The following is a 576,716-nucleotide window of genomic DNA, read 5'->3' as shown; positions in this document are numbered from 1 at the left end:
CGTAACTCCTCCCTCCAACTCCACCCTCCAACTCCACCCTCCAACTCCACCCTCTAACTCCAACTTAACCCTCCAAGTCCACCCTCCAACTCCAAATCCCACCCTCCCAACTCCAAATCCACCCTCCAACTCCAAATCCACCCTCCAACTCCAAATCCACCCTCCAACTCCAAATCCACCCTCCAACTCCAAATCCACCCTCCAACTCCAAATCCACCCTCCAACTCCAACCTCCAACTCCAACCTTCAACTCCACCTCCACCCTCCAACTCCAAATCCACCCTCCAACTCCAAATCCACCCTCCAACTCCAAATCCACCCTCCAACTCCAAATCCACCCTCCAACTCCAAATCCACCCTCCAACTCCAAATCCACCCTCCAACTCCAAATCCACCCTCCAACTCCAACTCCAACCTCCAACTCCACCTCCACCCTCCAACTCCACCCTCCAACTCCACCCTCCAACTCCACCCTCCAACTCCACCCTCCAACTCCACCCTCCAACCCCACCCTCCAACTCCAACTCCACACTCCAACTCCAACTCCACCCTCCAACTCCAACTCCTCCCTCCAACTCCACCCTCCAACTCCACCCTCCAACTCCACCTTCCAACTCCACCCTCCAACTCCACCCTCCAACTCCACCCTCCAACTCTACCCTCCAACTCTACCCTCCAACTCCACCCTCCAACTCCACCCTCCAACTCCACCCTCCAACTCTACCCTCCAACTCCAACCTCCAACTCCATCCTCCAACTTTACCCTCCAACTCTAACTCCACCCTCCAACTCCACCTCCAACCTCCAACTCCACCCTCCAACTCCAACTCCTCCCTCCAACTCCTCCCTCCAACTCCACCCTCCAACTCCACCCTCCAACTCCACCCTCCAACTCCACCCTCCAACTCCAACTCGACCCTCCAACTCCACCCTCCAACTCCACCCTTCAAATCCAACTAAACCCTCCAGGTCCACCCTCCAACTCCAAATCCACCCTCCAACTCTACCCTCCAACTCTACCCTCCAACTCTACCCTCCAACTCCAACCCCACCCTCCAACTCCAACTCCACCCTCCAACTCCACCTCCACCCTCCAACTCCACCCTCCAACTCCAACTCCACCCTCCAACTCCTCCCTCCAACTCCACCCTCCAACTCCACCTCCACCCTCCAACTCCACCCTCCAACTCCAACTCCACCCTCCAACTCCACCCTCCAACTCCTCCCTCCAACTCCACCTCCACCCTCCAACTCCACCCTCCAACTCCAACTCCACCCTTCAACTCCACTCCACCCTTCAACTCCACCCTTCAACTCCACCCTCCAACTCCACCCTCCAGCTCCTCCCTCCAACTCCTCCCTCCAACTCCACCCTCCAACTCCACCCTCCAACTCCAACTCCACCCTCCAACTCCACCCTCCAACTCCACCCTCCAACTCCAACTCCACCCTCCAACTCCACCCTTCAAATCCAACTAAACCCTCCAAGTCCACCCTCCAACTCCAAATCCACCCTCCAACTCTACTTTCCAACTCTACCCTCCAACTCCAACCTCCAACTCCAACCCCACCCTCCAACTCCACCCTCCAACTCCACCCTCCAACTCCACCCTCCAACTCCAACTCCACCCTCCAACTCCACCCTCCAACTCCTCCCTCCAACTCCTCCCTCCAACTCCTCCCTCCAACTCCTCCCTCCAACTCCTCCCTCCAACTCCACCCTCCAACTCCACCCTCCAACTCCACCCTCCAACTCCACCCTCCAACTCCACCCTCCAACTCCACCCTCCAAATCCAACTCCACCCTCCAACTCGAACTCCACCCTCCAACTCCAACTCCAACTCCAACTCCAACTCCAACTCCACCCTCCAACTCCACCATTCAAATCCAACTCCACCCTCCAACTCCAACTCCACCCTCCAACTCCACCCTTCAAATCCAACTCCACCCTCCAACTCAAACTCCACCCTCCAACTCGAACTCCACCCTCCAACTCGAACTCCACCCTCCAACTCGAACTCCACCCTCCAACTCGAACTCCACCCTCCAACTCGAACTCCACCCTCCAACTCGAACTCCACCCTCCAACTCGAACTCCACCCTCCAAATCGAACTCCATCCTCCACCCTCCAACTCCACCCTCCAACTCCACCCTCCAACTCCACCCTCCAACTCCACCCTCCAACTCCAACTCCACCCTTCAAATCCAACTAAACCCTCCAGGTCCACCCTCCAACTCCAAATCCACCCTCCAACTCCAACTCCACCTCCACCCTCCAACTCCAACTCCACCCTCCAACTCCACCCTCCAACTCCACCCTCCAACTCCACCCTCCAACTCCACCCTCCAACTCCACCCTCCAACTCCAACTCTACCCTCCAACTCCAACCTCCAACTCCAACCCCACCCTCCAACTCCAACTCCACCTCCACCCTCCAACTCCACCCTCCAACTCCAACTCCAACTCCACCCTCCAACTCCAACTCCACCCTCCAACTCCACCCTCCAACTCCAACTCCACCCTCCAACTCCACCCTCCAACTCCACCCTCCAACTCCTCCCTCCAACTCCTCCCTCCAACTCCTCCCTCCAACTCCTCCCTCCAACTCCACCCTCCAACTCCTCCCTCCAACTCCACCCTCCAACTCCACCTCCACCCTCCAACTCTACCCTCCAACTCCACCCTTCAACTCAAACTCCACCCTCCAACTCGAACTCCACCCTCCAACTCAAACTCCACCCTCCAACTCGAACTCCACCCTCCAACTCGAACTCCACCCGCCAACTCGAACTCCACCCGCCAACTCGAACTTCACCCTCCAACTCGAACTCCACCCTCCAACTCGAACTCCACCTCCAACTCGAACTCCACCCTCCAACTCGAACTCCATCCTCCACCCTCCAACTCCACCCTCCAACTCCACCCTCCACCTCCACCCTCCAACTCCACCCTCCAACTCCAACTCCACCCTCCAACTCCACCCTCCAACTCCAACTCCACCCTCCAACTCCACCCTCCAACTCCACCCTCCAACTCCACCCTCCACCCTCCAACTCCAACTCTACCCTCCAACTCCAACCTCCAACTCCAACCCCACCCTCCAACTCCAACTCCACCTCCACCCTCCAACTCCACCCTCCAACTCCAACTCCACCCTCCAACTCCAACTCTACCCTCCAACTCCAACTCCACCCTCCAACTCCACCCTCCAACTCCACCTCCACCCTCCAACTCCACCCTCCAACTCCAACTCCACCCTCCAACTCCACCCTCCAACTCCACCCTCCAACTCCTCCCTCCAACTCCTCCCTCCAACTCCACCCTCCAACTCCACCTCCACCCTCCAACTCCACCCTCCAACTCCAACTCCACCCTTCAACTCCACCCTCCAACTCCACCCTCCAGCTCCTCCCTCCAACTCCTCCCTCCAACTCCAGCCTCCAACTCCAACCTCCAACTCCAGCCTCCAACTCCACCCTCCAACTCCACCCTCCAACTCCACCCTCCAACTCCAACTCCACCCTCCAACTCCACCCTTCAAATCCAACTAAACCCTCCAGGTCCACCCTCCAACTCCAAATCCACCCTCCAACTCTACCCTCCAACTCTACCCTCCAACTCTACCCTCCAACTCCAACCTCCAACTCCAACCCCACCCTCCAACTCCAACTCCACCCTCCAACTCCACCTCCACCCTCCAACTCCACCCTCCAACTCCAACTCCACCCTCCAACTCCTCCCTCCAACTCCACCCTCCAACTCCACCTCCACCCTCCAACTCCACCCTCCAACTCCAACTCCACCCTCCAACTCCACCCTCCAACTCCTCCCTCCAACTCCACCCTCCAACTCCACCTCCACCCTCAAACTCCACCCTCCAACCTCCAACTCCACCCTCCAACTCCAACTCCACCCTTCAACTCCAACTCCACCCTTCAACTCCACCCTTCAACTCCACCCTCCAACTCCACCCTCCAGCTCCTCCCTCCAACTCCACCCTCCAACTCCACCCTCCAACTCCACCCTCCAACTCCAACTCCACCCTCCAACTCCACCCTCAACTCCACCCTCCAACTCCACCCTCCAACTCCAACTCCACCCTCCAACTCCACCCTTCAAATCCAACTAAACCCTCCAAGTCCACCCTCCAACTCCAAATCCACCCTCCAACTCTACTTTCCAACTCTACCCTCCAACTCCAACCTCCAACTCCAACCCCACCCTCCAACTCCACCCTCCAACTCCACCCTCCAACTCCACCCTCCAACTCCAACTCCACCCTCCAACTCCACCCTCCAACTCCCCCTCCAACTCCTCCCTCCAACTCCTCCCTCCAACTCCTCCCTCCAACTCCACCCTCCAACTCCACCCTCCAACTCCACCCTCCAACTCCACCCTCCAACTCCACCCTCCAACTCCACCCTCCAACTCCACCCTCCAAATCCAACTCCACCCTCCAACTCGAACTCCACCCTCCAACTCCAACTCCAACTCCAACTCCAACTCCACCCTCCAACTCCACCCTTCAAATCCAACTCCACCCTCCAACTCCAACTCCACCCTCCAACTCCACCCTTCAAATCCAACTCCACCCTCCAACTCAAACTCCACCCTCCAACTCGAACTCCACCCTCCAACTCGAACTCCACCCTCCAACTCGAACTCCACCCTCCAACTCGAACTCCCACCCTCCAACTCGAACTCCACCCTCCAACTCGAACTCCACCCTCCAACTCGAACTCCACCCTCCAACTCGAACTCCATCCTCCAAATCGAACTCCATCCTCCACCCTCCAACTCCACCCTCCAACTCCACCCTCCAACTCCACCCTCCAACTCCAACTCCACCCTTCAAATCCAACTAAACCCTCCAGGTCCACCCTCCAACTCCAAATCCACCCTCCAACTCCAACTCCACCTCCACCCTCCAACTACACCCTCCAACTCCACCCTCCAACTCCACCCTCCAACTCCACCCTCCAACTCCACCCTCCAACTCCACCCTCCAACTCCAACTCTACCCTCCAACTCCAACCTCCAACTCCAACCCCACCCTCCAACTCCAACTCCACCTCCACCCTCCAACTCCACCCTCCAACTCCAACTCCAACTCCACCCTCCAACTCCAACTCCACCCTCCAACTCCACCCTCCAACTCCAACTCCACCCTCCAACTCCACCCTCCAACTCCAACTCCACCCTCCAACTCCACCCTCCAACTCCACCCTCCAACTCCACCCTCCAACTCCTCCCTCCAACTCCTCCCTCCAACTCCACCCTCCAACTCCACCTCCACCCATCCAACTCCACCCTCCAACTCCACCCTTCAACTCAAACTCCACCCTCCAACTCGAACTCCACCCTCCAACTCCAAATCCACCCTCCAACTCTACCCTCCAACTCTACCCTCCAACTCTACCCTCCAACTCCAACCCCACCCTCCAACTCCAACTCCACCCTCCAACTCCACCCTCCAACTCCACCCTCCAACCCAACTCCACCCTCCAACTCCTCCCTCCAACTCCACCCTCCAACTCCCACCTCCACCCTCCAACTCCACCCTCCAACTCCAACTCCACCCTCCAACTCCACCCTCCAACTCCTCCCTCCAACTCCACCTCCACCCTCCAACTCCACCCTCCAACTCCAACTCCACCCTTCAACTCCAACTCCACCCTTCAACTCCACCCTTCAACTCCACCCTCCAACTCCACCCTCCAGCTCCTCCCTCCAACTCCTCCCTCCAACTCCACCCTCCAACTCCACCCTCCAACTCCAACTCCACCCTCCAACTCCACCCTCCAACTCCACCCTCCAACTCCACCCTCCAACTCCAACTCCACCCTCCAACTCCACCCTTCAAATCCAACTAAACCCTCCAAGTCCACCCTCCAACTCCAAATCCACCCTCCAACTCTACTTTCCAACTCTACCCTCCAACTCCAACCTCCAACTCCAACCCCACCCTCCAACTCCACCCTCCAACTCCACCCTCCAACTCCACCCTCCAACTCCAACTCCACCCTCCAACTCCACCCTCCAACTCCTCCCTCCAACTCCTCCCTCCAACTCCCTCCCTCCAACTCCTCCCTCCAACTCCACCCTCCAACTCCACCCTCCAACTCCACCCTCCAACTCCACCCTCCAACTCCACCCTCCAACTCCACCCTCCAACTCCACCCTCCAACTCCACCCTCCAAATCCAACTCCACCCTCCAACTCGAACTCCACCCTCCAACTCCAACTCCAACTCCAACTCCAACTCCAACTCCACCCTCCAACTCCACCATTCAAATCCAACTCCACCCTCCAACTCCAACTCCACCCTCCAACTCCACCCTTCAAATCCAACTCCACCCTCCAACTCAAACTCCACCCTCCAACTCGAACTCCACCCTCCAACTCGAACTCCACCCTCCAACTCGAACTCCACCCTCCAACTCGAACTCCACCCTCCAACTCGAACTCCACCCTCCAACTCGAACTCCACCCTCCAACTCGAACTCCACCCTCCAACTCGAACTCCACCCTCCAAATCGAACTCCATCCTCCACCCTCCAACTCCACCCTCCAACTCCACCCTCCAACTCCCACCCTCCAACTCCACCCTCCAACTCCAACTCCACCCTTCAAATCCAACTAAACCCTCCAGGTCCACCCTCCAACTCCAAATCCACCCTCCAACTCCAACTCGACCTCCACCCTCCAACTCCAACTCCACCCTCCAACTCCACCCTCCAACTCCACCCTCCAACTCCACCCTCCAACTCCAACTCTACCCTCCAACTCCAACCTCCAACTCCAACCCCACCCTCCAACTCCAACTCCACCTCCACCCTCCAACTCCACCCTCCAACTCCAACTCCAACTCCACCCTCCAACTCCAACTCCACCCTCCAACTCCACCCTCCAACTCCAACTCCACCCTCCAACTCCACCCTCCAACTCCAACTCCACCCTCCAACTCCACCCTCCAACTCCACCCTCCAACTCCTCCCTCCAACTCCTCCCTCCAACTCCACCCTCCAACTCCTCCCTCCAACTCCACCCTCCAACTCCACCTCCACCCTCCAACTCCACCCTCCAACTCCACCCTTCAACTCAAACTCCACCCTCCAACTCGAACTCCACCCTCCAACTCGAACTCCACCCTCCAACTCGAACTCCACCCTCCAACTCGAACTCCACCCGCCAACTCGAACTCCACCCGCCAACTCGAACTTCACCCTCCAACTCGAACTCCACCCTCCAACTCGAACTCCACCCTCCAACTCGAACTCCACCCTCCAACTCGAACTCCACCCTCCAACTCGAACTCCATCCTCCACCCTCCAACTCCACCCTCCAACTCCACCCTCCACCTCCACCCTCCAACTCCACCCTCCAACTCCAACTCCACCCTCCAACTCCACCCTCCAACTCCACCTCCACCCTCCAACTCCACCTCCAACTCCACCCTCCACCTCCACCCTCCAACTCCACCCTCCAACTCCAACTCCACCCTCCAACTCCACCCTCCAACTCCACCTCCACCCTCCAACTCCACCCTCCAACTCCAACTCCACCCTCCAACTCCACCCTCCAACTCCACCCTCCAACTCCACCCTCCACCCTCCAACTCCAACTCTACCCTCCAACTCCAACCTCCAACTCCAACCCCACCCTCCAACTCCAACTCCACCTCCACCCTCCAACTCCACCCTCCAACTCCAACTCCACCCTCCAACTCCAACTCCACCCTCCAACTCCAACTCCACCCTCCAACTCCACCCTCCAACTCCACCTCCACCCTCCAACTCCACCCTCCAACTCCACCCGCCAACTCCACCCTCCAACTCCTCCCTCCAACTCCTCCCTCCAACTCCACCCTCCAACTCCACCTCCACCCTCCAACTCCACCCTCCAACTCCAACTCCACCCTTCAACTCCACCCTCCAACTCCACCCTCCAGCTCCTCCCCCAACTCCTCCCTCCAACTCCAGCCTCCAACTCCAACCTCCAACTCCAGCCTCCAACTCCACCCTCCAACTCCACCCTCCAACTCCACCCTCCAACTCCAACTCCACCCTCCAACTCCACCCTTCAAATCCAACTAAACCCTCCAGGTCCACCCTCCAACTCCAAATCCACCCTCCAACTCCTACCCTCCAACTCTACCCTCCAACTCTTCCCTCCAACTCCAACCTCCAACTCCAACCCCACCCTCCAACTCCAACTCCACCTCCTCCACCTCCACCTCCACCCTCCAACTCCACCCTCCAACTCCAACTCCACCCTCCAACTCCTCCCTCCAACTCCCACCCTCCAACTCCACCTCCACCCTCCAACTCCACCCTCCAACTCCAACTCCACCCTCCAACCCACCCTCCAACTCCTCCCTCCAACTCCACCCTCCAACTCCACCTCCACCCTCCAACTCCACCCTCCAACCTCCAACTCCACCCTCCAACTCCAACTCCACCCTTCATCTCCAACTCCACCCTTCAACTCCACCCTTCAACTCCACCCTCCAACTCCACCCTCCAGCTCCTCCCTCCAACTCCACCCTCCAACTCCACCCTCCAACTCCAACTCCACCCTCCAACTCCACCCTCCAACTCCACCCTCCAACTCCACCCTCCAACTCCAACTCCACCCTCCAACTCCACCCTTCAAATCCAACTAAACCCTCCAAGTCCACCCTCCAACTCCAAATCCACCCTCCAACTCTACTTTCCAACTCTACCCTCCAACTCCAACCTCCAACTCCAACCCCACCCTCCAACTCCACCCTCCAACTCCACCCTCCAACTCCACCCTCCAACTCCAACTCCACCCTCCAACTCCCACCCTCCAACTCCCCCCTCCAACTCCTCCCTCCAACTCCTCCCTCCAACTCCACCCTCCAACTCCACCCTCCAACTCCACCCTCCAACTCCACCCTCCAACTCCACCCTCCAACTCCACCCTCCAACTCCACCCTCCAAATCCAACTCCACCCTCCAACTCGAACTCCACCCTCCAACTCCAACTCCAACTCCAACTCCAACTCCACCCTCCAACTCCACCCTTCAAATCCAACTCCACCCTCCAACTCCAACTCCACCCTCCAACTCCACCCTTCAAATCCAACTCCACCCTCCAACTCAAACTCCACCCTCCAACTCGAACTCCACCCTCCCAACTCGAACTCCACCCTCCAACTCGAACTCCCACCCTCCAACTCGAACTCCACCCTCCAACTCCAAATCCACCCTCCAACTCTACTTTCCAACTCTACCCTCCAACTCCAACCTCCAACTCCAACCCCACCCTCCAACTCCACCCTCCAACTCCACCCTCCAACTCCACCCTCCAACTCCAACTCCACCCTCCAACTCCACCCTCCAACTCCCCCCTCCAACTCCTCCCTCCAACTCCTCCCTCCAACTCCACCCTCCAACTCCACCCTCCAACTCCACCCTCCAACTCCACCCTCCAACTCCACCCTCCAACTCCACCCTCCAACTCCACCCTCCAAATCCAACTCCACCCTCCAACTCGAACTCCACCCTCCAACTCCAACTCCAACTCCAACTCCAACTCCACCCTCCAACTCCACCCTTCAAATCCAACTCCACCCTCCAACTCCAACTCCACCCTCCAACTCCACCCTTCAAATCCAACTCCACCCTCCAACTCAAACTCCACCCTCCAACTCGAACTCCACCCTCCAACTCGAACTCCACCCTCCAACTCGAACTCCACCCTCCAACTCGAACTCCACCCTCCAACTCGAACTCCACCCTCCAACTCGAACTCCACCCTCCAACTCGAACTCCATCCTCCAAATCGAACTCCATCCTCCACCCTCCAACTCCACCCTCCAACTCCACCCTCCAACTCCACCCTCCAACTCCACCCTCCAACTCCAACTCCACCCTTCAAATCCAACTAAACCCTCCAGGTCCACCCTCCAACTCCAAATCCACCCTCCAACTCCAACTCCACCTCCACCCTCCAACTACACCCTCCAACTCCAACTCCACCCTCCAACTCCACCCTCCAACTCCACCCTCCAACTCCAACTCTACCCTCCAACTCCAACCTCCAACTCCAACCCCACCCTCCAACTCCAACTCCACCTCCACCCTCCAACTCCACCCTCCAACTCCAACTCCAACTCCAACTCCACCCTCCAACTCCACCCTCCAACTCCAACTCCACCCTCCAACTCCACCCTCCAACTCCAACTCCACCCTCCAACTCCACCCTCCAACTCCACCCTCCAACTCCACCCTCCAACTCCACCCTCCAACTCCTCCCTCCAACTCCTCCCTCCAACTCCACCCTCCAACTCCACCTCCACCCATCCAACTCCACCCTCCAACTCCACCCTTCAACTCAAACTCCACCCTCCAACTCGAACTCCACCCTCCAACTCGAACTCCACCCTCCAACTCGAACTCCACCCTCCAACTCGAACTCCACCCGCCAACTCGAACTCCACCCTCCAACTCGAACTCCACCCTCCAACTCGAACTCCACCCTCCAACTCGAACTCCACCCTCCAACTCGAACTCCACCCTCCAACTCGAACTCCACCCTCCAACTCGAACTCCATCCTCCAACTCGAACTCCATCCTCCACCCTCCAACTCCACCCTCCAACTCCACCCTCCAACTCCACCCTCCAACTCCACCCTCCAACTCCACTCTCCAACTCCAACTCCACCCTCCAACTCCACCCTTCAAATCCAACTAAACCCTCCAGGTCCACCCTCCAACTCCAAATCCACCCTCCAACTCCACCTCCACCCTCCAACTACACCCTCCAACTCCAACTCCACCCTCCAACTCCACCCTCCACCCTCCAACTCCAACTCTACCCTCCAACTCCAACCTCCAACTCCAACCCCACCCTCCAACTCCAACTCCACCTCCACCCTCCAACTCCACCCTCCAACTCCACCCTCCAACTCCAACTCCACCCTCCAACTCCACCCTCCAACTCCACCCTCCAACTCCACCCTCCAACTCCACCTCCACCCTCCAACTCCACCCTCCAACTCCAACTCCACCCTCCAACTCCACCCTCCAACTCCACCCTCCAACTCCTCCCTCCAACTCCTCCCTCCAACTCCACCCTCCAACTCCACCCTTCAACTCCACCCTCCAACTCCAACTCCACCCTTCAACTCCACCCTCCAGCTCCTCCCTCCAACTCCAGCCTCCAACTCCAACCTCCAACTCCAGCCTCCAACTCCAGCCTCCAACTCCACCCTCCAACTCCACCCTCCAACTCCACCCTCCAACTCCAACTCCACCCTCCAACTCCACCCTTCAAATCCAACTAAACCCTCCAAGTCCACCCTCCAACTCCAAATCCACCCTCCAACTCTACTTTCCAACTCTACCCTCCAACTCCAAACTCCAACCTCCAACTCCAACCCCACCCTCCAACTCCACCCTCCAACTCCACCCTCCAACTCCACCCTCCAACTCCACCCTCCAACTCCACCCTCCAACTCCACCCTCCAACTCCACCCTCCAACTCCACCCTCCAACTCCTCCCTCCAACTCCACCCTCCAACTCCAACTCCACCCTCCAACTTTACCCTTGAAATCCAACTCCACCCTCCAACTCGAACTCCACCCTCCAACTCGAACTCCACCCTCCAACTCGAACTCCACCCTCCAACTCGAACTCCACCCTCCAACTCGAACTCCACCCTCCAACTCGAACTCCACCCTCCAACTCGAACTCCACCCTCCAACTCAAACTCCACCCTCCAACTCGAACTCCACCCGCCAACTCGAACTCCACCCTCCAACTCGAACTCCACCCTCCAACTCGACTCCACCCTCCAACTCGAACTCCACCCTCCAACTCGAACTCCACCCTCCAACTCGAACTCCACCCTCCAACTCGAACTCCACCCTCCAACTCGAACTCCATCCTCCAACTCGAACTCCATCTTCCATTTCCACCTCCACCCTCCAACTCTATCCTCCAACTCCACCCTCCAGCTCCACCCTCCAGCTCCACCCTCCAACTCTACCCTCCAACTCCAAACTCCAACCTCCATGTCCAACCCCACCCTCCAACTCCAACTCCAACTCCACCCTCCAACTTCACCACCACCCTCCAATTCCACCCTCCAACTCCACCCTCCAACTCCACCCTCCAACTGCACCCTCCAACTTCAACTCCACCCTCCAACTCCACCCTCCAACTCCACCCTCCAACTCCACCCTCCAACTCCACCCTCCAACTCCACCCTCCAGCTCCACCCTCCAGCTCCACCCTCCAGCTCCACCCTCCAACTCCAACTCCACCCTCCAACTCCACCCTCCAACTCCACCCTCCATCACTCAGGAACACCACAACATCACTCGTGGACACCACCACATCACTCGGGGACACCACCACATCACTCGGGGACACCACCACATCACTCGGGGACACCACCACATCACTCGGGGATACAACAACAAAATGGTAACAGTTACACAGGAGCGCACAGCGTGTGTAAGTATGTACATATAAATGACAATATTCAGTTGGTGCTCTAAGTGGAGAAGAGTAGGTTACCACTACTCTAGGTATAAAGCCAATGACTTTAAGACAGGTCCAAGGTATCCACAAAGCACTCAAAATATCAAATGAAGTCCACAATATCAAAGTCAATATCTTCCAGAGTTTTCATTTCTTTACTTTAATCCATCATCCAACGTATTTTTCAGAACACAGCCAACACGTGTTTCGTCTTGTCAGTCTCAGACAAACAAACTTCTTCAGGGCTGTAAACAATACAGTAACCATTGTTCAAATCACAATTCTGTTCTAAACATTGTTAAAATAAGATCAAAGTTCACCGAGTATTGTGACCAAAAGGTAAACACAAGAAAAAACCTGTCACCAAGAAAAGAGGCCAGAATCACCTAACGTGTAATGAAATGAAGTCAAGTAGGTAGTACCAAAGTTTGAATACCATGAGTATACCAGAGTAAATTATAGCTGGAGTAACATACCATTCAAAATTGTTTTCAAATTATTCAATTCTTCTCTGTAACCTCAGTAGTCTATTCTTTATTTGTTGTTCTACAATTACAAAGAACCCGATCACAAACAATTCTACGAAATTAAAGGCTAGTAAATCAGAAGAGAGTAACGTAACTCACCAACACACTAAAGTGTGAGTCTTGTAGCACGGATATACAAATAGTTGTGTTTAATTCGACAAGTAACAAGCTGCAAGTAATTGCTCCACTCTGTGAATAAAATATATGTCATGTAAAGTCTGTGTATAATTTATACTTATACAAGCCGCAATTACCTACAGTAATTAATCGTAATCTTACCAAAAATTATGGATAGGTCTCTTTATCCACGGAATGAAGAACAATCCGTCATCATATCCAAATACTAAAAAAGAGAACATACACCGCTAAGTATACGGCCCTACAAATAATTTGTGCGTATAAGTGAAATACACTGCACTCTACGAAGAAACTCACCGCATATCAGCTAGGATTTCGTCAGGAAAGGTCCGCGTGCTACGCGGGCGCCATCTTTCAATGGCATTTTATAGTAAAATACAGAACGCGCCATCTTTGAATGGCTAAAGTGTAGCGTTCAAAACATACTAGTACCTCAATTGTAATAAAATAAAATGAGAGTAAGTAACAGTGAACTCTCAATTACACAAACCGAGTACGAGTTTGTAGTAATGCCAACATACACAAATAGTAGTTGTCAGTACCAGCGCGCTAAATAGTTTGATAATAGTAAGACTTATACGCGCCATCTTAGCGTGGCTAGTATATGAACATCACTCGCTATGCTAGTATTAATAATACCATATTTACAATTCAGAAATGTAATAATTAAATGTAAAAAGCTCTAAATCATAGTAAGTGAGTTGGTAAGTATATAACCATCAGACATTGTAGCGATAATAGTAATGTCATAATAGTATCAAGACAGTACTGAAACATTAAATTAGTGTATCTGCTGTTAATAAGTTGTGAGTACACCCACTTATAGCGCCGATACCGAAAAGGAAAGTAATTATGAACATAGCGTGCAGCAGTCTATAGAAAATAATACAAAATAGTGCGCGCCATATTAGAGTGGCAAGAGCTAATGTATACTCTGCAGTGGGTAATTATACCATTACAATATCTCAATCGCCTCTAATATTTCGAAGATAATTGTTGGCGTCGGGGTCGGGGTAGACTAAAAAGTAAGTACAACAGTACTGAGAAATCGAACCAGCATAGCCAAGAGAGGGGAGGATAGACAAAAGGACAAGGGAAAGGCATAGATGACAGTATAATTCAAAAGTCAATTCCAACCTTACAGTGAATAATTATTATGGACAATCAGTTTATAAAGTATTACATAAGAGCAAGTGCTTAAGAAATGTTACAATTTACAGTTTACAGTTTAATCATTCCCTAAGTAAAACTCTAGTTCGTGGTCAATGTTTAAGCCCAGTTCAACTGCTTTAAGTTTCATCAACCAAAACACCTCTCTGCGTCGTAGTTGTAGCTGTCTGTTCCCACCTCTGGGATTACGTTTAATGTGATCAATCCCATGATAACTGAACACATGTTTCTCTTTTTCATGATAGTTTCTAACAATGTGGGAAGCAATAGGATAACGGGTATCACCTGTCTTTAAAGCTCTAAAGTGCTCCATCATTCTCTCTTTTAGTTTCCTGATAGTGCTACCCACATAAATTTGTTTACAAGAACAAACTATAACATAAACCACAAAGGTGGTAACGCAGTTAATAAACATATTTATAGAATGTTCACCAGTATTGTTGTAATTAAAAGTCTTTTCTTTACTTTTAGCCCATCTGCAAGAACTGCATTTACCACATTTGTAGAAACCTATCGATCTTTCAGTGAGCCAATCAGGCTCTATTTTCTTTACCGGGTAACTAGGACTAATAAAGTTAGAAAGGGTACGTCCCTTTCTAAAAGTCAGTCCTGGTCTGTTTCCAATATGGGACACTAGGTCCTTATCCATACTCAAAAGATGCCAGTGTCTGTTAAGTATACTGTACAGTTTTGCACTATCAGTACTAAAGTTGGTAATCAAACGGATCCTCATATCCCTGTTCTCACAAAGTTTTTTGTCTAAGGTTTTAGACCTTTTGAGTTTCTTAGCTCTTACCACAGCCTTATCGACCACTTTGCTCTGATAACCACGTTTAAGAAATCTATGTGATAGATCTGTAAGGTTGTGTTCAAATTCATTTTCAGTTGAGCAATTACGTCTTGCCCTCACCATCTCGCCATAAGGGATCGCATTTATTTGACTCACTGGGTGACAACTTCGGGCATGTAGAACAGCATTACAGCTGGTCGGTTTGCGATACATTCGACTACAAATCTTGCCATCTTCAATGTACAATTCAATGTCCAAAAACGTGATGCTGTTTGTGTCATAGTGAGTAGTGAATTCAAGGTTCAGTCTATTGTCGTTCAAGTAATCAAAAAAGCCTTTAAGATCATCCACTGATCCAATCCAAATTAAAAGGCAATCGTCTATATATCGCCCCCAATAGTATATATATTGTATCCATTTTTTGCCTGATGGGCCCCAGATTTTCTCCGCCTCGAATCTGGGGCCCATCAGGCAAAAAATGGATACAATATATATACTATTGGGGGCGATATATAGACGATTGCCTTTTAATTTGGATTGGTTCAGTGGATGATCTTAAAGGCTTTTTTGATTACTTGAACGACAATAGACTGAACCTTGAATTCACTACTCACTATGACACAAACAGCATCACGTTTTTGGACATTGAATTGTACATTGAAGATGGCAAGATTTGTAGTCGAATGTATTGCAAACCGACCAGCTGTAATGCTGTTCTACATGCCCGAAGTTGTCACCCAGTGAGTCAAATAAATGCGATCCCTTATGGCGAGATGGTGAGGGCAAGACGTAATTGCTCAACTGATAATGAATTTGAACACAACCTTACAGATCTATCACATAGATTTCTTAAACGTGGTTATCAGAGCAAAGTGGTCGATAAGGCTGTGGTAAGAGCTAAGAAACTCAAGAGGTCTAAAACCTTAGACAAAAAACTTTGTGAGAACAGGGATATGAGGATCCGTTTGATTACCAACTTTAGTACTGATAGTGCAAAACTGTACAGTATACTTAACAGACACTGGCATCTTTTGAGTATGGATAAGGACCTAGTGTCCCATATTGGAAACAGACCAGGACTGACTTTTAGAAAGGGACGTACCCTTTCTAACTTTATTAGTAAAGAAAATAGAGCCTGGTTGGCTCACTGAAAGATCGATAGGTTTCTACAAATGTGGTAAATGCAGTTCTTGCAGATGGGCTAAAAGTAAAGTAAAGACTTTTAATTACAACAATACTGGTGAACATTCTATAAATATGTTTATTAACTGCGATACCACCTTTGTGGTTTATGTTATAGTTTGTTCTTGTAAACAAATTTATGTGGGTAGCACTATCAGGAAACTAAAAGAGAGAATGATGGAGCACTTTAGAGCTTTAAAGACAGGTGATACCCGTTATCCTATTGCTTCCCACATTGTTAGAAACTATCATGAAAAAGAGAAACATGTGTTCAGTTATCATGGGATTGATCACATTAAACGTAATCCCAGAGTTGGGAACAGACAGCTACAACTACGACGCAGAGAGGTGTTGTGGTTGATGAAACTTAAAGCAGTTGAACTGGGCTTAAACATTGACCACGAACTAGAGTTTTACTTAGGGAATGATTAAACTGTAAACTGTAAATTGTAACATTTCTTAAGCACTTGCTCTTATGTAATACTTTATAAACTGATTGTCCGTAATAATTATTCACTGTAAGGTTGGATTTGACTTTTGAATTATACTGTCATCTATGCCTTTCCCTTGTCCTTTTGTCTATCCTCCCCTCTCTTGGCTATGCTGGTTCGATTTCTCAGTACTGTTGTACTTACTTTTTAGTCTACCCCGACCCCGACGCCAACAATTATCTTCGAAATATTAGAGGCGATTGAGATATTGTAATGGTATAATTACCCACTGCAGAGTATACATTAGCTCTTGCCACTCTAATATGGCGCGCACTATTTTGTATTATTTTCTATAGACTGCTGCACGCTATGTTCATAATTACTTTCCTTTTCGGTATCGGCGCTATAAGTGGGTGTACTCACAACTTATTAACAGCAGATACACTAATTTAATGTTTCAGTACTGTCTTGATACTATTATGACATTACTATTGACGCTACAATGTCTGATGGTTATATACTTACCAACTCACTTACTATGATTTAGAGCTTTTTACATTTAAGTATTACATTTCTGAATTGTAAATATGGTATTATTAATACTAGCATAGCGAGTGATGTTCATATACTAGCCACGCTAAGATGGCGCGTATAAGTCTTACTATTATCAAACTATTTAGCGCGCTGGTACTGACAACTACTATTCGTGTATGTTGGCATTACTACAAACTCGTACTCGGTTTGTGTAATTGAGAGGTCACTGTTACTTACTCTCATTTTATTTTATTACAATTGAGGTACTAGTATGTTTTGAACGCTACACTTTAGCCATTCAAAGATGGCGCGTTCTGTATTTTACTATAAATTGCCATTGAAGGATGGCGCCCGCGTAGCACGCGTACCTTTCCTGACGAAATACTAGCTGATATGCGGTGAGTTTCTTCGTAGAGTGCAGTGTATTTCACTTATACGCACAAATTATTTGTAGGGCCGTATACTTAGCGGTGTATGTTCTCTTTTTTAGTATTTGGATATGATGACGGATTGTTCTTCATTCCGTGGATAAAGGGACCTATCTATCATTTTTGGTAAGATTACGATTAATTACTGTAGGTAGGCTTGTATAAATTATACACAGACTTTACATGACATATATTTTATTCACAGAGTGGAGCGATTACTTGCAGCTTGTTACTTGTCGAATTAAACACAACTATTTGTATATCCGTGCTACAAGACTCACGCTTTAGTGTGTTGGTGAGTTACGTTACTCTCTTCTGATTTACTAGCCTTTAATTTCGTAGAATTGTTTGTGATCGGGTTCTTTGTAATTGTAGAACAACAAATAAAGAATAGACTACTGAGGTTACAGAGAAGAATTGAATAATTTGAAAACAATTTTGAATGGTATGTTACTCCAGCTATAATTTACTCTGGTATACTCATGGTATTCAAACTTTGGTACTACCTACTTGACTTCATTTCATTACACGTTAGGTGATTCTGGCCTCTTTTCTTGGTGACAGGTTTTTTCTTGTGTTTACCTTTTGGTCACAATACTCGGTGAACTTTGATCTTATTTTAACAATGTTTAGAACAGAATTGTGATTTGAACAATGGTTACTGTATTGTTTACAGCCCTAAAGAAGTTTATTTGTCTGAGACTGACCAGACGAAACACGTGTTGGCTGTGTTCTGAAAAATACGTTGGATGATGGATTAAAGTAAAGAAATGAAAACTCTGGAAGATATTGACTTTGATATTGTGGACTTCATTTGATATTTTGAGTGCTTGGTGGACATCACTCTGGGACACCACCACATCACTCGGGGACACCACCACATCACTCGGGGACACCACCACATCACTCGGGGACACCACCACATCACTCGGGGACACCACCACATCACTCGGGGACACGACAACATCACTCGGGGACACGACAACATCACTCGGGGACACCACCACATCACTCGGGGACACCACCACATCACTCGGGGACACCACCACGTCACTCGGGGACACCACTCAGGGGCACCACCACATCACTCAGGGACACCACCACATCACTCAGGGACACCACCACATCACTCGGGGACACCACCACATCACTCGGGGACACCACCACATCCCTCGGGGACACCACCACATCCCTCGGGGACACCACCACATCCCTCGGGGACACCACCACATCACTCGGGGACACCACCACATCACTCAGTCCAACCACATCATCACTCAGCACCACAACAGCACTGTCCTTGCTTGCTACCAACAAGCATTGCCATGGACAATAGGACTCGCATTAGGAAAGTGTAAGCTTTTGTCTTTGTGAATAACAATGCTATTAATTTATATATTTTCAAAGCCAACACATATTAAAAAAAATGTGTCATTTACAATACCAATAGCTCACACTTTCCTAATGCGAGACCTATTGCGTTGCAAATGCTTGATTTGCATTTGTCACCCAGAGTGGGACGGGTATGCTCAGACGTGAGTCCCAAGCTCTCCACACCACTGGAGACAAGCAATCCTGGCTGATGACGGCTGATACCTAGAAACCGGTCCTAGGATGCTTGATTCTGGTCCAGGGAAGACTTTGCTTGGCATTTCAGGCTGGACTATTCCCATGAGGCACAGGGTCAAGGCTGATTTGCATATGGGCATGTCTGAACTGGGGTGGTCTGGAGTGCAAAACAACGATGGATTTATGCTCATATCTCTGTACTGGGGTGAATGTATGACATTGTTCTGCATTCTGTCCATAAACTGTTGTTTTTACATTTGTCACCCCGAGTGGGACGGGTATGCTCAGACGTGAGTCCCGTGCTCTCCACACCACTGAAGTCAAGCTATCCTGGCTGATGAGGGCTGATAGCCAGAAACCGGTCCTAGGATGCTTGATTCCAGTCCAGGGAAGACATGGCTTGGCAGTTCGGGCTGGACTGTTCCCATGAGGCACAGGGTCAAGGCTGATTTGCATATGGCCATGTCTGAACTGGGGTGGTGTGGAGTGCAAAAAAACGATGGATTTAGGCCCAGATCTCTGAGCTGGGGTGAATGTATGACATTGTTCTGCATTCTGTCCATCAACTGTTGTTTTTGCATTTGTCACCCCGAGTGGGACGGGTATGCTCAGACGTGAGTCCCAAGCTCTCCACACCACTGGAGACAAGCTATCCTGGCTGATGACGGCCGATAGCCAGAAACCGGTCCTAGGATGCTTGATCCCGGTCCAGGGAAGACATGGCTTGGCAGTTCGAGCTGGACTGTTCCCATGAGGCACAGTGTCAAGGCTGATTTGCATATGGCCATGTCTGAACTGGGGTGGTGTGGAGTGCAAAAAAACGATGGATTTAGGCCCAGATCTCTGTACTGGGGTGAATGTATGACATTGTTCTGCATTCTGTCCATCAACTGTTGTTGCTGCAGTATGCACTCTTTTTAATGCAAAATGTTCCCACTTTCCTCCTGCACTGTGGCACAAATGCAGCCTTTTGTGGACAGCTGTGACATGTTAAGCCTGCTCCAAACTGTTCTAGATCTCTTCATGAGTGAATTATGAAGAGCATCACACTCTGGTCGCGACTGTGCTCAGCAGTGCAGCAGTTGACCGCTGGCGGGAAGTGGTGCAGAGTAAATATTTTGACTTGTTCGATTACATGGGAAAAGAGCCAAAAGCTATTGACTCACAGCTTCATGCCGTCTTTTAAATATGTTGAAATGCTTTGCTGCTTTTGTTCTAAAACATGAGCACAGTTTGGATTTAAACTCATGACAGACATCTTCCTTAGAATACGTTATTAGCACCAAAGTTGCTAATTATAATTTAGGATTAATATGTGTTAACCAGAAATAGATTCCCAAGCGCAGAATCATAAACTGCTTAATGGGTGAGGAGAATTTGTTAATGACCAAGTGTGCACCGTAAGTACTACTTTTAGTTGCATTTTCCTTTGTGGTCCGATTTAATGTAACCAGGTACGTTTTTTAGTGTGAAAATATTTTTGCAACAAGATCTTTCAAACTGTTATAGTTTATAAGTCCCTTACTTTCTTTTCAGTGTTCTACTTTTGTTTTGGAAGAAGTTGAAACCTATGTATTTTGCAAGTTGTATTCAAACATACAACTGTTTTGGGCAGGTGTCTCTGTTTGATATGTTGGGTTTCGGCTGACACAATTCTGAGCTACACTTCTTGTGGTTTGTGACAGGTTTTGAAAACTGAGTAAAGTACGGTAGGTACAGGAGATTGAAAAACACTCTGAAGTCCCCGGACTGGCTTATGACTGATCTTACGTTCTTCGCAGAAACTTACAAAGCTAGGCCTTCTTCAGTAGATGGCTTTTCGGTATTAGAGTATCATGGTTTCATATGGTCAGGTGACCTCTGCTGTACGTAATCTTTTTACGGCATTAGCAAAAAAATTTTTTTTTGCAAAATCTTGTTTTTTCAATGAAATAACCACAGAAGGCCCGGATTTTATATTAAAAACATAGCTTTAGACTATACCATTTCCTGCTGAAAGGCAATACTTCTCTTTCCATGTGTTCCCATACCTGGCTTGTCACCCAATTTGGTGCTTACTTTTCCTCCATGTTAAAAAACAGTAAATGTTTCAGCCCCCAGGCTTATGCCCTGTAACTCCAGGCTGACAATGTGAGGCCGGACACAGAAGGGGCAGGGGCTGGGGACTTGGCACAGAAAGGATCCGTTGTTCCAGTAGCTGGAACCGGTCGGGCAGGGCTGCCCTTGTCACTGCGTGGAGGGCAGCTCAGAGGTGCCTGTAACTGCCCCGGGGCGACAGTGGAACCCGATCCCCGCCTTCGTGGAGCCTCACTGGCTCGGCAGAGCTGCTGCCTTCCAGGATATTGTAGACTTTCACACATTGGGCCTGATTCACAGAATGAACTTAAGACTCAATCCTAAACGTACTGCTATTTTGGTATTCATAGAATGCACTTACTACTTTTGGCATTCACAGAATGAACTTACTACTTTTGGTATTCACAGAAGTTAGGATTTTATCTTAAGTTTGTCTTAAGACAGACCTAAGACAAAATCCTAACTTAAGTCTGTCTTAAGTCTGTTTTAAGACAAACTTAAGACAAAATCCTAACTTCTGTGAATACCAAAAGTAGTAAATTCATTCTGTGAATGTCAAAAGTAGTAAGTGCATTCTGTGAATACCAAAATAGTAGTAAGTATAAGATTGAGTCTTAAGTTCATTCTGTGAATCGGGCCCAGAGTGTTTGTTTCTTATGTTCCAATCCAATGTTCGGATTTTAATTTTAGTTATTAAATGGCTTTGCACGGTCCGACCGAGTCCAGAAGCTAGTGTACCCCAAACCTGCAGTCACACTGTCTGGTTGCGGTGGGGCAGGTTTCTTTCAGTCTGCACACGTATCTATATTATTTATTCGATCTTCTCGCCTCTGCCCTCTTTCCTCGCCTTTTTTGATCTCCACTTTCGTTCTCTTGCTGTACTTCTTTCTATTGGCCAACTTACAACATTCTCTTGTCTATCTCTCACGAACTTTGTAGGTGCGTTTGACTTGCATGTACCTTTCAGTTCGTTATGATTCTTTATTTGTTTCCCAGCTCTTGGGTGCCTTTTTCCCTCTTTTTGTTTGGTGCTTGTCTATCTATGTTTAAGTCGGTGTGTTTATTTTGTTTCTTGCGTCGCTGTCTAATCATGTCTGTGTCACCTTTCACGGTGGTCCTGTGTGGCTCTCTCCTTTTGTTTCCTGTTGTTCTCCCTTTCCAGGGCATAGGCCCTGCACGTGCCAGGGCTGTTTATATGTTCTTCTAATGAGCCCTCCAGTATAAGTTTCCAAGCTGGTATCCATCTGCCTGTATTTTCTTTTCTTTGTTTGGGCAGGGCTTTCTGTTTTACTTATTTAAGCAACACGCCCTGTGATTTATAGATGAGAAATCTGTCACTTTAAGGTGAAAATGTGCGTTTGCGCGTTCTGTTTACACTTCCTCATTCACTTTTTCCCCAAGCCTAAGGGCCTCTGGGATCTCAGACTCAGAACATATATTTTTTCGTAAATAGAACTGACCACGATATGATATTTCAAACGTGCTCAGCGTGCTGTTTTCATGTTGTGAAAGAGGCTGTTAGTGTTTTATTTACAAAGGGGAGAGGATTGGTTGGAAGTAGTTTGGATGAGTCTGTTAAAGTGAGCAACAAAATCCGATGGCATCTTTTGTGTTTGTGTCCTATGTCACAATCTACTCGTTTTTCATTTTTAGGTCTGGCATCAGCTAAGGTGTTTTTGATTTCACTGGGGGGCTTTACTTACCTGTTTGCTGTTTGTCTTGGATCCCTGGCCCCTCGCTGAATCTGCAGCCTCGCTGTGTCTCCCTCCCGCCGCCGCAGCACGTCATCCCGCGGCCGCCGAGCGGAGGGAGACCACAAGTCCCAGGCTCCCCAGCGCCGGAAACAACTCTGCCTGCTTGGCGCCCGGAGGCGCTATTAAATCACTGCTGCCCCGGCGGAGCAGGTGGTGAGACTTTTTGGGGGCATTACTTACCTGTTTGCTGTTTGTCTTGGATCCCTGGCCCCTCGCTGAATCTGCAGCCTCGCTGTGTCTCCCTCCCGCCGCCGCAGCACGTCATCCCGCGGCCGCCGAGCGGAGGGAGACCACAAGTCCCAGGCTCCCCAGCGCCCCAGCACCGTAAACAACTCTACCTGCTTGGCGCCCGGAGGCGCTATAAAATCACTGCTGCCCCGGCGGAGCGGGTGGTGAGACTTTTGGGGGGCATTACTTACCTGTTTGCTGTTTGTCTTGGATCCCTGGCCCCTCGCTGAATCTGCAGCCTCGCTGTGTCTCCCTCCCTCCGCCGCAGCACGTCATCCCGCGGCCGCCGAGCGGAGGGAGACCACAAGTCCCAAGCTCCCCAGCGCCCCAGCACCGGAAACAACTCTGCCTGCTTGGCGCCCGGAGGCGCTATAAAATCACTGCTGCCCCCGCGTCCCGGGATCGCGCGCGGGTCTGCGCCGGGCTAAGCCCGGGCAAAGGGCGAGCCGTCTGTGGCCGTCAGGGGCTGCAGGAGGCTGGGCTGGGCCTGCCCTCTAACATCTCGTACTGGACCCTATCCTGTACTTAGACTTCGTGACAGTAAGCTGTTCCCTGCTTGACTCTATTTATCCTTCTGTCATTTGATTTTTACAGTTTTGGGACTCATTGCATATTGTTAAATTAATTGACCACTTTTGTTTAATTCACGAACTGATATTGATCTGAGGTTCAGGGATGTCTACATGTATACCGAATTCCTTACCCTCTACTGTAGGGGTTTCTATACTTGGACCTCTAGACAAGTATTTCGCCAGGGCTACTCGAGAAATAGATAGATATATTGCACTGGCTGAGAAACGTGCTGAGCGTCGTTTTTCTATCGAACTCCTCAAACACAAGCTCCCATCCCTGGCCCAGAAGGATGCAGCCACTCCACAACCAAATAACAACACGTTAGTAAATGCAGATGCAGAGCTATTTAGCACTGAAAGTATCCCTATAATTTTCCAAGATAGATCCCCACTATTATCTATCTTTGAGATAAATAATGATACCACTACCAATGAGCTACCTACCATATCGAACTCTTTAATAGACTTAAACTCCCCAATAGAGTATATAGCTTCTCAGTCTAATCTAAATGCCTCATCTCCTTTATCTAACTCACCAGTAGAGGCGGTAGTAGTCTCGGAAATACATTCGCCGTTAGCAGTTAGTGCACCAAAAGAAAAGACACAAACCAAGAGGCATCAGGGAGCTCAACGTTCCCCACCCAAAAAAAGAAGGACGAAGGGAGAAGACAGAAAAGGGGGTAAAATCCTTAAATATATCTTTACCACCTGTGGATTTAACGAAAAAGGTAGCTAAGGAATTAGTGAAGGACGCACCAACAGGGCTCACAGCAACAACAAGTTCGCTTCCAGAAGCCTTGTCTCTAAAAAGGATAATGGAGGCTATGGAACGCCTTCTAAAATCTTTTTTGTTGCCGCTTACAGAAAGAGTCAAAAGGCTGGGGGAAAAATGGATTGTATATTGGCAGCTTCCAATTTAAATGAAGCCCCAAAACAAACCAACCCTCAGGTAAACGGCCCAATAATTAAACATCCATTACAGAAAACAATTGGGCCGCAAGTGGACAACCCCATACCCAAACCAACAACACTTCACACTAATCCTCCTAGACCGGTGTCCCCACAAGATCTACATAAAGAGAAGGCTAAATTAGGTCCCCCAAAACTCCCTGCTACTAGAAATCTTCCTTTAACCAAGGCACCCAAAACGAATATAGTAAAATCAAATCGCAGAAATGACGTAGATTTACCTCCAGAAGCATCTAACTACGTCATTATTCTGACTGGAGTTCCGGTTGTGCCAGAAGGAATCACAGAATCCTATATTAGTCTTAAAAACAAAGTCATTTATTGGCTACGAAATAACAGACCTCTCCCACCACATTTAAATGGAGATATAATATCTATAAGACGGTGTAACTGGGTGGGTCTTCAACCTAAAAATATTGAGGGGGATGTGGTGATAGTTAACTTTAGGGATCACAGAGTTATAACGTACATCAGTGATTGGTTTCCAGGGAGAAGTGAGGGTAGTGTATCGTCTCGTAACCTGAGCTATTTTTATCCTGAAGCTCTGAGGACGCCTCTCAATTATCCACCATCACTGGGTCGTTATGATCCTCTGCAATTTCCCTATCGTAACTCTCACCCTACTGTCTTAAGAAAGCAAACAAACAGTTTTCCCCCTTTTTTCCCACCCCAATGCCCAAATAGGTTCTTATTTCCTTCTGGTAACAGTTATCATCCTATAAATCCAAATGAGTATTGGAACATCCCATTACACAATCTATTTGATCCTCTCTCTGGTTTAGATGAAAATGAATGACTCATTTCACCTGCTCTCCAAGTAGGAAGCACCCATGAGCACTCGAGCAATTGTAGAACATCAAATGAACTCTTTATTGTTACTCCTATTCTCACTAGTAGATCACCTGAGCCCCTACAAGTCATGACGGGGGATCACTGTCTTTCACAATTAGATCTGAATGTGAGCTTAGTGGTTGGCCCCGAGCTCTCGAATTCGACTAAAATGCGAAACACCATGTTAAATTCATCTCACTATGAAGAGAAAAATTATTGTTTTGCAGGGTGTAACCTTTCACATAATAGTCCTGCTAGCTCGATTACTTCTGGTGAGCTTATTCCTGGAAAATCTCCTACCCCGTCTGTTAACCAACTGGAAGTTAACTTGGGGGGGAATGCTGGGAATCATGATACTGTATTGTCTCCCAAATCATGTTCTACTATCTATGAGGGGAAAAAAGGGGTTGTGTCTATGTATCCCACATACCGGTTTCCTCCCCCAACTTGGTTCTTAATTGGAATGTGGCAGGCCTTGCAACTAAAATTGGTTCTCAATCATGGTTGGATTTAGTGAACAGTTATACCATCCTATGCTTCCAGGAAACATGGGCATTAAATCCTATCTACCTTCTTGGGTATCAGACCTTCCATTCACCAGCTCTAGTAAGCAACCAGGGAAGAAACAGGGGTGGTTTATGCATCTATCTTAGTATCTCTAGTGGACTTACTGTGTCGAAATACATTCCTATGGAATTTGACCAGGTTGTTGTGATTGGATGGGGTAGCTCACTTAATCTTATCCTAGTGAATTTCTATAACAATGTGGCCTTAGAAAATGTGAAACAAATTTTAAATGAATTAAGTCACACAATTGTTACATTAAAAGAATCTATAGGCAAGGAGTGTGTCCTCGCTTGGTTGGGCGATTTCAATTATAATATTTGTCAGTATGACACGAAGGGAATCTGTGGTTTTGGATCCCCCCTGGATGACACTCCGAACCATTTTACCCATTCCAAAACAGGGGATATCTTAAATAATTTTTTCTTTTATTTTAACTTGTCTTACATAAACGATTTATGCTCACCGCCCACACCTTTTCACCCAACTTTTCATGGGAGAGGTTCTAACACCGTGATAGATTTCACGCTTTTTTCTATAACACATGCTTATTTACTCTCATCATGGAAAACGTTGGATGACATTTATGGCGACCATTATGCAATAGCATTTAATATTAATAAGCCCTTACCTAAGCAGGCATTTAGGGAAAATTCTATCATCTATTAACAACCTATTTCCGTTGGGCGTACCAATGGTTACACCCTCAAATGGGATAAGGTTGATCCTGCGGTGCTCCTCGACAATTTATTTTCTGCAAGAAAGGTAGAGATTGACATTTGTCTATCTCCCTCAGAAGATCCTTTAAAATCTTGGCTTCTTTCTCAAAGATACAAGAGTCGTTAAAGCTCCTACTCTCCCGCCAGTTCAAATCAGGACCTAATAAACCCAAAGGGTGGTTTGATAAGAATTGTACATCTGCACTAAAATCCCTAAAAAAGGCCTTACATGCCACGCCTAGATCCCCAGGTGAGATCCGCCAGGCCAGACACCAGTATCGCGCTGCGATAAAGAGTAGGGAGAAAACCTTGAAACACGAGGCTTGGCAAGCTTTAATTTCTTCTTCCGAAAACAGAGATCCAACTGCCTTTTGGAAGGCCGTAAATGCCCCCTTTGTCCGGGGAAAAAAACCCGAGATGCTAGATATAGCAATAAAGGGGGATACCTGGGTGGCCCATTTTCAAAATCTGTATGGTAACACAGTCCCCTCACATCTATCTCCCCCGGGTCTTACTTTATCCTGTAATAACATTGGATCCTCTATGGGAAATCTCCCGTTGGATATTGTTTTCACTTGCGACGAGGTCACTCTGGCCATAAGAGAAAGTCCATCAGGCAAGGCACCGGGCCCGGACGCAATACCAATTGACGTTTTTAAAGCTGAAATCGATCTCTGGGCCCCTTTACTAACCATCGTGATGAATTGTGCTAATACCCATGGACTTATAGCAACGTGGTCAGAAGCGATAGTAGTCCCTATATTTAAAAAGGGGGACAGACATGATCCATCTTGCTATCGCCCAATTTCTCTCCTCGATGCCCTAATGAAGGTAGCTGGCCGTATCATCTTAAAGCGTGTGCAACAATGGATCGAGGATGCCAACATTCTATCGATCTTTCAGTATGGATTTCGCCCAGGCATGGGAACGGTTGAGCAGAGTTTAAATTTATATTTTTTAATTTCTAAATACACCGAAGCCAAGAAAGGGAACCATTTTATTACTTTTATTGACTTGAGTTCAGCTATTGATTGTGTTGATCACAATCAGTTATGGTCCACACTAGAGGACCTGGGCTTGGATCTCTCAATCCTTAATTTCATCAAGGAAATATACAGGGATGCAGGGGCAAGGGAGCGCTTTGGTCAACGTGGGGAGTGTTCGTCAAGATTTTCCATCATGAGGGCGGTGAGACAGGGGTGCATCTTAGCCCCCCTACTCTTCTCCCTCTACATAAATGCGATTGGCGACCACCTTAAGAGCTTCCAAAATGATTACCCCTTAGCCCAGGGCCACCCTGTCCCCATCCTTTTGTATGCGGACGACGCCGCTATTATGTCCCAAACCAGGCTGGGCCTACAAAGGGCTGTCTCAAAGTTTACACTTTTTATAAGGGAAAAGGGACTTAAGGTTAATATATCAAAAACCTTTTCCATGTCTTGTCTACAAGGAACAAAGAAAACACCTTGTCCCATTTTCATAGAGGGTAGAAAGATAGAGACCATAGATCAATTTCCCTATCTTGGGATCTCCTTTTACAGGAAGTGTTCCTGGCATACAGCAATTAAAGCCAGAAGGTTAGTGTTCTCTAGGGCGACTGGAGCCTTGCAGAACTTTGCGGCAAAAATTGGGGGTAGACCCGTTAAGGAGTTGATTGTAATATATAAGGCGAAATGTGTAGCTATGGCCACCTACGGTTCTGGTATCTGGGGGATTGATACCTCAATTTCAATCCAACAAACAGAAAATTGCTTTCTCAGATACCTCCTGGGGGTCCCCAAATCAACACCTAGTTATTTTGTACACATAGAACTGGGTCTCCCCTATATCTCCGATATAATAATGATTGAGCCCATCTTGTTATGGCATACGTTTTGGCTAACCCCAGAGACAGCCTTTAATCGTAATATAATATCTGATTGCCTACACCTTGATGGAGTAAAGCAAATTAAATGGCTGCCTTTTGTGGGAAATATGCTGACCGAGATTGGCCACCCTGAGTTTTTTAAGAATCCATCTAGTATGGAAATAATGCCAAGGAAAGTGTTACGTAAATTGGCTATGGACCACCTAGCGAATAAAAGATGGTCCACTGAAAAACTTAAAAAATCAGTGTTAGCCTACCAACAAATTACAACGGAACAGGGTCTGCAATTGTACCTTGCTAGTGACACTAATTGTTATACCAGAATGCTTCTTGCAAGGTTTAGATTGGGTTCTTTTTACCGTTTAATCACTTTCCCAGTCTGTAATGACTGGTCGAGAGAAATGCCGCCCGGCCCCTGTGATGATCTCGCCCCTCAATCTAATCTGCATTGCATTTTATTCTGTAAGTTTTATCAGGTTCCAAGAAAGATCCTACTTAAACCACTTCTCAAGGAGTGGGGCTTCCGGTCTTGTAGAAATGCTTTTCTTAGACTACAACGGCTGGAAACTATGGAAGTGGTCCACACTCTAGCCAAATTTGTGAAACTTTTGGTAAAGTTTAGGAACTCGATGTAATATATCAAATGTATATATGAATTTTAGAAATTTTTTAAATGTATAATATTTTAAAGATCATATTATTTTTAAATGTAATCTTGTTTTTATAAAAATGCACTAGTCACTTTCCGATAATACCCCTGTTTTTCCTAAAATGTTTGTTCCTACTAAAATGTAAATGTACCGGCACTTTGTGACTTATATTTGTTTTTAGTCATGTATGTTTTTTAACAAATGTATGCTTTTATGATACTACAGTGTATATCGAAATAAAGCTTTTTTTAATTGAAATTGAATTGATTTCACTAAAATTATTTAAATACTATACTTACTTATAGGGGCTTTGAGTCACCCAACTTAATCCGTAGGACTGTTACTGTATGAGTTATATTATTCTTCTGCCCACTACAGTATTGCATAGCTTCAGCTTCGTTAAAAATGCAATATGTCTCGCCTTTATTAAGTTAAAGCCATTTGCTTTGCTATATAATACCATTAGCAAAGCAAATGGCTTTAACTTAGTCAAAGGCGAGACCTATTCAGTGGCGGCTGGTGACATTTCAAAGTGGTATGTCAAGTAAACTTCCACTGAGAGTGCGTTCAGACCTATAAAACTGGCTACCCTATCTCTGCTGAGCGCTTTTTGAAAAACGCAAAGCACAGAAGCCAACATGCACCTGCTGTTTCATCACCAGTGAAACTACAAATGATTCTCTGAAACTCCATCTTAGAGTAATCTAAAACGAGACAACAAACCCATGCCACACATTCAAAGGAGCCTGAATTTCACACATTCACAGAAAGGGTCACAAATGTGATTACATGTAGCGTTTCTTTTGCTTTTAAATAAATACTCCTGAAAATGTGGGTGAAAACATCCAACTTTTGACATTTGGTTTTTCAAGCTGTACAAAAATCACCCAGGCTGGTGTTGAGGCAGGCTAAAGTAATGAAGATTATAAAACTCATTGTGAAATATTAATTGTCACGGAACCAGCATTTCATGATCATTCTCAGCACCATTGTTTGCCCCGTGGTGATTGGCACTTTTTTTTTTTAGTGGTGCCCTCCGTACCCCAGCTCCCCTTCCAGGCCTGCTGACAGGCATCTCCACACCTGCAACGGCGTCACCGTCTAATTAGGTGCTGCAGTGCAGGCGGCGAAATCCCGTCTCAAGCCAACGCGTGCTAAGGTCCGCATTCCCACTTTATTCACCTGTAATTGGCCAAAACGCTCACGTCTCCATGTCAAGCAAGCAGTTCCACTGCTGCCTGCTCATATTTGCAGTCCTGCATTCATAGTGGGGAAACCAAAGTACAGGTAGCAGGATGCAAAGTTAAAATCAGGACTCTTTGAGCTGTGCACACATGACCCTGGGGAGCCTGAGAGCTCCGTTCTGGATGCATCTGCCCACTCCAGGTGCGGCAATGTGTATGCTTCCGGGACACCTCTGTGCTGTACAGAATTCATGGTAAGGCGGATAGCAGATACTCGAGCCTCAGCCAAGCGTAAATACAGCCCTCATCTGGCTACCCCGTGGGTACTATTATTAAGACCAGGCAATGCACAGGTAAAAAAAATGAACTACATTCTGGAGCTCCCAGAACTCTCATGTTTCCCAGGTCCATTCCTGAGTAGCTTATCAGTCCGGGTTTTTTTTTTAATTTAGATTCCGGAATTTGTGGTCCTGTTTGTAGCGCATCTTGAGAGCTCTGAGCTCTTATGGCAACGAGTTTACTCATGCAATAACTCATTCACAAAACATTGACCATCCAATGCAAAGCTGTCAGAAATTACATCGGATTTCAAAGACGATTCATGAATCAAGGAGCCGCCGCTGCCGATATCTGTGAATAGTAGCTTTATATTAAGTTACTTTCCTATTAGATATTAACGTATGAAAAGGACAAGGACAATATTTGCCTCATGCACAGAAAGCAATAAACGTCAAAGCAAGTAGTGATTGTTAATTGCCATTTCATATTCTATTCAGTTCATGCCACTCTGGCCTTCATTAAGAGTGTCATAATATTCCTGATTCTCCCGAAAACTCTAGTTTCAGCTGAATCCGGATTAGAAGCGGTGCGGTATTAACTAGTTCGGAATTCTAGGATGCGGTCACTCGCGGCTCGGGGGGTGGGTGCCAGGGAATTAAACATAAAACAGAAAACTTACCTCACTGCCGGTCTGCGCCACCTCTGCTCCCTTGGCATCTTCACGAACGTAACCGGAGTGGACTGGCAACCCCTCTGCGCCAATCCTGGCGCTGCCAGCAGCGCTAGTATTGGCTTAGGGCACGGTTAATTTTCGCCTGCTGCCTGCCCATTAGGAGACCGAAGGGCTCCTAATGGGCATGCGCAAACAAGTGCAAACACAAGTGCGCGTGACTGGGCACGGGCGAAAAATTCACTCACCTTCCCCACTCATGCGCACTTATGCTGCTGCCTGTTGCCCCTGGTCTCACAATCATGTCAGTCAACATGACACCAGATCGCCCACCCCTTTCAGACTCTGAAGGGGTGGGCGGTCCGACGTCTTGCTGAATGACATGATTGTTAGTTCTCCCTCGGCGTCTTTGAACTTAAGTAAACTGATTCAGTTTACTTAAATTCAGAGACACCGAGGGAGCTGCGGGCGGGGGGGCTACGCCCCAACGCCCCAATGGAACCACAGTGCCTGGACCTATTGCATTTTCAATGCTTGTTTTAGAGGCGGACGACAAACTACGCTCTGCCAGCTGAGTTTAGCCAACTCCGCTGGGAGCGCAGAGTTCAGCAAACAAACTCCGATCCAGCCACATGGCGGAGTTTGCCCCTGCTGCCCACCTCTACTTTCTTTTTTTTTTTTCAGTTTAAGAAATTTTTATTGAATTTATTTTTAAAATAGTCACAGTACATACGTTATGAGTTCATAGAAATCAGATAAAATACTATGAGTATATAAGAAATACATAACATATGTATGAAAAACTAAACAGTATGATGAGGAAGGTAGAGAGGATAGAGAAAGAAAGAACATAGGTAAAGAAACAGACAAGAACCAGAAAGAGAGAGGAAAGAGAAGAAAAGAAAGAGAAAAAGAAACGGGGAAAAGAATGTGGGATTAAATCGAAGGCAGTCGAGAAGGAGCATTGGAGGAAAGATAAGATGTGAAAGGAAGCCATAAAAGATCAGATTTAATTTTTAGGGGAATAGAAGAAGAGGCAGCAATAGAGATCCTATGTTCATCGCATACAAAATTCCACCAAGTATGAACAGAAAGCTTAGAATTATCTTTCCAACACATTAAAATGACTTTGAATGCAATAGAGATCAACAGGTCTAACAATTTGACAGAAGAAGATGTAATATCAATATCATCAGATAAAGAACCCAGAAAAATGTTCAGTAAAGATAAAGGAGCGGAACATGAAAATATACGCATACATGTTTCCCCAAACTTCCTTCCAAAATGCAAGGACAAGGGGACATGCATATAATAAATGTATAAGTGTTCCAGTCTCTTTAGAACATGACCAACACATTGCAGAAGAAGTCTGGGAAAACTTATGAACTGTAACAGGTGTAATAACGACTCTATGATAAATAAAAAACAAAGATTGAGTAATTCGAGCAGCAACAGATGTTTTAAACAGTTTGGACCAAATACGATCCCACAACAAAACAGGGAATTCAGTTTCCAGGTCACATTCCCATGCAATCTCAACAGAAGATTTGGGACGAGTACCAACATTCGAAGACAAAATTGTATAAACATGAGCAGCCTTAGGTTGATGGCAGGAGAATAAAGGATATAAAGGGGAGACAGGGACAAAGGAAGGAAAAATATCAGGAGGAGAGTAGGAGGCTAAGTGGGACAAAATGACAGACGTAATAATGTTGTATTCATTCACAGAAGAAGAGGGTAAGTCAAATAAGGTTTGCAAATCAGGATAAGGAAGGAGAGAGCCATCAACAAAAAACTGATGAACGAATACAATATTCTTTTCCTTCCAATGTTTGAAGTAAAACGATTTACCTTTGTAACAAAGGAATTTGTTATACCACACAACAGAGGCTTGAAAACATTGCAATGGGGAAAGTTGAGAAAAAAACATATCGGATAACACAGTTTGAGAGTATTTTAAAATAGGGAATTTAGTCAAAAAAGAAGAATTAGACATAAAAACAGTATGCTGAAAAGAAAAATCCTTCAACAGAGAGCGTTCAAGGATAACCTAGGCAGGTATGGGTGTATTATTAAAAACATATGCCAAAGAAAAAGCTTGTAGAATCAAGAAGGCTAAATGGTATGTTTTAAAATTGGGAAAGCGAACGCCACCTTCTGATTTGGGGCGCATCAACTTATGCATGGCTATACGAGGATGTTTATTATTCCATAGGAATTTGGAGCAAATAGAGGTTAAACGGGAGAAATAGGAAAGGGGGATTTTAAAGGGGAGCATAGAGACAGTATATAAATCATGTGGAGAAATCATCATTTTAATTGTATCCAAACGCCCCCACCATGAGAGAAATAAAGGAGACCAAGTTTGAAGAAGGGATTGGAGTTTCAGTATGAGAGAATCAAAAGTGAGCTTAAGGGTTTCTTTCAGGGAAGGAGTAAACCAAATACCAAGATATTTAATTTTGGTTGGACACCATGCGAAATCAGTGTTACTAAACATGTATTGATAACATAGCGTGTTAAGTGGTAAGACTTCAGTCTTGGAGAGGTTCAGCTTATATCCCCATACAGAGGAATACAAACGGACCTCTTCCAGAAAGGGAGGAAGAGAGGATTCAGGGTTGGACATATATACCAGCACATCATCCGCATAAGCTGACAATTTAGTTTCGGTATTGGATAGTTTAAAACCAGAAATCTTGGGATTAGATCGAATTCTTTCTAAAAAAGGTTCAAGACACAGAATAAATAATAGGGGGGACACGGGGCATCCTTGTCTAGTACCTCTAGAAAGGGAAAAAAATGTTGAACATTTATTGTTAACAAAAATGCTAGCACGTGGAGAGGAATACAGGAGTTTGACCATCGATATAAAAGAAGAACCAAAGCCAAACCACTGTAAGGTATGGAACAAGAATTGCCAGTTGATGCGGTCAAACGCCTTTTCTGCGTCTAAGGAAAGAGCTGCCAGAGGGATTCGAAGTTTTTTACTGTGGGAAATGACATTGGAGAACATACGGGCATTATCAGAGGCAAGTCTACCTTTTACAAAACCTACCTGATCGGTTTTAATTAGACAGGGGATAAGGGAATCAAGACGTAAAGCCAAAATTTTTGCGAAAATTTTACAATCATAATTAATCAGAGATATAGGGCGATAATTTTTACATTGGGAATGATCCTTGTCAGGTTTGGGAATGATAATAATTAATGCCTCCAAAAAGGAACCAGACGCCTTTGCATCCGAAATAAATGAATTAAATAATTGTAAGAGTTTTGGAGCAAAAATGGCACGAAAAGTGGAATAAAATTCTACGGGAAGGCCATCTGGACCTGGTGCTTTAGATTTTTTAAGTGAATTAATGGCACGAGTTATCTCTTGGATAGTAATCTCTTTTTCCAATAGAGCGAACTCATCAGGCATGGATGGGGGAGAAGGAAGGCCAGCAAAAAAGGACGTTAAATTAATATTAGAGGGGTGCGTATCATCAGTGTATAAGGCCTTATAATAATTATGGAAAACATTAGCGATATCTTCATCCGATGAAACTAGTTTGTTTAGAGAATCATTAAAGATTGGACCTATATTTTTACGTTCTGATTTTACTTTCAAATAAGTTGCTAGCATTTTCCCCGCTTTATTTTGGCCACCGTGAAATTTTGACTTGATTTTGAGTATAGTGTTACAAGCTTCATTCGTGATAATCTTGTTCAAGTCCGTTTTGGCTGAAATTAAATCTTGAAGTGAAGAAGGGGATTTAGAGGAAAAATATAGGTGTTCCAGGGATTTGATTTTCTGGAGTTGCTCCTCATATTTTTTCCTATGGAGTTTATTTTTGTGTGCAACATATGAAATAATAAACGCCCTAAAAGCAGCTTTAAAGGTATCCCAGTTGTTGGGAATAGAGGTGTCAGAGGGGATATTAAAGGATAAAAATTCTTCGAAGAACTCCACACTTTTCTTCATAAAAACCGTGTCTGATAACAAAAAGAAGTTAAATTTCCAACGATTGAATTTGGATGAAATACGGGAGAGGTCAAGTGAGGTAAAAACAGGGGCGTGGTCAGAAATAAATATGGAACCGATCTCAGAATTTTGGAGGGAGGGTAGTAAAGATTTGCTAACCATAATATAGTCAATTCTAGATCGGGTGTGATGAACATTAGAAAAAAAGGTATATTCCAACACATCAGGATTACACAGTTTCCATGAATCAAATAAAGGACGTGAGGCAATGGCAGATTGAAAACTCTTATGGGATTTATAGGGTTGAAATTTGCTGGAAGAAAGTCTGTCTGAAAAAGGATCCAACCATTGATTAAAATCACCGGCAATAATAAAGACTGGGGAATCAATGGAGGAAATCAATGTTTTAATATCGGTCCAGAACTAAGGGTCAGGACGTACCGGACCATAAATATTGAGTAACACCAGTGTCTTATTATGGATAATCACCTTTGCCATTGCCCAACGTCCTTCATCATCAGTTTGAGTAGAGATTATCTGTACATTTAAAGCTTTATGAAATAGAATAGCGACCCCCCCTTTCTTATTAACAGCAGTAGAAAATACAACTTGGCCCACCCATTGTCTTTTCAACTTTAAAGATTCCACATCAGAACAATGCGTTTCTTGAAGGAAAACAACCTGCGAATTGAGTTTAGATAAATGAGACAATACCTTTTGACGCTTGACAGGATGACCAAGACCACGCACGTTCCATGAGACAAATTTACACACCATGGAGGGAGTAGGAGATGGGTGACACGTGAAGGAAACACATGGTAAGGGAGCAGCTACGGAATAGATAATAACAGATACAAAAAACGCATGAGACGTAAATTCCCAGAAAACTCTCTGTACAAAAACATAACAGACCATATTCCAAAACGATCGACATAAAAGAAAACAAATGAAGAAAAGATCGCATAGGAACAAAGATATATGGAACGAATAAGAAGAAGAAAGAGCCAACTAGAAAATAGGAAGAAGGGAAAGAAAGGGAAAAAAGGAAAAAAGTGGAAAGGAAAAAGTAGAGAGAATAAAAATGAAAGAAGAATAAACAGATCAAGGCACAGAAGCCTGAACTAAGAAAGATATGAGAACCAAAACGACTGAGGCATGGATGCACCAGACAGGGGACATGTCCCCACGAGCAACCACAAAAGGACACACAAAGAAAAAGATATCGGAATGTAAGAGCTAAACCTCAAGAACGAGAATAAAGATCATAAGAAAGAGCAAAAGAGGATAAGAAGCAGAAGAGAATAGCTGCAGTATGGAGAAAACAGCAACACAAGAGAAAGCCAGTAAGCGGAACATTAGATGGCACTGTCCATATTCGAAGGCGTGATACTCTGAAGATATTCATGGAGCTTCTGAGGATCATCATATGACGAGGTGCGGCCATTATGCGTGATCTTGCAAAAGCATGGATGTAGGATGCCATATTGAACGTTGAGCTGTCTCATGAGAGGAGGGAGGTTCAGAAATTCCTTGCGTCGGGCATTCATCGCTGATGAAAGATCTTGAGAGATGAAAATGTTATGGCCGGACCATTGGAGGTGTCTCTTGAGTCGAGCGGCTTTTAATACAGACATCAACTCCGTGAATTCTAGGAAAAGCATAATAATGCCACGAGGCTTATTAGAGTTCGAGTTAATTCGGCCCAGGCGATGAGCCCTCTGGATATTAAGAGGGTGTGACGCAGGTTGGAGGTTCAAAAGTTCTTGTAAAAATGTACGTATGAAAGCCACCATGTCAGGCCGTTCCAAATTTTCCAGAACACCATATACACGAAGGTTATTTCTAGGATTGCGATTTTCCAAATCCTCCGTGTGTAGCTTAAGTTTATGGATCTCCTGCTCTAATATTGGAATTTTGACTGAAGCATCCTGGATATCACTCACTCTCTGCTCTAAATTCAAGACCTTGCCCTCCATAAGCACCCAACGATCCTCAATTTGCTTAAGGCGATCATTTGTAGCAGACATAAATGGTTGGAGACCACGTACCTCCTCAAGGATAGAGTCTAACACCGGATTTGGTGAAGATTTTATGGGAGAAGGTGGGTCATTCATGAGTCTTTTAGGCTTGGTACCTGATTGAGACATTTTCGAGGTATGAGAGTCCGTTGCCATGTCTGCAACGCTAGAAGAAAGCAAAGAGAACCGTACCGGCTGCAGAAGCAAGGTAGACACAGCCCAGGTTAGACGTGGTATGACTAAGAGCAAAGGACCACCACCACTGGCACCTCAGTCAAGCCGCAAGAACCACAGAGTGAAGAGCATGAGAAGAGCGAGAAATCTCAAAGCACTGGCGCAGCAGAAACAGAATTAAGAGGAAGAGTCATAGTAAATGTTCATAAACAGGCAATAAAATATCGTGACCGCCAGTATAGAAGTTATCATCCATGCAAAGTCATTGAGTGACAGCACCTGGTTTAGGAAAGATACTGGTGAGAAAAGGAGTACTCATGAGGAAACTTCAAAAGCCGAATGTGAAGCATTCCTAAGATGGCGGTAAGCATTCCTGTGAGGTAGACTCCAAATATGAGGAAAAACGGCAAAAAAAGAAACATTCAGCGTGTATTAGTTAAGGAAATGTAACCAGGAGTCATTGCAGGACATCTCCGTGGAGTATTGACAAATTAGCATTCCCTCACAACAGCAGTAAAGTAGAAGCGGCGAAAAAGTCATGCGCGAGGCCGGCCTCTAAAATGGCGGCTGCTCGCGTTACAGGGTGAGAGAATTACCGTAGAGATGTAAACACATCACCGCTGCGTGTAAACGGTCGAAAAACAGCATCCACTTGGTCTAGGTGGGCTCCGCCGTAGTTGCAGCCGTCTCAAGCCGAAAAAGATGATGTATAACCGCTCTCACGGCATCTGCAGTGTAGGTCCGTAGCGGAGCTCACGGAGTAGACGTCCTCTCCCGTCGGCGCGCAAGCCACGCCCCCTACCCACCTCTACTTTCTAAATTCTGAACTTTGCAGCACCCTCTCCCCCCCTCCCCTTGACCGCGGCCCCGCAGGAATCTGGGAACCTGCCCCAGAATGTGCCTGGTGGTGGCCGTGGGGGTAGGCACTCATCCTGCTGCTGCCTCTGTTGTCCGACCGGCTAAAAAAACAAAACTTGGGCTACATGCTGCCCTCCAATCTCTTGTTAGGGATGGGCCAGTACAACTCGTCGTCATCATCTGACCATGCCTGGAGCCTGCAGATTGGCCAGGTCTACTCTAACCCTGCTGAGCAAAGATCAACTGTCGTGGCCGGTGTCAGTTGAAGCAAAATGGCCACGAATTCCGGAGCTGAGGTGGAGACGTCGTCTGAGCAGAAGGATGCAGGTGACGCCAAGCTGCTCAGTGCTAACGGTCCGGCGGCCTGAGGACGGTACGCAGCCCTCTCTGGAGCACTTGGTTCTGGCGTCGCCGTGTCACCTGAAGGGTCAGCAACGCTGAAGTCTGTAGATGGCTGCTCCCTCCTTGGCTGAACAACCGAGAGGAGGCAAGTCCCGCCAAGCCTGGCCCATGGACGCGCTGCTGCTGCCCCCAATCTGTGTGTCTGGCATTCAACTGTCCCAGATCCTTCAAAACTGCAAGGCAGGTGTACAAAGCGAGGAACAGTGCGCATGGAGAATTCATGCATGTTTGTGGGGTGTAGACCGGGCCAGACTTTCCCTTTGTGATGATGCGTCTACAGAGAAGCCAGGAATTAGTTTGAATGGGAGAACAGAGTATCCTGACTGAGGCCATACTTAATGTGTCACTTGTTTTTTCATTTCATGGTTATTTGTTTGTACAGGAACTATTTGAACGGCAGCGGAACTGAATGAAGCTTGCGAGCCATCACCTGTCAGCACTGTAGGGTGGGAGTGGGATTCTGTGGAATTTCACTGAGTTTTAATGCAACTCCATGGAATTCCGCGTAGTGCAACTCCACGAACTACGCCTACCCCTGTTTTTTTTCAAACAGGCGAGGTTTATACTCAAATGTAATTTTGGGACAGTTTGAGGGAATAGAGGTGCATAGAAAACTGAAATGCTGAGCCAGCTAGTACTAAATTACACCCTTCTGGAGGACATGCATATAATGCTGAAATGCTGAGCTAACCATCACCAACTAAAACATGCTTCGCTTTCCTGGAAGATGTAGATATAGTAATGGAATGCTCATCACACAATCCACAACTAAAAAAATGCCCGACATTCCTACAAGACAAGCATGAGAAGCTGTAATGCTGAGTCCATTTTCCCTATTTGAACACTTTGGGCCCGATTCACAGAACTAACTTAGGACAAAATCCTAAACTTACTACTTTTGGTATTCACAGAAGTTAGGATTTTGTCTTAAGTTTGTCTTAAGACAGACTTAAGACAGCCTTAAGACAAAATCCTAACTTAAGTCTGTCTTAAGTCTGTCTAAAGCCTGTCTTAAGACAAACTTAAGACAAAATCCTAACTTCTGTGAATACCAAAAGTAGTAAGTTTAGGATTTTGTCTTAAGTTAGTTCTGTGAATCTGGCCCCTATTACCTCCCAAAAGAAGTGTCCTGGCCACTGGTTCAAGGGCTTCCTTGTATGTAAATGATCTGTTTAACTGACTACCTCACTGTGCAGCTGCAACAGATCCCACATTTTTAACCAGCGCCCCAAGTAATCAACTGAACCGAAGCCCACTGGCTTCGGAAGGACCCTTTGCAAAAATAACGCCACCAGGAGTGATTCCAAATTAACAGCAATAATTTGAGAAATCTTTTCTTATGAAATGCTGTGCTACGAATTAATTAGATTGTAACATTAATAAATAAAAAGTTGTGTTGTACAAGACCCATTAGCGCTGAGGGTAGAGATTTCATTCAGAGTAGGTGGGGGAGTCAACCTGCGCAGCTGGCAGCACTGGCAAAAACGTCTTGGTAAAACAGCCTGGAAAGAAAAGAAGCCCAGGGTTGCACAGCATTGGGGGTTCCTGTTTTTTGATGGAGTTTATAAATATTTGGAAGGTGTGATTAGGTCCGAGAGCTGTTTTTCATTCATGTGAACAGGCCCGGCTCCAGGAATTTTTATTTGGGTGGGCCAAGAGTGCATTTGAGTGGGCCACTGCGGGCTCGATTTGTCGCATATATGTCTGGGCAGGCCTGCTTCAGGGCCCTCCTTTATCTCTTACAAGTCTTGCAAGGCCCAGTAAAACGCTCTCTTTTCAAAATTTCTTTCTAAGTATTATCACTCTCAAAAAGTGTTTTCCATACAATGTTCCTTTGATGGGAAGGGAAGGTTTCTGAGGTGGGAGTATTAGGCAAGTGACACTTCTCTGGCTCCCTCTGTGTGAGCCTTCAGGGAGAATCCCTCTTCGTTACTACCTCCACCTGACCCTGGACTCTGCAACGCTCTCCCTTACAGGCTTGATTATCCACTTTTCTACCACCCCTCTCCAGTGCACCTTATCTCAAAGTTGACCTAGGGCCCCACTGGGCTCCACTTTCATTTTTCCCAGTAAAAACATTAGTAAAATCACCTTTAAACCTAAAACATTGAATATAGCAGTAAATATAATTAGCACACATTTTAAAGTATGTTCCACAGTAGCCCTTATGACCCGATTGCTAATTAAATAAACAAAAACAGAAAGGCCATGACAAGGCCGGCTTCAGTTCTGATGCGAAAGTCTTTTTTGGCACCACACCAATAACCTCTTTCTTCGTAAATACCTTTACTACCACCTTCCAACAGTGCCCCTCATCCCTCCATAGCCCCTCCCTCTTATGACCTCCTCCTTTGATTCCCTTACTGCCACCCTCCACAAGTGCCCCTCATCTCCCCATAGCCCCTCCCTCTTATGACCTCCTCCTCGGATTCCCTTACTGCCACCCTCCACCAGTGCCCCTCATCTCTCTGTAGCCCCTACCCCTCATGACCTCCTCCTCAGACGCCCTCACAAGCACCCTCCACCAGTGCCCCTCATCTCTCCCTAGCTCCTCCCTCTATCCAATGACCTCTTCCTCGGATTCCCTCACTGCCACCCTCCACCAGTGCCCCTCATCTATCCCTAGCTCCCCCTCCACCCCATGACCTCTTCCTCGGATTCCCTCACTGCCACCCTCCAACAGTACCCCTCATCGTTACGTAGCCCATCTCTCATATGCATTTCCTTTGTTGTATAGCGCTACTCATATCATTTTAGTGTGTGTCAGTACTTTACACCATGCACACATTATACAGAGACAATCAATCATACAAGTATGTAAATCAGTCTACAGGGAATTTCACATAAGCCAATGAGCATTACAAGGTGTAGGAATCACCTGTCATTCATACTGGTGGGCAGTATATTTTAAGAGGATTTGGTCTAGGGAAACACAACATTAGTATTTAAAGAGTATTCCATGGGGGTCAGCTTTACTGATAAAAATGTATATCTGCCCAAACATACTCTTTTTAGCAACATTAGAATAATGAAAGACTGAGGAAGTTCTAACTAAATAACAAAACAAAAAAGTGAATTTCTAACTATACCATTCATGTTTGTATGCAGGTCTTTGATGACAGTTCATTTGTCACTGTCCTATGTTAGGATTGTAACTTCTGAACTGCAAGTAACACAAGGATCTCTGTGACAAAGGCAGTACCCACTGAGCTGCCACATAAAATACAGTTTATCTGCATTTAAAAACTACTAACAGACAAATGATTGCTCTCCAAAAGGATCATTAATCACCAGTGTTATCTGGGCATTTTGTATTGTCTTATTGTTGTCCTGCATCAGCCATGATAATGATAAAAACTGTTTAAATGAAGCGCACAAAGTATGTGTCCTGCTGGGCCTGTGCGGATTTTAAAAAAGAAAAACAAATAGTAACACATTCTCTTACCTACTACTCCCTTAGTCAAACTTTGTGTCACAGGCAGCCTGATGTGATAAGCAGCTGCAGGGGTCAGGAAAGGTGAATAGGAATAAACAAACTTATTTTCTTCTGTGCTGCATAGAAAAAGAAATTTCCACGCACAGAACAGTAGGCAAAGGTTACCGTTAACAAAGAAAGGATTTGCCACCTTTGCCATGTGGAGATGAAGGGGTGAAAAAATAAACAAAGCCTCGTTAACATGTTAATGGTCTTTTAAAGACCTGTGAAGTACTCGGGTGCGGCTGCGATAATATCTAAAACTGTTGTGCGCCGGGAAGCTCTCTCCCAGCCCGGGCGCACACACACACAGACAGCCCTTTGAATCCGATGCTGGTGCACGCCAGCCTTCAAGCCCTCACTGCGAGGGCCAAGGCTCCTGTTTTCCTGTTTGGGTGGGCCAGGCTCATGTTTGGGTGGGCCCTGGAAAGCATCTGCAGCATATTAGTCTTTTCTGCAATTAAAAGTCAGCGCAGCAAAAAAAAAGCGTTTAAAACATTTCTTTTTTAGGTCTTGGACCGTCGCACTGCATAGCAGTGGGCGGAGCCCGAGATTTAATGTTTCTTAGAGGGAGCTTGGAACCCGCCCCTCTTCTCCATTGGCTGGCCTAGTAAATGCTGGCCAGCCATTGGAGGAGAGGGGCGTCACTCGGTTCGAGCCCCGTCTTTTTCGGATTTGGGAGCGTTTTTTAAAGTTTCTTTTCTTTCTCTCCTCTTCCCATTGGCTAGAAATTTACCTTCCAGCCAATGGAAAGAGGAGAGAACGAAAACCACGCCCCCGAATCTGAAAAAGAAGATGCTTTCTCTGAGGCATTTCTTCCTCATCTCAGAGAAATATGGTCTTGTCATGGCGGAGCTCGCTTGTTAGCACAGATCCTGAAGAGGCTCCAAGAGCCTGGAGTCCTGGACATGGATGGAAGAGGGAGTGGGCGAAGTCAGAATATTTAAAATGCATTAAATAATTACACGGTCTCGGTGAGTGGTGCCCCCTCTCTGCAACACTTTCTCCTTTCCCTCCACGGGTGAAACAAAAGAGCCTGCTCTACTGAATGTCTGCTCACAGGCAGCATCCCCGCTTCAGGCACGTCGGATCCTCCAGCTGTTGGGACATTTCTGAATAAAAGGAGCAGGACACCCGGCTACGGCCACAGGGGCCCGCCCTGCTGCTTCCAGCCTCCGCCCTCGGTAATGTAATTATTGCCGTCAATAGAGCTCGGCCGAGGCCGTCATTAGAGGGTGGCAGTGATAAATGAGCTGCGCAGAGGGCCCCCGATGGAAATACGTTGTGGACCCGGCCCGGCAGCCCGTGTCTCATAATAGCGCTATATCCGGCGCTGAAGCGCTTTTCCAGCAGTCGTGAATTTCTGATAGCAGCTCTGTCGATGTCTGGGGCTCCGGGGCCGTTTGCTGTGTTTATTTTACCCCCCTGCCCTCTGCTCCTCCGGGCTCTACCTGTAAAGTCGGTCTGAGAGAGCAGAGGTGGGGGCGGAGAGAGGGCTGGGGGTGCAGGGCTGTGTCATCCATCATCCTCCTGTCAGAGGGAATCTGTCCCAAAGACAGGCTAAATGCAATCTCCCTCCAGAGCCTGCACCAAAGAAACCGACGAAAATGAAAACCTTCCTTCAAACGATTCACCCCCTCACCCCCCCTCGCTGGTTTTTTCTAGGGGGCAGAGGGGATTAACGCTTACTACTGTTCCATCCTTGTTTTATACAGCGCAGAGCACCAATTGTACTAGTATTTAGTACAATGCATTGCATTTCTTAGCTCATAAAATGGTAGCAAAAAAATTATTTACTAACTGAAGGGACTCTGGCCTACATACGTAATGAGAACATTTACTACTTTACATACCATTACTGTAAACCATTGGTTCGTTTAACAATTCCACGTGTGCAGGGAGTAATTTGTTAATGTTGTTTTCCTCACGAAAGCATTTGTTGTTCAGTGGATTTCTGTCAGTGCGCAGTAGTGTGAGAAGTTGGCCTGATGTATGATGTTCACTATTCTAGTGAGCACCTTGTATCAGTCCAAACAATCCCTTATGGTGGTGTTTGTAAAGTCAACCTTATAGACAAGCTATCCTAATGGTAGCATGGACTAAGCAGTCTCAGGCTTAACTCAAGAGGGCATGTGAAGCCAGCTGTTTTACCATATGCAGTCCTGTAATATCAAATGAAAGGACACCACACAATTATATATTATAAAAATATATGTATTTATTACTAGAATATTCCTCTGTACTCTTTATGAGTCCAGAAGCACAAGCGTTTAAACAAAAGCACAGTTAAACATACACAAGTTGCACAATTATGGATAGGGCCGGTGGCCACTCAAACCATATACTAAATAAGTGGTATAAGAACCACTTCTCGAACAATGGTACGGCCTAGGGCCTTGGGAATCGCTGGGACTACACTGGACTAACAGCAGTTAGGACGGGAGTAGCCCGCGGGATTCGGGTGCAGCTCTAAAAGCACACGCATGCACCAATGCAAAGTCAATGGTGCGTAAAAGTTACAAAGTTACTGTTTTGAAAGTCTTCCGACTGGAATAGAATTAAGCCACTTTAAACTAGGACACTAGAGGTGTAAACCACTACAGGAGCACCGGTGTTAGATCGTTACCTCACCCACAGGAAGCGGGTGCATAGGTGCCAAAGTGTGTCGGGTTTCGTCGTGGAGTACTATGGAGCCTGGAGATGAAGATGCTGCAGGCGGCCAGGAGAGAAGAGTCCGGTTGGATCCAAGGGTGGATCGAAGATGTAGAGTGCCTGAAAGCAGAGGGGACAGAGTCTGGGTCACTAGCCAGTGACCAGGATGGAACCAGGAAGGAACCAGGCGATGTCGGGCGCAATCAGGTGGTTGTTGAGAAGCTTGTCTCCGCTGCCACGTGGACTCTGGGGCATCAAGGATGACCAGGAGTGGATCACGAGCTGTCCCACAAAGGCTCTCGCTGTCGGCGGTGACGGCTTCCAGGTCAGAGTTAACAGGCCTTGGCAAATGCAACCAACACAGGAATGGAAAATCGCTTCTTACTCGGACCAGCAAGGTCAGAGAGGTTGCTCCTTTTCAGGGGAGCGAGGGCCAGTCTGGAGCTACCAGACCAGCAGAATAGTTTTGTAGTTTCGTCGTCGTAGAGGCCACTAGCCAACAGGCAAGTGACCAGACAGACACGTCGATCAGGAAAATGCAAAAGGGCCCCACGCAGCACTCGGTGAGTGTGAAGGGGTGATCTTCGATGCACGAGCTGCTCGGGGCTGAGGCTTCTCAAACCCCAATGCACAGCTTCGAGGATGCCTCAGGAGCTGCACGGTCAGCACTTTGCAGTCTTTTTAAGATGGCTGGCCCCACGCTTCACGTCGCCTCCACGGGTCTCAGATTCACTGGGACTGTGGATCGGGCTGTTGGAAGTCAGGAAAGCTGGTTCTTGTCAATCTCTGTTGCTCGAGCTCCGGCGGGAGCTGCAACAAAGCAAACTGTTGGGCACTGGATGGTGCCTGTTTGCACAGGGTGGTCACTCCTTGACCACAAGGGAGATTCTTCAGTCTTCCACGTCGAGTGGGATGTCGAAGGGTCCAGAGCTCTGTATCAAAGTTTCAGTCAGGATAATCTAATGCTCCTGGGCATAACTCCTACCTTTATTCCAAATAAAGGGGCTGGATTACCTGCTAGGTCCCTCCTATGGGTGGGACCCAGGAAGGGGGTGGTTACACCCCTTTCCCTTTGTCCAGTTTCGCGCCACAGCTGGGGCTGGAGTGCCCCAGGACCGGTTTGAACTGGGCTATGCATGGGACACCTTGTGTGCCCCAGGCAGTGTCTAGTTTCACTCACCCTACCTGCCCCAATCCACTATCTCCTGTCTGGGGTGGTGTAACACCTCCCTGTGACAGGAAACCCTTTGTCCAGGCCTCCCCTGCAAAGTTTCGGTCAGCAGCAGGAGGCCAGACTTGTGTCTGTGGCAGCAGCATCCATTTTGTGATGCTGAGGCTCTGGTTAGTTTTAACCGCATTTACTGTTACCCACATGTCTTAGCCCTCTAGAAGGGTGGAATGCTACCCCCGTCGCCAGAACTGGCGAGGGGGTAGTATTCCAAAGTGTATGACACCTTACACGACATGTTTTGATAATGCCAAACCAAAGTTAGCAAAAACCGTGAGGATTATAATGCACTTAAGAGTATATGGTATGGCAATATCCTGGAACAGCTATAAGGAAATGGTTCCGAAAGCTGCAGACAGGCTCAGCTAATACTAGAGCACCATCTCACATAAAACCAAGCACTCTGCCTACAGGATTGTTAAGGCCTGCCATAGGAGTGACTTATAGGTGCATATGTGTCCAGATATAGGTTTAGACATAGGTATAGTGGGCCCGATTCACAGAACTAATTTAAGACAAAATCCTACACCTACTACTTTTGGTATTCACAGAAGTTAGGATTTTGTCTTAAGTTTGTCTTAAGGCAGACTTAAGACAGACTTAAGTTAGGTTTTTGTCTTAAGTCTGTCTTAAGACAAACTTAAGACAAAATCCTAACTTCTGTAAATAGCAAAAGTAGTACGTTTGGGATTTTGTCTTAAGTTAGTTCTGTGAACCGGGCCCACTATATCTAAGCAAGGGGTGATTACACGACCTTGCCCCAGCTGAGTGATCAGCCAGTTATGTCTGTTTGGATAGCCAGCCAGGGGTGGCAAAAGATATGCTGCAGCCCCTGGTCGGCCTTGGATGCACCTATGCCCTGGGTACCTATAGTACACTGTACAGGGGCTGATAAGGGGACCCAATATCCAATTAGTTATGCACCTAGGGTACATGGAGTCCATTTTAAAGAGAGAGCAGATAGCCTGGGACCATGATTAGCAGGATCCCAGGCCAATTAAGTCGAAAACCAGCTAAACACAAGGCAAAAGAATCTGGGGTAACCATAGTCAGGTATCCACCCTCCTACATAACCCCCCCCCCCAACGAAAGGAGATGAGGCTATCCTTGACCAGGTAAGCCTATATTGCCTGAGTGGCCATATAAGGAGGAACCTGCACTGGCATGGTTACCCCCTATCTCATGGACCACTAAGCAATCCCTCACCCTAGGGGTATCAGAGGGTCTCCACCATAGGGAATCACTACCTGTGGTGTGTTTTGGCAAAGTAAAAGGCTGGTGTTGATATGGAGTACTGAAGTGAGGCTCCACTAATGTAGGGCTCCGCTTCCTCCAATCATCTTCCACCATGTGTGCCTTTCTTTCCTTGACTGAGTTGCACTGTGCTCCCAGGGTCAACCTCTGGCTGCCTACAGCTGGAGGCTGGGTTCCTTTTGTTGGCTTACTGGAGGGATAGGTCAGGTTTGGGGCCTTTGGGTCCCATGTTTGGCTGTGCCCAACAGTGTCCATCTGGGGGAGGTTCCTAACTAGGTGTAAGGGAGATCCCTCAGGAGTTTTTAAAGTTTTCACCTTCCTAGGGCTGCTAGCTTTGGTGCCCCTAATCTGCTGATGGGGGTGTTTTATTGGACTGGGGCCCTTTGGGGATCACTGACGTCCTTGACCTCTGTAGCCCTGGGCTGACTGAGGCAGGGTAGAGAGGGGCAGGTTGCCTGCTCCAGACTGGGTCCCACCTTGGAAGGGTCCACTGACATGAGGGGCTCTGCCAGGCTAGGCCTGACTACCTCTGGGGCAGTTTCTTCACAAGGGGTAAGGTGAGTTCCCTGAGGAGGCTGATCCTTTCCTAAAGTCTGGTGGGAGGGAGATTTCTCTTCCTCCTCAATGCTCTCTGTTTGTGTGGAGTGATCCATAGTTTCAGGCTTCACAACACATGAATCTGTTTGAGTTTGGGCTGTCGCCATCACAGCCCCACCAACCTTTTCAGGAAGGGACTCAGTCTGGGTATGGGCTGTTACCATCACAGCCCTGCTAACCTTTTCAGGGAAGGAATCTGTCTGAGATTGGGCTGAGACTGGCACAGCCCTCCTAACCTGTTCAGGAAGGACATCTTGGATTGGGGCTGTGGCCATCACAGCCCCACTAACCTTTCCATGGAGATTTACCATTTTAGAATGGGTTTCTTGTTCCACCTCAGCCCAGGCTGAGATTTCCAAATCATTCCCCAGTAGACAATCTACAGGCAAGTTTGTTGACGCTGCCACTCTCTTTGGGACAGTGACACCTCCCCAGCTGAGATTTACTACTGCCATGGGATAATTGGTTTGTACTCCATCAATATTGGTCACCTGGTATGTGGCACCAGGTAAAAGTTGCCTTGAGGGGACAAGATTCTCAGTCACCATAGTGATACTAGCCCCTGTGTCTCTATAGGCCTCAATTTTCTGACCATTGATGTGGGGCTCCTGTCTGTACTTGCTCAAAGTGTTTGGGCAAGCAGTGAAGTTGGCAAACCCCATGCCATTTTCACAGACAAGAGTAGCTGTAGTTGGGGACCTGGTTAGGCCAGAGTCCACCTGAGTTCCAAAAGTAAACCCAGCCAAATTCTTGGGGGTGCTCCCACCACCTGGGGGATTACTACTACAGGGGGTGTTGGAGCTTTACTTGGAGGAATATTTTCTTTATTGCTATTCTTTGGACAACAGCTATCTGTTTTCCAGTGGCCAGTCTGCTTACAGGCATTGGCAATAAGGTTTCTTTGGGTTAGAGGAAGTGTTTTGGGACCCACCCCCATCCGTGGAGTTTTGGGGCCCTGTGGGAGACTTGTCTTTTGATTTATCCCCACCTTTCTCTTGAGCCTTGGATTGATCCTTCTTTTGGTCATTACCCTGATTCTTAGGCCTAATCCTGGTTCTGGTGCAAAAGCTGTTTTTGACAATTACTAAGGATCTGCTCCCTCATAATCAAATTATACAATCCTGTATAGTCATGTACTTTGCTGCCAAGTAACCAACCTTCCAGAGCCTTAGTAGCACAATCGACAAAATCAGTCCAGTCCTGAGTCTGAGCTTTTTGGGTATCTCTGAACAACAACCTGTATTGCTCAGTGGTTAAGCCAAACCCATCAATAAGACCACTCTTTAGGACTGTGTAGTTTTTAGCATCCTCAGGTCTAACAGTGAGGAGCTTATCTCTCCCTTTCTCAGAAAAGGAGTACCATAAGATTGCTGCCCACTGATCTTGAGGAACCTGCTGTACCATGCAGGCTCTCTCCAGAGCAGTCATCCATTTGTGGATTTCATCCCCTTCCTTGTAGGGGGGCACAATCTTTGTCAGGTTTCTATTGTCATAGGACCTGTCTTTCTCTTTAGGAATAATGCTGCCACCAGTGGAGTTTTCTCCACTCAATTTCTGTTCCCTTGCTAAAGCAAGTTTAGCTTGGGCCAGGGCTATCTCTTCCCTCTCTATCTGGAGTTTGACAGCTCTCATCCTGGCCTTATGCTCTTTTCTCTGAGGGGAAGTCATTCCCCTTTGAGAACCCCTTGAGGCATTAGAAAGGTTAGATTCCCTGGAAAGGGATCTCTCTCTTCTATTGCCAGGGTATATTCTGCTATTGGGTCTGGGGAGGTGGTTCACCTCTCCATCCCCATGTAGGTTCAAGTTAGCTTGGCTAAGCCTCCTAACTTGGACCTGGATGTCCCCTTGATCATCTGAATCCTCATCCTCCCCTACCTCGTCATCTAGTATTATGGGGGTGATGGCATCATCATCATCTAGGGGTGTTATTCCATCTCCTGGAGTACCTGAGGAGCGTGCACTAGACTTCTCAAGATCATCTTTTTCTAAGATTTGTACCAGGATAGGAATGGTAGGGTTGTGACCCTTTTTCAGCGCCCTTGTAGTGCACAAGGCACTCAAGTCTCTGAAGCTGAGTTTTCCATAGCTGGAAGGTGCCTTGGGCAGGTCACCTGTCACAGGTACAGAACTGGTTTGTTCCCCTGTGTCAGACATGGCTAGTGAGGTGTAAGTGGTGCACTTACCTACACTATGTGTTTTCCTACTAGAACCTTGCTTTTTTTTTTTTATTAAGTTTTTTTGAGGCAGCAAACAGGTCAAGAACAAAGAAAACCAAAGACATATATAATATACAAGTTACATTACCAAAATCGTGCATTTTACGGCGTATCCCTTAACTATCCTATCCAATTTGTTATAGGGGACCATAAGTTACTTCCGAAAGTTTTTTTCCTTATACCCTTCAATTTATACAGAGCAATTTCTAAGTGAAACATATACAAAAGCTTTGTTTGCCACATTATGAAATTAGGAGGTTCCTCATCAAGCCAATGCGATGTAATACATGTACGAAATGCAGACATGCAAATAAAAATAAAGCATTCCTCTAAATCAGAAACTTGTTGAGTCGTGCTCTCTTCACAGCCAAAGATAACCAGTGGCGTTGTTATCTTAATCACAATGCCCAAATTACCGGAAATAAAACGCTCTATATCAGCTTTCAATTGGTCCAATTTTGGACATAAAACAAACATATGTGCAGCGTCCGCTGCATAAAGGTTACATCGATTGCACTTCGTCCCCCTCCCAGAGTTCCATTTGGCTAACTTGCCCGGTGTGTAGTATAGCCCGAAAATTGACATATAATGCTGGCTTATCAATGAACCATTAAGTAATACCTTGCCAGCAATCGCCAACCTTCTCTCTAAATTAACACACTCCACTCCCAGTTTAGTTTGCCACTTGACCGCTCTTAATTCTAAATCGTCCTCAACGTTCTCCATAAATAATTGGTATAAATATCCAATTTTCTGCCCTTCCTTGATTGCTTCGAACAGCATGATTTTTCCCAATACCAATGTGGACTTAGATATTTTCTGAGCACAAAAACTTCGTACCTGTAGGTATTTAAAAAAATCGGCTCTCGGTACCTGATATTCATTCCTTAAATGCTCAAAGGATACAAACTCACTTCCCTGAAACAGGTCCCCCAGTTTAATAATCCCCAAATTGTGCCACCTAGATATAACTCCATCATGAAAAATTTCAGGTAAAAAAGAACAATTCCTTATTGGAGTATATATATTCAAATTGGAGCCTAGCCGGTATCTTTTTTTAATTGCCCTCCATATGGTAAACGCTGTTTCAACAATTTTAAACTTTGTTTTTTTAAAGTAGCTGGGTTCGATAATTCGATTAAAACATTGTTTAGCCTCCGAACCCAGAAGCATCTCGTAGATGGATGGCATAATGTAATCCTCCATAGAATCTTCTGGTAAAATTAAGAAACCCATATGTTGCAATATCGCACACCAATAATAAATCTGGAAATTCGGTATGCCCCATCCCCCTTTTTCCCTTGGCAACACACATCTTTTAAATGCTCTCCGGGCCCGGTGATACCCCCAGAGAAATCTCGAACACATCCTATCAATGCGACCAATATAGCCAGAAAATATTAGTAGAGGTATTGAACGAAATATGTACAAAAACTTAGGGAAGATGAGCATTTTTATCACATTGCTGCGACCTAAAAGTGAGAGCTTCAAATTGTTTAATCTTTCCAGAGTTTTATTCGATGTACCAATGATAGGGTCTAAATTGATAGGAATAATTTTTTCAATGTTGGCAGTGATCTTTATGCCTAAATATGTGGCCTCCTCTTCAAATTTTAGATTTTCTGGACGACCGGCCACTGAGTGGATCAGCTGTGTCTTATCGATATTTAATTTATATCCAGAAAGCCGGCCGAATTCCTCCGCAGACTTCACTATATTAGGAAGGGCACTACTCATCTCTGATGTCGCTATAGCTATGTCGTCTGCATAAGCACAGACTTTAGAGTCAAAATTATTTGTCCGTGCTGGTTTAATAGCCGGGTTACTCTCCAAATGTCCAATAAACGGATCGATATATAGTGCGAACAGCAAGGGCGAGCAGGGGCAACCCTGCCTCGTCCCCCTTGCTATTCGCACCATCCCTGAGTTCCTTCCTAATATACGGATAGTGGCAGATGGTTGAATATATAGTGATTTTATTCCGTTGACAAATTCCTCTGGAAGACCCTTTTTTGCCAGCACAGACAGGTCCATATGACCCTGTCGAATGCTTTTTCCGCGTCCAACAGGGCCACACCTACAGGGGAGCCAGTCCCCTGTGACCAATCCAACAGAGATATTATTCGTCTTATGTGGTCTGTGGTGCCTCTTCCTTGTATAAACCCATGTTGTCTTATAGAGACGAGACCTGGCATCAGGTCATTTAACCTATTGGCGATCAATTTTGAGTAAATTTTACTGTCTGAATTTAACAGAGAAATAGGTCTATACGACCCCATTTCGTCTACCTTTTTGCCTTTCTTTTTAAATACCACAATGGTGGCTTCTGCCAATGACCGGGGAGCCTTTCCTAGAAATGCTTGCTGACATATGAACTCTAATTCGGATTTTAGCTCATTCCAAAATTTCCTGTAAAACTCCAAGGGGATATTATCTGGCCCCATGGCCTTACCCTGAGCCAAACCCAAAATTGCTAACTCTACTTCCCCCAATCTGGGGGTGCCGTCAGTACCACTCGTTGAGCTTCAGAAAGAATTACAGGGTTCGTGTCGCTTAAATATTCTCTAGCATCTGCCTGACCGATCTCATCACTATATAGCCGCTGGTAAAACTCTTGGAAAGCAGTTAACACCCCTTGCTTCGTCTCTTGGGTAACCCCCTGTAAGTCCTTAATTTTCGGTATATCGCCATATACAGCTTTCTCCCCTACCCTCTTCGCTAATATCCTACCTGTCTTTTCTCCATATTCATCTGCTGCTTCTTTGTGTTGTGTATAGTTGGCTGCTAATTGGTCTGTAATATTGGTATATACGTTAGCCCTTTTAATAGTAAGATCTTTTTGGGCGAGGCTACATTCTTCCTTGTCAAATCCTAACCTAATAACCTCTGCAAGTTTTTTCTCCACCTTCAAAACCTGCTTAAAGTATTGTTGTTGTTTAAGACACATCTGTTTGCGCCTAGATGCAGAAAAGCTTAGAGTCTCTCCCCGAACCATGGATTTAAATGTGTCCCAGACTACCTCCGGTGCTGCCGTGTCCCTATTGATGTCAAAAAATTCTTTAATTATTTGTTTCATAAATTTACAGTACTCCTCGTCTAAAAGTAGTTTCCGCTCAAAAGACCACTGAGGGGATTCTATTTTTCCTTCGATATCCAGTGCCAGATCTAATACGATCGGATTATGATCGGAAATCAGTTTAGGTTGAATTTGAATATTACTCTTAGCTAAAAAACAGAGGTGGTGAAAAAATAATCCAGTCTAACGAATTTAGTGTGAGGGGAGGAAAAGAATGTGAAGCCTGGGTCGTTGGGATATTTTGCGTGCCACACATCATAGAGACCATGGTCCAAGAATAGTCTCTGGATTGCCGCACTAGTTTCTTTCTGCCTGTGTACGCTTGAGTGGATCTAACATTCAGATCTGCACCAATGTTAATGTTAAAATCACCACACAACACTACAGGGGTAATCCATTGTGCTAGTTCTAAGTTAAGAAAATTAAACACCTCGGAATCGTCCAAGTTTGGCCCATACACATTACACAAAGTAAATCTATGATGTCCCACCTTAAGTTCAGCAATGACCCATCGACCCCAACTATCCGATAAGGTCTTGACGCACTCTCCCACTCCTCTTTTTTTGAGTATCGCCACCCCTCTTTTGACTCCCATTTGTTTGGAACAAACAACCAGCTCCATTCCCATATTCTTTAAGTAACCTCTATTTGCCCAACCACGTGGGTTTCCTGTAAACAAAGTATATAAATAGGTAATAACTGAATAATTTTAGCCAACATTTGTCTTTTCCTGAAATCATTTAAACCGCATATGTTTAGCGTACAAATCTTAATCTTCTATCCATTGGACTTATTAACAGTCAAACCCATAAAAAAACACCCGAATTTAACTCCAGAAAGCCTTTTCATCTCTCTTTGCATATTATTATAACATTTTCTTCGCTGTGTCCTTACTTTCTCCCTTTCAATGCCCCACAATATTTTCTTACTGCCTGCTGCTGCCATTTTCACCCACCACCACCAGAGTCCCCTTCCCCCCTCTTTTCCCCGCCTGCCACTCAACCCTCCCCACCCACCCCCACCCTGCCTTCCCTTCATATGAGGCCCAAGGACCATTAGTCCCTGTGTAATGGAGTGCCGTGTCTCCCCCCCTATCCCTTAAGACCTTAAATTAACCGAAACTAATCCAGACTGCCATTTCAGAAGAAAACACTAGTCAAAACACTAGATGGAACGCTAATAAAAAAACATAACGATCAATCAAGCCAAAAAATCATCACAAAATCGTCAAAATACCGTGTTATAAGCCTCCACTCTCTATATAGCTGCCAAGTACTCTTTGGCCTGAACCTCTGACCAGAAAAACTTAGTTTGACCCTTCATAATGACTTTTAGTTTTGCCGGGTTCTGTAAAAAAACAACCACCCCCTTCTTTTGAAAGTCCGGTATAAGTTGGTGGAGGTGCCAACGCTTGGAAACCGTAGCCTGGCAAAAGTCTGGTCTTACAAAAAAGTTGCAGTCCTTAGCGGTGGCCTTCCGGTCTGGTCTTGCCAGGGTGTAAATGTCTTCCCGAGCCCGAAAATTGTTGAAACAAACCAGTATCGCCCTTGGGAGGTTCTCTTCACCTTGACGAGGCTTTCTCACGGAAAACGGGAACGGTGTGCCCGTTGTATTTCCCGGGACCAGTCCCACATCGTGAGCTGGGGGAAGGCCTCTGTCAACAATTCTGCAACAAACTTGCGAACATCTGATCCCTCCCGTTTTTCTGGAACTCCCAAAAAGCGCAAATTATTCCTACGTGAATGATTTTCAAGTTCGGATACCTTGTGAATTAAATCATCCCGATGTGCCTTTATAAGATCTAGTTCTTCCCTCTGTACAGCTGCTTCGTCCTCTAGGGCTGATATTCGGGCTTCGGTCTCCATGACTCTATCGGCAGTTTCTGCCCCCAATTTTATTGCCCGCCGAACTGCATTTTTTACCTTGCTAAAGTTGGCTTGCAAACGTATATTTTCAGCTTTGCTTCCGGCCCTGTGGTTCATCATTGTCTCGTAAATTGTTACCAAGGTAATTTCCTGAGGTAGGGGTGTATCTAATGGGTTTTGCCCCTCTTGCTCCATCTCTTTCGAGGCTACCATAGCTGGTTGGGCTCCATTTAATTCAACACAGGGTGTTAAACCCCCTTCTGATATAGCTTGTTGAGAGCTCCTTTTCTTTGTTTTCTTTTTAACAGTGGTAACACTACAATTAGGGGAGGTCTTACTCCCCCCTCCTTCCTCATCCGGGCTGCTACCTCCACTGTAATCTGCCCAATCCTTGCTCACACTAGAGCCTTCTTCCGATGATGCCTCAGATAGCGAATAGAAGTTCTCGGCTAATTCTGGTATGCTTGAGCTCTCCTGTGCATTAGTGTCGGAAGCAAGTAGATTTGCCTCCCTTTCTAATGCCTTAGGAGAGATATTGTCATCTCCGTCCTTATCTCCCCTTACATACTCAATCAATCCATCCTGAGATTGTTCCGCACTCAATTCAACAATTCCCTCATACAGCACGCCAAGTTCAGCAGAGTCGATAGCTACCGTGGCTATGGTTGCCCCTACCATCTGATCATTTAGTACCTCGACTGCGTCTGCCGACAGTCCCAATATGAAATCACTATTGCGGACATTCTGTCGTTCAAACATAACTGGTAAAGTCAAATTCTGAGTGTTTGGCTTTGGGACACGCGGAGCCTTTCCGCCTCTCCCTTTTCCTTCTCCGTTTCCCTTACTTGTCATATGAACACTGAGGGGAGTGTTGGAGGGCTTAGAAGAGACAGTAGCCATTTCACACACCGTAGAATCCTCAATTCCTTTGGTTCCCGTTCTCTCCTCATTAATCTCCATACCTTGCTCTTTATTTCTCACACTCAGGGTCGTGACTTTGGCAACTTCATTCAATTTTGCACCCCCCTCCCCCTTTGCTGGCATCCTTTTATTAGACGTGGCACCTCCTCGACCACGTACTACCCCGCTTTGAAAGCCAAAAAATAGCCAAGCAGGTACACGGTGTAGAAAAAGGGTCAGGCAGATCAGGTCGATTACCCCTTTTCAAGGTTTGCCCGGCCTTAGCCGCTTCTCACCCAACTCACGGTTACCAAATAAAGAGGCAGGCGCTGGAGACTGGAAGGCAGGAAACAGGAGTTTATTTCCGACGGAGCAGAACACATCAGATCGGACAACGAGGTATCGTTTCGAGGTGCTCTAACCGCATCTCTGAGGCCTGGCCTCTTATACACAGTTTTATGGCTTTATTACATTTGTGACATCCGTGGTATTGCTTTGAAGTACGGAAAAGGCATCTTTGGAATCCCCGGTTCAGGCACGTTCCCACACATATCTACAGTAGGAGTCCCCACCCCAATCTAAGCATGATGGCTATCGCGCAGCTGGACATTCCGCTGGGAACAGAAATGCGGGCGATCGGTCGGATCTAGGGGTGTGAGGGCATTGATTAATCCCCGCTCCTTTGATGTGAGGCGAGGTCCTACTGTAGGGGCAATAAATTGCATCTGTTGGGCTAGGTGATGGCCTGGGATCAGGCCGGACAATCGGGCAAGGAGGAAGAGGTTATCAAAGGGCCTGTTTTATGAATGAGATGAAAGAGTGTGGGGTTTCAGCACGGGATGTGGCTCGGAGGCAGGGTCGCGCTGGAGGTGCGTTTAGGGCCCAAGCAGGAGAGACCGGGGGCTGTCAGGGCGCGGGGGGAATGCTTGCGAGGCCGGGGAGTGAGGGGGGAGAGACGCGCTGGCTATCGGCAGTGGGCAGAGAGGCCATGGCACCTAAAATGGCTGCCGTGCATATTTGTGCGTGAGTCTGAGGAAATGGACAAGATGGCGCAGATGATGTTCAGTTCACAAACTAGATTTCAACAACGGTAGTGAGGGGCTCTACGCCGTCTCGTCAACACGTATCCCAGCATCCAGGGTCATCGAGCTCTGGAGAAAAGCACCAAGAAAAGCCACAAGCTGCTGCAATGTCTGTCTTTCCTTTAGCCACAGTGAGCAAGGGGGCTGATGTATCGGTTGTTTTCCTTTTTTTTCCCCACTCTCAAATAGTCCCGAGAATCAAACAAAAGCAGAAAGAGAGAAAAAAAAAGAAAAAAAGAGAAAATAAGCCCTCAGAGAGTTCCGTTACCTCTAATTAGCATGCTGCTCATATCGTCCTTCGTTCCTGTGTCAATGAGTCTCCACAGCAATAAATCATTCTCGCAACACTCCTGAAACTGTTGCCAGCGCCGGAAAAAAAGACAGCAGCTCATTGAAGCACTTCCAGCGCGCTACCAAACAGTCCCAGGTGTCAAGCTGACACGTCGGAGAAACCCCCGTAGAGCGGAGCACCGCAGCTGCTGTCCATTCCACGTCGCTGCCGAGCAAAGAGCCCTCCGTGTTTGATTCAGCCCGCTGGCTGGAGACCGCCACCATCCACCCTCAAGCCTCGGTAAGTTTCACCGGGATAAATGTCAAAGCGCCACGGATCGACACCGCTCATAACTCGGTTTCTCGAAGCATTCACCGGCATTAAGCTTGTAGAGTCTCTGGGGTTCTATGCTGCCTTCCTCCGAAAAAAAAACTCAGAGGGAAAAGGAGAGAGAAGCTGAGCTGCCTACACAGCCCATGCCACGGCCGCCATCTTGCCTCCAAGGTTCCTTGCCTCCAAGGCTACTAGAACCTTGCAAGTGAGTTGTAGTCAGGGTGTGCTAAGCCCTTTGGTCTACAACTACTAAGTTCAGTAGAACTTAAGTATGTAAGCTTTGTTTATATGTACCTATGGTACTTAATGTGATCTTTTAAATGATATAAAGATTGCAATGGTAAAACAACAGCAAGCTCAAATCCCAACCGCTGCACACCAATGTGAGAAGTTTGCCTGATGTATGATGTTCACTATTCTAGTGAGCAACTTGTATCAGTCCAAACAATCCCTTATGGTGGTGGTTGTAAAGTCAACCTTATAGACAAGCTATCCTAATGGTAGCATGGACTAAGCAGTCTTAGGCTTAACTCAAGAGGGCATGTGAAGCCAGCTGTTTTACCATATGCAGTCCTGTAATATCAAATGAAAGGACACCACACAAGTTATATATTATAAAAATATATGTATTTATTACTAGAATATTCCTCTGTACTCTTTATGAGTCCAGAAGCACAAGCGTTTAAACAAAAGCACAGTTAAACATACACAAGTTGCACAATTATGGATAGGGCCGGTGGCCACTCAAACCATATACTAAATAAGTGGTATAAGAACCACTTTTCGAACAATGGTAAGGCCTAGGGCCTTGGGAATCGCTGGGACTACACTGGGCTAACAGCAGTTAGGACGGGAGTAGCCCGCGGGATTCGGGTGCAGCGCTAAAAGCACACGCATGCACCAATGCAAAGTCAATGGTGCGTAAAAGTTACAAAGTTACTGTTTTGGAAGTCTTCCGACTGGAATAGAATTAAGCCACTTTAAACTAGGACACTAGAGGTGTAAACCACTACAGGATACCTCACCCACAGGAAGCGGGTGCATAGGTGCCAAAGTGTGTCGGGTTTCGTCGTGGAGTTCTATGGAGCCTGGAGATGAAGATGCTGCATGCGACCAGGAGAGAAGAGTCCGGTTGGATCCAAGGGTGGATCGAAGCTATAGAGTGCCTGAAAGCAGAGGGAATAGAGTCTGGGTCACTAGCCAGTGACCAGGATGGAACCAGGAAGGAACCAGGCGATGTCGGGCGCAATCAGGTGGTTGTCGAGAAGCTTGTCTCCGCTGCCACGTAGACTCTGGGGCATCGAGGATGACCAGGAGTGGATCACGAGCTGTCCCACAAAGGCTCTCGCTGTCGGCGGTGTCGGCTTCCGGATCAGAGTTAACAGGCCTTGGCAAATGCAACCCACGCAGGAATGGAAAATCGCTTCCTACTCGGACCAGCAAGGTCAAAGAGGTTGCTCCTTTTCAGGGGCGTTTGAGGGCAAGTCTGGAGCAACCAGACCAGCAGAGTAGTTTTGTAGTTTCGTCGTCGTAGAGGCCACTAGCCAACAGGCGAGTGACCGGACAGATGCGTCGAGCAGGAAAATGCAAAAGGGCCCCACGCAGCACTCGGTGAGTGTGGAGGGGTGATCTTCAGTGCACGAGCTGCTCGGGGCTGGGGCTTCTCAAACCCCAATGCACAGCTTCGAGGATGCCTCAGGAGCTGCACGGTCAGCACTTCGCAGTCTTTTTAAGATGGCCGGCCCCATGCTTCACGTCGCCTCCACGGGTCTCAGATTCACTGGGACTGTGGATCGGGCTGTTGGGAGTCAGGGAAGCTGGTTCTTGTTGATCTCTGTTGCTCGAGCTCCGGCGGGAGCTGCAACAAAGCAAACTGTTGGGCGTTGGATGGTGCCTGTTTGCACAGGGTGGTCACTCCTTGACCACAAGGGAGATTCTTCAGTCTTCCACATCGAGTGGGATATCGAAGGGTCCAGAGTTCTGTATCAAAGTTTCAGTCAGGATAATCTAATGCTCCTGGGCATAACTCCTACCTTTATTCCAAATCAAGGGGCTGGATTACCTGCTAGGTCCCTCCTATGGGTGGGACCCAGGAAGGGGGTGGTTACATCCCTTTCCCTTTGTCCAGTTTCGCGCCAGAGCTGGGGCTGGAGTGCCCCAGGACCGGTTTGAACTGGGCTATGCATGGGACACCTTGTGTGCCCCAGGCAGTGTCTAGTTTCACTCGCCCTGCCTGCCCCAATCCACTATCTCCTGTCTGGGGTGGTGTAACACCTCCCTGTGACAGGAAACCCTTTGTCCAGGCCTCCCCTGCCAAGTTTCGGTCAGCAGCAGGAGGCCAGACTTGTGTCTGTGGCAGCAGCATCCATTTTGTGATGCTGAGGCTCTGGTTAGTTTTAACCGCATTTACTGTTACCCACATGTCTTTGCCCTCTAGAAGGGTGGAATGCTACCCCCGTCGCCAGAACTGGCGAGGGGGTAGTATTCCAAAGTGTATGACACCTTACACAACATGTTTTGATAAAGCCAAACCAAAGTTAGCAATAACCCCGAGGATTATAATGCACTTAAGAGTATATGGTATGGCAATATCCTGGAACAGCTATAAGGAAATGCTTCCGAAAGCTGCAGACAGGCTCAGCTCATGCTAGAGCACCATCTCACATAAAACCAAGCACTCTGCCTCCAGGATTGTTAAGGCCTGCCATAGGAGTGACTTATAGGTGCATATGTGTCCAGATATAGGTTTAGACATAGGTATACTATATCTAAGCAAGGGGTGATTACACGACCTTGCCCCAGCTGAGTGATCAGCCAGTTGTGTCTGTTTGGATAGCCAGCCAGGGGTGGCAAAAGATATGCTGCAGCCCTTGGTAGGCCTGGATGCACCTATGCCCTGGGTACCTATAGTACACTGTACAGGGGCTGATAAGGTGACCCAATATCCAATTAGTTATGCACCTAGGGTACATGGAGTCCATTTTAAAAAGAGAGAGCAGATAGCCTGGGGCCCTGATTAGCAGGATCCCAGGCCAACTAAGTCGAAAACCAGCTAAACACAAGGCAGAAAAATCTGGGGTAACCATAGTCAGGTATCCACCCTCCTACAAGTAGTAATTATCTGCTTTAAGCAGTTTACCGTGATTATGGGCTTTGTTTCAGGCGGATCCTCTGTTCAGACTCAGAGCCAGGTTGGAAGTGTGTCTTGAAGAGCTTCTTCGGCTAGATCCCTAGAGGTGGCGATCGACCAATCACCAGGGAGAACCGAGGCAGGAATCTTACCGGGCTCTGAGGAGCCGAGTCCTGGAAATGTTACTCGTGCAACAAACATCAGATACAAATATGTTAAAATAGCTTATTTTTTTAAAAGTGTATTTAACATGCGGAAGCGTTTGGCTATACTACAGATTAAAACACTGCGTTGAAAGCTGTGTGAGCTGTAAGAGCTTTGTGGACTGTGAGAGCTGTGTGGGCTGTGTGGGCTGTGAGAGCTGTGTGGGCTGTGAGAGCTGTGTGGGCTGTGCGAGCTGTGTGGGCTGTGCGAGCTGTGTGGGCTGTGCGAGCTGTGTGGGCTGTGCGAGCTGTGTGGGCTGTGCGAGCTGTGTGGGCTGTGAGAGCTGTGTGGGCTGTGAGAGCTGTGTGTGCTGTGAGAGCTGTGTGGACTGTGAGAGCTGTGTGAGCTGAGAGCTCTGTGGGCTGTTAGAGCTGTAAAAGCTGTGTGAGCTATGTGAGCTGTGTATGCTGTGAGAGTTGTGTGAGCTGTGTAAGAAATTTGAGCGGCGAGAGCTGTGTAAGCTGTGAGAGCCATGTGAGGAATGAGAACTGTGAGAGCTGTGTGGGCTGTGAGAGCTGTGTGGGCCGTGAAAGCTGTGTGGGCTGTGAAAGCTGTGTGGGCTGTGAAAACTGTGTGGGCTGTGAAAACTGTGAGGCTGTGAAAGCTGTGTGGGCTGTGAAAGCTGTGAGAGCTGTGAGAGCTGTGTGGGCTGTGAGGGCTGTGTGGGCTGTGAGAGCTGTGTGGGCTGTGTGGGCTATGAGAGCTGTGTGGGCTGTGAGAGCTGTGTGGGCTGTGAGAGCTGTGTGGGCTGTGAGCTGTGAGAGCTGTGTGGGCTATGAGAGCTGTGTGGGCTGTGAGAGCTGTGTGGGCTGTGTGGGCTGTGAGAGCTGTGTGGGCTGTGAGAGCTGTGTGGGCTGTGAGAGCTGTGTGGGCTGTGAGAGCTGTGTGGGCTGTGAGAGCTGTGTGGGCTGTGAAAGCTGTGTGAGCTGGGTAAGAAATTTGAGCTGCGAGAGCTGTTTGAGCTGTGAGAGCTGTGTGAGGAATGAGAACTGTGAGGGCTGTTGGAGCTGTGAGAACTGTGTGAGCTGTGTGGGCTGTGAGAGCTGTGATCCCGGAAGTCTAATGGAAGTGCACTTCAGTTTTCAAAAGGATTAATTTTGGATATTTGTATTTAGTCACCCCTCCTGTTCTATGCAAAGATTGGAATTGGTTCAAATCAAGCTCACTGCTCGTGGTATGTCGATGATAAAATCAAAGGGGCCCCTGTACAAACTGGGTATTTCCCCTGGGGAGACAGCACCCGTCTCTTAAGCACTCAAGAAAACGCGTAAAAAACACACATTTCACCACCACTGACCCTAACCCAGGACCAACCCACCGCGCACGGTGTATTCATCTATGTTTGATTTAATCCCATGTTAATGAGAGACAGTTGATAGTTAATCACCGCTGGACGTCACTACCCCTGATTTAAAGAAACAACATAAGACGCTGTCTAGCTGGAAAGACGGCTCAGCGTGTTGAACGCTGGCTGGCAACAAATGTTGCGATTAGGGGCCACTACTTTGATTTCTAGCAAGCCAGACTCAGCCTTTCATCATTCTGCGGTCGGTAACTAGAGTACTATAAATTGGTAAAAATTAACACCTGGTGTTTACCGTCATTAGAAGTATTGTCAAGTGGTATATAAAACATTATAATTGAAACATAGTCTAAAATGTTGTCTATGATCTTGCATTACATTCGCGACTGAGCTGAAAATGCAGCCCATTTACATCATGAGGCGATACCAAAGGGGATGATGGACGGAGCGTTTGAGCAAATCAAACACTCACTCCCAGTCAACTGATCTGGATTTAATCCATCATAATTCTTTAGCTCACTCCCAGGATGCTTGTTTCCAGTCCAGATAAGACATGGCTTGGCAGTTCAGGCTGGACTGTTCCCATGAGGCACAGGGTCAGACTGATTTGCATATGGCCAGGTCTGAACTAGGGTGGTGGAGTGAGCTAAAGAATTATGATGGATTAAACCCAGATCAGTTGGCTGGGGGTGAGTGTTTGATTTGCTCAAACGCTCCGTCCATCATCCCCTTTGGTATCTCTTTGTTCACCCTAAATTGGCAGGATATGCCCAGACATGGGTCCCTTGCTCACTTTGCCACTGGATTCAAGATAGCCTGGCTGATGAGGGTTATGAACCCGAAACCGGTCCCAGGATGCTTGTTTTCGGTCCAGGGAAGACATGGCTTGGCAGTTCAGGCTGGACTGTTCCCATGAGGCACAGGGTCAGACTGATTTGCATATGGCCATGTCTGAACTGGGGTGGTGGCGTGAGCTAAAGAATGATGATGGATTAAACCCAGATCAGTTGACTGGGGTGAGTGTTTGATTTGCTCAAACGCTCCGTCCATCATCCCCTTTGTTATCCATTTACATCATGAGGCATCTGGGGTAATGTGTCACGTTATTAAGCCATGCATCACCTTATACCTGCGTCAGGTATAATGTATGCAGAATGAATATATGACGTTACATCGCAGACTTCACACCGCGATACGTTCACAACGCAGGCATTACAACGAGGGCGCTGGACTTAGGAATAGTATGATTTACTATTCCAACGCCAGCCTACGTAACAGTAGGGAAGGTGTTGGAATAGTAAATCATACTATTCCTTAGTGTATAGCGCCATCCAGCGCAAGTCGTTATAACGACTTGCATTGTAATGCCTGCGTTGTAAACGTATTGCGGTGTGAAGACCGCAATGTAACAGATGTCTCCCATGAAGAATGGCCGTTCCCACGCAAAAAAGCCACATAGAAGTGACGCAGTGAAATCTACAAGATTTCACTGCGCCACTTCTAGGACGCCACTGCGTCAAAACCTTACGCCTGGAGCAGGCGTAAGGAGTGACGCAGAACAATGAGGACAGGCCTCCCCATACATTGCTGGAATTGCATTGTGCTTGCGACACGACTCCAGCAATGCATGACTTTTGCACCAACAGATGCATCTGAATTTCGGACGCATCTGTCAATCCTTGCGCCATGGTGCACCATATTGTAAATATGGCGCATCCATGGTGGCGCAAGGGTTTCTCAGGGTGGCGCAGGCAAAGTGACGCATATCTACAGATGCATCACTTTCTTGTAAATCTACACCAACATTTCTCAAAGAGACACGGCATGCGCTGTTTATGCGAGTCCTAAAAATTTTAAATCCCTTGTTAAGGTTCCAAGCTAGAATTATGAATAAGATGCAAAGACATAGCTTTACAAATCAAACAAATAAAGAAATCCAACCTTAACTCATTTGAAATAATGTGTATTGCTGTGTGACGGTGTTTTTATTAAGAGTGAGCTTATTTTGCATTTCTGTATTTATTGCGAATTGATACTTGTATAGCGCACTACTCACCCGCAAGGGTCTCAAGGCGCTTGTACGAATACCGCTGTGGAACCCATCCTGGCTTTCCCTGTGAGGTGTCCACTCCTGGGCACCCCCAAGGTGGAGGCCAGGCATCCTTAGCGTTGTGGGGCCATTGTGGAGATTAAGCAAGCTATTGCCCAGAGTTGCAGAGTGGGACTCCATGATTGGAATAGGCACCGAGGCGAGAATGATCATGTCCGTGGAATTTTTGAGCTCAAGACCCACCGAGGCAGGGAATTGAACCCTGGTCCCGGGCTAGACCTCTGCATCAGGGTCTGCCGCTCTAACCATTGAGCCACACTTCTCCACTTCATTTTGTTGTTTTGTAATTCTTTGTGATATTGGTGTGTGACCTCAGATTACTAGTTCGGAATAAAAAAAACATGTTCTGATGAATCTCTACATTTCTGTAAACAGTACAATAATTTTCACATTTGAAAAGTGATATAGCTAAAATGATTACTACTCAATAAACAGTGTGTATGGAGGGTAGGAGCTTCGCCTAACAAGATGAGTGTTCTGTGATCGAATGGTGTCGGAACCCTGTGTAAGTATTGTCTAGCAAGTATGGCCATTTTTCTCACTAATTGACTTTTATGACCAGTCCTAAGTGCCCTCTCTTGCTGTACCATAATTGTCATGAGACCGTCCCACTTCAGTGCAAATATATGCGGGAAAAGAGGGTGGTTGGAAAATCTAAGGTGCTCGGTGTCAGTATGAATGTTTTACTGCTGGGAAGAAGCCTCTGAACTCGGGTGAAACTTTGCCTAATATATTTGTTTTTTTATGTTTTATAAAGTTCTGCGAGTCACCTCATGGCTGAAATAGGTCGGGCTAAGCATGTGGCGAAGCAGGATCCCAGCATCTCTGGGTTTGGGCCCCGTCGGATTCACTCGCTGCCTCCAGCCCTTCGAAGAAGTAAAATGCTGCTCTGATTAATACTATTTATACGAGTTTCCTGAAATACAAGTTGGTGGATTGAATGGATTTTAATGGATTGGGATTTAAATGGACTGAGAAAACATGTTTTTTACTGTTACGTAAGGGCAGCCGCAGCACCGGCGTGCAGTGGACATATGCAGCAAGTTTGCCGGAGACATGGCAAATACAAGCCTGTCTCTGTCCCTGCCCTGCCTGCTGTAGGAGGCGGTTTCCGCACATACATGTAGCCGTGGGACAATAAGTGGTGTTTCAAGTAATTCTTTATTTGGAAGAGAGTGTGTCGGGGTCACTCCCGCACAGAAGCACTGGTGCGCAGAAGATGGGCGCCGCCGCCGCTCCCAGCATGCCTTGTCCGGTCACGTGGTCTAGCCACTAGAGCGCTACACCACATATCTCCCTCCTTTAATAACCTAATAACAGAACTGTAACAGTCAGGGGTGCCAGAGGTTTCCTTGACACAGTACTATAACAGGTTTACTGGAGTGCTGTAAGGGGAGAAGGGGGGGGGGAAAGGACACCAGGGAGAGGAGGCATGCACAACATAGCGAAAGCTTACATGTCGTACTCTCTGTCGGGCATATTAACAACGGCCATCAATAATTATCGCTGGCCGTGCTTAGCGATAATTTTGTTATCGCAGGCTATTGCTGGAATTTATCGCCCTGGTAGCACGTTATTAACAACGCGTTTCTCCAGGGCAATAAAAATTCCACAGATAGCGAGGTTATCGCCGTTTTGCAGGGAACATCGCTGGTTTTCCAGCGATGTTCCCTGCAAAACGGCGATAACCTTGCTGATACGATCCACAGGGTCTGATACGATCCACAGGGTCGTATCAGCATAATCCACCCCAAAGTTAGGGATAGGTAAGTCTGCATTTTAGCAGACGTTACTTTTTGGCGAAAACAGCTGTTTTCTCCAAAAACTAACATGTGCTAAAATGCTGGGGCAGCCTTTTAAATATTGCGATGTGAACAACAGCGATATTTGCAAGGTTGTCCATCCGGGGTACGCCCAGTGACGCCCACTTTGCATCTCATTAGAGATGCAAAGGGAGGCGTTGGGAAAAAGGGTGCTAACATGTGATTATGCATGTTCGTTCCATAATGCTTTGCAGGGCCTTTGGTTGGGATTGTTTTTTTGCCAATAACTGTGCTTGGGGTGGCCCTAAGAGAATGGGACCACCACCAAAGTTCAACAAGATGCGCTTTTTGTTTATGCTCTTTGTGTTCAAGGCATCTGCTTGGTCCTCCCCCTAGGTTAGGGGGGGACCCCAAAATCATCACCTCTCTCATTGCCTAATGTTTTCATTGAAAAAGTTCACTTGGGTGAATTGGGTATATGCTTTTTAGCATGCAAAATTGCTTTATCAAAGCATCTGAGGATGTTATTGATTTAGCTGCTAATCTTTGCGGAGTGCGAATTAGTACATACTACTACTAACGTATGCTCAGTTAGCGTAGCGTAGTGTAAAAACTAAGGTCAGGAGGCAATCGATATTTGTGCCCGGCGGTATCGTCTCTGTAACCCACGAATTATTAATCAATGAAGAGGCAGGCGCTGGAGACGGGAAGGCAGGAAACAAGGTTTATTTTCTCCGGAGGAGAACACTTCAGTTAGACAGCAGGTATCGTCATGAGGTGCTCTAACTACACTTCTGAGGCCTGGCCTCTTATACACTGGTTTATGGCTTTATTACAGATTACATATTCATGGCAATGCTTTGATGTACGGAAAGACATTCTCGGAATCTCCCCTTTGGGCCCGTTCCCACACACATTTACAGTAGCAGTCCCCCACCCCGGTCACAACAGGTGATGATTATCGCGCAGCTGGACATTCCGCTGATTCACGGAATGTGGGGGTTTGATCGGATCCCATAGGGCGGGGGCTTTGATCAATTCGGGGGTCCTTTGATGAGGGTAGCTTTCTACTGTACGGGGAGGGGCAATAAACAGTATCGGCAGAGCTAGGTGTCGGCCTGGGAACGAGGAAGACAAACGGGCACAGGAAAAGGGGTTTTGCATCAAAAGGGCCGGGGGGCTATGAAAAGAATGAAGGGAGGGGTCGCGCTGGGAACAGGATGGGGCTTTGAGGCAGAGCTGTGCTAGAGAGGGGTTTATGGCCCAAGGCATGCGAGAGTGGGGGGGGGGGTTGTTAGCGCGCGGGCTGTGCGAGGGCGATGGGCTATGCTGGGGGCCAGTGGCGTGCAGAGGGAGGTTCTGATCGAGGCACCTAAAATGGCGGGCGCGCACGACAAAAGTGTGGCATCCGGGGAAAAGGCAAGATGGCGCAGATAATGTTTACCAAAATCGAACTAATTTTCCACAGTCCTCCCTTTAACATATCCAAGACATCTTGTTGGTCTATTTCCTAACCATGTCTATTGTGGCAGTCATAAGTAGAAAGTAGGAACCCAGGTGAAGGAGCTATAAACAGTACATTTAAAATTTTTCATCTTGGTAGGCGGGCCTATTGAAAAACATGTTCGCAGGAAAGTCATAGCAATGTAATACAAAAACGATTCTGTAGCGAGAGCAGTGGGTACATTTCATAATATGAACAGATAGGTTATTACATGTATCAGATTTGGCTTGGAGCATAATCAATACAATGGTAGCTGGGAGAGAAATGAGGCGTAGCAGAAACGATGATTGAGGGTGTCAAATGTTCGAAGTTAATGAGTTCTCAGTATTCTTTGTCGTCTTTTGTTGGCGCTGTGGAGCGCCGGCGGTGGAGCTACGAGTCCAGCTCTATTCTAGGTCCCGCGTTGCAGGGCACGACCTTTCCCTCGCATTCCTGGTCGGAAAGGTCCTTTTCGCCCTGTGTCCTTTGAGGTGATTGTCAAAAAGTTCAGATGGAAGAAGGGTGCGTGTGAGCAGTCCTTTAGGGTAGGTCGGAAAAAAGGGGGATGGAGCAGGGCCAGATCGGGAACAGACTAGGGGGACATAAAATTTCAGATAGGCGGGCTCATGACCGAGTTCAGAGAGCGGGGACTTGTCGGCAAACACTGGACATCGAGCAGGGGCATCAGGTCAGCCCTTTCTTCTCATTTTGTCGAAAACAGTGCCTTGTCCTGCAGCTCCTTACTGTTGTGGTCTCGCCTTGGCCAATGTCTTAGGTGTTCCATAGTCTGTAGTCAGGCCATGTGCTCCCACATCCGGTCCTTCTTTCCTCCGACAGCCGTACCCTTAAATGAGTTTGAAAAGACAGTCTTTAGAGAATTGGCAGAGGAAGGTAATCACATAAGTCTATTTCTCTCCCAGCTCCAGGCAAAAAATGAAAATGTCCGTTATATTAGGGTTCACAACTAACAGATAAATGATTGATGATAGGCCTGCTGGATTTACTATGACTTTCCTTCACAACTATTTCTCTGGTGTTTGTTGGTCGTGGTGCGGGATTTGGCACCTCTTATTGTATTACAGTTACAACAGTTCTTCTGATGGAGACCCACCTTCGTGATACGAGCCTTATAAAGCTATATCGTTCTCTAGGGTTTCATATTTACAAAGGGTACTGTGAGCCATCAACTTGGTACTAAATAGGTATTTTGCTGAGGGACGAACATAGGCTAAACATTTCTTTTCTATCAATGCATCCTGCCTTTCAATTAAACATTTTTGCTTTCAACAGGGTTCATTGCAATGATTTCTTCACTTTGGTCTAGTCTTTAACCTTGTAAAACATCATTCTGGTTCCTACATAGCCTCTTACGGCCTGACCACTTAATTAGAAAAGACAGGGGTCTTATGAGAGACAGCTAGAGACATAGAAAACGGTGGTAAGGGCATAAATCGACCCATCTCTTACAACCGGGGGTGAGGGATAGGTTTACAACTCTCGTCTAGAGCAACTGATATGGGACAGGGGTGTTCCTGGAACATGAGGATGTTTCGATCACCTTTACTGTTTGGGTATTGCAACAATTCGGGACGGGGAAGGTCGCGTTTATCTGAGGCATCTTTTTATAACATAGGAGCCGCTGACATGTAGTTCCCTCATTTCGGGTCGGATTTAGGGAACCTCAGTCGTCTTACCTGTCCTTTCCCTTATGGCCAAATCTCGGTTTCATCAATTTTAGCAGAAAGGCGAGGTAGTGACACGGCGTCAGGGTGATTTTATTAAAGACAATTTTTGTGCAAATACCAGCGGTATTTGGAGCCAATTGGGTGGTACGCTAGGGGTGGCGGTTTGCCAATTTCGGTGCTAGTCCTTCGGGAGAGTGAGAGTGTGGAGGGGAGAGAGAGAGAGAGAGAGAGAGAGAGAGAGAGAGAGAGATGTGCAACAATAGGTTAGGTAGTACACGTGCAACATAGGGAGCGGCCGTGTATCAAGATAAGTTATTCAGCGCATTACTCGACACAAAAACATTGCGGGTCGGTGTTAGTATTTTGAATGCATGCGGTTCAGGACGGGTAAACATTAGGCAGGGTAGAGGGGTCATGCTTTGAGAAAAAGGAAAAAAGGGGGGGGCCACCACGGTGTCGCACTCCTTGCATCCTCGGTCCTTTGACCAGCTGAGTCAACGCTTCAGTCACACACACACATTCTCTCATAAGTTCAGACATACGTGACATGTGTTCATTCGCGCAGCATGGATCAAGGGTGACCATTTTCCACCGGATCGTACGATTTATTGGCTCGTTTGCTACATGAGTAGTTTGTGGGTGTGCTTAGGCGTCACCTTGCGGCGTTAGTTCGCTTCGCGTATCAGACGTGGCAGGGCTTCAGATCTTTGTCATACCTCGGTCGTGATCTTCCGATGTATCCTGTAGAGGGGGGGGCGGAAAGTGGGGAAGGGAGGGGGACAACATTCGCGCATATCAAATTACATGGATTCAAGAGTCCTTTACTTACCTCATACTCGTCTTTCCTCCTCGGGGTAGAATCCCTGGGGTATGGTTCCTGGAGTCGGGGGGGGGGGCAGTGTGCTCTTATAGGTCGGGTGTAGGAAAACGTTAAAAAGAAAACCAAAGGTGCCTAGTGCGAGGTATCTAGTTGGTGGGTGTATCTAGCTATCGGGGTCCTTATATCTCTTTCAACGCTGTGATGTTCTAAGGTTTATTAGTTCTTCGATCAACTCTGTTCCCTAGTACCTTTGAGCGATGTATTTTATAACATTTACATCGTTCCATTTTACCCATCTTTTACATTCCATTATTTATACCGTTTCGTTTTACCCATCCTCTGAAGTCGAGGTCTTCCTCCATGCGCGAGTTCATGAGTCAGTCGCGTGCCTGAAGGCAGAGTATCGTGTCTTAGATCCGATCCTTCATTCGGGCTGGGCAACCATCTTCTAATAACCTTAAAGAGAGAGCAAAGTAGGGTGCACAAAAAAACTCTCCCGCCGATCCCACATTTTAAGTAACGCATGCAATACCCGTTCACAGTTTCGAAAACCTTTATTTTTGCAAGATCATTTCAGTACGTCGTACAGTGGGAGTGTCGTTTTGCAGCAATAGAAACATTTAGAAAGGTTTATTCATTCATTCGTAGGTAACTAAAACGTCCATCAATTGGTTGGGGGGGGATCGGGGGCATTTATTTCATAATTTAGAAGCATAGTCAGACTAGCTGTAATCAGATTTCCTATATGCATACCGTGTGCGTGCGTCATAAGCGAAGTTATACATCAGCTATAAATAAAAATATAATACATCGTATATTTTGTAATCAACATTTTTAACGGGACCCTTTTACACGTGTTCGTCGAGTGAGCTCCCCTTCCTTCTTGTCAAGTGTACAAAAGGATTATATATATGTCTTGGAACATCAAGTTTGTATTAGTGCGAAGGAACACCACGAGGTGTTCGTAAGTTCCTATTGATACCAGCGCCATTTTGGGCGGGGCCGGTTCAGTCCGGAAGTAGCATCAGGGGGAAATGTTTCCTACCACTGGCAGTTGGACCAGAGTCCTTTTCGGCAGTTCAAGAATTCATGCTAACAGAAGGAGTGGCTATGCCATGCTTATTTCGTTTAGTGATCAAGGCGGTTGTCCTTTACCGGAAGCCTGCAGGGGCCATGGGCTTCTCCGGGGACTTTTGTAGAATTTTCGAGGCTGTGGAGATGCTGTCGGAGGTGGGGGCTCGTGCCCCGGCGGACAAGCGTCTGAGTTACATTGCTGTTCAAAGTCACTCTAGCGGCCTAGACCCGCTTTCCAGGGGCTCAGACGCCATTTTGAGGCCCTGCAGGGGCCGCCCTTCATCGAGCCTGCAAGAGTGGAAGAGACCCTTTGGAGTGAAAGGAAAAAGGAACTCTGTGTCGTAGGAGCAGGACATTCAGCTAGGGTGCGGCAGTGGCGCCCTCACCCGGAGGGCGAGGGAGACTCGTTCGCGCCATCTCCCACTCCCGGTGCATCCCACGCTGCTCTTTTTCATGGGCCTGCACGAAAGTCTCTCCACATCCTGTGCTCCACAAGTCCCATGCTCAGTGCTGTGGAAGCATGGCCACCTGCGGCGCACATTCGGTGCTGCACAAGTATCGGTGCAGCCATTGCATATTCGGTGCTGCGAAAATATGGGCACCGTTGCATGTTCGGTGCTGCGCAAGTATTGGCGTCGCCGCCTGGCTGGAGGAGTTCGGCGTTGGGCCGGGGCTGGGAAGCCTCCTACCTGTGGAGGTGGGAGGGGCTCGTCCGCGTCGCCTCTCCCTCCCAGCCCGACCAGGACTAATTTTCGTGGAGGTATGTACAGGACATCCCGCCGCCCAGAGTTGTCGCAGCCATTGTTCATGACAGAAGTGGCGCCTGGCGTGTTGCTGCGGCCATCACGGAAGGGAAAAGAAAGACGCGTCCCGTCCTTCTCTGGGCCGGGCCTCCTTAGGTTATCGGCTGCAGCCAGACTCAGTTGGCCCCGGTCCCTGGCCATTGGTGGCCGGACCGGGAGGACATGTGGCGGGACTGCCTGCAACTATCCAGGGCCGCTGCGGCCGGACTCCGCTGGCCCCTGCCTCTCCTCCGGCTCCCCCATATGTTAAGATTTCCTGACCGAGAGTTGGCAGCAGGGCCCGCCTTATATGGGTTGCCGCCGGTTGGGCGTAGCCGTAACCCTGCCCTACTTTGGAAGGTTCCAGAATGGGGGGGTGTTCTGCTGACTTTTATTTCCTACAGTTTACCGTTCTTGTATTGTTATTGTTTCTTGCTTGTTATGCTAAAATAAAAGTTTGTGTTCATCAGTGGCTTATTGATTTCGTTTCCCTATACCTTTCTTTTCAGGTTGTTTCCTGCTAAAATTTCTGTTGACAGAGTTTACGTAACACGGAAGCACATGTAGAGGGATGACGCAGATTCATACATTACGTACACACAAACTCAGACAGGGAGACAGTAAAAGTATGACACACAAGATCCACAGACAAATATAAAACAGTTATTGGCCATAATTATCTCTTTCTGTCTGTTAATTTAGAGCTAGACTGGGTTCCCGTCTTATCATTGTCCGATCTATGAAAACTCGAGCATGTCACTGAAATCAGTCTGGCGAAATCTATGCCATCGGGCGTAATCAAACGTGGTGGTTCTATCTGGCTTGTCCAAGTCAGTCCGATTCATCTTTGTCTCGCGCCTTTTCCCTTTCTGCCGGCCTGTCATTCCTGTCGGCCCTCTGCCCCTACTCACGCTCAGTAGAGTCGGGCATTGGGCTTTCCAGTGCCCGACGTATTTACAAAAAGCACATTGGTTTTGTCCTAAGTCTGGCCGTCCTGTGCGTAGTGTCGGGAGATAATTTTCGGGTCGTGGTGTCCAGAGGTTGTCCTGTTGACATATTCCTCTACCTGCTCTGTCCTCGTCTCTTTTCTTTCGTTGCATTGCTTCTTTGCGCCACATACCGAGACTGTCGAGCATAATAGGCGTTGTCTTATTATTACGAAGGGCTATTTCTAACGTTTCTATTTTATCCAGGTCGAAGGATCCTACCAGTGGCCACTGTTTGTCTTGACTTTCTTTGGTATACTTGTGCCACAATTTATTATAGGCTATGGTAACTAATCCATAGTTTATAAACATGTCTTTATTAGGGTTGCCTTCCAGAGGGGCTAGATGATCCACCTCTAATAAACGGTCCGGGCTGAACCAGCTATCAATCAGTGGGGAGAAGACAGATATGACGGCTCGCAACGAGGGACAAAAAGTCAGCACTGCCTATCTTATCACTGCGTGCAAAGACTAGACAGAATATTTCTATTCTACGTTGTTTGCACGCAGTAAATACCTCATGAACCAATAACAAAACAATGAATAAATAAATGGTCAGTGGGGAGAGTAAGTAGATCCGCAAAGGTCTGCGTCCTCTACCCTTTCACTATCTGCAAAGGGGAACCTGTTCTTTCCTGTTTGTAGACAGGGAATCTCCAGAAAACAATCTGCGAACGGTAGCTCGGGGTCAAAAAACCCAGTTAATCAGTGTGGGAGAGGGAATCTCCCGAAAACCGTTAATAAATAATTAATTCAGTGGGGGAGAAAAATAGGCACGACGGCTGCGTTACCTATCCTTCACTGTTTGCAGAAGGGAAAGAGCCTACTGTTTCTCCGTGTGCAGACAGTGAATCTCCAAATGGGTCAACAAAAGAGTAATACTAGTATTTTCTGAACAATCAAATAATCATTTTGCAGTTTGTCGTGTTTACACGACCTTACCCGGACCGTATGGACAGTTTCTTGTCTTCCGAATCCAGCGCCCGATCGTCCTCTTTTCCTCGTATTCCTCGCAGCACTCCTAATGGTTCCCAGTCAGGACCGTAGATCACTCGAGAGAGGTCTGTTCGGAACTAGTGAAGTTCGGATGATCGGCTGCCAGACGAGGGTCCATTGGGCAAGAGCTCTCCCGATCGTTGCAGTCGTTCACTCTGTCGTCAGGACCTCTCCCACTGGATCCACGAGTCGCTGATGGGCCCCACGCTTGGGACGCCAATTGTAAAAACTAAGGTCAGGAGGCAATCGATATTTGTGCCCGGCGGTATCGTCTCTGTAACCCACGAATTATTAATCAATGAAGAGGCAGGCGCTGGAGACGGGAAGGCAGGAAACAAGGTTTATTTTCTCCGGAGGAGAACACTTCAGTTAGACAGCAGGTATCGTCATGAGGTGCTCTAACTACATTTCTGAGGCCTGGCCTCTTATACACTGGTTTATGGCTTTATTACAGATTACATATTCATGGCAATGCTTTGATGTACGGAAAGACATTCTCGGAATCTCCCCTTTGGGCCCGTTCCCACACACATTTACAGTAGCAGTCCCCCACCCCGGTCACAACAGGTGATGATTATCGCGCAGCTGGACATTCCGCTGATTCACGGAATGTGGGGGTTTGATCGGATCCCATAGGGCGGGGGCTTTGATCAATTCGGGGGTCCTTTGATGAGGGTAGCTTTCTACTGTACGGGGAGGGGCAATAAACAGTATCGGCAGAGCTAGGTGTCGGCCTGGGAACGAGGAAGACAAACGGGCACAGGAAAAGGGGTTTTGCATCAAAAGGGCCGGGGGGCTATGAAAAGAATGAAGGGAGGGGTCGCGCTGGGAACAGGATGGGGCTTTGAGGCAGAGCTGTGCTAGAGAGGGGTTTATGGCCCAAGGCATGCGAGAGTGGGGGGGGGGTTGTTAGCGCGCGGGCTGTGCGAGGGCGATGGGCTATGCTGGGGGCCAGTGGCGTGCAGAGGGAGGTTCTGATCGAGGCACCTAAAATGGCGGGCGCGCACGACAAAAGTGTGGCATCCGGGGAAAAGGCAAGATGGCGCAGATAATGTTTACCAAAATCGAACTAATTTTCCACAGTAGTGCTATACCCAGGGTTAGTCTCAATGCTGTTCTTTTTCATGAACGCAGTGCATTTGTCGGAAGTGACCTGGGGGTCGTTGTCACGCGTGATGATTTTTGGAATTCCCTCTCTCAGAATGTGGTTGAGAGCAAGGCTAGGATTCTGTCTGTGTCCACTTTTTTGCACTGTTCTACTTCCGGCTACTTGGAGTACCGGTCCATTAACACTATGGCATACCTGGGAACTCCCCACTTGTCGAGAATGGGTCCTAGTATGTCGACCAACAATTCCTCCCATGGGTTAGTGGGAGTGGCGAACTTCCCCAGGGGTGATCGGAGCATGGTTTGTGTTTTGTCTGTATTGCTGCACTGTTCGCAGGCCCGTACAAACTTCTCCACGTGGCTGTCGACAGCAGGCCACCAATAAGACAGTTTGACTCAATTCCTTGTTATCACAATTCCTAAATGGCCTTCGTGCAAGATAGTTAGCAGGCGTTCTACTAGTTGTTGTGGTGGAATCACTTTGTCCCCTCGTAAGAGGAATATGGCATTCTCACTGATCGACAGCTCCTCCCGCACTTCCCGGAATTTTCGGAGGTTGGTGTCCAAGTGCTTCTTCTCTGGCCACCCCTGCGTGACGAACCTTTTTACACTCTTGAGGTGGAGGTCTTCCTCGTATGCAGTCTCCCATTCCTGCATGCTTATGACATCCTCCTGATCGCTGGTGAACGTGATCATGTATTCATCCCATTCAGTTGTTTCAGGTGCATCTTCCATCGCCACCGATCTGCTGAGATAGTCCGCCACCTTGTTCTTGGTGCCAGGGATGGATTCTATGTCATACATAAAGTCCAACAACCTGAGAGTAATTTTTGCTATCCGTGGAGTGGCACTGGTGTGTCTGCTGGATGTGAGCACCTTAACCAGCGGCTTGTGGTCTGTCCGTGGGAGGAACCTGGAGCCCCAGAGAAACAGTCAAAAATTTTCCTTCGCCCAGATGGCCGCCAGCATCTCCTTCTCAACCACGCTGAACTTCTCCTCGTTGGGGGCCAGGGAGCGAGACGCGAAGCTGATGGTGGTCACAGCGCCCTAATTGGACATTTGTGACAGGACTGCTCCCTGTCCTTTGTCGCTGGTGTCCGTGGTGAGGATGGAGGAGAGTGCAGATTGATCGAATCCATGTAGAGGGACGGCGTCGCAAATGTCATTCTTGATTAGTAGAGATTCAGCATGTGCGTCAGCGGACCAGTTGAATGTGTTCTTTTCTTTGAGGACATAGATGGTGTGTCTTGGTGGCGAAGTTTGTATGAATTTGCTATACAATTCAGCCAATCCGAGGAAGGAACGCACTTCTTCCTTGTTTTGCGGCGTCGGTGCTGCCTTGATTCCTTCTATGTTGGCACTCTTGGGAGAGATGCCTTTATCGCTAATTTCGTGCCCCAAATAAGTGACGACGTGGAGGCCAAATTTGCACTTGTCCCACTCTGCCGTGAGACCGTTTTGTGATAATATTCGCAATACCGTGGAGAGTTTTTCATCATGATCGTGCTTGGTCTTTCCCTGGAAGTATTGCACTCCACTGATGTCTGTAAACAGCTTGTGCATCAGCTTCCGGAACACTGCTGCAGCGGATGCCAGGCCAAAGGGCATCCGCCGGAACCTGTAGCATCCGAATGGTGTAATGAACGATGTCAGTTTCCTGCAGGAGGGGTGCAGCGAGATTTGATGGTATGCCACCATGAGGTCAATGGTCGAAAACCATTTAATTCCTTTGTTCTGGGCCAACATTTCGTTGATTTTGGGCAACAGGAATTTGTCCACTATGATGTTCTTGTTGAGTTCCCTAAGGTCAATGCAGAGGCGTACCATCACATTTCGCTTGCGTGCGACTACCAAAGGGGCCAACCATTCTGCTCTCTCGATCACCCCATTGTCCTCCAGGCACTGTAGTTCCATCTGCACCCCCTCCCTCCAATCGATGGATGTTCCATACTCTATTGCATACTGGTGTGGCTCCTTCTTAGAGGCAAATTTTGTGCATGAACTTGGTGAGTTTGCCTATTGTGCCTCGGAAGACAGCTGGGAAGTCGTCCTTCCAAGCTCCGCCTTCGCACGTCTGGGGGTTGTCTGTCATGAGAACTTGCATAGCACCACCTGGATTTAGTTGAATCCCTAATGCCCCTTGGTCTGCCCACTCCAATACTGAGGGACCTTTTTCAGCCACACAGTTTACCTTCTGAGATCCTGTCTTTGAACTCGAAGCGGAGTGGGCGGGAGCCTACCATAGGAGTTCTCTCTCCGGTGAATGTGACGGGGTGAACATCTGTGGGGTGTAGGTGAGTGCCTAAGGTGCATGTAAAGTCTCTCTCCCAGATGTTGCATTAAATGATAGTGTATGGTGACCCTGAGTCTGCCACCATGGAGACAGGTATACCTCCTATTGTTAATAAGCAAGCGGGTTTCTTGGTGCTAGTACAATCAATACCCAGAACTTAGTCATCGATGCAAAGAACACTGGCCTCCTCAACTTCTCCTTCCACCCCACCTGTGTCGGAATCCTGTAGGACACATTTAACGGAGGAGTTGCTGGGCTTGCATCTACACACATTCCCAAAATGACCCATCATCCCACAATAGGAGCATTTACCTCGAAAGGCTGGGCACCCTCTGTCATTGGCTGCATGCGTATGACTGCCATATCTGTAGCAGCCACTCTTGTGGTCACTGGGTGTCCAGTGGGTCCGGCCGCTTTGGATAGTGGCTTCCTGCTGTATTTAGCCCCCGCTGTGGTTGGGGTTTTGCTGTGCTGGGGTTTGGAGTCATTCTCTTTGCACACTGTAGTCGCACTGGCGCAGTCTTTCTTGGCAGCTACAGCGCACCGTTTAGAGAGCTCTGTCTTCTTGACCAGGGCTATGATCTCATTCAATCAATCAATCAATCAAGGCATTTGTATAGCGCGCTACTCACCCGGAGGGTCTCAAGGCGCTAGGGAGGGGGGGGTCCGCTACTGCTCGAACAGCCAGGTCTTGAGTTGCTTCCTGAAGGAGAGGTGGTCTTGGGTCAGGCGGAGGTGGATGGAGAGAGAGTTCCAAGTCTTGGCTGCCAGGTAGGAGAAGGATCTTCCTCCCTTGGTGGCTCTTCGAATGCGTGGAATGGCAGCGAGGGCATGGCTGGTCAATCGTAGTGTAGAAGGTCAGGCGGTTGTTGAGGTACCTGGGGCCCAGGTCATGGAGGGCCTTGTGTGCGTGGGTGAGGAGTCGGAACGTGATTCTCTTGCTGACGGGGAACCAGTGCAGGTCTCTCAGGTGTACGGAGATGTGGCTGTGTCGGGGGATGTCAAGGATGAGTCGTGCGGAGGCGTTTTGGATGCGTTGGAGTCTTTTCTGTAGTTTGGCTGTGGTTCCGGCGTAGAGGGTGTTTCCGTAGTCCAGTCGGCTGGTGACGAGAGCCTGGGTGACCGTCTTTCTGGTTTCGGTGGGGATCCATCGGAAGATCTTTCGGAGCATGCGTAGGATGTTGAAACATGATGATGAGACGGCGTTGACTTGTCTGGTCATCAAGAGCGAGGAGTCCAGGATGAAGCCCAGGTTGCGTGCGTGGTCCGTAGGTTTGGGTGCGCTGCCCAGGGCGGGGGGCCACCAGGAGTCGTCCCAGACAGAGGGTGATGATCCAAGGATGAGGACTTCCGTCTTGTCTGCGTTCAGTTTCAGTCGGCTGTTCATCATCCACTCGGCTACGTCTTTCATCCCTTCGTGTAGGTTGGTTCTGGCGGTGGCTGGGTCGTCGGTGAGGGAGAGGATCAGCTGGGTGTCGTCGGCGTAGGAGATGATGTTGAGGTTGTGTTGGCGTGCGATGGCTGCGAGGGGGCTCATGTAGACGTTGAAGAGGGTGGGGCTGAGTGATGATCCTTGTGGTACGCCGCAGATGACTTCGGTGGCCTCGGATCTGAACGGGGGGAGGCGGACTCTCTGGGTTCTTCCGGCGAGGAACGAGATGATCCAGTCTAGTGCCCTCTCTTGGATTCCGATGTTGCTGAGGCGCTGCACTAGGGTGCAGTGGCAGACAGTATCGAACGCTGCGGAGAGGTCTAGGAGGATGAGGGCCGCTGTTTCCCCGTTGTCGAGCAGGGCTCGGATGTCGTCAGTGGCTGCGATGAGGGCAGTCTCGGTGCTGTGGTTGGCTCGGAAGCCGGACTGCGAGTGGTCGAGGGATCCGTTTGTCTCGAGGAAGGCGGCCAGCTGTCTGTTGACGGTCTTCTCAATGACTTTGGCAGGAAAAGGGAGGAGCGAGATGGGGCGGTAGTTCTTGAGGTCGGAGGGGTCTGCTGATGGTTTCTTCAGGAGGGCGCTGAGTTCGGCATGCTTCCAGCTTTCCGGGAAGGTGGCGGTGCCGAAGGAGCAGTTGATGATGTCCCGGAGTTGGGGTGCGATGACGGAGTTGGCCTGGTTGAAGACGTGGTGAGGGCAGGGGTCGGTTGGTGATCCGGAGTAGATGGTGTTCATCGTGTGGATGGTGTCTTCGGTGCTGACCGGGGTCCAGGCGCGGAGGGTGGTGGGGGGGGCGTAGGTTCGGTGGTTGGTTGCGTGGTCTGTGCGCCGAAGCTGTTGTGTATCTCGGCAATCTTGCGGTGAAAGAATGAGGCGAGTGAGTCGCAGAGGTCTTGTGAGGGAGTGATGTCGTTGTTTCCGGCGCTGGGGTTGGAGAGCTCTTTGACGATGCTGAAGAGTTCCTTGCTGTTGTGTGCGTTGTTGTCTAGTCGTTCCTTGAATGCTGTCCTCTTGGTGGTGTGGATCAGCTGGTGGTGTTTGTGGGAGGCGTGCTTGAGGGCGGTCAAGTTGTCAGTGGTCGGGTTTTTTCGCCAGGCTTTCTCGAAGGTACGGCAGTTTTTCTTGGAGTTCTTGAGGTCGTCGTTGAACCAGGAGGCTTTCTTGCTGCCGGGCCTGCTGGGATGGTTTTTCAGAGGTGCGAGGTCGTCAGCGCAGTTAGTGATCCACTGTGTGAGGTTGTTGGCTGCTTGGTTGGGGTCCGTTGAGCTGGCGGTAGGGTTCTGGCTCAGTGATGTGGTGAGCTGGTCGGTGGTGATCTTGTTCCAGCTCCTGCGGGGAGCCTGTTGCGGGTGGTGGTGAGTCGTGGTTCTTCTGAAGCTGAAGTGGACGCAGCTGTGGTCTGTCCAGTGGAGTCCGGTGGTGTGGCTGAAGGAGATGTACTTGCTGGAGGAGAAGACTGGGTCCAGCGTGTGTCCGGCGTAGTGGGTGGGGGTGTTCATCAGTTGCTTGAGTCCGAGGTTGGCGAGGTTGTCCAGCAGGGTGGTGGTGTTGTTGTCGTTGTTGTTCTCCAGGTGGAAGTTGAGGTCCCCTAGGAGGATGTAGTCATCTCCGCTAACCCACAGTTTCTCCTGTATTTTCGTATTGACTGTGTGCATTATTATCTGGTCACATACTAGTCCATCGTGGACGTGTCCAAATTTGCAAGTGACCGCTAACCGTCTAAGCGCGGCCAAGTAATCTTCCACAGATTCCATTTCTGATTGTTTCTGCTAGAAGAAAGTATAGCGGTCTATGGCCGTGCAGACTACTGGTTGGTAATGGCTATCTAAATCTTCCAATGCATGTTGAAAGACATCATCATCATCAGGGACTCTAGTCTTTTTCACCATGTTCTCGTACACTTGAAGACCTTCCGGCCCCAGATTCTGCAAAAGCATTTTCTTCCTGCACTTGCTGGAAAATGCCTCTTTGCCCTCGTCCTCCAGAGCTGACAAATAATTCAAAAAATACCCCTTCCAGTCCTCCCACTTCATGGCTGGTTCTCCTGGTTTCGGCAGGAAGGGGACTGGATTTGTGAGGGAAAATGTCTGTGCACACATCCTGAAAAACTGAGCCCAAGGTATTGGGTTCGGAGACCTAGCTTGTGACAGGGCTACCGGCCAATGTAGTCAGACAAAGCCCAAAAGAAAGAAAAATGGTGTAGAATACTGTATGTCAGCCTATAATGGAGATGGAATCAGTGTTTTGGTCGGACCGGCGGGGAAGCAGAGTAGGTGTTCTGGCGCGGCGTCCCCCAGTCTGAAGAGTTTTTCGAAGGGAGACACCGCCCCCAACCCCCCACCCCCAGACCGTGAAATGCAATTAGGCACTTTCACAAATATACTGCGAAGAATAGAAATCGTATGTATTTTCACGCATGCTTTTATTAGTAGCAGCATCTATCTATCCTTTAATATTTGTTTTCCTATTTAGGATTAAAACAGGAGTGGCATACACAGGGCTGGTCCCTGTGTGGTCCTGAAGAAAAGCTAGGGGAAGCTTGAAACATGTCGATCAAAACACTGATTCCATCTCCATTATAGGCTGGCATACAGTGTTCTACTCCATTTTTAAACCATACCAACCTAGGAGCAAGAATAAAATTGTTAAGGCCGACTAGCACGGTATTGTTAAATCACCTACACCCACTCCATTACACTTTGCAACACACATAGTCCTTCACAATAAAAGTGCTCCTACGTAGTTTGCAAGTCGTAGCACGCCCCAGTTCGTAGAGAGCTGGGATGGCCCCAATGATGAAGCATGTCACCGTGGGGCAACCCTGGTGAGTGAGGGGACTCAAGAAAGAAATTTTTCTTTCTTTTGGGCTTTGTCTGACCACATTGGCCGGTAGCCCTGTCACAAGCTAGGTCTCAGACCCCAATACCTTGGGCTCAGTTTTTCATGATACGTTTTCGGAGGGCGATCTAGCTTTGTATACCTCCTTCTCCCCCATTTACATGTACTGTGCACACATCCTGACTGGGCGATGGGACTGTGATCAGCCAGACGGAGACTGGTGACAGCTGGACAGTGGTAGACTGGGAGGATTAGCAGCACATGGGTAGCATCCCTGTAGGAGGGCTCTTCTATATGCTGGGCCGTAGGCACACCAGGCACCCACTTGGAGACGCAACCGTCTGTAGCACACTGTGTCACTGCAGGGCTCCGGGCTGTCGTGCTCAGCCCCATGGCCTATGGCTGCGTCCTCGCGGTCTTGGCCTGCTGGGTGGTTCCTCCCGGTGCTGGTCAGCAGGCACTGTAGGCACTGACTTGGGATGTGCCCTCTGTCCTTGGCACGTGATGTGGCACTGCAGGGCTCCTGGGCGCTGTAATTAGCTCTGTAGCACGTTGTGTGGCACTGCAGGGCTTCTGGTTGCTCAGCTCAGCAGCTCGGTGTGAGGTGCTGTAGTGCTCCTGGTTGCTGTGCTGGGCTCTGTGGCATGTCGTATGGCCCTGCTGTACACCTGATTGCTGAGCTCAGCTCTGTGGCATATTGTGGGACACTGCAGGGCCCTTGTTGCTGTGCTGAGCTCTGTGGCACGTTGTGTGGTGCTGTAGGGCTCCTGGTTGCTGTGCCCAACTCTGCAGGTGCTGTCCCCACTGTTGTGGGCTACTGAAGGCTGTTCCCAAGCGGGGGGCAGGTCCTCACACCAGCGACCGCACTGGAGCCCGGGGGGGGGGGGGGGGGGGGAGGGGGCGCTGTACTCGCCCCTTCCAACCCGTCTGCCACGCTCTTCCTTCCGCCGAGGATTTCACTGCTCTGTGTGCGGCAGGCCGTCCTGGTGCTTGCGCGGGTATCACGCGGTCGTTGCACGTGGTGCGAGCCAGCCTCGTCGCCAATTGTAGGATGCGGTTTCCGCACATACATGAAGCCGTGGGACAATAAGTGGTGGTTCAAGTAATTTTTTATTTGGAAGAGAAAGCGCCGGGGTCACTCCCGCACAGAAGCACTGCTGCGCAGAAGATGGCCTCCGCCACTACCAGCATGCCTTGTCTGGTCACGTGATCGAGCCACTAGAGCTCTGCACCACACCTGCGCCCAGTGCAAGGACCCCTAGCCCTCCTCTCACCCACTGCACCCACATACACTACTCTGCCTGTACTCGGCCACACTACTCTGCCACAGTACTACAAGCCCTGAACCCCATGCTATCCTCCCAAAACTGCAGCCAGGCCTCCTCTGCCAACACTGAGGGTGCGATCTCCTGAGTTATCTGCCACTATGCCTGTGCGCCAACTTTCTGGCCTTACCTCCCAACGAACGTGACCACACAGACCGCATCACCTTCCCCCCGCACCACAGCTCTAAATCCACCCTGACCTGCTTCCTCCTCAACACTCGCTCATCAGACATGCCACAGAAGTCCAGAACCTCATGCATCTTTCTCAGTGCCACCCCAAAAAAAATGACACACGTGTCCTTAAGTACTGAATGACATTCCAGGCGTTAAAGGAATGCAAGTGGGAATGTTAGGTTTGACAGCACGTCAAAGAAATGATAAAGTCTACTTGGTCAGGTTATTCCAACATTTATTTTTTGATGATATATTGACACTGAAGCTTTCACCATCAACCTATGAGCCACTGGCTAGTACTGGGTTTTATTACTGTAATACGAGTTTAGGAGTACTTGACTTTCAGGGTGCACGCGGTGTAATTATCCTTGTGCAAGTGAACACAAAGGCCTTTTGTGAAACGTTTGACAACATCTGCATGCACAAATCATTCACTTTTTTCCGAGTTGTTAAATGAATCCACTGAGGTAAGACACATATATGCACATAGAACTCACTGGAGAGTAGCCTTGGCGTTGATGGCGTTTTTGTCTGGTTCAACGTCATCATATAGGGAGGTGACATCTTTGAGTGAAAGATGCTAAATAGATTCCTCGTGAGCTGCGCCCAGGCCGTGGGCAGGCATGCCAGTGCTTGAAGCGTTTCCACTGGCACCTGGTTGCCCTGCACGTGCTACAGAATGTCAGGATGAGAGTTTGGAAGAGGCGTACATTGCCACACAGGATCAAGACTCCAGTTGGATCTAGGACAGGATTTCAGGAATGCAATCTCTTCTTGCACCTGCCATACAAGGACCTCACCATTTTTCTGTGGGAGGGCGTGGTTAGGGTTACATTAATTCCTAACCAAGATGGTAATTTTCCCAGTTTGTGCTTCCAGAGCTTTCCTGTACAAGATAGCTTTCATCCATTTTCCAAGGATATAGGTAAGGACACATTTATAGGTAGAGGGGTTTCAGGATCAAGGGTACATTTTCCATGTATTTACATGTAAATGTACCTAAATAAACTTGCCTGCCATCTAATGTCTCCCGTTGTAATGACACCACCAATGTGGTGGCTTCAGATAGAGTTCCCTCGATGGATTGATTTAAAGTTGTTGCCATCAACGTAGGGGCATGCAAACATGGGGCATCCTTTCAGAAACAGAGCGCGGGAGATCCCCGTGCTCCTGTGGCGACTGGGTCATGGGAATTTAATGCCCCTTATCTCTTTGCTCGAAAGCCTTGCCCAATGCCAACATTTAAGCCAGGTATTCGAGAGTACATTGATGTCTCATTCCTGTCAACGCTTTTCCTGCAGCAAGTGCAGTGTCTTTAAGGACTTGTGACTATGCCTTTGGAAAAGGTAGGAACATTCCAAAAAGAAATACATAAAAGTAACTGTAGAGCAATGGTAAAATAAATACAAGTTCCATGCTAATGTGCAAGGGTTGCATACCTGCAATATCAATAAAGGACACATGGTGGCAGTAGAGTATTGTGAACATGTTTATGACCTCACCGAGCCCATCACTCTTGGCATAATGACACGTAATTGGCATGTATATTTTTGACTATTTTTACAGCGTTTTTTTTTTAGGACGAACGTGCTGGCATGATAGAAAGTGAGCAGCATGTATTTTTTTTTATTATTGCAGTTTTCTGCAGCATGAACGGGCGTCACAGCGCTTTACAAGGGAATGGACGTTCATAAGGAATGACGATCACACATTAGAAACAGCTAGCATATGATCAGTCAGTACAGCCAGGTCGGCACAATGGAGATTAGATAAAGTAGCTTGGAACCGTCATTAACCCAGTGCTTGAAATGGAAAAATAAAAGTGCAGGTACTCTGTGTAGCGTCGCGCTACTAAATCACACGGACACAGTGTATTAATTAAGGAGCTTTATTCTAAACCTCTTACTCCGACCCCGTCCCTACTCTAACCGCCCTTTCCTGTCCTGTCCCCTCCTCTTCCCCTCTGCCCACCTAACTCCGCCCACCCCAGCTACTGGACTGCTAACTTCGTTACATCTCCCCCTTTCTTAATAAAGCAACAAATGAAGAAAAATAGAGATTAGTCCATCTCTGCAATCAGTCTCTTGGGAGGCCGCACGTGACGGCGGGGTCTCGCTGGTGTGGACACGACAACTTCAGATGAGGATTCCTCTGCAGGTGAAGGTCCGGTGTCGGGTACGACAGTCTCAGGGCTGTCCCTGCTTTCAAGTGTGGGGACCACAGGTATACTTTCAGGGATTTCAGGAGAGCACTTCTTGAAATGAGAAGCGTTGCGGGTGACTCTTCGTGTCTCTTATTCTGCTGTCACCATGGTGCCCTTCTGTTGGGTAATTGTTAGTGGCTCATCTTTGAAACGACAATCAGTCTTTTGGCGTTGTTCCTGCTTGACAACAACTCTGTCACCTTCTTTCAGGGAGGGGGACCGGGCCCTTCGCTTGCGGTCCGCATACTCCTTCATCTTGTCCTTGCGGTGTCGATCCGTTATGGCCATGTCTCGGTGTTGTTGATCCGACAGGGGTTTTCTCAAGGCTCCGTCCCATGTGGGGATCCGATTTCTCATTGTCCTCCCAAGCATGAGAGTCGCAGGGCATTGGCCCGTTGTAGAGTGGGGGGTGGTCCGGTAGGCACTAAGGACCTCGTTCAATGCTGACTGAAGATCTTTCCTTTCAGCTGTGGCTTGTTGGAATGTTCTCTTGATGGTGGACATGAATCTTTCCACGGTGCCGTTGGCCTGAGGCCAGAGTGGCGTGACTTTGCGATGTTGAAAGTCCATGTGTTTCGCGAAGTCGCTGAACTCATGACCGTTGAATGGGGGCCCGTTGTCCGTCTTGATGACCCTGGGGACGCCCCAAGTCGCGAAGACTTCTTCAAGTACCTTGAGGGTGCAGGTGGCATTGGTTGATGATATGAACTGGGCCACTGGGAATCTGGAGTATTCATCCAGGATGACAACGACATACTTCCCGGATTGCAGGGGGCCATAAAAGTCCATGGCAACTTCTTGCCATACCCCATCAGGCAATGGGGTCATCTGTAGGGGTGCAGGTGGATTGCTGTGGCTGGTCAGTTGACACGGGTGACAGTCTTTCAAGGTGTCTTCGACCATCTGGTCGAGGGCTGGGAACCAGACACGTTCTCTCAGTGCTCTTTTGGTGGAGACGACCCCTCGATGGCCTTCGTGGGCCAAGTCGATTACTCCTTGTCTCAGTGTCGCTGGTATGACTAGTCTGTGATCTCTGAGGAGGAGGTCGTCACCAGTTACGGAGAGTTCGTCAGAGACATGCCGGAAGGCTTGGAGTTCTTTCTTGGCGGCAGGGCTTTCCTCTTCCTCCTGCGGGTGGTATCTCCATCTGTTCGTTCGAGTGCGCTTTATTACTGCTTGTAGGATGCTGTCTTGGTTGGTCGCTTCCCGAATGGCGTGCATGGGGATGGCTGGTGGACGAGCATGAGTAGTCACAAAGTGGATGTATTCCTCCGCAATGGAGGGCACAGTCTCTGATGAGTCTCGGGGGTGGCGAGACATATAGTCAGCAGGATTCTCATCCTTCCCCGGTTTGTGAATGATCGAGAACGTGTATTCTTGCAGCCGCAAGCCCCACCTCTCGATCCTGGGAGGCATCTTGCACTTGGGATTTCCATAGATCGTGACAAGTGCCTGATGGTCGGTTATGAGTGTGAAGTGTTTCCCGTAAATAAAGATGTGGAAGTGTTCGCACGCCCACACGACAGCCAGGCTCTCCTTCTCCGGTTGGGAATATCGTTTCTCAGGGTCCGTTAGGCTCCGACTGGCATAGGCGATGATCCTCCTCTGATCCGACTCATGGTCGTACTGTGCCAGGATGGCCCCTAAGCCCACGGGGCTTGCGTCCACGGTGATTTCCGTTTTCCTCTTGGGATTGAAATAGGAGAGGCACTTGGCTGATTCCACGGCGTGTTTGATGTCTTTGAAGGCACGCTCACATTCCGGGGTCCATACAAATTGCGCGCCAGCTTTCGTGAGGAGCCTCAGAGGGTGACTTACGGTGGCGTAGTCACGAATGTAGCGGGCGCAGTAGCTTGCCATCCCGAGAAAGGAACGCAAGTCGTTGACATCAGCCGGGCTCTTGGTGTTGTTGAGCGTGGCGATTTTGTCCGGGTCTGGTTTCATGCCACTCGCTGAGAAGATGTGTCCGAAAAATTTCAGGGTCGACTGATGAAATTCACATTTGTCCTTGTTGAGGGTCAACCCAGCTTCCATCAGAGCGAGGCAGACACGATCAAGGGCGGTGTCATGCTCTTGCGTGTCCGAACCGTAGACCAGGATATCATCGCTGTAATTAAGAGCGTTAGGTATGTGGTGGATGACAAGACGTATGGCCTCCTGGAAGATCTCGGCGGCTGATGAGACGCCAAAACTGAGACGTTTGTAGCGGAAAAGACCAAGATGGGTGGCAAACGTCGTGATGGGGCGAGAGCTGTCGTCAAGCTCGAGCTGATGGTAGCCCTTGTTCAGGTCCAGTTTAGAGAACACGGTTGCCCCGTTGAGGGCCGTGATCATGTCGCTCAGGAGAGGGCCTGGGTGTCTCTCCCTCTCAATAGCTGTGTTCGGCAGACGCATGTCCACACAGAGACGGACTTTGTTTTGGGATCCTTTCTTGGGGACGATAACCACCGGGGACACCCATGGAGTGGGGCCCGCAGTGCGCTCAATGATGTCGGCGTCCAGAAGTTCCTGCAGTTCACATTCAACCGCGGATTGCAGGTGAAATGGCACTCTTCGCTGGTGTTGAGCCACTGGTTTGATTTGCTCGTTGATATGCAGGTGAATTTGACGACCCTTCAGCTTCCCCAGACCTCGGAAGAGGGAAGGGAATTTTCCGGCGCAGTCCGAGATGTCATGGACGTTGAAGAGGATGTGCACCAACTGAAGACGTTCCGCCGTGGGGAGGCTCAGCAGACAGTCAGCCTCAGGACCTTTAATTACATGGATAACTGCCGGGATGGAGAGCTTGCCATGCGTGAGGGTGGTGTCAAACTTGCCCAAGCATTGGAGAGGTTTCTTCGCCATCCAGGTGTAGACACGGACAGGCGCGAAATGCAAACGTGGTTTGGGGTCCATACGGTCGTGCTCAGCAACAGATATGTAGTTGAGCGATGCTCCGCTGTCCATCATGAACTTGGCGGCATGGTTGCCCACTTTGATGTTGAGGCGTGGATAGCGTTTGAACTGATCATGGTCAGCGAAGTTGACATATTCGGTGGTGTAGGATGAATGCCTGGATGAGGACGATCTTGAGTCTCTTGAGGGGGAACGACGGTCCCATCGGGAGCGCCGAGAGTCGTGACTGGAGTGTGAAGACGTGGGAGATCTAGGAGGCACTTCTTGAACTGCTCTGATGTGATGACGCTTGGCCTCCGATCGAGAGGGCCGCTGCGACCCACCCTGTCTGTCACCATCGTTGCGTTTTTCTTTGTGGTAGTCTCCACACATGGCCTCAAAGTGGTTGGACCGACCACATTTTCTGCACCGTTGGCCCATGGCAGGGCAGGAGTCGATGTGGGGGTAGTCGTATCCGCACCTAAAACAACGCCTCGTGCGTTCAGGTCGGCGATCTCTTCTTCCAGATACTTTCCTTCTGTAGTCCGGGCGTCGCCTGGGCGAGTACTTGGAGCGCCGCGATCTGTCTCGCGGGTGACGTCTTCCACTGTCGCGCCGATCCTGTCGTCCCTGCCGTCTCTCAGTGATGCGGTTGGCGTGTTCACGGCTGGTACTGGGTCCTGTTTCAATTTCTGCCGCATTCTCTTCGGCTTGGTCGTACAGTCGGGAGTTTTCTTCGATCTCTGCTAGTTCCTGAGGTTTTCTCAGCAGTCGCCGTCTCAGTGACTCCGAGTGACACCCCGTGATTATTTGAGATTTGATGGCTGCATCCGGCGAGAAGTTGGTAAAGTCACAATGTTGGGATTGCCGCCGCAGCCGATGTATGAAAGAGCTCAGTGGTTCTTCCTTTCCCTGGCGCTGCTGGTGAAACTTGTGTCTCTCATAGTCGACGTTTCTCTTATGCAGAAAACGGTTATTTAGAACAGTTCTTACTTTATCATAGGTGTCACCATCTGTGGCTGGGATCTCTCGAACGATCTTGCTGATTTCGCGCCCCCCTAGGTTGCGAAGAGCTATGATCTTGTCTTTGTCTGGTTCAATTTTGGACCCTTCAATATAGTCCTCAAAGTCCTCTAGCCATTCTTGCCATTTTAGTCCCATGCTGCTTCCTGTTGTGACTGACAATGGCTCCGGGGCTCGCAGGTGGGTGCCTCCCTTGACGTCCTTCTGCGCGGGAGGGTTAGACATCTTGGCAATGGGTTTTGGCGTCCACGTCCGCTTCTTGCGTCAGCGGCTGGTGTGCGTTTCCAAGGTTTGCTCTCTTGTGGCTATCAATGCTTGTTTGTGTTCCAATGCTTGTTCCTTTGTCAGGGCTTGTTTTGTGTTCTATGGCCAATGCTTGTTTTCTATTGAATGCCTGACTTCAAGATGGCCGCCTGTATTCTGCGCAGGGAGGATGTCCTTGAGGGTGCCTGACTCAAAGATGGCCGCCTCCAGTCACCCACGAGGTCTGGGCTCCTCTGCACTCTCAGCCACACTCGGTCACTCTTGGCACTCACCGAGGGTTCTTCCTCCCAGCAGCCAGGCTTTGGCAGTTCCTCTTCACTTTCTGGCCACTTTCCACCGTGCAGGTAGGCCAATGTGAGTTCCCGCGTCTTGCTTGCCGCAGCGTGCTGTTCCTCACGCATCGGGGGTGAGACCCGGTGTCGGCGGCATCAGCGCTTTGTCCTGGCGCCTCCGCGAGTTCCCTCACCTCTCGCTGCACTCCTCGCTCGTGCAGGACGCTTCAGGAGGGCTGGGGTAGGCTCCCAGACCCTTCTTTCTTCGATCTTCGTTTCGGGGCACACTCCTCAGATTCTTGGCGCGAGCGAAGCGCCGGACATCAGAGGGGCAGCGTCTCGTCTCCCGCTGCTCTAACGCGGCCACACACGATCTCCTGGTCGTGAACAGGTTCTCTACCGCTGGCCTCGGGCTGGAGGCGGCGGCAATTACGGGGCACCGGCGCCGCAGGCAGCGGTCGCGTTCAGCCGGGGTTCTGGACAGGTCAGCTTCTTTTCTCGCTCCCCGATGTCGCTGGTGGGTCACCTGATCCCACCCTCGTCGCCAGCTGTAGCGTCGCGCTACTAAATCACACGGACACAGTGTATTAATTAAGGAGCTTTATTCTAAACCTCTTACTCCGACCCCGTCCCTACTCTAACCGCCCTTTCCTGTCCTGTCCCCTCCTCTTCCCCTCTGCCCACCTAACTCCGCCCACCCCAGCTACTGGACTGCTAACTTCGTTACACTCTGTAGCAGAATACCTGCTTGTTTCTGAGAAGTGCCGGTACTCTCCAATTAAAGGTATTACAAAATAAATAAAGTGCAGGTACTCCACACCGGACAGTACTGGCCCATTTAAAGCACTGCACTAACCAAAATGTCTTTGGAATGGGAGTTTGAGTTCCTTTTTTCAAGGCGTAGAGAAGGCGGGTGACACATGGGCAACGCAATCCTTAAATCAGGTTTTCCAAGCCACGCACTGCGTGCCCCTGCAATGCTAGGTAAATCTGGAGTAACACAATCTGGAGTAACAAGTCACTGCCTCGCCTTACTCGGTGCCAGGCAGGTGTTACATGGGTGAAGAGAGGTGTTCCCTCGCTTCCACCCATCTATTTTGGCGCATTCCCAGATTTGCCAAGACAGGTAAACCTGGGAATGCGTAAAAAGTGCTACGCCTTCCAGAGAGAGGCGTAACAAGGAGAAATATCTATTGTTTTTCCCCTTTCTAAGTGTGCTGCAATTGAAAAGAGGAAAACCCATCTAATGATTGTTTTTGTGCAGGAAAGCGTCTCTTCCTGCACAAATACATCCTTGCCTGCAATGCAGGTACCCTTGCACCATGACGCATGGGTGCCTGCGTTGGCGCCAGGCTGCACTGACTGCACCAGTGCAGAGAGAGGTCAGGAATGCACCATATGTTAGTATATATGAGGCAGTCCCGCTCTCTCCATGTGACACAGCTCAGGGAGTTGTCTTGCTGCCTCCTGGGTGTCCAATAATGATAAATCTGGGCCCCACTTTTCAATTTTTACTGAGTTGCTGCCAAGCAGAAAGATGTTGGGAAATCTTCCGGTTATCCGCATATTGGTGATAATATATACCAGAGATTTTTAAGGCTCTCTCCGCGAGGGGGCAGAGGAAGGGTATGAAGGGTAGAGGGCAGAACAGTGAACAGTAGAACTGCTTGTGGTAGGCTTAAATTTCTAGAAACTGAGCTTGAGAGTGGTTAGATCGATAACACAACATAACGTGTATTTGACAAGTGCACGTTCACCCAAGGTGATCTTGGTGCAGAATAACACGTTTATTGTTACCCAACTCAATGGTACTCATTTGTGCTGGGACACACTTGCTAGTGTAACCAAGCGCTTTACAAGATGTATAAATAATAATAATAATAATAATAATAATTTTATCAACCTTAGAAGAATGAAAGACTGAGTTGACCCAGCGGGATTTTGACCTGTGACCATGAGGTTGAAGACAGATTGAATGTGAACCAGAGATTTATGCTTGACTGTGTCAAATGCTGTCGAAAGGTCTAGAAGAACACGTAGGTGAGAGTTATCCAACTCGTAGAAGTGGAGTGCGTACTCAACAACTTGAAGAAGAACAGTCTCCGTGCTGCATTATTATATAAATGCTGACTGGACATCGTTGCGGAGGTTCTGAGCCGGTAAATAAAGAGAGAGCTGGGAGGATGTAAAGCTTTCAGTCACCTTACCTAGAAATGGGAGGGTGGAGACAGGCTGAAAATAAAGTAGGTTGCTAGTGTCAACTGGTTATGTTTCCAAGAGGGGGAACCTTTGCCAATATTCAGACTGTCGAGGAAGGAATCTTGCATACGTGATGAGGTCACCAAAGTGACCTAATGGGGTAGCAGATGTTTGGCAAGCTCATTGCTGAGGATTCTAGATACAGTGGTGTTGAAGTGGTTTAATGGTTTAACCAGGAATGTAGTTTTAAGGCATTCTGTTTCCAAAATTACTACAAAATAAGGCAGGTCTACTTTGCTTTGCAAATTATCCTGTGGTCATCAGGGTTGATAGACTTGGGGGTGGGGGGGGGGGAAATTCATTTAACTTTACTTTTTGGGCACATTCTGTGCACTTGTCTTCCATAGTATATAGTTTCTGATAGATACATCTGCCGTGTGGATTCCTCACCTTGTGAATATCCCCTTGGGTCAGCAACATTCGGAAATTCTTTTTGTAGCCTCGCGCCGACGTGGACTCGGACGTCATAGAGACACGACATCGCTCGCGACTCCGCTGACGTCACCGACGCCTACAATAGGCCCACGCCGGCGTGATGACATCAGTTCCCTTTTTTTCGCGTCGTCGACGCTAACGGTTTCGGGATACTCTGTAGCTTCTAGTAACTCTGTTACTGTATTTCTTCGATTCTCCGTTCTCTGACCTCTTTGCTCTTTTGTTATGTCGACAAAGAAAACGGGTTTTAAACCCTGTAGAGAATGTGGAAAGATGATGTCCGTTACGGACCCACACCAAGACTGTATTTGGTGTCTGAGCTCTGACCACGACGTGGATGGGTGTTCGTCGTGTCAAAAGATGAATCCGAAGGCCCTGCGAGAAAGGGAGTCTAAGCTTCTTGTGGCTAAGCTGAAGGCCGATAAGGTTAGAAGATCTTCAAAACACTCGAAGAGGTCGAAGTCGAGGTCCAGATCGAGGTCTCGAGAGGCGTCGGCTTCGAAGTCTTCGTCAGATCACGCTTCCAGCTCTCGTAAGAAACATAAGAAGAGGAGGCATGAATCCCAACGTCATTCGGGTGATAAATCTGACTCGAGGTCGAAATCTCCCAAGAGGTTGAAGTCGAAGGTAATTCATCCACAAGTATCAGATCAGGAAGGTGAGGCCTCGCCTTCGGAGTCGCTAGTTCATTCTCCGACTCCGGTTCCCGATCCGACTCCAGCTCCCGAGCCGACTCCAGCTCCGTCTCCGGCTCCATCTCCGACTCCAGAAGACGCCGGTGGAGTTCCTGTTTAGGAGGAGGCTTCGACTCCTGTTATTGAAACAGATTCGAATCTACCTCGAGGTCGACCTGAGCATCCACTTTTTCCAGCACCAGGTCAGGACCCTTCGGCGTTTCTCAACGCTATGTATGGTGTTTTCTCGAGGTCATGTACCCCTCTGGAGCGCCTTCGGGTCCCATTGGTGCAATGGCATTTAATTTGGGTGTACCTCACTCCTATGCTCCGGCACCTTTCATGCCGTATATGCCGGCCCCGACCCCGCTGTGGCAGTACCAGGCTCCACCGAGGTCGACGCCGATGTCGACGCAGGCTCGACCGAAGTCGACGACTCCAGCACCAGCGTCGCCCGCTCCAAGCAAGTCTATGGAACATCCTTCTAAGCCTTCGGATTCGATTCCGACGTCGGCTCCGGCGCCGTCGGAGTCGACAGTGGATCCGGCTGCACTCCGCATTAAGCAGAGGTCTAGGAGAGAGGCTCAACGTCTCCTGGAAGAACAGAGGTATTGTGAGTCTCATTCCGACTTGGAAGAAGGTGAGCTGGATGAGAATTATTTCGAGGACCTAGCAGAGGCGAGTGGTCTTGAATTTTCTCCAGAGTGGGTTTTACCATCAGGCCCTGATGCACCCTCTAAGGATGTTCAGCCATATGATGTGGTTATGAGAAAGGCAGCGGGACTTTTAGGTTTAACTTTGCCTACTGTCGAATTTAAATCAAATTTACTAACTGAGGTTCTTCATTCTCCGAGCTCTGCTGTGGAGCCTTTGCTCCCGTTTAATGATGCTTTGACTGAGCCCATTATGGAAGTGTGGAAGAAGCCTTTTTCTGCTCCTGCTGTTTCGAAAGGTGTGGCTAGGAGGTATAGAGTAGCTCGTGAAGATCCTGCCTTTTTGTCGTCTCACCCTTCTCCTGAGAGTTTGGTGATTCAAGCGGCATGTTCTAAGAAGTCGGTTGGTGCTTTTCCACAGGTGCCTGGCGACAAAGAAGCTAGAAAGCAGGATCAAGTGGCCAAAAAGACTTTTTCTTCTGCGAGTATGGCATTGAAATCAACAAATGCCACTTGCCTTATGGGAAGATATGTGCATGCACTTATGGACTCTGCGTTCATTGATCCCTAAGGTTCCAGAAGATTGCAGGAATGACTTTGAGGAAGTTTTATCTGACACTCAAGCGGCAGCTCGGCAGGTCATCCAAAGCGGCCTCGATACTGCAGATTCTGTGGCAAGGATCATGGGCACGGCGGTTGCCACAAGGCGTTCAGCTTGGTTAAAATCATCTGATTTTTCGGCTGATGTACAGTCTGCTTTGTTGGATCTGCCTTTTGATGGTGAAGGACTCTTTGGCAAAAAGGCAGACACGGCCTTGGAGAGGTTCAAGGATAGCAGGGCAACTGCTAGATCTCTTGGTCTTCAAGTCAGAGGTTCTACGACCAGGAAATTCAGAGGTTTTGGTCGCTCTTCCTTTCGTACATTTAGACAAGGTCAGCAGCAGCAACAACAGCAGCAGCAAAATACCTTGTATAGGTCGTACAGGGGAAAGCAAAGGGCGCGTCCTCGAGGGCGTCAAGCCTCTTCCTCCTCCACCTCCTCCAACCCCCTAGCCACAGAAAAGCAGCCCTAGATCCGCCATTCAGGATCATGTGGGTCCGGTGGGGGGCCGGCTTACCCACTTTCTCCGGGATTGGGAATCGGTTACATCAGATCTTTGGGCTCTCAATCTCGTAGAAAATGGGTATGCCCTTCCCTTTCGGGAGTTCCCTCCCAATTACCCTCCTTGCCAAGGATATTGCTCAGAGGAACATCTGTTGCTTCTTCAGGAGGAAGTTCTTACTCTATTGAAGAAGGGTGCGATAGAGGTGGTCCCAGAGCAGGAAAGGGGTCAGGGGTGCTACTCCCGGTATTTCCTGATACCCAAGAAGGATGGCAGACTTCGTCCAATCCTGGATCTCAGGATCTTGAATTTTTATCTGAAGCAGGAGAAATTCAAGATGCTCACCCTTGCTCAGGTTCTTCAAGCACTGCTGGAAGAAGACTGGATGGTGTCGCTCGACTTGCAGGATGCGTATTTCCACATCCCCATCCTGAAGTCGCACAGGAGGTATCTCCGTTTTACGGTGGGATCGCAGCACTATCAGTTTGCGGTCCTTCCGTTTGGTCTTACTACTGCGCCTCGAGTCTTCACCAAGGTGATGGCGGTGGTGGCTGCGCATCTCAGAAGGTCAGGGATTCCTGTACTCCCTTATTTGGACGACTGGCTGATCAAAGCAGAGTCGTCAGAGAAAGTGCTCCATCATCTGCGAGAGACAACCCAGTTGTTGTACAGGTTGGGTTTTTCGATAAATGTGCCCAAATCTCAGCTGGTGCCCTCCCAGCGCATCCTGTTCATAGGTGCTGTTCTGGACACAACTGTATGTCGTGCATTTCCTCCTCCCCAAAGGATTCGCGACATACAGGAAATGATTCCTTTGTTTTACAATGGAGCGGTTGTTCCAGTCCTGAAGGTCCTTCGCCTGCTCGTCTGATGGCTTCATGCATTCTGTTGGTCAACCATGCACGCTGGCACATGAGGGCGCTCCAGTGGTGCCTCCGCAGGCAGTGGTATCAGCACAACGGAGATCTCAGGGAGTCAGTGAGGATCTCCAGAGAAGCTGCGGCGGACCTATCTTGGTGGGGCGTGGAAGGCAACCTGTCTCAGGGGAAGCCTTTTCAGTTGCCTCCTCCAGTGGCCACAGTGATAACGGATGCATCCACTCTAGGGTGGGGTGCACATCTGGAGGATCTGGAGGTCAAGGGTCTTTGGTCTCCAGAGAAAAGGTTGCTTCACATCAACCTTCTAGAATTGCGGGCGAGACGTTTGGCGCTCAAGGCCTTCCTCCCTTCCCTTCGCGGTCAGTCGGTTCAAGTCCTGACGGACAACACGACCGCGATGTGGTACATCAACAAGCAGGAAGGAGTAAGGTCACAGTGTCTCTGCAGAGAGGCTCTGCGTTTCTGGTCCTGGGTTCAGGACCATCAGATTTGTCTGATGGCAAATCACCTGGCCGGAGTTCTGAACGTTCGTGCAGACAGTCTCAGTCGGCAGTTCTCTGCCGACCACGAGTGGAGGCTTCATCCCGAGGTGGTTCACGGCATCTTTCGGATGTGGGGGACTCCTCGGGTGGATCTATTCGCCACTCGCGAGAATGCTCACTGCCTGTCGTTCTGCAGTCTCCAGTGTCCGTTACAAGGAGCCTTGGGGGACGCGTTTCAGTTGGGTTGGGGAAACCAACTCCTTTACGCGTTTCCTCCCATACCTTTGATTCCTCGGGTTCTGAGGAAGATTCGCCAAGACCGGGCCCAAGTCATATTGGTCGCCCCGGACTGGCCAAGAAGGGTGTGGTATACAGATCTTCTCCACCTCTCCTCTCACCTGCCGCTCCGTCTCCCTCTCAGGGCAGACCTCCTCTCTCAGATGGAGGGGCAGGTTCTACACCCCCACCTCCAGACATTGCACCTTCATGCCTGGAGATTGAACGGGGCAACCTGAATTCCTTTTCCCTCCCGCCTGACGTTGTGGATGTCATCTTGTCAGCCAGGCGTGACTCCACTAAGTCCATTTATTCTTATAGATGGTCGAAATTTGTCACGTGGTGTGGGGAAAAGTCTATTGACCCTTTGAGAGCCCATTTGTCTCATGTTCTCCAGTTTGCCCTTTCTCTGGCGCAACAGGGACTTGCTGTTGCCACAGTGAAGGGCTATCTTTCAGCGCTGTCGGCATTTCTTTGTTGCCTCACCAGCCGTCTCTTTTTAAATCTCCTATTGTTTTAAGATTTTTGAAGGGCCTCACAAATAAGTTCCCTCCTACTCCTTTTATTGTGCCTCAGTGGGACTTGAATCTTGTATTGACCTTTTTGATGGGTGCTCCCTTTGAGCCTCTTCACAAATGTCCTTTGAGGCTTTTGACTCTCAAAACAGTCTTCCTCGTGGCTATAACCTCGGCAAGGAGGGTAAGTGAGCTTCAAGCTCTTAGTTCCAAGCCCCCATTCTTGACTATTCATGCTGATCGAATGGTTCTTAGGACCAGGGCTGCTTTTCTGCCTAAGGTGGTAACTCCCTTCCATCTAGGGCAGTCCATTACCCTTCCTACCTTCTATCCTCCCCCTCACCCTTCTAAGGAGGAAGAGAGACTGCACCGTCTGGACCCCAAGAGGGCGGTGTCTTTTTACTTGGACAGTTCTAAAGACTTTCGTTTGGATGACCAGCTCTTCATTGGGTTTGCTGGCTGCAAAAAAGGAAGAGCGGTCCATAAGAGGACTTTGTCGAGATGGATCGTCCTCTGCATTAAGATCTGCTACTCTTTGGCCGGTAAGGAACCACCAGAGGGTATGAGGGCTCATTCTGCAAGAGCTAAGTCTTCGACCTCTGCATTGGCTAGAGGTGTGCCTGTAGATGATATTTGTAGAGCGGCAACTTGGTCTTCCCTCCACACATTCGCGAAGCATTACTGCTTAGATTCCGAAGTGAGGAGGGACGGTCACTTTGCGCGCTCAGTCCTTCAGGATTTCCTGGTCTAGAAGGGTGTACAACCACCACCGGGAGTGGGGACTGCTGTGGGACTCTATTCACAAGGTGAGGAATCCACACGGCAGATGTATCTATCAGAAGAACAAGTTACTTACCTTCGGTAGCGCTTTTTCTGGTAGATACAATATCTGCCTGTGGATTCCTCACTGACCCACCCTCCTCCTCGTTGTCCACTCTTCTATGCCAGAGTTACTGTAATGTAATGTAATGTATATATATTTTGTTGTCAGGGAAATGTTTCATTTGCTTTCCTGCATTTGCTTTACACTGTGTGTGTACTATTGTGTACTGTGTATACTGTATACCTTTCTACTGTCATTGGTCCATCCGTGTGCCTCGATGGCACGAAAAAAAGGGCGGAACTGATGTCATCACGCCGGCGTGGGCCTATTGTAGGCGTCGGTGACGTCAGGGGAGTCGCGAGCGATGTCGTGTCTCTATGACGTCCGAGTCCACGTCGGCGCGAGGCTACAAAAAGAATTTCCGAATGTTGCTGACGCAAGGGGATATTCACAAGGTGAGGAATCCACAGGCAGATATTGTATCTACCAGAAAAAGCGCTACCGAAGGTAAGTAACTTGTTCATCAGGTTATCACACTGTTAAATCACTGGGAAAAGAGGTTTTAGGGGTTTCTTGGAGGGATTCGGAGTGATTTCATGTGTTTAGTTCTGAAGATATGAAGTTTACAGCTTCTTCTGATGGCCCTTAGATGAGTGAAGGTTAAACAGCAATTTTGACTGTCTCCAGGTCTTTTTAAGTTTTCTTTCATCAAAAGATCTTTCAAGAATCAGGGAAGTGAGAGTTTCGGTCTTTTCTTCATGATCTTCATCATGGCAAAATCCTAGATCTTCGTGCAACAGTGATATTCATTTGTCGTAGCATTAATGTCTGGCTGGGATCCATAGCAGTAGGTACACCAAGCTCCGACAGCGAAAGAGCTAATGTCTATGTTCTTGGTGTTGTGAAGCCGCAGGATCTCTGTTTTTTGCTTGGCCTGAGATTCTCTGGTGGAGTACGGCTATCCTTAAAGGAATCTGAAGATGATATGACTCCTCTATCGAAATGGGCTCGTCTGCAGTCCTTAGGGTATCCTTTGAGATAATCAGGTCAAGGGTGACTCCTTTGCAGCGACAGGGGGGGGGGGAAAGCCATTGTTTAGGAGATCATTGTTGATTAGGAAAAAAGTAGAACACATTGGTAGCTTTATCAGTGTGATGCCCTTGTGTAAACTGAAGTCACCAAGGAAGATGCAATTGGTGGGTATTGGCATTACCTCTGAGAGTAGATGTTGGACGATGCAGAGGGTGGGCGATGATATTACCTCTGAGAGTACATGTTCTGTGAGCAGATATTTCCAGAGAGAGGCAGTGGAAGAAGTATAATGAACAGTGGGAAGTTTTACGCGATATGGGACCCTGTACTGTGTGGAAAGTATTAGCCTCTGACAACAGTCAGTAATGGCTGTCTATAGCCAGATACTAAAAATAGAAAAGATTTTACTGTCACAGATGAAAATGTTTACAGAAGGGAGAGAGTACCCCACTAACACCAGGGAACAGGGTACAGTGACAATCAGTCAAGGGAATATCCCTGGGTATTTACTGACATAAGAGCTTGTTGTGTTTCCACACAAGTTCTATTCACTCACACACATCTACTGACATTAGAGCTTGTTGTGTTTCCACACAAGTTCTATTCACTCACACACATACTATAGTTCTAGAATTGGTGCAAGGGATCAATTTCCACACTAAAAGTGAACGTTCACAGTCTTATTTTATTCTTTTTCTTATAAAAACATGAGGAATACCCTCTCTCCAAAGAAAATTAAAATTTCAAAGAACAATCTTTGAACATATATAGTAAAATCAACAGTTAATTACAATTAATTACATGCATGAAAGTAAGTAACACCAAATACATTCATTTTATACAATAAGACATTTTTTCCAAATTAAAACAATAATTGCAGTTCTTTACAAAATAAAATTACATTTGGATCCTTACACACAAAAACCCCTAACACAATGTGGCCTTGATATTCTCTCACCACTCTAATTTTCTAAATCCAATGGCCTTTTTCTAGATAGGTGGTGTAGTATACAGTATCATCACTATATGAGTATCTGTTACTCCAACGACCCTACTTGGATTTTATGTAGTAACAAATGCGTCGACGCGTTTCGGTGTTCTATCTCTGGATATTTTAACACCTTCTTCAGGACTTGCCGTTTCTTTTGGGGTCACCGGCTTCGTAGACTATTGGTAACAATCTCCCTGGATTGTTTGCTCTGTGCACTCTGATACGAGGCTGTTGGGAAGGACACCTCCAGAAAATCACTGTAAATGTGGATGTCGAATCTTCCTCCTTCTATTAAAATTCCTGGTCGGTGAATGGATTTTTCTGTAGTGTATTGTTGAGTGAGGCGTAGTTAGCTCCTCTGATTTTTATGCGTAGTATCTTGTAAAGATTAAAATTCCTCCTGAACGGGCATATATTCGCCTGGATTAGCTGAAGAACTGGATATGTTCTGCGTTCTGATTATGTGACTCCGCGTCTGCCTCGTTCTTTCCTGACACATCCACATTTACAGTGATTTTCTGGAGGTGTCCTTCCCAACAGCCTCGTATCAGAGTGCACAGAGCAAACAATCCAGGGAGATTGTTACCAATAGTCTACGAAGCCGGTGACCCCAAAAGAAACGGCAAGTCCTGAAGAAGGTGTTAAAATATCCAGAGATAGAACACTGAAACGAGTCGACGCATTTGTTACTACATAAAATCCAAGTAGGGTCGTTGGAGTAACAGATACTCATATAGTGATGATACTGTATACTACACCGCCTATCTAGAAAAAGGCTATTGGATTTAGAAAATTAGAGTGGTGAGAGAATATCAAGGCCACATTGTGTTAGGGGTTTTTGTGTGTAAGGATCCAAATGTAATTTTATTTTGTAAAGAACTGCAATTATTGTTTTAATTTGGAAAAATGTCTTATTGTATAAATTGAATGTATTTGGTGTTACTTACTTTCATGCATGTAATTAATTGTAATTAACTGTTGATTTTACTATATATGTTCAAAGATTGTTCTTTGAAATTTTAATTTTCCTGACATCAGGAAAGAACGAGGCAGACGCGGAGGCACATAATCAGAACGCAGAACATATCCAGTTCTTCAGCTAATCCAGGCGAATATATGCCCGTTCAGGAGGAATTTTAATCTTTACAAGATACTACGCATAAAAATCAGAGGAGCTAACTACGCCTCACTCAACAATACACTACAGAAAAATCCATTCACCGACCAGGAATTTTAATAGAAGGAGGAAGATTCGACATCCACATTTACAGTGATTTTCTGGAGGTGTCCTTCCCAACAGCCTCGTATCAGAGTGCACAGAGCAAACAATCCAGGGAGATTGTTACCAATAGTCTACGAAGCCGGTGACCCCAAAAGAAACGGCAAGTCCTGAAGAAGGTGTTAAAATATCCAGAGATAGAACACCGAAACGAGTCGACGCATTTGTTACTACATAAAATCCAAGTAGGGTCGTTGGAGTAACAGATACTCATATAGTGATGATACTGTATACTACACCGCCTATCTAGAAAAAGGCTATTGGATTTAGAAAATTAGAGTGGTGAGAGAATATCAAGGCCACATTGTGTTAGGGGTTTTTGTGTGTAAGGATCCAAATGTAATTTTATTTTGTAAAGAACTGCAATTATTGTTTTAATTTGGAAAAAATGTCTTATTGTATAAATTGAATGTATTTGGTGTTACTTACTTTCATGCATGTAATTAATTGTAATTAACTGTTGATTTTACTATATATGTTCAAAGATTGTTCTTTGAAATTTTAATTTTCTTTGGAGAGAGGGTATTCCTCATGTTTTTATAAGAAAAAGAATAAAATAAGACTGTGAACGTTCACTTTTAGTGTGGAAATTGATCCCTTGCACCAATTCTAGAACTATAGTATGTGTGTGAGTGAATAGAACGTGTGTGGAAACACAACAAGCTCTAATGTCAGTAGATGTGTGTGAGTGAATAGAACTTGTGTGGAAACACAACAAGCTCTTATGTCAGTAAATACCCAGGGATATTCCCTTGACTGACAGATGAAAATGTGGCAGTATTTCAGCATCATGAAGGAATTGGCAAGGTGTGCAAAGATTTGTAAAGATTATTTTTTTATATGGAAGCAGCAGCATGTTACTTGATGAAAAAAAGGCAGGATCTAAGATGGTTCTTTGGAGGGGTGTAGGGGGGTCAGGAAGTGTGGCGTACATTTTGGAGTCCCTGTAATATCATACTGAGCAACTGGAATTTAACATCCTATTGACATTCATAGGCTAATAAAATATTCAACTACTAGCTACACATGTGAATGTATGCAACAATCAAAGCAAAAATACAGCGTAACCTTCTAAACTATTCGGAAGGTTAAATGTCCAGTCAAGAATTTAAATTATATAATTATTGTGTACAAATGACAAACTAATTATGAAAAGGCACTATGTAAGACCTCTTTCAGGTCTACCTGAGTAGCTTTAGCTAAAATTAAGCAGTTCGTTTTTAATCATCGATAATGTCCAGTACCCCATCAGATCCAGAGCATGTGGTGCAGCAATGGGTTTTACTCAAGGATAGATAGACAAAGCATCACAAAGAATGAAAACGGTTCCCTTTTGGAAAGCAGCCTAGTAATGCTCCCCTTATAAAAACATCTGAGTACTCCGAACAGGAAAGAAACAGCAGTGAGCTATAAAAAGCATTGGTGTGGTCCAGCTGGCAGAGTCCTGTGCTCCAGCTCCAAGCAGTTCCTGTGTTCACTTGTTGGTTGTTGTTGTTGCAGCTCTTAGTCTTTTCTGGCTGGTGACGCAAGTGCGTAGAAGACACTTACGTGCACTGTAAGCTCTTACCAGGATAGCTCACTTAGGTGCTGAGGCAATACTTTACTGAAGCAAACTCAGTTCACCTGCTTCCCGAATGAGGCAGTTCTTTGTTAGATGTGAAGGCAGTGGAAGGGATGTTCATAGGGACTGTCCTTAACCAAGAGACAACCGTCGCTAAATTAGCATTACAAATCCTGGAATCTTGGAGCGATGATACCATATGGCCACAGGCAACAGCCATGGTAGGATGCAGAAGTGTAGCCGGGTTCAATGAACTAAGCAGCAGATTTTACTTGTACCTGGTTAAAGAGAGATTCGTAGCAGCTTCAGAGCATGTGTGAGTTGTTTCTAGAGCCCATCCTGCAATGAAATGCTGCCAATGTACATCACAAAGGAAATCCACATCATGACTGGTTTTGGTAAGACATGCAAGCGTGGATGTCCAGTTCTACCGTGGTACTACTTTCAGGTGGATTCCATCCTTGGGGCCCACAATCGCTGAACTGTTCACCTGGAGAGGAATCTGGTTGGGGAGAAAAATACAATTATTGTGTGCAGAGTAAAGAAATGACCATTTGTGCGTGAAATATGCAACCAATAAATTAATTCAGGGTAACTGTGGAATAACATGTATTACTTTTGTTTATTAATAAAGCGTATTTTATTCCATTATTTAACTTTTCTTCTTATTCAGCACACAGTCTTCCTGCAATACGACCCCACAGTGGTCTCATCAGCTCATTGACCTTGGATCTGCTAGAGCATTATATGAATGCCCTCTCATGCCCTGTGTAGTACCTTGCACATGTGCTCATACCTCAGTCCCTCCTCATACAAACCTTCTGGAAAGTTACGAATGCTGGAGCATTAGAGGGAAAGATAGGGGGGTGGGGGTCAGAGCACAGAAGGTCAAAACATATCTGGCAAAGGATAAGAGACACTGGACATAGAAGTTTCCCAGATCCTGCTCGCCCCCACATGTGACATTAAAGAAAAATTCACTGTTTCTGAACAGAACCAAGCTAAAATTCAAGCTGCTTGTGATGGCTTGGAGGAGAGGCTGGCAGACATCACAGAAAGGCTACTTGTTATGGAAACCTCTCTGGGATCACTGCAGGAGGAAGTAAAAATAAACCAAAAGAAAATAATTGCATTGAGGGCAGGAGAAAGGGAGCAGAGAGACCAACTTGAAGTGTTGGAGAACAATTCCAGAAGGAATTATCTAAGGGTTCTAGGCATTCCGGAAGGCATGGAGGGAGGAAATGTAAAGAATTTTGTAGTAGAATTCTTCACGGAAACAGTAAAATTAGATCTACAGAATGACATTCAGAGGGTACATCGTGATCCTTTTAGAAAACCTCCAGAAAAGGGAAAGCCTAGATTCTGATCAATTTCCACACATACACTACCAAAGAGCTGATTCTCTCAGCGGCCCTCAGGAGCAAGCAGTTCCAAAAGAAGATTGGTCCTTTATGATTAGGTCAGACATCTCAAAGGCTACTCAAACTCGCCAATGGGAATTAGGAAAGTACATCGAAGACTTGAAGACTTTAGCGGCAACTCTTAGAGTTATGTGGAACAACACAATGTACAATATGAGAGAGGGGGCTTAGTTAGAGAGCTTGTTAAAATCAAGACTCAAAGATTCCTAAACTGCTTTACGTCATTGTATAAGGCAGAGGCACGGAGCTCAAACAGGGTATGTTGGAATACCCAGATAGGATACAGGGAGGGGGGCATGCAGACATTTTTGTGTTTTTTTGTTTATTTGAGCACAGGTTGGAGCGCAGATAGGGAAAAAAATAAAAAGATATGGGTCTCATTAGTGCAAAGGGATAGTATTTTAGGAGTGAGAGGAGGGTTTGAAGGTTGGCACTTTATAGGGAAGGGAAGGAATGACCAGAAAGAATGGCTAACAATTTAAGAATAATGTTGTGGAATGTGAATGGTTTAAGGGTGTCTTCCAGGCAAAAGAGGATTCTCAAATTTATTAAGCTTTCTGATACTAATATTATCCTATTGCAAAAGATACATCTACGCCGTGAAGAGTGGCTAGAAATCTTAAAGAGGAACAGATGGATTTTGCATCTGGTGTGTACAAACCAGACTTGTAATGTGAAGGGAGTAGCTTAACATGGAATGTGAAAGGCCTTAATTCCCCTAATAAAAGGAACCAGGTCTGGAAATCCTTACACGATCATCAGATTAAAATTGCGGCTCTGCAGGAGACATATCTCCCATGCAAGGAGGAACAGCGGTTGAAGCATAGGGCCTATCCGCAGATTTTTCGCTCCTCAGAACACACAAAGCACAATGGGGTGGCGCTCCTTTTTCATGACTCGTCCCATTTATTCACCATGACACTAAAAAGGACAAAGAGGGGAGGTTCCTGATGGTTAGGGGTGAGTTACGAGGTCGAACCTGCACCATAGCTACGATTTATGAACGTAACACAGGGAAACATGATTTTCTGATCTCTTTTCTTGCCGCGCTAGAGGGGTTTCCACGGGGTGACATCTTATTGGTTGGAGACTTCAACCTGATATGGGACTTCGCATTGGACACCTCACACTTCCAGAGGGCACCAGGGGGATATTCAGCAAAACACTTAAAGAAGCTCTTATGGGGTTGGGGTTAGTTTGGTGGAAAACCATTCAGCCGTTCGGGCTAAAAGTGAGTCCAACCGCCCTATGGAAATTAACATGGGGAAAACACGTTTTGGGACCCCCCTTTTATCTCGGCCCCCGCTTGACGAATCCCCCCCAAACTTTCAGGGAAGGAGCGGAGCGCCGCGAGGCAAAGTTAAGGAAAATTTCAGGAAGATTCCTCAACCGGCGCCAAAGTTATTCCTAATAGAATGTTGCGATTTCCCAAATGGAAAACAATCCTAACTATATATACCTACTGGCTATCGCCAGTAGGTAATATATATATATATATATATTTATATATATATATATATATATATATATATATATTCACTGAAAAAACCATAGGTTATACACCATATATAGTTAGGAATTAGCATTTACAAAACCTTGAAAATTCACTGCAAAAACCATAGGTTAGAGACCATATATAGTTAGCTGGACATTTTATTGACATAAAACCAATGAAATTCCATATATAGTTAGTTGCACTAACTATATATCGCGCACCCGCAATCCACTGCTGATGATGTCACATATTACATCATTCATGACATGGTCAGTGACATCACTGATGACATCACTGATGACATATCAAATGACATCACTGATGACATCACTGATAACAACATCCAGTGATTTTTTGTTTCTATAAAGTTTAAATATGTCTTACATATTGAAGAATGAGTGGATGTGTAAGTGTCTGGACGAAGGATTTACTAGGTGCATGACTGACTGTATGAGTGAGTGATTAAATGTGTCTCACTGAGTGCATGGGTTAGTGACTAAACTGTCTTAATTTGTGCATCATTATGTCTGTTGTTCTGTAAACTGCTGCATGTGTTGATCAGTAGCTATATGAGTAACTATATGGGTTATTGATTGATTGCCCAAGTATTTGTATGGGAGACTGAGTGTGTGTGTGGCTAGCTGGGAGGTGTGTGACTCTGTGCAGATCAATCTGTACTTGTATCAATGATTGTATAAGAAGGTAAGTATGTGTTAGTATATGTTTGAAAATGTAAGGTGCTCTATGTTTAACTGTATAGACAAGAAAATGGAAGTCTCATTGATTCTTTACAGGACTGACTAGGTGTGTGAGTAACTCCATGGATGAGTGGCAGACTGTGAGTGTCTGTATAGGTGTATGAGTGCATATGATAGTGTTGTAAAGATGAGTGATTGTATGTATGAATGATTGTATGGGTGAATGAGTGAAGGTGTGTGTAGACGTAGCAATCAGTGAGTGCGTATGTAGTAACTAGTATTGGTGTGTCAATGGTTTCAAAATTATACTCTTTTTAACACTGGGTGAAACAGAGGTTATATTAAAATGTGAGGAGATGCATTGTATTGTCACATGAATGATATCATCAGTGATGTGGTCATTGATGTCAAATGAGATGTCATCAGTGATGTCATCAGTGATGTCATTTGAGATGTCATCAGTGATGTCATCAGTGATGTCACTGACCATGTCATGAATGATGTAATATGTGACATCATCAGCAGTGGATTGCGGGTGCGCGATATATAGTTAGTGCAACTAACTATATATGGAATTTCATTGGTTTTATGTCAATAAAATGTCCAGCTAACTATATATGGTCTCTAACCTATGGTTTTTGCAGTGAATTTTCAAGGTTTTGTAAATGCTAATTCCTAACTATATATGGTGTATAACCTATGGTTTTTTCAGTGAATTTTCAAGGTTTTGTAAATGCTAATTCCTAACTATATATGGTCTATAACCTATGGTTTTTTCAGTGAATTTCAATGGTTTTTTAATAGCAAATATCATAAGCTGTCGAATGTCAAGTACGTGGTAAGTAAAAACATTTTCGTGTTTATGCACACTGATCTGCTTTGAATGCTGCCCCCCACCCCTCATTTCTATTAGGAGTACTCTCTCTTTGCAGATAGTGAAGGGTAGTTAACGCAGCCCTTTGCCCCCTTTGTAATCCGTCGTGCCTGCTTCTCTCTCCATTTGATTGATTGTTCTCTTTGGTTCATTCTCTATTTACAAACAAGCACAGAGTCGCAATACTCTGTTTAGTCTTTGCAGATAGCGAAAAATCGTGTAAAAAAACAAAAGGAATCGAACAAAATCAGTAGGCCACTAATGGGATCTCTTTTTGACCTCGCTAAAATAGAAATATTAGGAACAACCTGTTGAAAATAGCAATGCGTATGTAGATAAGCGGCGTTCATTTGTGTTCACAGTACCCCTTGTTGATTGTTTCAATCGAGCATTGAATTGTTCGAAGTTGGTTCTCTTAAGGATCTTCTCTGCCTGCAAACGAGGAAGAATAGGAATATTCTCTCTCCCTTTGCAGATAGTGAAGGGTAGGTAACGCAAGCCTTTAACACGTCGTACCTATTTCATTCCTCATTGATTGATTGATTGTCCGAACATTGACTGTTTGGGAATTAGTTCTTTTTGGAGGTATTCCCTGTTTGCAAATAAAAGTAGGAAAATCTTTGCAAGTAGTGAAAGGGTACGTAATGCGGACCTTTCTCCCCCGTTGTAATCTGTCATGCCTATCTACTCCCCACTGATTGATGCACCTGTTTCACCCGGACCATTTACTAGAGATACGTTATCTGACCCGACCAGAGAGCACCCCTAGTGAAAAGGACATATGCAATAATAACGAAGTGATCACTGTATCCTGTTAACAGAAACTTTAGCATGAAACAACCTGGAAAGAAAAGAATAGGAAAACGAAAATCAGTAGGCCACTGATGAACATGAACTTTTATTAAACAACGAACAAAGAAACGATAACATAACGTAATGATAAAACCTATTAATGTCCTAGAAACAAGAAAACGTTAAAATATGCCAGTAGTGAGAGACCAGAAAAACAGTAAGAGAAACCAAATCACCCCTCGCTGTCCCACCGCCTGCCACGCCAAAAAAATCGATAGACTAGGGAAAATGCAAGTCAGTAGAACATCCGCCCCCACTCTGGAAACTTCCAAGGTGGGGCAGGGTTGCGGCTACGCCCAGCCGGGAGCAGCCCATATAAGGCAGGTCCTGCTGCCACGCCTCGGCCAGGAGATCCTAACGTAGGGTGTAGCCGGAGGAGAGGCCGAGGCCAGCGGGACCCGGCCAGGGGATTGCCTTTACAACGCTGAACAGTTGCAGGGGGGGGGGAATGTCTCCTCGACCCTCCCGTCTCTCTCCCAGTCCGGCCGCGGTGGCCCTTGAGAGTTGCAGGTACTCCCGCCACATGCTCTTCCGGTCCGGCCACCAACGGTCGGGGGGCCGAGGACGACGGGATCCGGCTGCAGCCGATAAACCAAGAAACCCGTTCATGGGGCCAGAGCCAGGGGCGTCCGGCCGACATCTACCGGAAGCCCGGCCCGAAGACGGACGGGACACTTCTTCTTTCTTGAATAATGGCTGCGACAACACTGGGGGGGGGATTTCTTCCACATGCCTCCGACCCCCCCCCCCTCGTCCTCATCGCCTGGTCCGGCCATAACAAATCTCAAGCGAGACGCCGTGGGGTGCACTGGGAGGGAGAGACGGTGCGAACAGGCCTCTCCCGCCTCCCCAGGTGGAGGCTTCCCAGCTGCACCCTCAGCGCTCCAGGCGCCCGGAAAAGGGTTCTTCCACTGTGGCCATGCTGCAACGTCTCGCCCGGCAGGGTGGAGCCCGTCCGCTCATTTGACCCCGCGATCGCCAGTAGCTACCGAACTCTCAAAATGGCGGTCGACCTGGCAAGAGCGGGCCCAGCATAAAGAAATGGCCCGGTCACTGCTTGACTCCACCACCGTAGTCCTCCACGACCTTGAAGATTCTAGAGGAGCCGCGGTAGTCTCCGACCCCCGATGGGGAATGACTGCCATGATCGCCCGTGGAGTGAAGAAACTGTATCCGCGGGACGTCGGCGCTCCCATGCTGGCGCCAGCCTCACTTTGAATTACTAGAATCCTGCAGACCTCAGTTCCGGTGAAAGCACAGTGTGACCCGGTAGGAAAAATTGTTGCACCCCCTCCCCTTTTTCACTGATAGTTCAAACCACCGATCCTTTCCTTTGCCCTTTTAACGGAACTTTGGACTGCCTCCCCCTCTTTTACATTTTCTAGAGAAAACAAAACATTAACCACTACATTAGCATAGCAGTTGACACCAGAACTGTTTTCAAATTTAAAACCAACAACATCTTCAACAAAATCCTTTTTGTTTCTGCTGTGACCCTGCTACAGCACAGGCATTGTCCCCAGCAGTAATTCTGCGATGCCGGTAAGAATAGCTGTGGTGCCTACTGGACTCACTCACCCCCGCGGCGCCCCACGCCGTTATTTGCTGGGCGGCAACTTACTAGACATCACTTTCGTGCCATCTAGATTTCAGCGCGTTCTGCTGCCTTGTAACTATTCGCACAACAGACCGCTACTGACAAGAATATTTCATTATTGGTGCTGTCAATTTCAATAAATCTATTGGATAATTCAAAAGAAATTGCCACGGTCTCTTCGTTGTTTAAATGTTTTTACTGTTTTTGTTTTGTTGTATATATTTATATGTTATTAAAGTTTTATATTCCTACTACTTTGTTGGAGTGCTACATATTTTTAATGTGACACATAATTGTAAAAACTTTGATGTACCAAGAGTCATTCCTGGAATCTTCCGCTTCAGGCTCGGTCCCCTCCCCAATCACAATACAGGATGGTTTTCAGATAGTAGGAACGCGTGTGGTGTGACGGATCTCATCGGGTGTGGGCCTTGATCTACTATAACTCCTTTGAAGAGGGGTGATTCTTTACAGCTGGGGCCATAAACTACATCTGCAGGGCTAGCTGATAGCCTGGACAATCGGACACAGAGGAAGAGGAGTGTCAGAGGGTGCGGTAGTGAATAGGGCGAAAGGGAGGTGTCGGCCGGGCACAGAGTGTGATTTTCAGGGAAGAGCAGCGCAGATGGGGGGAGGTTTATTGCCCATGCATAAGACAGAGAGCGGGGGTGACCAGTGCCTGGGGAAGATGCTTGCGAGGGTGAGGAGCCATGCTACGAATCGACAGCGTGCAGAGAGTGGGTCTGGTCAAGACATCTAAAATGGCTGCCGTGCACCACAAAAGTGTGGCATTTCAAAAAAGGCAAGATGGCGCAAACAATGTTTTTCAACACTTCCTCATTTCCTTCGAATCGAACGTTAACAGACGTTGGGGCATATTACCAAAGTTAAGCGATATTTATCGCTAACGATGCTTACCAACGAATTTTTTACCGCTAAGCATCGTCAGAAATTATCGAAGATAAACCTTGCTATTATCAAGGTTTATCGCAAATGCGATAATAAACGGCCGCAATGCATCAATATCGCTAAAAACTCAGCGATATTCATGCATTACCGAGCTAATGCTCTTAGCCATGTTATCCACCTCCCATTGGATAACATGGCTAAGAACTGCTCAGGGCAGGTGTTACTTTTTGGAGATATTCGCGCTTAGCGCGAATATCTCCAAAAGGAGATAGATATCTTGCATGTTGTAATGCAAGTTATTGTGGTATATGGAACTCATACCATAATCTCTCAGGAAAGCAGAAACTGATCCTTTTGGGACCGCCTAAAAAGGCCTAGGGGGTGAGGAGTACTCTACTTTGCCCCCTTTTCACGTTCCGAACTATTTTATTTTACTCTCTTCTGTAATTACACAAAATAGCAGCGATAAGATGCATCGGAGACACAGTGAGAGAAAGGAGGCCGGAGATGAAGAAGAGATGTCAAATACACATTGGAGATAATATAGTGGCAGAAGGGAAGTAAATATGAGTAAACTTACCATGTAACATAAAAATGTTGCACTCTATACTATAAGTCTCATTTTATACTACAATCACTTCGCTACAACCTCATAAATTAAAAATAAAAATGAATAATGTCTCAAACAATTTTTGATTTCTAAATATAAATTTATTCTTCAGAATTTTCTAAATTTGAAAGAACTAGTAACATGTCCTCATCAGCAATGTCCTCATGAAAAGTCTGCAATGATGATTCTTGTAACTCTATGGTCTCCAAACATTCGATAAATTCGCCATCAAGAGATTGATCAAAAAAATCATTCAAGTCATCTCCTCCTTGTGACAATATTTCATTATTGGTGCTGTCAATTTCAATCAATGTAGTGGAATCATTCAAGTCATCTCCTCGTGACAATATTTCATTATTGGTGCTCTCAATTTCAATCAATGTAGTGGAATCATTCAAGTCATCTCCTCCTTGTGACAATATTTCATTATTGGTGCTGTCCATTTCAATCAATCTAATGGAATCATACAAGTCATCTCCTCCTTGTGACAATATTTCATTATTGGTGCTCTCAATTTCAATCAATGTAGTGGAATCATTCAAGTCATCTCCTTGTGCCAATATTTCATTATTGGTGCTGTCCATTTCAATCAATCTAATGGAATCATACAAGTCATCTCCTCCTTGTGACAATATTTCATTATTGTTGCTCTCAATTTCAATCAATGTAGTGGACAATTCAAAAGAAATTGCCACGGTCTCTTCATTGTGAGCCATTTTATTTTGAAATTGCTTGCTGTAAATTGCAGAAAAAAATAATCACTTTCATTTATCGTTTTTAGTAATACATAATATAAAACTAACTTTATCAAGTATTTAGTATAACAGAAGGACTGCAAATAAATAACAGAAAACATTTTTCAAATTATCTTCAAGTGTACAACATAGTTCCCCTTACAAATTAACAACTCACCTTTTTAAAAGTAGGAGAAGTGTTAGTACTGTGTAAATCAAACACCAGAAATTCACCACCAAAAATTCCTCACAAATGTACCTCAGACAGTAGTATCACAAAATGGCTGTGGTTTCCTCTCATTTGAAATATATACATAACCAATTAACTTTCATCACACACAAATACAAAACCAAACTAACATTTTAATTGGTTCTAAATTTCAACACTTTCAAATGTGTTTTCCCCATGCAATTTTCCATAGGACATTTACATACGTCTACAGCCTGAATGGCTGAACGGAATTACACCAAACTTGGCAAAATGGTACATCAAACCTAAGAGGTCAGGAAGGATCTACTATGCCCCCTTATGGTCATTTCCCCCTTCGCTTTGGCCTCCTCTTGTCTCTCAATCCTACCGAGAGACAAGATGGCGGCCGCTACGGACTGTTTGGAATGTTGACAGACGCCGGAGAACCAATCAGCTTCGCAAAGCTCCGTAACGCGAAAAGTACGCGAAGCGGAGCGCTGTTACAGATATATATCTTTTTTTGAACGTTAATTTCTCAAAATCCACTGGAGCACATATATTGAGACCTAGCAAAGGCACATCGGGCTACCAGTCCCTAATATTTTGCCAAGTTTCGTGCAAATCCATTCAGCCGTTCGATTATTATTATTTTTTTTTTTTTTGCCCCGCGGGGCCCTTTTAAAACCTCCACATCAAACGTAGGGGGTCAGCGAGGATCTACTATTCCCCCTTATGGTCATTTGCCCCTTCGCTTTGGCCTCCTCTTGTCTCTCGATCCTACCGAGAGACAAGATGGCGGCCGCTACGGACTGTTTGGAATGTTGACAGACGCCGGAGAACCAATCAGCTTCACTTCACAAAGCTCCGTTGCGCGAAAAGTACGCGTCCTGGAGCGCTGCCCGGTCTGCTGTTACAGATATATATCTTTTTTTAAACGTTAATTTCTCAAAATCCACTGTAGCACATATATTGAGACCTACAAAAGGCACATCGGGCTACCAGTCCCTACAATTTTGCCAAGTTTCGTGCAAATCCATTCAGCCGTTCGGGCTAAAAGTGAGGCCAACCGCCCTATGGAAAACTCAATGTTAAAAACACGTTTTGGGACCCCCCTTTTTTCTCAGCCCCCCCTTGACGAACCCCCCCCAAATTTTCAAGGGCTGCTCAGAAACAAAATGTGCCATTTTCCTGAAAATTTCAGCCAATTCCGTCCACAAACGCCAAAGTTATTGGACATAGAATTTTCAAAAAACCCATAGAGAAAAAATCCTAACTATATATACCTACTGGCGACCGCCAGTAGGTAATATATATACATATATATATATATATATATAGTTTCTCATGCCAAATAAACATGCTGAAAACTAAATTGCGCCACTGCTCTGGTTTTTCTTTCCCGGATCTGTAGAAGTGTGAACCAGGAGTGGTTTGTGTAAATATATATAAATATGTTCTTCGTCTTGGGTGGAGTGCATTGACATTTTTTCCCCCGCTGACATTTGGACCTGTACATATGGGGTTAAAGCGGTCTGGGGACCCGAGGAGGCACATTGTTTTTACCTTAAGCAGGGGATACAGAATTCATCTTGGGCTACTCCTGCCACCCGCCCGACCACTGGGTTGATATTCCACGCCAGCACCCACCTGGGATCTCGATGTTGCATCCTGGGAGTTGCAGTCAAGGACTACGCCAAGAACTGCAACAGGTGGGCTGATTACATTATGGGCGGAGCTTGGGTCACACGGCCATTATAGGCAGCAGGAACTTGGTAGCGCCTCGATGAAACACCTCCTGGATTCTTATGGCGCTGAGGAAGGCATTGTTATGCCGAAATGCATTCGCCGAATTTTGTGAAAATAAATGACCCCCTTGATGTCCCCTACTGAGGCTCCTGCGCTTTTCTCACGAAGGTGTTGTTTGGACATTTACTGCGTGTTGCCAGACACGCATTGGGAAGCCCCCGTTTTTCAAGTTGGCCTGGACCCTTCTGGCGCTGCTTCGGCGTTTTGTGTACTATGGACTGGTATGGTCTGGGCCCGCCTCGCTGTGCAGGAAAAGACAACGCGGTTGCGAAGACACTGTTCTTCGTCTTGGGTGGAGTGCATTGACATTTTTTCCCCCGCTGACATTTGGACCTGTACATATGGGGTTAAAGCGGTCTGGGGACCCGAGGAGGCACATTGTTTTTACCTTAAGCAGGGGATACAGAATTCATCTTGGGCTACTCCTGCCACCCGCCCGACCACTGGGTTGATATTCCACGCCAGCACCCACCTGGGATCTCGATGTTGCATCCTGGGAGTTGCAGTCAAGGACTACGCCAAGAACTGCAACAGGTGGGCTGATTACATTATGGGCGGAGCTTGGGTCACACGGCCATTATAGGCAGCAGGAACTTGGTAGCGCCTCGATGAAACACCTCCTGGATTCTTATGGCGCTGAGGAAGGCATTGTTATGCCGAAATGCATTCGCCGAATTTTGTGAAAATAAATGACCCCCTTGATGTCCCCTACTGAGGCTCCTGCGCTTTTCTCACGAAGGTGTTGTTTGGACATTTACTGCGTGTTGCCAGACACGCATTGGGAAGCCCCCGTTTTTCAAGTTGGCCTGGACCCTTCTGGCGCTGCTTCGGCGTTTTGTGTACTATGGACTGGTATGGTCTGGGCCCGCCTCGCTGTGCAGGAAAAGACAACGCGGTTGCGAAGACACTGTTCTTCGTCTTGGGTGGAGTGCATTGACATTTTTTCCCCCGCTGACATTTGGACCTGTACATATGGGGTTAAAGCGGTCTGGGGACCCGAGGAGGCACATTGTTTTTACCTTAAGCAGGGGATACAGAATTCATCTTGGGCTACTCCTGCCACCCGCCCGACCACTGGGTTGATATTCCACGCCAGCACCCACCTGGGATCTCGATGTTGCATCCTGGGAGTTGCAGTCAAGGACTACGCCAAGAACTGCAACAGGTGGGCTGATTACATTATGGGCGGAGCTTGGGTCACACGGCCATTATAGGCAGCAGGAACTTGGTAGCGCCTCGATGAAACACCTCCTGGATTCTTATGGCGCTGAGGAAGGCATTGTTATGCCGAAATGCATTCGCCGAATTTTGTGAAAATAAATGACCCCCTTGATGTCCCCTACTGAGGCTCCTGCGCTTTTCTCACGAAGGTGTTGTTTGGACATTTACTGCGTGTTGCCAGACACGCATTGGGAAGCCCCCGTTTTTCAAGTTGGCCTGGACCCTTCTGGCGCTGCTTCGGCGTTTTGTGTACTATGGACTGGTATGGTCTGGGCCCGCCTCGCTGTGCAGGAAAAGACAACGCGGTTGCGAAGACACTGTTCTTCGTCTTGGGTGGAGTGCATTGACATTTTTTCCCCCGCTGACATTTGGACCTGTACATATGGGGTTAAAGCGGTCTGGGGACCCGAGGAGGCACATTGTTTTTACCTTAAGCAGGGGATACAGAATTCATCTTGGGCTACTCCTGCCACCCGCCCGACCACTGGGTTGATATTCCACGCCAGCACCCACCTGGGATCTCGATGTTGCATCCTGGGAGTTGCAGTCAAGGACTACGCCAAGAACTGCAACAGGTGGGCTGATTACATTATGGGCGGAGCTTGGGTCACACGGCCATTATAGGCAGCAGGAACTTGGTAGCGCCTCGATGAAACACCTCCTGGATTCTTATGGCGCTGAGGAAGGCACTGTTATGCCGAAATGCATTCGCCGAATTTTGTGAAAATAAATGACCCCCTTGATGTCCCCTACTGAGGCTCCTGCGCTTTTCTCACGAAGGTGTTGTTTGGACATTTACTGCGTGTTGCCAGACACGCATTGGGAAGCCCCCGTTTTTCAAGTTGGCCTGGACCCTTCTGGCGCTGCTTCGGCATTTTGTGTACTATGGACTGGTATGGTCTGGGCCCGCCTCGCTGTGCAGGAAAAGACAACGCGGTTGCGAAGACACTGTTCTTCGTCTTGGGTGGAGTGCATTGACATTTTTTCCCCCGCTGACATTTGGACCTGTACATATGGGGTTAAAGCGGTCTGGGGACCCGAGGAGGCACATTGTTTTTACCTTAAGCAGGGGATACAGAATTCATCTTGGGCTACTCCTGCCACCCGCCCGACCACTGGGTTGATATTCCACGCCAGCACCCACCTGGGATCTCGATGTTGCATCCTGGGAGTTGCAGTCAAGGACTACGCCAAGAACTGCAACAGGTGGGCTGATTACATTATGGGCGGAGCTTGGGTCACACGGCCATTATAGGCAGCAGGAACTTGGTAGCGCCTCGATGAAACACCTCCTGGATTCTTATGGCGCTGAGGAAGGCATTGTTATGCCGAAATGCATTCGCCGAATTTTGTGAAAATAAATGACCCCCTTGATGTCCCCTACTGAGGCTCCTGCGCTTTTCTCACGAAGGTGTTGTTTGGACATTTACTGCGTGTTGCCAGACACGCATTGGGAAGCCCCCGTTTTTCAAGTTGGCCTGGACCCTTCTGGCGCTGCTTCGGCGTTTTGTGTACTATGGACTGGTATGGTCTGGGCCCGCCTCGCTGTGCAGGAAAAGACAACGCGGTTGCGAAGACACTGTTCTTCGTCTTGGGTGGAGTGCATTGACATTTTTTCCCCCGCTGACATTTGGACCTGTACATATGGGGTTAAAGCGGTCTGGGGACCCGAGGAGGCACATTGTTTTTACCTTAAGCAGGGGATACAGAATTCCTCTTGGGCTACTCCTGCCACCCGCCCGACCACTGGGTTGATATTCCACGCCAGCACCCACCTGGGATCTCGATGTTGCATCCTGGGAGTTGCAGTCAAGGACTACGCCAAGAACTGCAACAGGTGGGCTGATTACATTATGGGCGGAGCTTGGGTCACACGGCCATTATAGGCAGCAGGAACTTGGTAGCGCCTCGATGAAACACCTCCTGGATTCTTATGGCGCTGAGGAAGGCATTGTTATGCCGAAATGCATTCGCCGAATTTTGTGAAAATAAATGACCCCCTTGATGTCCCCTACTGAGGCTCCTGCGCTTTTCTCACGAAGGTGTTGTTTGGACATTTACTGCGTGTTGCCAGACACGCATTGGGAAGCCCCCGTTTTTCAAGTTGGCCTGGACCCTTCTGGCGCTGCTTCGGCGTTTTGTGTACTATGGACTGGTATGGTCTGGGCCCGCCTCGCTGTGCAGGAAAAGACAACGCGGTTGCGAAGACACTGTTCTTCGTCTTGGGTGGAGTGCATTGACATTTTTTCCCCCGCTGACATTTGGACCTGTACATATGGGGTTAAAGCGGTCTGGGGACCCGAGGAGGCACATTGTTTTTACCTTAAGCAGGAGATACAGAATTCATCTTGGGCTACTCCTGCCACCCGCCCGACCACTGGGTTGATATTCCACGCCAGCACCCACCTGGGATCTCGATGTTGCATCCTGGGAGTTGCAGTCAAGGACTACGCCAAGAACTGCAACAGGTGGGCTGATTACATTATGGGCGGAGCTTGGGTCACACGGCCATTATAGGCAGCAGGAACTTGGTAGCGCCTCGATGAAACACCTCCTGGATTCTTATGGCGCTGAGGAAGGCATTGTTATGCCGAAATGCATTCGCCGAATTTTGTGAAAATAAATGACCCCCTTGATGTCCCCTACTGAGGCTCCTGCGCTTTTCTCACGAAGGTGTTGTTTGGACATTTACTGCGTGTTGCCAGACACGCATTGGGAAGCCCCCGTTTTTCAAGTTGGCCTGGACCCTTCTGGCGCTGCTTCGGCGTTTTGTGTACTATGGACTGGTATGGTCTGGGCCCGCCTCGCTGTGCAGGAAAAGACAACGCGGTTGCGAAGACACTGTTCTTCGTCTTGGGTGGAGTGCATTGACATTTTTTCCCCCGCTGACATTTGGACCTGTACATATGGGGTTAAAGCGGTCTGGGGACCCGAGGAGGCACATTGTTTTTACCTTAAGCAGGGGATACAGAATTCATCTTGGGCTACTCCTGCCACCCGCCCGACCACTGGGTTGATATTCCACGCCAGCACCCACCTGGGATCTCGATGTTGCATCCTGGGAGTTGCAGTCAAGGACTACGCCAAGAACTGCAACAGGTGGGCTGATTACATTATGGGCGGAGCTTGGGTCACACGGCCATTATAGGCAGCAGGAACTTGGTAGCGCCTCGATGAAACACCTCCTGGATTCTTATGGCGCTGAGGAAGGCACTGTTATGCCGAAATGCATTCGCCGAATTTTGTGAAAATAAATGACCCCCTTGATGTCCCCTACTGAGGCTCCTGCGCTTTTCTCACGAAGGTGTTGTTTGGACATTTACTGCGTGTTGCCAGACACGCATTGGGAAGCCCCCGTTTTTCAAGTTGGCCTGGACCCTTCTGGCGCTGCTTCGGCGTTTTGTGTACTATGGACTGGTATGGTCTGGGCCCGCCTCGCTGTGCAGGAAAAGACAACGCGGTTGCGAAGACACTGTTCTTCGTCTTGGGTGGAGTGCATTGACATTTTTTCCCCCGCTGACATTTGGACCTGTACATATGGGGTTAAAGCGGTCTGGGGACCCGAGGAGGCACATTGTTTTTACCTTAAGCAGGGGATACAGAATTCATCTTGGGCTACTCCTGCCACCCGCCCGACCACTGGGTTGATATTCCACGCCAGCACCCACCTGGGATCTCGATGTTGCATCCTGGGAGTTGCAGTCAAGGACTACGCCAAGAACTGCAACAGGTGGGCTGATTACATTATGGGCGGAGCTTGGGTCACACGGCCATTATAGGCAGCAGGAACTTGGTAGCGCCTCGATGAAACACCTCCTGGATTCTTATGGCGCTGAGGAAGGCATTGTTATGCCGAAATGCATTCGCCGAATTTTGTGAAAATAAATGACCCCCTTGATGTCCCCTACTGAGGCTCCTGCGCTTTTCTCACGAAGGTGTTGTTTGGACATTTACTGCGTTTTGCCAGACACGCATTGGGAAGCCCCCGTTTTTCAAGTTGGCCTGGACCCTTCTGGCGCTGCTTCGGCGTTTTGTGTACTATGGACTGGTATGGTCTGGGCCCGCCTCGCTGTGCAGGAAAAGACAACGCGGTTGCGAAGACACTGTTCTTCGTCTTGGGTGGAGTGCATTGCCATTTTTTCCCCCGCTGACATTTGGACCTGTACATATGGGGTTAAAGCGGTCTGGGGACCCGAGGAGGCACATTGTTTTTACCTTAAGCAGGGGATACAGAATTCATCTTGGGCTACTCCTGCCACCCGCCCGACCACTGGGTTGATATTCCACGCCAGCACCCACCTGGGATCTCGATGTTGCATCCTGGGAGTTGCAGTCAAGGACTACGCCAAGAACTGCAACAGGTGGGCTGATTACATTATGGGCGGAGCTTGGGTCACACGGCCATTATAGGCAGCAGGAACTTGGTAGCGCCTCGATGAAACACCTCCTGGATTCTTATGGCGCTGAGGAAGGCATTGTTATGCCGAAATGCATTCGCCGAATTTTGTGAAAATAAATGACCCCCTTGATGTCCCCTACTGAGGCTCCTGCGCTTTTCTCACGAAGGTGTTGTTTGGATATATATATATATATATACATATATATTCCAAGGATAATCCGTCAAAGCGCAGATTTTCTCCAGGCTGCAAACACGGACGCGGATCAAAGATAAGTGCAAATAATTGTTTTATTAAGTTACGGTGCTCCCAGTCATCACATATATATATATATATATATATATATATATATATATATATATATGGAAGCTCCGTGGTCCTCCCCAGTCAAAAGGAAAACTCCAAGCACTCCGGGTACAGCAAACAAAGATTTTATTACGGCTTACAGCAGGCGAGAGATGACAGACGCGTTTCAAACACAAAGTCCTTCCTCAGTGTCAATGCAAAGCTGCGCGCGGCTTGTATTCATACACGCCCTCACAGAAAGTGAAGGCGGACTCATGGTATTGGTATAGGTGTTAATTCATTAACATTACAGGGATAACGTGGCGGCCATTGCACAGTCTATAAAACGTCATAATACCGTTTTCAAAAGAAAGATGTATGTATGTGCAACAAGGTTCATTACCCGCTTTTGCCTGAACAATTAAATGTACAAAAAATAAGGCATAAAAATAAACGCCTAATTATGCCGAGGATCGGCTTGTAACTGGCTTATCCCCCAATTTCATTGTAAACACCAACAAGTACCAAAAGATAGCAAAAAATTCACCGTAGATTTCGGACCAATCATGGCATGACTTGCACCAGGGATAAAAATTAAATCTCGCCGTGTATCGGCACTTCTCCGGTATTATAATACATATTAGATTACCGGAGACAATTCATAATATCAAGCTAATGCATGTCTTACCCTAAATTTAGAAAAGATGAGTGTATAAGAGAGAAATATATTTACATATGGAAACATAAATTGCAAAGATTGCATCAAAAGTTCAAAAATTCCTTCAGCTTTTGTGAAATATATACCACAGGGATTGTTTACAATAGACATATTTACAGGATGTTTGAACTTATACGAGAGACCCATCATGGATCGAAAATCAGAAAACCAGAATCAAAATCAGAAATCACATTATATGAACAGATCATTATCGATCATAAACTGAACCAGAATATAGAACCAAATAATAGTTTTCAGTATATAGTTCCGAGGTATAATACATACAATGTACAACATTGCTATCGTTTGGTCATAACTAGGTGGAAGGGGGCGATTGGAGAATTAACTCATGTAGTTTTTAATAACATGCGTAAGAATACTCATTTATCATTATTCTCCTTGTTTCTTTTGATTAGATGTTATTCTACCCTCTCTATATCCCACTTTTGCTAGCGACCTAGATGTACTGTAAATTCCTCCCCGATATTTAGCCCAAAGGGGCTCTTGGTCTGCAGATCTATAATAAATCTGGACTCTAATCTGCGGAGACTCAAGAGTCTATCTCCTCCTCGAGGATGCAAGGGTACATGGTCGATACCAAAATACCTTAGCAATTCTCTATCACTACCATGGACTTTCGCAAAGTGACGAGCAACAGGATAAGCTGCATCCTTGTTAGTTATTGCTCTCTGATGTTCAAGTATTCGGAGTTTGACGTTGTTTATTGTGCTGCCAATATATTGAAGTCCGCATGGGCAGACCAGACAATATACAACGTAAGGAGTTGTACAGGTAATGAATTTATTGATTGGCCTTGGTTGACTCAAACCAGGAACATTGTATTTCAATGTCCTTCTGCTATTTTCGCAGGCACGGCACTTTCCGCATGGATAGAAGCCCTTCATATCTCTCAGTTTCCCACTCGATTTTTGCTCAATCGGTTTAAGGTGGCTTTGTACCAGATTGTCCCTAAGGGATTTCGATTTCCTAAATGTGAGGAGAGGTTTGTCGGGGATATCGTTTCCTATCACGGGGTCTGTGCGTAATATGTGCCAACTTTTGGTGAGTATTTTCCTCAACTGATTGGCCTCAGCAGAATAGGTTGTGACCATTCGAAATTTACCTGTAATCTCTGAATCTTTCTTAGTCTCCATGGTTTGGACTAGAAGTTGTTTTCTGGGGATTCTCAGTACCTTATTATAGGTGTCATTCAGCAGTGTTTCATCATATCCTCTGTTCAGAAATCTAGCAATGCATCCCCTTGCTGCGATGACGAAATCTCTCTCTAGAGAGCAATTCCGTCGTAATCTTAACAGTTCGCCGTAGGGGATACTGCGAATAAGACTGGGAGGGTGACTACTGCCGGCATGTAAAATACTATTCCCGGCAGTGGGTTTTCTATATAGGGCTGTTTCTAACCTCCCTTGATTGACAAAAACCCTTAGGTCAAGGTAGTGTACCTCAGTCCTACTTATGTCAGAGGTAAACCTCAGATGTAACTGGTTCAAATTGATGTCCTCGATAAATTCCTCTGCCTGTGTGGAGGAGCCTCTCCGCACTAGGAAGAGGTCGTCGATGTATCGACGCCAGACCACAATATATTTGGCCCATTTTCGATTTTGCCCCGATAGGGCCACCTGCTCCTCCCACCAGCCAACGAAGAGATTTGCGTAGCTGGGGGCGAAGCAGGTTCCCATCGCGGTACCACTGGTTTGCCGGTATAGATCATCCTGAAAAAGAAAAATGTTATTTCTTAAACAGAAGTTCAGACATTCTAATAACATTTTGCCATGCTCCAGATATTTTGCTGGTCTTTTTTCAAGGAAATATCTAACAGCCTCCACCCCATGTTCGTGTTGTATACTGGTGTACAGGCTGGCAATATCCATGGTTATTAATAAGTACTCAGGGTCCCATGTGATCTGTTCGATCTGTCCGATAAAGTCTTTGGTATCCTTGACATATGATTTAAGATCAACTACGAAATCTGAAAGAAAAGAATCAATGTATATAGACAGATTCTCTGTAAGGCTTCCCTTGGAGGACACAATCGGACGTCCAGGTGGACACAATAGATCTTTGTGTACCTTGGGCAATTGGTAAAAAGTGGGCGTTGTTGGTTCCGGGTTTCTGAGAAATAGAAATTCATTCATGTCTATCATCTGTTTATTGCGCCATTTGGTCAGGAGATCATGATAGAGTTTGATACTAGTGATGTAGGTCTCTTTATCAATTGGCTCATAATTGAGTCGATCTTGTAACTGTCTTAAGGATTCCTGACAGTATTGATTGCGTGATAACAAGACGACATTGCCTCCCTTGTCGGAGGGCTTCACAATAATCTCTTTGTTGGTACTCAGATTCTCCAGAGCCGTATTTTGCCCTATCGTGAGGTTACTCCTATATTTCAATCTCTTGGAATTGGATAACCTATGTTGCATCAGATCTTTTGTCACTGCTTCTGTGAAGGTGTCTATGGCATCATATGCCATTTGAGGGTTAAACTGGGATGGTGCTTTGAACGCCGTGATGGGTGATTGTTGTTCAATGTAGTGTGCCCCTTGTGTTTCTGGGCTATCATTTGCATCATCAAACAGTTGCTCCTCCCTTAGATCCTCCAAGGTTCGTGCCGTGTGTAGGTCCCTTATGGACAGAACATCCGTTGCAGTGATTGTCGTTTTCTTTTTTGTTTTCTTTGTCTCTCCAAGTTGGGGTTTCATTTTGTGAAATTTGTGTAGTTTTAGCTTGCGGGTTAGTTTGAAAAGGTCAATTCGGGTTTGGGTATACTCTAGTCCTTTGTGAGGGCAAAAGCTGAGCCCCAATTGTAAGGTTTCCTCTTCTTCTTTTGTTAACACCTTGTCCGTTAGGTTGATAATGGTAGGGCTGATGTCTACCACCTCTTCCCCTTCTTTTTGCGGGCCACTTGGGATGGTTGGGATGTTGCTTTGCCCCTTCCTCGTCCTCTGCCAGCCGCCTCGTCTTGTTCTCCGTCGTTTTCTGGTGGCTTGAGTTTGCCCCCTCTCAGCCACGTGCGACGGATAAGGTCGAATTCCCGTTGAAAAGGGGTCTTGTCGCCTGCATTACTCGACCCTGGTCTCTCATCCTCGGTTTCCTCCTCGGTAGCTGATGATTCAGATGTTGGGGGCTGTTCAACCGGTCCAGTATTCTTCATTTTGTCAGCAGCCTTGCGTGGACCATCACATTTTTTGGAGAAGGTAAGGATTCTACCTTGAGCGTAATATATATGTATATATATATATACAAAAAACGGAGTGCCGCCGAGCACTAAGTTCGCATAAATAACACAGGGTACCAGGTTCGTTAAGCCAAAAGAGCGAGGTTTATTGCAGTCATAAACCTTGAGACGCGTTTCGCGCTCCACAGATATATCAAACTCCGATTCCTGTCACTTGGAGTGAAGCAGTGATCACCTTAATTCTCAAGCCAGATAAGGATTCAAAAAAATGTGAATCCTACAGACCTCTCTCACTCCTAAATGCAGATTATAAAATATACTCACAGGTTCTGACTAGACGACTAGATAAGATTTCAGGAGATATAATAGGTATAAAGCAAAAAGGTTTCAAGAAGGGAAGGCAGCTCTCAGACTTGACACAAGATCTAGTGTGTGCGATAGATGCAGCTTCGGTAATGGGGATTCCCTTAACGGTTATTATGGTCGATGCTGCTAAGGCATTTTACAGAGTGAGTTGGCCCTACTTATACGGGGTGCTAGAACAAAACGCTCTTGGAGGTAACTTCCTTCAGGCTATCCAAGGCATATATTCTTCCCCTACAGCAAAATTATTGATTAATGGTCATTTAACTCCTAACTTTCGGATAAACAAACCACTCTTGCTGTCACTATTTAATTTGTATTTTGAACCTTTGGCAAGGAAAATAAGAGCAGATCAAATAATCCTTTTCATTTCAATAAGGGGAGTAGTATATAAAAGAAGCTCTCTACGCGGATGAACTGGTAGTTTATACAGCTAACTTGGGAACAGCCTTGCCAGTAGTTATGGAGTTAGCGGGAGGCTTTGGGCGAATCTCGGGCTACCTAATCAATGAAGACAAGACCGAGACTATGTCATGGAACAATCCCATCCCCATGCACCTTAAACATCTAGATAAGACTGAGTTTAGATATTTAGGGGTAGGAGTAACAAAAAATCTGGAGCACATGGCATTGGTAAACTATACTTGACTTATGCAAGAAACCAGAAAGCTTTGCAAAGCTGGGATCTCCTTCCACTCTCTATTTTAGGAAGAGCTAATTTAGTAAAAATGACAATCTTCCCTAAATTTACATTTATATTTAACATTCTCCCTTTGCTCTTTAGGCCTGCCTGGTTTACAAATCTTCATGGGCAACTTAGCAGTTTTATATGGAAGAGCAAAAGTGTGAGAATTTCCCGGAAAAAACGTAGGAAGAAAAAACTGGAGGGAGGCATAGCACTTCCAGATTTCCAACTGTATTATTGGGCTTTCTTTTTAAAAAACACCAGGCGATTACTGATGACCCCCCAGGATATTCCAATGAGATATAGGGCTCTCATAAGCATCCTAGGAGAAAAAAGCAAAGAATTTCTGTTTAAATTTGCCCATGCAAAATTCTTTAAAAAAATTAAGACACTAATTGCAGCCTGTAAAATCTGGATCCAGGTCAAAAAGACTCTAGGGATTCCTTACTATAGCTCTATGGCTCCAATTTGGAAATCCCCAGGAACCCCACCATGTATGATGGATAGTCTAGCTTCGCCTTTGGTAAACACAGGTTTGTTAACATGGGGCCAACTTATGGAGGAAGGCACGATATTAACATGGACTGAACTAAGCCAGAGGACGGATTTAAAGTTATCCAGATTTAAGTATTACCAGTTGGTTAGTTGGTCCTGAACCCAGTCAAACCTTGGGGCAGACTTGGAGGCAGAGAAGGACTTATTTAAAACACAAAATTATAAGAAGGAGGTCTCCAAGTGGTATTGGGTATTAGTTCAAGGAGATGATGATGTGATCTTAGCTGAAGAAATCTGGAAGCTGGACATGCCGGACTGCGATATCCAAAATTTATGGCAAGTATCTGCTGCTTCATTATGGGCCGCATTAACTTCTGCTTCAGTTAGGAGGAATTACTTGTTCACCCTATACAGAGCCTACTGGTCTCCCAAGAAACTCACTAAGGTGGGAGGTACTAGAAGAAGCTGTTGTCCGAAATGCCAATTGGAAAATGCAGACGACATACACCTTTTTTGGCAGTGTCCAGCCATCCAGCTCTTCTGGCTAGAAGTGGGTAAAGCATTTTTAAAAATCCTGGATTGAAAATTTGAGGTAAGCCTTCCCTTGGTTATATTTGGAGTACATAAAAATAGCAGGAGGGAAAACATTAGGGGCCCGATGTAGGTAATCCCAGATTACCGATTCTTAAATACCGAATCATACCGATTCGGTATTTAAGAACTGGCAATCGGGATTTAGGTAATTTTACCGATTTCATTACAGAATCGGTAACATTCGGTAATTACCGAATCGGCATTTACCGATTCGGTAATTGCCATTCATTCCTATGGGCCTGTAGGCCCATAGGAATGAATATCAATTACCGAATCGGTAAATACCGATTCGGTAATTGGGGGAAACATTGAAGGGTGGCAGGGTGTCACTTTGACACCCTTTTGCACCCCTCAATTGTGCATGGGTGCACATGTTGCAGACATACATGCCCTTAGCTAGAAAATTAAGCAATCTAAGGGAGTGTAATCTGAACTTCTATGTACCTTTTGGAGGCTTTTTGCTTCCCACTAAAGAAACCCTGACGAGTAGTCTCATCTGCACTTGGATAATTGTGCAGCTAGGACCCTGCTGGTCAACTCCCCCTACCCTGTTTGGAGGCTGTGACTGAATTCTGTATCAAGTATACAGAGTTTGACATGTCGCCCTTTCAGATGGTCATGAGAACAAGAGTGGGGTCTTGAAATGTGGCATTCTTGAAGAAGGCAAATGATGCCAAAACGTGCGTTGAAGACATTGCATCTAAGCCACAACACTGTGTGAAAATATAGTTTTTGCCACCACACTTGAATTTATAGAGGAAGTAACAGATTAAGAAAAATTGCGAAATTTTTTAATATTGAATGAATTTATGAAAATGCTCAAGATCAATTTTGATATAGTTCTAAGACAATGTTTTAGTATGTGTATAGATGTATGAAAAGTGTTTTGGGTGTATGAAGGGATGTAGTATGAAGGTGTATTGAATTAGGAACTTTTTAATTGATTATGTACGTTTCTCATGTAGACCTGTATTGAGAATACTTAGGACAAATGCCTATGTTTATGAAACCTAGCGATAGACATTGAGAAATAATTGATCAAATGATAGAATTATTTATTGAAAATAAAAATGAAATGATAACTATATTAAAAAAAAGACCCCATTGGGTCATACATTTATGATGTGTGGATATGAGGCATATGAGTTTTTATGGAAAGATAAGGATTATGCTTCTAATGATAGCTTTGCCCTGCCCAAGGAACCTTACAGTGAAGCAGGTGGTCCTGTTCTTAATATAGATCTCTTATGTTATGCAGGATGGAAGCAAAATAGAGTGTAAAATTCAGATCGGTTGACAGAGGTATCAATCATGATCGAGAACTACATTAAGTTCTTATGGGTTAGTCCCATTATGCTATGCCTCTGTAACTCCAATTTGTATACGAGTCTCTCAATATTTTAGGACTAGTAGTTCACTCCCTATCACTTGATATTATTCAATCTTTCTTCAATCTTGTTGGACATTTCAACTGTTGTGTACTTATTGGTTTTCTACAATATACAGCAACAACTTATTCTTGTTATCATCAATCGACTGAATTATCATGCCACACCTTTTTAGCCTATACACGTGGAGTATTTCTGTGTTCACCCCCCACTTTTCCTTCCCAAAAACCAATAAGACTTGACCCTCTACTAGTTTCAAGGTCCTGTTTCCTGTATTTCACAATCATGTACATTTGCTCTACTCGCAAGTAAGGTTCTCATTACCAGAATCATGCTTCAATCATACTCCATGGAGTAACAATACAGTTTCTGTCAACATTCTTGGTCTTTATTGTCTCTTCTCCCAAGTTTTTTTTAACTGTCTTGATTCTATAGACGACCACCCTTATATTCTCTGAGCTTCTCTTTTTTGTAAATATTTTTTCACAGTCTGGTTCCTTTTATACTTTTGGTATCCCTTATCTCACAACATCAACAGGATTACACTTACTATTACCATAAAGCCAGCTAGTCTCACACACATATTGTTGCTGTTAACAGATATATCCTTATCTCTTCTTTACTCACTTTGTCTCATTCCCTTTTTACTGCCCTTCTACTTTAGTTTTTTCACTTTTTATTACAAAGATTCAAATCATATTAACCCCATTATGTAATTTAGCCATAAATTGATACAATACTTGTGGATTGTTTAACTTTGAATACAGCTTCAAGACTCTCCAAATTCTGTCACACTGAGGTCAGACCCTTCCAATATGGTGCCTGGCCAAGTCTACCCATAAAACTTCATTTACTCCTCCATCCTGCACTTCCTGTTCAGCACATTATATTGTTGTTTTCCCCACTGCTTCTGGAACCGACCCTCCCAATCGCAGCTGAAGAAGTCAGTACCTGTCTGTTTCTTTCTTTTCCTCTAACATGGTTGCTTCCTCCATCCAGTTATTTCTCAATTTCATGCCTGAAGTAGCTAATCACTCAATTCTTTAACCTTCTCACTTTCCTCTAGTTTACTCTGTTTTTACTAATTTCACAAACAGCATTTCCTACTTTTAGGGACTCTGGCTAAGCAACAACTTAGGATATCTGCTAAATATGATTAAGCTAGTTTTTTCAATGAACGAACTACGTTCTATGGACTATTACTAGCAGTGTATCATTTTTAACGCTATTTCCAAATTTCCCATGTTACTGTGCAACTAAAGTGATTATAATCCCCAGATAAATGTCCCTGTCATAGGCTTCTTTGTTTCTAACCCCTTCTCGCGTACCACTATTTCAGATGTACCCTTTAAAATTCTTTTATACCAGGCTTACCAGACCTGCTCCATTTTCGGCTTATAACAGACTGAATTGCTGAGAACTAACTTTCTACAGCACAACGCCTATGACAGCGCCAACTAAAATTAGTTAGTGTTTGCCTAACTACAATAAACGAAGGTGGTTTATCTTACCTTTTTCTGACTTTTCACTCCTACATGTCTACCTGTATAGACCCCTAACACATTCTATGGCTGGTACAGACATCCCTTCCACTCCTTTATCCCAGAGAAGTAAGCATTCTTTATCTAAAAGCATCATTTTTGCCTTATATCTTTTAGTTGAGGTTTCTAATCATCCACAACTTTTCAGGCTACTTCATAATTAAGTGATTAAATCCACACATAGACCATGATAGGAGAGGTACACATCGGATCCTTTCAAAATATATCCCACTTTCTTGGCACGTGACTGTCTCTACATCACAACTATTTGTCTACTGTATTATTTCCTTTGAGGTCTGGAATTTGCTTTCAGGCCCTTTCACTCTGAATTTATTTTTCACAACATCGTTTTTGATATGTCACTTTAGGGTAACACAATCTGATATCCGATACACTTTTACCATAGAATATGGTGTGTAGGACTCCAGCATCCCCTTGGCACATTGTACTGCTGTGAGGAGCATCACTCAACAGAAAGGGTGGAGAGTACAGAGAGCGAATATAAATTTCCTCTCTACATTGATTGTATAAAAGTGGAAGCTGCTGACCCATTTTTTGTTCCAGTTCCAAGTTCTCTTTGACAAAGGAAGGGAGTGCTCCTCAGAGTACAGTTAGCGGAAACAGCTGATCCTGGATCTGAGGGTCTGTCCACCAAGAGAAAGTGGAGTGAGAGTGATCTGTGTTACTCCTAGGACCGGAGTGAAGGCAGTGTTACCCAAGTAGCCTGTACCTTGACACTGCCCTAAGGTGTGCCCAAGCGCACAAGTTGCTGTAACGCTGTAGTTGTTCCTGAGCATGCTGCACTGAGTCACCACCCATAAGTGTAACCACAGTTACTGAACCACTGTATTTGTGAAGCAGACAGCACAGTGGCACTGCCATGAAGAGTACCCAAGTGGACTGTGCCACTGTGAACTTAAACAGTGTGCCAAGTGGCACAGGCCACGGCAAGTCTTGAAGTTGTGGTGGAAGAGGACTGCACCGCTATAATGACTTTCTGGACAATGCAGATTGAGCCACTGTCACATCACTATGAGCCAAAGAAGTGCCTGTTGCCTCAATTTGACCTTTGACCCAGCAACTCACCCTACATCTAGAAGCGGGCCTGGGACCAGGCAGAGAAAATCTACAATGCAGGGCCGGCCTGCCAAAACAGACTGTGGGTGGAGGCCTCCACCACTGCTTCGCATGACTGGAGCAGAGTACTGAAGCACTCTCAGCCAGCGCATCTCCTCCCAGCGGAGGGAGGGGGAAGCAGTCATGTGCTACGGGCCCCAGCTGTGACTGGACCTTCCGAAGAGCTTTCATTGGTGAGATATGAACATTGAAACTGAAATGGTTATCTGAGCGCACAAACTCTAAAAGAAGTGGGTAACACTGAACCTGGGCTTGCAATCCAGCATATTAGACCCAACCCTGAGTTTAGGAAAAAGAGGCAAGGAGGAAGGAGGGAACCCTGATCCCTTGGAAAGTGTCCCAGCACCAATCGGTTTTGTGGGTGTATATTTTAGTGTGTAGTATTTAATTTTTTGAGCCTACAAAAGGACTATCTTCCTATAAAAAGTAAGCACTGGTCTGGACAATAAACTACTGTATTGATGGCTTCTGGTTAAGTTCTGTGCTTGAAGCGCCCTAACAGTGTCTCCCTGAGAAGTCTATGACTGCTTACCATCGCTACCACTGAGAGTCAGGTGCTGCAGAGGTTGTACATAGCCCAGTTTGTAGAGTCATAGTAAAACTGACCCCGGTACAGCAGAAGCAAACAAACCCAGAACCCATTTCTGATGCTCAATAGCCCCTGCTTGCTTTGTAACCCCCTCAGAACGGTATCTAACAATGCACATTCTCCCAATGTTTGTAAGGCTACAGTTAAAATAGTAAATCTGACCCCCCTGCCCATTGTTTGCACTTTCCAAAATGTTTGTTAGATTGGCTTTTGACCAGCAAATCTGGCAGCCCCGTCCGCAACCCCCACCCAAATGTATTTTCTTTCCTCAAGGTTTGATATAGTAAATCTGACACTTTCAATCCCCTTCTCCCAAATTTATGGAGTTTCCTCAATGTTTGTTAGACTGGAGTTAGAATATTAAATGTGATCCCTCAATTGTATGCACTATCCCCACTGTATGTTGGACTTGAACTTGAACAGCATATGTGACCCGATAAATATATTCACTTTCCAGATGTTTGTTATTTTGTTATATTAGAGACAGAGTAGGAAATTAGATCCACTATCCCTATATGCACACTATCTTGTTACCTGGTTCTGTAAATGAAATTGGACTTGATCAGCCTGAACGAAGTATAAACTAGATGGCTGACACCGTCAGTCTCCGCCAGGAAGGCTGGATACAATCTTAGGGCCCGATTAGGATTGCGGTGAATCCGCATCCTCCGGGCCGGCGAAAGCCACTGCCGGCCCGGAGGATGCAGATTCACCGCTGCGTTGACAGAAAAGACCCCCCGCCAGATTAGGATGGCAGGGGGGTCATCTGCGGACGGTGAGACCGTCCGCCGCTTTTCCGCCGCAAGACCGCGGCGGAAAAGCTCTAATATGGTGGCGGTGTCTATCAGACACTGCCAGCCATATTAGGATTTGCATTGGGATATTCATACGGGATAAGGCATACGGTCTTTTCTTTGGTGGCCCGTTGCGGGCCCCCAGGGTGAAGGGGGATGTGGGGGTGCACATGGGGGGTACCTATGGTACCCCCCTGTATTTGCATGCACAAAGCAGCAGGCACAGCGCGGTGCCTGTCGATTTGTGCATGCAAATGCACTGCATGCAGTTTTAACATTGCGGCGGGCGCTGCTTCAAGCAGCACCCGCCGCAATGTTAAAAATACAGGATGTGACCGCCAGGGTGGGGATCACATCCTAATTCGCACGGAGGGACCCCCGCCTACCCTGCAGACGGTCCCTCCACCTCTGGGGTGGCAGACTGACGCAGGTCCGTCCGCCATCCTAATAGGGCCCCTAATCTGTGCTTCCATGGGTGAAAACAGTCCTAGGTTGCTTGTGGTCCAGTTCAGGGAGGACCTGACCTGGCAGTTTGGGCTGGACTGTTCCTATTTGAGCAGGGTCAAGACTGATTTGCATAATGGTTGCATCCAAACTGAGTTGGTATGGTGGGTAAAATACCAATGGACTGTGATGCATGCAGCCTGCCTAATTACCAGTGACTGAGATCAATTATCGCATTCCACCCATCACCTTTTCTGTATGCCCTAGCAAAATGGCATTATGGAGTGTCAGGCAACTGGTTTCCTGTTAGAAGGTTCAATCTAGCATTCACCTCCTGTCATCTTTGATGGTGGCTTAGTGCGTTTTTCATTACAGAATTGGATGTGTGTGAAGGGCCAAAAGTAATTGTGTATCTGGTATCGTCAATTTCCATTCAGTAGCAGAATACCCAGAATACCCTTCGTGATCCAATCTGGTGGACAACAGTGGTAAGTATTTTCGGCTATATAACTGGGGAGCTACATTAGAATGTCTTGCAAGAGCAAGATACTCCATTAATGTGAAACAATGTGATAGAAAGGGGCAGCAAACTCTGTGTCCAAGATATAAAAACACAGGTCTATCTGGTCTGATATACTGAAGAACAAAGAAGATGGAGCCTCTGATGTGAGAAAGGGAAGGGGATTAGTGGAAATAAATGTAAAAGAAACAAGGCAGCTGAACTAGAATGTCAGTGACAGTAGGGCTTTACATGGGTAGAGGAGGTATATATAGGATGCGTGCTACAAAACATAGTGGATAGAGGGGTTTGAATGTAGTAAGAAAGGAGATGCGTGACTGCTGAAGCAGGGTTTAGATATTGAATGCTTTGGGCTAGTAAGTATAGTGTGCCAAAAAGTAAACTGAAGATAGCTTGAGAAAGAGGGAGGCACGGAATACTAATATATTAAAAATGTTGAATGGATAGCAGATACAGGGTCCACTATGAAATGTATGTATGACTTCAAGTAGGTCTTTTATAAAACAAATTAATAGATGCATGATCTGAGAATCAGAAAGTATGGGGCACAGGGTCTGGAACATAGAAAGGTGTGAAATATCGAGCCTTTGGTGTAGAAATGTAGCTGTGCAAGGCTTGAAAACTGAAGGCCAAAGGACGTAATGTAAGACATAGAAACTGACCCTTATACACAATATCTTAAAAAGCTAGCGATAGGTGCTTGCCTAAAGGATTTGGGCCCAGATGTATAAAATTTTTATTTTGAGTGTCTATAATAGCGAATTTTACCGATTCGCTATTATAGACTCGCAAAATGCAATGAATGTGGGTTTCTGCAAATATTTTGCGATTCCTAGGCATTCCTTAATTGCAACTCGCAAATTGTGAGTTGCAAATAAGTTATGGCTTACCATTAATTTCTATGGGTCTAGAGGCCCATAGGAATGAAGTGCACTTGCATGCGCAATTTGCGAGTACCCAATAGGTACTTGCAAATTGCGCAAGGGTGCCAAAAGGACACCCTGTTGCACCCCTGAAATATGCATGTGTGCACATGTAGCGCACATAGCGCACATACATGCCCTTAGGGCCGGGTCAGGTGGCTCAGTGGACTAATGCGTCCACTGCAGGGGCCTGTGTTCAACCTCATGGTCACAGGTTCGAATCCCGGCGGGTCCACTCAGCCTTTCATCCATCTGAGGTCGATGAAATTAGTACCATTGACTTGGGTAACAACAAACATCTGTTATTCAGCGCCAAGATACCCATAGTGGTGAACGTGCGCTTTACAAATACACATGTTATGTTATGTTATGTAAGGGCATGTACGTACGCTACATGGCACTTAGAATAATGCTAAAAAGTGCATTTTTCTAGGAATTTGCAAATTACCTCCAACTAGATTTTGGTGGTAATTTGCGATTCATTAATGCTAAATCGCAATTTGCGATGTCCACAAGAATTGCGTTTAGGGAATCTCATATTGCGATTCCCTAACTGCATTCGCAATTTAGGTAATCGCAAATAATTGCGATTACCCATATTGCGATTTGAAAATGTTTCATACATTGCTAAACGTCTTTTTGCGATTGCAAATGGGCCAATTCTGCGAATCGCCCCGTTTGCGATCGCAAAAAAGCGTTGATACATCTGGCCTTGGTATCTCAGGAGACAGTAAGGCTTCCAGGATATACAAAGGCTATGTAAAAGGGGCCAAGGTTGTCCAAAGTTAGAATATACAGGTTATAACATTAAAAATGCAGGCAAGATTGGGCCTGGCGCACATAAATATGGGTGTTGTAAATAGGTACATTACTTGGTTAAAATAAATGTGTCAGGAGTGGTAATTAAAAAAGAAGGCCATTTAGGAATTTGTTATAGCTAGAAGCAATGTATGCATTCTGTTAGGAAGAAAGGTGGGTACACAGATTTGTAGTAATGCCAGACTTGTAATGTACAAACCAGAAATACAGGGCTTGTGATTTATTTAGGCTGAGAGGCTATGGTCTGGGGCGCAGAATGGTCAAATGTGGAGTATGACGTATTTAAATGCTTGCAGGGGCTGGGATGGGTAATAAGGTACTGTATACAAAACATGGATTATAGGAAAATGAGCGATGTGTTGTTGATGCTAAAGAAAAGGAAGAGTGGCCCTGCAGCATGGAATGTTAGGATACAGAAAGCTTGGAACCGGACAAGAAAGATACTGCATCTGATAAAACAGGGGGTAGTAGACTAGACACAATATGATGAGCTTCGGTAATAGGCAGCCAATGAATACAGAAAAGGGATTCATATATTCTCTTCATTGACAGGCCTGCATTTCTCCCTTTTCTGTATTCATTGGCTGCCTATTACCCAAGGATAAAACCCCACTGAAAGAGATATAGCCCTCACCAGTGTAAACATATAAACACTGAAAAAACACCTGCACAATCACAAACTAAATGGAATTTGAAAGAAAGGAAAAGGAGAGTGAAGGAGTCATTTTATTTCTGCCTGTAGGGACCAATACAATGTAACTTTGCTACGCAAGCTAGAAGCAAGAAATACTGGGCTAACATTATTCTGCTTAAGTTTTGTTGTTGATGGATGTTATTAAAATATCCTTTCTTCTTCCTTTTGCTTTTTTCAGTTTTGAGGTCTTTGGTCTAAAGATGTAGGGTTCAGAAGCATGTTTTAGGTCTTGTTTAATTATTTTATAAAAGGTAGAGAATCAGGAAATATCAAAATTGTATTTGATATTTTTGCTGCTTTTGATTCTTTCACTGATAGGTAAAATGGCTGGTTTCATAAGAATCTTCCCCAATGTGTGCCATCACGTTTACCCAGAATGAGTAAAATCCTTGATACATCAGCCCCCAGTTTCTAGTGAGTCAGTATTGATCATAGGTGAAGTGCCAACACCTCAGGCTTTACCTCTTCGCCGTGGCAGACATTCCGCCGCGGTGCTGAAAAAATGTACGCATGAGCGGTTTGGACGGCTGGGGCCCGTCCGACGCATCGAAGAGGTTAAACATTCAATGCAAGGTATAGTGACAAGAATATGTGAAAAGAGTGCTATCACAAAGCATCTGGGATATTGGTGAAAACATAACACCAGACTTTTGGAAAACATAGAACCCAGTGTCACTTGGAATGCTGCTGCAAAAATGTTCTTTCCAAGTTCAACAAAGATTGGAGTGATATTGTTTGTATTTGCAATGATTTAGCTATGTTTATAAAAAAGTTGTGTGATGGCCTGTCAAAATCGATAGCTGAGCTGAAGTGCTTCCCTTTAAGAAATCCTTGCTACTTGTTAGATGGTATGCTGAAAGCATCTTTACAGTCTTCAGTTAATGAAGAATGCTATTGACTTTTTAGTCCATTCTGGTGCACAGTTTTGTTATGAGCAGGAACTAAATAAAAATATTTCTCATTTTGTGATTTGTGTGGCATCAAAGAAAGAGTCATCCCAACTGTGTAACTTAGCTGATGGTTCTCAGTACAAGGGGCTGTGAATACTATATTATCCATGTGGCACCCATTTACAGAACTTTTGGTGAGTGATGATACTAAAGGCAAGAAATGTGAGGATCTTTGGTTTCATATTGATAGTGATGTGAAAAAATACACTCTACTGCATGCTTAGAATTTTACAAGAAAACAGAACTGCTGTACAGGTGATAATAAAAAAACTAGAGTCTGCCAACACCCTTGCCTGCCAATGTTCAGCATAATTGGTGTACATGTGAAACATCTCCTTGAGAATGGACCTCATATACACTGTACATACACGGTCTACATACCATGCACTTTCAGTGCAGAAAGCAAGCAATAATAAAAACAAAACGTTCCATAAACACTGTAAAACACTGTTTCTGTTGTTTTCAATGGTACGAACATGTGTAACCACTGATAACCACAGTTTTTAAAGGTATTATAATCACTTGAAAACACTGAAAAAAAACCACCAGAATTTACCAAAAATAGAAACTGAAATAGGAAAGCCTACATATATCCTAGTTGTAATAGGTTAAACTTATGTCATATCCCAAACCACAATATAGACAATCCCCTTACTGCATCTGCCAGCCATAACGGCCCTGGCAGACTACAAAACTCATCTGTATGCTGTAGCTTTTGGCAACAGAGAGTCTACAGATTAGCGGAAAAAAATCAGAATGGAGCCTTGCAGGGTGTCTTTCAATTAACAAAATCTCCTTCTAGTGACTCCCTTTTCCTGGATAAATGCTTATAGGAAATGGATCACAGCGGAGAAAATGTGATGAAAATCATGGTAGGAATATGATATTTTAAAATGTACTGTAGACTTGAACACTTTAGAGTTTCTTCGAATGTTTCTCTCTAATAAACATTGAAACAGTGTACATTCAGTGCCTTTGGAATGGAAAGGTAGCGAACATGCTTGGTAATATAGAATGACCAAATGTACTGTTAAAAAAAGTTGCAAATCTGAAGGAAAATGGCATAATTCAAATCCTTATATTAGCTTCTGCCAAGTGTCAGTTGTATTAAGGTAAGGCCTCCCCCCTCTGACCCGATCTCCTCAAGAGGGGTAAAAGAAATATGCATTCTATAAACAGATATTCCTCTAGGAACTCCACATAGAAGCATGGATAGCTGCCAGCATGGAACTAACCTGGGTCTGAGGGCAGCATTCAAACCTGTACTTCTGCAAGACCCGCACAAGGGTGATCTTTGCTTGCAAAAGTGCCAACCTGACACCGATGCAGCACCGGGGCCCGGCACCAAATGGAAGATACACAAATGGATGGCGCTTCTTCTTGGCATCTGCAGTAAAGCTGTGGATAGAGAAGATTGGATTATTCATCAGGAAGGCAAAGTGTGGCATCCACTCTTAAGAGATGCAGTGTTGTTCATGGTTAGGGGCCTGGGGTTTGCTAGGTGAGCACACTCTCTTGGTTAGCGAGTGGTGTCAGCATAATGGCGAGAATCCTTGGGGTGGACAAGGAAGCGTAAATGTCACTAGCACAGTGACGTTCATGTTAGAAGTGTAATAGTTGGCGAGGGGAGCAGACCCTTGGGCTTCACTATGTCATTTATAATTATGAACTTGTGAGGCCGCTACGGCAAAGACCCTTCATCAGTGCAGTACTGTCCAGTATTGTTAAGGATGAGAAACCACTTAGATGGCTCACAGAGTAGATCTTTGAGCTGTTCTGCATATGTCAAGATTAGAAGTTTCCTCTACCCAACAGATTTGTTGGGCAGTAACCTGGGGGCTGTCATTTTCATTTGTTTTATAGTTAGTAAAAAGTGTTTCTTTTACCTAATTAAACTATCTGTTTTCATCAATCACAGACTAAATTGTTGGGTGGAAAATTAGTCTTGTAGTACTAGAGTCTTTACTAAATAAAATATGATATACGATTCCTAATCCATCGAGCTAATACCAAGTGATTATTACAGTATGTACCTTAAATGCAATGGCTGGAGAATCCTTTAAGAATAACAGATTATGTTAAATACTAGATAAAGGATGGCAAATCCCACCATCTAGGATGATTGATATTGTGCACAATATGAGGCGTGTATGTCATCTGGAACAAATCTTTGTAGTTATTTATAGGCTAATCAATATGCGAAGAAAACTGGCTTTCTTGAAAACTCATATTTGCCACTCTCTAGAGAGCAAGTACAATTGGTTAGTTGTGAAAACGCATACGCAGTGGAAGATTTGGGATTTAGTGAGAATGACCAAATTAGAAATTGACCATGATTGTCTGACTTTATCCATAGATATTGTAAGATTGGGCCCACAAAATCTAACCAAATGAGCTCTGGCAAATTGTTGAACATAGTTCCTGATTAAGTGTCAAAATCTGCATTGCAAAGCTGGTTGCATCCGAAATCAGGGTATTGCTTGATCACTCACACATATATGTCTTTACTAATATGATAACAGAGCTCTGGTGATGGATTCTTATTCCTTTCTTTATCTTGGTCAGATCTTTATGAGAGTGTTTATGACCTCTGTCTTTTACAACTGTTTGCCAGTTACCTAAGAGGTTGAGGTGTGACTGGTATAGTGACTATAATAAACACTATGTTTCTCATATTGTGTTGTTGGCCTGCTCACTTGCATCAAGGAAGAGTGTTATTCAGAGTTGGTGATCCACACTTGCTTTAGTTTGAGGTTTTTTTCTTTCTTTAATACTGTGGTTATTGTTATTATGTAAGTGTCTGGGCTTTTCTCTTCTTCCGTGCATAATTTTTAAGAGCATACCCACTTAAAGCCTTAGCTTAGTACAGATTATTTTTACAGCATTTATTTATGGGGTTGAGCTCTGCTTTCTTCTGACCTTCTATTTTGTTTCAAAAGGGATTCCCAACTACGTATAGATCAAATCTGTTTATTGAACATTTTTAGGATCTTGTACAAAGCCACCACCTACGAGCTGAGGGCCGGCTGAAACAAGAAATCAAAGAAACGAAAGAGACAAGAAAAAAAAATAAAGGAAAAACAACTTCCCCATACCACCCTCTACCCACCCGCCCTTACTTATTAGCTTCTGGATACAGTACATGCCTCCACCAGTACTTCCTTGAGCCATGTCTGGTAATGTCCAGATTTCTACTCTAAGAATATCTTCTTAACCCTCCCGGCAGTTGATTTACTACTACTATGTCTTCTACACGGGATGGAAACTCCACACTGGTTCCACACAAGGGATCAGCATCATACTGCAATAAGTCATCCTCGAATAACGGGTAGACCGCCAGCCTCACTAGGAGGCACCACATTTTATCAAGGTCCTGAAGAAGTGCCGTCCGACGGTTGGGCCTGAATGGCACGAAACATGTCAACAATGCATTTATAACTCTATCCTGGTACCTAGGGACCACAAGATAGCACCACTATTTTTACCTAGTCCTGGCACCCAGATTTAATTAAATGAATTTCTTACAGTTTCCGGTGCCTATTTTAAGTCACTTTCTGTACACCACTATCCACTACTCATATTGCCCATTTGCACCCACCACATACGGCATCCTCAGATCTAAATAACTCCGCCACAGTAGCCACCAGGCCCATCAGACATTGCAGTGCTGGTCTGACATGGAGCGCCCTATGATGAAGCCTGACACCCTAACAGGTGTGTGAGGGCATCACGATCTGAAATTCAGATCTCCCAGCAATACATACTCTGGCCAGATAGCACCTACTAGTGCATCTGCCCGATAAGGGAACTACCTCCTTTCTGTGATATATCTGAAGTGGTAAGACAGTCACTCCTCTTACATTTCATTAGTTCTCCCACCTGCATTATGTCCTACTGTTAAATACAAGGTTAACGTTTTTTTGTTATTCTTCTGTAGAACATGATTTTTTATTTCTGGTATGGTGCCCTGTATGTTTAGAAGACTTGGTGAACTTGATTTACGTTTGAGTAAGTGGTGTCTATGGTCTGAGTCCTGGTGCTGTGATAACCCCAACCAGCTTGGTAAGAGTGTCAGGGGCTTCTTGAGCACTGGACATAGGTCTAATGTCTCAGTGTAATCGATAACACTGGAGGGTGTGGGTTGGACTGCCAAGATAGCCTAGAGGCTGACGTTTCCTAAGATTACAGCCTATCTTTGTCAGCCACAAAATATGAGAGTAGGGTAATGAGTTCTTAAAACTGCTACCTGCTTTGGCTGGTGGATACATCCGTATTTGTATTTGTTTGTTGTGTAACACAGCTTCCAGGGTAGGACTTAGAATGTTTTGTAGGATGGAATGAATACCACCTGTAAACTGACCAAATTGTGAAAAATGATGCCACACCCTTTTCCTACACTCTCTGCCTCTGAAATCTGGACTACAAATACTGTAGATACCAGTATCCTGCTGAATAAGCATGTTGATTCAGGCTTTTTAGGTGTGTCATTAAACCAGCAGGGTATGATGACAAGTATGTCAAGATTGGGATTTTCAATCAGGTTTGTAGGTCTCCTGTGTTTATAGCTAAGGATTGAATATTATGCATTGATATATTGTTTCATGGGCTGGGAGACCTAATCTTCTCTGACATTAGAGACAGCGTCCACTGAGTATTTGTTTTTTGTTTGCTCGAGAGATTTTTGTTTGCGCTTTGTTTTGACGTTTGCACTTTATATTTAGGAGTGTTTCGCTTTGAGGTTCGGTGCCTGTGGGTGCTGTTGGGTTATGTTTGTGTGTTGTTTTGACTGTTGTTTTTTAAACTGTACTGAACAGAACCATGTGCACACCATACAATAAGATTAATGTAGACTTTCTCATTGACTAGCATTTCTTCTTACTGCAGACTACTTGCTAGATCCCTAAAACTTTTCTGTTGACCTGAAAACATATTAATCCACTCTGAATCAGAAATTAAAATGTCACTTTCACTCCTAAGAAGCAACTGAAAGTAAAGATAGTCCTCATTACAAATGAAGAAATTCAGAAAGTCCTTTCCTACTTTAGCCTTGTTGCCTAGAAGCCACAGAGGAATCAGATGAACAAGTTTCTTAACAAAGCCATTGGTCAGAAGTTGTATCCATGCCATGGCAAATAAACACTTAAATATACAAAAGTACAGTGCAAGTTTCCTCTTGACTGGTTTCTAGATATTTCCCACGAAGTAGATCACTGGAGAAAATTTCAATGGTACATAAATAAAGTTAGCTATCATGCCTGCAACGTTTGACCAAAGCTGAGCTACTTGGTGGTTTCATTCGAAAGATAGGAAGGACTTGTCAGTGGGAAATCTCAGGCACCTGTCAAAGAAGCTGGTCTCAATGTTGTGCTGTTTAATTGGCGTCATTGGATCGGTTTATATGTTGCTCGTATAAAGACTTTCTTACCCCTTGCATAGCGATCATTCCATGTAGAACATGACAGCTCCAGGCCCAGATTCACCCGCCTTCATCTTTTGTGACAGTGTATGGTCTATTAAGGGCATTGCATTCACCATGCAGTCTAGATTCCTGTGTGTTTGACAACTCTATGCCACACGGCCCTGATCAATTTCTAGTAAACATGATCCTGTTAGCACGTTGTTGAGAATTGTATATAGTTTTAGGAAAATATTGTAAGCGACCTAAGTGTTGCTGCATCCTCATATACAGAGGATAATTAGGTCCTTGCCAGAGTGCTGCCAGTTAAATATGGACCATGTTACGCCACATACATTACGACGTATGAGACCAATACGCCTCCTTCTCTAATAGCAGCAGGAGTATATGGAATATGACATGCAGGCCAGGCCAAACAAACCAAGTTTTATGCTTTGCGAAGTGGTTACAAAACATCACGGTATACGAAATGGAATGTTCTGTACATAATAATACTAGTGCGATACATAAATAATAGAAGTATTTTCCCGCATACACCTAGCTTCTTTTTACCTTTGTTAAACACTGAAAGTTTGCAGTAAACCTCTAGTCATGCACCACTTACCTGGGAACTTAGATTTCAGAAATCAGTTGTGGACCAGATACATTAGCTACATCCTTGTGATTCATGGAGGTCAGGAGAAACAACAGCAACTTTAAATTATTAGAAGGAGGCCAGATACCATATAAAAATCCTAAAAAGATCAAGGAACAGACTGGGGTGTAGATCAATTGTTCTATTACCTAAAGGAAGATGTCTTCTGAGTGTAATGATGCCAAGCTCTTCCTCTTTACTATCTTAATTACCATACCTCCGAATTGTTGTTTGATCTTTCATAAGGTTTCTATAACTAAAGAGAAAAGTTAAAGGGAGATGGGCATCTCCTGTCTGCTACCTTAGTCACTACCAAGGCCTCAGATTTCTTCTTATATATACAGACCCAGCCTGAGAAATTACTATTGAGCATTCACACCCATCATCTGACCCATCAGCTTACCCTATTGTGACACTAAGTGGACTATGCAAATTCAGAATAGAGGAGCATCAAAAACAAATGCAAATAGGTTAGTACTCATCAACCGTGCGAGCACATCTAGCCAAAACATTTCCAAGTATTTTCATATCTCTGCCAGCGTGCAAGAGACGAGGCAGAGTTGATCTCCTTAAACAACTTCAGCACCCACAGATCCAGCTCCTTGGAAAATGTTGGGCACCTCACGATCCTAGTAATAATTTGTCTCTCAATCCGGGTGGTGTGTCGCACCATCAAAGGCAACTCTGCACCTACTCTTGAGCATCTCATCAACAGTCCCAAAAGCGGCGTATCCCCCTAAGTACACCGGAGTAGTCGCTTTTCACTGATGTCTGTATCAGCCACCCATTTTGCCACATATTGAATGTGTGATGCATAATAATACAGTTCCATATCTGGAAACCATAGCCCTCCCTTCGCTTAGTCTAATTTTAAGGTGTAATGTGCCACTCTGCTTCTCTTCTCTGCCCATACTAAAGAAACCAACAAGCTGTTTAGCTTCTTGAAGATGGCCATAAGCAGCAGGCACAAAGTCCTGTGTAAAGAAGCTTGACCCAAGCCGAAAATTTTAGACTGATACCCTTTCTGTTTGGGACTTCAACTAGCTACTGCCAGTCTAGCGTGTTAAAGGCTTTGGCTATATCTACAGATGCCAAAGTCAGCTCCATATCCCAACCCAGCACAGAATACATAGCAAAATAGCCTTCGTAGATTCATAGTCATACCTCAGCCAGGTACGTATCCACACGTGGACCAGGAGTTCCACCACCCAGTATCTTGCAAAATTGTCATCAGTTGACTTACTGCACTCAAATTTGAGGGTTTTCAGCCCAAAATAAAGAATGAGGTTAATTCTCTGGGTTTCTGCATTTACTCTAACCTCTCCATGAACTCTCATTTTGACCTCACCAACAAACCGACATAAGAAGCTTTTTTCTACCTAAAACACCTCAGACCTTCCCTCACTCAATCAGATTTCTGTTACGTGATCCAACAATTTGTTATCTCAAAAATTGACGACTGAAATGTTCTCCTCACTAGAGTTAAGAAAACCTCTCAAAGCCCTCCTTCATTCCGATGTGTGCCTAACCACAAACACCAGGACATTTTAACACATTTCCCCCATCTTGAGAGACCTTCCCTGACTCCCACCAGAGGCAAAGATTTAATTCAAACTCACCTTTCTGACCTTCAAAGCCTTGAAAGTAGTCTAGCTGACCTACCTTCACTCCCTGCTCCTGTTCTGTTTGTGAAAGAGAGCTGAGAAACAAAGTCTTTCCTCCATCTTGATTGCAAAACATAGTGGGCCCGATTCACAGAATGAACTTAAGACTCAATCCTAAACTTACTACTATTTTGGTATTCACAGAATGCACTTACTACTTTTGGCATTCACAGAATGAACTTACTACTTTTGGTATTCACAGAAGTTAGGATTTTGTCTTAAGTCTGTTTTAAGACAAACTTAAGACAAAATCCTAACTTCTGTGAATACCAAAAGTAGTAAGTTCGTCTGTGAATGCCAAAAGTAGTAAGTGCATTCTGTGAATACCAAAATAGTAGTAAGTTTAGGATTGAGTCTTAAGTTCATTCTGTGAATCGGGCCCGTAAATCCTAGCAAGCCTCAAACAAATCCTTCTCAGGAAATGCTACTCTGATCTCCTTAAACTGTACTATTTTTGTTGTCAGCGCTCTCGCTATTACTTTACGTATACCCCCTTCAATCTAGTTACATTGCTCAAATACCTGGTTGTAAGATGATCCATTATTGTTTCATAACTCTTATATGTGCACTAGGGAAATTTATGTGTAAAAGGCTCTAACCCCTTGAAAGTGGAGTTGTGCTACTTAAGAACCTTACATAAATAAATATCTGATACAATCACAGCCATATTTCAGAAAGGGAAGATTTGTACAGGCAGTTTTAGATACCTTGGCCATGTGGGGTTGAAGTGTTAGGTGGTTTTCTGATGCACACCTTGCAAATTTCACTTTTGAGGAGAAGGTTGGGGAGAGTTTTTCAAGCTAAGCGATTATGTCATTCAGGGCCTATGGTTTATTGAGTGCAGGTGTGGTGCAATAGCCGAGCAGCTTGCTTATTTTATCCTGCCTCAGAAGACTCAAGATGTAAGGATAGGGACATCAGGCCATGTGCAGTTCCCTTCCACCCTAGCCTGAGGCTAACCAACCTGGGCATACAAAAAAGACGGACAGTCATTCAAAGCAATGTAAAAGCCTTGAATTGAACTATCATTTTTCCAGAGGAGCTCAACAATTTGTTTAGGCCAGATCATGTCTGGTTTGTTCAGTGGTTATGGGTATCTGAGGGAAGATCTTTCCCGATTAAGAAGCATCTTAGTGCTAGACTCACACTTAGGACACAGTGGATTTCATGCACTATGTCGCACTATCGGGTATAGGTTACTTCCACCTCTGGACATGAACCACAATGTCATATATACTTGCACTCAGGTGGCATTGGTCATGAACATTGAGAAGTAGAGTGCAGCGTCTTCATTCTGTGGCAGCCTCCATAGTCCCATGTGAGCTTGCACACACCACTCCCTTCAGATCATTCTAAAAAAACTCTAGTTGAAAGTAGAGGCCAAGTTTGTGAATGAAAGATGGTTTTTATCCAAAGATAAGCAAGCTGGGGAAAAGAAAAAAAGAACTCCAATGGTTTTGGAGCTGATACCTTCAACACAAGGAAATAGCAAAAAAGCTAGGTCTTGCTACTACAGGTGGTGGATATTGGTGCTTTTCTAAAGGCGCTTAAGCACCGTGAACTCTGTGAGCATGCCTCGAACAGAACTGTACCTGAACCTGTAATGTCACCATAAGCCTATCTCCCTCGATAACCCGCAAATACAAAAGCTAAAATGTTAGATCCAGACAGACCAGTAGTTATGATGAGGTCAATGACATACGCAGATGAATTGCACCCAAATATTACATCTTTTTCCATCCTTTCCAAGTCTCTTTAGTATCCACTGGGACATTATTACTGAACCCTAATAACAAACAGATATTGTTTTTAGGGTAATTAAAGCGTCACCTCCATGTGGAGGTTGACATGATAAGGGAAGGTCAGTATATGTTGTAGCTGCAATGTTTCAGTGACTATTATGACAACTAGAATTAGGTTGACATAAGGCTGGCCATGGCAAGCTTATGATTCCACAGCAGACTATCATTTTTGAATAGCCAAGATTTTTTCCACCTGGACACTTCCATATTTCCACATTCAGAGAGTCTTCCACCCTCAAACATTCGTCCACTGGGAATTCATCAAGTATCTGGAAAGCCCTACTGACACAAATCCAATTGACCCTGTCAATCTCAATTTTTAAAAGGGGCTACAAAGAGCTCTTTCTAAAATTCCTTTCTTAAACCTGTACCTACCTATCATTTCCCATTGTTTCTTGTCCCTTGAGCCTGTACGACAAAGATACTACTATCTTTCTGAACATTTAGGTTTCTTGCTCATTAACTTAGTTCCTTGTTGAGAGTTTTGTGGACGGGATACTCTGTCAGAAACGAGGTGGTTGCCCCTTGCACAGTATTACAATTGCCAGAGTTTACAATGCACTTGTAATATGGGTCATGTGTCATGCTTCTGATGCAGTATACCATCTGCTGAACTGTAAATAAGGGCACTAATTCCAGTTTGTGGTCAGTGACTTGACATGTTAGTTCAAGAACCTACATAAATGAATTCCATTAGCTAACTACACCTCAGAGTGTTAAATGTCGTATGGCGCTAGAGCACAGTAATGGGGTACTGCCAAAGAAGCATCGTGGTCAGGGATAGGTCACTGGCAGAAAGTGTTCTGCGAACACTGCACAGCATGTTAAAATCATCAGAAAATTGTCTTGACAGTCAGATGCTCACCCATAGGATCTCCACACAGACCTAAAGGCTCTAATGTACCTTAAGTTCCAGTGGATGGACACACAGACAAAATGGCCAGCATATGACCCCCTAGAGGAACAAAAACTGATCAATTAATGGACAATCTACACAGGCAACCAGAGTCACATGATGGGTGCAGCAATTCTGAGATCTCTTACCACCATACTCCCACACCATGCACCCGACTAGCGTTAAAATGTCAACATCTGGATGTCTCCCCTGATGGAGGGACAATCTCACTGCAGCAGTGGAGTGGTAGTAGGGTGTCTGCGGTGCCCAGTCCCGCTTTTGGTAAGAGTAAACTTTCTAAATGAAGTAAACTGGTGTTCACTTCTGTCAGCAAGGCTCTCAGGGCCTAGATACCCTCGAAGGTGATTAGCCGCGCTCTATAAATCCTGACTGACTTACTGAGATGTGTGATTGAGTTAAATAATCAAACAGCAACTGGCTCTTTGCTGGGGCGCAGGGGGGAAGTCTCTGCAGCAATGACGGTAGTGGAAGGGAGTTTCCTGGTGCCTACAGCCCTCTGGCCAGAGTCTGAAATGAAATAAACTGGTGTTCACTTCCGGGACTCTTAATCGATTGAAATAGTCGATATAGCACCAGGCTCCTTGGTGGGAATCAGACACACAGGGCCCTATTTACAAGCCCCTATCGTCACCACAACGTCACTTTTAGTGACGTTGAGATGGCGATATGGGCTTCACCTTATTTACAAGGCAGCATTAAGCCACTTAGCGTGGCTTAACGCTGCCTTGTAAATGAGGCCCCCTTTCATGCTGTATTTAGTGTGAAAAAAGGGAGGGCAATGGGTGTTGCGGTGGGCGTAAATAGGAGGCAGCGCCAAACTTAAGACCAGGATAAACCTGTCTTAAACAGGCGAAATGAGGATAAATGCTTTATTTCTCTTCGTTTTTGCTGTTTCAATGAGAACTGCCATGTGCAGCACACATAGAAACAGCAAATTGGCTATGATTGTTTATGTGCAGGAAGGTGCCCCTTCCTGCACATAAACAATAATTTTTAAAAAAAATGCTGTTTCGCACCTTCTGAAAGCAGCACACTTAGAAGTTACAAAACGGCATTTAAAGATTGTTTATGTGCCAGAATGGGGACCTTCCTGCACATAAACAATCTTTTCCTCAACACAGGCACCCTTGCACTATGGTGCAAGGGTGCCTGCGGTGGCGCTAGGCATCAACAATTAGAGCCAGTGCAGGGGGAAACGCTGGCCGGCACCATATTCTAGTAAATATGGTGCAGTCCTGGGTTTTCTAAAGTGACAAAGCATGTCGTTAGCCTTCTTGTCTTAAAGACACGCTTTCCAACTTTATTGTAAATATACCCCACAGTTCCTTCCTCTCACATAAGAAACCTTGAATGCTCGAGCTAAAATCCCGATTCTGACGCAATCAGGAGTTTGCGCCTGGACTGGAATGTGCACTCCAGTGTTATGAGGGCTTTACTGATTTGTCTGAAACTTTCACCAAGCAGTGTGTGTCTCTCTGGCATTCTACCAACTCGTTGAGCCAGCTCTTTTGAGTCTGTTATTTGTAATTTGAGGTGGATACATATCTCTTTTAAACAAAATGGTCCTGAGAAAGGTCTCGTGTACTGCTGACATTGACGACTGAAACGTCAACTGTGTTTCCACTTCCTTTGTATAAATCTTTGGATCCTCGTCCTTGAATCATCTGACCTACAGATTGGATTTATTCCATAAACAAAGAGTGGCCTTAACATACATTGATTTATGATTTTAAACATCACTGCTAATCTACTTTGTATGCACATGATTAATGTATGAAGGTTATTTCTGTTGTGTACCCTATGCTTTTCGTGACTTGCATCATAAAATAATACTTTTCTTCATAAAATGTATATCGCGTACGGCTGCTTTCCTTTCGGTTGTCTCTTTTTGATAATTCACATTGTGTCTTATTGCTGGGTTGTGCTATATGCTTAACTCGGCTTGTCACCATTTTGGGACATGCAATTATGTTTAATTGGGTAGTAATAATTTCTGAAAATGAGTCCCTAGTTGGCCACTTACTTTTGCTCTAATTGCTACCCAAAGTCGCAAGGGGTTATCAGGTTGCCCTTTTAGTCTGTATACTTTATTCAATGGCATGCCACTGAAGAGTCAAGGCAGGCAGATTCCTGGCCAACCACCTAATCGATGCTGAATAAAGGTGAATAAAATGTTTGGTGTATTTAACATTAGCTAGGTATAGTATAAAAACCGCAATGTACCGCTCAGGGTTAAATCTCTCTGGTTCCGGCCAGTACTCTGGGTTGTTGTGGATATATCCTACAGGTATCTCTACTACTGCCCCAGCTGGGATATGCTGCCCCGCTATCGTGCAGTCTTTGGCCGCCTCCCGGGCAAACCTGAAAAAAAGAAGAATACACATTGGTCAATAGAAATAATTGGTCAACAAAGTTGAATTTGCCACTAAACAAAATAGCAGTTTGTACCTTATGGTAGTTTCACAAAAGGAACACAATGTAAAATCTACAGGAATTGGTGGAAATACACTTACGAACTCTAGAATGTAGTTAATCTGTTACTTCAAGAGACTTACATCATTCACAAATTTATTTTACGGCGGGTAAAGTTCTGGCATTTCAGTTGGAGTGGCCCCCAAAATAAAGTAACACTCACAAACCAAAGGTTGCAAAATTCATGATCATGTTGGCGTTCCCCCCTGGAAGTGGATGCACATATGTTTCTGTCAAATGTAGCAGTAGGTACTTAAATAAAGTGTTAAACGTAGAGAAAACATACTGGATGCAATGGGTGTGTAGAGGAGAGGGCTTACCACATGGAAAGGTAATTTCCCCGTGGAGGAACAAAATGTTACTTTTGGAATTCTTCATTGGAACTTCATGCAAACATACAGAATTGTCCAGCTGCTGGAAATTCTGCATGGATAAAATGTGAAATTTGAGTTCTCTTGAAATTTGTGATTGTTGCAGATTTCACAACGTAACCAACACTTCATGACATAATGCCTGTTAAATTCGTATTTTACTGCGGCACTGTACATCCAATTGTGCTTCATTATGACTTCACATTTAACTGTGTGATTACCATTGCAGCTCAAGAGAGACCTAGTCTAGCATATTCTTCCAGGCTGAAGAATCTAACAAGGAAAAACAGCTGCAGAAAAGGGGCAACATTTATATAAGGTAGGTGATGAACATGACAAAAAGAGGCATATAGAAAGTATGCAATGCCTCTTTTTCAGATTCAAGGAAAATGGTTTAACAATCTCTTAGACAGGGAAGCTCTGCAGCACAAACTAGAAGACAACAATCTTGGTTAGGAATGAATATAACCCTAAAAATAGACTTGATCACAGAATAATAGTGTTGTCCTTGTATGGTAGAAACAAAAAGGGAGATCCAATGCCCGATGTTTTGTCTCTAAAGGAACTGGCATCACCAACCCTCAGTACCACCATCCTTCCTACGAAATAATTCTGACATCAAGTACCATGCACAGAGCAGCCCTCCACCAGCTGAACCCTTTCGGGGCTTCTGTGGGGGCAAGCATGCCTACCCCGGCCCTTGTTCCTGAGTGAAGCAGTGAATCCTTCCTGCCTGTCAAATCTGCCGCCTCCCCTGTCTACCACACAACTGCCTCTATGGAATCAGATTCCACACTCCATTGAGTTCTGTCTGAGGATTTGGCAGTATCTCGTTTTAGGTGATACGCAAAGAGCTAGCTTGTCTCTGTTGTGTCACCTCAAACTAAAGCACTGTCCCAATTTGCAGATCAATAAATGGTATTGCTGTTCTTCAAAGTGCAAATATGGGGGTCCAACTATATTTGAAAACTGGATAATTCATTTCTAGGAATGCTGAAATAGACCCTGGTATCTGGTCAATGGACTAATCACGCTCTTATCTTTAGCAACCGCCTCGCAATATCAGAACGATGCAGCTCTACCAAAAGAACTTCAACTCCTATCCGAAGCCCAACTAGGCATCCCTGCTGTGTCAACCATGCCCTTGGGCCCTCATCATTTCATTTCCAGACTAATGGAGGTAGGACGGAGGACAGCTCATGGCCACGCGTTCACCTAGGGAGCTCTTTCTTAATCAGATTGGAAAAAAGGCCGTCCCTCACCTTCAACTGAACCTCATCCTTGTTCTCCAAGAAGGGCATGTATTCATGTTATTCTAGGTTTCAGGCAGCACTAACACTCACTTCCCAAACCTGGGTGGATGCCACTAGATGTATGCATATCCCACTGCTGTTTAATTGTGACTAACATTTCTGCTGCAGTTTTACATATTCTCCTGGAAATCTACTACTGGTTAACAGTTTAGTTCTTGGTAAAATGCAGAGGCCATATTTCAAAAGTGGACAAGCAGAGCCAATTGTTTCTACCTTTAAAACCAAACTGGTTTTGTAAATAATCTTTAGCCATGCTGCTCTGCAGCATGGCTAAATAAGAAAACAAAGGGTATGATGTGGCTGGCTGCCTTATTTTGGCGGGTCCCATGGGAAGGGCAAACAGAAAATCGACAATCTGGGACACAAATAAGAAGCAGACAAATGAGAGTGATAGGAAATCCAATCAATGGTAAGCAATGGGTGGGCTCCAAGCTCCTGTATGTTCTCGGTAAGCCTATAATATGTCTTGCAACAGACAATGTACGCACTGTCTAGTAGGTCTGAACTAAAAATGATATGGTGCTTGCTCTCTTCATTTTGTTGTCTGAATTTTAGTATAATTCAAAATGTTTTGGTAATAGCACAGTCTTGTAAACATTTTGTTGTTACTGAATTATTTAAAGGGCTAAAGAACTAATCCACCTTTTAGAATTCAGTGAATTCGAGTTTCGATCATATTAGTGCTTTTTCACGGCATGATAAAATATTCAAAAGCTTATGAAAACTGTTCTGCTGGATCTTTGCACACAAATAATGAGGTATCAGGTATACATTATGCGTTTCTTTCTTTCTTTTGGCACTCTCATTGTCTCTTTTCCTAGTTTGCGTTACGCACAATGGTGTATTATTGATTATAGCCTTCTATTGTATTGGTGTGTAGAGATTGCAGGAGATACCTGTGTTCACAGAATCAGCACTGTGGTGGTGGCAGGCTTAAGAAATGGGAGAGCAAATACAGAAACAGCAAAATGGGATCTTTTAGACACCAATCTGAAATCAGATGGTCACGCTCTGATAGTCGACCAATGCATAAAATAACCATTAAGTTTGTACTGTGTGGTTATTACATTAGGCGGCTTGGATTTTGAGCTCCCCTAAGAAACATGCACAGGTAACCTTTGAAAAAATGATGGAAGAAAATTGTTATTTGAAACTTTTGAACAAATCAGAATGCAGAATCTTGTGAATACACTTTTTAAGTACCAAAATAGTTTAGTTCAAGCAAAACAAATGTGGCCTGAATTTATTTATTAACTCTATACAAAGATTTTTAAAATACAGAATAAAAATATAACTCCTATAATAAAGTGTTAGTGACGAGAAAATTTAATTCCACGGTAGTACGACCAAAAGTATAGAAGATAAAGACCAGAGTGGGTTTAAATACACCCAAAAATCCAACCGCAAAAAAATACCAACAACTACAAATAGCGAGCATGAAATGAATAGTGTTCTTGGCCATTCCTAGTAGAGAAATGGCAGGCCTCTGCAGAGCTGGATTTTAGAGATGTTTCTCTTATTTGCCATCACTCAGGTATAGAACAGTGCTTGGCAGCAATGTTACTGGTGACAGTTCCTACAAAGGGTTGCCTTTTTTCCATTTTACTATACCAGTTGCCCACCGTCTTACACCCTACAAACTACTGAGAAACAGTGAATACCTGAATGCAGGTGGGTACATGCGCAGGGACTCTGAGAGCACCATGTCCAGGTAAGGCAGCCTTTGCACCGTTGTGTAGTCTGGTAGACTCTGTAATTGCAAAAGAGATATTTACCATTCAGCAATGAGCAACCTAAGGATAAAAAAAAAAACTGTTGCGGGCAGTCTACACCCGTTGATGCAACAAACCTTCCTGACAGCATAGGTGTTCTTTCGTGAATCGCAAACTGCAATGTGATGGCTTATTTCGTATGATTTGCAACAATTCTCATTTATGATGGAATCACAGACATAAAAATGTCTCTTGGTGCGACGGAAAACATGAACATTGCCGGGAAAAGCCCCCACTTTTAGCTTCAAACCCTCACTGATTCTGCAGATTCCTCTACGAAAGGCTTCACCCCAGGATTCTGGTTAAATTCTACTCAGGCAGCATTGGTTTTGATGCTGTCACTCTCGCTTGAGTACCTTGGATGGACGTGCTAACTCTATCCTGATTATGCATTAAGGAGCAATGTTTCTCAGCCTGTACCGCTAGAAATCCTTAACACCTTATCAAGGCTTGGCTCAGAGCCTGCCTCCAGTATCCCCAGAGCCCTTGGCTTACACAGGCTGTGCACAACGGTCCTCTACCTAGTTGTCTGTCTCCAGTATTCACTGAACTCAATGTTATCTTATCCAGTTCCTAATCTGCATCCAGTGTCTCCAAGGACAGCAAGTACTCAAGCTAGGCCATGCATAATGGTACAAGCATTATAGTTTGCATTTAATACCTTCACCTACCCAAAATACTCTATCCAGGCATTCTACAGCCTATTAGCATGCCCCCAACATCTATACTTGACTCTACTTATGCTATCCAACCTAGTTATCACTACCCCGATGCTGAGAACTTCCATCTAGTGCCTACAAAAAGCATGTATGCTCAGTCCCGGATGCACTATGGACCTACTTTTATTACCCCCAGTAACACATCCTATACTTCAGAGTCTTGTAGCCAGCTTTCAGTCTCCTCATTGCTTTTCAAACTGAGGGAATCTATGTCACTACCTCTACCTCTATTACTTCTATTACCTTATTTACCAGTCCGTTATAATTATTAACTTGCATATCATAACCTTAATATTATATGTTTAACATAAACATTATTTGTGTTTTTATGGATTTAGGTGTTTTAATCGAAATAATTGAATTCATGATTGATTAGAATGATGTTTGAAAACTCCTTCACCTAATCACATTGTTAACGTATTACTCCAGCACTTAACCAAATCGTTACAATTACTCTTTCCCTGACCTAAATCTATTCCTTATCCTGACCATTAACCTATACATTAACTCATCAGACGGATAGAGATAACACACTCTTTTTGCCATACATGATCTCCATACAAATTGGACATGTTCTTTGTCCCATACATTTGCACTGCCTCACACTGTATGTTGAACATTTAGCTAAGACAATTTTTGCCCTAAATTTACTATTACTATTTTTTCACTGGAGAAAACCATAAGCATGCATGCCCAATTGGTGGTTACAACCTGAATTTTGTACAAATGCGGCAATTGAGGGCACACAAAAAAAATCCCATACATCATTATATTCAGGCTAACAAAGGCTCTGTTGGGGACACACTGACTAAGTAGGAGGCCTTCGAGGTCTACATAAGAGGGTTCTGTATTAGAAAGACATTTGGGGTTTGCAATGTGCTTCAGGGAGTAAGGAAAAACCTAAGAGAGAGAGTTGATATTAAAAGGTTGGTGGGTAATTGTGATACTGTTACTGATATGATGAAAATTGTAACATTACTAGATAGACTGCACTCACTTAATTCCAGCACTATTGCAGTTGTTATTATAGGGGGATATTACAGCGAGAAGGCGATAGAGCAGGCCAACTGCAGGCGAGACTTGACCACTCTGGCACACCCCGTGCCATAATAATGGTGTTAGAGAGAGCTGACGATCTGCCCAAATAAACATTCATAAATGAATAGGGTCCCTGCCAAATATTAGTCTTGGTTACACTCTGTTCCCATATGGACAAAAAATTGGCATCACTTAGCAGTTATGTGGGTAGAGCTCAATTGGCAAGTCTTATCCATGACCAGGAAGAAACTCTGAATTCCTACCTCACAACAGATGAAATAAGAAATGCAGGGAAAGGTTGGCTTACAGGTGAAAATACTACATTCTACGATCTGCTGATACACCGTTTTCATGATATGTATGAGATAGTCAGGGGAAATGGTATTTTAAGGCCAGCTACACATAGGGCCTTTATTGTTTTGCCCAAACCCAGTTGTGAGCCATTCATCAGTTCATCCCATCACCTTTTGTTACTGCTGAATTAGAATTTAAGATGTTTAGGAAGGTTTTGGCACTGATGCTGTTGCGAGTCCTACCTGAGATGGTCCGCCAGCACAAGTAGGATCGTTCTGGGTTGGAGCATGTCTACGCATGTGAAAACTGTTTTCCCTTCACAAGAGGGATATCAGAAACTGATCAGAAATCGGTGGTGTTGTCACTTTATATGGAGAAGGCGTTTGATATGCTTACTTTTGAGGAGTTCTTATTATGGGTCAAGCTATTGTGTTCAGAACCCACAGCTTGTGTTAGGGCATGTGGGGTTGTATCTGGTTTGCATGGCTGAGATTAGCGCGCAGGGCGTGATCCATACTATTTCTCTATATGAGGATAATTTCTGCTTTAGATCCATGATATTGAGAAAGGCCTAAGGCTAATTATTTAAACTCTGTACTTTTGTAGATCTGGTCTCTTGGTAAATATGAGTAAGTCCTGCATATTCTGACTCCTAAGGTTGGTACATTTTAAAATGAATTTTACCAGTAGGCCATCTGCAACTGGTAACATGTGTCGTACATCTGGCCCTAAAGGTTTTAAGGAGCTCAAGGTTCAAGATCCTACAGTGTACCTTATTTGACGTCACACGTACATAAAAGTTACTCAGGGGTTACTCAGACCTGCCCTTGGTGCACAGCTATTACAGATTAGTTTTCCCTACAGCTTTGGCTTGCTCTAGACTGCACACATTTGGACAGATGATCTAATTAATAAGCTGTCAATTAGAAGGAATTCATGCTCTACTGAGATATACCTCTCAGGAGTATTGGGTGCTTATCGCTGTGACATGGTGTGCACTACGCCTCCTCAGGTGGCAGTCGGAGAGTGGAGTTAACTAAATGGGTAATATCGGAGAATGATTCACATTAGTCATTGCTAAAGAGGCCTGAATGGAGCTATTTGTAAAAAAGTGGAATACACTGAACTAGGACTAAAGTCTGATGACAGACTTATGTGAGTGAACTATTATGCTTGATAATTACCAATTCAATGTACATTTATCCCTGTAAGTGTATTTTTTACTCAGTTATAGTAGATCGTGATTGGTGAAAGACACAAGTATTTATCATTCTACCATCTTTTTTTTTAATTAACTTTATTTTTCAAATTTTACTTAAATGCAAAGGTTACATATATGCATATCTGTTCATTTTTGTATTATCATTCTGCCATCTTTCATGACACTACACTTATTAAGAAATTGTGTTAGTCCAACTATCCATGTGAATACCACAGTGGACGTAATGTTCCCTGCAAGGTATACAGTATTGACACCTGCCGTTCGCGCCCAGTTACATATCCTTGATTTTAAATTGTTGGCCCCGCCTCATACTAGTGTGTGTGTGAAGACCTACCCTTTACTTATGACTAGTCATCAACCTAGAGGAATGCACCAAGCAGGCTATCCGCAAGGACAAGAGGACACTGGCCCGGTCATTGGTTCATGCATGTAGTGCGGTGGTGGCAGCAGTTTTGTAGGGATTATAGTATGACAAGGCCTTTTTACCTTTGTCATGAGAACGTGAGCCTGCTGGGCATTCACCGAAAGCTCCACTGCTGGCTCTAAACCTGGGATCCTAGTGCCGAGATCTTGTGTGCCTGGATGTGTGCATGTATACCAGTGGCTTTTGGTTTGCATTGCTTGAGTGCCTTAGTGTGTCATGGGCCCGTGAGATCCATTTTGACAGCCCTTGGCATTTGCATCTGTATGAGATGGAGGTCAGGTATATCGCAGGCATTCCTTGTCTGATTGGTGGAAGGGAACCCAAACAATAAGGTGGGGAAAAGGAGATGCACTTCCCCTTAGAAATTCAATTAGGTCCTCTCTGATATGCAGGTTTGCTGAGTAGTCTTCCTGAGACTGCCTTTTGGTGAATGGCAGAGGTAAGTGGTGAGACTGTAGTTCCTGTTGTCAGGGTGTGACTGATTCTTTAGAAGAACAGACCTTTGTTTCTCTTCCTGATCACTAGCAAATGTGGCTGCTGATTCTCAGGTGCCTCTGTGTGGATGTTCCCACCTCGAGATGGCCAAGCTGTGAAAGGCATCACTCGAGACAAAGGCAGAGACTGGAGTACAGCCTGTGAAAGACCACGAAAAGGTAACTTAAGACATTGCAGTATTATTATTTGGGGTAGGTGACTACTCACCTTAAGGAATAATCACAACCCTGGTGAACCCTCATTGTCAGAAAATTAACCTGAGACAAAAGCCCTGGTAGCTGTGGCACCGAGCAGCCAGGCTTAACTTCGGGCAAAACGAATTAGAATAACAGAGTAAAAATTAATAAACATAGAGTAAAAATAGTGTAAAACTGAATCAACAAAATGACACCAAAATGCAATAATCCAATAAAGTGACCCAGCCAAGCCTATCTGTGAACCTGGGAGCTGCTTACACAAGGGTTGGTCAAGTTATCTCTGACCAAGGAAGAGGGGCTCCATAAAGTACCCACAGGACTACTGCACAACTAAGACTGGTGTCTGTCTGACCGCCAGGTAATGGGACATCACATGGAGTCCCATCTGAAGGAAGAACTGCCTGATTTCTCCTGGGAACCCAAGGAGTCCTAACTGAGGAAGAGGGAAGAAGCAAGTTAACCGTGCAGGAGATGACAAGGTCAGAAGCAGATGACTTTGGTTCAGGGTTCAGTCCACCAGAATCTCAAACTTTGTAAGTGGCAGGAATGAAGATACTGACCAGTGATCTTCCGAGGAACCACAGCACTTCCAAAGCGTTCCTGAGCACCTCCTGTTTCATCCCCATTGTGCCTGCCATGGAACGTGTGGAAGTGTGCCCGACTGAAGCCGGGACCAACAATTGCTATACGGCACCTGCTGCATGCCTGCAACCCCAAACAAAGTGAAAACAGCTCTGCCCAATCTATGTTGTGTGTTCCTGGCTGACCCAAAACTATTGAAGATTGTGAACCTATAGTGCCCAACTGAGGGTGCCCCCAGTGAGTGGCTAGCCCAGTACTCACCCCCAAGGATGGCATGTAGACTATGCTGCTCTGAAGCTCGAGCCAGTTGCCTTCAGGCGCTAAGTGCCAAATAAGTGTCTGGCATTCGAGGTACTTAAGACCCCAGTGTCTGGTAGGTCTGCTCCCATTGTGCATTGAACAGTGTCTAGAAGTACCCCGTCATTGACAGAGGCTGCGTTTAGAGAGAGAACTGCTACTTTGCCAACTATGTAAAGCGCTCTGATACCTTTGGGTCGAGTTTGCGCTATATAAAACTGGTTCAAATAAATGAAATAAACCACCTTCTAGCAGGAGGCCACAGCACCACTGACGTGTACTCTAGAGGATTCATGCCCACCGAGCATGCGGGATAGCCTGCACTGCACTAAGAGCTTGGAAAAAGGCCCCTGCCTGAAGCTTCCACAGCCATCTAAAGACTCACTGTGTGACCTGCAGTCATGCCATGTGAGCAGAACTTTGTGCTTGGTCCTGCGTGCCACCAGTGAACCTCTACGGCCCCATGAGAGGAATGGATGAGGGACTACACTGGCTATCTAGCTCCAAAGGGACTGAGAGCGGAGGGTGCGCTGAACCTGATCTAGAAACTGAGCCACCAGAATCCAAAACCCGTAGGGAGGAGGAAGTATGGTGGTGTGGGGGCTAGAGCATCTAGCAGGGTCCCACCTTGAATAAAATGGGACGCAGCCGAGCATTGGGTATATAACGCATTGTTGTAGTGTGTAGGGTTGTGCCCTTGTGAAAAATTAAGTACTTGCGAGTCTTTATCAAAAGAGAAACTCTGGGCTGGACAATAATATTATTGAGCTGCTAGGTGTGGTGTTGACAGCCAAGTCTATGTACCTCAACGCTACCCTCCATGAGAAGCCTGTCACTGCTCACCATTGCTATCACTTAGAGTCAAGCGCTGAAAGGGTCGTACTTAACCCAGTTCAGAGCCATATTCAACTTAATCCCGAAGCAGTAGAGGCAAACAACCCCAGCCACCATGGCTGTGGCACAGTAGCCCGTGCCTACCCAATGGTTTCCTAATAGCATCCAACACTCTAAATGCAAATATTGTATGTCAAATATGCTATAGAACATCTCTTGAATGACTCACCAGTTTAATTTGTTTCTAGTGGATTTTGTTCCTTAATTTAGTCTTTCTTATTTGGTTCTTTCTCAGTTTGACTCCAACTCTGATTTACACAGGATTATGTATGTACCTAAACTTTGACTCTTGTATTGTGGCATATGCAACAAACAAAGAAGAATTATATAAGAAAACACGCATTGGAAAAGCCAACAGGTCTTGTCTATAGACTGGGGCAATGTGGAAATATGTTGGGTTGGGGTGGCGGGGGGTAAGGAACAAGAAGCATTCAGGGCCTGGGGGAAATGAACACGAGGGAAGAAGCACATGGGTGGAAGCAACATAGAGCGTGGGGGGTGTAAGGAAAGCTACCGGGAAAGAAAGAGTAACATGGAGTGTGAGAGAGAGAAGCACAATAAGGAGATAGCTGGAAAACATATACACTTACATGGAGTGCTTAGGCAAAATGAAAAAAGTAACTCCATAAAAGTGAGCAAGGAAACGAGAAAAGTAAAGAGGTAATGATCCAGGAGAGGAAAAAATACAAGATGGACAAGGCAAGCTATTGAATAAGAAGCAAGCAAATGAGAGTGGCAATAAAACCAACCAATGGTAGGCAAGTGTGGCCTCTATGCCCACTATAGGTTCTTGGAAAGGTAATATTAGGTCCTTTTCAATTACATTACGAATATCCTTAACCTTCGTACTATCCTTAACCAATTTATCTTAATTGAATTCAAAGAAAGAAGTTAGGTCCAGTCAAATCTTTAGTACAGAAGCAGGAGATTCAGGTCCTGCTGATTCACAGCACAAAGAGCACTAAGCCCTAGAAGGTTCACTAGGCCTTTCCTGGGACCAACCTCTACTAAAGCCTGTGGGTCCGATTCACAAAAGTAATCTGAGACAAAATTCTAACTTTACAACTTTCGGTATTCACAAACGGCATTTAGGAGTAGTAAAGTTAAGATTTTGTCTTATGTTTGTCTTAAGTTTTGGTCTTAAAGCATTTTTGATGTTGGTGGGGATGCTGTTTTACAATATGTGTGTAGAAGGAGAAAGACTGTTTTCTAGTTTTTTTCTGTTTGCATCTCTTTGGCTCCAGTTTTGCAATAGCCTTGCTCTTGAATTGTCCAACTTGGGTGTTAAGGTTTTTTAGGTTCTTGGCAAAGTATACTGGGTGTTTCTGAGGGCCTTGTTGACCCTCTTACATGAGCAGCTGGTCTTGAAAAACACCTGGGACTGGAAGTAAAGCCTGTGTAGTTCCTTGAGTGTAGGAATTATGTGGTTGAACAACCTTGTGCTGTAGTGTGGTTCTAAGCCTGATTGTAGTCCGGTACAAGGTGTTCCTGCTGATTTAGTCCTGTAGCTGGGTCAAGACAGACTTTCCTATTATTAGGTGGGGATAGATCAAAAGTTGATGAGGTCAACGGTGTGCAGGCTTGGCTTCTTCAGTAGTGGAAGGCTCAGGCTAGTCTTGAAGGTGCCTGGAAAGGGTCCTTTGGTAAGGGAGATATTGATGATTTCGAGAAGGGTTGGAAAACATTTAAATATGCAAGAAGGTGGAAAGTTCTCTTCAGAGGAGATGGTCTTGAGTGAGATAGAATGTTGACAAGTTCCCAATAGAGCAGTGGGACATGGGAGATGAAGCTGATGTCTGGTTCATGTAGAAATGATGGCATCTGATTCAAAAACAATGTCTGAGCTAGCTAAGTGTCCACACACTTAGCTAGCAGAGACATTATGTGTTAAAAATAAAATCTGGGAAGCCTAATGTCTAACTAGCATTTAATGTAAAATAGCAGTTGGCAAAGCAAAAGATCAAAATACAATTTTTATTTCAACTAACCAGGGCTCTCGTTAGGAAACGGTCAGTTGGCGCTAAGAGGGAAAAAAACATGTTAAATCGACCTAGTATATACTCAGTTTTTCTCCATACAAGTCAATGTAATATGACCATGTGACAGAAACTTGTTATTCTCAGCAATAAGGCAACTAATGTACAAAGGTCAGGATCTCATCCTCCAGGAAGTGTAAGATTTAGAAAGACAATTATTCTCATAAAATCCCCTTTCTCCTGCCAGATTTGAAAACGAGAGTACGCTACTGGGAAATGTACAGTGTGGAACACAGGGCATTATGGCTTCTCGACTGCTCAGTCCATTAAATGTTTGTGATTAATAAAGTGTTTTGGGAAACTTCTAGCACATAGAAGACAACATTCATACTGATTAATACTAACTAGATTTGTGATTACATGTATGATTGTTAACATTTCTCTTCCTAGGTATATATGAACATGATACAAACAGATTTAAAGTATTTTTTCACAGGATATTTAACAGTTAAACACAAAAGATTCCTTAGATACATTTGAAACAGCAGAACAGGTCTTCTAAATACTGAAGAAAAAAAGTAACCAAATTTCATGTAGCAATTTGTCCTCTGACAGCTGTGACTGTAATTTGAGTGGTAAAGAGAGTCTAAGGGAGGATATCCGGTGCACATGGGCCAGAAATGAAGGATAACTACTCAATATATGATCAACTCTTGATTCAGACCAGTTAGGAGCCCATTACATGAGGGTCGGTAAATGTCCTGGTATCCCCCTTCCTACAAAAGTGTAAGTTACCAGAAAAGTAAGTTTGTGAATACCGAAAACTAGTAAACCTACTCAAACATGTAAGTTACCTTTGTGAATCAGGCCCGCAGTGTTGCTAAGGATCTGCTCTACAGCATGTGCCCATGTCTCTAGAGACACTTCCCAAGAGACATGCTTCAATAGATGAAAGCTAATTTCTAAAGCCATGATTTGTAATTGCCCATTATAATATTAACACTTATAATTCAGGAGGATATCTGGATTCTCAGCAGGCAGGCACTCAAGCGCTGAAAAGTGTTCTTGTTTAGTTAGGTGGATCCAACAAGTTGCTAGGAGCTATGGGAGCACTGGCAGGGTTTGCTTTTATTCTGTTCCACTGTTGACCGCCTGCTGCACCATATTGATGGGTCAATTAGTCTCAGTTAAGTGGACTCTGAATGAAACTTAATTTGGAAGTGATTTCTAGGACAACTGTTGTTGTCAAAGGGGTCCTGCAGATGACATCATAGTCCTGAAGCAACATGCATAGTGATATGAGCTTCTCTCCTAGCACTCAGAAGCCAACCGATGTTGCATGGTCATCAGCAATTCAGCCGTCAAGACCTCAAGGTAATGTAAGCTCCAAATTCTCTGCTTGGCACCTCCACCTGTAGTGAAAATGATAGTCAGTCTGTGAGACCCTAGAACTCAAGATGGCTGAAAGTCCCCTGCCTCCAAGTTAATTCAACAGGGCTTCGAAAAAATGTTGTGTCAAGAGATGAGGATCCACAAGGCAGGTGAATCACAACTGGAGCCGGTCTGACCGCTGAGGAACATAAGCATTCACAACCAGGTGCCTCCAGGACTTCATTAGGGGTCAACACGTCTATAACATCCTAGCCACTCCAACTCTCGGCTAAGGATGGCACTTTCCACAATTGGCAGTGACACTTTCCTAGATCACAAGCTGGATTTTATCTGCCCTGTACTGCCACCGCGTACTCGCGCATTAGAAAACTATTCTCTCTTTGCATCCCTTCACAACTGTGCAGGCATTAATACATCTCTTAGTAAACAAGCCAAACATATGTCTACAGCTGTGCAGAATTTTGTTTAGTGCATATTCTGTGATGTGCATTTATAGATGCTCGCATACATACTTCTTTATCATGGAAGTTATCAGTAATCAGTTACACTTGAGCTAATCTCGGGCACAGTGGTCTAGGAACTGTATGAGGCATAGCATGCAATGGTTTCAGACATTCGGGCCTGCTGTCACCCTTATCCTTCTTTACCCTTGGCCACCATAAGATATAAAAACATCCCTTCTCTATAAAAAAAAAAAAGTAGTAATATCTGGTTTATGTTGTTTCAGCTGTCACATGTCATAGGCTCGTTAGCAACTGAGGCTCTGACAGATGTGCGAAGGCAAGTGGAACAATGTAATTAACAAACAGAAACACACGTGCCAGAAAACGGGCACCTTGAAGAAACAAATCCTTATTTTATTAGTCCTCTGAATGAATCTGACATATGAGCAACAGCCAGACTCACAGAGATGTCCAACTCTCCCGTGTGATTCCACAATGTTGACTTTCTCCATATTGACATTCAACAATATCGACTGCACAATATAGCGAAGGTAAGTAGTTGTGGTGTTAGAACAGTAAATCCATTCTCCCCGGTGTATCATTATCTTGACAATAATGTGCAGGTTGCTATCTTGCAGTCAGTATTGTTGCATTTCAATATTTATCGTGTTGACATACAAACAACCATCCTAACGGTGATGTTATTCGTTGGCTCTTCCTTGCCGTGCCAGATCAATGGCTAAAAGCCAACAATGCACCGGCTTTAGATCTGCACCGGTCCTGACGGCTTACAGCCTGTGCCCAAAGGGAAAGGATTTACAGAAAGTCTGCACGTTGGTGAAGTCCAGTTGTATCTGCTGTTCCCCGTACAGCGAAACTGATCTTCTAGTTCGGGGTGGTATCTCCCAGAGAGATCTATACTTCACTGCTCCTGGTAGCCTCAGGCCACAGTAACCCAGGAGAGATTTACCCTGGACAGGAGTGAAACCTCCCAGGTGACCTCACATCATATGTGTGTTTGTGTGGACTGGGTTATCCACTAATGACTGGTCCTAATCTGGGGGTCCAAGAAGATTGGGTCAATTTGAGAAGAATCCCTAGTCTCCTAGAGTAGAGTTCTCTGCATCTGCCTGCTTTGTAATAAACCATTCTTGTGCTCTGAACTCCAAAAGCATTCAGTTGGTTATGTGTTTGTGCATAAATCTTTTTATACTCATCAAAGACTAGTTGAGACACTGACTTCATAAACAGAGGGAATTGAAGGACAGTAGATAGATCTCAATAGCTGTCAAGTAAGCAAGTACACGCGTTCACACTATGAGGTCCAAATATTTCTATTAACGAAGACTTACTCATACCGGTGAGCGTTCCTATGTTCTCACCTAGAGGGGAGGGAGCAGCACCCTCCTTAAAGTTAGCATTGACACCTAGAGGAGAGTGGCATGGCATGGGATACAGATAGCTTCTTCGGATGCAGACCCTCTTCTAATAGAGGTTTGCTGGTGATTAATAGTACAATAAGGATGTACAGGTAATTGGATAGGGGAAGACTTTATTGGCACGTCTCCCCTTGAGTCAGAAACTCATCAGAACCACCTTCCTTCCTGTGCCCCTTACTATTTCCCTTAATCTCCCCTTTTTAAACGGCGCAGGATTGGTGCTGCAGCAATGCATCAGGGACACTTTCGTTGAGGCTGAGAGGTGAGGAGAGCGCCTTATTTTAAAAACACAAAACTCAAAAGGTAGAGAAAGTTAGATGACCCATTGTATTAATTGAGACCTTATTATTGAGTCACACTTCCCCAGAAATGAAGCCAATGACAAGAGGAAGGATAGCTGACTAGAACAGTATATGGAGACAGTAGAGGAGAACAACTCATCGTGAGAAGATTATTAGTCCTCCTTGTGTGTTTTTTTACTACTTTCCTGTGGTGAGTTGTCTTAGAGTCATGTAATTGTGGTGAGGGAGTTTTCTATGATCACACCAATGCGGAGTACTGCGTAATATACTAATAAATATTTGTCATGTTTAGCCATACGTTGAAGCGTTTAACTTTGTACTGCACGCGCTTTCTCTTGCCATCAACCTTGGTATTCAGTTAAGTTTCTTGCGTTTATGCATCACCTGGCATTCGACTGCATCGCACTTGCTCACATAACCAATTGATTATGGTAGAAGGGGCAGAGGTTCTCTACAGAGAAAGAGCACAGCAGAACCTAAGCCTAAGTGTATTGGTCGATGAATGGCAGAGGGCACAACAGTCCCATCAGTGTTCTCTTGCCTTAAGAGATCCTGCTCGGTGTGGTAACTCTCTGCACAGTGTGATGCCCCGCCCAGTGGGACGCGACCACATGTCTAGCATCCCTCTTGCTGGTAGTCCTTAAAGTTAAAGTAGGGACTGAATAGTCTAATTTGGAATATCCCCTTCAATAGCACCGTTGAAGTTCCTTATGCGGGGAACGTAAGGAAGCTGGGGCTTTCTCAACCCACAGACTACTTATTCTTTGAAAATAACATTTTCTAATGCTCGCATGAACATTAAATGTGCAAAAGTGCCTGAAAGTGGTAGCATCAGCAGGGCATGCCAATGCAGTTACCGGTCTTACTTGAGGTGTTGTTCAATGAAGCATCTTTATGACAACTGTATACACTTAGCCATTCCCAATTGTTTAGGACATGTGAGAAAATACTTTTTCAACAGCAGAAATAGATGTATAACAATAAAGGCCCATAGTCAGAACTCTGCTCAGCCAAACATTGTACAGACTAAAAGGATTCCTCACCTGTCTGTCCGTGAGGGCATCCACTTCCTCGATAAGTTTCTCCTGACATTTTGGATTCGTTGCCAACAAGTAGGTTGTAAAGGAAAGCAAACTCCGCGTAGTCTCATATCCTGCAACTATGAAGACCATAGCTTGGGACAAGATTTCCTTGTCGCTCATGGACTTTTGGGATTTGTCTGGTGCAGCCACTGCCAGGGGTGCAGAAAATTCGGGTTTGTTAACAATATCGAAATTCTCCACTTGGATATTACTAGAAACTCTGCGCGTGTTGATCACCAACTGCAGAAAATCATGACGCCTCTGAAAAATAATCAAATGATTACAATTCATTTAAAATAATGAAAGCTAATAAACTTCATCTTTAACAAGAGGAAACCCTGTGTCAAGATAACAGAAAAACAATCAAGACCATGAAGGTGCCCAATGGCAAGATATACAAGACCACGAATCGGTGAGTTGCTGGATCAACGTCTACATTCACACTAGCTTGAATCATTTAAGGATGGTAGATTCAGAGGGCCAGATTTATCATACTTTCACACAGTGCAACACCACAAGCCACCTTGCTGCGCTGCGTGGAAGGGAAATGGCAGGAATGCACTGTATTTACCATTATACTGTGCATACAGGTCCTTTCCTCCTGCTGGTGCACTTCTGGCTGCCTTGCGCCAATGCAGGCACTCTTGAGTCATGTTGCAAGGGTGCCTACGTTGAAGGCAGGATTGTTTTTGAGCAGGAAGTGGCATCTTCCTGTACCAAAACAATCCAGAGAGGCATTTTCGTCTTGCTGTGTGTGATGCAGAATGCACCACACTTAGAAATAGGTAACAACGAAGAGAAATAAATATATTTCCCCTCATTGCGCCTCTGGTGGGGAGGCGTGCAATTCTAACGCATCTCCAGGTCTATCAATGTTGGTAAATCTGGGAATGCGTACGAATTCATGGGTGGATGCGCGGGAACACCCATCCTCTGCCCATGGTACGTTTCCCTGTTGAAGAGTAACACAGGCAGTGATTTGCGCTGTCTTGCGTTACTCTAAATTTATCAAGCCACTCAGGGCAAGGTGGCCTTGCGTATCTTGATAAATCTCATTTAGGTTTTGCGTTGCCTTTGCTTCCCCTTGTGTTTAGACAGAAGCAGAGACCAGAGGTTACAACTACAGCCTGATGCTCCCCATTGTAACCCCTCTGGCCCTCTTGTAAGTGGAACCCCGTGGTAACCCTTTCCCTTTCCCTTTCCCTCCCTCGGGCCTAGCAGAACCACCTCCTTTTTTCAACTTCCCTATCTCCCAACCCCCCTCACTCCGCCAGATGCCCGTTCCCTCATAGCCACCTCACCTAGCTTACAGGACCTCTCCGCCCCTCCCCCCGCTTCCTCCCAAACCTCCTTCATTCCTGTGTCTCCACACATTCCTACCCTCTCCCTCCACCCCACCTCCTCACTCCTCACCTACCTCCCCCTAATTATATCCTTAATTCCCTTCTTTCTTGCAACGCCAACAAAGACAACTCTCCTTTCACCTCTGATGCACCAACCACCACCTTACCCCGCCTCTGAACCCTACTCCCCAACTCCCCTCCCATCCCCCAACTTCCCCCTGCCTTCCACCACCAATTGCACCCCCTCCTGTTTCCATCGAGCCACCCAACATGCTGTGCTCTGCCCTACTCTCGCTGGAAAATAAGCTAGGCTCTCTCATCTCCTCCATCTCCCAACTTGAAGCTACCATTTCACTTCTATGCTCCAAGATGTCCACTTTTCCATACACCTTAACTCCTTTGGAAAACACTCGCCTTCCCACGAGATGCACCTCGCCCCCACACCCCATAATAGCAAAGCATAACCTGTAGTCTGCAAACATCACAAACTCACACAAGCCCTCGGACGCCACCCTTCTTCCACTTTCATCTCCAAGTAGCCCTACTATCTACACTATTCCAACCATCTCCTCTGTGAGAACCTCTTATCCACCTAAACCCTCCCGAGCACCCTCGTATAGGCACAACATCCCTATCACCCCTTATAGCCCAAGTGCCCCGTCACCAAAACAGTCTCGACAGAGCTGCGCTGTCTGCTCCACAACTGCAGATCTGCAATAAAACACAGACTTGAAATCTCCGACACCATCATACTTCACAATATTGACATGCTCTTCCTCACAGAGACCTGGTTCAACGCTACCTCTCGCTCTATGTTTGATCTCCTAGTACCCACAGGCTATTCTATATTTAGAAATTACAGAATCGACAAAGTTGGGGGAGGTGTTGCAGTCATCTGAAGAAACTCCCTTCAACTCAAGGCTTTTCCTAACAGCTCCTTCTGCACTTTTGAATGCCTATCCCTTGAACTTCGATTGCACCACCGCTCACCCCTCAGATTCCATGCCATTTACCGCCCGCCTTGTAGCCGCCCCTCGTTTATGGAGGAACTCACTGACTTAATTAGCGACCAATACTCGCAGAGTGACAATCAGATCTTCGTGGGTGACTTCGATCTCCACTGGGGCTCGTCTCAAGGCTCTTCTGTGAATTTGCTGGCTACCTTCCTCTCAGCAAACGATCTTATCCAACACTGCACAGAAACAACACACTCTAAGGGCTCAATCCTGGACCTTGTTATTTCATAAACAGGCATGCTTACTATCGCTACCCCTATTCATTTTAACTGGTCTGGCCACTTCCTCATCCCATTCTCTCTTCACCTATCACACTCTATAACTCTCGGCCAACCTAAGAGGGCTACCTCCTGGTTCCGTGACACTAAAATTATTGACCTCGGTACTTTCTATTAATCAGCTTTGCTATCACTTCCAAGGCTAGACCCGGACCTAGATGTTAACAAACTCACCCCCCAATGCCTCACAGTCCTTGCAGTCCAAATCAATAACGTCGCTCTTCTCCAAAGCAAAAAGAAAAGGCCCACTCCTCGGCACCTTGGTTCAACAAATCCCTCTAGGAAGAAAGGAAGTACCTAAGATGCCTGGAGAAACAATGGAGACAAGCGCCCTCCACCGATAATTTGGCCACACTTCGTTCAGCAAGATCCGAGTACCACAAGCACATCTTCCTTGGAAAAGCGACGCACTTCAGAACCCTCCACGACTCAGCCAAAAATAGACCCAAAAACTATTCGATCTCATCTAGAATCCAAACTGTTCTCCCCCAACCTCCAAGTTGGAGGATTCCCCAAAGAAAGCAGCGGAATTCGCTATATTCCTTGATGAAAAAGTGAAACCACTTGTGGATCAGGTCAGTCAGCCTACCCCTCCAGAGGACCGCAAACCCTTAGCCATTTGGCAGAACTTTGACCCCATCTCCGAAGATGCCCTCCTCAAATGCATCCTCGAAACAAAGCCCTCCAACCATTCTCTTGACCCCATCCCTAGTGCCATTGCCACTGACTTCTATACCAATTCTCTGTCCTATTGGACCACTTTGGTTAACCCATCCATCTGTCAAGGCTCCCTTCCTGTTTCCTTCAAAACTGGGCAGGTCACCCCTCTGCTTAAAAAACCCACTGCTGATGCAAACGACCGAATAGTCTTTCATCACCTTTAGCGGTAGGTCAAGGTGTTCCTCAAGGCTCTATACTTGCACCAACATTGTTCAATCTCTATTTAGAACCATTGGGAAATCTCCTAAGTAAATCCGGGATCCACTATCATCTCTATGCAGACGACACTCAAATCTACCTCAAAGTTGCCTCCACTCACGATCTCTCCATCCTAAGCTCTACTCTCGACCCCATTCAAAACTGGATGTTAACTCATCAACTGATTTTGAATCCCTCTAAAACTGAATTCCTCCTCCTCTCCTCCTCACTTTCTCCTCCCCGGTTCAATCATGGATGGATCAGATGAATCTACTTAACAATAAACCCATCATTGTCGACAGTGCAAAATCCCTTGGTGTCATACTCAACACAAAACTCAATCTACTCTCCCACATTAATTCCATTGCAAAATCTGCTCGATACCAACTGCGCCTTCTTTGGGAGATTTGTCGCTTCTTCCCGGAGCATGACCTTAAAACCCTGGTCCAATCGCTGGTTCTCTCCAGACTGGACTACTGCAACTCTCTTCTTACTGGCCTTCCCAAATCCCACCTGTCCCCCCCTTAAATCGGTTCTCCATTCAGCAGCTCGTTTCATATATGGGGCCAAAAGAAGCGACCACATCACACGCACTTTATCCACCCTCCGTTGGCTTTCCATCGAGGCGAGATCTATCTACAAGACTGCCTGTATCACCCACAAAGCCTTGCACTCCTCCTCTCCTCGCTATCTGGCGAATAAACTGAAACTCTGTGGAGGCTCTAGACCATCACGTAATGCAGAAAATCTATTGCTTGAACCTCCCACTTTCAAGAAGGAAAGGTCAATGGCCCAATCCTTTTCAGGCAACGTGATGAGAATCTGGAACTCACTTCCGCCTCAGCTCCGGACCACCACCTCTTCCCAAGCCTTCAAAACTGACCTCAAAACTCTCCTCCTTCAAAGACACTTCCAAATTTAATTTACGCCCTCTCCATTATCTGAAGGAAGTCCTACCTTTATAGGAAATTCTGTTCTAAATGACTATAGAAGTGCCTTCCCAAGTGTTCTTGTCATTTGAGAGTCTGCCAGTTATTGCAGTACTATATTTCTACTTGTATTGTGTACTCTTTTGTAACATGCACTCGTCACTTTCCCTCTGGAAATGTATCGTTTGCTACCTCTTGTATTTTGTTTGCTCTTGATACATGCACAATTGCCACCATTGCCTTATGTAACGTAACGTTTGCTCTTGTAACATGCACAATTGCCACCATTGTCTCATGTAACGTAACGTTTGCTCTTGTAACATGCTGACTTGTAATTTTTCCCCATGTTTCACTACTGTTCCTATTGTGAAGCGCCCTGACACCTTAGGGTAAAGTCCGCGCTATATAAAAACGCATTAAATAAACTAAAATAAATAAAATAAAAACTCATGCCCAGTCTTTTAAGAGCCGAAAGAGAAGAAAAATAGGCAGATCATAGTTGTTTTAAGTTGAAACAGCTATGATTAAAAAATAATGTTTTCAACTCAAGATGAACGTGTGCTGATAAGCTGTTCATTAAACGTAACTGGACAGGAGAGCGCAGAATGGAGGATTGTTTAGAATCTGCAATACATCGATGATTGTCGGTCGGTTTGCAGGCTGTGAGCCAGGCCTGTATTTGAGCATATTATTATTTTGAAAATGTCACTCATCAAGCGTTTCCATTGAGACTGGAAGGGTTCGGGGGTCGAGTTTGTAGCAGTGCGTTTTAATAGCACGGCAGGGTTCCTTGTATCCAACAGTTTTCAGCCTACGTAAAAGCGTGTTAACATGAAACAATAAAAGACAAAACAAGGGACGGCAGGACTGCCGCGGACCCTCTGGGTGGCCGTACTTTCTACAGGCAGTAAGAGAATCACATGTTTTCCAATGTTTCTGGGAGAAGTTCTTCCGACATCAGCAGGAGAGATCTGCATTCCTCAAGGCACTCAGACACCGCAGATAAATAGTTTCTAGATGCCATGCGATGTCCAGAGATAGCGCCTCTCCAGGTATCAGATGGGGACGCGGTTCAGTAAAACACTTCCAAACGTGTCTTTTAGATGCACGTTTGTAACATTGCTTTCCATAATTCGTCATTATTGTTATTCTTGAAAGATAATATTTTGAACCTCTCGCATGTCTTCTCGGCTTCCTTGAACACTTAGCTTCCAGTTTAACATCACGTTGTCACCAAAAAGAACTAATGCTCTCTACCACATTAAAAAATAATAACTTACGCTATATGGGAGAAAACCCAGAAGAAAATGTAGTAAAATAAAAAGAAACCACCCCGAGGCAACAAAAAAAATGCAAAGATAAGGTATTGTCGCGTGGCAGTTTTGCCTCATCTAAGGAGACGCAGAGGGTTAATATGCCTGCTGCAAAGAACGTATACTGTGCAGATCTCAGAACAGTATTTTATTTGCAATGGTCAGTGGGATACTGCTTTTGTCACAGATCCTTTTCTTACTGTGCAGTTCATAAGTTACAATCACAATCAAACACCTTGAGCTATGAAGTGCCATCAAAGAGCTGCATGCAAACTGGACAAATAAATAAACCAGACACGAACTCACTGACCAATTATTATTATTATTATTATTATTATTATTATTATTATTATTATTATTATTATTATTATTATTAAAACCATTTATTAAGCGCCTGGTTACCCAAAAACAGTGTGTCCCCGCGCTGAATACTGCACAAAAAAGCTAAGAGGACGAGACAGAGGTAGAACATTTGGGGAGCGGAAGTGGCACATGGGTTAAGCCTGAGGAAAAAAAAAAGTTTTAAGTTTTCTTCGGAACATACTCTCGGAGGGCTCCATCCGGAGGCCGAGCGGGAGATCGTTGCAACATTTGGCCGCTAAAAATCTCAACGAACGTCCGCCCATCCTGGCTCTGGTAATTTTCGGAAGTTTAAAGATCATCCTGCCGGCTGATCTCAGGTCTCTAGTGGGGCGGTGTATCATCAGTAGATTTTGAAGATAGGCCGGGCCTTTGCGCTGAGCTATACGATGAGCGAAACAAAGGGACTTAAATTTAATACGCTCTCTTATGGGTAGCCAATGGAGTTTGGATAGAGCAGATTTACCTGATGCTTTGCGAGGAAGTTTAAGTACTAGGCGAGCTGCGGCATTCTGCGCACATTGAAGTTGATGTAATCCTTTTTGGCTCAACCCTAGAAGCAAAGCATTTCCGAAGTCAAAGTGGGGGGTTACCAGGGCGTGAACAATAGTGTTTCTCGAGTTGATTGGTAAGAGGTCCAAAATCTTACGGAGAACCTTCAGTATACTGAAGCACCTGGCAGTAACTTTATTCACATGGGTTTTGTAGGAAAGATCAGAGTCTAATGTGATGCCCAAATTGCGCACCGATTCCACCGGACGAGGGGGACTGCCCAGTTCCTTAGGCCACCACATATGCGACCATACTGAAGCTGATTTCCCTACTACCAGCAACTCGGTTTTATCGCCATTAAGGCGAAGACAGTTGTGGTTCATCCAAGCTGCTACCGATGTAAGGCAGCTCGAGAAGTTGATGGCATCTTCTCTACACTCAGGTGTGAGCTTAAGCAGCAGTTGAGTGTCGTCGGCGTAGCTGACAATGCCCACCCCAAAACTCTCAACTATGCAGGCCAGGGGTGCCATGTAAATGTTAAACAAGGTAGGGCTCAAACTCGAGCCCTGTGGAACCCCATGGCCTACATTTCTGCGAGAGGATTTAAAGGGGGGGCAATGCATTTGGAAGCTTCTGTTAGTCAAGAAAGACTCTACCCAAGCCAGGGCCCGTCCCTTCACTCCGATGTCCGCCAACCGAGACAGCAGCGTTGAGTGCAGCACGGTGTCAAAAGCTGCACTTAGATCTAATAAAACCAACGCTGCTGTCTCTCCATCATCCACTATACTCCTCAAACCTTCGGTGGAGAAAAGTAGGGCTGATTCAGTGGAGTGTCCCGCTCTAAAGCCCGATTGAGTGGGGTGTAGGAGAGAATGTTCCTCCAGGTAGCTCATGAGCTGCTTATTCACCACCTACTCCACGATTTTAGCGCAGAAAGGGAGGAGGGAGATGGGGCGGAGGTTCTGAAACTGGGTGATATGAATGTTGGTTTTTTTTTTAAGAGGGATTACCTGAGCAGTCTTCCACGCGTCTAGTACCTGACATTCTTTGAAGGAGAGCGACACAATAAGACTGATCTGATCTATTATTGTGGTCTCCAAAACTCCTTTAAAGCGAGCAGGGGGACAGACATTGCTGGGTGAGCCAGATTGAATGCTGTTGGCAATGCTTACTAGATCTTGTTTCTCAGGTGTTACAAAACAAGAGAGACAGGAGGTCTCCGTGTGGGTGTTTATGACTTCTGTGTGTTTAAACGGCTGGATCTCATCCTTCGAAAAGGTAGCGTGTATTTTATCAATCTTACCTATAAAAAAGTCTGCAAAAGAATTGCACAGCTCTTCTGAATAGGTATCTTGAGCGTCCAGCCTGGTAGGGACCGTAAGCTCTCTGTAGATGGTAAATAGTTCTCTAGTTTGGTTCTTAGCTGAATCGATTCTGTTTTTGAGATAACAGCTTTTTTCTGTTCTTAACAGTTTCTTATAAGTATTAAGTTCTCTTTTGTAGTGCAGTTTGTCTTCAGGGTTATACTGTAATCTCCACCTTCGTTCTAGGTTTTTACATCTGGACCTGGCCAGTTTGAGTGTTTCCGAAAACCAGGGGGCGGTTTTCGAATGCCTAGCTGGGGGCTTGGTTGTCCATGGAGCTATCTCGTCAAGTGCGTTGATCACCCATGTTTCGTATTTATTCCAGGCCTCCTCCAAGGAATTACTTTGGGAAGGGGGATTTTTTTGGAGCGTGCATCTAAAAACTTCTTGATTAAAATTATTCCATTTTCTTCGTTTCAGGGGGGGGGTGGTTTGAAGAAGTGTTGTCTAAAAGGGTTTTATCTACTGTAAACGGGATGATAAAATGATCTGACCAGATTATTCTCACCGGAGTAGAGACATAAATGCCCTCCCAATTCGTGAAAATGGGGTCCAGGAGACAACCATGTTGATGGGAAGGGGCAGTAGATTTAAGGTTAAGGCCTAAAGATTTTAAAACAGCAGCCACATCCTGTGCTTCCCTGCACACCATGTCATTGAAATGGAGATTGAGATCGCCTAGAATAATACATTTTTTATAGCGAAGAGCCGCTTGGGTAACGCACTCTAGAAGCTGGTTGCCAAACTGTCCCGCCGCCCCCGGCGGTCTGTACACCAACAGCCCATGAATGACATTTCTCGGCCCAATTTTAATAGTGAATAAGCCACTTTCGCTATTAGGTAAGGTGACCTTTACTAGGGTGCATTCTAGCTCAGATTTGTACATAAGGGCTACCCCCCTCCCTCTTTGTTTGTGTCAGTCTAGACGAAGTAGACAGTACCCGGGAGGAGTTGCCTCAAGTGCCTCGGGAGACGAGTCCTCGTCCATCCATGTCTCAGTGAGAAAAAGAGCATCCAGGTTCTCCGTAACTAATAGATCGTGTATTTCGAGCCTATGTTTTTTCAACGACCTACAGTTTAATAATATCATTTTGGCTTTAGGAGCATCATATGTGATCATCCTAGGGGATGGGAGAGCCTGTTTACATGTTCCGCATACCAGCGGCAGTATGTCAGCTTGAAATAAATGGGCACATCTGGTTGTCACATTTGGGCGCAGTAGCAGTAGCAGTAGCTCCTGTTGGGTATAAGGTAGAGAAAGCCTAGGTGGTACCAACCTATCAGATGGACCCGCCCCATGCCCCGGTCTGTCGCGGACGGGCGCTGACGGGCTGGACTCTGGCTTGACTCCGGCGCGCATCCGGCGCGTCCGCTGCGCGGAGCCATAGCCGTTTGTTTTTATACTGGCGGCTCAGTCCACCAAGGGAGGGAAGCCCTACCCAAGATGGCCGCCGCCGTCACTCCGCCCGAGACCCAGGTAAACCAGCCCTAATGTCGGCCAGACACTCTGGGGGGAGGCAGCGCTGGATTAAGTAAGTGCCAAAAAGTAATTGTATTAAAATCACAATTAAAACAATGCCTTCACCCTCAAATCGGTGAGGCGCCAAGCGTCGCGCAAATCGGCGCGCTGGTGCAGGGGGGGAAAGGACACACAGGGCAAGTCACACAAATATTAAAATGCCGGTAGCAGAGCAAATGAAAGACCGCCCGGCTCAAGCCTCAGGCGTTTACTGCAATGTTCAAGCGATTCGGACGTTTTCCTTGTTTTTATACTGGTGCCTAGTCCACCAAGGGAGGGAAGCCCTACCCAAGATGGCCGCCGCCGTCACTCCGCCTGAGACCCAGGTAGACCAGCCCTAATGTCGGCCAGACACTCTGGGGGGAGGCAGCGCTGGATTAAGTAAGTGCCAAAAAGTAATTGTATTAAAATCACAATTAAAACAATGCCTTCACCCTCAAATCGGTGAGGCGCCAAGCGTCGCGCAAATCGGCGCGCTGGTGCAGGGGGGGAAAGGACACACAGGGCAAGTCACACAAATATTAAAATGCCGGTAGCAGAGCAAATGAAAGACCGCCCGGCTCAAGCCTCAGGCGTTTAGTGCAATGTTCAAGCGATTCGGACGTTTTCCTTGTTTTTATACTGGTGGCTCAGTCCACCAAGGGAGGGAAGTCCTACCCAAGATGGCCGCCGCCGTCACTCCGCCCGAGACCCAGGTAGACCAGCCCTAATGTCGGCCAGACACTCTGGGGGGAGGCAGCGCTGGATTAAGTAAGTGGCAAAAAGTAATTGTATTAAAATCACAATTAAAACAATGCCTTCACCCTCAAATCGGTGAGGCGCCAAGCGTCGCGCAAATCGGCGCGCTGGTGCAGGGGGGGAAAGGACACACAGGGCAAGTCACACAAATATTAAAATGCCGGTAGCAGAGCAAATGAAAGACCGCCCGGCTCAAGCCTCAGGCGTTTAGTGCAATGTTCAATTCCTCCACATGTTAATCTTAGAGGATCTCCCACTGATGTATTCTCAGCTTGTATGTCCTGTATCTGCAGTATGTAATGTCGAAGTCAGCTTTCTCTGACCCAAGAACTACCCGCTATCTTTCTAGCCAAGGTACTGGAAATAAGTGGCTTTTTCTGGAGGAAATTCAGTGGCATGGTGGACTAAATTCTGTGGCATGAAAAAAGGCTCATTATGCACAATATTTTGTGAATAAAGGCAGTTTATGTGGCATGTTTTAAGTAATTTTTACATGTTTGGGTGTTGATGTAAACCAGATGTAAACCAGATCCCAAAGCAGTTCTTGGTAGCTTTGGCTGCACACTGCACTCCAAAGATAATGTAACTAAAGCTACCTGCGTTATTATCATATGGAATCTTTTTACTGATGTCATAACTACACTTTCACAATTGCTTTACTGACCTTCTTGCTTTCTAAAATGTGCTTGAAAATGCACCATATGCCCACTTTTTTTATAAATTTGTCTCGGGGGGGTCGAGCTCGCTTGCTACGCTCGCTCCCCACTTAACACTTTAAACTTTTACGCCCCCCACTTTCAAATGTTACCTGCCACCACTGCTCTAATGTTGAGCAGCATTCTGACAGTTCATTATATAGCACAGGAATTTCGATGGGCTTTGACTGGTATTTAATCTATGAAGTGCCATTATATAGCATCTCTGGCGCAATATTTAAAACTAGCGTTATTTTTTATGACTCAAGTTGATGAGGGACATTTTTCCACTAGGGATTCGTCTCTTGTAGTCTTATTACTGTTTAAACAAACATGGTTTGCTTCTCTCAATCTATGTTTGTAACTGCTACAGCATTTTCTAGTGGACCAGAGAATGTCTTTTCTGCAGCTGAATAACGCAGCTGCACGCTATGGTACACCTTCAAGGGTTGTATTATTTCATTATCTCTCCTTCCAGTTTCTCTCTAGGGCCTATGCCATTTTCACTCATACGATTAAGCCTCCAATTTTCCATTTTTACTGGCTACTACACATGAAGAAAATAATTTGTTTACTGGTTTGCAAAACTAGTTCCAGGCCTTTCCTTTCGCCCCTTGTGGTGTTGTTGAAGCCTCAGAAGGCCTAGTGTGACAAAGGAGATTTTCTGCTGTAGTATACACAGAGCAATTCTGTGCTGCTGATGCACACACATTTAAACAAAAATAAGGGGATCTAATTAGGTAAGCAAGGACCTTGGGTATCAACTTTTATTAAGGACAGTGGTCCTTGTAAGTAGTAGATAGAACAGAAGAAATGAATATAGAACAGAATCAATTCTATATAGCTGCTATCCAGCAGGATAGTAGGATTTAATCAAACTTAATTTTTAGATATCAAAAAACACAGAACACTATACAGTGGAATACATTCCTGTATCCAAGGACATAAAAGTGAGTCAGTTTGTGAGAAAAAATAATAATAGTAACATAAAACCATAAGAAACATAAAAAACTAAACGAAACAGAGAATTGATTCTGTTCTATATTCATTTCTTCTGTTCTATCTACACCTGACAAGTACTACTGTCCTCGATAAAAGCAGACACACAAACAAAATGTCAGTACTCGAGATCATGTCATGAGTTTCCACCTAACTTGTTCTGCTGGTAAAAAGGGAAGTTGGCAGATAAATGGACGATTGTTAGGAGTGGTACACCGTTCTGTTCTACAAAATTTACACATGTAACTAAAAGAGAAAAGGCATCAAAATTACAGAGGCTGTCAATTTAGACCGTCAAAAGGGGATCTTACTTTTGTCTCCGCTTGTTGTTCTCGCAAGGAGATGAGGTCCTTTATGAGGTTGCTAAAGAACCTGTTGACTTGTTCCTGCTTCTTGCTGGGTAGAAGGTGCATAAGGAAGCTGATGACGTGTGGAAATGCCACTTTAAAGAGAAAAAGACCAGCAAGGTTAGCAATAGTTGATATCCAGGTGATTATCTTTTTGCCTTGAACATCATTCATTTTTGCAGTTAAAAATTCATACAGCTAATCGGACTTTCTTTCCAAAACTCTATCGACACTTTACAATTAGTAGAAGTGGCAGATATACTTGAATCAAAATCGTGGTCGACACGGAGAGGAAATCCACACAAACTCTTTGAGACCTTCCTTAGTATCTGCATACTGAAGATGATCCTTATTTGTGGTGGCAGGGAGTGCAAGACTCCTGTGCGTGTGCTATGGATGCCTCACACATCTAGCAATGAGCGATATACTCAACGTCTGGAGATAAAACAGCTGCTGTTCGCAACCAAAATAAGGTTGGTTGGAAGGGAACACATCTAAGTACCCTGCAGGGGCCAACGGGACATTGTGGGCAGTTGGAATGTATGTGGAAACCCTCTAGGACTGGTAGAGATTGTTAAGGGTTGAATATATATGTTTAAAGAAGGAGATTTAAAGACCTGCTGTTGAGATCGCAGCTGGCAGAGTAGTGATCTGGCCAAAGATGATACCTACCAGGGAGTGTCTAACCACCATACATTGGGTCCTACTCTACTTCTACCTTCCTGAGGATAGTTACTTTCCAGTGATCACATGCTCTGGTGAGGATTAGTATTTGACCCATTCTGTTGCAGCCACAAATGCTCCTCAGCCAGACATGCTGATTGGGCTGACGGCACTGCTTACAGCATGTCTGAAACTGGGATCTAAACCTGCAGGCCATCAATATTCTTGTTAGAAAAACAAAAGAGTGGTGGGTGGAATGCTTGATTTATTTTCACCCCTGCTATTACGCTAACAGGATTTCAGTCCTTTGGTTCTTACCACTATTTCCTTCTAGACAGAGATCAGCGATATGCAGATTAGGCTTGGTCCAGCCTCATTAGGGACAGTCCAGCCCTGACTCCTAGGCAATATCCTCTCTAGCCAGGAGCACAAGCAATGCCAGGCTAGCTATTGCCTATAATGGACCCATCAGGGAAGTGCAACTTGGTTCTAGAGGCACGGCGAGCATGGCACCCATGTCTCAGCCTACCTCTCATACTCATTCTGAGAAAAATAAACAAGTGATCGGTTGAATGCTTGAAATGATCTCATCTACTGGTAATTACTCAGACTCCTAACCAGTCCATCATTTGTACCCAACATTCAACAGGTATGAATGAATGAATGAAGTTTTGTATTGCGCAACTTTGCCCGAGGGCATCAAGGCGCATCAGATGGAACAGCTGAAAGCAGGGCATAGCACAAGGAGGAAACTAGAGGTATGCTTTGGTGAAGAGCCAGGTCTTTAAGGCTTTGCGGAATTGATCAGGAGGCGCAAGGCCCTTGAGATTGTCAGGGAGGAGATTCCAGAGCTCCAGAGGTATGCCCAGAAGCAAGTCCCATCCTCACTGTGTGATTGGCCTTGATGTTTGGGCTGGACCGTTCCTACTTGAGCATGTCCAAGTCTGATTTGCATATGGTAGGATTCTATCTGGGGTAGCACAGGGGGAACAATATGATTGGCTTGACTCCAGCAAAAGTAATTACTAATGGCTGAGATTAATTCAAAATTCCACGTATACATTTTTCTTTTTCTTACCAATTTCCTAGTGGCACTTCCGTTAATCTCTCCAGGCGATATTCCCCAGCAGCCTCAACGATAGGTAAAAAAGGAATTAACGTGGTCTCAAACTAGCGGTTTAAGTATATCAAATCCAGGATTTCCATGTTTTGGAATACAAAAGTGTGGGTTTTATCAGTTAATCTTGTCAACAAGCCTATTCCTTTGAAAGCCAAATGTGTATTATCACACCTAATTCCTTTCCTTGTTGGGGAGATTATGTCTTGGTGTTCATACAGTCTTATTAATTCATGACAAGTGCTATATTAAATGAAGCCTACAAGTGTAGGGAACCCCCTACGATTAGAGGGTGAAGATCCTTCCTTTCTCCATGAGAATTTATGCTGTAATATTGCCAAAGAAGGTGGGTCTAGCTTAACGAGTTTAGAGAGAAATTCTACCATTAGCCTCCGCAAAGTACTGCCAGGGGAATGCCCACCAAACTACCAATAGTTATCAAGGGAGTGTGACCCATGCAGCTTCACAACAACCTTCTTGATCATTGGTAGCAGATATCCTTCAGCGGGAGGGTGTACAATAAACTATGGATGGCAATTTGATGAGCTCTGCCTGTAGTAGCATTTCTAGTAAGCATTTCTGCCACATTTACAGGATGCCCAATCATGGGGACTGTGGCAGGGACATTGTTTCCGCCACTTATTTCCAAATCCTCAATCAGACAAAAAAAGACAACCAGAAAGATTTGTGAAGATTACTGTAAGCTGTGCAATATTACTATGAAACATCAAAGTAATTTCAACCACTGTCGCAATCCAAGAACCAGGAAAAATGTCTTGTAACTGAATTACTGCACGGTTTTACCGCTCGGCCCTGCATTTTCATGAGCCCATGAAAATGTAGATAATCATTTTTTGGGACATACATAATTCATTATTTGCTGAAATCCTACAGTAATCGATTTATTGCTCCAGTAGTTATTGGATTACACGGTTTAGTGCAGTGGAATCAAAGGATACACAATACTTACTGGCTAGGATCAGGAACAGCTTGACAGGAGTAAATAAGTCCAAGAACATTTTGATATGTTTGATGAGGGAGTGATCCGGGTTCTTTTCAGAGTCAACAACCGTACCAAACACCAAGCTAGCAACGATGTCCATGGTCAAACCACTATAGTACCTGGAATGACAAATATGTTTGCCTAAGTTTCTCCTTACCAAGTCCTGTGGGTCAACCTGTTACATAGATTATTTAAATTACATTTACTCATGCGCAGAAGAGAAAACAGGTGCAATCACAAAACGCAGCAACAGATTTGATATTGGTGATGCATATTATAAAACAGCTGGAACATGAATGATATCGAAGGCTTCCCTTAATTATTTGGCATTAGGTGCTATTTTAATGACCATTTACTGAGAATTTCTGAAAGCCAAGGCCAGCTGTATCACTTGTGACAATCAAACTTCTCAGAGCAGTAACTGCAGGATAGTGAAACCTACCCACTTCTGAACACGTTGAAAGAGCAGGCTGTGTTCCTGTGAAACCTTTATGTGATGAAAAGGCCAGTGAGGAGGTCAATCAGTTGAGCCATCACAAGGCAGTTGCCCTTGCTTCTTCATCATATGCTCCAGAATCACAGTCTAGCCCAGCATTGAGAGGAGACCCCCAAATACATGTATTACATTTTGTGTGAGATGGTTCTTGGACAACAAGACAAACCTCTACAGGCTCTCCTCTTCACCCAAGGCTTCTCAGCTTACTCTTCATGGCCCAAGACCATGAGTGGGATCCCTTTAATGTTAAAACTCTCAACACCATGGAATTCTAAGATTTCACCTGCACAACCACATGACTAGCGTTGAAGCAACAATTCTGCAAGTTTAGAACAAAAATAGTTCCTGTGACCTCAACGCCACTGTACACTTAAAGAATGCTCTGTGTTTTCTTCCATGCAATTTTACAACAACCCTTTCCACACTTTTCTCCAGAGAACTGTAATAACTAGAATATGTCAAACATGGTTCGATGAGTAAAAAGATAAGTGTAAAAATAATAAGAAGGAAATCGTTTTTGCAAAAATAAAATATGACTGCTTCATAGTATCAATATTTTACATTTTGCTGGATTTCTCTTTCTGCTGCCTTACTGTGAGTACATTTGTAATAGTAAATTGCCTTTTCAGGTTAGGAAATATGCACAAGAGGTATGTGACCACACCCACAATTCTTCATATTCCTGTGAAATCACCTATTTTTGCAGGTAAAGCAAACTCCAAAATGCCCATAGAACCTCCACTAACTCTAAATTTGCTCATATAAAATTTTTCAAATCCACAAGCCATTCCGCATAGGAAATTTCCATGACATGACGATTTGGCGCATCTTTGTTCAACTCACGAGTTAATAAATGCTCACTTTTGGCAATTAGTTTGGTCTCAAGTTAACAAAATCTTTAAAAAACAAACCTCATTTTCTCCTTGTAACGTCTTTTTAGGCTCTATCACCTTTTTGGCCCTTTTCACCGTCTGACTTCAAACTAGTCGATTTATTATTAGCAATAGCCCTTCACTTAATAACTTCCAATTGGAAGCAGGCCGACAAAGTCACTTTTAGAGCATGGTCGAATGCCGTTTGTTTTCACCACAGACTTGATACTAATTACGTTACTCCTGTATCTGTGTCCATTAAAAGAGATCTTTTATGGCTTCCTCTAACTACGTACTTAACCTGCATTGCCTTATCAAGTGCTATACCGGTTAACTCTTCTGATGAAGTTCGGAAACCTCCATGATTCACTTGTTGTCTCTTTATTCAATCACATATGTTTTCACGGTTGCTCCTTTCGTTGTATTTCTTATTACAGTTTATTGTCAAAGTCAAGTCAAATGATCTTTATTCGGATTATCAATACATCCATAAAAGTACATACAGGATAAAAATACATTAAAAACAATTTAAAAACATATATATAAATAGAAAACAGATTTATCAGGTTGGGTTTAAGTAGCATATGTCATAAAGTGCGAAATGCATGTAATGCAGTACAAAATGCATACTAAAGGGAGAAACAATGGTCTATTAACAAATTTAGACACAAAATTCAGATTATGTACTCCCGAAATAACATTTATATCATAGTAGATATACAACTAAATCAGTAGGCAATTTACAAAAATAATTAAGTGCAGAAAAGTGCAACAGATACCATAATACTGATATCAGTTATCCAAACTCCATGCATGCCCTCGATTTCACACATCTTTTTATAAAACAACTCACAATATATATAACTTCGTCGGTATGCAACACTTGTAGGAATTTTAATGCGAGTTTAAAATCTCTAAGATTATATTTACGAAGGATCGGCCTTAGGTATTTACAGGTATACAATTTGTAATAGCTACAAAAGAAGAAATAGTGCAATAAACTTTGTTTTCCGCCCTGAGAGCAGGGGCAATCCAATTCTTCTAGTTTTTTATTATAGCCAAGGGGGAAGCTAAGCAAATTAACTATGCTTCCATCTCGAAACCTGAACAAAAGGCTCCGATTCCACTTTCCTATAGGTATTGACAAATATCTGTAAAAATTATTCAAATTATCACAACTAGAGTCTATAATAAGCTGATATCTAATAACAGCAGATTTAATAGACTCTGATCTCAATCGATCCTCTTTATATAGGCCTAGTAAAGCCCGTTTAATGCTATTCTTATGAGCGGGTACAATAGAATTCGGGGAACTAAACAAAGAACCTTGACCCAGGCTCTGCAGGCTATTCTTGACTGCATTTAACCAAGGTATGTGATGGAAACTATCGCTTAACAGACAGTCAGATATTATACTGCGCGTTAAGGACGCTGCTGGATTTAACCATACCTTGATCCAAAAAAGAGCAGGCCTAGACCTAATAAAATCAGCGATATAAGACAATCTCAATTCGTTGTGACAAATAAATGTAGAGGCGCACAGGACTCCCCCCAGTACCCTCCTACAAAATCTATTTTCCTCCGACTGGAGACCCGTGCTTTTGCAGTAACCCCACACTTCTGCTCCATATGTCCCAGTAGGCCGACATTGAGTACGGTATATGTTAAGTAGGGGTGTAACAACATTGGCCAGTTTCGGTTTTCGGAGGGATAAGATTGAATTAATTGATTTGCCAATTTTATTTCTCGCATGTGCAGCATGAGGCTGCCATGAACCTGAGTTGGAGAATAACAACCCTAAATAGGGGAAAGTGCTAGTGCATTTTAAAATATTGTCTCCGGATTTAATTGATGTAATATTGTACTTTTTTGGTCCGCAGTTCATGATGAAGGATTTTTTAAAATTGGTATTTAAACCAAGATCGGACATAAACGCAACAAACCCAGAAATTAAGATGCGTAAAGCATTCGGGGCACGCCCCATTAGTACTGCGTCATCCGCATAAAGTAAAGTAGTAATGGGGGAACCATTTATAATTGGGACGTCCTTAGTAATCCTACTCAAAGTGCTACTCAACCCATTAATATATAAAATAAAAAGCAGGGGGGCGAGTACGCAGCCCTGTCTAACTCCTCTGCTAATAAAAACATCATTGGACAGATCGCCATCATTATTGATCCGTACTCTCGCTTTTAAGTCCCTATGTAACTCAGAAAGAAAATACACCAGTGAGTCATCCAAACCATATTCGAGCAAAAGTGACCACAACCTAGAACGATTAACAAAATCAAATGCAGAACTCAGATCCATGAAACCTAAATAAAGAGGGGATTTTTTAAAGATAATGTATTTAGCCATAATCAGATTTAAATTCAGACACTGTTCAACTGTGCCTACTTGGCTTCTAAATCCCAGTTGACTGCAATGAAGAACATTGTTTTCTTCAGCCCAATTCCTTATCCTTTTGAAGATTACCCTACCGAGGACCTTTAACGTGTTATCGATCAGTGAGATCGGACGGTAGCAGGCGGGGTCCGACCTGTCACCTTTTTTAAATATTGGTACGATTACACTATTCGACCAGGATTCAGGAATTGTGCTTTCACGCAGATTATTAAATAAGTTGCATAGAAGAGGGGCCCAAAAATTAATTTCTGATTTAATCTGGTCAATAGAAAGACCGTCGGGGCCAGGTGCTTTGTTACTTGCACTATCAATTATCGCGTCCTCAATCTCCATTAATGAAAAGGTCAGAGGTTCGGCGCTATTAAATAGGGGGGCAATTACTGGAGAGGTGGCTGATATTGCGTAAATTTGAGAAAAATGCTCAACCCACGCCTCACCAGTTATATTGCAGTTAATTGGGTTAATGCTAGAGCCAAAAGATCTTAATAACTTCACTTCTCTCCAAAAACCTGCTGTGTCCTTTAGCGTGGCAGTACGTGTAAGAGATTCCCAGTGGTTAATCACCAGAGCCTCAGATCTAGTGTATAGGGCAATTTTATATTTTGATCTTAGATCTCTCACCAATCTCGCATCCCTAGGGTTGGTTTTTAAAGCAGCCCTCAGGTCCCTATTGGCCTTGGAGCATGAAGAATCAAACCAACGGGGACCATGAACTATATTCTGCCTTGCCGGTTTAGAGGATTCTGTTTTAATGGCCCCACATAAGTTGCCAAAAGCTTCAGCCACGACACTACTGGGACTCGTGTGTGACAGACAAGTCTCTACCACCTCGGGATATTTTCTAATTACTCTAGCTAGAATATCTTTATTGTCTACCCCTTTCCACACTAGTCTTAATCTATCGGTAGAAAGTGCCAGATTTTTTGGCCCACACTCTAACTTTGCTGCGACCTTCATGGTCTGTGGATTATGTAAATGTATTCTAAGCGGATAGTGGTCACTATAGGCGGAACAGATGACCTCTGCTTTTAAAATTATGTCGCTTAATGATGGGCATATAAATATATAGTCTATCGTGGATGCACAACCATGACCCACAAAAGTAGGTGTAGTTATGTAATTTGCACTTGAACCCACAACTTCCATTACATTCAATAGGTCACGAGAGGCTAAATAATTTTTCAACTCTTCACCGTTTTTACATGGTGGGCTACTACGATATATATGGGCATTAAAATCTCCTCCGATGCAAATACCATCGAAGGGCCCATACTTATGCCCTTCAATAATGTCGTCAATGAAAGTAAACAAGGAAATATAATTATCGTTAGGATGAGTTACAAAATTATTATTATAAAAATTAATAATGCACAGTTTCAGTCTATTAAAATACTTAATGGCCATAAAACAGTTGCCTAAAGTAGGAATCAGTTAGGTTTGCACCCCTAATTTTATTTTGGACCAGATGGATAGGCCCCCACTAGGCCTACCCATATGAGAGGGGGAAGCTTTTGAATTATAACAGCAAAAACCCTCCATAGAAGGTGACGCGGTGCACCAAGTTTCTTGTAACATCAATATATCACAATTATTATCAACCCAATTTAGCCATTCTTTGATTTTCAATTTCGATTTTAGTCCCGCTATATTCCAGCTTACAAGAGATATTACGGAATCCAAGGTCATTTGTTTAGAGATCGAAATTTTTTGACTCATAACAGGTCGAGGTGAATGTTGAGAAACAACCTGAGATGCGGGAATTAGTGACAAAGATGGTACAACAGAATTGTTTATTTTACTTAAATGTCTTTTTATGCCTATAGAGATTAATTCTAGGTGTTCTTCCTATTTTTAATGTTATAATTCACTTCTTTTCCCATGTTTTTACTCCCTCTCTGAATCTCCCCCCATTTCTTTTTCACGTTTTATTAAATGTTATTCGATTATACTCTTGGGGCCAGATGTAGGTCGGTCGGTAACGGCCGAAAATCGGTATTTTCGGCCGTTACCGAGCGGTATTTAAGAATTGGTATGTAGGGGCATTATTTTACAGAATCTGTAAATTTACCGATTCGGTAAATTTACCGATTCTGTAAAATACCCAATCGGTATTTTTACCGATTCGGTAAATCCCAGATGTAGGTGGGACTCTTCTGAGTCCCAAAGGCCCTACAAATTCGGTATTTTACCACCCAATCCAATTGGGTGTTAAAATACCGAATTCAGGTGTGCATGCACATGTGTGCATGCACACCTAGCCATGTGACAGACAGACATGCCCTTAGGGCATGTCTGTGTGCCACATGGCGCACATGCCTATTTTTGGGGTGCCAGAGGGTGTCAAAGTGACACCCCCTGCACCTTTGCAAAATTCGGTATTTACCGATTCGGTAATTACCGAATCGGTATTTCCCATTGATTCCTATGGGCTTCATAGCCCATAGGAATCAATAGGGAATACCGATTCGGTATTTACCGAATCGGTAAATACCGAATTCTAAAGATTCGGTATTTCAACATCTGGAAATACCTACATCTCCCCCCTTCATATTTACCGACTCTTAAATACCGAATCGGTAAAATTCGGTATTTAAGAGTCGGTAAATATGAATTACCTACATCTGGCCCTTGATGTATTGTATATTTTTGTCTATGCTGTTTGACTCTGAGCCTTTGTTATTTCTTAATAAACTTAAACTTCCCCCCCAAAAATGCGTTGTATATCACACCTTTATGCTGAAGTTTGACCCCTCCAAGCAATTCTTATAAACAGCATGGCTCAGCAGTCCTCTTTGTACACCCTATTTTTTTCTAATCTTACCTGTGGATATCACATGTCTTCCCTGAGTCAGCATAGGTTTTGAGCTTGCTTTCCAAGACATCACAGGCTTGATTTATTAAAGGACACAGCTAAAAAAAAACAGAAAGTGAGCAGATAAGTTATTTTAACTCTAATGAAACATTTATCTAATTCATTTTGAGTGTTTTTTAATTGTTCATATGATATGGAACAAAGTGTCTCAAACATGCTGTACTCACTCCAAGTGCACATTCACTGTTTGATTACTTTTGTAGGGAGTTACTCAATTAAGTGGACATCCATTTCAGCTCTTTTGCCTCTTTTCAGAAGGATGGTCAATAGAGGAACCTTATAAAAGGTTTGGGGACTGAGTGCTAAAACTTTGTGTGCCCGATGCAACTCCTCCACTGGCCCAGCTGTGACTGGACCGCCATATTTTAAGTTTCCTGCTGGGTTGTGGGGATTTTTAGTAAGAAACATCCCAGATGCATGTGTTTTTTATATGGTGACATTAGTGCAGACAGCGCAGTGCGTGAGCAAAGCGAAAACAGCAGCTCATATTATGGAATCCCTGGTCATGAAGAGCAGTCAATTGAAGCCTGATCTTGTGCATAATGGTGTCAGCACAAGAGAGTCCCATAGGACCAGTATTTCAGTAGGATAAAGGCCCAGTCCTGTGGGGCATACTGGGTTGGTCTTTGCTATAAGTCATACGGCCATGCAAGGGTGTCATGGCGATTTCTTTAGATTGGTTTTCAAAGAGAAAGTGGGGGACTGTCTTTTGAGAATAGAAAAAGCACTGCCCCTGATGCACTGGAGGTTTTCTCCCAGCATGAGAGACATTTTTCATTTTATTCCTCTAAGACATGAAAATAAATAATGGACATGGCATCTGGAGGCCCGCTGCAAGTAGGCTACGCCATTTACACCAGCCTGGGGGGTAAAAGGGATGGTCCCAATGGACGAGCGAGAGCTAGCTGTGCCAAACGGTATCCCCAACCTCTAAATGAGCCGTGAGAGAAGTTGGCAGACAAGTCAGTCATCAATTTGTGGCAGCTATCGTACTATCGCCAGCCTCCTTGTCTTTCCAGTCTTTGACCTCTACAAGGATGGATAGTCCAGTAACCACTGGAGGTGACCTAATTTGTCATAGGTTGTGGCATTTTTGTAACCAATGATATTTAACCAATTATTGCTTGTAAATAAGCTTTGCCAAGCCCAACAATTCTTCTCTTCTGTTGGCTTATTTTCTTGCTTCCTCTTTGTTTACTAATTACCTCTTTGCCATAAGCAAATGGAAGAATAGAAAACTGGTTCAATCGCAACCCAACGTAGAGAGTGGTAATGGTGCCCACATGGGAATAAATCATGCAGACCAAACCAAACCACTGTGCCTTGTGAGTAGGGGGTCATTCACTTGTGAAAATAAGGATAGAGCAACATGGCTGGTACTTTATTGAAACAAAGGTGGCAAACCTGCTTATGAACTGGCTCCAGACTAGAGTCGTTGGCATTGGTTTGTGACTGAGATTCTGATAACTCCCTAAATCAACAGATCAATTTAGCAGTAAATATGTTCTTTTCCAAAATAAAGCTCCAGTACAGGACTTAACATTTTCTCAAACGCTAATTCTAGTCATTTCAGCCTGTAGCCCAAACATTTCATAAAAAATACTAATAAGCTAATAGTACTGAATGAGTCTGGCTGCTTTGGTGTTGTCAGGTTTCATTAAGCAGGTGCTTGTGTGAGGCATTTAGTTGACGCACATTGACTGCCAGGAGGTGTTGCCAGGTAACAGCTACCTGGACAGACCACTGGGAGAGCTGCAAGGCTTTTACAGTGAAACCAGTGTTTGGCAAGACCGAGGCATGTCCCATCTGAAGGGGAGGATTCATTGTCACGGCTGCGCGTAAGGGGCCAAGAGAAACCCACCACATACATATAAAGATGCGCACTAAGTTTGTAATGTTTTGCTCTAGTCTTTTTAGAATCTTCTCCATGTGTATATTCTATGTTCTATTTGGAATGCTGGTTTAAACTGATGTACTGGTTTTGCCTTGGCGTGATGAGCTGAGCTGCTGCGCAACACCTGTCTGTGATTAAAACTTATTCTATTCATCTTTACCGAGTACGACTGAATCACTACAGAAAAACGTTGCGACGAGGATGGGATACGAACCCACGCGTGCATAGCACAATGGATTAGCATGTTGCTTCAGTTGGTTTGGATGACATGTTTTCTATTAGTGAAGCTGAATGGAGAGAACATCTGTCTAAAGACGTTCTTCTTAATGAGGTTGTGAGATGTGTGAAAGAGGGGTGGCCTAGAGAGAAAAATGCACATGTCTCTTTACAAACCTTTGTGAAAGTCTCCAACGAACTCTCTATTGTGGGAGGGTTACTAATGCGTGGTGATAGGTTGATCCCTCCTTACGACCTCAGAAACAGAATTGTTAAAGGTGCGCATGAGGGTCATCTTGGGAAGACTTTAACTAAGAGGAGGGTCAGGGAACATTTCTGGTGGCCCCAAATGGATCGAGATATTGATACTGTTGTTGAAGAGTGTGTTGTTTGTTCAAGTGCTGAGAAGTGTTTGAAGGTACGTTCGCCTCCTTTACAACCTATTGTACTTCCTGACAGACCCTGGGAGAAAATAGGTATTGATTTGGTTGGCCCATTTTATTTGCTCCCTTCCTCTTCAAGGTTTGCCATTGTTGCCGTTGACTACTACTCTAAATGGCCGGAAGTTCGTTTTGTTGGTGAGCCCAATTCCAAAAATGTTATTGACTTTTTAAAAGATCTTTTTCTACGGGAGGGTTTTCCTTCCACAATTGTGAGTGATAACGGCGTTCAATTTATTAGCCAAGAGTTTAACTCTTTCTTGTGTCAGAGTGGGATCAATCATTTGAGGAGCTCCTTTTATCACCCTCAAACGAACGGTTTAGTGGAGCGCATGAATAGAGTCTTAAATAATTGTGTTCAATGGGCTATTGCTCAACGCTGCCATGTCCCTAATGCGGTCAGATCCATGTTGTGGTTCTATCGTACCACACCTCATACCTCAACCAAGGTGTCTCCTTTTGAATTGTTACGAGGGAGAAAACCTTGTTCTAAAGTTTGTCCTGGCTGGATGTCACGTTGGGTGAAGTTAAATTCCTTGAGCAATGTGGATGAGGTAGTTAGGGCTAATGTTACATGTGCCCAGCCCAAACAGAAACTTGATTTTGACTCCAGGAAAAAAGTTGTAATTCAACAATTTCTTGTTGGTGACAGGATACGTATTAAGCTGCCTGTGCACACCACCAAGGGTAGTGCCAAGTTCTCCAAACCTTTTGTTATCGATAAAGTTTGTGGTAATGCTGTGAGAGTGAATATGAAAAACTGGTGGAACATCGCCAGAGTTGTCAAGGCTGATGTTAGTGTCAGACCCTCTGATTCAATGTGCGCTGACGTTTTGTCTCCTTCTCGTTCTCCTCACCCTGAGCGCCCTGAGGGACCTCGTTCTCCTCACCCTGAGCGCCCTGAGGGACCTCGAAGGAGTGGTCGTCTTCGTTCTATTCCTGCTAGGTATCGTTAAGTTTACAAGTCATTTATCCTGCAATGTTTTCTTTACTTTCTTTTAATGTTTTTTCCTTTTCTTCTTTTTGCTGTTGAAGAAGAGAGGATAATGTAATGTTTTGCTCTAGTCTTTTTAGAATCTTCTCCATGTGTATATTCTATGTTCTATTTGGAATGCTGGTTTAAACTGATGTACTGGTTTTGCCTTGGCGTGATGAGCTGAGCTGCTGCGCAACACCTGTCTGTGATTAAAACTTATTCTATTCATCTTTACCGAGTACGACTGAATCACTACAAAGTTGTTTCTGAAGTTGTGTAGATTATGAGATTATAACAGTTTGAGCTACCTTACTGACTGAATATAAGCAGTTTATTTCATCCCAAGTCCTCTACTCCATCCTTAACGTAGTGCGGGCTGCTGGTTTGCCACTCTGGGTTTTGAGGAGCCGGATTGTCCCAACTCCGCTCACTGCTGAAGGTTCAAAGATTGCTTGTCCATGAGAGCCTTGGAGCTTCTAAGGACAGTCACGAAGCAGGGGTTGACCTGGGTCCGTGAATGATGTTCCAGTTAGGAATGCTCAAGAGGAAGGATCCTTTTCTTACCATATGTTTCAGCATGTTCAGTCCCCTAGAATGGTACCGGCCCTCATGTTCTAATGATGGCGAGAAGGAAGCCACAAAATAAAGCATTACTATATATTTTTTTTTAAAGTGTATATTTTGCAAGACTTTAGGCGATGGTCGCTACATGGAATTTCACAAGGATGTGTTTGGTCTTCTTATTGATGGTTGGTGATGCACTTTCGGGCAGGAGACCGGAGCCTTCCACTAATGAATATTTAAATATTCACCTAAAAAGAGATAAGCGTAATCTTAGTATCGCAATCTGTAGGCTTTCAGTCAGGGAGGTCTTCTTTTTCCTTGTAGTAGTCTCTGTTTGCGCAGTCAGTGTGCGCAGTCTGTTTTCACATGCGGCTTCTTACTGTTGGTTAATGAGGCTATCATGAACAGGATTGATATGGGCCCACTAGAAATGGCGAGCTGGAAGCTCTGGTGGACCAATCATATCTACCACAGTTGGAATTGAGCATGTGTACATGTGACCCCACATATATACAGACTATGATGATGCTTTTAGCAGACTGAAATATTTTATTATTTGTGGGATGAAGACCTTCGATATGTAAAATATTGACAAGTTCACTTAATTTTGAATAATTAAACAATCATTTCACAGAAAATCATTTAGTATACATGTATCAAAATTTTACAGCAATTCATTCCTTAATCACTATTCCATATCTCTAAATATTATAGGCATTTTTTAGATTTTCTTCTTGGTATGGTGTGATGTATGGAGCACCATTTTAACAAGAAGGATTATTAATATAGCTTCCATAGCAGATCAGGGTGAATTTGTTCTGTATTTAGAAGAGTATACATTGAATGGATATCTTGGACAAAGCTAGACCTGTCTTGAGCATCAGTGCCACCAATACGTCTGAGTAACTTCCAGCCGACGCAAACTATGTCTTACCTCGCTTAGCTTGACTGAGTTGAAGGCGGGAATGAGGGAGCTCCGTACTTGCTTCCACCGCTCATCTCGCAGGAAGAGGAGGCTGTCGCACATCAGCTTCGGGAGCAAACTGGATTGCTGGTGGAAAGATGAATGGGACAATCACTCTGGTCTATACCACAAGGTTTAGAAGCTGCAAATGAACTTAAGAGCAAGGGTGCTCAAAGTTATTGCATCAAGTGGATCCCAATTATTGGACGATCTGTAGATCACAGAGTTTTCCAGCTTCTTACGTTTAAGCCCTCATAGTGTTTCTCCGCAAACTGGCACTATTTCCTTACAAATGCTAGATGGCTCTGAAGACAGATGTTTGGTTTTCTCAGAAGACAACTTTAAAACCATTGTTCCTTGACCTTTTAAAATAGAAGGATGTTGATTATCTTTTTTTTGTTTCATCAACTTAAAAGGGGTGTGTAAGTTGTAATGTTCACATGATAATATGCATTAACGTTGTGACCTATGGGTAGTAATATTAGTATCTGTGTGAATCACAGCAAGCTTGCAAATGAAAAACTTCACACAGTCCCATAGCAATAGTCTATCAGCTGCATCTGAGGATTCTGCAAATCTATAATGCAAAGTTCCTTTGGCAGGACTAGGCGAGTAAATTAATGTATATTTGGAAACTGCACCTGAAATTTCATGCATCTGAACTGTGCATTAAGCGTGATAGAGTAATTATGCAGTGTATTATTTAATATCCAAGGAAGAAAATCTAGGACTGTAGACAAGCATCCCTGGAGCTATAGTGAAATTATTATCAGTATATATTCTGTTCTGTAATTTTGATATAGCGCATGGCTACCCAAAGGCCTCCCAGCGCTTCATGAGGTCATATGGGTGAAAGGTATATCTTAATTTTGATTACTTACGGTTGTTATCAATTATTTGTAAGGTAACTATTCATAGCTATCAATCCCCAGGTACCTGTACGTCAAACTTCACAATTCTTCTGCCCCACCTGCCCAAATAAAAAATGTACACAATATTTAGAGCGGAGGCATCATGTTTGGGGTAATATCGTTGTCACTTCTAGGGAAAGCAACTCTGCTCAAATTATCTCTTTGCCACACCTACTCTATGTAACACAAAATACCTCATTCTACTTGGCAGACGCATTCTTTAAGGAACTGGAGGGCGTACTGAGACGATTGCTATGGGATGAAGTAATCTGTGAATAACACTATCAACTGTTTACAGAGCAATTTATGTAGGAGAAATAGCATTTACCAATGTTCATGAGCACTGCCAACTGGACTGAGCCTCTCAGTTGGCATCAGCCAACAACTGTGCGTTTCAGGACTTGAAAGAATCATTGGTATGAATTAATGGATAGGAAAGGGAGGGGACCTACGCCCATTATCTGTACAATGGAAGAGACATTGAGAACATGCCATGCCCAACTGCAGCAATGCGAAAATTATAAGAAGTTATCACATAGGCGATAGGAGGGCATAAAATGAAATCATGCAGAACCCCACAATGGTGCGGTGAAGGGATGGGGATACACAGCCCATCTGAAGGGGTTCCAGCACTGGATGCTATAGGTAGTTTAGAACTGGGCAACATAATGGGTACTGAAGGGATAAAACGTTTTACACAGCTTCAGGAGGACTAGGAGCTCAGCCCCTCCCAACAATACAAATACCTGTAGCTGGCAGATGCCATCCAGACACTGGAGGAAGACTGGACAAATATTGCAGAAGAATCCCCTCCAGAAAAGACATCTGCTGGGCGAAGAATCCACTTAGTAAACAAGATCACTAATCTATAAAACAATTCTATACAGCATCCCTAACAACCTACTACACAAAAGGAAAAATGGCAGTGAGACTTAGGAGCGATAGATGACGATGGCTTGGGAGACGCGATTCAATGCCCACGAGAGAAGCTGCAATCAGGTCAAACTTTAGATTGATCGAACTAAAGATACTGCATAGGGCGTCCTACTACTGGAGTCGCCTTCACAAAATTGACCTGTCCCTTTGGTAGCAGAAGGTCTTCTCATGCAGTGGCTGTGGGAGTGCACCCCTATCAAGGAGTACCGGGGGATTGCAACAAAATGGAGACAACCGGAACTCCTGGAATGTACTCCAACTAGCACCTAAAACCGTAATAGTGTGACCTACTGTCAAGATACCATACCATTTACTATGGATTGGGTTCTATGGTAGCAAACAAGACTGGGAAGCGCAAACAACACCAACTGTGGAGCAATGGTCTGGAGGTATACACATATGCATGGAAGCAGAAAGATAATTTACAATGGGATGGGATGCCCATAGAAGTTCCAAAAAAACGATGGGTCTCCTGGAGAGCATGCCTACGACTACAGATTGAAGACTAAAGAATGGGAAAACACAATGAGCTGTTATTCTGCAAAAGGAGAAATAAGTTGGCACATACTGTGCACCAGACCTGTAGGAATGTCGGGGAATTACAATGGCGTATGTAGTGCTGATGATAGACGTACCTTGTTGTTAAGACAGACAATTACTCTGTTAAGTAAAGAAGAACATTAATAAAAAAAGTTATTAAAAATGGAATGTATGTCAATTCGGACAAGACATGTCACAGATTAAGTTATTTATCTTCAGACTTAATCCTCATACCACAAAGGTATACAACCATTATTGATCTGTCTTAGATGGCAAAGTAATCTATCAGTCTAATTAGATTTTCCTGTGAGATTGATCCACCTGCCTTGTTTAAATCCCCAAACGTATTCCTTCACTGTACCTCCTCTTTTGACCTCCACTGATAACTGAGGCCTGTATTTTTGGCTCAGCCTCCTTCTTTGTGGGGGTGCTCGTCTGTACATGGGGATACTGTATTTTTTAAATTAAATGTACACATTAGACTGTTACCCCAGTGCATGTGGAGAGCATCTTAGGGAGTGACACTTCAAAATAAATACAACCTTGGTTTGGTATTTGCATATGGGGGCCCTAGTGGGGTCTGTTATGCCTGTGTAGGTTTTTCTATCATTCTGCTTTCACTAAGAGGGTTAAACTTTTTCATATTTTGGATCAGTCACTTCAATGTATTTAAGCACAGGTGTACAAAGATTTTGAGTCACGGTTGATTCACTTTTTTGAGTCAGCTACAACGTGAAATACTTATTAGCCATTTACAAAGCCACGCAAATGTCGATTTGTGTCACTTTGCAAGAAAAAGTAACGCAAGGCAGCGAAGGTAGCTTTGTTCAACTGGGCAAATCCATCCCAGATATAGCCACCTTGAGATCATCAAACAATTGGAATACTGACAATACCCTATTTATCGGTATACAACCTTTACCACGCAACTTTTACAACGACCTACCTTTACCACGCAATTTTATCTGGTGAAATCTATCTTCGGCTCAACTCGAGGAGGACTCACATTAGGCTTCTGTGAGAAGGCCACAATACAATACATGGCTCAAAGTTAACCTGCCCACATCCTATCCAGTGAACATGGAATTCAGCAGTAGCACCAAAAAGCTGGTGGTCATGGCTTAACGCAACAGAAATGACTCACTTGGAAACTATGCCAAGTGCATTCCTCCGTCAGCTGAAAAATCGAAAACACATTTTGCCCACTCATCCCAAGGAAGATCAGGATCTAGTGGTAGCCACGTCACCTGATTCACAGATCTCAGTGGGTTTGAAACAGAGAGCCCATATGTCTATCATAAGCCAATCACTGCACAGGTTGTCCAGGCCATGGTTGCAAATGTTATGCACAAAGCTTTGTTAGACAATATCCCAAATATTAGGTTCACTAAGTCTACAGATCTGTTCCTCGAGAGGAAATCACATTGAGAGAGAAAGATTGAAATGTCTGTTGTTAAGAATGCAAATCATCCAAATATGGAAGCATCCCATTGTGGCATTCTATTTTCACTCATCCATTCATTCTTTCTTGCAGCACAGCACATTCTGAAGAGAAAGTGTTGAGACTGGTTCAGGCTACCAAAGGGTGTGGCAGGGACACATCAAGGCAATCACCTTCACTGCCTCAATTCAGGAAGGGCCTCAAGACATGGCTCTTTGACTGAAATGCAGCCCCCGCCCCCAGTGCCTTGAGACCCTAACAGGTGATTAGCCGTGCTCTATAAGACCCCTTATTGATTGATTGAAAGAGTTCATGAACCCACCAGACAGGCCATAGTGTTCCTTAAAGGGGAAAGTCTTGCCGCTTTCCACGTTCTCCTGGACGAAGAGGTCCTGAAGGGAATGCCCACTCTATGCTGCAGTTTCAGGGATTTCCAGAGGATAACATGGATCCACCACTTGGACTCTGGAGCAAACACAGTGCACATGCATGTCGAAAGACACACCCACAGCTTCCTCTTGATGGGGAGAGGGGGAGAGGCTAATAGTCATACGAAACAGAACAAAGTTCACTCAAGGACACCCTCTACCGGGGTATGGCTATAAAAGCCTGTATCCATGTACCACACGTCCGTGCACCACCAACCAGTCTGGGGGAGGATACCTTAACCAGCACAGCCCTGTGCTCTGTGGAGGAGAGAAGAACGAAAATGTGGGCTATTCTACGCATACTCTTAGGATGTCAAGTTCCCTAGGGAAAAGGCACAAGACAGAAAGTGTTTGGGAGTGCAGATTCCTTAGCATTGTGTAAGACATGTTGTTACAACGATATGCTAAACCACCTTTGAAAAAGATGAACAAGAATAATTCAGTAGGTCATTAGCCGCAATCAGTGATTTTTTTACTGTGCCTGAATGTTGCTCTTTCCACGAAGGCGAGTGGATTTTAGGTGTTTGGCTAGCACATGCGGAACCTAAATTAAAGTCGCCTTTCCAATATTACACTGCATTCTAGCATATCAGTGGGACTTCCAGTTCTTGTTGTCTTACCTTTACTCTAAAATATCTCTTACCATTGCCATGCAAGCCTCCATTCAGGCCCTTTAACCAGACAACACAGGTCCCTTTTGTAGCGGGGGCCTGGTTCGAATGGTGGCCTCAGCCCGTAGACACCCCTCCCCGCCTTCCTGCCACCTACATCCTGGGTCCAGTGATCCACCCCTGCAAACTCTGCTTCTTTGATCCTGGCAGGAAGACGCACCACAGTTACAATGACTGCTCATTGGCTGCATCATGTCTGGAGGAGGTGCCTCACAGCAAGGCCCCACCCTTACTTTTATAAAACATATTGTTTTTGCTTTCCAGAACCATACTCTCAACCCAGTGGACATCGGCACATAGTTTGCTTTTGTAAAAACAGTAATTTGCAAAATATTATGTCCACCTCCTTATTCCTACAAACTAAAGGAAGGCATTTACTTTTTCATTTAACTGGGCATGACCGAGCTCATATAGTGCTTATTGGCTTAAAAATCACAGTTGAATAACCTGCGAGGGGGGAGGAGGGGTGGATGGGAAAGAGGGTGGGAGAAGAGGGAAGGAGAGAGAGGCAGGCCAGACAAAGAAGCTACAGGTCTCACCCCTGCAAGGCAGACTCTTGGAGCTGAGAAACAGGATTTGCCACAATAGCCGATCTGAAGAGTCCTTTGCCTATCCACTTGTGTTCACCTTTCCACCAGTTCAGGTTCTCACCCTCACTTGACATCATGCACTGGTCTCACTCCGAAATGAGTCTCGTCTCCCAAATCAAATATCTACCAAACGTTATTGCACTGTGTAACCTGAATCATAATAAAGTAACTTATATTATAACGTTATGTTAGCACAGCACAGAAACACAGTGCAGCCAAGCTATGTTACACTACTTAGTGCATGAGGAAAGGCTACAGCAATTAATCTGGACTTTTCTGGTGGACTGGCCTGTACTCTGTAAGAAGCCTAAGACCACTGCCCTGCTCTAGGTTGCCCAAGGGAATTGTGCCAGGTTGCATACTGTGTTTCATGATTTGCATAAACCCATGAGAAGCATACAGAAGAGAATGTGGCTCTTCTACTGGTACCAAGAGGAGATATCACCATTCTACTGTGCGCATTACCCAGTAGATCTAACTACTTAAGCGAGATAACAAATAGAGCAGAGGGGCCCTGACAATAATGTTGTTTAATGAATCATGTATCCCAGGTGCACTCTCCTTTTAATCAGAGACACAAGGATCACTCAAACATTAACCACAATACTCTTCCCCCATTAACATATGCGTACCATTCTATTCTGGAAGTTGTGGAAATCATCGTGTAAGATCTGCTTGATGGCATCGGGTTCTGCAACGACGATCATCATTCGGCGGCCCATGTAGTATCTGTGGAAGACAGAGTGGATTTCAGCTCAGGCAAGTACCTTTCCAAGCTGGTGACCTACAGTGAAAACTGAGCTTCCAGCAAAAGAAAATCATGGTTGATGAACAAGCTCATTGTATCTTAAGGGACATTTTTTAATAATCTCCTGGTAACTTACTCCTGCTGACTCCTTTTTTATGTGAGGTAGACCATCAGCAATCTTACCTCTTTCTCTCGAGTATCCATATTCTCTACATCTCAAAATAGCTAAAACATGGGTCTTTTCCAAGTAACATAGATTAATCAGTTGACATGTGTTGCCCAGTCTGAGGTACTAGATTCCACGTTGGCTCTTAGAACTCCTCCTAGAGGACTACAGTTTCCTTACCCAGCACTTGAACCTCTTTGGAGGAGGTGGAGTCTCCATCATATCACTCACTAGCTGTTAGAGGAGTTAAGCTATACTTCGTGTGAATCTCTACTATAGGGAGGTGGCTTCAGCCCAACCTCCTCCTTCATCAGTGTCTGCTTAAACATCCTATCAGAAACACCCCTCTTCCTTCCGGTCTATGCTCACAGACTTTGCAGAACACATAGTGACCCTTTCGAACAAAGATCTCCCCAAAGGCAATTTGAAAAAAAATTAAATGTGCCTGCACAAGAAATAATGGACCTTCATCACACAATTAGTTGGGGAGCTCCCTTATAATGGAACCCACACTCTTGCCTGACTGTTCTTTCATATCTCCAGTCATAATCTATGATATCGATTTTCATGGTCCAGATATGTCCACATCGTGTTTTAACTGCAGAGAGAACAGGTTGAGAGGCCCAGAGTGACTACAGGGGTGCATTATTGTCATTTTACAAAACAGTCTCTCAAACCTTAAACTGTGTAAACGAACGGAAAAGTTTGGTAAGTTAGGGGATAAACAAATACACAAAACTGTTATAGAACACTCTAAGTGAAGTCATCCTCCGTTATCGGGGAATTGATTAGTTCCCTCTAACCTACCAACATTTCGGGGTAGTCCATTTTTTGGGGATTGTCTTTCTGCATTGACAAATATATTGATTTGGGAGTGTACAGTGTCCCCCAGAAGTCCTGGAAAACCATGAGTTTGTTTTGTGCTCTTCGTCCAGATCATCCCGAGCTGCTTAACATTTCTTAGAGCTACCCACACTCCTATTGTTGTCTAATATGCTTAGCTATATGGAGCCTGATTTATTATTATTATTTTTTTGCATATTATTTATAGCGCAAACTCGACACGAAGCCATTGGAGCGCTTTACATGAGCACCGTATTTACATTACACATTCAGGCACGGGGAGATTAAGTGATTTGCCAAGAATCACAGGATGTGGATGTGACCTCGAGGCTCGAACCCTGGTTCCCAGCACCATATGCCGACGGACCACTATGGAGTATAGGCATTCTTCCATCGGAGACGGGTCATCTCTGTTCTGTTTGCGTCATGAGCCCATAATTGTCATCTAAGGGCCATCACCATTCGTAATGGGGCTTTGCGGGGGGTGGCCGACCGGAGGGAGGCTCGCCCCCCCGGGGAGTTTGGGGCCCCGGGAGGAAGGGTGGGGGGAAGGATTAGGACGGACACAGGAAGGGACTTTGGGCTGGTTGGGCTAGCTAGTGGGTTTTGGGCTCCTTTTGGGCTTGGGGAGATAAAAGCGGCCATTTTGGGTCACTGTGCACCATTTCGTGGGACAGTGACCCAGCAGCCGGGAGGCATAATTCGAGCGTTGTCAGTAAGGGTAGTGGCGGCGTTTTGGTGGTAGCGGTTGTGTTGGGGGGCGTTAGCGCAGTGGTTCGTGCATTGGTCAGTGGTGTGCGCCAAGCGGGGGGGTAGATTGACGACTGCGAGGCGGCAGGCCGAAGGCGGAGAGTTACCTGTGGAACAATGTCGGCGGAGGCGATGGCGGACCCCCGGGTGCGTGAGGCGTTTCGCCTTCTGGGCGAGGCGGGCAGGACGGATCTCCTGCGCAGCGATGTCCGGGTAAGGCCACCGCGGCGCGCTGTAGACGGCGCCGCGGCGGCAGTGGCAGCTTGCGAGCCTCCGCGCTCGCGGGCGCGAAAGGGGGAGGGGGCAGGAGCTGTGGGAGGAGCGGCGTGAGTTGGCGGCCGGCGGGCGGCTGGGGCGCCGAAGAGGGGAGGGGGACCGGGTGCGAGGCGCGGCGGCCGGAAGAAGGCCCCGCTGGTATTTGTTGAGGGTGCGGGGGGCCTTGGGGGGGGGGGCGGGGGGAAGCGGGGGGGTGCCTGGGGAGGCGTCGGGAAGCGCAGTGGGGGGTAAGGGCCCTGACGGGGGAGAGGGGAGTGGTAAGGAAAAACCGAGTGGCGAGGAGGAGTACCAGGCTGGGGGGGAGGCAGGGGGGGCGGGGGGGGAGGGGGACAGGTACCAGGAGAAAGCAGAGGGGGGTGTCCGGGGGGGAGAGGATGCCGGGGGGGCGGAGAGAGGGCAGGAAGGGGAGGGGGGTGGGGTGCCTGGGAGGGTGGACAGAGGCGCGCTTGAGGAGGAGGGGACAAGGGGGCAGGGAGAGGCGGGGGGGAATCGCCGCTATTGATTAAGGGATCGGAGGAGGGGGAGGGGGCGGGTGAAGGGGGTGAGAGCGAGCTGGATTGGGGGTCTTCAGCAGATGAGGACATAGTTGCGCCCAGTAGGAGGGGATCGCCGCGGGGCGGGGGGAGTGGTGTGGGGCAGAGAGAGGGTGCGAGGGGTGGCAGTGGGGGGCAGAGCTGGGGTTTGGGGATGTCACGGGGGCCGGGGGCGGACGGAGGATGGGGGAGGGTGCGGGGGGGTTTCGGTGGGGGGGGCCACGGGGTAGGGGGGTAGCAGGGGGTAGCGGGGGGGACGCTGGGATGTGGGGAGTGTGGGGGTACAGGGGGGGCGTGTGGAACGGACAGGGTGAGGCGGGGAGCTGGGGGTGGGGGGAGGGCGGGTGGGGGGGGCGTCCAGCGCGGCGAGGAGGACATTCTGCGGCAGGGGGGAGAGGTGGGTCAGGTGGGTGGGGAGGCGACGGAGATGGGTTTGCCTCGGCATGCTGGACTTCCCCGTTTTTCTCTTGGCAGGAGCAGTTGGGCAGGGGCTCGGGTGAGCAGCATGCGGCTCCACCCCGCCGAGTGGATGGGCCGGCTCTGCCTAGTACGGGCGGTCGCGCTCCAACGAGGGACCATGTGCGTACTGCCGGCGGATGGATGGGTCCTAGGTCTCGTGAGAGTGAGCGTGGATTTAGGAACATTGATGACTGCGTGAATCGTTTTTGGCCACTATAGGTGTGGCAGGGTATACTCAGACATGAGTCCCTTTCTCACTGCTCCATCAGGATTCAAGCAAGCCGGGCCGAAGAGGCTGAAATGCCAGAAACCGGTCCCCGGTAGCTTGTCTCCTTTCTGGTGAAGAATTGGCTTGGTAGTTTGGTCTGCCCTGTTCCCATGATGCACTGGGCCAGGGACAGACTAATTTGCATATAGCCAGGTTCTGAGCTGGGATGGGGCAGTGAGATAAATAACGGTGATGGATCAAGCCCTGATCTTTGGACTGGGTAAGAGTGGTCTGCTTAATTCAGACACTCTGTTCATCACCACCCCCTTTTCTGAATCGTTTTTGGCCACTATAGGTGTGGCAGGGTATACTCAGACATGAGTCCCTTTCTCACTGCTCCATCAGGATTCAAGCAAGCCGGGCCGAAGAGGCTGAAATGCCAGAAACCGGTCCCCGGTAGCTTGTCTCCTTTCTGGTGAAGAATTGGCTTGGTAGTTTGGTCTGCCCTGTTCCCATGATGCACTGGGCCAGGGACAGACTAATTTGCATATAGCCAGGTTCTGAGCTGGGATGGGGCAGTGAGATAAATAACGGTGATGGATCAAGCCCTGATCTTTGGACTGGGTAAGAGTGGTCTGCTTAATTCAGACACTCTGTTCATCACCACCCCCTTTTCTGAATCGTTTTTGGCCACTATAGGTGTGGCTGGGTATACTCAGACATGAGTCCCTTTCTCACTGCTCCATCAGGATTCAAGCAAGCCGGGCCGAAGAGGCTGAAATGCCAGAAACCGGTCCCCGGTAGCTTGTCTCCTTTCTGGTGAAGAATTGGCTTGGTAGTTTGGTCTGCCCTGTTCCCATGATGCACTGGGCCAGGGACAGACTAATTTGCATATAGCCAGGTTCTGAGCTGGGATGGGGCAGTGAGATAAATAACGGTGATGGATCAAGCCCTGATCTTTGGACTGGGTAAGAGTGGTCTGCTTAATTCAGACACTCTGTTCATCACCACCCCCTTTTCTGAATCGTTTTTGGCCACTATAGGTGTGGCAGGGTATACTCAGACATGAGTCCCTTTCTCACTGCTCCATCAGGATTCAAGCAAGCCGGGCCGAAGAGGCTGAAATGCCAGAAACCGGTCCCCGGTAGCTTGTCTCCTTTCTGGTGAAGAATTGGCTTGGTAGTTTGGTCTGCCCTGTTCCCATGATGCACTGGGCCAGGGACAGACTAATTTGCATATAGCCAGGTTCTGAGCTGGGATGGGGCAGTGAGATAAATAACGGTGATGGATCAAGCCCTGATCTTTGGACTGGGTAAGAGTGGTCTGCTTAATTCAGACACTCTGTTCATCACCACCCCCTTTTCTGAATCGTTTTTGGCCACTATAGGTGTGGCAGGGTATACTCAGACATGAGTCCCTTTCTCACTGCTCCATCAGGATTCAAGCAAGCCGGGCCGAAGAGGCTGAAATGCCAGAAACCGGTCCCCGGTAGCTTGTCTCCTTTCTGGTGAAGAATTGGCTTGGTAGTTTGGTCTGCCCTGTTCCCATGATGCACTGGGCCAGGGACAGACTAATTTGCATATAGCCAGGTTCTGAGCTGGGATGGGGCAGTGAGATAAATAACGGTGATGGATCAAGCCCTGATCTTTGGACTGGGTAAGAGTGGTCTGCTTAATTCAGACACTCTGTTCATCACCACCCCCTTTTCTGAATCGTTTTTGGCCACTATAGGTGTGGCAGGGTATACTCAGACATGAGTCCCTTTCTCACTGCTCCATCAGGATTCAAGCAAGCCGGGCCGAAGAGGCTGAAATGCCAGAAACCGGTCCCCGGTAGCTTGTCTCCTTTCTGGTGAAGAATTGGCTTGGTAGTTTGGTCTGCCCTGTTCCCATGATGCACTGGGCCAGGGACAGACTAATTTGCATATAGCCAGGTTCTGAGCTGGGATGGGGCAGTGAGATAAATAACGGTGATGGATCAAGCCCTGATCTTTGGACTGGGTAAGAGTGGTCTGCTTAATTCAGACACTCTGTTCATCACCACCCCCTTTTCTGAATCGTTTTTGGCCACTATAGGTGTGGCAGGGTATACTCAGACATGAGTCCCTTTCTCACTGCTCCATCAGGATTCAAGCAAGCCGGGCCGAAGAGGCTGAAATGCCAGAAACCGGTCCCCGGTAGCTTGTCTCCTTTCTGGTGAAGAATTGGCTTGGTAGTTTGGTCTGCCCTGTTCCCATGATGCACTGGGCCAGGGACAGACTAATTTGCATATAGCCAGGTTCTGAGCTGGGATGGGGCAGTGAGATAAATAACGGTGATGGATCAAGCCCTGATCTTTGGACTGGGTAAGAGTGGTCTGCTTAATTCAGACACTCTGTTCATCACCACCCCCTTTTCTGAATCGTTTTTGGCCACTATAGGTGTGGCAGGGTATACTCAGACATGAGTCCCTTTCTCACTGCTCCATCAGGATTCAAGCAAGCCGGGCCGAAGAGGCTGAAATGCCAGAAACCGGTCCCCGGTAGCTTGTCTCCTTTCTGGTGAAGAATTGGCTTGGTAGTTTGGTCTGCCCTGTTCCCATGATGCACTGGGCCAGGGACAGACTAATTTGCATATAGCCAGGTTCTGAGCTGGGATGGGGCAGTGAGATAAATAACGGTGATGGATCAAGCCCTGATCTTTGGACTGGGTAAGAGTGGTCTGCTTAATTCAGACACTCTGTTCATCACCACCCCCTTTTCTGAATCGTTTTTGGCCACTATAGGTGTGGCAGGGTATACTCAGACATGAGTCCCTTTCTCACTGCTCCATCAGGATTCAAGCAAGCCGGGCCGAAGAGGCTGAAATGCCAGAAACCGGTCCCCGGTAGCTTGTCTCCTTTCTGGTGAAGAATTGGCTTGGTAGTTTGGTCTGCCCTGTTCCCATGATGCACTGGGCCAGGGACAGACTAATTTGCATATAGCCAGGTTCTGAGCTGGGATGGGGCAGTGAGATAAATAACGGTGATGGATCAAGCCCTGATCTTTGGACTGGGTAAGAGTGGTCTGCTTAATTCAGACACTCTGTTCATCACCACCCCCTTTTCTGAATGCGTGCAGGGATAAGGCAGGCCTGAGCAGGGTGTCCACAGGAGGGGTCTTGGCAGAAGGCGATGGAGGTGGAGAGATGGAGTCAGAAGAGGAGGGGGAACTGCGGGAGGATGGGGGGAGGCCAGTAATGTTGTTGGCAGTGTTTTACAGATATGCCCCCCGCAATCGGTGCCGCGAGTGACGGCCCCCCAAGCGGAACTGGTTAGGCGGCGGGATCCGGTGAGGACGCCTGCCTTGACGCCAGGTAAGACCAATGCGGGGTCGGGGAGTGGCTTGGGCGTGCCTCATGGAGGCAAGGCGGGTGGGGGTGTGGATGGCGGTTGCCAAGTGTCGGTGGGGACAGATGCTGGAGGAGGGGATGAGGTGAGACTGGTGAAGGGCAGGTATGTGATGGACGCCGGGGTGTGTACGGAAGCGGATGGCGCGGCGTCGGTGAGTACAGGGTCAGGCGAGGCGCGACGTCCGGCGGGTCGGCGGCGGCGGGCGCCGGGGCGAAGAAGAGCTGTGAGGTACCGGTCAAGAAGCTGCCGTATATGGGGGTAGCGAAGCCACTGGGGGCGCATTTGTCGCTGGCGACTAGGGAAAAGATCTGGAAGGGGGAGTATGTGGAGATTTTGAAATTGCTCCACAGGGAATTGATGGCCAAAGAAGGATCGAAGGAGGAAGAGCAAGAATTGGCTAGGCGTCCTAAGGTGCCGGTGACCATCGAAAATTGGGCGGCGGTTTTCCTGATATATGCAAGTGTGTACTGTGAGAAGTACCCCGACAGGGCGGTCGCGCTGTTCAAATACATGGACGTGGTGCGGCGGGCACAGGTGACCTACGGGGGTAATGCTTGGTCGCATTACGATGAGGAGTTCCGGGCGCGTATGGCGTCGGATCCGGAAGCTAAGTGGGGGGAGTTGGATGCGGACTTGTACCAACAGACGATGAGTGGGGCAAAATTTGGCCGCACTATCTACACGGCCAGTGGATTGCCACTGGCTCCGCCCCCCTTTTCGGCCCGCCCCACCCGTGGGGGGGTGAGGGCGGGGGGAGCCGGTAGCAGCAACAGCGTGGGGGCCTGCTGGGATTTCAACAGGGGTTCTTGTCTCCGGCAGGTGTGCCGTTTTCGGCACGAGTGCTCCGCATGCGGGAGACGCCACCCAGAGGCTCGCTGTTGGGGGCTTGGGGGTGGCCCTGCACAGGGTCAGTACCAGGCTCCCGTGCCCGGCAGGGGGAGGGGAGGAGGCAGGGGAAGGGCGAATACCCTGGGAAAAGGCTCATACACCGGTTAGGCTGGATCGACTGGATCCATTTTTGGAGGCGTATCCGCGGGCGGACGATGCGATGGTGCTGCGTCGGGGTTTCAGGGAGGGTTTTCGGTTGGGGTACGAGGGTCTGCGGATTGCTCGATGGGCAGAGAACCTGAAGTCCGTGAACGCACACAAGGGTATCGTCCGGGAGAAGCTCTTTAAAGAAGTGAAGGAGGGAAGGATGGTGGGACCTTTCGAGGAGGCGCCGTTGCCGGATTTGATCATTTCACCCATTGGAGTGGTCCCGAAGAAAGAGCAATGTCAATTCCGCTTGATCCAGCATCTCTCATGGCCGGAGGGCGCGTCGGTGAACGACTTTATCTCAGCAGAATTGGCGTCGGTGTCATACTCGTCCGTGGACGTCGCGAGGAAGTTGGTGACGACGGCAGGTCGGGGGGCGCTCATGGCAAAATGCGATGTAAAATCGGCGTTTCGGTTGCTGCCGGTTCACCCAGCAGATCATCAGTTGCTGGGGATCCAGCTTGACGGGCTCATTTTTGTAGATAGAGCGCTTCCTATGGGGTGCTCCGTGTCGTGTGCCTTGTTTGAGCGATTCAGCTCCTTCTTGCAGTGGGCTTTTTCCTGGCGCACAGGCTCTGAGGCGATAACGCATTACCTGGACGACTTCTTCCTGGTGGGTCGGCCCGGTTCGACGGACTGCCAGCAGCATTTGGACAGTTTTACGGACCTGATGGGTTACCTGGGGGTTCCTTTGGCGCCAGAGAAGACGCAAGGGCCCAGCACGGTGCTATCGTTCCTCAGGATAGAGCTCGACTCGGCGGCCATGGAAGCACGCCTACCAGAGGACAAGCGGGCGGTGATGGTGGACTTGGTAAAGGGCATGTTGGCCAGGCAAAAGGTGTTGGTGCGAGAGGTGCAGGTGTTGCTGGGGCATTTGAACTTCGCGTGCCCCGTGGTGCGAGCGGGGCGGACCTTTTTTCGGCGGTTGGGGTTGGCCTTGTCCGGTTTGTCGCTGCCCCATCATCATGTGCGGCTATCGGCGGGCGCGAGAGAAGATCTGAGCATGTGGTCGGCTTTTTTGGAGCGTTTCAACGGCATGCCCATGGCGCCCCCGGAAGACTGGGAGTGGGACGTGACGATGTCGTCGGACGCAGCGGGAGTCGGTGGTTTTGGACTCTACTGGGCGGGCAGGTGGTGCGCGGAGCAGTGGCCGGAGCGGTGGCAGGCAGGGGGTAGGAGCATTGCTTTCTTGGAACTGTTCCCGTTGGTGGTGGCTGTGACGGTGTGGGCGCGGGAGTTGGCGCACAGGCGTGTGTTGTTCAAGGTGGACAATATGTCGGTGGTGCAGGTGGTGAACCGGCAGTCTGCAATGGAGCCCCAAGTGCTGAAGCTGATGCGCGTTTTTGTTTTGAGGTGTTTGGAACACGACATCTTGTTCCGGGCTCAACATGTGCCGGGAGTGGACAATGACATTGCGGATGCTTTGTCTCGTTCACAGTGGCAGAGGTTCCATGGGCTAGCCACGGAGGCGGCGGCGGACAAGACGGAGGTGCCGGAGGAGATGTGGTTGGTGGGAGAGCGCGGGTCATTCAGTTGGTGAGGTCGTCCCTGGCAGCGTCCACGTGGAGGAGTTACGAGCAGGCCTGGCTGGAGTTTCTGCGTTTTGGAGCGGTAAGGCAGCGGGGTAAGTGGCGTCGGGAGGAGCAGGTGGTGCGATTCATGCTGGGGTTAATGGACAAAGGTCTGGCGAGAGTGACGATTGCGGGAAAACTGGCAGGTTTGGCTTTAATGGGCAAGCTCTGGTGGGGGTATGCCCCCTCGGCGGGAGAATTGGGGGGGCGTCTTCTGGAGGGTTGGGAGAGGGAGAGAGGGGCTTGGGTGCGGCAGAGACGAACGATTACGGAGGCAATGTTGGAAGGCCTGGTGGGTTGCTTACCGGTAGTGTGCAGGGATTGGGCGGAGACGGTGCGGTTTTCCACATTGATGTCGTGGATGTATTTTGGAGCCTTTCGGGTGTTGGAGTTGGTGGGTTTGAAGGGACGGCCGGGTCTGACGTGGGGGGAAGTGGAGTTCCGAGGCCGGGAGGTTGCGGTGCGGCTTCAACGGTCCAAGACTGATCAGCGAGGGAGGGGTACTTGGGTGTTGCTGGGTCCTGGGGGAACAGAGGCGGTGTGTCCGGTGGCATGGGGGAGACGGCTGGCTGAGGGAGGGGTGCAGGATGGTGCGGAGGTGTTCGGCAGGAGAGAGGCGGGACGTGTGACGGCTGCGCAGTTGCTGTGGGTCCTGCGGCACGCCCTGCGGTCTATGGGTGAGGATCCAAAGGAATTCGGAACGCATTCATTTCGCATCGGGGCGGCGACGGAGGCAGCGCGGAAAGGTTGGGGGAAGGAAGAGATAAAACAGTTGGGGCGCTGGAAATCAGACTGTTATAAGACGTATGTCAGGTTGCGAGGGGTAGTGGTGGAGTAGACTTGGAGTTTGGACTTGCTGCTTACATATGTCTCTTTGCAGGTGCGGTGGCGGGGCCTACGGCGGCAGCAGTGTCCATATACGTTGTGGGCCATTCTTTTGTAAGGAGAGCGGAAAGGTCCGAGTGGGAAAAATGCAGGAACCTTAATCTGGAATTGGATGAGCAGTTGTTTCGGTGTCATTGGAGGTGCAAAGGGGGCATGCGTTGTTGGCACAAGTTGGTGCCGGTTTTGAACAAAGTTGTGCAGGGGGGTGTGCCCGGATGTGGTGGTCATTCACCTGGGGGAAAATGATTTGGTGCAGTGTAAGGGACTGGCGCTGGTGAAACAAATGAGGAGGGATTTGCTGGAGATCAAGAGGCAGTGGGCGGGGTGTTACGTCATCTGGTCAGACTTCATACCCAGGAGATGTTGGAGGGGGGCGGAGAGACCAGGGGCTATTGACAGGACTAGGAGGAAGATTAACAGGGAGATGCGGGCCTTTTGTGAGAAGGAAGGAGTGGGTAGAATGGAGCACCCGGAACCGAAGTATGGGGCAGTCTATTTCTTCATGGAGGATGGGGTACATTTGTCGAGATATGGGATGGAGCTTTATATTGTACAGCTGAAGGAGGCGTTAGACCGGGCAATAGGGGTGCACAGGTATCCGAAGGTGCAGGGGTCCTAATGGGGGGGAGGGTCGAAAGCAGTATGGGGCTTTCGAGTGGCGCTTTCCCTAGTTAAATGGGGGGGGTAGGATAGGAGGAAGGAGTTTTACTGGATGAGGGGGAGGGAGTGTACATATGGCAGATGTTTAAACAGTTGAGGCAGGCGTTTGGGTAACTGATAATGATGTTTATGCTGTTGGCGGGGAACTGTTTAGGGGTGGGGGTGGGGGGTTTGGTCAGGTATATGTATAATTAGTTAGGCCTAGTTTTGTACGGCAAAGGCCAAGGTTGGGGTATGTTTTCAGGATGCACCTGTTTCCCAATAAAAGCGGCCTTTATCACACCTTACATCTGTCTCCGGTCAGTTCTTCCCCTCCCCGTCTCCCGATGGGCCCCAATGGGGCTTTGCGGGGGGTGGCCGACCGGAGGGAGGCTCGCCCCCCTGGGGAGTTTGGGGCCCCGGGATGAAGGGTGGTGGGAAGGATTAGGACGGACACAGGAAGGGACTTTGGGCTGGTTGGGCTAGCTAGTGGGTGTTGGGCTCCTTTTGGGCTTGGGGAGATAAAAGCGGCCATTTTGGGTCACTGTGCACCATTTCGTGGGACAGTGACCCAGCAGCCGGGGGGCATAATTCGAGCGTTGTCCCACCCGCCCTCCCTTAGGTCAGGTTTTTTGGGGGGAGGTAGTGGGGGTTCAGGTCAGGGGTTCATGGTTTTTCTGGGTTGAAAAGGGGGTTTTTGTTGGTCACAGGTGCTTTCTGTGTTAGGGTTGGGAAGTGTTGTCGCTGGGGGCAGGTGCTGGAAAGTTTATGTCGGATGGCGCTTTTCCCTAGTTAAACGGGGGGGTAGGATAGGAGGAAGGAGTTTTACTGGATGAGGGGGAGGGAGTGTACATATGGCAGATGTTTAAACAGTTGAGGCAGGCGTTTGGGTAACTGATAATGATGTTTATGCTGTTGGCGGGGAACTGTTTAGGGGTGGGGGTGGGGGGTTTGGTCAGGTATATGTATAATTAGTTAGGCCTAGTTTTGTACGGCAAAGGCCAAGGTTGGGGTATGTTTTCAGGATGCACCTGTTTCCCAATAAAAGCGGCCTTTATCACACCTTACATCTGTCTCCGGTCGGTTCTTCCCCTCCCCGTCTCCCGATGGGCCCCAATAGACATAGGGCAGGATCTGCTCTGTAGTTTGCCACGTCTTTCTTGACTTCTTGTTCTAGTTGGCTCCTACGAAGATGTTGTTCTCACCCGACTTTAGCCCTAATACTGCCTTGAAGGCTTCGCACAAGGTTGCACTTGTAACCTCTTCCCTGTCATTGCCTTGGAAATATGACTTTATGCGTTTCTGCAGGTCATCTTTTAGAACTGGGTCTCTCAGAAGCATGGGTTGCAGAATCCATCTCCCAGTACTCGTCGGCCTGCAGCGCCACTCAAGTGCATTACGACTGGGACTTGGTCAGACACTCCTATTTGACATATATCAGAGTTTACTATTATGGGCTCTAAGGCATTATTAGCTAAGAGATCATCAATTCTTGAGTAGGTTCTATAGACATGGGAAAATAACGTGCACTAAAGAACATTTATATGTTGTTCAAACCAAATGTTGTTTGGTTCACTGTGTTTTTTTTTAAAGCACCTGTGTGTGATATGGATGGTCCCATTCTATCTAAGGCTGGATCCCAGACATTGGTTCGGTCCCCCATTACCAGTAGGTCAACTTTGGCAAAGTTTGATATGGACTCTAAGGTGCTACAGAGGAAGGCTTCTTAGCCTGAGGTATGGGCGTACACGTGACCATAATCAACATTTTACCCTCAAGCGTCTCTTAATCATTAGGGATCTACCCTCTTTCCCGCTTGACCTCTTTTATATGTGAAGAAATTGAGTTGGTCCATTGTGCTTTGTCATGCCTGAGGAATTACAGGCATTGGTGCATCTTTTGTTATGAAACAATGTATTTTCCATTATTTTTAAATGGGGTTTCTATACTGCCAGTTTGTCTTTCTTCTACTACAGTATTCCACACCCTAGTTCTTTTGTTAGGAAGGATAAAGCTTTAATGTTTAACGTAAGTATTTTAACCATGGAAATGGTAGCTAGGATTTCTATGGAAGTTAGCTCTCCCATCGAGGTTTTCAGGTAGTGCCGAGCTATCAGGAGTATGGTTATAAAATTGCAGGGTGTGTGTAGCATATAACATGTTTAACGGGCAGAGTGAGAATCAACTTCACACTTCAACAAACCCCAAGAGGTGTAGAACATTACCAACATCAATAAAACTCTGTGACAGCCAAACAATATTAGATAAAATGGTGCATTCGTGGTTCTCCCCCAAAGGATACCCCGTGGCCTGGAAATGGCCTCCTGTCGCATCATTAGAGTGAGAAGATCCAGAAAATGGAACATCAACCTGGCCGATCCGTGGTTCCCACCCCTATCCACTATCATGAAATCGGTGCTGCGCTTCCTGTTCATGGATTGTTAGTGCATTGTGGTACATGCATGTACATAGCTGTGCCCCCAACGCCCATATAACTGAAATCTAGTGAAGGATCATTGGCTGCAATGCGCGGCAACCCTCCCTTCTCTCCCCTCCCCTCCTGAGCATAGCAGGTTTTAAAGTATCGGGTGGGAGGAGAGAGAGAAAATATGTGTAAAAGGTTATCATTAGTCTCTAATGAACCACCTAGGTCTTCTCGGGCATTAGGGACGAGGTGTCCTCCATTCATTCCCCTCTTACCTGTGGGATTCCTACTATCGCAAAGCTTGCCCCTTGGTCATCACAAGATTGATCCTCAAGTTGAAGATCCGAAATCTTTCCTGCTTTTGATACTTTCGACGTCTGATGGTGCTTATTCCGGAACTAAAAAGCGATCCTGAACGGGTGCTGCCACCTGTATCGTATATGATCTTGGCAGAGATTTCCATAATAGGTCAAAATTATAGCCAACATACCAGTGTTAGGGATTATGTCATAAAAAAGTGTGCATTCAAAATCATTATGTTTTATCACCTCTTGCTTTCGCGCTGCCATCAGAACTGTCTCTTTCCATTGAAAATCATGACATTTTACTAAAACATCCCTGGGCCCATGAGAATCCCAGGCGCACGTCGACCAACTCTGTGGGCCTGTCCAAGGGTATCTCCCTATGTTCACCTGGCACCGGAAAATCAGAGACGCTTCACAAAATCCCTAGTCTAGTATATCCCCTTGATAGAAGGGTTGGAAGGGAGAGAGACCCTTTTCTGGGGAAAGGTGTATTTCTTCTGGGAAAACCCTCCTTTATGTTGTTTTCCCCTTCTTCTTCTTGTAAGGGACCATCCTGGTTCCAGGAGGGACACCTAATCGCCAATACCAATTATTTATAGGGAGGATGTATCCCTTCCGAACCCCCACAGTGAGGACTTCTCTACCCTCTCGAGACCCCACCAGGTTCTCTAATTTTGTGAAACAGACCCTTCACAAAATGCCACAAGTCTGTGCCCTCTGTGCCTTCCCATAGACTTCAGATTCGAATATTTTCACGTTGCGAGCGTTTTTACAAATCTTCAATTTTGAGTGTTGCAGCATACGTGAGCATTTGAAGGCCATGGAGACAGCTAGTCATGATGTTGTTTGTGTCTTTCAGTCTGTGGTTTTTAGATTCTTACTCCAGGACCCTTGATCCAGTTGAGTCAACATCATTCCAAAAGAATTGCAATGTTATCAGTAAGGTCTGATCAGAGGATTTACAGCTCTCGACAAAGTCTAATTTTATCTACTCATTTATTTCAGTTTTAAACAATTGAAGGCTGTCGACGAGGTCCCTCAATAGGCTCTTCCTTGATTCAGTTTATTGTAGAAGGTGCTGTCCTTCATGTATAGGCTTTGAACAAGAATTTAACTGACTTTTTAATTTTTTTTAACGATTTTTATTTATTTCCATTCCAACAAAACAGGAAAACATTCTTGTACATAAAAAAGCAGTGTAGCACATCAGCACATCCCTCGCCACAGCCACATCTCTCCCCACCTGAAAGACCTACACTGGCTCCCCGTCAACAAGAGGATCACGTTCAGACTCCTCACCCACGCACACAAGGCTCTCCACGACATGGGCCCGAAGTACCTCAACAGCCGCCTCACATTCTACACACCCACCCGCCAGCTCCGATCCGCAAGCCTCGCCCTCGCCTCCGTCCCACGTTTTCGGAAATCCACCATCGGAGGAAGGTCCTTCTCCTACCTGGCAGCCAAGACATGGAACTCCCTCCCCACTCACCTACGGCTGACCCTGGACCATCTCTCCTTCAGGAAACAACTCAAGACCTGGCTGTTCGAGCAGTAGCGACCCTCCCCCCCCCACACAGCGCCTTGAGACCCTTACAGGTGAGTAGCGCGCTTTACAAATTCCGCTGATTGATTGATTGATTGACTTCATCACCATAATTACGGACTATTATTATAAAATCACAATTTTGCTTTTGCTCAGCATCTGAAACTGGGCCCTGTCCATCCACCCACAGGTCTTCATATCTCATCTGAGTCAGAGTCACCATCTTTAACTGACTTTTGGTGGGTTTTCTTTGTCGACATCCGGTGGGCTGGCTTGTGGAAACCTTAATAGCACAATATCACTATGCAAAATCAGCAGAGCATGGGGGAGCTAGAGGCTGATCCCTCTATCAGTTGAAACTTGGTTACATATGGGCCCCCAACCAGACATCAGGATGCTCCCAGCCCCTCAAGGTTCTCCACCAACTGCAGGCATCCTCCCATCCTTCAATGTGGTGATGCTTGAGGACATTCATTAATGTTTTTATGTCCATGAAGTGTCGAAAGGTCACTCCATCCCCTCCAGATGTTTCAGATGGTGATAATTAGGATCACCTCACCCCCATGTCCACTTTAATCCCAGCACTTAACACATGCCATCCGATGCAGAGCATGAGTGTCACCTTCTCAAGCACTCAGCATATGCGGCCTTCTGCGGAGATGAGCAGCCATAACACTCCGCTATGTAAGTGGTGCTGACCCCATCAGAGTACTAGGTCAATGTCAGTTGGTTGCTGGCATGTGCACAGAGTGCCAACAGGTGTATTGCCTCGGGTCAAGGGTATCCTTCTATGAGCGCTCAGGGTTTGTGTGTTCCTCCAATTTAGGCTGTGGGTGCAGCCATTATGATGCCCTTCAAACCCCTTCACTCGTCTTGGCATACATCAGAGGAATTGGGCAGCCATTTGTGAAGCCCCTGTACTCCTTATCTCTTCTTTGTTAGTGTCGGGGGTTCCCAGTGCTTGTAGGGTTCCTGACATTACTGCGTTTGCTGGAACAGGCTTCCCAGATTCCCAAACTTTGGGTGACATTTCCCCCTGTAACTGGTGATTGGAATTCAAGACCACGGAATCCACTTCGTGGACCCAAAAGGACACACCAGTGCCTCAAGTAGTGTACCTGGGCACCAGCAATTTCAGTGAACATTCTATTATGAAATTTTGCACACCATTTCCACCTGGTTTTGAATGAGGGGTAGGAACTCCATAATAGGTCCCCGCCCTGGCCACGCCCAAATCTAAAACTAAGCACCTTCCAGGAATTTCCCCTGTGCATCGACTAAATGCCAACATAGAACGCATTTCGGTTCTGGAGAATGCCACGCGTGCTTAATGCAGAGGTATCAAGAGAGCTCATCAGTTACACGGACTATATACAAGCTTACGCCGAGAAACAGGAAGTGAGAGGAAAGCATTGCCGCTTACGTGACTACTGAGGAGGAGGAACTTTTGCCATACTGTGTTCCGCAGTGAACCGCTGTGAGCCGCAGCCCGCCCGTCACGCCACCAAAAAACCCACTAGTCTACCTGGCAGGTCAACCCAATAACGTTGATCAGCTGGCCCTCTTAAAACTCCTGAAGATGGAATTCAGAAAGCACCCCTGGCCCTGACCGTCAATGGCTTCTACTGGATCAAACTGAGAAGGCTTGATTAAAAATACAGAAGACGAAACCCACTAACACAAATCTGAATGCTAGGTACACCGCACCTTAAGACAGCTGAAATGGGGGAGAAAGAAATCACAAAATGGATGGTTTAAAGGACAAATCCCTAAGGGCTGAACAGCATAGATAATAACCTACTGAGAATGCAAACAAGCCCCGCATTCCCTATTGACCACTACTGAGCACCAACAGCTGTGTTAATAAAATCCTCAAAGGAATTTTGCTGTGTCTACTGTGAATTGGTCACACCACACCAATGTATTCCTTCATGGATTCATTCTGGAAGCAATGCAATAACGTATTATCCTACATCACAAACACAATAGTCATCTTATAACCAAACATACTAAACGCAGAGTCTCATCAACTAACATCTTTACAAAAACCATACTCAGCCCTGAATCTCAGAGCCGAGCATGGAAGAAAGTATCACACAGTCAATGTTCACTGCAGGAGTTCAGCCCTGATTCAGATAGGAGGTGGAAAGCATCCTATGTGCCCTCACATTAATTTTACCTCCAACTAACATTTGCAAACCATGCAATCGAGAAATGTAGAAGCAGTGGGGAGGTAGGATATCACTATCAAACACCCACATAGATCAGTCACACAATAAGCACACATTACTAGCAATAGAGCAAGCAGCAGCAGTCATCCATCTTGGGAACAGGAGCTGTCATAATGTTGTGATGAAATGCTGGGGGGATGTACAAATACGCCTCTAGTGACAAGCACTTACAGCTGTTCTTGCTGTAGCTGTACAAGAAAGAATCCTTTATCCAGTGTGATGTGACACCTTTCGTTAGAGCAACAAAGAAAGTACGAAGATGGCACAAGCTTCTGGGAATATATGTATCTTCTTTGAATATTGCTAAATAGACTGTTACATCATTGTATAAGACAGTTTTTTGTATTTTTCAAAATGTAGCATTCATAGTTTTAGAAAGCGGCACTGGGAGACTCCCTCGCGAGGTGAGGGGATCACCGGATGAGGACTTTAAACTAATCTTGGAGGGAGATATGAGATAATCCGCAGTTACTCATGAGACTATTTGAGTGTACTAATTTCCCTAGCTAAGCTTTATGACTGTAATCATCAAGCCTCATGAGGCTGCTGCATTGCCTAAATCACAATATGATATTTGGATAAGGAAGAGAATGCAAGACTGGCTGAATCACTTATTTCCTTTCAACAATTCTAAATTAGGTTTAGGAAACCCTAGTTCTTCTTAGTTCCTTTTTGGCTCGGCATACATGCATCACTTGGAAGAGAGAGGAGATGAGTTTAGGACGAGGGCAGGCTGCACAGCATTTGTTTTATCGTTTTCCTTTTAGGAGCGAAGTTAATTTATTTATCTGGTCGGTTTTTAGTGTTCTTGGGTTTGGTCCGCCTATTTCCTTTCTTAAGATTTTGCATTAAGTTCTATTTTGTTTTCTGTGCATTTTCTACTTTTCTTTAAAATGGCGCAAGACAAGGGAGTATTGATCTCTCGCAACATCTAGTGTGATATGGTGCATGACACAGGACAAGGAGATGTTGTGAAGTGGGATTCATGCATATTTTTGGAAGCAGGAGACCTTGATTCAATGGTCAGCTTCTCCTCTTGATCAAATTGACAGAATCAGCTGATCCCTTAATCTCTCTGTGACTCGTGTTCATTTATCTACCAGAAATCAAGAGTAGCTCAAGGTGATTCAGACCCTAGTCTCTTTGAAACAAGAAGGTCCATTCATTCTCCGGATTGGATAATTAGAGGAGGAAAGATCCTGAACACTGTCCTAAAGCAGAGCTTAAGACTCTGCTTACTGCTTAGTATCAGTCGAACATGGGGGAGCGATACTCCACCAAATTACAAGCTAAATGACTTTCAGAGATGGGAAGGCAGGAAGTCATCATGGAGTGTCTCCATTGTCTCTATTGAAAATTAGCATGTGTGGGGAATGCACTACACAGCAGCATGCCACAAATAAACCACAGTTCCTAGCATGTCATAAACAGTTGCATATTCTGACCTATGACGTCTCTGCTAGGCAAATGTGATACAATATCAAAACTGTCAAAACTTGGCCAACTCTCTAAAAATACCATGGCTTCGTTTCGTGAAAGATAAATATTATGAAATCGGATTGTGGCGTTTCTATGATAGTCCTGAAAGCATCCCACTGAACGCCAAAGTCATTATCAAAGAGGCGTTACATTCAAGGGGAAACGTGCATTATCCTCACCAGGATGAGATCGGTCCCATGCACTTCTCCCCCTGCCCCATTGCAAAATTATTTAACATTCACCACTAATCTGCAGATTAGATTTTATTTAACTAGATTTCTAGGTACTTTGCATTTTTTGCTGGCGTTTCCACGCCAGAGTGGTTGGGTGAATGATCTCTCACCTTGTCCATGTGATAATCTTACAAGCCAAAGCACTCTGTACTTTATCTTATTCTGCGCTTTATATAAAACGGCAAGGAGTACATTTTTAATCCCACTGTTAAAGAAAATTCGCCCTTGTACATATGTTGATAGTTTTAAATGATTGCACTCACTGGCAGCCCCTGATATTTGTATTGCAGTAGACAATTATATAAAAGTATCTTTGGTCATTAGGAAATGTTATGAGTAAGAATTCCCTGGGTTTTCTCACCGTAACTACTGTATTCAAAGAGTCGCATGTCCCTGATAATTTATGAATTGTATTTAACATATTGTTCAGAACTGTTTATATGCCCTGAAAATGTTTTCTGTAAATCCTAATGGGGTTATGAGTTGATATGAGGTTGTTTTGAATGAATTTTATGTAATGTGCACTTTTAAAGGTTATGGATTTTAATCTATCTGGAAATTTTGGAGGACTATTCAGCTCCCATAAAGGCCACTAGAAAAGCACCTTAACTTAGAAATTGACATGGGTCATAGTTTCCCTTCGTGATGTTTTTAAGTGTCTGTTTAATTATTGTATGTTGGCATTTGAAGCCATCACGTTTGACCCAGTGAATGAATTTTAGTGAAGAATGTAACTTTATTGTATGATCATTTGTCCTACGCTGGAAATCGATGCTGCTGTTGTTGATGCACTGAATGCCCTTTTTTGTACTCTTTTATGGCTGGTTAAGCCGAATAAAGATTTATTGATGATGATGCAATATGGCTGAAGCCAGGACTTCGCTCCATGGTTCTCGGATTTCCTGGCCAAGAACTACTGCTTTCTATGGATTTGTGTTAATGAACATTGGGAACACAGAGAAGTATTTAGAAAGTGGTGCAATTGATGAAAACAAACTTTGAACTATTTCCTGAGCATTTATATAAACTCTTCTTAGACTGGAAATAGAACATGAAGGATACTTAGGCTGGACTATGTTAGGCATGCTTCATTTTTTGTGAACCCTTCTCATACAATAAATCCAAGATAGATTCCGGTCTCCATACAGTCAAGCATAGTCCACGTTCACTCTGTCGAGTGCGTAAAGATAATGTCCCACATGAATGGAGCAAATACATGGTTGAGAAAAACGTACAATCCTTTTACAGGCCCTCAGAGTACACACCGGATCTCATGTTTGCGTAGTTAAAAATCAAAAATACAGAGACTGGCTATTAGCAGCCTGGGGGTTAGTGGGGCATATTCTCCCGAACTAAACAGGGACATAACTGGCCCAAATCTTTCCTCACTTCATCTTCTCAACTTGTCTGATCCTCCCTTGCAATCATCACTGTATACCCATCTGATGGATACTGCGGACCAACTCATCATGTTATACAGTGAGACAGCGCTTCTGGAATCAACACAGCCAATGAGGATCTCACAGAAGGAAATGGGTGCAGTGCTGGAGTGAGCAGCCACCCACAGGGCCCCTTAAATCTTCACTGCAACTTAAATGGATCACTGGAAAGATCCAACCTAAGATGGAATCTGCCTGGTGACCCACAGGACTGATTGAGCCACCACAGGAGGGGGCATTCTTGTGCCTACTTCACCCCCACAGTCTAAGGTAAGAGCAAAGATTGTTTTGCCATTTCCTGCAATGCAATGTGTAAGACTACATGTCACAGAGTGCATGGGGAGTTCATGATTAAGTGAGTAGAGATTGTGAGAGTGGACCAGAGGCAGTGGAAATTCACATTCCACTGAGGGTTGACAACTGTTAGCGGCCACGCCCTGCACTGACCCTGAATCAAAGATTGAACACTAGTTGGACATTGGTTTACTAAATATTATTTAGGCATTGCTGGTGTAGGAAGGTGGCTACCTGACTATGGTTACCCCGAATTTTTTGCCTGTGTTTAGCTGGTTTTTTGACTTAGTTGACCTGGTTCCCTGCTAATCAGGGCCCCAGGCCATCTGCTCTCTCTGTAAAATGGATTCCATGTACCCTAGGTACATACCACAATTGGAAATGGACTCCTTGTCAGCCCCTGTATAATACACTATAGGTGCCCAGGGCATAGGGGCCACCAAGGCCTACCAGGGGCTGCAGCATATCTTTTGCCACCCCTGGCTGGTTCTTAAATTGACACAACTGGCTGATCACTCAGCTGGGGTAAGGTGGTGTAATCACCCCTTACTTAGATATAGTATACCTATATCTAACCCTATATCTGGACACATATAAACCTGTGAGCCACTCCTATGGAAGGCCTCATCAATCCTGGAGGCAGAGTGCGTGGTTTAATGTGAGATGGAGCTCTAGCATGAGCTGAGCCTGTCTGCAGCTGTCGGGAACAACTCCCTAAGCTGTTTCAGGATAACGCCATACCATATACTCTTAAGTGCCTTATAATCCTCGCGGTTATATAGCATCTTTGGTTTGGCTTTATCAAAACATGTCGTGTAAGGTGTCATACGATTTGGAATACTATCCCCTCGCCAGTTCTGGCGACGGGGATAGCATTCCACCTCTCTAGAGGGGTGAGACATGTTACTTTACTTAAATGCGGTTAATTTCTAAAAGGGCCTTAGATCCACAAAATGGATGCCTCTGCCACAGACACGGGTCTGGACCCCTGCAGCTGACCGAAACTCAGCCAAATGGGGCCTGGACAAAGGGTTTCCTGTCGCAGGGGGGTTTTACCACCCTCCAGACAGGAGATAGTGGATTGTAGCAGGGAGGTCTGAAAGAAACCAGACACTGCTTGGGGCGCACAAGGCTGCCCCTTGCATGATCCGGCCAAACCGGTTCTGGGGCACTCCAGCCCTCGTGCCAGGGCGGCCTGGATCAAAGGAAAGGGGTGTATCCACCCCCTTCCTGGGTCCCACCCATAGGAGGGGACCTAGCAGGTAATCACGCCCCCCAGATTCGAATAAGAGTGGGAGCAGTGCCAATGCACTTTAGATTTCCTGAACGAAACATAAGAAACGAAACTCTGGACCCTTGGACCTCCTACTCAACGTGGAAGCCCGAAGAATCTCCCTTGTGGTCAAGGAGTGACCACCCTGTGCAAACAGGCACCATCCAGCCCTCGACGTCTACTTTGTTGCAGTTCCCGCCGGAACTCGAGCGACAGAGATCGACGAGATCAAGCTTGCCTGCCTTCCAACAGCTCGATCCACAGTCCCTGCAGAGCTGAGACCCGTGGAGGCGACCGGAAGCGTGGGGCACGCCATCTTGAATTGACCACGAGACGCTGACCGTGCAGCCCACGAGTGACCCTCGAAGCTGTACACCGGGGTTTGAGAAGCCCCCACCCTGAGCCACTCTTGCAACGAAGTTCAGCCCTCCACACTCGACGAGTGCTGCGTGGGGCCCTTCTGCTCCATTTGGCTCAACGCGTTGGCCTGGTCACTTGCCAGCTGGCTAGTGGTCCCTGTGCCAATGAAACTACAAAACCGACTTGTGAATCTGGTTGCTCCAGATCTACACCAGCTCCCCTGAAAAGGAGCCCCCACTCTGACCTTCCTGGTTTGAGTAGGAAGCAATCTCCCGGTTCCGCGTGGATTGCTTTTGCCAAGTGTTGTTTGCTCCAATCCTGAAGCCGACAGCGCCGACGGCGAGAGCCTGCGTGGGACAGATCGTGACCTGCTCCTGGACGTCGCAGATGCCCCAGAGCCCACGTGACAGCGGAGAGAAGCGCCTCGACGACCACCTGATTGCGCCCGACATTGCCTGGTTCCGTCCTGGTTCCACCCTGGTCACTGCTGAGTGACCCAGACTCTGTCCCCTCTGCTTTCAGGTACTTTTCGACTTGAGTCCACCCATGGACTCCACCGGACACTTCTCTTTCACCCCGCCTTCAGCCCTTTCAGCTTCAAGCACCAAGAGCCTGCGTGATGAAACCCGACTCAACTTCGACCCTATGCACCCGCTTCCTGTGGGTGAGGTAACTTTGCTCCGCCGGTGTTCCCACACTGGTACACATCTCTATGGTCTGTGTCTTAAGTTTTGTTCCTCTAGGTTCAGCGGAAGTGTCCTTAAACTTTAACTTTACAACTTTTACGCACCATTGGTTAACATTGGTGCATGCGTGCGCTTTCCGCACTGCACCCGAATCCCGTGGGCCATTCCCGACTTGAGCATTGCTTGTCCTGACTGCTCCCAGCGATTCCCTAGGCCCTAGGCCTAACCACTGCTCGATTGGTATCTCTTATACCACTTGTTTAGTATATGGTTTGAGTGGCCCCCGCCCTCATCCATAATCGTGCAACTTTGTATGTTTAAACAGTGCTTTTGATTTAACGCTTGTGCCCCTTTATTCATAAAGAATACTGGGGATTGTTTTTAGTAATAAACACATATATTTTTATAATATATACTTGTGTGGTGTCCTTTCATTTGATATTACAGGATTGTATGTGGTAAAACAGCTCGCTTAACACAACCTCTTAAGTTAAGCCTTTAGGCTGCTTAGTCCATGCTACCCCTAGGATAGCTTGTCTAATAAGGTTGACTTACAACCAGACACCATAAGGGATTGCTTGGTCTGATAATCGGTGGTTCCAGAATTGGAAACATCACCTATCAGGCCAACTTCTCACATTGGTGAGCAGCGGTGCGGATTTGAGCTTGCTGTTGTTTTACCATTGCAATCTTTTTATCAAATTGAAAGATCACATCAAGTACCTCTAGGTACATATAAATCAAAAGCTTAGCATATTAAGTTCTACTGAACTTAGTAGTTGTAGATTAAAGGGATTAGCACACCCTGACTACAACTCACTAGCAAGGTACAGTAGGAAAACACTTAGTGTAGGTAAGTGCACCACTTACACCTCACTAGAGTCATGTCTGACACAGGAGTGGCCTCAGGGTCTACCCCTGTGACAGTTGACCTTACCCAGGCAACTTCCAGCTATGACAAGTTAACCCGAAAGGACTTGATTGCCTTGTGCATATCAAGAGGGTTAAAAAGGGGCAGAAGTCCCACCTGTCCTATCCTGATAGCCATTCTAGAGCAGGATGACGTAGAGAGGGCGAATGAAGTCCCCTCCAAGTTAGGAGATGGAGAGAAACCCCCTGTAACTGATCCCCCTCAGGAGGAAGAAGGAGAAGAGGAGGAGGAAGAGGACTCAGATGTAGAGGACCCAGAAGATCAGGATCAGAGGGGTAGCCAGGTCCTAGTTGCCAGGCTTAACCAGGCCAACTTAGACCTACTGGGAAATGGAGAGGGCCAGCACCTCCCCAGATTCCCACAGTATCATTCTCCCAGGCAACAGAAGAGTGAGATCTCCCTCAGGGGACTCTCATATTTCTAGTGCCTCAAGAGAATCTGAGAGAGGTATGACTGCCTCTCAGAAGACTGAGCATAGGGCCAGAATGAGGGCTGTCAGACTCCAAATAGAGAGGGAGGAGGTAGCCCTGGCTCAAGCTAAACTTACCTTGGCTCAAGCTAGACTTACCTTGGCAAGAGAGCAGAAATTGAGTGGCTTAGATGCCACTGGTGGCAGCAATATTCCTAAAGAGAAACCCAGGTCCTATGATAGTAGAAACCTGACAAAGATTGTGCCCCCCTACAAGGAAGGGGATGACATCCACAAGTGGATAACTGCTCTTGAGAGAGCCTGCATGGTACAGCAGGTTCCTGAGGAACAGTGGGCAGCAATCTTATGGTACTCCTTTTCAGAGAAAGGGAGAGATAAGCTCCTCACTGTTAGACATGAGGATGCAAACAATTACAAAGTCCTGAAGAGTGTCCTAATAGATGGGTTTGGCTTAACCACTGAACAGTACAGGTTGAAGTTCAGAGACACCCAGAAGACACAGACTCAGGACTGGACTGATTTTGTTGATTGTGCAACTAAGGCTCTGGAGGGTTGGCTACATGGCAGCAAAGTACATGACTTTACAGGATTGTATAATTTGATTATGAGGGAGCAGATCCTAAGTAATTGTCAGAACCAGCTCTTACACCAGCACCTGGTGGACTCTGATCTGACCTCTCCCCAAGAATTGGGAAAGAAGGCAGACAAGTGGGTCAGAACCAGGATTAGGCCTAAGAATCAGGACAGTAACCAGAAGAAGGAGTCTACCAAGCCTCAAGATAAGGGTGGGGATAAAAATAAAGAAAAGACTTCCCCAGGGCCCCAAAACTCCAAGGATGGGGGTGGGTCCCAAGACACTTCTTCAACTGAGAAAAAGCCTTATTGTTATGCCTGTAAACAGGTTGGGCATTACAAAACAGACAACTGTTGTCCCAAGAATAACAATAAAGAAAATATACCTCCAAAGCCAGCTCCAACACCTCCTGTTACTGTCAGCAGTAATCCCCCAGGAAGTGGGAGCACACCCAGGAATCTGTGTGGGTTTACTTTTGGAGCCCAGGAGGACCCTGGCCTATCCAGGTCCCCCTCCCCAAATGATCTTGTTTATGAGACTGGCAGGGGGTTTGCCAACTTCTCTGATTGCCCAAATACTTTGAGCAAGTATAGACAAGAACCCATCATCAATGGTTTGAAAGTTGAAGCTTTTAGAGACACTGGGGCTAGCATCACCATGGTGGCTGACTGTATAGTCCCCTCTAAGCAACTTTTACCTGGTGCCACATACCAGGTGACAAACATTGATGAGATCAAAACAAATCATCCCATGGCAGTAGTAAGTCTCAGCTGGGGAGGTGTCATTGGCCCAAAGAGAGTGGCAGTGTCATCAAACTTGCCTGTGGACTGTTTACTTGGAAATGATTTGGAAATCTCAGCCTGGGCTGAGGTTGAACAGGAAACCCATTCTAGAATGGTAAATTCCAATGGAAAGGTTAGTGGGGCTGTAATGGCTACAGCCCCAATCCAAGATGTCCTTCCTGAAAAGGTTGGTAGGGCTGAGAAACTCTCTGCCCCATCTTTAGCAAAAGCTCTTCCTGAACAGAATAGCAAAGCTGTTATGATAACAGCAGAAACCCAAACTGAGTCTCCTCCTGAAAAGGTTGGTGGGGCTGTGATGGCCACAGCCCAAACTCAAACTGATATGTGTGTTGTGAAGCCTGAAATGATGGATAACTCCACACAAACTGAGAGCATGGAGGAGGAAGAGAAATCTCCCCCTCACCAGACTTTAGGACAGGATCAGCCTCCTCAGGGAACTGATCTTACCCCTGATGAAGGAACTGCCCCAGAGGTGGTTGGGCCTAGCCTGACAGAACCTCTGATGTCAGTGGACCCTTCTCAGGTGGGACCCAGTCTGGAGCAGGTAACCTGCCCCTCTCTACCTTGCCTTAGCCAGCCCAGGGCTGCAGAGGACAAGAAGGACAGTGAGACCCAGAGGGCCCCCTGTCAAATAAAGCACCCCCATCAACAGATTAGGGGCACCAAAACTAGTAGCCCTAGTGAGGTGAAAACTTTAAAAACTCCTGAGGGAGCCCCCTTAAAAACAGTTAGGGACCTCCCACAGATGGATTCTGTTGGGCACAGCCAAACCTGGGACCCAAAGGGCCCAAACCTGAACTGTCCCTCCAGCAAGCGAAACAGAGGGACCCAGCCTCCAGCTTTAGGTAGCCAGAGGTTGACCCTGAGAGCACAGTGCAACTCAGTTAAAGAAAGAAAGGCACACATGGTGGAAGATAATTGGAGGAAGCTAAGGCCTAAATTAGTAGAGCCTCACTTCAATACTCCATATCCAAACCAGCCTTTAACTTTGCATAAACACACCCAAGGTAGTGATTCCCTATGGTGGAGACCCTCTAATACCCCAAGGGTGAGGGACTGCTTAGTGGACCATGAGACAGGGGGTACCCATGCTAGTGCAGGTACTTCCTTATATGGCCACTCAGGCAATATAGGCTTACCTGGCCAAGGATAGCCTTATCTCCTTTCGTTTGGGGGGGGGGTTATGTAGGAAGGTGGCTACCTGACTATGGTTACCCCGAATTTTTTGCCTGTGTTTAGCTGGTTTTTTGACTTAGTTGACCTGGTTCCCTGCTAATCAGGGCCCCAGGCCATCTGCTCTCTCTGTAAAATGGATTCCATGTACCCTAGGTACATACCACAATTGGAAATGGACTCCTTGTCAGCCCCTGTATAATGCACTATAGGTGCCCAGGGCATAGGGGCCACCAAGGCCTACCAGGGGCTGCAGCATATCTTTTGCCACCCCTGGCTGGTTCTTAAATTGACACAACTGGCTGATCACTCAGCTGGGGTAAGGTGGTGTAATCACCCCTTACTTATATATAGTATACCTATATCTAAACCTATATCTGGACACATATAAACCTGTGAGCCACTCCTATGGAAGGCCTCATCAATCCTGGAGGCAGAGTGCGTGGTTTAATGTGAGATGGAGCTCTAGCATGAGCTGAGCCTGTCTGCAGCTGTCGGGAACAACTCCCTAAGCTGTTTCAGGATAACGCCATACCATATACTCTTAAGTGCCTTATAATCCTCGCGGTTATATAGCATCTTTGGTTTGGCTTTATCAAAACATGTCGTGTAAGGTGTCATACGATTTGGAATACTATCCCCTCACCAGTTCTGGCGACGGGGATAGCATTCCACCCCTCTAGAGGGGTGAGACATGTTACTTTACTTAAATGCGGTTAATTTCTAAAAGGGCCTTAGATCCACAAAATGGATGCCTCTGCCACAGACACGGGTCTGGACCCCTGCAGCTGACCGAAACTCAGCCAAATGGGGCCTGGACAAAGGGTTTCCTGTCGCAGGGGGGTTTTACCACCCTCCAGACAGGAGATAGTGGATTGTAGCAGGGAGGTCTGAAAGAAACCAGACACTGCTTGGGGCGCACAAGGCTGCCCCTTGCATGATCCGGCCAAACCGGTTCTGGGGCACTCCAGCCCTCGTGCCAGGGCGGCCTGGATCAAAGGAAAGGGGTGTATCCACCCCCTTCCTGGGTCCCACCCATAGGAGGGGACCTAGCAGGTAATCACGCCCCCCAGATTCGAATAAGAGTGGGAGCAGTGCCAATGCACTTTAGATTTCCTGAACGAAACATAAGAAACGAAACTCTGGACCCTTGGACCTCCTACTCAACGTGGAAGCCCGAAGAATCTCCCTTGTGGTCAAGGAGTGACCACCCTGTGCAAACAGGCACCATCCAGCCCTCGACGTCTACTTTGTTGCAGTTCCCGCCGGAACTCGAGCAACAGAGATCGACGAGATCAAGCTTGCCTGCCTTCCAACAGCCCGATCCACAGTCCCTGCAGAGCTGAGACCCGTGGAGGCGACCGGAAGCGTGGGGCACGCCATCTTGAATTGACCACGAGACGCTGACCGTGCAGCCCACGAGTGACCCTCGAAGCTGTACACCGGGGTTTGAGAAGCCCCCACCCTGAGCCACTCTTGCAACGAAGTTCAGCCCTCCACACTCGACGAGTGCTGCGTGGGGCTCTTCTGCTCCATTTGGCTCAACGCGTTGGCCCGGTCACTTGCCAGCTGGCTAGTGGTCCCTGTGCCGACGAAACTACAAAACCGACTTGTGAATCTGGTTGCTCCAGATCTACACCAGCTCCCCTGAAAAGGAGCCCCCACTCTGACCTTCCTGGTTTGAGTGAGAAGCAATTTCCCGGTTCCGCATGGATTGCTTTTGCCAAGTGTTGTTTGCTCCAATCCTGAAGCCGACAGCGCCGACGGCGAGAGCCTGCGTGGGACAGATCGTGACCTGCTCCTGGACGTCGCAGATGCCCCAGAGCCCACGTGACAGCGGAGAGAAGCGCCTCAACGACCACCTGATTGCGCCCAACATTGCCTGGTTCCGTCCTGGTTCCACCCTGGTCACTGCTGAGTGACCCAGACTCTGTCCCCTCTGCTTTCAGGTACTTTTCGACTTGAGTCCACCCTTGGACTCCACCGGACACTTCTCTTTCACCCCGCCTTCAGCCCTTTCAGCTTCAAGCACCAAGAGCCTGCGTGACGAAACCCGACTCAACTTCGACCCTATGCACCCGCTTCCTGTGGGTGAGGTAACTTTGCTCCGCCGGTGTTCCCACACTGGTACACATCTCTAGGGTCTGTGTCTTAAGTTTTGTTCCTCTAGGTTCAGCGGAAGTGTCCTTAAACTTTAACTTTACAACTTTTACGCACCATTGGTTAACATTGGTGCATGCGTGCGCTTTCCGCACTGCACCCGAATCCCGTGGGCCATTCCCGACTTGAGCATTGCTTGTCCTGACTGCTCCCAGCGATTCCCTAGGCCCTAGGCCTAACCACTGCTCGATTGGTATCTCTTATACCACTTGTTTAGTATATGGTTTGAGTGGCCCCCGCCCTCATCCATAATCGTGCAACTTTGTATGTTTAAACAGTGCTTTTGATTTAACGCTTGTGCCCCTTTATTCATAAAGAATACTGGGGATTGTTTTTAGTAATAAACACATATATTTTTATAATATATACTTGTGTGGTGTCCTTTCATTTGATATTACAGGATTGTATGTGGTAAAACAGCTCGCTTAACACGACCTCTTAAGTTAAGCTTTTAGGCTGCTTAGTCCATGCTACCCCTAGGATAGCTTGTCTAATAAGGTTGACTTACAACCAGACACCATAAGGGATTGCTTGGTCTGATAATCGGTGGTTCCAGAATTGGAAACATCACCTATCAGGCCAACTTCTCACAGCTGGGTTCTGAGTTTCTAACCCTAGGCCACCGCCACCATCAAAGCAAATATGGGGCTGCTTTGCATCCCAACCCTAAGGGTCAGGGGTGCCACCTGGTGATCAGTTGTTGCTCCACTGACAGGTCAGGCCCCAGAGGCAAATAACTCCAGTTGACACAACTCTAGTCTGTCCTTTGGTATCCAAAAGAGTGGATGTTAGGTAATATTTAGGGCCGCCATGCTACCACCCTACTCCTGGACTGCCAAACTCAAATCTCGCCCACCCACCAGATTACGAGTATTTTCGTTGTCTGGTGGCAGGCAGCTTGGCTGTCCTGCGGCATTGCAGATTAAAGTCTCATAGAAAGCGGTAAAGAGCACCACCGAGGGACCGCCAGTGCAAGAAGGAATGCACCATGCCATGCATTCCATTGGAGGAACTGGGGGTGCAAAAATACAGGGGGTCACAACATGTGCCCCCCTGCATGCACCCCATACACATTTCTTTCTTCATCGCCAGATGTTGCATGGAGGAGGAACCTCCTTGAGACCACTGGTAGTAAGGAAAGTTGTAATATGCTTGGTGGTGCCAAATGGCACCACCAAGCATATTGTGGCCCTCAGACTGCCGCTCCACCTCCAGGGATCGCTGATCCCTGCCTTTCTTCTGTAGGATCCGACCGCCGTAGTTGTAATACATCGGTTGGATCCCTGGTGTGGCAGTCACCAACCGCCACTGCACCTCCACCTCCTATGGACCGCCAAACTTGTAATTAGACAATAAAATATCCTTAATATAAATTGCAAACATAAAATCCCATATTGCAAAAATAAAATCCCAACACCAAAAAAATACAAATGATGCAAAAATATTTACAATTTCTGGCAGGCATAAGGAAAGGGGTTCAAATGTTAATGGGTGGAACAGGAGGTATATTTGTTTTTAGTTGGTATTTTGGGGCGCTCTCTCAAGGGAAGTGCCGACAATCACAGCGCGCTGATACCATATTATCCTGCAGGCACCATCTGAAGACATGAGACCTGAAGTGACACAGCTGCCCCATTGAGGTCGCCGGAGCATGAGGGGTGGTGCTTCTTACCCGCAGATCGGTCCGTAGGCCTTCATCAACGCGCGGTCGCCCTCCCAAAAGCCCTAAAGGTAAGAAAAGGAACATATTTTCAGGCTTTTTGAGCTTTAATGTCTTCTTTTCATTAACAGAGGTGGAAGAACCCAACCAAACCACAGAAAACGAACCAAAAGCATACACTGAAAAACTCAGTACTCGCAGCCTGTGGTATCTTTAAATAGGCGCGCAGTGCCATTAAGTTAAGCAGACGACCCACAACCACCCGCGACAGGCACGCGACAGTCCTCAGAGTAAGAATGAGACCCGCGTCTCTGCTGCTCCTCAGCACAGCTGCGGAGGAAGCTAACAAGAAGGGCAGCAGCTTGAGAAAGGCCAACAAAAGCGCCTCTGATGGTCTTCCCAGTTATACGGGAAGCCACGAGATGCTCAGAAACGAATCCTCGTTTACAAGGGGTAATCAGGCATTAGGCTCACTAATGCGCATATGATCATGGGTACAAAGGATGCACATTTGATACCTAGAAGAGGAGGGGCAGACTTGACTCAAACATCTACATTCTGAGGATGGTAGACAGCTTCTCACAATACGGTGGGGTACAATAAATAAACAAGCACTGGCAGTAGGTTTTACTTTTGTGTAATGCCTGCACACAGGGACAGACAACATACAGATAGAGCACCTCAGTAATCCAAGCACACAGAGCTGTATACTATGCACACTGACCCACAGAAATATGTAGGCAATCAGGAACTCATGCACACAAAGGCAACACACTAGAAGCATCCATGAACACACAAGAGAGTTGTGTGAGAACAGGAGAATACATTGATGGATGGAACGAATGGGTGTAGATGGATGAATGGTTGGGTCGGAGAAGATGATTTAATGCATGGGTTTGGGTGGTGGATGGATGGGAATACGTAAATGTATTGAGGTGGCTGGATGATTGGAGGGGGTTACATGTTTGGTTCTTGAAGAACAATACCCCGCCCTGGGTCCTCCAATGAGATGTCTACAACATTTTTATTCGCTCGAGTCCTTTGCCGACTTCCTTTTCTAATGAAGTTTGTCTCATGGCTACTTACACCCCAGAGAGTTGCGTCATTAGAACTTTGTCTTTGTGTTTCTCATTCCCTATTGTTTCGGTGTAGGTTATTTTTATCTTACTTTCTCCCAGTGTGTTTTGGCATGCAGAGTTGGACCAGTTAACTGAGGGGCGTGGCACTTTAAGATTTGATATCGAAATTGTACACAGTTCAGTTCAGTATTAATAATACAAGCATTATCTTAAGATAACAAGATCATTCCACCTGGTGAAATCACGTGAGCAGCCAGGCCTCTTTCCTTGTTTGCTTCTACCGTGGGAGAGCAAACACTACTCCCCACTGCCAGGACTCAGCTTCCGCTTCCTCTGCTACTCCCTCCTCCCACCCCACATATGTTTACCACTTCCGGGGAGCAGGTGGTAACTGTATGTGTTACATTTCTTGGAATTGGGACTACTGTGTGGTTTTACGGACATTAAATCTGATCCCACATGCGTATTCCCCTTTATATGGGGTTCAACTCATAACGTCGCTCTACTGACTTGGTGTTACTGCGCGGTGAGGTTAGTTTGGCAGGCGGAGTTTGCACCCCACCAGTACCGTACAGCTTGTAATCAGGACAACAGTGCAGTCTGGCACTGCAACAACCCGTCAGTGCAGTGCCAGACCCACAAGCAGATGTCCTTTTCTTTTTTTTTACACATACAATTGCTAGCCAATGCACCCACTTCTCATTTCTGTCAACTTTTTGCAATTTTCGCCCTATTCAGCGATCATGGTTTTCCATTCAAATACCATTTAAAACTACGTCCTGGTCTCTCTGTAGTCATTTTACAATACTTCTGACCCTTTTTATAGAGCACCTAACAAACTAGAACGCCGGATAGCACTACAAGCAAGCATTAATGATGTCCTAATAGAGAGGATCAGGATACGCATCTGAGCGACCACAGAAGGATGAGACTGTGATCTCAGAGTCACATACACATCCTTGCGGTAGGTGCATTCACCCAGTGAGTGCTGAGCTTCCTTTGTTTAAAGTCTGAGTTTATTTAGAACATGTAACAGCAGTGGAGTAATAATGCGAGAAATAATGACAAAATAGAACATCAATTGAAAAATATGAAAAGATGAATATACAAGAAATAATACGGAAGAAAACTAGAACTTGAAGATATCAAATAATACATACTTTATCTGCTGTGGAACAATAAAACGAAAAATAACAAGGAGTAATGTTACAAGGGAGGGAAGTGTGGGGGAGAAAGGAAAATAGATGGAAATATGTTATTAGCTTATTTGTACAAAAGATAATAAATTGTACCATATTGTACAAAAAATGAGCAAACATTATATAGATACAATAGTAAATCTACGGATAAAGACAGAGGCATCACACATACTAATGTAAGGTGGTTACCGTACTTCAGCAGGAAGTGAGATGTTCTTATATGCAAGTAAATTAGATTTAGATAAAAAATTGTAATTGTTAGCCATAACAAGCCTCTTTTTATAGCTAAGGAAACGGGAGAGACATAATTAGTATCTAGTCTGTGGTTGACACATACAGCATGCCCCTGCTGAGCTTTCCAGGTCTCTCTCTAGCTAGAGAAGGCCTCTGCATGATCTAGAATTACCTTTATGACTAGTTTATGACTGCAAAACTGGTGATGCTCGGATCTGACCCAGGACTGATGGAGGCGTCAGTAACCCTGTCAGATGCCAGGCAGCAGTGTGGTCCTTATTTAATTTCGATATGTGTTTTATAGAAGGCTGCTCCACTCTGAAGGATTTCAGAGGGGTTTATATATAAAGTGCAGAGAAATGGAACCTTATCATTTGTGTAGCTGGGAAGAAATCATGGTAATGTTAGCAATGCGAGATGGTGGACCAAAGGAGAAAGGTGTTGGGGTGGGGCTGCCAGCTCAACCAGAAGAGCAACACATATTCCTACTACTATATTTGGAGGGCTGGAAATGTCCCTGATTGGAGATTAAAAGGAGCTAAAGAAGGAAAGGCTTTTAAGTTTCTGCAGAATGGCCTCAGAGGAGGATTCATTCACAGCTCAGAAGGGGCCTGCCTCCCTGGAAGTTTGCTTCCGTGTGTGCTTGGTTCCAAGGTTCAGTGTTTTGAGCAGCAGGAACTTGTACTTCTGTTTGTCTTCGAAGATGGGTCGAAGGATGGAGACAAAGGCCAATTTGTACTGATGAAGAAGTGAAGCAGGTGACTGAATATAAACCGAGGGTGAGAGAGCAGCCATTACAGTCTCGCCAGGCTTGCCTCTTAACTGCTGCCGTCACTCAAAGTCATCTCAAAGTCAATTTAACTTCCAGGTCATGAGCATCCAGCTATGGAATTGTAGTGTATGGTGTAGGTAAAACAGATTTCACAGCCTCTCTGATTGGGACATCCTTCCCCCAGAAACTTAGCCAGGAACCTAAGTATAGTGCTAGATAATAAGTTATCAATCAAAGGCCGGGTTACGTCCACCTGTGGACCGTGTTTCGGTACAATGCGCCTTCTCTGGAGGATTTTTCAGGGGCCTCCACTGAGCTCTCGAAAACCCCTATCCAAGCATTGACACTCAGCCACCCTGATCATGGAAGTGCTCTTGTTGTAGCTTCCAACAAGTCCCTTCTATCCAAAATGCAGGTGGTCCAAAACACTGCCGCCGGCCTGGTTAATGAACGGCCGCCAGGCACACCTACAGTCCTGCTGCTCAGAGCCCTCCACTGGCGCCCTATAAGGAAAAGAGCACTGTTCAAACTACTCTGACTCATAAAGCCTGGGCAGGCAACAGACCCAAATATGTACAGGAAAAACTCATCCTCTATCTCCCCAGAAGAAATCTTAGATCAAGAAATCAATTTTTTCTATGCCACCAGCATATTCGAATGTCCAGGGACGGTGGCCAAGAATGGTCCTATCTCACTCCCTACCATTGGAACAGACTTTCCTTTTTCATCCGGGCATGAAAGGACTTCCTGGTTTTAAAAACAATTTCTCAACACCTGGCTGTTCTAATGGTTGCTTCTCCATCTGTCTGTCGCCACACCACCGAGCTGCCCCTCCAGGGGCGAGTCGTTGCACTATATAAGAGCCCATTAGCATAACATAATATAACATGAGTTATTTTAATGCACGAGTCCCAAGGGTACTCCAGCCATCAATATCATCACTTTATGCCCTTGACAGGAACTAAAACACATACCTGTCAACCAGGTGGCTTTCGAGTGAAGGCGAGGCCAGGGCAGGTGTTTAACAGGGTGCCACCATGAAGGTGAGTGGAGGAAAATGTTTTGGAGGGTGATGCAGGTTTGAAAGGAGGTCGCCATAATGGATGTGGATAGAGGCCCTAGCAACCTCCTCAGAGGTCCAAGCGGTGTGGGTGGTGGTGGCACTAGGACATTTTCATCACAGAACCCCTTCATCTCACCACCCTCAGGCCCGCATGGAACCCCAGCCTTATTTATTCATTGGCCGTTTTAGATCCCGCAAACTGGACATATCAAGGTGACTGAGCGCTTTACAAGGGTAGCAATTGGTTGAGCAGTGTTCCAACATAATATTATGCAACTGAACAAAATCCAAAACAGGCAAGATTCTCCTTTGTTGTCATTTGGTGTCTTTTCTTGGTGTCATTTAGAGAGACATATAATCATGGCTACTGGAATTATGTTATTTTGTGGATGTAGAGTTTCCCGCATAATTATGGGTTTGCTGCATTTGCCACATAATCATCACCTGCTGCATAATCTGCAGATGTTAATAAAAACAATTGTTACTGGCTCAAACTGAACAGTAGCTGCTAAAAAAAAGTGGCTTTAGTGTTGCCACAAAGTGGAAGACCCTTCACACAGGTTGACTGGTCACCTTCCTGTTGCTTATTGCTGTATTCCGGAATTAAAGTGGTACTAATGAGGTGAAACCTTTGCTCAGACAGTGTATGAAAATGAAAAACAGATAAAGTAATACTATCACTAAATGTGTTGTATTACGCAGTATATTTTGCCTTTTCATGCTGCATAATTTGTCAATCCACTATTCCGCAGAATTTGGGCTGCCCGTGCAGCATAATTCCAGGGGGTCAGTGTAGGAGTGCCAGAATAATCATCCAATGTATTCATTCACACTTGACTCAGCGAGCCTCGTGAGTCTCCTCTGCAATGGCTTTGGCTTGTGTGGTGACAAGTCATTCAGTTCGAACATTATTATCCCTAGTTTACACTTGAAGAATGTGTAGGTGGTGAGTGTTCTGCAATCCTAGGTGCGTTTTCTGACTAAGAAATATTATTTTAAAGTGTTTTCTTTCTTGGAGGCCGGGATTTCAGGCAAGAGCCACCCAGGGAGCGTTTGTTGTCAGGTGTGCTCAATTTGCAGGCCCGGTAGTGATGATTGCTGCGTGGACAGCTAATATGTGATGTAGGCTAGCGTGAAGTGGCTGCTTGCCTCAACTGGTGTCTAATTAAGTAGAATCAACGGAGAGGATATGTGATCACACAGTCTTGCACCTGTAACGAGCGACGCCACTGCATGCATGTGGTGTTGGATGTGTGAACCCATTGTCCCGTCTCTGACCACTTCATGCATGCGATGTTGGATGTGTGATCCTATTGTCTCGTCTAGGAGCTGCATGGATGTGGTGTTGGATGTGTGATCCCGTTGTCTCGTCTAGGAGCTGCATGCATGCAGTGTTGGATGTGTGATCCTGTTGTCTCGCCTAGGAGCTGCATGCATGCGGTGTTGAATGTGTGAACCCATTGTCCCGTCTCTGACCACTTCATGCATGCGGTGTTGGATGTGTGATCCCATTGTCTCATCTAGGAGCTGCATGCATGCGGTGTTGGATGTGTGATCCCGTTGTCTCGTCTCTAGGAGTTGTATGCATGCGGTGTTGGATGCGTGATCACATCGTCTCGTTCCGTGATGAGCCTGGCCACGGATTGCATGCAGTGTTGGATGTGTGATCACTTTGTCACTTCTCTGGACGTTGAATGCATGCAGTTTTGGATGTGATCCCACTGTCTCGTCTCAGGCCGCTGCATGCATGCGTTGTTGGATTTGTGATCCTATTGTCTCGCCTCTGCATGCATGCAGTGTTGGATGTGTAATCACATCTCCTCATCCCTGTTATGAGCCTGTCGACTGCATGCATACAGTGCTGGATATGTGATCACATCTTCTCTGAGAGCATTTGCTGCCAGATGTTCTCTGCGTGGACAGCTTTGTATGTGATGTAGGCTAGCGGGAGGTGGCTTGGCTGCTTGCCTCAACTGATGACTAATTGAATAGAATCCACAGAGGAGATTTGTGATCACATTGACTTGCCCGTTATGAGCCTGGCCACTGCATGCATGCGGTGTTGGATGTGTGATCCCATTGTCTCATCTAGGAGCTGCATGCATGCGGTGTTGGATGTGTGATCCCGTTGTCTCGTCTCTAGGAGTTGTATGCATGCGGTGTTGGATGCGTGATAACATCGTCTCGTTCCGTGATGAGCCTGGCCACGGATTGCATGCAGTGTTGGATGTGTGATCACTTTGTCACTTCTCTGGACGTTGAATGCATGCAGTTTTGAATGTGATCCCACTGTCTCGTCTCAGGCCGCTGCATGCATGCGTTGTTGGATTTGTGATCCTATTGTCTCGCCTCTGCATGCATGCAGTGTTGGATGTGTAATCACATCTCCTCATCCCTGTTATGAGCCTGTCGACTGCATGCATACAGTGCTGGATATGTGATCACATCTTCTCTGAGAGCATTTGCTGCCAGATGTTCTCTGCGTGGACAGCTTTGTATGTGATGTAGGCTAGCGGGAGGTGGCTTGGCTGCTTGCCTCAACTGATGACTAATTGAATAGAATCCACAGAGGAGATTTGTGATCACATTGACTTGCCCGTTATGAGCCTGGCCACTGCATGCATGCGGTGTTGGATGTGTGATCCCGTTGTCTCGTCTCTAGGAGTTACATGCATGCGGTGTTGGATGTGTGATCACATCGTCTCGTTCCGTGATGAGCCTGGCCACGGATTGCATGCAGTGTTGGATGTGTGATCACTTTGTCCCATCTCTGGACGCTGAATGCATGCAGTTTTGGATGTGATACCAGTGTCTCGTCTCTGGCCGCTGCATGCATGCGGTGTTGGATGTGTGATCCCATTGACTCATGTCTGGCCGCTGCATGCATGCGTTGTTGGATTTGTGATCCCATTGTCTCGCCTCTGCATGCATGCAGTGTTGGGTGTGTAATCACATCTTCTCATCCCTGTTATGAGCCGGTCGACTGCATGCATACAGTGTTGGAATTATGATCACATCTTCTCTGGGAGCATTTGCTGCCAGATGTGCTCTGCGTGGACAGCATTGTATGTGATGTAGGCTAGCGGGAAGTGGCTGCTTGCCTAAACTGATGACTAATTGAATAGAATCCACAGAGGAGATTTGTGATCACATTGACTTGCCCATTATGAGCCTGGCCACTGCATGCATGCGGTGTTGGATGGGTGATCCCATTGACTTGTGTCTGGACGCTGCATGCATGCAGTGTTGAATGTGTGAGCACATTCTTCTCGTCCCTGTTATGAGCCTGGCCACAGCATGCATGCAGTGTTGAATGCGGATCACATTGTCTCATCTCTGTAATGCGAATGGCTACGGCATGCATGCAGTGTTGGATATGTGATCACTTTGTTGTGTCCCTGTTACGAGCCTGGCTGCTTCATGCATGCAGGTTTGGATATGTGATCACATTGTCACATCTCTGTAATGAGACTGGCCATGGCATGCATGCAGGGTTGGATATGTGATCATATTGTCTCGTCCCTGTTGTGAGCCTGGCTGCTGCATGCATGCAGTGTTGGATATGTGATCACATTGTCTCGTCTCTGGCGACGGCATGCATGCAGGGTTGGATATGTGATCACATCGTCTCATCCCTGTTATGAGCCTGGCCGCCACATGCATGCAAGTTTGGATATGTGATCACTTTGTTGTGTCCCTGTTATGATCCTGGCCTTGCCGGGTTGGATATGTGATCACATTATCTTGTCTCTGGCTGCTGCATGCATGCAGAGTTGGATATGTGATCACATCGTCACATCCCTGTTATGAGCCTGACTGCTGATTGCATGGAGTGTTGGATATGTGATCACATGGTCTCGTCCAGGTTATCAACCTGGACCCCGCATGCATGCAGTGTTGGATATGTGATCACATTGTCTCACCTCTGGCCACTGCATGCATGCAGAGTTGTATATGTGATCACATTGTCTTGACTTTGTAATGAGCCTGGCCACCAGGGCCGGCTTTAGGCATGTGCAAGCTGTGCACCTGCACAGGGCCACCAAACCCCAGGGGCCACCACGCCAATATATATCCTTAATATATTAATCCTCTGAGGATGGATACATATTTGCGTGGTGGCCCCTGGCAGGGATTTGGTGGCCTCCGGCTCTGTTCCACTTCTAAACACCCTGACCCCCTCCCCTCTTTACTGGCCTGCGCGCTCCGCCCCGCCAGGACCCCCTCTTCCGGCCCCCCTACCTACGCTCCTTGCCCAGGGCCACCATGAGCCTAGAGCCGGCCCTGTGGCCACGACATACATGCAGGGTTGGATGTGTGATCACATTGTCTTGTCTCTTTGATGAGCCTGGCCACGGCATGATTGCAGGGTTGGATGTGTGATCACATTGTCTTGTCTCTGTAATGAGCCTGGTCACGGCATGCATGCAGTGTTGGATTTGTGATTACATTGTCTTTTCCATGTTATGAACCTGGCCAAGGCATGCATGCAGTGTTGATTTTTGATCACATTGTCTTGTCCGTGTTATGAACCTGGCCAAGGCATGCATGCAGTATTGGATTTTTGATCACATTGTCTTGTCCATGTTATGAACCTGGCCAAGGCATGCATGCAGGGTTGGATGTGTGATCACATTGTCTTGTCTCTTTGATGAGCCTGGCCACGGCATGATTGCAGGGTTGGATGTGTGATCACATTGTCTTGTCTCTGTAATGAGCCTGGTCACGGCATGCATGCAGTGTTGGATTTGTGATCACATTGTCATTTCCATGTTATGAACCTGGCCAAGGCATGCATGCAGTGTTGATTTTTGATCACATTGTCTTGTCCGTGTTATGAACCTGGCCAAGGCATGCATGCAGTATTGGATTTTTGATCACATTGTCTTGTCCATGTTATGAACCTGGCCAAGGCATGCATGCAGTGTTGGATTTGTGATCACATTGTCTTGTCCATGTTATGAACCTGGCCAAGGCATGCATGCAGTGTTGATTTGTGATCACATTGTCTTGTCCGTGTTATGAACCTGGCCAAGGCATGCATGCAGTGTTGATTTGTGATCACATTGTCTTGTCCGTGTTATGAACCTGGCCAAGGCATGCATGCAGTGTTGATTTTTATCACATTGTCTTGTCCGTGTTATGAACCTGGCCAAGGCATGCATGCAGTGTTGATTTGTGATCACATTGTCTTGTCCGTGTTATGAACCTGGCCAAGGCATGCATGCAGTGTTGATTTGTGATCACATTGTCTTGTCCGTGTTATGAACCTGGCCAAGGCATGCATGCAGTGTTGATTTGTGATCACATTGTCTTGTCCGTGTTATGAACCTGGCCAAGGCATGCATGCAGTGTTGGATTTGTGATCACATTGTCTTGTCCGTGTTATGAACCTGGCCAAGGCATGCATGCAGTGTTGGATTTGTGATCACATTGTCTTGTCCGTGTTATGAACCTGGCCAAGGCATGCATGCAGTGTTGATTTGTGATCACATTGTCTTGTCCATGTTATGAACCTGGCCAAGGCATGCATGCAGTGTTGGATTTGTGATCACATTGTCTTGTCCGTGTTATGAACCTGGCCAAGGCATGCATGCAGTGTTGATTTGTGATCACATTGTCTTGTCCGTGTTATGAACCTGGCCAAGGCATGCATGCAGTGTTGGATTTGTGATCACATTGTCTTGTCCGTGTTATGAACCTGGCCAAGGCATGCATGCAGTGTTGATTTGTGATCACATTGTCTTGTCCGTGTTATGAACCTGGCCAAGGCATGCATGCAGTGTTGATTTGTGATCACATTGTCTTGTCCGTGTTATGAACCTGGCCAAGGCATGCATGCAGTGTTGATTTGTGATCACATTGTCTTGTCCGTGTTATGAACCTGGCCAAGGTATGCATGCAGTGTTGATTTGTGATCACATTGTCTTGTCCGTGTTATGAACCTGGCCAAGGCATGCATGCAGTGTTGATTTGTGATCACATTGTCTTGTCCGTGTTATGAACCTGGCCAAGGCATGCATGCAGTGTTGATTTGTGATCACATTGTCTTGTCCGTGTTATGAACCTGGCCAAGGCATGCATGCAGTGTTGATTTGTGATCACATTGTCTTGTCCGTGTTATGAACCTGGCCAAGGCATGCATGCAGTGTTGATTTGTGATCACATTGTCTTGTCCGTGTTATGAACCTGGCCAAGGCATGCATGCAGTGTTGGATTTGTGATCACATTGTCTTGTCCGTGTTATGAACCTGGCCAAGGCATGCATGCAGTGTTGATTTGTGATCACATTGTCTTGTCCGTGTTATGAACCTGGCCAAGGCATGCATGCAGTGTTGGATTTGTGATCACATTGTCTTGTCCGTGTTATGAACCTGGCCAAGGCATGCATGCAGTGTTGATTTGTGATCACATTGTCTTGTCCATGTTATGAACCTGGCCAAGGCATGCATGCAGTGTTGATTTGTGATCACATTGTCTTGTCCATGTTATGAACCTGGCCAAGGCATGCATGCAGTGTTGATTTTTGATCACATTGTCTTGTCCATGTTATGAACCTGGCCAAGGCATGCATGCAGTGTTGATTTGTGATCACATTGTCTTGTCTGTGTTATGAACCTGGCCAAGGCATGCATGCAGTGTTGGATTTGTGATCACATTGTCTTGTCCGTGTTATGAACCTGGCCAAGGCATGCATGCAGTGTTGATTTGTGATCACATTGTCTTGTCCATGTTATGAACCTGGCCAAGGCATGCATGCAGTGTTGATTTTTGATCACATTGTCTTGTCCATGTTATGAACCTGGCCAAGGCATGCATGCAGTGTTGATTTGTGATCACATTGTCTTGTCCGTGTTATGAACCTGGCCAAGGCATGCATGCAGTGTTGATTTGTGATCACATTGTCTTGTCCATGTTATGAACCTGGCCAAGGCATGCATGCGGTGTTGAATTTGTGATCACATTGTCTTGTCCATGTTATGAACCCGGCCAAGGCATGCATGCGGTGTTGATTTGTGATCACATTGTCTTGTCCATGTTATGAACCTGGCCAAGGCATGCATGCAGTGTTGGAAGATATCTCGACGTCAGATCCCTAGCAAGCTGTCAAAACATCTCCAAGTCCTCCTCTGACAGAACTATGGATGCTCTGCTCTCCCTGTTGGTCTGGGTTCTGAGCCGAATAGCAATATGCCATCTACATATGGCGCAGATAGGACAGTGAATCAGTAAGTCTAACACTTTCCATCTGATCTGGGTGACAGTCACACAGTGTGTCCCCAAAATGGTCACTTGGGGTACGCACATTGAATTTAATTGGAAAAATGTTCAAACTTACGAGCGTAAGAAGTCTTCTTTCTTCCAGGCTATTTAACTTGTTAAATATGGTTGGGGCTTTCTGCTCTCCCCGACTATACCATGTGAGTCTGCTGGCGCAGCGGAATGCGGACTAATGCATCCAACCTAGGGATCTGTGTTTGAGCACCCAGACTCAAAGTGAGATCTGTACTAACACTAGGAGTGGAGGAGGAGCAATTTTCAGAATCAGTGTGAAAATGACTTGTGAGGGCTCCCTTCACTGCATAACAAGGGGTGCCAATTTCCTGACTAGTTTGTTGCCAGTGGTGCATTTTAAACACACTTGGTCACTGATATTGGTGCAAGTTCAACATCCTTTGACAGTGGCAAAGGTTCTCCTCAAGCAGTATCAAGAGAATTAATGGGAAATGTTCCATGGTAATACACATTGGGCCTTGACACCTCTTTGTATTTGACATTTTGGGTTCTAGTTTCAGTGATAATCAGTGAGAAAGGGTGCATCACACTGTGCATTGGGCTCATCCTAGTAAGACTGTGAGAAAAACCTTTACACGTTATCTGTGAATCCCCCTCTTAAATGAGGTTTAGGGAAATTAGTAGCAAATGGTACAGTATAACCACATTACTTTAGTTATTGCCCAGCTCATGCTGCATTCCCCAGCACATATTACCTATACCTTGAAGAAATGTTCTTCATATCTAGGCTCTAAAGCACACATTAAGCAGTACTATCTGCTAATTATTAGTTACAGCTCCCTTCGACTATTTGAATTTGATTCCCATATCCCAAAATGCACTCTACACTTTGTAAAGATGCTGGCACTAATAATGCATGAAACTACATTCTAACAAATTAATACAGATTCACTCTAATCAAACTACATTTCAACCAACAAAGTACATATGAACCAAACAATGTATAATGGTACCAAAAAACGTACATTTAGACCAGTGAATATACATTCACAGAAATAAAAGGGCCTTTATACAGTACCCACACAACATCACAGTTAAAGAAGACAACAACACTTTTATGAAGTTATAGACCATAAAAGAAGGCACATTCTGTCAGAAAACACAATATAAAAACACAGGATCCACTTTACTCGACAAAAATTAAAAGGATACAGACTCAGACTGCACTACATAACTCTACTTAGTCACTGACAAAGACATACACCAGTGTTTTCAACAAGTTAGAAGCACAATGAATGGATACTCAAACATCTAAAAATATATTGTACATTTGTTAAACTATGTCTGTTAAAGTGTTGTGAATTAAACTCCTACTACTACTACACAACACCATTAACAAATCCTGCCTGAGCACCAGACCAGTGAATATACATTCACAGAAATAAAAGGGCCTTTATACAGTAACCACACAACATCACAGTTAAAGAAGACAACAACACTTTTATGAAGGTATAGACCATAAAAGAAGGCACATTCTGTCAGGAAACACAATATAAAAACACAGGATTCACTTTACTCGACAAAAATTAAAAGGATACAGACTCAGACTGCACTACATAACTCTACTTAGTCACTGACAAAGGGATACAGACTCAGACTGCACTACATAACTCTACTTAGTCACTGACAAAGACATACACCAGTGTTTTCAACAAGTTAGAAGCACAATGAATGGATACTCAAACATCTAAAAATATATTGTACATTTGTTAAACTATGTCTGTTAAAGTGTTGTGAATTAAACTCCTACTACTACTACACAAAACCATTAACAAATCCTGACTGAGCACCAGTACTACAGTCATGATTGTGCATTATTTGGGAAATTAAGATATTTGAATAATGCTGTTTTTTTTTCTTTTTAAATAAAACACACTGCCTACTCTGTTTTAAATTTCTTGAGACTGTTTCTATGTGTTGTAGTCTATATCTGTTGAAACCTTTATCCTTTCATTTAACAACTATTGGACTAAGTGACGAACATTAAGTGTAAAATTAAGGCAAAGATTTACTCCTCCGCCTGAATGTTTTAATATGTTTATTTCCTACTCACCTTGTAATCAACAAGGGTTCCCTGTTAGAACAATTAACATTCAACCCCTAGGTCAGGGAATAAATCTGAGAAAAACAATACCTAGGCAGTATTTCGATACATCAGACGATATTATAAAGACCAACACCGGCTGCAGAACAGTTTCTAAGTGGTAACAATGTTTATTACAATCACATTAAAAAAATTATACATATATCTAGCATAAATTATTAAAACTATACCCTCCTTAGAAAGTATATATACATAAAAAATACGTGAACAAAATTAGATGAGTTGTGTGTCGACGCGTTTCGGCGACCAGCGCCTTTCTCAAGACAGTTTACAACTACCTGAAAATAAAAAACAGTAATCACTATAAAAATTATAGTCATACATTATAATTTTAACTACACAATACAAGCATATTAAAAAGACGTATATACATAATTCAATTTCTAACCTAGAAACAGTTGTTCCGCCAACCGGGTCCTACATTAATATAATGTGAACAGAATTGATAATATAACATAATTAGCATAACGAACATGCTCATGATATAACCTCTATTGTGGCTTTCTTGTACTAAGAACATTACTTAATTTCAAAATAACTTTCAGACATGGATCCTCTAGCTGATACAATATGTGGCTGTTCCCTACATCAATCTTCTGATGGCCGCTATTGACCAATGAATTCTTTGCATAACAATGCCAATGTATAGACTTAGCACTTATCGACCTAGGTCTCTAGATATCTAAACAGCGTAACTATTATGAATATTCCAAACGCTCATATTCTGATGCCAATAATTGAATATATCAGCCATAAAAGGTAGATAGTTGTTTCTAGTGCAGGAATTACTATATCAGTCGGTTGGTAGATTGTTGATATTCTGTCCGTTTATGATTCTCATATTAATCTAGGCCTATCATGTGTGGTAAATAAATAAATAATACCCTATTTTTGAATGCATAAATGAATAACAGATAGCTCAATAAATAAGAGTCAAGATTCGAGGTAGTAGGAGTTTTTGCAGGTTTAATACAGCAATACAGGATGGCAAGGCCCAGCAGCGCTGCCGGGGTCAGGATCGGGACAAGGGAAACAACTTTTTAATAACAGTGCATGAGCATATATACATAACGCAAACACATAGCATTACATTGCAATAGGCGTAGCAGTGGGTGGAGCAAAAGGCGTGACGCGTAGTAGTCGCGAAAGATAAGGGTGAAAAGAGGTGTAACAGGGCGTATACATAGACATGTGATGCAAACGTAACAGAATATGTCATGAATGGGGCGGAAACCATGGAGGGGGCTACCTGAGGAGCCGGGACCTCTAACCTGATGGTGCGCGCAAACTAGCAATGACGTATCACTAGGAGAAGCTGGGGGCTATGAACTCTGTGCTAGGAGCAGAGACTGAAGTCTGGAGAGTCAGGGCGACATGTACCTAAACAGTATCTAGTATCTGATGTTTAGAGAACATGTTGATATAAACTAGAAGTCAGGAGGGGAAAGGCTAACTTGATTCTAAGACTGGACCATGCATTATTCTACATGTAGTGCGTGATGAAGAATATTAAATGACCATTAAATGCAGTATTTCTCTAACGTGGAGACGTGAAGGCTAGACAATGACGGAAACTATCGATGCGATTCAGTAGCTTTAGGAATGCAGAGAAGGAGGACTGAACTGATAACTGGAATCATAACATATTCTTGGCAGACTCAGAGGCAGAGCCAGGGTGAGCCGGGCACTGCGAGGCAGGAAGTAAGTGAAGGGTCGAGGATACAGGTGGGGGCTGTATCGCTCCTCAGCGAGGTTTCAGGAGACAGGAGCTGAATCTGGTGTCCGGGCCCTTTTGAGGCCTAGAAACGGGGACTTTTCAATAGAATAACGTGCACACTGAGAAACGTGGCAACGTAGCTTTACATAGGCCTGATATTCGTAGTATTCACGAGAACTGGAAACTGGCATACTAGAGGTGGACACAACTGTAATTGCGTCATTAATCGAACATAGGGAATGCATATGCATATTTAATCATGCACACATAACATATGATGGATGACACGTAGGGACACAGAACATGGCAAAATTTACTTTTCCACATTCCCTCCTTGTCACTACGTTTCCATCAGGAAACATCAATATTCATGATACCATCTATCATTTCATACAGTATCATTTGCTCGTCTCGAATTATCCTGGAACGGGATTTAGAACGGGGCTTGGGACTAGGAATACAAGAGGTAGCACAAATGCCGCAAATCGCAGGGCCACATTGTATACAGAGGCAGCAGCTGAATATGATCGCTACTGCAATACCTAGAAAGGACAAGACTTTCCATCCCCAGGCGGAAATTATATTCCAGAACCAACCGGACCATGTCCAGGTGCCTGGATCTTGGTGTAACAGATGGGCAATCTTATGGAGTCTGGTTATAGCTGAATAAACAGACGGCGCGTTATTTGGAATGAAAATGCAGCAACTAGATCCGATGACTCTACAGGCCCCGCCCCTATCGGCCAGTATGACGTCAAGGACGAGACGATTCTGTAAAACGACAAATCTCATAGCAGATTGCTCTTCGGTTAAATTACCTAGAGCAGAGGCAGTCTCATTTACTACAGCTTCGAGGGTTCTGGTTAACCTACGGATTAGCTTACTATTCTGGATAGGTCATATAAAGAAAAAGAAACCTCTGTTGAAATCTGTATACTGTTCTAGAGCAGTTTCAGTATAATCGACAATTGGGGACTCCCTTCTATGTCTAATGTGTACTAGATGTGTGTTTCTATGATAATCAGGTGGGGCTAGGAAAACTGGTGGTAGTAGGAAGGCAATGTAACAGGTTCCCTCCCAATCGAGGGGCAGACGAACATATGCAGTTTGACCACAAATAAAATAAGAATGACGTGAAGCTTTGAAAATGGATTTCCCACTGTCACTATACTTGACAATAGTAGTACAATCACTATGTCCTACATGTACGGAACCATTATTTCGGACACATAATTCGCCTTTAACTGGTAGTACTGAAATAGCAGGTAAGTCTGGGGTAGTATCAGACTGAACATTCAGGACCATGAAATTCGAAGAATAGTTACCTAAATTATACACTTCATTTTCTAGATCTAACCCGGTTCTGTGGGGAAGACCTTGCTTGTCTGGAAAACATGTACTGTTAAGAAAAGACATATCTGTTGAGGATGACATTAACGTGGACCATGCTCCACACGAACCATTATGTGAAAATGGATAAGGAAAAAGTGGCAGAACTCCCTTCGGTATCTGGAAAGGGGGGAGTCGACCACACACCCAGCAATCAGTGGCATTGCTGGTCTGATGTGAGTAATGTAACATGCGGATGAAAGAATTATTTTTCATAGCGAGGCGGTAAGAGAGTTCATGAGGAGGCAGATCACTAAACGTGTGCTCTACTGTAGCATTAGCAGACTTATTTACATGAAGAACTGGGAAATACAAGAAAAATGCATAACTGGTGCAGGAAATCATAATGCTGAGAAACAATATGAAACATAGAAAAACGATACATCGAATTGAGTTTTGACTAACTCTCTCACTATGGGGGTCTATTTTATACATGTCAGAAACAGTTTAACCGTTTCACCTAGGGGAGGACTTAGACAATCAAACTGGCTGACTTATTTTACTAGACCGGAGTTTCAACTTATACTCCTGTTGCGGAGTTTTCTCTAACAGGGGAGGGTTTGTAGCAATGTCTTTTGCGGGACAGTCCTTGAGAACAATATTTTGGCAATCCTTCAAATCCTGGGAAATGTTCTTTGAGACGGGTTTCAGTCCATAAAACTTTTTTATATGTGAAAGGTGCACCCAGCCTTTGCGACCTTCCAACTTCACGGCTGTACGGGTGGCGAGGAGGACCTGTCGGGGCTCCTTCCAGCGTGGCTCCAGCGGACTTGAGCGGTCAAAATTGCGGACCAAGACCATGGATCCTGGAACGATTTCATGCGGTGCCACCTCGGTATTGTCTGGAAATGCGGCGGCAACCTGTGAACGACAAGAGTTGAGGGCAGACATCAAGGAAGCTAGGTAATCTGTCAGCATATTACTTGAAACATCGGTAATACTTCGGGGTCTAGGAGTACCCCACATGTTAGGGGGGCGGCCGAAAACGACCTCATACGGGGACAGACCTGATCTGGAATGTGCGACCATGCGCATATAAAATAAAGCGACTGGCAGAGCTACTAGCCAGTCCACACCTTTCTCTTTACACACTTTTGCAATACGGATTTTCAGAGTCTGGTTATGTCTCTCTACGAGACCGGCTGCTTCAGGATGGCGTACACAATGAAACTTCCACTGGTACCCTAACAAAAGGGAAACATGCTTCATCAACTCGGATGAGAATGGCTGGCCGTTGTCAGAATATACGACTCTAGGGAGTCCATAACGGGGGAAGAACTCACGAACCAACTGCTTGGCAGTGGTCGCGGCGGTGTAATCTGGGACTGGATATGCTTCTGTCCACCTGGACAAAGCGCATACAACTACAAGAACATACTTGAAACCTCGACATCGCTCCATCTGAATATAATCCATCTGGAGGACTTCAAAAGGGTGGTCAGGGGGCTGGAATCCACCTTGTTCCACCGGGACACTTTTACCTGGATTAAACTGACAACATATCATACAGGTACGGACTTTCTGCTTGGCTGCAGCTCGTAAATGCTTGTTGAACCAAATGTTCTGGATACTGTCTAACATAGCTTTTTCTCCTAAATGTGCTGGACTATGTGCGGTATTGATAATGACTTGAACCATAGAGTCGGGGAGAAACCATGTGGCTCTACCCTTCGTTAACCATCCTTGATCTGTCTGGACCCCTCCTTGTTCGGACCATTTCTTGATTTCTTCGGGAGTAGCATGTAACTGGATATCTATGACATCTTGTGTAGGGTCCTTAACTGTCATGCATGTAATCGGATCTGGAGTGTGTGTCATGTTAACTGGAATGTCTAGAGTCTGTGCTGTAAGCTTGGCTGTGCGATCTGCTAGATCGTTACCTTGAGAAATGGTGTCAGTAACTTTCGTATGTGCTTTGCACTTCATGATAGCAATAGATGTCGGTAAATGTATGGCATCTAACAGAGCTTGAATAAGGAGACCATGCTGAATCTTGGTTCCATGAGAAGTCATGAAACCTCTCTCTTGCCAGAGCACTCCGAAGTCGTGTACAACTCCAAATGCGTAGCGTGAATCTGTGTAAACATTAACTTTCAAGTTCTTGGTGTGTATGCAGGCTTGTGTCAGAGCAACTAGCTCTGCTGCTTGAGCGGACAGGGTGTCGATACGGTGTGTTTCAATAACTTCAGTGTCAGTAGTCACTGCATACGCGGCGACTAGTTCTCCTGTACTTGTTCTCATACATGAACCATCCACATAAAGTGTCAGGTCGGGGTCTGGTAACGGAATATCTGTCAGATCTTGTCTTGGCTTTGTCGTAATGTTAACTACTTCCACGCAGTCATGTGTGGCAGAATTCGGAGTAACTGATGGTAACAGTGTAGCAGGGTTCAGGATGTTGCAGCGTCTGATTTCTATGTGTGGCTGGAACAGTGTCAATTCATAACCTGTTAAACGTGCAATTGTCAAGTGCTGAGTCTGTGTTCGGTTTAAAAGAACTTCCACGGAATGTGGAACTTGTACTGTCAAGGTATGTCCTAAGACTATGGAATCACTTTGTCTGATAGCTAGGGCTGCGGCTGCAACTGACTTGAGGCACGCAGGCAGAGCCTGGGCTACAGGATCTAATGTGCTCGAAAAATAAGCACAAGGCTTGTATTGTCCTGCTTGATCTTGTGTGAGAACAGATAATGCTGTGCCTTCGCGTTCAGTGACGAAAAGTGTAAAAGGCTTACTGTAGTTCGGCGTTGCTAGAACTGGAGCTTGGCATAAAGCTTTCTTTAACTCATTGAAACTAAGTGTATGTTCAGATGTCCAAGGGAGGACAGTCGATACGGCTGCCTCCTGTGTCGTTAACTGTATCAGTGGCTTGGCTAGAAATGCATACTGAGGAATCCATTGTCTGCAGTAAGAAGTAAGGCCGATAAAAGCACGTACCTCCTTCTGGGTCTTGGGCTGAGGAAGACTCGCTATTAACTGGATACGGTCTGGTGTCAACTGCCTACCCCTCTTGGACAGTAAGTGTCCTAAGTAGACCACTTGCTGGACACAGAATTGAAGCTTCGAAGGGGACACCTTGTGCCCCATCTCGGCTAGGAAATACAAGACTGTAAGGGATGCTCGCTCGCAAGCACGTTCAGAACGGGCTGTGATCAGGAGATCATCGACATACTGGAGCAGGGCAGTGTCAGTTGGCATGTGAATGTTGTCTAGTTGTCTCTTAAGTGCTTGACTGTAAATGCTAGGGCTTTCTGTGAAACCTTGAGGAGCGCGTGTGAACATATAGCTCCTTCCATTTAAACAAAATCCGAAAAGGAACTGGCTGTCTGGATGAATAGGGACACTGAAAAACGCGTTCTTGAGGTCGATTACAGTAAAGAACGTGGCTTCGGAATCAATGGCTGTCAATAGGGAAGAGATATCTGGGACAACTGGGTACTGCGGAATAATACATTTATTAAGTTCTCGTAGGTCAATCACTAATCGATATACTGGGGGTGCATTTGGATCAGTACGTTTCATGACTGGAATGATCGGGGAATTGCATACATTGGAGTCAGTTTCTACAACCACTCCTTGAGCCATGAGCTCGTCAATAATTTTGGATAAGGCTGCTACAGCCTCAGGTGGCAATCTGTACTGTCTGATTCGTGGTAACACTACACCTGGCTTAAGAGTCACACGATGGGGTGTGATTTGCATATAACCAACATCAGTTGGACCTTGCGCCCATAGATGCTGCGGGACATTAGACAATCTGGGATCAAAATCTCGTAATACATAGTGACCCTTAAAGTCACGTAGGAACAATCGTATTCCCTCTGGGGAACAGCATATAACTGCACCTAACTCTTTCAGTGTTTTAATGCCTAATAGGTTTTCTGGACATGACTTAGTAAGTAACAGATCAGTAGTGCGGGACAATGGACCTACTTCTAGAGTAACTGGCTTTGATATTTCATTTACAATGGGTTTTCCTGAAAATCCAAGGGAAACATTTCTTGAGCCTGAGAGCGGAGCCCCTGGAACTTCGGCGTGACTAATTGTGGTCCTACTTGCCCCTGTATCAATCAAAAACTTTCTGTCTTTCCTTAATACTTGACTGTGAACATAGGGACCTTCTTGATCTACAGGTATCTCGATGAGAGGCAAGCCTACCTCCCTCTCTAGGCTGTTTCATGAATACTGCTGGTACTCTGGATACTCAGACTGTGCATACTGGTACATCTGCTGTGTAACATGCTGTGTTGCAGCAATGGGCTGCGGTGCGGTAACTGTCTGTGGTGCATTCTGTGGCTGAGGAATCTGTGAAACTTGTTCTTGTCTAGGCGGACGTGGTCTTTCTTTAGTTTTACCAGTAGCTATGTTGTGTTTCAGAACTGCACACTCGTTTATAAAATGACCTGGCTGTTTACAATAATTGCAGTTCCCTTTAACGGGAGCTGCAGGATGACTGGCTTGATTCGGACCCCTCTTCTGACTGTCTTGAGGAACAGATTGTGCAACTAGTACTTTCATTTTCGTGTCTTTCATACGTTTTCTCTCGTGTTCTTGTTCTTCCCTGATCCTATTCTGGTGGTATTGGAGCATCTGCAACATCTGGGACGGGGTATTAGCTTGCCAGGTACTTTCGACTTTCAAAACTCGATTTTTAATTTGTGGACTTGAATTCTCGACTAATTTAGTAACAAAAAGGTGAGGGTATGACTCACTACTTGTCTTGAGGCCACTGTTGATGCTAAAACATTTCTCAAATCTAGAATAAAAATCACTAATGTCTTCGTCTTGTTTCTGTTTACAGGCTGAGATTGCATCCCAGTCTTCTTTTCTAGTTGTCAATAATCTAGGTAAAACTTGTATTAATAATTCTGGTAATTCTTTACATTTCGCTCCAAGACCGGTACCTGGTACTCGTGCCTTGTCTTCAGCTTCTAGAACTGCCCAATCGATCTTTTTCTCTCCCACCTCCCATTCTTTTTCCTTGAGCTTTTCATACACCCCTGCGGGCAGCAGAACCTTTAACATTTTAATTATATCTGGATACGTGTATTCTCCCATACGGAGCATGTCTTTTAATTCTCTATGGAACCCTGCTGGATCTTTATCATGACAGGGAATTAATTTCTTCATCTCTAGGAGTTCCATCTTTGTAATCGGAGTGTAAACAAACACTTGTTCTAGTTCGCCACCCGTTCCTCTGACTGGGTGGACTTCTCGTAACGGATTCTGTCTCTCTATGTAAAATGGTTTACTTTCTGGGGGTGAGACATGAACAAAATGCGGATTCAAAAACGTTCTATATTTGTGACGCTGTTCTAGAATGACACTAATTAAGTCGGTACCTAAACCTTTCCATCTATACTGGAGTAACTCGTTCAGGATATCATGTAACGGGCCTGGATCAGAGTGCTGACCCTCATACAATGTAATGAGGTGCTGAATCATATACATACCCGCCAGTCGTTGCTCGGCTGGGGGCATTTTCAGAAACATTTGTGCCACTATTTCGTCTGGAAAAGTGGTAGAATCAGTAATCCATCGGACTGCTGATCGGGCTAGTTCTTGTTCATGCATGGTACTTAACTCACTGTAACCGATTCGTGATTTCAGAATGTGATCGGTAGCTTGAAACACTTGTTCTAGAGAACCTTGTTCTGGTGCTGGATGATGGAAAATAGACTTGTGTTCTAGGCGTAAATGGCGATCTGGAAATCTAGATTTTCCTACATACGCTATTCTGTCAGGATTCTCGTCGTCTAACTCTTCAGGATCAGAGTTACTTTCTTTCTCGCTTACTTGTGCTGCTTTACGCTGTTCGTGTAACTTTATTATTTCTTTACGGATTTTCTTGTACATACTCTCCATAGCACCGACGGTCTTGTGCTTACCCTCGGCTATATTATCACTCCACCTTGTCAGGGTTTTCATTTCAGCCGGATCTTTAGACGGGTAATCTTGTTCTCTTATTAGACAATTGATCAGAAACTTTAATATCATGAGCTGGGTCTCAGCTTTCCTTTGAGACATGGCCTCGCCAATGCTTTCTGGATCATCCCCTGTACGGATGAAACGATATATTCTGTCTAGATCTTCTTTCATATTCGGTAAGGTGACTAAATACTCGGCCACCTTTCTTACACGGAATGAATATAAAACCATATTATCCTCGCCTGGGACTGGATCATAGCCGCATTCAGCAAGGGATTTTCTTATTTCTGCTACAGACTGATGTCTTGGCGTACGCTGTGACGCTTGTATATGTAATTCGGCTGTCGTTAAACGCTTGTGTGGCGGCGGGGTTTGAGGAGTACCTCCCCCTGCGGCCCCTAAACTAGAGTCGTCGACTGATCCTCTTCGTACTAGTGTGGCAGGAAATTGAAATGCGGGCTGAACTGGTATGGCGGGCTGGACCGGGGGTACCGTAACAGGTACTCCGGTGTCTGGAGGAGCGGGAAGTGCCTGATTTACAGGGACTGGCGGAGCGCGAACAGGATTTGCATATTCTGGGACTGTGTCGTCCAAATAGGACGAAATAAAAATATCAGCTGCGGTCTGTTTGTGACGTAACTTGGTCGGAACTAATGGTGGCGGGAAATTACTAGATGCCTCTGGGGTCGCTTTTGGCAAGCCCTCGGCAAGAAGAGGATACATACCCTTAATGAGGGCATTCCTCTGTCTGTCTGATTGTTCAGTTCTAACTCGTTCACCTATCTCGATTAATTCTTTTTCTTGTGCTCGTTCCAAGGATTCTCTACTTAATTCTGACTTTCTGATTTCTTTTTCGTTTTTTTTATGAGCTTCTTTGCGCCATAACTCGATGGCATCTTTCTGTGACTGTCTGGCTTTCTTTTTCCATAATGCCTCTTCTACTCGCATGATGCACTCGGCATCCCATGTACCCGATACGGGCCATCTATACTTTTCTTCTAACTGTTTGGTATAATCTACCCATAAGTCTAGATACAATATGGCGCTTATGCCATGCTTCTGATACATAAAATGACCTGGACTGTCCCTAGGCGGGACAGGAACTGCTGCTTCCAGCAGACCCTTTCTAGTTTTTAACTGTCGTAACTTAGAAAACAAGGGCATGACTGGACTGTAATCTAGACACAATACAATACACAATGAACACGATACTTATTCCCCATTCATACCACGACATTAAAATACATGAAGAACATTTAAAAATAACAGTTCGAACAGAATACTACCTGGAATACGGAACACAGAATACATGAATTTTCTCGAGAACAGAACTGACTAGAACAGGAACTAGATGCACTGCTGAAACAGTACGAAACTTACCGGTCTCATACAGAGACACGTCAGGACCCGCATCCACCGAAGTGGACACTTCGTTTGTGGGTCTGTGTACCACCAACCCACGGACCAGAGTCAATTAAATTGACCCTGTCTAGATACTACCCCAGTAACGGTACTCACCGGGCAGCAAGAACGGAAGGCCTCAGACTGGACGGGACTGCCTCGACGTCGGACGGACGAACTTCGGACTTCTGTTACGGGTGGGCCTCCGGATACCTCGGACCTTGAACTCTCGGCTTGGGCTCTGGTCGGGACTCGCCGCGTTCCTCCACCGTCTCGTCTGGATGCTGGACCGCCTCCTCCGTCTCCTCCGTGGGCCTGAGGGATACTTGAAGCAGAAATATCTGCCGGTGCGCAGAAGAGTTCCGTCACGACTGCAGAGGGTCAGGGGGTCGGCGTGGCTTCACCGACGCGTGGGGAAAGGGCAAGTCCCTATTCGGGCGCCATTATGTGGTAAATAAATAAATAATACCCTATTTTTGAATGCATAAATGAATAACAGATAGCTCAATAAATAAGAGTCAAGATTCGAGGTAGTAGGAGTTTTTGCAGGTTTAATACAGCAATACAGGATGGCAAGGCCCAGCAGCGCTGCCGGGGTCAGGATCGGGACAAGGGAAACAACTTTTTAATAACAGTGCATGAGCATATATACATAACGCAAACACATAGCATTACATTGCAATAGGCGTAGCAGTGGGTGGAGCAAAAGGCGTGACGCGTAGTAGTCGCGAAAGATAAGGGTGAAAAGAGGTGTAACAGGGCGTATACATAGACATGTGATGCAAACGTAACAGAATATGTCATGAATGGGGCGGAAACCATGGAGGGGGCTACCTGAGGAGCCGGGACCTCTAACCTGATGGTGCGCGCAAACTAGCAATGACGTATCACTAGGAGAAGCTGGGGGCTATGAACTCTGTGCTAGGAGCAGAGACTGAAGTCTGGAGAGTCAGGGCGACATGTACCTAAACAGTATCTAGTATCTGATGTTTAGAGAACATGTTGATATAAACTAGAAGTCAGGAGGGGAAAGGCTAACTTGATTCTAAGACTGGACCATGCATTATTCTACATGTAGTGCGTGATGAAGAATATTAAATGACCATTAAATGCAGTATTTCTCTAACGTGGAGACGTGAAGGCTAGACAATGACGGAAACTATCGATGCGATTCAGTAGCTTTAGGAATGCAGAGAAGGAGGACTGAACTGATAACTGGAATCATAACATATTCTTGGCAGACTCAGAGGCAGAGCCAGGGTGAGCCGGGCACTGCGAGGCAGGAAGTAAGTGAAGGGTCGAGGATACAGGTGGGGGCTGTATCGCTCCTCAGCGAGGTTTCAGGAGACAGGAGCTGAATCTGGTGTCCGGGCCCTTTTGAGGCCTAGAAACGGGGACTTTTCAATAGAATAACGTGCACACTGAGAAACGTGGCAACGTAGCTTTACATAGGCCTGATATTCGTAGTATTCACGAGAACTGGAAACTGGCATACTAGAGGTGGACACAACTGTAATTGCGTCATTAATCGAACATAGGGAATGCATATGCATATTTAATCATGCACACATAACATATGATGGATGACACGTAGGGACACAGAACATGGCAAAATTTACTTTTCCACACATGAACAATGAATACAGTGATATCTCCCAGTTAAATACATCTATACCGTTTAGGTTCAAGGAGAGTAGACTGACAGAAAGGGAAATGAAGAATAAAATGAGATAGACAGCGGAGAATCTATTGCTTCCCTACTTCATGTGTGTACGCTTTACTATTGGCCATGCCCAGCTAATAGGGGTCTCTTATGTTAGTGCCACATGCACGGAGACTTATAGTGATAGCTCGAGTCTCATTTGTAGTTATTTTTTTAAATATGAAGGGTCGTTTTTATTTTGTAAGGATAGATATCTCAGGAAATGGTTCCACTTACCTAACTAAGTAAAATGAAACTACGGTTCACTTCACAGTGGTTAACACTTCACACTATGGGGATCCATATGGTGGTTTAAAATAGAATTGCTGCGTGGATTCGTGCACAATTCTATAATCAATCATAACAAAATAATTTTTGTTAGTCCCACATCTCATAGCTAACACTCGTTTTATCATATCAGCAATTATTTATGAAATTCACAGACAATATCACTGACCTAAACTGTTGAATTTGCAATTTGTGTGATAATAAACAAATATGCAAAGGCCTCTGCACTATGGCTCTTCGGCTTCTATTGCTCAGATACTTGAACTTCCTGTAAGTAAAAAGAAGCCTTATTATATCTGTACAGAGAAGGCTTATCGGACCTAAGTACTCCTATGTGAGCTCCTTACCTGTACACGGAGCTTGTAAATTGCAGCGCCTCCACGGACTGGTTCGAACTTTCAAATTACAATTAATCTGAAAATAGGATAAGTAAGATACAGATTTTAGAATATGGCTGAACGGAAGAGCAATAAATCAGCTTGTACTACCCTCTATGTTCTTACCCGATGGTTTTTAGAGTCTCAACTGATTATTGTTGTTGGGTCTGGTAATCTGGAATTTGCTGAATCGTGATGCTCAAGCCTAAATAAATCAGACATTTGCTTACTCGCGATTGAAAAAAGGAGTCCTAGCTAAGTTTCTACTATAACTAAAAATTAGCATACCTACTGAGTCGGCTCCTTGTGTTTTGATACGCTCGCACAATGGCGCTCCAAACACATGAAAACGCTGAATGCTTTTCAAGGGGTGCCTGTCAATGAATATTCATAATAGTTACGCTGTTTAGATATCTAGAGACCTAGGTCGATAAGTGCTAAGTCTATACATTGGCATTGTTATGCAAAGAATTCATTGGTCAATAGCGGCCATCAGAAGATTGATGTAGGGAACAGCCACATATTGTATCAGCTAGAGGATCCATGTCTGAAAGTTATTTTGAAATTAAGTAATGTTCTTAGTACAAGAAAGCCACAATAGAGGTTATATCATGAGCATGTTCGTTATGCTAATTATGTTATATTATCAATTCTGTTCACATTATATTAATGTAGGACCCGGTTGGCGGAACAACTGTTTCTAGGTTAGAAATTGAATTATGTATATACGTCTTTTTAATATGCTTGTATTGTGTAGTTAAAATTATAATGTATGACTATAATTTTTATAGTGATTACTGTTTTTATTTTCAGGTAGTTGTAAACTGTCTTGAGAAAGGCGCTGGTCGCCGAAACGCGTCGACACACAACTCATCTAATTTTGTTCACGTATTTTTTATGTATATATACTTTCTAAGGAGGGTATAGTTTTAATAATTTATGCTAGATATATGTATAAATTTTTTAATGTGATTGTAATAAACATTGTTACCACTTAGAAACTGTTCTGCAGCTGGTGTTGGTCTTTATAATATCGTCTGATGTATCGAAATACTGCCTAGGTATTGTTTTTCTCATATTTCCTACTCACCAACATTCCAGGCAGTATGCCTGGAAAGCTGTGCCAGTTGCAGGTTTCCAAGAATATTACTGGAAATGTCATGTGACATCCCTCAGAGTATTACTCCAGCAGTGTGGAGTTCTTCATAGCGGGCAGGTCTGCTCCGAGGGATTGGATCATCTTGTGCAAATGGAAACATTTATATTCCACAGGAAAAACATTTTCCCAATTTAGAAAGTCCTTCCCCTAGAACCCCAACTAATGTGGAAATGATCTGTCTCCTTTCCATCCTGGAAGAGAATTTACTTCTGCCCTTGCCTGGAGTCATTCTCCAACCGCCTCCAAAGTGGAAAGGGGTTAGAGATCACAGTTTGTGAACACCCTCAAGCATATACCTGTGGGCATACACAAACTTCAAGGCAAACCGTGCCTTGTAACTCCCATTTTTCATCCTAAACTGGATTTACTACAGCAGATTTTAGTGCTATCGTGACTGAGAAATTTGCAGTACTAAAACCATTTAGATACACCAGGATTCCCTTTTTGAATTACTGGTGTGAAAAGGGTAGGTTTGGCTGTAAATTTACATTTACAACCAAATTTACCTTTGTAAATTGTGCCACAGGTAGATTTGCAACCAAATTCATCTTTGTAAACAGGGCCATATTTGTTTTTGTGTTGTACATAGCTTTAGTCACACAGTTTTTCAGCACTATAAATTGCAAGTTTTCTGGCATCAACTCCTTGATATCTATTTTACCAATTTTAGAAGGATGAAAAGCTGAGATAACTCCCCTGAAATCCAAAAACGCTAGGTATATTAAATAATGCACCATCAAGAGGTAAATAAAAGTAAAATGTATTGAGAGAGAGGAGCGTACATCAACTGTTCCCAACCATCCGTTCACATCTTTATATAGCAGTGGCCTCACAAATGTTAACATTCGAATGCGAGAGGCACAACATTCCAAGATTCTAAGTTACATCATTACACTTCCCCTTATCTGTAAAATAAGAATAAAACAATGCAACTTAAACTTAGCTTTTACACAGGTAAATAAAATTTGTGTTAAAGGGTGCAAAAACTCAATATGACAATGAAAAAGAGACTATCATATTGCAAGGAGTGCTTGGATACAGAAAAACATAAACTAGGCAATCAGTACAAGACAAATTGAGAAGTCTTCCTGGTACTTCATCACTATCTTCTCCTTCCTACATGTTAAAACTTACATGTCTTCACTTGCTCTCTTCACTCATTCGCAACATCCATGAAATCATAACTCCCTGACATCAACATGGTTTTCACGTTACATGGAAACTTATGTAAAATCTTAGAAATCTTGTTAACATTCCATCGCTTTCCATCATCCAAGCATACAGAATTCCTCACAAAGTACCAACTTTGAAAGGCTTGGAAAACGTAGATGAACCTTTCACCTGGAACTTGGGTATTTTCATTCTGATTACATTGAATGTATTTATATCAGCTTTAACACTGTCTGTTTTCTTATTGTGATATTTATTTATGTTTTGTCCTGACTTAATTTGATTCTGTTTTGGAGATCTGTACCTATATGGCCACTATCCACATGAATCTTTAAAAGATTTTGCATCCAAGATTAACATAATGACGACTGGGAAAGCCTGATTCTCAGTAAAGAAAAGGTTTCTCATTGCTGACAGAATGAGGAGTGTTCCTGTAAGTTCAAGTTCTCTTACTGTGAGCTCAAGTCATGTATATGAACGCTTTATTATACACTTTTTAAAATTACAATTAACTCTTTCTGCCATGCCATTTGCCTAGGGATGGTATAAAGCAGTTTGTTTGTGCTGAATAACACAATCCATAAGAAGAGAATTCATGGTGGATGAAGTAAATGGAACACCATTAACCTGGATGATAATGGAAGGGCAACCTGTTCTGACAAAAGTGCCTTGCAAGAAATCAATGGCGTAAGACATATTAGCGTCTTCAACAAGCTTCCATTAAAAACATTGTGTGTACTAATCAGAGATTGAAATGAAGTATCTAATTACTGGCTTAACTTTGGTGAAAGGACCTAACAAAATCATGATTTCATAGGACACAGTAACTCATTTCCACAGAAAAGTCTCCCTGATTTTCCAGAGGGATTGCATAGACAAAAAGATAATGTTTTTCTTTGGGCCAAACTTGTTCAATCAAACATGAAACCTCTTTTATTTTCTGATCATTGTACACTTCCTTCTATGCATTCACCACTTCTGCAGTTGCAATTATATAATTTTTGAGAACATCTTCAATACACCCACCATAATCTTCTATCAGTAAATGAGATAAACAAGTGGCACACACACACTTTTTTATTGACTATGGTGTATATCAAATTGATATTGATCTATATATATGATAAACTTGTTAATTGTGCTGAACAGTCTTTTCACCTGATAAACCATGACCTAAAGGTTTGTGATTGGTTAAAATAATTAATCTGTTACCCAAAATAAACTGCTTAAACCTTTTTCACTGCCCACATACATGCTAAAGGTGCTTTTTCTACTATGGAATATTTACGTTTATTTAGCTTAAAGGCCCTTGATGAATAAATCATGGCATTATCTGTCCCTGGCACATGCTGACTGAGTCCTGCACCAATACCATAATTTCGTACACATAATCTCTGAATATAAGAGTTTTAAAGTTTTAGTGGAGCTAAAGCAGCTTTTAATTTCCTCCAATTGTTTTTTTGTTCAGTGCATTCATAAGATGATATTTTTAATAACTGTCTAAATCCCACTGTTTTGCCTGCACCGTTTTAAATACATTTTGCGCAATATTCACAAAGGCCCAGTTAGTGGGCAAAGGAGCTTTAACACTAGCATCAACAAGATTTTTCTTGGAAATGTTCCTTCACCAGATATTAAATGCTCTAAATATTCAGTTTCCATTTTTGAAATGCACATTTCTACCTTTGCAAAGTTATTATTCTTTCTTTAAGAAAGATAAAGCCTTTTCAGTTACATTGTGTTGAGTTTCATTGCCACCAAACACAAGAATGTCATCCTGGAAAGCAATCATGCCAAGGACATCATGAAACAGGTTATGCATCTACCTCTGAGAAAGGTGGGAGGCAGATGCCAGAGTAAATGGCATTCTTTTAAATCTGTAGGCCCATCAGGGATAACAAAGGTAAGAAGGCCACATGAACTTCTTTCTAACACAATTTGGAGGTATACACTTTTTAAATCTAAAGTACCACTTGGCACCATGTAGGGAGTAACAAGATCATTAATTTTAGATAATGGGTGACAATCTGCAATAATGTTATGATTTAGTAACCTAAAATCAACCTGATTTCACAGCTATTCTTTATTGCTACTACAACTGGGGAAAGCCATTTAGAGGATTCAATTGATTCTATTATGTCATTTTCACACATCTTGTTTAGCATATTAGATACCGCAAGTTGTACAGATAATGGCATATCACAAACTTTATTTTTTTCAGGAAGTCTAGTCTTTTTCAATTAAATGGCATGTTAAAATTCTTCCAATGTGCCTACTTTGTCATTGAAAACTTCTGTATATTTCCGCTCTGCACAATAGACTTTGTGGAATTCAATACTCCCACAGCGTATGCGTGTGGGTCAGTACACGGATCATATTTAATTTTTTGTTTTTCCAAATTATGCCTACCGATGATGTTCATACATAGTCCAAAAAAACAACAAACCTGAGGCTCAGTCTTAATATCAGATTCCCTCAACATGGTGCATGAGACATGGGTATTGCTAGCAATGATTTGACCTTATATGCTTAGTTCACATACAGTCCTGACCTTGAGAATTGTGCATTATAAAAAGTGTGCAGCTGGCTTGTCAAAATGGCTATAAAGTGTAGGGAAGAAATAAGGCCAGGCAAAGTGGTGAAGTGAGGAAATGATTCACGAGACAGAAAGAAGAGCAAGAGAGAGAAAAAGAGAGAGAATAGCTAGTGAAAGAAAAGACTAGACAGTTGGCACTGGAAATTATGGAAGCTGAAGTTAAATCTGCTGAATGTAGGGGAGCTCTGATCTAATAGATCAGCTTCTTTAGGTTGTGTGGTGGTCTAGGGATCCCCTTCCATAGATGAAAAAGCCAGAAACATCACCACTGCGAATTTTGGCAAAGAATAAGTGGTGGGGTCCAAAGTTGTGCTCAGAAGCACTTGGATGGTGCTATCAAAGGTCACAGTGTGTAGTCGTGATTTAATCTCTTGCCTCTTTAATCCACCACCAGACACTCCCTGGCTCATTAGCTCACTCTTTCAAGTTGCTTTTCACCCGTTTTCTCCCTTTGTCACACTTTTTCCATCTTTCCCTTTCTCCTTCTTTCCCCCTTTTGTGTTTTTGAGTCTCTTGAGCTCTATCAAAGTTTGCAGAGGAAAAATAAATGCTGGTCCCCAAAAATGAACGATGGTGGGCCCCAACTACAACCATCAGCTCCTCATGCACTGGACATCACACCTCTCATCCTCTGTGATCACCTTACCCCGCCTTCTCCTCTCAGGCAGACTGCGATACAAGAATCTCAGAAGTTAAGCAGGGAACGTTTGGGCCTGTTTAGTTCATAGGTGAGAAGGCAGCGGTAGGAACGTGAGTTGTTGAGAATTGTGGTGTTGTTTCCATGTTGAAGTTGAGAATTGAATTGCCTCTTTGCGTATATTGCTTGTGGTTTGAGTGTAAGAAATTAGATTCTTGGTTGAGGGGGGTGGAAGCCCCACTCAGGCAACAACCACAGTCCTTCTCAGGGGGGACCACATAAGTCACTAAATTAACCTGTGCGTAACTCTCTAGTAGCATGGCACATAAGCAGTCAGGCTTAACTTAGAGACAATGTTTAAAGTATTTATGCAGCACACAAACAGTAATACTATAACAACACAACACAGGAAAATCCCACACCAATTTAGAAGAGCAAAATACAATTTAATAAATAAAATGACACGAAAACAACAACATTCTAATTAAAGAAAAGTAGTGCCAAAAGGTGCAAAGTACCAGCTGAAGGTACCTGGTCGCACTGAACCAGGACAAAGTCACAAGTTCAGGCCGACCACGAAGAAGCACAGGCTGGGCACAGGACCAAGTTTGGGCCACTGAGAATTGTTCCTTATCTCCTTGGTACACTGCCAGTATTGTGATGCTTTGCATCACTTTGAGCTGGATTTGGTGGAATCTTCAGTTAGGTTGGTATAGCACCTTTAACCCTACTTCCAAGGGTCCAAGGCTGGGGGGGCACCACGTGTAGGGTAAGGAATTACTCACACTTGATCTAGGTACAGGGTCAAGATGGTTGGAAACTTTTCTGTCCATAAGGCTCTGATCAGGAGGCCAGCCCACTAGGCCCTTGGAGTCACTCTGATGGTCAGGGATGTAAGCAGAAAATCAGGTCTCAAGTGCAGGGCAGCCCTTTGAGGGCACACGGCAGGAAGGCTTCAGACAGCAGGATAGTCCTCTGAAGTACACAGAAGGTCACAGACAGCGTGGCAGTCATCTGAGAGTCATTCAGCTGGTCGAGAAGTAAACTGAAGAGTTGTTTTGAGGATCCTATTTTATACCTGTTGTCCCCTATGAAGTGGGAGAAGCTTCTGGAGGTTTCCCCCGACAGAAGCGTATGGAATTTCCTGCCTCCCTGCCCTGGTCCCAGGTTATCTGGGGGCACAATGAGTTAGTGTTAAACCCTTTGTGAGTGTGCTGAGACACCCCCTTGTGAGGTGCATGTGTGGTAGGTGACATCTCACCCTCATCCTGCCTAAATGGCCCATCCTGCCACCATTTGGTCTTTCTATTGCGTGGCTATCTGGGTGGAATGCACAAAGGCCTTCTGCCACTCACACCTAGTTTAGTGAACCAGGAGCAGGCTTCAGGCACCAAATGGTTGGGACAAGAAAAAGGCAACTTTCTGAAAGTTGCATTTTCAGAATTGTGACTTAGAATTCGACTGTGCAATTAAAGAAGGTTTTAAATTACAGTTCTTTAGAGACCAAATTCAACATTCCTACCTACTCCTAATGAGAGAGTCAGGCCTTGCAGTAGTGAAAAAGTAATGTAAGAGTTTCACACTACCAGGACATGTAAAACTTAAAAGTACATGTCCAACTTTTTAGATACTCTGCACTCTGCCCTAAGAGCTGTTTAGGGCTTACCCTAGGAGTGGGGGAGGAGGGGTTGCTTATATGTATTAAAAGGAAAGGTATAGGTGTGGCAAAAGGTTGATTTTGCCAGGTTGGAGAGGCAGTTTAAAACTGCCCACCGGGAGCAATGGCTGGTCAGAGACAAGGTTTATAAAGGCTGCTTAAATGGGTGGCACTGAAGGCCTACTTGTTGCATTTAATTTACAGCCCTGAGTACCTGTAGTATCAGTTTACTAGAGATATACAAGTGAATTAAATGTCCCAATTGTGATTAACCAATTTCAACAAGTTTAAAGGAGAGAGCAGAAGCACTTTAGCACTGGTTAGTGCAGAGTTCTACCAACAAAAACGGGTTCAGAAAACAGGCGGGTGAAGGCAAAACGTTTGGAGGAGACCCAGCAGAAAGGGCTAAATCCAACAATTATCTTTGTCGTAAATCAGAATTTTACTCTCACTGTGTTAACTTGTATGCTTGAACAACATCAAAATGGGAAGTAAAGATGGATTATACTCCGGCTGTATTCAAACACTGTGTTTTCTTCCTGAACCTTGTCCAACACAGTGGGAAGAGTGGATGGGGATTTTACATAATTATTTGGTTGCCCTTGATAGTTGTGGGGTAATTTCTTTACTGGTGGCCATTGTTCGGCCAATAGTAATGAGTGGTTAGCGCTCTAGCTCACATCAGATTCATCACTTGTTCCAGGCCGGTGTTATTAAATGCGGTTGTTGGGCGGTGACACTGACTCTCCTTACGATCATCAGGTCTCTAGAGCCTTATTTTTAAAAACCTTTGCATCACTTGTTTTTATTTTTGTACTCACAAGTGAATTGAATGTAACTGAATTTGAAGGTAATTGGAAAGTGAACTGTTACTGTGTTTACAGAGTTGGGGGGGGAAATTACTTTACCAGCGGGTACTGTTCCTCTGATAGTAGTGAGGGATTTGCGCTCTATCTCATAGCAGCCTCGTCAGCTGTTTCAGGCCGGTGTTATTAAATGCAGCCGTGGCACAGACGCATCTCGGCGTGCCTAAGGCAAACCCATCTATGCCCATCCATGCCCGAACAGGGCCAGGGGCAGGAATGCTGCCCCTGGGTCCTTGGGTAAGCTTATTTATCCTGCTTCCCAACTGTTCGCACTTTGCCTCATAGCTACAGGAGATTGACCCCTCTTCTTGATTTAGATTTAGCCGTAGCAGTCAGAAAGGGTCCACACTGTAACTTTCCAACCACTCCCAAGCACCCAAAGCTTGCGTCCTCTCCAGTTGGCTTACCTGTGCATTGTAAGTTTAACTCTGCCCAGGATTTTAGTGGTTTTAAGTTTAAATATCACTGGGCCATCCATGTTTAATCATCTTATGGATCATGACCCCGATGTGGTTTGTCTAACAGAAACCTAGCTCAAGGATGCTTCAGGGCCATAATTGCACCTTTCAGGTGCACTCACACCTCACCATTTAGCTTCCAGGGTGCTGCAGTGCTCCACCCTAAGCCCTCTTCTCTTCAATCTCTGTGTGAGACCTTTAGCTGAGAGTGTAGAATCTCATAAGCTTACATTGTTTTTGTACAAGGATGATACACAAATTGTGGCATTGCTATCATCTAAGGATAACCACAAGGTAGAATCCCTTAACACCTATGTTGCCCAAGTTTCAACATGGATGAAGATGAACTCACTAAAACTTAATGGGGAGAAGACGAGGTTCTGCTGGTGGGCAACCACCCCCACAGATGGGGTCCTCATCTATGGCCGTCAACTATGGGTATCACTCACTCTCCAGTTCATGTGGTAAAAAAATCTGGGGGTATGGCTCGATGACAAGTTCCCTATGAGCCACAAGATCAATAAAGTAGTTGTCACTTGTTTTGGCATCCTTAAGTGGTTATGGAAAATCTTGGTATGCCTCCAAGAGCTGTAGTCCAGGGCCTGGTCATTTTCAGACTGGACTACGGTAATATCTGGGCACTGCAAAATCTCTGCTTAAACGGCTCCAGGCCGTACAAAATGCAGCAGTATGTCTTCTCCTTCACCCACCCGGATTCACCTCATCAGCCAGTAGGTTACATACTCTTCACTGGCTCCCAACTGAACATATGGTTCAATTCAAAGTCTTATGCTATATGCATAAGTACCTTTCCAACACAGTGCCCATGCATCTGTTACCTTTGGTGTCTCGGTATACACCTAAATGCTCTCTCCATTCTAGCCACCAGGAGCTGGCAGTGGTTCCTAGAATCAAGAGAATCTGTCAAGGTAGTCGGGAATTTGCGTATCTGGAACCAAAGTAGTGGAACGCCTTGCCACAAACGCTGAGAGTTGGCAAATCGCTCACAGCTTTCTGCAAATTGCACAAAATATGCATGTTCCCACTTCTTCATTAACAGTTAACCTTTAGCTCTTGAAAATGCTGGTTGGCTGGTTTTAGTGAGGAGGCTAGGTCTGGGAAACCTTTTTTAGGTAGTCATGCGCTTTACAAATCATGTTAATAAATAAATAATAGCCTGATTTCCAATCCTGCAGGGAAAAAAGTCTTGCTGCTGAGTGCACTGTGCAAGGAGGGCTAGAATATCCACAAGTGTCTACAAACCGTACTACAACAGCAAAAGCCTCTGATTCCTGACATCACCAAAGAGGCAAAATCGAGGTTTGAAAATGTTTTTAAAGTCAGTAAACATAACCACTACAAGAATACACACCACAGAGAACACATGAATCAGTTTAGGAGTTCGTGGCACTGTTGAGAGAATTAGCTATAGAGAGTCAATTTGGAGATATAACAGATAAGCTCATCAAAGATCAACTCATAGTGCAATACTCAAACAAAAATGATGCAAGAGAAATTGTGAGTGGTGAGAAATCCTATACTGAAATAAGTAATGGGCATTGCCAAGATTGTGGAAGAGTTGAATTCCTGTGTGAGGGAAATTGAGAAATTGGACAATAGGAGTGCTGGAGAAGTTGATATTATGAGAGAAGCAATTGCAGATATCAATGCTATGTAGAAGAACACTAGTGTAGAGGCTAAAGGGTCGAGCGGTAGAAGTAAGAGTACCGGAGGAAAGGGAAACTAAGTGGTGCAGAAGGTGTGGGAGCACTTACTGTAAACTTACATTGTAATTATATAGTGTTTACTACCTTTTGAAAAGGCATTGAATCTCTTTGTGACGAGTAACATGCTTCTCCAGAACATAGGATCCGAGTTGAATAGTTTGTAGATTAGTAATATGTGTTTTTTCTTCTGGATGATTTGTGTTCCGTTTTTGCTCATGAGTTCTTGTGTGTTTAGTAATGTTTTCAGTAGGTTTAGAATGATGGAAATGGATTAGAAAAGGGGAAGTAGCAAGTTTTTATTGGAAGTAGTGGGCATATGCTCCTGTTAGTTAGGATAATTGCCTAAAAAGGAGGGGGACGTTAGAAAAGGATGGTCAGGAGTAGTGGACATGTGCACCTGTTAGTTGGGTTGATTAGGTAAAAATGAGGGGAAAGTTTGGCAAGGATGTTTGGGAGTTCATAGTAGTCAGAAAGGTTTGGGGTGAGTCAGAAAGAAGAAGGATGGGAAAAAGGCGGAAGGGAGTAGATTTTCTTAACAAAACTGAAATTAAATTACACATATATATGGACACATGAGGCTTAGTAAAGTTATATTGACTAGAGTAAACCCATATGTATATAGAAAGAGAAAGGGTCACATGGTCTGATATGCAAATTTCTTGTCATGAAGTAAGCAAAGATTTTTTTTATCAAATAACTGAAATCGACTTATACATACATATATACGCATGCCACCTAGTAAAGTTTTAGTAGCAGACATAAACCCTTTTATATATACCACAATATGTACATAGATACCGCAGTATTTATATGGTTTGCTAGACACGTGTATCCTGTTGTGTAAAATAGAGATTTTATCTCATTTAAATATATAACAGGGAGCATAGATCAATGTACAATGACACATGTATAAAAACAACCTCATCTCCATACTGTGAGAAGCATAGTTTGGCATGTCTGAGTATACATACACTGTCCATATATACATACATACAAATGTCACATTTTAAACTCTAAAAATCACAGAAATTCACCATTGCTTGTGCCCTCGCCATGCACAGTGAAGTCATCAATTATGTCATTTCAGATGTCATGAGTGATGTTATCAATGATGTCATAGAACATGTCATGAGTGATGTATTATGTGAGGTCATAAGTAGTGCATGGCACAGGGGAACTGGTCGCAGAATTCAGAGGAGAATCCTATTACAATATCCCAGTCTGCTGAATACTAAATTATTTAGTTTTGCTGTTTTGAGTACAATATATGGATGATTCTTATGCATAAATTCAGTAGTTGGAAACTTGCAATGAAGTTCTCAATAGTCGCCCATTGACTCACAAGGGTCCCCCCTTGTCTTGCCGAGTAGGGGGATTTCAAAAGTTCTGGGTGAAGCGGGTAGCATCAGTAAAAGAGGGGGCGATGTTGACGTGGGAAAGAATAGGACGGCCATTTTAGTTGAGTTCAGCATGACGAACTTAATAGTGCTGCCTAGTGTCTGATGGTAGTGTGGCAGTTTGACATGTGTGACAGGATATAAGGAGCAAAAGTGTGAAAAGAGACAAAAAGATTTGGGTGGTATCTGTGCAAGGGTGATAGAAGAATTCAGATGAGGACATCACTTCACAGACAGAAGAGTTGTAGAGTGAGAAAATGAGATGGTCTTGGACTAAGCCTTGAGGGATGCCCACTGACAGAGGGGTGGGGGTTGAAGATGGATGCGTGTGAGAGGACTGTTTCCATAGTGAAAGACATGACCAACTGCACAACATGTACCCTGAATAAGAGTGGAGTTGAGTCGCCATTAAAAAAAGGCAACCCCACAAATGTGCCTCTTTTGCAAGAAAGCTCACAAGGACAAGTGTATGCCTTTTGCTCTAATCCAAACTTGCACTGAGGAAAGATACATCCATCCACGCAGGTACATATGATTTGAAAATTGTGTGTAATCGTGTTACACTGTAGTATCTTATAAACAGCTTAGGGCATGAAGTGGCTTTTTGAGGAGCGGTTCCCTGTAAAAATGTTTTTATCCTATATGGCGTCTAGAAGGTACTGGCATTCATTTCACATCTGTACGGCTAAGACATGGAAGTGTTTACTAACACGGTGGTACTTGGGGGTGAGGCACTGGATGCTCTTGGAGACCACAGAGAAGCGCAATGAGCATTTCTCTGACAGCAGGAGGGGAGGGGGTCCATAAAAGGCCAGGTGGGTGAGAGAGCGCCATTTACAGTGAAATTTGTAGGGGTGCATCATATGTACAAGTAGTCAGCACCCGTATATATAAAGGACTTTAATCAAGTTGAAATGCAATGTGGGATGAAGAATCAGAGAAATTGGTATTAGAAATCTGAAAAGCCAAGGTTATGAATTACATCCACACTTGCTGTATAACCTAGAAATGTTTTTAAAATGAAATCTTTCACTAATGAGAAGTGCGTTTAAAAGAGTACTATTGTGCATTTAGATCTGCTTATTGAAATTAACTGTGCCTTTATATTTGACAAATAGCTTAAACTAGAAAATGCATTTGCTGTTAAGGTTGGAGGCCTAGAGAAACAAGAGAATGCTAATGTAAACTGTTGGGCCTTTAACTCAAGCTGAGGCCTAGTTCATAGAATTGATGCAGGCCGTTGAAAGTTTTGCTTAGCATTTAACTGTAGAAATGTTTGGTAAAAGAAGATGCTTTAAGAAAATATTGCAACATTGATAGAATGTGAGCCTGTTTGCGTATATTCTTTTGCAGGTGCATCACCAAGTAGATTATAGAGTAGAAGGGCCAGTTGTGTATGAGAGTTAGAAATGCTAGACTCAGACATGGAGGAGTAGACCAGGAATTTGAAGAAGCAACTATAAGCGATGAAGAGTCTGGGATCCAAGGACGTCTGCATGGACAAAGATGGACCAAAGCCATACTGGAAAATTTTGTAGTTAACACCTTCGAGAGGGGCGTATCTGAAGGTGTGTCATTCACATTGTGGGGTTTTGTATTAGGGACAGCACCCCGAGGGTGGAGACAGAGCAGATGGGCTGAGGAGCTAGAGAGAGCGGTTGGATGGTCAAGGAGCTTAGCTGTGAGGAAGGAGTCTCTAGTTAAGAGAGAATGTGGGCGAACTTCTTTGGGAAGTCACCACAGCTGACACCTTTTGGGTAGATCTGGCTATTGTTGAGTAGGGAAGTCACTTAGTATAGTGTAGGGACAGACTAATCTGAATTTATGTCTATTATTCCGATGAGTACCAGAACTCAGGTTATAGCCATTCTGTTCAGTCTGATGGTTCTGGAATTGATCCTCGTATTGTTCATCAGTCGACTGAGACTTTTCCGTAGGATTATGTTTGTATTAGTGCCTGTTTACCTTTTGAACCTCTTGCTGAGGTGTTTGTACCTGCAGTTATTTTTGGTTATGTAATAAATCTTCAAACTTAGTTTTTGGTCAGTGGTTCTTTGGGGAAGCTATTGGGATTTCTAAAATTCGATCATTTCCAATTGAAAAGATTGCCTAATTCACTCTATGACAGGTAAAAAGGTCTAGTCGACCTGTGACGGGATTCTGGAGAATGGTAAGCAGACTCTAGAGGCAAAATCCCGCCTTTCCAGTTGGTAGCAGAGTAGGATGGTTTATCTTCTGGAGTGAGGGTAATCTAGAAGCAGGTTGAGATTTCCCCGAGGCCCATAGAGAAACACTGAAGAGTGTCCAGAAAGCTGCGGACGGATGACGTTCCATGGAAACTGACGAACAGTGACAGTGCGGCAGAAAGCAGCAGGTCGGAGGAGAGTGAGTATGAAAAGGGTCATGCGTTGTTAGATTGCGGTTATGTTGTGTTGTATGTTGTATTGTCTAGCGGAGTTGAGTGCCTGTAGTGTGAAAGAGAACAGGTTGTGAGCGCGCGCAACCGGAGAAATCTTAAACTCGAGGGAGTTTAAGTGGTTCGGGTGTATCGAACACCCTAAGTGATTGTCGACCATTGTTAAGGGGGTCATGAGGTACCATTGATCGCCCGCAGGACCGAGATAGGGGGAACGGATGTGTGAGTGTGTGGGTAACGGACGCTGGTCGGAAGTTGCCGTGAGTTTGTAACCTATCAGTGAGGCGATTGTCCGGTCGTTCGCGGACAGACATTTGCCAGGTTGGTGACAATTACAGTTAGACTGTGGCCGTACAGTCAGGGAAGTGGTTGCTTGGTCGGAAGTAATCATTTTCAGTGTATGATTGGGACGCATGCGAGACCGCGAGAGGAACGGAGAGAGGAGGGGAACTGCTGCGAAACGGAGGCGAGTGACGTCAGAAAGAGCCGCGCTGGGATTGGTCGGCGAGCGCGGAGCCGCGCTGAGATAGGGCGGTTAGTGAGAAGCCGCGCTGAGATTGATGGATTGTCATCAGGAAGTAAACGAGTGCTGTAAACAAGGAAACGTTGTGGATTTTCATCATGAAATGTTTTAAAATATTGCGGAAATGTTTCAAGGGCGAAAATAGGAGAGAACCTCGGGGTGGGGAGGAGGCTCCACCCGAGGATACTCCAGCTTATTATATGGCAACGAATGTTGGGTTACACACCATATTGTGGCTTAGTACCTGGAGTAAGATGACAGACGGAAACGAAGAATTGACATTTCCTAAATATGGAACGTTTAGACTAGAGGTGCTGTATCAGTTGAAAGCGATTATGGCTGCGTTGCGACCTTTGCCCAGACCAACACAGTTTGAAGCACTAAATGCATGGATCAGGGCAGCCCATGAACGGAACAGAGATAGGAGACAAGAAAGAGTGAAACGATCAGTTAGGGCGGTCCAAGATGCGAGATGGGATGCCTTGGCCAAGAGATGGAGGGTACAGACCATAGAAGGGGATAGGTTGTACCCGTTGCTGGAAAAGACAGGGGATGCACAGAGAAAAAGTACGGAGGACGAGGACAGTGAGACCGACGACAGCCTGATAGAGATGCTGTTGTCAGAGAGACCACCTCCATACAATCCCGAGTTGGGGGGCACGCCAACATCAGCCGAGAACTGGGGAGTCTCTGAAGGGGATGGTGGGGCCCAAACGGTGAGTAGTTTGAGTATCTCAGGGGACAAGTTTTGTCCAGAAAAGGGAGAAAAGGCACCTCCACCATCTCCAGTGACGAGAGTAGTGGGAAGATTCACAGTACAAAAAGTTCGGGTAAAAGAGGGTGTCCACTCACAGAAATTGCCAGATGCTCTTACGGTACCTGTTACCATAGGTCCCATAGTGTCAGTGTACAACCTAGAACAGAAGCAAGACGAGAGTCCGCTGCAAATGGGGAGTGAGAGATGTGCCAGTGAAGACAGGAGTAATGGGACAGAAAGGTGGAGGCAGTTGCCAGAGCCTGTAGAAAGAAGCACTCCTTTGGTAGCATCGGCAGACTCCTCGGAAGAGCAGGGGGGTTGGAGGGGACCAATGGATCTGAGGGGACCAAGGCCGAAGTCGATGAGAGAATTAAGGCCAGACTTGAGGACTTGGGAAACCATTGTGGACACTCAGAGTGACAGATCAAAGAATGTCTTTGGGTCAGAAAATCAGGATAATAGAATGGTGTCTCACGGCGCACCTAGCGAAAGCCGGCAGGAATGGGAGTGTGAAGGGGTGGGGAATAGGGGGGCGTCCCACCACACCTCTAGCGACAGTAGACGGGAGTGGGTTCGAGAAGGCTGGGAGAACAGAAGGGTTCCCACTAACACACCTGAAGAAAACAGACGAGAGTGTCAGGACAGTGGTGGGAGGGACTCTAATGGAACTACTAGCCAAGGTACATTGAGGGCTGCAATTAAGGCAAGAAGGATAGATGTATTGAGATTAAAAACAGAAGTGGAGGAGATAGTGGAAGGTACATTGCCACTAGAAAGGATCGAAATCTACGAACCAGATGAGCTACTGTTTGTGGGAAAAGATGTTACACGGAGGGCTAGGACAGCTCATGAGAAACTCTCTGAACTAGCAAATAAGTATACGGTAGACTTGACGAAAACTAACGCATTGCAGAGTGGCCACCGGTTACAGTATTCAGACCAAGATCTAGAAGAAAAGAGGGTGATCGGATTGAAAACTCACATTAGGGAACTGATTGGGGGAATCCGAACGTGGACCCCGTTGGAGAAATGGGAGGAGAGGTGGTCAAAAAGAAAGAGCGTGAGACGGAGTGTTATTGAGACACCCCCGGGAGGAGGGTTGATGCATACAGAAGCGTACCCCTTGCGGGAGGTGGCTCATGGGGGGTATGTACATGTACCCTGGAGTAGGGGAGACCTGGCCGCCTTTACGAACACATTTCCCAAGTTGCGTGAGAGTCCAGTGGAATGGTACAAGCAGGTAGAGAGGTTCGTTAAAATCTCAAAGGTGCTGTGGATTGATTTGAACACGCTGTTTGATATTGTGGTTCCAGGTGATTTGTGGATAGCATGCAAGGTCAGTGTTGAATGGCCCACAGCGGAGCCAGAGCGAGATGCTGCCACAAATGGACCGTCACCCAGGGTGATGGCAAAGTATGAGCAAGCGATAACGTGGCTAAAGACCAAGGTACCTCCGCAGGACATTGATTGGGTAAAAATAGATCGGACTAGGCAGGAACCAAAGGAAACAGTGCATGAGTATTACGAGAGGCTATTGCAGATTTTTTAAGCAGTACATTGGGTTGGATGTGATGGACCCAAAGGACATGGGACAGTTCGTGTCCAAATTTGTTCTGGGATTGAGGCCTGATATTTGCCTTATGATACAGCAACATTTGATCTGTTGGCAAAACAAGCCTCTGGATGAGATCTTGAGATATGCGAGGTATTGCAGTGACGAGATAGACTCGAAGACAAGGAAGCTGAAAGACAAACTGATGTTAGTACAGATGCAAAAGATGACCAAGTGTCATCAATGTCATGAGGTCGGGCATTGGAGACGCGAGTGCCCCCATAACCAAGACAATCAGGTACAGGAGGAGGGGGAGGAGGAAGTACAAGCCCCTCCGGTACGGAAGGTGACAGTGACCAAGTTCCAGACGACGAAAGGGGGGACGTCAGCCCCTAGGGCTCCGGTTCCCCAGCCTCCGAAGATTTCAACAGGGAACAAGGTATACAAGCAGATGCCTTTCATAGTGGAAGGGGACGAGTGTTACCAATTTGACCCAGTGACCGGACGGTACGTGGATGAGGAGGAGGGCTGTACTCTTGGAGCAGTACTGGAGGTAGATCAGAGAGGACCGTTTGTAGAGGCAGATGTAGATGGTCATCCCACCACCTTTTTGGTTGACACTGGTGCCTCTCGCTCCACTCTGCGGTCTGCGGTAGTCCCTAACTTACCCCTTTCAGGACAGACCATACAAGTTGTAGGAGTAGCAAACAGAAGAATGACAAACCCCCTGACTGAGCCAGTCCCTGTGAAGATCGGAAGTTTCAGAGATAGACACCAGTTCGTAGTGTGTGATTCTAGTCCCGTGTGCCTGTTAGGAAGGGATCTTTTGTGTAAACTCAATTGCACCATCTATTGTACCCCCAAGGGAGTTGAGTTGCAGACAAACGATGACGATGCAGATTTTAAGGTTGCAAATACGCATGTGTGCATTGAATTGTACCCTGCGTTAACAGTGGAGGAACTCCCTTGGGACCTGAGAGATTCAGTCTCACCGCAGGTGTGGGACTTTACAGGGGAGGAAATCGGATTGATTAAAGGAGTAGAGCCAGTCAGAATTCAAGTGAGGCCGAATGCTGAATTCCCAAGAACACCCCAGTACAAATTGACCCCGGAAACGGTTGCAGGGATAAAACCTGTGATTGAGTCCATGATTAGGCAGGGAATCCTAAAGGAGGTTATGGGCAGTCCCTGTAACTCTCCGATAATGGGGCTGCAGAAACCAAGTGGGAAGTTCAGGATTGTGCAGGATTTACGAAAGGTTAACAACATAGTTGTTCCGTGCTGTCCAGTGGTACCGAATCCATCAGTGATATTGTTTCAGATACCGTTCCAAGCAGAATGGTTTTCCGTGATTGATTTGTGTCAGGCTTTCTTTTCCATCCCATTGCACGAGGAGAGCCAATTTCTTTTCGCGTTCAAAATAGAGAGTCGCGTTTTAACGTGGTGTCGAATCCCACAAGGGTATACAGAGAGCCCTCGATCTTTAATCAATTGCTGAAAAGGAATCTTGAGAGTCTGGTACTGCCGCAGAACTCTGTTCTTGTGCAGTACATAGACGACCTCCTTGTTGCGCCAGACACCGAAGATGCTTGCAGGATTGGCACCATTGCCTTGTTGAACCATTTGGGAGAGAACGGACACAAGGTGTCCCCCAGCAAATTACAGTACTGCCTGCAAGTAGTGCAGTATCTGGCTCACAGAATAGAGAAGGGAAAGAGAAAAGTGTCACCTGACAGGATTGAGACTATCATGAGAATGACTGTGCCCTCGACTCAAAGAGAGGTTAGGATGTTCTTAGGCATGGTTGGCTACTGCCGACAGTGGATTGCTAACTTTTCCCTGAAGGCGAAACCATTGCAGAAACTGACGCACAAGGACGTGAGTGATCCGGTACCATGGGACACAGATTGTATGATGGCCTTTCTCGAGCTGCGAGAGGACCTGTGTCGCGCTCCAGCTCTGGGAATGCCCAATTATACCAAATCATTTGCATTGTTCTGCTGCGTGAGAGAGGGGTGTGCATTGGCAGTCTTAGTGCAAGACCATGGAGGAGTCCGTAGACCAGTTGCATACTTCTCGGCTACCTTAGATCCAGTAGCCTCAGCATTGCCCGGATGTCTCAAATCCGTTGCTGCAACGGGTGTCAGCATTGAAAGATGTGAAAGTATTGTGATGGGATATCCACTGACAGTGCATGTACCTCATTCTGTGGAATTGTTGATGACCAGGACCAAGACGCAGCACTTGACCAACAACAGACTCACACGCTACGAGCAGGTTATACTTGCTGCGGAGAATGTGACTCTCAGGAGGTGCTCTGTTTTGAATCCTGCTACTTTGTTGCCATTACCAAATGATATAGAAGATGATTGGGAAGACCATGATTGTCTTGACGTGACTGAACTATGCACCAAACCTAGACCGGATATTGTTGATGAGCCATTGACAGACCCTGATGAAATTTACTTCGTGGATGGCTCATGTGTAAGAGACAATACTGGTCAGTTAAGAGCAGCGTTTGCTGTCTGTACTATTTCTGGAATTATTGAAGCAGCTTGCCTGGAAGGAGTACACTCCGCGCAGGTGGCTGAGATATTTGCGTTGACGCGTGCCTGTTTGGCAGCCAACGGGATTCGGATTACCATATTCACTGACAGCCAATAAGGGTTTGGGGTGGTTCATGACTTTGGTCAATTGTGGTCTCAGAGGGGCTACATGACGTCATCGGGCTCCCCAATCAGGAATGGCGAATTTATCAGGTTATTGCTGGAGGCCTTGCAAGGTCCTGCGGAGATAGCCGTGGTAAAATGTACAGCCCATACCAAAGGAACAGATTTTGTGACAATGGGAAATCGTTATGCTGATGAAGTTGCACGATATTGTGCGGAGCAGGGATACTCCTTTACTGAACAAACTATTGAGGGACCAAGGGAAAGAACCGAACTAAGCATGATGCTTGAGGTGGCAGACACATGGGAAGAATTGAGAGACATGCAGGGACAAGCGTCAGATTATGAAAGAAGGGTGTGGGAATCGGCTGGCTGTGTCAAGGGAGAGTTGGATATGTGGGTTTCGGCTGATGGACGAGCTGTGTTGCCGAATGTGCTGGTGAGTGCGATGGCACGACAGATACATGGTCCTGTGCATTTGGGAAGAGATGCGATGATGCGCGTGTTCAGGCAAACATGGTACAACCCGAAATTTAGACAGGCTGCGGAAACAGTATGTCAGAGATGTGTAACCTGTCAACAGCTGAATGTTGGAAAAAGAACACCTGTTACATTGAGTCACATTGGGAGGTCTGGCGGACCTTTCTATAGGATGCAGATAGATTTCATCGAGATGCCGAGGTGTAATAGCCTCAGGTATGTCTTGGTGATTGTGTGTGTGTTCTCTAGATGGGTTGAGGCATATCCCACTCGTAGGTGCGATACACTCACAGTAGCAAAACTATTGTTGAGGGAACTAGTGCCACGATTCGGGGTTCCGACCTCCTTGGAATCGGACAGAGGAAAGCACTTTATTAGCGAAGTCGTGAAGATGCTCTGCTCTGCCCTGAATATTGACCAGAGACTGCATTGTAGCTACCGTCCAGAGGCTTCTGGCATAGTGGAGCAGATCAATGGAACGATAAAAGCCCGAATGGCAAAAGTGTGCTCATCCATATCTCTGAAGTGGCCCGATGCACTGCCGTTGGTACTAATGAGTATGTGGAGTACCCCAGATAGGAGGACAGGGCTCTAACCTCATGAAGTGCTGATGGAGAGGGCTATGAGACTGCCATCCATCCCTACAACTGCTTTGCTGAATATTACAGATGATCTGATTCTTGATTACTGCAGGGGAGTTTCTGACATCATACGTTCTGTGTCCCTTCAGGTGCAGGCTGCTGAAGTCCCGGCTTCTAGCGACCTTTGTCACGACCTGTGCCCTGGTGACTGGGTCCTGGTGCGGAAGCACGTGCAGAAGAGCTGCCTGGATGTACGTTGGAGAGGACCTTTCCAAGTGATTCTAGTCACTACTACTGCTGTGAAGTGTGGTGGACTGCCAAATTGGATCCATGCTTCTCACACCCGACGAGTCCCAGCACCTGTGGAGAGAACAGCTCCTCTCGTAGATGAAAATAATAAGGAAGAAGAAGATTCATCAGAGGGGGCAAGTCAAGCTGTGGGGGTGCCTGTGGAAGTTGGGGACTCCCCTGATCAGGCAGGAAACGGCCAAGACGACAGCGACACTGAATCTGCCTCAGAAGGAGGAAGTGGCGGAGAAGGTGATCTGAGCGCAGAGGAGGTTGACAGCGGAGACGAACAGGGTGTGCAAACGAGAAACAGAAGGGCAAGAAGTGCAGAGGATCATTGGCCCGAGAGACGGAGGCGAATGAATGTGAGATTGGCTTCCGAAATAGATCTTGCCCCTGTGTCTGAAGAATCAGATCCGGAAGAGGGAGAACAAGGAGCTGAGCAAAGGGGTCCGAGAAGGTCAAGGAGGGTGAGAGTACCTTGCCGAAGATACGCCACTCCAGAGTGGACCTATCCTTTCACAAATGCCAGGAGTACTGAGGTCCGGGAGGGTGAGGTCAGTGGCAGTGATCAGTACGATCCCAAATGTTAAGCTGGAAGTGATACTGTTGGTACCTGGACTTGAAATTGAAGGCGTACTAACACTCACTATTCTTAATCACCCTCTCTTGAGCAAGATACGTGATTTACTCCTGGATAGACTGATTTTTCCTACATTTGGTCCGGATACACCATCTTATGACGCAGTTGTGCTCCGCATGGAACTTTTGGACTATGTGTTGCAAGCAATCGGAGCAAGCATAATCATAGATTATTAAGAACTTTGAAAAGACTTTGAAAAGACTTTGTAAATAGCTGTTGAACTTAACCTAGAGCCGAGTGGAAGAAGAACAAATTTAGGGACTTTCCACAGAGGATGGAGAAGGGTTAGGGCTGTCTATTGTTGAAGCAGAAAGAAGAACTGAAAACGGGGATTTCCGCTTCTCGAGGTGGTTCGAGAGACTCAAACAGCAAAGAAAGAGACTTTTGGGTACTTTCCGAAAAACGAACTACTTTGTATTGAGACCATGGCGCCTGGAAACCCGAATCGTAGAGCCAAGTGCATAGTAGGCACTCTTTTAGGAGGAGTGATACTCCTTATAGCGATAGTAGTTTTAGTATCCTATTTTGCACCACACGAACAGGTAGAGTAGGCTGGGGGGACACCGACACCTACCACCCCTAGTCAGAAAGAATACAGAGAGCGAAGAGAGAAAGCCTTGCTGGCTGCAGAAAGTCATAGGCTACATACAGACCTGTCAAAGGGAAATTTTGGGCAGAATGCATATGCAAAGTTGTTGTATGAATACATCGATGCGATGGATGCAAAGGACTGTTATGTGTGCATGCAATTGCCAGCTTCTGTAGATGAGGGTATTAGATACCATCACCTTCCCTTGACATATGGAATATCCTGTAGTTTGCTGATTAGTATACTTTATGGGCGAAATCATTTTGAATATTTCTTTTCGAATTATGATGCTGTGTTGCCAGAAGTCCCGAATTACAAGCATTTGAACAAATGGGACTATTATAAGTCAGAGGACAGACTTGGATATTTTTTCATTCCCACACAAGAGCTAGACACCCCGTATGCACACCGACACAACTTGACCTGCTCTTTATCTGAAACGGAGAAGAAGTTCATTGAGCAAGTGGAAGATAGCTACACGAAACAGAAACAGTTGCGAGACTCAGGGCAAGGCAAGGTAGATTGGACGGAGGAAGAGAAGCAGCATAAGTCAAGAGGGAGTTATGGTCCGATAGCTCTGGATGAAGTGCAGAAAGGGAAGTTGTGTCTTCACAGACCACAGACGTATTATGAAAATGTGTATGTGGGTCAGACTACGTGTGACCACACCTTCAGATTAGAATACTACACAAAGGACTTCTTGAAGAGCGTAGTGCAAGTGATTCCTACTGTATATTTTGTTTGCGGGAGGAATGCGTATGTGAGGTTGCCAGAGAAGTGGTATGGAACTTGCTACCTAGCAATCATCTTCCCCAAGATTTATCATACGGAAGATTTTGCGCTCCTAGAGGGAGGGTCTCAAAGGAGGGTAAAGCGAGGGGAAAGTGCTGGGGCAATTGTGGGAGATGTGTTTGGAGCAGCGATACCTATGTTGGGTGTCATTTTGAATGACGTGAAGATACGGCGGTTGGCGACTGTTGTGGATGAATTGTCGATGAATACAGCTAAGTCATTAGTGCTGGTTGAGGGTGAGATGTTGTCGATCAGGACAATGGTTTTACAGAACCGTCTTGCCCTAGACGTCATTCTAGCGAAAGAGGGCGGGTCTGTAAACGTTTGATGGTCCAAGAATGTTGCACTTATATACCAGACAACTCTAAGGATCTGGAGAAATATATAAGCAACATTACTGCAATCCATTATGAAATTGAGGACTTGACACAAGAGAATGCGTGGGAGACGGTTGGCAAAGGATTTGGGAAAGTTGGAAACTGGTTTGCCAACTTGGGAAAGAGTTTCCTTGGATTTGTACTGAAGCCCCTTATCATAGCAGTGGCATGTGTGATTGGATTATGGGGTTTGGTAAGATTGTACAAATGGTACAAGTCCAACAGATTGGCGAGATCAATGAGAGTGCAAGAGATGCGAATGGAGAGGCTGCAGGACAGTCAATACCGCAGCTTGAGAGCGTTGGAAATGCTCAAGCGAGGGAAAATGGCCACAAGCTCGGTTTAGTCGGTTCTTACCCTGAGGACGATGTGAGGGTGGTGATGACACGGGTCATCAAAGGGGGAGAGCGCCATTTACAGTGAAATTTGTAGGGGTGCATCATATGTACAAGTAGTCAGCACCCGTATATATAAAGGACTTTAATCAAGTTGAAATGCAATGTGGGATGAAGAATCAGAGAAATTGGTATTAGAAATCTGAAAAGCCAAGGTTATGAATTACATCCACACTTGCTGTATAACCTAGAAATGTCGTTAAAATGAAATCTTTCACTAATGAGAAGTGCGTTTAAAAGAGCACTATTGTGCATTTAGATCTGCTTATTGAAATTATCTGTGCCTTTATATTTGACAAATAGCTTAAACTAGAAAATGCATTTGCTGTTAAGGTTGGAGGCCTAGAGAAACAAGAGAATGCTAATGTAAACTGTTGGGCCTTTAACTCAAGCTGAGGCCTAGTTCATAGAATTGATGCAGGCCGTTGAAAGTTTTGCTCAGCATTTAACTGTAGAAATGTTTGGTAAAAGAAGATGCTTTAAGAAAATATTGCAACATTGATAGAATGTGAGCCTGTTTGCGTATATTCTTTTGCAGGTGCATCACCAAGTAGATTATAGAGTAGAAGGGCCCATTGTGTATGAGAGTTAGAAATGCTAGACTCAGACATGGAGGAGTAGACCAGGAATTTGAAGAAGCAACTAGAAGCGATGAAGAGTCTGGGATCCAAGGACGTCTGCATGGACAAAGATGGACCAAAGCCATACTGGAAAATTTTGTAGTTAACACCTTCGAGAGGGGCGTATCTGAAGGCGTGTCATTCACATTGTGGGGTTTTGTATTAGGGACAGCACCCCGAGGGTGGAGACAGAGCAGATGGGCTGAGGAGCTAGAGAGAGCGGTTGGATGGTCAAGGAGCTTAGCTGTGAGGAAGGAGTCTCTAGTTAAGAGAGAATGTGGGAGAACGTCTTTGGGAAGTCACCACAGCTGACACCTTTTGGGTAGATCTGGCTTTTGTTGAGTAGGGATGTCACTTAGTATAGTGTAGGGACAGACTAATCTGAATTTATGTCTATTATTCCGATGAGTACCAGAACTCAGGTTATAGCCATTCTGTTCAGTCTGATGGTTCTGGAATTGATCCTCGTATTGTTCATCAGTCGACTGAGACTTTTCCGTAGGATTATGTTTGTATTAGTGCCTGTTTACCTTTTGAACCTCTTGCTGAGGTGTTTGTACCTGCAGTTATTTTTGGTTATGTAATAAATCTTCAAACGTAGTTTTTGGTCAGTGGTTCTTTGGGGAAGCTATTGGGATTTCTAAAATTCGATCATGTCCAATTGAAAAGATTGCCTAATTCACTCTATGACAGGTAAAAAGGTCTAGTCGACCTGTGACGGGATTCTGGAGAATGGTAAGCAGACTCTAGAGGTAAAATCCCGCCTTTCCCTGGGTAAAGGGCAATAGCTTTAAATGTAATAGTTGCCTGTCAGAGGTGCTTGTGCAGACTATGCGAAGCTGGTGTCACGTGGCCGGGAAGCGGTAAAAGAGTGAGAGAAGGAAAGTGAGAGAGAGAGAGTGAGTGCTGTTGCTTAGCTATGCAGTGGAACCATGAGTCTGTCATTGTTCCATACATGTGCTCCAGACATGCTGATCTTAGAAGACTCTGAGTCAGCTGCTGATGATGTGATTGTCCTTTGGGTGTTACCCGGCTGCTGCTTAATAAAACTATGTCTTCAGTGCAGACGTCACCGCCTCTTCCATTCATTCACAACAGTGTGGCGCCGGTGGGGAAGCCGAGGGCGTGGCAGTTGTCTTGCAGCTCGTGATAGGTTAACTTATCAAAAAGTAAGTATTCTTCGTGTACTGTACCACAATGTATTACTGCTAACAGCTTCAGTTACTGGAGCACTAGAAGTGTTAAAGAAAATGCTCTTTTGCCGATTTCACTTATACATTCTCTGTGTCCTATTTACCCAGGCCACAGCCCTCGTTAAGGGATCCAGACCTGGCACCTCTTAGCCTTGCTGATATTGATTTGTGGACTCTAGTGTCCACCCCCCACCCCCAACCTTCATCCCACACCATGACAGGGTACAGTGACTATTACAAGTATTGTATTGTATTGTAATTGCATTTATATAGCGCTTACTACTCCGGGCCCTGACTAGTCATCGATGTGTGTGCTATGTAAAGGAAGCAACACTTTGGCCAGCTCCTACATATTTAACCAATGTGAAGGGAATATTTAGGGGAAATGCTCAGATAACCTTGCTGCTGTTGAATCTGCAATGGGGGTGCCCCGATTCGCTTTGCCATTATCCCTGCGGTGTCACAACATATCTATGCATTTTTATGGTTAGAATATTCTCCTTTGCTATTCCTCCTCAGAGCAGCAGGGGGCGCCGCAGTCTTCCAAACCACACCGTGCTGCAAAAAGCATGTCTTGTGAGTGTTACCCGTTCAAAGAATAGCAGGTTTCCCAGGAAAGGCGTGGGCTTGGGGTGGCGGATGCCAAGTCTCTCCAGCTGTGAGAAGGGCGCGATGGAGTACCTGAAAGGAGAAAAGGCGGAATGAAATCGATAGCAAGACACAAAATGTAGCTCAGAAGCAAGCAGAGATTTCAAAGTGCATTCTATAGCGCGGAGTGCACGGGGCTGTACGTCATGCGTGGCACATTCAGTCTGACGTGCAGCTTTCTTAAACACCACTGATTTGCACCGTGTCCCTTGAAGATGCGTGTCCTCCTATTGTAACTGCGCACTGCTTTCACAGCATCGACAAATCCACTGACTAATACATGTCAACGTGGCGAACACCACGGCTGCTCAGTCTTAGATTCACCTCAGGACCAGATTGTAATTTTATTTTGTTTTACCTCCTGAATTCCACTCAGTACATAAAAGCACAAGCTTTGTCGCACTACGGCTATTTTAGGGGAAGGGCCGTCGGCTTAAGGGCCTATTAACTGCATTATAGGCCCCCCGGACACAGCAGTGCACTGGGTCCTGCCTACTCAACCACTCTCAGGAATAAAAATGTTTAACTGAAAATTGGGTGAAATTCTGGTTTGCATAGGGCCCCTGTGCTCGTGGGCCACCCTGGCAACTGTCCAGCATGCCCATGCGTCAAGACAGCACTGATCTGCTGCACTTGCTCAGTTGATTGTTTGAGGCAGAAGGTGTACTTAGCATGACCCTTCTCCTGGAGGCCCGTAAATCGGCACCCTGGGCTGAGCAGAGGGACACATTTCTAAATCCTTTGAATTTAAATTAGGCCTTACATTTTGTTCTTGGCTTCCATAGTGAAAAGTGTTTGAAAAATAAACAATGCCATCTATAAAGATTGAAGAAATTTAATTCAATGAAGTTTTGAGTTGCCTTAGGATATGTTTGCTTTTCCTTCCGCATTTTGAAATGTTTGTTTCTTTTGTTTTTAACAATATCTTACAGACAACCATTGGCCAAGCCAACAGGTCAGCACTCACATTCTAAAAGTACGACCTATTGGCTTTGCCAATGCTTAGAACTTCATAGAGCACTTCTAGATGCGGTAGAGGATTGTTACACAAAGTAATTGTACTCAATTTACAGACCTCAGAAGGATGGAAAAGTGTCAGTTTTACTCGGGTTTAACTTTAACTTATGGGCTAGACCGAACAGGAAATGGAAAAGATGCACCCTGGAAACACCCAATCAGGGGCGGGGGTGGCCAGTGACATTAATAGTAGCACCTATGGTTAGCCAAGATATATAAACAATATATTTTATCTTTCAAACTCTGCCCCAACAGAAAATGAAAACAAGGAAAAAAGTTAAGAAAGCCTCTCTAGCTAGCTTAGCACTTTTTTTTTTTTTACAAACCCGTGAATTTTAGGATTGCCTAGAGTAGCGAGAACATCTTCTTGCATGACATTCAAAAACACATTCCTTACAAAAAAGATTCCTTACTCAAAACCTTTATTTACAAGGGCTCCTTGTTTGGAGGATCCAAATGTCCTGTTTAGGAATGTTTCAGGGAGTGCCCTTCCAAAAGACTCATCCAGCCCAATACAACTCATTGAGCATTTCTCGTTGTTTCAGCATTTAATTGTCAGAAAACTCCATCACAATTTTAATAGGTTAAGATCTGTGCTCATGTCGTGTGAGCCACAATCCTTGCAAGGCAGTCACAGTTTGGCTTTTCTCATTAATCTGATAAGGCGCAGTGAAATTGTTGTAAATCAAAAGTGTAAGGAGGAATTCTCGCTGCATGACTATTTTCTTATATTTTACTCGGCCTCATGTGGAACCTGCATGAACCAGCTATTCCCGCATACTACGGACGAGAATGCACTGCGCACCTCACTGCATGTGTTTTTTTTAAATTTTAACTCAATAATAACGTTATTAACAAGAACATTCCATCTTCAAGAACACCGGCCACAGAAAGAAAGTGGCCATCTTGGAGTGGGTTAACTTCCCACTTAATACAAAGTAGGGATTAACCAAACCAATACAAGAAAAGGAACTTTTCCCAAACAGCCATAAAGATTATATACTTTTTTTTTTTTTTTTTAAATAACAGATTTTATTAAGAACAAACTGCAGACACAATTACGACACCGAATGCAGGAAACTCCTGGAAGACTGCAGGAATTACGAGATCCTCCCTGATGACCCAACAGAAGAGTTCAGGGTGCGGATCATGGTGATGGTGGAGGAAGCTACAGCACACGACTGGGTGTCGAGGAAGGAGGCAGATTTCCTCATACAAAAATCCCCAAAGACACCCTAATTCTACACCATCCCAAAAATCCACAAGAACATGGAATACTCCCCCCCACCTCACACCGGCTGCCTAATTGTGTCCGGAATTGGTTCTATACTAGAACCCCTTTTCAAGTTTGCCGACGCATTCCTACGGCCTCTAGTTAAAAAAAAACCAGACACCTATCTCAAAGCTACCAAGGCCGTGCTACAACTTTTTGAGGACCTCCACTTTGACCCAGAACAACACCTCCTAATGGGTTTTGATGTCGAAAGCCAGTATACAGCTTACCCCATGATGAAACACTGGACATCATAGAGGAAGTACTATTCACCACAACACAGGACTACCATACACCTTGAAACGTGGTGATGGAATGCATTTCCCTGGCCCTGAAGAGCAACTTCTTTCTGTATGAGGGGGTATACTACCTACAAAAACATGGGACCAGCATGGTGAGCACTTTTGCTCCCAGCCTGGCTGGTCTCTATGTACATCATCTAGAAACAAACAAGATACTACACCACCACAACCCGTTCCTTTTCATTGTCTGGAAACAGTACATCGACGTTGTACTGGTGATATGGCGAGGTGACGCTGAATCCATTGGAGGTTTCATGGTATGGCTCAACCAACAAAACACATTTTGAAATTCACCAATACATTTTCCAACACAAATCTGGATTTCCTTGACCTGAACATCTATCCTGACTGTGGTAAGCTCAAAACTACCACACATTTAAAACTGACTGCAAAAAATTGCCTATTACTGTATAACAGTTTCCACCCAGGCATCTTTGGGACAACCTCCCAAACGGACAGTTCCTCCACCTCCAGAGGAACTGTTCCGAGCTCACGGATTTCAAGAAACAAGCCTTCTGACTTGGAAAGCAAGCTACTGAAGTATAACTCTCCAGAATGGATTGTAAAAAAAAGGTTTCAAACGGGCAAGAAACAACAACAGAGATGCCCTGTTAGAAAACCGCGTTCCCACAGAACAGGACACAAGACCTATATGCGTTACCACTGTGGAAAAGTAAATTTTGTCATGTTCTGTGTCCCTACGTGTCATCCATCATATGTTATATGTGCATGATTAAATATGCATATGTATTCCCTATGTTTGTTTATAGACGCAATTACAGTTGTGTCCACTTCTAGTATGCCAGTTTCCAGTTCTCGTGAATACTACGAATATCAGGCCTATGTAAAGTTACGTTGCCACGTTTCTCAGTGTGCACGTTATTTCATTGTAAAGTCCCCGTTTCTAGGCCTCAGAAGGGCCTGGACACCAGATTCAGCTCCTGTCTCCTGAAGCCTCGCTGAGGAGCGATACAGCCCCCACCTGTATCCTCGACCCTTCACTTACTTCCTGCCTCGCAGTGCCCGGCTCAGCCTGGCTCTGCCTCTGAGTCTGCCAAGAGTATGTTATGATTCCAGTTATCAGTTCAGTCCTCCTTCTCTGCATTCCTAAAGCTACTGAATCGCATCGATAGTTTCCGTCATTGTCTAGCCTTTACGTCTCCATGTAAGAGAAATACTACATTTAATGGTTATTTAATATTCTTCATCACACACTACATGTAGAATAATGCATGGTCCAGTCATAGTGTCTGTTAGCCTTTCCCCTCCTGACTTCTAGTTTATATCAACATGTTCTCTAAACATCAGATACTAGATACTGTTTAGGTACATGTCGCCCTGACTCTCCAGACTTCAGTCTCTGCTCCTAGCACAGAGTTCGAAGCCCCCAGCTTCTCCTAGTAACACGTCATTGCCAGTTTGCGCGCACCATCAGGTTAGAGGTCCCGGCTCCTCAGGTAGCCCCCTCCATGGTTTCCGCCCCATTCATGACATATTCTGTTACGTTTGCATCACATGTCTATGTATACGCCCTGTTACACCCATTTTCACCCTTATCTTTCGCGACTGCTACGCGTCACGCCTATTGCTCCACCCACTGCTACGCCTATTGCAATGTAATGCTATGTGTTTGCGTTATGTATGATCGTGCACTGTTATTAAAAAGTTATTCCTTCCTAGCCTTTTTGTCCAGATCCTGGCAGCGCTGCCAGGGCTTACCATTCTGTTCCCGTGCAGGTTGTCCTGTTCCTGTCCTTTATGCTGTAATAAACCTGCAAACTCCTACTACCTCGAATCTTGACTCTTATTTATTGAGCTATCTGTTATTCATTTATGCATTCAAAAATAGGGTATTATTTATTTATTTACCACATAATGGCGCCCGAATAGGGACTTGCCCTTTCCCCACGCGTCGGTGAAGCCACGCCGACCCCCTGACCCTCTGCAGTCGTGACGGAACTCTTCTGCGCACCGGCAGATATTTCTGCTTCAAGTATCCCTCAGGCCCACGGAGGAGACGGAGGAGGCGGTCCAGCATCCAGACGAGACGGTGGAGGAACGGGGCGAGTCCCGACCAGAGCCCAAGCCGAGAGTCCAAGGTCCGAGGTATCCGGAGGTCCACCCGTAACTGAAGTCCGAAGTTCGTCGTCCGTCGTCGTAGCAGTCCAGTCCGATCCGAGGCCTTCCGTTCTTGCTGCCCGGTGAGTACCGTCGCTGGGGTAGTATCTAGACAGGGTCAATCTAAATTGACTCTGGTCTGTGGGTTGGTGGTACACAGACCCACAAACGAAGTGTCCACTTCGGTGGATGCGGGTCCTGACGTGTCTCTTTATGAGACCAGTAAGTTTCGTACTGTTTCAGCAGTGCATCTAGTTTCTGTTCCAGTCAGTTCTGTTCTCGAGAAAATTCATGTATTCTGTGTTCCGTATTCCAGGTATATTCTTCATGTATTTTAATGTCGTGGTATGAATGGGGAATAAGTATCGTGTTCATTGTGTATTGTATTGTGTCTAGATTACAGTCCAGTCATGCCCTTGTTTTCTAAGTTACGTCAGTTAAAAACTAGAAAGGGTCTGCTGGAAGCAGCAGTTCCAGTTCCGCCTAGGGACAGTCCAGGTCATTTTATGTATCAGAAACATGGCATAAGTGCCATACTATATCTAGATTTATGGGTAGAGTATACCAAACAGTTAGAAGAAAAGTATAGATGGCCCGTATCGGGTACATGGGATGCCGAGTGCATCATGCGAGTAGAAGAGGCATTATGGAAAAAGAAAGCCAGACAGTCACAGAAAGATGCCATCGAGTTATGGCGCAAAGAATCTCATAAAAGAACCGAAAAAGAAATCAGAAAGTCAGAATTAAGTAGAGAATCCTTGGAACGAGCCCAAGAAAGGGAATTAATCGAGATTGGTGAACGAGTTAAAACTGAACAGTCAGACAGACAGAGGCATGCTCTTATTAAGGGTATGTATCCTCTTCTTGCCGAGGGCTTGCCAAAAGCGACCCCAGAGGCATCCAGTAATTTCCCGCCACCATTAGTTCCGACCAAGCTACGTCACAAACAGACCGCAGCTGATATTTTTATTTCGTCCTATTTGGACGACACAGTCCCAGAATATGCAAATCCTGTCCCCGCTCCACCAGTCCCTGTAAATCAGGCACTTCCCGTTCCTCCAGACACCGGGGTACCCCTTGCAGTACCTGCTACGGTCCCCCAGGTCCAGCCCGCCATACCAGTTCAGCCCGCATTTCAATTTCCTGCCACACTAGTACGAAGAGGATCAGTCGACGACTCTAGTTTAGGGGCCGCAGGGGGAGGTACTCCTCAAACCCCGCCGCCACACAAGCGTTTAACGACAGCCGAATTACATACGCAAGCGTCACAGCGTACGCCCAGACATCAGTCTGTAGCAGAAATAAGAAAAGCCCTTAATGAATGTGGCTATGATCCAGTCCCAGGAGAGGATAATATGGTTTTATATTCATTACGTGTAAGAAGGGTGGCCGAGTATCTAGTCACCCTACCGAATATGAAAGAAGATCTAGACAGAATATATCGTTTCATCCGTACAGGGGATGATCCAGAAAGCATTGGCGAAGTCATGTCTCAAAGAAAAGCTGAAGTCCAGCTCATGCTATTAAAGTTTCTGATTAATTGTCTAATACGAGAACAAGATTATCCGACCAAAGATCAAGCCGAAATGAGAACCCTGACAAAGTGGAGTGATAATATAGCCGAGGGTAAGCACAGAACCATCAGTGCTATGGAAAGTATGTACAAGAAAATCCGTAAAGAAATAATAAGAATACACGAACAACGTAAAGCAGCACAAGTAAGCGAGAAAGAAAGTAACTCTGATCCTGAAGAGTTAGACGACGAGAATCCCGACAGAATAGCGTATGTAGGAAAATCTAGATTTCCAGATCGCCATTTACGCCTAGAACACAAGTCTATTTTCCATCATCCAGGACCAGAACAAGGTTCTCTAGAACAAGTGTTTCAAGCTACCGATCACATTCTGAAATCACGAATCGGTTACAGTGAGTTAAGTACCATGCATGAACAAGAACTAGTCCGATCAGCAGTCCGATGGACTACTGATTCTACCACTTTTCCAGATGAAATAGTGGCACAAATGTTTCTAAAAATGCCCCCAGCCGAGCAACGACTGGCGGGTATGTATATGATCCAGCACCTCATTACATTGTATGAGGGTCAACACTCTGATCCAGGCCCGTTACACGACATCCTGAACGAGTTACTCCAGTATAGATGGAAAGGTTTAGGTACCGATTTAATTAGTGTCATTCTAGAACAGCGTCACAAATATAGAACGTTTCTGAACCCGCATTTTGTTCATGTCTCACCCCCAGAAAGTAAACCATTTTACATGGAGAGACAGAATCCGTTACGAGAAGTCCACCCAGTTAGAGGAACGGGTGGCGAACTAGAACGAGTGTTTGTTTACACTCCGATTACAAAGATGGAACTCCTAGAGATGAAGAAATGAATTCCCTGTCATGATAAAGATCCAGCAGGGTTCCATCGAGAATTAAAAGACATGCTCCGTATGGGAGAATACACATATCCAGATATAATTAAAATGTTAAAGGTTCTGTTGCCCGCAGGGGTGTATGAAAAGCTCAAGGAAAAAGAATGGGAGGTGGGAGAGAAAAAGATTGATTGGGCAGTTCTAGAAGCCGAAGACAAGGCACGAGTACCAGGTACCGGTCTTGGAGCGAAATGTAAAGAATTACCAGAATTATTAATACAAGTTTTACCTAGGTTATTGACAACTAGAAAAGAAGACTGGGATGCAATCTCAGCCTGTAAACAGAAACAAGACGAAGACATTAGTGATTTTTATTCTAGATTTGAGAAATGTTTTAGTATCAACAGTGGCCTCAAGACAAGTAGTGAGTCATACCCTCATCTTTTTGTTACTAAATTAGTCGAGAATTCAAGTCCACAAATTAAAAATCGAGTTTTGAAAGTCGAAAGTACCTGGCAAGCTAATACCCCGTCCCAGATGTTGCAGATGCTCCAATACCACCAGAATAGGATCAGGGAAGAACAAGAACACGAGAGAAAACGTATGAAAGACACGAAAATGAAAGTACTAGTTGCACAATCTGTTCCTCAAGACAGTCAGAAGAGGGGTCCGAATCAAGCCAGTCATCCTGCAGCTCCCGTTAAAGGGAACTGCAATTATTGTAAACAGCCAGGTCATTTTATAAACGAGTGTGCAGTTCTGAAACACAACATAGCCACTGGTAAGACTAAAGAAAGACCACGTCCGCCTAGACACGAACAAGTTTCACAGACTCCTCAGTCACAGAATGCACCACAGACAGTTACAGCACCGCAGCCCGTCGCTGCAACACAGCACGTTACACAGCAGATGTACCAGTATGCACAGTCTGAGTATCCAGAGTACCAGCCATATTCATGAAACAGCCTAGAGAGGGAGGTAGGCTTGCCTCTCATCGAGATACCTGTAGATCAAGAAGGTCCCTACGTTCACAGTCAAGTATTAGGGAAAGACAGAAAGTTTTTGATTGATACAGGGGCAAGTAGGACCACTATAAGTCACGCCGAAGTTCCAGGGGCTCCGCTCTCAGGCTCAAGAAATGTTTCCCTTGGATTTTCAGGAAAACCCATTGTAAATGAAATATCAAAGCCAGTTACTCTAGAAGTAGGTCCATTGTCCCGTACTACTGATTTGTTACTTACTAAGTCATGTCCAGAAAACCTATTAGGCATTAAAACACTGAAAGAGTTAGGTGCAGTTATATGCTGTTCCCCAGAGGGAATACGTCTGTTCCTACGTGACTTTAAGGGTCACTATGTATTACGAGATTTTGATCCCAGATTGTCCAATGTTCCGCAGCATTTATGGGCGCAAGGTCCAACTGATGTTGGTTATATGCAAATCACACCCCATCGTGTGACTCTCAAGCCAGGTGTGGTGTTACCACGAATCAGACAGTACAGATTGCCACCTGAGGCTGTAGCAGCCTTATCCAAAATTATTGACGAGCTCATGGCTCAAGGAGTGGTTGTAGAAACTGACTCCAATGTATGCAATTCTCCGATCATTCCAGTCATGAAACGTACTGATCCAAATGCACCCCCAGTATATCGGTTAGTGATTGACCTACGAGAACTTAATAAATGTATTATTCCTCAGGACCCAGTCGTTCCAGATATCTCTTCCCTATTGACAGCCATTGATTCCGAAGCTACGTTCTTTACTGTAATCGACCTCAAGAACGCGTTTTTCAGTGTCCCTATTCATCCAGACAGCCAGTTCCTTTTCGGATTCTGTTTAAATGGAAGGAGCTATATGTTCACACGAGCTCCTCAAGGTTTCACAGAAAGCCCTAGCATTTACAGTCAAGCACTTAAGAGACAACTAGACAACATTCACATGCCAACTGACACTGCCCTGCTCCAGTATGTCGATGATCTACTGGTCACAGCCCGTTCTGAATGTGCTTGCGAGCGAGCATCCCTTACAGTCTTGTATTTCCTAGCCGAGATGGGGCACAAGGTGTCCCCTTCTAAGCTTCAATTCTGTGTCCAGCAAGTGGTCTACTTAGGACACTTACTGTCCAAGAGGGGTAGGCAGTTGACACCTGACCGTATCCAGTTAATAGCGAGTCTTCCTCAGCCCAAGACCCAGAAGGAGGTACGTGCCTTTATCGGCCTCACTTCTTACTGCCGACAATGGATTCCTCAGTATGCATTTCTAGCCAAGCCACTGATACAGTTAACGACACAGGAGGCAGCCGTACCGACTGTCCTCCCTTGGACATCTGAACATACACTCAGTTTCAATGAGTTAAAGAAAGCCCTATGTCAAGCTCCAGTTCTAGCGACACCGAACTACAGTAAGCCTTTTACACTTTTCATCACAGAACGTGAAGGTACAGCATTATCTGTTCTCACACAAGATCAAGCAGGACAATACAAGCCATGTGCTTATTTTTCGAGCACATTAGATCCTGTAGCCCAGGCTCTGCCTGCGTGCCTCAAGTCAGTTGCAGCCACAGCACTAGCTATCAGACAAAGTGATTCCATAGTATTAGGACACTCCCTGACAGTACAAGTTCCACACTCCGTGGAAGTTCTTTTAAACCGAACACAGACTCAGCACTTGACAATTGCACGTTTTACCATCAGTTACTTCGAATTCTGCCACACATGACTGCGTGGAAGTAGTTAACATTACGACAAAGCCAAGACAAGATCTGACAGATATTCCGTTACCAGACCCCGACCTGACACTTTATGTGGATGGTTCATGTATGAGAACAAGTGCAGGAGAACTAGTCGCCGCATATGCAGTGACTACTGACACTGAAGTTATTGAAACACACCGTATCGACACCCTGTCCGCTCAAGCAGCAGAGCTAGTTGCTCTGACACAAGCCTGCATACACGCCAAGAACTTGAAAGTTAATGTTTACACAGATTCACGCTACGCATTTGGAGTTGTACACGACTTCGGAGTGCTCTGGCAAGAGAGAGGTTTCATGACTTCTCATGGAACCAAGATTCAGCATGGTCTCCTTATTCAAGCTCTGTTAGATGCAATACATTTACCGACATCCATTGCTATCATGAAATGCAAAGCACATACGAAAGTTATTGACATTATTTCTCAAGGTAACGATCTAGCAGATCGCACAGCCAAGCTTACAGTACAGACTCCAGACATTCCAGTTATTCCGACACAGACACACACTCCAGATCCGACTACATGCATGACAGTTAAGGACCCTACACAAGATGTCATAGATATCCAGTTACATGCTACTCCTGAAGAAATCAAGAAATGGTCCGAACAAGGAGGGGTCCAGACAGATCAAGGATGGTTAACGAAGGGTAGAGCCACATGGTTTCTCCCCGACTCTATGGTTCAAGTCATTATTAATACCGCACATAGTCCAGCACATTTAGGAGAAAAAGCTATGTTAGACAGTATCCAGAACATTTGGTTCAACAAGCATTTACGAGCTGCAGCCAAGCAGAAAGTCCGTACCTGTATGATATGTTGTCAGTTTAATCCAGGTAAAAGTGTCCCGGTGGAACAAGGTGGATTCCAACCTCCTGACCACCCTTTTGAAGTCCTCCAGATGGATTATATTCAGATGGAGCGATGTCGAGGTTTCAAGTATGTCCTTGTAGTCGTATGCGCTTTGTCCAGGTGGACAGAAGCATATCCAGTCCCAGATTACACAGCCGCGACCACTGCCAAGCAGTTGGTTCGTGAGTTCTTCCCCCGTTATGGACTCCCTAGGGTCGTATATTCTGATAACGGCCAGCCATTCTCCTCAGAGTTAATGAAGCATGTTTCCCTTTTGTTAGGGTACCAGTGGAAGTTCCATTGTGTACGCCATCCTGAAGCAGCAGGTCTCGTAGAGAGACATAACCAGAGCCTGAAAATTCGCATCGCCAAAGTATGTAAAGAGAAAGGTGTGGACTGGCTAGTAGCTCTGCCAGTCGCTTTGTTCTATATGCGCATGGTCGCACATTCCAGATCAGGTCTGTCCCCGTATGAGGTCGTATTCGGCCGCCCCCCTAACATGTGGGGTACTCCTAGACCCCGAAGTATTACCGATGTTTCAAGTAATATGCTGACAGATTACCTAGCTTCCTTGATGTCTGCCCTCAACTCTTGTCGTTCACAGGTTGCCGCCGCATTTCCAGACAATACCGAGGTGGCACCGCATGAAATCGTTCCAGGATCCATGGTCCTTGTCCGGAATTTTGACCGCTCAAGTCCGCTGGAGCCACGCTGGAAGGAGCCCCGACAGGTCCTCCTCGCCACCCGTACAGCCGTGAAGTTGGAGGGTCGCAAAGGCTGGGTGCACCTTTCGCACGTAAAAAAGTTTTATGGACTGAAACCCGTCTCAAAGAACATTTCCCAGGATTTGAAGGATTGCCAAAATATTGTTCTCAAGGACTGTCCCGCAAAAGACATTGCTACAAACCCTCCCCTGTTAGAGAAAACTCCGCAACAGGAGTATAAGTTGAAACTCCGGTCTAGTAAAATAAGTCAGCCAGTTTGATTGTCTAAGTCCTCCCCTAGGTGAAACGGTTAGACTGTTTCTGACATGTATAAAATAGACCCCCATAGTGAGAGAGTTAGTCAAAACTCAATTCGATGTATTGTTTTTCTATGTTTCATATTATTTCTCAGCATTATGATTTCCTGCACCAGTTACGCATTTTACCTGTATTTCCCAGTTCTTCATGTAAATAAGTCTGCTAATGCTACAGTAGAGCATACGTTTAGTGATCTACCTCCTCATGAGCTCTCTTACCGCCTCGCTATGCGAAATAATTCTTTCATCCGCATGTTACATTATTCACACCAGACCAGCAATGCCACTAATTGTTGGGTGTGTGGCCGACTCCCCCCTTTCCAGATACCGAAGGGAGTTCTGCCACTCTTTCCTTATCCATTTTCACATAATGGTTCGTGTGGAGCATGGTCCACGTTAATGTCATCCTCAACAGATAAGTCTTTTCTTAACAGTACATGTTTTCCAGACAAGCAAGGTCTTCCCCACAGAACAGGGTTAGATCTAGAAAATGAAGTGTATAATTTAGGTAACTATTCTTCGAATTTCATGGTCCTGAATGTTCAGTCTGATACTACTCCAGACTTACCTGCTATTTCAGTACTACCAGTTAAAGGCGAATTATGTGTCCGAAATAATGGTTCCGTACACGTAGGACATAGTGATTGTACTACTATTGTCAAGTATAGTGACAGTGGGAAATCTATTTTCAAAGCTTCACGTCATTCTTATTTTATTTGTGGTCAAACTGCATATGTTCGTCTGCCCCTCGATTGGGAGGGAACCTGTTACATTGCCTTCCTACTGCCACCAGTTTTCCTAGCCCCACCTGATTATCATAGAAACACACATCTAGTACACATTAGACATAGAAGGGAGTCCCCCATTGTCGATTATACTGAAACTGCCCTAGAACAGTATACAGATTTCAACAGAGGTTTCTTTTTCTTTATAGGACCTATCCAGAATAGTAAGCTAATCCGTAGGTTAACCAGAACCCTTGAAGCTGTAGTCAATGAGACTGCCTCTGCTCTAGGTAACTTAACCGAAGAGCAATCTGCTATGAGATTTGTCGTTTTACAGAATCGTCTCGTCCTTGACGTCATATTGGCCGATAGGGGCGGGGCCTGTAGAGTCATCGGATCTAGTTGCTGCATTTTCATTCCAAATAACGCGCCGTCTGTTTATTCAGCTATAACCAGACTCCATAAAATTGCCCATCTGTTACACCAAGATCCAGGCACCTGGACATGGTCCGGTTGGTTCTGGAATATAATTTCCGCTTGGGGATGGAAAGTCTTGTCCTTTCTAGGTATTGGAGTAGCGATCATATTCAGCTGCTGCCTCTGTATACAATGTGGCCCTGCGATTTGCGGCATTTGTGCTACATCATGTATTCCTAGTCCCAAGCCCCGTTCTAAATCCCGTTCCAGGATAATTTGAGACGAGCAAATGATACTGTATGAAATGATAGATGGTATCATGAATATTGATGTTTCCTGATGGAAACGTAGTGACAAGGAGGGAATGTGGAAAAGTAAATTTTGTCATGTTCTGTGTCCCTACGTGTCATCCATCATATGTTATATGTGCATGATTAAATATGCATATGTATTCCCTATGTTTGTTTATAGACGCAATTACAGTTGTGTCCACTTCTAGTATGCCAGTTTCCAGTTCTCGTGAATACTACGAATATCAGGCCTATGTAAAGTTACGTTGCCACGTTTCTCAGTGTGCACGTTATTTCATTGTAAAGTCCCCGTTTCTAGGCCTCAGAAGGGCCTGGACACCAGATTCAGCTCCTGTCTCCTGAAGCCTCGCTGAGGAGCGATACAGCCCCCACCTGTATCCTCGACCCTTCACTTACTTCCTGCCTCGCAGTGCCCGGCTCAGCCTGGCTCTGCCTCTGAGTCTGCCAAGAGTATGTTATGATTCCAGTTATCAGTTCAGTCCTCCTTCTCTGCATTCCTAAAGCTACTGAATCGCATCAATAGTTTCCGTCATTGTCTAGCCTTTACGTCTCCATGTAAGAGAAATACTACATTTAATGGTTATTTAATATTCTTCATCACACACTACATGTAGAATAATGCATGGTCCAGTCATAGTGTCTGTTAGCCTTTCCCCTCCTGACTTCTAGTTTATATCAACATGTTCTCTAAACATCAGATACTAGATACTGTTTAGGTACATGTCGCCCTGACTCTCCAGACTTCAGTCTCTGCTCCTAGCACAGAGTTCAAAGCCCCCAGCTTCTCCTAGTAACACGTCATTGCCAGTTTGCGCGCACCATCAGGTTAGAGGTCCCGGCTCCTCAGGTAGCCCCCTCCATGGTTTCCGCCCCATTCATGACATATTCTGTTACGTTTGCATCACATGTCTATGTATACGCCCTGTTACACCCATTTTCACCCTTATCTTTCGCGACTGCTACGCGTCACGCCTATTGCTCCACCCACTGCTACGCCTATTGCAATGTAATGCTATGTGTTTGCGTTATGTATATATGATCGTGCACTGTTATTAAAAAGTTATTCCTTCCTAGCCTTTTTGTCCAGATCCTGGCAGCGCTGCCAGGGCTTACCATTCTGTTCCCGTGCAGGTTGTCCTGTTCCTGTCCTTTATGCTGTAATAAACCTGCAAACTCCTACTACCTCGAATCTTGACTCTTATTTATTGAGCTATCTGTTATTCATTTATGCATTCAAAAATAGGGTATTATTTATTTATTTACCACACCACTTTCAAAAATCACTCAAATCAATTGTCAAAAATAGTGAATAAACACTTGAGAATTCTCAATTGTGGGAGTCTCAATTTTCTTAAACCCATGTTCTCCCACAAGAGAGGCAGGAACCTGAAGGACATCTTGGTCCATACCAAACCAAGGGTTACACTTGGGAGGAGTCTGGCCACTACTACACCCGCCCAACAATACAGGGTCATTACCCTTGTGGTAACTGTAGCACATGTAATCTGACGAAGAAAAGCAAAAACATCACTTTAACAAATGGCGCAGTCTGGGAACAAAGAGGCTTCACAAACTGCAACAGCAGAACCGTGATATATATGATCACCTGTCCGTGCAGACAAGAGTACATCAGCATGACATCAAGGCCAATAAGGATCCGAATTGGCGAGCACATGAGTAATGTTCGCTGCAAAAAAAGCACCACAAAGGTGGCAAGTCACTACCTAACTATGTCGCACAACGTGGATGACTTGAAATGGACTGTGATTGAGCAACTCCACAACAAGAATGGCCAGCTGGAAAAGGAACAACGTTGGGTGTTCCATCTGGGCACTCATCTAACTGGTCTAAACAAAGACATACTCTGGGCTCAACTGACCTAGACCGCGAAAGTCCCAAGACCTTCATAGGACACTGATACAGATTAGTAACCATATCATGTGGTCATTCCATTCCTGGCTTTAGGATATCACTGTCACAGTGAACCGCCATGGAGTTCACCCTACCTTCACTTCTGATACTTAGCATCTTTGTATATCTCCTTACGATAATCACCTCGTGGATCAACCACCATATCTCTCAGTGTACCACCAGACTGTGGGCATCACATCATGTGAACCCTTGATCACCTTGCGATCTGGTGTTAGACCAGGGTATTATTACCAATGAGAGTATAACTCCCCCGCGTGAGATGGTAGCAGGTCTCTTTACAAATACCCCCACACGGGACCTGCCATCCCCTTTTGATTGGTTGAGCATTTAGACTCACAACCTTTACTAGCTTCGGGCAACAAGAGACCGTGAAATATGTTTTGCTGTGTGCATACAAGACAATCGGCATTCTTTTAGAATGAGAACCACTTTCGGTTGCACATGAGTAGGAACGGTTTTGCGCTCGAGTGTTAGAGTCGCTTCCGTTTATAGAACGCATTGCACTTACCGCTCTAGTCTAACACCCTTTTGACTGAATGAGCCTTTAAACTCTTCGGTCATACGAGACTGTGAAGTACGTTTCACTGTGTGCCTACAAGACAAATAAGAACCACTTCCGGTTGCACAAGAGTAGGAACGGGATAGTGCTTTATCGTTAGAGCTGCTTCCGTTTATAGAACGCATTGCACACTACCGCTATAGTCAGGGCCGGTTCTAGGATCTGCGAGGCCCTGTGCTAAAAGGGAACCTGCGAGGCCCCCTCTAATTTAGATAAGTGGCCCCCTGCAAGGAGACCATTCACAGACACTGTGGGGGGCCCATTGTCCAGCATTTTGGCCCCCCCACACTTTTAACTTTTACTCCACAAGCATTTCTCACACCTTCAGTCCGATAGGTGTGAGAATTGATTGTGGTCTAAAAGTTAAAACTGTGGGGGCGCCAAAATGCTGGACAATGGGCCCCCCACAGTGTCTGTGAATGGTCTCCTTGCAATTGAGGGAGCGTCTCCATCTGCCTCCCCTATGTCTCCGGACACCATCCCTGAGAGGCCCAGGGAGGGGGCCCCCTCCAATGGACCTTAATTGCAGGCGACACCTTTCTTTGTAAAGGTTCGCCAGGGAAACAACAGAACACATCACTGGTGCGTGGCCCCATGCTGGTGGGCTGAGTGCGAGGCCCTGTGCAGCCGCCCACGCTGCCCATGCCTAGCGCCGGCCCTGGCTATAGTCTGTGAGACATCGCAGCCACCGGCAGTGATCGGGCATCGTTTTCCGGTTGCCTACAAACTTCGGCACGGGTGCACCCATTTGTGGACTAATTGCCTAATAACTGCCACATAAATAGAGCCTCCCCCGCGGTCTCACTCACAACATGGAGCCGCGGGATGGCGTTATCGGAAGCGAGGAGCTGTAGACTACGATGGGAGGATGGCATAGCCGTGTAGGGAACCAGTGACTTTTAGCCTTTCTAAAGATTCCATGGAAACGCCAGTCTTGTGTTCTCTCTACCAAACCCTTTTAAAAAAAAATACATTCTCCCGCGTTTTCTTTTTTAAACAAGGTACAGTGGCAACACCCTTCCCACCCGTTTAAAAGGCTCAGGGAGCGTTATCTCCTGCTTATTCTAGTATGTATTTACCATGGACCTTTGTTTCACGTACTTTCAACCTTTATTTACAGTGACTCTAAATCTCAAACATAGAGAGTGTGTTTTCTGTTTTCTGTTTGTGTGACTTGTTTTGTCCCTATTATCCTAACAGGTCACAGCACTTGGTTTAAATTTACAAACTAAAGCTAAGGACACCACAGTCACTTTGTAACACTTTATATACACAGGCTAAATGTGTTTGCGCATTGGGAGGTGCATCTGTAAAAACTAACTGTGCTCTCTCTTTTTCAGGCTTTCATTTCAGAAATACTGATTGGGCTTACATTTTAGCATTACTGATTGGGTACTGTATAGAGTGCATGAATTCTTGCATTTCTTTGTCACCTTTTTGTATATAGCACTTTATTCCAGTACTAATTGATAGCAACATAGTGAGTACTGAAGGGATCATTTCTAGTCCTGATGAAGAAGCCTTGATGTTTCGAAACATGTTGACTTGATCAGGAGTATCTGCACATTACTCGCAGGTCATCTCCGAACCACCATTTAAACAGCACCAGCCTCCTTGACCTATTTAAGTTTCTCAAGTCCATGAGGCCAGGGCCTTTTTAATTCACTTCCCGTATCCACCCCTGACCCTTCCTCTCACTACCTCTACACCACTCATAGTACTGCAATATCAGTGCTCCCGCGTAGTCGCTTGTCGAGGCACGCCCGAAGCGGGGTGGGAAGACCCCTACGATGAAGCATGACACCAAGGGCCCTTTTGGTGTGTGAGGGATATTTAAGCAAACACTGTGTGTGTCCTACCAAGATTTTAAACACATTCCTTTAAAACCTCTTCCGAGGTGGATCCTTTTGTTTTATCTTCCCCCTTTACTTCAGGAAATTTCAGATTTCTCTTTAGTATCAGGATACAAAATCAATTCAGATAAAACAGGAATCCTCCCCATAACCAAATTTTGTGTAAAACAATCCTTTGACGCCACAGGTTTTCTCTGAAACAGCTCTAGAATTAAATATGTAGGAATTTGCTTTACTAATTCTATTTCGGATACAATTACAATCAATATGAAGGAAGGATTTAATAGAGTTGAAAAACTTCTTTCTTCTTGGAATCCATTATTTCTCTCATGGTGGGGACGTCTTGACTATTAAAATGATGATTATTCCCATCTTTTTATATGCTCTGGCTATGATTCTGCTTCATATTTCAACTATTTACTTTAAAAACATAGATTCCCTATTTTCCAAATTTCTTTGGAATAATAAAAAGTCTAGACTCTCTCTACCGCGTCTTAGGAAGTCTAAATCCAATGGTGAGGTAAACTTTCCTGACTTTCCGCTTTACCATAAAGTTTTTTGTTTGCTGTAGGCTTCTAAATGGTTTATTTCCAATTCCTCCCCTTTTGTACCTTTATGGTGTAATTTGAACACTCCTTATTTAAACCATGTTCTGTAAAAGAAGTTTGTGCTTTTTCCTCAAATAATGCCAGTACCTCTCTCCCACTCTTTAAACATATCTGTTCTTTGCTGCAACCTCTTTCCCACCCAAAAGCTCTTTCGAGATGCTTTTCTCCATTCTCCCCTATGGTACAATCATCTGATTACTGTCAACAATAGAGCTCTTAATTGGAGGGCGGGGAGACTTAGGGGTATAAGTTGGGTACACGATTTGTTGGATGGTGTGACTCCTTGTTCGTTCCCTCAATTTCAGGCTACTTTTCGTTGCCCTCATTCCTTTTGGTATAAGTATTCAATTCTTATGGACACTGTTCTGGATGCTTTTTATTCACTTTCGACAGCTGATACTTCCCTCATGGATGACTCCCTCCTTAAATTACTTACTCTCTTCACAAAGGCTGCTTTGATTTATAAATATCTGTCAACACCGAACGTGTTAAAACTAAATTGGAACTCGCTTGAGAAGCTGATTTGAGATGTGTTTGGAGCACTGGTTTCTGGAAAAGGTTTGGTCTAGATCATTAAAGATCCCTAGGTCAACATCCCCTACTCAAACCCTGTTCTTTTTATATCAGAGGCTATACTACACACCGGTTTCTATAGCCGCATTTTCTCACACAAATAAACCATTGTGTTGGTCTTGTGGCCATCCTTTTGGAGATTTGTTACAACTTCTTTTTCTTCGCCCAACTATTGCCTCTTTGTGAAAAATGGTTTGGTCCCACATTTCGCCCATTTTTAATTTACAATGTTTCTTGTCTAATGTATTACTTTTTCTCTGTAGTTTATCAGATACATTAGGACTAACTTACTGCAAACATGTTTTTTTTTTACCTAATGTTAGCTTTAGCCTTTCAGCAAATTATATTAAATTGGAAGTGTGCCTCTAAAATTTTAATTAAAGCTTGGTGGAATAATGTTTGCCATTATCATAGATTAGATGTTGCATTTGCTTCTTCATGTCAACAGCATGTAAACAGAGATTTATTTTGGCTACTGTTAACCTCTTATTTGAATAAGGTTGCAAATCGAAAACTTTAAAACCCCATGAACTTGTATTCTCTGTTCTCTTTTTCATTAGGTCTGACCATTGTGTTTATCTTTAAGGTATTTCAACAATTTAACTTACTGTATAGTACAGTGTGTGGTTATTCGACCCTCAGTTCTATGATGTATAATTTATCTAATGTTCTCTTCCTCCCTTCCCTTCTCATAATTTCTGTTAAAAATTATGAACAGCTTTCTCCTCTACTGCGTTACTACTCTCATCAATTTGTATTTCATATGTAATGATTGTCTTTTACTTTCTTTTACTTTTTTTTACATTCTTTGCTACTAATTAAGCTTATTAAACAGAATAAACACTATAGTAACCAGGAGACAGAAAAAAAAGAATTTGTAGCAGTTTTCTTTATATACTGTCGACATTACAAGGTGTAATGACAAATTCAGGTTCATCATTTATACAGTGGTGTAATAAGGACACTTGCCATTTAGTCTTATAAACTAAGATTATTACGGGAGTGTAATTGTGAAACAGAGCAATTGTGGTTGAACAGGAAAAATGTGCGCATAGTAAGGACTGCTGCCAAAGTCAATGCTAAGTGCATATCACATCACTTCCGGCTCATTTACTCACTGTATCTGTTTTTTTGTATAGATTTTAATTGCATGTCATAATCTTCAACACAGATTTACAACATTTGAGTCACTCTGAAAGAAATAAAATCCTGCTCTCTGATTCTTATTACAGCCCCTAAAATAGAGGTGCAATTAAATGGAGATTGTGTTCAAATTTCAATGGCGTAGGCCAATCATTGATAAACAATGTAAAATCGATAAACAAAGCAAAACAGATGGTGAAAGTCTTCTACTTCCATGGAGTACCCTCTCAATGACTTTTACTTGGTGCTCTGAGTTTATTCCTTAATAGCAGGAAGACTTTCTCTGTACACATCTTTGATGTTGTTTGCCCTCATCCTTACCATCCCTAGAGAGACACCACACACTTTAAGTTGAACATGATTTCCATTTCATTGCTCTGCTCCTCAAACACCCCAAAGAGTCCTCTCTATGGTTCAAGAACAACCACTCACCATATTATTGGTGCCTTCAGCTCCTGCCAGCAGGTTCTCTTAGGCAAACAGAGTAACAACTTGAGTTAAGTGAGGGCTTTCTTAACCTGCTTGTAGCAAAGTGGAAGGACGCATCACACCTATGTCATGGCAAAGAGACGCCTTCCAGAAGCCCACCAGAGCACTGGTCACAGAGTTTCTGAAGGTCTTTGCTTCTCAAACTTTGATCTCAGTGTGATTTACCATTATTGTGACTCTCTCTAAGCCTCTAACATCATTGTACACTCAGTTGCTAAACTGAGCCCTCTCTGACTCTCTGGTATTGTGTATCTTACATATGTCACTTTGTCCCTTGTTTATTTTTAGTTGACTTGATGTAGAATTTACAATGCCCCCCCCTCCTCTCTCTCAAAAGTTGGGATAGCTAGTTGGACCAGAAAGCAGAATAGTGTAGACATATTTGATCCTCGTAGTAGTAATGTACATTGTGTATAAAGTAACTACATAACATTGGACTGGACTTAAACATTTCAGTCTATCTGCAGTCATCCTTTCAAGCGGACGACGTGGAAGGTAACACCAACTGTTAAATGTACAATCATTAAAAGAGGGAGGATACAAGGATACATTTGCAATCTTAACATATTTTTTTTAATCAAAACCACAATCAGTCTGTCTCTCTGCCAGTTTTTTTACCTCGAGTCAGTGCACAACAAAAGGGTCTCACTTAACCTAATAGCAGCTCTTTAGATATTGTCAGAAATGTTCGATGTTGGTTTCGTTAACATCCTGATTTTGTTCAGGCTCAAACACAACCATTAAAGGTAAATGTTGGCAGCTTCTTCTGCTGTGCCGTACTCCGAGCTAACATTTCTGCATCTTTTAAGCAATATTACATGTGTTTGATGCAGTATAACATGGCTGCATAAGGCAAAAGTGAAGTTATAGGGCGCAGGATCATGTTAAAGGTAAAACTACCCCATGCCCCCTTGGCCTCCAGTTGTGGCCTACTCTGAAATGAAAGGAACATAAACATACTTTCACACTACACTATTCAGAGTTTGCAGGGCTCTGCATAAAGAGCAAAGAGAAGTATATGAAGAGGCCTGATATAGCTGTTGACGAAACAAGCATTTGCAAAGGCAATACTTCTGGGATGTAGCATTACAGAGAAAAACATAGGAGGGAGTCAGTTGGAGTGTTCAGAAAGAAATGTAGGCTAGATATACAAACATTAGGAATAATGAGGTTGGTCGTATTTTGCGACCCATTAGGTGTTACCACCATCACAGGTATGATAACCTGCTATGTTCAGCAGATCACCATGTCTGTGATTGCAACCCGTTTTAATGACAGATAAACGGGATGTATTTAAAAAAAGAAAATTAAACTTTTAAGTTAAATTTTTTAAGAACAGGGAGTGGTCCCTCGGACCAATGACTGCTCTTAAAACTTTTTTTTTAACATTTGCAAAATGGAAGGGGTCCCAAAGGGACCCCTTCCCATTTGCGAATGGGTTACAACCGCAAACTAGTGGTAAAGTTTTACTGTTTTGTGACCGGGATTCGGCTGCAAAACAATAATACATACCATACTGATTCAGTATTTGGAAGAGACACCCTGGGCACGTCCCTTTCAAATACCGAATCGCAAATGCAAATTCAATTTGGTAATAATTTACCAAATCCCATTTTACCATTAGTACATTTGAAAATGCATTTTTGCAGTTGCAAACAGCTTAATTCAGGGAATCTGCCCATTTGCAACCGCAAAAATGCTTTGTACATCTGGCCTTATCATTGTAAAGTAGCCCTTCGATACAATAGCATTAGGTGAGAGATGATTACTGCACATGCTGAGCCAAGAAGTGATTGACAAAGTCTCAAACCAATGGCTGAAAGAAGATAGTCAATGAAAGCCAATGAATGGTTCATAGGGGTGAATATAAAGCCCACTCCCATTATGTTGTAATCAATATATCTGTTGGACAGTTACACCTAGACGTAGAGAAGAGTAGATATACCCTACTCAATTCCCATTTTCAAGCATAAATAAAGTGACTTGTGCTCTACGTTTGTACGACAGGAGAATACTCGCATAGAGTTCTTGCAACGTAAAGGCACACAGTGTGGAAAAACAGAGGAAATAAGCACACTGAATAGATTTGGTGTGTTAATGATTGCCAATTCCTTTTACAGTGCGCCAAACAGCCACCACATGCAGTCACTAATGGTCATGACCCACCAGAGCAAGTCACTCCCATATGACCAACAGTCAGGTCCTCTCCCATACCATGCCACACTTCCAGTCTCATTTCACATTAGCTTTCAATATTTCTTGCATGTGAGTAATGCTGCTGGTGACGTACAGAAATACGATTTAAGTCCCGCACCACAAAGAGCTCGCCCTACTATCTTACTGTCTAGGAACGCATCCAGTCCCAAAGCTCGCCTCCTCATGGCATGCTGATAATTGCAAATGTCACCTATCGAGTATTTTCACAAATCACATTGATTTGTTGTGATAGCATAGTGTTGTTGTGGACATTGATTTGGTCCTTAAATTAGCTCACTAATTAGTAAAGCAACAGATCTTTAATGTACTTTTTCACAGCCTTTCATTATTTAGGTTACATAAAGAATGCGGTAGCCTCATTTCTGTATGACTGCGCTACCGAGCAGTGAATGAATTGTATATCCATTGGTCTAAATTCAAGATTGTTGACTGCAACCCATTCTGAGGCACGCTTCCCACATTCGAGACAGATTCATGTAGTTGGGGAGAAGGTACGCAGAGATCTTTGTTAGGTCATGTAAAGAATGCGGAAGTCTTATTTCAGCATGACTGCGTTACTGAGCAGTGAATGCACGAATATGTGACGTTACAACGCATGCCAGTACATCGCCAACCTTTACCACGACTTTCTGTCGGGGCACTGCTGGAAGTAGGAACAGATTCATTTTCTATTCAAACTCCAGTGTGTGCAACAGTACGGAAGGTGTTGAAGTTAAATCCAACACCTTCTACCCACTGCTGCACAACTTTTTCATTGCAACGGCATGCGATGTAATGGCATGCACTGTAACGGTTGCGTAGTAAAGGCTGTTTCCCATGAATGCACTGTATCCCTTGGTCTAAATTCAAGATTGTTGACTGGAACCCATTCTGAGATGCGCATCCCACATTCGAGAAGGATCCATGAAGTTGGGGAGAAGGTACGCAGAGGTCTTTGTTCCTAAACCTCCTGCTAGAGAAGCCATTGCTGTGGCACTTACGAGCAAGAATCAGTAATCGACAAGTCTTTCACGTAGATCATAATTTCAGTTTTCCAATGCATTAGGGCCATAGATAGCCTGCAAACTTTGAAAGGTGACAGTAGAAGAACAACACAAAATGCTTTAGGAAAAGAGTTAGGAGACCACACGTTGACCCTTCGCAGCATCACTTCCAAAACACGCAAAACATATCTATAGCTCCCACAAGGATTGCTGCAAATAAAAGATTACTCACTGCAGTAATTCTGCACTCTGATTACATAGAATCCTTCCCAATAACCATGTCTCAGAATCAGCAAGTTGTGTAAAAGCATCTCTATATATAAATAGCGGAGACTACAGGGGAAGGTAAGTAACCTCATGACTAAGGTTTTGAATGTTAGCAGAGTTATTGGGTAAGGGATGACCTAGACACAATTAACGTCTTGGTCAGTGACTGATGTGGTCCTGATGAAGGAGCAAGGAGATGACGGATCAGGTGAAGCCTCCAGGTAAGCAGGTCAACGAGGTCTCTTTGAAACATGGCACGGTCAGAATGCTGATCTGACATTCATGAGCCTAGTAAGAAGTGAAGTGCCGAAGGAGTTATTTTCTTTTGGTTGAACAGGGGTTTGGTTTGTGTAGGAGAGGCGGTGGATTTTAGTTAGTGGGGACCGTGGAGATGTTCACATCGCCGGAGCCAAGGCAAGGTATTATGGGCGATGTTGAAAGATGAAGTAATACTGTAGGCACATAGTGTTGTAGCCAAGTTTAACAGAGTGTAGACCGTTTTGGGAGAGTGTGAGTCGGCAGTTCTAGAATTGTTGGTTCGGGTAGTTGTTTGTAGGGAACGCTTGTGCTTGGCAGTAGCCTAAATCAGTCTATGAATAATGCCATGTTATTACTTATGAGTAACGGAAAGGTGTTTGCATATGCTCTGTTCACATGCAGCTTTTTTTTTTTTTTTTAAACATGAGATGCTGGCCCTACACTAAATTTTTAAGCTCCTTTATTTGAGCAACAAATCAATATTATTTCAAGATTTGTTTGGTATCATTTATTTATACCCTTCTACTTTTTCATTTATTCAGTTTGAAATTCATATGAGTGAGAAAAACATCATAAACAGACATTACATACACTTATTCAAAAGACATTATACATAGTGAACAAAAAAAAATTATTAATTAATCAGAACACATCCTATATACATTGCACTATTATTATGCAGTAAAATATACAATCCTTCTTTCAGCGAGGGATAAAGTCACGTTCAAAAAGGAGAGAAAACAGATTTAATTAAAGCAAATGTATGGCTGGATAGGTTTAATCAATTTCCTAGTCAATCCGAGGAATAATTCACTCCTTGCTACTGTGGACTAGTTGTCTCCATTTTGCCGACGCGTTTCGAACTCGTTATCTTATTTTACGGGTTCTCATCAGGGCTTTATCACTTCTTATCTGCAAGTTATGTGCAAAGGAAAGAAGTCAGTGAGTGTTTTGTATTTTATAGCCATCCCACTATTATTGAGCTCTACTGCTTGATTACATCGAAAGTACCTTAAAGTAATTTCTCGCAGTTTTCTTGGGTTCACCTTTTTCTTTTTTGATCTTTGTTACAGTATCTAGAAGAATACCAATATTTTGGATTTAGTAATCGGCTCCAATACATTGCCTTCGGTCAGACACCATTAGCATTGCTGTGTCCTACCTTTTGAGTGCAGCTGCTACTATCTCGCGATCACTTCATTTTATGGTGGAAAACCGCCACTGTTGCGGTGATGTGCTTTAGTGTTCAGGGATGCCCGAAGGAGTCCTGTTCGTTTCCCCTCTGAAAAAGCGCTTTATGTAACTAAATGCATTCTCACGACCTAATCACGCATCCACACGGACACACAACGCTCTGAGCCTGTACCTTCAATTCTGTGCTCAGCGCGCTCGCTCCTGTTTGTTTTCGATGCGGCGTTTTACTTTCCCGTGTTCCCCGTGGTCTGGTTCATGTCCTGTCAAAGGAGTGAACATTTACTAAGATACTGATCGCTACTCGCCTATTATATTTTCAATCGGTATCGCACATGTGTCCACCTACCTACTTTTTTCTGCTCGGACCTGCTGTACTCAATCGGCGCGGCTCACTGTCAGGGCGCCATGTTGAACAGGGCGTGGTATTTATTCTTGTCACATGATTTGGGGATTCTGGGACATGTGGTCCATGGAGCATTACACATATTTTGGTGCGATATGAATTATAGCCTGGAAATTTCAGACATGGAATTTAAACCTGTCTGAATGCTATTAAATCGCAAAATCAGGTAAGCTTCCTTTCTCAGTAAGACATCATCAACATCTTTAGCGTATTTCGTATTGGTGATGGTATACAAAACTGTCCATTTGAAATCACTTTCAGTATGGCCCCTTTCTATGAAGTGTTGGACCATGGGAGCAGTCGCCACCTTGTTTTTAATTTGTGATCTGTGTTGTGTAATGCGAGTGTTGATCTGCTGGTTAGTTTTTCCGATGTATCATTTTTCGCAACTGCACGTGATTGCATACACGACATTCCTGGTTCTGCAGTTGGAGAATCCCTCATTTCTCCACCGTATGTTATTGTGGAGAAATTCACTTCCCTCAATCGTTGTATCACACGATACACAGTTACCACATCTATGGTGCCCCTTGATTTGTTTCAGACCCCATATGGAAAGCAGATCATGTTTTGGTTTTTCGATCAAGACATCGGCACGAACAATCTGTTGGCCGATGCTGCGATTTCACTTATAGGCAAAGATTGGTTTGGGAAACGGGCATTCAAGTTCTTCCAACAGATGCCAATTTCTTAATATTGTTTGTCGGACTTTATGGGTATGGGGACCAAATGTCGTAACACAGACCATTTTGTCCAGTTCTTGTTTTTCTTTCCGTTGGAGTAAGCACTCCCGAGGGGTATATCGTGCTCTTTTGTAGGCATGTTTAAGTAATTTTTTGGGGTAACCTCTGGTGGTCATTTCTTCACAAAACCTGTGTGCATGTAGATCATAATCCTCAACTTCTGAGCAGTTTCTACGAATTCGGAGCAGCTGATCATACGGTAGGTTAGTTTTTAAATTTCTCGGATGCGCACTCCGATGGTGAAGTATGGTATTTTTATCAGTCTTCTTTTTGAAGAGAGATGATTTCGAATGACCGTCAACACAACTGATCTCTACATCTAGGAAAGTCATCTTGGAGTTGCTTTGCTCCATGGAAAATTTAATATCCTGGTGCTTGTTGTTCAGCCAGTGGTGAAATTCTATCAATTCCGTCTATCAATTTCGTGCCGATGTCTTGATCGAAAAACCAAAACATGATCTGCTTTCCATATGGGGTCTGAAACAAATCAAGGGGCACCATAGATGTGGTAACTGTGTATCGTGTGATACAACGATTGAGGGAAGTGAATTTCTCCACAATAACATACGGTGGAGAAATGAGGGATTCTCCAACTGCAGAACCAGGAATGTCGTGTATGCAATCACGTGCAGTTGCGAAAAATTATACATCGGAAAAACTAACCAGCAGATCAACACTCGCATTACACAACACAGATCACGAATTAAAAACAAGGTGGCGACTGCTCCCATGGTCCAACACTTCATAGAAAGGGGCCATACTGAAAGTGATTTCAAATGGACAGTTTTGTATACCATCACCAATACGAAATACGCTAAAGATGTTGATGATGTCTTACTGAGAAAGGAAGCTTACCTGATTTTGCGATTTAATAGCATTCAGACAGGTTTAAATTCCATGTCTGAAATTTCCAGGCTATAATTCATATCGCACCAAAATATGTGTAATGCTCCATGGACCACATGTCCCAGAATCCCCAAATCATGTGACAAGAATAAATACCACGCCCTGTTCAACATGGCGCCCTGACAGTGAGCCGCGCCGATTGAGTACAGCAGGTCCGAGCAGAAAAAAGTAGGTAGGTGGACACATGTGTGATACCGATTGAAAATATAATAGGCGAGTAGCGATCAGTATCTTAGTAAATGTTCACTCCTTTGACAGGACATGAACCAGACCACTGGGAACACGGGAAAGTAAAACGCCGCATCGAAAACAAACAGGAGCGAGCGCGCTGAGCACAGAACTGAAGGTACGAGCTCAGAGCGTTGTGTGTCCGTGTGGATGCGTGATTAGGTCGTGAGAATGCATTTAGTTACATAAAACGCTTTTTCAGAGGGGAAACGAACAGGACTCCTTCGGGCATCCCTGAACACTAAAGCACATCACCGCAACAGTGGCGGTTTTCCACCATAAAATGAAGTGATCGCGAGATAGTAGCAGCTGCACTCAAAAGGTAGGACACAGCAATGCTAATGGTGTCTGACCGAAGGCAATGTATTGGAGCCGATTACTAAATCCAAAATATTGGTATTCTTCTAGATACTGTAACAAAGATCAAAAAAGAAAAAGGTGAACCCAAGAAAACTGCGAGAAATTACTTTAAGGTACTTTCGATGTAATCAAGCAGTAGAGCTCAATAATAGTGGGATGGCTATAAAATACAAAACACTCACTGACTTCTTTCCTTTGCACATAACTTGCAGATAAGAAGTGATAAAGCCCTGATGAGAACCCGTAAAATAAGATAACGATTTCGAAACGCGTCGGCAAAATGGAGACAACTAGTCCACAGTAGCAAGGAGTGAATTATTCCTCGGATTGACTAGGAAATTGATTAAACCTATCCAGTCATACATTTGCTTTAATTAAATCTGTTTTCTCTCCTTTTTGAACGTGACTTTATCCCTCGCTGAAATAAGGATTGTATATTTTACTGCATAATAATAGTGCAATGTATATAGGATGTGTTCTGATTAATTAATTTTTTTTTGTTCACTATGTATAATGTCTTTTGAATAAGTGTATGTAATGTCTGTTTATGATGTTTTTCTCACTCATATGAATTTCAAACTGAATAAATGAAAAAGTAGAAGGGTATAAATAAATGATACCAAACAAATCTTGAAATAATATTGATTTGTTGCTCAAATAAAGGAGCTTAAAAATTTAGTGTAGGGCCAGCATCTCATGTTTTAAAAATTAGTATAGGGTCCAGCTGCCCCTACGTCCCAGGACCTACCTCCTTGTTGTTACAAAACTGTTCACATGCAGCAGCATTGTGTTGAAGTACTGAGTATGGAGTTGGTTACGGATTAGTTTTACTTTCTAGTGAGCATCACTTTGGTAAGATTAAACGGTGTGCATTGTAATATGCTAAAATGCCGGAATTAATCTAGATAACATAAAGAGGCATGTTTGTGTTACCAGGGAAATAGCTTGTGACCTTAGCTCAACGTCCAAGTATTCTGGATCTGCACTGGTGCACTGCTGTTCTGTATTGTGGTGTTCGAGAGATGCGCTGGCAGATTGCTGCTCTGTATTGTGATATTCTAGATCCATGCTGGTCCACTGCTGCTCTATATTGTGGTGTTCTAGACCTGCGCTGGTGCGCTGCTGCTCTGTATTGTGGTGTTCTGGATCCGCGCTGGTGCATTGCCGCTCTGTATTGTGGTGTTCTGAATTGGCACTGGTGCACTGCTGCTCTGTATTGTGGTATTCTGGATCTGTGCTTGTGCACTGCTGCTCTGTATTGTGGTGTTCAAGAGATGCGCTGGTGCACTGATGCTCTGTATTGTGGTGTGTGAGAGATGCGCTGGCGCATTGCTGCTCTATATTGTGGTGGTCTGTATCTGTGCTGGTGCATTGCTGTTCTATATTGTGGTGTTCTAGATCGGTGCTGGTGCACTGCTGCTCTGTACTATTCGAGAGTTGTGCTGGTGCACTGCTGCTCTGTATTGTAGTGTTCTGGATCCGCGCTGGTGCACTGCCGCTCTCTATTGTGGTGTTCTGGATCTGCGCTGGTGCACTGCTGCTCTGTATTGTGGTGTTCGAGAGATGCACTGGTGCATTGCTGCTCAGTATTGTGATGTTCTGGATCTGCGTTGTTTCATTGCTGCTTTGTATTGTGGTGTTCTAGATCTGCGCGTGTTCGCTGCCGCTCTGTATTGTGGTGTTCTGGATCTGCACTGGTGCACTGCTGCTCTGTATTGTGGTGTTCTAGATCTGTGCTTGTGCATTGCTGCTCTATATTGTGGTGTTCTGGATCTGCGCTGGTGAACTGCTGCTGCTTTGTATTGTGGTATTCTAAATCTGCAATCGTGCGCTGCCGCTCTGTATTGTGGTGTTCTGGATCTGCGATAGTGCACTGCTGCTCTGTATTGTGGTGTTCTGGATCTGCGCTGGTGCACTGCTGCTCTATATTGTGGTGTTCTAGACCTGCGCTGGTGCGCTGCTGCTCTGTATTGGTGTGTTCGAGAGATGCGCTGGTGCACTGCCGCTCCTTATTGTGGTGTGTGAGAGATGCGCTGGTATGGATCCGCACTGGTGCACTGCTGCTCTGTATTGTGGTGTTCTGGATCTGCGCTGGTGCACTGCTGCTCTATATTGTGGTGTTCTAGACCTGCGCTGGTGCGCTGCTTCTCTGTATTGGTGTGTTCGAGAGATGCGCTGGTGCACTGCCGCTCCTTATTGTGGTGTGTGAGAGATGCGCTGGTATGGATCTGCACTGGTGCGCTGCTGCTCTATATTGTGGTGTTCTAGACCTGCGCTGGTGCGCTGCTGCTCTGTATTGTGGTGTTCGAGAGATGCGCTGGTGCACTGCCGCTCCTTATTGTGGTGTGTGAGAGATGCGCTGGTATGGATCCGCACTGGTGCACTGCTGCTGCTTTGTATTGTGGTATTCTAAATCTGCAATCGTGCGCTGCCGCTCTGTATTGTGGTGTTCTGAATCTGCGATGGTGCACTGCTGCTCTATATGGTGGTGTTCTGGATCTGCGCTGGTGAACTGCTGCTTTGTATTGTGGTATTCTAAATCTGCAATCGTGCGCTGCTGCTCTGTATTGTGGTGTTCTGGATCTGCGATGGTGCACTGCTGCTCTGTATTGTGGTGTTCTGGATCTGCGCTGGTGCACTGCTGCTCTATATTGTGGTGTTCTAGATCGGTGCTGGTCCACTGCTGCTCTGTATTGTGGTGTTCTAGATCTGTGCTTGTGCATTGCTGCTCTCTATTGTGGTGTTCTGGATCTGCGCTGGTGAACTGCTGCTGCTTTGTATTGTGGTATTCTAAATCTGCAATCGTGCGCTGCCGCTCTGTATTGTGGTGTTCTGGATCTGCGATGGTGCACTGCTGCTCTGTATTGTGGTGTTCTGGATATGCGCTGGTGCACTGCTGCTCTATATTGTGGTGTTCTGGATCTGCGATGGTGCACTGCTGCTCTGTATTGTGGTGTTCTGGATCTACGCTGGTGCACTGCTGCTCTGTATTGTGGTGTTCTAGATCTGTGCTTGTGCATTGGTGCTCTATATTGTGGCTTTCTGGGTCTGCGCTGGTGAACTGCTGCTGCTTTGTATTGTGGTATTCTAAATCTGCAATCGTGCACTGCTGCTCTATATTGTGGTGTTCTAGACCTGCGCTGGTGCGCTGCTGCTCTGTATTGTGGTGTTCTAGATCTGCGCTGGTGCACTGCTGCTGTATATTGTGGTGTTCTAGATCGGTGCTGGTGCACTGCTGCTCTGTATTGTGGTGTTCTAGATCTGTGTTTGTGCATTGCTGCTCTATATTGTGGTGTTCTGGATCTGCGCTGGTGAACTGCTGCTGCTTTGTATTGTGGTATTCTAAATCTGCAATCGTGCGCTGCCGCTCTGTATTGTGGTGTTCAGGATCTGCGATGGTGCACTGCTGCTCTGTATTGTGGTGTTCTGGATCTGCGCTAGTGCACTGCTGCTCTATATTGTGGTGTTCTAGACCTGCACTGGTGCGCTGCTGCTCTGTATTGTGGTGTTCGAGAGATGCGCTGGTGCACTGCCGCTCCATATTGTGGTGTGTGAGAGATGCGCTGGTATGGATTCCCACTGGTGCACTGCTGCTCTGTATTGTGGTGTTCTGGATCTGCGCTGGTGCGTTGCTGCTCTGTATTGTGGTGTTCGAGAGATGCGCTGGTGCACTGCCGCTCCTTATTGTGGTGTGTGAGAGATGCGCTGGTATGGATCTGCACTGGTGCACTGCTGCTCTATATTGTGGTGTTCTAGACCTGCGCTGGTACGCTGCTGCTCTGTATTGTGGTGTTCTAGATCTGCGCTGGTGCACTGCTGCTCTATATTGTGGTGTTCTAGATCAGTGCTGGTGCACTGCTGCTCTGTATTGTGGTGTTCTAGATCTGTTCTTGTGCATTGCTGCTCTCTATTGTGGTGTTCTGGATCTGCGCTAGTGAACTGCTGCTGCTTTGTATTGTGGTATTCTAAATCTGCAATCGTGCGCTGCCGCTCTGTATTGTGGTGTTCTGGATCTGCGATGGTGCACTGCTGCTCTGTATTGTGGTGTTCTGGATCTGCGCTGGTGCACTGCTGCTCTATATTGTGGTGTTCTAGATCTAGGAGAGGTGTGGCGCCGCGGCCAGGGCGACTGATACTGGAATCTGGGGATCAGGGATCGATCCCCGGGTCCGGCGGCAGGTTAGCCCAGCACCATGCGACTCTGGGCAATAGCTTGCTTAATCTTCCCGACGGCCCCCAGCGCCTAGAGACCCTAACGGGTGATTGTGCGCTATACAAATGTGGATTATTATTATTATTACCTGCGCTGGTGCGCTGCTGCTCTGTATTGTGGTGTTCGAGAGATGCGCTGGTGCACTGCCGCTCCTTATTGTGGTGTGTGAGAGATGCGCTGGTATGGATCTGCACTGGTGCACTGCTGGTCTATATTGTGGTGTTCTAGACCTGCGCTGGTGCGCTGCTGCTCTGTATTGTGGTGTTCGAGAGATGCACTGGTGCACTGCCGCTCCTTATTGTGGTGTGTGAGAGATGCGCTGGTATGGATCCGCACTGGTGCACTGCTGCTCTGTATTGTGGTGTTCTGGATCTGCGCTGGTGCACTGCTGCTCTATATTGTGGTGTTCTAGATCGGTGCTGGTGCACTGCTGCTCTGTATTGTGGTGTTCTAGATCTGTGCTTGTGCATTGTTGCTCTCTATTGTGGTGTTCTGGATCTGCGCTGGTGAACTGCTGCTGCTTTGTATTGTGGTATTCTAAATCTGCAATCGTGCGCTGCCGCTCTGTATTGTGGTGTTCTGAATCTGCGATGGTGCACTGCTGCTCCATATTGTGGTGTTCTGGATCTGCGCTGGTGAACTGCTGCTTTGTATTGTGGTATTCTAAATCTGCAATCGTGCGCTGCCGCTCTGTATTGTGGTGTTCTGGATCTGCGTTGGTGCACTGCTGCTCTGTATTGTGGTGTTCTGAATCTGCGCTGGTGAACTGCTGCTCTATATTGTGGTGTTCTAGATCGGTGCTGGTGCATTGCTGCTCTCTATTGTGGTGTTCTGGATCTGCGCTGGTGAACTGCTGCTGCTTTGTATTGTGGTATTCTAAATCTGCAATTGTGCGCTGCCGCTCTGTATTGTGGTGTTCTGGATCTGCGATGGTGCACTGCTGCTCTGTATTGTGGTGTTCTGGATATGCGCTGGTGCACTGCTGCTCTATATTGTGGTGTTCTGGATCTGCGATGGTGCACTGCTGCTCTGTATTGTGGTGTTCTGGATCTGCGCTGGTGCACTGCTGCTCTGTATTGTGGTGTTCTAGATCTGTGCTTGTGCATTGCTGCTCTATATTGTGGTGTTCTGGATCTGCGCTGGTGAACTGCTGCTGCTTTGTATTGTGGTATTCTAAATCTGCAATCGTGCGCTGCCGCTCTGTATTGTGGTGTTCTGGATCTGCGATGGTGCACTGCTGCTCTGTATTGTGGTGTTCTGGATCTGCGCTGGTGCGTTGCTGCTCTGTATTGTGGTGTTCGAGAGATGCGCTGGTGCACTGCCGCTCCTTATTGTGGTGTGTGAGAGATGCGCTGGTATGGATCTGCACTGGTGCACTGCTGCTCTATATTGTGGTGTTCTAGACCTGCGCTGGTACGCTGCTGCTCTGTATTGTGGTGTTCTAGATCTGCGCTGGTGCACTGCTTCTCTATATTGTGGTGTTCTAGATCAGTGCTGGTGCACTGCTGCTCTGTATTGTGGTGTTCTAGATCTGTGCTTGTGCATTGCTGCTCTCTATTGTGGTGTTCTGGATCTGCGCTAGTGAACTGCTGCTGCTTTGTATTGTGGTATTCTAAATCTGCAATCGTGCGCTGCCGCTCTGTATTGTGGTGTTCTGGATCTGCGATAGTGCACTGCTGCTCTGTATTGTGGTGTTCTGGATCTGCGCTGGTGCACTGCAGCTCTATATTGTGGTGTTCTAGACCTGCGCTGGTGCGCTGCTGCTCTGTATTGGTGTGTTCGAGAGATGCGCTGGTGCACTGCCGCTCCTTATTGTGGTGTGTGAGAGATGCGCTGGTATGGATCCGCACTGGTGCACTGCTGCTCTGTATTGTGGTGTTCTGGATCTGCGCTGGTGCACTGCTGCTCTATATTGTGGTGTTCTAGACCTGCGCTGGTGCGCTGCTTCTCTGTATTGGTGTGTTCGAGAGATGCGCTGGTGCACTGCCGCTCCTTATTGTGGTGTGTGAGAGATGCGCTGGTATGGATCTGCACTGGTGCGCTGCTGCTCTATATTGTGGTGTTCTAGACCTGCGCTGGTGCGCTGCTGCTCTGTATTGTGGTGTTCGAGAGATGCGCTGGTGCACTGCCGCTCCTTATTGTGGTGTGTGAGAGATGCGCTGGTATGGATCCGCACTGGTGCACTGCTGCTGCTTTGTATTGTGGTATTCTAAATCTGCAATCGTGCGCTGCCGCTCTGTATTGTGGTGTTCTGAATCTGCGATGGTGCACTGCTGCTCTATATGGTGGTGTTCTGGATCTGCGCTGGTGAACTGCTGCTTTGTATTGTGGTATTCTAAATCTGCAATCGTGCGCTGCTGCTCTGTATTGTGGTGTTCTGGATCTGCGATGGTGCACTGCTGCTCTGTATTGTGGTGTTCTGGATCTGCGCTGGTGCACTGCTGCTCTATATTGTGGTGTTTTAGATCGGTGCTGGTCCACTGCTGCTCTGTATTGTGGTGTTCTAGATCTGTGCTTGTGCATTGCTGCTCTCTATTGTGGTGTTCTGGATCTGCGCTGGTGAACTGCTGCTGCTTTGTATTGTGGTATTCTAAATCTGCAATCGTGCGCTGCCGCTCTGTATTGTGGTGTTCTGGATCTGCGATGGTGCACTGCTGCTCTGTATTGTGGTGTTCTGGATATGCGCTGGTGCACTGCTGCTCTATATTGTGGTGTTCTGGATCTGCGATGGTGCACTGCTGCTCTGTATTGTGGTGTTCTGGATCTACGCTGGTGCACTGCTGCTCTGTATTGTGGTGTTCTAGATCTGTGCTTGTGCATTGGTGCTCTATATTGTGGCTTTCTGGGTCTGCGCTGGTGAACTGCTGCTGCTTTGTATTGTGGTATTCTAAATCTGCAATCGTGCACTGCTGCTCTATATTGTGGTGTTCTAGACCTGCGCTGGTGCGCTGCTGCTCTGTATTGTGGTGTTCTAGATCTGCGCTGGTGCACTGCTGCTGTATATTGTGGTGTTCTAGATCGGTGCTGGTGCACTGCTGCTCTGTATTGTGGTGTTCTAGATCTGTGTTTTTGCATTGCTGCTCTATATTGTGGTGTTCTGGATCTGCGCTGGTGAACTGCTGCTGCTTTGTATTGTGGTATTCTAAATCTGCAATCGTGCGCTGCCGCTCTGTATTGTGGTGTTCAGGATCTGCGATGGTGCACTGCTGCTCTGTATTGTGGTGTTCTGGATCTGCGCTGGTGCACTGCTGCTCTATATTGTGGTGTTCTAGACCTGCACTGGTGCGCTGCTGCTCTGTATTGTGGTGTTCGAGAGATGCGCTGGTGCACTGCCGCTCCATATTGTGGTGTGTGAGAGATGCGCTGGTATGGATTCCCACTGGTGCACTGCTGCTCTGTATTGTGGTGTTCTGGATCTGCGCTGGTGCACTGCCGCTCCATATTGTGGTGTGTGAGAGATGCGCTGGTATGGATTCCCACTGGTGCACTGCTGCTCTGTATTGTGGTGTTCTGGATCTGCGCTGGTGCGTTGCTGCTCTGTATTGTGGTGTTCGAGAGATGCGCTGGTGCACTGCCGCTCCTTATTGTGGTGTGTGAGAGATGCGCTGGTATGGATCTGCACTGGTGCACTGCTGCTCTATATTGTGGTGTTCTAGACCTGCGCTGGTACGCTGCTGCTCTGTATTGTGGTGTTCTAGATCTGCGCTGGTGCACTGCTGCTCTATATTGTGGTGTTCTAGATCAGTGCTGGTGCACTGCTGCTCTGTATTGTGGTGTTCTAGATCTGTGCTTGTGCATTGCTGCTCTCTATTGTGGTGTTCTGGATCTGCGCTAGTGAACTGCTGCTGCTTTGTATTGTGGTATTCTAAATCTGCAATCGTGCGCTGCCGCTCTGTATTGTGGTGTTCTGGATCTGCGATGGTGCACTGCTGCTCTGTATTGTGGTGTTCTGGATCTGCGCTGGTGCACTGCTGCTCTATATTGTGGTGTTCTAGATCTAGGAGAGGTGTGGCGCCGCGGCCAGGGCGACTGATACTGGAATCTGGGGATCAGGGATCGATCCCCGGGTCCGGCGGCAGGTTAGCCCAGCACCATGCGACTCTGGGCAATAGCTTGCTTAATCTTCCCGACGGCCCCCAGCGCCTAGAGACCCTAACGGGTGATTGTGCGCTATACAAATGTGGATTATTATTATTATTACCTGCGCTGGTGCGCTGCTGCTCTGTATTGTGGTGTTCGAGAGATGCGCTGGTGCACTGCCGCTCCTTATTGTGGTGTGTGAGAGATGCGCTGGTATGGATCTGCACTGGTGCACTGCTGGTCTATATTGTGGTGTTCTAGACCTGCGCTGGTGCGCTGCTGCTCTGTATTGTGGTGTTCGAGAGATGCACTGGTGCACTGCCGCTCCTTATTGTGGTGTGTGAGAGATGCGCTGGTATGGATCCGCACTGGTGCACTGCTGCTCTGTATTGTGGTGTTCTGGATCTGCGCTGGTGCACTGCTGCTCTATATTGTGGTGTTCTAGATCGGTGCTGGTGCACTGCTGCTCTGTATTGTGGTGTTCTAGATCTGTGCTTGTGCATTGTTGCTCTCTATTGTGGTGTTCTGGATCTGCGCTGGTGAACTGCTGCTGCTTTGTATTGTGGTATTCTAAATCTGCAATCGTGCGCTGCCGCTCTGTATTGTGGTGTTCTGAATCTGCGATGGTGCACTGCTGCTCCATATTGTGGTGTTCTGGATCTGCGCTGGTGAACTGCTGCTTTGTATTGTGGTATTCTAAATCTGCAATCGTGCGCTGCCGCTCTGTATTGTGGTGTTCTGGATCTGCGTTGGTGCACTGCTGCTCTGTATTGTGGTGTTCAGAATCTGCGCTGGTGAACTGCTGCTCTATATTGTGGTGTTCTAGATCGGTGCTGGTGCATTGCTGCTCTCTATTGTGGTGTTCTGGATCTGCGCTGGTGAACTGCTGCTGCTTTGTATTGTGGTATTCTAAATCTGCAATTGTGCGCTGCCGCTCTGTATTGTGGTGTTCTGGATCTGCGATGGTGCACTGCTGCTCTGTATTGTGGTGTTCTGGATATGCGCTGGTGCACTGCTGCTCTATATTGTGGTGTTCTGGATCTGCGATGGTGCACTGCTGCTCTGTATTGTGGTGTTCTGGATCTGCGCTGGTGCACTGCTGCTCTGTATTGTGGTGTTCTAGATCTGTGCTTGTGCATTGCTGCTCTATATTGTGGTGTTCTGGATCTGCGCTGGTGAACTGCTGCTGCTTTGTATTGTGGTATTCTAAATCTGCAATCGTGCGCTGCCGCTCTGTATTGTGGTGTTCTGGATCTGCGATGGTGCACTGCTGCTCTGTATTGTGGTGTTCTGGATCTGCGCTGGTGCGTTGCTGCTCTGTATTGTGGTGTTCGAGAGATGCGCTGGTGCACTGCTGCTCCTTATTGTGGTGTGTGAGAGATGCGCTGGTATGGATCTGCACTGGTGCACTGCTGCTCTATATTGTGGTGTTCTAGACCTGCGCTGGTATGCTGCTGCTCTGTATTGTGGTGTTCTAGATCTGCGCTGGTGCACTGCTGCTCTATATTGTGGTGTTCTAGATCAGTGCTGGTGCACTGCTGCTCTGTATTGTGGTGTTCTAGATCTGTGCTTGTGCATTGCTGCTCTCTATTGTGGTGTTCTGGATCTGCGCTAGTGAACTGCTGCTGCTTTGTATTGTGGTATTCTAAATCTGCAATCGTGCGCTGCCGCTCTGTATTGTGGTGTTCTAGATCCGTGCAGGTGCACTGCCGCTCTGTATTGTGCTGTTCTAGAGCTGCGCTGGTGCACTGCCGCTGTGTAATGTGGTGTTCTAGATCTGCGCTGGTGCACTGCTGCTCTATATTGTGGTGTTCTAGATCAGTGCTGGTGCACTGCTGCTCTGTATTGTGGTGTTCTAGATCTGTGCTTGTGCATTGCTGCTCTCTATTGTGGTGTTCTGGATCTGCGCTAGTGAACTGCTGCTGCTTTGTATTGTGGTATTCTAAATCTGCAATCGTGCGCTGCCGCTCTGTATTGTGGTGTTCTGGATCTGCGATGGTGCACTGCTGCTCTGTATTGTGGTGTTCTGGATCTGCGCTGGTGCACTGCTGCTCTATATTGTGGTGTTCTAGATCTAGGAGAGGTGTGGCGCCGCGGCCAGGGCGACTGATACTGGAATCTGGGGATCAGGGATCGATCCCCGGGTCCGGCGGCAGGTTAGCCCAGCACCATGCGACTCTGGGCAATAGCTTGCTTAATCTTCCCGACGGCCCCCAGCGCCTAGAGACCCTAACGGGTGATTGTGCGCTATACAAATGTGGATTATTATTATTATTACCTGCGCTGGTGCGCTGCTGCTCTGTATTGTGGTGTTCGAGAGATGCGCTGGTGCACTGCCGCTCCTTATTGTGGTGTGTGAGAGATGCGCTGGTATGGATCCGCACTGGTGCACTGCTGCTCTGTATTGTGGTGTTCTGGATCTGCGCTGGTGCACTGCTGCTCTATATTGTGGTGTTCTGGATCTGCGCTGGTGCGCTGCTGCTCTGTATTGTGGTGTTCAAGAGATGCGCTGGTGCACTGCCGCTCCTTATTGTGGTGTGTGAGAGATGCGCTGGTATGGATCCGCACTGGTGCACTGCTGCTCTGTATTGTGGTGTTCTGGATCTGCGCTGGTGCACTGCTGCTCTATATTGTGGTGTTCTAGACCTGCGCTGGTGCGCTTCTGCTCTGTATTGTGGTGTTCGAGATATGTGCTGGTGCGCTGCTGCTCTGTATTGTGGTGTTCGAGAGATGCGCTGGTGCACTGCCGCTCCTTATTGTGGTGTGTGAGAGATGCGCTGTTATGGATCCGCACTGGTGCATTGCTGCTCTGTATTGTGGTGTTCGAGATATGTGCTGGTGCGCTCCTGCTCTGTATTGTGGTGTTCGAGAGATGCGCTGGTGCACTGCCGCTCCTTATTGTGGTGTGTGAGAGATGCGCTGGTATGGATCCGCACTGGTGCATTGCTGCTCTGTATTGTGGTGTTCGAGATATGTGCTTGTGCATTGCTGCTCTCTATTGTGGTGTTCTGGATCTGCGCTGGTGAACTGCTGCTGCTTTGTATTGTGGTATTCTAAATCTGCAATCGTGCGCTGCCGCTCTGTATTGTGGTGTTCTGGATCTGCGATGGTGCACTGCTGCTCTGTATTGTGGTGTTCTGGATCTGCGCTGGTGCACTGCTGCTCTGTATTGTGGTGTTCGAGAGATGCGCTGGTGCACTGCCGCTCCTTATTGTGGTGTATGAGAGATGCGCTGGTATGGATCTGCACTGGTGCACTGCTGGTCTATATTGTGGTGTTCTAGACCTGCGCTGGTGCGCTGCTGCTCTGTATTGTGGTGTTCGAGAGATGCGCTGGTGCACTGCCGCTCCTTATTGTGGTGTGTGAGAGATGCGCTGGTATGGATCCGCATTGGTGCACTGCTGCTCTGTATTGTGGTGTTCTGGATCTGCGCTGGTGCACTGCTGCTCTATATTGTGGTGTTCTAGATTGGTGCTGGTGCACTGCTGCTCTGTATTGTGGTGTTCTCGATCAGTGCTTGTGCATTGCTGCTCTCTATTGTGGTGTTCTGGATCTGCGCTGGTGAACTGCTGCTGCTTTGTATTGTGGTATTCTAAATCTGCAATCGTGCGCTGCCGCTCTGTATTGTGGTGTTCTGGATCTGCGATGGTGCACTGCTGCTCTGTATTGTGGTGTTCTGTATCTGCGCTGGTGCGCTGCTGCTCTGTATTGTGGTGTTCGAGAGATGTGCTGGTGCACTGCCGCTCCTTATTGTGGTGTGTGAGAGATGCGCTGCTATGGATCTGCACTGGTGCACTGCTGCTCTATATTGTGGTGTTCTAGACCTGCGCTGGTGCGCTGCTGCTCTGTATTGTGGTGTTCTAGATCTGCGCTGGTGCACTGCTGCTCTATATTGTGGTGTTCTAGATCGGTGCTGGTGCACTGCTGCTCTGTATTGTGGTGTTCTAGATCTGTGCTTGTGCATTGCTGCTCTCTATTGTGGTGTTCTGGATCTGCGCTGGAGAACTGCTGCTGCTTTGTATTGTGGTATTCTAAATCTGCAATCGTGCGCTGCCGCTCTGTATTGTGGTGTTCTGGATCTGCGATGGTGCACTGCTGCTCTGTATTGTGGTGTTCTGGATCTGCGCTGGTGCACTGCTGCTCTATATTGTGGTGTTCTAGACCTGCGCTGGTGCGCTGCTGCTCTGTATTGTGGTGTTCGAGAGATGCGCTGGTGCACTGCCGCTCCTTATTGTGGTGTGTGAGAGATGCGCTGGTATGGATCCGCACTGGTGCACTGCTGCTCTGTATTGTGGTGTTCTGGATCTGCGCTGGTGCACTGCTGCTCTATATTGTGGTGTTCTGGATCTGCGCTGGTGCGCTGCTGCTCTGTATTGTGGTATTCGAGAGATGCGCTGGTGCACTGCCGCTCCTTATTGTGGTGTGTGAGAGATGCGCTGGTATGGATCCGCACTGGTGCACTGCTGCTCTGTATTGTGGTGTTCTGGATCTGCGCTGGTGCACTGCTGCTCTATATTGTGGTGTTCTAGACCTGCGCTGGTGCGCTTCTGCTCTGTATTGTGGTGTTCGAGATATGTGCTGGTGCGCTGCTGCTCTGTATTGTGGTGTTCGAGAGATGCGCTGGTGCACTGCCGCTCCTTATTGTGGTGTGTGAGAGATGCGCTGGTATGGATCCGCACTGGTGCATTGCTGCTCTGTATTGTGGTGTTCGAGATATGTGCTGGTGCGCTGCTGCTCTGTATTGTGGTGTTCGAGAGATGCGCTGGTGCACTGCTGCTCCTTATTGTGGTGTGTGAGAGATGCGCTGGTATGGATCCGCACTGGTGCATTGCTGCTCTGTATTGTGGTGTTCGAGATATGTGCTTGTGCATTGCTGCTCTCTATTGTGGTGTTCTGGATCTGCGCTGGTGAACTGCTGCTGCTTTGTATTGTGGTATTCTAAATCTGCAATCGTGCGCTGCCGCTCTGTATTGTGGTGTTCTGGATCTGCGATGGTGCACTGCTGCTCTGTATTGTGGTGTTCTGGATCTGCGCGGGTGCGCTGCTGCTCTGTATTGTGGTGTTCGAGAGATGCGCTGGTGCACTGCCGCTCCTTATTGTGGTGTTCGAGAGATGCGCTGGTGCACTGCCGCTCCTTATTGTGGTGTGTGAGAGATGCGCTGGTATGGATCTGCGCTGGTGCACTGCTGGTCTATATTGTGGTGTTCTAGACCTGCGCTGGTGCGCTGCTGCTCTGTATTGTGGTGTTCGAGAGATGCGCTGGTGCACTGCCGCTCCTTATTGTGGTGTGTGAGAGATGCGCTGGTATGGATCTGCGCTGGTGCACTGCTGCTCTGTATTTTGGTGTTCGAGAGATGTGCTGGTGCATTGCTGTTCTATATTGTGGTGTTCTAGATCGGTGCTGACAGCGTACCACGATAACGTCAGACGCCAAGCGAACGGTGAACTGAGAAGAACCTAGCCCGTCCGAAGAGCGAGAAAGGAACAGCGAGTGCCATTAAGGGGCCGCGTCGTGTCGATACAGAAATATATATTCCAACATAAATCAGGAGCAAGAACGGCCCAACAAAGTGGCAAATAAGAAACTCCATTCACCAAAATCGAACAAGAGACATTACTTCACTTTAAGAAAATTTTGAACCTGTAATTCACCCCCTTCCGCACCCCAAACAACAAGTGATTGAAATTTGTCCTACACTATTTTGATCGTGCCCTGAGGAAGACCTTACACAAACTAAGAGGCCCACAAACATAGAGGTCGAAAAGCGTCAGCATCATTTATAGAGGATGTATAACACACTTAAAAGATAATGTTGAAATAAACGTGGAGCAAGATTTTCGGAGCCCACCTTGATTCTCTTTATAAATAGACTCTTAACTCTAACAGGACCAAAAACTAGAAATTGCCTAGCAATAAACAGTGCAACCCTGGCAACAAAGTAGGACGCTTATCAGAAGAATTGATATAGGGTCAATGTTTTGAATAACACGTTTTATTGTTTATGATTTGCTTATATGTATAATATTCGTATTCACAGGTTATTTGTAAATATTGTATGGTGTATATATACACTTGTGCAAAAATTAAGACATGAAATGAAAGTGAGCATTCTTTGGGTATAGACTGCAAGCATACCGAACAAAAAATTGCATATAAATAATGAAAAAGGAATAAGACTAATAGAGTCAATAAAAAGGACTTCTGCTTGCAAAATAAGAGTACTTGATTTATGGTGTCAGAGGTAAAACTTTTGATAAAACTAGATCGGTGCTGGTGCACTGCCGCTCTGTATTGTGGTGTTCTGGATCTGTGCTGGTGCACTGCTGCTCTAAATTGTGGTGTTCTAGATCTGCGCTGGTGCACTGCTGCTCTGTATTGTGGTGTTCTAGATTTGCGCTGTTGCACTGCTGCTTTGTATTGTGGGGTTCTAGATCCTCGCTGGTGCACTGCTTATCCGTTTTGTGTTCTAGATCCGGGCTGGTGCACTGCCGCTCCGTATTATGGTGTTCTAGATCTGGGCTGGTGCACTGCCGCTCCGTATTATGGTGTTCTAGATCTGGGCTGGTGCACTGCCGCTCTGTATTGGGGTGTTCTAGATCCACGCTGGTGCACTGCCGCTCTGTATTGTGGTGTTCTAGATCCGTGCAGGTGCACTGCCGCTCTGTATTGTGCTGTTCTAGAGCTGCGCTGGTGCACTGCCGCTGTGTAATGTGGTGTTCTAGATCTGCGCTGGTGCACTGCTGCTCTATATTGTGGTGTTCTAGATCGGTGCTGGTGCACTGCTGCTCTGTATTGTGGTGTTCTAGATCTGTGCTTGTGCATTGCTGCTCTCTATTGTGGTGTTCTGGATCTGCGCTGGAGAACTGCTGCTGCTTTGTATTGTGGTATTCTAAATCTGCAATCGTGCGCTGCCGCTCTGTATTGTGGTGTTCTGGATCTGCGATGGTGCACTGCTGCTCTGTATTGTGGTGTTCTGGATCTCCGCTGGTGCACTGCTGCTCTATATTGTGGTGTTCTAGACCTGCGCTGGTGCGCTGCTGCTCTGTATTGTGGTGTTCGAGAGATGCGCTGGTGCACTGCCGCTCCTTATTGTGGTGTGTGAGAGATGCGCTGGTATGGATCCGCACTGGTGCACTGCTGCTCTGTATTGTGGTGTTCTGGATCTGCGCTGGTGCACTGCTGCTCTATATTGTGGTGTTCTGGATCTGCGCTGGTGCGCTGCTGCTCTGTATTGTGGTGTTCGAGAGATGCGCTGGTGCACTGCCGCTCCTTATTGTGGTGTGTGAGAGATGCGCTGGTATGGATCCGCACTGGTGCACTGCTGCTCTGTATTGTGGTGTTCTGGATCTGCGCTGGTGCACTGCTGCTCTATATTGTGGTGTTCTAGACCTGCGCTGGTGCGCTTCTGCTCTGTATTGTGGTGTTCGAGATATGTGCTGGTGCGCTGCTGCTCTGTATTGTGGTGTTCGAGAGATGCGCTGGTGCACTGCCGCTCCTTATTGTGGTGTGTGAGAGATGCGCTGGTATGGATCCGCACTGGTGCATTGCTGCTCTGTATTGTGGTGTTCGAGATATGTGCTGGTGCGCTGCTGCTCTGTATTGTGGTGTTCGAGAGATGCGCTGGTGCACTGCTGCTCCTTATTGTGGTGTGTGAGAGATGCGCTGGTATGGATCCGCACTGGTGCATTGCTGCTCTGTATTGTGGTGTTCGAGATATGTGCTTGTGCATTGCTGCTCTCTATTGTGGTGTTCTGGATCTGCGCTGGTGAACTGCTGCTGCTTTGTATTGTGGTATTCTAAATCTGCAATCGTGCGCTGCCGCTCTGTATTGTGGTGTTCTGGATCTGCGATGGTGCACTGCTGCTCTGTATTGTGGTGTTCTGGATCTGCGCGGGTGCGCTGCTGCTCTGTATTGTGGTGTTCGAGAGATGCGCTGGTGCACTGCCGCTCCTTATTGTGGTGTTCGAGAGATGCGCTGGTGCACTGCCGCTCCTTATTGTGGTGTGTGAGAGATGCGCTGGTATGGATCTGCGCTGGTGCACTGCTGGTCTATATTGTGGTGTTCTAGACCTGCGCTGGTGCGCTGCTGCTCTGTATTGTGGTGTTCGAGAGATGCGCTGGTGCACTGCCGCTCCTTATTGTGGTGTGTGAGAGATGCGCTGGTATGGATCTGCGCTGGTGCACTGCTGCTCTGTATTTTGGTGTTCGAGAGATGTGCTGGTGCATTGCTGTTCTATATTGTGGTGTTCTAGATCGGTGCTGACAGCGTACCACGATAACGTCAGACGCCAAGCGAACGGTGAACTGAGAAGAACCTAGCCCGTCCGAAGAGCGAGAAAGGAACAGCGAGTGCCATTAAGGGGCCGCGTCGTGTCGATACAGAAATATATATTCCAACATAAATCAGGAGCAAGAACGGCCCAACAAAGTGGCAAATAAGAAACTCCATTCACCAAAATCGAACAAGAGACATTACTTCACTTTAAGAAAATTTTGAACCTGTAATTCACCCCCTTCCGCACCCCAAACAACAAGTGATTGAAATTTGTCCTACACTATTTTGATCGTGCCCTGAGGAAGACCTTACACAAACTAAGAGGCCCACAAACATAGAGGTCAAAAAGCGTCAGCATCATTTATAGAGGATGTATAACACACTTAAAAGATAATGTTGAAATAAACGTGGAGCAAGATTTTCGGAGCCCACCTTGATTCTCTTTATAAATAGACTCTTAACTCTAACAGGACCAAAAACTAGAAATTGCCTAGCAATAAACAGTGCAACCCTGGCAACAAAGTAGGACGCTTATCAGAAGAATTGATATAGGGTCAATGTTTTGAATAACACGTTTTATTGTTTATGATTTGCTTATATGTATAATATTCGTATTCACAGGTTATTTGTAAATATTGTATGGTGTATATATACACTTGTGCAAAAATTAAGACATGAAATGAAAGTGAGCATTCTTTGGGTATAGACTGCAAGCATACCGAACAAAAAATTGCATGTAAATAATGAAAAAGGAATAAGACTAATAGAGTCAATAAAAAGGACTTCTGCTTGCAAAATAAGAGTACTTGATTTATGGTGTCAGAGGTAAAACTTTTGATAAAACTAGATCGGTGCTGGTGCACTGCCGCTCTGTATTGTGGTGTTCTGGATCTGTGCTGGTGCACTGCTGCTCTAAATTGTGGTGTTCTAGATCTGCGCTGGTGCACTGCTGCTCTGTATTGTGGTGTTCTAGATTTGCGCTGTTGCACTGCTGCTTTGTATTGTGGGGTTCTAGATCCTCGCTGGTGCACTGCTTATCCGTTTTGTGTTCTAGATCCGGGCTGGTGCACTGCCGCTCCGTATTATGGTGTTCTAGATCTGGGCTGGTGCACTGCCGCTCCGTATTATGGTGTTCTAGATCTGGGCTGGTGCACTGCCGCTCTGTATTGGGGTGTTCTAGATCCACGCTGGTGCACTGCCGCTCTGTATTGTGGTGTTCTAGATCCGTGCAGGTGCACTGCCGCTCTGTATTGTGCTGTTCTAGAGCTGCGCTGGTGCACTGCCGCTGTGTAATGTGGTGTTCTAGATCTGCGCTGGTGCACTGCTGCTCTATATTGTGGTGTTCTAGATCGGTGCTGGTGCACTGCTGCTCTGTATTGTGGTGTTCTAGATCTGTGCTTGTGCATTGCTGCTCTCTATTGTGGTGTTCTGGATCTGCGCTGGAGAACTGCTGCTGCTTTGTATTGTGGTATTCTAAATCTGCAATCGTGCGCTGCCGCTCTGTATTGTGGTGTTCTGGATCTGCGATGGTGCACTGCTGCTCTGTATTGTGGTGTTCTGGATCTGCGCTGGTGCACTGCTGCTCTATATTGTGGTGTTCTAGACCTGCGCTGGTGCGCTGCTGCTCTGTATTGTGGTGTTCGAGAGATGCGCTGGTGCACTGCCGCTCCTTATTGTGGTGTGTGAGAGATGCGCTGGTATGGATCCGCACTGGTGCACTGCTGCTCTGTATTGTGGTGTTCTGGATCTGCGCTGGTGCACTGCTGCTCTATATTGTGGTGTTCTGGATCTGCGCTGGTGCGCTGCTGCTCTGTATTGTGGTGTTCGAGAGATGCGCTGGTGCACTGCCGCTCCTTATTGTGGTGTGTGAGAGATGCGCTGGTATGGATCCGCACTGGTGCACTGCTGCTCTGTATTGTGGTGTTCTGGATCTGCGCTGGTGCACTGCTGCTCTATATTGTGGTGTTCTAGACCTGCGCTGGTGCGCTTCTGCTCTGTATTGTGGTGTTCGAGATATGTGCTGGTGCGCTGCTGCTCTGTATTGTGGTGTTCGAGAGATGCGCTGGTGCACTGCCGCTCCTTATTGTGGTGTGTGAGAGATGCGCTGGTATGGATCCGCACTGGTGCATTGCTGCTCTGTATTGTGGTGTTCGAGATATGTGCTGGTGCGCTGCTGCTCTGTATTGTGGTGTTCGAGAGATGCGCTGGTGCACTGCTGCTCCTTATTGTGGTGTGTGAGAGATGCGCTGGTATGGATCCGCACTGGTGCATTGCTGCTCTGTATTGTGGTGTTCGAGATATGTGCTTGTGCATTGCTGCTCTCTATTGTGGTGTTCTGGATCTGCGCTGGTGAACTGCTGCTGCTTTGTATTGTGGTATTCTAAATCTGCAATCGTGCGCTGCCGCTCTGTATTGTGGTGTTCTGGATCTGCGATGGTGCACTGCTGCTCTGTATTGTGGTGTTCTGGATCTGCGCGGGTGCGCTGCTGCTCTGTATTGTGGTGTTCGAGAGATGCGCTGGTGCACTGCCGCTCCTTATTGTGGTGTTCGAGAGATGCGCTGGTGCACTGCCGCTCCTTATTGTGGTGTGTGAGAGATGCGCTGGTATGGATCTGCGCTGGTGCACTGCTGCTCTGTATTGTGGTGTTCGAGAGATGCGCTGGTGCACTGCCACTCCTTATTGTGGTGTGTGAGAGATGCGCTGGTATGGATCTGCGCTGGTGCACTGCTGCTCTGTATTTTGGTGTTCGAGAGATGTGCTGGTGCATTGCTGTTCTATATTGTGGTGTTCTAGATCGGTGCTGACAGCGTACCACGATAACGTCAGACGCCAAGCGAACGGTGAACTGAGAAGAACCTAGCCCGTCCGAAGAGCGAGAAAGGAACAGCGAGTGCCATTAAGGGGCCGCGTCGTGTCGATACAGAAATATATATTCCAACATAAATCAGGAGCAAGAACGGCCCAACAAAGTGGCAAATAAGAAACTCCATTCACCAAAATCGAACAAGAGACATTACTCTACTTTAAGAAAATTTTGAACCTGTAATTCACCCCCTTCCGCACCCCAAACAACAAGTGATTGAAATTTGTCCTACACTATTTTGATCGTGCCCTGAGGAAGACCTTACACAAACTAAGAGGCCCACAAACATAGAGGTCGAAAAGCGTCAGCATCATTTATAGAGGATGTATAACACACTTAAAAGATAATGTTGAAATAAACGTGGAGCAAGATTTTCGGAACCCACCTTGATTCTCTTTATAAATAGACTCTTAACTCTAACAGGACCAAAAACTAGAAATTGCCTAGCAATAAACAGTGCAACCCTGGCAACAAAGTAGGACGCTTATCAGAAGAATTGATATAGGGTCAATGTTTTGAATAACACGTTTTATTGTTTATGATTTGCTTATATGTATAATATTCGTATTCACAGGTTATTTGTAAATATTGTATGGTGTATATATACACTTGTGCAAAAATTAAGACATGAAATGAAAGTGAGCATTCTTTGGGTATAGACTGCAAGCATACCGAACAAAAAATTGCATATAAATAATGAAAAAGGAATAAGACTAATAGAGTCAATAAAAAGGACTTCTGCTTGCAAAATAAGAGTACTTGATTTATGGTGTCAGAGGTAAAACTTTTGATAAAACTAGATCGGTGCTGGTGCACTGCCGCTCTGTATTGTGGTGTTCTGGATCTGTGCTGGTGCACTGCTGCTCTAAATTGTGGTGTTCTAGATCTGCGCTGGTGCACTGCTGCTCTGTATTGTGGTGTTCTAGATTTGCGCTGTTGCACTGCTGCTTTGTATTGTGGGGTTCTAGATCCTCGCTGGTGCACTGCTTATCCGTTTTGTGTTCTAGATCCGGGCTGGTGCACTGCCGCTCCGTATTATGGTGTTCTAGATCTGGGCTGGTGCACTGCCGCTCCGTATTTTGGTGTTCTAGATCTGGGCTGGTGCACTGCCGCTCTGTATTGGGGTGTTCTAGATCCACGCTGGTGCACTGCCGCTCTGTATTGTGGTGTTCTAGATCCGTGCAGGTGCACTGCCGCTCTGTATTGTGCTGTTCTAGAGCTGCGCTGGTGCACTGCCGCTGTGTAATGTGGTGTTCTAGATCTGCGCTGGTGCACTGCTGCTCTACATTGTGGTGTTCTAGATCCGCGCTGGTGCACTGCCGCTCTGTATTGTGGCACTCTTGATCCGCACTGGTGCACTGCCGGTCTGTATTGTGGTGTTCTAGATCTGCGCTGGTGCGCTGCCGCTCTGTATTGTGGTGTTCTAGCCTGCCGCTCTGTATTGTGGTGTTCTAGCGGGTATCATGGAGCTGTGAGGAAAATAGATTTCTTCTAATCTAAAAATGAACTCATTTTCTCTGTGATGAAACAGCTGCACCGAGGCGCCTCTGACAGTCTCATGCAGCGCTCCGCGGCAGGGGTCCCCTCCTCGTGGTGGCTCCTGGGAGGAGAGCCGCAAGGTCAGTCACTCACAGCAGCGCTCTTTCCAAGAAACCACACTGCAGCAAAGCCTGACGGCTGAGGCCGCGGAAGGGAAGGCGCCGCTTTCTTGGAAGATGCGCGACTTGTCGGCAAACAGATGCAGACGGCGGTCAGGAGGCACCACAGAGACAGGCTACAGACAGCCGTATAAGAGAGTGGGGGGGGGGGGGGGGGGCGGCAGACAGACTCCGGAGACAGAGCGTTATAACAGAGTGACAGCAATGCGGGTCATAACAGAGGGAGCAGCAGTAGTGAGTGACATTGGAGGGCTCTTTATAACGGAAGCGCAGCAGCGCTGAGACACCAACGGGCGTCACTGTGGAGACTGCCAAGGGAGAAGGCCTCGTCGTGAAGGGAGGCTCCCGTTGTGAAACAACCGTGCCTCGACATGAATAGAATAAACAGTGCATAAGATAAACTGTGTCTTAATCGCTTTTCAGAGATCTGCTGTTTCCATGACAGTTCAAACATCAACAGGGAACGCATTGCCTTTTCATCTATCCTTCGGGTTTGCTTCTTTTGTCCTCGTGCTCATCACCAAAGCCCCCTCCCCAGGGCACACGTCCTATAAAAAGAAGTGGGGAGAATGACAATATGCAAATGAACTCATGACGTCACGTGCTGAACGTGTCCCGATGTCTGAAAATTAGACTGGGACACGTTTAGCATATTTCTGTGGGCCCAACTTCTTGGCAGGGGGACGGCGTCCACCCTGTGAAAAGAGTGGGGGGACGCCATGTACCTGCGTGCAGGGTTGGATTGGGATAAAAAATCGGGCCGGGCACGCTAAAAAAAAGTGGCCCACATTTGCATATTGCCTTTCTGCAAAACACTGTTTCTGCAAGAGTTTATTAAAAAAAAGTGGGGTGTGGGGGGTTAAAAAATGCCCGGATTAGTTCACACTGGTGAAACACACCTGAAAACATGTGAGCCCACTTTTGCTCAGGCCCCCGTGTCCCTGCTGAATATGCACACATTAATGCGCCTGCAAAGCCCGAGAAAGGGAGTGACACCTCTGCCCGTTGTTAAAAGGGCGGTAATGGACGCCCATCTGCCTCCAGAAAGGCCACTCAGGCACCCACTGGGAAGCTGGCTGCATCCGAACAAGGCAGAAATCGCCCAAATCGGCCCCCCAGGCTGCCCAGGAACCGGACACCGGCCCGTCGGGCATTGCCCAAGTGCCCACGTTACCAATCCGACGCTGCCTGTGTGTACCCCCGACTCGAGCCCTGCCCCTCCCAGCCCCTATCCAAGCACACTGGTGAAATCCCATTATATGCATGGAAGCAGTGTAAGTGAAATCAGATGGCCTAGGAACCTTGGTGACACTGAAGGATGTGACATCACTTGACCTTTGCCTCCAAAGGAACCGCCAGCCTGTGCCTGACATCACACCGCATCTGACCCTCAAGAAATTGTGGATAACAATGTATGTGCAAGAAGTGCTGTTACACCTTCTATTGACCTCTGTGTGCTAATGGCAAGTCACACTTACTTTACCGCCTTCTTGAGAGAGCGTTGATAAGGGCATCTCCCTCAGAAGTCTCACAACATTCCTCCAGACTCACTGAGAGGAAGGTGAAGAGATAACAAGCAAGGCAACACAGAGGTACGTAAGAGAGAAAGCAAACAAGTTGCAAAAAACTCTAAATACACTAGCAAATATGCAAAAACTTCTGAGTTCCTACCTAACAAGAACTTAGAAGAAAAGACTAGCAAAAATACTAACTCTACTAACCAGAATACAAATAGCAGAAACAAGTTAATGAGATACAATGGGCAAATAATGCAACAAAGACAGATCCTTGAACTCCGAGATGCGTGAAGGGACAGACTTTGAGCCCTAATACACCAAACCATTGCTAACACATGTTAAAATGACCCAGGAAACATAATACACCACCATCTTATATTTACAGGACACACAGAATAATAGTATACTTCCTGTTACTGAGAACTATGTTGTTTAGTCATCTGACTGCTAGATGTCCCAAACTTTAGAACTGGTAGGAACTGAAGCACAATAGGGTTCGTATGAGTTCTGTTTACATGTTATTGCTGGTTCAAATCTGGCAAGAACACAGTTAAAAACCTGCTTTTGTGATCGATAAATTCTTATGTGCTCTACTCTACTCAGTTTTGACACAGCTCTTATTTTAGTTATGTGGTTCTTATTAGGGGTGTTAATGTTAACACCAGGAAGTCATGTAAACATGTGCTCTACAAATATAAAATCACCCATAAATTAGGATTTTCAAAAATTATTTTTTTAGATGGACAGCAGTGTGCCGTATGTCAAAGCTGATCAGATTTTTCTTAGAACATGTAGAACATTAGGAGAGCCACAGTCATTTAAAGGAAAGCCAGAAATTGCCTTATAAATTATATATATATATATATATATATTCACTCCAAAAACCGGCATTTTCATTCAAGGTGACTTTTCATTTTCTTCAGCCAACGCGTTTCGAAGATACAGCCTCTTCTTCTTGGGCTGCTCTGTTTGATCACACAGGTGCTCAATTCCTTGCTTTAAGTACATACAGCAACCCCCAGTGGGTCATGTTCAGTGCCTGCTTGCATGCTGGGACATTGAGTCCAAGTTCCTAGTATGTACATGAATTTGGGTTTATTGCCCACATTATAACGAATAAAATTCAGAAATACTGGCATCTAATAGCTGGAGACCCAGACATTGGCCAACTACTTGGGTAACACCCAAATGTAACATACAAAAAGGCCAGCTTATTAAAAGACATATTAGTCCAGAGTCATTACCAAGAAAACCACCGACAAACTGGTTGGTAAATCAACAAAAAGGATTCACAAAATGCAACGCCTGTAAAGCGTGCAAAATTGGACGAAATATGAAAACCATAGAAGAACCAAATGGCAACATGATAACGATTGAGCAAAACATCTCCTGTACATCGCAATTTGTGGTATATGTCATCGAATGTAATTGCGGCATGAAATACATAGGAAGCACAACAAGCATGATTAAGAAACATGTGCTGGAACATATCCGTGCTGTAAAAAATGGAAATATGGCATATGCAATTGCAAAACATCTCGCACAGTGCCAAAAGGGGAACTGGAAAGCAATGTCATATTATGGAATACATATGATCCCTCCAGGAGAAAGAGGAGGTGATCGAACTAAGAAATTGAGTCAAATCGAATCCAAGTATATTGTGCGTCTCAGAACTAAGTTCCCCAGAGGAATCAACCTCGATGAGGAACTTTATGTACATCTTGGATGAATCATATGAACTGACAGCAACAAAAGAAATGACAGTCTCGAGAAACTGGAACATGTGGGCACTAAACCCAAATCCATGTACATACTAGGAACTGACATACTGGTATAACAAAATAAAAGCAGTGGGTACTGTACCCAACGACAAGACATTCACTTAAGACAATATGTCAGAACAAAAGCATGTTCACAAATAAGTAATATGAGTGATACAAATCGGGGCCACTAAAACTGATGTAATGTAGATTATCTACATCTGTGATACATGACGCTAATGTTTATCACCAAAGAATAACTCTTGCACACCAATGTCCTTTTGTAAATTTGTACAAAACTGTATTGTAAATTTCACACCACAAATCCCATAATGCAACATTGCAGCAGAGATGGGTATTTAAAGTGAAAGTGAAAAGGGACTCACTAACTGTGATTAAGGCCATCCAGGCTGAAACGCGTTGGTTGAGTGGAGCTGTGGATTCATAAAAACCACTAACTAACCTACTTTAGAGTGCTGCGCAATTTGTCTATGCTGGAATCAAGTTTGAGGGTCAGGATCCTACCTCAGCGATCAGCACCCGCTGTTAAGCGCTGAGAGACCTACCTGGATCACATTGTCGATAGATTATATATATATATAATGGGGAAGTGGGTCGGCGGTTGCGCACACCGCTTCCGTTAAAGCCCCTGAAGAGAAGCAAATGGAGCTTCGAAACGCGTCGGGCAGATCCCGTACGGAGCGGCGTCTACGAGTGGATCCCCGTCCTCACCTATACATAAACCAAGCTGCTGTTCGCGTGCTACTCAAAGGTGGACACCTTCGAGCATTGATATATATATATATATATATATATAAACACAATCTCAGAATCTCTCGCCAGGAGCCCATTCTCTGGATACCAACGGCGCAGAAGAAGAGAGGAAGACCCAGAGTGCAGGTGAGCAGTGGTTTTTATTCAATGGCGTGGAAGGCCCACCTCGGTAATATATATATATTACCTACTGGCAATAGCCAGTAGGTATATATAGTTAGGATTGTTTTCCATAGGGAAATCACAACATTCTATTGGGAATAACTTTGACGCCGGTTGAGGAATCTTCCTGAAATTTTCCTTAACTTCGCCTCGCGGCGCTCCGCTCCTTCCCTGAAAGTTTGGGGTGGATTCGTCAAGCGGGGGCCGAGATAAAAGGGGGTCCCAAAACATGTTTTCCCCATGTTAATTTCCATAGGGCGGTTGGACTCACTTTTAGCCCGAACGGCTGAATGGTTTTCCACCAAACTTGGCAAAGTTGTAGGGACTGGTAGCCCGATGTGCCTTTGCTATGTCTCAAGATATGTGCTCCAGTGGTTTTTACGAAAATTAACTTTGAAAAAATATATATTGGGCTACATTGGGCTAAATATATGTTAGAGCCCAAATGTAGCCCAATGTAGCCAATGTAGCCCAATGTAGCCCAAAGATGGCCACCAGAGAAAAAAAAACCCAAATGTAGCCCAAATTTCAGCCAGATGTAGCCCAACTATAGTCCAATGACAGAATGTCCCAGAGTGTTCTAAAGAACGACTAGAGCGCTAACAGTCTTACTTATGACAAAAGTATGGTACACCTGAAGTCATATTGATTGGAATAAAGTGTTAACACTTAAAACATTTAATTTGCAAAGGAACAAAATGAGGGGGTTCATTTTGCCATAGAAATTATGATTAGTGCTGAAGAAAGAAAAATTAGGGCACATTTTGAGTGACTTCTCAAATCCTCTTATATTTCATTAAAATAATTCTGATATGCAGTCTCCCAAGATGGCCACCAGAGACAAAAGAGCCCAAATGTAGCCCAAATATCAGCCAGATGTAGCCCAACTATAGCCCAATGACAGAATGTCCCAGAGTGTTCTAAAGAACAACTAGAACGCTAACAGTCTTACTTATGACAAAAGTATGGCAAACCTGAAGTCATCTTGATTGGAATAAAGTGGTAACACTTAATACATTTAATTTGAAAAGGAACAAAATGAGGGGTTTCATTTTGCCATAGAAATTTTATATATATATAAATTCACTGAAAAACCATAGGTTACACACCAGTTATAGTTAGGAATTAGCATTTAAAAAACCTTTGAAATTCACTGAAAAAACCATAGGTTTCACACCAGTTATAGTTAGCTGGAAATTTTACTCGCATAAAACCATTGAAATTCCCACGTTATAGTAAGTTAAACTCACTATAACTTGCACGTCTGCAATGCACTGCTGATGACGTCACATATTACATCACTCATGCATATATTTAAATATTTAAACATTACTCGCTAATATATGTATTCACTAAGATACACTTAATAAGCCAGTTAACCAATCAATTTTTTTTTAAAACACTGAAAAAACCATAGGTTTCAGGCCTTATATAGTTAGGAATCAGCATTTAAAAAACCTTTGAAATTCACTGAAAAAACCATAGGTTTCAGGCCTTATATAGTTAGGAATCAGCATTTAAAAAACCTTTGAAATTCACTGAAAAAACCATAGGTTTCAGGCCTTATATAGTTAGGAATTAGCATTTTAAAAAACCTTTGAAATTCACGGAAAAAACCATAGGTTTCAGGAGTTATATAGTTAGGAATTAGATGGTCAGTGACATCACTGATGACATCTCAAATGACATCACTGATGACATCACTGATGACATCATCCACGTGACAATCACATACACCTTTTCATACACTATTACAATTTTTCATCACGGTTTGTAAAATACAGAGTATCATATTTAAATCCATTGTCACAGCAATACAAGTATCTAAAAATCCACTCAGTGATTCATAGATGTATACACACATCTAATCACTTACCTATGGATTCACTCATACATGCTGTCAATGAACAATAGAACACTATCAAAAATACTTATACATCTATATTGACATTAAACAACAGCACGCATCCTATTCACATATGAAGTCATCCTACTCACTTATGCAAACAATGGATCATACTTACATATTTACTTAGCAAAACACTTATACAAACACCACTTCTTCTATTCATTTAGATAGTAAGTCATACTTAGTGAATTATAAAATCATTATTACAAGTATACAGTTATCCATACAGTCACTCACACAATCATTGTGTCTTATGTATACTTATTTATATACAACAACTGACACATACACTGCCTTTTATTTTTCTAGTTTGTTGGACCTGTACCTTTGAGAAATATATTTGCTCATTACCACACCCATAAAGAGATTCCCTCACCCAAACTGTTAGAACATGTAGTTTTAACTTCATATATCTACTGAATCAACTATTCACACATCTTTGGACAGTCACACACCCCCCCACTGAACCACACACACTTTCACACTCCCATACACTCAGTTAACTAATCAATAACTAATATAGACTTTCACATAGCTAGTAACCAACTGTAGAATCAGTTTACACAACAACTGACAAAGTGATACAGATAGTCACACAGTTTAGTCACTATCCACTATATTTAGTGAGACATTATAAATTGGTCAAGTAAACAGTCAATTACACTGCTACTAAATCCTCCATCCAAATATTTATTTATATATATCCACTCATTCTTCAATGTAAATTGCTATATATATAATGCATATTTAAATAACGAAGCAAACCACATTCACTGGATGATGTCAGCAGTGATGTCATTTGAGATGTCATCAGTGATGTCACTGACCATGTCATGAATGATCTAATATGTGACATCATCAGCAGTGGATTGCGGGTGCGCGAAATATAGTTAGTACAACTAACTATATAGGAGCAATTTCATTGGTTTTGTATGAGTAAAATGTCCAGCTAACTATAACACCACTAAAACTTATAGTTTTTTGAGTGAATTTCAAAGGTTTTTTAAAAACGAATTCCTAACTATATAACTCCTGAAACCTATGTTTTTTTCCGTGAATTTCAAAGGTTTTTTTAAATGCTAATTCCTAACTATATAATGCCTGAAACCTATGGTTTTTTCAGAGAATATATATATATGATTTTATCGCGCTGCCCACGGCGCGCACACAGGACCCTTTCAAATGTGAGGACAAAGAAAACATGGGAACTTTTATGTTGTAGCCGAGGTATCGGATATTTCCTTGATCCGCCACTGCAAAGTGGAAGAAAGTAAGGGCCATTTGAATTGCTGTGTGTTTCCCCACTGCACTACACCGAAGTATCAGCTTGCGGTATTATGGGACTGGTAGTTCCTTGTGATTGATGAAAGCAGTGATAACGAGGTGTAGGTGAGCCAACCACCACTGGGGAGGAGCCTGCTTTTAAGATCTCTAAGTGGGTGACACACGTTTGGGACTGCAGCATTTGATGAAGGTATTTCGCGAAACCGGTCATGCAAGCCGCCCATTAAAACACCTTATGAAGCCCTGCTGTGTTCTGTGCTTTCAAGTCCGTAAAGAAGGAGAAGTTGCTTTGATATATATATTATTTCCCAATACGTTTTCTCAACAGCTAGCCATCATCTCTACCAGTGATCATCTCTATAGGCTTTATACAACACCCCAACTCATGTTGTCTTTCCCTATTTTCTTTACAACATATGAGCAATATGTTTATTTTCTTTACAACATATGCTTTTGACAAAGGAGGGGTCCCCTGCAATACAGTAGTAGCTTGCCAAGAGCAGGGATAATACCAATAAGTTTCAAAGTAAATCTTGAGCAAGTGAGTATTCCAACTAGTTGTACCAAAACTAGAATAATATATTTAATCAAGAGGTAATGATATAGAATTATATGCAAGCTCGAAAAATAAGGAGGCTGCTCATCAGTAATACTCTCACTCATCCACTCCAACATACATTCCTCATCATACTCAATATCAATATGAAAATACAAAAAAAGTTTGAATCATTGATAATACAGAATTGAGCACAATATTCATATTTGTTGATAGTGCCAGTTAATGTAGATATATTAACTATAAGACATAGTTCTGAAGGGCTGTGATGTTCCTGTGCGCGTTTTGGCATAATGCATTCGTCAGTAAGCCATCAGGGTAATGTCTGTGTCTATCTGGAAAGATTCCATAGTTCAGACTCTTTGCTTTTAGAATATTTGGAAGAATAATTCTGTATAGGTCCAAAATGTGGAAGGGACCGTGAGGTATATTGGAGGTCACTGTCTTGTTTGTGTTATCCAATTATCAGAATCTCCAAAACAGATTTTTGGATCATGGAGTGTGTTTGTGCTATCCAATTATCAGAATCTCCAAATCAGATTTTTGGATCATGGAGTGTGTTTGTGCTATCCAATTATCAGAATCTCCAAATCAGATTTTTGGATCATGGAGTGTGGAGCATGCTTCGGCTTGTCTTAGGTTTAAAAGGCACATAGTCACTACAGGATATTGAAAGAAGCCTAAAGCGGCAACACTGGTAATTTGTTTGGATAGCGCTCAACATAATGGACTCGCTCACCAGATAGCCATCATCTCTACCAGGGATCAGCTTTATACAACACCCCAACTCATGTCGTCTTTCCCTATTTTCTTTACAACATATGAGCCATAGGTGTATTTTCTTTACAACATATGAGCCATTATCGTGTATGGGAGGGGCTCTCACTCAGTTTCCCAAGGATAGGCGGACCAGAATCCTTGTACATTCCTGCTGGAGAGATTCACATAATACCACACTGCAACCAGGCATATGGATTTATTTAGTTGGTTGTTTCCATCTCAGAAACACTGTAATCAGAGCATAAGTGCCTCCCTTCAGGCAGATAACTAGGTGATACACAGGTTACAATTGCAGGTGTCACTTGCAAACAGTAAAGTAGCACTATCATAGTTAACTAAAGAAAGACTGTTCACACCATTAACCTTGGGTGAAAAGCATTACATTAGTATGTCAACTGAACTATATACACATGCACTGTAGTTGTACAGAGACACATCTGAATAGTGTCATTAAAATCTATCAGAATTGATCACTTATCCATGCCACAATAAATGCACCTGTTTAGTCCTCTGTCAAAAATGAGTAGAGGTAAAAAAAAGTTGAGCTAACATGCATGACTATGGAAAATACAAAATACAGAGATAAAGAGCAGGATGCCAGAAAGCACTAACCTTGTACTCTGGATCCAGTAAATCGATTCACTCATCTGCCCTTTACCACATTCACCATTAAACGCTCACATAAGAATATGTTGCTTAATAATACAACCAGGAAAAAGAGAATTGAGCTGCGTGGACTAAGAGTAAGTATTTTTTGATCTTTCATGGGTTCTCGTGAGAAGTTTTTGAGTGGTTTGTGAGATAAATTCACCACCTTTAAAGAAGATTTTCACTCCAATTGAGTCAAACTGGAACGTATACAGTAGCCTTTTCTCTGCGAAGTCACCATTTGTAAACTTTTCTATGCTCAGTGGAGCATATACCTTTTCTCTTTGCATCCTCGTTTTTAATTATATTCTCCAATTTATCAAGTCTTTTAAAAATATTATTAAATTGTTTGATCATTTGACCTTCCAAATTTTTAAAAATTGTATCGACAATAGTCTCAATAAGGTTCCCCTCTGACTTGGAATAGTGACTGGATTTGTCAATTCCGTGGGGGGGCTCAGTCTGGGTGGAGATAGATATATAATTTGACCCCTCGTTATTTATAACGACCATATCACCCAGATGCGGTTGATCCTGTGTGGGTACTATATGCTGGACCAACTTTTGTCTCTTCCCCTTATTCCACATACTTTGTGGGGTTGGTTGGTTAACAGTCCTTAGTGGCTGCTTCCGTTTGTTGTAGGTTATTTTAGCAGGGCCCCTCTTTCTCTTGGCTGCAACTTTGTCGGATACCTTGTTAGCAGCCTCTGTAGATGTTATTACTGGGGCGTGGCCAGGAGTCACTTCTGGTGCTATATATGTGACAGTGTCATCATCGTCTAAGACAATTGGTACTTCAACAGCGGGATGTGAGGGTTTTACAACAATTATTTCAGGAGTTATATGGGTATTGCCATTACCATTAAGACTGCTGGTGGCATGTAGTTGGTTAATGCTCGTCGGACCCATTGAAAATCTCCTTTCAGTCTCAACAATCTCGTTGAATGCAGTGTCTATCAATGCCTCAAACGACGTTAGCAGTATTACAGGGGACTCTGCGTCCTGGATAAGGGTGTCAACATTATTACTTGTAGCGGTACAATCAGCCATTGTAGACAACCTATTGGGAGACTAACCTTAATGACAATGTTGGTGGGGTGGCCCGCCCGATCACTGGTGACCTCTGAGGGCCTCAGAGGGCCCGCCCTTTGCCCGGGCTTCGCCCCGGGCGTCCCGCTCGCGTCCCGCGATGCGGGGCTCTCCTTCCTTTGAAGGGCTCTGGCGCCCCCACGCAGCGCGACCCGCGTCACTGCAGACGCGCCGCCGCGAGGCCTGCCGGGATTTGTGGTCTCCCGGAGCGGCGGCGCAGAGTCCGGTGTTCTGGGACTCTTGGCGGTGGCTGGCTGCTGCTGCTGCAAGGTGCTGGCTGCCCTCTGACTCTCGTGGCGGTGGCGGCAAAATCCGGTGAGTTTTTGGTCCCCCCGCTCTGCCGAGGCTCTCCTTCCTTTGAAGGGCTCTGGCGCCCCCACGCAGCGCGACCCGCGTCACTGCAGACGCGCCGCCGCGAGGCCTGCCGGGATTTGTGGTCTCCCGGAGCGGCGGCGCGGAGTCCGGTGTTCTGGGACTCTTGGCGGTGGCTGGCTGCTGCTGCTGCAAGGTGCTGGCTGCCCTCTGACTCTCGTGGCGGTGGCGGCAAAATCCGGTGAGTTTTTGGTCCCCCCGCTCTGCCGAGGCTCTCCTTCCTTTGAAGGGCTCTGGCGCCCCCACGCAGCGCGACCCGCGTCACTGCAGACGCGCCGCCGCGAGGCCTGCCGGGATTTGTGGTCTCCCGGAGCGGCGGCGCGGAGTCCGGTGTTCTGGGACTCTTGGCGGTGGCTGGCTGCTGCTGCTGCAAGGTGCTGGCTGCCCTCTGACTCTCGTGGCGGTGGCGGCAAAATCCGGTGAGTTTTTGGTCCCCCCGCTCTGCCGAGGCTCTCCTTCCTTTGAAGGGCTCTGGCGCCCCCACGCAGCGCGACCCGCGTCACTGCAGACGCGCCGCCGCGAGGCCTGCCGGGATTTGTGGTCTCCCGGAGCGGCGGCGCGGAGTCCGGTGTTCTGGGACTCTTGGCGGTGGCTGGCTGCTGCTGCTGCAAGGTGCTGGCTGCCCTCTGACTCTCGTGGCGGTGGCGGCAAAATCCGGTGAGTTTTTGGAATAAGACTAATAGAGTCAATAAAAAGGACTTCTGCTTGCAAAATAAGAGTACTTGATTTATGGTGTCAGAGGTAAAACTTTTGATAAAACTAGATCGGTGCTGGTGCACTGCCGCTCTGTATTGTGGTGTTCTGGATCTGTGCTGGTGCACTGCTGCTCTAAATTGTGGTGTTCTAGATCTGCGCTGGTGCACTGCTGCTCTGTATTGTGGTGTTCTAGATTTGCGCTGTTGCACTGCTGCTTTGTATTGTGGGGTTCTAGATCCTCGCTGGTGCACTGCTTATCCGTTTTGTGTTCTAGATCCGGGCTGGTGCACTGCCGCTCCGTATTATGGTGTTCTAGATCTGGGCTGGTGCACTGCCGCTCCGTATTATGGTGTTCTAGATCTGGGCTGGTGCACTGCCGCTCTGTATTGGGGTGTTCTAGATCCACGCTGGTGCACTGCCGCTCTGTATTGTGGTGTTCTAGATCCGTGCAGGTGCACTGCCGCTCTGTATTGTGCTGTTCTAGAGCTGCGCTGGTGCACTGCCGCTGTGTAATGTGGTGTTCTAGATCTGCGCTGGTGCACTGCTGCTCTATATTGTGGTGTTCTAGATCGGTGCTGGTGCACTGCTGCTCTGTATTGTGGTGTTCTAGATCTGTGCTTGTGCATTGCTGCTCTCTATTGTGGTGTTCTGGATCTGCGCTGGAGAACTGCTGCTGCTTTGTATTGTGGTATTCTAAATCTGCAATCGTGCGCTGCCGCTCTGTATTGTGGTGTTCTGGATCTGCGATGGTGCACTGCTGCTCTGTATTGTGGTGTTCTGGATCTGCGCTGGTGCACTGCTGCTCTATATTGTGGTGTTCTAGACCTGCGCTGGTGCGCTGCTGCTCTGTATTCTGGTGTTCGAGAGATGCGCTGGTGCACTGCCGCTCCTTATTGTGGTGTGTGAGAGATGCGCTGGTATGGATCCGCACTGGTGCACTGCTGCTCTGTATTGTGGTGTTCTGGATCTGCGCTGGTGCACTGCTGCTCTATATTGTGGTGTTCTGGATCTGCGCTGGTGCGCTGCTGCTCTGTATTGTGGTGTTCGAGAGATGCGCTGGTGCACTGCCGCTCCTTATTGTGGTGTGTGAGAGATGCGCTGGTATGGATCCGCACTGGTGCACTGCTGCTCTGTATTGTGGTGTTCTGGATCTGCGCTGGTGCACTGCTGCTCTATATTGTGGTGTTCTAGACCTGCGCTGGTGCGCTTCTGCTCTGTATTGTGGTGTTCGAGATATGTGCTGGTGCGCTGCTGCTCTGTATTGTGGTGTTCGAGAGATGCGCTGGTGCACTGCCGCTCCTTATTGTGGTGTGTGAGAGATGCGCTGGTATGGATCCGCACTGGTGCATTGCTGCTCTGTATTGTGGTGTTCGAGATATGTGCTGGTGCGCTGCTGCTCTGTATTGTGGTGTTCGAGAGATGCGCTGGTGCACTGCTGCTCCTTATTGTGGTGTGTGAGAGATGCGCTGGTATGGATCCGCACTGGTGCATTGCTGCTCTGTATTGTGGTGTTCGAGATATGTGCTTGTGCATTGCTGCTCTCTATTGTGGTGTTCTGGATCTGCGCTGGTGAACTGCTGCTGCTTTGTATTGTGGTATTCTAAATCTGCAATCGTGCGCTGCCGCTCTGTATTGTGGTGTTCTGGATCTGCGATGGTGCACTGCTGCTCTGTATTGTGGTGTTCTGGATCTGCGCGGGTGCGCTGCTGCTCTGTATTGTGGTGTTCGAGAGATGCGCTGGTTCACTGCCGCTCCTTATTGTGGTGTTCGAGAGATGCGCTGGTGCACTGCCGCTCCTTATTGTGGTGTTCGAGAGATGCGCTGGTGCACTGACGCTCCTTATTGTGGTGTGTGAGAGATGCGCTGGTATGGATCTGCGCTGGTGCACTGCTGCTCTGTATTGTGGTGTTCGAGAGATGCGCTGGTGCATTGCTGTTCTATATTGTGGTGTTCTAGATCGGTGCTGACAGCGTACCACGATAACGTCAGACGCCAAGCGAACGGTGAACTGAGAAGAACCTAGCCCGTCCGAAGAGCGAGAAAGGAACAGCGAGTGCCATTAAGGGGCCGCGTCGTGTCGATACAGAAATATATATTCCAACATAAATCAGGAGCAAGAACGGCCCAACAAAGTGGCAAATAAGAAACTCCATTCACCAAAATCGAACAAGAGACATTACTTCACTTTAAGAAAATTTTGAACCTGTAATTCACCCCCTTCCGCACCCCAAACAACAAGTGATTGAAATTTGTCCTACACTATTTTGATCGTGCCCTGAGGAAGACCTTACACAAACTAAGAGGCCCACAAACATAGAGGTCGAAAAGCGTCAGCATCATTTATAGAGGATGTATAACACACTTAAAAGATAATGTTGAAATAAACGTGGAGCAAGATTTTCGGAGCCCACCTTGATTCTCTTTATAAATAGACTCTTAACTCTAACAGGACCAAAAACTAGAAATTGCCTAGCAATAAACAGTGCAACCCTGGCAACAAAGTAGGACGCTTATCAGAAGAATTGATATAGGGTCAATGTTTTGAATAACACGTTTTATTGTTTATGATTTGCTTATATGTATAATATTCGTATTCACAGGTTATTTGTAAATATTGTATGGTGTATATATACACTTGTGCAAAAATTAAGACATGAAATGAAAGTGAGCATTCTTTGGGTATAGACTGCAAGCATACCGAACAAAAAATTGCATATAAATAATGAAAAAGGAATAAGACTAATAGAGTCAATAAAAAGGACTTCTGCTTGCAAAATAAGAGTACTTGATTTATGGTGTCAGAGGTAAAACTTTTGATAAAACTAGATCGGTGCTGGTGCACTGCCGCTCTGTATTGTGGTGTTCTGGATCTGTGCTGGTGCACTGCTGCTCTAAATTGTGGTGTTCTAGATCTGCGCTGGTGCACTGCTGCTCTGTATTGTGGTGTTCTAGATTTGCGCTGTTGCACTGCTGCTTTGTATTGTGGGGTTCTAGATCCTCGCTGGTGCACTGCTTATCCGTTTTGTGTTCTAGATCCGGGCTGGTGCACTGCCGCTCCGTATTATGGTGTTCTAGATCTGGGCTGGTGCACTGCCGCTCCGTATTATGGTGTTCTAGATCTGGGCTGGTGCACTGCCGCTCTGTATTGGGGTGTTCTAGATCCACGCTGGTGCACTGCCGCTCTGTATTGTGGTGTTCTAGATCCGTGCAGGTGCACTGCCGCTCTGTATTGTGCTGTTCTAGAGCTGCGCTGGTGCACTGCCGCTGTGTAATGTGGTGTTCTAGATCTGCGCTGGTGCACTGCTGCTCTACATTGTGGTGTTCTAGATCCGCGCTGGTGCACTGCCGCTCTGTATTGTGGCACTCTTGATCCGCACTGGTGCACTGCCGGTCTGTATTGTGGTGTTCTAGATCTGCGCTGGTGCGCTGCCGCTCTGTATTGTGGTGTTCTAGCCTGCCGCTCTGTATTGTGGTGTTCTAGCGGGTATCATGGAGCTGTGAGGAAAATAGATTTCTTCTAATCTAAAAATGAACTCATTTTCTCTGTGATGAAACAGCTGCACCGAGGCGCCTCTGACAGTCTCATGCAGCGCTCCGCGGCAGGGGTCCCCTCCTCGTGGTGGCTCCTGGGAGGAGAGCCGCAAGGTCAGTCACTCACAGCAGCGCTCTTTCCAAGAAACCACACTGCAGCAAAGCCTGACGGCTGAGGCCGCGGAAGGGAAGGCGCCGCTTTCTTGGAAGATGCGCGACTTGTCGGCAAACAGATGCAGACGGCGGTCAGGAGGCACCACAGAGACAGGCTACAGACAGCCGTATAAGAGAGTGGGGGGGGGGGGGGGGGGCGGCAGACAGACTCCGGAGACAGAGCGTTATAACAGAGTGACAGCAATGCGGGTCATAACAGAGGGAGCAGCAGTAGTGAGTGACATTGGAGGGCTCTTTATAACGGAAGCGCAGCAGCGCTGAGACACCAACGGGCGTCACTGTGGAGACTGCCAAGGGAGAAGGCCTCGTCGTGAAGGGAGGCTCCCGTTGTGAAACAACCGTGCCTCGACATGAATAGAATAAACAGTGCATAAGATAAACTGTGTCTTAATCGCTTTTCAGAGATCTGCTGTTTCCATGACAGTTCAAACATCAACAGGGAACGCATTGCCTTTTCATCTATCCTTCGGGTTTGCTTCTTTTGTCCTCGTGCTCATCACCAAAGCCCCCTCCCCAGGGCACACGTCCTATAAAAAGAAGTGGGGAGAATGACAATATGCAAATGAACTCATGACGTCACGTGCTGAACGTGTCCCGATGTCTGAAAATTAGACTGGGACACGTTTAGCATATTTCTGTGGGCCCAACTTCTTGGCAGGGGGACGGCGTCCACCCTGTGAAAAGAGTGGGGGGACGCCATGTACCTGCGTGCAGGGTTGGATTGGGATAAAAAATCGGGCCGGGCACGCTAAAAAAAAGTGGCCCACATTTGCATATTGCCTTTCTGCAAAACACTGTTTCTGCAAGAGTTTATTAAAAAAAAGTGGGGTGTGGGGGGTTAAAAAATGCCCGGATTAGTTCACACTGGTGAAACACACCTGAAAACATGTGAGCCCACTTTTGCTCAGGCCCCCGTGTCCCTGCTGAATATGCACACATTAATGCGCCTGCAAAGCCCGAGAAAGGGAGTGACACCTCTGCCCGTTGTTAAAAGGGCGGTAATGGACGCCCATCTGCCTCCAGAAAGGCCACTCAGGCACCCACTGGGAAGCTGGCTGCATCCGAACAAGGCAGAAATCGCCCAAATCGGCCCCCCAGGCTGCCCAGGAACCGGACACCGGCCCGTCGGGCATTGCCCAAGTGCCCACGTTACCAATCCGACGCTGCCTGTGTGTACCCCCGACTCGAGCCCTGCCCCTCCCAGCCCCTATCCAAGCACACTGGTGAAATCCCATTATATGCATGGAAGCAGTGTAAGTGAAATCAGATGGCCTAGGAACCTTGGTGACACTGAAGGATGTGACATCACTTGACCTTTGCCTCCAAAGGAACCGCCAGCCTGTGCCTGACATCACCCCGCATCTGACCCTCAAGAAATTGTGGATAACAATGTATGTGCAAGAAGTGCTGTTACACCTTCTATTGACCTCTGTGTGCTAATGGCAAGTCACACTTACTTTACCGCCTTCTTGAGAGAGCGTTGATAAGGGCATCTCCCTCAGAAGTCTCACAACATTCCTCCAGACTCACTGAGAGGAAGGTGAAGAGATAACAAGCAAGGCAACACAGAGGTACGTAAGAGAGAAAGCAAACAAGTTGCAAAAAACTCTAAATACACTAGCAAATATGCAAAAACTTCTGAGTTCCTACCTAACAAGAACTTAGAAGAAAAGACTAGCAAAAATACTAACTCTACTAACCAGAATACAAATAGCAGAAACAAGTTAATGAGATACAATGGGCAAATAATGCAACAAAGACAGATCCTTGAACTCCGAGATGCGTGAAGGGACAGACTTTGAGCCCTAATACACCAAACCATTGCTAACACATGTTAAAATGACCCAGGAAACATAATACACCACCATCTTATATTTACAGGACACACAGAATAATAGTATACTTCCTGTTACTGAGAACTATGTTGTTTAGTCATCTGACTGCTAGATGTCCCAAACTTTAGAACTGGTAGGAACTGAAGCACAATAGGGTTCGTATGAGTTCTGTTTACATGTTATTGCTGGTTCAAATCTGGCAAGAACACAGTTAAAAACCTGCTTTTGTGATCGATAAATTCTTATGTGCTCTACTCTACTCAGTTTTGACACAGCTCTTATTTTAGTTATGTGGTTCTTATTAGGGGTGTTAATGTTAACACCAGGAAGTCATGTAAACATGTGCTCTACAAATATAAAATCACCCATAAATTAGGATTTTCAAAAATTATTTTTTTAGATGGACAGCAGTGTGCCGTATGTCAAAGCTGATCAGATTTTTCTTAGAACATGTAGAACATTAGGAGAGCCACAGTCATTTAAAGGAAAGCCAGAAATTGCCTTATAAATTATATATATATATATATATATATATTCACTCCAAAAACCGGCATTTTCATTCAAGGTGACTTTTCATTTTCTTCAGCCAACGCGTTTCGAAGATACAGCCTCTTCTTCTTGGGCTGCTCTGTTTGATCACACAGGTGCTCAATTCCTTGCTTTAAGTACATACAGCAACCCCCAGTGGGTCATGTTCAGTGCCTGCTTGCATGCTGGGACATTGAGTCCAAGTTCCTAGTATGTACATGAATTTGGGTTTATTGCCCACATTATAACGAATAAAATTCAGAAATACTGGCATCTAATAGCTGGAGACCCAGACATTGGCCAACTACTTGGGTCACACCCAAATGTAACATACAAAAAGGCCAGCTTATTAAAAGACATATTAGTCCAGAGTCATTACCAAGAAAACCACCGACAAACTGGTTGGTAAATCAACAAAAAGGATTCACAAAATGCAACGCCTGTAAAGCGTGCAAAATTGGACGAAATATGAAAACCATAGAAGAACCAAATGGCAACATGATAACGATTGAGCAAAACATCTCCTGTACATCGCAATTTGTGGTATATGTCATCGAATGTAATTGCGGCATGAAATACATAGGAAGCACAACAAGCATGATTAAGAAACATGTGCTGGAACATATCCGTGCTGTAAAAAATGGAAATATGGCATATGCAATTGCAAAACATCTCGCACAGTGCCAAAAGGGGAACTGGAAAGCAATGTCATATTATGGAATACATATGATCCCTCCAGGAGAAAGAGGAGGTGATCGAACTAAGAAATTGAGTCAAATCGAATCCAAGTATATTGTGCGTCTCAGAACTAAGTTCCCCAGAGGAATCAACCTCGATGAGGAACTTTATGTACATCTTGGATGAATCATATGAACTGACAGCAACAAAAGAAATGACAGTCTCGAGAAACTGGAACATGTGGGCACTAAACCCAAATCCATGTACATACTAGGAACTGACATACTGGTATAACAAAATAAAAGCAGTGGGTACTGTACCCAACGACAAGACATTCACTTAAGACAATATGTCAGAACAAAAGCATGTTCACAAATAAGTAATATGAGTGATACAAATCGGGGCCACTAAAACTGATGTAATGTAGATTATCTACATCTGTGATACATGACGCTAATGTTTATCACCAAAGAATAACTCTTGCACACCAATGTCCTTTTGTAAATTTGTACAAAACTGTATTGTAAATTTCACACCACAAATCCCATAATGCAACATTGCAGCAGAGATGGGTATTTAAAGTGAAAGTGAAAAGGGACTCACTAACTGTGATTAAGGCCATCCAGGCTGAAACGCGTTGGTTGAGTGGAGCTGTGGATTCATAAAAACCACTAACTAACCTACTTTAGAGTGCTGCGCAATTTGTCTATGCTGGAATCAAGTTTGAGGGTCAGGATCCTACCTCAGCGATCAGCACCCGCTGTTAAGCGCTGAGAGACCTACCTGGATCACATTGTCGATAGATTATATATATATATATATATATATATATATATATATATATATATATATATATATATATCAATGCTCGAAGGTGTCCACCTTTGAGTAGCACGCGAACAGCAGCTTGGTTTATGTATAGGTGAGGACGGGGATCCACTTGTAGACGCCGCTCCGTACGGGATCTGCCCGACGCGTTTCGAAGCTCCATATGCTTCTCTTCAGGGGCTTTAACGGAAGCGGTGTGCGCAACCACCGACCCACTTCCCCATTTTATATATAACACACCCACCGATGGGAGGCTCAAATGAGACTGTGCATTCTGGGAAGTGAGGTCAGGGAAGCACACAATCAAGTCCTGTATGGACTCCACAAGTGGGCCCGTCCTCAATTCCAAGTAAGACTGCTGCTTCACTTTAGTGACCCCCAGGGTACGGGGGTGGTGCATACTCCGCGGCTGGACGGCCGCGTATAAATCAATGCTCGAAGGTGTCCTCCTTTGAGGAGCACGCGAACAGCAGCTTGGTTTATGTATAGGTGAGGACGGGGATCCACTCGTAGACGCCGCTCCGTACGGGATCTGTTCGACGCGTCGTACTTGGAATCGAGGACGGGCCCACTTGTGGAGTCCATACAGGACTTGATTGTGTGCTTCCCGGACCACACTTCCCAGAATGCACAGTCTCATTTGAGCCTCCCATCGGTGGGTGTGTTATATATAAAATGGGGAAGTGGGTCGGCGATTGCGCACACCGCTTCCGTTAAAGCCCCTGAAGAGAAGCAAATGGAGCTTCGAAACGCGTCGGGCAGATCCCGTACGGAGCGGCGTCTACGAGTGGATCCCCGTTCTCACCTATACATAAACCAAGCTGCTGTTCGCGTGCTACTCAAAGGTGGACACCTTCGAGCATTGATTTATACGCGGCCGTCCAGCCGCGGAGTATGCACCACCCCGGCACCCTGGGGGTCACTAAAGTGAAGCAGCAGTCGTACTTGGAATCGAGGGCGGGCCCACTTGTGGAGTCCATACAGGACTTGATTGTGTGCTTCCCGGACCACACTTCCCAGAATGCACAGTCTCATTTGAGCCTCCCATCGGTGGGTGTGTTATATATAAAATGGGGAAGTGGGTCGGCGGTTGCGCACACCGCTTCCGTTAAAGCCCCTGAAGAGAAGCAAATGGAGCTTCGAAACGCGTCGGGCAGATCCCGTACGGAGCGGCGTCTACGAGTGGATCCCCGTCCTCACCTATACATAAACCAAGCTGCTGTTCGCGTGCTACTCAAAGGTGGACACCTTCGAGCATTGATATATATATATATATATATATATAAACACAATCTCAGAATCTCTCGCCAGGAGCCCATTCTCTGGATACCAACGGCGCAGAAGAAGAGAGGAAGACCCAGAGTGCAGGTGAGCAGTGGTTTTTATTCAATGGCGTGGAAGGCCCACCTCGGTAATATATATATATTACCTACTGGCAATAGCCAGTAGGTATATATAGTTAGGATTGTTTTCCATAGGGAAATCACAACATTCTATTGGGAATAACTTTGACGCCGGTTGAGGAATCTTCCTGAAATTTTCCTTAACTTCGCCTCGCGGCGCTCCGCTCCTTCCCTGAAAGTTTGGGGTGGATTCGTCAAGCGGGGGCCGAGATAAAAGGGGGTCCCAAAACATGTTTTCCCCATGTTAATTTCCATAGGGCGGTTGGACTCACTTTTAGCCCGAACGGCTGAATGGTTTTCCACCAAACTTGGCAAAGTTGTAGGGACTGGTAGCCCGATGTGCCTTTGCTATGTCTCAAGATATGTGCTCCAGTGGTTTTTACGAAAATTAACTTTGAAAAAATATATATTGGGCTACATTGGGCTAAATATATGTTAGAGCCCAAATGTAGCCCAATGTAGCCAATGTAGCCCAATGTAGCCCAAAGATGGCCACCAGAGAAAAAAAACAACAAATGTAGCCCAAATATCAGCCAGATGTAGCCCAACTATAGTCCAATGACAGAATGTCCCAGAGTGTTCTAAAGAACGACTAGAGCGCTAACAGTCTTACTTATGACAAAAGTATGGTACACCTGAAGTCATATTGATTGGAATAAAGTGTTAACACTTAAAACATTTAATTTGCAAAGGAACAAAATGCGGGGGTTCATTTTGCCATAGAAATTATGATTAGTGCTGAAGAAAGAAAAATTAGGGCACATTTTGAGTGACTTCTCAAATCCTCTTATATTTCATTAAAATAATTCTGATATGCAGTCTCCCAAGATGGCCACCAGAGACAAAAGAGCCCAAATGTAGCCCAAATATCAGCCAGATGTAGCCCAACTATAGCCCAATGACAGAATGTCCCAGAGTGTTCTAAAGAACAACTAGAACGCTAACAGTCTTACTTATGACAAAAGTATGGCAAACCTGAAGTCATCTTGATTGGAATAAAGTGGTAACACTTAATACATTTAATTTGAAAAGGAACAAAATGAGGGGTTTCATTTTGCCATAGAAATTTTATATATATATAAATTCACTGAAAAACCATAGGTTACACACCAGTTATAGTTAGGAATTAGCATTTAAAAAACCTTTGAAATTCACTGAAAAAACCATAGGTTTCACACCAGTTATAGTTAGCTGGAAATTTTACTCGCATAAAACCATTGAAATTCCCACGTTATAGTAAGTTAAACTCACTATAACTTGCACGTCTGCAATGCACTGCTGATGACGTCACATATTACATCACTCATGCATATATTTAAATATTTAAACATTACTCGCTAATATATGTATTCACTAAGATACACTTAATAAGCCAGTTAACCAATCAATTTTTTTTTAAAACACTGAAAAAACCATAGGTTTCAGGCCTTATATAGTTAGGAATCAGCATTTAAAAAACCTTTGAAATTCACTGAAAAAACCATAGGTTTCAGGCCTTATATAGTTAGGAATCAGCATTTAAAAAACCTTTGAAATTCACTGAAAAAACCATAGGTTTCAGGCCTTATATAGTTAGGAATTAGCATTTTAAAAAACCTTTGAAATTCACGGAAAAAACCATAGGTTTCAGGAGTTATATAGTTAGGAATTAGATGGTCAGTGACATCACTGATGACATCTCAAATGACATCACTGATGACATCACTGATGACATCATCCACGTGACAATCACATACACCTTTTCATACACTATTACAATTTTTCATCACTGTTTGTAAAATACAGAGTATCATATTTAAATCCATTGTCACAGCAATACAAGTATCTAAAAATCCACTCAGTGATTCATAGATGTATACACACATCTAATCACTTACCTATGGATTCACTCATACATGCTGTCAATGAACAATAGAACACTATCAAAAATACTTATACATCTATATTGACATTAAACAACAGCACGCATCCTATTCACATATGAAGTCATCCTACTCACTTATGCAAACAATGGATCATACTTACATATTTACTTAGCAAAACACTTATACAAACACCACTTCTTCTATTCATTTAGATAGTAAGTCATACTTAGTGAATTATAAAATCATTATTACAAGTATACAGTTATCCATACAGTCACTCACACAATCATTGTGTCTTATGTATACTTATTTATATACAACAACTGACACATACACTGCCTTTTATTTTTCTAGTTTGTTGGACCTGTACCTTTGAGAAATATATTTGCTCATTACCACACCCATAAAGAGATTCCCTCACCCAAACTGTTAGAACATGTAGTTTTAACTTCATATATCTACTGAATCAACTATTCACACATCTTTGGACAGTCACACACCCCCCCACTGAACCACACACACTTTCACACTCCCATACACTCAGTTAACTAATCAATAACTAATATAGACTTTCACATAGCTAGTAACCAACTGTAGAATCAGTTTACACAACAACTGACAAAGTGATACAGATAGTCACACAGTTTAGTCACTATCCACTATATTTAGTGAGACATTATAAATTGGTCAAGTAAACAGTCAATTACACTGCTACTAAATCCTCCATCCAAATATTTATTTATATATATCCACTCATTCTTCAATGTAAATTGCTATATATATAATGCATATTTAAATAACGAAGCAAACCACGTTCACTGGATGATGTCAGCAGTGATGTCATTTGAGATGTCATCAGTGATGTCACTGACCATGTCATGAATGATCTAATATGTGACATCATCAGCAGTGGATTGCGGGTGCGCGAAATATAGTTAGTACAACTAACTATATAGGAGCAATTTCATTGGTTTTGTATGAGTAAAATGTCCAGCTAACTATAACACCACTAAAACTTATAGTTTTTTGAGTGAATTTCAAAGGTTTTTTAAAAACGAATTCCTAACTATATAACTCCTGAAACCTATGTTTTTTTCCGTGAATTTCAAAGGTTTTTTTAAATGCTAATTCCTAACTATATAATGCCTGAAACCTATGGTTTTTTCAGTGAATATATATATATGATTTTATCGCGCTGCCCACGGCGCGCACACAGGACCCTTTCAAATGTGAGGACAAAGAAAACATGGGAACTTTTATGTTGTAGCCGAGGTATCGGATATTTCCTTGATCCGCCACTGCAAAGTGGAAGAAAGTAAGGGCCATTTGAATTGCTGTGTGTTTCCCCACTGCACTACACCGAAGTATCAGCTTGCGGTATTATGGGACTGGTAGTTCCTTGTGATTGATGAAAGCAGTGATAACGAGGTGTAGGTGAGCCAACCACCACTGGGGAGGAGCCTGCTTTTAAGATCTCTAAGTGGGTGACACACGTTTGGGACTGCAGCATTTGATGAAGGTATTTCGCGAAACCGGTCATGCAAGCCGCCCATTAAAACACCTTATGAAGCCCTGCTGTGTTCTGTGCTTTCAAGTCCGTAAAGAAGGAGAAGTTGCTTTGATATATATATTATTTCCCAATACGTTTTCTCAACAGCTAGCCATCATCTCTACCAGTGATCATCTCTATAGGCTTTATACAACACCCCAACTCATGTTGTCTTTCCCTATTTTCTTTACAACATATGAGCAATATGTTTATTTTCTTTACAACATATGCTTTTGACAAAGGAGGGGTCCCCTGCAATACAGTAGTAGCTTGCCAAGAGCAGGGATAATACCAATAAGTTTCAAAGTAAATCTTGAGCAAGTGAGTATTCCAACTAGTTGTACCAAAACTAGAATAATATATTTAATCAAGAGGTAATGATATAGAATTATATGCAAGCTCGAAAAATAAGGAGGCTGCTCATCAGTAATACTCTCACTCATCCACTCCAACATACATTCCTCATCATACTCAATATCAATATGAAAATACAAAAAAAGTTTGAATCATTGATAATACAGAATTAAGCACAATATTCATATTTGTTGATAGTGCCAGTTAATGTAGATATATTAACTATAAGACATAGTTCTGAAGGGCTGTGATGTTCCTGTGCGCGTTTTGGCATAATGCATTCGTCAGTAAGCCATCAGGGTAATGTCTGTGTCTATCTGGAAAGATTCCATAGTTCAGACTCTTTGCTTTTAGAATATTTGGAAGAATAATTCTGTATAGGTCCAAAATGTGGAAGGGACCGTGAGGTATATTGGAGGTCACTGTCTTGTTTGTGTTATCCAATTATCAGAATCTCCAAAACAGATTTTTGGATCATGGAGTGTGTTTGTGCTATCCAATTATCAGAATCTCCAAATCAGATTTTTGGATCATGGAGTGTGTTTGTGCTATCCAATTATCAGAATCTCCAAATCAGATTTTTGGATCATGGAGTGTGGAGCATGCTTCGGCTTGTCTTAGGTTTAAAAGGCACATAGTCACTACAGGATATTGAAAGAAGCCTAAAGCGGCAACACTGGTAATTTGTTTGGATAGCGCTCAACATAATGGACTCGCTCACCAGATAGCCATCATCTCTACCAGGGATCAGCTTTATACAACACCCCAACTCATGTCGTCTTTCCCTATTTTCTTTACAACATATGAGCCATAGGTGTATTTTCTTTACAACATATGAGCCATTATCGTGTATGGGAGGGGCTCTCACTCAGTTTCCCAAGGATAGGCGGACCAGAATCCTTGTACATTCCTGCTGGAGAGATTCACATAATACCACACTGCAACCAGGCATATGGATTTATTTAGTTGGTTGTTTCCATCTCAGAAACACTGTAATCAGAGCATAAGTGCCTCCCTTCAGGCAGATAACTAGGTGATACACAGGTTACAATTGCAGGTGTCACTTGCAAACAGTAAAGTAGCACTATCATAGTTAACTAAAGAAAGACTGTTCACACCATTAACCTTGGGTGAAAAGCATTACATTAGTATGTCAACTGAACTATATACACATGCACTGTAGTTGTACAGAGACACATCTGAATAGTGTCATTAAAATCTATCAGAATTGATCACTTATCCATGCCACAATAAATGCACCTGTTTAGTCCTCTGTCAAAAATGAGTAGAGGTAAAAAAAAGTTGAGCTAACATGCATGACTATGGAAAATACAAAATACAGAGATAAAGAGCAGGATGCCAGAAAGCACTAACCTTGTACTCTGGATCCAGTAAATCGATTCACTCATCTGCCCTTTACCACATTCACCATTAAACGCTCACATAAGAATATGTTGCTTAATAATACAACCAGGAAAAAGAGAATTGAGCTGCGTGGACTAGGAGTAAGTATTTTTTGATCTTTCATGGGTTCTCGTGAGAAGTTTTTGAGTGGTTTGTGAGATAAATTCACCACCTTTAAAGAAGATTTTCACTCCAATTGAGTCAAACTGGAACGTATACAGTAGCCTTTTCTCTGCGAAGTCACCATTTGTAAACTTTTCTATGCTCAGTGGAGCTGCACAAGAGAAAAACAGCAACGTAATTGTTGCAAAGTCACGATTTTTCACACAGATGTGGCAAGCGAAAAACTGTACCAAGCTTTGTCAAGTTACCAACTTTTCCTTATTTTTTATAAGCTTTTCAGAAATCGTTAGAATCAGTTTGTTTCTGGTTCGTTCAGTTTTAATTCCTGAAAATCTAAAACTGTTACATTTGGATTAGGCATTTAAATTCTGACTGAATAAGTACAATACCTTGGAATAGCACTTATTAATTTGAAATTAGAATACCTTGTTAGGGATTTTGAAATTCCCATACACAGGAATTGGATTTTACTTTGCATCAGCAGTTGTTAATTGCAAATGTTATTAATAAATCAATATTCCAAATCGGATAAAAAAAGGTACAGTTAGTTTTGAACCGATTATACCTCCTGACAAATGGGTCTCCTGACAACAAACGTGTTCATGTTTGCAAAGCTAAATTATGACAGATTGATAGATAGTTGAGAGGATTTGGGAATGCATTCTGCCCGTTGCTTACCATTGGCACCATTGGCTTTGTGGATTGGAACTCACATATGCTCGTTTTATATTTGCTGGCTTTATTTGTTTTAGGCTGTGCAGCATATCTTTGTCCCTCCCGTGAAGCATAGCCTGTTTACCACTTCTCTGTCTGGCTCCTTGCATTCTTCCATGTGGCTCACTTTCTGGGAACACTTTTTTTTTTTTGCGAGGCACTCCAAAAGAGTGGATGTGCTTTTAGTTATCCCTTTTATATGATAGTTCAGTAAGCAGTAAACATGCTGTATTTCTTTGGATATGTTTTCTGTCTCCTATCATGCTGCTTGACTTATTCTACTTATATTTGAAACTCCAGTTCATCACTCTTGCATGCCTGTGAGAAACGATGTTCTGTCTACCAGATTGTTTATTTTGGTACCTGCCCTTTACTACTAGCATAACTTAACACTCTTCCTTAATTTCATGCCCATGCCAGAGGCACTGGTAGGAGGGGGGTTGGGTATTGCTGAAACATCCCCAAAATAACCATGCTGGAGTTCAGAAGTGTAGCCAATCCACTCCACGCCACTATGCTCTAGGAAACTCTACTCCACTCCACTTCATACCACTGCACTCTACTCCACTCTATGCCCTTACACTCCAAGACACTCTACACCACTCTGCACCCCTTCACTCTACAACACTCCACTCTGCCACTGCACTTTACTATGTACTACTCAAATCTACGATGCTGCATTATATGCCGCTAAATTATATGTCACTGCACTTTGCGCCATTGCACTCTACAACACTCTATGCTAATTCACTCTACATCAGTCCACTTTACTCTATGCCACTCTACATCACTGCACTCTACTCTGCAACCCTCTACTTTATGCCACTGCACTCCACACCACTGCACTTTACTCAAGTTCAAGTTCATTAGTCTTTATTTCGAAATAAAATTCATAAAAGACAGCATACAATACATGAAATATTAAAATGCAGCATTCATCTCTGATTAAAAAGTTATTAAACATTTGAAAAAGACTTTGCAATATAAGAAATTGTTACATTATCATTTTAAAATTTATCAGGTATTCAATTTCCTAATACGAATCAACCAGGCCCCGCCTAAAAACTTGGCTACACCAACCACAACGAGCTCAGATCTAATAGTACGAAATTTCCACAGAGCTTCGGGGTGTCCCCTGCTATTCAATCCACTACATAGGGGTTGGAGCCATTTTGAGCGCAACACTTGATAGGCTGGGCAAGCGAAAAACAGATGGCCAGTGCTCTCTACATAATCCGGGCACCAGGGACATTTGTTATTTGCATTACCTGACCACTTAGTAGTAAATGCATTAATGGGGAGTGATCCAACACGGAATTGATGGTATAGTTTCCTATCCAGAGTTTTACAAATCACATCCCAATAAGGCTCAAGAAAGGGTGTCAGTTTATGAGTCAAAAAGTGCACTGTTAAGTTGGTGTCTAATGATTGGGTAACTGCAATTGAATTAACGGATTCCCAAAACAGGTCTTCAAAGTCTTGTTTAGATGGAAAAATAGAACTCCCCGGATCAGTCCACAGGTGATGTAAACCCATTTGAAACAAAATGTGTTTAACTTCCTTAAACCAGGGAATTCTAGAGGCACCCAACAATGCTTTTACCTCCGCCAATTCATTGGCGAAGAGGCTAAGCTCTGGGGTAACCCAGAGCCGACGCCATAATGCCACTAGGCGAAAACGGGCCAACTCATTTAAGGGTCTACAGTCTAGATCTAGCAGCAATGGTATAGTGGGTGTGGACTGTGGAAGCCCAACCAGATTTCGCAAAAACTTATTCTGGGCTATAACCAAAGTAGACAAATCCTTATAGCCCCAAATATCAGCACCATACAGGGTAGCTGCCTTTGATTTAGCTTCGTAAATTTTTAATGCTGGAGCAATACGTTTGGTCAATGATTTCTTCTGTTCCTTTAGTAAACAACCTCTGAGACGAAGGAATTTGAGATTTAATGCCTCAATCTGGGGTTTCCAACTAAGTTGGTAATCCAGGGTCACACCCAGATAGGTCATTACCTTCACCTGTTCAATCAACACGCCATTCAAACTAACAGAGCTTATGATCGGGTTTTTATTACTGAAGACCATGAATTTTGTTTTATCTACGTTGATCTGTAGATCATTAACCCTGCAAAACTCTGCAAACCTATTCAGGGCTGTCTGCAACCCACTACGGGTTTTAGAGAGAAGCAGGGTATCGTCAGCAAAAATTAACATCGGGTACTTAGACCCCCCCAAAGAAGGTGCATCTGTCTGAGTGTTGGAGAAGAATTTGACGACCTGGTAAATGAAGAGGAGAAACAGGGTGGGGGCCAGCACACATCCCTGGCGCACCCCACGGTTTACCGGGAATTTGTAAGTCACCTGACCCTGTTTGCCCCATCTCACTCGGGCGAAGTTGTCCTCATGAAGTCTCATGACTATATCCAGGAGTTCAACAGGTAAACCCATACGTCTCAGTGAATCCCAAAGTTTTGCTCTTTGCACCAAATCAAAAGCCGACTTAAGGTCAACAAATACAGCATAAATAACCCCTCCTCCCAAGAAAACTACCTTCCAATAAAGCATAGTAAGTCTAAACACCTGATCTATGGTACTGGTGCCTGATCTAAACCCTGCTTGCATGGGGGATAATATATTTTCCTGCTCTATCTATCCCTGTATTCTTACAAGGACCATCCTAGAGATTACTTTTTGAAGAGAGTCTATCAGGCTTATGGGGCGATAATTATTTGGTAACGTGCGATCACCTTTTTTAAATATTGGTAAGATCTCAGCCCCTTTTCATGATTCAGGGATCCTGGCCCCAGCTGCAATGGCATTGGCCAACATTGTTATATAGGGGACCCATACGTCGAGGTTCGATTTAAAAAGATCTGCAGGGATGGCATCCAATCCCGGTGCTTTCCCTGACTGGACAGTGCCCAAGGCACGTTCTGTGTCTAAAAGTGAAAAGGTGAGAGCTGCCCCAACACTAAGAGGTACCCCCGTTACGGGCTCGTTCTGTGCAGAGGGCCCTTCGCTAATGTCCTCAAATTGAGCAGAGTAAAAACCCACCCAATCTAATGCAGAGACATATTTAACAGGTATTTGGGAGTCCGGATCCCTACCCCATTTAATAGTCTCCCAAAACTTCATTTGATTTGACGAATTACACGCCGAAAGGAGTTCAGACCAAAAGTGGTCATCCCATTCCCTCTTGGCTGACCATAAAGCCTGTTTATAATTTAGCCTGGCATTCTTGATATCATTAGTGGCCCTAGATTTAACTGCAGCAATTAATTTACCATGTGCATCCCTACACTTCTTGTTATACCACCTTTTAGGAGTATTAACTTTCTTAAACCTTGATGGCTTGGTAAGCAAATTTTTTAATTCCATAAAGCACTGCTCGTGGAGTTCAATAAATGGGGAGTCAACCCCAGAGGTAGGTGGTAGGTCCAACATGTTACCCATTGTTCTCATTACCACCTCCTCAATTTCTTTGATAAGTAGAGGTTCTGCTATGACCCTAGGCCATTTTACCCGCTTTCTATCAGTACACAAGATGACCTCTGATGTCGGGCATGCTGTTACAGAGGGTCGCCCTCCCATGTCAGGTACCCTTAGGCTCAGTATCAGAGGATCATGGTCACTCTCTGGCCGTACCTCTACCACCATGTCTACCACGAGTGACCAAAAGTCAACTTTAAGCAGTATGTAGTCGATTCGGCTCATACTGGTCCCATTATTGAAAGTAGGTTGTCCGTGCTTGTCAGAGGTTGTGCGCCCATTAGCTGCCAGCAACCCACACTCCATACAAAATCCCAGCCAATGCAAGGCCGCCTCAGTTCCCCTGACACCCTTGCCTATAGTCAATGGCGGAATGTTCCAAGCAGTGTCCACATCGACTCCCACATCCTCATCTATACTAAGAATGGGTTCGAATGAGCAGTTCAAATCCCCTGCCACCACGATAAAATGATCATAGCCTAAGTTCCTCAAAAGCAGATCAAGGGTATTCAGAATCGGTTGCTTACGGCCAACTTGGCAGCCACGGGCATAGATATTAATTAAAACAATGCTCTCGTTGTTACCCTTGATTAGATTAATACATAGGAGGTCGGGGTTATCTACTAAAATTTCCGTAGATTGATACCCCAGAGAGTCTCTAATCCACACCACCAGTCCTCCAGAAGCTCTACCCTTTGGGCCCTGTATAGCAGGCTTATAGTGATTTAAATACCCCGCTCTAAATAAAGGGACTGTTGCCCAGGTCTCCTGGAATAGGACAATGTCATGGGTATCGATGAATTCTGCCCAGTCATCAATGTCCAAACGGTTCCTTAACCCAGCTATGTTCCAGGAGACCAGTTTAAGTGGCCCTGCTTGGCTACAAACAGAGTTGGCCTCTGGTAGACTTGCATCTTCCACCCTAATCTCATTAGGATTGATCACAAGACTTGGATCCATTTGAGATCCTTCTATGGGGGTAGAACTATCTAAACGTGATTCGGGTTGGGTGGGAATAGAAATCACAGAGATGGAAGTGTGTTCCGGATCATATATGGAATCATTTGCCTTCCGAAGTCAATCAATGTCTTCCAAACAACCAAACTGATTGGACGTTGGTGCCCCTTCCCACCTGCGATTATGGTCTGCCAACCATATCCTCTCCCGCCCCACCCGGTGTTTTGGACTAATGACCACTTCCCCTCTAAATTTAGGTTTTGCCGTGGGGGATAAAAGAAGGTAAGAGGCCTAACAACAATTGTTGCATTTTTGCCTTGTATATCCCATGAGCATAGATGTTGCGCTGTACATGGATCGGCAAAAGACACAACAATACAGTCCCCCGAGATGGACTTAGGTGTTGGGCCTACCCAAGGTACCCTACGTACCATTAGAATGTTACTTGTTAGATGATTTGGTAACTGTCTATTTGTGTTCAGCCAATGAATAACCTTATTTTTTAGTGACCAAAAGTTCTCCTGGGATTGTGGCTCCAAAGCGGGCACACCGGCTAACACTACAACATATGGCCTAGCGTCAGGGGGTAGATCTATGAAACCCCCGCGAAAGTTGTGTGTATTTCTGGGACCTTGAGGGTACGTCCTTTGGATCACAGTCCTAATAGGTTTGCGGACATCGACCCGAGTCCCAGATTTTGTGGAAGTTATGCCTTGTGCAGGACGGGGGGGGGGGGCATTAATTTGTGGGGTGATAACTGCAATAACTGCAGGGATACAATCCTTTGTACGGGGTTTTGGTATAGGTCTAGATATAGACAGGGGCTGAACGGGTGATGATACAGCTAGAGCCTGTGGTGTACTCTCAACTCCCAGTGTGTTTTTAATTTCCATTTGTTTAAGGCTAAGACTAGCTAGTGTAACAATTGTCTTATCCATCTCTAGCAAGTTATTTTCAATACGTGAGAGTCGGAGTTCAAGGGGTGCTAAGAGCTTTTTAAGTGTCTCCCATACAGTTTTAAGAAAATCTTCATTACCCTCCTGCGGATCACCTGGCGGACCCTCGTTAACACCCACAACAGAATGTGGACGGGTTACACCCGCAGATAAATCTAGTTCCACACTATCTATACTGACCCAGGTCTCCTTGGTCCTTAAACAACCATTTGATTGGGAAACATCATCACCCACCCCATTTAAAGCTGGGACTCTGCGATTATTAAAAAATTGGGCTCTGGCCGCTTTGGCCTTTTTCCGGGCATAAGCTGATCTTACTAGGCGTTTCCTTTTTTGGATTGTATCCCATTTATTAACACTTGTAATCGGCTTATTCGTCTCCGTTTTTTTTAGGAGGCCTAAATCCAAAGCAGGGTTATTTGGCGCCAAGATCTGTTTAGGTTTAACAGGCGGTGGTGATAAAATAGAGGATTGCTCAAGGAGTGGGGTTGGTGGGGAATGATGAATAACCGCCTCAGTTATTAACGGCCTGGGACCAGCCAGGCGCTCGGGGGTTTTAGCGGAGGCAATATTACCTAGGGATGATTTGTTTGACAGAGCTAAATCCTGGGATAGTCTTCGTGCAGCATCTAACTCTAAGGACACTCTATTCTGCATTTTGGTGATTTCAGTGTCAATAGCCATATTGGTCCTAGTGATGAAATCATCTAGGGTCCCATTAAGCATTTTCCCTCCCTTTGCAGTTTTACTGCGAGTACCCTGTGAGCACATGGTGAATCTATAAACAAACAATACTTAACAATTAGAAGGGGGACAAGGTTTAGACAAGAGGGGTGGCCCAGTCCAGTCCTTTCCGTCCTCGAACGGCCTCAAACGGCCCGCTCTTTGCCCGGTCTTCGCCCCGAGCTGCGTCCCGCGCTGCGGGAGACAAGATCTATTTTATGATGAGGTATACAGGCTGTGGGCGGAGCAACAGGGAGAGCGGACCGGAAGCTGGTAATCGGTCAAGCAGGGACTCCTGGGAAATGGAGTCCCTGCAATGCTCGCAGCCCCGTTTGCTACCGCAGCTCACCTCCAACAGTCCACAGTCCCCTCTCAGCAAAGCAAACAGCTCCTCTCGCGCCTCCAGGCGATGCGGCACCCGCGAAGCGGGTGCGGCGAGGTCCGTGGGTGTGATGAGCAGATTCTCCCCCTCGACGTAGCTCCTCTCAGGTAGAGTCTTTTAAAAGGGTCCCACAATGAAAATGGCACTGGGGGTTTAAGAAGCCACAGGTGGGCAGCAGGCGGAGCAACAGGGAGAGCGGACCGGAAACTGGTAATCGGTCAAGCAGGGACTCCTGGGAAATGGAGTCCCTGCAACGCTCGCAGCCCCGTTTGCTACCGCAGCTCACCTCCAACAGTCCACAGTCCCCTCTCAGCAAAGCAAACAGCTCCTCTCGCGCCTCCAGGCGATGCGGCACCCGCAAAGCGGGTGCGGCGAGGTCCGTGGGTGTGATGGGTGCCCGTGGGTGTGATGGGCAGATTCTCCCCCTCGACGTAGCTCCTCTCAGGTAGAGTCTTTTAAAAGGGTCCCCTTGCACTTTACTCAGCATCACTGTACTCAGTGCCACTGCACTATTCTCTGCACCACTGAACTTAATACAACTGCACTCTACTCAACACCACTCTGCACCACTGCATTCTCCATCACTCCACTCTACTCTGCAACACTGCACTCTATGCTACTGAACTCTACACCACTAGTCTCTGTACTACTGTCTTCTATGTCAGTGCACTCTATGCTACTGCACTCTACTCTGCATCACTCCATTCTAAGCCGCTGCACTCTGCGGCACTGTACTCCACACTACTCTACGCTACTGCAGTCTATGGCACTCTACTCTACACCACTGCACTCAACGCCACTGTATTCTATGCCTCTCCACCCTACACCAGTCCACTCTGCCCCACTGCACTCTACTATGCAACACTCTGATCTATGCCACTGCATTCTAAGACGTTTCATTGTATGCTGCTGAATTCCATGCCGCTGCACTCTACGCCATTGCACTCTATGTCACTATATTCCGCAACACTCTACACCAGTCGATTCTACCTTACTCCATTCCACTGTAAGCAACTCCATTCTATGCCACGCCACTCTTCGACACTCTACTCCACTCTTCGCCATTCCACTCTAAGCCATTTACCACCACTTTCATCTATGCTACTAACTTTTAGCCATTCTGAACAGCAGCCATGCTGGTGTACAACATGTGGAGAAGGATCTCAGCGCAGCACGGCTAAAACACATTGGCAAAGCCAACAGCTCTTGTGCGCTTGCTTTTTTGGTTTTTCTTTTACTAATTCAGGTCCTACAATCTCTTGCGCCTTCATAGCATGTGACTAGGGTCACTCTGTGCATGAGAAAGAATTGATAAAAGTTAAATTCAGGAAAGGCTGAGCGAAAGGCTGTTGCATCCCAGAAGAGGAGTGAAATAACTCAAGATACCCTTCCCTCGGCTGAATACAAAGTAGGGCTCTGTCACTGCTTGCAACAGAAGGATCACTTAATTACAGTCTAGGCATGCTGATGCATGCTGCAGCTTTAGTAACAGGTAGGTTCTATTACATTTGGATGCCCCAGGGGTTGCATTTACTTTTATATTCCCTGGGTTTGGAATCATTGCTCCACCACGCCTTTATCATAAACGTTATCCTTGATTGAGCATGACTGTGGAAACCATTCGTGCAGTAGATTCTGTAGCATGTCTCTGAAAGTCGAGCCGCGTAAGGCAGATCGTCTTTGGCCATCTGCAGGTGATGGTGTCTATTAAGAGTTGCCCAGTCTGGTATTTGTTGTACGGAGTGGTATCCTCGATAGATACAGCTCCAGTCACCCATGAGTGTCCCTGTGTTTCCAAGCCCTGTGTTGTCGAGTCAACAAACAGCCCTGAATATGTCGACTACAGACACATCAGCGGAGGTGAGGTGCCTATTGGCAGCTGCTGTGCCCGGCCTCCGCCCACATCCTTGAACATGGGGCGGGCGGGATGAGGGGAGGGGGGGGGGGGCAGAAGAGGTTCCCTCCAGCTGAAGGAAAAAGGAACCTGTCCTGCTACTGCCCAGCCCCCTTCTTCCCATTAGGACAAAAGAAATCCCCAACAATTTACCACCTGCTCCAAACAGGTGGTAAGTGGCTGTGGATTTTAGTGGTAGCTGGTGACTTTTCAAAGTGGTGAGGCAATTAAGTTGCAGGTGAGTTTAACCTAGCAAGCACGGCAAGACCAACTTTCCAGCAATACAAAGTCATTACAATGACAAGGTGAACACTTTTCAGATCAGGAGGATTTTATGAACATAACCAAAATACAGAAAACATATGCACAGAAGCCTCAGGTGGCACTGGCAGTAGGGTGAGGCAGAAGAGTGGCTGTGACTGGCACAGGGCTAAGGGGAGATTGTGGCCTGCACACACAAGTCCTGCCAGAAACTTGCTCTGGGATCAAAACTATAATCCTTATGTTGGTTTTAGCATTTAAATAGGGCTTACACTCCAGTGACTCATCAGCTGAGCACACCAACGATAGAAGACAATGCAGCCGGAGCACCTGCAGGCTTTACACACACACTAACTTAAGTACACTAGGATTGGCACTGGTCCAATCCCTCCCACTGGCAGACTCCCTCATACCTGTCTCTTCCATGCATCTGCTGTCTGAGGGAGTGCAGACCAGGGTCCACTATAAACTCACTAACAGAAACAGATTTCCATATTGATATGAACTTTTGATCCTGATAAGTTTTCTTGTAATTGCATGTCTGTCCTCTGCCTGCTCTCACATATAAATTACGTCTCCTTAAAACAGAATTAAAATCAACGATAGTGGATTATAGGCATATTTAGAGCGGAGCAGAGGCATACATCCCACAAACACTTGTGTAGCAGGCCTTATACACATTCGGACACGCGGTCCACCATGCTGGACTGTAGTAGTGTATGCCTCAATATGATGACTTCACAAATCTGCTTGTTCAGACTCACCCAAGAATCCTGCTTTTCTCACACTATGGACCGTTGTCCAACTTTTCTCCAATACAGATAAAAAACAAGCATTTGCAATGCAATAGGTCTCGCATTAGGAAAGTTTGAGCTATTGGTATTGTAAATGATAACATTTTTATTTATGTTTTGTTTTTGAAAATAGCGAAATTAATAGCTTTGTCATTTACAATGCCAATAGTTTTAACTTTCGCAAATGTGACACCTATAGCATTTGTAATGCAATATGTGTTGTATTTACGTGACTTACATGTATTGATATTACAAATAACAATGGCTTTTAATTTTTTTTCAATAATTAATACTTAAATAAAAGTTATTGTAATTTATAATGGCAATAACTTAAAGTTTTGTAAATAACTTTGTGAAGATTATGTTCAGTGTATTTTATTGTGACGAAGTGAAATATTAACATCTTTTTTTTACATTTGTAATAAAGCTTGAAACATTGAGAGAACATATTTGAACCAGGTGTTGAATGGTTGCACAAATTGATGCTGTGGTGGCGCTGAGTGATGTTGTGATGGCGAACGGGTGATGCTGTGGCGTTCAGTGATGCTGTGGTAGCACATAGTGATGTTGTGGTGCCCCTGAGTGATGCTGTGGTGGTGCGGAGTGATGCTGTATGCTATGCTATGTTTTGTTTTGCTATCCTATGTTTTGTTTTGTTATGCTATGCTATCTTTTGCTATCCTATGCTTTGATTTGTTATGTTATGCTATGCTGTGTTTTGTTATGCTATGCTATGTTTTGTTATGCTATGCTATGTTTTGTTATGCTATGTTTTGCTATGCTATGCTTTGTAATGCTATGCTATGCTATGTTTTGTTATGCTATGTTTTGTTATGTTTTATTATGTTATGCTTTGTTTTGCTATGCTATGTTTTGTTGTGTTTGGTATGCTATGTTTTGCTATGCTATTATATGTTTTGTTTTGCTATGCTATGTTTTGTTGTGTTTTGTTAAGCTATGTTATGTTTTGTTGCGTTTTGCTATGTTTTGTTATGCTATGTGTTGTTGTGTTTTGTTATGCTATGTTTTGTTAAGTTATGCTATGTTTTGTTATGCTATGCTATGCTTGTTTTGCTATCCTATGCTTTGTTTTGTTATGCTATGTTTAGTTTTGCTATCCTATGTTTTTTTTTGTTATGCTATGCTATGTTTTGTTGTGTTTTGCTATCCTATGCTTTGTTATGCTATGCTATGTTTTGTTATGCTATGCTGTTTTGTTGTGTTTTATGATGCTATGCTTTGTTTTGCTATGCTATGTTTTGTTGTGTTTTGCTATGCTTTGTTATGCTATGCTATGTTTTATTATGCCATGCTATGTTTTGTTGTGTTTTATTGTGCTATTCTTTGTTTTGCTATGCTATGTTTTGTTATGCTATGTTTTGTTATGCTATGCTTTGTTATGCTATGCTTTGTTATGCTATGTTTTGTTATGCTATGCCAAGCGTTGTTTTGTTATGCTATGCTATGTTGTGTTATGCTATGTTTTGTTGTGTTTTGTTATGCTATGCTATTATTTGTTGTGTTTTGTTATGCTATGCTATGTTTTGCTATGCTTTGCAATGCTATGTTTTGTTATGTATGCTACGTTTTGTTGTGTTTTGCTATGTTTTGTTATGCTATGCTTTGTTTTATGTTATGTTATGCTATGTTTTGTTTTGTTATGCTATGTTTTGTTATGCTATGTTTTGTTATGCTACACTATGTTTTGTTCTACTATGCTTTGTTTTGTTTTGCTATGCTTTGTTTTGTTATGCTATGTTTTATAATGCTATGCTATGTTTTGTTGTGTTTTGTTATGCTATGCTATACTTTGTTGTGTTTTGCTAGGCTATGTTTTGTTTTGATATGCTATGTTTTGTTTTGCTATCCTATGCTTTGTTTTGTTATGCTATGCTATGTTTTGTTATGCTATGTTTTGTTATGCTATGCTTTGTTATGCTATGCTTTGTTATGCTATGCTTTGTTATGCTATGCCAAGCTTTGTTTTGTTATGCTATATTATGTTGTGTTTTGTTATGCTATGTTTTGTGTTTTGTTATGCTATGCTATGTTTTGCTATGCTTTGCAATGCTATGTTTTGTTATGTATGCTATGTTTTGTTGTGTTTTGTTATGCTATGCTTTGTTGTGTTTTGCTATGTTTTGTTATGCTATGCTTTGTTTTATGTTATGTTATGCTATGATTTGTTATGTTATGCTATGTTTTGTTCTGCTATGTTTTGTTATGCTATGCTTTGCTATGCTGTTTTGCTATGCTTTGTTGTTATGCTATGCTTTGTTTTGTTATGCTATGTTTTATTATGCTATGCTATGTTTTGTTGTGTTTTGCTATGTTTTGTTTTGTTATGCTATGTTTCGTTTTGCTATCCTATGCTTTGTTTTGTGATGCTACGCTATGTTTTGTTATGCTATGCGGGTGAGGGTGTGTGAGTGAGGGTGAGGGGGGTGAGGGGGGGGTGTGGGTGACGGGGTGAGGGTGTGGGCGTTTGAGGGTGCGTGGGTGTGAGGGTGTGTGAGGGTGAGGGTGTGAGGGTGAGTGAGGGTGTGTGAGGGTGAGTGAGGGTGTGTGAGGGTGTGAGGGTGTGTGAGGGTGAGGGTGTGTGAGGGTGAGGGTGTGTGAGGGTGAGGTGGTGTGAGGGTGAGGGTGTGTGAGGGTGAGGTGGTGTGAGGGTGAGGGGGTGTGAGGGTATGAGGGTGAGTGAGGGGGTGTGAGGGTGAGGGGGTGTGAGGGGGTGTGAGGGTGAGGGGGTGTGAGGGTGTGTGAGGGTGAGGGGGTGTGAGGGGGTGTGAGGGAGTGTGAGGGGGTGTGAGGGGGTGTGAGGGGATGTGAGGGTGAGGGGGTGTGAGGGCGAGGGGTGCGAGGGTGTGTGTGAGGGTGAGGGGTGCGAGGGTGAGGTGGTGTGAGGGTGAGGGGGTGTGAGGGTATGAGGGTGAGTGAGGGGGTGTGAGGGTGAGGGGGTGTGAGGGGGTGTGAGGGTGAGGGGGTGTGAGGGTGTGTGAGGGTGAGGGGGTGTGAGGGGGTGTGAGGGAGTGTGAGGGGGTGTGAGGGGGTGTGAGGGGATGTGAGGGTGAGGGGGTGTGAGGGCGAGGGGTGCGAGGGTGTGTGTGAGGGTGAGGGGTGCGAGGGTGAGGGGGTGTGAGGGTGAGGGGGTGTGAGGGGGAGGGTGTGGGGTTGTGAAGGTGTGGGGCTGTGAGGGGGTGGGGTGGTGAGAGTTTGAGGGTGAGGGTGGGAGGGTGATGGAGGGTGAGGGTGATGGGGTGAGGGGGACGAGGTGAGGGAGGGTGAGGGTGTGTGAGGGTGAGGGTGTGTGAGGGTGAGGGTGTGTGAGGGTGAGGGGGTGTGAGGGTGAGGAGGTGTGAGGGTGAGGGGTTGTGAGGGTGAGGGGGTGTGAGGGTGAGGGGGCGTGAGGGTGAGGGGGCGTGAGGGTGAGGGGGTGTGAGGGTGAGGGTGAGGGGCGTGAGGGTGAGGGGGCATGAGGGTGAGGGGGTTTGAGGGTAAGGGTGTGTGAGGGTGAGGGTGTGTGAGGGTGAGAGGGGGTGTGAGGGGGTGTGTGAGGGTGTGAGGTGGTGTGAGGGTGAGGGGTGTAAGGGGGTTAAGGGGGGTGAGGGGGTGTGAGGGTGAGAGGGTGTGTGAGGGTGTGAGGGTGAAAGGGTGCGTGAGGTTGAGAGGGTGTGTGAGGGTGAGAGGGTGAGTGAGGGTGAGAGGGTGAGTGAGGGTGTGTGAGGGTGAGGGTGTGTGAGGGTGAGTGAGGGTGAGGGGGTGAGAAGGGGTGTGAGGGTGAGGGGGTGTGAGGGTGAGGGTGTGTGCGAGTGAGGGGGTGAGGGGATGTGGGGGTTTGAGGGTGTGTGGGGGTGTGAGGGGTGTGAGGGTGAGGGGGTGTGTGAGGGTGAGGGGGTGTGTGAGGGTGACGGGGTGTGTGAGGGTGTGAGAGTGTGTGAGGGTGGGTGAGGGGGTGTGAGGGTGGGTGAGAGGGTGTGTGAGGGGGTGTGTGAGGGTGAAAGGGTGGGTGAGGGTGAGAGGGTGGGTGAGGGTGAGAGGGTAGGTGCGTAAGGGTGAGGGGGTGTGAGGGTGAGGGTGTGTGAGGGTGAGGGGGTGTGAGGGAGGGTGAAGGGATGTGAGAATTAGGGGAGGTGAGGGGATGTGAGGGTGAGGGGGTGAGAGCGTGTGTGAGGGTAAGAGAGTGTGTGAGGGTGTGTGAGGGTGAGGAAGAGGGGGTGTGAGGGTGATGGGGTGTGAGAGTGAGGAGGTGTGTGAGTGAGAAGGTGTGCGAGGGTGAAGGGGGTGAGTGGGGGTGTGAGGGGTGAGGGTGAGAGGGTTGTGAGGGTGAGGGTGTGACGGTGAGTGAGGGTTTGTGAGGGTGGGTGAGGGTGTGAGGGGGTGTGAGGGTCCGAAGTAAATGGTGGCAGGGCAGACATCATATGACAGAGAGAAGAAACTGCGTGGTGACTGCGTTGGTCAGTTTCAGAATAAGGAGGGGCAGAGTCAGCACAATCTGCGAGGGATCAACGTGTCTAGAGGCAAAGCATAGCGGATGTAGCATTGCAGCTAGCAAGTTGAGTGTTTTCAAGATGAGTGTCCCTAGAGAGATGGCAACACAGCAACAGCATTTGAGGAGCAAGGCTACTGTAAACAAGCACGGTAGGTTTTCACTTTTGTCCAGAAAAAAAAACGAGAAAGGTGCAGAGAACGTCGAACAAAACACGGCTTCCCCGTGAAATGGATGGAAAAAAACCAAGCTCTCTGCATTGCTGTGGCGGGGGGGGGTGGAGCGGGAGCGCATTCCTTTGAAGTCTGATGCCAAGGCTCAGACAAATGGTCGTGTGCGATGTGCACATGGGGGGGGGAGCGGCAGCCTTTGAAGTCTGATGCCGAGGCACAGACAAATGGTGGTGTGTGACGTGGCTGGCTCTGTGCACGCGCATAGCTCACATGAACTGCACGCGATCTGCAGGCTAGGTAGACTTTTCTTTTCCCTTACTATAATCTCGCCTATTTATCTCTGCGGGATATAATAGGCGAGACCTAAAAAACACAATAGTGCGTTACAAAGAGATGAGGAAGTACAAAGAGATGAGGAAGAACAAAGAGGAGGAAGAACACGTGTTCTTCGTCCATGTTCCAGCGAAGAGCTAACACAAGAATGGAAGGGGAGCCTAGGGGAGCGAAGCAATAGAAAATCGTAAATGAGAGTGACAAAGAAACCAATTAATGGTGTGCAGTGGAGGGTTGCAAGCCACAGAACTTTAAACAGTACAGGGCAGGAGCTGTGTAGGGGAGACCCACACAGTTTCCATCCTCAAACCATAAGAAAAGTGCAGTCAACCACCAACTTGATCCTTTCTGTTCTTTGAATGGACAGAGCCACAAGACTGAAGCTATCACACAACTTGTACATCCACAGCCCCTGGGCAAAACGAACAATGAAACACAGTATTATAGTTACATTCCAAACAAGTGCACAGGATCAAATGTTAAGAAATTGAATTTTGCATGTACTCTGCCCTACATTACTAATATAACCAGGGAACACGCAGACTTACTACTCCTCCTCATTTCTGGTGCACAACATCCCATCTCGTTCCCAGTCACTTCTGCAAAGAATCACAGCTGAAGCAATCAATCAACGAGTTTCCATAGCATTTCAGCAGAAATAGCGCTCTGTTAGCCATACGGGAACTATTAGAATATCGCCCTCTCCCTGCCTCCAAAAACTGAATGAAAAAAAGAGGCTCAATGTCAAGAGTATGAAATGCTGAGGTTCTGTTCCTCTTTGGTGTGAGAAGACATGCATGTAATCGTTCATGGATTTGGGCAGAGACATTGTATTTGACCTTCACGGACTCCTTCTCTCCACAACATTCTGCAAATGTTTCTCTACTGAGCCATGATGGAGTAAAACATGAAAGCTGCAGCTGTTTTGGAAAGAACTTCTGCCAGACACTGTCTCTTGAGCCAGGAACCAATGCTCCTCGCAGCACGGAGCAGAGTGCCAGAAACAGCTGCACGCGACAACGGCCTGGAAAGACTTGGAACCCACGCATTGCAGAAGACACCAAAAATGGACTCCAGCCACCGGAAGCTGTTGTGCGCGAGGCTATGCGTGAGGTGACCTGTACCAAACGGGAATCCTCCCAGTCCCTGATCTCATAAATTATAGTGCTCTGTTTTTAATAGCGCCTCACCTCTGGGCGTTGGGCCTCGAGTTTGGAGTCAGGCCAGCTGCTGAGCTCTCTTTAACGACAGCAACCTCACCCTCATGATGTATGATGCATTTTATTTATTTACAGAATCTGTAACGTGTATCCTGCAGTGGCGCAAGTTGGCGAGAGAGAGCTTGAAGGGTGGAGTCATCGAGGAGATATCGCGACCCCAGACGACTGTGAGACAACAGACAGACAGCCATAGAAGATATGCAACACATGTTTTGGGGGACCAACAAAACAGTGCGACAGCCATTACTTGAACCAGCGCCACCTCTCCCCTCCCCTCCCACTGCCGGGAAAGTTCTGGCCACCTTAATTTCGCAACAAAAATAAAAAAAACGGAAGTCAGGCACTTTTGCCTGAGACGGGGGCGGGGCCTGAAATCCGGCAGGAAGTCCCGCCCGCCGCCACAGCCGCCGCCACCGAGGAAGAAGTGGAGCCGGCCGACTGATGGCCTCTCCGCATCCCGGGGCTCCCAGGTGCTGGAGGGAGCCCCGGAAGTGAAGTCCTGCCCCCTGGTACCAGTGCTGCCGTAGATGACACACTGAACACGCCGAAAGAGCCCGGTAAGTGGTGGGGTGGGGGTGGGGGTCGCGCGTGTGTTCGAATGTGTCTGTGCGTGTGTCTGTGTGTGTGCGTGTGTCTGTGTGTGTGCGCGTGGGCTTGCGTGTGTGTTTGCGTGTGTGTATGCAGTGTGTGTGTGCCTGTGTATGCCTGTGTATGTGCGCATGCGTGAGTGTACAGTGTTTGCGCAAGGGAATGTGGACAGGAGAGGGGCACGGCGCCGTGCGCGCTCACGAGGTGAAAACTGAGCTACTCTGCGCTCGTGCACCCTTTCCTGTCCACATTCCCAATAACGGATCACAATAGTTGTCGAAGCAGACTCTGCTATCAATGCTTACGCATTGAAGCAGAGGTCGTGCTTCGACCTAAAAAACCGAGAGAATCATTCTTGCTTTGCCAGAACTCAACCCTAAAGTCTTAAGATATTCCCTCTGCATGTGTTTCACTTTTAGAGCCCAGGTGGTGAGTCCTGTAGACTCCTCCCTTGATAGGCGACACCAGGAGGAACCGCCTGTTCTCCCCATGGTCCACTCGCCCCAGAGGTGACATTTACAAAACATTGCATCCCTCCACATACTGGGGCAGATCACCGATGGACTGTGATTTCACAACCCCCTGCAGAACCATTTAACAGGTGACTCAGCTAGGGAGATCAGCTTCATATTCTGGCATTTCAGGAACTCGAGCCCCTCGGTCCCGACCTGGAGCTGCAGCTGCCTGAAGTTGGGTCTCTGATTGTACTTGTAGTTCATATCAATTCCCACAGATTCACAATCCATGTCCAGGGATGCGTGCACACACACACATACATATCATACACAAATCACATGTGGACACACAAAAAATACACATAATCAATGGGCAGGCACAAATCGCATAATCTCGAAATCTCATACACAGCCCTGCCAAGTACCGCACATCAGGCGTTAGACTAACGCATTTCAATGTGGTGGTCCGCATCACCAGACTGACATGCAAAGTCACGCATCCTCAGCCGCCTCCTCAGCCGCGTCAAGCTGGAGCGCTGGCTACTAACGCTGTACCATATATGGACTCAAAGATGGGGTGGCAGCGCACAATGCCCGCTGCTCTCTGCAGGCTTCAGGGCTTGCTTGGCTACTCTGCTTAGTGCTACAATGTAACACAGATTGGAGTTGCCGCGCGGGATTACACTTGCCCAATGGCAACTACTGAGACAGTGAGGGTCAGGACAATGAATTTGTCAGACTCGATTTATTCGATATCGACTCCATTACATGCACTTAGGCATTACTCTGCAGATTCCATTCGGGGAAAAAATTATCACTTTTAGCCATTCAAGGACTAGCCAAACTAATTTCCTGAAAGACATACATATATATATATATATATATATATATGCTCAAATTCGTCTTCGCTTCTCCTGCTTCAAGAACAAGCGAGCGTGGACCCAAGTATCTTGTGCATATATTTATTCAGCCAAGTCCGCCATTATGCGTTTCGGGCGATCCCGCCCTTGATCACATGACCTATATGTATATATATATATATATCTCTGAAGAAAGCAGTCCCTGTTCCGTCAGTGGTCGGCGGAACACAACAGGTTTTTAGACCTCCAATGGCCCCACTAGGGAGCTTGTTCACATAGCGCGCTCAGAGCCATTTAGACATATATATAGTGAAAATAAAGGTGGGACAATGAAAAAGGTGTACACGCCCTCTCTGCATTACATGATAGACATAGTGACTAGACTAAATGAAATGCAAGTGCAGGTGCAAAATAAAATTGAAGAAAGACAGACTGGTATATACAAGATCAACATACAGTTCATATGTCGAGAGTGTAATCAAAAATTAGCAAACAATGGGATTGAAGCATTAGATGAATAATTCATTAATCAACAATGTAATCAGATGACAATTCAATCTTTCATTTGAGAAAAAAATAAATAAAAGTTTCATTTTCACAAAATAACGGCATAGTGCCCTAAATATAGAAAGAATCAAAAAGTATTCACCATAATTCATTGAAAACCATCATAGTGACATAAGCCAAATTAGAGCAATGATCACATTGTAATACTCAAACTAAGATCTCCTGTCTGTCTAATGAGAACAATCTAACACAGAGATGTGGTGACAAATAATGTGTAAAAAAAGCAAATAAACCGATTTTGTTTTAAAAGCCTTGACATAAAGAAATTCCAAGTCTAAAGAAAGCACACAGCGAAGAAATCATGAGTGAATGACAGTCTTGATATAAATTGATATGAACTAATGTAGTAATAGCACATTTAAACACTTCTATTCCCAAATAATGATTCATTATGATTCTATTTACAAAGTGTACAGGTAGGAAAGTCACCAGCCGGTGACTGAACCAAAATAGTCACACCCTAAAGGCCAAAAGTAATGAGTAAACAAGATGGTATCAGTAAAAAGAGACGTCCTAGGGATAGACATAGAATGTGAATAGGGCAGCACAAAAGCCAGATCATAGGAAGTTACTCAGGTCTTCCGTCAGATTAAGACCATTTGGGGCCTTAGTATCCAAGGACAGTATAAGGTGTGACTCTTTCTGCCTCAGTAGCTTCATCCAGTCACCTCCACGGCTAGGCTGAGGTACCGAGCATAAAACAGTATACTCAAAATCTTTGAGTTTTTTATCATGTACAGCACGGAAATGTCTGGCTACAGGATAATTACTGTCGCTATTGACAATTGCACGAATGTGCTGAAGAATACGTTGATGTACAGGGAGCTTAGTGCTTCCGATGTATTCAAGATTGCAAGTGCATCTTAATTTGTACACAACGAAATCAGACCTACATGTGAGGTATTCGCGAATGGGTACCGGTGTTGTACTGAAGGCTGTAACATAATGTTTACTGTTTTTGGCGAATGTGCAAGCGCGACAGGAGGAGCACTTAAATAAACCCGTTTTGTACACAAGGCTCTTTTTGAGTGGACCTTCTGGCATAGGCCTATCTAGTGCATCACGCATGGAGGGCGCCCTTCTAAATGTTATAGTTGGTGTTTTGGAAAGTAATGGTCCAAGAATGACATCAGTCAAGATTATGGGCCATTCTGTGCAGATGATACGTCTGATCTTACGTTCCTGTGAACTGAAATTAGTTATGAGTCTCACAGTACATTCAGAGGTAGGAATATTGGGGACCTTAGGTGCAAGGAGTGTTACGCATCCAATTGAACATGCTTTCAGAAGTGCTTGTTCTAAAAGTTGATTAGAGTAACCTCTATTGAGAAATCGTAGTTTGGACTCTTTAAGGCTCTCTTCAAGTGACTCTTTGTCACTGCAAATCCTGCAGATACGAATGAACTCCCCATAGGGGATGCTTCTGATAGTGTGAGCAGGATGGGCGCTCTGAGCATGCAAAATTGCATTACCTGCTGTGGATTTGCGGTGAAGACGGGTCTCAATTTTGTTATGTTTAATGTAGACTTGGACATCCAGGAATTCTGCTGCATCAGTTGTGACAGTAGATGTGAATTTAAGATTGAATTCATTTGTATTGATATCACTCACAAATGCATTAGCTTCCACCACTGTACCCCTCCAAATTATACAAACATCGTCAATAAAACGCCAGTAGTTGACAATATTGGGTAACCAACGTTGGTGCGCGGTCCTGAGCTCGTGTTCCTCCCACCAACCCACATGCAAGCATGAGTAGCTGGGGGAGAAACACGAGCCCATCGCCACACCACGCAACTGCTGGTATATCTGGCCCTGAAAACGGAAAAAGTTAGTGGTGAGACAGATTTTGATCATTTAGAGTATCATTCTGTTGTGCTCCCGAAAACAAATGTCTCTTCTGCTCAGATATTGTTGTTCACAGGCATTAATTCCTTGCTGATGGTGGATTGAGGTGTAGAGTGACTCAATGTCCATGACCAGGAACAGATAATCATCACACCATTCAACATTCATAATTTTATTTAAAAAATCCGTGGTGTCCTTAAGGTATGATGGGAGATTTGTCATGTGGGTTTGCAGAAAGTAATCCACGTACTTGGAAAGATTTTCATTCATGCTGCCAATTGCAGCAATGATAGGTCGTCCTGGAGTGGGTGTCAATTGTTTATGTACTTTCGGGAGAAAGTAAAGGACTGGCGTGACTGGATGTTCGTTGTTAAGAAAGTTACATTCATCTTTCGTTAATAGTCCTAGTCTTTTCCATGCATGAATTTTTTTGCGAGTGGCATGGCTCTGTGTCATGGCAAATTGGGTTGTCAAAAGGTAACAAGAAGTGAGTGTTATATATACATGCATACGTGCAAACTCTGATGAAGTATGTTATAGGATGAAACGCATATATATATATATTTATATATATATATATGTATGCACATGCAAACTCTGATGAAGTCTTTTATAGGACGAAATGCATTGGCTGGGCTGGCCAGAAGTGTAAAATGTTGATTGCAAATAAAAACGATCTCTTTTGATAATCACGTTATTGCTCCCTCCTCTCATATGGATCAGGAGAAGAGAATTGTGCTATGAACTTTTGAATTGCTCTGAATTGTTGGAACAAAATTGATACGAAATACATGAAGTGCTTCCTCTTGGGGGGCGTGGCTAGCAGCCGATGCAAGCGGACGCAGCCTAACGAGGCTCCCGTCCTTTGCCCCATTAATCCGTCCAAATATCCGTAATCCGGAGCGGAATCCCCGTGCAGTCGGGTTGATTCCGCCCTAATCATCGGCGCCTGCTCAGGGTTTGTGTCGGGCCTGTAGGCTGCCCGCGTTCGGCGCTGGGGTTCCTCCGGACCCGGGGACGGCCGAAAACAACATGGCGGAGTGAGGACGCGACAAGCCCTAACACTGAAGGCGAAGGGGTCTGGAGCTCGGCGATCGTCATCCGACTCCATCGGAAGGAGGGGGCTACCCTTGTGAGGCGACCTGGTGCCCGCGATCGGCGGAGAGGTGACGGAGGCGCTGTGGAGCGAGGTGAGGACCGGGGCCCGGGGGAGACCGGAAATTGAGGTCCCGGCTTCTGGGCCTGCTCCCCTCTGACGTCGGCGCGGGCTGCAGCGCGCACAAGAGACGTGCGGGCGGACCCCCGGGAGGATACCGGGTGAGTGGCCAAACCCAGGACACGGGCGGAGTACTACCGCAGACCGCCGGAGGTGCGGGGGATGTTCTAGCGGAGGACGGTAGGAGGCCATGTGAGAGGGAGCCCGGCGGCAGAGAGCTGGGCGCGAGTCCTGCTGAAAGACCCGCCCGCCTTTCCCCGTGAGCCCTGGGGGGGACCCGACTGCCACTCATAAGGCGCGACAGCACTGGGAGGTGCACCCCTGTCCCAGCTGCTCGGCCCGCCCGGACTGCCAGCTCCCCCATTATCCGACTCCTGGGGGCCTCTACGGAAGTGGTCAACGATCTACGGACACCGGGAGAGGCGTGGTGGTGCGTCATCAGAGTGGTGGGACAATAATTACGAGACTTGAAGCTGGGGACAACACAGGCCCAGACAGGGGGCTCAATAACCACCCGAGCGGATGGAGGTAATGGCGGGCTAGCGATCTCAAGCTGCACAGATGAGCGGCCCAGTTGGTGCATAGCGGCGGAGACTGGCTGACCCGCCAAGGAGTTGACATCCCAGCCCTCCGCTAGTGGAGCTGCATCGGCAGGAGTGCGGAAACGTGCGCACGGACGTCCAGCACACAGACTGCTCTATTGGCGACCCACGGGGTGAGGGGGAGCGCGGTGGATCGGCACCAGGGTGCGGAGCAGGAACCTCTCCGGACCGACAGAAGTGAGCGGATCGCTGCGGACCCGCACTGCAAAGGAGGCCGGTTTGGGGCAGCCACCCCACCACCGAGGTGGTGGACAGGGGGCACCCGGGTGAAGCGGCGAGACCCCTAGAACACAGCTACCACTGCCGACAGGCGGCTCCTGACCGCTCGGCCCGCGGACTACCCCCACCTTGCAAGTACCGGCTCGGCCTAGGAGCAGCGACCGGTCATCCTACTGAAGATCCTGTCGGTAACGCCCGACCCTGCTGGCCCATCGGTCGCCGGGTGGAGACATGGGGAAACCGAAAGGACCGAAAGGGGAGGCAGGAACGGCTACGGAGGCCCCGGACACCTTGCAACAACCCCAGTCGGACTTGCTGACGATGCAAGACAAAATCCTGGAAGCCATAGCGGCCACGAGGACCGCTCTGCAAGACGACATTGCTCAGGTATCGACGGGCCTAGGACTCTTGCGGGCAGATCATGGGAAGCTCGCCGACAGGGTCAAAGAAACGGAAGTAACTCTGAAAGAAGTTGTGCCGGGACAAAAATCTTTGGAAGGTAAACTGACGGACGCCCTGGAGCGCATACAGACATTGGAAAGGAGGGCGGAGGATGCGGAAAACCGAAGCCGGCGGAACAACGTACGTCTGGTGGGCCTTCCGGAGAAAAGTGAAGGGACGGACATACTGGGCTACGTGGACAATTGGCTGAGGACAGTTGTGGCACCGGAGGGCCTATCCCCGTTCTTCACGTTGGAGAGGGCGCATCGTGTGCCTGCTCGACCCCCGAAGCCGGGACTCCCCCCGCGACCGGTGGTGATTAAAGTACTCCACTACAGGGACAGGGACTGGCTCCTACAACGAGCGAGAGAAGCGGGACCCTTCCAGGTCGAAAATAGCAGAGTAACACTGTTCCCAGACTATACCTTCGAAACTCAAAAACAAAGGGCCTCTTTCCTTTCCATTAAAAAAGAACTACGAACTGAGGGCCTGCAGTACTCATTGTTGTTCCCAGCGAGGCTTTGAATCTCTTTGGATGGGAAAGCACTGTTCTTCACATCATCAGCGGATGCCTGGACTTGGTGGGACTCTTATAAGGCTGGATCAGATGGGGCACGTCTCAGAGCTGCGGAGGACTTCCAACAGAGATCAGTGCGACGGTCCAAACGGCTTCGGAAACGTGGCCAACACCAAAAGCGGCCGACGGACTCACAGACGGCAATGGAACGGAAGGCAGCATTGCAAGCGGTGCAAGAAGTCTCTGGTGTGGTGACACCACAGCGGCGGGAGGAATCGCCTTTGGAGGACAAACGAACAGGGTCGGAAACTGAATTGTCGGAGGTGGACAGCACGATGGGCCCGACTGTGACGCCACAAACGGCGGAAGAAGTATTTGGCAGTTGAGGCTCGTGCTTGGGGGGGGCTGGTGGTGGCAGCCTGGATCGACTGGCGAGCCCGAACGCTGGAGCAGGCAGAAGTGAGACTGGTTAATCGTGAGTTTGGATGACTATTGTGGGGTGGAAAGGGACAAGGGAGGCGTATTTTGCAGAAGTTACTAGTTAACGTACCCAGAGGCCCCTAAGGCCGCCACAGTACAGACTGTGGAGTAGACAGTTTTGAGAGCACTTTTGCTCTATTGTTTGGACGGGGGCGACTCTTTGTAGTTGGGTCCTGTTCTAGGGGGGGGGGATGTCTGGAGATGTTGGGGTAACTCAGGACAGGGTGGGGAGGGGGTGGAGAGGGGCGGGCGGAGTGGGGATGGGGAGCGAGGGGGAAGTGAGACAATGCAGTTGGGGATGGGGGACGGGGGGGGTGTTACTGGTGTCTGGCCATTAAGGGACAGAGTCCTTAGCAAACAGAATCGAGATGATGGATAGTGTGGGTTCATTAAAATGTGTGTCCTGGAACGTGCGGGGTCTGAACTCAATGACTAAAAGGCACAAAGTCCATTCTTACCTGGTCCGCAGGGGGGTCCACATTGCCTTTCTGCAGGAGACCCATCTGACCAAAAAGGAAGGGGCCGCTTTACAGAGGAGATGGAGGGGTCACTTGTTCTACACCACATATTCCGCATTTGCTAGGGGAGTGCTACTTTGGATTCGGGCGGGGATCCCACTCAAGGTTACTAGGCATACTGCGGATCCAGAGGGCCGATTTGTAGCGGTCGAGGGGTTACTGAGGGGTCGTCATATAGCGCTCTGCAGCGTCTACGCACCGAACACTGAGCAAGCGCCCTACTTCACTAAACTATCCAAGCACTTAGCGACCTACTTTGCGGGCCCGGTGTTACTGGGGGGGGGATTTCAACTCTATTGCGGACACCACCTTAGATAGGTCTCACCCACCGCTGCACGCATCCCCAGTGCACAGACTAGCGAAACATAGACTGCAATGGCAGGGGCAATGGGACCTCACAGATGTGTGGCGAGCACAACACCCTAATGACAGGGACTATTCCTTTTATTCCTGCATGCATGACCTACATGTTCGTATAGATACGTTCCTCTGCTCTCAACACGTGTTGCCCTTGGTTACCCGCACGGAGTACCTAACACGCACGATCTCAGACCACAATCCCCTGCTACTCACCCTGGCCTGGATGAACGGAAACACACCAATTCCAACGTGGCGGCTCAGGCCGGACACGCTGGATGACCCACCGTTCAGGGCGGACCTGGACCTTAGGATCACCCAATACTTTGTAGAAAACGAGGAGACCACCTCCTCCAGAGCCACCGAATGGGACGCATTCAAGGTGGTGGTAAGGGGTCACTGTATTGGGAAGTTTGCAGGCGCACGTCGAACGCTGGTGGAGGACCTGGATAAGGCGGAACGAACGCTGCGAGACGCAGAGAAATTGCGACCCGGCCACCCCGAATTGCAGGACAGGGTTAGTGCAGTGCGCGAGGCGGTTGCAGTCGAAATGGAAAACCTGCGCAGCTTTGATTATAAATCTTATTTAACTAGGACTCTCGCTGAGGGGGACAAAACGGGAACACTCCTGGCCTGGCTGGCCAACCCCCATAAAGGTTCTTCCCCGATACTGTCCCTAACAGGTATGAGCGGGGAAGTGCACAATACCCAACCAGGAATAGTGCAATGCTTCACAGACTACTACAGCACTTTATATAGGAGGGGAATGGAGGCCCAACCCGAAGCAACGGAAGCCCTATTAGCAGAGACCCATCTACCCCGTCTTGACCCGGAACTCGCTACGGCGATCGGAGGTCCGATCGACCTTGCAGAAATTAGAGGAGCCATTAAGAAAATGGCGCGAAACAAAACGCCGGGGATAGATGGACTACCAATTGAGTTCTATGCGAAGTATGTGGAGATACTAGCCCCAAAACTAAGGACGGTGTATAATGAAACCAAAGAGAAGGGAGAGTTGCCCCAATCGATGCGCGAAGCAATCATGATTCTGTTGCTAAAGCCGCGTAGGGATGGCACAGATCCAGCTTCATACCGCCCGTTGTCAATGCTGACGACGGATTACAAAATCTTGAGTACGATCCTGGCAGGGAGACTGATAGCACATATGAAGGGTTTAATCCACGAGGACCAATCGGGATTCATCCCCACCAGGAACACGTCCCACAATATTCGACGGCTGCTCAGACTACTGGCAGACCCGCCGCAAGCAGCCCGGTGGTGTTATCTGTCGACATTGAAAAAGCGTTCGATAGTCTGGAGTGGGACTATCTCTACGCGGTGATGCGGGGTTTTGGCCTGGGGTATGACTATATAAAATGGACCAAGGTGCTATATGCGCGGGCATGAGCAAGGGTGAGAGTGGGAGCATTAATATCAGATCGCTACGAGGTGAACAGGGGAACGAGACAGGGCTGTGCTCTGTCGCCTCTGCTGTTCGCTATGGCCATGGAACCGTTTGCAATTAAAGCTCGGAGAGGGGATGCATACTGTGGGCTTGAAGCTAGGGGGGTACACCATCATATATCATTATATGCGGACGATCTCTTGCTATTTTTAGATAACACCGAAGAGGCGGTTAGAGGCGCGGAGGGGCTACTACTGAGATTCGGGGCGCTGTCAGGCCTGAAGGTGAATTGGGCGAAGACTTGCCTTTTCCTGCTCCGAAAGGAGGAGAAACAACCGCCGACAACCGTTGGCATGCACTGGGAACCAGATTGCCTGCACTACCTTGGGGTTTACATCTATCACGATCCCACCAACTTGCTTGACGGGAACATTGGTCGCTGTATCCGATCGTTGAAGGGCAACATGGCCTTCTGGGCTACCCTCCCCCTGTCCATGACGGGACGGGTGTCCCTCCTCAAAATGATTGTACTTCCACGTTTGTTGTACCTTTTTAGGACCCTCCCGGTATGGATACCGGGAGAAGTGTTCCGGCGCTTAAAATCAAGCGTGGTGTCATTCCTATGGGGAGAAGGCAGGCGACGAATAGCATTGGCGACTCTCATGCGCCCCAAAGACCAGGGGGGGCTTGCAGTCCCAGACTTCGAGCTCTATTATCTGGCGGCACAACTTCAATTCTTCACGCAGGAGGTGGCAAGGGTATATCGGGGACCTGACCAGGAGAGAGACGCGGGCACCCCCGCCACGTGCTGGCGTACATAGCCCTGCAACAGAAATTGCTCTTGAGGGGGTTGACCCTGGAGGAAAGGACTCTACGTCTGTGCTGGAATCGCATGCAGCGGCGTGCGGGTCCAGGACATCCATACGCGCCCGAGATTCCATTAGGGATGATGACGGCGCTTCCGCACGGAGGGGACTGGTCGAACCTCCAACTATGGGAGGAAGCGGGCCTCCACGTGATAGGTGACTTATACACCGACGGGGTGTTGATGGACTTCCAGACTCTGCAGGAACAGTATGACCTCCCACATGGGGACTATTTATTACATGCGGCAGTGGTGGGGGCAATTCAGAAACACTGAGGGGAGGGACTGACTGAACCTAAATTGTCATTGGCGTGTCAATACACGATGATGACAGCAGGCACTTTCAAGGCGGTTACATGTCTCTACTCCCGCATGAGCACCGAAAACATTCTGCCGTTAACACGCCTCAAAACTCGCTGGGAGACTGACCTGCAGAAAGAGATCCCGGACGCGACGTGGTCCCATCTAATCCAACGGGCCAGGAAAAGCACCAGAAATGCCCGTTTCCAATTAATACATCTTTACATCCTGCATAGGGCCTACCTCACTCCAAGTAAAATAATACAATACTTTGGCGCGATAGATGCAGCATGCCCCAGATGCGCGCTAATAGGTGCCGACTTGCTACACATGCTCAGGGACTGTCCGCGATTGCAGGAGTATTGGAAGGGAGTAGGGGACACCCTAAATGAGGTCACGGAAAGGGCCCTGCATTACGATAGCACGGTCACCCTCCTACACTGGTTTCCACACACACGCAAAACGAAAATATCGAGCAAGTTTATAGACATGGGCCTACTGATTGCGAAGAGGGAACTCACTAGGGGTTGGAAATCCAAGACAGCACCAACGCGCCAAAAATGGCTGCATGAATTTCTGAAATGGGCAACGGCAGAGAGCACACTCAGGTACCAGCTAGCCCGGCGCACGGCAGATGAGAAAGCACAGGAAGCGGCACTAGCATGGGAGACCCTAGTCCAGGAGCTGAGGGACAGTGTAGAAACGAGGGACGATGAAGACGAAATACCACACGGGGAGGCCCCTGAAGAGACAGGGTAGGACACCGCACTAACACCGGACACACACACCTAAACATTGTTTCCAAGATCCTACTTACACCAACTCGCCTGAGTTTACGAACATGACACTTTGGTTCAGACACCGGGGACACGGGGAGGGGGGCGGGAGAACACAGTTAAACTGATCAATACTACGAAGGGAGCTCATACACCACCACGGAATGAGGGGAGGAAACGGGGGGCAGAACACCCAAAAGCGGAGGGGGTCGACTAACTGAGCCATCTGTGTCTGGAGATTGTACACCATGATATGTGATTATCTGCCACCCAGCCTCCGGGACGTGGGTTGTAAGGCTGTGTACGTAACGAAGGAAAGTACAGATGTGGATGCGACCCTGAGACCAAACTGGTGTATAAGTGATGTGACCCGCTTTACCTCTGCAATAAAAATTGTTTTACAAAAAAAAAATGAAGTGCTTCCTCTTTTCAGGTTTTTTGTTGTATGAAAGGTGGGTCCCGAGTAGAGGGACTGCAAGAGTTTGAGCACCAGCACTAGTGCGGTCGTTCTAGGACCAACACTGCTCTGTTTTATTGTTTCTAAATCACCTTTCAGTCAAGATGGCGGACTTACCAACTCCATCCATTGGTGGGTGCCCTCCCTGCACCTGCCCAGCAAGGGGTATTTTGCAAAATGTTGGGGCTGGGGGGACAGGCCTCGTCAAGTGTGACCTTGAGGATCTGAAACTCTGTGCTGCTGCTGGAGTTTGTAAAACCAGAGCCACAAAAAGTGTTTTGTCACAACCCAGCTTTCATTTACATTTTTCCAAAAAAGTTCATGTGGTGGAAGAAGTTCATTTGAATGTTCGTCTCTCTAATGTTCATACTAAGCCAAGAGTTCCACCTAATCATTGAAAAAAAATGGTATGGTGATGGTCGAGGTGTCTTTGTATTTTTGTAGGGGTAAAATGTGAGATGCTTGTCCAAGAAATAGTGCTGTCTTAACTTCAGGGGCAACAAAAATGTATGGGGTCACTGCTTGTAACAACCTTGGATTTTATTGCTTATTTTCTGCTCATTCAAGCCGCATGTTGACATACAAAATTGAATCATGTTTTAAAGGTTGAAAAAGATGAGTAGAAAAAAGTAAAATAGAGAAAAATGTCACTTTCCCAGGGGCACCTCGGAAGGTGTGGGCCCTGGGTAATTGCCCTCTTTGCCTTAAAACGTCTTTGCCGTGGAAGAGGAAACCACAGCAAAGGGCTGAGGAATGTCAAGTACCACTTTAAAAGGGCTTAACACAAGCGCTCTTTTCCCCACGCGGTTACACTCTGATTAACAGTATTCCTCTCTGACAAACTGTACATTTCCGGAAATCACAAATTGCCGACTCACCTCCTGCTGCCAAAAAGACCGCGCATAAACATGACTTTGGTGGCCAAGAAACCAATTGCCTGATTTCACACTTGATCAGACCACGCACACTTACACACAAAAGAGCAACTTGCACCACTAATGATGTGCAAGGTATCCTTGAGTAGTGAAGAAAACTGAGAACAAGCAAGAGAATTGCATTTAGGGCGAGGCACAAGGCAGAAGTAGCTCTGCGTGTGGGGAGAACCTCGCCCCTGGAGAGGTGCAAGCTGCATGGTGAGTCATTTGCGCTACAGAAAGGGAAGTTAAAGTTATGGCTGTTTCTTTCGACTTTTTCTGAGCACCAGATTTAACACAGAAAGCCGTCTGCTGTGACCATGGAGTGTAAGGATTTTTTGTTGTCGCAGAGAAAATGAAATGTTGCATGCCTTAGGAAGGGGTTACCTTACCAACCTGAGAACCCAATGCCCCTACAAGTTTGCAGCAGGTATCAATCAATCAATCAATTGGGGTTTTAAACGCGCTACTCATCCGTGATGGTCTCAAGGCATGGGTGGTGCAGCTCCGGTCAGTCAAAGAGACCGTCAGTCGAAGAGCGAGGTATTAAGGGTCTTCCTGAAGATGTGCAGGGTGGGGACGCCTCTGATGTCTATCGGGAGCTCGTTCCAGGTCTTGGCCGCGATGTAGGAGAAGGATCTTCCAGCTGTTCTTGCTCTGTGGATGCGCGGGGTTTTGGTGAGGGTGAGGTTGGTGGTTTGTAGGTTCCTCTTGGATACAGCTTCTGTTGTGGAGATATTGGGGTCCTGTATTGTGTAAGCATTTGTAGGCATGGGTGAGTATCTTGAAAGTTACTTTCTTTCCGAGGGGGAGCCATTGGAGGCTGCGCAGGTGTTGGGAGATGTGTTCGTGTCGAGGGATGCCGAGGACGAGTCGGGCTGCAGTGTTCTGTATGACCTGGAGTTTGTGGAGCAGAGACTTGTTGATCCCGGCGTAAAGGGTGTTGTCGTAGTCCAGTCTGCTGGTTATGAGTGCATGGGTGATGGTCTTTCTTAATTCCAAGGGGATCCATTTGAAGATCTTACGGAGCATGTGGAGGGTGTTGAAGCAGGTGGAGGTGATGGCGTTACCTGTCGGGTCATGGAGAAGGAGGAGTCGAGTACGATGCTGACGTTCCGGGCATGGTCTGTGGGGGTGGGGGGCTGCGGAAGGCCACCAGGTGTTGTCCCATGCAGAGGGGGAGAATCAAAGGACGAGGATCTCTGTCTACTCTGAGTTTAGCTTCAGGCAGCTGCTGCTCATCCAAGATGCTACGTCCTTCATTCCTTCCTGGAAGTTGAGTATGTTGGTGAGAGGGTCCTTGGTGAGGGAGAGGATGAGCTGGGTGTCGTCGGCATAGGATACTATGCTGAGTGCGTGCTGTCTGACAATGGCGGCAAGGTGGGCCATGTAGATGTTGAAGAGCGTAGGGCTGAGCGACGATCCTTGGGGTACAGTTGATCTCTGTGGGTTCGGAGAGGAAGGGTGAGAGTCTGATTCTTTGGGTTCTGCCAGTGTGGAAGGAGCTGAGCCAGTCGAGGGCAGTTCCCTTTATGCCTTCGTGGGTTCTAGCAGTAGGTGTGTGCTGCGAAGTGTCCTTGGTCAAGGAGGATGCGTATGTCATCTGTGGCTGAGAGTAGAGAGATCTCAGTGCTGTGGTTGCTGAGGAATCCGTATTGGGAGGGGTCGAGGATGGAATTATCTTCGATGAATTTCATTAGTTGGACATTGACGGTCTTCTCTGTGACTTTGGCCGCGAAGGGGAGGAGGGAGATGGGTCGGTAGTTCTTGAGGTCCGTGGAATCTGCTGAGGGCTTCTTGAGTAGGGGTCTGACTTCCGCGCGTTTCCAGTCGTCGGGAAAGATGCGGGTTTTGAAGGTGGCGTTGAGGGTGTGTCGTAGTTCCAGTGCGATGGTGGCGGTGGCTCTTTGGAAGATGTGCGGGGGCAAGGGTCCGTGGCTGCTCCTGAGTGGATGCTTTTCATTGGTCGATGTGGTATCTTCGGTGGTAACTGGGGTCCAGGAGGAGATGGTGGGCTGGCTGGCGTTGCTGGAGGTGGTAGTGGTGTCAGCGTCCGGTGTCTGGTCGATGAAGTTGTCATAGAGGTCCTTTGTCTTCAGATGGAAGGAAGACACAAGTTTATTGCAGAGGTCCTGGGAGGGGGTGATGTCTGTGTTTTCGCTGGAGGGTTTGATGAATTCCTGGATGACGCTGAAGAGTTCCTTAGAGTTGCTGTACTTGGCGAGGATCTTGTTCTGACGAATGTCCTTTTGGTGGATCTGCTACATTGGTGGTATTCTGTCATGGCGTTCTTGTAGGCGCTGCGGTCTTCCGGGGATTTGCTGTTTCTTCAGTTCTTCCTGAGACATCTGCAGGTGCGTCTGGATTCTTGGAGGTCGGCGGTGAACCATTGTCTATTCTGGGGCGCTGTCTGACGGTGTTATGCAGGGGTGGGAGATCATCTGCGCAGTTGGTGATCCATATGTGGAGTTCTTTGGCTTTGAGGTAGGCATCGGCCAAGGTGGTGGGGGCGGCGTGGTTGAGGGTGGAGATGAGCTGCTCCTCAGTGACCTTGCTCCAGTTCCTTTGTGGAGGGCGGGGTTCAGGTTTGGGTGCGGTGGGTTTTTCGACGTGAAAGTGTATGCAGTAGTGGTCCTTCCGGGGGGGGGGGTTGCGAGGTGTGGCTGAAATGGGTATTTTTGCCTCCTGCGACGATTGGGGTCAAGGTGTGTCCTGCCTTGTGGGTGGAGATGGTGACGAGTTGTTTCAGTCCTAGGTTGGCGAGGTTGTCCAGGAGGGTGGCGGAGTTGGGGTTGCTGAGGTTGTCGAGGTGGGAGTTGAGGTCTCCGATGAGCATGTGGTCAATGGAGGCGATGGCGTGGAGTGAGAAGAGGTCGGCGATGGTAGTGGTGAATGTGGTTCGAGGTCCGGGAGGTCTGTAGATGAGGGTGCCTCGTAGGGTCGTTTTGGGGATGTTCTGAATCTGGAAGTGGAGGTTTTCGGTGGCGGGCTGCCGATTGATCTGGAGGTCGTGAGTCGGAGGGAGCTCTTGTGTGCGATGGCGAGTCCTCTTCCTGGGCGGTTGAATTGATCCTTCCTCTGGATCTTGTATCCGTCGGGGATGACGGTGGCGATGTAGGGGGCGGAGGTGGAGTTGGTCCAAGTTTCTGTGAAAAAGGTGATGTCTGCTGCGAGGGTATTCAGAAGGTCCCAAATTTCTACAGCGTGCCTGTGCAGTGAGCACACGTTAAGGAGGATGCACCTCAGGACTTCGGTGGTGTTGGCGTCTGGTGTGGGTGCGGAGGGTGGTGAAGGTTTGACGGCAGTGGCAGCAGGAGAACTGGCCCTGGGTGGTGTTCAGCGTGGCAGCTGGCAGTTGTTGCTCCTTCCGGGGTTGAGTGCGAGGAGGGCAGCTGAGCCGTAGCGGTGGGTGGATGGAGATCCAGGGTTGCTGGCACTGATCGGGTCACGGACGGGCACAGACAGGCTTGCCTTTGATGCGCCTTTGGTGCGCCCGCTGCTCGCAGCGGCCATTAAACAGGGAAGGGCGGAGGGAAGCGCAGCTGGGAGTGGGAAGCAGCAGGGGGGAGGGGCCGCGGCGGCAGCAGCGCTGGAAAGGGAAAACGGACAGAAAGCAGGCAGAAAAAAGAGACACACAGGTCAACAAGCATTTACAATGCAATGGTTTCGCCTTTGGAAAAGTTAGAGCAGCGCAGCTATGCAGTTTAAATTCCCTTTATTGGTATGTCCGTGTGCTACATACAGCACCTGGTTACACTAGTGTGCTAGGTCCTTTAACGGTAAAATACACTCAATCTAATCACCCTACAAATGGGGTGCCAAATAGCACAGCTGAACGCCTTGCGCCAATATACTGTGTGATTCTTGACAAAAAAAATCACATAATCTCCCTGGGCCTAAAAAACATGCCTCCTCCCCTCTATTATATAATCCAAGGGCTCCAACTGCCGTGGCCAAGTTTGTGCTTCTTAAAACTGCACAAAAGTGCCTTTAGGGTTCAGAGAGGGGCAGTGCGCAGGGGCAGTGGGCAGATTGTAGGCCTCATGCGTGGGCAGTGTGCGGGGAGTGGGGAGTTTTAAGGGTCACTCATAGGAAGTGTTTAGGGGCAGTAAGGCGTTTTTAGGGTCGGCTCAGGGTGGCAGCTAGCTACAGTAAGGTGTTATTAGGGCCCAGGGATGGATAGGGTATGGCTTACCAATGTGTATTTTAGTGTAATTAAACCACAATCATTAAATAACATTTTATGAAGCAGCCGGGCTCGTAGTAGTAAACACCACATAGAATCACACCGTCCGTAGTGCAAACCTACAACGAAGCGCCAAGAGGCGCTGGGACACGCGCTGGGCGCAATGAGGACTCCTGGTCGCTGAATACCATTCCTAGATTAGCGTAATCTAGCGCCTAGACGCCCAATCCGTCTGGATTGTGTCATTGTAAGGATCTCATTACATAATCCAGAGCACCTCACCGAGTAACCACCTCGATGATATTCAATGTATCGACATTGGAAGGATGAACAGCTAAGCCACGGCTCGTCTGGGTGCTTTATCTGACATAACCTCAAGGCACTGGAATTATGCATCGGAGGGGGGCACATTATGCAGCAGGGTTGACTGAAATATGAGGCAAGAAAAGGCAAATGGTGCAGCGTCATGCAACGCATTTGCTGATAGCATGACATCATTTTGTCATTTTTACCCTCGTTAAAACTGTCTGGGAACAATAGTCTGCAGCTCGTCTTAACACACAAACACAGCAACAAGCCTCAGAAAGGAGAGAAGACAACCTTACGAGGGGCTTCCACTGCCCGCCATCAGTTGTCACTGCGACTTTAGTAACGTTTGAAGTGTGTGAAATAGAAACGGATTTGTTTTTTGTTCGAATCATGCCATGGTGGAGCAGAGGACGAATTATGCAGCAAATGCAGCGCTTCCATAATGTGCGGAAAACGTCGCAGCCGCACAATGGCACAGCTCCAGTGCGCTGCAGGACGTGTGTTTGTGTGACTGTTTGCCTATTGGTGCAGATGTGTAGGCATCCTGCAATCTTCGCCCGTGTGCACCTGTGTGGGGTGTCGGTGTGTCTGTGTGTTTCTGTCCTCTGTGACTCTGTGTGCACCTGTCTGTCTCTGAGTAGTCGGACGCGTCTGCCCCCCTGTGTCTGTCTGTCTGCGTGTGTGACTCTGTCGTTTGAGGAGTTGTGCATGGCTATCTGTTGTCTGTGTGCCTCTTTGTATGTTTGTGTTTGAGTGTGTCGTACTTCAGTAGTTGAACGTGGGTATTGTATGTGTGAGTTTGTGTGTGTGCCTATTTGTGCATTTATGTTTGTGTGTCTGTCTTTGTGCACAGTTGTGTGTCTCTTTGTGTGTCTGCCTTTGCATAGATGAATGTGTGTGCTCGTGTTTGTGTCTCCTTGCCGTCTGTGTGTGTGTACTCTGTGTCTATGTGTGTGCTTGTGTGTGACTGTTTGTCTGTCCGTCCGCGGCTCTCGCAGTGAAGTGTGGCAGGGTCGGGGCAGTGCCTACAGGGCAGAGTCCTGGTATCCCCCTCACCCGGGGTCTCCCGATCTAAATACTCTATCTGTACTACCTTGAGTGACCACCACACTTTTCTGAACCCGCTGCCCGTTTCACGGAGGCGGATGGCAACCGATTTCCTAATCCAGGCCCTCAGCTCCGTACTCTTACCCTTCCGGCCAACTTGGTGAAGCGTAGAAAGGGAGGAGGGAAGGAGCCCCGGCCACGAACAGAGCTATACAGCAAGCCGTAAAGCGAGAGGAAGTGCTGTAAGGCCGTGAAATACGCTTGACATAGAAATAAAACTACAATTTGGCGGCGGCTACTGGACAAAGACAAGCATTTACACACGGGCTCAGGGAGGGGGGACGGGCTCACGTGGGTGGTGAGATCTGCACGGTTCTAACGTCTTCCGCTGATCCTTACCTGATCGCTGCTGCCCTCCTCCTTGCTGCCGGTACGGATTTGCGGTGGGGGCGGGCACCACAATGTGCCCTGCGCCCCCTCCGCTCCACCCTCGTCAGGCTCCTCTCCGGTCTCCCTCCAGGCATGGGAGACCGGCAACACCGGCAAAGGCTTCCCCCAGGCAGGGGGAAGCGGCAAACAGCAAGGCTTCCCTTTCCCTCCCCCGGGCTGCGGGTGCGGGACTTCCGGCCGGCCGCGAAGGGATTGGCCGGCCGGCCAGGTACTTCCGGGTCGCCGCGGGCAGCGCGGCGGCCCTCGCTAGGCAGGCAGGCGGGCAGAAATCGCGAGGTGGGCACTCGCTGGGGGCGTGAGAGGACACGGACGGCGGGAGGGGGCAGGAGGGGGCGGGAGAGGACACGAACGGCGGGAGGGGGGCGGGAGAGGACACGGACGGCGGGAGGGGGCGGGAGAGGACACGGACGGCGGGAAACGTGCACAGGACAGCAAGGGGGGCGGAAAGGCACATGGAGGGGGTGGGAATGGACAGCGCATCTGAATTCACTTTCAGTGAAAGGGGAGGGAACGGGAAAAAACGTAACTCCGCCCTGGGAAAAAATCTCCGGAACGCCCCCGAATCTGGTCCAGCCTTGATGGACAGATCCGGCACTCAATGGCTAGCCTCCATTTATGGAGCTAACCAATGAGAGCCGGGGGACGTTCCAGGAGTCCTTATTGACGACATAGGATTTCACCTGCGCTGAAGAGCTGCGCAGAGCGCAGCCTTCGGCAGGCGAAACCCAAAAAGGACTAAAATGACAGGGAAAAACAGGCACAATAAAAAAGATAGAAAACAGAGCAAAAAGACAGAAAACAGAGCAAAAGATAGAAATATGACAGAAAAACGGGCACAATACAACACAGACAGAGGTGGAACCAGCAGAAGAGCATGGCTCTCCCACTGGGCCACCATGGATGAGGAGCAGGCAGGAGCCTGCGGGTGGAGGAGGGCCTTGAACACCTACATGACCAAGCAGTGCACAGTGCACATAGCAGCGGCACTTAACAGCAGGGCTGCGGGAGGAGAGAGGAATAAGGTGCTGGTGCATTGATTTTTTGTGTTTATTGATTTAGAGTGTGATTAACTTTAAATTCTTAACATTACATAGACTTGTGAGTATTTGCTCTGTTTAATGAAGCTTGTGCACGTGCTTTTCCTTTTGGGTTCCTCTATTGGCCTTTGCGTGCGTGTTTTTTTTTTAACAGAGCACGCAATAGGCCAAAGGCGGGCGCATTGCTACGCCCATGGCCTATTGGTGTCTGTTACGCGCACCAAAAGCGTGTTTTTTTTTTTTTTACAATAGCGATCGCGATCACTTTTAGTGCCGCTTGTTCCATTTTCAATTGGTCACTGCAATGTCTTGTCGAGAAAATGTAATTGTCCTAAACCTCACGCCCCCTCTGACACTACTCAGCACCCCGAGGAGCTCCGGTTGTTACCAGATTATGGCTCACAATGAATGACAATATCCTAAAGCAATGGACCCAACATGCTGCTCGTGACACCCAACATTGTTGCTTACCGGATGCACAGTCCTGTCGTGGACTGTTATGTCAGCACTGTTAATCACATACGTTCATCTTTTAAGGGAGTATGAGAAGTATTTTCTAAACTGTGGCCCCCAACCTGACACTTGCTGCATAAGGAAATAACCCGGAAAAACAGGCATGTAAGTATTTTCTGCGGTAAACTCTCCGCGTCTGGCACCATCTGCTGGTATTAGCCGTGTAAAATGCCCCACCGAGTGAAGGCTGAGCACCCCGGCAGCTTAGTCCTCTTCGTCCTCGCTGATGTCGTAGGCAGCCGCCCCTTTGGACCGGGGAAGGTTGATGGGTGTGGAGGATGGGGCCATATTGTTGGTAAATGGCCAGCGGAAGGTGGGCGAGCGCTCCCGCACAGGGCTGCTGCTTGGACTCTGTTTGGGGCTGATTTCTTGGAGCATACGGCCTTTTCCCTACTTAAGCATGTGTTTCAGGGCCCCTTCGGGTCCAAACATCTCCAGGAGGTTACCGATCAATTCCCGCGACTTCTCCTCCCAATTTTGAATGAGGTCGATGCTTTTCTCCTCCACCTTCTGGACGAAGTCCTTGGACTTCTCCTCCACGTCCTTCACCTTCTTCTTCACCTTATCCACCCTCTCTTGTCAGTTGCTGTCATCTCTTTAACATGAACTTGTGTCCCTAGAAAATAACCAGCTTTTGTTAAACCTTATTTAGCTGTGGATTATCTCGTTTCCTTCTTTTCATCCTACAAAACTGTGGTTTTAATTGAAACGTAGTTTTATAATTTGGGCACTCGAAACTTCAGGGTTTTTGGCCTCGCTTAGCCCTCAGGCATATATCCTGATTTTATGAGGTTTTTTTTCTTGCTTTCCTGGACACCACTACATTTATTGAATGGACACAAAGTTTAGTTGCTTGTAGGAATGGCCCCATTCTATTTCCTTTCCACTTTCGAGGTTTCAGGTTCTTGTGGAGCCAGGCAGCCCCATTTGTGGATGTTGCCATAAGGAGCAATCTGGGGATTGGATGAGGGTGATGCTCATAAAACCAAAAGAAAGTAGCAAATCCATACAAACGTGGCCATATGAAAGCATGGAGGAGAGGGGCCGTGGGTTCTATTATGTATAACTATTCTGTTGTGTGACTGTGTAATACTGGACCCCTCCTGAGGCGGAAGCCGGGAGGTAGTGTGCTGTGTTTTGTTTACTCTGCTGAATACTAGCGTGTGGTGAACATATTTTTAATTGCGGCGAATTTTAAAAACTTATTTTCATTTCCCTTAGCACTCACTATTATTTTGGCAGTTTCATTCCCTTTCCCCCGCACTTTGGACGGTCCCAGCCGATCTTAGGGCTGAGTACCGAGACCCGGGAGAAGATCTCCGACAGCGGACATCTTGGGTGGGAGCCGGCAGCAATTTCAGCGCTCTAGCCATTCCTATATAAAGAGCACACTTGAGACAGACGCGAGATTCTGTTGTGTGACTGTGTAATACTGGACCCCTCCTGAGGCGGAAGCCGGGAGGTAGTGTGCTGTGTTTTGTTTACTCTGCTGAATACTAGCGTGTGGTGAACATATTTTTAATTGCGGCAAATTTTAAAAAGCTTATTTTCATTTCCCTTAGCACTCACTATTATTTTGGCAGTTTCATTCCCTTTCCCCCGCACTTTGGACGGTCCCAGCCGATCTTAGGGCTGAGTACCGAGACCCGGGAGAAGATCTCCGACAGTGGACATCTTGGGTGGGAGGCGGCAGCAATTTCAGCGCTCTAGCCATTCCTATATAAAGAGCACACTTGAGACAGACGCGAGATTCTGTTGTGTGACTGTGTAATACTGGACCCCTCCTGAGGCGGAAGCCGGGAGGTAGTGTGCTGTGTTTTGTTTACTCTGCTGAATACTAGCGTGTGGTGAACATATTTTTAATTGCGGCGAATTCTAAAAGCTTATTTTCATTTCCCTTAGCACTCACTATTATTTTGGCAGTTTCATTCCCTTTCCCCCGCACTTTGGACGGTCCCAGCTGATCTTAGGGCTGAGTACCGAGACCCGGGAGAAGATCTCCAACAGCGGACATCTTGGGTGGGAGCCCGCAGCAATTTCAGCGCTCTAGCCATTCCTATATAAACAGCACACTTGAGACAGACGCGAGATTCTGTTGTGTGACTGTGTAATACTGGACCCCTCCTGAGGCGGAAGCCGGGAGGTAGTGTGCTGTGTTTTGTTTACTCTGCTGAATACTAGCGTGTGAACATATTTTTAATTGCGGCGAATTTTAAAAACTTATTTTCATTTCCCTTAGCACTCACTATTATTTTGGCAGTTTCATTCCCTTTCCCCTGCACTTTGGACGGTCCCAGCCGATCTTAGGGCTGAGTACCGAGACCCGGGTGAAGATCTCCGACAGCGGACATCTTGGGTGGGAGGCGGCAGCAATTTCACCGCTCTAGCCATTCCTATATAAAGAGACGGGCATGTCTCCGCACAGCGGACGCGATCAGTGGACGCGCCGCATCAGCGCCGGAGTCACGCCAGAGTCTAGCCCGTCTGCGCCCGTCCGCGCCGAGGCCGGGCCTAGGGCCATGGCCCAGCCACTATCTTCAGTTAATGATCAAGAGGAGGTAACGTCCTCTGCTGAACTAAGTCTAAATAAAAAATCGTACTTAACAATAAATTACAACTTTGAGCAGCTGTGGGTTTTAAGACCCTCTCTGATAACGAAATGCAGCCTGCTGCACTTAGGTGGAAATAAGGCAGTATGCCAAGAATGTAACTTTTCTGTAACCCCAGAAGGCATAAAGGCTATTGAAAGTAGAGATAGGACTAAGAAGTACTTCAATGAACCCAAAGTAAGAACATTTTCCTTTCTTAGCTTGAATTGCCGATCACTACCAAAACACAAAGCTGAGATTTTTAATCTATTGATTGATGAAGAACCTGATGCCTTGTTCCTAACGGAAACATGGCTCCAGGAAATCTCAGGGCCAGAAATTGCCGAAGCATTACCCCATCATTATGCAATAGTAAGATTGGATCGAGAAAAAAAAGTAGGGGGAGGGATTGCTATCCTATTTAAGAAGGAATTCAATTGCGAATTCACCAAACTACCTTGCCCTAATTGTGAGGCGGCTATATTTAAGCTCGCTCTTACCCCCAATTATACACTATCTGGAGCACTTATATATCGTCCTCCAGGGACGGCGACAAACTGGGTGACAGCCCTCCCTGAATTGATTGGCCCTCTAGTCATGAAGACGTCCAATTTCTCCCTTATTGGTGACATGAATTTACATTTGGAAAACTCTAACTGCGTAAAAGCCACAGAATTCATAGCCTTTTATTAGAAACTGGAAGAAATTAAATATGGACGCCCTGAATATTTTCTTAAACTCACATACGCCATGTTCGAAATCATCCGTTCATAATCTATCTGCAGCAGTTCAGAAATGGCTTATGACAGCCATAGATAACTGTTTACCAAAAACTAAATTAAAATGTAAAAATCATCGACCTCCTGCTCCGTGGTTTACGGAAACATTGAAGCAAGAAAAATCTAGGTGTAAAAACTCCGAACGCATGTGGAGAAAAACCTATTCACCAGAAGCTAAAAAAGAATACAAAAATAATTAAATATCACGCGCTCTGCAGTAAAGCAAGAGCTGAATTTGTGTGCTCTACTATTGCGGAGGCCCTTAATCGATCAAAAGCACTTTTCAAAATGGTGAAAGAACTAGCTGGCTCGAAAACATTACAAACTCCACCAGATCTAAATAAACAGCAATGTGATCTATTAGCCACGTTCTTTGTTAATAAAGTGGACAAAAATTATCAAGGGATAGAACAGGCCCAGAACAAAAGTTATCAGGTAGACACTGCTTCATATAATGCCTCAACTGAGATATCTACTAATAATACCGATCAGTTGCCCCCTCATGTCCCTAGTAGTCTATTAGAGAATTGGCCTATACTTAGCACTGACATCGTTATTGAGCTACTTAGTACCATCAAATCTGGCTCACCTAACGATCCATTACCATGCTCAGTGCTTAAAACACTTGACAAGAAGCTAATGGACACTATTACAGACCTCCTAAATTTGTCCCTTCAGGAGGAGACCGTACCAAAGGAATGGAAGCATGCCATGATCCACCCACTATTAAAGAAAGCTGGAGCCGACCCTAATTTGCCCTCAAATTTTAGACCAATTTCCCTACTACCCATATTTTCCAAGATCCTAGAAAAGCATGTACATCGTTCCTTAACTGAATTTATTATAGCCCAGGATCTGTTGCCCCCCCAGCAATCAGGTTTTTGATCAGGTTTCTCTACGGAGACTACACTGCTGGGAGTCACAGAGAATATTCGTGCTATGCTGGATGGAGGTGAAATGGTTGCACTAGTATTATTGGACCTTAGTGCCGCATTTGATACGGTATCACATACTGTATTAATGAGGACACTATATTTATTAGGTATTAGAGGCCCGGCGCTAAACTGGATTAAGTCACTGCTGGAGAAACGCATCTTTCAAGTTTTTTCTCGTTCGGCGTGTTCAGATACTCAGGTATTTAAACATGGAGTATCACAAGGCTCTATATTAAGTCCTTTATTATTTAATCTGTACATGAGCCCACTGGCAAAGGTAGTAGAAGAGACTGGCCTACAAATGTTTTCTTATGCTGACGATTCACAGCTGCTCTTCTCGCTTTCCTCTGAGAAAAATGAAAACCCTTCTACTTTAAACCGAGGACTTGTGGAAATCGCAAGATGGATGCAAGAAAACTTTCTTAAATTAAACGGTGAAAAAACCGAGGTAATGATCCTGGGTAGAGACAGAGAGCTATGGGGCCCTCAACACTGGCCACAGGAAATGGGCCTGCTTCCGGTTCCCGTACTGCAGGCTCGAAACTTAGGTATTATCATTGATGATTCCCTCAACATGCATCAACAAGCAGTGAAAACGTCCGCTACCTGTTTTGTAATCCTAAAATGGCTAAAGAAGATCTGCTGGATGTTGCCAGAATCAACCAAGAAAACTGTAATCAATGCATTAATTACATCTAGGCTTGATTATGGAAATGTATTGTATCTAGGGGCAAGGAAGGCAACGATTCGTAGGCTGCAGACAGTCCAAAATGCTGCAGCTAGACTGTTATGCAAAATTCCAAATATGACCTTCACCTCCAAGTATATTCGAGATCTCCACTGACTAAAAGTGGAGAACCGGATTAAATTTAAATCACTTTGCTTTATGCACAAAATTTCCACAAAAAGAGCCCCAAAATATCTTCAAAGTCTGGTGCGTCCATATTGTCCTTCCCGTGCACTTCGATCCGCCACAGCAAAGAACTTTGTAATTCCCAAAATCAAATTGTCACGCGTAGGTGGCAAATCCTTTTCTTTTTTGGGACCCACGCTGTGGAATTCTATGCCATTTACGGCACGAAACGAGACTAGCTATATGAGCTTCAGGAAAGCCCTAAAGACCTGGCTGTTTAACATCTAAAACATGTCTCTTTTGCAGCAGAACCACAGAATTAGTTCATGTATGCGCCGGGAAACCCTTTGTGGGTAGCTGTTGCGCGTTATAAATGCAATAATAATATTAATAATAATAATAATAATAATTAGTGGTGTCTCTTAGTCCTCCTGGGAACTAAAAACTGGTTGACACGTATGTGGGACCCTATGTGCCTCATAGCAGGCTGGGTCCGCACAACAGAACCACTGTGTCCCTCCAAAAGTGCAGGTGGGAGTTGTCACAGATGGATTCCACTCATGTCACAAAATGGACACTCTGGAGGGTGGGTCGCCGTATCGTCTACAGAATCCCACCAGCCACGAAGAGCCAGAGCACGTACTTTCCTTGCACTCAGATGGCGCCCACTGAACATTGCAAGCACATCGGTTTTGGGTGCAGTGTGTCGTCGCTTCTGTCTCCTGTGTCTCCTGTTGAGGACAGAAGGAAAAGCACCAGTTGCCGCTTGACAGTGCAGTGTAATATTTATCATTTTTCAATGTGTATATGTTAACCCAAGTAGGAAATAAAAATGTATTCTAAAAACAAAACAAAAAATAAACAAAAGAAATATTAAAATGCCCCACCAATAAAAAAAGCAAGAGCATGCGTGTTCAACATCTGTTACTGAATGTTGAAGCACAGGCAAAAAGCCTTGGGCCTGGGGAATAAGGACCGCTCTTGTACCCCCTCGCCTCCCCCTGATGGCCCTGCTATCTGAAGCACCTTAGTTCCAGGTTCTTGTCCCCAAGGACCCAGGACAAAGCCTCCCTAATGTAATCTGAAGGGAGGCCTTGAGGTTGACACTGCAGTCCTAGCCAATGTTAAGAGCAGGAGGCAGAAGGGGACAGTAAATAAGGTAAGTATCTGGATGAAAGAAGGAGCCCTCTAGCTCACAGCGTAGGGTCTGCAACCCCATTATTGCCTGCCAGTGTCGCCTACTTCTCCTTTAACCTGCCAGCACGTTTCTACACTTCACACAAACTGACCAGGGCAGTGCATAGCTCAACGGACACTCCATCAGGACCCAGACAGACTTACACTACTTCAGCCCCTTTTGTAGCTTGCCACCAAATCCTTAGAGACATTGGGCTTAGTGGTCCATTATGCAGGTTTGCATAGTGTGTTAAAGGAGCTTCATGATAAAACAACAAATATGCTATCCGGAAATCTATGGGCGATATATTACTAACTGGGGTATCACTAAAATATTCAAGTATGGTAATTATGATGTTTTATGTTCACCCGATGGGCACTGCGTAATCTTTAAAAATGGGCTTATACGTAAATATAGAAAATGTTGATGTGCTAGCTTCGGAATTGTGAAACTACCAAAAAGTGACTGGGAGGTATACCACCAAAGATCCTCATGAAGTTGTCATCTAGCTCTATCATTTTTTCACAATTGGTACATTAATTGACAAAAAGCTTCTTGGAAACAGTCTACAGCTACCAGTTATTTGGTATTTTAAACCCATCAGATTTGTATTTGTGTTCTTGGCCTGTATTGTGCAATTTGCTACGAAATTCCCTTAAAATGACTAAGTCACCCCAAATTTGAATTTATTATTTCAAATATTGGGATCATTAATTATAATTAATTAACCAGTCACTTTGCCTAGCTATGCATCATATATGTTTGTTGCGGTAGAGATACCATTCACCATTTGATTTGATGCACAAAGCTGCTCGTTTCCCACAATAGCTCGGGGGCCCCGTTTAAAAAGAGTAGCCCAGTAGTTTTCTGAGCATCATACATTGCCTCTGAAAAGATGACATATTTTGCCTCCTTAATGGCTAACCTCTATAGGCCTCTCAGCCCCTTAACATTTGTCCGATTTACTTCCCTTGGGTTTACCTGCCAGATCCCTTGGGTACCTCAAATATCACATTAATTAACTTTTTTTTATTCCTGTTGCCACGCCTCAGCTACTGCAGAACACTATTCTCAATGAAATTAATATGTTTTTAAATATGAGTGTATGTGGTATTTGTATAGTGCAAACCTAGAAAAAAAAGTCAGCAAATTAATATGTTTTTAAATATGTGGTATTTGTATAATTCAAATCTAGACAAAAGTCAGCAGGTTGCAGTAGTGGGTCAAAGAAACAATCAGTGATGGGAGGGCGGGGGCTGGATCTGAGAGTCGATGTTGACACCTGGTGCATGTGATGTAGTGTTCTTTAGATGTGTGTCTTCACTCTTTTATAAACTGGAACAGGACTGGAAAGATCCTGATATTGGGGTTTTGTTTCAGATCCAAGGTGCACCCTGTGGCCCGAGGGATTTATCGGGTCACGGGAAATGAGGGCCTAACAGCTAGATTCATCATTATCCCGTTTTGCGAGTCCTTAATAGCGATTCATAAGGAATCGCTATTAAGGACTTGCAAAACGGGATTCATGTACGAATTGCAAAAAATATTGCAATTCCTACATCTTCCTTATTTGCGATTAGCAAATTGCTAATCACAAATAAGGAATAACTCCCCATTCATTCCTATGGCCTAAAGGCCCATAGGAATGAATGGGGGGTTATTCCTTATTTGCGATTAGCAATTTGCTAATCGCAAATAAGGATGCGATTTCAAGGGTGCCAGGGGTGTCCAAAGCACACCCTGTAGCACCCCTGAAAAGCAAATGTAGCCAGATGTTGCGCACACACATGTCCAAAGGACATGTGTGTGTGTAACATACCACTCAGAAAAATGCACTAAAGTGCATTTTTTTGAGATTTCGCTATTTACCACGAAGTCTGACTTCGTGGTAAATAGCGGCCAGAAATAGCGAATTCGCAAATAGAAAAAGGTTGATGAATTGCTTTTAAGGAATCTCAAATAGAGATTCCTTAAATGCAATTCCTCGCAAATATGCGATTTCGCAATTAGCGATTTTTGCATTTGGGATGATGAATCCCAAATGCAAAAATTGCACTCGCAAAGGGCCAGATTCTCAGAATCTGGCCCTGTGCAAGCCGTTTTCGGCTTGATGAATCTAGCTGTTAGTCATTTATTAGAGGACTGGCTCTAGCTGACATAGCATCTTTTGGCCTCTAGGGGGAGACTCTTCAGACTTCTGTATTTCGTTCTCATATTAAGAGTCACCGCCCCGGTGGACGAATTAGCTACAGCCCCAAAAAATGCTGGCCTGTGATCTGACCAATCATTGTTCTTCCCTGTAACCCTATTGACCTTAGCTTGATGAGATAGCAGCCAATCCAAAGGACGGCCTTGATTCGGGACAGGGTCTTCATAACTTGATCAAACCCCACAGCCTCCAGCATCCACCATCACCCCCTGGCCTCTACCCTTTTACCTCCTCGTGTTCCTGCAGGTTTTTCCTATACATTATTGTTATCCTTGTTCGTGCAATATATTCCTATCTATTATAATCATCCTAAAATGGTTCCAAGTGTCATTAATATATCAACTCATTTGTTGGGGATATACGTTTCCACTTTGCCCCTGCTCCCACCCCCACACTTATTACTCATATACCTCTTCAGTACATTAGCAGGAACTGCAGGTGAGAAATGACCGAGAAATTACTCCCCCACACCGACGACACCGCCCCTTCCCCTCCTCTTATCTTCCCACCCGACCCCAGACCTCTTCCTGACCACACTGTAAAAGGGTTAGGCGTGCTTATTAAAACCATTTATTCTTCATCACTAGTGCTCGTGCGTACCTCGCAGCATGACTCAAGAGTTCGTCGCCATGGTAATACGAACACACTTGTAGTAAGGCATTCAAGGGCTGCTAGTTTCGCTTAGGTTTAATACTAACACTGTCGGTGCAGGGTTGTTCTTTTTTTGTTATAAAGCACATACATCTCAGTAGTTCTAACGCATTTCAAAATCAAATGTTTTACATCACAAGCACATGTTGTATACTGCAGTGATGCTCATCTTACTTGCTGGAAACTTTTACAAGTTAACATTGGCTACGAGATTATTTACTGATTTGTATACAAAACAGCATGCTAACCAGATATACCCTTTAACTCCTCTAGTTTAGCATAGCAGGACTGTTTTCATCCTGTATCAGCTCTATTTTTTTTTTACAAACAAAGCGTTTGAATGCTTGACAGTTGTGGATTTCAATTAAATGCGACTTCAGGTTTAAGTGTGATCGCAGTATTTGCTTTTAAAAGTGAAGAAATTGTGTTATTTAATAGAAACACTTACCTTAAGGATATTTAAAAAAAGAAGTTTACTGGACTGAATTGTGCCCATAAAAAAAGCAGCGTTTACGTGAAAACACCATTCCACTACACACCACACACATCTACTCCACTCTAAAACACATTAGTAAAAAACATTTACATTTACAACGCCAGTAGCTCGAACTCTTTTTTTAAATTTCTATAGCACAAACTAATTTGCAATGCAATTGGTCTCACATTTGTTAGAGTTAAAGCTATTGACATTGTAAATGACAATGCATTTTATTTATCTGTTTTAAAAACAACACATAAGTAAAAGGCATTGTCATTTACAATGCCAATAGCTCAAACTTTCGTAAATGCGAGACCTATTGCATTGCAAAGGCTTTTTTCTTTCGTGTTAAGCATTCCCTGACTGTGCATTTGTTTTCAAACTGCTGCCTTAGTGTACTTCCGTCCCCTGCACTACATGTTACTCAGTCGCCAAAGTGATCTTCCCGTTCCCTCTCACCCCTGCCAAGGGCAACGCATCAAGCGTCACTCATTTTGGTAATTTCACTGCATCAACGCAAGCACCCGAGATTGTCACATGATTAAGCTGAGCAGCGTCCACTCAAGATTGTCATGTGATTAAACTGAGCAGAGTGTTAGGTCTCAGTGTGCTCACATTGGTGGTGCCAACGTCTGCTCTGGCTGCTTTGTTTTAACTGCTGCTGATCGTGTCGATGACAGATGGATGCTGCTTCCTCGAGCATTGTGGAGGCAGAGTGTTAACCTCTTCGACGCTTATGACGAGGCACAGTGGAGCTGTGCTCGTGACGAGCTGAGCTTGTCATAACTGCCGCAGAACGCCCGCACGGGGCTAATTCCTCTCCCGTACGGGCGTTCTATGGGAGTGGGCAGAGTCGTGACAAGCTCAGCTCGTCTTGAGCACAGCTCCACTGTGCAGCATGACGAGCTGAGCTCGTCACGAGCACCGCGGCGCCGCGCGCGGCCCCTCTCCCCCCGCACCGCGGGGGAATTAGCCCCGCGTGGAAGGGGTTAAGGGAGTTCAGGCCAGGTGAGCATGTGCTCTAGGACTCTTCGTCTACATTTGCCCTCCATGGGGATAGGTGAGCATGTGCGCAGTGACGTAGCTAGGGGTGGCTAGTGGGGGGAGCGGTCTGCCCCGGGTGGCATGAGTTTTGGGGGAGGCAGCCTATCACCTGTCGTCTCGGGCGGCAACAACCCCCCTGCTCCTCAATTCATTTGCCGCAAGGGGGCAGCAAACGCACAAAATACTCACCAGCACCCCCACCCACGCTCTCCGCTGCAGCCAGCAAAAGCAGAGAACGCCATGGGCGCCCATGGGGCTAGTTACACCCCTGCGTGTGTGCTAGGCCTCATCGCCTGCAGTCTTTATGTGCCCTCCCAGGAGAACGGGCTGGGACAGACTCACATGCACAGCGCAGCCCGCCTGGGAACAGTGGCACAATGAAACTTGAGTGGGCTCCTGCAAAGTACATGGAGGTCGCCCCACGCTCCCACTCAGGACTTCTCAGGCCAGGGGCCTGCCTCCTGTGCACAGAGCAAGAGGGGACCCCCCCTGGAGTTCAGGTGCCCCACTGCCCTGCGGAGGTTAATGTTACGCCGCTGCTTGGGACTTCAGAGTGCATCTCGGGCAGTGCCTCTCAGCAGGACGCAGTGGGAGGGAGGTGAGCTCTTCTGATCCCTGCAGCCTAGCTGCTCAACAGTGACAGGTTATGATTGGACACCAACAACAGCTGCTCCAGGCACATTATACATGCAAACAAAAAGTTCTCAGGTGCCCCAGCCTGGTCTACAGCGCTGGAAAAGGTTGGATGGGGCAGGCTGCAGACAGTGGGTACCACTCGTGGACGTGTATCTCCTCCATCTGACTCCCTTTCATCTTAGTACTCTCCCTGTCACCTTTCCACAACTCTCTATTTCGTTCTCTCATTTTTGCCATCCCACTTCTGCCTTTTTGAGCCATCTCTCAGTGCTTAACTTGTAAAAGAATGAGTACCGGTGCCGAAGAAACATCGCGCTGCCATTACCACGCGTCTTTTACAACGTGGTAACGACTTGCGCTGGAGGGCTAAGTAGATTTACTATTCCAACACATTCCCTACTGTACGTAGGCTGGAGTTGGAATAGTAAATCTTACTATTCCTAAGTCCAGCACCCGACAGCGCAAGTCATGGTAACGACATGCGTTGTAAAAGATGCGTTGTGATGTACCGCGATCTAAAAGATCGCGTTGTAACATCATACAACCCCTCTGACTCCAGTGAACATGGTCATGCTGGCTGTTCGCACACAAATCTCTCCACGACCTGGGCCCCAAGTACCTCAACGACCGCCTGACCTTCTACACGCCCACCCGCCAGCTACGACACACTAGCCTTGCCCTCGCCGCCGTACCACGCATCCGAAGAGCCACCGCCGGAGGCAGATCCTTCTCCTACCTGGCGGCCAAGACATGGAACTCCCTGCCCATCCACCTTCGGCTGACCCAGGACCACCTCGCCTTCAGGAGACAACTCAAGACCTGGCTGTTCGAGCAGTAGCGGACCCCCTCCCCCAAGCGCCTTGAGACCCTTCCGGGTGAGTAGTGCGCTATACAAGTATCATGATTGATTGATTGATTGAATGGCTGGCATAATGACATTCTTGCGGAGTTTTAGAAACTGAAGGGAAATCCCAAGAGAAAATGTCTCTTTTTAAAGGATTTCCCGTCCCAGAACACCTTCATCTGGAGTGACATCCAGATGCGCACATCTTTTAAACACCAGTGCCCACTCAGCCACTACTCAACAACCGGGACATTTCTGTGCTCATCCCAGCCGCCATCTAAAAACCGGGACATTTATTCAGTTTGCAGGAAAGTGTCGGGACACTTCATGAAAAACCCGGACCGTCCGGGGAAAACCGGGACATCTGATCTCCCTATCCTATTGGCCAAACTTGTGTTTGGGCACAGGAATCAACTACGATTAAAAAAAATTGTCAAGTAAAAATACCAACTACCATGAATCAATAGCTACAAATTGCAAGGAAATATTCTCCCTAGAGGGCTAACAGACGTCTAAAACCACGTCAGTACTCAAATGAAATCTGAGAATACCATCTTTCACTGGTCAACTGGAATTACTCACAGTGCGAAGCCAAGTATATAAAAGCCTGGGGAGTGCATGTATTCATTTTAGATTCACGGCAGGCTATCACTTGTATAGATTTACCGATTTTCTTAATTTGCAATATCTCAAGAAGTATGCCTGGAAATGTTCATGTTTATAGATTTTAAAGTGTACATCATTGCTCTCAGTCAGGTTCCTATGGATGCCCGCAAATAACCAACCCACTGGTTTAGGGCTGTGGAAATGTACACCGTCCCCTTTTCAGCATCCAATGAAGACATTTTCCACATGAAAATAATTTTCCTACTTGCCCTTAAAATTTGGGTGTGCTTGGGAAATGACACACATATAAATGTACACTTATTTCATACTTATTGAGTAAATTCAAAAGGAGAGCATTATACGTGGATCCAAAAATGTCAATGAAAGTGTATGCATGTTACAGTTTTGAATACCCACCCTCCGTAGATGTGCGAGTTTACATTTGAAGAGCAAGAATAAAGTAGCTGTAAGTGTAAATCCCTGTTCTCCCTTAATGGTGACAGCCTAGATGTAAAGAAGCATTGATACTGGCAGCAGCAGTTGTCCAGAAGCGGTATAAGCATTTCACCCCTACTTAAACCCAAGCACAACTCTAAGTGCCTTCAAATTTTCAAAGCGAAAGCCCAGCTTAATGTCGTTTTCATATTCATGGTTTTGACTAACAAGATGGAGGTCTCTCCTAGATATTCAATAGTCACATTATTTCTTAAATCACTCAAGGATATTTATAAATTCTAACCTAGCCTGGGGGGTTGGGGGAATGAGAATGCTTTACAGACAAGGAAAACGTTCTGATTCATTACCTGCCAACTTACCATGAGCCACACATACACACATCACACACTCACGCAATGATGAATACCAAAACACACACAATACCACAACTACACACATCACATGGATAGATATTCCCTAACACAGCAGTCTTAACCTTTTGACTTCCGAGGACCCCAATGGATGATGACTACTGAACACCTGGGAACCCCAAATAAGCAATTGCTACGATTTGAACCTCAACATAATACACACAACTACAGAAATACATCTACATTAAACAAATACATGCATTGTTAAATATTTTGTTTAATATCCAGGCATAAGATAAATAAAATATTTAATTTTATTGAGAAGGTTGGAACATTTTCAGAACTTTAATTTATTTCCAAAAGCCAGAACGTACCAGCCGTTGACCCCCTGAGCGGGTGTCCCTGACCCCCAGCGGTCCACAGACCCCTGGCTAAGAACCCCTGCCATATCACAGACCACCACACACTTGAACCACTGTACACAAATACACACACACACACTGTGATAGATTCTTTCAGTCTAGAGCCTCCTGCACTTATTCTGTGGATATGGAGAATGTTTACAATGCTATTGATATACTGTGTGTGGGACTGTGATGATTGCTATTTTTTTTACTTGAATTGAACAGGGTAGGTGTGTGGTTTTGTGTATGGCGGAGGTGGCATGTTGCACTGTTACTGCTGCAACCTGTTGTTTGGTTAGGGAAACGTGTATTGCTGCTGGTCATGTTGTAACAGTGCTATGTTCAATAACTCATCAAACCGTCAGTTTGAAGGTCTCCAAAAAGTATTATTTCAGGTGGATTTCTAGTATTGCACTTTGCAGTACCAAAATATCCATACTGGAGTGGTCAGTACAGAGATAAATTCCATTGACAGATTGTTTTCATTGGGATTTTTTTTGTTAAGGTTACAAAGTAGTGTATTTAAAAAGGTGGTACATACAATCTTTAGCTAACATGTTTTCGTATCTAATTAATTTGACATTCAGCACAGAGTGAATCCGGGATTTGATGAAGCTGGAACTTCCAGTTTGGATATGATGCTCCATTAGGCAGATTGTTTTATATAAATATGCCCATAAATAAAACAACAAGGCAGCTGGATGCTTCCAACCTATCACTCAACAACATAAGGGCATTACAACAAAAAGCATGTACTCCTAAAATAAGGCCGATCTATACGCTTTGCCAGTGCTTTGTTTTTAATTTACTTCTGCAACATGGGTATCCACCATCTTTGAATGATAAATGTATAAAAAAAAGGCATCCACATCATGACGTATGACGTACATGCACGGATGCACACTTATGCGTGATACTACAGCAGTTCAGCGTAATTCCTACCATGCAGGCACACATATGCATCATGAAGCTGTCGTGCCATACCATCATGATGTAAAAGTGCACATGGATGCATGGATATTATTGTGTTGTTGTTTTTTTTGCCTATGCAGACCAGTATTTATTTTTTCTTTTTCTGAACAGCGTCGGTAAAAACACACACTCGCAAAGCTAATAGGTCTGAATTAGCAAAGCAAGATCTATTGACTTGGCAAATGCTTGTTTCGGTAATCCTTTACTCTACTAACAACTGTGGAAATTCCAAACCCCATGCAGATTTTCCATAGTTCTAAATGCAATGTGTGGAGTCGCCTCGGATCTCGATTCCGTGAATCAGGAACTCACTTTTTTGATACTTTAGTATGAAAAACATTCTAGGAAGCGGGCGCTAGCCTCTTACAAGACTCCAAGACAGTGTCCCAAGGAGTCACACCTGTAGCTGAGGAACCTTGGACACCGCGCCACATATTTCATAACGGAAGTTAAGATCCTTAAATACTCCTTACAGGTAGGTCTATCACTACAACTTCCCGATAGACAGGGTCCACCTTTCCTTCTTCACCTGCCGTCACAACACCCCATCTCTAGAGTCCTGAGTGTGTGTCCCTTGAACATGACCACGGACGCCATCTAGAGGCAGCAGATGGTACTTTGTTGACTGCCCTTCAGGCACTGCAGTGATACCCTGGTCTATAGAGTCATAAGGCCAGAAGAAGAACCGGAAGTGAAACCTAGTTCGCCCATCTCACTGAGGAGCAAGAACGTGGCTGCTGAGGGGCTAATGGTGCAAGCGTTCGATGCTGTGACGTCATCAGGGAGGGTTAAAAAGACAGGTGATCTCACTTCTATTACTCCAGAGAGCCGGAGCCCTGCAGCCCAAGGGGCCTACCATGAGGCGCCTTGAAACGCACCCTTTTCACAGCAGACTCACGAGGCTGAGTAATAACGTCTACAAGGCGCTATATAAACTGTCAGGAGGCAGCATTTAGTCCCGGGGGAGAGCGCTCTGATAAACAAAACACCTGTTATAATGGCCCCCGCTGCTGACAGCGACCCCCGGACGGCGGCAGTGCACATTCATTCATTCATTCATTTCTGGAGTGCGCGGCAGCACACTGACAGATATGAGCAATAAGCAATGCACGGTTTAGGCCGCGCCTGTCACCCGAGAAAAATGTTTATGAGCTCAGCGGCGCGGCGGAGGTTTGCTGTGCATGCTGAGGAGCCGCCATGGAAAGCGATGGGCATGGGCGTAGGAAGTGTGGGGGACGAGGGGGATATATCCCCCCCAGATTTTAAAGTGGGGGGGACACGGGGACAAATGAATTTCCCCTCTCAGAAGGCTGTTATTGACAGAACCATTAGCGCACGAAAGCGCTACCTAATGGCCCTGTACTTGACCTGCCCGGAGTCAAAGAGGACCCCTGCCCTCTGCCCTTTGTTATGCTGTAGGAGGCTTGGCTGGGAAGGGCAGAGAAGGAAGACAACTCTGTCTCTTTTCTTTCATGCCCAGAGAAGGCAAGCACAGTGTCAACTTCTCCTGAGTCCTGATCTGCCTGTGGCAGCGGCCCTCCTACCCCTCTCTCTTTCTTTTTCCTCTATCTCTTTCTGTCTCTGTCTTCCTCCTCGTTAAGTTCTGATTTCGAGACAGCTCTTACATTCTCTCTCTTGCCTCTCTTTGTCTTTATTTGTTTTCCTGTGAAATGGATCCAAAATAGGAAGAACACTTTGGCTGGAAATGTCCCCATTTGCTGATCGTTTTAGAATTCCAAAGAAAAACCTTAGGCCGGAGAGAAAAAATTATTAAATACGCAAATTAAAGCGATACAGAGTGGTCAGCAGACTGGCCAGATTGTTATGTACACCCACACACATTAGCACCACTTTACAGAGTTTGCCAGTGAAAGCGCTACTTTCTTTTTTTCTTCTTTCTTTGAAGAACATTGTTTTCCCAGGGTGGGGAAGTGCACCATCCCTATAGGGACTGCAATACCTGGTTGATGAGTGGAGTAAAAACGTTTAATATGATCGTTTTCAACTGTTTTAATTATTTTAGCTTATAAAATGTGTACTGCAGCTCTGTGTTCGGGGATGTGGTCTTTTTTTAAACCAAACTGTGTGGTAATATTATTCTTTTCTTTCTTGCCTTATCTGTGATGTCACTCTTAGAATTGCTATGTGTCATGAGAATGTTGCTCATGTAATGGAAATGTTGTTGTTACTTGTGTTCTAGATCAGAGAAGCGGTTGGAGCTGATCTGATCTAGACGCTTTTATTTATGCTCCAGTGGGTCCTTGGATTTAACTTAAATAAATCCATATTTAAAACATATATTGCTTCCTCCGCTCTTTACAATGGCGACGAGGTTTATTTAAAAAAAAAAAAAAAACATTTTGGACTTACTGTGAAGTTAAGCGTCTTTTAAATTGTCGGCGAAATTATTTAAAGGAAACGGACCTACGGTGTGATCCTGTTCTGGTGCAGTTCATGATTCTGTTGATTGTGATGCTTTCTTGAAACTTCCAAGGTACTGTCAATTTTAAATAATTTAAGGAATTCGAGTCGATTTTCTCTAAGCATCTCCGAGACAGTTGGTCTGCTCGCGCTCCTGTACTTTCCAGTTTGATGACGTCTGTGATTCACAACGGACTTCTGGAACGCGTTATTTTGTTGAAACACAGCGCATAGAGCACGCAACGTCACGGCCATTTTGAGTTTGAAACGCATCGCTGGAACGCAGCGCAGCACGCAACGTAGCGGCCATTTTGCAAGTTTTCGACTGTCAGCTGTTCTTTTATCGGCTTCATTCAAACAGTCTAACGGCACTGTTTCGCAACGAATTTCAAGCGGCAACCTGGGGGTACATTATGATGTCAGGCGGATTTCCTCCGCCAGGCTGGCGGTGGCTACCGCCAGCCTGGCGTAGGAAATCCGCCCGACATTATCAGCCCAATTCCCCCCCGCCAGATTTGGATGGCGGGAGGGACCGCGGCGGTGGGAAACACCGCCCGCCTGTTTTCCGCCCCGGTCGCCTAGCGGCCGGGGCGGAGAACCAGTAACATGGTGGCGGTGTCTTTTAGACACCGCCCGCCGTATTACTATGGGTTGTGCACAATGCATTTCCGTGGCGGCAATGCCGCCACGGAAAGGCATGCGGAGAGTCCCTGCGGGGGCCCCTTGCGGGCCCCCTGGGAGTCCGTGGCTTGGGGGGTGCACATGGGGGGTACCTATGGTACCCCCCCGCATTTCAAAGTGCAACATGGCAGGCACCGCGCGGTGCCTGTCATGTTGCACTTTGAAAAGCACAACGTGCACTTTTACCATTGCGGCGGGCGGAGATTCCTGCTCCGCCCGCCACAATGGTATACATACAGGATGCGCCCGCCTGTGTGGCGGGCGCATCCTAATGCCATTTTCGGTACCCCCGCACTGTTAGCGGGCGGTCCACTACTCCGTTAGGGTGGCGGGCGGATCCTAATGGACCCCCTGGTGTCTATTTCCTCTTTCAAGGAATTCTACCTGCGAATTCAGTGATTCGCTCACTTTTATTTCGAATTTGTAATTCATTAAGTATACTTATCGACGAGTGCAAGTGTAGTAAGCTGGAGTGTTCTATGTTTCTTTCCTTACTTCAGTGATGTAAACATGTGCTGGTTGCAGTTATTACTACTGTGATTTGCACACAATTTGAAAGCACTTCTTTTACTTCAGTGATGTGCACACTTTATTTATGTTGAGTAGTGCATATTACTGTTTTATTACTATTGTGATCTGCACACATAAAATATTCAGTTTTACTCATTTGTTTATAGCAGTTATATTACTACTGTGATTTGCACACAATTTGAAAGCAGTTCTTTTACTTCAGTGATGTGCACACTTTATTTATGTTGAGAAGTGCATATCACTATTTCATTACTACTGTGATCTGCACACATAAAATATTCAGTTTTTCTCATTTGTTTATATAAGTGATTGAAATGGCAGCGAGAAGTTGAAGAATTTTTCGTGGGGTAGGCCTTTCGTTTTGGTGACGGACCATAAGCCGTTGGTTTACATGATGGATGGTGTGAGGAGTGGTAGAGCATCTTCCAGGTTGGTTTGGTTGATAGCAAGACTGCAAGAGTTTAACTTTGAGATTCAACATATTCCAGGTGGAAAGAATTTTGCTGCAGACTGTTTATCCAGGTTGCCTCCTTTGAATGATTCTTGCGATGAGGTCACGGATCAACATGAGTGTATTGTGGCTGCTTTGGATGCTGTGGAATCTAGCAATTTTGGTATTGATGAAAATGAGTGGAACGATCATGTTAGTAGAGATAATTTGTTGACCAAAGTTAAGTCTTATGTTGTTAATGGATGGCCTTCTGTTAAAAGTATTGAATCTTCGCTAAGAAGCTTTGCTCAGGTGGCGAATGAGTTATCTATTGAAAATGGAATTTTATTAAGAAATGAGTTGTTTCTTCCACCAAGTAGTCTCAGGGAGAAGATTATCAGTTTAGCGCATTTTGGGCATCCTGGTGTTTCAGGTACAAAGAGATTGCTCAAGTGTCACTATTGGTGGCCTGGTTTAGATACTTCTGTTGAGAAATTTATTGATAACTGTGCGGTGTGTGTTACGTCTGACAAGCACTGGAAGGTTTCCACTGAACCTTTGTCTGTTTGTGAAGCTCCTGCGGGGCCTTGGGAAAGACTTTCCATTGACTTTTCTGGACCTTATGATTGTCTTGGCAGAGAAAGTAGATTTTTGATTGTTCTCATTGATGATTTTTCCAAGTGGTTACATTATTCTTTTGTAGAGCATCCTAGTACTGATGCGGTTATTAGTTTCCTGGACTTTGTTTTCAGGATTGAAGGGGCTCCCATTTCCATCAGGTCTGACAATTGTGTTCAGTTCATCTCTAACAAAATGGAAATGTTTCTCAAAAAGTTTGGTGTATCTGCTAAGAGGACGCCTCTTTATAGTCCACGTTCCAATGGTCAGGTTGAGAGGGCCAACAGATTTTTTAAAGAAGGGATCCAAGCTGCTTTGGAGAGTAATCTGGATGTTTTTGACTTTTTGAAAGACAAAATTTAGAGTTATCATTTGACTCCTAATTCTGGCACTGGGGTTTCTCCTTTTTGTCTTATGAGAGGCAGACAAGCGAAATCTTTAATTTTGCCTCAATTGAGAAACAAAAGCAATTTGACGGAGAGTTTTGAGTCTTCTGTCCCTAAAGCTAAAAGTAACATCACTTCTGCACGACTATCAGGTTAGTCTTATCATGATGATTTTCATCACTGCAAGGGCAAGATTGTAAATGTTGGTGATTGGGTTACAATTGTTAGTCCCTCTCACACACCCAAAGGTATGTCCAGGTTCAGTAAGCCCTTTATTGTGGAAAAATTTTCTGATTCTACTGTTTTTGTCAAGGGCAGAGGGTGGTGGAGTAAAAGTTCTGTTGTGGTTCTGAAACCTGGTCAAGAAGTTTTTTTTGATAAAAGGGAAGATGGGGATGTCTGGTTTGATGATTCCTGTCATAATCCTTTACCTGAGGAACAGTTTGTTTCTTCTGGTGATGTTATTCCAGGTTCAGAGCTTGATCCTGTTTTGGATACCTCTGCTTCTGACGTTGATGCTGGTACTTGCTCTTCTGTTCCTGGTTCACATGTTTCTCTTAAAAGATGTGTTAATTTGCCTAAAAGATTTGATGATTATGTTCTGGATTAGTTCTGTTTTGTTTATCTTTCTTTTGTTTTGTTTTCTTTTATTTTTGTTTTGTTTATTTGTGGAAAAGGTACATGTGGTAATATTATTCTTTTCTTTCTTGCCTTATCTGTGATGTCACTCTTAGAATTGCTATGTGTCATGAGAATGTTGCTCATGTAATGGGAATGTTGTTGTTACTTGTGTTCTAGATCAGAGAAGCGGTTGGAGCTGATCTGATCTAGACGCTTTTGTTTATGCTCCAGTGGGTCCTTGGATTTAACTTAAATAAATCCATATTTAAAACATATATTGCTTCCTCCGCTCTTTACAAACTGCTAACATTTTAAAAGCATATAAGCAATGGACATTGAAACGGGTCCCTTCCTGACTGGTCCTGTAGCCATGTCCTGAAATTTACAGGCAAAATCACTTACTGATTTCTGAATAATGAGTTTAAAACTGTTAAGGTAACCATGTTGTTCCTGATTACATTTCACATGCTTTGCTTATTCTTGCATTCCTTATGAGTGTTTGCTTTTGCCAGGGTGTTCTTTGTTTTTTTCAGGCAGCATTTTACTGTTGTCTAGTGCATAATTAAAATTTAGTTGCAGCACAATTGAGTTGTAGCTTAAGGCAGTGCAAGTTTCTCTCAGTGGGGCAGTATGGTGTTCAATGTGGGAGAGGATGTGGCACTCTGACCAGAGCTGCTGAATTTGGAACTTGAGCACCATTTTCAGCCTTCATGACCAGTCCACCAGACCACACTCCTGACAGAGCTCATTCCGATGCTACACCTTAGAAGGCCCGATAGACCTTAGAAGCCCTGGTGTCTTAGCACCCGTAGGTGGACCCTAATGGCGACAAGTGTCTTGAAGGCCTGTCCACCACAATCCACAATCCATACTGCAGTTCACCTCCAGTCTTGCGAGCAGGCATACAAAGAAGCACACCCTAGACACACCATCGACAGTGACTGTCACTGAGGTCACAAGATCCTTGAGGCCAGTCCACCGCACCCATTGGTACCTCCATTGGCCTTTTTTAGCAGTAGTGGTGCAACTCACCAGCGATCAGTAATGAAGGATTTACATGCACACCAAACTTATGGGGTGATTATAATGGAGGTGGGACTGCCCCGTCACCCCGTCAGTGGCGGTTACACCGCCATCGTTGACTGCATTACCGCCAGCAATATTACAATGGCGGGTGGTTTCATGGCGGTCGGAAAGACCACCGCCACACACCCAACTGGCGCCTTGAGCCGGCATTGCGGCGGAGGGGCTCGTGGTTCCTACAATGCTGGTGGTGCCTACCAGCCACCACAGTAGGGATTACGATACCCCTTACCCGCCAGCCTATCCATGGCCATTCACCCGCCATGGAAAAGTTGGTGGAAAGGGACATTGGGGGCCGTAGCAGGCCCCAGACATGGGACCCAGGGGATATCTAAGATGCCCCCCTACATATCACTGCACCATGTGGCAGGCACCTGATTGTGCCTGCCACGTAGTGCAGTGATATATGTAACATGTCCTTTTTCACATTGCTGCGAATGATGCAGCCAGCAGCACCTGCTGCACTGTAAAAGATAGGCACTGCGAATGCCATAGTGGCGGTCACATTGTAATGCCTATCGTGGGGCCGCCACCTTGAAGGCCAGTGGTCCCATTTCCCTGATTCGATGGCGGACGGACTGAAGTCCTCCTGCCATCGTAATCAGCTTCTAAGTTTGCCAACTTCATCGTCTCTGCTTCATGCACAAACACTTTTAACTTGTGCAGCCTGCTTTCAGGCCACTGGAGTTATGCAGCAATGGAGGCCAAAAAGATGTTGCAGTGTTGACTAAATTATGCAACAATAAAAAGGCTGCAGCGTAATGCAGTGCATTTTATGATACTTTATTATTTTGACATATTTATTCATACTAACAGCCTCTGCAAAGCTTTTGCCTCATTAGTATCTGTGTAACATACAAATGCAGCAGTGGGAAAGGTGACCAGTCAACCTTTGCAAAGGGCCCTACACTTCACAGCAACATGAGTCACATTTCTCTTAGTAATTTTTGATCCGTTTGAGCAACAAAATTGTTTTTGGTCAAATCGTTAGATTATGCAGCCGATGATGTATTATGTGGCAAATATGACACAGCCATAGTTAAGTAGAAAACATTTTTCCATGTAACTCATTTTTGCCCCAGCATTGTAGTTGATCAATTTGCAAGTTCCCCAAACCGAAAAGTCGAGTTTGGGCACAATTTTCATTTTAAAAGCAGTCCTACAACACAGGGCTACTTGTAAACTGACCCCAGGCTTCAGCAGTGCACACATGCAAATGCAGAAAGAGCTACTGGCCTCAAAACTGCCATGCCCTATTATATTCTAGGGACTTAAGGTAGTTCTAAACCCCCTGTCCTATTATGTACTACGGCCTTATAGGAGAGGCCATGCCAATCATAGGGGTACCCTAACCCATAGTGCACCCTAGTGTATGTAGGTGTATTCACAGTATCTTTAGGTGTCTCTTTCAGAATAACACCATTCAGGCAGAGGCCAGGGTCAGTCAGGTACCACCAGTACCAGTCAGCAAAATGTTGGAGAGGAGGGCAGAGGATGGCTTTGCAACACTAAAGAAACACAAACTCAGAATTTAAAACATAACACCATGGTTGTGGGATTCTCTTTAATAATCAGAATTGATTTCTATCCTAATGAACCCATTTTCTAACATTAGGATAAGGAAAGACTGGGGAAAAAATCATAACGTTCTAATCTATACCTTGAAGTTTTCGTGCAGTTCTTTGATGATGGTTAATAGCTCACTGTTCTATGTTAGGATTTTAACTTATAAACTGCAAATACCAAAAGAATCTCTCAGACAAAAGCAGCAACTCACTGACCTACTTACATGATATGCATTTTGTGATCTGCGTGGTACACGTTCTTTGCAGCAGGCATATTACACCACTGTGGCTACCTTACCAAGAGTCAAAACTTCCACTAGACAAACCTCCGATCTCTCTCAATAAAGGACATTAATCACCAAAGTTATCTTCACATTTTTATTGTTGCCTGAAAATTGTTGGAGACCAGGAATGCAGCAGCAGGTATTTTTCAAACCATAATGCACTTGCAAACACGACGCCCCACCCTAAGTCCATGACCTTTGTTTGCTTGGTGCATGAAGATGCAAGATTAATATACATGTTTTTTTAACATTTGGTCTGATTACTATATGAAATAACAAACAAGCATACATGCAAACTGTGACAACATGCCTGCTTTTCTCGATATTTCAATTCGAAAGTATGCAATTGTATTTGTTTAACGGGCGGTGATTTATATAGGGTTACTGGGAAGTCCACAAGGTTGTCCCTGTCCCCCCCCCAGAATTTTAGTGTCTCCTACGCCCCTGGCGATGGGGGCAGGGTGGCAAGAGAGGGGGGGGGTGCATGCGAGACAGAGGGAAGGATGTAAAAGAACAGGGAGAGAGGGGAGACAACAAAGGGAGAAGAAGGACTGACTAAACAAAAGGGGGGTTAGAAAGAGGAAAAATATATAAAAACAGACAAAACTGCGTACAGAACGGGAGAAAGAGAATTAAGGGGGCACCAGGAATAAAGGCAATCGGAAAAAGCGCAGAGGAACGCTCTGAGAGAAATATGGTGAAGACGGTAGTTAAGATTTTTTTGTTGTATATAACATGAGTAGAGCGCAAGTTGACCCACTTGGAGTCGTTTGGTGTTGTTGATGGACAATAGGTCGTTTATTGTTACCCAACTCAGTGCTTAATTTGTAAAAAAAAAAAAAAAGATAGAAGTGCTAGTGCCCGGAGGCCACTGCGGCTTGCGTCACCCGTTGCCCCTACCAACGTCACCAATTACAGTACCAACACCACTGCTAACCATCACACACCTACACGTGTGACAATTCAGATCATTCCAGACACCAAACGCTGTAAGAATATATTGGGAAATGGGTATTATTCATTAATATTGAATTAATAACAACTGTTGCCACCATGTGTCAGCCTGCAATAAGTATTAGTGTTGACAATGAAGTGCCGGCTCAACAGGCTCAAATCATGCACTGTCAATGGTACTCATTTTATCAACCTCAGAAGGATGAAAGTGGACATACTGGGAATTCGAACCTGTAACTACGAAGTTGAACACAAATTCCTAGTGTGGACGCCTCAAGCCTCTGAGCCACCAGACACAAGTGAATGACCCTAGAAACAGGATGGAAGAGAGCTTTTCTTGGAAAACGGCAATTTACATTATTAGCATAATTACACGATGGCAGGAACAGATGAGATAAATACTCTGATTGGCAGTGGCCTTCTCCATTGCTCGCATTCAGGCAATGGATGAAGATTATATATGGTCTCTAAGAAAGTGCTGTTTGAGGCATCCCTTGACGGTGGAGACTAATAAGGTCTGACTGATATGAATCGGTAGAGCATCAATATTTTAGGTACATTGGCTAGAGATGAAGGGAAAAGGAATTTGAAAGAAAAGGAAAGGGATTCCAATGCATGGTGGAAAGAGTATAAAAAAATAACTTTTGGGGCAAAGCAGAGGGGAATACAGAATGGCGTGGAAAGCAGAAAAAGAAGGTAAAATAAGGAATTGTGGAGAAATATACATGGATAGGAGTAACCAACAGTGGTGTTTAGGCCAAATCTGAGTCAATAGGCACTGATCAAATCTTTAAACGTTGGATAGTAGGAACTAAAGCAAAGGTAGAAATTCAGAAAAACGGGTGTAATAGAGATGCCTGAGGAGTTCAAAGGAAACGTGAGAGGCGGATGTTCAAAGAAGTGGGAAAGAAAGATGAGGAACACGTGATGAAAGTAATGGGAATGGAGAAAGAATGAAAAAGGAGGGACTTTACAAAGAAGCGTAAAAGGGATATTACAAATAAGACTGAGTGACAGGGCAGATAAGAGACTAGAAAATGGAGAGAGGAAATGAGAAACTATAGAGAGAGCGAAAGACAAAGCGTTAGATGCTCAGTAACATATATTTTCAGTTTATTCAGGACAAGCAAGAGGTTATCTGACATTCTACACTCCCATTAATTGTTATTGCCAGTTACTGCATTTTGAGAAGCACGTGGGATGTTCTCACCCGGATTCATTGCTAGTTTATATCTTGAATCGGGGACCTATCAGGTACCAGGGCCAGCACGGGTTCTTGAGATTACGAGGCACAGCCATGTAATCTATCACCCTAACTCCATATGGAAGAGGAAGTAAGGTGTGAGGCCAGGCTGGACAGACCTGTGGAAAGGGAGAAAAGGGCATCCCAGTTTAAAGTTTACAGATCCAGTGATCATTTTAGAGATCCAGTGGATCCCTCTCAGTTGAGATTCAGAAGTGGTCACAGTACCGAAACTGCCTTGATCATGGCAACAGAGGAGGTAAGGGCTGCTCTCGATCAGGGAGTAAGAGCAGCTCTTGTCTTATTCAATCTATCAGCAGCGTTCAATGTGGTCAATCATGAATGAATGATTGACAGTCTCCACAACATCAGGATCAGTGGGGCTGCATTGTACTTGTTGCCATAGTTTCTTTCCGGAAGAGAAAAATCTGTGGCATTAAAGGAGTTTGTTTCAGAACCCCTTTTATTGCATTGTGGGGTCCTTCAGGGGTCCTTAGTTGCCCAAAGTTGTTCAACTTTTATGTCTCCTCCCTGGCCACTCTGATTAGATCCTTTGGAATGTCATTACCATCTTATGCTGACGATACTGAAATCATCTCAGTGATTCACCAGATTTCATAATTGTATGCAGGCAGTTAGAGACTGGATGAACAATAACTGCATGAAATTAAACTCAGGGAAGACGGAGGTCATCCTTTTCGGTAATCACGTTTCCCTTTGGTCTCCATCTTGGTGGCTTCAGGAGTTAGGGACTCACCCTACTTGTTGGGAAGGCTAGAAATTTGAGAGTTTTAATGGATAACAAGCTCACCTGCGTTGATCAAGTCAATGCCATCATCTCATCCTCCTTCTATAGAAAGGATAGAAAAAAAAAATCCTGGCATTCATTCTGCCCGATTTATAAAAAACAGTAGTTGCATTCTTGGTGCTTTCTAAAACAGATTACTGTAATGGCCTTTACTTAAACATGCAGCAGCAACTTATGAACAAGCTTAAAACTTTCCAAAAAGCTGCTCCATGCCTCGTGTTAGGGATTCCCAAATTTCAATCCATCTCTCTAGATATCCAAAAACTAGACTGGCTTCTAATTAGGCAATGGATCAGGTTCGAGGCCTTGTGTATCGCCTATAGAGCACTGCATGTCTTACGATCAGAGTATCCGAGACACAGCTTCAGGTTGTATGAGCCTAGTAGGATGCTGCGGTCATCAGCAGCAACATATGGGACAATCCCCAGGTTCAAACGCTCCACGTGGGGCAGAAGAAGCTTTGTTGCTTGCACTGCTAAAGCATGAACTACCTTACCCCTTCACATTACATTCATGCCTACCTGTTATTTTTTAGGAGCGCATTCAAAACCTGTCTTTTCTGCAATTAATTAATTACTCTTCCATATTTTTGTGACAGTAGAGTGACCATATAAAGCCAGCGCCAAGACACCTCTGGGTATTAGTACGCTTTAGAAATAGCTTTACATGACAACATAAATTCTTAAAATACTGTAAAATATAGAATTATCCCACCACGATGATGGAATTACAGCATACCTATACCAGGGTATTCTGACACGATATTCCCTAAAGTCTTGGAAACGAATACGCCTGCACCATATCATGATTGGTGATCCAGTAGGGCTCTATGACGTGACAGAGACTAGCGACCAGATTCATCAATGTCCCGTTTTGCGAGTCCTTAATAGCGATTATTAAGGAATCGCTATTAAAGACTCGCAAAACGGGATTCATGTAGAAATCGGAAAAAAATTGCGATTCCTACAGCTTCCTTATTTGCGATTAGCAATTTGCTAATCGCAAATAAGGAATAACTCCCCATTCATTCCTATGGGCCTTTGCAAATAAGGAATAACTCCCCATTCATTCCTATGGGCTAGGCCCATAGGAATGAATGGGGAGTCATTCCTTATTTGCGATTAGCAATTTGCTAATCGCAAATAAGGATGCGATTTCAAGGGTGCCAGGGGTGTCCAAAGGACTCCCTGTAGCACCCCTGAAATGAAAATGTAGACTGATGTTGCGCACACACATGTCCAAAGGACATGTGTGTGTGTAACATACAACTTAGAAAAATGCACTAAATGCCAAAAATTGCGAATTCGCAATTCTGAAATGGTTTATGAATTGCATTTAAGGAATCTCAAATAGAGATTCCTTAAATGCAATTCCTCGCAATATAGCGATTTCGCATTTTGCGATTTTTGCATTTGGGATGATGAATCCCAAATGCAAAAATTGCGCTCGCAAAGGGCCAGATTCTCTGAATCTGGCCCTTTGAGAGCCGGATTTCCTTTCATGAATCTGGCTGTAGATCTCTTGAAGCCCGTCAAATGTTTTTTTTTAGTTTTATATAGCGGGAGCTCGGCCTGAAGGTATCAGGGCGCTTTACATGAGCACCAGTTGCGCCACAGATGGACACATTCATTTTGTTAGTCACAGGGAGATTAAGTGATGTTCCCAATATCGCAAGATGTTGAACGGCCTGCCGAGGCTCGGACCCGGTTCCTCAGCTTGGAGGTCGACCGTTCTAGCCGGATGGTACTCGTGTAAATTTAAGTATACGTCAGAGAAAATATAACGGTGGGCGAGATCTTGCCACTGATTGCGTGACCCGCAGGGGAGCATGGGCAAGCAGCGCTTTAGTGCCACTAGTCTGAGCACCCATGCCTACTCATCGAGGGTGGGCGGAGTAAAGAAGTTGGCTCCTGACCCTCCCCGCTGCCACCGGACATTAGCTGTAAGGGGGGCGGGGGGGCGGGCTCACCTGTGGAAGGGGCGTACTCGCCCCTATTTAACTACAGCGCGCCTTCGGCCGGGCCTCTTTGTCCTGCTCGCCCGCGCCCGAGCGCTGTTCCCTCCCTGTCCCTGACCCAGCTGCTCGTGCGGCGGGCAATGGATAGAATGTTGTAATTTTTTCTTTTGTGTTGCAGGCGGAGTTACAGGGCGATCTGGAGGCAGACGGGCACAGTAAGGGTACCTCTGCGGCAGAAGGGTACAGTAAGGGTACCTCTGCATGGCACAGTAAGGGTGTCAGAGCCAAGGACCAGAAGCCGAAGGAGGTTCCTGGAAGCCGCGTCGGCGCCCCGTTAGTCCTTCGGGCGGTCGGGGGGCCTGAACTGACCGGGGGTGCGCCACACCGCTCCGCCCTGACAGGGGGGGCGGGAGTATTACGAGGATGGCAATGTGCTGCACCGTTTGAGCATCAACTCACCGTGCAAGACGGCTCTTTAGGCATGCGGGACAGCGAGGGGCTGCCTGCTTTGGATCGCCCGTAAGATGACCCACTTAAATCGTCATACATATGTGTTGTATGAAATAAACCTGCAACAGTTCTTTCCCATAATCACGTGTCAAGAGTATCATTTGGGTGGGAACTGTGTGGTGTGGTTGTGTGGGTGCTAACAGGCGGGAGCGAATGACGGTGTGGGCACTATGAAGCTTGCCTTGAGCCAGATGCCTGGCTCTGGCTCAGCTGGAGGTCTCTTGTAACCTGGTATTTGTAAGGTAATCTGGTATTTGTAAGGTAATCTGGTATTTGTAAAGCGCAAACAAATCACCAATAAGGGTCTCAAGGCGCTGGGGGTCCGTCTTGGAGATCAAGTGAGCTATTGCCCAGAGTCACATGGTGCAGGGCTGAGCAGCAGCCAGCGCCGAGGATCGAACCGTGAGCCCCATGCTCCAGAGTCAGCCCCCCTGGCCACTGCGCCACACCTCTCCTTGGACCCTAGAGCCCTGAACAAGTCAAGCTTGGCCCCTCCCTGGTAGAGCCAATCCTGTCTGCAAGCAGGTGATACGGTCTCCGGCTCTGCCGTTGCGCCCATGTGCGCCTTCTAATGTTGATGGTGAATAATAATGAAAGCAGCATCCATGGACTGCAACACCCCTGAGGGGTGCATTCTGTGTGTTTAACCTACGCAGAGACACATGAACACCAAAAGGAAAACTATGAACAAGCTGGGTTTTACATTCTCAAAATCAGATTTGTAAGATTCTATTTAATCGGTAAAGCTTTGGGGGTTTGAAAGGCGTTCATTTGACAACTCAGTTAGTTTCGCATCTGCTGCATTAGCTGAAAGAGAGAGAATGCCTTTCATCTCTGAAATGGGTAAAAGGGAACTAAAACGTTACTACATGACGTTACACATGCACGTTTACTACCTTGTCTATGTGCTAGTGCTTTAAAGCTGTGTAAAAATCAAGAGAGGAAAGAAACTCACCCTCCTCATATACAGTGTCACAATCAAGAGAGAGGCAACATCGACTCATCCAGGGTGGGCCCACTGAATATAGGGGAAAGCCCTTTTAATTAGAGAAAAAAGGCTTTTCCCCTATATTCAGTGGGCCCACCCTGGATGACTCTATAACACAGGTGCTGCACGGATGGGTGTTTTGAGGGGAGAGCAGCGAGGGCCACTCTGTTAGGGAGCTGTCTCTCCATTTGCAAGCAATAAAGAACTATAGGAGAAAACCCGAAAACCCAGTTGAGACCTGGGTGGATTCAGTAACAAAAACAACAATGTATCAACAGGTATTGATTCTAGATAAATTGACAAACTATAAAATCAATTACAAAAGAACAGACACAGGGAGAAAGCTATGATTTTTTGAAAATGCGGTCTGTATTAGAATTTTTAAAAGAACAATTGTATTAGTTATAACAGCACTAATGCATAATTTACCAGTGTAATCCACAGATTAGTGCACACAAAGTGCTTGTGAAAGATGTGAACGCTGCAAGTGAGACACATGACAAGTGTAAAATAACATCATGAAAAGCGCAATGTTTTTTTTTTTTTTTAAATGGATACATAACATGGGCAGTGAAACCATAATTAATACAGACCATGTTAGGAACCAAAGAATGCCATGATGTATGCTGCGTAGTCGATGGTGTTTCGACCTATTCAAATTAAGGTCATCATCAGGACAGGATTAGACTTTAATCAGACGGTGCCGTGATTAAAGAAACAGTACTGCAGTTGTAAAGGAAACAATAAATGGCTTGTATCAATCAACTTGGAAGTACGTCCCAGGGTGCGTTAAGGAGTGCACCTTAGAGGTGAACTTGCCCAAAGCTTGCAAAACAGCTCTGGAAAGGCAATGTCGGCACTGGAGCTATTCAAATTGAAAAATGCTGTGTGGTGTGGCTCCCGTACCAAGGTGTGCAGGTTGTCACACAAGCTGCCCGCCTTGGTACGGGAGGCACACCACATCGCCTTTTCAGAGCTGTTATCAGTAGCCAACATTGACAGAGTGCGTTACCTCTCATTGATGGGCTGACTATAAGACCCCATTAAACACAGAATTTCAAAACAGTTGCACCTTTGTGCAAGTTGACCTCTAAGTTGCACTCCTTAATGCACCCTGGGACGTACTTCCAAGTTAATTGATACAAACAATGTATTGTTTCCTTCACGACTGCAGCAGTTTATTTAATCACAGCACCGTCAGATTAAAGTGTAACTTGTCCTGACGATGACCTTAATTGAATAGGTTGAAACGCCATTGACTACTCAGAACACATCATCGTGTCCTTTGATTCTTAACATGTTCTGTATTAATTACGGTTTCAGTGCCTATGTTATATATCCATTTTTTAAATAAAAAGTTTGCACTCTGCATGCTGATTTTTACACTTGTCAAGTGACTCACTTGCGCTGGTCACCTCTTTTACGAGCATTTTCTGTGCACTATTCTGTGGATCACACTGGTAAACTATGCATTAGAGCTGTTATACCTAATACAATTGTTCTTTTGAAAATTCTAATACAGACCGCATTTTCAAAAAATCATTGCTTTCTCCCCGTTTCTGTTCTTTTGTAATTGATTTTATAGTTTGTCCATTTGTCTAGAAACAATACCTGTTGAGACATTTTCTGTATTTGCCAATGCTTACACAGGAACCTGTTGGGAGGCAGACCCAGTATTAAGCGCTAAGTCAGGGTTAAATTGAACTGCCACACGTGTTTCTTCACATTCGTAAAAAAAATTTGCAATAAATAAGATGTTGTTAGCTGCGGCACAAGAAGTGACACTTAGAGCTTGATAATATTATATTCCACAGACACAGACTGTCAAATAAGCCATTTATTTGCTTTAAAGAAAAAAGGTTTTCCTGTTACCATAGCATCACATAGTGACTGACATGTTTTTTTTATCAGTAAAATATTTGGTGTTATTGTGAAACAATTGCAACCTGGGTATATTTAGTCTTCTGTGCTTCCTGTCAGCTTTAACGCACTGTCACAGTGAGTTATTTTTAGCACTGGCAGTCAATGCTAGTGATAACATTTCTAGGGCATAGGTACTCCCTTTGCACTCCTCAATTAACATCATTAAAAACATATTTTTGTATTGTTTAAAAACAACAAATTATACTATTTAAGTGTATAGAGGAACACACAGTTAACGTGACAATAACACACGTCTGGTTATTGCTCACCATTCCCATGGCTAAATGCTCAACTGCCAGAAATCTGCTGTCTGATATTTTGAGGTTGAGAAACTCATCCTACAAAATAAACTTTGCAGTTTTTTAGGTCTCGCCTGGTGAAAGCAGCGCATGCGCTACTCTCACCTTAGAGGACCTTTTGCAATCGATTCTCCCAAAGGCTTTCAGGCACGCGTCTGCATGGACAAAGATGGCTGCTCTCACCATTTTTCCACAGCAAACAGCATGCGCGTGTCCGTAGGGACTGTGGACAGTCCAACGCCATCTTTTTTCCATAGCAACGAAAATGCCTCTTCACGTGTGCTTTTAATAAGCGTGACTTTCGCGATCACTTTCGCTTTCACTGCTGCTTGTTTTTACAATTGCGATCGCTTTCACTTTCGTGATCCTTTTATCCTGTCATATATGTGAGGATGATAAGGATTGCTTTAACACAAACTCTTCATATGTTCTGGGGGTTATGCAGTGCACTACCCTGCAGATTCCTGTGCATTTACCGTGTTATTGCCATTTTGACCTGCCGAGGAACACTCACCTTCCTCATCATCATCATCCTCCAAGTCCTGTTCGAGTTTTACTGGTACCCTGGTTGCCATGTCCCAGTCGGTGGCTCTGTAGGTCCAGGTTACGAACACCGCACATCTGTGTTACAAGCCTCACTCGGTAGGCACACTGATTGCTTGAATCTGATTGGTGGATAGACTGTAATTGAATGCTTTGAAACTCCGCAAAAAGGCTCTGAGTTTTTTCGCTACAGCGAGGGAGTTTGCAAAAAACATGAGATTGAAAATTCTTTGTTGAATCATAACTTGTATCCGCTTTGATAGTTTTACCATTGTCCACAGTTAAATGTTATTATTAATTCTCTATTCTTGCTTGTCACTGAGACCCAGACAGCAAAGCTGAAATATCACAAAATGGTCGTCCGGAGCAGGGTACATACATGTCTTGTCTTATCTTTTTGTTAACCACAACGCTCTTCTTTATCTAGAAACGAGCGGTATAGTGTTTCAGGAAGCTGAGATTAAGGCTCGCTGACGGAGTTGTGGCCAGCGCCATCTGCTGATTGTTAGCGGTACAGTTTGTGCTGCCATTCAGCATGCAGACGTTCCGCCACCGCACAACCCTGCTTCTCCAGAGAAACTCCACGCAGGTTGGGGACAGTTGGTCTTCGCGTGAATTTAGGCCACGGTTGTTCGACAAGGGCGCTCATGGAAGAGGGGGAGGAGCGGGGCGGATTGGAAAAGACTGGCCCCGGGGGCAGGCTGGGCATGAGCCACGGATTTGTGAGGCACATCCGACGAAACCAGATAGCCAGGTGCGTTGCGAGACAGGGGTGATTGGTTGGATGTTAAACAAGCCCATTTGTGTGATGTCACAATGGACTGTACTCCTGGGGCACAAGGGGCGGGAAATAAATGATCAGTGACGGGGCTACCATTTGGGCATTTAGGAGAAATCAGTTTGATGTCACAATGGGAATTCATTGTTTAAGGCTTAAAAGCATGATAACAACAAGCATTGAAAATGCAATAGGTCTCGCCTTTGATTAAGTTAAAGCCATTTGCTTTCATATACAATACCAATAGCAAAGCAAATGTCTTTAACTTAATCAAAGTCAAGACCTATTCTATTTTCAATGCTTGTTTTACCTTCTTATCAAAGAGGCACCTCGGGGCCCAACCCCCCAGCTTTAAAAAGTTCAAATGTGAGCTTATAAAGCTCTTTTAGGTGACAGAGCTGGCATTGTAAAATTTTAGTTACACCAGGGGCGACTTTAGTGCCCCTACAGAATAAAGGGACTAGCTGGCACGCTGCAGGAGGGCTGCATTTAGCTTACATCTTGATTACCTGCTCAGTTGAGCTCCTGCCTCACACCCTGCTAGGACACAGATGTTGGCCAAGGTCAAGGGTGGAACTCTGAATTGTATTTACCCTCATAACCCCCATCCTGACAGGCCTGGCCACTGTGCACAGTATCAATAACGGGCCTCCACCAGCCAAACATAACAGGAACACACAGACATAAGAAATGCTGGCTTTTGCAGAGCATGTGCCAAAGTAGGAAACGTAAAGAGGATGTAGCATGTTGCCCTTCCTTTGGTCCCCCCACCATCCTCAGTGTACTCAAAGCTGCTAGATGTTTGCATTGTATTACCTTGCTGATGGCCCACTTGAAGTGGAATGAGGAGCTAGAAGGGCGGGGTGAAGAAGGAATCCGTTAAAGGTGCACTGAACTCTGTACCTCTGCCCATTCATGCTTATTATCCAGAGGGAGGGGAGTACTGCAGCAGACACATGCAAAGTGCTCCCTATCCTCCTCTACCTTCCTTCTAGGTGTTTCTGGCATCTTTGAGTGTGTTTCCCCTGTTTTTTTGCTTTCTGACCTCCTCGTTTTGGTGGTGTGCTGAACACAGTTTTTGCTGGTTTAGTATTTCTGCACACTTCAGTACTGCTGATAAGAACTAGAGTGCAAATCCTCCTGCTGTAAATTGTGTTTATGGATTGGTGTTTCCATAATTGGCTCATTTGAATTACTACTAAGTCCCTAGTACAGTGCACTGTGTGTGCTCAAGGCAAGTCAGTCAAATGTTGCTAGTGGGCCTGCAGCACTGATTGTGCCTCCCTCACAAGCAACCTTTTAAAGGGTTCTCAGACCTGCCACTATTGCAAGGCTATCTGTTGCTTTGTTACCTCTTTCTTACAAGCACAGCTTTCCATTGGGACCAGATAGAGAAATGGAGTTTAGGCTTCCTGAACTCAGAATGCCCCAAAACCGGCCCCAGGCTGCTCGTTTCCAGTCCAGGGAGGACCTCACGTGGCAGTTAAGGCTGTACTGTTCCCATGGGGAACAGGGTCAAGACTGCTTTGCAAATGGTTGGTTGTGAACTGGAATGGCATGGCATGGCATGGGGAGCAAAAAAACGATGGATCAAGGCCCAGATCTCTGTACTGTGGTGAATGTTTGACATTGTGCAGCATTCTGTCTATCAATTGTTATTTTTGCATAGATATCTGTAGAGCACACAACTCTCCAGGGAAGGTATACTGCCACTGAAAAGCAAGAGCAGTGTGGGCCAAGCCAGGGCCGAGACGAGGTGTAGTGCCATGTCTTTAGTTTATTGAGAAATTCAAGAACTGAGGAGGTGACTCTGATATGCAGGCATAGGTCATTCCTGGCTTTGGGGGAGAGGTAGGATAAGGGCCGGCTGCCTGATCTGGTGCTGTGTATGTGGAAAATGTGTGCAAGCAGGAATCCGGCTGAACAGAGGTGTCTGGTAGGTATGTGGAAGTTAATGCGATCTTGGATGTAGGTGGGGCTGATGTTGTGCAAGGCTTTGTAAGTGTGCATAAGTAGATTGAAGATTTCCTGTTTGTGGATGGGGAGCCAGTGAAGGTATTTGAGGTGCAGACTGGTGTGGGTGTGAGTCTGTCAGATGAACTCTGTATGGCCTGGAGCCTTCTGGTTGCCGTAGTCCAACTTGCTGGTGATGAGTACCTGGATGACGGTTCTGCAAGTGTTAAAGGGAAGCCACTTACAAATCTTATTGAGCATCTTGAGTGTCTGGAAACAAGAGGTTCACTGGACCTGTAATAATGAGATAATTGTAGACAATTGTTCTGGTGTTCTTTGCAGAGGTGGTTGAGTTAGGTGTAGGTCTGATATCAGCAGACCACCAGGTGGAGTCCCATAGGGATGTGTCTGTACCAGAAGATGAGTACTTGCCTGTGCTGAGCTTGAGGCAGTTGTTTTTCATCAATTTTCATGGATTTGGTGACTTCGGACATGCAGGTGGAGAAGTTAGTTCAGGTGTTCGATGTTTTGCTCAAATTACTTACCAGTTACTTCAAGTACATTTACAGTAAAATTAATTACATAGGGAGATCGCCACACCTCGCAGACACACCCAGATTTCAAACGTAGAAAAAGCCCCTGCCACATCCTAGTTCATTTGACTCAAGCCCCCAGATAATACAGTTGGCCTGGCCCCAACAGGGCAGAAGAGAGGGATTAATAAATTATGGTGAAAATGTATTTGGAGTAATGAAATTACCGATAAATAATTGAAGCATTACCTCCACAGAAAGTTTTCCCCATAATTAATTATATAGTGAGATATAGCAAGCAATGACATAGACCGGGAACACTGACTGTACATGCATCACTCAGTTTATTTTATTTTGGGCTCAAACCCTCCCCTATTGCTTCATAGAAGTCAACACTTTTGACCCCCAAATCTCCTACTGGTCAATTTACCGCACGACTCTGTAATGCCACACAAAAGTAGAGGACCTAGCCCAGGTGGCAGACCTACAAATTTCAATCACAGATGCTCCCTGTGCTTCAGTGAGGGAAGTAGACATGGCTCTGGTGGATTAACTTCCACCCCAGTAGGACACGGAGTTCCTGCCTCTCTATATGCCAATGCTATCAGGATGTGATCCATCTACTCAGAGTTTGATTGGAAGGTTTAGATCCTTTCCTAGCAGGCCCAAAATTAACAAACTATGAAGATGTAATCCTGAAATCAGAAACTCAATGCAAATAAATCAGAATAGCCTACTTAACACCAAAAGAATGTAACTTCACTCCTTCAGGGGACATTTGACTAGGATGAAACACCAGTAAAATAACATCCTGCTGCCTGTGAAACACTGAATTTACCTTGGCATGAAAGAAGTCCCAAGACGTAAAACAACCCTGTCCTTGAATACTCTAAAGAAGGGATGCCCTACTGATAAGGACCCCATTCCCTCGGTATCTTCCCAGATGAAATTGCTATCAGGAAGAAAGTCTTCAAGTTGAGTAATCTGAGTAATCTAAAATCCACCCTTTCAATAGTTTCAAAGGGAGAACACATTAAGGACCAAAGAAAGATCCCAAGATGAGTAAACCGGTTTAGACAGAGGCCTAAGATTAAGAAACTCTTGAAAAACCCTCTGACCGTGCCCATCTGCAAGCCCTAATGGTTCTCCACTGGATCTTGGGAATGGAGACCTTTAATCAAAGTGTAAGCCCATCCTGCAAGAACTCTAGCACCTTCACCAGCTCAACAGACTCCGGGGCAAAGTGTTTAGGTGCACACCATTTCTGAAAGGGGTCCAATGCCTGAAATAGGCTGAAAGAATGGAAGCTCTCCTAGACGCTTTAATGGAGGAAGCAACCTTCTCAGAGACCCCCTTTACCTTTATCCCTGCCCTTTCAACCTCCAGACTGTCAGCCTGAGGGCTCTCAATGACTTGACCTGTAGGCAAGGAAATACTAGGGCTGATGGAACTACTGGAAGAGGGAACCCCTCACTGATCCTCATGCCCATTATCAGATGGTACCAAGCAGAGTGGGGCCATGCTGAAGTCACCAGTATTATCGCAGATTTCTCCCTCCTTAACCTGATCACAAACTTCAAGGGAAAGACGGTAAGGCATAGAGCACCCCCTGAGGCCAAGGGCAAGAAAGGGCATCCACTGTCCAAGCCCTTTCCTCCTTCACCCTTGAGCAGAATAGAGGAAGAAGGGAATTTTGTGCTATTGCAAACAAATCTGCTACTGGAGTCTCCCACTCCTGACAAATCCTAAGAAATGCCTGCCTGATCAGACAAAAGTCCTGAGAGGAGGTAATTTCCCTGCTGAATTTGTCTGCTCCGACATTCAGCTTCCCCAAATGTAAATCGCTCTCAGCTCCAGTATGTTGTATTGGGCCCTCAGAAAGTTCTGATCAAAGATTCCTGACAATACTGAAGATCTTGTGCCCCCCCTGCTTGTTGAGGTAGGACTTGGCCGTGTTGTTGTCTGTCCGTACTAGAACACCCTTGCCCACCAATAGGCGAGCAAATGCAAGCAGAGCTGGATGAATTGTCTCTAGCTTCCTCCAGTTGGAGGGCCTCAACTGCTTCAACCTTGAAAAGGCCCTGCTCCTGCTGTGCCCAATCCAACCTCCCCATCCCACTGAGCTGCATCGGTTGTGAATATGATCAGCGTCTGTGATGTCAAGCTGATACCTTTCCTGATCTGTGAAGTCTTGATCCACCAATAAAGTTCCTCCCTCATGACAGTTGTCGTCGGATTACTTAAGGTAAAATCCTGAAATATTGGTGACCAATGAGCCAGTATGTGCTCCACCCCGTGTTCAGATGGAACTTTTTTTTAAACTAGATTTTATTGGGTTTTTAAATAATCATAGCAAAGAATAATTTTCATCAACGTTATGCATATACAATTAGGTATACACTCTCTGGCGTACTCTAACCTTAATACTAATAAACTCCCATCCACCCCCTCCCTCCTTTGAGTTGTATTCTGTTCCAAATAAATATCTTTTCAGGCATTGTTTGCGCTATGGTCCTTGCCTTGATTCTAGGTGTTAAAGTGCACATGTCGTTATGATGGGCTCATCTAATCAACCTGTCCCTGGTCTGCCAATTCACTCCCCCCCCATCTCTTCTCGGTCTGGGGCTAATGACTGCGGGGATTCCGCTCTGCTGGATCCATGTTCGTTAGCTGTTAATTCTACCACTAGGTGCTCCCATACTCTTGCTTGGTCTATGTTACCTATACCCCGCCTCGCTTCTCTAAGTAAGAGTCTCCCTTTTGCCCCACCCATTTTGCTAATACCTTTTTCCATGTACCCACCCTCGGTCCCCCTGGAGTTTTCCAGTTTCTAGCCAACTCCCATTCGGCCAGGACGTATGCAAGGCCATGGAATTTCCATATTTTTGGATGTGTTCGGGAACCACCCTAGCAGGTAATGGTCTGGAGTTTGCAGCAGCTCCATTTCTATGGCATCGCCTATTGTACGTCGTACCTCTTCCCAAAAGGTGTGCACAGGAGGACAGTCCCAAAACATGTTTAGAATATGGCTTCTCTCTCCCCCACCTAGGGCATAATGCCAATTCTACTCCAAAATACTGCCTTATTCAGAACGGGGTAAGATATGCTCTGTGGAGCACGTAGTTGTTTATTATTTTTAACCGCATCTTTCTGGACGCCTTCTGGGTTCCTTCCACTATCATCTCCGTCTTTCACCGAGACCTGTCTCCCCAGGTCTTCTCCCGTCGCACTTGCAGATGTTCTAACGGTCTTTGTATGTCCTGCTTGATCGCGTTGTAGAGGCAGGAAACAGTTTTGATCATTCCCACTAAGAGTGCGACGTATCAGCTGCCCGTGCCCCAGGGCTTCCTTATCTTCTGCGTGAGAGCTCTATGCTTTAGGAACTGGCCTCTGGGTAAGTCATATTCTGTTGGGAGCTCTTTGAAAGGGAGCAGTTCTGAGTCCGGATAAAGATCCCCCATCACTTTGAGACCTGCCTCTTCCCAATCCTCCAGCCCCGCCCAGTGCTCCCCCTGTGGGAGGCAGCGAAGCAGAGCTATGGGTAGGTCCAGAGAATAGGGTTTCTAGTACCCACTCGTCTCAAATACAGAGTCCAGCACTGTGTCACCACCCTCGTTTCTCCTGTGTCTCCCGACGAGTTCCTCTGTACCCTCAGTAGTATTTTTGCAAAACGTTGGAGCAGTCGGCACGAAAGGGCACCGCTTTCTATCCAGGTTCCTTCCGGCCCCCAGCCACTGGATCATCCAGTACATTTGAGCTGCAATGTAGTATCCTTCAAAGTCCAGAACTGCTAAACTTCCCTCAGTCAGGGGGCACTGCAATGTGGCCAGTGCTACCCTCCTGCATCCCATCCTCCAAAGGAAGGACACACTAGTAGAGTCAAGGTCCTTAAATGTCACTCGCGGTATCCACACTGGGAGGGTTCAGAAAAAGTACAGCATTCGTTGGAGTGCCACCATCTTCAGAACAGCTATTCATCTGGCTACCGAGAGCTGTAAGGTCCTCCAGAAATCTATAGAGGACCGGATCTAGCATATCGCTCTACCCACGTTGCCCTCTAAGAGCTCAGCGGGGCCATGGTATATTTTAACTCCCAAGTACAGCAGGCAGCTAGGATCCCAGTGTAGGTTCCTTAGGTCAGGCGGCAAGGGTCTATTGGGCATCAGGGGAACCGTTTTGATTTTCCCGGAAAGATTATCATGTGCAACATGATTTTCCATTTCCAAGCTTTATTTCGGTCATTATAGACCATAAAAGCAGAAAATAAAATACATACATTACTGGATTTGGGCAATAAAAACATCAGTAAACATTACAAAATATGACCAGAATGCAAATGAGTTAATCAAGTTTCATAAAAGTTAAAAAGAAGTTAAACATTTAAAAAGAGCTTAAAATAATGAATTTATGAATTGATAGTGTTAAAACAGTAGAAAATACAAAAAGGACATTTAACACATGGGGGGAACTAAAAAACGTACGGCGCCTATGCCACATAGAATTGAGGAAACAGGACACAGCAAAAGCAATTGGAGGATGGGTGTCAGTTTGCTAAACTCTAAAGGCCTCCAGACACTGCCTATACCCCAAATTCCTGCATAGTGGTAAGAGCCAATACCTCCTGACTGCACCATAGCCTGGACAAAAGAAGAAAACATGAATGGCTGACTCTTCTTGGCTGTTACAAGCAGGACATCCAATGGGGGAAGCTTTTGACCATTTGCTTGTAAATGCATGAACCGGCAGGGAACCCAATCTGAACTGTATATATAGTTTCCTTGCCATGGATGGATGAGCAACATCAACGAAAGACTCAAATAGATACTGGTCCTTAAAATTGAGGATGTCAGAAGTTAGGTGGCCTAGTTTTATGCTCCCCTGAATTCCAGCCAGTCTAAGCAGTCTGTAAGCTTTAACTAGTTCTAGGCGCGATGTTGCCGGGGACATTTCCTCAGGGTGGGTCCATAGGTTTGGTCAACCTAATCTGGAGCACAGGTCTTTTATGTGTACAAACCAGGATAGTTTCCCCACCCCTGGGAGTCCCAGAATCGTCTTGAGTTCAGACTGGTAAACTGTTAATTCGAGGGTCACCCATTGTCTATGCCAGAAAATCAAGGGTCGCAGTCCAATCTCCTCCTCTATGGGTCTAATTCCAAGATCCATACGTAGGGGGATGAGAGGGCTACTTAGTGGTAGACCCAATAACTGCCTCATAAACTTGTTCTCAGATTTAGCCAGTCCACCTGCAGGAAGATGACCCCAGAGTTCTGCCCCATTCATTATAGCACTCCTAATTTGGACTTTATAAATCTCGGCCATGGGGCCCGGCTGTCTATATGATGAGTTCCTGAATGATTTTACTATTCCACCAACCATCTGTGCAACATGTTTTTAAAAACATATGTATGATTTTATGGAATGATTACAAATTGATTGCACAAAATAAAATTAAGACATTTTTATATAAGATAGTGTTCAGTCTTTTAAATAATATTGTTATAGAGTTTCTTTAAAACATACATTTGTGGTTAGTGCATCTTTACAGTCTCTCAACTAGCAAAGTCATATATGAATCTGACAAATATTTTTGAGATTACTTTCCTGTTCGACTGGGGACTCTGTCCGACCAATAAGAAGCAGGGAAACGAGAAAGACAAGCACGCCAACCAATGGTAAGTAAGGGGCGGGTTCTTAGACCCTTTTCAACGTACTTTTTTTTTTTTTTTTTTTTACAAGAGGCTTCACAGGACAGAGCTTGCGCTGCATGCACTGTTCAGGCAAAACCTTAAAAAAGGAGTAGGCATCAGCACCAAAAAGTGAAGACTTGCAAAAAACAAAGAGAAGAACATAATTTGAAGGAAAGAATGTCCTTGGGGGGGGGGGGGAAGAAATGTGGCACTAGGATTAACAGCAGAATGGAGAGGGCCCTTATTAAGAAAAAAAAGAGCAAATGAAATTAAAGTTGCCTTTTTCCAAGTTTCTTTTTTACTTATTTATTGTTATCTGTAGCGTGAATGTAACTCATTTGGTTTCATAGCGCTGTACAAAGCAGTGTAATGACAGTAGTAGAGAAAGCTTAAAGCGATGCGATTTTCAAGTGAAGACAGAGGGTTTGCATTGCAATTATGAGTACAGAGAGCATCGAAGGACAATTTCAGAGCGCTGGAAAGGCGTTTCCAAAAACAGGTGTCCTAGGAAGCCTTGGGGACCCACTGCAGGGATGCTGCACAAGCGTTCTGAACAGGAGCAGACCCGCACTGAAGCTAAACACTTTTAGCTTGCAGTGAGTAATCACTGTTTGGGTGATGCACAGCGTGGATAGAGACGTACAAACAGTCCCGGGTACGTGTCTGATAGTTGCTAGTTATGTGGAGATCACTATTCAAGCATGTGATATGTACACGTGTAGGCGTTTTGGGAGTAGCTGCCGTTCTGAGAAAGAAATATCAATCCGGAAGGAGATCAGCAAGATATAATTCAGTACAAAAGATGGGTGAACGTGACAAGTATCTGATAGGAAGTGATGAGGCGAGGGGGTGTGGTGACGAGGCACAATTACGTCATGAAGCTATCCATCACCAATAAACATTAGGTGATAAGATCAGGTTCCTTTGGGGTCGAATTGAGTAAATCTAAAACAAGTCATCTCCTCTGCCACGTCATCGAGGATGACCGTGTTAACAAATGTCACGTATGAGCCCAGTGGCTATTGAAAGTGCAGACTCATGGGCAGAAAAAAACATCTCTGTTCTTATTTGACAACACAACAGCCCCAGCCCAACAACCTGCAGTGGAAGATTATGGGTTTTCGGCTAATGCAGCAAAGGCATCCATCACCCACACATTGCCAGCTATCACCAACCAGGGCAGCGCAGGGTTAGTGATGCAGGTGCAGTGGCACCAGGAAGGGGCTGTGTGGGCCCACTGCACCATAATTACAGTTGTGCTTTTAATGCCTAACTTGGAAGCAGGGGGCTTTCGATCCTAGCTGCAACACTACCAGGGAATTCTAGATGGTCCTGGCTATAGGAGTTGCAGAATATGTAAGAGCCAATGGCCTGCTGCATAATTGTTTTATTATTATTACAAGCATATACCACACAAAAAAGAAAAAAGAAGATACGCCACAACTGGAAGGAGGTAGCTAGCAATAACAAGATTACATTAAAAAATATTAACTGTCGCATAAAATTTTAATAGAACAGAAGGCCAAGATGGCCGCTGTTTAAAGCAACACTGACAGCCAAGTGATTAATCCGCCTGCATTCCATTGCTTTGGGCTTGTTACCTCCCAGTCCAGTGGCCGGCACACAGTGGAGAATGCCCCTACTCCATTATGCCCGAACACTTTCACGTGGAGCAGTGCTGGCAGAGAGAGGCCTCTTTGCGGCGCCGCAGCATTCAAAGACCTGGAGAAGATTCTGGGTGCCACGCTAGTCTGAGCTGGGCCAGAGAAGTGCTTCCTGGGAAGAGACCTGCGCAGACCCATCCTGATCTTGTAAGGGAGCTGTTGACCCGACTGGCATCTACCCAGTGAGTGAGGGGGCAGCCATCAACCCAAGCTGCGTTGGGAGAGAGCCACCCGGACAGAGAGAGCCTGTAGCCAGGCTGAGTGAGGGCCTTCACCACGACCCAGCCCGAAGACTGGCGTGTAGTTTCCGGTGCCTCTCTCGCATGGTGCGAGGAGAGGCCTAAGTGCCAGGAGGCCGGGGCTGGAGCAGATTGGGCCCTGTACTGCACAGGAGAATACTGTGCCTGACAGCCTGTGCCCAGAGATGGTTTGGAAAGTGACTGGAAGGACTTGTGGGGCCTCTGGTCTACTTGTGGTCCTCTAATGCTTGTTGGGGTGAGGTGGGACCCGGCTCACACAATAACAGATGGCTGGGCTGTACATGGTCACCTGCTTCACTCAAATAATGTGCGCCAGCCCCCTGACCAAGATGGGCAAGCATGACTCCAAACAGCCCAAGCTCTCTTTCTCCACCAAAAGATGCACTGGTGCTCCTGATGCGATTCCTGAGACCTCACAATGACATGACGCTGAGGCGGTCCCTTCCACCCCAAATAGGACATCAAGGGTATTTTCAGGGATCCTTCATAGCATTGGCACAAAAATTGACACCATTTCCATTAGGCAGGATCATATAAAGGAGCGACTGGACAAGCATGGTGGATGCCGGCATCAGTAAGAGACAAGAGTATTGGAAGCTGAGGATGCCTATCCAGCCACCAATGAACATCTGCTGATGAAGAAAGTCCTGGTGTTCATTCAAAAGAAAAATGAAGACTTAGAAACCAAATTCAGGAAGAATAATAATCACACACTAGGAATCTCTGATGCTACTGCTGTGGATAAAATAGACACATGTTGAAACCATGCTCCACTCCTTGTTCAGAGCAAATCTGTCCTCAAAGTTTGCGAATAAGTGGGCACATCGGTCGCTGGGCCCTTGTCCTCCTCCTGGAGCCTGGGCACGACTGATAGTGCATTGTTTACTTAACTATAAAGACAGAGGCACTAAAATGGACAGGGAGCATCAAGAAGTTTAGCATCAGGAGAACTTGGTCTCTGTATAACCCAATTTCACACTAACAGTGCAAGCCACTTGCTGAGAGTTCCTGCCGGCCCACCGACTCCTCCAGAAAGTGAAGGTTATGTACTCCTTAATTTACCCGGACCTAAATGCTAAAATCCATCTCTTTACTGACCCCAAAGAAGACTAAAAATTCTTTCTCAAGTTTGTGACCTCCAGGGGTACGCCTAGAGGTCGCCTGACTATGCCAGAGGCTGCACAGGATGGTAACCCATGATGCTGAATGTCTGCAGTTCCACCTTGTCTCATTGAAACCTTCTGCATGCTTGCTTTGCCTGTGCCTCCGTGCTTGCTTTGTGCTGGTGTGCAGATTTCCTGATGCCCCTATGGGGCCTCATGGGGACCCATATTATGTCAGACCTAGCCCTAGGCAGACAATATATATCTGCTGTGCCATAACTACTGCCGGTCCAGAACCCAAAATACAGGACAACCCCTGATCACATCACCCTGAGATGTTTCTTACTTCCTCTTTCTGCCACCCAGCCTGTCACGGCTGGGCTGTTCGCAAGGACTACTAACGCCACATGGGATGTATTCCTTTGTTTTTATGACTGTCTGCATGTTGGGAAGCAAGGGGGCGGTAGTGAATGGTTCAAACAGATGGGGGGTTGAAGTGAGTGGATGGAGGGAATACATTGTTGTTGTTTCTCTTTTTCTTATGGTATGACCAGGCATTTTCATATTCCATTATAAAGCATTTACGCAACTCCCCTATGTGCCCAAGGAGCCCCTGGCGAGCATCACTGGCAGTCATTACAACACCGTACATTGGGATGACAACCCTTTGAAGGCATACTTATGTCTGGTTAAGAACTAAATACTGGCTGGTCACAAAAGATGCAGTCACCTGAACCGTCACAACGAAGCTCTGATCCTCCTGCGGAATGATCTCCCTACTACATGAGATCAGACGCACACCTTGAGACACCCCACGAAAGCCATCCACGATACAGTATTCCGTGATGAACTCCGGTCTAATATCTGTGGCCTCGCCCACCACTATGTTGGAGGCACTCAAGGTGGTAACACAAAGTGCATGCATTGCTAAACAGGCTTGTGTGTTGCAGGTAACCCGTACTCAACATGACAGACTTGAAACAGACATCCATTCGCTTGACCTTCTGTGCCTCTGGAGACACTAGTACTCTTGCCTCAATTAGCCAAAACAATTAGCAATATTAAGAGAAGGCAGCACGTGAGACGCATTATCTTGGCAAAGAAAAGATGGCACGAGGCTATGGTGAGGGGGAAGGATCAGGTTAAAGGTTAGCTGAACTTGTCCCTAGACCCTGGGCTAGTGATCATATCATCGAATTAGTGGATGACCCTGAAATCCCAATGAATAACCCCATAGTCATCCAGCACACTATGACAACCTTCTAGGCAAAACTTTATAGTTAAACAGGAGCAGTTCTCCCCGAACAACTGGGCGACTTCCTCAATTCCATCCAACTCATTTGGTTCGAAAACTCCCATTGGCAGTACATTAACGTCCCCTTCTCAGTAGAGGACATTATACAGGCGATACAGAGTATCCCCAGGGACAAGGCTGCGGGGTTGGAAGCTCTGGCTAAATCATTCTATAAAGAATAAGCGTAGATCCTTGCCCCTCATTTAAGTGGCAGTTTATGAAGAGGCAATCCAGACGGGAAGCCTGCCACCTACATTGTACAATTTGTATGCGAAACAGTGGTTCTGCCACTCTTAAAAATCTAAATAACCTTTTTTGCAATTGTGTCTCTCCAAATGGATGAGAACAGTCAACAAATAAAGAAACAAAAAAGAAAACAAAATGTACCTTATGTCCAAACCCAAAAAGCGCAAAACACTTATCTTATGTCCCACTATATATTTTTATCAGTTTTTTGAAAAAATCAGTGTAATCTTATTGCAATACATATATTAACATACACACAGAACAGTTCTGCTGAACTAATATTTAAGACTTAAATGTGCACAAACATTTAAAATATTTACATGTCACAAAACATTCCACAAAATACATGGACATATACTACATGGAAAAATTATATTTAAAAACAGTGCAAAATTTTGAAAGAATAAAAAAAAAGAAATATCAGCCCAGTAAGAGATTAATTCAATTATTAGTTTAGGATTCTGGGTGATCATCAACACTTGATAATAAAGCGTTGATGTTTCGACCCCTCAAAAAAGCTTGAAACTTTAACCGTCTTGGTGGGGGTCTTCCTCGGGACTAACTGGAAGATCTGTGTGTAGCCTGTATGGGACTTCCACCCTGTCATCTATTTGTGGCACTGTAGTCCTAATCGCGTGTTGTGAGTGATCTGTTCACTTCAGATTATAAAATGGTGAGCCATTCCTCCGGCATCAGGCGCACGGGGCTCCATGTGGATTTCTTTGCAAGAATGGGAAGGTGATTCCAAGGGGCCTTCCGCCTCCTCAAACGGGCCTTCTTTGGACTTCAAAGGCTCATTATGCGCCTTTTGAAACTTGAAAAACAATGTTCTCTTTAGAATCAGAGCGACGTGCAGCCCTCGACCTCTGTGTCCCATTGGTAAAGACTGCTACATTTTACGAAGCAGTAATTGTGACCATTTTAAAGCCAGAGAATCTGCCTAATCAATGTGACTTATCCACTGTTGATGATAAACGTGGAAAATAAAATCCTTGCTAAATTGCTTGCGATTAGGCTGTTGCCACTGTTACCAGACATTGTCCACTCTGACCAGACAGTGATTATTCTGGGGTAGATTGAAGGTCTTAGTCACTTTTGGACGGTTCGTCTTTTATCTTTCTCTGAGTTATCTGCTTCCATATAGAGCAGCCGATAGTTTATATTGCATCTATGTCCCTAATTCCATCGGTTTGGATACTTTCCGATTTCTCGTCCCAGCACACTTGAACAATTCTCTGGCCCTCGGTCACCATAAAAGCGACCCAATCATAAGGTAATTATTCTATTCTGGAATAAATATATTTCCGTCCCTGCTCTAGACAATAGCAATATAATATTATGATGTATGTTTGTTACATTATAGATTGGCGGTCCGTATCTTATACCAACATCTTGGCCATCTTAAGGATCATTTATATATATCAAGCATCCCTCAACGCTATAGAAGGGATTCTTTACTTATCCTCGCCTACATTCGAAGGTACAGGAGAATCTTGTAATGCAGAGCATTAATATACCGGAGACATCTAGATGCCCTGTAATTACTGTATGATCGAAATATACATGGTTTTTATTGTTTCTTTTTCATTAGGACTTTCACCGCCTTTATAATTTATGTATCATGTTGTGATTATCATCTATTTCTGGTAAGTACACTTACGGCATAAAAATATTCACTCTTACTCTTTATAGTTTAAGAATTCATCCTGAAATGTACTGCGCCATTATCTCTTGTTTACATTTATCCATCAGTTTTCAGCCATGATCATTATCATCTTTTGCTTTATATGGCGATGTATCTACTTAATACCACATGGCCAAGTCTGTTCTTATCTAGTGGAGTTATTTTCTGATAATTCTACCCCCCTCTTATTAAATACAGGAATACAAGGCTCTGACGATCTACATGTTTTTAATTCAGCATTTCCTCACATCTTGAGCTATCCACTCATGTAAGTACCATAGGGTCCCCAAACTCTCATTGTCTCTTAAGATCTGATGCATTGAATGGGAAACTAGGCGGTGTCTATGTGCTCTCAACCACGCAGAACTGTTTTATTCAGGTTGCTGTAACTTACATGTATTGTTTATCTATATGTACTGTTCATTTAGTACTATCAAAATGATTATCTCGATAATACCTAAAGAGGTTCATTCTGGCTGTTGCGTATACCAAACGTAATAAATGCAACGTATTGTTGTCTAAAGATATATACATGAAAGCCTTTGCATTTCTCCATCTTCCTTCTTTCCCTCTCTGTAGATATTCTGCAGATAGGACATAGTAATACAAAGATGTTGTGATGAAGTCTAAAATCTATGAACTAATGTACATTTCATTCTTGAATTATGTTGCAACGAATATATAATGTACGTTTATCTGATGTGGCCTTAGGAATAGTATATTTTTGGACATGTATATGATATACCATTATGTTTTTATTTGTATATAAGTAAATAACAATTGTCAGAATCATGAAGAAATGGAATCAATAGAGATATATATATGGCAACTATAGTTATGTCCACTTGCTTGTCTGTTTGACTGTCACCATGTTTTTAAATTGTAGTGCCAAAGACGGGTCACCTGATGAAAGCTCCCAAGCCGAAACGTGCGTAGTGTGTCACCCACCGCTTTGCCTGTGTGTTACCTACCACGTTGCCTCCATCACTCTTTGTCGTATGCTTATCTATGTGTTTGTTATGCATTTTTAGATTTGTTTGTGAAAATCCATAGAAATATCAATTGATTATCAAATATATTGGAATGCATCCACGAAATGTATATTTCTTTTTTCAAAATAAGCTATAAAAACACAAAAAATATAATTATATGTGAATAATAAAACTGGAATAAAATATACTTATGTAGTTGGTGACAAGTCTGTCTGTAATGGGCACATGATATAGATGCACTTATCTAGTTAGGTTCAATCACTAGTTATAGACCTTTTCAAAACAGATTATTCTGGGGTGCAGCACATCTCATAACCTATGCATGATGAGTTGGTGACAAGTCTGTCTGTAGTGGGCACATGATATAGATGCACTTATCTAGTTAGGTTCAATCACTAGTTATAGACCTTTTCAAAACAGATTATTCTGGGGTGCAGCACATCTCATAACCTATGCATGATGATTACACTCATGTGCTGTAACAACCCCAGCTTAAGGCGACAGCAGTCCTCCTTGACGCCACTAAGACGTTTGATTCCTTGGAGTGGCACTATCTCTTCCAGTTGCTGCAGCGCTTTGGTCTTAGCCCCCGATTTGTCAGCTGCATTAAACTCCTGTATGCACTACTGAGCACCAGACTGCATATAACTGGCAAAATAACTGCTAACTTCCCCATTGCTAGCGGCAACAGAGAAGGGTATCCCCTATCACCTATCCTTTTCACAATCGCAACGGAACCATTGGCGGTCCAACTGTGGCAACATTGCTCACAGAGAGGACTTGCTTTTCATTCCAGAAGTATCCTATTCTCTAAGCCGATGATTTCATCTTGTATGTCTGTGACCACAGACTAGTATCTCCCCGAGATCTGCAAAGTTAAGAGTTTTGGTGGCCACTCTGGCATTCACATTAACTGATCTAAATCAGTGCTTTTCTCACTTACCTCTGTGACTGATCATTTTACGACTGAATACTCCCTGCAATGGGCTGAGGGGCCAGTTCGCTACTTGGAAACAATAAAACGTACCTCCTCGCCGCATCTTGTCTCTCCTCTGTCGCCTCTCCGCGTCATCCCTCCGCTTGGCCGGAACAGGAAGCAACCAGGCTCCCCTGACCAATCACAACACTGCAATGCGGAGTTGTGATTGGTCTGAGCGCCATGGTTCAGCACTCAGCCAGTGAATGGGAGCCTGGGCATGTTCTCCACTCAGGCTGTAATGCAGCCTTGGTGGAGAAATTGCAAAGTGCACATGACTGTTTGGCCGGCCCAAGAAGGGCGGCCAAACAGTCATAGCGCACTTACAAAATGCCCACCACTCCCCCCCCCCTGCTCTGAAAGAAGAGCAGCCTGCCCCACCACCGCAGCAGGAACAAATACAATGATAATAACTATTAGTTTTTATTTTATTTTTCCTTTATTTACACTGCTGAAAGCAGTGCGGGGTGATGCTCTTCTGCCTTAGCGGAGAAGCCGCCATTTTGGACGGGTGGGGCCAGTTTTACAGCGATGTGGCAAAATCGGCTTCACACTTGCACCCCGTCCATCCCTCAAGGGCTCGTCTGACAAAATTGCCAGGCATACTTGCACTCCCACAGCACACCCCACTTGATGTTTTAGAATATCACAGAATCTGAGCGTCCCTCAGACTCTACATGACGCTTTACCCGAAGCCACTCCCCCAACCCCCACTTTCCATGCACTTGTTATGCTGCTGACCAACCCATCTCCTCGTAAGCTGATGACGCGCCTTTAGATGACCATGCAGGATAAATCACCTATATGCACCCCAGGTCATATCTCAGTTGGGAAGGAGAGCTTGACCTGCCTCTCACCGCAGAGCAGTGTTGATACTGCTGCGTCCTGGCCCAGGCACTCTCCCCAAATTACAGACTGCGCTTATAGCAGCTGTGATTTCTCCACAAGACGTACCGCACCGCCATTCAGATGCACCGTATGGGCCTCTCTGTTGTGCATTTTATTTATTTAACATTTCCACCTGCTTATTCGATTCTCAGCGGGGACAGTCTAGGAATGGAATGAGGGGGAAAAGGGCGGCCTGTTCACAAATGTGTCATCAGCCCAAGTGTAGACTGAGTAAATGGGAATGATATACCTCTGACTCACTCATTGCCACTATCTCATGCAACATTTACCATCAAGGGCAGCGTTGTCTGAAAACCTTCAGGCCTTCGTGAGTCAGTCAGCCAACCAGCCTAAGTGTAGAGCCAGTGCAACTGCAAGGCAATTCTAGGGAGGCATATTGGCTCCAAAAATATTATAGTAGTTCAAGGCTACATATACCGACGTACATTCAGAGTCTCAGTGCCTGCGTCCTTAACATGACTACTCCAACTCCAAAGCAGAAATAGGCTACCTCCTCTGTCCCTCATTCCATGACATGTCCATTGGTCAACGGTCGTATGCTCCCAATCTATTAACTACGTATAAGCTAGATATTCTATTCAGCACCGAAGACTGGACTTCAGACATACCTGGATCTAACTTCTTTTTGTCTTGCCTTCACAACTATACTGTGTTTCATGTCTTTTTTCCTAAGGTCTCTAATACACTTAATATTTTTGGGATCCTCTGCTATAGACCTCCATCTTACTGCAGCAACTTTAACACTTTTTTTTTTTTTTTAAATCTTTTTATTAAAAGTTTTTGCTTTTAGGTACATGGCACGACATATTACTACAAACAAGAGAAATAACAGAGAGAGAAAAAAAACAACAAAAAACAACAACCCAATAAGAAAAGTAAATATAGCAGTCCAGGCTCTGAAAACGTAAATCTTGTCAAGGGATTAAAAAACAATCTTCATCATATATCGTTATCACAAAACACATTCCATAATATTACATAAATTCTCTTATGTACAATTAAACCATAATCAGTTGTCTAATTTTTATTTCTCTCCCAATATTTCAGAGGTAGCGTCTAGTACCTTATAGGTTATCATAAGTCACACGATTTTGCTCGTACCTAGTTTTCAATCTGTTCCACCCTCTTTCCTTCGCATAATGGGGTCCCATATTAGCTTACCCAGCTTCCTTCCCCTTTTCCCCTTCCTTGCGTAGATCTCTCTCTCCATATTATATATTGTTATTAATTTGGCCAACCAATGATGAAAGGTAGGAGGAGTAGGGTCAATCCATGCAGACGCTATACATAATCTCATAACTGATAATGCTACGAATAAAAATTCCCCCCCGCTTGGTGGTTGTTCATCCTCCACATTCACTCCTAATAATATTGTTGCGGGAGTTAACACTATTTCAGTTCCTAAAATATTATTTATAAAGCCTTCAATATCTTTTTTGAGTGAATATAGATGAGGACACGTTGCAAATACATGTATCAAATCAGCTTCCAAGCTTCCACACCTATAACAATTAATTCCCACAGTGCCTCCCCATTGAGCTATTTTTGCAGGGGTGTAATATAGATGGTACAACGTTTTATAATGTTGCGCCTGCAATGGTGCCGAGCATAACAGCGAATATCCCTTTTCTAAAGAAATACCAAAGCTTTCCCCGCTAATATTGAGATTGTTTTTCCATTTATCTGTCCATTTTTCAAGATCATCCTGTTTTGATTTAATCAATTCAGCATAAACCTCTTGATAGTACAATCTTCCCCTGATTGAATCACTTCCATAATCGGGTCATGTCTAAACCCCAATGGTCCTCCCTTTTTACTCAACAAAAAGCTCCTAATTTGCAAATATTTAAAAAAATGTCTGGTATCTAGCTTAAATCTTGCCTGTAGTTCTGAAAATTGACAAACCCCTTGTTCCCCCATTACATCCCCTATTCTTCTAATTCCCTTACTTTCCCATTCTATAAATGTGAGACCCGAAAAAATCTCTTGTGGAAGATTTGGATTATCTATAAATCTAGTGTATAAATTATATTTCCCCAAGCCCGCTGTTTTAATGAAGCTTTTCCAAATTGTACATGCTGCTATAAGCGTCTTAAACCTTGTCCTTTTATAGTAACTAGCCTCTGTATACTTCAAGAGCACATTCTCCACTTCTATTCCCAAGGTTAGGCCATAAATTGCCAGTGTTCCAAATTCGCTCCAGCCTTCTGACTCTGCCCCCCCCAGTAAACCTACCATATTTTGAAGAGCTGCCGCCCAATAATAAAGCTTTAATTCTGGTACTCCCCAACCTCCCCTCTCTCTTGGGAGTGTCATGAATCTGAGGGCCCTTCTAGTTTTCCCCTTTGCCCAAATGAATCTATTGATTATACACTCTAATTTTTTTAATAATTTGACATCAAATAACAAAGGTATTGCTCTAAATAGATATAAATTTTTGGGGAGAACCAGCATTTTTATTATGTTCGTCCGCCCCACAATTGACATGTGCAAGTTATCCCACCTATCCAGGTCTTTCTGTACTTTCTTGATTAAAGGAGAAATATTCTTCTCTACTAGGGAATCCAAATCTGTCGAGATAGTTACCCCTAAGTATATACCTGCCTGCGTCACTCGGTTATCTGTACAAATAGTATAAGAGTTTTTGATTATCTGCGTTTTGGATGTGTTTAATTTATAGCCCGATATCTTTCCAAATCTCATCGCCTCAATTTCTACGTACTCTATGGATTCAGTAGGGTTTGGAGTGATTACGGCAACATCGTCCGCATAGGCTAAGATTTTACAGTGCCCGATGAGTGTTATTAGAGGTGTAATCATCCCGGACGCCTCTATTCTGCGAATAAGTGGGTCCATGTATATAGCAAATAAAAGCGGTGAGCAGGGGCACCCCTGTCTTGTACCCCTTTTTATTCGAAATTGCCCCGTATTCCCAGCATTCACACGTAAAGTCGCTACCGGGTTTAAATATAGTGCCTGTATAGCTTTGAGGAATCCCTGTTTAACACCTGTTCTTTCTAATGCATACCAAAGATCGTCCCAGGAGACCCGATCAAATGCTTTTTCTGCATCAAGTAACATTACTGCCATCGGGTCTCCTGTGACTGTTGTAACATCAAATAGGGTTATTACTTTGCGTATGTGGTGGGTGGTCCCTCTTCTCGGTATAAATCCATGTTGGGCACTACTAACTATTTTATCAATTACTCTGGCAAGTCTTGATGCTAGTGCTTTGGGGAATACTTTAGCGTCTGAGTTCATTAAGGTGATGGGCCTATAAGATCCTTGTTCCTCCGGATTTTTCCCTTTTTTCAGTATTACTACCACCTCTGCACCCCCCCATGATTTGGGTGCAAGTTCACCCAACTGTGCCAGCTGCATTATCTTTATTATCTCCTCTTCCAGAATAACCCAAAACACCTTGTAGAACTCAATAGGTATTTGGTCAGGGCCCGCTGCTTTCCCTGAGGGAAGTTTCCATACTGCCTCCTTAATTTCTTCTGTCTGCAAGATCCCCTCTAGGCCCTCTGCGTCCTCCTCCTCCAATATATCTACCGGGATCTCCTGAAGGTACTCCTGCATGTCCTCTTTAACTCTCCGGGTGTCTCCCCCCGCTAGTTCGTCATCATATAACTTCTCATAAAAAGTCCTAAATACTTCCCTTATTTCATTCGAGTCTGTGTACCCCCTACCTGATGTATCCCTAATCTCTCTTACTGTTCCCGACGCTTCTTGCTGCCTTGTCCGGGTAGCCAAAGTTCTCCCTACTGACTCACTGAATTCATAACACTTCTCCCTTTTAGTAGTGTATATTTTAGCTGCCTTACTAGCTATATCACTCTCTGCTTCGCCTTTTGCTTTCAAAAGTTCTATCAAGGCATTATCCAATCAAGTCCCAATCAAAACGCATTTTTCTAGATCCTCCTCAGCCTTGAGCACCTTTTCCAATAACTCTAAATTCCTCAGCTGTTCCTGCTTCCGTTTATAAGAATTAAGATTCTTCGTTTCCCCCCGGACCCCAGCCTTAAAGGCATCCCAAACCACCCCTAATTCTGCGCTACCCCTATTAACGAAAAAAAAATCGCTAATCCATTTATTCATGTGTTCTATATATTTATCCTCTTTTAACAGCCCTCTTTCAAAGGTCCAGTTTGTGTATTGTCTAACATTTGTTTTTGTTGCTATTGTAAGCACTAAGGGATTATGATCGCTAAGAATCCGTGGCAGCCTGTCAATACTTGAATTTGATATGTTAGTACTTGAGACAAAAAAATAATCCAATCTTGCACAAGTTCGGTGTGGGGCTGAGTAATATGTAAAACCTTTGTTATCCAATCTCTTTTTCCCCCATACATCTGAAAGAGCATTATTTAAAACTAAGCTATGTAATGCCTGATTTACTCTCCTCTTCCGACCTTGGTATTTTCCAAAAGAGCCCAGTCCTAATCCATCTGCCCCATTTATATTAAGATCACCTGCCAAAATAATTTTCGGTGCCCAGGTAGCTAACTCCACATCTAAAAATTGAAAGATCTCCGGGTCATCCTCCGTTGAACCGTAAACAGTTACAAGCGTTGTCCATTCCCCATCTATCAAACATTCGATCATGGCCCATCTTCCCCATTTGTCCTGTGCTTTCTTCCTAGTCAAGGTATTTTTATTCCTAGCTAGAATAGCTACCCCTCTTTTTTTTACCCCTTGACTAGAATCTACTAATAGATGAAATCCTAGCTGACTAAGGAGATATGCTTGTGTTACCATAACATGTGTTTCTTGGATAAAGACAAAGTCCACATTCATTTGCTTTAAGGCTACTAATATTTTTAATCTCTTTTGAGCATCATTTAGCCCACATACATTCCATGTTACACACCTATTACCCATAACTAAACTTATAAAATAACCCCTCCACCACCTGATCTCATATACACCCTAGCCACTTTTGGCATCCGATATCTTATAGAGTCTCTTACATCAATATTTTTTATCTTTCTTCCTTCAGATTTTTGCCTCCCTACCCATTCTTCCTTTTCTCCTGCTGCTCCCTCTAAGATACATCTCCCTCTTACGTGTCGTGCCGTGTCCTGTGCCCCCCCTAGGTCCCCCCCACCCTCCCCTTCCCCCCCTCCCTTACTGGCAAATAGGTCAATCCTCACCTATATGTGACAGCCGAGCCCCCCCCAGGGGACTTTCCCTCAGCCACCCTCCCATAATCCATCTTCTTAAACCCTTAATTCAAGGTGTAGAGAATTCATCCTTTTTTATTTATTTCTTTGTCATGTGTACTGTTTGTCTTATGGCTACAATCCGATCGGATTGCATATTCCCTTCCCTTTGTGCTCTCTCTTCTCGAAGAAAGGTCAAGTATTCCTGCGCTACTATTTCAGAAAAAAATACTCTGAACTGACCATTACGTCCTACTTTAAGGCGAGAGGGAAACAACAAATACACTTCACACCCTACATTCTGAAATGGTATTATAAATTGCCTCATACGCCATCTTCTCTCCACTGTTGTGTGGCAAAAGTCTGGACGAGCGAAAAAAGTTATGTCCTTATAAGTTCGTTTCTTCATTGGTTTAGCCTTCATAATTACTTCCTCTCTTAATAAATAGTTTCCCACATATACAAGAATAGCTCTTGCTCTTGAGCCCACATTGCCCTTTTTCTGTATAAGGGGAAACCGATGCGCTCGCTGCACCTCCTTGTCCCAGTCCCAGTTATCCATCTCTGGAAAGGCACCTTTCAGCAGCTCCACCACAAAGGCTCTTACATCTCCTCCCTCTTTCCCTTCCTCCACTCCAAGCAATCTTATGTTGTTACGTCTCTGCCTGTTTTCGAAATCTTCAAGTTTCCAGAGTATATCAGACTCTGTTTTCTCCTGCCCCTGCCTAAATTCTTGCAACTTTACCACCTCATCTTCCATTTTGCCAGTCCTCTGTTCAACCTCCGTCAATCTGCCAGTAACTTCAGCATACATTTCATGGACTTTGTGGAGAGATCTCTGAATTTTCTTATTAGCGCGCTTGGCTCTTTGACTCTCCAATCGAGCTTCCCCTTGTATTTGCTTCAATGTAGAGAGTAGAAGATCGAATCTGTCTGTATGCGTATCTGAAAGACCTTGGTATTGGTCCTGAATCTGTTCCCGTTCCTGCACCCCCTGATGACCAGCACTAATATTTCCATCCTGTTGTACCTGCGAAGTAACTGTCTTATTTCAATCCAATCTTTTAGCTACCCCTCTTTGTAGCGTACTCCCTGCTCTACTGATTCTCATGCGAGGCCTCCCTCTGGGTTTATAATTTTTGATTTTCGGGTTTCTTTTTAAGGCAGTATTATGTTCCGTCTCTAATTCCGAGGAGTCAATATCTGATTCTTCAGAACCACTCGACAAGGGATGATCAGACTCTATACTGTGTTTCATGTCTTTTTGCCTAAGGTCTCTAATACACTTAATATTTTTGGGATCCTCTGCTATAGACCTCCATCTTACTGCAGCAACTTTACAAATGCAAATTTTCTAACCCCACTGAGGATCAGTACCTCACAGGAGCTCTCACTGCAAAACGTCAATCTGGTGGCCAAAACACCCAACAATAACATTTTCAGTAATTTTATTGCCACTCTTCAGGATACAAGAAACACAGTGGACGAACCTACTAATATAGACGACTCACTAATACTTTTTTGAGAGCCAGAAACCAATTAGGTTTTGTTAAAAGACCCCTCACCCACCAACCTAGTTGGTGGCATGCTTCATAATCGGGGTCCCAACTAAGCATGGGCGTAAAATCCGTTCTGCTCGCGGATTTTGCGGATTTTCGGTAAATTCGCAATCCGCGAACTCTCGCGAACTTGCCGAAAATTCGTAAAATCCGTGCGAAGCGGATTTTTTGCTTGGTCGCACTTGCCAACTAGAATACTATACAATTTCGCGGGAGTAAACACTTGCGAACACGTAGATGCGGCGGGCAGCGACAATCTCGCAATTGCGAGATTGCAAAATTTGCAATTTCGCACAAGAAATCCACCAGCAGGCAGCATAAACCTTGAAAATTATGATTTTTATCAGAATAACTCCTCAGGTTGACATTTGCCTGCACTTTTTCTTTGCAAGGAGTCCATTTTGGGGGGTGGGGGTGGGAGGAAGGAAGTGCCCCACAGTCTCCAACTTCCTGTTCCTGTCCACCAGGCTCCTCCCAGTACTTTCTTCATGTGCTGGTCACTTTGATTTGGATCTTGACCTGGAAGGATTACTTTTTGTGGATGCTGCTGGATATTTGGATTTTTGCAAAACTGAAAGCACTCAGCAGGTGCAAAAGTTTAATCTTATCATTAGTAACCATTCCCTGTAGTGCTTCCTGAGGGGCCCCTTCAGAGTTCATTTGTCTACTTGCAACTATTCTATGACCCTACTCTGACCCTCACAGCAGGCTCAGAGAATAGCTACAAGTATACAACAAAGGTCCTGTTAAAAAAATTACACTGCAACAGAAAGCAATTACAGACAAAACTGAAAGCACTCAGCAGGTGCAAAAGTTCAATCTTATCATTAGTAACCATTCCCTGTAGTGCTTCCTGAGGGGCTCCTTCAGAGTTCAGTTGCCTACTTGCAACTATAGGCCACAAAGGTCCTGTGAAAAAAAAATTGCACTGCAACAGAAAGCAAATGACTGATAAGGAAGCAGGTGCCAGCCAGACTGGAAGTTTAAATTCAGTGACACATTAATCAACCCCAAATTAATTCATGTCAGTTGAAGCAGGGCAGGTGTGCTTGCTTTTTTTCACCCCCATAATCTACAGTGATAAACCAACCAGAGGGTGGCAGTGATGTACCAGAGGTGGCATGGGTGTACCAGAGGGTGGCAGTGGTGAAACAGAGGGTGCTGTGAACCTGTGATGATGAACCAGATGTAGAAACAACATAGTCGCGGCCGTTGCGAGCCGACAAGTAAGTTCGCAATTGCGAACTGGCACAGAACCCTCGCGAACTGGCAGAAATCCTTGCGAACACAAAAAAAAAGAACATTCGCGAGAGTTCGCGGATTTTGCGGATTGCGAATCCGTAAATACGCAAGTTCGCGGATTGCCAATTCGCAAAATCCGCCCATGCTTAGTCCCAACTGGGTAGCAGAGTGCCACCCAGTTGTGCTACGACGCCTGACTACAGCGGAGCTGGATTATTGTGATAGTGTTCTGAAAAAGGGCTAGTGAAGTGGTGCAGATTTAAAATGGTCTCTGGGAATCCTTAGTGAATGATACTTTATTCCCAGCGGCCCAGGACAAAGTAAAATGGAAAGAAGGACAACTTTCAGATAAACTGGTCTTAGTTGTCACTGAGGTCTACATGTTTCAGCCTTGTTACAAGTTGTGGGGTTTTCTTCAGGACCATGTAAAAATAAGTGAGTGTGTGGCAAAAAATGCCACGTGTATATTTTATTCAACACATGCACTAAGGTGTGTTGTGCATGCAGTGGTGTCTGTGTACTGGATAAAAAACACTAGCTACATGTTTGTAGGGATAGGTGCTACTGACGGATGCTTCGTCTTGATGAATGTGTGACTAGAGACGGGTGCCCCTCCCGGGGGATCCTGAAGAAAGCCCCACAACTTGTAATGAGGCTGAAACATGTAGACCTCAGCTGTAGTCAGGCGTCGTAGCACAACTGGGTGGCACTCAGCTACCCAGTTGGGACCCTGATGATGAAGCATGCCACCAACTAGGTTGGTCGGTGAGGGGTCTTTTAACAAAACCTAACGAGTTTCTGGCTCTCAAAAAAGTATTAGTGAGTCGTCTATATTAGTGGGTTCATCCACTGTGTTTCTTGTACTTTATCCTGGGATAGGGATGTACCCTTCAGAATCCTCGCTCTCTCCATTGCTTAAACTCTTCAGGATATAAATCTTGAGCAATTAGTCTCCGGGCGCAACCATATAACAAGAGGCACTTTTTATCAAATCTTTTCCCTTGCTTCTTTAATTGGGTGTCATCCCCCCTCCATCCTCTTTTTGATTAATCACTGCCTTATTCCATTTTTCTCGTATTTCTCCGCCCTGGTTTCTACAAATGTAACATCTTTGCACCCCTCATCCCTGACCCCCTTCATCGTCCTTGGAGTCACCTTAACCTTCACAATTTTGAAAATAAACTTCTTCATCCCATGCCTGTGAGTCCTTCTTTGCCTTCATTGGATTCTATTGCCCGTCACTTTACAGACTTGGTCTCCTCAGCCATTGATGTAGTTCTTCCTACTAAAATCGCTCATCCTTATCATCCTTCTCCTTCAGCCTCTTGGTACACTACTACATTAAAAATGTTTAAATCCCACTGTAACAAAATTTGAACATCTCTGGAGATTTGACTGCACTGAACCGGCAAAACGAACTTTACACAAGGATGTTATTAGAAGCCAATGCTGCCTATCTCTTTGCCAGCGTTTTGAATGTTTGCAACCCGTCTAAAGAATTGTTTGAAGTGTTCCAGTCCATTCAGGCTCCTGGTTGTCTTCAGGCTATGTTAACTTCTTCCAAACGTTTGTGCAACAATCTATCTGAATATTTTTCTAACAAGATTGACAAAATCTGCCAATCTCTTTTGACAACCCCAAGCAATCCCAACCTTGCTCCATTATCCGCACCCACTCCTAAATTTACCTCTTTCCCTTCTATTCTTAGGGAAGACCTTCCCACTCTTTTGTCCTCATTTGAATCCAACTCACCTTCTGATCCATGTCCCCAGAATATTCCACAGCCCTCTAACTTTCGCTCTTCTTGATTTGTGTAATACATTTCCTAACTCAACCCATGTATCTCTTATTGGGAAAATCACATTGGTCATTCCTTTATTGAAGAAACCTAATGCTGACCCATCTTGTATGAAATCTTTGTGTCCTACTTCTCTCTTGCCATTGCCAGTTTTTTTGTTTATATTTCTATATTGGGAGTTTTACTTTTCATGGTACATAGTTACACATCATCATTAATACATGATGACAGGTGTATACAGGCAGTTGAATGGTATCATTGCATCATAGAACAACCATCCCATCGTATATTATACATCACGTATAGGAAACAGCTAAATGAAATGGAAATTACACATCAGGTGGACTATTACTGGCAAAGGTAGGTTGCCTGGTGCCTGCATATGTGGGTTTCCACAAGGCGTGGGTTGGTATTCAGTCCCCAGCTCTATCCCTGTAAACCTCCTTTTATATTGTCCATGATTGTGTTCCCAATACGGATAAGCCGACTACGTGGGTGTCGGGGGGGAAACATAGAACATAGAACAATTAACTGAGGGGGAAAGTGAGGGAGAAGGGGGGGTTGGGGAGCCTATGGATTGTCTCACACAAAAATAAGGGGGAGAGGGTATTCTACTCCACTACCCCAACTCTCCAATAATAACCTAAGAACACTAAGAGGGGTAGAGAGGAGCAAGGATCTAGATAAAGTATGCAGGGACACACAGAGTGTTTGTAAAAGTTGCCCTCACTCACACACAAAATTGTGTGTGACATGCTTCATCATCGGGTCTGCTTACAATACATCCTGGCATAGCCACACACAGGGTGGAGCATAGGGGTGGGGGTAACATAAAACAGTACAGACAGACAAAAACGTTCATTAACGGAAGGTGAGTACAAAGTGTTACCAACCCTGACTGGGAAAGCGTGATAAGAACAAGTGCAGTGGAAGTGCTGTTAAAACTGCATCATGGGTACTCTATACATTATAGAATTACCCTATGCCCACATTCGAGGGTCATGCCGGTCTTCTTCAGGACTCCTTATCCGGCCCAGTCCACCCTATTACCTTATTTAGGTTAGTATCCAGAGTGAATTAATGCAAAAGTCCTGCTTTGTGTATGTATTCCCCTTTTAAACACGGGACACATATACTGTAAAGATAAAGAACATACAACAGGAATTATTTCAGAGGTCCCTTTTTCTGAGACAATGAGTTCTCATTCCATTCACATAGGACATTCTCTTAAACTTTGTAATATATTCTCCCTATTATAGCCAAAATAGGCCATGTAGCAACACTGGATATTACTGAATTAGTCTATCCAGTGTCCAGGTATCTATCATTGCACCCCCCAGTGATTTCGGCAAACAACTTATCCACATAAATTAGCAACTTTTGAGGTAGCGTTATTGACCTCATAACACATAAGAATCAGCACCCAACCGCCACACTCACCAAGTCTATTGTAATCCCGGGCTTGCAATGGCAGCGGGCTGGGTGAATCTCCGAGGACACAACCTAGGAGGTCAAAGAAGAATGCAGAGAGGACAACATGATCCACCCGTAGTTACTATAGCCCAAATACCTCGGACCAAACCCCAAAGTCATTCCTCTGTCACCAGTTGCAGAGTCGCAAGAGATACGGTGCAGCAAAGTTAAGCACCTGCACCCGAGTTTAAAAAGTCCCGTGCTCCCACTTACTGTCCCTAGGAAGATTCAAGCCTTGTTGGCCAGCCGCGGTCCTGCCGTGAAGTTCAAAAGCGGCCGGCAAATGCTCTCATGAAATACTTTGCTTCCTGTTCTCCGGGCCAATCATCAGATAGCATGCTCCCCACGTGACCGCATATGACGCATGATGTCACCGGGAGGCACACCCCAGGATCGCGAGGGCAGAGAGACGCGGGAGTTGTCTAGACCGTCCCGGTCAATAAATCAAGGATATTTAAAATATTTTTTTCATGCAATCTCCGCCCATATTCAATGTTTGGCTGTACAACAATTTATACACATTGCGGAACGAAGGTAAACATAATGCGCCCAAAGGGACTGGAAGCTTTCCCCTCGTGACTAACCACGTCCTATGGTGTCACCCTAGCTCTGCCCTGATGGTCCCACGATGAAACACTGCATTCCTTTACCCAAGGGTACCAAACCACATAAGGTAAACAAATTAATGAAAAGATCTCCAAAAAGTCATTTTACCTTCATGCCCGGCCAGGTATAAAATTATGGACAGGGCAATCCACAGTCAAACTACATACGGGGACCGAAGGGGATGATCATTTGAAGGCTTTCATACCATGAGTCAAGGTCCAAACTCTAAATTTTTACCAATAAGGGGTACCCTAGGAAGGTTATCAAAAGAGCCAGGAAAAGGGCTACCAACACCAACCGGGAAGTACTATTGACCAAGACAACCAGACCTGAATCCAACAAACTGGTGTTTGTATCCAATGTTAATACAGCCTCCCAACAAATCAAACGGCTGATTCTAGAGAATTGGAGAATCCTAAATTCTAGTGTTTGAATGTGGAGAAACCCCTATTTTCATTCAGACAAAGTCAACATTTGAAGGACCGCCTGGTCCATACCAGACCCAGGACCACCAGAGGGGGAGGAGGTACAACATCTAGCATCCTACCTCCAGTGAGAGGCCACACGCAGTGTGGCACATGTAGTGTATGCCACCTCACTACTAACACGAAGTGTATCGACATCGGTCTTAACTTTCCCTGGGAACAGAGATCCCACACGAATTGCAACACTGAGGGGGTCATTTACTTGATCACGTGCCCCTGTAGGAAGCAATATGTGGGGATGACGAGTAGAAAAGTCAAAACCCGGATTATGGAGCACCGCAGTACTGTTAGATGTGGCAGGTCTAACATAAAATTGACTGCATAATTCCTTGAGATGGGACATACTACGGAGGATCTCAGATGGACCGTGATTGAGATACCACAGGTCATCCCTGCAAATGTTAATTCTGGTGGGGATAGAAATAGAGCCCTGTTTCTACGTGAGCAAAAATGGTTTGTATCGCCTAAAAAGTCACCTCCTGGGTCTCAATGATGAGATCCCATGGCACTCAATTAATAGATGAGGCTCCCAAGAGGGAATCTATGATGTATCGTTTCATTAAATATGTGGCCAGGTGGAGGTCTGCTGTATGAGGTGAAGATTCTGGGTGTACACCTCTGTGTGATTTAACTACCGTTGAGGGCTAAATCAATGTGGTCTGTGATCGCATCTCCACCTCCTGGAGTACTCTGTCTGTGGGTGTATGTGACATCAGGCCCTGGTATGGTCACATGTTCTATTTAAAATGAACTGATGTCGGTATTTAAAAAAAATACATTATTTAGAGTTTTGACCTTGACTCATGGTATAGAAGCCTTCAAATGATCATCTCCTTCGGTCCCCGTATGTAGTTTGACTGTGGTTTGCCCTGTACATAATTTTATACCTGGCCGGACATGAAGGTAGAATGACTTATTGGAGATCTTTTCATTCATTTGTTTACCTTACGTGGTTCTGTACCCTTGGGTAAAGGAATGCAGTGTTTCGTCGTGGAACCATCAGGGCAGAGCTTGGGTGACACCATGGGACGTGGTTTGTCACATGGGGAAAGCTTCCAGTCCCTTAAGGTAACAGGGTGGACTGGGCCGGATAAGGAGTCCTGAAGAAGACCAGCGTGACCCTCGAATGTGGGCACAGGGTAATTCGGTCGAAACATGTTAACTTTAGCAGTCCTGGGGGGGCTGATGTGAGTCCTTAATCCTCACAGATATACCCACCCTTTTCTATTTTTAATCCTGTCTGTGGGACTCTGGAATAAAATAATGTATAGAGTACCCATGAGGCAGTTTTAACATCACTTCCACTGCACTTGTCCTTATCACGCTTTCCCAGTCAGGGTTGGTAACACTTTGTACTCACCTTCTGTTTATGAAAGTTTTTGTCTGTCTGTACTGTTTTATGTTACCCCCACCCCTATGCTTCACCCTGTGCGTGGCTACGCCAGGGTGTATTGAAGCAGAGCCGATGATGAAGCATGTCACACACAATTTTGTTTGTGAGTGAGGGCAACTTTTACAAACACTGTGTGTGTCCCTGCATGCTTTATCTAGATCCTTGCTCCTCTCTACCCCTCTTAGTGTGTTTAGCCTATGAATTGTATCATGGTAGTTGCCTATGTTGTGGCTGATTCTGGTTTGCCCGTTAAGGAGCTGTGGTGTCAGTAGCGAGGGGGAGAGAGGAGCCCGTCGGGGTTGCGTCTCCCATCATGGACCGGAATGTTAGTCTGATGGGGCCCTAGTACACAATCGGCCCTTCACATCACATGGCTGTTACGTGTTAGTGTTTGCTTGCGCCATGGGTGACAGGGGTGGACTTTGGGATTGGGATTGTGTGGCCGGTGGTGAGTCCTCTAGTGTTGCCTCTTGAACAAATTGGAACAGGAGTTGTACCCATTCCATGGAGATGGGATGTTTACGTATCCCTTTTACCTCCTTGTCTCCCAGTGTTTCTTCCTCTGCTGCCCCCACTTTTTTATGGTGCCTATCCAGACTGCTTCAGGGGGTCCTGGCGGGGCCCTCCAATGCATGGCTATTCCACGTTTCGCTAAAAGCATAGCTAGGGATGCAACCCTGCATTGCACCTTTTCTGGCCTCCCACTGCGGAAGACAGCTAGGGCACGCCTCCCACGTAGAAATATTCATGAGGTTGACTGTCGCCCTTAGGGTCTGATGTACCCTATCCCTATACTGTTGGATTGTGGGACAGTCCCAGAACATGTGTTTAAAGTTCGCCTCGGGTGTTTGGCATCTGGGGCATGCGAAATGTGTATCGGGGTAAAACCGGTGGAGCCGGTGAGGTATTAAGTATGCACGATGTAAAATATTGAGTTGAATGTTTTTGAAGCGTGCGTTCCTAGAAAACTTTTTTGGGTACTCTAGTGCCTTTTATCACTCTTTGTCTTCTGTATTGCCATTGCCATTGCTAGTTAAGGTCTTAAAAAGGGAAATAAATTCCATATCTCTCAATTATTAGAGGCTAAAAGCCTTTTAATAATAATAATAATAATAATAAGCCATTTGTAAAGCGCCTGGCTACACAAAAGAACAGTGTGTCCCCGCGCTAACTGCTGCTAGATTTCAGTCAAGCTATCCAGGCTGATGAAGGCTGATAGCCAGAAACCGGTCCTTGGATGCTTGATTCCGGTCTGGGAAAGACATGGCTTGGTAGTTCGGACTGGACTGTTCCCATGAGGCACAGGGTCAGAGCTGATTTGCATATAGCCAGTGTCTAACCCAGGGTGGTGTGGAGTGCAAAAAAACGATGGATTTAGGCCCAGATCCTTGTACTGGGGTGAATGTATGACATTGTTCTACATTCTGTCCATCAACTGTGTTTTTTGCAATTTTCACCCCGAGTGGTCTGGGTATGCTCAGACGTGAGTCCCAGGCTCTCCACACCACTGGAGTCAAGCTATCCAGGCTGATGAAGGCTGATAGCCAGAAACCGGTCCTTGGATGCTTGATTCCGGTCTGGGAAAGACATGGCTTGGTAGTTCGGACTGGACTGTTCCCATGAGGCACAGGGTCAGAGCTGATTTGCATATAGCCAGTGTCTAACCCAGGGTGGTGTGGAGTGCAAAAAAACGATGGATTTAGGCCCAGATCCTTGTACTGGGGTGAATGTATGACATTGTTCTACATTCTGTCCATCAACTGTGTTTTTTGCAATTTTCACCCCGTGTGGTCTGGGTATGCTCAGACGTGAGTCCCAGGCTCTCCACACCACTGGAGTCAAGCTATCCAGGCTGATGAAGGCTGATAGCCAGAAACCGGTCCTTGGATGCTTGATTCCGGTCTAAGAAAGACATGGCTTGGTAGTTCGGACTGGACTGTTCCCATGAGGCACAGGGTCAGAGCTGATTTGCATATAGCCAGTGTCTAACCCAGGGTGGTGTGGAGTGCAAAAAAACGATGGATTTAGGCCCAGATCCTTGTACTGGGGTGAATGTATGATATTGTTCTACATTCTGTCCATCAACTGTGTTTTTTGCAATTTTCACCCCGAGTGGTCTGGGTATGCTCAGACGTGAGTCCCAGGCTCTCCACACCACTGGAGTCAAGCTATCCAGGCTGATGAAGGCTGATAGCCAGAAACCGGTCCTTGGATGCTTGATTCCGGTCTAAGAAAGACATGGCTTGGTAGTTCGGACTGGACTGTTCCCATGAGGCACAGGGTCAGAGCTGATTTGCATATAGCCAGTGTCTAACCCAGGGTGGTGTGGAGTGCAAAAAAACGATGGATTTAGGCCCAGATCCTTGTACTGGGGTGAATGTATGACATTGTTCTACATTCTGTCCATCAACTGTGTTTTTTGCAATTTTCACCCGAGTGGTCTGGGTATGCTCAGACGTGAGTCCCAGGCTCTCCACACCACTGGAGTCAAGCTATCCAGGCTGATGAAGGCTGATAGCCAGAAACCGGTCCTTGGATGCTTGATTCCGGTCTGGGAAAGACATGGCTTGGTAGTTCGGACTGGACTGTTCCCATGAGGCACAGGGTCAGAGCTGATTTGCATATAGCCAGTGTCTAACCCAGGGTGGTGTGGAGTGCAACAAAACGATGGATTTAGGCCCAGATCCTTGTACTGGGGTGAATGTATGACATTGTTCTACATTCTGTCCATCAACTGTGTTTTTTGCAATTTTCACCCCGAGTGGTCTGGGTATGCTCAGACGTGAGTCCCAGGCTCTCCACACCACTGGAGTCAAGCTATCCAGGCTGATGAAGGCTGATAGCCAGAAACCGGTCCTTGGATGCTTGATTCCGGTCTGGGAAAGACATGGCTTGGTAGTTCGGACTGGACTGTTCCCATGAGGCACAGGGTCAGAGCTGATTTGCATATAGCCAGTGTCTAACCCAGGGTGGTGTGGAGTGCAAAAAAACGATGGATTTAGGTCCAGATCCTTGTACTGGGGTGAATGTATGAAATTGTTCTACATTCTGTCCATCAACTGTGTTTTTTGCTAGATTTCAGGAGGCAGATGTTAAACAAGCCGAGGGGAAGGAAGGATTACGTGATAGGGAACAGAAGTGTTTTGAGTTTCTCCCGGAATCTAGATTCAGAAGGTTCCATTCGAAGATGGAGCGGGAGTTCCTTCCACTGTTTAGAGGCTAGGTACCTAAAAGAACGGCCACCCATTCAGGCCCTGGTGATACGGGGAAGTTTAAACAGCATCGCACCGGACGATCTTAAATTTCGAGTGGGGCGATGTACAATGAGGAGATTCTTTAGGTAATCTGGGCCCCTGCCCTGGGCGATGCGGTGCGCAAAACAAAGGGCTTTGAATTTGATCCGCTCCCTGACTGGGAGCCAGTGGAGCTTGGCCAGAGCGGTCTTCCCAGAAGCTCTGCGTGAAAGTCCGAGCACAAGGCACGCGGCGGCATTCTGAATACACTGAAGTTGATGGAGGCATTTCTTACTCAGCCCTATTAGCAGAGCGTTCCCATAATGAAGGTGCGGAGTCACTAGGGCATGAACGATAGTTTTTCTGGCTCCTATAGGGAGGAGATCTAGTACCTTCCGAAGAACCCTCAATATGCCGAAGCACCTGCCAGTCACCTTGCTGACATGGGCCTTGTAAGAGAGGTCTGAGTCCAGCACTACACCAAGGTTTCTTACAGAATCCACGGGAATGGGAGGACTGCCCAATTCAGTGGGCCACCACATGCGAGACCATGCTGATGCTGCTTTCCCAACCACCAGCAGTTCGGTTTTTTCGCCATTAAGGCGTAGGCAGTTGTTGTTCATCCAAGATGCCACTGATGATAAACAGTTGGAGAAGTTAGTGGCATCTTCTCTGTGGTCGGGCATAAGCTTAAACATCAGTTGGGTGTCGTCAGCATAGCTAACAATGCCCACCCCAAATGCCTCCACTACGTGAGCCAGGGGTTCCATATAGATATTGAACAAGGTAGGGCTCAGGTTTGAGCCCTGGGGAACCCCGTGGCTCACTTTCCGGAGGGAAGATTTGAAGGGTGGGCAGTGCATCTGAAAACTTCTGTTGGCCAAGAAGGATCGTAGCCATGCATGAGCTGATCCTACCACCCCCATCTCAGAGAGACGAGACAACAGCGTTGTGTGCAGCACAGTGCCAAAAGCTGCACTCAGATCTAATAAAACCAACGCTGCTGTCTCACCATCATCCACGATCTGTCTAAGGCACTCAGTGGAATAGAGAATGGCTGATTCGGTGGAGTAGCCAGTTCTAAATCCCGATTGTGAGGGATGGAGTGAAAGCCATTGTGGCTGCACCAAAACCACATTTATATCAGTACTATATATCCTCCGACTTTGTGGCACTGGCTGTTCAACAACCTTGGTAATGTTAGATCTTTCTGCAGCAAGTTGACACTGTGTACCACTACCTACTGTTGAGCAGTCTTCATGAAGTGGGTACACAATACCAGGCACGTGCTTGGATACAATCCTAACATGCCAATCACACTGAGGCAGTCAGTATCCTTCCATTTAAATCTACCTTCAAGTCAGTATTTCAGGGGGTCCCTCAAGAGTCTTTCTTCCCTGAGCCCCAAGCTCTTTAATATCTTTGTGCACCAATGGCTCATTTGATCTGATCCCTTGATTGCATCCCTCTTAGCTATGTAGATGATACCTAAATTCTCTTCTCACTAGACGATTCAAACTCTCCAGCTACACCCAAATTTAAAGATTGCATGACACGCATCACTGAATGTATGCTCGAAATTCCCTCAAAATCAACGAACACGAAACCGAGATCATGGTCATCCCACACAGAGATCCCCTGATCTTGTCTCTCTCAACCCTTGGTCACTGGGCCTTGGCCCCCGGCCATCCCAACTACAACAGTAACATAGGATGGGTCAGATTAACATAGGATTGTATTTGATCATGGATTTTCATTCTCTACGTAAGTAGGCAAGCTTACACACGTTTCAACATTTTAAGAATTCTAAGAATACATTTCCTGTACCACTCTAAAAATTCTGAAATGTTGACTATTCAAGATACCATATTCATTAGATTAGACTACTGTAATGCCCTTCTTTTTGATGTCCCTCAATACATCATCCAGCACCTCTAACAATTACAAAACGCAGCCAGAAATGCCTTGTCTCTACCTAAGTGATCTTCAGCCTCTTCGGCACTCAATGCCTTTCACTGGATTGCTTAAAAAAAGCATCATGTTTAAAGCACTCTATCTAGTTTTCAAAGCCACACACAATTCAGACCCTCTATATCTTGACAGGAAACTCAACTGGTACCGGCCATCTTGGGTCTTGAGTTCTGCATCAGCTTGTTGTTTCTCAACACCATCTTTCCAAATGGGGAGTCCACGCTTTTTCAATCTTTGTGGCTCACCTATGGAACTCTTCCTTTTCATCTTCGCTCACAAACACAGTTACTTCCTTTCTGCATATTGTTTAAAACCTTGCTATGGAGAAGCACAACTAGGTTGCTTCTCTGTGCCCCGCCTATGTCGATCATAGTGCCATGACACCAAGTGCCTTCCTCAAATGGATCTCTGTGCACTGTGTCCAGTCCCTTTCATCGTCGGTCTCGCAGACCAAAGTCTCAATTGCCTTTCTGCCCCTGTGTCTCTTAACACTATGTCCCCAGTGCCTTTCATCGCCCGTCTGTTAACACTATAACCCATGCCTTTCTTCCCATGTCTCACTCCACACTGTCCCCAGTGCTGTTTCACCAGTGGGTGTCCTGGCACTCGGACACCAGTGCGTTTGTTTCTCCGTGTCATTCGGCACTATGCCCCCTGTGCTTAGTGATAAATTGCTAATAGAGTGTGCTACAAACATATGTACTGATCCCCATACCTCTTCATACGACTCACAAACTAAATATATAAGAAAAACTAAACCCATCTGTACAAAGGGCCTATATGCCATTGTGCTACTCCAACCTTGGCTCGTAAGGGTGGCCACAAGGTAAAACAATTCAAATTCGAGTTTGGATTCTCAGGCTTCACACAACCTTTTCGATTTCACCATAAAACAGTGAAAAGATGGTATAAAAGCGATACTTTAGTTCAGAGACTTTACAGCCCATAGCACGTGCAGCATCGTGTTATTTCGCAAGAAACACTGGTATGTTTGGTTTCCTGTTCAAGGCAGAAATAATCTGTGGCAGTTGGAACATTTCCTTTTCCTTGGTTTCATTGCCTTAAATGTTTCTTATATCTATTTTCACCCAGGGCTGCTTGCATCTCTCCAGAGAGCTGGTTGTTCCAGGGGCTTGTACAATGGGTTGTCACCCAGTAGAGTCTGGTACTAAGCGATGTAACCCAACGGGTCTGTATGCAGCACCTTCATGTGACGTGGTATCCTTTCATGTGTCATGGGCCAAAACACGTGTACGGCTTGAATCAGCTCCTCCCACACTGCAGGCACGAGGTGGCCGTGGTCCGCTTGTAGTCAGTAAATTATGTGGTGTTCTTCCTCTGCTAAGGGCCTGCATGGTTCTCTCTCTCGGGTGCTTGGCTGTTCAAGTGAGGCACATCACTCCCTCGTAGCGATACTCTACACTCCTAGAGATGAGATTTGGAGACGGTGCCCAGGTGGTGAAGAATAGCTTCCCAGAATCTCGGGACTACATGGCCATCATGCTTGGAGACACAAAGGAGGGAAGGCACTAGACACATACTGTTGAGATACACGGGGGAGGGGGGAGAGGCACCGGGACCAATGTATAACTTGCTTCTAAACTGTGTCCTACATGGCTCAATATATATACCACACGTGTTTACGGGGAACGTTTTGTTCCCGATGTTTGGGTACCCTGTGTGATATGCAAATTGGTGAAGTTGTGTCACTGTGATTTTTGTAGTTATGGGATGAGGGTGTGCGAGACAAAAGGGAAGTCTAAACATGTGAAATTATCACTTTTTGAATATATCGACTTAGGGTATAGGCGCAGGATGTTTTTTGAATGTGGCTTGTTCAGTGCATGACAATGCAATGGAGACCGGAAACACTGGATGTGGTTTTGGGATCAATTCTGGATTTAGGTGTGTATTGATGGTGCATTTGATTATATGGCCCTATTGTAGTGGGGAGTTCATTTGAGGCATGCTACTAGCATTATCTGTTGTTCATTATATTGGATGACAACTATGGTGTCCATTACAGATGTGCATGGTATTTGCCATGTGCATTAAGTGATCAGCAAATTGTGACCCAGGTTTGCCCGGTCATTTTCTATAGTTGTGATAATAGGCCAGTTGTGTGTTGGCCTGTTCTGTGACATCGAAGAACAATAACAACAAACCTCCCCCTATCAATTAATTGTGTAGGTAATACATCCAAAAATAGGAGAAACATCATTGTCCCACAGACAAATTTCTTACCTTAATTTATTTGATCAAAAAGTAGTTTTTTTAAACAATTGTATATATACATTCAGTTATGACAAATCTCATCATTTCTATACATAAAATCACTAAAGCAGCCCCACCAAAACATTAAGCAAAAAATCATCACACATCAATGGCCATACCACAACTAACAGGCACACCAAACACACCAGACATGTCTAAATAAAGGAAAAAGAACTGTTTATCAAACAAATCATACATATAAGAAACACACAATAAATATTACAAAACATCAATATATGGTAACAAAACAAAGAAAGCATCCCCCTTTCACTGTAGCTTATTTAATATTGTGATATTTAAAGGCCCAAGTCGTGTTACTTATTTTTCAAATTACTTTACATGTTAAATGGGGAATATCATGTGGCGCCGCGGCTAGGGCGACTGACGCTGGAATCTGGGGATCAGGGTTCGATCCCCGGCTCCGGCGGCAGGTTAGCCCAGCACCATGTGACTCTGGGCAATAGCTCACTTAATCTTCCCGACGGCCCCCAGCGCCTAGAGACCCTTACGGGTGATTGTGCGCTTTACAAATGTGGATTATTATATGTAAATCATTTCATTAGAATCGTAGACATTTTACTGACATGATCTTATTTATAGTTTATTGCCAGTGATGAGATTTGAGACACCCATTTGAAATGGTATATTTGTTCTTACAGACTACAGAATAGACTCATTTTGATGCTTACAGAACATTGATACGTGATTTGGGGTATGTATTATCTAAAAGAACTATTGCTATAGGAATTTTATGAGGATTGACTTTTTGATGAAGCCAAAACTTAAGCAATTTGTCGGAGGACTGATGTCGTTTATAATGTTTTATATTTGCAGTAGAAGAATGTATATCACATGTACTGTATGAATCGAGTCCTCTGCCATGTTGCTTATAAAAGGAGGTTGTACTAAATATCATAATAGAATGTTTTTAATTAGAGGAATGACTACATTATAAAAATTGTTGTGTGGAAGTTTATGGTAGTCCATAATCAGTTACTAGATTGTATCTACGGTGTGATTTGCAATCGTTGTAATTTGGCTTTTAAAAGTGCATATATGATTTTCCAGTTTTGAGAAACTTCAGTATGAATGAGGCCCATTGTCTGAAGGCTGACTTTCAATGAAGAAAGTCTTTGGAACTTGTGGGGTGAATATTCTTTCCTGATCAATATAGATCACAATTGAAAGGAACAATTGATGTATTGAATTTGTATTGAGGGAAAAGGGATTTATTTAATCATATTTGAGTGCTATCCCATCTATACTACTTCAATCCTTCACCGTAACTTAGCGCCATATCATATGTGCTATAGCTCTGCATGCGTCTGTGGGCTACGCTGGAGCGAATATGTTGCTTAGGTCATGTTGTATCAGACTATGGTTCCTTGTAGTTTTTTTAATTTAAGAGAAGCAGTTTAACATTAATAACAGAGTATACATTTCTTATTTATTCACTGCCTAGTTAAACATTTAGTGGGGTTGTTTTCCAATAATTTAGCATCAATTATTTCAAATTATCCTTTCCGTGCACTTAGCCATACGCCAGTCACTCCCTCCATGCCTCATTTAGTCTGTGCTCCAAAATCTAGACATCTATGTCAAAGCCATGGTACTTCTATACTGCAAAAAGATAGAAGGGTTGGAAAAGGCACTATGTACCTGGGCTCCACACAATACACTTTCTACCACAACACCTCAAAAAGGATCAGCAACCTCAACCTTTTCAAGAAATCAACCATTAACATGAATAAATACAATCTGACAAGTTACTCCAAAATTCTACTGCTAGGTGACATTTAAAATAATATCTGAAATAATGTATTGCTCCTGCGGATTTCTAACACCTAAGTATAGGTTTGCAGTGGACTTTGTTGAACCGAACATAAATCACTCTTGCAGCTTTTCTTTATTATGCCTTGAATAGTCCCCTCCCTCTAAAATTTCAAATAATATGACAGATCCTTTTCTCATTTGCCACTATGTGGACCTTATCTTCCAGCAATGTCAACGATGGGTACTCAGAAGGGCCCTAGAGCGAGAACCAACTTGTGGACCACTACCCCCCAACCCACCCCTTGACACACATTTCTCATCTCCCTTTCCTCCGAATGTACTCCACTTACACAAAATCTTAGACGTCAATCACCTGATTAGTTCTTAATCAAATTAACCAATGCAGCTTTCAGGTAAAGTCTGTATGGATGAATGAATGCATGACTTACACAAGACAACAACATTCTGGTGGAAACGAGACGAGGGGAAAGCGGGGCAGCTCCATCTAGCAAACCCAGAAGGTTTACACTGTTTTGCTAAAGTTGTGATGTCCCTCAGTGTCAGAGTTTTTGAGGACTGAGAGTCAATGCCTGCCCAACCAGAAGTGTCTAAGCTGTGGTACTGGTTTGAGTAGTAGGCTTTAGAGGCAAAGTAAGGTGAATGGGAGGGATTAAGCATTCTGACACTTCCTTCAAGAACGAAGAGGCAGGAGTGTTGGACGCAGCAATATGTCTGGTAGCGAATTTCGAATTTGATGGTCTTGACTACTTGGAGTCATTGAAGGGATGTACAAGCCCTGGTTGATTCTTAAACAAACATGTTAAAGGCACAGACAAGTCACACAGCAAGGTTTTGCAGTCGCTGAAATGTGTCACTCAGAGTGGCAAATGAGAACCAGACAAATGACATCAAAATAGTTGAGTGTAGATGACGCAAAGGCTCTTACTATGGTTCGACTGTGGTTGAGGGAAATAAAAAGTAAGAAGGAAGATCTTGAGAGAGACCACCAAGTTGACGTGACTTGATAGAATAGATGTGTGAGGGGGTCCATTCTCCTCATCATCCCTCAAGAGCAGAATCTTGGCCTCATCTAAATTTGGATTTCAGAAAACTACTTAAGGAAATTTGTCTGCATCAGGAATTAATAGAAAATAAGACACTTGCCGAAGAGGACCAAAGTTAAACTTGGTACTGCAGTCCCGGCATACCAATTGTTTACAAATTGACTCTGTAAAGTGGTATGCAAAGCTTCAGTGAAGGCCAAATACATCACATGCACAGTCCATAGCTGTCAAGTTGTGCATGTCCACGTGTGACTAGTTAGTCCAGTCCCGTGTTGTGGGACTTAAAGTCCTGGGTTGTATATGGGGATTAAGACTACACTACCTAGAATTCTTAGGAAAAACAGGACTGGACTAGCTAGTCACACATGAACCTAGCAAACTTGGCAGCTATGACAGTCAGTTTGTCTAGTCCCCTAGTCAAAGGACACTGCTGGTTCAAACATGCACAAGGCAATATGGCTGCCAGTAGATAGACACCACTTATACCACACCTTACTCCTGGGAGAGGGGAAGGGTTGGGAGCAGGGGCTAAATCTCATGGTTTCTCTGCTGTAGGTGCCTAGGCGCCCTCTACCTTAAAGCGGGCCCTGCTGTAGAGATGCTAGTGCATGGCAAAATACAGTCGAGCAAACAGGTTGTGCACACAATACATTCCAGGGTTTGATAAAACTGCACTTGTGAACAATAAATGTTTGCCTGCTCCACTCACCAGTACAGGAGGACCAGGGCGATGGCCAGCAGGGTCACGGTGATGAGGGCTCCGCCCACTTCCAGAGGGGGGCTCCCGGGCTCCATGTTGCTGTGCTGGGTGGCAGGGTCCTTCCCTTGCCCGACCTCGGGCCCGCGTCCACTGACAGGAACCGAAACCTGCGAGGAAGGAGAGAGGAAGGCACGGCTGATTCCAGGCATTGCAAGCACGCTTATCTCACAGAGCGGTAACCACCGCAAGCCAGTCACGTCCCTTCCTGAAGGCAAGGGGGGGACATGAGGGGACCCGCGCTCTCGGTCCTCCACGTCTGAGGGATGAAACAGCAGAATTTGTGACCACCAGAGCTATAAATATTTACAGGAAAGCAAACGCATGAGGGCTCTGTCACGGAGAGGACCCCCCCTGATGGAATACACAAGTCAAGGCTGTAAATAAATTATGGTATTTATACAATAAAGTGCTCTTTACTCTACTAAATAGAAGAGCCCTTAGGCACGTTACAAGGACTTTCTAGACAAAACTCAAGAATTAGGCCGTAGCTATGAAGAACAAAATGACAGTATCATATTGGAAAAGCTGAGGCATCTTGACTATGAATGCGTTGAGGTAGAGGTCGCGCCCTTGAGGCTACACATGAGAGCACGTGCACATTCCACACCGGGGTCCTCCATTCCAAACTGCACTGCCGCCAGCACGCGACCTCCTGCGTCACCTCGAAGGCCTCGCAGCCGGCGCAGGCGCAGAGCTCACCTGGACCTGTCTACAGCAGGGAGCACTGTGGATAACTGGCCGGAAGTAGGCAGAACTGAGGCAAAGGCACGCAGGATTAGAGGGTGGGAATGCGGGTATTAATTCAACAATATGTCCCTTGGGAACGTTCTAGATTGCTCTGGCCTTTAATGGCGCACACAGAGCGAGGCATATGTGTTTAATGCAAGGAGGGTGACCAAATGGCATGGGTACAAATTCAGGACGGTCTGTGTGAAAATTCAGGACAAAGGGTCAACATTCGGGATAAATTTGGGACAAAACATACGTTTTACAGACATATCAGAGGAGGTCGTACAATTAGTATATAAATAAATTGACAACCAAAATAAGTCAAAAGAAGTTTTTATAAGGTTGAGACAATCGTGCACTTCACAGTTTTTCAGTATGCGCACAGCTTTGCAAAGGTACCTTTGCCTGAAGAGGCTCTTTCAGGCAAAATTGTTGCAGCGTATAGTTACGCTGATAGAGGGAAAACGCTCTGCAGGGTGAGCTGTAAATGGCATGGGTTTTTGCACAATGCTTTATAATGTTTGCATTTGAAGATATGCATTGGGTACAATTTTATTCATGACTGAGGATGTTTGGTGTATTCTTGCATGCTCAGAAAAAGGCCCAGACGGGCATATCAGTCGCATGAGAAACGTTGTTGAAAACATCAGCATCCTACATCTGATATAACAAGAGCAATAAACAGGTCAATGAAATACATTGGCGTAGTTGGAATAATTATTTTCTAAGTTGGAAAAACGGAAGATCTACTTGCATGAGAACTATGAAATACGCTGTGTGCCTGGTAAAGGAGTGCAACTTGGCTCCATTAACCCCATGCGTGCGCGTGACGACCGGGAGCCATCACGGTGGGCAGGTGCGGAGGACAGCCCCTGGCCGTTCGAACCATGCCCACTCATTATTTCCCCAGCACCGCAGAGGAGTTTGCGCCGCGGTCAAGGGGTTAATGATTGTATCTAATTAGGACTATATCAGGCCCCCAAAGCTATAAGAATAGCTTGGGCAGCAGGAATTAATTATTTTAATGTATATTGAATTAATAAACAGATGTTATTCTATTTGTCTCTAATTTACTTAAACAGCGCCACCATGTGGCAGACTGTTATAAGTGCCAGTGTTCACAATTAAGTGCCGGTGCTGAGCACCAAAAACCACCGGCTCAAATTAGGCACTGACTTCCAGCAAAGTCTATTAAAAGTGTGCAGGCGAGCACTGCTGTAGGGGTGTGACAGTACAGGTGATATCACTTATGCCTGTTCCCCATACATATAGAATAAGTCAGCAGCACAAGGCTCCCCATTCAGAATGATGAGAGCTCACTCAGGAAGCAACAGTGCATGTTTCACACACAGAGAACAGGTGCCATGGTGGCAAGCATTGTCACGCACTTCAAATGTGTAGCGCCTGGGACTCAATGAGTAAACAAAGAGAACAGCTACCACAAAGGCATCATAAGTGTATACCTCCTGCATACAAACAAAACATGTACCACATGGTATCAGTAGGGCACGCTTCATACAGAAATAAATACCACATGGCACCAGCAGTGCAAGCTTCAGCCTCACACAAACAACAGGTATAGTGCAGGTATCAGCAGTACAAGCTTCCCATAAAAAACGCAGAAAGCAAGTACCACGTGAGACGGAGAATGAACGCTTCCCTATCCATTTAGAACAAGCACAAAATGGGCTGTCAGTCTAATATGCCATTGCACACAAATGTATATACAGCCACACACACAGAACAAGTACAATATGGCCACCAGCAGGGCAAGTTTCACTTACACACAGAGAGGCTAGGTACACTACGAGCATCAGCAATTCGATCTTCCATCATGCTTATAGAAGTGGTTCTCGATATCAGCAACTGTGCATGCCCCCACACGCAGAACAAGTATCACACAGCAACCAGCTAAGATCGACACATGCCCAAAATATGTACCACAGGGCGTCAGAAGCAAAAGGTTGCATGGGACATGCAGACTAGTGGTTAACATGGCTTTGGAACCTCAAGGCTCCCTTGCCCATTCAGAACTGCTACCTATAGGAATCAGCATTGTAATCTTCCCCTACACACAATGAGTATAGCGTGTACAACAGCAATGCAACTGTACCCACCCACACACAACAAGCATTTGCTATGCAATAGGTCGCGCAGTGACATGAGTTTAAGCTATTGGCATTGTAAATAACAATGCCTTTTTATAATGTTTTTAAAACGAAAACAAAAATAAAAGGCATTGTTATTTCCAATGTCATTAGCTCAAACTCGGGTAAATGCGAGACCCATTGCATTGCAAATGCTTTTTATAATAAGCTACTTGAAAATGTATCTGGTTTTATATTTTTAAACTGTAAATTGACAAATGTTTTTTACCTTTTGTATACTTTGATAGTTTTGTACAAACAAACCGAATAAAGTTATTTTGATTGATGTTTTTAATTGTTGTTCTTATCTAGTCGCATTTTCTGTGCATTCAAAGACAGGGGTCAAATGTCAGGCTGTGTTGTCCGAAGGAGCACCGTCATTGCTTTTCCTTCTCTAATTTCAAAGTGAGCGGATATATACGGCAATCTAGCTGTGGAAGGATAGGCTATTTTCTAGCACACTACAAAATTTAAATGTCTATAAATTAACTGAGCAAATATTTCAGAACATATCAGATTTAGGAAAGCACAAATTAAGCACATTTTTGGGGAATTCTGAATTGTGGTGGAAACAAATGTTTTCATACGATCAAAACAAATCAATATACTAGGTGATGCCATTTCCATACATTATCGTTTGTGCATTGTATGTATTTTTCAGTAAAACTGTGTGTCCCTGCAAATGGAATTGTCATTTTCATTGAAAATGTGTGGTCTGTAATGACAGTTTGCTTCCACTCCATGCATACTCCACACTACGTTACTTCACTCTACACCACTCAACTCTCCAACACTACGCCACTCCACGACATGCCATTCAACTTCACTCTATGCTATTCCACTCTACGTCCCTTCACTCTCGTCACGACACTCCATGTTACGCCATGCCACTGTAGTCCACTCTATGGCACTCCACTTCACAAGCCTCCACTCTACGACACTCTGCTCTAGGTATCTCTATGGCACTGTACTCCACTCTACAACTTTCTAGAACACTCTACTACACTCTATTCTATGCTACTCCATTCTAAGCCCCTTCAGTCTATGCACTTCTACACTCCACTTTACACCACTCCACAACACTCTACTCTCTACGCCATTCCATGACACTCCACGACATTCTAAGCCACTCCACCACGCTCCACTCTACACAACACTCCATTACTCTTTATGCCACTCCACACTACTCTACTCCACTTTATGCCACTCAACTCAACTAAACTCCATTCCACTAACTTTTAGTCCAGGTGAACAGCAGCCACATTGGTGCACACCATGGATATAACACATTGGCAAAGCCAACAGCTCATGCGTAAGAAAGACCTATTGACTTTGCCAATGCTTGTTAGTAGTTTGTGGGCCATTTTTATGGCAAAGTGGACCTTTCTTTTTTTTAAATGTTTTATTGCGTTTCAGTAAGCATTGTATATCACATACTAGTCATGTATGACAATACAGTCTGGCTTGAGTGTATAAAACAGACGGTATTCATGCGTAATCGGTCTTTTGCATTGGGGAATATATTGGATATAGCTGAAGCAATACAGTTTACTCATGTAACTGGTCTGTAACAACAGACAACTGGAACATTAAACAAAGAGTACCTTTATAAACCTGGACCCTTGACCCAGAACCCCAAACTGTCATCTCTGTTCCAGGTCTCTACAAATTGTGTGATTAGTAAGTAGTGATGTCCCATGAATAGGATAGCCAAAAAGGCTAAAGCTACATTGTGTGATTATGGTCTTGGAGGATGTGGATTGATGGTTAATCACCGTTGTCATCTGGTCTGGGGGGGGGGGCATAGAGCCACAGGAGGGGATAGGAGTCATGTGGAGTATCTTTACAGCAATGGGTGGTACTCAGGGTCTTTTTGAGATTTAAAGGTTTCCAGTAAATCGTCCCAAATCATGAGAAAAGGTCACCTACGGAGACAACAGTATTCCTCTTTGTGTAGAGCACAACTCATAGCTGTGCTCCAGCGTATGACATCCTCTCTCCAGCTCAAGGCTAGTAGCATTCTTGGGGATTTCCAGCATCTGGTGATCTGCTGCTTTGCATGAAGAAGCTCCAAAACCACAAACTTAGCTGTGATTTTAAAACTTTTGGGTTTGGGTTAGAGGCTCAGTAGGCAGTGTTCAATATTATCCCAGTGGGCAGCACCTGTCAGGGCTGCACGTTTATCCACCCAATAAGAAGTCAATGCCGAGGAAGGCCATAGCATATGCAATAGGTCTGCGGTGTCTGTGTGACATCTAGGGCATGTAGGGGGTGGCTGCAGGTAAGATTGCATGACGTTTCAGAGGTGTTAGGCATGCTCTGTGTATAAGCAAGAATTGTATACATTTGAACTGCTAATTGTGAGAGATCTTGCGTGGGTATTCTAGGGCAAAGCGCCATTCCTAATCATGAAGGGCTCGGGCAAGATCCTCATCCCATTTGGTTTGTAGGGATTCCAGGCATGCATTTATAGGAGTATGCAGTCATCAGTAAAGCCATTTAACTAGATACCTACCACGTCCCATGCTATACACTGTTTGGACCAGTGTATGAGTAGCTGGCTAAGTTCCCAGCGGGGTCCAGTATGTGCAGAGGTACTGAATAATGGTGGTCTGTCAAGAAAAGGGAATATGGTAAACCATGGAGTTGTGTGAATTCTTGGTGTGATGCAAGTTTGCCTTCTGTGAACAGGCCTCCCACGGCCACTATTCCAGTGCCTTCCCAGGATGATAGTTAAGTCACCATGAGTGCGCACAGTGGTGTGGGTATATCTATTAGAGGTATATTAGGGGTATTAGGGGGTGATCTGATGCTCTGTGTCTGGGATATATCGGCTAGTTGCCTAGGGGGCAGCAGCTACATTGTGCTCGTTATGGAATTCCTCGGGGGTAACAGACACAGCCAGGCATCCGATGTTGATAAAGGCATCGCTAGAGAAGGGCGGAAGTGGCAGTAGGGCCTACCTGAAGTGCGAAATCACTCACTAGCACCTGTGGCCCTGGAGAAAGAGGAACCCTCCCCGATGATGGCCAGCGTGGCTCCAAGCTGTTGAACTACACCAGAGTGGAGATCTCAGCAACAATACTCAGCCAGCCCTGCGGTATCGATACCGTAGAACAGGTGGAGTAGGATAAGTGCAGCCATCCGAGAACAGTGGAGGAGGGTTCCAGGCCAAGCTTGAAGCTAAGGAGCGGGGTAATAGTGTGGCAAGTGGGACCTGTTAGTGAGCCCCCAGCCTTTGGGCTCAAGTAGGGTTGTAGTGGATGATGACCACTTGGGAGTCAGGGGTTCTAACAGAACGATCGTAACCGAACCTCTGACTGTTCCCCCCACCCCCGAGGAGTTGCATAACTGCTCCAACTACACCTCATTACCGCCTCCCTCTTCACCTCACCTCTCTGTTACGCTGCAGCGGCGGGTATCTGGGATTATCTGTTCCGGTAAAGTTGCCTAGGGTCTACCCGGATGTCCTCTCCGATTAGTCGCTCAGCCCAATTCACAATAAGAGCTTCCCCACCGTCTCACCGCCTCGACGCAGTCCCAAGCCTCTGCTGGTTCCTCGCTGTCACAGCCAACTCATATGGGGGCCTCTGACAGGAGCAGCGAAGCTGTACTCAGGGCTGTTAACTTCACCCGGCCGCTTGCTATTGAGACAGCACGTCTCCTCTCTGCGCTGTCCTTCTCCAGAGCAGCTCTCAGTTGGGTCACACGCCGTGAGCGTGCACATGGGCTGTCCATGCGCCCTCGCTCGCGAAAGTGAAAGCGTGTGGGAGCGCGAGAAGAGACACTGCTGCCGCCGTACACACTCACAGCTCATGTCTCCAAAAGCGTGCGTTCACAGCTCATGTCTCCAATGTCTTTACAAGCTCTTGCACCTTTCCTGTCCCACTTCGCTAAGCAAGTCGGCGACAATAGACCTCGCTTAGCGAACAGCTTTGCTGCATCGTTAGGCGAGACCTAAAAAGGTACAGAGCAGGGAGCAGTAGGTAAGCATCCCTATCAGACCTTGATCGACTTGCTAGAGGAGCAGACATAGGCCACTGGACACCAGCACTGTTGATAAGGGTATGTCCGACTACACAAACTGGGCCAAGTGCATACGTTTCATGCTTAACTCATGAGGCATATATGCGCCTGTCATTCCAGTTGGCTTTTCATTTTTTGGTAGTTACCGGTTAAAGGTCTTACTGTGTTTTGTACACCTCAGTCTGCTGCTCAGTCTCTCATTCTCACACACTTCGCACGCTCCATGGTACTGTGCGTTTTGGCGTTGCTGGCTCGGCAACTGCCGGATGAATGCGTACAGGGCTGCTGTGGCAGCTTCTGAGCTGTTGGGGCCATGGTGGCAGCCTCTTTTGGAACTTGATGGTTTTGAAGATTTCAGCATTGAGTCCCTTACAACAGCTTGTATTTTCTAGAGTTGAGTTGAGGAAAATCGAATTTTGCCTTGTCATGTGTCCCTACGTGTTCCCCATTGTATGTTATATGTGCATGATCGATATGCATATTTACCCCCTTGCCCGAATAAAGACGCAATTATAGTTGTGTCCAACGTTAGTATGCCAGTTATCCAGTCCCCCTGAAAGCAACAAGTATTAGGCCTATGTTGCCAACGTCTTTACATTGTGCACGTTAATTCATCGAGTTGTCCCCGTTTCTAGGCCTCACAGGGCCCGGACACCAGATTGAAGCTCAAGTCTCCTGAAACCACTCCGAGGAGCGATGCAGCCCCTCCCGCATCCCTGACCCTTCACTTACTTCCTGCCAAGCAGCGCGGTGCCCGGCCTGGCCTGCCTGCCTGTCTGCCAAGAATATGTTATGCTTCTAGTTATCAGTTCAGCTCCCCGGCTTCACATTCCTAAGCTAACGAACCGCATAAACATCTTCATCTATAGTCTAGTCTTCCTGTCTCCATGCAAGAGAATTACTGAATTAGTATCCATAGAAGATTCATAGCACACGCAATACATGTAGAATATATGCATGCACCAGCCTTAGTGACAAGTAGCCTTTGCCCTGATGACATTTAGATTCAAGCAACATGTACTCCAAACACAAGATACCAGATATGCTATGGGTCCATGTCGTCCTGACATCCCAGACTTTAGTCTCCTCTTCTAGTGCCAGAAGTCAGAGCCCCCAGCTCTCCCCAGTTACACGTCATGGCCCGTTTGCGCGCACCAGTAGGTTAAAGGTTCCAGCTGCCCAGGTAGCCCCCTCCATGTATCCACCCATTTATGACACTTCTGTGACGTTTACATCACATGTCTCCGTGCACGCCCTGTGCACGCCTTCTTTGTACGCCCATATGTTCTTATCTTCCGTTTGTCACTTGTTACGCCTACTGTATTCAATGCAATTGTACTGTTTTACTATATATACTGTATGATGTTAATATGACATTAGGCTTTTCCTTCCCCTTTGTGTCTGTCCCTTCCTGAACCTTTGCAGGTGATGGAACCCGATGGTCCATTGGCTCGAGCCATCTGATTAAAGCCTGTATGACTCAGATACCACGGATTCTGCCTCTTATTTATTGAGCTATCCTTTTCAGTTAATGCATAGAAAAATAGTACCGGTAATTAATTATTTATTTACCACATAAATGGCGCCCGAATAGGGACGAGCCCCTTCCCCACGCGCCGGCGATGTAACGCAGGCCCCCTGACCCTTCTACAGCCGTGACGGACCCCTACTGTGCATGTGCAGATATTTCTGCTTCAAGTCTCCCTCAGGCCCACGGAGGAGACGGAGACTGCGGTCCGGCATCCAGACGAGGCGGTGAGGAAGGCGGATTGTCCCGACCAGAGCCCAAGCCGAGAGAGCAAGGTCCGAGGTATCCGGAGGCCCACCTGTTTCCGAAGCCCGAAGCCCGAGGCGCATGCGTAGTGTGTAGCAGTAACCAGACGTCGTAGCAGTCCAGTCCAGTCCGATGCCTTCAGTTTTGCTTCCCGGTGAGTACCGTTGCTGGGGGTATCTAGACGGGTTCATTAATTTGTGCCCGGTCCGACGGGTTTGGGTACACAGATCCGGTCCGACGTGTTCACCTAGGTGAATACGGTATGACGTGTCTCTTTAGGAGACCGGTATGTTCTGTACTGTTTTAGCAGTGCATCCAGTAATTCTAGTAAGTCTGTTCTCGAGAAATTCAAGTATTATGTTTTCAATGTATCAGGTAGTATTCTGTTCGAACTTTTATTAATGTGTTCTTGATGTCGTGGTATGAATGATTGTTTTGCTATTCATTACTGTGTTCATTGTGTATTGTGTTCAAGTTCAAGTACGGTTCAAATATGCCTTTGTTTTCGAAGTTACGTCAGATAAAAACCAGAAAAGGGTTACTCGAAGAATCAGTTCCTGTCCCTCCTAGGGACAGTCCTGGACATTTCATGTATCATAAGCATGGCTTGGATGCCATACTGTATCTAGATTTATGGGTGGACTACACCAAACATCTCGAAGAGAAATATAGATGGCCTGTTTCAGGAACATGGGATGCCGAGTGCATCATGATGTGGTATATAAATAAATAATACCGGGACTATTTTTGAATTACATTAACAATAACAGATAGCTCAATAAATAAGAGGCAGGATCCGATGTGTCCGAGTCAGAAGGATTTATTCAGGCAAAAGGGAAGGGACTGGAACGGGACAGCCTGAAATAAAACAGGAAGGAAGGAAGGCAGCTGCACCATTTCATCGACAGTGCAGCATATATATAGTAAAACATTACATTACATTACATACAGTAGGCGTAACTTATGACAAACGTAAGATAAGAAGGCATGGGTGGAAAAAGAAGGCGTGTACAGGGCGTGCATTGAGACATGTGGTATGAACGTCACAGAAGTGTCATGAATGGGGCGGAAACATGGAGGGGGCTACCTGAGCAGCTGGGACCTTTAACCTAGTGGTGCGCGCAACACGGGCAATGACGTGTTACTAGGGAGAATTGGGGGCTATGACTTCTGCGCTAGAAGAGGAGACTAAAGTCTGCGGTGTCAGGACGACATGTACCTATAGCATATCTGGTATCTGGTGTTTGGAGTACATGTTGATAGAATCCAAAAGTTATCAGGGCAAAGGTTACTTGACACTAAGACTGGTGCATGCATTATTCTACATGTATTGCGTGTGCTAGGAATATTCTATGAATATTAATGCAGTATTCTCTTGCATGGACACAGAAAGGCTAGGCCATAGCTGAAACTGTTGATGTGGTTCAGTAGCTTAGGAATGCAGAGAAGGAGGGCTGGACTGATAACTAGAAGCATAACATACTCTTGGCAGACAGGCGGGCAGAGCCAGGCCGGGCACTGCGCGGCAGGAAGTAAGTGAAGGGTCAGGGATGCAGGTGGGGGCTGCATCGCTCCTCGGAGTGGATTCAGGAGACTGGAGCTTGAATCTGGTGTCCGGGCCCCTTTTGAGGCCTAGAAACGGGGACAATTCAATGAATTTAACGTGCACACTGTAAAACGTGGCAACATAGGCCTAATACTCGTTGCTTTCACGAGAACTGGAAACTGGCATACTAGAGTTGGACACAACTATAATTGCGTCTTTAATCGATCATAGGGGGATACATGCATATCGATCATGCACATATAACATAGGATGGGGAACACGTAGGCACATATAACATGGCAAAATTTACTTTTCCACATTCCCTCCTTGTGCCCTACGTTTCCATCAGGAAACATCAATATTCATGATACCATCTATCTGTTCATATAGCATCATTTGCTCGTCTCGAAATGTCTTGGAACGGGATTTAGGACTAGGAATACAAGAGGTAGCACACATGCCGCAAATCGCAGGGCCACATTGTAAACAGAGGCAGCAACTGAATATGATCATTACTGCTATACCTAGGAATGACAATACTTTCCATCCCCAGGCAGATATGATACTCCAGAGCCAACCGGACCATGTCCAGGTGCCTGGATTCTGGTGTAACTGATGGGCAATTTTATGAAGTCTGGTTATAGCTGAATAAACAGACGGCGCGTTATTAGGAATGAAAATGCAGCAACTAGATCCGATGACTCTACATGCTCCTCCTCTATCGGCCAGTATGACGTCAAGAACGAGACGATTTTGGAGCACGACAAAACGCATAGCAGATTGCTCTTCGGTTAAGTTACCTAGAGCGGAAGCAGTCTCATTCACTACTGCTTCAAGGGTTCTGGTTAACCTACGTATTAACTTACTATTCTGGACAGGACCTATAAAGAAAAAGAAACCTTTATTGAAGTCTTGATATTGTTCTAGAGCAGTTTCAGTTTGGTCGACAATTGGGGACTCAGTCTCCCTTCTATGTCTAACGTGTACTAGATGTGTGTTTCTGTGATAATCAGATGGGGCTAGAAAAACTGGTGGCAGTAGGAAGGCAATATAACATGTTCCATCCCAATCTAGGGGCAGACGAACATATGCGGTCTGACCACAAACAAAATAAGAATGACGTGAGGCTTTGAAAATAGATTTCCCACTGTCAATATACTCGACCACAGTAGTACAATCACTATGTCCTACATGTGCGGAACCATTCTTTCTGACACATAATTCGCCTTTGACTGGTAGTACTGAAATAGCAGGCAAATCTGGAGTAGTATCGGACTGAACATTCAAAACCATGAAATTCGAGGAATAATTACCTAAATCATATACTTCATTTTCTAGATCTAACCCTGTTCTATGGGAAAGACCTTGCTTGTCTGGGAAACATGTTCGATTCAGAAGGGACATATCAGTTGAGGATGACGTTAACGTGGACCATGCTCCACACGAACCATTATGTGAAAACGGATAAGGAAAAAGCGGCAGAACTCCCTTCGGTGTCTGGAAAGGGGGGAGTCGACCACACACCCAACAATTAGTGGCATTGCTGGTCTGGTGTGAATAGTGCAACATTCGGATAAAAGTATTATTACGCATAGCAAGACGATAGGATAACTCGTGAGGAGGCAGATCACTAAATGTGTGCTCTACTGTAACATTAGAAAACATATGTACATGTGAAATAGGAAAACATAAATGTAACACATAACTTATGCATGTAACCATAAGGCTCAGGAACAATAAAAAGAACAGAATGATGATACATCTCTTAGAGTTTTGACTAACTCTCTCACTGTGTGGGTCTATCTCATACATGTCAGGAACCTGTCTAACCGTTTCACCCGAGAGGGACTTAGACAATTAAACTGGCTGACTTACTAGACCGCAACTTGGATTTATACTCCTGCTGCGGAGTTTTTTCTAACAGGGGAATTTTAGATTCTTGGTCTGGGCAGTCCTTGAGAACGGGGCAGTCCTTGAGAAAAGTTTTAGGTTTAAGTCCATGGAATTTCTTGACGTGGCTCGCGTGTAGCCAGCCTTTTCGGTTTTCAATCATCACTGCTGTCCGGGTGGTGAGAAGAACTAGACGGGGTTCCTTCCAACGGGGCTCCAGCGAACTTGAACGATCAAAATTCCTTATAAGGACCATATCACCCGGAACGACTTCATGTGGTTTCACTTCGGTGTTGTCTGGAAATGCAGCGGCAACCTGTGAACGACAAGATTGTAGTGCAGACATCAAGGAGGCAAGGTAATCTGTCAGCATATTACTGTCAACATCAGTTATGGTACGGGGTCTAGGTGTACCCCACATGTTAGGGGGGCGACCAAACACTATCTCGTAGGGAGATAGACCTGAACGGGAATGAGCGACCATTCTCATATAAAAAAGGGCAACTGGCAATGCTACTATCCAATCTACACCTTTCTCTGCACACACTTTGGCAATGCAGATTTTCAGGGTCTGGTTATGTCTCTCTACGAGACCGGCTGCTTCAGGATGGCGTACACAATGGAACTTCCACTGGTACCCTAACAGAAGGGAAACTTGTTTCATGAGCTCGGATGAGAATGGCTGGCCATTATCTGAATACACGACCCTAGGTAATCCATAGCGGGGAAAATACTCACGAACCAACTGCCTGGCAGTGGTCGCAGCTGTGTAATCTGGAACTGGATATGCTTCTGTCCACCTGGACAAAGCGCATACAACTACGAGGACATACTTGAAACCTCGACATCGCTCCATCTGAATATAATCCATCTGGAGGACTTCAAAAGGGTGGCCAGGAGGATGGAATCCACCTTGTTCCACCGGGACACTTTTACCTGGATTGAACTGACAACATATCATACAGGTACGTACTTTCTGTTTGGCGGCTGCTCGTAAATGCTTGTTGAACCAAAGGTTCTGGATACTGTCTAACATGGCTTTTTCTCCTAAATGTGCTGGACTATGTGCGGTGTTAATAATGACTTGAACCATAGAGTCGGGGAGAAACCATGTGGCTTTTCCCTTCGTCAACCATCCTTGATCTGTCTGGACCCCTCCTTGTTCGGACCATTTCTTGATTTCATCGGGAGTAGCATGTAACTGTATATCTATGACATCTTGTGTAGGGTCCTTAACTGTCATACAAGTAGTCTGATCTGGAGTGAGTGTCAGTGTCGTGTTAACTGAAATGTCTGGAGTCTGAGCTGTGAGCTTGGCTGTTCGATCTGCTAGATCGTTACCTTGGGAAATGATATCAATGACTTTCGTATGTGCCTTGCACTTCATGATAGCGATAGCTGTCGGTAAATGTATTGCATCTAGCAGAGCTTGAATGAGGAGACCATGCTGAATCTTGGTTCCATGAGAAGTCATAAAACCTCGTTCCTGCCAGAGCACTCCAAAGTCGTGTACGACTCCGAATGCATAACGTGAATCTGTGTATATGTTTACTTTCAGGTTCTTGGCACGTATGCAGGCTTGGGTCAGAGCGACAAGCTCTGCTGCTTGAGCAGACAGGGTGTCAATACGATGTGTTTCTATAACTTCGGTTTCAGTAGTCACTGCATACGCGGCTACTAGTTCTCCTGCACTCGTTCTCATACATGAACCATCCACGTAAAGTGTCAGGTCGGGATCAGGTAATGCAATGTCTGTCAGATCTTGTCTTGGCTTTGTCATAGTGTTGACAACTTCCACACAGTCATGTGTGGCAGGATCTGAAGTAACTGACGGTAACAGTGTAGCTGGATTTAAAATGTTGCAGCGTCTGATTTCTATGTGTGGCTGAAATAGTGTCAGTTCATAACCTGTTAAACGTGCAATTGTCAAGTGCTGAGTCTGTGTTCGGTTTAAAAGAACTTCCACGGAGTGTGGAACTTGTACTGTCAGGGAGTGTCCTAACACTATGGAATCACTTTGTCTGATAGCTAGAGCTGTGGCTGCAACTGACTTGAGGCACGCAGGCAGAGCCTGGGCCACTGGATCTAATGTGCTAGAAAAATAAGCACAGGGCTTGTATTGTCCTGCTTGATCTTGTGTGAGAACAGATAATGCAGTACCATCACGTTCTGTAACAAAAAGTGTAAAAGGCTTACTGTAGTTCGGTGTTGCTAGAACAGGTGCATTACATAAAGCTTTCTTTAACTCATTAAAAACAAGTGTATGTTTCTGGGTCCAAGGGAGGACAGACGATACGGCTGCCTCCTGTGTCGTTAACTGTATCAATGGCTTGGCTAGATATGCATACTGAGGAATCCATTGTCTGCAGTAAGAAGTGAGGCCGATAAAAGCTCGTACCTCCTTCTGTGTCTTGGGCTGTGGAAGACGTGCTATTAACTGGATACGGTCAGGTGTCAACTGCCTACCCCTCTTGGACAGTAAGTGTCCCAAGTAGACCACTTGCTGGACACAGAATTGCAATTTGGAAGGGGACACCTTGTGCCCCATCTCGGCCAGAAAATACAGAACTGTAAGTGACGCACGCTCGCAGTCACGTTCAGAACGGGCTGTGATCAGTAGATCATCGACATACTGGAGCAGGGCAGTGTCAGCTGGCATGTGGATATTGTCTAGTTGTCTCTTAAGTGCTTGACTGTAAATGCTAGGACTTTCTGTGAAACCTTGAGGTGCTCGTGTGAATTTATAGCTTCTTCCATTTAAACAGAATCCGAAAAGGAACTGGCTGTCTGGATGGATGGGGACACTGAAAAATGCGTCCTTGAGATCGATAACTGTAAAGAACGTAGCTTCAGAATCAATGGCTGTCAATAGGGAAGAAATATCTGGGACCACTGGGTACTGTGGTATAATACATTTATTAAGTTCTCGAAGGTCGATCACTAATCGATAAACTGGAGGTGCATTTGGATCAGTACGTTTATAGGATGATAGGAGAATTACATACATTGGAGTCAGTTTCTACAACCACTCCTTGAACAATAAGTTCGTCAATAATTTTGGATAAGGCTGCTACAGCCTCAGGTGGCAATCTGTACTGTCTGATTCGTGGTAAAACAACACCTTGCTTCAGAGTCACACGATGGGGTGTGATATGCATACAACCTACATCAGTTGGACCTTGCGCCCATAAATGCTGTGGTACATTCAATAATCTTGGACCAAAATCACGTAATACATAATGACCTTTAAAATCACGCAAAAACAGACGGACCCCTTCTGGGGAGCAGCATATGACTGCTCCTAATTCTTTTAAAGTCTTAATGCCTAACAAATTTTCTGGGCAAGATTTCGTGAGTAACAGATCTGTAGTTCGGGACAATGGACCAACCTCTAGAGTAACTGGTTTCGATATTTCATTAACAATAGGCTTTCCTGAAAATCCAAGGGAAACATTTCTAGAGCCTGAGAGTGGAGCCCCTGGAACCTCGTCATGACTGATGGTAGTCCTACTTGCCCCTGTATCAATCAGAAACTTTCTGTCTTTCCCTAATACTTGACTATGTACATAGGGACCCTCTTGATCTACAGGTATCTCGATGAGAGGCAAGCCTACCTCCCTCTCTAGGCTGTTTCATGAATATGGCTGATAGTCTGGGTACTCTGACTGTGCATACTGGTACATCTGCTGTGTAACGTGCTGTGTGGCAGCTATAGGCTGCGGTGCTGTAACTGACTGTTGTGCATTCTGTGGTGGCTGGGAAGTCTGTGAAACTTGTTCTTGTCTAGGCGGACGTTGTCTTTCTTTAGTTTTACCAGTAGCTATGTTGTGTTTCAGAACTGCACATTCGTTTATAAAATGACCTGGCTGTTTACAGTAATTGCAGGTCCCTTTAATGGGAGCTGCAGGATGACTGGCTTGATTCGGACCCCTCTTCTGACTGTCTTGTGGAACAGACTGTGCAACTAATACTTTCATTTTCGTGTCTTTCATACGTCTCCTTTCGTGTTCCTGCTCTTCCCTGATTCTGTTCTGGTGGTATTGTAGCATCTGGAGCATCTGTGACGGAGTATTAGCTTGCCAGGTACTTTCGACTTTCAGTACTCGATTTTTAACTTGTGGACTTGAATTCTCGACTAGTTTGGTAACAAAAAGATGAGGGTACGACTCACTACTTGTTTTCAGACCACTATTAATAATGAAACATTTCTCAAATCTAGAATAAAAATCACTAGTATCTTCGTCTTGTTTCTGTTTACAGGCTGAGATGGCATCCCAATCTTCCTTTTTCGTGGCTAGTAATCTTGGCAAGACTTGTATTAATAACTCGGGCAATTCTTTAGCTTTATCCCCAAGACCGGTACCTGGTACTCGTATATTATCTTCAGTTTCTAGAGCTGTCCAATCTATCTTTTTCTCTCCCACCTCCCATTCTTTTTCTTTGAGTTTTTCATATATGCCCGCAGGCAACAGGACCTTTAACATTTTAATGATATCAGGATACGTGTATTCTCCCATACGGAGCATGTCTTTTAATTCACGGTGGAACCCTGCTGGATCTTTGTCGTGACAGGGAATTAACTTTTTCATCTCTAAGAGTTCCATTTTTGTAATAGGGGTGTAAACAAATACTCGTTCTAGACCACCCCCCTCTTTCTTGACTGGATGCACTTCTCGTAACGGATTCTGTCTGTCTATGTAGAATGATTTACTTTCTGGGGGTGAGACGTGAACAAAATGTGGATTCAGAAACGTTCGGTATTTGTGGCGCTGTTCTAATATGACACTAATTAAATCGGTACCTAGACCTTTCCATCTGTACTGGAGTAACTCGTTCAATATCTCATGTAAAGGACCTGGATCAGAATGTTGTTCCTCATACAGTGTAATGAGGTGTTGGATCATATACATACCCACCAGTCGATGTTCGGCTGGGGGCAATTTCAGAAATGTTTGTGCCACTATTTCGTCTGGAAACGTGGTAGAATCAGTAGTCCACCGGACCGCTGATCGGGCTAGTTCTTGTTCATGCATTGTACTGAGCTCACTATAACCTATTCGTAATTTCAGAATGTGATCGGTAGCTTGGAATACTTGCTCAAGAGAACACTGTTCTGGTGCTGGAGGAGGAAAAGCTTTCTTGTAATCTAGGCGGGAATGTCGGTCGGAAAGTCTAGTCCTACCTACATACGCTATTCTGCCGGGATTCTCGTTGTCTACCTCTTCTGTAGAAGAGTCATCTTCTTTCCCGGTTGCTTGTTTTGCTTCTCGTTTCTCGTGTATAGTTATGATTTCCCTACGGATTTTCTTGTACATACTCTCTATACAATTTTGTGTCTTGTGTTTTCCCTCGGCTATATTGTCACTCCACCTGGTCAGGACTTTCATTTCTTCTTGATCTTTTTCTGGATAATCTTGCTCTCTTATTAAACAGTTAATCAAAAACTTTAAAATCATGAGCTGAGTCTCGACTTTTCTTTGAACCATGGCTTCGTGAATACTTTCTGGATTCACTCCTGTACGGATAAAACGATATATTCTGTCTAGATGTTCTCCCATATCGGGCAGGGTTTCCAAAAAGCCGGCAACCCGTCTTAGACGTAATGAATATATGACCATATGGTCATCGCCTGGAACTGGATCATAACGACATTCAGTAAGTGCTCGCTTGATATCTACGTATGTAGTCACTTTTGGCGTACGCTGTAACGCTAGTTCATGTAGCGTCAGACGTCTTGGTTGAGGCGGGGTGCGAGGAGAACCTCCCCCCGCGGCTCCTAAACTAGAATCGTCGGTGTATACTGTACGTGCTGGTAAAGCGACTGGCAAAGCGGGTACATGTACTGTGGGCTGGGCCGGGGGTGCTGTAACAGGTGCTGTAACATTAACTGGACCCACGGGACCAACGGCTGGAGGAGCAGGAATTACATTATTAACGGGAACAGGCGGGATAGGATTTGCATATTCTGGGACTGTATCGTCCAAATAGGACGAGAGAAAAATATCAGCTGCAGTTGGTTTATGACGTAGCTTAGTCGGGATCAATGGCGGCGGGAAATTACAGGGTGCTTCCGGGGTTGCTTTTGGCAAGCCCTCGGCAAGAAGAGGATACATACCCTTAATAAGGGCATTTCTCTGTCTGTCTGACTGTTCTGCTCTAACTCGTTCACCTTCTTCGATTATTTCCCTTTCTTGGGCTCTTTCTGAGGATTCCCTACTTAATTCTGTTTTTCTGAATTTTTTTTCGGTTCTTTTATGAGATTCTTTGCGCCATAACTCGATGGCATCTTTCTGGGACTGTCTGGATTTCTTTTTCCATAATGCTTCTTCTACTCGCATGATGCACTCGGCATCCCATGTACCTGATACGGGCCATCTATATTTCTCTTCTAGTTCCTTAGTATAGTCCGCCCATAAGTCTAGATATATTATGGCATCTAAGCCATGCTTGTGATACATAAAATGTCCTGGACTGTCCCTAGGAGGGACAGGAACTGCTTCTTCGAGTAACCCTTTTCTGGTCTTTAACTGACGTAATTTCGAGAAAAGAGGCATTTCTGTTATATACTTGGAACACAATACACAATAATCACAGTAAAAAAACAGCGAACAAAGCACTCATACCACGACATAAAAATACATAAATAACAGTTCGAACAGAATACTACCTGATACACCGAAAACAGAACACATGAATTCCTCGAGAACAAAACTTACTAGAATTACTGGATGCACTGCTAAAACAGTACAGAACATACCGGTCCCATAAAGAGACACGTCAGGACCCGTATCCACCTAGGTGAATACTTCGGACTGGATCTGTGTACCCAAACCCATCGGACCAGGACCAACTAATGATCCTGTCTAGATACTTCCCCCGCGACGGTGCTCACCGGGAAGCAGAAACTGGAAGGCCTCGGACTGGACTGGACTGCTACGACGTCGGACTACAAACTTCGGAAATTTCGGTTACAGGTGGGCCTCCGGATACTTCGGACCTTGCTCTCTCGGCTTGGGCTCTGGTCGGGACGAACCGCATTCCACACCGCTTCGTCTGGATGTCGGACCGCAGTTTCCGTCTCCTCCGTGGGCCTGAGGGAGACTTGAAGCAGAAATATCTGCCGGTGCGCAGTAGAGTTCCGTCACGGCTGCAGAGGGTCAGGGGGCTTGCGTGGCATCGCCAGCGCGTGAGGAAGGGGCTCGTCCCTATTCGGGCGCCATTATGTGGTATATAAATAAATAATACCGGGACTATTTTTGAATTACATTAACAATAACAGATAGCTCAATAAATAAGAGGCAGGATCCGATGTGTCCGAGTCAGAAGGATGTATTCAGGCAAAAGGGAAGGGACTGGAACGGGACAGCCTGAAATAAAACAGGAAGGAAGGAAGGCAGCTGCACAATTTCATCGACAGTGCAGCATATATATAGTAAAACATTACATTACATTACATACAGTAGGCGTAACTTATGACAAACGTAAGATAAGAAGGCATGGGTGGAAAAAGAAGGCGTGTACAGGGCGTGCATTGAGACATGTGGTATGAACGTCACAGAAGTGTCATGAATGGGGCGGAAACATGGAGGGGGTTACCTGAGCAGCTGGGACCTTTAACCTAGTGGTGCGCGCAAAACGGGCAATGACGTGTTACTAGGGAGAATTGGGGGCTATGACTTCTGCGCTAGAAGAGGAGACTAAAGTCTGCGGTGTCAGGACGACATGTACCTATAGCATATCTGGTATCTGGTGTTTGGAGTACATGTTGATAGAATCCAAAAGTTATCAGGGCAAAGGTTACTTGACACTAAGACTGGTGCATGCATTAATCTACATGTATTGCGTGTGCTAGGAATATTCTATGAATATTAATGCAGTATTCTCTTGCATGGAGACAGAAAGGCTAGACCATAGCTGAAACTGTTGATGTGGTTTAGTAGCTTAGGAATGCAGAGAAGGAGGGCTGGACTGATAACTAGAAGCATAACATACTCTTGGCAGACAGGCAGGCAGTGCCAGGCCGGGCACTGCGCGGCAGGAAGTAAGTGAAGGGTCAGGGATGCAGGTGGGGGCTGCATCGCTCCTCGGAGTGGATTCAGGAGACTGGAGCTTGAATCTGGTGTCCGGGCCCCTTTTGAGGCCTAGAAACGGGGACAATTCAATGAATTTAACGTGCACACTGTAAAACGTGGCAACATAGGCCTAAAACTCGTTGCTTTCACGAGAACTGGAAACTGGCATACTAGAGTTGGACACAACTATAATTGCGTCTTTAATCGATCATAGGGGGATACATGCATATCGATCATGCACATATAACATAGGATGGGGAACACGTAGGCACATATAACATGGCAAAATTTACTTTTCCACAATGAGAGTAGAAGAAGCATTATGGAAAAAGAAAGCCAGACAGTCCCAGAAAGATGCCATAGAGTTATGGCGTAAAGAATCCCATAAAAGAACAGAGAAAGAATTCAGAAAAGCAGAATTAAGTAGAGAATCTTCAGAAAAAGCCCAAGAAAGGGAATTACTAGAAGAAGGTGAACGAGTTAGAGCAGAACAGTCAGACAGACAGAGAAATGCCCTTATTAAAGGTATGTATCCCCTTCTCGCCGAGGGTTTGCCTAAAGCGACCCCGGAAACACTCTGTAAGTTACCGCCACCATTGGTTCCGACTAAGCTACGTCATAAACCGACCGCAGCCGAAATTTTCCTTTCTTCCTATTTAGATGACACTGTCCCAGAATATGCTAATACGAATCCTACTCCGCCTGTTCAACTTCCACCTCCCGTTAATAATATAATTCCTGTGCCTCCAGTCGTTGGTCCTGTTCATTTGCCAGTACCCCAGGATCAACCCACATTACGTACTCCTACTTTGCCAGTCACATTACCAGCAGCCGCACATTCAGTATTGACTGACGATTCCAGTTCAGGAGGAGCAGGGGGAGGTACTCCCATCACCCCGCCTCAAACAAGGCGACGGACGCTGAGAGATGTAGCGTTACAGCGTACGCCAAAGCGGACTACATACGAAGCCCTCAGAAAGTATCTTAATGAGTGTGGATCTGATTGTAGATATGACCCAGTACCAGGCGAAGATAGCATGATAATATATTCCATACGTTTACGACGAGTTGCAAGCTTCTTGGTTACCATATCAAATATGGAACAACATCTAGACAGAATATATCACTTTATCCAAACAGGGGAGAAACCAGAAAGTATTCACGAAGCTATGGTACACAGAAAAGTCGAGATTCAAGGCATGATTTTGCAATTTTTAATAAATTGTTTAATAAGAGAACAGGATTACCCTGATAAAAACAAAGAAGATATGAAAGTCCTGACGAGATGGAGTGACAATATAGCAGAAGGAAAACACGGGACACAAAATTGTATAGAAACCATGTACAGAAAGATTCGTAAAGAAATTATAAGTATACACCAAAAGGAGGAAGCGCTGAGAGTAGCAGAGAAAGAGAATGACTCTTCAGGCGAAGAGGTAGACAACGAGAATCCCACCAGAATAGCGTATGTAGGTAGAACGAGACCCTTTGATAGACACACACGCCTAGATTACAAGAAAGCTTTTCCTCCTCCCGTACCAGAACAGTGTTCTCTTGAACAAGTATTCCAGGCTACCGATAAAGTTCTGAAATTACGAATAGGTTACAGTGAGCTTAGTACCATGCATGAACAAGAACTAGCCCGTTCAGCAGTCCGATGGACTAGTGATTCTACCACGTTTTCAGACGAAGTAGTGGCTCAAATGTTTCTGAAACTGCCCCCAGCCGAACAGCGACTGGTGGGTATGTACATGATCCAGCACCTCATTACACTGTATGAGGATCAGCATTCTGATCTAGGTCCGCTATATAATGTACTGAACGAGTTACTTCTAAACAGATGGAAAGGTCTAGGTACCGATTTAATTAATGTCATTTTAGAACAGCGCCACAAATACAGAACGTTCCTGACTCCGCCTTTTGTTCCTGTTTCACCCCCATTCTACATAGACAGACAGAATCCGTTGCGAGAAGTGCATCCAGTTAAGGGAACGGGGGGTAATCTCGAACGAGTATTTGTTTACACCCCTATAACGAAAATAGAACTACTAGAAATGAAAAAGTTAGTGCCCTGTCACGATAAAGATCCAGCAGGGTTCCACCGTGAATTAAAAGATATGCTCCGTATGGGAGAATACACGTATCCCGATATCATCAAAATGTTAAAGGTCCTGTTGCCTGCGGGCATATATGAAAAACTAAAAGAAAAAGAATGGGAGGTGGGAGAGAAAAAGATTGATTGGACCGCGTTAGAGAACGAAGATAACACACGAGTCCCCGGTACTGGTCTTGGGGATAAAGCCAAAGATTTGCCCGAATTGTTAATACAAGTCTTGCCAAGATTACTAGCCACGAAAAAGGAAGATTGGGATGCCATCTCAGCCTGTAAACAGAAACAAGACGAAGACACTAGTGATTTTTATTCCAGATTTGAGAAATGTTTTATTATAAATAGCGGTCTGAAAACAAGTAGTGAGTCGTATCCACATCTTTTTGTTACAAAGCTAGTGGAGAATTCTTTACCGCAAGTTAAAAATAGAGTATTGAAAGTCGAGAGTACTTGGCAAGCTAATACCCCGTCACAAATGCTCCAGATGTTACAGTATCACCAGAATAGAATCAGGGAAGAGCAAGAACACGAAAGAAGACGTATGAAAGACACGAAAATGAAAGTACTAGTTGCACAGTCTGTTCCACCAGATAGTCAGAAGAGGGGTCCGAATCAAACTAGTCAATCTACAGCTCCCGTTAAAGGGACATGCAATTACTGTAAACAGCCAGGTCATTATATAAACGAATGTGCAGTTCTGAAACACAACATAGCTACAGGTAAGACGAAAGAGAGACCGCGTCCTCCTAGACAAGAACATGTTCCGCAGAATTCGCAGCCACCGCAGAACGCACAACAGACAGTTACAGTACCGCAGCCTATAGCTGCCACACAACACGTTACACAACAGATGTACCAGTACGCACAGTCAGATTATCCAGAATATCAGCAGTATTCATGAAACAGCCTAGAGAGGGAGGTTGGCTTGCCTCTCATCGAGATTCCTGTAGATCAAGAGGGTCCCTATGTACACAGTCAAGTATTAGGGAAAGACAGAAAGTTTCTGATTGATACAGGGGCAAGTAGGACTACCATCAGTCATGACGAGGTTCCAGGGGCTCCACTCTCAGGCTCAAGAAATGTTTCCCTGGGATTTTCAGGAAAGCCTATTGTTAATGAAATATCGAAACCAGTTTCCCTAGAAGTTGGTCCATTGTCCCGAACTACAGACTTGTTACTTACGAAATCCTGTCCTGAAAATTTACTTGGTATTAAAACATTGAAAGAATTAGGAGCGGTAATCTGCTGTTCTCCGGAAGGAGTGAGATTGTTTTTACGTGATTTTAAAGGTCATTATGTGTTACGTGATTTTGATCCAAGATTACTGAATGTACCACAGCATTTATGGGCGCAAGGTCCAACTGATGTAGGTTGTATGCACATTACACCATATCGTGTCACTCTGAAACAAGGTGTTGTATTACCACGAATCCGACAGTACAAATTGCCCCCTGAGGCTGTAGCAGCCTTATCGAAAATTATTGACGAGCTCATTGCTCAAGGAGTAGTTGTAGAAACTGTCTCCAATGTATGTAATTCTCCTATCATTCCGATTCTTAAACGTACTGATCCAAATGCACCCCCAGTTTATCGATTAGTGATTGACCTTCGAGAACTTAATAAATGTATCATACCCCAGTACCCAGTGGTTCCAGATATATCTTCCCTATTAACTGCCATTGATTCTGAAGCTACGTTCTTTACTGTTATTGATCTCAAGAACGCATTCTTTAGTGTCCCCATTCATCCAGACAGCCAGTTTCTTTTCGGATTCTGTTTAAATGGAAGAAGCTATAAATTCACACGTGCTCCTAAAGGTTTTACAGAGATGTCCTAGTATTTACAGTCAAGCACTTAAAAGACAACTAGACAGTATTCACATGCCAACTGACACTGCCCTGCTCCAGTATGTCGATGATCTATTGATCACAGCCCGTACAGAACGTGACTGCGAACGTGCGTCACTGACAGTCCTGTATTTCCTGGCAGAAATGGGGCACAAGGTGTCCCCTTCGAAACTGCAATTCTGTGTCCAGCAAGTGGTATACCTTGGACACTTGCTGTCCAAGAGGGGTAGACAGTTGACACCAGACCGTATCCAGTTAATAGCACATCTTCCACAGCCCAAGACACAGAAGGAGGTACGAGCTTTTATCGGCCTCACTTCTTACTGCAGACAATGGATTCCTCAGTATGCATATCTAGCCAAACCACTGATACAGTTAACGACACAGGAGGCAGCCACATCGACTGTCCTCCCTTGGACCCAGGAACATACACTTGTTTTTAATGAGTTAAAGAAAGCTTTATGTAATGCACCTGTATTAGCGACACCGAACTATAGTAAGTCTTTTACACTTTTTGTTACCGAACGTGATGGTACAGCATTATCTGTTCTCACACAAGATCAAGCAGGACAACACAAGACTTGTGCTTATTTTTCTAGCACATTAGATCCAGTAGCCCAGGCTCTGCCTGCGTGCCTCAAGTCAGTTGCCGCCACAGCTCCAGCTATCAGACAAAGTGATTCCATAGTGTTAGGACACTCCCTGACAGTACAAGTTCCACACTCCGTGGAAGTTCTTTTAAACCGAACACAGACTCAGCATTTGACAATTGCACGTTTAACAGGATATGAACTGACACTGTTTCAGCCACACATAGAAATCAGACGCTGCAACATTTTAAATCCTGCTACCCTGTTACCCTCGATTACATCAAACCCTGCCACACATGACTGTTTGGAAGTTATTAACACCATGACAAAGCCAAGACAAGACTTGACGGACATTGCATTACCTGACCCAGACCTGACACTTTACGTGGATGGTTCATGTATGAGAACAAGTACAGGAGAGTTAGTAGCCGCGTATGCAGTGACTACTGAAACTGAAGTTATAGAAACACATCGTATTGACACCCTGTCTGCTCAAGCAGCAGAGCTCATCGCTCTGACCCAAGCCTGCATACGAGCTAAGAACCTGAAAGTAAACATATATACAGATTCACGTTATGCATTCGGAGTCGTTCACGACTTTGGAGTCCTCTGGCAAGAAAGAGGTTTCATGACCTCTCATGGAGCCAAGATTCAGCATGGTCCCCTCATTCAAGCTCTGTTAGAAGCAATACATTTGCCGACAGCCATTGCCATTATGAAGTGCAAAGCACATATGAAAGCCACTGACACCATTTCCCAAGGTAACGATCTAGCAGATCGAACAGCCAAGCTTACAGCTCAGACTCCAGACATTCTAGTTAACACGACAAAGACAGATGTTCCAGATCAGATGACTTGTATGACAGTTAAGGACCCTACACAAGACGTACTAGATATACAGACACATGCTACCCCAGACGAGATCAAGAAATGGTCTGAACAAGGAGGGGTCCAGACAGATCAAGGATGGTTGACGAAGGGAAAAGCCACATGGTTTCTCCCCGACTCTATGGTTCAAGTCATTATTAACACCGCACATAGTCCAGCACATTTAGGAGAGAAAGCCATGTTAGACAGTATCCAGAACCTTTGGTTTAACAAGCATTTACGAGCAGCAGCCAAGCAGAAAGTACGTACCTGCATGATCTGTTGTCAATTCAATCCAGGTAAAGGTATCCCGGTGGAACAAGGTGGATTCCATCCTCCTGACCACCCTTTTGAAGTCCTCCAGATGGATTATATTCAGATGGATCGATGTCGAGGTTTCAAGTATGTCCTCGTAGTTGTATGCGCTTTGTCCAGATGGACAGAAGCATATCCAGTTCCAGATTACACTGCCGCGACCACTGCCAGGCAGTTGGTTCGTGAGTTTTTCCCCCGCTATGGTTTGCCCAGGGTCGTGTATTCAGACAACGGCCAGCCATTCTCATCCGAACTCATGAAACAAGTATCTCTTCTGTTAGGGTACCAGTGGAAGTTCCACTGTGTACGACACCCCGAGGCAGCTGGCCTCGTCGAGAGACACAATCAGACTCTGAAAATACGAATTGCAAAGGTTTGTGCCGAGAAAGGCGTAGATTGGATGGTAGCCCTGCCAGTCGCCCTTTTTTACATGAGAATGGTCGCTCACTCCCGTTCAGGTCTGTCACCTTTCGAGGTTGTATTCGGTCGTCCCCCGAACATGTGGGGTACACCTATGCCACGTAAAATTACCGATGTTGACAGTAATATGCTGACAGATTACCTAGCTTCCTTGATGTCTGCACTACTCTCTTGTCGTTCACAGGTCGCGGCTGCCTTTCCAGACAACACCCAAGTGAAACCGCACGAGGTCATTCCAGGCGACCTCGTTCTTGTTAGGAACTTTGATCGTTCAAGCCCTCTGGAGCCCCGCTGGAAAGAGCCGAAACTTGTTCTGATGACCACAAGGACCGCTGTGAAACTGGAGGGCCGCAAGGGGTGGCTACACTCCAGCCACATCAAGCGTTTTCATGGACTCCGTCCAAAGACTTTTTTCAAGGACTGCCCCGATACTGACTCTAAACTTCCCCTGTTAGAGAAAACTCCGCAGCAGGAGTATAAACTCAAACTGAGGTCTAGCAAGTCAGACAGTTTAATTGTTTAAGTCCCTCTCGGGTGAAGCGGTTAGACAGGTTCCTGGCATGTATGAGATAGACCCCCATAGTGAGAGAGATAGAAACTCCAAGAAAATACGTTATTGTAAGAATCTGCGTAGCAGATGTGTGATTACTTTATTGTTTATGTTATTTCTGAGTCTTACGATCACATGCATAAGTTATGTTTTACATGTATTTTTCCCTCCTCTTGATTCGCATGTACATCTTTCCTCTAATGATACAATAGAGCACACTTTTAGTGAACTACCCCCTCACGAGTTATCCTATCGACTTGCCATGCGCAACAATACTTTTATACGTATGTTACACTATTCACACCAGACTAGCAATGCCACTAATTGTTGGGTGTGTGGTCGACTCCCCCCTTACCAGACACCGAAGGGAGTTCTGCCACTCTTTCCATATCCGTTTTCACACAATGGTTCGTGTGGAGCATGATTTACGATAACATCATCCTCAGACGATAAGTCCCTTTTGAATAGAACATGTTTCCCAGACAAGGAAGGTCTTTCCCATAGGACAGGGTTAGATCTAGAAAATGAAGTATATGATCTAGGTAATTTCTCCTCAAATTTCATGGTTTTGAATGTTCAGTCCGAGAATACTCCAGACTTGCCTGCTATTACAGTTCTACCAGTGAAAGGCGAATTATGTGTCAGAAAGAATGGTTCAGTACATCTAGGACACAGTGATTGTACTACTGTGATCGAGTATAGTGACAGTGGGAAATCTACTTTCAAAGCCTCACGTCATTCGTATTTTGTATGTGTTCAGACCGCATATGTACGTCTGCCCCTAGATTGGGATGGAACATGTTACATTGCCTTCCTACTGCCACCAGTTTTCCTAGCCCCATCCGATTATCATAGAAATACACATCTAGTACACGTTAGACATAGGAGGGAGATCGAGTCCCCAATTGTCGATCAAACTGAAACTGCATTAGAACAGTATACAGACTTCAATAAAGGTTTCCTTTTCTTCATAGGTCCCGTCCAGAATAGTAAGTTAATACGTAGGCTAACCAGAACCCTTGAAGCAGTAGTGAATGAGACTACTTCCGCTCTAGGTAACTTAACAGAAGAACAATCTGCTATGAGATTTGTCGTTCTTCAGAACCGCCTTGTTCTTGACGTCATACTGGCCGATAGGGGCGGAGCTTGTAGAGTCATCGGATCTAGTTGTTGCATTTTCATTCCTAATAACGCACCGTCTGTTTATTCAGCTATAACAAGACTTCATAAAATTGCCCATCAGTTACACCAGAATCCAGGCACCTGGACATGGTCCGGTTGGCTCTGGAGTATAATATCTGCCTGGGGATGGAAAGTACTGTCATTCCTAGGAATAGTAGTAATGATCATATTCAGTTGTTGTCTCTGTTTACAATGTGGCCCTGCGATTTGCGGCTTGTGCGCTACTTCTTGTATTCCAAGTCCAAAGTCCCATTCCCAGAAGATAAGAGACGAGCAAATGATGCTGTATGAACAGATAGATGGTATCATGAATATTGATGTTTCCTGAAGGAAACGTAGGGAACAAGGAGGGAATGAGGAAAATCGAATTTTGCCTTGTCATGTGTCCCTACGTGTTCCCCATTGTATGTTATATGTGCATGATCGATATGCATATTTACCCCCTTGCCCGAATAAAGACGCAATTATAGTTGTGTCCAACGTTAGTATGCCAGTTATCCAGTCCCCCTGAAAGCAACAAGTATTAGGCCTATGTTGCCAACGTCTTTACATTGTGCACGTTAATTCATCGAGTTGTCCCCGTTTCTACGCCTCACAGGGCCCGGACACCAGATTCAAGCTCAAGTCTCCTGAAACCACTCCGAGGAGCGATGCAGCCCCTCCCGCATCCCTGTCCCCTTCACTTACTTCCTGCCAAGCAGCGCGGTGCCCGGCCTGGCCTGCCTGCCTGTCTGCCAAGAATATGTTATGCTTCTAGTTCTCAGTTCAGCTCCCCGGCTTCACATTCCTAAGCTAACGAACCGCATAAACATCTTCATCTATAGTCTAGTCTTCCTGTCTCCATGCAAGAGAATTACTGAATTAGTATCCATAGAAGATTCATAGCACAAGCAATACATGTAGAATATATGCATGCACCAGCCTTAGTGACAAGTAGCCTTTGCCCTGATGACATTTAGATTCAAGCAACATGTACTCCAAACACAAGATACCAGATATGGGTACATGTCATCCTGACATCCCAGACTTTAGTCTCCTCTTCTAGTGCCAGAAGTCAGAGCCCCCAGCTCTCCCCAGTTACACGTCATAGCCCGTTTGCGCGCACCAGTAGGTTAAAGGTTCCAGCTGCCCAGGTAGCCCCCTCCATGTATCCACCCATTTATGACACTTCTGTGACGTTTACATCACATGTCTCCGTGCACGCCCTGTGCACGCCTTCTTTGTACGCCCATATGTTCTTATCTTCCGTTTGTCACTTGTTACGCCTACTGTATTCAATGCAATTGTACTGTTTTACTATATATACTGTATGATGTTAATATGACATTAGGCTTTTCCTTCCCCTTTGTGTCTGTCCCTTCCTGAACCTTTGCAGGTGATGGAACCCGATGGTCCATTGGCTCGAGCCATCTGATTAAAGCCTGTATGACTCAGATACCACGGATTCTGCCTCTTATTTATTGAGCTATCCTTTTCAGTTAATGCATAGAAAAATAGTACCGGTAATTAATTATTTATTTACCACAGAGTTCTCCCCAAGGTAAGGTGAAGATGGGAATCAGGCTGGCGTTAGCGCTGGTGGCGCCTAGTGCAACAATATTGTCTGGCGCCCCTCCCCATAAGACCTCCTCATCTGATTCCCTCACTACAGCCCAGGCAAAAATGCCCCTCATCTCTCCATAGCACCCTCTCTCAAATACATTTCATTTGTTTTAAAGCGCTGGTAAAGGCTGGCTTTGCTATTCCACTCAGCTGTCCACATAAAATGCAGATCTGTTCTTTGCAGCAGGCATATTAATTCTCTGCACTGCTTTATGGCGAGTCAAAACTGCTACTAGATAAAACTCCCATCTCTCTTTCTAGCAGGAACATTAATCACAAGAGTTATCTTGACATGTTTCTTCCTGCCTGAAAGCTGGATGCACAAGGAACTCTGCAGCAGGTGCTTTTAAATCCTATGTTATTGCTAAACACTGCACCCCTCCTGAGGTCAGTGTCCCCCCTTCCAGGTCAGCACCCAGTGCAGCCGCACAGGTCACACCTCCCTAAAGCCAGCCCTGGATGGGATGCCTAGTACAGGAGATGCAGCCTCCTGTCCTATCTTGTAGATGACTTTGGCAGTTGAAGACTTTGAGCCAATCAGGGTGCCCACCTTTGGCATTAACAGGGCATTGTGACTTCGACATCGGCAGCACCAGTCTCTCAGTCACAATTGATTGCCAATCGCACTTGATACTGGATTCTTGAAGAAGTCTGGATACAGTTCACGAGCAGAACCCTTCAAGGAATCCAGGAGCCCTCTTCCACACAAAGGTCACTGCCAGCTTCATTCCACTGCAGTCTCCTCTTCTAAATGGCTTATTCCCCACACCAAGAACCTGGGGTTCTCCTCCTGGATAGTCTCTCCTCCTGCAGGGCCAGGCACACTCCTTTCCTCTTTCAGTAGACAGAACACACTTCTAAGCAGGCCATTAGCTCCTCCAGTAGAAAGGGCAAATTTCAAGTGATGTCCCCACCCCTGTGGGAGCATTTTGTCATGCAGACATCGGTCCTGGTCACACATCAGTCCTTTGAGGATTTTGCAGAGCACTCCCACCCTTGACCAGGAAGAGCGCAGAATCTGAAAAAAGTAGGGTTATCTAGATCTTAATTTTATAGACATCTTCCATGGCACGGGATGTGAATCCACTGTTACGGCTTCAGAACTGGTTTTGGCTGGTTATCTTTCAAATGTCATTTTCAGTCTGTTTCTCAGACTCACACTTTGTGCTAGGCGGTGACTCTCACAGCAGGTAGCAATGATGCTGGCTCCAGGGAGTATAAAAAAACAAGTGCACAATAAAGTGTGAGATCACAGTCTTCGTGAAGAAATAATCGAACCTACAAAAGGACTTTATTACCAGTTCCCAAATGGCAGGGCTCAATAAGAACTACATACCAGCTCCTTGCTAACAAGGACCTCACTGAATTTCTAAAGGAAACCATGTCTTCATCAACCCGCACTTCAGTGTCTGTGTCTCTACACTTCAGCCACAAGAAAGCAGTCAATACACTTCAACTGTCTAAGGAACTCATAAACACGCTCCATCTTGTGTGATGCTAAACCAGGGGCTGACCAAAATGGATCCCAATGGTCTCAGTTCTCCCACTGTTACCACACTCAGAGTTCTACCACCATATGTGTGCCATGCTCTCTCTATGGATACACGCACTGGACACATATATCACCAGAAGGAGTTGGGGTTTATATAACATTAGAACTTGAAATGAAAAGAAGGTTTGTGGACTATCCTCTCTATGACGCACAGAAAAAACATCTGGTCACACTAATTGTGAGAAATTGCGTTGTTATTTAACTGGAGTGTGAGCCCTGGCAAAGCAACAGCCACAATCCCTTGCAAGGTGAACAGCAACACAAAAAAATCACTACATTATTCTGTGCTTAATCCTGTGCTCAATTGCAAATAGCAGTCAGGCTTAACTTAGAGGCAATGTTTAAAGTGTTTATGCAGCACTCAAACAGTAATATAGTGAAAACACATTACAGAAGAAAAATCTCACACCAATTTACTAAAATAGAGTTAATTTTAATAAATTACTTGACACCAAAATGACAAAAATCCAATCAGTAGAACCGGAATTATGAATGTTAAAAAATATTTTGTAAAAACTAGCATCTAAAAGATCCAAGCGCTAACCGCGGACATCTAGTCACGCGAGACGAGTCAAACTCGAAAAATATGGCCATCCGCGATAGAGCGCAGTTTGGATACAAGAAGTGGATTGGGCCCGGTCAACGCTTACGTTTGGACTTTGAAAACATTTTGAGAAAAATTTTCTAAGAAGGTAAAGTTCAGCAGGGCAAGGCTGTAGGCAGTGTCCGGGTAGGAAGCATCGCTATCGGGAAGTTGAAAATCTTCAGTGGGGCGAGGCAGAAGGCTATAGCTAAAGTCAGTTCTAAGGGCATGGATACCCCCAATGGCGAAGGCCCGCCAAACAGGATTTTCTGTTGAGAAGTACTTACAAGGAGAAGCCACAAAGTCAATCCAACCGGCAATGTATTTCGGGCGGATAGGCAAGCAGGCTCTCCTGCTGGTTCTCAGAGCAGTTTCAAGGTTATGGTAATCTGGGCACCTTTAGCACCACAACTAAGGGTCCAGGACTGGTGGGACACCACTTGGGGGTTCAGGATTCACCCAGGCTGGGTCCAGTTGTGGATTCATGATGGTGGAAACCTTTTGTGTCCCGGTGGCTCTGAACAGGAGGCCAGAAACCTATCCCTTGGGTTACAGGTGAAGATGCAGGGCTCAACAGCAGGACTGGCCTCTGAGGGTGCAAGGCAGGCTCCAGCCAACACAACTGTCCTTTCAGGCACAGCAAAGCAATCTTGCAGAGTGCACAGCAGGTAACAACAGCAGGCAGTCCTTCCACAGGTCCAGAAGCGAAGTGAACTGTGAGTCTGAGGGTCCTATTTTTATACATGGTGCGCTTCCCTCTGGAAGGTAGAAGATTCTAGAAAGTTTCTTTGAAGTTCATGGAATTACCTGACTCCCCTGCCCTGGCTGCGATTACTATGTGGAGGTAATAAGCCCCTTGTGTAAAGGCAGAGCGCAGCCTATTCAGTTGCAAGTGGGGACGTGCTCAGCAACTACCCCCATCTTGCCAGAAGATGGCCCATTCAACCACACCTAATCTCTCTATTGTGCGACTGTATGGGAGGAATTCACAAAGTCTAGCTGTCAGTTACACCAAGTCATGTGACCCAAGACAGGCTGCCTACACAAAGGTGTAAGGACACGAACATGCCAACTTTCTAAGTGCTGGAGTGATCTTTCTGGTTAATTCCGATAACGAGCGAGACTCCTCCATGCTAACTAGTTACACCACCCCAAGAGGAACAGTTTATTCATCAAAATAATCTTTTTAATCACCATATTTCAAAATGGGTAAGGTTTGACAAAAAAACATTGTGTATGGAAAAGACATGAACATTCACTGAACCAGTTTTTTTGCTGGTTGAATCACAGATCTTCCAACATTATGTTTTGCTTGAAGAGTAATTCTATGAATACATTTCTGGATATTGAGGTTGTTGAAAACAATGGGCATTTGAAGACCACATCACATTCAAAGCCAACGGAACATAATAAGGCATTGCACTATTCAAGCCCTCATCCTCATAGCCTCTGCAATCATTTGCCTTTTGTACAGTTTTTAAGGATCAGTTGCAATTGTTCAGAAAAATTTGATTATTTTCATCACTCCAACAGTTTTATTGAAAACTAAACAACGAGATTGTCTCAAAAAACTGTTGAAACAATCAATGAAGAGAGCCCTGGTCAAAAAGGATAAAACAAGATCAGAATGTTTGGTTTGTGTATTGACATATTGCCCAAAAACCAATCATCTTAAAACGATTATCACACAAAATTGGCTTTTGATTGCAAAACTGGAAAAATCATTTGAGAGCCCGTTGTTTGCTCTTAAGAATGAACATAGTATAAGGAGCCGAGTGGTCCGTGCCTACATACAGCCAATTTCAGTCAAAAGTAATTTGCAACACCTTTGGAATTTATCACTGGTAGAAGGGCACCACAGATGTGGAACTTGCACTTCCTGTGACCAGATTGTTAAAGGATCTGTTTTTTTAAATAGAAATGTTATATGGAAACATAAAACCTATTCTAATTGTAAAACCAAAAATTTGGTCTACCGGATAATTATAACTATATATTGGCAAAACTAATCAAGAGGTCCGCCAAAGGATAATTCAGCATAAATCCAGAATATGGCAGAAAGTGTCTGCAGCCTCGTTGGTAAACCATTGGGTGGAAAAGCAACATTCTGAAAGTGATTTGCATTGGAGTAGTTCTTCAAGACCCCCGAGGAGGGAACCAAGAAAGACAGCTGATTCAAAGGGAAGCACATCTCATTTTACATTTAAAACATGTGAAAAAGTGCCCGTTTTTTCATGGTTGGTCCCCACTTCTTACCTCGCTTTGATGTGGTTCAATTTTAGTGCATAGGGTCCCTTCCAACCAAGTCCCCTGTGCCAGTGCTTCTTCCCCAAAACATATCCACCGTTGGTATTTCTGCCTCTGTAAGTCCCTAGTAAATGGTACCCTAGGTACCTAGGGCCTGGGAGCTGAAGAGGGTCCCCTGGGATCCCCCTCACTGGGACCGTGTCACTACCCTTGCAGCTTGCTTGCCCCTGTGAGGTACAAAATGACAACATCGACATGGCATCCTGCATAGGTGCCATGCCAGCCAGCACTGCCTGAAGGTTTAGATAAGTCACCCCTCTAGCAGGCCTCACAGCCCTAAGGCAGAGTGCATACGACAGGTGAGGGCAGATCTGCATGAGCAGGTATGCCCCTGCAATATTAGGGTCCATTCCTTAATATTGCAAGTGCCAGGGAAGCCAGAGAGAGTACATCGGCTGCAAACTCGACAACTCGAGTTCCACAGCACCATAATGGCTTCACTTAACAAAGGAGTGTTTGGTACCAAACTACTCCTCACAATAAATCCACACTGATGCCAGTGTGAGATTTAATTGTACCATGTACTCAAAGGGCACCTCTGAGGTGCCCCCTGAAAACCTGCCAACCCTGGTGTGGTCTCTGACTGGCTGTAGGCAGCCAGCCACCACTAGACATGTTTCTGGACTGCTGGGTGGAGAGCATCTGCTCTCTGGGACCAGAAACAATGCACATCCTCGGTAGAGGTGTCACACGTCCTCCCCAGGATGAGCCAGTGCTCTTTGTAATGTGAACCCCAGCCTCTGTTGCTAGCATCGGATGACAGCCCAGGTTTATGTCCCCACTTTGGGTGGGAAAACCATCGGGAAAACTTAGTAGAATTGGAGGTGTGCCCACCTCTTCCATCTCTATCCCTCAGGTTAGGAAGCCAAGGTGAAGCACATCTTTCAGTCCCCGCTGTCTTGAAGATGGGGCGACCCTTCCAATCAAGGCTTAGTCTATACCCCCTCTCACAGAAGGGTGGCATAATAAAGGATGTAGTCACCCCAGGTAAGGTGCCAATTGGCCCTGTCTGCTACTCCCCTAAAACACCCCTAAATGTAGTATTTAGGTGGCTCCACCAGACCTAGAAACTAGATCGGTTTTACCTAAGAAGATAGAAGACATTCCTGCAGAGAAGACAGGAGAATATGACTACCATGGCTCCAGCACTACTGGCCTGTGTCCAGCTTCTGCGAACCTGCAACCTGTCTTGCAGTCAGTGACCTCTAAAACCCTGGGTGGACTGCTGCCTTCGAAAAAGACTCCACTCTCCCGTGGAGAGTGGACCTGTCCAAAAGAAACTGACTCCAAGGGCTAGGGATGCAGATGGACCTGCGATCCCTGCCCATTCTGCACCTGACGCCCACAGCCTGAGTGTGAGAGGCTCATCTGTGCAGTGAAGTCTCCCCAGCGATCCTGACATCGTGTCCACAGTTGGCTGACCTCTTTTGATCTCCATTGTGGCGCCTGCAGTGTGAATTCAGAGGTACCCCAGATCGCGACCGGCTCCAGTAAGAAGACTCCGATGTCAATAGGAATCCCTGCACCTGAAGCCCCTGGGTCTTGGTGAGCTGAGCCGATAGTGCCCATATGGGCCCTTACATCTCTACTTACCTCTGCTGTTGTTGGTCTCCCTCCTGCAACCTCCGGTGCAACGCCTGCAGCCTGCTTGCCAGTTTTGGTGCTCACCTGTCCCTTGGCCTTTGCTGACATTTGGTCCCGAAGACTGGAATTGTAAGTGACTTACTTACCTGTTTAACCGCGATATTGTTTTTCCCTTCGGATACCATTTTACTGTTCTGAAAAGTTTTCAAGTGCATATTTTTCAAAGTGAAAAGTATTTTATTTTAAAATGTACTTACCTAATTGCAATGATATTGGTCTTAAAATAAAATACAAAGTTTATTTTTATAAAATTGGTCTTGGTCTCCTTTTACGGTCGTGTGTCCATTATTGGTCAATGCTGTGAAATAAATGTCCACTCCTCTGTGTTAGGCCTAAGGCAGTTCGCCCACACTACCAGATTACAAACACAGTTTATTTTTATAAAATTGGTCTTGGTCTCCTTTTTGAGTCGTGTGTCATTATTGGTCAATGCTGTGAAATAAATGTCTTCCACTCCTGGGTTAGGCCTAAGGCTGTTCGCCCACACTACCACTAATTGAGCATTTTGGGTTTTACTTTGAGCCCTGTACACTTCTAAGGAACCCCTGAACTCTGTGCACGGTATAGGTATAACCACCTAGTGTGCATACCATATACAGAGCCAGCTTCCTGCAATACGTTAATCGATGGATCAAATGAAATGAGGGAGCTTCAAAACGTGTAACTTTGATTCCCCTTACGCACTCTACTTTTTATCATTTTTTACAGCTACATATAATACATAAAATATTTCTGTGTAGACTACTATTCCCACAATACTGCAACTGGGTATTTTATATGCATTAAGGGATGCCGATACTTGGTAAAAGCCCCATCCGGCCACCAACCAATTCGATTACAGCCCTGAGAAAGGCCCAAGTTTACTGAATTGAAAAACGGCTTTCGGCGGGAAAAATCACAGAACTCCCTGACGTTGTGCAGCTGACAGTTGGACATTTCAAATGAGGAATTGTTCCACGCAATTAAGTAGGTGTTTAAGAACGGGCGGCTAGGAGCAGGTGTTACAATGTTACAGGTTTGCATACAGTGCGTTAGTGGTTTGAAGCACCGCTGAGGTTTTGTATCGAGGTGCAGTCACATAGAAAGTTTCTGTTTTTCACAGTGTGCATATGGGAGGTCAGTAGTGAAGATAGTGATGACCATCTAACAAGCTTCAGAATAAAGGTGTGGACTCCCCTTGAATTTAGTGAGTAGTTATTCTGTATGAAAGTTGGATATTCATAGATGGATGTTATGGTTGTAATGAGTCAGTGTTTGTGTATTTTTAGATACAAGCAATAGTGTGCCATGGATCTGTTGTTCTCTTTTTCACATTGGAATTTTCAAGTGTAGAATGCATATTAGGTAATGGCTTGATGGTGTGTTGACAGGGAGTTTGAGCCCACATGATGTTTAATGTAATAGGATTAAATGAATTATGCTTCTTGTGCTTGTGTTTTTTTTCAGTGTTCATCTGCTCTGAGTTCTGAGGAGAACCCATACATTTAGAAGGGTACAAAACGCGTCAACAGTTTTTCCAACCAACGAATGCATTTAAAACAATCAACGCTGGTGCTCAGGGATGTAATTGAGTAAAATATTGTAATAGTGTAATCCTTTTGGGTCATCCTGTTGGCACGGTTTGGTTGTTTAACCCAATAAGTAGAAGCATCAAATGTATGATGTAATAATTAATCCCCATAACGGCAAGGTGAAGCCAGAATTTGGGCACGGGTTTTCTGTTCATCAGCACAAAATATGTGTAAAAATGTTTTTGAATTATCATGAGGTTTCATGTATTATTTGTGGGGTATATGTATTGTATGTTTTATGTATGCCATGTATGTTCTGTGTATGATTATTCAGTCAAGAGTATGAGTATTTGAATAATGAAATAATTGTCAAAATACAAGTATTGGATTAATTATGAAACTGTAAAAATAAATGGTGATCACAGTAATTCAGTTGTGTGATCACGGATTGAAGGTCGATTTTGTTCTGGCAATTGTGTTTTTGATTGAACTTTCTAAAGTGTTGTTGTCAAAATTGTAATTAATAATCTGACTTTATTGCTAACTGGAATTTTTAATTACAAACATGAACTGGTTACCTGGTTGCAATAAAAAATTTGCACTTATTAAATATTACGGCAACCCAATGTTATCCTATGGGACAGGTAGGCCTCACAGTAGTGAAAAACAAATGTAACCGTTTTTCACTTCCGGGATATATAAAATTTTAAAGTACATGTCAAGCCTTTTCATTATAATGCACACTACTCTATGGGCTACCTAGGTTCTACCTTAAGGGTGACTTGTATGAAATAAAAGAGGATTGTAAGGCTTAGCAAGGGGGTTATATTATCAAGTCAAATTGGTAGTTTAAAACTGCATTCAGGCTGTAATGGCAGGCCTGGGCAATTTTTTTTAAGGTGCTCCTTAGGAGGTTGAAACAATACGTGCTGCAGGCCCACTAGTAGTATTTAATTTACAAGTCCTGCGTATATGGTATACTACTCTACAAGGGACTTAAAAGTAAATTAAATATGCCAATCAGGTGTAAGCCAATAAAACCATGTTTAAGAGAGTGAGCACAAGCACTTTAATACTGGTTGTCAGTGGTCCTAAGGACAAAAAAACAACTTTCAGCACCAAAATGGAGTTAAGTAGGTAAAAGGATTGAGGGTGACCCTTTAGAGAGGGTCAGGTTCAACACTACTGATTCAGAAAAACTTGGCATGCTGCCACCAATGCTTTAACCCCCCCCCCCCCGTGCTAAGCCTTTTTTTGGCTATTTGGGGTAGTTTGCGCTTAGGCCACATGTAACTTTTTGACCACATAAGGTATCCAGGCTAAATGGGCGCCCTTTTCTTCCAACATCATAGGGATTGTAAAAGTACCCATCGTTTGTGGATTCTCCTGAAGGGGAACCAGAAATTAGCCAAAATACAGCAAACTTTTGTTCTTTGGGGGGGAAAAGTGGGAAAAGTGCTGCAGAAGAAAGAGTCTGGTTTTTCCCCTGCAAATGGTATCAAAAAAGGGTTTGTGGTCCTGACATCATAATCTTCCCAGCTTTCAGGGACAAGCAGAATTTCGTCTGAAAACCAATATTTTATACACAGTTTTGGCATTTTACTGGGATGTAGCCTATTTTTGCTACTTTCATTGCTTTCAACCTCCTTCCAGTTAGTGGTAGAAATGGGTGTGAAAGCAATAATAGATCTCAGAAAGCTATATATTTCTGAAAAGTAGATACAATTCTGAATTCAGCAAGGTTTTTTCAACTTCTTCTAAGTATGACAGATGTTTGAAAGCAATATACCATTACATCCCCTGGACCCTTTTCGTTGTGGGGATATATAGTACGTGTAGGTTCACCAAGAACCCGAGGAACCCAGAGCCAGCGTCTTGCAGTGGTTTTTCATTGTGCACCAGGTATATAGCAATAATTTTGTAAAATATAAAGAGTGAAAAGTAGATATCAAAGACACCTATGTATTTCCGAAATGGGAACCAAATATAGAGTTTAGAAACAGTAGCTATTTGCACATCTCTGAAATTGTGGTTACCCATACTAGCCTGTGAATTGTAGGACATTTTAAAAACGGACTTCTTTTTTACATAATGTCGTACATTAGGAAGGCAGAAATACATAGAAAGTCAATAGGTAATAACAGTTGCTCTACAATTCTGAGTTCCCCTAAGTCTCTCCAAAAAAATGGTACCTCACTTGTGTGGGTAGGCCTAGTGCCCGCGACTGGAAACGGCCCAAAACACAACGTAGACACACCACATTTTTACAGTGAAAACTGACCTATTTTTTGCACAGTGCATAGCTATGGATTTTGAACCCTAGCTCAGCCGATAAATAGGGAAGCCTAGCAAACCTATAGATTTTTTAAAACTAGACACCCAGAGGAATCCAGGGGTGACTTTAGTGACTCTCACTGTGTTCTGTTACCCAGAATACCTTGCAAACTTCAAACTTTGTAAAAATAAAAAATAAAATGTCCTCGCATTTCTGTGATGGAAAGTTCTAAAATCTGTGTAGATCCACAAAATTCTGCTAACCCCAAGTTCCCCAAAGTCTTTTGATAGACATGGTACCTCACTTGTGTGGGTAGGCCAGTGCCCAGGACAGGAAACAGCCCAAAACACACCACATTTTGACAATAAAAACAGACCCTTTTTTGGCAAAGTGCCTAGCTGTAGATTTTGAACCCTAGCTCTGCCAGTACCTAAGGAAACCTAGCAAACCTATACATTTTTTAAAACTAGACACCCAGGGGAATCTAGGAGGGGGTGACTCGTGTGGCTCTCACCAGATTATGTTACCCAGAATCCCCTGAAAACATCAAACTTTGTTTGACAGGCAAGGGCCAAAAAACCTATCGAGGAGACATCAAAATTATCTATCACAAAACGACCTGGTTTTGGAAGTGGGGGTCACGTAACAGGTTTGTCTCTTTACTCTTCTTCATGAATCATGAGAGGGGTTTCCCTGATAATTGTGGCCTCTGTCATGGAAAACATGGGGTGACATTGCACTCATTACGAGAGCCATGGCCTGAAAAACGTCCATTATCTGACTAATTGCCCAAAAGTCCATTGGTTGATGTCCAGAAAATGGCATTGCCTTAATGATTTTGTATTACAAATAGTTACAAGCAGACTTCATAGTGCTATACAAGTAAATATATTAGTGCATCCATTACTTTACCCAGAAGTATACCTTCAATTAACAAAGGGATTGCTTTAGGACATTGAGTACTTTTAAAAAACAATAAAAGAAGCTTAAGAAAGAAAGAAGAAAATGGAAAGGACAAAAGAATAAGAAAAGAAGAAAAAGTAAAAAAGAGAACAAAAAAATGAAAAAGGAAAAAAGAAAAAGAATGAAGAAGTAAAGAAAGAAAGGAAAGCAAAAAGGAACACCAGACTGACCAAAAAGAAAGTACGGAGGAAGAAACACAGTGGGGATGAAAAAGAGATGGAGGAAAGGAAGCTGAAGACGAAAAGAAGGTTAGTTAAGAGGGAATCTAGAAAGGTGAGCTAGGAAAGATTGAGAAAGAAATGAGAAGAAAGCGGAGAAAGAAAGGGTCAAATAATTATGGAAAGTAAAGTATGAATAAAAAAAAACAAGAAGAGAAGGAAGGGAAAAAGAAGATGAGTAAGGGGAAACAGCAAAGAAGAAAAGGACAGAAAAAATGTGTAAAGTGTAGCAGAAAAGGAAAGAAGTATTGGCAAATATAGAGCGCAACCTATGGAAGATCTATTGGCTTTGTCAATGTGTTTTAGCCATGTTGTTCACCACTGTGGCAGTGGCTTCGTTCAGCATGGCTAAAGGTTAGTGGGGTGGAGTGGGGTAGATTGAGGTACAGTGTAGTGAAATAGATTGGGGTAGATTGGAGTACATTGGATTTGGGTATATTGGGGAAGACTGGGGTTAACTGAGGAAGAGTGGGGTAGACTTGAGGAAGAGTGGGGTAGACTGGAGTGGAGTGGAGTGGAGTGGGGTAGATTCGAGTAGAGGGGTAGATTGGAGTTGAGTGGGTAGATTGGGGTGAAGTGAGGTAGAGTGGTGTGGGGTAGATTGCAATGGGGTAAATCAGGGAAGACAGGTAGAGTGGAGTGGGGTAGGCTGGAGTGAGTTGGAGTGGAATAGAGTAGATTGACTCAGACTGGAGTGGGGTACATCAGGTAGATTGGGGAAATTGGAGTGGGGTGGATTAGGATAGAGTTGAGTGGGCTGGACTGGGGTAGAATGGAGTGCAGTGGGGTAGTTTGGAATGGAGTGGGGTAGATTGGAGTGGAGTGAAGTGGGGTAGATTGGGGTGGAGTGGGGTAAATTGGAGTGGAGCAGAGTTGGGTATATTGGAATGGAGTGGGTTACATTGGAGTGAGAAAGACTGGCATGGGGTAGATTGGAGAGGGGTAGATTGGGGAAGAGTGGTGTAGCGTAGAGTTGGGTCAATGTGGGTGGATTGGTCTGGAGTGAGGTAGATTGGCATAGATTGGGGAGAGTGGAGTGTGGTTGAGTTGAGTGGGGTGGATTGGGGTAGACTGGAGTATAGTGGAGTGGGGTAGACTGGAGTGAAGTGGGGTGGGGTAGATTAGGTTGGAGTGGAGTAGATTGGAGTAGGGTAAATTGAAATGGAGTGGATTACATTGGAGTGGGATAGATTAGTGTGGGGTAGATTGGAGAGGGGTACATTGAAGAGGAGTGGTGTAGAATTGAATTGAGTCAATTGGTGTGGAGTGGGGTAGATTAGAGTGCAGTAGAGTCTGGTGGAGTGAGGTGGGGTTCATTGGGGTAGAGTGCAATAGAGTGTGGTAGACTCGGGTAGAGTGGAGTAGGGTTGACTGGGTGGATTGGAATGGAGTTAGAGAAGGGTATATTATGGAAGGCTGGTAGATTGGAGTGGGGTAGACTGTGGTAGAACTGAGGTTAGGTAGATTGGGTGGAATAGATTGGAGGGAGATTGGATTGGAATAGAGTGGAGTGGGGTGGAGTGTGGTTGGTTGGGGTAGAGTGCAGTGGAGAGTGGTACATTGGGGTACAGTAGACTAGAGTGGGGTGCATTGGAGTGGTTGAAGTAGATTGTAGTGGAGCAGGGTAGATAGGAGTGGAGTTGATATTGAAATGGAGTGAGGTAAATTGAAGTGGAGTACTGTAGATTGAAATATGGTAGATTGCAATGGGGTAGAATAATGTTTAGTGGGATAGATTGGAGTGGGGTTAAGTGGAGAAGATTGGAGTGGGGTAGAATGGGGAGGAGTAAGGTGTGCTACATTAGGGTAGAGTGCAGTGGAGTGTGTTGTAGATTGGGGTAGAGTGGAGCGGGGCAGAGAGGGGTAGATTGTGGTATACTGGAGTGGGGTAGATTGAATCTAGACCACTGACCTGGTCAGTGTGACTGCTCTCCCCCGCGCAGCTCCACCACTAAGTGCTGCCCTCCTAGCGTCCCTGAGCTCTCAGTTTGCTGGGTGTTACAGGCCCTCCTCCACCCACTGGCTCCTGCCTGCACCTCATCCATGGTGGTCCAGTGGGAGCTCATTCTGCTTTTCTGCTGTAGTGCCTCTCTTGGCTTGTCTGTGCCCTCTTTTCTCTCTCTGCTCTCTTTTTTCCCTTTTCTCTCTCCTCTCTCTGTTCCCTTCTTGCTCCCCGCTTTGTCCATGCCGCGGCTGCCCTGTGGCACCTCCTCCTCCACTGTGTTCTTCCCGCTCCCGCCTCCCAGCTGACCACTCTCTCCTCCCTCCCCCCGACTCCTACTTAATGGCGGCCGATGTGCAGCCCTGCCGCTGGCGTGCTGAAGGTGCACTAAAGGCAGGCCTGTTTGTGCCCGTCTGCGACCCGATCTCGACTAGCGCCAAGTACCCTGGTCCTCTGACCCACCTCCGCTATGATTGCAGCACCCACCACGCTCTCAACCCCGGACGCAGCAACAACTGCCAGCTTTCGATGGCAAGAAACATCCAAGTCCTGATCTCCTGTCGACACTGTCGATGCACCTTCACCTACCTCTGGACCTAAGCCTCCAGCCTACCGGACATTGGTGCTCAATGACAATTCAAGTGCATCCTTCTCAACATGCGGTCCCTACACAAGCACGCCATAGAAATCTAGGATCTCCTCAACACCGACATCACCTTCCTCACAAAAACCTTGATCAATGCCAACTCTGTGCCCGACATCGCCACCGCCATTCCCGACAAATACAAGATCCTGCGGAAAGACCGCCCCACCCGCCCAAGAGGAGGCATCGCCATTGCCCACAAATACACCCTCTGCATGACAACCACCGGCCCGGACGACACTACGACCCTCATGGAAGATATGGGGTGGGCGTAGCACTTCGCTCCGCCCACGTAGAGGGCGTAGTGTTGCCTACTACGCCTACTTTGTGTAGCGCAAAGTAGGCAACACTATGCCCACTCCGTGGGCGGAGCCAAGTGCTACGCCCACCCCATATCTCCGCTTCCAGATCCAGACCAACCCCACAACGACCTTCCACGGAACCCTCATCTACAGGCCGCCCTGCCCCGCGCTTCTTTCACCGACACCAACGCCAACCTCATTGCACCCCATGCCCTCGTCTCCACAGACTACATCCTACTCGAAGACCTAAACTTCCACGTCGACAACCACAATGACCAAAACACCACCCTCCTAGAGAACCTTACCAACATAGGACTGAAGCAACTGGTCACTGCCCCCACGCACACTGTGGGATACACACTTGACCCCGTCTTTGCAGAAGGAAACAGCATCTCCTACAGCCACACCACAAACTCCGCTGGACATACCACTTCTCCTTCAGAAAATCCACCGTACAAAAGCATGCCCGCCACCTCCCCTGTGGAAGCTGAAACAAAGTCACCAAAGACCAGCTCACCTCCACCCCATCAGCACCCCACCACCAACGACGTTAACACAATGGCACACAACCTCCACTGCTGGATCATGAACTGCAACAACACACTCACCCCTCTCACAAAAGCCACAGGACAACACATCAACAAAGCAAGCTGGTTCACCCATGCATTCCAAGAATCCATGCGCTCCTGCCGACGACTCAAAAAGACATGGAGGAACAGCAAAACCCCAGAATCACGCATCGCCTACAGAGCAGCAACCACAACACGCCACCAACTCGACAAATCCACAAAGAAGAAATTCCTCCACTACAAAATCCTCACCAACACCCACAACAGCAAAAAACTCTTCTCCATCATCAAGGAACTTTCCAAACCCAACAGCTTTCCCACCCTCTCAAGACCTCTGTAACAGACTCAGCACCTTCTTTCACCTCAAGGTTAAGATGATCTATGACAACTTTGACAACCAAGACCCCAACCCTACATCTTGGGACCACAGACACCAGATGTGAAGTGCCCCAGGGATCCTCCATCAGCCCACCCTCTTAAACATCTACATGGCCCCCCTCGCAATCATCATCAGAAACTACTGGCTCAACATCGTCTCTTACGAAGACGACACCCAGCTCATCCTCTTCCTCGCCAAAGAAAGCAGTCTCCACCTGGATGAAGAAGAGCTGCCTGAAACTCAACTCCGAGAAAACAGAAGTCCTCATGCTTGGCTCCACACCCTCTGCGTGGGACGACACCTGGTGGCCCCCACCCCATGAAAATCCCCCACCCCAACGGACCATGCACGAAACCTCGACATCATACTTGACACATCGCTCACAATGAACCGCTAGATCAACGCTGTATCCTCGGCCTGCTTCAACACCCTCTGCATATTCTGAAAAACATTCAGATGGATCCCATCCAAATCCAGAAAACCGGTCAGGCATGCCCTCATCAGTAGCAGACTGGACTAGGGCAACGCTATCTATGCCGGAATCAACAAGAAACTACTTCACAAACTCCAGACCATCCAGAACTCTGCAGCCAGACTGATCCTAGACATCCCCTGTCACCCAACACCCCCTCGATCTCCACTGTCTCCCCATCGAAAGAAAAATAACCTTCAAGCTCGTTACTCACACATACAAGGCCCTCCACAACATCGGACCAGCATACCTAAACAAGCACCTCTCCTTCCACGCACCCAAGAGACACCTCCGATCAGCTGGCCTCTCTCTGGCCACTATCCCACAAATCTACAAGACCAGAATGGGAGGATAGTCCTTATTCTACCTCACAGCCAATGCCTGGAACAACCTCCACCTCCTACTCTCCTCCAGTTCAGGAAGATTCTCAAGACCTGGGTCTTTGGATGTCCCCAGCCCTCAACGGTGCCACCCCTATTCTCCCTAGCACCTTGAGACCCTTGTGGATGAGTAGCTGTGCTTTACCAACCCTGATTGATTGATTGATTGAAGTGGGATAGATTGGAGTGGGGTAGATTTGAGTGGAGTGGGGTAGACTGTGGTAGAATTGGGGTGGGGTATATTGGAGTGGAGTTAGGTAGATTGGAGGGGAATCGGATGGACTGGAATGGAGTGGGGTAAATTGGAGTTGGTGGGGCACATTGCAGTGGAATGGAGTGAGGTTTATTAAGGTAGAGTGCAGTGGAATCTGGTAGTTTGGGGTAGAGTGGAGTGGAGTGGGTTGTAGTGGAGCAGGGTGGATTGGAGTGGAGATTGGAATGGAGTACGGTAAATTGGAGTGGAGTGCGATAGATTGGAGTGGAGTAGGGTAGATTGGAGCGGAGTTGGGTAGATTTGAGTGGCTATGGTAGATTGGGGTAGTGGGGAGTGGGATGGAGTGGAGTGGGGTAGACTGGAGTGGAGTGGGGTAGACTGGAGTGGAGTGGGATAGACTGGCTTAAAGTGGAGTGGGGAAGATTGGGGTAGACTGGAGTGGGGTAAACTGGGGTAGATTGGGGTGGGGAAGACTGTGGTAGATTGGGTGGAGTCAGTAGATTGGGATGCAGTGGGGTAGACTGGAATGGGGTAGACTGTTATAGATTAGAATGGGGAGATTATTGTAGATTGGTGTGGTGTATATTGGTGTGGAGTGGAATGGCTTAAGTAGATTGTGATAACTTGGATTGGTGTAGATTGGAGTGGGGGAGTTTGGAGTGGAGTAGATTGGTGTAGAGTGTTGTATGGTAGGAATGGGGTAGATTAAAGTGGAGTGGGGTAGATCGGAGCGGATTGGGATATATTAGGGTAGATTGTAGTGAAGTGGAGAGGGTTGGATTGGAGTAGATTTGAGTGCAGTGGTGTACACTGGAATGGATTGAGGAAGATTTGAGTGGAGTGGGGTAGATTGGAGTGGAGTGGGGTAAGTGGTGTGGAGTGGAAGAACTCAGAGTGGAAGGGGGTAGAGTGGAGGAGCATAGAGTGGCTTGTCATGGAATGGAGTGGGGTAAATTGGAGTGACCCAGCATGGAGTGGTGTATGTAGAGCGGAGTGGAGTGGCGTGACGTGGTGTGGCATGCCGTAGAGTGACTTAGGGTGGAGGGGCATTGAGTGGAGTGACATGTTACAGAGTGGAGTGGCTTGTCGTGGAGTGTTGTAGAATGGAGTGGCATGTTGTAGAGTGTAGTGGATTGTCATAGAATGGAGGGGCGTGGCATTGAGTGAACTAGAGCGAAGTGGTGTAGTGTGGAATATGCATGGTAAAGCAGTGCACTGCCATTACAGACAACACATTTTCAATTGAAATGAACATTACATTTGCACAGACATACAGCTGTACTGCGCACAAACTATAATGTGTGGAAATGTCATTACCTATTGTATTGATGCGTTTTGATAGTATTCAGATATCTGTTTCCATCAAACTTCTGAATTACAATAAAATACGCTTGATTTGTACTTTCCTAATTTGATCAATTTTTAAATATCAGCAACATTTGTTTTTGTTGTGTGCTAGGAAAAAAAACGTCCTACTGCCCCTCCTGTCACATGAGTACCCAGCAGGACTGTCACATAAATTCTCCCAGTTTTAAGTCAGAGAAAGAAAAGTAAACATCAAGCTCCCTCATAAAAGGGAGCCTGACACTTGAGCTCTGTCTTTGAATGCACAGCAAATGTGACAAGATAAGAACAAGGTTTGAAGGCCGGTTTACAGAGAGTGAGTATTGGGGAGGATTCAGTAAAAGGATGATGCTGGATGGCCTAAGCCAAACAAAGCCAGCAAATAGAAAGCAAGCTACTGTAAGTTACAAACCACAAAGCCAATAGTAAGCAGTGGGCGGAATGCATTCCGAATTAAGCTTTCAGAATGCCCACAAAAGTTGTAATGAACGTCCAAAGACGAAGAAGAGATAGAAAGAAAAGAAGGAAATAAGGTGAGATGGTGACAAGGAAAGGAGAGAGATCGAAGGAAAATAATGAATGAAGCAAAAAGGTAAAAGATCAAGTGTGTCAGCAAGAGAGAACGGAAAGAGCGTAAAAAAGAAACGGAAAAGAAAAGAGTACGTGAATAAAAGAAGCAAATAGAAAAGAAAGTATCGTGAGAAAGAAAGAATGGTTAGAAAAAGAAAGAACGAAGGATGAGAAAGAAAAAGAATGATGAGAAAGAAAAAGAATGATGAGAGAAAGAAAGAATGAGAAGAAAAAAAATGATGCAAAAGGAAGAAAGATGCGAAAAAAAGAATGTTGGGAAAGAAAGAATGATGTGAAAGAAAGAAAGAATGATGTGAAAGAAAGAAAGAATGATGCGAAAGAAAGGTTAATTTCAGTGTAGTGCAATTGTGCTGTAAATATTTTACTGCCACTTGTGACTGAGACTCATGGTTTTGGATGCTATCTTTTTATCAGGGTGAAGATGTTTAAGTTATGTGTTCTGCGGTGAGGAATGTATTAATTGTTTATTCAAGGATTCTTATCAGCTGCATATTTTATTTAAGGATAGGGTGTGCTGCATATTTTCTGCACAGTCACCTTTCCTGGCCTCACAGCTGCATTTTCACAAACTGGAGTGACAGGCAGAGAACTATTCTAAGACGGGCTTCGAGCTACTGGTAGCTGCCATCGACATGCTGGAGACTGATTATATAAACTTTGAAAACCTAGAATTTCATGTTCACCAAGATATCAGACTCTTTGCTTTCAAGGCGGGTTCTGCTTTATTTCTAACATGTTCACAGCTGCTAATGCAGTCCTTGAGAAAAGGCACCTTTTCAAGATGGCTGTTTTATTCACAAAATCAACTAGCGGCATTCCCCAAATTACACTCCATATATATATACACCTTTAAAAGTTCCATTACATTTCACACTATTGTCATTGAAGGCCAACATGTAAAAAGTCAACTGTGCAAATGCTTATCGGCATTTTATTTATGCCGGCAAAATTATACACCTGGTTACAATTACACTGGCAGACATTTTACGCTTGATGCTGGATAGTATGATGTTTGGATTTCCCAGAATACTTATGGAATTATTTGAGATGTCCAAAAGATCAGAAATGTTCTTGAAACATAGGAGGAATCCTACATGGGCCACTTTTGACCTGCTTCCCTTTGTTAGGTCTGGCATTAGCCAAGACCTTTTGCTTTTATTAGAATTATCTATGTATGACATACCCATGGAGTATCGGCCAGCCCTCCTAATCCATTGGTCTGTTATTGTGTCAGTGGTGTCTTTCGCCCACCGCCGAATACACCATGGGGCAATCGGCCAGCCCACTTCAGCCATTGGCTCCTTTCACTGTGAGCGACAACATTCTGCCCTTCCCCCACACAAGGCTGTGCCGTTCAGTGTCAGGGAGTACCAAGGCACAGTGTGCCTTTTGGGACAAAAAAATTTTTTTTACTTTTAGTCAAGTAATATTGTATTGTATTTTTTTTTTTTAGATTGACAATTTCAGCTTTCCCTAACAACAAAGTTAGCAAAAATCTTTACAAAACAAGCAATGACAAACTCAAAAGGCTGGCAAGCAACTCCAGACCAATTGGCTTTGCTAATAATTGTTTCTTTGTGTTTTGATCCCTTTTAATTAAACCTTTACAAAGGGTTTTGTTAAAATGCACAGCGGCCATTAGTGCAGCAAGGGAGCATTGAATCTCACACAAGCAAAGAAAATGGGCCAAGAGATATCATTGGGATGCAAAGGCCCCCCCTCACACCGGCCCGGTGCCACTGCACCTTCCGCACTTATGATAGGCAAGCTAACAATCACAGGAAGAAACAACTTTTATTTGTGACCTGAAGCATGTCCCGAAATTCCCAGGAAGGCTTTTTGTTTTTTGAGATTTCCAATTGTTTCAGCAAAAATTGATAAGGCTGGGTGGGGGCTATAGTCAGGGCTTTAAGTGGGCCGGGTCTCACCGGGTCTGAGCACTGGCAATTTTTTTTAAAGAGGCCTCGAAAACGGGTCTCTATCGGGCTCTGTTTTGTGCCCTGGCACAGGCGGTCCGTTTTCTTCGAGCGTTATAGGGGAAGGGAAATCATTTAAAGAGAGTCATGTTCTCTCTGGATTTCTCTTCTCTTCTCAGCAACATTGTGGTGGTGTCACCAGGGCTTTAAGTGGAAGCTTTTTCAATATTAATACAAGCCATAGTTGATGGCTGCTCATTTATCTTATGCAACTGACAATCATTGACAAAGCCAATAGCCCTGACTTTTTGTAGGTATGATGTTAATTGTTGTATCATATATCTTGATGCAATGACAGAAACAGCAAAATCCCAGTCGGGCGGAGAGACCCCTCCAGTTTTTTCATCCCACTTAAAGCCCTGGTGATAGTAGGAAATACTGGGATCAGGGAAGTGGTGGGGCGGTGCGATTGGCTAATTCCAGCGTAGACAACCGAGGCCGGGAAAAGAGTGCACCCTGGAGTGCAGGAGGAGAGTGTAGAGGAGCCGACGGCAGAGTGTAATACTACTGACGTAAGGAACACAGCGTCTGAAACGGTTACACACCCAGCATGCCTGTTACAACTGGAAGAGCCGCATTTTTAGAGAAAGCTGGTTCCGTAATCAGCCCGTGTAGTCATTAAAGAGGGACCTCGAGGCACAGAGAACAGAATATCATGCGTCAATCAAACTCCTTCCCTCTCCTGCTGGCTCTCCCAGTGCGGGCCCGCTCTGGGAGCGGCTAGGGCGGGCTCTGGTGAAAGGCTGCCTACGTCAGACCTGGGCCTCCTGCTGATGAGGGCGCGCGGCCGCAGGAAGTGAAAGTGGGGCGGGGCCCGGGGGCATGGAGAAAAGGTGGCATCTCGCCTAGTCTCATGTGTAGGGTTGTTCGATCAGAAGGGTTGGAGTTGGAGTTAACTACAATCCCCATAGGCCTCCTAAGTAGAGTATTCTCGGGGTCCCTAAGATCAAGTAAAGTACCCTGGGGACAAACTGCTACCCGGGAGGGGCGGAGGGGCGGGGTTGGGGGGGGGGAGAATGAGGGGGGAGCAAAGCGTTGGAATCACTGCCTAGTGAGTAGAGCCGTATCTCAACTAGCCAAGCTCAAAAGTGGGATGACAACCAGGCATTTCAAAGTCTCTGCTAGTGTGGTCCAGTTGTGCTAGCACCCAGATACCCAGGTGTAAGGCGCCTTATAAATTATTTGACTTGACTTCGCCTGACTTGGCTCAGCAGGTGTTGCCAGATGGTTCCATGGCAACGCTGATCACACCTTCAAGCCTCAGTACTTCTTGTTCCCAATCCTTGCTCACTTCTGTTTGTGTGACTGGGTTAATACTGGTGGTTGCTGAATCATAGCTCAGGGCTGTAATATGTGCTCTCCAATGATGAGCTTTACAATTCATATAGGATTTAGCACTCCTGAGTTAATGGATCAGAGTTTTCCAAACCTATATTCTCCCATATCAAAACACGTAACTGAGACAGTGAGATGCAGTCTGTGCCCCATAGCAAATTGAAAAATCCACTCCTCTGACCAATCGACACCCATTTTTGATGATCCAGTTTAAGTGGACAGATTTTACTTTTTCAACACTTCATGTAGATTCATCAAACAAGGCCAACGTTGTGTGGTTCTTCTGTGGCTGTACGCAGTAGGAATCAGCACCATCAACAACTGGTACTGGGAACACTGCTGGCTTTCAGCCAAGACATAAGTGCAGTACTTATTAGTAACAGTGCAGAGATATGGCTAAGGTCTAATTTGTGGGTATTTAGAAAAATATGTAGATTGATACACCTGACTCAGTGTGGCAAGGAAAGACAGAAATGTGTAAAGTCTCATGAGCCCAATTTTGGATTTGTGAGTCCTGAGGCCAAATTAAGCTGCTTTGCTTTGGTAAAATGGGTATTTAACAACTCTCTGGGGTTCACCAGAGATTTCTGTGAGGGTGGAGTGTGGTTCCTTACAGCGACCACTACTTCTGCTTCCCTTAGGTTTCCATAAACAGTGGTATGGTCATAATCCAGGCGTTGTTGACCGTCTGAACCAATCCCTTTCCTGCAATTGTTTTTTTAAATGTACTTGTCAATGAAATGACCACACATCTATAAATCTTTCTTAGTTCAACAATTGCGTGTTTTTCCAAAAACCACTGGATGAATTTACACAAGATATAAAAAAATTAGTGCCCCCCCAACCACCCGCCTTCATGGTTTGGCAGTGATCCACCCCCTATCATATGGGCTGTCATTCACCAAATTTGCCATGTATGATTTTGAATAGAAACAGAAGTTGGGTAACCACCCCCGCCCCCAACAATCTCCATGATACCTTTCTTGACCAACACTTTTATGAAAGGTTTTATAACGAATCTCAGATTTAATTTCAATTTTTTCTGTGCAGACCAGGGTTATTTATAATTTAGTAGAGTGGACCTAATCTATCCAACATACTGTGTCGGAGAGTCTTCCTTTATTGTCAAAGCGCAAATAGCAGGGGAATTTCACACCCGCAGGGTATGTATTTTTGGGGGGACATGGAGGCACTAAATAGAAAGTGATTAAGCAAACTTTATAAAAATGATTACTCGCTTTAAGGTCTGAAGTGGGACTCGCTGACACTTATGACAACTAATCCTCACAGCAGGGTGAGGAGTCAGGTACGTTTTCCTTCTTATCTTACAGTATGGTGGCTCTATGAAGATGAAGTGAACGGCTGACTGCTATGTAGGGTGTCAGGCTGTATCCTGAAGGGTTGTGCATCATCCTTTAAAACCAAGTAGGCAGTGTTGCATTAGAACCAAGTTATCATCACTTTAAAAAATATTCACTGCATTTTGTTTACTCTGTGATAATAGCAACTGGTAAACATGACCTATTCTTAATTTTTTTTAAAATATTGACACTTAAATTTACTTCTAAGCTAAATTTTCCATTTACCTGTAGAAAGTATATACATGATTTATTAAAAAGAAAACAAAATCTAAATTTAAGTGCGTGCTGTTCTTTAGCGGTCATTCAGGCAGTAATAACCTTCAAAGTGCTAAACAGATCTTAGTCGAAAACCTGGAAGTAAAATAACTTAGATCCTGTGTCATATTTATATACTACACGGAATACATACTTTTTTAGGTCTCGGTGAAGCGAGCGAAGCTCGCTCTCGCCAGAGACCTATAGTTAGCCGCTCAGCTTTCCAGGAGGACAGCACTGGCCGCGCGCGGCGATTTGTTAAGGGCACGCGCACGAGAACGCGCTCGCGGCCAGGTGCTGTCCTCCTCGAAAGCTGCCTCCCTTCCCCGTGCAGGGCGGGCCACCGCGCTGCCTGCGGCGACCCGGAAGCATTGCCGGCCAAACCGGAAGTAGGTGCTGTCCTGCAGAGCACCGCTTTTCAACTCTCTGCTCCTCATTGCCGGAGACGGCTTTTCAAGCTCCTCGTCGCTAAGTGAGTAGCTGTACTACCTTTTTTATTTATTTATTATGCTCCCGTGTAAGTTAAGACAATTACTACGTATACTTTTTTAAGAGGTAGTCGGAAACTGCAAACTGAACTTTTATCGCACGTTATTACCAAGTGTGTGCGAGAGTCAAAGTGAACCTACGTGTTTTTTTTTTTTTTTTTTGTACTCGCCTGGTCTGCACTTTTAAATGCACACCAGTAAGATAGTGGCAGCCCTATTCACAAACATTTTTTAGTAATGACGAGGAAGCTAAAGCAGCTAACACTACTAGCCTGAGCCAGATGTAGTATCTGATGAGTTTTCTCTTTCATTGCAGACCAGTTATTTAACGTTTGAAACAGTTCTCTGGGGCTCTGATTGAGTTTGTAGACCCGAGCCCCACAAAAACGACAACGCACATCTAGACCCCCAGAGCAGGTGCCCCCGGACATCCCAGAGCAGTGTGGCAACAGTTCTCGTCAAGAGAGAAATACGGCACTGCCATTGCCAACCGGGCAGCCAAGATGAGTGTGGCACTCGTCTCTCAGTCCATCCAGGACGGCACCGCAGTGCAGTTATAACAGCTAAGCGGACAACTACTGCAGCTTCATGGGGTCTGTTTAGCGATTTCCTAGTTGCAAATCCTGGTGATGACTCTCATCTTTCTGAGGCTGATAAAGCGAGTACATTCCGTTGGGAAATAACTTATAGAAACGATTCCATTTTTTTATGTAGCAAGGAGACAGGCTTAACGTATATTCTCAGCCGGGGATCAGAGTGGAGTGGACACCCATGCTGATCAGGTTTCAGACGTAACAATATGGACCTTAGCAGGGGCTTTGTCAGTGGAAAGTTTGATTCCCCACCCCCTTCCCTCCAAATTGTCCTGTGATTTCTTCTCATCCCGTACTCCACCATGCTCACTTATTTCATTCTACCGGCTGGCTTGTTACCGACATTCCTTTCTGTGATGCAGCTCCTGCTGCAACGGATCTCTGTAATCTCTTTACGAGCATGGCTGCTAAACTGTACATGGCAGAGCCTGCTTCTTTCCATTCCCCACTCCTGCATCCCTCTCCTCAGTTTCACAGGCTTCGATTTTCAAACACACTCGTCTACTTCCTTAAAATAACTGTAAGGGCCACAGCATCGGACAGGAATGGCACATAGCAAGGAGATTACATGGTTGGTGCTTCGATAACAAAAGGTTAAGAAACAACCTTAAGGCACCACCTATTGCCGATAGTAATGTGATACAAAAGACAAACAAATTGCCATTTCCAAGTTTTTGGGAAGTGCTCTAGAAATTTCTGTGCTGCCTGCAGTGCTAAAAATCCTTACCCTGTTCCTGGTAATCGATGTGGCACATTAAAGCAATAGTAGGTAGTTGTTTTATGGTGCTGCCTTAAGTAGGTGCTAAGATTCAACTCAGGCTTCACACATACTGTTGCTAAGGCAGAGGGAGCACTAACAGCAAAGCCCGGGGCTCTGAAAATACCAACAATTCCAGGCAATGCTCATAACATAAGCATACCAACGACACACCTATAGAATGTTTTGTTGTTTAAATTTATAAATCATTTAGGAGGCACACACATCAATCTGCTGTACCTGTCACTACATTACTGAAAGGCAGTGTTCCTTTTTTAATGAGGAGAAAAACCGTTATCCCGGTTGCATTAAGGATGCTTCTAAACTAGCATGGGGTGAGATGTGGTAGTAAAGAAATAACCTAGCAGTCAGTATACAAAAAATGTGGATCGTGGTTTTACACCATGCCCACTAAGAAGCTACATGGATGTTTTCTAATGCTATAGAAAATAGTCTTGCTTGTGACGTATATAACAGCATTTGAAATTCAATAGGTCTCGCATATGCGAAAATGTGAACTATTGGCATTGTAAATGACAAGACCTTTTATTTATGTGTATTGCAAACCTGCAAGAGGTGCGTAAACACACACTTTGCACATATAGTCGCTGATTAGGAGAAGCTAGGCTGGCAGTAACTGTACCTCTTTTACTGCCAGCCTTGCTTCTCGTAAGCAAGGGCTATAAGTTTAAAGTGCGTGTTTACACACCGCTTCCAGGTTTTCAAAACACAGAAATACAATGCATTGTCATTTACAATGCCAATAACTCAAACTCCTGCAAATGCGAGACCTATTGCATTGCAAATGCTTGTTTAATGTAAGTTAACGTAGTATTGCTACACACATTTACAAGAATGTTCACGTTATTAATGTGACTCACAGCCTGTGGTCCAGGAAGCGACTTCAAACAACTGTTAATAATGCCCAATGTGGACTACATGCATAACGTTAGAGCTCAGATACTTAGAGGCAACTTACCACGCTTAGAATTGTGAGAGGCAAATGCTAAATTTTCTACTGTGTGAAATTAACATTTTAGTAGTTAAGGAGATTGTTGTAATTTATCTTATCTGTATTTCACCTTTATTGCTATTAGCCCTTTCTTTGTGTCCTTTCCCATTTAGTGTTCCAGAGTGTTAGGTTGTTCTATGCTCTTGCCTTTCCCAATGATTCTATCTTGTGTCAGTTACGAGTTGGGTCAGCTGTGAAGAGGATTACTTCTGTTATCTGCTTCAATAAACCACTACGCTGAATACTACATGATTGCTGGTATCCTGCTTGAATGATTTACAACATTTGGCGACGTTTTCAGTAGCTGACCTGATTCGAGGATACAGTGTCTCAGCAAAATTTAATGTAGTGGAGTTCCTTCTTCCCGAAAAACGGATCCGGTGTGCAGTAGCTTATTATTCCTGCTATCCTCGTGATGCCATACATCAGCTGGATTTTGGTAATATTGGACAATTTTTTTTACGTTGTTTGGCTGACTGGAGTCGGCGTCATTCCTAATGACTCCGTCTCGAGCGCAGCTGTGAGAGCATCATCAAAAGTGCTCTTGTGAAAGACTGACTACGCTTTGAGGTATCCTAGCAATGTTTCCTTGCCCGCGTCACCTGCGATAAGGCGTAACGTGTGGCCATTTTGGATTTATTTGTTTACTTCCTTCGTCTTCGTGGAGGCTTCCCCTGTGCACTACGAACAAGATATCTGAACTCTGCTCGATATTAACGGTGACTTAATTTTCCTTGGGTTGCTGCTGTTTACTTTTGTCATATTTGTTTGCGCACTGTGTAAGCTTTTTGGTGCTATTTATTTATAATTTACATTATAAATTCGTAAGTGTTTGACTGCTGTTCAGGGCAATATGGCATAACAAATTAATGTTGCCCTTCCTCCACCATTTTTATCTGAACCTGGCACTCCGCTTATTCCATGGGAAGATTGGATAGTTATGTTCGATAACTATTTGGATGCTTTAGATGGCCAGCAATTTTCTGCTAAGCGCAAAAAGGCATTATTATTAAGCGCTTTGGGAAAAGAGGCACAGCGCATTTTTAAATACTTACCTCAACAGTTACATTCTTCTGCACAGTCAGCTCCTGATGAATATACTGATGCCATGTCTCGTTTGGAAATCCGATTTGCCAAAGAAGAAAATTTGGTTTTAAATCGATTTAAATTTTATACACATAAACAACGTGCAGAGGAGTGTATTGACGATTTTGTAGCACGACTTAGAGAATTATCTGTTAAGTGTAACTTTGGAGCCATGGCTGATGAGATGGTGAGAGACCAACTTATAGTACAGTGCAACAATAAGAAGATCCAAGAGCGGCTATGGGCAGCCAAAAATCCTTCTCTCAAAACAGAATTTTTGCATTGTACATATATTAAAACAACATCTGACGAATTGAATCAAGTTTAAAAAAGAGTTAACTTGCAATCAATGGGAGGATTGAAAATCAGTAGGTAGAATAGGCTAGCAAATTCTAGCTGTGATTCACAGAGGGTAGCAGGCAGAATCACTGGTCAGAACATTGATAGTTCATCCTGGAGAAATCACATCAGCTTGCTATAGAGAGGCGAAAATCACATGAATCTACTTACCTCAAATGTTCCTAGAGTTACATTTGATTATGCACCTGCGAGTGTAACATAACGTGTATCTGTACAGCGTACGTTTACCCTGAAGGGTATTTTGGTGCAGAAATAACAGATTATAAGCATACCAAAATGATTATGTCCACGAATCTTCCAAGGCGAAACGCCCTGATGATTCAGATGTTTGTTCCAACCAGCATTTCCTAAGATGGCAGTCTCGGGTAGAATCTAAAGGCAGTGATGGTGGTTTTGCACCCAGTCCAGGTTTTAACACTATGGAAAGGCTCAATTTGATCCTAATTTTTAAAGAAGGCAATACGGTGCCCTCATTGAATGAACAATTGTTGGCTGCAGTGAGCAAAATACTTGCAAAGGGAATACAAGCGGCTTTACAAGACTGGAGACGGAGCAATCTCAGCCTTCCTTTGTCTCAGACAAGATTTCTTAGGAGTCAATCTACCTTTACCCACCTTCTTTTCACTAAGACAAATTTAGGACTGAAAACATAATTTGCTTTATTTCTCATTCATTGATTTATAGACTGATTTCAATTCCATCCGAAAACACCATTATTTCATAAAATGCAGAAATCGGGAGCGGCTAGTGAGATAACTTGGAGATACACCTTGTTATAAAGTAAGCTCTGCCCGTAGATTGATCGGAGAAACAACTAGGGCTTAGCAGAAAGAGTTCAACTAGAGGAAGTAACAAAGGGCAGCTTATTAACTCTGCAAGTATTTAACCTATTCCATTACCAGCTTGTATGAATTTTTGCTGAAGATGAAAATCCCTTCTCCAACAATAGGCAACACTCACCTTACCCACATTTTTCTATGGATGATGTGAGTCATCTCAGTCACACAGCAGTAAGATTACAACACCGTCTTCAAGGACTAAAGACATAATGCAGTTCTAGCTACTTAACTATTAATCAGCTAAAGAGTAAGGTATGACGTTTGGGAAACACCAACAAGCACTTGTGGGGCTTTACATGAGGACGTTTTTAAGCAGTACAGTTACTTAGGCTTGTTATTTAATAACACGCTCAATTAGAGATACTCACAGATTGCCAAAATGCCTATGATTAAAATATTATGGTCAGGTTAACTACGTTTAGTTATATTATCAAAATAGATAGATAATTACAGCCTTTTATGGTTGCAACAAAGCTAACGTTATCCATTATTTAATATATAGTTTGAGCAGTTGGGCTAACAGGGTGGAGGATTGGCTGGATGAAATTGGAGACTAGGGGGCACATTAGGATGGCGGGCAAAACCCTATCGGAAAACGGGACTGCCCGCCTGAAGGGCGGGGGTCCCGGGGGTGCCATTAGGATGTGCCCACCACAGTGGCGGGCACATCCTGTATCTTCAGCATTGTGGCGGGCGGTGCTCTCTGCACCGCCCGCCACAATGCTGAAAATGCATTGCAGCATTTGCATAATGAAAGCAGCAGGCACCGCGCAGTGCCTGCCGCTTTATTTATTTATTTATTTATTTTATACTCTTATAGAGCGCCAGAATAGACCCCCGAAGGGGTATCTCCGCGCTGTTGCTGCAAGGAGGGTGTTCTGAGAAAAGTTTGCTGCAGTGGTGATATACAGGCAAGACATACATTAGTTACTGGGATACAGGTAGGTTTTTAGGGTTTTCCGAAAAATCAGGTGACTGTTAAGTGATCTTAGTTCGAGGGGCAGAGAGTTCCAGAGTACTGGTCCGGCATGGGCCAGCGCACGGCCACCCTGTCTGGTCTTCTTTACTCTAGGTATCTGCAACAGTTGCCGGTTACTGGAGCGTAAGGAACGCTCGGGGATGTAAGGCTGGAAGATTTCAGCCAGGTATTTTGGGCCTTCCCCTATCATACACTTGTGGATGGTACATAAGGTTTTAAACTGGACTCGTTTCCTCACTGGAAGCCAGTGGAGTCTAGTCAGCAGGGGGCAGGAGGGAGTCCTCGGTGGAACATTCAGGACAATCCTCGCTGCTGTATTTTGGATCACCTGTAATTTATTAAGTTGTTCCTCGTTAGCTCCAAGGAGCAAACCATTACAGTAATCCACCCTGCTGATGACAAGAGCCTGCACAAGCGTTTTCCTGTGATGATCCGGTAAGTAGGGGAAGACTCGTCTAAGCATCCCAATAGCCCGAAAACAGGTGCCGGCAACTTGATTTACATGATCTTTAAATGTAAGTTGCTGATCAAGTAGCACGCCCAGGTTCCTGACCGTACTCTTGGGGATAGGGACAGGGCCTAACTCCAAGGGCCACCAGTCCGATGACCAGTGTGTTGCTGCTTGCCCGAACAGCATGACCTCGGTTTTCCCAACGTTACACTGCAGATAGTTTGATGACATCCATTCTGCAATGGCTCTCATGCCATCTGCAAAAGATCTTTTTATTGCAGGTGTAAGTTTTTTAAAGGGAAAAAGGAGTTGGGTGTCGTCAGCGTACGACACTGGGGTGAACCCGAAGGATCTTGCTAAGTTGGCTAGGGGGGCCACATACACGTTGAAAAGTGTAGGGCTCAAACAAGACCCTTGTGGCACTCCCCTGTTGAGCTCCCTGTGGGTGGATTTGTGGGAGCCCAGCCTCACTTCTTGGAATCGACCAGATAGAAAGCTCTCCATCCACGCCAGAGCCCCTCCCTCCACGCCTACCTCCCTTAGGCGGTTGAGAAGCACCACGTGAGACACCGTATCAAAAGCGGCGGAAAGATCCAACAGCACCAGAATCATAGAGCTGCCATCATCCAGTGCCATTTTGATGTTATTGGTCACTGTTTGAAGAGCAGATTCTGTGCTGTGGTTTGGCCTGAACCCAGATTGTGAATAGTCCAGGCCTTCCGTCGCTTCAAGGTGTTGAGAAAGATGGGTGTTCACATGCTTTTCCGCAACCTTGCCCAGATAGGGTAGAAGGGAGATAGGTCGTAAGTTAGATAGGTCTGTCCAAGGGGATGCTGCTTTCTTCCTTATTAGGTTCACCACCGCCTTTTTCCAATCTGCTGGGACCTGGCCTTTCATAAGGGAGGTGTTAATCACCTCCAGTATGGGAGGACCCAGGAGAGAGATCAGAGGGCCAACCATTTTGGCAGGAATGAGGTCACTGGGAGATCCTGATTTAATGTGACTACAGAGGGAGAGAAGCTCTGTATTATCAATTGGAGGGAAGGATAACAGAGAAGGTTTGTTGCATATTAGGGGGGTCTGAAAAGGAAGTTTATTGGTCGTGTCTGTGGTATTTTTAGCTGCTACTATTCTTTCATAAATGGTATTTATTTTGTCCTCAAAGAATAGTGAGACTTCATCGCATAAAACCTGCGAGAAGTCGTCAGAGCTCTCACATGCAGTTGGTTTAATGAAATTTTGCAGGATTTTAAAGAGTTCCTTAGAACAGTTACCCGCTTCTGCTATCTGTTGCGTTAGGTGTTGTTTCCTAGCTAACTTAATATTTTTGTAATACTCTGATTGAGCATCTAGGAAAACTACACGACTGTCTTTGGTTTTCCTTTTCCTCCATGCCTTCTCAGCTCGTCTGCATTTTTGTTTGCCTGCTCTCAGTTCATGTGTATACCAGTTTTCTTGTTTGGACGCAGGGTACTGCTTATGCCTTTTTAGAGGAGCTATGGTATCAATGGCTTGCTTAATAGAGACATTAAGTTTAGCCAGTGCCATGTCTGCTGTGTCTGTTGCCAGAATGTCAGGACTTTCATTATGCAAATGCAGGGGGGTACTATAAGTACCCCCCGTGTGCACCCCCCTAATGTGCTTCACTCTGGGGGCCCGCAGGGGGCCCCCAGAGTGAAGTCCGCCTGCGAAAGGCATTGACAAATGACCATTATAATATGGCTGGCGGTGTCTGATAGACACCGCCACAACGTTATCCCTTTTCCGCCCCGGCCGCAAGGCGACCGGGGCGGAAAACAGGCAGGCGGTGTTTCCCACCGCTGCGGTCCCCTCCGCCATCGTAAGATGGCGGGGGGGAATACAGGGAAGGATGGCGGGCGGATTGCCCCCGCCAGGCTGGCGGTGGCTACCGCCAGCCTGGCGGGGGCAATCCGCCCGCCATCCTAATGGACCCCTCGCTGTTAAAATTAACCCTTGGACTTCGAAAGGCCATTCCCGTACAGGTGACTTGCTTGGAATTGGCTTCTTGCTTCAGTAAGGAAAGAGCTATTCATTCTATGATGATTTTTTTGTTCGATAAAAAGCCCTTTATTTTCCCCACGCTATTTGGGAAACGATTATTCAGAATAGCACATTCCAATATGCTATACAATGAGTGGATTACCTTTAATTGATGAGCATTTCCACTACCCATTAACTACTAAATTTGACTTTTAAAGACCATAAAGTGTATTCATCAACGGTCTGTTAATAAAGACAAGGCATATCTCTCCTGAATAAAAGTTCATACTTATACTTTCTAAATATATTACACGATTACTGTTTTTCTGTTCCATCCAACTACCATTATTAGACCTGATAGTGGTTGTTTGGAGTTAGTAGAGGTTATCACTGGTTCTGTTTGTGCTGTAGTAACCAAGAGTCTGTCAGGCATATCTTAACTTTATATGACAAGATTGTAACGTGGAAGTGATTGGTTATATTTTATTGCTATGTCAAACAAAATAAACTATTTCTGTAGTGAAATTATAATTATTGTCTCAAAAAGTGAATGACATGCAGTAAGACAGAGCATAGACACAAATGGTGATTGATATTGAAATACATATCTGCTACCAGCGTCAATCCTAACAAGACCGACCCTGGGGCCATGCACCAGCATCCTATTTGTGAATTAGGAGAAACGGGGTTGAAGGTTATTCAAATTTAGTGAATAGTCATCCTGCTGTAAAACAAGAACAAGCACTGGAGACTTTTCATGGTTGGACAAAGAGGGAGAAGTCTTATCATGAACTCCTTCCTACATCCACATGTGCAGGAGCTCAAAGCATGACTTACCAGCAATGGACAAGAACCCGATCTTCCCAGGGTTTAGTTTCCAGAAATGTTTGCACATCAAATCCTGGATGGCTGTTAGGCTAGGCCTGTTGTGCCAGGTGAATATTAAATGGCAACCAGAGATTAACGTATTACAGTTTTACAGCTGCTAAAGAATGGGCCTCTTTAAGGAGGACTAGCAACGAGATCCACCCTCGTCCCCAGCGGCTGAGGTTCACAGAAGGAAGAATTCAGAAGTGGAATGACCTGGATGACAGTATGTCCTGCATGACTAAAATCCTCCCTCAAGGTCTGCTTCAGTCAAAACCTGTTTATTCAAGCATAACTCGGAAAAGGTGTTTTCCTGTAACTATCTTCATGTGGTCAAAAGCAAATCCCACCCTTTTTCTGGACATTTAGCCCTTCTTCCAGCTAATCGGTGCACACCCATTGTGATGCATTGCACAGACTTGACTATCTAAAACAGCAGCAGGAACAAATGAGGCTCGGGTACAGGCAGACCATGCCTGTAAGTCAGTCTTCGGGTACTCCAAAGCAATCACTGTGCACCTGAGCTCCCACTTGACTCTCAGAATCCAGCATCATTAAATGTGTCTTGGAATAACATCTCACAAACTGCTGGCTTGTGTGCGCTTGTGCGTTTATTTGCCCCACTGTGATACAGGCCAGCGTGCTAACTGTAGACAGAATTATTACCACGTCTAAAAAACCACCACAGCCATCTGCCAGGCGGGGGCATATACACTGGCATCATTTGACAAGTAAAATAGGTATTAAGCACCTCACTTCGGGGCTCAAGCAGCCCTCTACCCCCACCTTGGTACCAGTGCACGTCCAAGTGGATTCTAAGGGTTGTTCTTTGATTCTTCTATGCAGCTAGGCAGGGACTCTTTCAAAGTGAGCGGGAAGGCACCAGAACTCGCATGTGGGAACATGGAATGGCTCTGTGTACATATGTTCTATGGCTGTCAACCATAGCTTGTTGCTGGTGTTTACAGGCATATCAGAAGATTTCGTGGGGCCAGGAGTAAAAAATGCAGCAGGCCCCTCTATGGCTTCTGATACTTGGAACTTGGTATCAGGAAATGCTTGATAAAGTGAAAGCACAGTATTTGGTGCCTTCAAGTGGCATAGGGGCATGCATTGAATCACAGAGGAAAATGTCAGGCCTGCTTCTTATGTAAATACATGTTATAACAAAAGAATGGAAGCCCCAACAAGTGCGGATTCCAGGGCAAAGCCCCCTGTTTTCCTGCGTGTTATACGCCAAGTGTGACAGATATGCTAACATGTAGTTTCCGTGCTCACTGTGACATAAGACTCAAGCTACACCCTTCTGATGAGGCCCAATTAGGCTAAAACCAGTTGGTTGCTTGGCCAAGCAGTGTAGACTGTACTGTCCCTAGTGGAGTAGAATCCAGGCTGTTTTGCACAGGGCTGGATCCTTTTTGAGGGGGCATGGTGGGAAAAAAATGATGGACTGGATTGCTGCCCAGCTTAATTATAAGTTGTTGAGATTAATTCAAGCAATCTACCCATCACGTTTTTGTTTTCCACTTCTCCTAAAATGTCAAAAATCCGTGCACTGGCCTTGTCAGATCCAATGTGCAACTCCCACTAGAATGCCAACAAGCCCCCAAGGCATCGAAAGCTAACGTTGTGAAGACACCCAAGCTGTGTTTGGGACTAAACTTTCAAATTAGATCCCATTTCTCCTGACGCTGGATGAAAATAAAACAAGCATTGCCAAAGCCAGTAGGTCTTTGTGGAAAAAGTGGATTATTAGTTTAGATGGTTATGAGACCTCATTAAGTAATAATATCTCAATTCTGTGTTATGTCCAGTTAGAGATCTTTAAATCAAACTTTAGCTCATTTTTGGGTAGCTGTGTCACAGAGCAGTCAGACTTAATTCAAAGGGAAAAAATGTAAAGCCTTAATTAGCACCAAAAGCGTCAATAAGTAAGAAACACGATAGAATAAAAAATCTTACCTCAATTTATAAAAAATAGCATATCTTTTTATCTATAAATAGATACTTAAATGACAAGTGCCAGAGCACTTATCCTTTCGCGTCTGGACTACGCCAACGCGCTTTATGTGGGTGCTCCCGACTTCCTGCTTCACAAACTGCAAGTAGTCCAGAACGCGACAGTGAGGCTCCTATTTAACATTCCCAGATGTCTTAGCGTACGAAGGCAAATCTCTGAGCTTCACTGGCTCCCAGTAGCTCTCAGAGTGCGCTTTAAGATCTTGACACTGGCTTTTAAAGCCTTACACGGCCCATGCCCGCCCTACCTAAGTCATAGGTTTGCTTTTTACCATCCCCCGCGACAATTGAGATCTGCCTCCCTCAGACATTTGGTCACCCCCAGATTCAAGAGAGCTCATCTCGGGGGAAAATCCCTGGTGGTTAGAGCCGCCCAGTTATGGAACAACCTCCCCGACCATCTTAGACACACGACAAGCCTCGCATATTTTAAAAAACATCTAAAAACTTTCCTATTCAGGCAAGTCATGTAGACCACATGCTTTCTGTTTTTCCGATACTTGAATCTTCTCTCGCGCCAGGACAGTCTTGACTATTAGTGCGCGTTACAAGAAATATATAACATATAACATAACATAAAGGGAACTAGAGTTACGATTTTTCAAGATTTTCATAAATCACTGCTTTTCACTCTAAAAAAATGTTAACGTTCCAAAACTTTTGGTAAATCACTGCTTTTCACTTTTAGCGGTAGTCTATGAGCCTCAGACTAGTGGGTACAGTGCAAATTCAAAGTTTTAGGCCGAACGAGATGAAAGCTAGGTTGGGGGTTTGAATGTAGGTGCCAGTTTGGTTCACTCAAGATTTTACCTTTCCACTTAGAAACTTTCAGGTACTTTTTCTTGTCAACAATGAGGTCGGTAGGGTCCTCTGCAGTTATTTTTTTTTTAACAACAAATTTTATTTGGTTTTTCATTGAAAGAACAGGTAATAACCCTACAATGACCTGTAGGAGAAAAAAGGGTTGATGTCACGAAAAATCCAGCATTTTGACCAATTACCAACATCTGCTAAACATGCAAGTGGTAAAACTCAAACAAATTGCAGACATTACTAGATCTCAAGACATGAGTATATGATAAATTAGCACAGGTATCCATTATCAAACAATGCAGGATAGTCCGGGCTATGAGCAGTAGCGAAAAAGAGGCAGTCTGCAGGTGGTAAGGGGGACGATAGGACGCCCACCGGATCCAAATCTTTCTGTGTTTAACAGGGCAACCCCGAGCTAGGAACACTACCATTTCCGCCCCACACATCTATCTAGTTCGGTCTTCCATTGCCCAGTGTCGGTGGAGACGTCCCTTTCAACAATTGTGCTATGTCTCTCTTGGCGATAGTGAGAGCTAAAAACAGTAGGTGTTGCTTATACTTATTTCCCCCAATGTCATCCGTGATGTGTAAGAGAAAGAGTCGCGGGTTCAGCGGGAGTTCCCACGCAAGTACCTCCTGAAGGCAGAACCTAATTCACCAAAAGGGTTGCAGATCTGTGCAACTCCAAACAGTATGCAAGAACGCCCCCTCCTCTCAGTCACTCTGCAGACACGCAGGGGACTGGATGACTCCCATCTGCCAGAGTCTGGTCCGTGTATAGTAAGCCCGGTGCAAATATTTAAATTGTATCAGGCGGTATCTTGTAGAGACCGCCGCACCCTGTGGACTAGCGATAGCTTCAGCCCAGTCGTCATCCGTCAGATCATGAATGTGGGCTTGCCACGCCAGCCGTATCTTGTCGAGCGTTGTCTGTGTATGGGTCGTTAGGATCTGACATATTTGCCTGATCTTGTGGTGGCCTAAATCTCCCATCAGCAGACGGCCCTCTAATGGGTGGAATTCTGGAAGGGTCTCAAGCGTGTGGATCAGGGGAGTGAGTGCATGACGGAGTTGGAGGAATTTGTAGAATTGTGTTTTGTGTAATGTGTACTCCGCCTGTAGTTGCTGGAAGGATTTCAGTGTAGTACCCCACATCATATCACAGAAGGTCGATATCCCCACTAGATCCCATCCCCGTAACCCCCCCCCCACAAGGTGGCCACTGGGCGGAGGTACGTACCCTGCCATAGTGGGGTTGCTCGAGTGAGCTTCCCGCTCCAACTCATCTGTCGGACTTTAGCCCGCCACAGCTGCATCACGACTTTACCTGCTGGAGGCATAAAATCCAGGTGTGTGGCACTATATAGGAGATGAAGGAGGGAGTCCTTTCCATATGCCGCATGCTCAATCGCATATGCCGGGTCCATGGGGGAGTTATACCACCATTCATTTACCACAAGTATGTGGGACGCCACATAATATGAATAGATGTCTGCTGCTGTGATCCCCCTACAATATGTGGATTGCACACATGTGCGGAGGGCAACCCTCACCGCCCCACCGTTCCAAAGAAATTTGTTTCGGATGGCGTTGACCTGTGCGAACCAGGAACGCGGAATATGATAAAGGAAGTTTTGAAGGAGATATAAAATCTGGGGCAGCGATACCATCTTGAAGATGGCTGAGTGCCCATATAAGGACAAGGGAAGGGCGAACCATATTGCAGTTTCACTATTTAGGCTTGCAAGCAGTGAGACTTTAGGGCATGGCGACACGAAAATACCGAGGTACTTAAAGCCGTCTGTCGCACGGCATAGCTCCAATGCACACGCATCGTGGCCTTGATGACCGCACACTGGAAACGGCACTGATTTTACGGGGTTCGTTTGTAAACCAGAAGTTACCCCGAACGCTCTGAGGATTTCAAGGATGCGGGCCCCGGAAAACCAGGGATCTGTCACATCTTCCACATATAGCGCGATATGGTCCGATCGCGACGGGGACCATTGAAAGCCACGCAGAACCGGGTCACTTCTAAGCCACGCTGCTAAGGGCTCGACCGCAAGGGCGAACAAAAATGGGGACAGGGGACAGCCCTGCCTAGTGCCTCTTTGGATAGGAAAGGCGCGTGAGAGGTGCCCAGCTATTCGGACAGACACCGTCAAGTTTGTATAGAGCAGGTGTACATATACAGTGAAACATGGACCAAAATTAATCGCCTGGAGCAGTTGGAAAAGGTTTACCCAACTGAGTGTGTCGAAAGCTTTGTCAATATCGACCAATAGCATGGCAGCCGGCTGACCCATTGCTGGGGCTGCTGCTAGAGAGTTATGGACCCTCCGGATATTATTGATGCATAAATCCCGACTGGTCAGGATGAATCAAATCCGAGACGCACGTACGGAGGCTATCGGCAAGGACTTTCCCCATTAGTTTAGGCTCAAAAGTAATGAGGGATTTTGGGCAGTATGAGGAGGGGTCTTCCAGAGGGCGGTTGGGCTTGAGGAATAGAACTATTTCCGCATGTCTCCAATCCTGGCACAACATGGTTAAGTCCTCGGCCTCCTGGATTGCCAATAGGTGGGGGCCTGATAGGTGGACGTTCGGTCGCAAGAATTCCATAGGGAATCTATTGGGACCTGGTGCCCGCCCCGGGTGTAACGCATTGAGGGCTCCAGTCAGCTCATCCACTGTAATCGGAGCCTCAAATTGTTTGCGCAAATGGTCAGGAAGCTTCCGCAGTGGAATATCTTCCAGAAATTCGGCAATTAGATCGCCCAAGATCTGTTCGCGTTATGCATATAGGGCCTTAAAATGTCACACAAATTCTCTGGCTATACCCTCTGGCGATGTGCACAAGGACCCGTCTGCACCGCGAATAGTGGGGATGATCGCTGGAGATTTATCAGCCTGGCAGAGCCGGTGGAGCATTCTACTTGATTTGTTACCCCATTGATAAACCCGGTGTTGTGATGCCTCCCAAATTTCTTTGGCCTCTCCCGTTAGATATTGCTGTAGTTCCTGTTGTGCCTGTAGCAGGTTGCTCCATACACTAGGGCCCCAGTTAGGCTGCAATGCTAGGGCCGTCTGAAGTGTTTCCAGAGCCGCCAGTTGCTCCCGCCTTACGCATTTTTCATTGGTGTGATAGCTAATTTCAGCACCCCGAACAGTAGGGTTGAGGGCTTCCCACAAAATGCATCGGGATGGGACAGAGGGGCCATTGGAATCCAGATATGTGGAAATAGCAGTGTGGAGCATATCTGGATCGTCTGGACACCGAAGATACCAGGGAGACATGCACCAGCGAAAGGGGGGCTTGCGCGAGCATGTGTGAAATTGCATGGTGACCGGGGAGTGATCAGAGAGCCCAAGGGGATGGTGAGTTACCAGTGAAAATCGATGAAGGAATAGGCGTGGGGCGAAGAAGTAATCTAATCAAGATTGTGACCCATGGACTGCAGACAGGTATGTGTATCCATGCTCTGTGGGGTGATATTCCCGCCAACCCAGGTTGGATACCAGTAAGCTCAATTTAGTGGGACCCAGTGATGGTTGGTGATCAACACTGCGTGGCTCCATTGTGAAATTCCAGTCACCCCCAAGAAGGGTCAAACCCTCAGGCAAATCCCTCCAGACTCCAGTGATCTTGTCCATGAACGTCGTTCTCAGCGGGGGGCGTATATACTGCCTATAGTAACCTGTTCATCATGCAGCATGCCCGTGACAAATAGGAATCTGCCCCGGGATCTGTCCTGTGAGCAATGTGTTGGAACTGGACCCTTCGGTGTATTAGAATAGCCACCCCGCGAGAACCCCTGGTGAACCCAGCATGATAAATGTGATGGAAACTAAATCGGGCTAGACATGGGGCCTTGGTGCCTAGGAGGTGGGTTTCCTGCAAGAGTCGAATATCAGCCCAGTACCTCTTAGCTTGACGCAAGACAGCGCCCCATTTTACTTTATTCAGGAGACCCTGGACATTCCACTATACCACAGCAAGGTCCCCGAAAAGAGTTGCATCACCCAGCACCATTATCCCTCATCTCGCAATGAAGAGATTGAAATCTAGAGATCATGTCTGCATATAAAAAACAAGCATTTGCAATGCAATAGGTCTCGCATTTACGTGAGTTTGAGCTATTGACATTGCAAACGACAATGCCTTTTGTTTTAGTTTTTAAAACATAAATAAAAGGCATTGTGATTTACAATGCCAATAGCTTAAACGTGCGTAAATGCAAGACCTATTGCATTGCAAATGCTTGTTAGGACTTGTGCCCTGGACAGGAGGTCAGGAGGGTGATATATCGGCATGACAAAAGAAGAAGGGCGGGGCAACAGAAAAGCAGGGGTGGAGACAGAAGCATGGGTAAAGACTAAGGCAGGGATAGAAACAGATTAGGAGGGGAACAGACAAAGGTGCAGGGGTGAAACAGAAGCATGGGTAAAGATACAAAGGCTGGGGAGAAACAGAGTGGCAGTGGTAGAGACAGAAGCACAGGAAAGACAGGAAGGCAAGGGAGAAACAGCAGGTCAAGGGGAGAAACAGAAGGACAGGGGTACAGCTGGAAACATGGGTAAAGATAGGAAGGCAGGGGGAGAAACAGAAGGGCAAGGGGAAAAGCAGAAGGGCAAGTGGAGTGAAAGAGGACAGGGGAGAAATAGGAGCCTTATTGAAGACAGAAAGGCTAAGAAGAAACAGACGGGCAAGGAAAGTGACGATGGGCATTGAGGAGACAGAAGGGTATGGGGAGAGAAGGGTATAGGAAAAACAGAATGTTGGGGGGAGAGACAGGTGAGGGGAGAATTATATGGTTGTTGAAAGAAACAGAAAGGAAGGAGGCAGTACAGAAAAAGAGAAGTAAGAAAAGGTCAGGGTATTCCCAGTTTTCATCCCATTCATAGAGGCTGCACGTAATTTTACTGTTTATGGGCGGGGTGGGCTCAGTGCGTGCATCAGAGCACACATGGCGGTGGTACGGCGCTCACAGAGCTGTGCACAAATGCTCCTATTCACAAGGGCTGTGCATTATTTTACTGCTTATGGACGGAGCATGCTTGGTGCGTGTACCGGAGCACACATCCTAATGTGTACATCGCTCACAGAACGGGTGACTGCTCCCGTTCACACACGCTGCATGTTATTTACTTCCTGCCAAAGCAGTAGCGGCCAGGAAATGTGCAACTAGGTTCTAAAGGAACAGGGGAGTCACAGTGCTAAGGTCCTGATAACCTGAAACACTCACTAAAACGCTTGTTACCGCTATTCCTGGAAAAATTAGTCTACATCATTGCTCAAAATATAGAACTGGCCATGACGTCCCCCTTCGTCTGAAGGGACCTGTGCTCGCGTAGACCATACATTTCTGTCACACAAATTTTTTTTTTTAATTGAGTATATGCCGGACGCGTGCAATTCCCGATCTGACAGTGCCTCCGTTTTTGATTCAGTAACAAGATACCGAATCGGAAGGAACGTGGCTTGGTCGAGGATAATGGTGGATGCGTGAGCTAAGAGCTGCGCATCAGCCCGCAATTTATCCTCGGTAATCATACAGCTGAGGCCGACCTGCACATTCCTGTATACCTAGTAGGGGGCCCTGTGTTGAGGGGCGTGCCCATGCAACGATTGGAGGCTGCCGGGGCTACAGGTCGGGAGCGGCGGCCTGCGGAAAGAAGCGAGTATCGGAGGCAGCAGCAATGGTGACGAGGGCGGTTTACGGAGAGTCGGTGAGCCGCCCGGAAGTGGGGTTGAACTCCGGGCGAGAGACTGCTGCAGCCCCTGGGGTCTGCCGAGTGTTGGGTGGGGAGGAGAAGCGGCGGGGACACCTGCAGACAGCGCCTGAGACACCAAAGACGTGGCTGGGGCGCCCCGGACGGCCCACCTCCGCCATTGAAGGGTGAAGTCGGGAGAGCGACCTGGCCAGATTGCGCATGTCGCCTGGTCGGGTGGCCATAGAGGTGAGCTCCTCTGGCCCTGAATGGACCCCCCGGTTCTTGCCTCTGACTGGGGGCAGAGTGGTTGTGCCCAGGATCTCGTTCAACAGCAGTTTGCAGCCGATTGAAGTACGCAGTTGGGCCTTGGGACGAGCGGTGCTCTTCTATGTATGCGGCGGCGGGGGGGGGGGTTTATGAGCGCTTCGATGTATGCGGCGTCGGGGGGCGGGGGGGGCTCTGTATGTGTGTGTGTGTGTAGGTGCGCTCCTGTGTGTGTGCGGCGGGGGGTGCCGGTGAGTGCGGGGAAGTATGGGGGGTGCGCACGTGTGTGTGCCTTCCTGCCTGCGTGTGCATGTGTGTGTTCAGGGAATCTGTGCCAGGGGACGTGCATGGCGCCGTGCTGGGCGTGCGCGCCCACGAGGTCAAATCTCGGCCAGAAAAAGCTCGTGACAGTCTGCTGTCCATATTCCCCCAAAAGTAACTACATAAGTTGTCTCGCATAGACAGCAAAAGCTACGCTTTTGCTTTCGTCTAGCGAGACCTAACAACCTAAAACTACATTCCCCTAACGTCCCACCACCCCCCACTGCCAAGAACAAGGAGTATCTGTTGCGGTATGAGGCACACCAGGCCCTCAACAGGGCAACCCAGAGCCCCCACACCAAAAGGCACCCTACCCACCCAGAAAACATGAGAACAAAGGGGGGCCCAAAGAGTCTTTGGCCTGGTAGTCCGATAGCCTAGCATCCTCGACTACTCTGAGCAAAATACTTTTGGAGAGTCTTAGTGAACAGCGATCGATGTCAACTTGTAGTTGGCTGCCAGCTGTGCGTCTAAGAAGCTCAGGGGTGGGGGGTGGGGTCACTCCGGGCTCCTGGACAGCCTGTCAGATCAGAAGCCATGTCGTCTCTTAGATTTGGTCCTACGAGACCTGTTACGTTGTGATCCACGTGAGGAGTCTAAGTCCAGTAATGGCGGGGAACCTGGCCGGAGATGGGGGCGTTTCTCTGCCCAGGCAAAGACGGCCTCTGGAGTGTCACAGAAAAACAATTTGGAGTTCACTCTCTTCCTGGGTGGATGTAACCGCATATATTGTAAGTTCATGTCACGCAGCTTGCGCTTCGCAGCTGAGAAAGACTGAAGTTATTGTTGGACCAAGCGTGTATAATTCGGGAACACCATTATGGACCACGACTCATGTTGAATGCGGTATTTGTGTGTCCTGGCATACCCGAAGTTTGCATCCCGGTCGGTGTAATTCAGTATTTTGGCGATAACTGGTCTAGGATTTTCACTAGGGGGAGGTTTTTGAGTCAGGGCCCGGTGAGCGGGCTCCACCATAAAGCATGAAGACAGTAGGTCCCCTAGCATGAGGGCAGTGAGATACTGAGTGATGAAGTGGGTCATGGAGGCACCCTCACACCCCTCTGGCAGGCCCACAAAGCGCAGATTGTAGTGTCGTGGTCGGCCCTCCGCATCTTCCCCCCCTGGAGGCCAGCTCATTCAACACCACAGGCAGGTCGAGGCCACGTCGGCCAGTCATGGAGCAGTATGGCCGCATACTCACATGTCCAGGCTCTGCCCCGGGATTGACAGGACCGTGCAGCCGGCCGTGCCAGGGGATCCAGGAGCAGGAATCAGAAGAGAGGCCCCGGCAAAGGCCAGCCCACAATCACGATGTTGCTTTCTGGCTGGGGGGAGGAAAGGGGGCAAGTGAACCGCCTGCAGGGTATTGACGGGAGGGCAGTTGCCAGCTATGCGGAGGGCTGCAGACACAATGTGGACCAGCGCCACCCGGAACGCTCACCTCAGGGGCTGTGGGCCAGCCCCGGTTCCCTCCGATATGTCTCACTCTAACGGCTGATGCTGGCTGGATATCGGTCGGGCCGCACACCATATGCGGCCTGCGCAAGGAGGCGCCGCCTGGATCTGATCGCCGGGAACCCTGACGGCGATGATAGCCTCCGTGGCCCAGCAACAGTCGGGTGTTCAGGGCCCTGGCCGCGTAGCCTTACAGTAAGATCCCGGCCGCACCGTTTCTCAGGCAGTTGTGGCTGATGGCGGATCCTCGGGTAGGGGAGGGGCAGGCTCCCGCCGTTGCCGGGCCAAGTCTACCGCCAGCTCCCCCAGGCAGGGGCGCCGGGTGTCAGGTTGTCCTGTTCTTTGCTGTACCACTCACATTCGGGCACGGTCCCGGCCTCCAGCTCTGCCACGATTGCTCTGCACTGCAACCCGGGTGCCGGAAGGCAGACTCAGCCGGCATCCCGCCTGCGTTTGCTCGCCGGACACCACTCCCTCCGAAGCTCGGCCGCCGCCAGCAACGAAAAGCAACGCTCCCTACTCGGTCAGGGGCACAAGCCTTGCTGATGAAACACCTCTGAGCAGGATTTTAGCAGGATTTCGGTCGGATTATGGCACGGACGCGCAGATCCCAGTTAGGCTGCGTCTGACATGGTGGCTCTCCAGGCCACACCCCGGGGTCCTCTGCAGTTTGAGGCCGACATTTGGCTTAATGTCGACCGAGAGGTGAGCTCCACAGGTTGGTGAAGTCTTGGTTCAAGGCTACCCACAAATCAGCAAGTAGCTGTAATCTATGAGCCTCAGACTACCCAAAAACTGGTATCTTTTGTCATTGGCTTGCAAATTACAGTTCTGTGGGGAGTGAGTGCACACTCTAGGACCAGCCAAGAGCCAGGACCTCGGAGGGTCAACTTGGGGGATCTAGGACTCTATCTCAGAATCTACACCAGACGAATCCATGGTAAGTGCAGAGGCTACTGGGAGGCTGAACGTGCAACTAAATCCAACTGCAGACTAGGGGTTACCAAATACAAACTCTGTACTTCGCTCTCATGGGAGTTCTTGCATCGACAATGACTGTCCCACTTTTCCTGCCAACTTTAAGTTCCAAACGAGGACTAGGATTTCCTCAAACCACTGTAAACCATTCTTCAGATCCAGCCTGCAGCCCGACCCACCATTGACCCCATCAACAAGAATTTTTCTCCTAAAACGTTTCTAAGTGCAAAGATAAAGTTCCCACCAGGACGAACCTGTTGCCTGTATCCACGCTCCGTTATGGTCGCCTGTAATTTTTTACTTTGACCTTGTGTAGCATGACCAGATAACAGCGGTTGGCGTTTGTGCTTTTTGGTGTTATTTTTACTTCAAACTTTTAAAATGTATATCTCCTGTTGGAAATGGCCCTTTTTGCAGGGATATCTCCAAACGTTTTGCTTCTTCCTCTTCTTTTTTCTTAACCTGTCTTTATTGGTTTTAGAACTCTGGGCACTTTACTACTGCTGATCAGTGCTAAAGTGCATATGCTCTCTGTGTACATTGTGTTATGGATTGTTTTCATGATTAGCATATTTGATTTACTGGTAAGCCCCTAGTAAAGTGCTCTGAGAGTGCCAGGGTCTGTAAATCAAATGCTACTAGTGGGCTTGCAGCACTGATTGTGCCACCCACAGAAGTAGCCCTGTAAAGGTATCTCCGACCTGCCACTGCAGAGTCTGCGCGCAGTTTGTAAAAGCCATGTTGACCTGGCAAGCACACTCACTTGCCAGGTACTAACCTTCCCTTTTCTTACATGTTAGTCACCCCTAAGGTAGTCCCAAGGTACCCCTGTGGGCAGGGTGCAGTGTATGTGAAAGGTAGAACCAGGCAGGAAAATAACGTTTATTATGCCTGAACTCAGAATGTTCAAATGCATCTTTTAGTGAAGGTGTTTTTTACATTCTGTGTTTGAAAATACCACTTTTAGAAAGTAAATATTGTCTTGCTTAGCCTTCCAATGTGCCTCTGCTAGGGTGTGTATTAACTGTCTGGCTTTGTGGGTGACAGGGGCTGGGTATGTGCAGTGGCTCCGGAGAGTCTGATGAGTCAGGGCTGGGCTGAATAGACCTGGGCTGCATTTAGAGTAGGGCAGGAGATTTCCTTTCACCTGAATGGGCCTAGTCTGCCTTCCACAATGCTGTATCCACCTCCTGCCAGGAATCTGGGCCAGAGAAGACAGAACTGGTTTGGACTAAGCACAGACACTCTCTGGCTGGGAGAACATAGAATTTTGCAGTATAACTACTGGGACCCAGACTCCAAGTACTCTTTTGGACCAAGAAGACTGCCACGAAGAAGAGCTGGGGAAGCTGTGAGGAGGAGGAATTACCACTTTGCTGAGTCCTTTGCTGTGCTGCCCTGCAGTGGATGCTTCTGTCTTGGGCAGTGAAAGGACTGGATTGAACTTTTTGCAACTTCTTTATTGAGTTTCTCCAAGGGCTTGAGGTAGAGCTTGGCCCCTGTTCAAGAAGTCTCAGGAACAGCAACGACTTTAAGTTCTTCTGCCATTAGCAGAAGAGAAAGCAACCTGACGCCGTCTACGACGCTGCTGCCGACTCCGTGTCCTGAAGACATCGCAGAGGGCACCTCTGCACGCTGAACCACAACCCTGGCCTCACTGACGACGACGCCACCGAGCCGCTGCTTGCACCGCGACCTGTGGGCATCGCACTTTGTACCACCTTGCTTCACGCCGCCGCCTTGGTATCCCTGACAACGATGCTCCACGCCGACATCGACGCCACTGCTTGTACCGTGGTTCAATGTTCAATGGCACCTCTCGTAAGTTACACTATACACCGTCCTCATCCCGCACCGCAGCCTTGGCCCACCGGCGCCGGCGCCATCGACTCCAGTTCATCAGCTGATGACATCGCTACAGCAACAACGACGCTGCTTGCAATTGAGTTTTGCACGTGAGATGCCAGCACTGGGACGAGCACCGCATCACTTCGCACCGCAGCCCTGTTCTCACTGACGCCGCTGGACAACCGAGCCGCTGCCTGCACTGCGACCTGAGGGCACCAAACGCCGCACCGCTGCACTTCGCACCAACTTCAACTGCGAGGAGTTCGATCTGCAACGCGTGCGACTTCAAGGGCCCGACGATACCTTCACCGACCTCCGGTGCCGACTCCGGCCCTTCGGGGCTCATCAAGAGGTCGCTGACGCCCTACATTTCTAAAGGTACTGTTTTGCGGGTCCTCCGACACCGAAGCTGGCACGCGATCAGCCAGAACTGTTTGGATTTGATGTTCACAACACCCCGATAGCCCCAGACGGAGCTATTGGCATCAAGGAACTGTATTTAAAGTCTATTTTTGATTACTGAAGATTTCTGAGAACTGTACGGTGGATTTTTTTCGTTATTGGTCTTGTTTTGGATATATAAAAATATTGGATATTTTTCTAAACTTTTGTAGTGTCTTCACTGTATTACTGTTGGTTATGTGCAAATACTTTACACACTGCCTCTAAAATAAGCCTGACTGCTCATGCCAAGCTACCGAGGGGGTGAGCAGGGGTTATTTTAGGAGTGTAACTCCCTTATCCTGACTAGTAGAAAGGGTCCCTACTTGGACAAAGGTGCAAACCCTTGCCCAATAGAGACCCCCCATTTCTAACATCTCCTGTTCAACTTATTGGATTTTTGCCATTTCTGTGTCATTCTATTCATTATATTAATCTCTATCTTTCTAAATTGGTTGGGGATTTTTCTTAAGTTGTGTTTTCACTTATGTTTTAATGTTGCATAAATATTTTACATATGGCCTGTATGTTAATCCTGATGCTTTGTGTCAAGCTACCAGAGGGTTTAGCACAGGTTTATTTATTGACATTTGTGGTTCGCCCAGACCAGGATTGAAATGATTACTCTAGTTGTGTTAAAAGGTACTAACCTTTTGAGGTTTCAGGGAAGAGTAGGGTGGTAGCAAGGGTTTTTTAGGTTTTAGGGAATGGTAGCGTTAAGATGTTGTGAGTATTTTCCGGGGTTCGTGGATGGAAATAGTAAAAGACAAGTAGGTTTTTAGGGTTTTTTAGGGTTGAAGGAAGGGTAGTGTTAAGGGATAGTTAGAGTTTTCATGAATAAGGGGTGAGTATGATTAAGGGATAATAAATGTCTTTAGGGTTCAGTGAAGGGTAGCATTTAGGGGTTTGTATGGTTCTGTAAGAGTAGCATTAAGCAGTAATAAGAGGTTTCGAGGATTCAGGGAATCATAGCGTTAAAGAGTAGTAAGGAATATTTAGTGTTCTGGGAATAATGGCATTATGAGGTAGTACGTGTTTAGAGTTTAGGGAATGGTAGCCTAAAAGGGTAGTGATGGGTTTTTACAGCTCAGGAAAGGATAGCTTAAAGGAACAGTAACAGGTTTTTTAAGGTTCGTGGAATGGTAGTGTTAAGTTGTAGTAAGACGTTTTTAGGGCTCAGGTAAGGGTTATGTTAAGCAGCAGTAAAGATTTTTAGAGTTCATTGAAGGGTAGCGTTAATGGGTAGAAAGACGTTTTTAGGGTTCAGAGAAGAGTAGCATTAAGGAGTAGTAAGGAGTTTGTCAGGGAAGGTTAGAGTTAAAGGGTCGTAACGGGTTTTTAGGTTTCAGGGTAGGGTCGTGTTAAGGGGTAGCAAGGAGTTTGTAAGGTTCAGGGAATAGTATCCGTAAACAGCAGAAATGTATTTTTAGGATTCAGAAAGGGTCATCTAAAATGACAGTATATTAAAGAAGTACATTAATTTAAGATACAGAAAACGTACTTTGAAGTAAACAAATATATTATTGGTAAAGTAATTCTAAAAAATTAGATAAAGAGCATGAATAATTAAACTAACTTTTGTGAGCCAAGGAGCTTTAACAAGTCTCCCCAGACAATAAATCTAGGAATTAGAAAGAAAAAAAACCACTCTCTCAAAGAGTGCCATGTTAAGGTATGTTTGAAGTTGATGGAAAGGGAGATGGGAGGCTGGGACTGCAATACATTCCTCCTTCCAGCCCTCCCCCAATCTGTGCTGCGCAAGAGAAGAACAAACACCATAATTATATAGGAGACATTGGTATGTTTGAACTAAAGGGCAAGCTCTGTTATAACACAATAGCTAGACTTGATAAAGAGCTCTGGCTCAAGCAACCCCATAAACAAATCATAACAGCCAGTGTTGGACTGGAATGTCGGGCATTCTGCCTCTGCCATGTAGGCCAGCTTGAAACAACAAGTGCGCAGGCTTGTTTTTGCAATCATGTAAAAACCCACAGCACCCAAATAATATCCCATACATGGGTCCCTTCTAGCTGGTACTTCTGGTTGTGCCAGACTTCCCGAATTTCCAGTCCAACACTGAATACAGGTCTTGGAAAAGGGCCGGCCTTTAACATGGACGAGCTGGCCCTAGGCCCAGGGTGCCAATTTTCTGAGGGGCGCATGGAGCTGTGTGCATTAAGGTTATGCCAACAGCAGTACTCTTCTCATCTTGCTCCAACCTTGTCCTTTTCCCTGCCTGTTAGTTTCTGTCTGATTTGCTAGTTTAACGAGGCTTTAGTCCCTCATTATCATATGTCTGGTAATGTTTTTTTTTAACACCCCTTAGCTCCCTCCCTTGCCCTACCTTCACACTTTGACCCCTGCTGGCACACATCAACAGAACCATCATCTGTGCGCAGGGTCGGATTGGGCTCACAATTCTGCCCTGGCACCCCCAAAAAAGTGGCCAACCTTCCCGGATCTATAAAATAGCACTTGGCTAGTCTAATTGGACTCATTGCTAGATAATTGTTTGATAAATTATGTATTTTAAAGCCCATAGATCCAGTTACATTGGGGAAAACTAGAAGCACTAAATTTTGGCAAGGCGGGTGAGGTGAAATAAAGTGGCCCAAAGGCCACAACTCCTTTGCCATCTGCCTGTTTTTTAAAAGGCATTACCGGTATTTTTTATGTCTTTGCCAGTATGAAAATTAAGAAAATAACTTAAAGCTGGTATTTTTTCCTCTGATCCCTATGGATTCAAGCTAGCCTGGCTGATGAGGGGTGTTACACCAAAACTGGTTCTAGGATGCTTGTTTCCGGCCCAGGAAAGAGCAGGCTTGGCAGTTCGAGCTGGACTGTTCCCATGTTATATATGGCTGGGTCTGAACTGGGGTGGCGAAGTAAGCTAAAGGACGATGATGGATTCAACCCAGATCTATGACTGAGGGGGGAGTCTGAAAATTTTCAACGCTCCATCCATCTTCTCCTTGTGTTTGCTTTGTTTGCCCTAAGTTGGCTGGGTATTCCCAGACATGGGTCCCTTGCTCACTTTGCCACTGGATTCAAGCTAGCCTGGCTGATGAGGGGTGTTAGCCCAAAACCAGTCCCAGGAGGCTTGTTTCCAGTCCAGGTAAGACCTGGCTTGGCAGTTTGGGCTGGACTGTTCCCATGAGGAACAGGGGCAAAACTGATTTGCATATGGCTGGGTCTGAACTGGGCTGGCGAAGTGAGCTAAAGAACGATGATGGATTCTACGCATATGACTGGGGGTGAGTGTCTGAAAAGTTTCAGCGCCTTTCGTCCATCATCTCCTTGTGTTTGCTCTGCTTGCCACCTGCCTGTTTTTTTTCTTGTTTTTTTTTTAAAACCTTTATTGATTCGATCAAAGCAGTACAAGCGGAGGCCTACAACCACAGGGGCCGGCCGCAAACTCAGGAAATATAAGCAGAAGCATTGCACATGTTTACGGCTCAAGGAGTAATCACGGTGTAATCATAATACATGGTTGTAGGCACCACGAAGCACAAGGATGGAAGAGGTTTCATTTTTTATAGGTTTAAAGAAGTAGCTGTGGCTATATCATCGAAGGCATCACACTACACGATAAACAAGAAGAGACGGGAGGGGCGTATCCCTCCACGCAATCGGGAATCGGTGATGAGCAATACGGCCTAAAACACACTACGCCCGCCGAAGGCAGGCCAGGAGTAAAGGTCAAACAATGGCAAGCAATTTAGCGAAAGCATCATCCGAAAAACCCCACCCTTCCGAGACAATAAAGTAGAGGCAAGTGCAGATGCCCGACAGAGAAAAGGATGAAAGAAAGAGATACAGCCAACCCTACTAAGAAAGGAAGAGAGAAAGGGACCATAGAACAAAACAAACTAAAATAACAAAACCCCCCCAACACCCGCCACCCTACATCACCGTAATGGCTATGGCCTACCCCACTAACAGCGTGCCTGTCGCCCCAGAATTACCCTAAAGAAAGGAAAATAAAAGATAAAGAAAGAGAGGAGAACAATAAAACACACTCCCGGTCTCCTTAACCCCCCGCCAATAGCGACCTCCCCAGGACATATTATCCACCATTAAGAGCAAGTATTGACCCCATACAAGGGGAGGACATCATCAAAAAAACTGCCCGACTCCCATTAGAATAAAAGGTACATTTCCGGCATAAATCACAAAGCACGGCTAACTCCAAAAAAGTCAAAAATCAACCCTGACCAGTACGGTTCTTTACAAACGCCCAAGTGGCCGGGGCCACGGTGACATCAAGGTAGTCGAAGCGTCCAGAACAATTTGGGGCCGCAGAATCGGGTTGAAGATAGGAAACAAAAAGGCGACATCCGAAAATACGACAACAAAGGATGATGAAAGGGAAGGGCGATTCTCTCCGAAAGTCACTGAAAAACTGTCCATGTCGCTCACAGCCTTTAGCGACAATGTTTCGCCAAACAGGAGTCCGGTATGGAAAGCCAACAACGTTCGTGGGTGCGCCATCTACGAGGCCAGAGTCATAAAATTGGGATAAAGCAGGTTTCCGCTCGAGGACCTCGGAAGGACATGCAGGATATTCCTCGGGAACCATAGCTCGCTGATAACTGGTCGTCAAACTTACACCCCACTCTATCAAGGTCTGAAAGACTCTGAAGCCGAGGTGCCAACAACAAGCCCTCAGCGAGGCAGCTTCCCTTACCCTCCCCAGCCAACTATAGCCTCAGGGCGATGGCCTGGCAGGGGAGGCATGAAGAACAAGCATTTACAATGCAATGGTCTCGGCAATATTATTGTTAGAGCTATTGGTATTGCTCATTTTTTTTTGTTTTGTATCCCTAAATAAATGGCATTGTTATTTCTATTGGCATATACACAGCTTCCCGCGTGCGGCCATCTTCTGCGCACACTGGATGTATTCGAAGCCCTCACCGGTTGCCCCCAGGGCCTGCCCTGCCCCCGCCACCATGGACCCCAGGGCCTGCCCTGCCCCCGGGCCCCCCCGCGGTCAGAGTCGTTGTCAGCCTATGGGCCTCTTCTGGCCGCTGAAGCCGCTTCCCCTGCCCCATTATCAGCTCTTCACGCCGCACCCTCTGGCTGTGCGGGGACAAAAGGGACTGAAAGAGCCCCCGCCCGCCCCAGGGGGCAGCCACTTACCCTGATAGCGGGGCACTTACTGGGCAATAGTATCTGCGTCCCCGCGAAGGGGAGGGGGCTCACCCGGATTTATGGCAGATACGCGCGTGCAGCCTGCCCATTTCCGGTCCAATGGGACATAATAGGACCCAAGCTTTGGCGCATTTTTTATATAACGCGAACTCGACCCGAAGGTATTGGACAGCTTACCATGAGCACCGGGTTCGTTAAACATGGACACATTCTATTTTGGGATGCAGGAGGAGATAAGTGATTTGCCCAGAATCACAAGATGTTGAGACAACGAGACTTGAACCTGGTTTCCAACGCTCCAAATGCTGCTGCTCTGGCCCTTTAGCCACACCCACGTGTCACTAGGACCTACCGCACAGGCCATCTCGATATGGGAGGAGACACATTTTCACGTTCGCATCCTGCCCTACTTGCTACGAAAACGTAGCCTCCCTGCCCATGAGAATGTGTAGACATGGTGTGGTTCTCTTCTAAAGCGCCCCAATGCCCTCGAGCGAAGTTGGCGCTGCATAACGCTGCAATATATAACTAGGCAGTGTACTCGGATATTGCCCCCAAATAAACAAGTCAATTTGGATAAGGAGTGTTGATACTGCCCCACAAATCTAGAACTTCTTCTGAGTTATACTGATGCTGCCTACCGTAGTACATGTTAATACTGCCCATTCAAAAACTGGCAGCTCTGCCTCTGCTGATAAGTGTGCCCCATTTCAAGGGTACAGTACAGAACACGGACAGCAAGAGCTATCGGTAATAATGTACAGGTCAAGGGTCATCAAGAGAGAACAACGTGTTTTGAAAGAAGAAATTAAAAAAATGTAAATTAGGAGACTGCACCGCACTTCTTAATTTAGCACAAGACTCGATTTCTTTCCACATATCCCTTTTTTTGGTACAGTAAAATAATCTGTAAGTGGCTAGCGGTCATGCCATTGGGCGGATCGCATTCATTTGTGTATGACTGGTTATCAATTGGAATCAAGATCGATGCTGAACCAGAGCAAATATGTAGCGCCGTGAATCGGCTTCACTGCGCTACACGCTGGGCGCTAGCTGCAATTAAGCGCTTTCTGCACACAGAACGGAATTGGCGGGTTTCCATAGTTTGTGGACCCCAAATAACCCGCAGCTCGGCCGAAAGCTGCATAGCCGAGCCCGCAAGGCATGGCCAGGCCTGCGAGGGAGGGAGGGGGCTGCGGCGGCGAAGAGACCAGAAACGGACACAGGGGCCAGCCTGAGAACCAGGGCTCCACGGTTCGACAGCCCAGCCTCCGCCCTTGAAACAGAGTGGATTTTTAATAGTTTTCTGATTTCGCAGCCACCCTGGAGGACCTGCGCGGAATTTTTGGAGATATCACAAATACTCCTCTCCCAATATTGGATGACACTTACAGCAGCCGGTGTTAGCGCGAGCTCCCGCAGCTGAGATGGCCACGTGCCAGCCGGAATTTATACCATTCAGGCAGCAGCTGCTGACTGCGAGCCAATCCCACGGGAGAGAATGTGAATTATGCGAAAACATGGAAGGCGCGCGCATACAGCTCGGCTCTCTCTCGGGGCATCTACTTCAGAGAGAGAAACCAGGGTGCGATATGAGGGCTGAGGAGCCTGTCAGGGTGAGAGTGTGTGGGGCTCATGATGGGTGAGAAAATGATGGGGGGGGGTGCGACGCTCAGGTACGGGAGAAGGGTTTGTTGAGGGGGTTTTCTGAGGATATGCGGGGGTCTCAGGTGACGAATGGAGCTGCGCAGTGCTGAGTAGCACCAGCATACAGGAGACAGGGGCTCAGGGTAGGTGTGCGGAAGAGGGGGCGTGCAACGATGCAGCATGGTGCACGCAGGACTGTGAGGTGGTGAGCAGTGCTGAGGAGCAGGGGAGGGGGGAGCGGGTCGAAGGAGAGCTGCGGGCAGACGGAGGGGGATGGAGGAGAGCTGCGGGCAGAGGGAGGGGGGGAGCGGGACGGAGGAGAGCTGCGGGCGGAGGGAGGGGGGAGCGGGACCGGGACAAGAAGGGCGGAGGGCGGAGGGAAGGGGGGCAGAGCAGGACGAAGGAGCTGCGGGCGGAGGGAAGGGGGGGCAGAGCTGGACGAAGGATCTGCGTGCAGAGGGAAGGGCAGAGCTGGACGAAGGAAAGCGGAGGGAAGGGGGGACGAGCAGAGCAGCTCTGGAAACCACCACCGTCTTTCTCCGAGGCAAAGCAGAAATGCCTCGGAGAAAGCATGGTAATTTTCGCATTCGGGGGCATGTGTTTTGTTGTTCTGAGTGACGGGTGACGTCACTGGCGAAAGAACAGCAAAATGTACGCCCCCAAATCCGAAAAAGACGGAGCTTCTTTGGAGGGACGGCTCTCTCCTCCAATGGCTGGCCTCCATTTAGGAAGTCAGCCAATGGAGGAGAGACTAAAAGAGAGGCGGGATGTTGCTGCACTCTAAGTAACAATAAATCTCCGGACTTCCGGTCTTGGCCTACGGCCAAGCCTACGGTCCCGAGACCTAAAAATGTAATGTGGCTTCTGATCTGTTGCTCTGCTAATCGGTCAGTAAAGTAATGTGGCTTTAGATCTGTTGCTCTAACCTGTCAGTCATGCAAAATGATCAATCCTAGTTTGAAACAAATGTCAGACAAAAGGATGCTCTGCTCATCCCATAAGAAATACCTACAAATATTGTACTTGGCTGTATGAGCCAGATTCTATGTTACGTGTGCTAAACCCCTCTTTTTTCCTGTTCGTGTAGCTTTCGAATGCCACGTTTTAAAGTTTATTTTAGTTTCAATTCAGTGGCATCTGTGTTTAACAATAAAATACTGTGCTCTGTGACTATGTAAAATAAATTGGTCTCCTTTTGGCCCCTTAACAGAGTTAGGCGGACACGAAAGCCTCACAGATGTCAGACCTGCCACTCACACCCTTGCCCTTTGGTGAAGCAACGCTTTGACGCCCTCTTATTTGGCAATCAAGACAGATGTTATCTTCTAGGAGCTACGCAGTGCCTCCTTTCTATTGGCGCCCTATGAGTCAGAGAAAACATGCCTTAATGTAAGCAGGGGCCGGTTGGAAGGGAGTAGCGTCACAGCAAACAGATAAGGAAAACAACAGATTGTATTTATCACACGTGTTCCATATGCGCAGAAGGACACGTCACCCTACCTTGCCGTCACTTTAGAGTGCATCACTCATGGATCAGCTCTAACGCTGCTGGTAAATTCCAGCCAGAAATAACTTCATGGGAGAACAGATACGGTCTTCTACTTGTGACTATTAGCTCGTTTCGGGCAATTATAATTGGGGAAATAGTTGAGATAAGTAAAGAATGAGTAACGGCAAAATAAAAAAATCAAAGGACAAAGTAAATTTAAAAAAATTAAGACATTAGTTACTTTCAACTACTTAAAATGATGTGCTGAAACATTTACAAACACCAGTGGAGAGGAAACTACAAACAGGTGATCTAAGCTAAGATTGTCCCGTTATAGCTGTAACGGGTATTTGTAGTTTGCGCGGGGCTGCTGCTTCCATGCATTTACTGCCAAATAAAACGACTGCCATTCTTGACGCTGATCTTTGGGTGGTTGGTTGATTAAAAGCTGTACCTTTCCGAAACATAGCAGCCTCTGTTTTTCGAGCCCTCTCCTTACGCCATACTCTATAAAGTCAGTCAAAGCCCCCATGCCGTACTGCCAGGCCACAATTCAGATTCATGGGAAGCCCAAATTAGCCTGCCTCCTACACCTTGTAAACAGGACATTGTGTGTCCCGCATGCCGATCAGCGCGGCTTCATGTGGAACCGCGCCGAAGCGGCGGGTGGAACTGAATTGTGCGTTTATTGTTAGTGCTTTTCAGCGCATCTTCAGCCGAAATTGTATGTGGGGGGTTAAACAAAACGGCAACTAAGAAACTACAAAAAACTTGGGAGGCCGAAAGGGACTGCCAACAACTATTGTACACTGGCGCTCAAACGATACTCGTGATGGGCTATTTTACAAAGGGAGGGTGGGTGGCTGGATTGTCCTACCCTACAGAGGTCCAGTGTGTGTACGGTGGGGAAAGAGGGGCAGCTACTCGGACAAAGCGACGGAAATTGTCTAACTCTTTAATAACCCGCGTGCCTCGATGGAAGCACACATTCCAAAAGAAACCCCGAGTCTCAGCTCACAGTCTTTTTTCAGTCGCTGAACTCGAATTAAGAGAAGGGAACTGGCCCTTTGGCGTGACAAACATATAGTGTATGCTGACTGTGGATTATAGTTAGGTCTTAGGTGGACATTTACACAGCCTCGATCACCACCATAACGGCGCCTACACAAAGAATACTGAAGAAAAGAGACAGGCGCGCTATTGCTACAGCCAGGCGCGCAACACCCATTGAACTTACCGGGCTTCAGCCCCCTCTCCCCCCCCGTCGTGTGTGGCAGCCCGGGATGAGACAGATCCCGGACACACACAGAGCCGCACCTGAACGTTTCACAGGTCTTTAAAAGACCATTTGAATGTTAATTAGGCCTTGCAGTTGTTTCACCCCTTCTAAGAGCCCCAGCTGCAGCTCCACTCTGCCTACTGATTAAAGGTTCAGCCCGCCCCGAAATTTTTTCTTAGCGCCCCCCTCCCCCCCCCCCCCGAAATTTGGCTCTAGTTGTGCCTCTGGCTACAGCGGACAGATAAACCATGTGTGCAGGTCCAGTAAAGGGGCATTCTTTCATTTTGGGGCTGGGGGAGATGCTTGTGTTAATCTAGAGCCCGAGCTCGCTGTGGAATTAACAAGGGGTGCAACACTATTCACCGATCCCGCTGTCACGCCTAGTACTGAGGAGCGCATGGGCCGCGCACGCGACAGTCCTGTGGATTTTCTTTCAATGTTGACGCGACGAAGAAGAACGGAGCCCGCTGCCACCACGGAAGACACAAGAAACACTGCACCAGGCAACCTCTCCGAGGAAATATAATACATGCACAGCATGCACAGGGCTAAAACCCTTCTGTCATCGCAGCCAGTGTATGGGAAGCGTATTGCAGAAAGGACACTTGTGGCCGACTGAAATGCGTTCCTATTGGCAATTGCGTAACACAAAACGCTGTCCATTAACTGAGAACAGGTGGCACTGAGATTCCAGCACCTCGGGCGCCTGAAGAGGGCTGGGCTCCTCGGCACTGCTGGAGCTTCAGGAGCCTACCCCACTCCCACCAGGACCGGATGCCATCAGATTAATTATGCCAATCACACGGTGCCAACCAGGAGGGCAGGGCAACAGGAAAGCAATTAGAGATGTGGCATAATTTGCAGAGCTGCCGACTTTGAAACCATGCTCGAGTGTCGGTGGCGGCTTAACAGCATATGCTTCTGGGCAGATCAATTAAACTCCCCGTGCCTAAAAAAAATATGTCCTTGTTTAATTTAACCTGGTCCAATACCTTCGGGTCGAGTTCACGCTACATACAACTGCAAACACCGAATTTCGTTGGAAAGCAGTGATTCTGACACGGGGACAGGCTACGGGCGGACCTACCCTCCCCCGCTGCACAAATTACTTGGTTGTGCAATGTCTCCAAAAACTGACACACCAAACGGAGCGGTGAAGGCCGCTCACACCCGGCCCGGAGCAAGGGACGTTCCCGTCTCATGAATCCCCTTCCTTGCGCCCGGCTGAGAGGAACACCAGACAGATGCTGTGCTTAGCATGCTAACACGCTCGGCGCGTCAATCACATGTGGGGCGCCAACCGAGGGTCTCACAGTGAATGGGGCGGGGCCCGATGGAGCGAGCGGGGATGGAGCACAGACAACTAGAAAGTTAGGTCCAAGAGCGAGACGATCTTGGTTCGTGGCAGCCTGGGCACGAGAGATCCGACAGAGCAGCCGGCTTCCCCACGCCTCAATGGCATTATCTGACCCACAGAAGTTAAACCTTAAGATTGTAATTTCCTAACAAAAGGCGTCTTTTCGGTCCCACATCAAGAGCAAATACGAAGATCAGAACTGGCACAACGCAGAACGTCCAAGCATTTGACACAGACTTACGGCCCCACATCAACCCTTACCCAAACTCCACATCTGTCCGAAGTAGCATGCATCAAACTCTCACTCGCTTCTGCTTCAGAGCACCCCAAGCGGACATCTGCAACGAAGGCCCCCCAAGTTCAGTTCAAAAATAAGTATAAGATAAAGAATTACATTAATAAAGGCCCCCCAAGTTCATACCTTCCACAAATTCAAATCCACACTCGTGTATCTACTCCTAAAATAGAAAAGAAGAAACTGACAACTGCCACAAAGAGGACTCAAAACTCCTGATGCGTGCTGAAGCACCAAATCCAAAGCAAAACGTCCCAAACTCAAGTCTGTATCTAAAATTGCAAAGCACAAATGCACATCTTTGCCTAAACGACGCATCCCATTTTCACATCCTCACTAAAGCCGCAATGCTTTGCCAACATGTGGACCTAGAGCAGCACATTCTATTTGCATACAACACCTGAAGAAACATTCAAACTCAACCCTGCCCCAAAGAATGCCGAAAGGTCACATCGACCCAAATCAAAACATATCAATCTCGCATCTGCCCTAGGAAACTGCTTATCACAGCACAACCATAGCTCGCATTTGCGTCTAAAGCTGTACATACAGAGCAGGGCTGATTTACAGTAGCACATTCAAGCACACATCTGCGCTTAAAGCAGCATGTCCCTATTTCACATCTTCCCCACAACCTACAATCTCCCCATAAAAGCATTGTCCAATCTCACGAGTACACTGAAGCGGAACATGCCATAGTAATATATCGAAGAAAAACACCCCAAGATGACACCTGCCTGAGGACGCAGTACAACCAAAGCACGCGGAATGCATCTACAGCAGCACATTCCAATCTCACCACTGAATAATGCAGCACATCTGCACCTCACGCACTACACCCGAAGATCACATCTGCACCTAAAGCAATACACCAGAAACTCACATCGCATCTCAAGCAACAAAATCCAAGCTCACATCTACAACACAATACACCCTAAAGTCGCAACTGTGCCTCTAGGAACAGACCGCAGGCTCATCCCTGCAATTAAGTATCACATCCAACACTCATATCTGCTCACGAAACAACACACCCCAAACTAAAATCTGCAAGAAAGCCCATACTTAACAAATGTATAGGTGTAGTATAGTAGCACATTTCGAGTCCACGTCTGCATCTAAGCTCACGTCTCCCACAGCAAAACAACTGTTGTTTCAAATACACCCAATCTGTCAGCCATAAAACAATATTGCCCCTAAAGCATGCCCCGTTATAGTCCCCTTTTAACAAACATTTCTTCGAGCATGAGTAACTGCCCCACAGTGCTAGAGCGTAGCAGGAGAGCTGCGGGCGGAGGGAGGGGGGGAGCGGGACCGGGACGAAGAAGGGCTGTGGGCGGAGGGAAGGGGGGCAGAGCAGGACGAAGGAGCTGCGGGCGGAGGGAAGGGGGGGCAGAGCTGGACGAAGGAGCTGCGTGCGGAGGGAAGGCCAGGGCTGGACGAAGGAAAGCGGAGGGAAGGGGGGGACGAGCAGAGCAGCTCTGGAAACCACCACCGTCTTTCTCTGAGGCAAAGCAGAAATGCCTCGGAGAAAGCATGGTAATTTTTGCATTCGGGGGCGTGTGTTTTGTTGTTCTGAGTGACGGGTGACGTCACTGGCGAAAGAACAGCAAAATGTACGCCCCCAAATCCGAAAAAGACGGAGCTTCTTTGGAGGGACGGCTCTCTCCTCCAATGGCTGGCCTCCATTTAGGAAGCCAGCCAATGGAGGAGAGACTAAAAGAGAGGCGGGATGTTGCTGCACTCTAAGGAACAATAAATCTCCGGACTTCCGGTCTTGGCCTACGGCCAAGCCTACGGTCCCGAGACCTAAAAACACAGAGCTGCTGCTGCATCAGGGAAGCTAAAGTGATGATGGTCCAGCAGCCACATAACCTGCCCCCAAGCAGGTGCCTCAGTTTAAGAGTACGGCAAGAGAGTGGGACACTGCTTCTGGGCATCTGCGCCGGACCCACTCGGGGTAGGGGAAAGGGCAAACAAACTAAAGTTTGCAGCGGCCAGAACAATACTGGCTACCTCCTACAAGCATGCCTGCCCATGATGCTGGCTCCACATTACAGTGGTCTGGCGGGAAAAGACAGTAAGGCTCTATGGGCCAGCTGATAGAGCTCCTACCAAAAACTGGCCCACAGGTGACCCTTAAGCAGCGACCCATCGCCCAAAGCCCGACTGCCCGCCTTCCCAATCCGATGCGGTCTGTATGAGGCAGCTAAACTATCTGTGATTTAGGTGAGCTGGGGTAGGTCAAGGGATGTTTGTGTTCAGGGGCCAGTGAGTGCTCATACAGGTACTGACCAGCGAACACAAAAGTGACTCCCTGCTGCTTCATTTAATTCACTACCATCAGCAAGGGCGCCAAATATCTCTCCGCCAGGCCAAGGGCCTATCTTAGCAAAGGCTGGCTCTATCTGGGAGGCACACAGCTTCTGTCCAATAAAAGCATGTAATCCTGCCCCCCTTATCTGTAGCACCACTGAAAGCTCTTTTTTAGGTAGATAACATAAGGTCGGGAGAGAGCTGCGTTGTGAAGCAAGACCTAAAAAGGCCCTACAGAGGGGCGTTGCTAGAAAAGCCTCTTTGTTTGGGGCTATCCTCCGCACTTCCACCTTTTCACAGTTGTATATATCACAAAGGCCACTGGAAGCCATTGAGCGCTTTACATGAATACCAGTTACCTTACACAAGGGCACATTCATTCTAGGTAGGCATGGGGAGATTATGTGATTTGCCCAGAATCACAGGATGCTGAGCCGACGCCGAGGCTTGAACTTGGTTTCCCAGCTCCAAAGTCGGCAGCTCTGCCCGCTACGCCACACCCTGCCCCATGCTCTTATAATTTCTGTGAGGGATTTTGTTGCGCGGAGTTGGTGAATGGCCCGTGGGTTCAGGTTCTAGGAAATGACCCCTTGACACCCACGAATACGACAGTGTGGCTAGGCATCGGGAGAGGAACGAAAAAAACGAGAAGATGACAGGAGGCAGCGAGCTGTGGGGGCTGGCTGGGAGTTCGCTGCTAATAATTGTTGGTTGGAAAAAAAAACCGAAGTGTACCATCTGGAATCATGTCGTGGCATTCCCTTCCATAGTGATGCATTGCTTTCATCTCCTGCTCGTAACCCCAGCTGAGGCAACCGCACTTGGCGCTCATTCCAACACTCCAGGCACGGGGGTGACCGCACCCCACCCGCCTCCCTGCAGCGGCGAGCGCAGGTGAATTTACGGAAACAAAACTTGTGCATCCAAAGTGCCACCTTTTTATACACCATTCGCTACCCTGATGAAAAGCCTTTAACATGCACCACCGTTTCAGCGGGGACAGATGCGGGAAATTCATTTGCACAGGATCACACAGCGTGGGCATCGGGGAATCAGTGATTATAACTCGGGCTCACTCAGCGCCTACCGAAAAACTAATACACAGAAACGCTTTGGAATTTAACGTAATTATCAAAACGCGCAACAGAAATAAAAAACTGGGAAAAAGTATGTTATTTGAGCGCGTAATAATAATTTTAAGATGAATATGGTCACCCTACACAAAGGACCCGTAGAATGTCTCCTGGTGGCCCGTACAGCGCACAAAGTGAACAGGTTGCGTGATGAGTGCAACAAGGGTTTCTCGGCACTTGAATACGTGACAGCAACTTTCCCAGCTCATGTGTGCCATCACAAATGAAGTTTTAACATACTTTTTTTTAAATATGCTATTAAAAGCATAAATGCCACGTTGCCCTATACCAATAACTGTAATGTGTGACGCCGTCATTCAGTCCGATCGTTTTAGCCAAAGGTTGGTAGAATGCTAGGACCTGTATTTTCGCTTTTAACATTGTAAGAAAGCACAAAAACAGGTCCAGTTTTCAAAGTGCTTGTGATAAAATACAAGACTGACTCATTTGAACAAGGATAACATAGGGACCTTTGGCAACTAATTCAAAGCATACTTTCAAAAGTTTGTTTCATAAATCTTGCACCTATTACTTTAGTGAAAATATACTCCACCTGGTTTTCTCCTGCACTTCTAAAGACAAGTAATTAAAAATACACTGTATCACGTGCAAAAAAGTGTAGTTGCTAAAAAACCACAACTGGGTGATAGTGAAGATTAATAGTCTAGGCAAGAGCACCAGGCGCCGCGTGCTCCGGCTCCCAGCACTGGTTAGTTTGAAATAAACACACCTGTACTGTACACTAAAACACAAAGAGGTTTGTGAAACGGGCTCGGGGTGGATCGCTTCCTTGCACAGCACGAGCATAGGGCGTGCACTGTGCAGGGATGGAAATAAAACCCCTCGCCTATATGACCACCCTCTTCTCACATTACCCCCTTACCTGTGAACGTTTCCCCTGTCCCCAAGCAGATCCTCTTTGACGTCAAACCGAGTGAAGCTCAGATAGCAGCGTTTCCACTGAGGTCTGTCTGGGAGACTGTAATCCAATGCCCCTGTTCTGAAAATTGCTTGAGGGAAAGGTATCTCGTTTCTGAACATCATCTCCCAGAAGGCCTGTACTACAGATCATGCTATTAAGCGATTAGGTGGGCATGCCGGGAGTTGTAGTGCGGTAGTTCTAGCGTCTACCTGTTAAAGGTGGAGCTGGGCTATCTCTTGTCCAATCAGGTGGGCCTGCTGCGTTTAACGCGGAAAGGGAGGGAAGGGACACGAGAATCAGATGAGAGGGAGACGGGAGAGGGGCTGTAACTGGTGAATGGAGACGAGGGGCACTGGGGGAACAGAACTTTGGAAGAGAGAACAACCCCGGCACACATCGTGCTTGGGAGAGAGGGAGCCGGGGTCTGGGATAGAAAGCCCAAGGCGGGGCTGAGAGCGTAATGGAAGAGGGAACGAGGCGCAGCAAGGCTTGGAAGGTAGATCTAACAGGAACAGCGGTCAAAAGAAAGAAAGAACGACAGACAGGAGGGAAGTATACATTTCTTGGGTGGGAGAGAGAAGCGAGAAACAAGAGTAAGGAAGAGTTCGATCCATGAAGTCATTTAGGGGTCGCAGATTTGATCCCTGGCTTGCCGCTTGCAACCCCTGGCACTGCCAGTGCGACCCCTGGCCTCAGAGGTGGCAACATCCTGTCAGGAACACCGAGGAGGAACCGCATTCTTTATTGTCAGCCTGTTTTTTTTTTATTACAGTCACTAATAGTGAATAATAGAATATTGTCATATAATATTATTCACTATAAGTGTAATAAAAAATGAAGCACACTTAGGATATTTGGTGGCAGCTGTGGTAAGTAAAAAAATACGTTTAAATGTATGCTATATGCGTGCTTGCAGGTGAGAGTGTGTTTAAGTGAGCGATAGCAAGAGTATGAGTGAGCAAGTGCATCTGTATGTGTAAGCAAGTGTGTGTGTGTGTGAGTGAAAGTGAGTTGAGTGAGAGCCATGTCACAGGTAGTGAGTGAGATTATGGCCCAGATCTTCTATTCTTTGACGTGAGGCAATGCAGAAACAAAGTTGCTGCACTGACTTTCGACAAATGGAGAAAAAAAATGCACCATAGCTAATAAGAAATGGCACATTTTTTCCTTTTCCAATGTGGCAGCCGGGTGCCAATGCACACTCCCTTGGGCCACAGTGCAAGGGACTGTGTTTCCTCTGAAGCCTAGGTTTCATACTGGAAGGGGTCCCTCCCAGTAAAAAAAACCCAATGTTTAAGGTCTTTCCCACTTTCTACATGTGCTGTATTGTGTAGCACACAAGGGAAGTTTAAAAAATAAGGAGAATTAACCTCTTTGCTGCGGCACGAAATTCGGACGCGTAGGGGGTGGGCGTGGCGCTCCTTCACTCATGACGGCTCCACGCCTTCATGAGTCATGGGCGGCGTGTGCTCATGACGGCGTGGAGCCGTCATGACTCTGCCCACTCACTAATTCGCCGCACAGGCAGAGATTTAGTGCTGCGCAGGCAGTTGATGATGGCTCCACGCTGACATGAGCACACACTGCCTGTGGCTCATGACGGCATGGAGCCGTCATGAGCTTGGAAAGGGTTAAAAACGATTCTCCTTGTTACACCTGCCTCAAGGAGGTGTAAGATTGTGGCACAAATTCCTGTCTACCCACGTTTTTACATAGGCATTTGTGTCAAAACCCATGAGTGGTTGCAAAGGAATGCCCATGCACCACCCATGGATCGCCCCTTGATGCAAAATAACGCAAAACAGACCTTAGTCCTCTGATTTATTTTTTTCATTGACTCTCCTTGGTTGTCCCCAAATGTTGCCGCGTATAAGAGAGAAGGGCACAAAACAGAGTTACGTACGGGAGAGAGACAGAAAGAGACCTGACGTGGGGAGCTTTCAATAGGGCAAATGTAGATCACTAGAAGTCTGCTTAAGGAAAGTCCCAACACTCACAATGGCAAACAACTGCAATTCGGTGCTGAGAGCAGGCACATAAAGGGAGATTTCGAGCTGCAATTCTGCGGGAGGTGTAGTTGTGAGAGTGCAGTTCTTACAACCTTCTGCTTAACTAATTGGCTATAATGGTGAAGGGGCCAGCCTTATCACTGGTGGCACCCAGTGCGACAGAGGTTTTTGGCACTCCCCAATGACCTCCTTCTCCATGAATTCCCTCACCACCACCCTCTAACAGTTTCCCTCATCTCTCAATAGCCTTTCTTTCATATGTATTTCATTTGTTATATAGCACTACCTATACCAGAGTGTTCGAGCACTTTACATCACACTGGCCCTGCCTACCTAAGCTGCCACATTCATTTCCACCAACCTTCCAGACACTTCCACTCTACCGGGCTTGCACTAGCACCAGTGTCATAACATAGGCCCCCGCAGTCCCCGTAGTACAGGGGGGGGCCCGAGCTCCAGGAGGCTCCCTCAAAACCTTACCCTGGCCTGAGAGATCCTGACTGACTCCGGAGTGGGGGGGTCTCCCTTTACTTTGCAGGGGGCCCCCTCAAGTTTTGTTATGCCACTGACTAGCACAGACCCCACCAATACCCAAAAGTAGTGTTGGGGATCGCACCTTCTCATATCTGGCTCCTAAAGCCTAGAACAACCTCCCTAAACACATCAGAGCTTCCACCTCCCTTCTTGAATTCCACAAGAAGATGAAGACCTGGATCTTCGAGTAAGCCTGCTGGGGTAGGCCTCAGGCACCTACCTCAAGCACCTGGATACCTTTACGGGTGATTAGCATGCTACAAATACACAGATCACATAACCAGTAATAAAAGGAGCTTTGTGACAAAAACAGTAACTCACTGAGCTATCTACATAAAATACAATTCTTTCAACGGCCTGGTACACATTCTATGAAGCAGGCATTTTAACCCTCTGTGCTATCAGTTAAACGTGACACTAGATAAAACTATGATCTCTCTCCAGCAGGTACATTTATCACCAGTTTTCTGCCTGAAAATTGCCGGACACAAAATGAACTCTGCACAGGTGCTTTTAATCATGTGAGAAATTTTAAGACACAGCACCCATTGAACTCAGCGCCCGGTGCGGTGGGACCGGTCACACGACCCTAATACTGGATCTGGTTGGTAAAGCCTGTTGTTTGGAATCATGTCAGACTTCATTCTACACTGTTCAGTTGTTTCCCTTTCATAGGAGCTGAGTTCGCGATTGTGTGGGTGGTTTTGTTGTGGTGGAGGTCTTCTGTAGCAGAAAATATCAGAAGGAAGTGGTTGATTAGGTGGCCAACTCTGTTCCTTTACTAAGGCACTTGGCCCAGTATCCCTGTTCCCATGCCTTGTGCCCCTGCATCTCCAGAGCCCTCGCGGTACTAGGTTCCATGCACAAGTAGCTCATCAATTTGTGTCTTTTTCATTGCATGCTGGGATTTATAGTCCTTTTTAATCCACCATAAACCCAGAACTAGATGTCCCAGAATAAAAAAAAAAGTCATGGAATGGATGAGCTGTTACACATTGGAAAGGGGAACTTGAGAGCTCTCTGTTTCCTTTTCAGCTAATTGGAATGTTGGCTTTCTGGGTCCATGGTCGCTGTTACTACGGGCTCTCCAGTCTTAAGCTTCCCTGGTCTTTAGTGTGGGCAGTGTTCCAGAATGGTCTGGGTCAGAGACGCAACTAGAGCCACATTTCGGGGGGGGGCTAAGAAAAGATTTCGGGGGGGGACTGAAACATTAAGCAGTAGGTAGAGTGGCTCTGCAGGGGCTCTTAGAAGGGGTGAAACATCAACAAAGCCTATTTAACATGCACATGGTCTTTTAAAGACATGTGAAGTGCTCGAGTGTGGCTGTGTGTGTGCCCCGGAGCTGTCTGAGTGCTGGCTGCCACACACGACGGGGGGGGTGGGGCTGAAGCCCTTTGATTCCAATGGGTGTTGCATGCTTGGTCTGGGTCATAACCGCAAGGTGGAGAGTACAGGTTTCAGAGTTGATCACTCAGTTGCTGACAGCTACAGAGGTGCAAGCAAGCAGTTGTAGCCATGAATGCCCGTTTTGGTCGACAGAGATTATATGACATTTTTGTTATGCTGCGCAACGCAGGCAGAAGAGAGTCCAGAGATAGCATCCATTGTAGGAATCAGGAACTGGGTACCACCTGCATGTTGAATGACCCTCATCACCTAATGTCTGCTGCTAACTATACCCTTTTACTCTAAGCCAACCCGGCATCTCACTGATGGCCACTGTTAAGCTAGGGAGATTGTAATTGGATTTATATAGCGCTTACTACCCCTGACGAGGAGTCAAAGCGCTTATGGCATGTATCACTCTACTCCGGGACCCAAGGTTAGTGGTTATTGTTGGTTATTGGGATAAATAATGTGCTCTCAAGATAAATTGCATCAATTTAATCCAGTTACTGTGTTATGTATTAATACCAGGTAAGTGTGATCATTAGTGGGGGCTATGTGGTTACTGGTGAATGCTTAGTGGGATAGATAGGCTGGCAGAGATTAGTTAATGTTAGATTACGGGGGTAGGGATTTAAAGAGATGAGGCAGCCAAATACAGAAATACAATAAGAAGAATTGAGGAAGACAGGCAAGAAACTGAGAGAAGACTATTGTTTAATTAAACTACTATTCTCAGAAATAGAAAGTATGCAGAGGATGAAAGCCAAGAAGAGGGTCACTATGAATAACAAGCATTGGAAATGCAACCGGGCTCGGATTTATTTGAGTTTGAGCTAATGGCATTGTAAATGGCAATCTCTTTTCGCCATGTGTTATGGAGTGTGTGCATGTGGTGTGTAGTGGAATTATGTGGGTTACATTGGAATTGTAGCAATGGTGGCATGCTGTGCTTCATATGAATATGTTTAAAAGTAAAGTGTACCATACTGAGATTGCTACAATAGTTAATTGTGGATGTGTTAACAATTGATGCGTGCACTGATGCCTGGTGGTGTGTGTGACTGCCTGTAGAAATTGTGCACTGATGGCTGGTGGTGTGTGTGCTTGGTAAAAGACTGCACTGCCGGCTGGAGGTGTGTGTGCCTGGTGGAAGGGTGCACTGACGGCTGGTGGGTGTGTGGCACCTGCTACGCCACACTGGTGCCACTGCACCTGCTGCACTACTGATAGCTATACCACACTGGTGCCACTGCACCTGCTCCACTAATGATAACTATACCACACTAGTGCCACTGCACCTGCTGCACAATGGTAGCTACGCTACACTGGTGCCACTGCACCTGCTCCAGTAATGATAGCTATACCACACTGGTGCCAGTGCTGGCACCACTCCACCTGCTCCACCAAAGATACTTACACCGCACTGGTGCCACTGCACCTGCTGCACAATGGTAGCTATGCCACAGTGGTGCCACTGCACCTCCTGCACAAGAGTAGCTATGCCACACTGGTGCAACAGCACCTGCTGCACAATTGTAGCTATGCCACACTGGTGCCACTGCACCTGCTGCACAATGGTAGCTACGCCACACTGGTGGTACTACACCTGCTGTGCAATAATAGCTAAGTAACACTGATAACACCTCACCTGCTCCACGAATGGTAACTACCACTCACCGGTACCACTGCACATGCTGCACCAATGATAGCTACGCCACACTGGTGCCACTGCATCTGCTGCACAATCATAGCTAAGTAACACTGATAACACTACACCTGCTACACAATGCCATCTACCACACACTGGTGCCACTGCACCTGCTGCACAATCATAGCTAAGCAACATTACCACTGCAACTGCTCCACCTATGGTAGCTACCGCACACTGGTACCACTGCACCTGCTGCACTAAACTGGTACCACAGCACCTGCTCCACCAATGGTAGCTACGTCTACGCCACACTGGTACCACTGCACCTGCTCCACCAAATATACTTACACCACACCGGTACCACTGCACATGCTGCACCAATGATAGCTACGCCACACTGGTGCCACTGCACCTGCTGCACAATCATAGTTAAGTTACACTGATAACACTGCACCTGCTACACAATCATAGCTAAGCAACACTACCACTGCAACTGCTCCACCTATGGTAACTACCACACACTGGTACCACTGCACCTGCTGCACTAAACTGGTACCACAGCACCTGCTCCACCAATGGTAGCTACGCCTAAGCCACACTGGTACCACTGCACATGCTCCACCAAATATACTTACACCACACTGGTGCCACTGCACCTGCTGCACAATGGTAGCTATGCCACAGTGGTGCCACTGCACCTCCTGCACAAGGGTAGCTATGCCACACTGGTGCAACTGCACCTGCTGCACAAGTGTAGCTATGCCACACTGGTGCAACTGCACCTGCTGCACAATCATAGCTAAGTAACACTGATAACACTGCACCTGCTACACAACGGCAGCTACCACACACTGGTACCACTGCACCTGCTGCACAATCATAGCTAAGCAACACTACCACTGCACCTGCTCCACCAATGGTAGCTACCACACACTGGTACCACTGCACCTGCTGCACTAAACTGGTACCACAGCACCTGCTCCACCAATGGTAGCTACGCCTACGCCACACTGGTAACACTGCACCTGCTCCACCAAAGATACTTACACCACACTGGTGGCACTGCACCTGCTGTACAATGGTAGCTATGCCACAGTGGTGCCACTGCACCTCCTGCACAAGGGTAGCTATGCCACACTAGTGCAACTGCACCTGCTGCACAAGTTTAGCTATGCATGCACAATCATAGCTAAGCAACACTACCACTGCACCTGCTCCACCAATAGTAGCTACCACACACTGGTACCACTGCACCTGCTGCACTAAACTGGTACCACAGCACCTGCTCCACCAATGGTAGCTACGCCTACGCCACACTGTTAACACTGCACCTGCTCCACCAAAGATACTTACACCACACTGGTGCCACTGCACCTGCTGCACAATGGTAGCTATGCCACAGTGGTGCCACTGCACCTCCTGCACAAGGGTAGCTATGCCACACTAGTGCAACTGCACCTGCTGCACAAGTTTAGTTATGCATGCACAATCATGGCTAAGCAACACTACCACTGCATCTGCTCCACCAATAGTAGCTACCACACACTGGTACCACTGCACCTGCTGCACTAAACTGGTACCACAGCACCTGCTCCACCAATGGTAGCTACGCCTACGCCACACTGGTAACACTGCACCTGCTCCACCATAGATACTTACACCACACTGGTGCCACTGCACCTGCTGCACAATGGTAGCTATGCCACAGTGGTGCCACTGCACCTCCTGCACAAGGGTAGCTAGCCCACACTGGTGCAATTGCACCTGCTGCACAAGTGTAGCTATGCCACACTGGTGCCACTGCACCTGCTCACCAAAGATACTTACACCACACTGGTGCCACTGCACCTGCTGCACAATGGTAGCTATGCCACAGTGGTGCCACTGCACCTCCTGCACAAGGGTAGCTATGCCACACTGGTGCAACTGCACCAGCTGCACAAGTGTAGCTATGCCACACTGGTGCCACTGCACCTGCTGCACAAGTGTAGCTATGCCACACTGGTGCCACTGCACCTACTGCACAATGGTAGCTACGCCACACTGGTGGTACTACACCTGCTGCGCAATCATAGCTAAGTAACACTGATAACACTGCACCTGCTCCACGAATGGTAACTATGCCACACTGGTGCCACTGCACCTGCTGCACAACTGAAGCCACCGTCTATATAAACACAGCTGTAGTCAGTAAAGAAAACCAGATCTGCATGAAAAGAGGAAACGCGAGTAATGTCTTTGGTAGAAGGAGAACACAGAACAAGCACGAACGCGCGCCACTCACTGCAGACTGGTGAACGCGCCCAGAACATCTGGATTCCATTACCGCGGCCCCCTGACAGCTCCTAATTGAAATTATAACACTCCCGTGAGCATAACCACAAAATATGGCGGAAGTGGCCAAAATGAATAACATATGGCCTATTGCGTGAAGGCTACTAGAAAGATAGCACCGCGAAGACCAATTACCATGCAGATTGGAAAAAAAACTACTGAAAAATCTCACGCACTGAGGAATTTTTCCTGCACGATTCAGAACCCCTTAACAATAGGAGCTCGGAGCTCCGCCCCCCTGCTGCTGCAGTGGTGACGTAGGCCGAGCCCTAAAAAAAGACGAGGAATCCAGCAACAGTAAATCAATACCATTTTTCATGCAGTGTTTAGGAGTATAGGAAGAGAAGGCTTTCTGAGTCAGCAAGTATTCGGAGAATGTAAGTTGTAGCGTGTAAAATTATACATAGTGTTCTATATCCAGGGTAGACAGCTTAAACGTGATTGCAAGGGTGTACATCACTCAAACATTAAGAGCCCTAGATATTGCAAAAAGTGTGATGCTCATCCAATTCGCTCCATTGCCCCCGAACCGAGTTTGTGCTATATAAAATTGTAAAATAAAATCAGTATGCTGTATAATGCTCTCTTTCATTCACACTTGAAGAGGGTGTGACGTAACAATCAGAGCCACTGAATTTGTTGCCTGGGACAAGGCTTGAGTCCTGGCGACGACCCAACATTCTGTGACTCCAGGCACACCACTGTATCTCCTCATGTCTACAAAACCGATGTGTTCCTGTGCAACGCAACCAGTGCCCATACAAAGTGCTCCAACACCCTTGAGTCGAGCTCATGCTATACAATATGAAATACAAAGGGAGGCTGAACCCACTGCTATGCAGATGTGGGGCCGGCGACTTGCTGATTAAGAGATTGATAGGGAGGCCATTTGTTGGGGGCTGCTGCAGGGGGTGTCCTGGAGGGTGGGTGTAGGTGTGAGGTGGCCTCTGAGTTGATTAGCCCTTTCCACCCTCTGGTTTGATCCCAGCTCAACCCTCCTTCCCAGGTGTGGAGGAGGACTGACACCCATTGTAAAGAAACAGGAAGCTAAGTGGGGACAGGAAGAGTGGGCGACCCATGTGAATGCTGCATATTATAGCTGCTGGAGTCATGATGGGCCTTTTATCCTTGCCAAATGGAAATGAAAGAGGCCCACAGAAAGCGAAGGCAGGCAATTGAATGGAGGGGGGGACGGGACACAGGGATGGAACTGAGGCAGAACAGATCAAGAGGTGCAGGAACCAGGCACAAAGAGAAAGAGTCCACAGAGATGGAAGACAGTGGGAGTGGGTATGTAGAAGTGGGGCCAGTGTGCGATGAGGAAGTAATCAGATGGAATGATGGAAGAGAACAGGGACAGGATGTGTTCTGAAGACAACTTCAAGATGAGTTTCATTGTGCAACCAAACAAAACATGCATTTGCTCGACCGACAAAGCATGTGTAACCCGCAAAAACATGTACACAGGCACAGATCTCCTTGTTAAACTGTAACATAATGAGTAAGGCTGTTACAATATTGCCTGTCCACAGCTGAATCCAGGGCACCTGCTCTTTATTAGACAATAGGATTGTATGCCACATAGGCGCACAGAGCAGAATTGCCTTTCAAAGCTGTGGCTACATAAAATGTGACACTCCACTGGCATGAAAACCCCTGCATATAGTACACCAAATGGTGACTAAAATAATTTGTTGAAATTATAAAGCAGCATAAACACACTGAAACCCCTTTTGTAAAGAGATATGCCACTAATTCATAAAATAAATAGGGTGCTTTTACGCCACTGTCTGCTGCATACATTACATGGGTCTAGCTGGCCTCAATATACTGTTACGTGTTTGGCAGGTTCAGTATTACACAACATAGCCTCGATGCGCCTCTGGGTATATAAAATCATCTTGCCAAATTAGGACATAAATCCGATATTACAACAGCTAATGGTGCATGTATTACACATGTCTATATCGAGTACTAACATGTTGTGTACGTTTCTGCAAGCTGTATATTACACAACAGAGTATCAAAATGTTCTACAATGCACACACCATTCAAAAACAAAGTATAATAATGTGATACTATGCAGTCCATGTATGCATATTCCTCTCCAGCTAGCCTTGCGTGTTACACAGCGCTGTATTGCTATCAGTATGGCCTTGCATCGCTGTTCAGGATTTACAACGCAGCAGATACCTCATGTACACACATCCTTGAAATTAATGTGATACAAAAGACGTCTTGTGCATATAACAAAGGTGCGCATATCGCGATATAATGGACACTTCAGGTGTAAAATAGAAAATATGTAAATGTATTTGAGCTTGTAAAGCGCACTGCTACCCGTCCGTAGGTTTCCTGGCGCTGTATAACTCTGGGGAACCCCTCCTGGCTTTCCCTGTGGGATGGTCCCTTCTGGGAGTCCCCAAGGTGGAGCCAGGCATCCCCAGAATTGATGGGGCTGTTGTGGAGATTAGGCAAGCTAATGCCCAGAGTTGCCAAGTGGAACCCCTGATTAGAGTAAGCACCGAAGCAATAATTATCAAGTCCGCTCACCCAAGTCCACGACCCTGCCGCGTCGGGAATTGAACCCTGGTCCGGGCCGACTTCTGCTCTCGGGTCTGCCGCCTCTAACCAGTGAGCCACACTACTCCACAAATACATTGCTTATGCCGCAGCCACCCCTACATAAATCCAAGCATTGTAAATTAAAAAATGTAAACTTATTGCAGATACAAGATGGGGCACTTACCACAGAGGATGGTGTTGAGATGTCCATGGAGAAGACTGCCTGGAAAAAACCCCAAAAAACCTCTCTCTCTCTCGCTCTCTCTCTCTCTCTCTCTCTCTCTCTCTATATATATATATATATATATATATATATATATATATATATATATATATATATTACAACACTTTCTCCTCCTTCAAGGAAAAGATGAGCCGCACACACAACACAGTGCTTTCAAAGCATTTATTCGAGCAATTTTGGGCGATCCTGACGCGTTTCTTTCCATCTTGGAACTTCTTCTGAGGTGAACCCTGGCAAAAAGAAACTGATTGTGAGTCCCCACAGGTGCAGATCTTTAACCATTCTCGGCCCTCTAGTGGGCATCAACATGATAATATATTACAGTGCATGATGGTATGTGTGGATTTCACAATTCAGTCCAAACATTACAAACCCTCCAGTGGGCTGCCTTAATTAATTTTATTGTCTCGATGGAGATAGTCTCCAATTCCGTGTTGCTCCTATTTTAAACTTTTATTTTACCAAAGCTTTCATATCTATATCATGTTATAGTTCAGTCTGTTTTTTCAGTTAATTGCTGTCCTATTTTTGTCAGAAGCAGCTGTATCAGGTCTATATCCTCTTTCTGATGTCTATGTTGATAGTGAGACTAGGTACAAGGTTTGGGAGTGGAATCAATTGAGAGGAGTTTCTGAAATAATTCACCCAAGGTTTCATACAGCACAGGGTGGTTTAGCAAGTCAGATTGATGTATTAATGCTGCAGATACTTTTGATAGGGTAGAACTAATAGCTCCCATTGCGTCATCTCTTGCCATATTGTATGGTTTGCCAGATCAGATATGTTAAATGTTTCAGAACCGTAGAATTAATCAGATTCAGGTGAGGAGAACCATATTCACCTGTGCAATTGTATCGCGGGTTTGTGCCCCTATCTGAAAGAAAGCATGCAAAACATATAGGTCTAGAGAACGTTTGACTAATACTTTTAGTTTTTTCTCCTTGTGATTCAGAGGTGTATTAGAAAGGTTGCTATGATTCTCAATTGTTTTATGGAGTTGGTAAAATTTGTGAATCATATCTGTTCGCACAATTCATTTAATTTGTAGGTTGATTTTTAGTTTTAGTATCACAATAGGATTACTATTTAAGACCTGCTTGCTCCTACTTGTCCTAAACTGCAGCCGACAAATCTTTCCCATTTCACAGCATAGCAAGCATGCATGGTGGGCTTACATGTCTCTACCACGACTAGAATACACTTGAAGAATTTTATGATTCACATGCTGTGCAATATTTTGCCATCTAGTGGCTGGGTCCGGAACTCTCCCCTTGTACAGTAGTCCCGCCTCTTTTTTTGTGATGGAGCGTCAAAGTATCTCAGTTCGGTGCTTAGTCCAGCCTCTCCTGACATTAAACCCTTTCCCCGGAAGTCTCCTTTTATGGTTGCCATCTTCAGATTTATGTATTTTACAGTTGTGTTTCCTTTGTCTGTACTCTATGTCCCTGTTTACTTGTTTATTTATTTATTTAACCTCATTTCCTGGGGAGGAGGGTGGGCCGCATGTGATGCAGGAAAATTCTTCAAGCTGCAAAACTGCTATAGGTAAGTAACCTTTTTATTTTGCAATGCAAATCTTTTCTGGATTCACATGCTGTGCATTGGCTTCGTGGTGGGTTTTTCGTGTGGTGGCTGGCCTGGAGAAAAGGTAGAGCTTGTAAGGATCATGTTATTTACCCTATAGGCACCTGTTCTTGCATTGTAGTGCCATCTAGTGTTGGGTCCGGATATGTGCAAGTTGTTTTTCTTCGAAGAAGTCTTTCCAGTCACAAGGCAGTGTCTACTCTTGGTGATATTGTGCATGGGCATCAACTCCATTGTCAGATTGTTTTCCCACAGGTGGGTAAGAATGAAGTGTAAAGTGAGTGTAAGTAAAGAGATGTCCATGCATACAGAAAGGTAAAGGAACTGAAACGGCCACAGGTATCTGGGGAGGAGGGTGGGCGCAAGTGAATCTACAGCACTACAATGCTAGGACAGATGCACACAGGGTAAGTAACATAATCCGTTAGAGGCATGTGTGCTGTAGATACACATGATTTGCGTAGACTGTGCTCTCTAAAGCAGTGGCTAAGCTGTGTGTGTTGCAGTTGTTTGAAAGAGTGTATGTAGCACTGTCTGACCTACATTACCTTGTTGACATGCTAGAACATCCACACAATAACGTTTAGTGAAACTGTGTGGCGTAGACCATGTAGCTGCTTTGCATATATCAGCTAATGGGATGTTGCCCAGGAAAACCATAGAAACCCTCATTGTGCGAGTAGAGTGTGCTTTAGGGGGTGTAGATAAAGTCCTTTTGGCTTTAATGCAGCATGTCTGAATGCATTCAACTATCCATCTGGCAATGCCCAATATGGATATGGGCAGGTTTTGAAGTGGAATCAATTGAGAGGAGTTTTCTGAAATAACTCACCCAATGTATCACAGTAGAGGGTGGTTTAGCAAGTCAGAGTGATTTATTAATGTGAGTTTATGAGGGGGCGAAAAAGCAATAAAGTTGTTTGGTTTTGGTGAAAGTCTTTATTTCTGTCAATGTAATATATAAGGGCTCTCTTAACATCTATTGTGTGGAAAGCCCTTTCCACAGCAGAGTCACACAAAACGGAGGCACGATTGTTGGGGTCTTCAAGAAGAGTGCTGCTCTCTCTCCTAAAGCGTGACCTGCAAATGGGAGGACAACGGATCCCCTTTGTCCTGCTCTGAGATGCAGACTAGGAGGAAGCAGATGCTGCTGATCCATAAGGAACTGGAGGACAGAGGACTTTACGCTTCTGTGTGGTTTTCCACCTGACTGAAAGTGGTGAGGAATGGGACGTCCTATGTTTTTGTCCAGGCTGATGCTGCACCATCCTTCTTGTAGTCTTTCAAGGCATCCTCTGGAAGGAATACTGATGACTGATAACTGATGGTCCTGGACTGCAAAGTGGCGGTATGTGAGTGCCCCCGGTGTGAGAGCTCCCAAGGCTGTTTGGGCCCTTTGAGAGGTGGAAGGGTCGGAATGTTTTTAGTTGTCCATGATAGCTTTTCCTGGTATCATGGTAACATAGGTACTGGAACAGTCACCTTCTTCTTTAAAACTGCCAAAATACCTTCCATTAAGGCCATAGCTTTTACTTTGTGCATTGGTACAGAAGTAAGGTTGCTTCATGAACTTAAGGAGCTGCTCTTACCTTTGTAGGGTAAGGCATGCTTCCAGTCTTTGAAAGTCTTTGTCACCATTTGCTCTAACTGTTCTTCAAATCGGGTTTTGCCTTGAAACTAAATTATTAGCAGATCTGCCATCTCATCTTTGCACACAGTTGTTAACTTATTCACTGTTGCAGGGATAACACTGGTTTCAATTATTTATTTTAGGCGGTGTCTCAGAACTTACAGTCTCAGAAACTTTCATAACAGTTGATACAAGTAGCTTTAGCTGTTTCATGATCTTATGTCTTCAGTTCTTCAAAAAGAGTACAATAAGTACAGACAGAGTGAGAGAGCTGCTTTTGGATGTACCCCCTTAAGACATTTGCTTTCTTGTGCTATTCGTGGTTGCCATTGCCTGGAGGGGCTGTCCATTAAGGCTGTAGCATTTTGTGAATGGTTACGTTATTCCATTTGTAGTTGTGTTAGGTTTGGGTGACAGGGCATCAAGTGTCGTTTTGAAGTATGGAGACCAGAAGCAACATGGCCGGTAGCTTGTAATTGTGCAGCTGTGTATGTTTGGAAACAACCAATCAGGTTTCTTCTAAAGCATGACTACTCACCCATGAGGGTCTCAAAGTGCTGATTGGGGGATGATCCGCTGTTCTGTCGAAGAGCCAGGTCTCTAGATCCTTCCTCAATTGCAGCAGCGATTCTGTTTGCCTGCGGTGCAGAGGCAGGGAGTTCCAGGTCTTCGCAGCAAGGTAGGACAAGGATCTTTCTCCAACCGTGGTCTTGCGGATCCGTGGGATGGTGGCAGGCCCGGACTGGCCGTTGCGGGCACCGGGCAATCCCCCGGTGGGCCGCATGGCTGGGGGGCCACTTTTGGGCACCTGGAGGCCGTTTTTGTTACAGGGTCATTTTTGCAGCATAGCTGCAAAAACGGCCCTGTAACAAAATCGCTAAATCGGCCGCAAACCGGCCCTGGCAAAGAGCGCGGTGGTGGCCAAGCACTTTGCCAGGGCCGGTTTTGGTTCCCAGTCCGGCCCTGGATGGTGGCCAGGGCCAGTTGGGCGGAGCGGAGATGTCTAGTGGGAGTGTAGAAGGAGAGGCGGTGGTTGAGGTATTCGGGTCCAGCGTTGTGGAGGGGTTTGTAAGCTTGAAGGTAATTCTTTTTTTGATGGGTAGTCAGGTGTTCGTTGATATTTATACTGTGCTGGCCTAACAAACGTTTTATTGCTGGTGTATGATATGTTTATGAAATGCATGATGTTTGAATACTTTGGCCAGTCATAAAGATGCAGTTCTATTCACTAAACACCCTTGCACGTTTTTTTTTTTTACTTTGCTGGCAAGATAACATGTTATTGTTACCACTGTTTGTTCCTTTAAGCAAAGATGTTTTGCCGTTTCCTAAAAGTGCAACAGAAATGCTGGCCCCTAGTCAATAGTATCCACTATGCAATTGGTTGCTCTATTTGCCTTTTAAGATATCTCTTTTCCTTTTGTAGGACAGCTGGGGGCCAGGGGGGGGGCAACATACACTCAAAGTTGTCCAACTATTAACCCACCAATCTATCGTACTCACCTGTCCATAACGTTAGCAACTCAAGATATTATGTAAGAGTAAACAAGCATTGTATGTAAAGAAAAATGATAACCAGCGAAAACAGGAATCTGCATTTCATTTTATAAGGGTACTTCTGCTGTCTCAGATGTGAATCCTGAATATTAAACCACGGCTCGTAAATATACATACACATCTTACAAAAAACCTCTGAAAATTAAATGTATAAATAGTGATGAATACAGGGGAAAGGGCTTTTATCATTGGAAATGCTGAAGCAAGGTCAAAAGTTTTGGCTATGCAGAATGTGCAGGAGTAAAATCGTCTTCCAGGTTTGGCACGTAGGCGAGTGGGACAAGGCAAGCACATTATTTGCCTC

The 576,716-nt window shown here is 45.8% G+C and overlaps 1 protein-coding gene across 1 annotated transcript; it reads right to left on the bottom strand.

Annotated features, from left to right (window-relative positions):
* Positions 1 to 102,827: 102,827 nt before the first annotated feature.
* TBXAS1 (thromboxane A synthase 1) lies at positions 102,828 to 561,017 on the bottom strand. Its single transcript, XM_078673199.1, has 14 exons — positions 560,877 to 561,017; positions 469,500 to 469,657; positions 281,691 to 281,784; positions 229,025 to 229,077; positions 198,161 to 198,257; positions 191,982 to 192,098; positions 186,907 to 186,995; positions 180,278 to 180,429; positions 177,492 to 177,622; positions 165,178 to 165,477; positions 152,310 to 152,398; positions 148,716 to 148,853; positions 137,296 to 137,458; positions 102,828 to 103,623 (listed from the first exon to the last, which is right to left on the bottom strand). The coding sequence occupies exons 2-14, from the start codon at positions 469,583 to 469,585 to the stop codon at positions 103,549 to 103,551; spliced, it is 1,584 nt and encodes a 527-aa protein (XP_078529325.1). The 5' UTR covers positions 469,586 to 469,657; positions 560,877 to 561,017; the 3' UTR covers positions 102,828 to 103,548.
* Between the last annotated feature and the right edge of the window lie 15,699 nt (positions 561,018 to 576,716).

Source organism: Lissotriton helveticus, chromosome 1_1, assembly GCF_964261635.1.
Source record: "Lissotriton helveticus chromosome 1_1, aLisHel1.1, whole genome shotgun sequence".
Taxonomy (NCBI): Eukaryota; Metazoa; Chordata; class Amphibia; order Caudata; family Salamandridae; genus Lissotriton; species Lissotriton helveticus.
Note: the sequence above shows the minus strand (reverse complement) of the source record. Positions and strands in the feature narration are given on the sequence as shown.

What these genes read in the sequence shown, in the direction of transcription:
- TBXAS1 (XM_078673199.1), bottom strand. Translation starts at nt 469,585, where the DNA reads ATGGAGCCCGGGAGCCCCCCTCTGGAAGTGGGCGGAGCCCTCATCACC. An exon ending in AAGACATGTGATATCCACAG is followed by an intron (nt 180,430 to 186,906) that starts GTAAGATTAGAA and finishes TTGTCATTCCAG; the next exon opens with GTACTATAGTGGTTTGACCA. An exon ending in AATGCTGCCCTCAGACCCAG is followed by an intron (nt 103,624 to 137,295) that starts GTTAGTTCCATG and finishes CTCCCCAACCAG; the next exon opens with ATTCCTCTCCAGGTGAACAG.